Raw genomic sequence first — 576,716 nt, 5'->3', positions numbered from 1 at the left:
GCGTCTTCCTCATTCTACTCACGGAAAGCGCGCTCATTGATACTACATGCACCGTGCATGTGTCTGACTAGTAGTTATTCCTCGCCAAGGACGCTGCTATCGCCTGGAGCGGCTTCTATCGATAGTAGGTCGGTGTTCTGGCTGATGAGCGTATATCCTGACTTTCAGCTCACCCCAGTACATTTAAATGAGCAGCTGGAGCCAGCCAATGAACTTTTCCTAAATAATTTCCTTGGGCTGTCGACAGAAATCAAACACAAAAAGCACCCCTAACAGTCACACCAATGTAGTTTAAGATACCAATATATAATGGTATAAACAGAAACTACCATGATAAACAAATGTGTTGCTCTCATCCCACCCTCCAACTTCCTTATTTTGTATTTCCGGCAACTAACTTACAAACTGTAATGATAATTAAATATCTGTATATATAAATATGTGCACATATATGTCTACTTTATGACATGCAATCAGTTGGTTCTAACGTATTTTGTCAATTTCGAATGACAGTAAAACACAAAAAAATGAAAATAATTTGTCGTACTGTCCTCGAATAATAAGTTTACACGAGAAATCCACACGGGCCACAAAACATATCGCCATCTACTATTTTGCATCATACCTAAAAAATGCTGGACTAGGGTAAGCTGATTCCAAGTAATGTAGGTTTCAGTAGTTGTGCAGAGATAAAGAGGTTTGTGCAGTAAAGACTAGAGTGAAGAAGTGCATTGACCAGTCTTTAGACTGAAGACCGCATCAACACAGTACTAAATTTCGATAACCTCAACGTATACAGTTAGAAGTTAGGGAAAACCAGTACACGCTATAAATCAATCTCAAAAGAAAAAAAATGTAGATCATAGAAACGAGGACATCCAATTTATTTTTCTTTCAAGGAAGCATTTGAAAGAGTTGTGTTAACCAGAGTCGAATCGAAAATTTTGGTCTAAGGGGGGGGGGGGGGGGGCTGGCCTGCTGAGCTCATACAAATTTTGTATTACTGAGCCGTCTCCAAATTCTGTAGAGGAAACAAAGGTGATTTCTTAGTGTATTATAACGCCAACTACAGTAGCCAGAATATTTTCGAGACCATTAAGTCTAAAAGCTACGACGCAAAGTTTTTTTTCCTTTTTCTTTTTTAGATTAAGAGGAAACAGGTGTAGTTCTGCCATGGGGGGAGGGGGTGGCTGCAGCCCCTCCCTCCTCCCTGGATTTGTCTCTAGTTGAAACTCCTTCATCAATGTCAAATGTGACTTTCGCCTTAGCAGGCTGGATTTGTGTATATTTGTTTTATGTACTCTGTCAGTCCGACACAGAGCCTCAGGATGAGGAATGAGCGCCTGTCTCTGTTTATTTGCCTGTGGTCTGTCCTTGCACAATCCCAATCCCCCTCATCCATCCTGTATGGATGAGAAAACAAGCAAAGGGAGCATTTCAAAATAGTTCCTGTACAGTCAGTGTTTTTTGTAGCGTATGGTGTGATTTGATGTAGTATTTCCAACTCACACTTCTGGTGGGTAGGCAATGATGGGACCAAAGTAACACGCCACCGTTTTTGTGCGCATAATGGCATAACGTAAGGCATTGGTACCGGTCTCCCCCGCCCTCCACCCCCCCCCCCCCCCAGCCCTTGGTCCGAACGTTAGGACAGGAAGAGCAGAACGGGATGAGTATGGGTATTCTGCTTCTCTGGACAGATAACGTGCTGATGCGTCTAGTAAGCGCTCTCGTTCCGTGGCCGTCATGTAGCTTTCTCGAGCTTCAAGGTCGAAATTGTAAAATTTGGTAGGGATCAAGTTAGTTTTTCGAGGATCGAGTACGTTATTATGTGTTCCGTGTCAGATCTCTTAATTTTTTTTTTTTGAGTTTTCTTCGTGAACCATATTTTACTACAAATTTTAACTGAAATCTATGCTAGGTATACCTTGAAAGTGAATTTGACGATCTTGGCAGTAAATATCGTAAAATCAAAACAGACAACAGTCGTGTCACACATTTAGGAGATCAGTCTAATGTGGAGGCATGTGTAGCAGCCTTTCAATATTATGATAAAGTCTACAACAAACCGCACAAAAACTGACAAAATAAAATTAGTTTAGCAAGACATATTAGCATATGAAATAAATAAGTATCATTTTACGCAATGAACAAACGCATACAGAAGGACAAAGATGTAAAAACTATGTATCAGGATACATATTACACTCGTGGAAATGGAAAAAAGAACACATTGACACCGGTGTGTCAGACCCACCATACTTGCTCCGGACACTGCGAGAGGGCTGTACAAGCAATGATGACACGCACGGCACAGCGGACACACCAGGAACCGCGGTGTTGGCCGTCGAATGGCGCTAGCTGCGCAGCATTTGTGCACCGCCGCCGTCAGTGTCAGCCAGTTTGCCGTGGCATACGGAGCTCCATCGCAGTCTTTAACACTGGTAGCATGCCGCGACAGCGTGGACGTGAACCGTATGTGCAGTTGACGGACTTTGAGCGAGGGCGTACAGTAGGCATGCGGGAGGCCAGGTGGACGTACCGCCGAATTGCTCAACACGTGGGGCGTGAGGTCTCCACAGTACATCGATGTTGTCGCCAGTGGTCGGCGGAAGGTGCACGTGCCCGTCGACCTGGGACCGGACCGCAGCGACGCACGGTTGCACGCCAAGACCGTAGGATCCTACGCGGTGCCGTAGGGGACCGCACCGCCACTTCCCAGCAAATTAGGGACACTGCTGCTCCTGGGGTATCGGCGAGGACCATTCGCAACCGTCTCCATGAAGCTGGGCTACAGTCCCGCACACCGTTAGGCCGTCTTCCGCTCACGCCCCAACATCGTGCAGCCCGCCTCCAGTGGTGTCGCGACAGGCGTGAATGGAGGGACGAATGGAGACGTGTCGTCTTCAGCGATGAGAGTCGCTTCTGCCTTGGTGCCAATGATGGTCGTATGCGTGTTTGGCGCCGTGCAGGTGAGCGCCACAATCAGGACTGCATACGACCGAGGCACACAGGGCCAACACCCGGCATCATGGTGTGGGGAGCGATCTCCTACACTGGCCGTACACCACTGGTGATCGTCGAGGGGACACTGAATAGTGCACGGTACATCCAAACCGTCATCGAACCCATCGTTCTACCATTCCTAGACCGGCAAGGGAACTTGCTGTTCCAACAGGACAATGCACGTCCGCATATATCCCGTGCCACCCAACGTGCTCTAGAAGGTGTAAGTCAACTACCCTGGCCAGCAAGATCTCCGGATCTGTCCCCCATTGAGCATGTTTGGGACTGGATGAAGCGTCGTCTCACGCGGTCTGCACGTCCAGCACGAACGCTGGTCCAACTGAGGCGCCAGGTGGAAATGGCATGGCAAGCCGTTCCACAGGACTACATCCAGCATCTCTACGATCGTCTCCATGGGAGAATAGCAGCCTGCATTGCTGCGAAAGGTGGATATACACTGTACTAGTGCCGACATTGTGCATGCTCTGTTGCCTGTGTCTATGTGCCTGTGGTTCTGTCAGTGTGATCATGTGATGTATCTGACCCCAGGAATGTGTCAATAAAGTTTCCCCTTCCTGGGACAATGAATTCACGGTGTTCTTATTTCAATTTCCAGGAGTGTAGATTAAAAAACCGAACCACTGTAAATAAGAAACTGCACAACACAGGGCAAGGCTATAGAAACTAGCTAGGTGCACAGATGTCATGTAACATCTGTTGTGGTTGGCAAGAGAGCCAACACCGTGTTACTAGAGGAGGCCGAAATGCACGCGTTTTTGCTCACGCAGGCTGGCGTGAGGTCTGGAACAGGACAAGGAAAATTAGAATTTAGAAAAACGGACGTAGCTGGTGGAATACTTAACTTTAATCCATTAATGATGAACGTCGCTCTTGACGGTACATGATTCACAACATCAATAGTAACTGAATATGGCGCCTTGCTAGGTCGTAGCAAATGACGTAGTTGAAGGCTATGCTAAACTATCGTCTCGGCAAATGAGTACGTAAGTAGGCAGTGAACCATCGCTAGCAAAGTCGGCTGTACAACTGGGGCGAGTGCTAGGAAGTCTATCTAGACCTACCGTGTGGCGGCGCTCGGTCTGCAATCACTGATAGTGGCGACACGCGGGTCCGACGTATACTACCGGACCGCGGCCGATTTAAAGGCTACCACCTAGTGTAAGTAGGCTGTTTATGTTTTCTTATTGGTAACGCCACGTAGCGCTCTGTGTGAGAATCACTGGCTGTGCTGTGTGCAGTCTGTGGCTAGTTTGCATTGTGTCTGCCATTCTTCTAAAGTCGGTCTTGGTGCCCATTTATTTCAAGAAGCCATAGAAAATGACACTACCATTCAGAAAACCATTGCTTTTGCTAGCCGAGTGCTAACAAAATCTGAAAAAAATTATTCCGTTACTGAATTAGAAGCTTTAGCTATCGTTTGGGCATTTAACAATTTCCGTTTCTTTCTTTCTGGTAAGCACGTAAAAGTATACAGTGATCATCGTGCATTACAATTTCTTATGTCTTCAAAATTAAATCATGACAGGTTAAAACGTTGGGTATTGTTTCTGCAAGAATTCCGCTTCACAATAGTCTACATTCCCGGCAAGGAGAACATTGTTGCGAACGCGCTGTCACGCACACCGTCTGGGCTTGAGAAAAGTAACACAGAAGGCAACATTGAGAAAAATTTCAGTATTCTTTACATTCAGAAAGTAGCATTTGAAAACTTCATCACCACATCTTTAAAGGACATTGCTCATGAACAAGATAAAGATCCGATATGGAAAGACATCAAAAGTAAATGGCATGAAAAGACACACACTCAGATTCGGCATTATTACCTGGTTAGAAACAACATACTCTTCAAACGCTGCACTGTTGATGACAAGCTATGGGTACTTTGCATTCCAGACGATTTTGTTAATAAGCTCATTTGGTACATTCATTTCAGCTACGCACATTATGGTCCACGAAAATGTTATCATGTTCTTCGAACGACTTCTTATTTTAACAATATGGAAAAGCGAATTCGAAGAGTCTTGTCTATTTGTAAACTTTGTCAAAAGGCGAAACCATCTACTATCTCACATTGTGCTCCGCTGTTTCCTATCATTCCTTCTAAATTAAAAGAATTTGCTGCTGTTGATCTCTTGGGACCGCTTGTCAGAACATCGAATGGATTTTCGTACGTTCTAGTCGCTGTTGAATTTACTTCAAAATTTGTTTCTTTCACTCCGTTACGTAAAGCCACTGGACGATCTGTATCCAACGCCTTTGTTAAAAATTTCTTACGTGAAGTTGGCCACGTCTGCTGTTTGGTCACGCATGCTTCGTAATCATAAAATCAAGCCTGTTTTTATTTCATTGTACTCACCACATTGTAACCCGTCTGAACGGATTATGAAAGAAATCAATAAGCTTTGCAGACTTTATTGTCACAGAAAGCATCAGCATTGGGACAGATATTTACACTTATTTCAAAATGTGCTGAATGAAATGCCTCATGATTCCACTGCTTTACCACCTACTCTTGTACTAAAGAATGAAGAACCACCGACCAGAATCAGAGAGCTTGTACCTTTCCCGAATACACGTAAACTTCGACACAAAGACATAATTGATTTGGCTCTTAAAAATATAAAATCTGCAGCAGACAAAAGGAGAAAACTACACGGTAAAGCAAATGCAAAGAAGTTGTATATTGGTCAGAAAATTCTCATTAAAGCTCATTCATTGTCACATAAGAAGAAACACTTGAGTCACAAATTCTTTCTACTTTACAATGGACCTTACAGAATCCGACGTATACCACATGATAATTGCGTTGAAGTTGAAACTCTGCGTACTAGGAAGAGTAAAGGTTTACACCACATTTCACATGTAAAACCGTTTATTGAAAGATAATCTGCTTTTTGACTTAGTCTTTGTCATAAAATTTTTTGCTTCACATTACTAATATGCTTTGTCAGACTTAGAATCTGTTAACATACAACAATATTTGAAGTTAAATATCCAATCAAGAACCAAGAGAACTTATTTAAACAGAAATGACGAATGCATTGTTATAGTGAACAGATGTCACAGTGTTATTGTGTGTGTACATTCTTGCTTGTTAGTTGCACGATTATGGAACGACTATAAGGCTTACATACTTAGAACATTTACCAGTACTGCTAATGAGATTTTAATGCAACATTTTGGTTTACTTGAAAATATATTCTGGATTTAAAGTACTTTCAGTGAGATACCAGATGACACAGTGGTTAGTTTATGTGACAGCTACACGATTTTATCACGACGCTACTAATGAGTGACAATTTACAATGTTGCTTTTGCAGTGTTTCTGTCTTATATCTGCACAGTTTTCTGTTTTATTCTGGAAAGTAAAACATGTTTTAGTAGTAACTTTTGTGGTATAGCTACAATGAAACTGCCTTTTCCGTAGCACAACAATATGTTACAGCACAGTACTTTCTTCATCATGGCAATAAGCGTAATAACTAAGATATCTATAGATAAAGCATTTCACTTTTGTTTATCATGAGGTAAGTACATTGACTTCTGCAGAACTTAGCTTTCGAAGGACGATAAGAACGACACTCCCACAGAATTATCTTACAGCAAGACGCACATTTAGCGCTACAGGACACGCATTTGAGTGATTAATTTTGTACTTAAAACATTTATTTTTAAAGATATTTGAAGTACAATGATACAAAGGTTTTCAGTGATACATTTCATTTCATTGCTGTAATCTGTAACACCTGAGAGTATAATTACAATAATCCTCAGGGGGGTATGCGCTTACTTTGTGTACCATGTGTTTGGCAAGCACAAGGAGCCCTAGCTAATATGGTATTTGCTTATACAACTTTACACATCGGTACCATATTTCTCAAACACAGAATTACACAGCTATCTGATCATTTAACAAAGAAAGAAACTTTTTTACTACATCAGTGACAGATGTTTACGTAATTACACAGTTGGATAACTTCACACTTATGAAATTGTATTTTGTCTGTACTTTGTGAAATGCTCATATTTTTCCGGAACCATTGTGATACCATGAGAGCTTTGAATGATGTATTTGGTAAGGGAGCATGATTTTTAAAGTACGTTTGAGGTACATGACTCTATTGAAACGAGCAGAGAATTTTTTTAGGTTTTGACATTATTGCAGAAAGCTACAACGTTTTTGAGATTTGACTGAGGTGTTATGATATTAGTACGACGACGATGTGTATTATGTTGTTGAGGAATGTTTATTATGCTGCGTATTTCTCATGATGAAATATTGAAGAAGTGTCGATGTATATGTATAATGAGGTAAGGAATAATGAGTAGTGGTTAGGGACTCTGATTTGTGGAACAGGATGTTGGAAACCAAGAATTGTACTTTAAGAGTTATGAAATGTGTGTAAATGCTTGAATGTACCACAATGCCGACGAAAATTTTTTTAACACTGTTATATTTACTGGATTTTGTTTCTACACATTTGTAACGTAAATTTTCGACCTGTGAAATTTTCATATAAGACTGTCACTGTAGCGGAAACTGGTGTCGTAAATATTTCGGTAAGAAAGTTAAGTGACCACCTGCACCTAATGCGTCGTGGGCACCCAGCTGGGCGACAGTCGCCTTGAAAAAAAGCCATTAGCGTGTGCCTTCCAGAGGCACAGGTGAAAAAAAAGGGAGGCCATTATCCTCGCTATTGACGTTCCTTGGTAGAAAGCATCGTAAATACGACACCCTCAAACTTGAAAACATGATTAAACTGTAGAGTTCTTAATTTATGACATTTACTGAAATGAAATGATGAGAAACATTTTATGTCTATTGTCTTGCTAGTTGAAAGATTGTTTACGGCATTATGAAATGCCATATGGCTAGTGAATGACGTTTGACGCCTTGCTTTGCCTATTTTGTTTAATATTTAGTTCCTAGCTGCACTGCAGCATTGGTTATTATAAAATTTAATATATGTACTAATATCACAATTTTCTGTCTACAGACCCAGTAAAGAATACGTTTATGATATACTTTCCTAGAAAAGAGAGCACAAATAGACATTTCCTTTCACAGGAATTGCATAAATAATTTTTTTATTGACTTGGTAACTTTCTTGCAGAGTAAGTTTTTGTGATGCATCACTCTAGTGTTAAGATGTGACATAGGTATTAGACACGGCCATTTTTAGTGTAATATTTTTCTGCTTGAGCTATGTCATGTTTAGATATAAGTTATTTCATTTTCGTGCTACTGAATTTTAATTTGTGTTACTCTGCTAAGCCAGATTTATTTTTCTTGTTTGCTGCGCATTGCCTCATATTAGTTGTAATGTTGAATTGCTTGGTAATTTAGATTTACTGTAGCTTGCTTTGCAAATTTCCATTTTTTTTTATTGCTGTTTGTATTAATTGTTTTATGCTGCTGCATTGCCTCGTCCCTTAGTTTAGCATCTGAGCTCAGTAGATTTAAGTTAGCTTAAGAGGGGGTAGACTATATAAGAGACTGACTATAGACAATAGGAAAAAATGCATTGAGAAGTTATATGAAAAAGATTTGGGCCAAAATGAGTATTGTATAGTGGAGAAAAACTATTTTGAAAGAGGATGTGAACAGAATACAGACAGCAGGCTTAGATAGTACTTTTGGGAATAATGATGAACAAAGGGAGATCTCCATGCAAAATACTGCAGTAAAACAAACCCTGTCCTTTCCTTTTGTGTCATCCCTCTATATGTTTGTGTACCCTTGTGTATTTGTGTTTTTCCTGTCTTTATGTGTTTATCTGATAAGACTTATGTTGTAGAATTTTTCTAGTACTAAGCTACATTCTCTATGATGAGGAATACTGTTATCCTCAAATATAATTGGCATTAATAATATGTTATTTACCTTGTAAATATGCTTAGACATTATTTGTTCTGTTTTGTTTTAATGCTCATGTGTGAAGTTGATGTTTCAAAATTTATTCTGATCTTTTATGTATCTACTTATCTCATAATTCCTGTAACATTGATGTATATGTTTATTTCTATTCTTTTGTAAAGCCTGTATTACTACAAATGTTATCTGTATTATTATGTTTTAATGATGTTTTCTGTATCTTTGTAACTGTATTCTTGTGTTATAAAATTGTAATTGTCACCATTCATCATATTATTAACTTGTAAGTTACATTTCACTGCACACATTTCTGTTGGTCATAGTATATGGACAATATGTGAGAAGTAGGGACTGATAGTGTTTGCACGTGTGTTAATAATTCAGCAAGGGACTGGATAACAGCATTGCTGGTTCTAAGGACAATTCCAAAAAATTTTTCTGTGTGTGCACAAGTGGTGGTTTATGGACTTGCTATATTCTCCACAAGAATCTTCGATGGTGATTGTGCACCTGCACAGTTGCAACGGATGGCTGCTAGCCATTTCTACAAGGACTACAGTGGGTCTGCACCTCTGGTGGCCCACCAATACCATACTCTCTACCAGGACTACAGTGGGTCTACTCTGTGATGACCTACCTACCAATATTCTTCAAAACGTCGAATGACTCTGCTGTGGGTTTGCTCTGTTGTGGCCCATTATCTGTCAGCATGTCAAGAGTCAGCACTGTCTTTCCTTTGGAAGGACAACACTACTTCTTCAAGACTGCATGGAAATCCACTACTTCTGTGTGCATTCTCTTTTACTGTTCAGATTTTGAAAAAAAAAAGAAAAACACTGTAATTTTACTGTGATGAATCAGGACTGTCTTTATAGACTGTGAGAAAATTTTAGCTTTTGACCAACATTGTATCAACAAGTGTGTGCATTTGATTTCTTTGTTATTGTAATTATGAAAAATTTTTTCAAATCATTAGTGGCCACTGCCCAAAACAATTTGTAAAATTTTTTGTGGGGGGCATGGGGGCTAAGTAAGTAGGCTGTTTAGGTTTTCTTATTGGTAACGCCACGTAGCGCTCTGTGTGAGAATCACTGGCTGTGCTGTGTGCAGTCTGTGGCTAGTTTGCATTGTTGTCTGCCATTGTAGTGCTGGGCAGCGGCGGCTGGATGTGAACAGTGCGTAGCGTTCCGCAGTTGGAGGTGAGCCGCCAGCAGTGGTGGATGTGGGGAGAGAGATGGCGAAGTTTTGTAATTTGTCATGAACTGCTATATATATTATGACTATCAAGGTAAATACATTGTTTGTTCTCTATTAATATCTTTCATTTGCTAACTATCCCTATCAGTAGTTAGTGCCTTCCGTAGTTTGAATCTTTTATTTAGCTGGCAGTAGTGGCGCTCGCTGTGCTGCAGTAGTTCGAGTAATGAAGATTTTTGTGAGGTAAGTGATTTCTGAAAGGTATAGTTTAATGTTACTCAGGGCCATTCTTTTGCAGGGATTTTTGAAAGTCAGATTGCGTTGCGCTAAAAATATTGTATGTCAGTTTAAGCCCAGTCTAGTATAATTGTTTAAAGGGGACGTTCCACTAGCAAGTGTGGTGTCGGTGACACCACAACATCTGCATCTACAGGCATACACCACATGCCGGAGGGTACTGTGTACCAGTGTTAGTCATTCCCTTCATGGTTTCACAAGCGCTACATAATATGTTCCAAAATACTGGCATAAAAACGGGATTCTTCCGCGGCTCATACCTCGGGTTTTATTGCCGACAGAAAAGTATGGCCAAGATTTTTGGATAACTCATCGATTAGGGACCATTTTTTTACCCAACAGAAGGGTCAACTTAGAGTTACTATCATGCAGTACAAGTTATCTGTCTACCCAACACAAGGATCGTCTTAGTGTCACTATCCTACTGTACAGGATCAAACTATGAATATTATAGACTTCCTCGAAGCAAAGCGGTTGGTTCTTTTTGCATTTGATGTGGTCTACGACGGGTCTTAAGGGTCTTATGGTGGCACCATTACGTTATGGACGCTTCCTCAGAAAAGCCCACAACACTTTTTTGCCATTTTTCGTACTGAAACCGAGACGCAGAGTCCAAGACGGCTATTTACAGAAAATGGCTGAAATTTTTATATTCCTAAGATACTGATTTCGAACAACCTTGAAAATTTTCTTCTTATCTTTACCTGTTTCCGACATACAGGACTTCAAAGTTATCCTAATTGTACACGTAAAATACACACATAAAATCCGGCGTGAGGGGAAAACACAGTTCATAAAGTGACGTAACACGGAGAAATATGCTTAAAGTGGCTCCGTTATCATCAGAAGGGTTCTGGAAACCCCGTGCAGAATTTTTGTTTACATAAAATCCTGTCTGAGGTGTAAAATTAGTTTTGCGTTATTTTAGTTTCAGATAAAAAACTATCAAAATTTTACTGGCCCATGAAGCTCTTCGCATGTGAGTAACCAACACTGCTGCGGTAGGGAAAAGAAGGGAACCAGCAGACAAATATTCCTACCGGAGCATAAAAATGCGAATATATTGCTGTTTATTTCAAAGACCCTGAATGAAAAGTGGGGTACCGGATGCTTCATTCTACCTTCCTCAGCACCTTTAAAAATTTTCCTAAAAAATTTGACATGCTAGTATATTCACGACTCGAGACAGTGGCAGTGGGAAAGAGACGGAAAAGAAATATTGGAAGGTATTAGACAGTGGTCGCGTTATAGAAAGAGCGAAGGAGACATCAGCAGTGTGAGAGAAGGAGAGAGGGCAATGGTACTGGAACACAGTTGATAGTGACAGAACAGTGCTAGGAAGAGAGTGAAGGAGACAGTGCCATAGGGGGAGGAATAAAGAGACAGAGAAAGTGGGATTTGGTGAGAGCCAGTGATAATGAAAGACAGAGTCTATGACAATGACAACAAGGAAGAGGGAGACAAAACAGTGAGAAGAAACAGCATCAATGGGAATGAAAGAATGAGACAGTAACAGTAAGAGAGAGCAAGAGGGAGTAGAGACAGTGAGAGGAGACAGTATTAGCAGGACAGAACGAAGGAGAGGCTGTGAGACAGGAGACAGGCACAGAGACATAGAGAGAATGACAATGAGCTGGGCTGAATGAGTGAATGAGAATGGGTAAATGGGAGTAGATGGATATAAGACTCTTACAGCGATGGACTAGTGGGCGTGAACGAGTTACAGTTAGGTGAGCTTTTGGGAGTGAGAGGTGAGTTGCACGTTAAAAAGAGTGCGAATGTGTTCAGAAGCCACAATTATTGGTATAATTTTTAAAGGTGCTGAAGGAGATAGAATAAGGCAGCTGGTAACCCCCTTCTCAGTCACTCTTTCAAACAGGAGCGTATGTGCCTCTTTAGGCTCTATTAGCGACTTTTTTCTGTTGGTTTCTCTTATTTTGTCTTCGCGTTCCTTAAGCGAAATATACGTTGACGGCAGTGGAATCGTTTTGCTGTCAACCGCAAATGCCGGGTCTCTTAATTTTCTCAATATTATTTCTTGAAAGGAAATTCGTCTTCCTTCCAGGGTCCACTGTTTGAGCTTTTGGACCATTTCCATAGTAATCACGTGTTGATCGAACTTACTGGCAACAAATATAGCAGCATGCCTTTGAAATTCTTCGATGTCTTCCTACAATCCGACCTAGTGGTGATCCCAAACACACGAGCAATACTCAAGAGTGTATCGCACTACTCTTCTATATGTGGGCTCCTACACCTACACCTTTCTAGAATTCTCCAAATAAACAAAAGTCGACCATTCGCTTTCCCTAGTACAGACCTTACGTGGTAGTACCATTTCATATCGCTCTGCAACGTTACGCCTAGATATTCAATCGACATGGCCGGCTGGAGTGGCCGTGCGGTTCTAGGCGCTACAGTCTGGAGCCGAGCGACCGCTACGGTCGCAGGTTCGAACCCTGCCTCGGGCATGGATGTGTGTGATGTCCGTAGGTTAGTTAGGTTTAATTAGTTCTAAGTTCTAGGCGACTGATGACCTCAGACGTTAAGTCGCATAGTGCTCAGAGCCATTTGAACCTTTTTCAATCGGCGTGACTATACCAAGCAGCACACCACTAATATTGTACTCGAATATTACGAGACTGCTTTTCCTACGCTCATTAACTTACATTTTTCTACATTTAGAGCAAGCTATCATTCATTACACCAACTAGAAGTTTTGTCTACACCACAGCGTTATCAAAAAAATGGTTCAAATGGCGCTAAGCACTATAGGACTTAACATCTGAGGTCATCAGTCCCCTAGACTTAGAACTACGTAAACATAACTAACCTAAGGACATCACACACATCCATGTCCGAGGCAGGATTCGAACTTGTGACCATAGCAGCCGCGTGGTTCCGGACTGAAGCGCCTAGAACCGCTCGGTGAAAGCGGCCGGCACAACGTTATGAGTAAACAATCCAACATTAAAGGACTATTTGCTTCTTCATCTGCTTTAGCCAACATTTTTCTGCATTCTGAGCAACCTGCCATTTACCACACAAAATAGTAATTCTGTCTCAGTCATCACGTATCCGCCCACGACGACACTCCTCCGTACGCTACTGTGTCATCAGCGAACAGTCACAGATTGTTGCTCACCGTCCAGGACAAGATACTGCGTGCTGTCACTTAAGAAGTTTTCGAGCCACTCACATATCTGAGAAATTATTCGGTCTGTCCGGACATTCGTTACTAGTGTGCAGCGGGGCACTTTATCGAAAGCTTTCCGCAAATCTAGGAGTATGGTATCTACCTGTTGCTCTTCATCCATGGTTCGCAAAATATCGAGCGAGTTAAGGGCAAAGTGAGTTTTGCACTATCGATGCTTTCTAAATCCGTGCTGATTTGCGGATAGAAGCTTTTTGTGTTCAGGAACTTTATTGTATTCGGTCTTACGGTTAAGGTTACTGGTCTGTACGTTTTCGGGTCCTTTCCTGTATCCTTCTCATTTACGGGAGTTACCTGTGCTTTTCTCGAGTCTCTTGGGGACCTTACGAGTGTCTATACATCGGCTAGGAATTTAGAATAGTTTGTTGTAATTTGGTGAGAAAATTTGATTGTGAGATGATATTTAAACACCCTCTCGAGCGATAGTCTCTGAGCAGCTGTTTGAAATTAGAAACGTGTGTGGTGTGGCGAAGTTTAGATAAGTTAAAAATGTGCGAGTGTAGTATATGATAATGCTATCAGACACTGACCCTTGCATTAGAGTATAATCTGTTGACTTTTCTCTTTTTTGACCTTCATTTGAACCCTAACTGCTTCTCACACTGGCTCTTCCCTTATATTAATCCATTTTGATTTGTATTAATTAATTTATTTTATTGTGATTGTCAAAGTATTACAGTTTTTATATATATCCTACTGTTTGTCCTACAAGGCGTGTGAGAAGAGTAATGAGACTTGCAACACTGCGAGAGAACTGGAAAAACTGTGTTGTTCTACTTCTTTAGGCCACTGTGTTCACCCATACTGTTATCACGTGATTTTTGAGAGCGTCATCAATAAAGTTATCTTTTTATTGTGTGTTATGAAAATTAAACTTCTCATTTACAGTAACGTAATGCCATTAAGCTGGGAATCTGCAAGTGTGACCTTTGAACAGTTGAAACAGGCCTATGGGGAACATTCTTCATCAAGAGCACAAATTTTTGACTGACAAAAATCATTTTTGGAGGGCCAAGAACGCGTTGAAGATGAACCTCGCTCAGCCAGACCTTCAACTTCACAAACCGACGAAAAAGTCTAACGTGTGCGCGCTCTTCTGAGATTGTTCCCCCAGGATAAACTGCCAACAAAGTGTTTTACTAAGATGACCGTGCAGGACTAAGGAAAAAGGCGAATCGAGTGAGACCGGACATTGCAGACAAACGGATGCTGCATAATGACTACGCCTCATGTCACACGGACACTTCTATCACGAAATTTTTTACGTCAAATGGCACTAATGTTGTTCCACAGCCCTCCTATTCACCTAATCCGAGTCCTTGTGACTTTTTTCTTTTCCTGAAATTGAAAAATGTCTTAAAATGACGTAATTTTGGGGTTCTGAAGAACATTCAGAAGAATGTGACCGATATGTTAAAGGCCCTACCAGTTGAAGCCTTTCAGCGCTGCTACCAAGATCGCGAACAATGACTCCGCCGGTATACGGCTGCCGCAGGGAACTACTTTAAGGGGAAAGCATTGTTGTTCGAAATAAAATAAAAACTGTAGGAGATAAAAAAATCAGTCTTCTTATTTTCTCACACACCTCATGTATACATCTTGCCTGTAGTAAAGTGTAATTCCGCCTGTCTGCTGGTACACAGTTTAGGTTATGTATTTCCAATGATGCAGCAGTTATCAACGTTTACATATTACTCAGTTCACACTGCATAGTGTACAGGCTGTAAATGATAACTGTTTACAACGTGCGACAGTGGTCCACGGGAAATCGAGACAAAGAATTTTATATTACTCTTGTGGTGTATCAAGGCGGAAAACAACCTCAAATTGACCTACAAAGCCACCTAAGCTAATGTGCATGTGCGCCGAGTGAGATTTTTAATATCCTTTCGATGCTTCGTCGGTATTGTAAGATGAGACACCATCATAATAAGATACGGCTGCTTGCCGGCGATTAGAATGAACAAAATTTTCGGTTCATTTCTGATGGAACTCTGGTCCCGTTAATAAACATAATGTCAGACTGAAATAACAGTGCTTCTTGAATTCCGCTGATTAATGTTTCAGAACTGATTTTTATATGGGCATAACTAACAGATTACCAATCTGTTTAGGTTGGTGGACGGACAAGAAAAAATTCTCATAGTTTATTCGTGAGTTACATTGTGCGTGAGAAATAAAGAGCAAGTAAGGTAAATGATATTTTCTTTGAAATTGTACGAAGAGAGTGCGTCCTGGCATGAGTAACGTGCCCCGAGCGGCCTACGGCACGTCACTGAGGGCCGTGTTACGGCGGCCGCGGGTTGTGATGAATGGACCCAGGCGCCGCAGAAAGTTCCCTCCCCTAATCCTCACCGACACCTTCCCTGCACGCCTACCTGTCTTATGCTCTGGAGGCAACAGACACCCGCTGTATCTTCCTGAGATGAAAATATGTGCACGGAGTAGCGGTCGTCTATCTGGGGAAGGAAGCTGCAGGACTTCTGGGACTACTTATAACGAGGTGTGCTCTTCCGCTTTGATCTCTGATTCATACTTTGCTATGACTTCCTTAAGTTCGAAATCACTGCTTGTTCTTTGTTACATTTGGTTATTCAGTACACAGAGAAGATGATAACTGGAGAGTTTCTCTTCCAGTGTTCGGCTGAGGATCCCGTCATTGAAGAAAATATTGTCTAATTATACTGAAATGGCGAATGTGTACAGTAGTCATAATTAAAGCTTGCATCCTTTAGTGAATCTGATGTACTGGTCGTATGTTCAGCTATCTGACGTGCCTCTACACCAACTACACAGGTATTACTGGATTGCATTTTTACTTTTCAATATAGTATGGGTCCCTAATCCGTGTTGACGAAAACTCAAAGATAATCCAGGATAAAAAAGGGGAATTCGGCAGGAAACAAGTACTGATCGGTCGTGAGATACATCAAGAAATCGATATAATCCTCGCCAGTCAGTCGTCATCATTCGAGGGTAAGCCAATTTAGCCATGAGTCTGTTGCTAGTCATGAAGTTTCTCTCTGTCTTCACTACAGCTTCCTAAATCGTGCTCTCCAGTTGCTTTTCTTCGTGGGCTGTGAGTAATTAAGCTATATATTTTGTAAAATGGGTATAACATACAAGATGTTCGGAAATTCCTGTTACAAACTTCTAGGACCTGTGGAGGGTAGTGAGTACATAATATTTTGAATAGGAACCAATGTTCAGCAACGTGCCATTTCCGTTCTGCAACGGTTTCAGGGCAGATGTTCAACTCGTACACTTCTGCTTGAGGAACTGAATTCGGCGTGAAGCAGTACAATTATTAGGGGCCAATTCGAAAGGATACATAACGAAACATCCATTTACCACTTAAGCACATTTGTTTGCATTAACATTTATACATTACATTCTGTACGTACAGTATGCTGGTTTTTTCGCTTTGGAATAATGCAAGCACGTAATGTTTAACCTCTTTCTGTACGTACAATATGCTAAGTTCTCCTTCGTTTTGGAATAATTGAAACACTTAATGTTTAAGTGTTAATGCAAATAAATGTGCTTAAATGACAAATGGATGTTTCGTTATGTTTCCCTTCAAATTGTTACGTAATGATTGTACTGCGCCACGCCTAATTCAACTCCTCAAGCAGAAGTGGATGAGTTAAGCATCTAATCTGAAACCGACATCAAACGGAAACGGTACGTTTACGGACATAAGTTCCTATTCAAAATACTGTGAACTCACTTCCCTCTTCAAGTCCTAGAAGTTTGTAAAGGGAATTTTCGAACATCCTGTATGTCTTACAAAATGTTATGAAATTCGCTTCACCTCTGGTGTTGGCCAAGGATCACGTAACGATATGGTGAAATCGTAGGCATGGAATATGAATCCTCGCCAATGCCTACATTAAGAATAATATAAAATTAATTACGGTCATGGTAAAATAACACTCACTCGTAGCTTTTGGAGGAGTACAGTCGTCTTAAGAAAACGATATCTGTATTATTCACATTAATAAAAGCGATTATGTCTTTAAATGAGAAATCATGTACCGCGTTCTTATTACACTGCTTACAGTTCAGAAAATATGAAAAATTATATCAAGTCATGATCATTAATGACAGTACAGAATAAATTCAGGAATAATACTGTATAATCAAATTAGACCTCATCTGGAATGGCAGTTACATCAGACGAGAGTATAATGCTCATATTAATTAGGACGAACGAAGAACCTGCTGCCTTATCCATTTATTCCAAAGACTAGTTTTTATTGTGATAATACTGAAAGCATTAATTAGCTTAGTAGCCATGTGCTACCAGACAGCGCGAGCGAGAGTAATATCAGTTCTTTCGCAAGCCAGTATATAGCGTTTCAATTGCAGGGGGCATTGTACAATCAGACTGCAAATTGTGAGTAAGATACATGATTCTAAGTATTATCCTGATCAGGAACGAACAACGAAGAAACTTAAATGTATAGTAGTAATACATAGATCGAATACATTTCTCAGTAGCGTCTGCCAAAAGCTGTTGCTTGTAAAGCTGTGAATTAAGCAAAGCTAGACATAATCGTCTCGTTGTCGTTAGACTCAGAGACGTAGGACAAAATGAGGAGGAGGAATCTTCTCCAGTATTTTCATTAACTTTTATCGCTGAAAGATATTTCTCTGTTTACAAGATATACCGTTAACACAGATGATACAATTTAGAAATACATTTACATAATCTGTAATATAAACAAGTTTATCTGTTCATGTAAAGCACATCGTCATTGACAATTACACAATATCCCAAATATTGTCACTTTTGTAGTCTTCAGTCCTAAAACTGGTATGATGCAGCTCTCTACGTTAGTCTATCTGTCCGAAATTAGTATGAGGATTAAATCTTTCATAGAATTAGATAATTATATGACTTACTGGCAATTGTCTTCGGCATATGATATGAAACCAGTATATAATTCAAGTTAAATTATATGAAAAAACACCAGTCACATTAAGTAATACCAAAAACTATACGCTAGAGATAAAAACATTTTGAAAGATATTTAGTCTTCCGTCATGCGATTCCACTGATGATGGGTGTGTGCACCTGATGCTAATCCGGCAATTAATAAATGAGAGTTATCTTTATTGGGCAGCTTATGTCCTTATACGTCCATATAATTTCCAACATTTGCAAACTGCAGAGCACTTAATGTACAAGACATTAAATTTCAAGTTCATGCAAATATGAAACGCTAGACTTCCAACTCGCTTCAATGGGTGAGATTGTCAAATCATACTGATACCTTGATTAAAGTCCGCAGCTCGTGGTCGTGGGGTAGCGTTCTCGCTTCCCACGCCCGGGTTCGATTCCCGGCGGGGTCAGGGATTTTTTCTGCCTCGTGATGACTGGGTGTTGTGTGGTGTCCTTAGGTTAGTTAGGTTTAAGTAGTTCTAAGTTCTAGGGGACTGATGACCATGGATGTTAAGTCCCATAGTGCTCAGAGCCATTTGAACATTGATTAAAGTCTTTTTCCTACATAGGTTCTCTATTTTTTTAAATAATAATTTTATTTCAGGCTTCAGCTATTAACTAATTGCCCCATCCACCCACTTCCCCCGCTCCCTGCCACCTTCGGGCATTTTCAAGCTACCTCTGTTACTTGTGTCACAGTGAAAAACTATAATTGTATAATATCTTATATTCCACACAACTGCGTCGAAGCAGCAACATCTGATGGTGCCATTAAACAGGTGTCTTACGATAATGGTAATTATGGGCACAACTATCTCATACCTGAATTCCATATGCAAAAAGAGAGGAATACTATTCTTGTGGGGATTTGTCACTGTGCGAGAGTAAAGTACGTTAGTTTCAGATTTCAAATACAACTGAACATGGCGTGGTTAGTGTCTTAAATTATCAGTTGACACTCCAACTTTTACGAAGGACTTCCTCTCCCATTGTTGTCTTATGTGCCGGGATTTCCTTGTCTTATGAGAATCCGTTCAATACGAGAACTGAGTTTCCACAATTTCCATCATTAACATTACGTCGACAGTAAAGAGATTAGTTCATTGCTTCTTATTTATGAAGTATTTCTCTAGTTTCTACTCTTATCCCAGCCGTAAACCATCGTCACGTCACTACAGCAGATTAGACTGAAGGAACGAGAGGTTAGTGATCTTTCAAACCATCAAAGTCTATTTAGCAGTTTCCTAGAATTTAGAATCAGCCCTATTACTTCTAATTTTAAAGATTTGGTGAGGTTTTTAAGACTGATAATTGACCTTAATATTACCTGTTTACCACATCTGAATGTACCAAAGCTACGGTCACGTAAAGATTTCTGCTATTTAAAAAATATACCTATTCAAAAAGGCAGAAAATAATTCACTTGACGCCTTCCTGAGAGACAATCTCCATTCATTCCGTATTAATAATATTAGTGTAGACCAGATGTGGCTTGAATTAAGAGAAATAGTATCGGCAGCAATTGAGAGATTTATACCAAATAAATTAACAAACGACGGAGCTAATCCTCCTTGATACACAAAACGGGTTAGAACAAACATGCCAAATTTAAACAGACGCAAAATCCCCAAGATTGGCGATCTTTTACAGAAGCTCGAAATTTAACGCGGACTTCAATGCGAGATGCCTACAACAGTTTCCACAACGAAACTTAGTCTCGAAACCTGGCAGAAAATCCACAGAGACTCTGGTCGTATGTGAATTATGTTAGCGGCAAGAAACAATCATTGCCTTCTCTGCGCGGTAGTATTGGAGATACTGTCGAAGATAGTGCTGCCAAAGCAGAGTTATTAAACACAGTCTCTCGTTTCGAAGTAAAGACGAAGTAAATAATCCAGAATTCGAATCGAGAACAGCTGCCAACATGAGTAACGTAGAAGTAAATATCCTCAGAGTAGTGAAGCAACTTAAATCACTTAATAAAAGCAAGTCTCCTGGTCCAGACTGTATACCAATTAGGTTCCTTTCGGAGTATGCTGATGCGTTAGTTCCATACTTAACAATCATATACAACCGTTCGCTCGACGAAAGATCCGTACCCAAAGACTGGAAAGTTGCACAGGTCACACCAATATTCAAGAAAGGTAGTAGCAGTAATCCACTAAATTACGGGCCCATATCGTTCACGTCGATATGCAGCAGGATTTTAGAACACATATTGTCTTCGAACATTATGAATTACCTCGACGAAAACGGTCTATTGACACACAGTCAACATGAGTGTGAAACACAACTAGCTCTTTATTCACATGAAGTGTTGAGTGCTATTGACAAGGGATTTCAGATCGATTCCGTATTTCTGGATTTCCGGAAGGCTTTTGACACTGTACCACACAAGCGGCTCGTTGTGAAATTGCGTGCTTATGGAATATCGTCTCAGTTATGTGAGTGGATTTTTGATTTCCTATTAGAGAGGTCGTCGAGTAAACCATAAGTGATTTCTGGCGTTCCCCAAGGTAGTATTATAGGCCCTTTGCTGTTCCTGATCTATATAAACGATTTGGGAGACGATCTGAGCAGCCGTCTTCGGTAGTTTGCAGATGATACTGCCGTTTATCGACTAATAAAGTCATCCGAAGATCACAACAAACTGCAAAACGATTTAGAAGAAATATATTGAATGGTGCAAAAAGAGGCAGTTGACCCTAAATAACGAAAAGTGTGAGGTCGTCCACATGAGTGCTAAAAGGAACTCATTAAAATTCGGTTACACGATAAATCAGTCTAATCTAAAAGCCGTAAATTCAACTAAATACCTAGGTATTACAGTTACGAACAACTTAAGTTTGAAGGAACACACAGAAAATGTTGTGGGGAAGGCTAACCAAAGACTGCGTTTTATTGGCAGGACACTTAGAAAATGTAACAGACCTACTAAGGAGACTGCCTACCCTACGTTTGTCCGTCCTCTTTTAAAATACTGATGCTCAGTGTGGGATCCTTATCAGATAGGACTGACGGAGTACATCGAAAAAGTTCAAAGAAAGGCAGCACGTTTTGTATTATCGCGAAATATGGGAGAGAGTGTCACAGAAATGATACAGGTTTTGGGCTGGACATCATTAAAGGAAAGGCGTTTTTCGTTGCGACGGAATCTTCGCACGAAATTCCAATCACCAACTTTCTGCTCCGAATGCGAAAATAATTTTTTGACACCGACCTACATAGGGAGGAACGATCATCACGATAAAATAAGGGAAATCAGAGCTCGTACGGAAAGATGTAGGTGTTCATTCTTTCCGCGCGCTATACAAGATTGGAATAGTAGATAATTGTAAAGGTGGTTCGATGAACCCTCTGCCAGGCACTTACATGTGATTTGCAGAGTATCCATGTAGATGTAGATGTGGATGTAGAAAAGAACAGGACAAGAGAAAAGGCTGGGTCTATCTGCTGCAAGTTCATTTTACGCTCTCTACTTGATTACCCACAACGTATGACCGTTGCTTGCTCTGCACCACCACTCTGGAACAAATCATTATGTGTATCTACTGCAGCCAACACGGAAATTTGGCCTTTGAGCAGAGAAATGTGTTGTAGAGATTGATGTGGCGAATGATAAAGTTTTATTCTGAGTAACAGAGATTCCTATCTGGGCTTCTCAACAGCTATAAGACATCCGTCTTCTTCACTAGAACACAGGCGATGACCGCAGCCTCTGGAGGAGTTGTAGAATACAACTATCTAATGTTATAGGAGAGGGTTTTATTCTTCCTAAATAAAGACTAACTACAAGAGATTATAAACGGATGTACAGAGACGTCAACTAACTATTATCATAAGAGGAACTAATATTATTGAATTATTTTCTTTGCGAAACTCAAGACCACTGAAGGTATGTTTGAGCAATGTTAGTTGTAAGATTATTGTAAAAAGTAAGTCCCATTTGAACGTTTGTAAAATCATTTCATTACCAACAGTAAATATTTGAAGCGTTTTCAGAATATAATTAATTTTTGGCAGCAATGTTGCATTACTGATTATAATCCATCCCAAAAACCATCAACATAAAACTTTGCAACAATTTTATTGTTGTCAAGAAAAAGTGTAACTATGAATTACGTAACTTCAGTCAAATTAATTAAAGAATAACGTCAGCTTTGCTATTAAAGAATAACGTCAGCTTTGGTAATAAATACAGCCACTTATTATGACAGCCCACCAGTAGTTAATAGAGTATAGTAAACCAGAGTAAGTCGCAGTTCGATGCAGCAGTCAGATGGCGATCCAGTGACAGTAAAAAAGGTAAGGAACAGTTTTGGGTTATTGCAGATAACGACTGAGGGCCACAACGACGACACATTCTATGTTTCGTCGAAATAATCAGAAAATCGCTTTTAATAAGCAGCAATTAAATTTGTATGCGAAGATTGAGAAAGAGAATAAATTTCAAAGGGAAGATTTCATTTGTTATTATTAAGCAAGAGACAGAAATCCTAAGGGAAGGTTACATAGGTTGTTGTAAAAGGGAAGGTTATCACTAACAAAAGAGGTATAGAGGAGACGGGGTAAAGAACTAGAGGAATTCGCGAATTCCAAATTCCTGTTCGTAGCCTTAATTACTGAAGTTTTTACTCGATGCACTCACACATTTCCGATTCTTCCTTGTAGCTTCAATTACTGGCGTTCTTAAGTTAATGAGTATTTGTATGTTTTAGATTAGAATAGTTCGGACAATACTCTTAAATTTACAACAGTCTGAAAACTTTCGTTTATTTTTTCTACCAAACTTTCTCATCTGTATGGGTATTCCTTCAAACTTATGGAAATAATCACACAATAATGGGCAAGTAGTAAGTAAATATTTGCAAAATTATTTTTCTTAGCCGGAGAAAAATTATTTCAACACCCATCAAAAACTTATGGCGTGTCTCCATAAACGAAGCATGGGAGTTTCCAGCTCGAGCCAAAGTTAAGGGGCCTTAATCATGATGATGGGAATAATTACAGTTATTAATGTTCGAAAGATAGGATGGAGGAATCTGTGCACACTGTGCGTAACTGTCCGAGTGTTCTCCATCACACTGACTAAAATCCTTCTTAGTATTCTGTTAAATGAGACCATAGCAGTTTACAGACTGGGCAGACACACTGACCTTGAAATACGTAAAGGCTCTTGGCGAGAGGATATCGAGTGTTTCCTTTTTTTTTCTTCGTGTCGCAGGTGACAAATATAAGGGTTTATGACATGATCCACAGTTAACTGTTTTATTATCTCCAGGACTCAGTGTGGTATCTGAGTCTGGTAATAATTTGCGTGTGCATACAATACCAGGTCTCTCTGTGGTTTGGACTCTTCTTCTAGCTGTAGCCCACCCCATAACTGAAAAGATTATCCGGTTCAAGCAATGACAGCTTAAATTCCGAATAGGAAACATGCCAGAAAGTTTGGACGAATATTAAAGGAGCAGATGTGTTTATTGCCGAGAAAAATTCAGAAATGTCTAATGAGATAAATGCAGAGTCAAGTTGCGAGATAATGTGGCTGACTATATGCTTCAAGGCGAGCTATAAATAGTAATAGGATTTTCCATCCACCTCAAGTATAGGTGTGGTGCAATGCAGTGCAATGTTAATTTCCCGATAGTGTCACAGTGGCACTGAAAGATTTTAATCTGCCGGCTATGGACTTAGGAAAACAAGCGTTTAGGTCGGATGGCAGTGATAAAGATTCTTGTAAAATTCCGCTACATGTATTTTCGGATTGCATTCCGCAGTTGGCTACGCAACCCATTCTTGACGGAAAAATATTAGATCTGTTCGCAACAAATATATCTGAAATTTCCGCTCATTGAATGCAGTGACTAGAGACCACAAGCCTGTTATAGCGTCACGGATCACTAACATTCAGTGAAAAGTTAAAAAAGGCAGAAATTATTTTTGTTTTGCAAGGCCGAGAAAAATTATTGTAAACTGGTCCGATATGTGGTGCAAATTTTAAACATTATAGACCGCATTGTAAGACAAGTTTGTCAGACGGGATATAATATGGGATGGGAATATTTGCTCCGCCCCCTCCGACTCCCCAAATGGTTCGATAACCATACAGGATGATGATGATGAGGTCCCATACTCCGAGGAGCGTAGGGGACGGTGCAGGAGACCTGCACAGCCGACTAGGCAGGGTCCTAGCGGAGGGGGTTTGCCATTGCCTTCCTCCGACCGTAATGGGGATGAATGATGATGATGAGGAAGAGGACGACACGACAACACCCAGTCATCTCGAGGCAGGGAAAATCCCTGACCCCGCCGGGAATCGAGCCCGGAATACCGTGTGCGGGAAGCGAGAATAGTACCGCAAGACCACGAGCTGCGGACAACCATGTAGGATACTGGCTGCGAAATAAGAGTGCTGCATAACAGATTAAAATGAGGCCGAATCCCATCCGACAAACAAAAGCAGAACAAAGACAAAATAAGCTAAACGACAGCTGTGCGAGTGCATTCTATGAATCAGAAAGCAATTAGTGAAAAAGCCTGTCCAATAGCCCTGTGGAACTTTATTTAGTCCACTGGTGGTACTTTTTTTTTTGAGCCATTCTCGAGTGGATTTGAATCTGATATACATATGATGGAAGTATACATGCGTATAACTGAAGATGAAAAAACAAGCCTTACATACGTTTATGTACAGATAGAATATAAACCATAGTCGAGAAGTTTAGTCCAAAAGGTACAAGTACAAGTCTGGTAGATTTAAAAATTTGCTTGTCTAATGATATCGTGAGAAAACGGTCGTCTGAAGATTGTATATTTCCATTACATAATTATTCTTTGGGTTCATAAAGATTTATGTTCACACATATTCGACTACGCATGTTGTATAAGTAAGAGGCTAAAAATAGTTTTTTAATAAAAGTCCAGCATAGTTGCTGTGGACAGGGCATCCAAGTCAAGTGCAGAATTATATTTCTAGCGTACAAAAGTTGAACAACAGGGAAGTGCATAGTTTGGAAGTTAGTATACATTGGATGTTAGCAGAGCTTGGATGCATCGTGAACTGCTTACAGACGATATTTATAAACATCTAGAAACCACCTAGGTATAGTTACTAATTTTTGGAGTAAGGTTAAAGAAGTTATCAAAAAGGGGCGGCAGGTGTGTAAGAAACTGGTATTTTGAAGTGTGCATCGCTCATTTGCTTTTGGATATTTTCAGGTGGACGTAAATTTATATTTCTTCAAAAAGTCGATTAATTATTAATTTCCGGCCGCTGTGGCCCAGCGGTTCTAGGCGCTTTAGTCCGGAACCACGCTGCTGCTACGGTCGCAGGTTCGAATCCTGCCTCAGACATGGATGTGTGTGATGTTCTTAGGTTAGTTAGGTTTAAGTAGTTCGTAGCCTAGGGGACTGATGACCTCAGATGTTAAGTCCCATAGTGCTTAGAGTCATTTGAACCAATTATTAATTATTCATTGAATGGAGGATTACTAGGTTGTTTTCGATATTACAATAATTAAAAACAATTTGCTAATGTACAAACATTCCCCTAGCAACAATTGTTGAAATTATTGAACTTCTTAAATCAAGATCTATCTTCAAAATGACGGATTAGCTATTGGATTTCCAATGCAAGCACACTAGCAGATGTTTTTGTCAATCATCAGTAAAATCTATAGTAAAATTACTTTTACAGTGAGACACCAGCAGGATAACAGTACTAATTTATTAAAGCTTTCCATTACTATGAACGACCTAGACATATTTTAGGAATTTATCATAAATCTACACATTGCGATTTCATTACTAATGCTACGTTATGTCATCCTGCTGAATATTTTTAAAAAATCTTCTTCTTCTATAGTAAATATGCACCTTAAAGCGCCATTACATGCTAATGAAGCAGATAAGAACTTAAATGGTTATAGAACATAGCCCAGAATAACAACTACCGCAGCATGATCAGTCATGAAATTTGTGTTTTTACAGAGTCGAAAAGGATTCAATTGATAAAAATAAAATCACTACATAAAAAAATTACATCTCTTCCTTTCTATGGTCAAGTCTATACAAACTCCGAAAGCTTTTTAAAAAACCATAACGCACTCGTTGCCTATAAATCTCAACCTTCACTATTACGTCTTTAAATACACTGCATTAACAAAACGAAAGACTTGTATCAAAACAGTGGCCTATATGAAATATACTGCTCTGACTGTAAAGCTATCTACAGTTCACAAACAGGAAAGAATTTTAAAACGCGTTATAAAAACACATATAACTAAAACGAGAAAAATATTAAGAAGGAAAACATTTCCTGATTCGACTTACACAGATATTGTTTGTACAGTAGATACAACAATGACATAGGGTGTTTACATAGGGAAATATTATTCTTCGTGTCACAAAAAAATAATTAGATTAACTAAGAAAGGAAGAACGGAAACAAAGTTTTTATTTGGAGATACATTTAACAGCTGATTAGAAATAAAGTGTATTTAGAGTTTGAATCTAGTATTCGTAACTTAACTTAACAAATGGGAAAAAGAAAATTAAATCTGATCATTTAATACTAAGCTGACATTCTGTGTCATGTGTTTGTGTATTTCCAGTATTTCCAGTAGAGTCATTTTTCTGATTTTCTTAACAGAATGCAAAACTTTACGTTCTACCTCATATGAATGATTTTCTGTTAAAAAATTATCAGCAAAGGTTGAATCTTTCTCCAGCTTCTCTCATGTTCAGATAACCTAAATGCCACAGCTCTAGTTGACTGACCAATGTGAGCATATACTTTTTCACACTGCTTGCATGTGATTTTATTCACGCCACACTGTGTTTTTACTATTGAATAGAAGTTTTCATATGCTATTGGTATTACACACACACGCACACACACACACACACACACACACACACACACACACACACACACACTGTAGACACTAGGGCCACCACACCAGACAAAGATGACCAACGCTAGGAGTTATCGGTAATGAAAATTATTGAACAATGGTTGTGGTAGCATATTTCTGTCCCTACATTTTTTGATGAGGGAGAGAGCAGGATTCCACACAGAATTTAAGCGAAAACCTCCATCTCTGTGTACAAGGTTACTAACTAATTTAACTTCTACTGCTTCCTTAATAACTATATCCCAATTACACTATCCAAATATCTTAAAGTGCATGCCAGAATCTTCTTGTTGTTATATTCTACAGGGTGACTGGAGCCAAGACAGTGTTCTGCAATAGCCGATTTGCTCAGCTGTTGTAAGCATGTGTGACACTTATGCTCAATATACCTCTCCTCCACGGTCCTGATAGTCTGACTAATATATGGCATGTTACAACTACAAGGAATATGATAGACACACGCCGTACACAAACCAGTTCCAGCCTTAATTGAAGCTAAAAGCGTCCTAATATTAAGTGGAGGTCGGAAAACACATTTCACATCATATTTCCGCGAAATACGACCAGTCTTATTGGAAATGCTCCCTACGTTAGGCAGGAAGGCCGCAGACCATGGTACCAACTCGGTATTACCATCAGTTACTCGGTGGAGGGTTGATCCATAGCGCAACGTACGTCTGATCTGTCTATCACTGTATCCATTCTGGCGAAAGGTGATCACTACATGCCGGCCGGGGTGGCCGAGCGATTCTCGGCGCTACAGTCTGGAACCGCTACGGTCGCAGGTTCGAATCCTGCCTCGGGCATGGATGTGTGTGATGTCCTTAGGTTAGTTAGGTTTAAGTAGTTCTAAGTTCTAGGGGACTGATGACCTCTGCAGTTAAGTCCCATAGTGCTCAGAGCCATTTGCTGATCTCTAGATGGGTCATCTCAGCAAGGAAATCTCAGGGTCTGAAATGGCGTGAGTCCTTTGAACCAAGGTAAGAAGATACAAGTCAATGTGAGCTGGCTTCCTACAAACAACATGTTCCACCGTATCATCAACCTTCCTCTTTACTATTACACCAAGGAAGGGAAGACAGCCATCCTTTCCCACCACCATCATGAAACGAATATTCGAATGAATTGAATTCGGCTATTCTAAAACGTTGTTCATATTCTCACTGCAATGAGGTCAAACAACAAATTTATCGTCTACATATTCGAAAAAACACTCCGGTTTCAAAGCCGCCGACTCCAAGGTACGTTCCTCGAAGTCTTCCACAAACAAATTTGCGATAGTAGGTGACAACGGGTTTCCCATCGCAACCCCATCTGTCTGCTCATAGTACTTATCACTGAATAAAGAGAAGGTGGAAGTGAACACATGTCGCAATAGGTTTGTTAATTTAGCAACTAACCGTACCGAATCAGACGTACTCGAGTCATGAGAGAACATAATAAACTATCAGACTCTTTCAGACACATTCCCTCAAATCGACATAAGGAAGTCGCCGAGTTCTTAATGTGGTGCGCACACCGACCAACTAATGGTCTTTCAACAGGTTAGCAAGGTATGTTGCTACATGATACGTCGGAGTACCAATGTTACTCGTAACAACCCCGCCTTTATGGATCTTCAGATGGCTATAAAACCTAGGAGGCACAACGTATCAAATATTAAGATTCTTGATGGTCTCCTGCGACAAGGAACTTTTCTTCAGGAAGCTGTTAGTCGTTCTCTCAACACTTCTTTTGGGGTCAGCACCGATCCTACGATACGTTGAATCAGATAGTAAATACTGCATATTTTGAATGTTATCCTGCTTGTCCAGAATAACTGTAGCATTGCTCTTGTCTGCGGATAAAATTACAATTTCCAGATTAACTCTTAAGTGAACGCAGAGCAGCGCTCTCTGCTGCTCTCATACTACTGTTGGGTGGACGTGCCCCTATCACCAGACGGCATGTCTCCCTCTTAGCTATTCAGACCGAGGTTTTAAATTACCTTGCACAGTGCTTACCTGCTGCAGATTTGCCTTGAAAATGACAGGGTGGCCTCCTGTCGAAATATCTGCGGTTGTCGAAGACGTCACCCGGCTGAATTCCCGTAAATTATTTGAACACTGCATGCTCCTGGAGAAACTCAGGTCTCAGCCCTGTAATCCTTCATACAATGAACAAGGATGCTTTATTTGAAATTTTTGGAGAAATAGAAATTTACGCCCACCTAACAAACTCACGCTCAACGAGCAATGCACACTGAGACATCTGCCGCTCCGTTCTGATAACCTTTTTAAAGTGAGTCCTCAAATTCGCAACTATATCTAGATGGTATCCAGATGTTTGTAAAGATACTCTGTAAGCATTTGCTAACATCCAAACCTTGCCAACAGCCTCCGCAGTTCCCTGCAGTTCAACATCGTACACAACAAGTATAATGCCGCGCTTGTCTTGGACGCCACGTCCACAGCAGCTATGTTGCACTTTTATCAAAAATTGTTTCTAGGTACTTGCTTATGAAACATGCAAAGTCGAATATATTAGAACATAAATCTTCATAAAGCCAAAGAATAATTATAATGTAATGTAGTGTACAGTCTTGAGACGACCATATTGTCACGGTATAATTATACAAGAAAGATTTTTAATCTACCAGACATATATATCTCTTGGACATTACTTCTCCATTACAAGTTTCATAGAGTAGTGTCTCTACTTCAAAATATGTAGGTGTTGTTTTTTTTCCTCTTCAGTTATGTAATGTATAAATCTATCATATGTATTTCAGTTTCAGACCCACTTTAGAATTGTTTAACAAAAAGAAGCCGAAACCATTAGTGCAACAAATAAACATCTACAGAGCAACTGGAGCGGTTTTTTCATCAATTAAACAAGCAGTTAAGGAGGATATGGAGAAACTTATAGAGATAGTAAGAGGTAAGCTTTAAAAAAGTCTTAAAAAGCTTTGGTTCATAAAAATTCTTTACCTATGTATAAGGTTCCGTGAAACCACGCTAGCCAAAGTTACTTGGTCATAGTTTACTGAATGATGATTGTAACATTTATAAACGAAAGAATTAAGAAATTAACAAAACCCACAAAATGTGAGAAAATATATGAATAAATAACACATTGCAGAGAAAATTTCTCCACTACTGAGATGAACCCATCTGCAGGATAGTAGTGCGATACGAAGAAATCCTTCAACTAGGATTGTTGTGCCACAAATACGTTACACTCGAGTCTACTCAGTGCTTCTCATTATTTCCGCGATCTACCATTAGTCTTGGTTTGAATGAAATACGGGGTGCATTCAAGTCATGTAACAAATACTTATTCAGAAAATATTGCAGTGAAGCTGATTCATAAAAAAAGGAATAACAGTATTTTGAAGGTGGTGCTTTATTTTCCAGCAGTTAACAAGTAGAAAAAAACGTATCTTAAAAATGTACAAAAAATATATCAATATATGTACAATTATGGGTAATATTCTCACAAGCTGCAAGATGTTTTATTCCATCATACATTTTTTCCAAGAGACTTACAAGTTCGTTTGCTGGAGAGTCTTTGTAGTTCATGTATTTGCAGGCGCCGATTTATATATATAACAGATGCACCTAGAAACAAAGCAGTATACAAAAAAATTAATCGGAATTCACAACAGAAGCTATAGGGTCTATAATGTTTTAATGCAAACTCTAGCTGTCAAGCTAGAATATAAGAGTGAGAAGACACCGTATAACACAGTGAATAATACACGGTCGTCTCTCTGTACTGTTTCATTGGACCAAACCAGAAACATGTTGAGTAAAGCATAAAAAAAACGGCATTTCAAAAAAAATGCAAAGTGATAATTGAGATCGAAACTAAAAAAAGAATGACATCGTTATTTAAAAAAAAGTGACTTATTTTTCACAGTTAGCAAAGTCCAAAATTTGTATTAACGCTGTATAAAGAAATTGTATGCATATACACTGAGAAGACAAAAGTCATAGGATAGCGATATGCAGATATATAGATGGCAGTAGTATCGCCTACATAAAGTATAAAATGACAGTACAAGCGCGGAACTATAATTTGTAATCAGGTGATTGATGTGAAAAGGTTTCTGATGTGATTACGGCCGCACGATGGGAGTTAACAGACTTTTAATGCGGAATGGTAGTTGGAGCTAGACACATGAGACATTCCTTTCGGAAATCGTTAGGGATTTCAGTATGCCACAGCCTCAAGAGTGCGGCGGGAATACCACATTTCAAGTATTGCATGTTACCACGGACAATGCAGTGGTCGAACGCCTTCACTTAACCCTTTCAGGGGCAAAATAAAAAAAAATTAATTTTTAATTTTTCCTTGTTTTTATTGTATTAATTTTCATACAGTGGGACAGAAAAATGTAAAAATTAAATGAAATATATGTAAAATGAACACATACAGGGTGGTTTCAAATGGAACCACCACAACATTCACGGAAATAAATGCATTATTTTGGTTATTATTACAGTACATATAGTATTACTGTAAACAGAACAGTATTCTGCATTTAATACATGCATAAAAGTTACCTAATACAGAATTATACAGTCACAATTTGAGAACAAAGACGTTCGCTCACAGCGTACAAAAATGGCTATCCAACTCGCCTCACTACTTGCTAATATTTACAGATATGGAAGCGGTTCCAGTGACAGCCGCTAGAGGGCAGCACAAACTAGGCAGCTGAATGGTATCCCAAATGTAGCCACTGCCCTTTTGCCACAAAATGAGAAAACTGTAGGTGGTTTTAAATGGAACCACTTCCCCTGAAAGGGTTAACGATCGGGAGCGGCAGCGTTTGCACAGAGTTGTCAGTGCTGACAGACACGTAGCGCTCCGTGGAAAAGCCGCAGAAATCAATGTGGGACGTACGACGAACATATCCGTTAAGACAGTGCGGCGAAATTTGGCGTTAATAGGCTATGGCAGCAGACGAACGACGCGAGTGCCTTTGCTAACAGCTCGACACAGCCTGCAGCGCCACTCGTGGCCTCCTGACCATATCGGTTGAACTCTAGCCGACTGGGAAATCGTGGACTGGTCAGATGAGTTCCGATTTCAGTTGGTAAGAGCTGATGGTAGGGTTCGAGTATGGCGCAAACCCCACGAAGCCATGGATTCAAGTTGCCAACAAGACACTGTGCAAGCTGGTGGTGGCTCCATAACGGTGTGGGCTGTGTTTACATGGAATGGACTGGGTCTTCTGGTCCAACAGAACCGATCATTGATGGAAATGATTACGTTTAGCTACTTGGCGACCATCTGCAGCCATTCATGCATTTCATGTTCCTAAAAGTGCCCACATAGATGGATTGTTCGTTGGTGGCTTGGATGAAAGGGGAACAACATGAATTTTTGCTAAACACGGGGCACGTGTATTGCTTGGCACACTACAAAATCCAATGTATAGGTTGCGCGCAGTAGATGGCAATGGAATTTTTATGGGTGTCAATGCGCCATGTCACCGGACCGCAGTTGTTCACAGCTGGTTTGAAGAACATTCTGGACAATTCGAGGGAATAATTTGGCCACCCAGATACCCGACATGAATCCCATCCAACATTTATGGGTCATAATACGTCGGTAACACTTTCGTAATTACGGACGGCCATAGAGGCAGCATGGCTCAGTATTTCTGAACGGGATTTCCAACGACTCATTGAGTGCATGCCACGTCAAATTGCTGCACTATGCCTGGGAAAAGGAGGTCCGACACGATACTAGGACCTATCTTATGACTTTTGCCACCGAGGTGTATGTAGACATGAAGAATAGAGATGTAGAATATTAATAACGTTTGTTTTGTTTAAAAATTTTCAACAGATTTAACGTACACATATTCAGTGGCATTACCTCTCATCATGACGTCGTATTATGATGAAATAACCGTACTGCACCTAGTGATCTGCATTCCACATTTATTTAACAAATTGCTAGCATTAAAAGAACCTTCCTGAAGCAAGAATACTTACTACCTGACTTTATCCAAAAAACGGTCTAGCGCTTCTACACATTACCACCGGAATTTAGCCTTGAATGAGCATAGACTGCCTACTATACTGTTACTTATAAGCTTCACCATTCATCTCTTCCAAATCCTGTTCTCATGTACGCTGTGTCTAATATAGCCCGACAAATAAATTTGATCGACTTGCATCATCGAAATGTGCGCCATGTCAGCAGTTACCAGTGCTCTCTCAAGTCCTACACTGATTAGTCTCATAGCACTGTGAATATGCGGTTGATCGTAACGCCGGGAACAGGTAAGCAATATGATCATTAGTTATCCGAGTCTGAGCAGCAGTCCCGTCCCAGTTAAGGCCTATGTCATAAGTCCAGTCCCTATCGCCTACACTATCACACCCTGATCACGTTTAGTAAAATCTTTAGACATCGCCTCTAAGTCTTCTGCCACATTATTGTACCTAGAAATGGGTTTAAAAATGCTACTGCCTTGGTACTCTTACCTGACGTCTCCTGCCACTGCGGGCCTACAGCGCACCCATGACTACTACCTAGCAACAGAATCCTCTTCTTTCTCGTTTTACTATCTAACTTAGGCTTCCAAACAACGTTCGGTGGCTGCTTCACCTTTCCAGATGACTGTGACAGCTGATTAACCTGTCCTCAACATTAAAATGAAACTACTGGAGCGCGTTCTCTTCCTAATGGCCTTACAGCCAACTGTCAGTTAGCACTTCTCCACCCCCTCCCTCCGTAGCCTCTCCAGCTCTTGCCTGGCTTCCAGTAACTGTGTCTAAAGGGCATATATTTTCACTTCCTGGTCCACCATTAGTCTATTCGTGCCACATGTCCTGCAGTTTCTGGAAAGGGCCTCGCTATGTTCACCACTAGCTTCCCCGCCGCATTCATTTCCGTAAAACTACTTGCTACACGATTCACAACGAACCCCACGAGTCACTAATATTCGTCAGTTGGTGCACCTATCACTCATGGTTATATTTAAGCATATAGAATGAAAGAACAAGAAATTACACGCACATGCAAAACACGTTATAAACTACCTGCAGATTATCTATCTTATCGAGCTAAAAACGTGAACGCTTAATAAGAGTATATAGCGTAGCCTACGTCATTGACAGGACGAAAAATGTAAATTATGTGAACACAAGTTATCGGCGAACTGCATGCGCAGTGACGACTTGCACTGCTCTTCAGACCAAAGTAAATACATAAAAGTACTCACATACACAGATGTGGACTTGACGTATTAGTCGACCACAATATTATTCCACCAGGAAGTGAGGATGCTTCGGTCGGCTTATTGTGAGTTTTTATAGTGATGTTTCATAAGGACACACTGAACCACTTGATAGTATATGCACAACTTCCCTGAAAGAATTCATAGTATCATACTTTTTCTTTAATCATGACAGCGAACAGCGGGCAGCAGCTGATGACATCACACAACTCCTATCAAGAAACTTGATTATGATAGTACCGAACTTGGAAGCTGATAAAATCGAGGACAAAATAACGAATTCTGTCACGCGACATTACGTCCCGGAAAAATATGACCAAAAGGTTCCTTTCTTGGGTGCTAAAATTATAGATATAGAACTAAATGAAAGTGGACATGCGAAACGGCTGAAGACTCTCGATAGGGAAAAGTCGTTGGCTCTGACGAGATACTCGTTAGAGTCTAAATCGAAGATTCGGAAGAACTGGCTGCTCTTCTAGCAACAGTCTACTGTATGTTCCTGGAACAACGGAACGTCCCGCATAATTGAAAAGAAAAGAAATGTGCATTTCGCTCAGTCTTCAAGAACGTTCACAGGACATATGCACAGAACCGCGAACTTAGTTTACTGCAGAATTATCGAACCTACATTGTGTTTACATAAGATAACTATTTCGGTGGCCGGAAAACTCCTTTGAAGCAATGAACGCCAAATCTGAAAGCAAATATCTTGCTAAACTAGTCTTGCTATGTTTGTTCACGAGATCCGAAAGGCCGCAGGTAGCAGAACCTGTACTCGTGCTGTGTTTCTTGACTGACGGAAAGCCTTAAATTAGATTCCCATACCGTCACTTAGTGAAACAAATACTTATTTCCAGTCTATCTGAAGAGATAAACAATTGATTTATATGTATGCTACTTACCAGAACCAGATTTGCCCATCTTAACGGAGAGATACGAATATAAGCGTCAAAGATGTGTATTATGACAGTTGCTCTTTACGTTATACACCCATGAGCATCATCTTTGGCCTTGATAATGGCAGCGACCCGTCGTGCCTCGGACAAGCAGAGACGTAGAATACACTGGGGAACTATATTGACCAATGATAGTTGAACCATCACCCACAACTCGAGGAGGTTTGTCGGTGTTTGCAACAAAACGCTCATATCTCGCTCTGTGGTGCTCCAGATATGGTCAGCAGTATCAAAGCCAAATGACCTGGGTAGCCACAGAAGCACTCTTATGTTCGTGGAGCGATCCTCAAACCACAGTGGGACAATTCCGCCACGGATAGTGTATTGTCTCGCTGAAGGACCAGGGTGTCGTAGGCGAACAAACGTATGTAAATAACCGGGCAGTAGACTCATGTAGCGTTCTCGGTGCGAGACTACGGCAGACGTATTAATCTCCACATTTCAGTCCATGTTAACAAAAATCCCAACAATGAAATATCTACCCCTACACGAATGCCTGTTAGCCTGAAGGATCGCCTAACGTGGTTTTCTATGTACTCGTACCCTGCTACATCCGTGTATCAACTCGTTCCACGACTCATCAGTACTTTTCCGTGCATCGAGCGTTAAATTGTGATTTTCCTGTGATCCTGTTATTCTTTGTGCCCTGTGACGCGCGGCAAGCAGAAGTGCGAGTGTGAGGAAATGCCTTCTGTACTCTATTGCGAGAAAAAGGGTCTGTATGTTATGACCAGTTGTGGTTAAAAAGATAAAGTCAGTCACATTCTTAGGAACGGAGCGTTGGGGGCAGATATCGGAAGCCCAGACTGCCTTCCTGGGGAAGATCCAAGTGGAACTGGCTCGCCGTTGCTCTCTTCCGAACTTGTGATGAGGTGTCAACACTGTATCTGTGTTGGCTGGAAGTGTATTACGTGTGCTTGTGCAGTTTAATATTTCCTCTTCGCAAGGGTCATAGAAATCATTAGCTCAGTGCTGCGAACTGCTCTCGAATAGCGCCACGAGGACCTCGATTCCAGCACACCCATCCAAAGGTTGTCTCACCCCAAAAAGTTTCGCCACGAATCTGGTTCTCACTCCGTGAGATACCGTGTAGACGTTCAGAAATAATCCCTAATACTGGGCAGAGTGTTTGGGTAACACGACGGTGATGCCATCACATACTATCTGCTTGAAGGCCAAGCACTATGAAAATTCGAACTGCTGAATTGGAGAGTGTTTACTGTCCTTTCGAACGTGTCTATTCTCTATAAAAAATTGCAATAATCTCTGTGATCCCAATAATCTACAAGTTGTTGTTCATGGTTAGCTACTTACAGCGGTGGTGGTGGAGCACAAACAATCTGTCACAGTATAATCGTCAGCCGACTCCGGTCTCGTCGTTGTGCTCTCCACTTTACTTTTAATATTGGCATTGGCATTGCCGTCAACAGAAATTTCTAGCCATTTTCTTTTACTTTTTAAACACAATTTATGTACAACACTAGTTGTTTTAGTTTATATGAAGAATTCGAAAAACGGCACACACTATGCAATTTAAAATGTAATTTACGACGGTCGGCTATATACGGCTCTCGAAAGTCTGCTGCTAAAAGTTGCTTATTAGAAATTACAAACATATACTCGAAAAACTTTAACGAGACGTGAAAAAAATCAGGATAACGTAATGATATGTGTGATAAGTGTGACGGTACACTCAGAGAAATTTGAGGTAATCTGCAGGCTTTTTGACAGTCGTTCTAACTGTGCACGGTTAAATGATAACCGGTGTACTCTCCGAAAGACACCGCTATCTGGCTGGACGAATATACATGTAGATGTACAAATACACGTACACATAGCTGTCGTTACAACCTGGTGGCATGAACGCAGATTGTGGTTAATTGATTGGATGATAGACTGTACGTGAGTGCGCGAATGGCCTGAGTTAAATCCCGTGTCTGTAATATATACACCGCAACTGGAATGCGAAATGTTTTAATAGAAGGGCTTGTGGTCCACAGAAAAAGAAGATGACAACAAGCTGTTCTATCTCTCGTAGCGCAAGAAACAATAACGGCGCTGCGTGCAGGTCCAGGAGGGCGCACCCTTAAGCCAAGGGCAGCCCTTTGACCGCGTCCCGGCGTGTGCGACGCTGCAGCAACGATTTTCCGAGCTCTCTTGCGGTCTGCTTCCTGCTCGTGACGTCACGCACGGCGGGAACTACCTTTGTATTCCTTCTGAGGCGATCGAGCCTGTTACAGTGTCTTACCGATTCTGTTGCATTTGAGGATGGGAGGAGACAACTGCCATTACTCTGCTGCACGAGCAGAACAGCAAGCAGACAGAGGTGACGTTACGAGCGTAACTAATACATGATGGTATAGCTTTAACGTACGAGATTGATTAAAATAGTCTTGCCGTTGTTACTGCCAACACTAGATTCATTATCTTTGAGTCGGGGGACACTCCATGGCGATTTCGCGCAATATTGTCGTTCCTTCAGGTTTCGCACCAGTTTAAATCTCCTTCCTTTCTTAATAACAGTGTAGAACAAATTTACTAAATTTTTTCACTAAGTTGTATTATCAATAATTTTTATCTTATTTATATATCTTCACTTTACATCTCATATCAGACGGTTTCCACTACTATGGAATATAGAAGTCAGTTTTCTAATGATTGTGTTCTCAATTTACTTTCTATGTTCAACTACGGTATTATTTTTTTGTAATGTCTATATATAGAAGTCAATGTTCCGACTGACTGACTGACTCACTGACTCATCATCACCTGCCCAGACCACCAAGGATAGAAATTTGACGGCCGGGGTGGCCGAGCGGTTCTAGGTGCTACTGTGGATTAGTTTCAAAATACAACAATAACGTTTTAACGACTAGTACAGTAGGAAACAAACAACTCCTTCTCATATTTTTAAAATTTATTACAAGAGAACAGACGTGCGAGCACTACCCACTCAACATCGCCATTAACACATCTTATACCATTCCGCTCATAATTTGACCATTGCACACAACACAAAGAACATCAGATTGAAACAACAACATAGTGTTTTCCTAATTTTAAATAAGGATCGCCTGATCATGGGAGAGTACGCAGGAAGTAGGGTTCACAAATCGAAGTCGATTTCGCAGTTACCCGGCTTTTAGTCAAGTTTAAAAATCAACGTGGAATCTCACTGCAATGTGCCGCTTAAAAACACTGAAAAACTATAATGAAAAACTGAAATTAATTATGTGGGACATCGATTGAAGTCATGAGGAAGGCTGAGAGAAGAACACGGTCAAAGAAGTTCCTGATCGGGCCAATTCGCATTTTCAAATTAGCAAGACAAATAACCCACTGAATTCGCCATCGAAGAACCAGTTAAATGCAGGCTGCTTAGAGTACGGACTCTGAAAGACAAAACAAATACATCATATTATTAGCAAAAGCGATATTTACATTTTCAGAGTGCACCGTCAGCATGGGACAAAAGCCAGGAAACGAATGCTAAGTATTCTAACTTCTCTCTTTTCAGCCCATACTCCATTGCAAGGGTGACAGCACGCTTTTAGACGATGTGACGACTGTCAACGTTTCCTGAGGCTTGAAATGTGGGGAACAATACAAAAATTTCCCTGACATCGTATATTAACATGCGTAAACAATTCATTAGGTTGGTGCTGAATCTGCACGGTCTTTAACTAATGGTGGAGGTAGCACACTCAATGTCTAGTCGGAGGGAGGCCAATACACAAAATGCGATGGGTAGAAATTCTGTGAAGAGGGTACGAATTCTCTCACGTTTCAGGGAAACGAAAAATGCGAGATTCTTGTTGCCATCTACACTCCTGGAAATGGAAAAAAGAACACATTGACACCGGTGTGTCAGACCCACCATACTTGCTCCGGACACTGCGAGAGGGCTGTACAAGCAATGATCACACGCACGGCACAGCGGACACACCAGGAACCGCGGTGTTGGCCGTCGAATGGCGCTAGCTGCGCAGCATTTGTGCACCGCCGCCGTCAGTGTCAGCCAGTTTGCCGTGGCATACGGAGCTCCATCACAGTCTTTAACACTGGTAGCATGCCGCGACAGCGTGGACGTGAACCGTATGTGCAGTTGACGGACTTTGAGCGAGGGCGTATAGTGGGCATGCGGGAGGCCGGGTGGACGTACCGCCGAATTGCTCTACACGTGGGGCGTGAGGTCTCCACAGTACATCGATGTTGTCGCCAGTGGTCGGCGGAAGGTGCACGTGCCCGTCGACTTGGGACCGGACCGCAGCGACGCACGGATGCACGCCAAGACCGTAGGATCCTACGCAGTGCCGTAGGGGACCGCACTGCCACTTCCCAGCAAATTAGGGACACTGTTGCTCCTGGGGTATCGGCGAGGACCATTCGCAACCGTCTCCATAAAGCTGGGCTACGGTCCTGCACACCGTTATGCCGTCTTCCGCACACGCCCCAACATCGTGCAGCCCGCCTCCAGTGGTGTCGCGACAGGCGTGAATGGAGGGACGAATGGAGACGTGTCGTCTTCAGCGATGAGAGTCGCTTCTGCCTTGGTGCCAATGATGGTCGTATGCGTGTTTGGCGCCGTGCAGGTGAGCGCCACAATCAGGACTGCATACGACCGAGGCACACAGGGCCAACACCCGGCATCATGGTGTGGGGAGCGATCTCCTACACTGGCCGTACACCACTGGTGATCGTCGAGGGGACACTGAATAGTGCACGGTACATCCAAACCGTCATCGAACCCATCGTTCTACCATTCCTAGACCGGCAAGGGAACTTGCTGTTCCAACAGGACAATGCACGTCCGCATGTATCCCGTGCCACCCAACGTGCTCTAGAAGGTGTAAGTCAACTACCATGGCCAGCAAGATCTCCGGATCTGTCCCCCATTGAGCATGTTTGGGAATGGATGAAGCGTCGTCTCACGCGGTCTGCACGTCCAGCACGAACGCTGGTCCAACTGAGGCGCCAGGTGGAAATGGCATGGCAAGCCGTTCCACAGGACTACATCCAGCATCTCTACGATCGTCTCCATGAGAGAATAGCAGCCTGCATTGCTGCGAAAGGTGGATATACACTGTACTAGTGCCGACATTGTGCATGCTCTGTTGCCTGTGTCTATGTGCCTGTGGTTCTGTCAGTGTGATCATGTGATGTATCTGACCCCAGGAATGTGTCAATAAAGTTTCCCCTTCCTGGGACAATGAATTCACGGTGTTCTTATTTCAATTTCCAGGAGTGTATTATGAATGGATACTGGTCTTAGTTCAAGTGTAGACTTGGGCTCTTGGGCAGACCTGCGGCCACGTGTAGAGATTTTGAAACGTCCCCTTTCAACAATTATACATGACTGTGCTTAAACTGACACACAATATTTTGTTAGCACAACGCAATCTGACTTTCAAAATTCCCTACAAAAGAATGGCCCTGACTAACATTAAACTATACCTTTCACAAATCACTTACCTCACAAAAATCTTCGCTGCTCAAGCTACTGCAATACAGCGAGCGCCACTACTGCCAGCTAAAAAAAAGATTCAAACTATGGAAGGCACTAACTACTGATAGGGATAGTTAGCAAATGAAAGATATTAATAGAGAACAAACAATGTATTTACCTTGATATCATCATATATAAATATAGCAGTTCATGACAAATTTCAAAACTCCGCCATCTCTCTCCCCACATCCACCACTGCTGGCGGCTCACCTCCAACTGCGCAACGCTACGCGCTGTTCACATCCAGCTGCCTAACACTACAATGGCGAGTATTACAACAATGCAAAGCAGCCACAGACTGCACACAGCACAGCCAGTGATTTTCATACAGAGGTGGCGTTACCAATAAAAAACCTAAACAGCCTACTTACATAGCCCCCATGCTCCCCACAAAAAATTTTACAAATTTTTTTTTGGGCAGTGGCCAATACATATTTGTCAAAATTTTTTTCACAATTACAATAACAAAGATATCAAATGCACACACTTATTGATACAATGTTGGTCAAAAGCTAAAATTTTCTCACAGTCCATAAAGACAGTCCTCATCATTCGTCACAGTAAAATTGCAGTGTTTTTCTCAAAGTCTGAGCAGTAAAAGAAAATGCACACGGAAGTAGTGGATTTCCATGCAGTCTTGAAGAAGTACTGTTGTCCTTCCAACTGAAAGACAGTGCTGACTCCTGACATGCTGACAGGTAATGGGCCACAACAGAGCAAACCCACAGCAGAGTCATTCGAAGTTTTGAAGAGTATTGGTAGGTAGGTCATCACAGAGCAGACGCACTGGAGTCCTGGTAGAGATTGTGGTATTGGTGGGCCACCAGAGGTGCAGACCCACTGCAGTCCTTGTAGAAATAATGGCGTTGGTGGGTCATCATAGATGCAGACCCACTGTAGTCCTTGTAGAGACGGCCAGCAGCCATCTGTTGCAAATGTGCAGGTGCACAATCACCATCGAAGAGTCTTGCGGACAATATAGCAAGTCCATAACCACCACTTGTGCACTCACAAAGTTTTTGGAATTGTCCTTAGAACCAGCATTGCTGTTATCCAGTCCCTTGCTGAATTATTAACACACGTGCAAACACTAACAGTCCCTACTTCTCACATATTGTCCATATACTATGACCAACAGAAATGTGTGCAGTGAAATGAATGCTTACAAGTTACTTAATTTGATGACCTGGCGTCAATTACAATTTTATAACATAAGAATACAATTACATAGGTACAAAATACAGATAACATTTGAAGTAAAACAGGCTTTACAAAAGAATAGAAATAAGCATATACATCAGTGTTACAGGAATTATGACATGAGTACAAAAATAAAAGATCAGAATCACTTTCGAAACATCAACTTCACACATGAGTATTAACACAAAACAAAATAAATAATGTCTAAACATCTTTACAAAGTAAATAACACATTATTAATACCAATTGTATTTGAGGATAACAGTATTCCTGATCATAGTGAATGTAACTTAGTATTAGAAGAGAAAAAAGTTCTATGAAACAGTACACAGAGACAGGAAGAAAACAAATACACAAGGGTACACAAACATATAGTGGGATAACACAAAAGGGAAATGACAGGGTTTGTTTTACTGCAGTATTTTGCATGGAGATCTCCCTTTGTTCATCATTATTCCCAAAAAGTCCTATCTAAGCCTGCTTTCTGTATTCTGTTCATATTTCTTTCAAAATAATTATTTCTGATTGTACAATACTCATTTGGGCCCAAATCTTTTCCATTTAACTTCGCAATGCATTCTTTACCTATTCTCCATAGTCAGTTTCTTATATAGTCTACCCCCTCTTAAGCTAACTTAAATCTACTGAGCTCAGATGCTAAAATAAGGGACGAGGCAATGCAGCAGCATATAAAACAATTAATATAAACGGCAATGAAAAAAAATGGAAAATCGCAAAGCAAGCTACAGTAAATCTAAATTACCAAGCAATTCAACATTACAACTAATATGAGGCAATGCGCAGCAAACAAAAAAATAAATCTGGCTTAGCAGAATAACATAAATTAAAATTCAGTAGCACGAAAATGAAATAACTTATGTCTAAACATGACATAGCTCAAGCAGAAAAATATTACACTAAAAACAACAATGCAGATAAGGGAAATGTATATTCACATCTTAATGTCTATGTAATTAAAGTGGTGCACCACAACAACTTATTGTAAATAAAATATTACCATGTACTTGAAAAGAATATTATGTATGCAGTTACTGTTACTAGTCCCTTCTTATTGTTCTTTCCTTTCCAAGTGCACCTTTTTTGAAGAATGTGGATCACAAAATTATTATTTAATAGATCTGTTGACAGAAAGTGTTCATATTAGCAAATGCATTTAATTTTATTTTATGAAACCAATGCTGCAACACAGCTGGAAAACAGATGTCAAATGAAATAAGCAGTTACGCAAACCAAAGCATAAAAACATATGTTTTCAAGTTCGACCGTGTCGTTTTTGCGATGCTTTCTACAAAGGAACGTCAATAGCGAGGAGAATGGCCTCCCCTTTTTTTTTTTCTACCTGTGCCGCTGAAAGGCTAATGGCTTTTTTTCGGGCGGCTGTCGCCCAGGTGGGTGCCCACGACGCATTACGTGCAGGTGGTCACTTAACTTTCTTACGGAAATATTTACGACAGCAGTTTCCGCTACAGTGACAGTCTCACATAAAAATATTTCAAAGGTCAAGAATTAGCATTGCAAATCTGTAGAAAGAAAATCCTGTAAATATAAGTGTCCAAATAAAATATTCGTCAGCATTGTGATACAGTCACGCATTTACGCACATTTCATAACTCTTAAAGTACGATTCTTGGTTTCCAACATCCTGTTTCACAAGTCAAGAGTCCCTAACTTCTATTCATTATTCATATACATATAAACACGTAATCACATTCCTCATATATGGTAGCATCATCTTATTGACATAAACATACCTCAACAGCATAATACACATCGTCGTCGTAAAAATAACATCATAACACCCCAATCAAATCTCAAAAAGGTCGTAGCTTTCTCCAATAATTTCAAAACCTAAAAAAATTCTCTGCTCATTTCAAGAGTGTCATCTACCTCAAACGTACTTTAAAAATCATGATCTCATACCAAATACATCATTCAAAGCTCTCATAGTATCGCAATGGTTCCGAAAAATGTGAGCAGTTTACAAAGTACAGACAAAATACAGTTTCATAAGTGTGAAGCTACCCAACTGTGGATTGCGTAAACATGTGTCACTGATGTAGTAAAAAAATGTTTATCTCTCAGTTACATGATCAGATAGCTGTGTAATTTGTGTGTTAGAGAAATATGGTACTGATGTGTAAAGTTGTATAAGCAAATACCATATTAGCTAGGGTTCCTTGTGGTTGCCACATACATGGTACACAAAGTAAGCGTGTACCCCCCTGAGGATTAATGTAATTATACCCTCAGGTGTTATAGATTACAGCAATGGAATGAAATCTATCACGGAAAACTTTCTTTGTAATTCAAAGATCTTGAAAAATAAATGGTTTAAGTACAAAATTAATCACTGAAATGCGTGTCCTGTAGCGCTAAATGTGCATCTTGTTGTAAGATAATCTCTGTGGAAGTGTCGTAGTTATTTTCCTCCGAAAGCTAAGTTCTGCAGAAGCCAATGTACTTACCTCATGATAAACAAAAGTGAAATGCTTTGTGTAGAGATATCTTAGTTATTATGCTTATTGTTGTGATGATGAAAGTACTGTGCTGTAACGTATTGTTGTGCTATGGAAAGGGCTGTCTCCTTGTAGCTATACCACAAAAGTTACTAATAAAACATGTTTTACTTTCCAGAATAAAACAGAAAAACTGTGCAGATATAAAACAAATACACCGCAAAAGCAACAATGTAAATTATGTCACACATTAGTAGTGTTGTAATATAACCGTGTAGCTGTCAAAGAAACCAAATACTAAGTCATCTTTAATCTCACAGAAAGTACTTCAAATAAAGAATGTATTTTCAAGTAAACCAAAATTTTGCATTAAAATCTCATTAGCAGTACCAATATATGTTCTAAGTATGTAAGCCTTATAGTCGTTACGTAATCGTGCAATTAACAAGCAAGAATGTACAAATACAACACTGTGTCGTCTGTTCACTATAACAATGCAATCGTAATTTCTGTTTAAAAATGTTCCCTAGGTTCTAGACTGGATATTTAACTTCAAAAATTGTTGCATATTAACAGTTTCTTAAGTCTGACAAAGCATACTAGAAATGTGAAGTGAAAAGTTATATGGCAAAGACAAAGTTAAAAAGCAGATTATCTTTCAATAAACGGTTTTACATGTGAAATCTGGTATAAACCTTTACTCTTCATAGTACTCAGAGTTTGAACTTGAATGCAATTGTCATGCGGTATACGTCGGTAAAGAATACTGGAATTTTTCTCAAGGTTAGCGTCTATGTTATTTTTCTCTGAGCCAGCCGGCGCACGCGGCTGCCTGCGGTGCGAGTCACTGTCTGTTCCTTTGTTGGCGCGCGTCGTTATTGGGATTAGGAGACCTAACTTCTACAAATTCACCGTGACGAGAGGGCCCTGCTCTGTTTGAATCCCGCCAGTTCTGATGCAATTCAGGTCTGTCGTTACGATCATATCGTCTGTCGTCATGTCGGTAGATTCCATAGTTTCTTTCTTGTCGGTCACGTGGTGGAGAATTTCTCCCTGAGTCGTAACTGCGCGCTGGACCGTTGCGTCTAAAGTTATTCTGTCTCCCTTGATAATAATTGTTTTTGTTCCCATATTGTCTGCTTATCTTATTGTCTCTGTGATAGTCATTACCACGGAGAGGTGAACTTTCCCTGTAGTTATTACTACTCTGCCAACGGTTGTCATACGGGTGGTGTCTGTTTTGGTCACGATTTGTGTTGTGAGAATAGCCTTGTCGTGTCAAGTTATTACTTCTTTCATCGCGGAATTGCGACGGATGTGACCTGTAATTGTTGTGTTCCTGGTTTCGCGTTCTGCGATTGTCAGTGTCAATTTCTAATTCTTGTAAGAGTCCCTGAAATGCTTCAATGTCGTCTTTGCAACGTCCTGCCAAAATAATATGTTGTAAATGTTCAGGCAGTTTGATTAAGCAAATGCGGATGAGTTCTGAGGGGCTGTATGGGTTTGAAAGATATTGATTCTTATGCAACATGTCTTCAAAATATTTCATAAGACTGGAAAATTCAGATTGTTCGAAACGTTTCATCATTATGATGCTATGTTTTACTCGGTCTTGTGTGGCTTGAGACCAATATGCTGAGAGGAAGGCATGGTAAAACTCTCCTTCACTGTGGCAATCGTGAATTACCGATCGCATTCTTACAGCTGGTTCATTCTCCAAGTAGCCACACATAAATTCTAATCTGTGTTCTAACGACCAGTTGGGAGAAAAACAATGCGAGAATTGATGGAGCCATGCTTGTGGATGAATGTCGTTGCCAGAATTCTTAAATGTTTTGAATTTACGTGTAGTAATGAACAGCTTATAGTCAAAGTCATCGTGTCGGCGAGTCGCATATCGGTCATTGTTACGTCGTTTCGGCGGTTCCATTTCAAAATTCGGTGCACCTTGCCAATTTCTTTCATAACTTCCGAAATGCCCTGTGTCATTATTTTGCGGCTTTTCCGTATTTCTAAGTCCCTCTTCCCGTGTTGGAGCGCGAGTGTCCTCTGAAATTTGTAATTTTTGTATTACTTGTGCCAACTGATCTTGTACTTCCCGGATTTCTCTTTTGTACTGTATATTGATTTGATTTTGATTGAATTTCTTAATTTGTTCATACTCTTCTGTGTCAGTGATGGCTACAGGTCTTGTGTCATTCAGAACATCATCTACCTTTGCAGATAAGTTAGTGAACTGATCCGAAAGTTCGGCTACTTTCTCCGATAGTGTACTTATTTCCTCAGTGTGTTTTTCTGAACCAAGTTTCAGGGTGTCCATTTGTGTTGAAATCGTATCTACTGTGTCCTTTAAGTTTTCTTGAGTTTTTGCAAGTTGCGTAACCGAATCGGTAGATGCAACTGAGTCAATTTTAGCTTGCAAGGTGTCGTGATTTTCATGAACAATAGTTTGCAGTTCTTTTATGGCTGCTTCGTGATTCTGTAATGCATTTTCATGCCGCGAAAAAATAGGTTGAAAATGCTCACAAATTTGAGTTTTTACGTCGTTACAGACTTTTTGACATTTCGATTCAATGTTATGTAACTCAGTAGTTAAATCTTCACGTGTTTGTTCAAGAGTTTGTTCCAATGAGTCTAACTTTTTAAGATTTTGTTCCACTGTGTCTAACTTTTGAAGCTTTTGCTGTGTTTGCCTTTGATTTTGTTCCATTGTGTCTAACTGTTGCTGTGTTTGTCTCTGATTTTGTTCCATTGTGTCTAACTTTTCAAGCTTTTGTCCCATTTGTTGCATTAATTGTAATAACAATGCACTGGTGTCTGAAACATGTTCCTCAGTGCTTTTCGGCAGTGAATTTGCACAGGCAACATTCACATTTTGACAAGCGGAAAATGTGTCTTGACTCATTTGAGAAAACGGTGAGGACGCAAAACCTGAATCTACAGTATTTGCAAAATTGTGTCCTGTCATTTCGGATTCCTGAGGCGAGCTGTTGCCGAGCGATCGATCGATAATGCTTCCCTGTTCACTACCTGTTTCACTGTCTACGCCATTGTTTGCAGCCCGCTCCATTTCCTTATGCACAGTTACCAAATTACTACTTTGAACGTCTGTTAATTCATTACACAGTGGTGCTGGCAAGCTACGCTCGTCGTCACTATTATTTCTCAGTTTACTTTGGAGCCTAGTGTTACGTTTTTCGCACGCCATTATTGTCACAATATTTCACACGATAACACAGAAAAACACAATTTGAAGAGCAAAAATAAGAGAACACATTAACATAGAACTGAAAATAATATCTAGTTAATTGCAGCTGCGAAATACTTGGTGCAAATCTACATGCATGCCACAACTGTTTTACTGTGCAACAATGAAAAACCACAACTACCAAGGAGATTCTCTCTACAATTACGCAGTAGCAATAAACAAAATCTACACTAATTACACAAACTACAAAAAAAAAAAATCAGAAGATTTCAGTGAGGTATCCTCGGCTAAGGGTCGACATATGAAACTTCCCCTTTGAACAATCTATACATGACTGTGCTTAAACTGACACACAATATTTTGTTAGCGCAACGCAATCTGACTTTCAAAATTCCCTACAAAAGAATGGCCCTGACTAACATTAAACTATACCTTTCACAAATCACTTACCTCACAAAAATCTTCGCTGCTCAAGCTACTGCAATACAGCGAGCGCCACTACTGCCAGCTAAATAAAAGATTCAAACTATGGAAGGCACTAACTACTGATAGGGATAGTTAGCAAATGAAAGATATTAATAGAGAACAAACAATGTATTTACCTTGATATCATCATATATAAATATAGCAGTTCATGACAAATTTCAAAACTCCGCCATCTCTCTCCCCACATCCACCACTGCTGGCGGCTCACCTCCAACTGCGCAACGCTACGCGCTGTTCACATCCAGCTGCCTAACACTACAATGGCGAGTATTACAACAATGCAAAGCAGCCACAGACTGCACACAGCACAGCCAGTGATTTTCATACAGAGGTGGCGTTACCAATAAAAAACCTAAACAGCCTACTTACAATTTGTACCAGGAAACTGCTACTTCAAAACTCGGCACGCACATCCTGGGAACCTTCCAAGGCTGCCACCCATTACTTGAGGAAAGCTTTCTGCCACAGCTCGACCGTAAGCAGGGACTGTCCTGGAATCTTTCAACCACCACCCAACTGTCGGTACTGCCTGATTTTATTTATGAAATAAATGTAACTGACTGCTACAGAATCATGAAGCAATATGCACCAGTCATGTTATATCATCCCCTCGTCCCTTCAAAAAAACTGATTTTTTTCTTCTTCTTTCGTGCATCACCTGGTTTGGGCATTACCAAAAAATTGACCGAGTCTATGGTAGGTAATAAGAGCAAATAAAACCTAACAGTTTTCCTACTAGGAAGCTATACTGGCGAGGCGTGTTATACCTCGTAATAAGTGATGTTTAAAATAATATAAAATATAAGAAAATTCCTGTCTCGTGCTGATTAAAATGACAGAAACAAAGTGTTGTATCTGTGAATGGAGATACAACGACTGACGGAAGTCATATGTAAGCGACACAGTTCATTCTTGCAGTGGCGAAGACAGAAGCAGACATGTACATAACATCAATGGCTGGGCTAAGGCTGCCATTGCGACAGCGAGTAATCAAAGTCCGTGGATGAATCCGGTGGTCGGATTGCCAAGTGGTAAGAATCCCAAGAAAGTACAGTGCCAAGCAGAGTCGAAGCCCAGAGGAGGGCGCTCCGAGTGGTGTGGCGTCGAGGTGCCGGAGTGCAAAATAGAGATGGGGCCCCTCCACGCCCGCACCAACGTGGTGACCAAACCAAAAGTTCTAATGTCATCTCCGGAAACATGTTAGTTGTCTAGTAAGTGGATCACAGGATGCTGGGCTGTGATGTTGTCCGTGCGTCTGGGTAAGGCTGCGCATTAACACGGTCCATCAGATGATAGATAGTGGACGAAACGCGAGTGAGGGTAGCGATTTGAAGAGCAGAGGGAAAAAAGTGCCATGGCTCGTGCCGTGGGAAAGAAACCTCTGCGACAGTGGGATGGGTAGTAAGAACAGTAGTGGCTTACTAGCTGCGATAGCTCATGCATGGTTGGATTTGTTAGTATAGGTATCATGCATGATTACCAAGACAAGCGATGGCGATGTGTCCCAGTTGCTGCTGCTGCTGCATTCCTGGAACAATCAAGATCGTTATACAGTAGTGGCAGATCGGCCATAGATCATCTCACTGTGTGGGGGATGTGTGGAGCTTGTTTGCATGCAGTGTACGGTACGGCTTCCCTGTGTGGTGCCAGTTATTCGGCAGTGTATTCCAGCTGGATATCCAGTAATGGCGTCTGATTAACAGGAGCTCGCCTGTGCCGTTATGTTTGCGTATGCTTGGCCATAGATGTTATGTCCTTTCAAGTATGTCTTTTGGGCTGCCGGAGTGCGTTGCCGCGTGCGCTTATAAATCCCTGGCGGCCTATGAATGTGCCCACCCTGCGGTGCCGTGGCACAGAGTGATTGGAGCGGCGTCGGCGTGTAGCTATTTCCCGAGGGAACTCCGGCCGGTGTTGCTACGACACCGCGGAGGCAGCTATGTGCAGGGGTGAGCGGCGCTGGACACGAGCCGGAAAATACTGGCCGTGGGCAGTGTGACGTGTACGACCTACGGCTGCGTGGCGGCAGGCACCACGGTGTAGGCCCACATAACACTGAAAAAACTGAAAATCAAAATAAGTTTCTTCCTTTTCTGGTTTGACAGTTGAAACTTGACAAATGACACAAGATCTAGCAAATTTACGTGTAGAGCTGCGCAGAATTCTTGAAGTTATTGTACAAATCATTGGGTAGCATATTTCCCTATCATGTCTATGCTGATATGATTAGCTCAAACAAAAACGTCATCTGCGTAAAAATAAAAACGACCTGAGCAAATAGCTTTATTCAAAATTACTCCTCTTGGTGGGTACACAAATACAGACAATTGTTTCATTCCCAGTTTGTGAGGATAATACGGTGTGATCATGAAACGCGTATGCAGCAGAAAAAGCTTATAACAGAGTTCCAACTTTATAGAAAATTAATTTAACAAAATTATGTGCCAAAATAATGGTAAACGATAAGGCTTATTCTTAAAATTATATTTTGTTGCTGGTGACAAAGGCGTTTGTACGAAACAAGAAAGCTTGCAATTACGTATATCAGTTTGTAAAAAAGTTAATGATTTAACAAAGTTCCAGCATAACGGCTAACAAAATGTTTATGTCTAAAAACCCGACTTTGTGAGGAATGGTAAGTAATGTACAAGGTTGTTTCGACTACGCTGCAGAAATCTAGTTTGGAAGGCCTTACACATCCTCGATACAACCCAAATCTCTCCCTATGCGGTTTCCATAGTTTTGGAGCCCTGAAGGAAGACACGTGTGACTGTTGATATGAAATTCATGTAGTATGAAGTTCGCATCGGTAACTGTAGCGTTCCCTGCGATTCTCCATCAATCAATACAGATTAATTTTATATTACTGCAAAGACTAACTACCATATGCTGCCGCTCTACCACGACATCCTCTAAAGTAGCCTTTACATCCAACTGTATGTAATGACTAGAAGAAAGCGGAGTCTTTTTGCATGCCTGCGTTGTTTCGATTATTCATTTTTCTGGTAATGAGTGTACAAGCCACTTAATTTTATTTACGTACTCATCTGTTCTATACTATATTGACTGGCAGTATATGTTTATTTCAAAACAGTTAATCAAATTAAACGACAATTGCGTGTTCATTAAAGTATTGTGTGCCCTTAAAAGTCATATAATCTTATTAAGCACGATAATGGCAGACAATGGATTTATCCTTTCATTATAATCCTTGATTTTACTGTTAGGAGGAGAAGGAATTAATGTTTAACATCCCGTCGACAACGAGATCATTAGAGTCGGAGGACAAGCTCGGATTAGGAAATGGTATCGGCCGTGCCCTTTCAAAGGAACCATCCCGGAATTTTACCTAAAGCGATTTAGGATGATGACGGAAAAACCTAAATCAGGATGGCAGAACGCGAGTTTGAACCGTCGTCCTCCCGAATGGGAATCCAGCGTGCTAACCACTGCGCCACCTCTCTCAGTTTACTGTTAGGTATGGTATCAAATATACTGTTGAAGATACACCACATCTGTTCCCATCTTCTCTGGAATTGGAAAATGTTTTTGCATTTTCATCAATCTGCACATTGCATTTAAATGAGAATTTAATTTTCTTTTCTGCCACGGAAAATGAATTTAGGTGTTAGAGTCGGACCAAGATTTTTTTCAACCGAAACTCAACAGTTCTATGGATCATCATCGCATATGTCAATATTCTTACATGCCAATGGCCTCTTCTTTTTCTATAACACAAACTGTGTTGTAAAATTAGAAGTTTACCGCAAGTGTTTCTTTGCTTTAAATTGTTTTGGATCTACAACCCCCCAAATCAGCAATGTAGTTCTCTTTCTATTTGGATGCCAGAAAGACATCAAGTACCTGAGGGCTGTCTTTAAAATGAGGTTACTTTCGACTTGATGAACGCAGTGGACGTCCACAATTATTATTTACGGCACTGGTAACGACTGGTGATTGGGAACTCGAGATAACTTTCCAAGATGCTACTCCAGGCGGGTGTAAAATGAATGTGCACAACGGAAAATACTGCACGCTAAATGAAGATTTGGACCTGTCTGACTACCTCGTGAAGCAGATCTTAGGATCTATTAATGATGATATCACCTCCTTCTTGCTCCTTAACATATAAATTACAACATAAACATAAATCGATGATTAAAGGAACTAGTAACTATAAAATGATAAATGCTGTTTCTGCTTATACATTTATTGTAGATTAAAACTCTTTTATACTACAACTATTTCAATATCAATGTCCAATGTGCATACAGAGATAAAAATGAATTTCCTAACTAATACGGTTGATCAATTGCCCTAATCTGCCCCTTTTTATGGCTACTGGATCTAACATAAATAACGCGAAATGACTGACATCATCTACGTACCAAACACTAGAAGACACTGCTTTCAAAGATGATCTGCAGTGGTGTGCAACCTCAGTGGAAATAAAAGTTATGTGATCACAGCTGCTTAGCTTTATAGCCCTAATAAGCCAAAGCAATTAGCAATATCACCATATGTACTACGTCTGATGGTTCTCGTACACGTCTGCGATGATGGAAGAACTCCAGCCCCAAAATAAAAACTCTTTCAAACACTAGGACGGCAGAAGGCGGTCCTCTGACTAGTATGATCTAATACTGTCTTGTCCTTTATGTGTTCTACAGACAAGAAACGCGAGTTCCCAGCCGCAAGGACGGAATTCAGATAACGTCTGTACGTGAGTATAAACAGAGGAAGTGATCTCAATCACCGAACGCTGCGCACTCAACAACGACTCCCTACCCGGAGGCGATATCCAGAATCGTATAAGTTCGCAACAGTACAGTGCCTAACCGTTCCCTCGATATGTGAACATACGAAGTCCAGTGTGTACATCAGAGGCCAGTGAGGAGATAATGATAACTCAAATTGTCCAATAAAAGTTCTTGGGTGTAAAACATTACCCTCGCCTTTGTAATGCTGGAATTTTCTAACAGAGATAAAATGCTTAAAATCGAAAACTTCATTAGAATTTCTTCCCGCTCGGCCTACCACATTCTCACTTGGTGCTAACGTTTCCTGTCTACCGTTACCTTGGGCATTGTCTCTTCTACTCCCTGTCACGTTTGCACCACTGGGAAAATGTCCGGTGCTGTGCATTATTGGGTAACAATTATGCATATGAAATATTTCATTGTTGTTCTCCGTATTCACAATTTGCGACCTAGTCGTGCCCTTAGACGCGGGGCCATATTTCTATCGGTATTTCGTTGCTCTGCAGATACGCTTTCAGTCTGTAGTTGACGAGCAACTCTTACATTCGAGCACATTCTAGTACCGTCTGTGCTTGGACATGATCGTGCTGAGTTTGAACTGGCTGTTTCGGTTTCTGTTATTTCCAAATCACGTACTATTTCCTTTCTGAGATGTGATTTTTGTTAGATTGCGATCTGACTTCCTGAACTAATTTCACTTTCTATGTTTTGTTTAAATTGTGAGAGCTCCGCGGTCAATGCCTTATTTGGCGCTCTTTCTGTCTTTTGCAGTTGCGTTGTTTCTACTTGTTTCAAGCGCCTCTGCAACTTCGTTAATGCACCTCTACTTATCTTTCTCGTATTTTCTGTCTTCTCTAATGTTTCAAGAGCAATCCGCTTAGCGCCTCTCGCTAGCAATCGCTCCTAGTTCGCGGTTCGTCTGACCTCCGCAATCTCCCATTCTAGTTTTGTTCGCAGCGTCACTACTTCATTTTTCGCTTCCCTCGTTTCATGTTTTATCGACTGAATCTCGACACTAACGTTGTGAATTTTACTTCCCATTTCAGCACTAACGTTTAGAATTTTTCTTCCCATTTCAGAGCGTACTTCATCATTCCCCCGTTTTATTTGATCTCCCAATTCAGCACGTACGTCATCATTTCCCTTTTTTATTTGTCTTACCAATTCACTTCCCATTGATTTTAGGTATGCAAGGATGTCCAACACACCTGTGTTTTCTAAATCTTCTCTCCTATTGTGAATTTCTCTTCCTCTACTCTTAGGTGATCTTCTGCCCTCTTCCCTTTCCATTTCTTGGTATCCAAAAGGTCATCACCGCGCACTCCTGATATGCTGGCACATGACGATCTCACTGACGGCGATCTACCATGAATCTTAGTTGTTCCTGGTTCACTTGGACTCCCTACATTATAATGCCGTATCTTTAAGATTGCCTCAGTGTGTCTCTGTTCCTCATCTTCGCTATCAGATTGCCCATCACGGGCTTGACAGTGTCTATCATCCTCAAAAAGTTCCCTTGGATTGGTATTCTCCTCACCCGACCCTTGTACTGCTAACAAAGCTAATTTTTCTCATCCCATAGGCTTCCTTGACTACCCTGTGTATCTGCCATTTCTATATTGTTACAACTAGTGATCTGTTGTGCTACTAGGTGTGCTTTCGCCCTAGTTATCATGGACTGATCACTGATAAGAGTTCTCTTAAAACTACACACAATTTACTCTACCTACATTTATTATACAACGGACAACGGACATGTAACATAAAATATCAACAACAAACAAGCTAAACTAATGGCAACGTCGTGAACGAGCAGTGTCGGTACAATACAAACAAAATACAACGACAAATGCCATAACATAAATATCAATAAATTGCAGTCAGCGGGCTGAAGCGCAACGCCCCTGAAAAGAATACACAAATATTATTTTTAATGTTCTCGCGTGACTTTACTAGTGCAAACTATACACGCAAGCTCATGATCATTATCAGTAACACCTAAACATTATAGATGGGAAAAAACATGTTCGGAAATTTCCGAGGTTTCAAACCACTTTATGGCTACTATGAGAAGACTCTAAGTAGCCGGCCGGGGTGGCCGAGCGGTTCTAGGCGCTAGAGTATGGAACCGCGCGACCGCTCGGGTCGCAGGTTCGAATCCTGCCTCGGGCATGGATGTGTGTGATGTCCTTAGGTTAGTTAGGTTTAAGTAGTTCTAAGTTCTAGGGGACTGATGACCTCGGATGTTAAGTCCCATAGTGCTCAGAGCCATTTGAACCATTTGAGATCTTAGGATCTCTTAATGATGATATCTCTTCCTTCTTGCTCCTTAATATATAAATTACAAAATAAACATAAATGGACTATTAAGGGAACTAGTAACTATAAAATGATGAATGCTGCTTATACATTTATTGTAGATAAAAACCCCTTTATATTACAACTGTTTATATATCAATGTCCAATGGACATAAAGATGTACAAATGAATTTCCTAACTAATACGATTGATCAGTTGCCCAAATCTGCCCCTTTTTATGGCTACGCGATGTAATATAAATAGCGCGAAATGACTGACATCACCTACGTACCAAACACTAGAAGACACTACTTTCAAAGATGATCTGCAGTGGTGTGCAACCTCAGTAGAAGTAAAATTTACGTGATAACAGCTGTTTAGCTTTTTAGCCCTAATAAGCCGAAACAGTTAGCAATATCACCGTATGCACTGCATCTGGTGCGTCGAAGTGATGGTTCTCTTATACGTCTGCGACGATGGAAGAACTCCAGCCACAAAATAAAAACTCTTTCAAATACTAGGACAGTAGAAGGCGGTCCTCTGACTAGTATGATCTAATACTGTCTTCTACTCTCTGTGTTCTACAGACAAGAAACGCGAGCTCGCAGCCAGAAGGACGGAATTCAGATAACGTCTGTACGTGAGTATAGACAGAGGAAGTGATCTCAATCACTGAACACTGCTCACTCAACGACTCCCCGACTCCCCACCTGGAGGTGAAGTCCAGAATCGTATAAGTTCGCAACAGTGCAGTGCCTAACCGTTCTAACTATAAAATCTCCTGAGAGCAAAGACAACAAGTCAATCTGTACCAACAAAAGTTGATACTGAGCGACCGTCAAACCCGGGTGCTCAAAACAGAAGACCTCTTCTCTCCACCGCTGGCTTCCCAGCAAAGCTCGGTCTCCCTCGTAAGTCAGAAGGCGAACCATATTATCGAAACCGCGAAATATTCTCCCTCTCTACAGATTATTCCGAATGCCGACCTACCATATCTTAGTCTTTTGTTGTCCAGCGCGGAAAGTTTGCGAGGAAATACCTATACTCATACAATGGTACGCTTCTCAGATTAAAAGTCCTCTGAAATAACCCAGCCTGCGATTTCCGAGGTAACACTTCCTCGTTCGTCTCTGCTGCGTCCAAGACTTTCAGAGTTTTCGAAGTATTATCCTGTTATCCTTCCGGCCCCACTACAAAACTGGCCGGCCGCCGCTGTATTGTGCTTCAGCGCTCAGGTGCCCCGACCGTCCCATCCGTCTTGGCTACTTCCTGTGTCAAGCAGGACCAACACACTTGTGCGGGCTTTTCCACCCAGGGCTTGAGTTACGCCTGTCGTTTCATTTCCACTGGCGATCCAACGTCTAGGCAATAATTAATTATGCCGTTTCGATAATAAAGACACTCCGTCACATTTTATGCAATAAGTGTTAACAGCTATTTACAAGGTGTACGTGACAATGTCAGTCTTCTTTAAATATTCCTATATACGATGTACAAGCTATCAAATGATACCTAATTCCGGTTGTAAATCACGGCAAAGTATGTAGATGAGTGCTTGTAACTTGCGAAATTATAGCCACCTTACAACTTATATGTTTATCTGTTCCTGAGTTTTCCTCGTAGTACATTTCTTAAATTTTGTGCCTGTTTTTCTGTTTAAGAGGTGAAAGCTCGCATTTTGTAAGTGTAAATCCAGGCAGTCTGTAGCGCAGTTTCATTTCTTCTGAGTAGCCAGCTACACGGCTCACTGAGGCATCAGTGTCTATTGGTGACATATCAGTAGAGTAGCAAGTTGCTTATCTAGGATTCTGTCTGTTTTTATAGTATACTTCTTCAGTTGATCTTGCTAGGATGTGTGCATGCTCCGTGCAGACGCAGGGGCAGCACTTCGCAAACAGCTGAATGCTATTTGGCTACAGTCAATTACCTTCAGGCTACCGCCTTGGGGTGTAGCGGTGGCGGAGAATCTGGCGTGTTGCTTGGAACAACTCACGTTTCGCTTGTTCCTCCGACGGGTTCTGCTCCTATGGCATATCCTAGTGTACCCGAATTGGTGGATCCGTCTTCACAGCAGAGTGAGTGGCGGGTGGTAACGCGTTTGCGTCGCTCGAGGCGGAGGGCATATGTGGAGACCGGCCGTCTGGCCTCGTCCGTTCCCCCTGTGGGTGGACAGGTGGCCGCTCCTTAAGCAGAGTCCAAGCAGGCACACGGGGGCAGGGGTTTACTAGTTACCAGGAGCTCCAACGTCAGGCGCGTAATGCAACCCCTTAGGCAGATAGCGTTCAGGGCTTGTAAGAAAGCCAGTGTGCGTGCACTCGGTATGTTTGCTGGGTGCGGGGGGCTCTTTCGAGAAGTGGAGGCTGCCTTGCTTGAGGGTTTGGGTGTGCAGGGTGCAGTCGTCTGCAAGTTGTGGCCCATGTAGGTACCAGCGACGCTTGTCGCATGGGTTCTGAGGCCATACTTGGGGCTGGTGGAAGTGGTGAAGGCTGCTGAGTTCACACCTGGGATGCAAGCATTACTCGCAATTTGCAGCACTGTTCCCAGAGTTGATCGAGATTCTTGGGTTTTGAGCCGAGTGGAGAGTCTTCAAATGTTCAAATGTGTGTGAAATCTTATGGGACTTAACTGCTAAGGTCATCAGTCCCTAAGCTTACACACTACTTAACCTAAAATATCCTAAGGACGAACACAGACACCCATGCCCGAGGGAGGACTCGAACCTCCGCCTGGACTAGCCACACAGTCCATGACTGCAGCGCCTTAGACCGCTGAGTGGAGAGTCTCAACCAAAGTTTTCTCGACTCTGTGACGGTTTTGGCTGCAGATTTCTAGACCTACGTTATCAGTTGGGGATTTCTTGGACCCCCTTGATAGATAAGGTGGGCACTACACAAAGGAAGCAGCTACTCGGACAGCAGAATACTTTTGGATTGCACATGAGGGCTTTTTAGGCTAGGCGGTAGTTTGAGGTACTCTGACGTACACTCGCCAGTCGATACGCAGCAAGGGAAGTTAGACCACGTTCAGAGTAAAGAGTAAAGACACTTCGACTCTCAAAATTTCATCAGTAAATTGTTGAAGTATTTCGTAACAAAGTTCCCAAATTTTCCCCTCCAGGAAAGTTCTCGCGCTCAAATTATTCTCGGGACCGAGAGCTAGTTTGAACCCGAAGAGGAAAGCTCTGACGTATTTAGTGAGTCATGGAATGTATATTGGAAGGACAGATTAGAGGCCATAGGAGAGGAAAGTTCATTGGTTGACAAAAAATTGTCTCTATTGAGGTCGAAGATGAGTGTAACAGTGAAGTTACCTAGTGGCGTATAACATGTCTTGGTGAAACCAAGTTAGCTGCTGGATGTTTTTACCGGCAATTCAATGCTGCTGTGACAGTTCTAGAGTCATTGGAAGAAAGTCTACGGCCAGTAGCGCGTAAATACACAGATCATGCAATACTAGTTGGAGGCCACTTTAACCTACCAAGTATAGACTAGTATGTCTGTGGGTTCATTTAGGGGTGTACAGACAGACAGTGGTGTTAAGTACTTTTGAATACGTTTCCTGAAAACTATCTTGAGCAGCTAGTTCGGCAACCCACAAACAATGGAGATATCTTAGACCTTGTAGAATCAAAAACGCTGAACCTTACCGACAAAGTCAATACAGAAACGGGAACTAGCGACCATGAGCCAGCCGCGGTGGTCAAACGGCTCTAGGCACTTCAGTCCGTAACCGCGCAACTACTACGGTCGCAGGTTCGAATCCTGTCTCGGGCACAGATGTGTGTGATGTCCTTAGGTTAGTTAGGTTTAAGTAGTTCTAAGTTCTAGGGGACTGATGACCTCAGATGTTAAGTCCCATAGTGCTCAGAGCCATTTGAACCATTTAGCGATCATGACGTAATTATAGCAACTATGGTTACGAAAGTTAATAAGTCAGTTAAGAAGACTGCTAGAAAGAGGAGATAAGCAGTTATTAGCATCTCGCTTAGAAAGTGAACTGACGTCACTTAGTTCCAGTAAGGTGGACGTAGAGGAATTATGGACAAAGTTTAAGCAGATTATAAATCGTTGTCTGGAGAATTAGGTGCCTAGTAAGTGGATTAAGGATGGAAAATACTCGCCATGGTTTAATAACGAGATTCGGAAAATGCTGAAGAAGCAGAAGCAATTGCACTGTTGGTCCAAAAGAGAACAATCAAATGAGGACAAGCAAAGATTAATAGTGATTCATGAGTCTGTGAAAATATTATACCTATGTGCGAAGTATACAACTATTACCACCGTTATGCCTTATCAAAGACCTGGCAGAGAACTCGAAAAAATTGTGGTGCTATGTAAAACCGGTAAGTGGGTCTAAACCTTCCATACGATTACTTATTGGCCAGTCTGGTGTGGCAGCTGGAGACAGCAAAACAAACGCCGAAGTTTTAAAAATTCACGTTCAAGAGATCGTTCACACAAGCGAAACGTATAAACATACCGTCGTTTGAACAGCGAACAGTCTCTCATATGGACGACATAGTAATAAGCATCCCTGGAATAGAGAAAGAACTGAAAGAGCTGAAAACAAATACGTCATCAGGTCCGGATGCAATCCCAGCTCGGTTTTTCAAAGAGTAAACTGCGGCACTGGCCGCTTACCCTGCTCGTATTTATCGCGAATCTCTCGCCCAGCGCGAAGTCCCAACCGACTGGAAGAAAAGCGCAGGTGACTCCTGTGTATAAGAAGGGCAAAAGAACGGACCCGCGACATTACAGGGCTATATCCCTAACATCAGTTTGCTACAGAATCCTTGAACATATTCTCATTTCGAATATAATAAATTTTCTTGAAACCGAGAAGTTTATGTCCATGGATCAGTATGGTTTTAGAAAACATCGCTAGAGTGAAACTCATCTTGCCCCTTTCTCACATGATATACCGTGAGTTATGGACGAAGGGTAACAGATTCCATATTTCTATGCTTCCGGAAAGCGTTTGACACGGTGCCCCATTGCAGGATGATAAAGAAGGTACGATCATATGGAATAGATCCACAAATACGTGAGTGGCTCGAAGATTTCTTGAGTTATACTCGTAGAACCCAGTGTGTTGTCCTCGACGGTGAGTTTTCATCAGAGGTAAGGGTATCGCCAGGAGTGCTCCAGGAAATTGTAATAGGACCGTTATTATTCTACAAATGCATAAATGATTTGACGGACAAAGTGGCCAGTAATCTGCGATTGTTTGCTGATGATTGTGTGATGTACGGTAAGGTGTCGAAGTTGAATGACTGTAGGAGGGTACAAGATTACAGACAAAATTTATAGTTGATGTGATCAATGGCAGCTAGCTTTAAATGTAGCAAAATGTAAATTAATGTGGATGAGTAGGAAAAACAAACCCTTAATGTTCGGATACAGTATTAGTAGTTTCCTGCTTGAAACAGTCACTTCGTTTAAATATCTGGGCGTAACGCTGCAAAGCAATATGAAATGGAACAAGTATGTGATGAATGTGGTAGGAAAGGCGAATGGTCGATTCCGATTTATTGGTAGAATTCTAGGAAAGTGTAGTTCATCTGTAAAGGAGACCGCATATGGGACGCTAGTGCCACCTTTTCCTGAATACCGCTCAAGTGTTTGGGATCCGTACCAGGGTGGATTAAAGGAAGAAATCAAAGCAATTCACAGGCGGGCTGCTAGATTTGTTACTGGTAGGTTCGAACAACACGCAAGTCTTACGGAGACGCTACGGGAAGTCAAATGGGAATCCCTGGAGGAAAGGGTACATTCTTCTCGAGCACTATTGAGAAAATTTAGGGAACTGGCATTTGAAGCTCACTGCAGGACGATTCTACTGCCTCCAACATACAGTGCGCTAAGGAGCGCAAAAACGAGGTATGAGAAATTTGGGCTCACACGGAAGCATGTAGACAGTCGTTTATCCCTCGCTCTATTTGCGAGTGGATCAGGAAAGGAAATAGCTAGTAGTACGGGATAACCTCCGACACGCGCCGCAGTGGATTGCCGTGTGAATACGCAAATGCAGATGTAAATCTAACCGTGTGCATAATTTTAGTTGATGTTGGGATGTTCTCCATTAGCGCTGCTTCACGTTGGTACCGGATCGCATCCCTGTTTTTTAGCAAGTACGGCATTCTTTATTTACTGAACGATCTCTTATTACTTTGTCCTTTTTGATTCAATAGAAATAGATCATCGGTTGACTCGTTAAGAAGGCATTCGAGGATTAAAAGAAATTAATTTTTCTTCCTAGCGAGTGGAAGAGTCAGAGCATAGTACCGAAGAAAATCTGGATCAAGCAAACTGAATAAGACCGAAACATTTCCCTAGCCTATGGAAGGGGAAAATCAGCGTAGATGGCGACGCTTTCTGGCGAGACAGAATAGCATTCAGTTCAGTACACCAGTACACATCCGATAAGATGGGAAAGCTTCAAGGCCACCATAATCTGCATGTCTGCCCCATACAACTGCCAATGTCAACCATGTACTGCCTCCGAACACAGCTGAAACATCACAGGTGAACTGCATTCGCAGCTCACGAAAGACAAGGCCCTCCAATAAACTGTTGCTTATTGATCTGCCCAGTGAGGTCAATATTTACTGCTTTCAGTGACTTATACACATGAACACTCCGACGCCAACGGCGACGATTATAACGTCGAACAGGCATTGCAGCGGTACGTATACAATGAAAATTAAGTTTATTGCCTATAATACAGCATACAGTCTCCTACAATCTTAATCTTACAATTACTATTGCCTACTTTAGCCCAAACAAACAAGTACTTGTCGGAGTTAAGCTTCTTCTTCCTTCTAGTTGACAAGGAAAACTGCTTATCTGGAACCAAAGTACCATACGGAATCTTAGCTAGCCGTTATATTGTACTGGTTTCAACGGTTTGTATTGTTTCAAGAAATTGTTCGTCGACAGTCAGTGAAGTGTTAACCACGCGATAAACTTGTGAAAGATGCCCTTTGATATGGTAGTAATTACTGTTCCACTTAAACACTGTAAACCTTGAGTGTGACGACATTTTTCTTCGCAAAACGATGTGACGCTGTAAGAAGTTTCACCTTTATTTTCAAAATTCGAGACGCATTCTTCCTAGACAGAGATTTATCAGAGAAAATTTACAACTTCAAAATTGTCACCGTCGTCATTACCCTTAAGTTTTCATGTTTATTTGTTTTCGAAAGAGATGCCACACTTAGTGAAAGACACGTTGTACACCTAAGCGGGAGAAGAGTCTAGTTATTTGAAAACAAAATTCACAAGTTAAAGACCACGCTGATTAAAGAAGAACTTCATGATATAAGGGTACACTTCATTTATGGCTTGTCAGATCAATGAATATCCCTGAAAATCAAACAATAATTAACGTACTGGAATATCTGATAATATCAGTCTTACTACTCACGTACTGAATTACTGGCAGTGTTTAATTCTGACTGGGAAACAAAGCTTCAGGTCGCGGTGACATCAGGATATGGATATGTGTGACAGCCTATATTGGATAATTTTCTCTTCAGAAAGGCCATACGCCAATACAGGCGCCTGAAACGCTGAGGCCTCGGAGCACAGAACATTGGCTGACTGCAGTGGGAAAGCGTTATCGGTGCTTATCTACATGAAGCGCAACCAGTAACCTTCATTTCAGATCTTTTTACAAAGTACCTAAAGCACGCACAGGTTGTGCCATTACTAAAGAAAAGTAATGTGGAGAGTACTGAATAGTATAGGCCAGTTTCACGTCGGTCTGCCTTTCAAAAATAATTAAATGAATTGTAAAAGGTAGACCGATGAGGTACGTGAATAAGTATAATGTTTTAACGAAGCTTATTTTGGTTTACGAAATGGGAGAAGTACAATATTGGCCAGTATAAGTTTTTTAAAGGTGGTAGTTGAAGGTATTGACAAGGAAGATTGTGTTACAGGCATAGTTTTAGAGCTGCCCAAGACTTTTGACAGTGTTAACCACAAAAAACTACTATACTACCTAGAAGCACTAGGTATGAGAGGAATGACAAACCGGTGGTTCCAGTCTAAATTGGGAAACAAAGTGCAGGAGACCGAGACAGATGAAACAACTGCTGATGATAAATTTTAAGTAAAACGATCATAGAATGAAGGTTTTCATGACCCTATGACATAGGTGCTGGTAAATCTTTCGGGATGTGAGATCTTGGTCCAAGAAACTCTTCTGTTCATGACGTTTCGTCCAGGACTGTGCTGGACATCCTCAGAGGCGCTCCTCCACTGAGTCTTGCCAACTGACTAGTTGGACGTCCGAGAGCGACATAAATACTATAGGAAAGGAGGCGTGGTCAACGTAACACATGATGAACAGAGATAATCCTTGTCAGAGATAAAACTTAACTATTGATTGTCGTCTTATCAAAGATAAAACTGTCTAGCGATTCTGCAAAGCTACTGTCCATATGCCGCCAAGTTTCATTGCCTCCTCTTTCATATTAAAATTATCTTCATGCTCATAAATTTCAATGGTTTCTCTGCATAGTCGTGATTAATAATTTGACGTTGTTGGTAAAATTTCTGTTCCAGAAAACTTCACTTCGTGGTTTCCTGACTGAAGAGCATGCTCTGCTACAGCTGATTTCTCTATCTTTCTTAGTCGGCAAAGACTTTGGTGCTCTTTTAACCGTGTATTTATGCTCCTCTTGGTAGTTCCAATATAAACTTTACCACACGTACACGGAATTTCGTATACACCACATGTCGACAGAGGAGGGCATTTATCCTTCACAGATAGAAGTACTTGATTAATTTTCTTAGTTTGTCTAAAGACCGGCCTGATGTCATGTTTGTATAAAATCTTATCGATCTGATCCGTTACTTTTTTAATAAAAGGGAGAGAAACTGTATTTTTCCATAGTTTCTGTTCATCCTCGTCCTTCGGTCTTCTGTTCCTTGGTCGCCAAATTCTCTTTACCTCATTCTATGAGTAGACATTTTTCATGAAAGCCAGCTTCAGATGTTTTATTTCAGCGTCCATGTGTTCCGATGTGCATATCCGTTCGGCTCTATCGACAAGATTTTTAATGACACTTCTCTTTTGTTGTGGATGGTGATTGGAGTTTCTATGCAAATATCTGTCTGTATGTGTCACTTTCCGAAAAACTTTATGTTCCAAACTTCCATTGGACTGTCTCATAACTAAAACATCCAAGAAAGATATTCTGTTACCATTTTCCATTTCCATTGTGAACTGGATTTTTGGATTAATTTTATTTAGATGATCAGAGAATTCGTCCAAAGCCTTTCTACCATGGGACCAAACCATAAATGTGTCATCAACACACCGGTACCAGCAAGATGGTTTCTTATTTGCTTTTTCCATATAGAAAATAGCGATAGTGGGACCTAATGGGTTACCCATTGCTACACCATCAAGTTGCTCCTAAAATTCATCGTCCCGTTGGAACTGACACGAAGTAAGGCAATGTCTAAAAAGAACAGTCAAATCACCTGGAAAAATATCCGTTATAAAAAATCATAACTTCGTTGACTGGAATCATTGTGTATAAGGACACTATTTCAAAACTTAAAAGAATATCTTCAGGAGGCACAATTAGCCCTTCAAGTTTCTCAATAAAGTGACGCAAGTCTTTTATATATGAGTCAGTTTTCTCAATATATGGCTGTGAACAAGTCGCCATATATCTTGCTATTTTATACGTGGAAGAATTGATGGCACGTCTATGGGTCTCAAAGGAAAACCTATTTAAGTAAAGCGGTTGTGAGACAAGAAGTGTAGAAACAGTGGTGTTCCTCAGGCTAGTGTATTGGGTCCAGTTCTGTTCTTAGTGTACGATGGTAGGGTAACACATTTTTTTCTGAAAGCGGCATGGTTTTATTCAGGATTCCAATACGCCATATTATTCTCCAATCTTTTGGCTAAAAAACCCTGTTTTTAGTGTAATCTCCATTCAATGTGACAGCCTTATGCCACCTTACTGGGAGCACCTGTACGCCCGCATGGTACCAGTCTGTTGGTCGATGTCGGAGGCAACGTCTTGCTGCATCAATAACCTCCCAAACATCCATTTACTGCTTGCTGTGGAGTGCACTCCTCATTGGGCCAGACAGATGGAAGTCGGAAGATGCGAGATCCGGGCTGTCGCGTGGATGAGGGACAGTCCAATGACGTTCTGTGAGCTCCTCTCGCTTGCGCAGACTTGTGTGAGGCCTTGCGTTATCATCCAGAAGGAGAAATTCGTTTGCATTTTTGTGGCGACGAACGCGCTGAAGTCGTTTCTTCATTTTCCTGAGGGTAGCGCAATACATGAGGAAGAACATCAAACAGAATAACCCCTTCAGTCTCCCAGAAGACCGTCACCATTTCTTTCTCGGCGGAGAGTGCGACTTTGTACTTTTTCTTCGGAGGGGAGATGATGTGGCCTTATTCCATGACTTGTCATTTTGCTTCCGGTTTGAGGTGATGAACCCATGTTTCATCGCTTGTGACGATATTCGACAAGAAATTGTCACGACCAGCCTCGTAACGTGCAAGCAATTCTGCACACATGGTCCTTCGTTGCTCTTCGTGGTCTTGCGTTAGACGGCAAGGAACCCAGCGGGCAAACACCTTTGAGTTCCCCAACTGGCGGACGAGTGTGTCAGCATTACCAACAAAAACGTCCAGTTGAACAGCTAGGTGCTTGATTGTGACTATCGATCACTTCGAATGAGAGTGTCTGCATGTTCCAAAAACTGCAGGAGTCTCAACTGCGTGCGGCCAGCACGCGATAGATCCGACAGGATTGCGCGACCTTGTTGCTGTGATGGCAGACGTTTCGCCCAAAGACTGAGCGTGATTTTGTTCACTGCCAGGTATTCATAGAGATTCTGCAAGTGTCTGTTATGAATATTTGCAACGCTATGGTTTTCCGCCAAAAACTCAACAACAGCTCCTTGTTTGGAATACACCTCTGTTACAGACGCCATTTAGAAGGCTACGTATAGCCCCGCCACCTATCACAACTTCATGAAACAGTAGGGGTTAAAACGGGAATTATCCACGATGTCCCACAACATATTCTGCTTGTATTCATCTGAAATTGGCTGAGAAAAAATGGGTTGCGTTACTTATGTAACACCCCTCATATATTAATGGCTTTCCGCATGGTATAAGAAATGGAGAAAAAGTTGGCTTTGCTGATGATAGCAATATCATAGTCATTGATAAAACAGCAGAAAGTGTATTAGAGAAAGCAAATGAAACTTCCAAGGACATTCGCAATTGAACACTATGTAACGAGTTAAAATTGAATATAAAGAAAACAAACAGTATGCACTTCAGCGTAAAGAACGAAAACAATTCTGTCGAATTAAGCACAGATAAGAAATTTATACATTGTGTAACAAACACGAAGTTCAAAAATGGTTCAAATGGCTCTGAGCACTATGGGACTTAACAGCTATGGTCATCAGTCCCATAGAACTTAGAACTACTTAAACCTAACTAACCTGCCCGAGGCAGGATTCGAACCTAGGATCGTAGCGGTCGCGCGGTTCCAGACTGAAGCGCCTAGAACAGCTCGGCCACCCCGGTCGGCAAACACGAAGTCTTTAGGGATGAATACTGATTGTCAGTTAACATGGAATGAACACACGAAAATTCTGGAAAAAAGAATGTCATCTGCATTTTTTGCTCTTAAGGTTCTATCATCAATTCCTAACAGCAAATATTTTGTGGTGACATACTGTTTCTTCGTACACTCAGTTCTGAGGTACGTGATACTTTTCTGAGTATCGGAGGTACAAAACATGAATACCATTTTTAAACTGCAGAAAAGGTTCGTAAGAATAATAATTACAAATAGTAAGCGGGCTCATTGTAAAGAACTGTTTAAAAAACTGGGTATGCTCTCTGCACAATGTGATTACAGCTACAAATCCGCTATGAATATCAGGGAAAACATTACTAACTATTTCACTAGTAATTCTATACACTATAATGGAAGAAGAGCCAATTTGGAGTTGCATTTAACAAAGAAAGCCAAGCAAAAATCTCAAATCAACATTTTCTATCGGGGAATATAATTGTATAGTAAATTGCCAAAGGAGATAAAAACTGTTACTAAAATACATCTGCTTAAAAAGGCAGCTAGAAATGTTCCTCACAAATAATGCACAGTGCACAATCAAAGATTACTTAGATGATTCAGAGTACTGGTTAATAATAAAAGGAAATAACTACAATACCTTGTTATGTTTCAGTACTATAATGTTTCCATAGTAAAATCGTGTATCAGGATATATAGTGCTTGATAGTAATGTGTTGTAAGTCTCCTGAGTTCAACATTTCCCTCATCATGGGGGGTTGCTGACTTAGTTTTTCTGGAGAACTGAGGGTGGACATAAATACGTGCTTGGGAAATGGGATCATGTTTACGGGCCTGGAGTCTGTTTTCCGAGCAGACAGTAGTTAGTGCAGTGGGCACAGCAGCAGATCACTGATCTGAAAGCACCAGCGGGAATCCTTGACGTGTGCAGTGATGAAGAGAAACATTCTAAAACAGGGACCAGTCGAATGATGTATTGCAGTTCTTGGGCCACATAACCCATATTCGAGAGGATGGAATTTGCTCTGTCCGGCCATCCTGATTTACATTTTCTGTAGTTTTCCTAAATCATTTCAGGCAAACGCCATAGCGTTTCCTTCATCAAGACCATGGCTGGCCGCCTGTTCTACCCTCATAAAGCATGCTTATATACTGTATGAGCTATTTATTTTCATTGTATTACAATGACAAACCCAGTATCGTTGTACGGTGAGTTCCGGCTCATGAAAATCAGTAAAACTAACCAACACATAAACCGACGGGTTTATTTCGTCAGTATCAGCATACCGTAGACTAACTAAATGCTTACTATGATCGAACCCAAAATTTGCCTCCAGGAGGAAAGTACCCAGAGAATTAAATCTGGATGAGCTATTTAAGGGAAATGAAAATCTGTACTGGTGGGAGCACGAGGAGGAGTAAGAGGAAGAGGAGGAGGAGGAGGAGGAGGAGACAAGGGAGCGAATCGATGATACTAAAGCAACTGCATGAAAAACGGAGGAGACTTCCGTTCAGTCACTCGCTATTACCCGCAGCTGCGCTCGCATACCAATAGTTTGTTACGATGACTGATGGTGAGAAAGTAACCTGTTGTACGTGCAATAATGTCGGCTGCCCTAGCGTCTGTGGCTATTACAGTTGGCATAGCTAGATCACTACCCTCCCTGATCCCCGTTCCTCGCGCCGCTTGCAATGCTCCCAAGGCACGATGCGGTGGCATGCGCAGCATTGCTGCCAAGGGGTGCGTGCGGAGGAGCGTGGGCAGGAGCCCGCATCTAAGCCTTGTGCTACGGAAATAACAATACATCATATAATGTAGAGATTATCCAATAATTTTGTAGCGTAGTTCATGTTCACTCATGTAAAAATGATGTTCCATTCCCTCTTTCACACTCCTAGGCATCGATTTCTTTTTTAACTTTCGAAAGTAGTTTATGTTCTTCCTCAAGGTCCAAGCTATCTCCATACCAAATTTTATTTAAATCGGTTTGGCAGTTTATTCGTGAAAATGTAACAGACAGAGTTACTTTTACACTTAATAGCATTAGTGTAGAAGTATGGATTAAACACATCGAGTATTGTATAAGCTGTATTGCAAAGAATCTATCAATCATTAAAATCATTTTCAGAAGTATACTGCAATTAAAACGTCATACAGTTAGCAGCTTTTTTAGTGAGTAAATACATTTCCCTGCGTTACGATAGCTTTTTTTCCGCAATGAGATCTTGACGAAATAAATCCTGTATGTTACCCTAAGCTACGCTTAAGTTACCCGTGAAAACCCCAAGAAAATTCGTCTAGTACGTGTAGTTCTAGAGATTGGCGTGTTCAAACAGATAAACAGACAGTCGCGACGATTTCAAATAAAACTTTAAATCGTGGTATTTTTTGTTTCCATGATCCGATTTTGATGAAATAAAGTCGATATATTGCCCCAACCTACGCTCAAGTTACTGTGGAAACCCCTTGAAAATTCGTCTAGTAGTTTTGGAGATTAGCGTGATCAGAGCAGACTAACAGACAAGATAGTTTTACAGTTTTATTATTACTGTATAGACGAGACTCTAGGGTAAATGGTAATTGGCTCTGAGCATTATGGGACTTAACATCTGAGGTCATCAGTCCCCTAGAACTTAGAACTACGTAAGCCTAACTAACCTAAGGACATCACACACATCCATGCCCGGGTCAGGATTCGGACCTGTGACCGTAGCGGTCGCGCAGTTCTTGACTGAAGCGCCTAGAACCACTCGGCCACAGCGACCGGCAGACTCTAGGGAAAGCGTCGTATAGAATATACACTACAATACCGGTACGTGTTTCATTCAGATACTGCGCTGGTTAATCCCTTTACTGTGAGCTGGCATGGCGATTTCCAACTACGACACTATGGTGACTAAGCGAGAATAAACGCAGTTTATGACCTGTCATCCCCTCTTCTTCCCAATCCTTTGAATTATGACCCTCTCCCCTCCATCTCCACCACGTCTCTAGGTCACTAGGGCTGCTATCTAGTGATTATTTAGGATCCAATTTATTATTTTTATCGCTATAATTTTTGACCCAATTAGGGCAGGCTGTTACCCCAATGATTACGAAAGGTATCTGTTGATGATCCAATTTGTTACACAATTTATTATCCTCATCCCTACAATTTATGGCCCAATTTGGGTGGTCTGTTGTCCTAATGGTTGGGTAACCTGCATGGAGTGTGTTTACATAGGAGCGTTATCAGATAATTGATTACTCAGTTAGTATAATTTATTATGTGTGATTAATACTATCAGAACTACAGACTGTTTGTTTTAATAAGGGTAAACAAGAAGTCGGATCTAGAGCACTTATATGCATAATTTTTTAAGAGTACACTCTTTCTACGTGACAATTATACTGCGGAAGTGTTGGGGTTCATTTTTTTTAACAAGGTGCACCTTGTTACATAACGTTACACTGTGGAGGTGTTGTGGTTCATAATTTTAAACAAAGTATACTAATGTTATGTAAAAATTACACTGTGGAGGAGTTAGGGTTGATTTATTAAAAAAATCACTGTGGAGGTACTGCAATTCATATTTTCTTTAACAAACTACACACTTCCTACATAACAATTATACCATAGAGGTGTTGGAACTATTTTTTTTAACAAAGTTCACACTCCCTATGTAAAAATTACAATGTAGAGCTGTACACTTCATTTTTTTATTAAACAAATTACTATTGTAGCTCCTGATTCTATGTTTAACAGTTACCGCGGAGTTTTTTTTATGCAGTGCAGTTCGAAGTATCCATTTGCTGTAATCAGTTACATATTACCTGGTTTATTTATTTTAACGTTTATGAATGTTTGTAACACATCACAAGCCATGTGTGTATCGGTATTTAACTACAAACATGCTGCAGAGGCGGGCTCAGTTGCACAATACGTCACTGGCTGCAGGATGGAATGCATGTTGCAGTTCTCCGCATTCACCCCGGTCACTACGGGCATTGTCATGCTGTTGTGACGCCCAGACCGCACCAAGGACAGACCCATCATATCTCCAAACTCCCACTACCCCCCCCCCCCCCAATCTCTCCTCAAGGAAAACCTCAGATGCCATTGGCCAGCACAGCCCACAAACAATGAATATTTGTAAATGTTTCTATCGACCAACAAAATGTTTATAAAGTTTCAATTTTCCGAATCTTCATTAAAGCTAGAGCTCAGTCCACGTTTGATGCGTTTTTATGTTACGCACTGGCTCATGTGGATTGTGGGAACCATGCGGAAACCACTTGTGTTTGTGAGCTATCGCGATGTAAACCTGAGGCGATCGCGTGTTGCGTTGTGTCTGCCACTGCGCCATTCTGAATGTCGTCATGCATGTAGTGCACTTGCACATGAAGAGGGTGGGCGTTTTGTTTACACCACAGTAAGGTCTATAGAATTTTCCGCACAAGTGTAGAGGTTACACCTAGCTGTCGCAAGGCATCAATTTTGCCTCTCGTTTTATGCACAGATGCCGACGGTTTTACAGCTGTACTAATATTATAATTTTTTCCATCCTCTGGTAAGCACTGGCGGCAAGATACCAAATGTGATCAGATGAACAACACAGATTTCTTACGTTCTCTGATGATTATGTACTGTAGCCGACTGTGAATTGTGTAGTAATTACCATCGTTTTAAGTTAGTTATAATTGTACATTGCTCTGTATCACATCCGCAGGCCAGAATTACTTCGGACAACAACATCTTCCTGTGAGGTGACAGCACAGTGCTGAATTACTTCAAGTGTACAGAACGATTTAGGTGTTTACTACACACATTGTCTATTTTTCCTACAGGGTGTTTCAAAAATGATCGGTATATTTGAAACGGCAATAAAAACTAAACGAGCAGCGATAGAAATACACCGTTTGTTGCAACATGCTTGGGACAAAAGTACATTTTCAGGCGGACAAACTTTCGAAATTACAGTAGTTACAATTTTCAACAACAGATGGCGCTGCAAGTGATGTGAAAGATATAGAAGACAACGCAGTCTGTGGGTGCGCCATTCTGTACGTCGTCTTTCTGCTGTAAGCGTGTGCTGTTCACAACGTGCAAGTGTGCTGTGGACAACATGGTTTACTCCTTAGAACAGAGGATTTTTCTGGTGTTGGAATTCCACCGCCTAGAACACAGTGTTGTTGCAACAAGACGAAGTTTTCAACGGAGGTTTAATGTAACCAAAGGACCGAAAAGCGATACAATAAAGGATCTGTTTGAAAAATTTCAACGGACTGGGAACGTGACGGATGAACGTGCTGGAAAGGTAGGGCGACGGCGTACGGCAACCACAGAGGGCAACGTGCAGCTAGTGCAGCAGGTGATCCAACAGCGGCCTCGGGTTTCCGTTCGCCGTGTTGCAGCTGCGGTCCAAATGACGCCAACGTCCACGTATCGTCTCTTGCGCCAGAGTTTACACCTCTATCCATACAAAATTCAAACGCGGCAACCCCTCAGCGCCGCTACCATCGCTGCACGAGAGACATTCGCTAACGATATAGTGCACGGGATTGATGACGGCGATATGCTTGTGGGCAGCATTTGGTTTACTGACGAAGCTTATTTTTACCTGGACGGCTTCGTCAATAAACAGAACTGGCGCATATGGGGAACCGAAAAGCCCCATGTTGCAGTCCCATCGTCCCTGCATCCTCACAAAGTACTGGTCTGGGCCGCCATTTCTTCCAGAGGAATCACTGGCCCATTTTTCAGATCCGAAACGATTACTGCATCACGCTATCTGAACATTCTTCGTGAATTTGTGGCGGTACAAACTGCCTTAGACGACACTGCGAACACCTCGTGGTTTAAGCAAGATGGTGCCCGGCCACATCGCACGGCCGACGTCTTTAATTTCCTGAATGAATATTTCGATGATCGTGTGATTGCTTTGGGCTATCCGAAACATACAGGAGGCGGCGTGGATTGGCCTCCCTATTCGCCAGACATGAACCCCTGTGACTTCTTTCTGTGGGGACGCGTGAAAGACCAGGTGTACCGCCAGAATCCAGAAACAATTGAACAGCTGAAGCAGTACATCTCATCTGCATGTGAAGCCATTCCGCCAGACACGTTGTCAAAGGTTTCGGGTAATTTCATTCAGAGACTACGCCATATTATTGCTACGCATGGTGGATATGTGGAAAATATCGTACTATAGAGTTTCCCAGACCGCAGCGCCATCTGTTGTTGACAATTGTAACTACTGTAATTTCGAAAGTTTGTCTGCCTGAAAATGTACTGTTGTCCCAAGCATATTGCAACAAACGGTGTATTTCTATCGCTGCTCGTTTAGTTTGTATTGCCGTTTCAAATATACCGGTCATTTTTGAAACACCCTGTACATGCTATTAGAAAGGGGCTCACTTTGATATCTACGTATGCATCTACATCCATACTCTGCAACCACCGTGAAATGCATGGCAGAGGGCACGTCACGTCCTCTTGTACCAGTTATTAGGGTCTTATGCCGTTCCATTCTCGTATGGAGCGCAGGAAGAATGATTATCTGAATGTCTCTGTACTTGTTGTAATTATTCTTATCGTCTGGTCATGATCCCTATGTGTGCGATATGTAGGGGCTGTAGTATGAGGCTCACTCCAAAAGAAATGCACACTATTTTTTTTTACATCCATCTTTTATTTTACATGTTTGAAAGTTTTACAGTGTGTAGATACATTCTTTAGGAACAATATTTTAATTTCTCCACATAATTTCCATCCCTTTCAACTGGCTTACGCCATCTTGGCACCAGCACCTGTACACCCGCATGGTAAAATTCTGGACCAACCTGTTGGAACCACTGTTTGGCAGTGTGCACAAGGGAGTGATCATCTTCAAGCCTTTTTCCACGAAGAGAGTCTTTCAGTTTCCCAAAGAGATGGTAGTCACATGGAGCCAGGTAGGGCTGTAAGCCGGGTGTTTCAGTGTTGTCCATCCGAGTTTTGTGACCGCTTCCATGGTTTTTTGACTGACATGTGGGCATGCATTATCGTACAACAGCAAAAGATTCTTCTTTTGCCGATGTGGTCGAACACGACTTAGTCGAACTTGAAGTTTCTTCAGTGTCGTCACATATGCATCAGAATTTATGGTGGCTCCACTTGGCATGATGTCCACAAGCAAGAGTCCTTCGGAGTCTAAAAACACCACAGCCATAACTTTTCCAGCAGAAGGTGTGGTTTTCAATTTTTTTTCTTGGTTGACTTTGCATGATGCCACTCCATTGATTGCCTCTTCGTCTCTGGTGAAAAATGATGGAGTCATGTTTCATCACCTGTCACAATTCTTCCAAGAAATTCATCTCCACCATTCTCGTACTGCTCCAAAAGTTCGCTGCACACCGTTTTTCTTGTTTCTTTGTGAGCCACTATCAACATCCTGGGAACCCACCTAGCACAAACCTTTTTTAACGCCAACACTTTCAGTATTCTCCAAACACTTGCTTCCCCTATCCCAACGTAGCGTGATAATTCGTTCACTGTGATGCGTCTGTCAACAGTCACCAATTCGTTAACTCTCTGCACATTGTCCGGAGTGTGTGCAGTACGAGGTCTGCCGCTGCGAGGACAATCCTCAATATTGCCGTGCCCACTTTCATCACGTAACCTGCTTGCCCACCAACTAACTGTACTGCGATCGACAGCAGCATCTCAATACACCTTTTTCAACCTCTTGTGGATGTTTCCCACTGTCTCATTTTTACAGCACAGGAATTCTATGACAGCACGTTGCTTCTGACAAACGTCAAGTGTAGCAGCCATCTTGAAGACATGCTGTGACGGCGCCACTCAACGGGAACAGGTTGAACTAAGTTTGAAAACAAGTGGGAAGGATGTATCTACACACTGTAAAACTTTCACACATGCAGAATGAAAACTGTATTTTTACAAAAATAGTGTTTATTTCTTTTGGAGTGACCCTCGTATATTTCGAGAGTAAGCATTTAAAGCTGATTTTTGAAACTTTGTTAACAGACTTTCTCGGGATGATAACAATAAATTTTTACTAGTATAACCATTTATTACGCAGAAGGCACAGAGGACTACAAATTCTCGTTATAGCTGACGTCTCTTACTCTTTAAGAGTCGAGCTAGTTCAGTTTCTTCAGCATCACTGCAACACTCTCCCATGGGTCAAACAAACATGTGACCATTAGCGCTGCCCTTCTCTCTATACGTTCAGTATCCCCTGTTAGTTGTGTTTGGTATGGGTCCACAAACTTGAGCAATATTCTAGAATGGGTCGCACAAGTGCTTTGTAAGTAATTTTCTTTATAGCCTGATTGCACTTCCCCAGTATTCTACCAATATACCGAAGACTGTCACCTGCTTCGCCCACAACTGAGCCTACGTGATCATTCCATTTCATATCGCTACGAAGTGTTACATTAGGGTATTTGTATGGATTGGTCGATTCCATCTGTGACTCATTGACATTATATTTTTTTCGTTTTGTTTAGTGCACAGTCTTACAATTCTGAACATTTAAGGCAAATTACCAATCCTTCCACCACTTCTAAATCTTATTAAGATCTGACTGAATATTCTTCTTCTTTTAAACATCACTTCATTATAGATAACTACATCATCTGCAAAAAGTCTGAGGTTACTGCAAATATTGGCCGCAAGGTCATTAATAAGGGTCCCAATTCACTTCCATGGGGTACTCCAGAAGTTACTTCTACATCTAACTATGACTCTCCATCCAAGATAACATGCTGTGTCCTCTCTACCAAAAAGTTCTTAATCCAGCCACAAATTTCACTTGATACCACATATGATTCAACTTTAGAGAACAAGTGTAGGTGTGGTACTGAGTCAAATGCTTTCCGGAAATCAAGAACAACTGTAGCTACTTGACGACCTTGATCCAAAGCTTTCAGCATGTCATGTGAGAAAAGTTGCGAGTTGTTTCACATGATCGATGTTTTCGGAATCCATGCTTGTTGGCATGAACTACGTCATTCTGTTCAAGACACCTCGTTATGGTTGAGCTCAGAATATGTTATAAGATTCTACAAAAAATCGATATCGCAGATATTGGACGGTAGTTTTGTGGATCACTTCTACTACCATTCTTGCAGACGGGTGTTGCCTCTGGTTTCTTCCAACTACTGGGCACGGTTTTTGTTCGAGGGATCTACAATACATATAGTTATAAGAGGGGCTGACTGAGCTGCAAATTCAGTTTTAACGATTTCAGCTGTTTCTCAACACCGTTGAAGTTAACGTGGGTAGGACGTCAAACGGGCCGACTTGGAGCAGGAGAGGCATTACAGGACATTTTAATTTCCAGTGTCTATACCTTTAAAAATAAATTCATAAAACTTTGTCAGCATCACCAGGAAGGATTCAGGATTCACAATCATTGCAGTGGAAGTTCGAAAACATAACAAAATAAATTTTTTTACGTGAGAAATTTCACCATTTTTTTCACTTCCTAATGGCTGCATTTGTTGCTATAGGTACACTTTTCTTCATAAGTTAGAAAGATTCTTCGATGAATTTTGCACACCATACATAACATACTCACAGCTGTATGAAACTCTAGAATTTATTTAATTTATGAAAAAACGAATTAACTGTTATATTTTAAACTTCATGTTTAGAAAAAACACAAATTTTATAGTTAATTACCTCAATTTTTACCACAGTTTTTAGTAGATTTGGAAAATTCTAGAGTTGCATACACCTTTAAGTATGGTTTGTATGCTGTGCAAAATTCATCGAAGAATCTCTCTTACTTATGAAGAAAACTGTACCTATAGCAACAAATACTGCCATTAGTAAGTTAAAAAATGACGAAATTTCACATGTAAAAAAAAATTACTTCGTTATGTTTTCGAACTTCCACTGCTGTGAGTGTGAATTCTGAATCCTTCCTGGTCATGCTGACAAAGATTTATGAATTTATTTGTAAAAGTATATACAGTGAAATTTAAAATGTCCTGTGGGGCCTCTCCTGCTGCAAGTCGGCCCGTTTGACGTCCTACCTCCCTTAATGCTGTTTTCAGTAAACTTTTCAGTGGTATGAGGATCTGGGCGATTCTCCTGGGATTTTCTTTGTTAAGGAACATTTGAAAACACAGTTAAGCATTTCAGCTTTAGCTTTGCTACCCTCAATTTCTGTTCCTGTCTCACTCGTTAGTAACTGGACACTAACTTTAGTGGCACTAATATCCTTTGCATACGACCATATCGGTTTAGGTGAACTAAGACAAATCTTTGACCAATAATACATCATAATTTACGCTTTATATAGAATTCGATATAGTCTATGGCAGTTACCACACAAATGACAAGCAACCTGCGTATGTTTTGTAGGAACTTAAATGGAAATAAGACAACATATTTCTTATGAAACCTTTTGAGAATACGTATTCGAAGATGACAGCACGGAGTACGTCACCACCAACTGGTCGAAATGCACATTGTATTTAAAAAGGAGATCATGATTGACAATAGAAAATTAGAGGTTCTGGGTGCAGCCAAAGTCTGATTAAAACATCATACTGTAACTTGTATTTGTATGGAGTGTAGCCATGTACGGAAGTGAAACATGGACGATAAATAGTTTGGACAAGAAGAGAATAGATGCTTTCGAAATGTGATGCTACAGAAAAATGCTGAAGATTAGTTGGGTAGATCACATAACTAATGAGGAGGTATTGAATAGAATTGGGGAGAAGAGGAGTTTGTGGCACAACTTGACAAGAAGAAGGGAACGGTTGGTAGGACATGTTCTGAGGCATCAAGGGATCACAAATTTAGTATTGGAGGGCAGCGTGGAGGGTAAAAATCGTAGAGGGAGACCAAGAGATGAATACACTAAGCAGATTCAGAAGGATGTAGGTTGCAGTAAGTACTGGGAGATGAAGAAGCTTGCACAGGATAGAGTAGCATGGAGAGCTGCATCAAACCAGTCTCAGGACTGAAGACCACAACAACAACAACCGTAACTTCCTGAGAAGAGGTACCGCAGAACATAGATTGTCATGTTTCAGTGATTAGCTCTAGGACCAAGGCAACCGCATGTAGAAGAAACTGAAAAGATGTGAACGTGAGGCAAATGGTATGCGCACGATTTTTCTTTTTTAGCCCCTTTTTTACCTGATCGTATAGCTTAATGTCCAGAACACCATAATTTGAACCTGGAAGAGTGGGTTCGACAAGGCTGAGATGTGTGCATATTATTTGCGACCGTTTCTCTGGTGCACAGATTAGCCTGAAAGTTGTTCAGAGTGGTTTTTGACTTCCGCATATGTAAATTCGGGGTTGATCTCTACATTATAAAAGGAATTGTGTACGTTTTAAATATTTCGTTTCTCTTGGAGTCCTATCACGATGCAACAGTATCATTCCATTAGCCACAAAGTATAAGGGTAAATGGTGTGATTTATTTCCTATTCAGTGGATGTACTTATTTAATTGGATACCTTAGTTTAATAAATGAATTTGGCCCTGCAGTATCTATGTGAGATATGTAAATTATCACTTATCAAAATAAAAATCAAGGAGCGCGTGTGACTACGAAATCAAACAGTGATCACTATAAACGTACTTTATTACTGTCTTTATCTACTTGTATGTAATTAATGACATCTCACAAGGAAATGTATTTAGTGTTTGCTGAAACTAATAAACTAATATCTTGGTAAATCTGAGTAAAGAGTCTGGAATGGTAATTCAAAGGTAACGCATAACTGAACAAAACATTCACATCTGAGGAAGTCGTACCGTGATTGCCGTTGATTAGTACATAGAGATAGAAAATAAGACAGAAGTCGGAAATGAAGAAATGTTGAAATTCTAACTCAAAATAAGTTCTTGAAATGAAAATTGGAGTTACTTAACACCGCTACATAAACTACCCCTTACCCTTAGATGGAAGACAGCCTCTCGTCCTGCTACAGTCTAGGTGAAGTCATGGTGAGGAAGCTCTTTTGGTGTTCAATAATTTTGATTGGAACCGCGCGGAGTGGCCGCGTGGTTTGAGGCGCCATGTAACGGATTGCGCGGCCCTTCCCGCGGGAGGTTCGAGTCCTCTCTCTGGCATGGATGTGTGTGTGTGTTGTTCTTAGCATAAGTTAGTTTAAGTAGTGTGTCAGTCTAGCGGCCGATGACCTCAGCAGTTTGGTCACTTAGAAATTCACACACATTTTAACATTTTGATTGGAGGAATACTGACTCTTGTCAGTGCCGACCACTAAGATTTTGTCTTACAAGATGTTGACCTCTCTTTATTATTTGAATTTCAGAGGGTTAACCAGTTAAAAAACTTGTTAGACTTCAGGTTCCAAAATGTGTACGAGTTACTCAATCTCTCTGCCTTCCTTCATGCACTAACCAATATGGTTAGATGTATGTAAGTACATTCACCCTCTTCTTCCACTCCTAGATTGTTTATATGAACCAGTAGGAGCTGTCTTTACGTTGTTTTAACACACTATATTAGCTTGGCGTCAGCTGGCCACTCTCTAAGGTATAATCTTAATAGCCCGTGTTTCTCAGTGAAATTTGACTTCCTGCTAAGTTGTTCTACAAAAGTAGTTCTTCTGGGTCTTTGGCCGTTAGGCAGCAAGCATCTCGTGGACATGGCCTATGAGAACGAATTCTGTTGTCCTGCAGTTGGCCGGCCGGTGTGGCTGAGCGGTTCTAGGCGCTTCAGTCTGGAACCGCACGACCGCTACGGTCGCAGGTCCGAATCCTGCCTCGGGCATGGATGTGTGTGATGTCCTTAGGTTAGTTAGGTTTAAGTAGTTCTCAGTTCTAGGGGACTGATGACCTCAGATGTTAAGTCCCATAGTGCTCAGAGCCATTGAACCAATTTGAATCCTGCAGTTGCAGTTTCCTCCCACTTTCCTACGATGTACTCTGCATTGTCTGTAGGTAGGTATACGGCGCCAAATGCGCCCTGGGCAGCTTTCTCTCTCTCTCTCTCTCTCTCTCTCTCTCTCTCCCAATCAACAAAACACTTTTCCGACTGGCTTCGCATTTTCCTTCACACAAGGAGACGAGTGGACGACTCTACGAGAGGCGCTCGGGTGGAATTCCAGAGGTTTTACGACTTACACCACATCGCGAGACTTTATCGGCGTTCAGTTTGCTTTCTGAGTGGCCTCTCATTTAGCTACATTTGCAATTTAACATAGGAAATCAAAATCTAAGTAGTTACAGGTTGGCAATCACTAGTAATAATTCATATTTCATTATCAGGCAGGCATTAGTATATTTCAAGTTAATTTGGCTATCTCGTATGGGTTTTACACATTGTACAGGAGGGTTTGGTTAAAACGGTCAGGTAACATTACTTTTCCTCCACTTTATAAATTCGTGCAGATGCAGATGCGCTGAAAACTTCTTAGAGAGTAATTGCATCAAAGAAATTTGTCCTAACGTGGCTTTGGGATTGTGTGCTCATCATTGGCGCTGCTTGTTTGGTGAAGTATAGAATTTTTTTTGCCAACACGAACTCGCAAGCATAACTGCGGACGCGCATCATTTCCGATACATACGCAACCGGTTTGAAAGAAATTTCCGTTATTAAACTGTAAATTATTATTAATTTATTTCACAAAATCATGATTTCGGCTTTATAAACATTCTCAAGTGCAAGCTGAAAGGTCACAAAATGTTAAACATGCCTAAATGACAGAAGCAAGTTATATAACAATATAAAGACTGATCGGTTAGCTGCAAACATTGTTATGTTTATACAAATGTACATTTATACAGATAAAACGTTTTCGAAGACTGGTGCAATTTCATTTTAGTATTTAATATCTATTCAGAGAACGTCTAACAATTACGTTGATACATATACACTTTCGAGGCTTAATCGAGTCTGTAACGGCAGTACCAGAAAACGTGACATGAGAATGATGTGCAATCTCTAAATGGTGATTAATTATTAAAACAAATTACAGAAATGAATGATAAGCTACACAAATCGCTGTTAGCCCATAAACGCAAGTTCCCATGACGAAGTGAATACAGAAATAAAGCACTTTTTTGTCGCAGGGATATAACAGTGACGTTGCTTTGCGCCCAGTTTTCATCTGACTCAGCACATATGTTTCTTATGGTGGAGGTGGAATATACAAGAATAGAGCCACTTGGTTTGCATTGGACGAAATTTGTCTTTCGTCTGAAGTGTGAACTATAGCGCGAAACTTATTCCAGATATCACTCCTCCTCTAATGGAAAGCATTTGCAGTTGTGTACTTGGCATCAATTAATTTTCGTCTTACACCCTTCAGTCTCACAAAACACTGATCCCGACAACCGGTCATTTAGCCTTGTCTGTGATTTCCGTATTACCATTAAGTCACGACTAGCCCACAAGTTTCAGTAAAAGACAACGAGTCGACGAGCATGTCGCGACTGCAGCGCCACAGTACTGACTCGTTCTACTCGCAGCATTAAGCAGGAACGAAGGATTTGTGGAGTACGCAGTGTGAACATTAGACTCGAAGGGCTTCGTTTCTGATCTCTATTTCATATGAACATGCACTACTGGCTATCCCAGGGAAGTTTACTAATAATTTGTAGGCAACGCACTATTACCTCCACATTTGCGATTGTTTATTTCTATAAATCCATATCTACTGTGACCATCCTGTACGTTCCACAACCTTACCATCTTACCCTTCTTCTTTCATCCTCATTTTCTATCTTTCATCTGGCTTGTTTGATTTTCCATTTTCCATTCACTTCCATCTCATAATTTTCTTTTCTATTACTTTTACTGTAGGTTCTCTATATTGTGTCGACCGTTTTTCGAAAACATAATAACATGTATAATATGGTTCTCTTCTCGCACCTGAAAAATACAACCCAGAGCTGTCTTATCTGATCTACATCTACATCTATACTCCGCGAGCCACCTTACGTTATTTTCTTCAGTGGTTCACACTTACTTTTACTTTTCTGTTATTACTACAGATGTTTTTGTTGTTTCTCATTTTGAAATGGTTCATGGTTTGCTCTGGACCTTTGTTCCGCTATCTATTCTCCTGCCTTGGTGTGTCAAGTTCCCTCTTTTATCGTCTTTTTTATCGTCTTTTATTACATTTTTCTTTTGGCCGTGCTCTTCCCCCAAAAGCTCAGCTACCTGTCTTGTCAACAGTACTTGGAGATACACAAAAAATAGGAAATACTCACGTAAGCCAGCCGGTGTGGCCGAGCGGTTCTAGGCGCTACAGTTTGGAAGCGCGTGACCGCTACGGTCGTAGGTTCGAATCCTGCCTCTGGCATGGATGTGTGTGATGTCCTTAGGTTAGTTAGGTTTAAGTAGGTCTAAGTTCTAGGGGACTGATGACCTCAGAAGTTAAGTCCCATAGTGCTCAGAGCCATTTGAACCATTTTTTTACTCACGTAAATTGTCATATTATTTTACTCATCAACTATATCCTTTCAGCACAGCATTCCTTCATGTCTGAAATCCTCACACGCACCTTAGCACGGCGTTCCTTCATGTCTCGTTCCCAAAAAACTCATTATTTCAGTGATACTTTGCGTTTTGCTTACATAAATCAGTAATTATCTAGCTGTCTGGCTTCTTTCTCAGTACTCATCACATCAGGAAAAAACATAAATAAAAAAAATCTTCAACAAATATGCACATCTTCATCGATCCCTACTACAGTCAAGGATTTGTTCAGTGTTTCTTTCCTCGACATCTCTTTCCACCCTCTTCCCGACTTCTCCTGACGACTATTGGACTTGTTCCATGCGAAAAACTCCGTTAAATGAACTCATGACTCTCTTTTGTTTCCATGAGTGGATACGATTGCTCATGAATACATGGATATAACCACACCCCGAGACACGCATATCTGAACGTAGTGCGGGCTGTGTCAGTGTGATTGGAGGAGCGCAAAGGGGACGATGGTACTCACATTGAGCAGCGGGTGTTCGTTGTGCAAAGTTCCGTGACAACAGCGTCGTGAAAACGGTGTGATAAGTTGTTTGCTGAGAATTTTAAGGTGTCAAAGTGCCAGCAAAGAGCATCATGCAACGTTTAGTCGGAAAACGGCGTCAGACAGGATCTGTTTTGAACAAGTAAAAAAAAAAAAAAAAATTCCGAAACCAGCCCGCACACCAGAAAATGTGACTGCAGTTCAGCAGAAAATGCTTTAGAGTCCTGCCGAATCAATAAGACGCCTGTCGCAAGAGGTCGGCATATACGTCGGTCTTGCAGACGAATACTCCGTCTGGACCTGCTCATGCATCCTTACGGAGTGTCACTTGTTCATGTATCAAAACTACCAGATGCTCCTTAGCGCCTCCAGTTTTGTGAGTTGCTGTTTACTGAGATAACAGTGAATGCCTTGGACATGGATTTGATATGTCTGATGAAGCCTGGTTTCACCTGAGCGATTATGTCAACTCACAGAATCACAGGGTCTGGGCACAGGAGAATCCGCTTAACTTCCACGAAACACCGTTGCATGGTCCGAAGATTGGAGCTTGGTATGCAGTCTCTGCATCCCGCATTATTGATCCCATCTACTTTCATCAGAGCCTGACTTCGGTGCGCTACGTTCGCTAGCATTTTGAAACCATTTGTGGCAGCAATAACGGAGGAGGAAAAGACCTACAGTTACTTACAAAGGGATGAAACAACTGCTCATACAGCAAAACGAACCTTGGAGCACATTTACACAATCTCCACGCCTGACACAGTTGGTAGCGGAGGTCAGTCTTGTCGCAGCCCTAGCTGGTCACCCAGGTCACCTGATCTGACACTGTGCGATTGCTTTGTGTGGGGAGCCTTCAAGTCTAAGCTGTATCGCAACAACCCTCATAGGCTTCAAGAACTGCAGCAGAACATTTCGGATGAGATTTCTGCAATTCCAGTTGTCTAACTTCGATCCGCCTTCAGCAACTTGCTAACCAGGGCCCAAAAGTGTCAAGAGCTGCATGGTGACCACTTTCAACTTCTGCTACAGCCAGATTAATACTGTGTTTCCTTTTGTCTGTTGTGTTTCTCTGTACCCTGGGACTCTGTTCTCCGGGCCGCTTTTATTTGCCCCATCCTGTATCTTCTTATAACAGACCTGAGAATTGGTGCCTAGCCATTCCTTCAAAACATATTAATGCTCAGAATTTGGCATTTTCCATGTTATTTGCAGCTTCATAACGTTTCTAATTCTATGCCGTTGTGATGAAGTATTTTCGGTACACAGTATAGTCCGCAACATACTTAATAGAACTTTGTTGGTCAGATATGTGCTCTCTTGAATTGTCTTCGCAATCATAGTAGTACTTTATCACTTACAGTGAGCTTAATATGTTTTATTAGTCCCATTTGATTTTCTTTCCTTGCTTTTTCGCCTATCCTCTCTAATGCTAATTTTACAGTTTCTTGGAGAAGCTTACATCCAACATATTGGTAATCTATAATCTTTCTTATTCAATCTACAGTTGATTAATTTGTCAAAACTAATCTTTGTGCCATCCCAGTAGCCTCATACTGTAAATTGTTGATCACGTCTTGAAAATCTACTTGATATATGCCTCATGACCTATGTTGGTGGCAGTACAAACGACACATCTTTGAAATCTCTCTCGTTATCTTCCGATGAGGGGTTCAAAGCTGGATGATACTGGGATATACAGACTGTCTTCATCTTCTTTTGTCTCATAAAGTCCTCCCAATACTTTGATCGTCATTGTGGTCCGCTGTCTGATAGGATTCTCCTTGCTGGTTCTACATCTACATCTACATGATTACTCTGCAATTCACATTTAAGTGCTTGGCAGAGGGTTCATCGAACCACAATCATACTATCTCCCTACCATTCCACTCCCGAACAGCGCGCGGGAAAAACGAACACCTAAACCTTTCTGTTCGAGCTCTGATTTCTCTTATTTTATTTTGATGATCATTCCTACCTATGTAGGTTGGGCTCAACAAAATATTTTCGCATTCGGAAGAGAAAGTTGGTGTCTGAAATTTCGTAAATAGATCTCGCCGCGATGAAAAACGTCTTTGCTTTAATGACTTCCATCCCAACTCGCGTATCATATCTGCCACACTCTCTCCCCTATTACGTGATGATACAAAAGGAGCTGCCCTTTTTTGCACCCTTTCGATGTTCTCTGTCAATCCCACCTGGTAAGGATCCCACACCGCGTAGCAATATTCTAACAGACGACGAACGAGTGTAGTATAAGCTGTCTCTTTAGTGGACTTGTTGCATCTTCTAAGTGTCCTGTCAATGAAACGCAACCTTTGGCTCGCCTTCCCCACAATATTATCTATGTGGTCTTTCCAACTGATGTTATTCGTAATTTTTACATCCACGTACTTAGTTGAATTGACAGCCTTGAGAATTGTACTATTTATCGAGTTATCGAATTCCAACGGATTTCTTTTGGAACTCATGTGGATCACCTCACACTTTTCGTTATTTAGCGTCAACTACCACCTGCCACACCATACAGCAATCTTTTCTAAATCGCTTTGCAACTGATACTGGTCTTCGGATGACCTTACTAGACGGTAAATTACAGCATTATCTGCGAACAACCTAAGAGAACTGCTCAGATTATCACCCAGGTAATTTATATAGATCAGGAAGAGCATAGGTCCCAGGACGCTTCCCTGGGGAACACCTGATATCACTTCAATTTTACTCGATGATTTGCCGTCTATTATTACGAACTGCGACCTTCCTGACAGGAAATCACGAATCCAGTCGCACATCTGAGACGATACCCCATAGGCCCGCAGCTTGATTAAAAGTCGCTTGTGAGGAACGGTGTCAAAAGCTTTCCGGAAATCTAGAAATACGGAATCAACTTGAGATCCCCTGTCGATAGCGGCCATTACTTCGTGCGAATAAAGAGCTAGCTGTGTTGCACAAGAACAATGTTTTCTGAAACCATGCTGATTACGTATCAATAGATCGTTCCCTTCGAGGTGATTCATTGTGTTTGAATACAGTATATGCTCCAAAACCCTACTGCAAACCGACGTCAATGATATAGGTCTGTAGTTCGATGGATTACTCCTACTACCCTTCTTAAACACTGGTGCGACCTGCGCAATTTTCCAATCTGTAGGTACAGATCTATCGGTGAGCGAGCGGTTGTATATGATTGCTAAGTAGGGAGCTATTGTATCAGCGTAATCTGAAAGGAACCTAATCGGTATACAATCTGGACCTGAAGACTTGCCCGCATCAAGCGATCTGAGTTGCTTCGCAACACCTAAGGTATCTACTTCTAAGAAACTCATGCTAGCAACTGTTCGTGTTTCAAATTCTGTAATATTCCATTCGTCTTCCCTGGTGAAGGAATTTCGGAAAACTGCTTTCAATAACTCTGCTTTAGCGGCACAGTCGTCGGTAACAGTACCATAGGCACTGCGCAGCGAAGGTATTGACTGCGTCTTGCCGCTTGTGTACTTTACATACGACCAGAATTTCTTCGGATTTTCTACCAAATTTCGAGACAATGTTTCGTTGTGGAACCTATTAAAGGTATCTCGCATGGAAGTCCGTGCCAAATTTCGCGAGTAGATGAAAGCTTTTTTCAGAGATCTACCAGTGATTTCTTCAGTGGCGTATATGTTACAAATTTGAAAGTGAGTTCAATAGTCACTAATAAGTACTGGAACCCTCTACATGGTATCAACATTGGCCCAAAAATATCTGTGGCCATAATGTCTCCTATTCCATTGGTATGATTACGAACATGGGAGCTTGGTGTGTAACAGTTGTATGTTTAGCCTTTTGACATGGTGTACAGTTGTTCAGTACCTTCCTCACGCGTCTCTCGATATTATTAAAAGTGCACTGAGTCTCAACTTGCCACAGAGCTTGTAGAGTCAAAAATGAGTGGGACTGAGATGCATGTACCAAATTAGTTTATTAATAAATTCTTCCAGGTTACACAGTAACTAAATGCTCTCAGCTGGATTGGTACATCAGAACAAAATGCCATTCCAAATCAAGTAATATTGCCATTCGTTAGGCGCTGTGTGATTTCACCATCTCTCTTTAACCTTCCTTAAGATTGGTTCCTTATCCTTCTCCCTGCCAATATCGTCAAGTGTTGCACCCATAAAATTTTCAAATGTTATTAGGTCTATAACTTTGCTTCACCGTTTTTTCTCGAAGTTCAAGGCTTGTTGTGATAAACTTACAAAAAATTTAGGATTCAAAGTACTGACCATCGCTGGTCACTAATTTCTTCTTTTATGCAGCATGCGTCTTTTGAGGAGATCCATGAATCGAAAAAGGTGGTAGTCAGGTGAGGCAAAGTCTGGAAAACACGGGGGTGGGGTAGGACTTCCCATGTCAACGTTTCCAAGTATGTTTTGAAGGGTTTTGCTACATTGGCGCGAATATTGTCATGCTGCAAAATCACATTTTCATGTCTATCGCTGCATTGTAGTTTTTCGTCTTAGTGTTCGGCCCAAACACATCAATTTCTTTGGATTATCTGCACTTTATTCCACTAATAGGTGTCTCAGCATATGTCTTACCCAGCATTTTATGAGCCACAGCCTCAGATTTCTTCATATTAAAGCAGAAAATCAAAACTTCCCGCAAACGATGAGAACTGGGCTTTTATGTTGACTACCCCTTCGAGAATAATTGTATCTTGCAATCATAAATTGACTAATATTTTGATGGTGTTATGTTTACAAATGCCTAAGCTTTTTGTTGACACTTACAATCTACCACCTTCACTATCACTTGCCACTACTCCCATCTGTTCCAAAACGGAGAAAGCAAAGCTTTAGACCTAATACTTTCTTCAAGTATAAAAGATGAAAATTTTTCTCTTTGATTTCATCGACATTATCTTGCATCAATCCCGTAGGTGCCCATGATAATGCAACTGTGACAATGTTTTCCTTTCCTGGGATGTGGACCACATAAAATTTTAACTCTTGAAGATAGAAGGCCCAGCATGAAAGGCGACCATATATTAATTTTGACATCGACAAGAACTCCAATACTTTATGATTCCTGTATACTTTCGTTACTCATGCTGTCAAGAAGTATCTAAATTTTTCTGAATTCACATACAACAGCTAATGTTTTTAATTCCATCACCGGATAATTTTTTTCTGCTTTGCTCAAAACACGACTACCAAAGGTAATAGTTTCTTCATTATTTCTCCATCCTGTTCAACGTCTTTGGATAACTGAATGCTGAGAGCAGTCCTCAATGCTTCCATGGAAGTGCAGAATTCTTTGTTTAAATCTCAATGAAACAGAAGTGACAATTTTAGTAATGCTTCTTTCTAACCTTGAAACTCGCATTATTCTGTCTCAGTCCACTTCCATGTTATATTTTCACTTGTCAAACCACACAGGGAAATATGACTGTTTCTTTTATAAAATACTTATAAAAATTCGTGAATTCTAAAAATGTATATAGCCGTCACTTATTTCTTGGTTGTTAGTTCCTTCTATGGCTTCTAAGTGCCCTGTGCCTGGCTGCATTCCATTGTCAGACACCACGTACCCTAAGGAATGTACCTCTTTTCAGCCAAACTCTGATTTTTGCAAATTAAAAGTAACTCCTTGGTCCTTAAGAGCTCTGAGTAACTGATATCAGATGACGATGTGTACTTCCATATCTTTCCTGCTATAAATATATTGTCAATGTACAATGTTACTTTATCCTTTAATGCTCCAGAGATCATGGATCCTTCTCCTCTACTGAAAGCAGCTGATGAAACATTTAATCCAACTGGTGATCCCTTGAACTGAAAACGTTGTCCATAACACAAAAATGCTGCGTACTATCGAAAAACCGGGTGCAGTTTTACTTGTCAATAGCTTGTACATCAGTGTATTGATGTGAGAATATGTATTCCCTGAAACCACTGCAACAATTCTTCAAGTGTCTCCCACCTGTCCATCTCCATCTCAGTTATGATTTTCATTTGTGATAAGTTAAGTACCAGCCTGATAGATCCATCTTTCTTTATGATATATCACAATGGGTTATTGTGCAAACTAACTGATTGTTCTATCACGCCTTATCTCAACATTGTCTTAATTTCGTTGTACATCTTTTTCTTGAAGATGAGCAGCAGTTAGAGAGGCTTAACAAAGAATTTGCGGTGTTTTCCGGTGTTCCTTCACTTTAAATTGGTATACAAAGTCATGTACAGATTGTCCCTGATGAATGAAAAAATATTCATGCATTTGACTTTAGTACTTCCTCTTGCGTCTGCCGATTGGATGTGTCGTAGTTTGCCTCTGTCTCACTGTGGAGTGCTTCTGCCTCACGTTTATCTGTCTCCACGAGTCTTAATGTTATAAAACATGGTCCACCATCTCTATGTACATAACTGTTGATGCGTAGGTTCACTTGTCTGTTTGGAACTTTTGCTATAACAAATCCTTCTAGCAGGTGTATGACCCTCTTGTTCATTTGCTAGTGCCTTTGTCCCGCATTTTGTGCAGGGTCGGCATGGTTCAGTTCGGATTTGGCATGGTTAATTTCAAGGGTTGGCGGGATGCCCTTCTAGTCGTCATCCCGAACCCATGACAGAATTACTGTACCCCAGCTGTCTGCATCTAGTCTAAACCATGAAATAGTGCGAACGTTTTTCAAATGTCTGTGAGGTGTGAAACTGAAGTGGGACGTGGGGACCAGTCCAGTATTCACCTAATGGGATGTGGAAAACCGCCTAAAAACCACATCCAGGCTGGCCGGCACACCGACACTCGTCGTTAATCCGCCGGGCGGATTCTATCCAGGGCTGGCGCGCCTACCCAAGTCCAGGAAGCAGCGGATTAGCGCTCTCGGCTAACCTGGCTGGTCGAGCAGGTGTATGACCATATCATACATATTTAGAAAGTTGAGTCCCCATATTGCATCTACTGTTTGTCCATGTACAGCCATAAAGTTCACATAGGAGCTATGTGTTTGGTATGTAAAATAGTTGCCTAACACACACTGAGATGTTTTACCATACTAATCTAATTAAAAGTTGGGATACCCACAATGCTCAGTTTAATCGTCCTCTCTGAATAATATGCTCCTGAGTTCTTGGAAATCCATTCACAGTGCTCCAACTGTCGTTACACCTTAGAAAGTCCCCCCAGGAGTGGGTCTAATTTGTCAGTTCCGTGAATCATTTCTTTACCCTTCGTTCCATTTGTTATGTCTTGGGTTTTGGCTCATGTATTTTTCACTATTCCGTCTCTCTCTTCTCACTGATTGTCTAAGTGTTTCTTCTATATATTGTTCGATAGTGTGATCCCATGATCTGTGATCTTTCCGCGCCGGCCGCTGGTAGCCGAACGGTTCTAGGCGCTTCAGTCTGGAACAGCGCGATCGCTACGGTCACAGGTTCGAATCCTGCCTCGGGCATGGATGTGTGTGATGTCCTTAGGTTAGTTAGGTTTAAGTAGTTCTAAGTTCTAGGGGACTGATGACCTGAGATGTTAAGTCCCGTAGTGCTCAGAGCCATTTGAACCATTGATCATTCCGCCTTCTGAATCCGTTTTAATTTCTTCTTGCCTTGCTCTCCAATTTTGATTATCCTGTAACTGGTTCTCTGGTGGAGAGTGTTTGTATAGAGTGAACAAGTTCCCTCGCTTCTTCTCTACCATTATATCATAATTCTTGAAATAAGTAATAAAATCCTTGTGGATCTTGTATATTTCCTCCTTCTATCATGATCTCCCTCTGCATCGGATCTGGTAGCTTCATCAAAAAAATTCGAAGTAATTCTACTGGTTCATATGGCACATCGAAGAATCGATTCCTGTCGACCAACTCATGAAATATTGTAGTGTGTGCAGCCACCTCCATTCTGCGTAACTTTTGACCGTTGCTATTCACAATCTGACTTGATCCTGCTTCGCTTTAGATCAGTAGTCACTCCCCTGCAGTTAGTCTCATTCTTGTGGCAACATATTCCCTGAAGAGTGCGCAGACAAAATTTATGTCTAAAATATGTGGCCACAATCTTGGTAATGCGTTTCGGAACTGCTCGATCCAAATATTTGGATGTAATCGGTTCGATGCATCCGGAAACTGCGAATATTTCTGTACAGGCACAAACTGCTTCCTAATCTCTTCTTCAACTGCACCGTGCAGTAAAGTTCGACGGTTGTAGTTAAGCTTACTGGTAGTGATGAATGTGTCGGTACTACCCTAATGTGACGTACCTTGTCCGTTAATTCTCTTAATTCTTCCTCTTCTTTATTTTCTCTGCTAAACTTCTGTTCATCTTGTTTTCTCTTCCATTACTGCCCCAGTTTCCACTGCTCTCTTTTTCTTTTATCAACGCGCCTAATGTTTCGCTGTTTCTTCGGTTGATGCAAGCGTGTGTCTCTTTGAACTGCACTAATTCTCTACATCCTTCAATGTCACACAGCTTTAGTGGTACAGTCCTATCAGATGTTGATTCGTTGCTTGTTAATAACTGCTCGTCAATGGGGATTAACCCTAGGACTTACTTCACGACTTTGCCTAAGGTTTTCTTCTGTGAGTCGATGTTCTGTGTGTTGGTGTCAATTTCTTTCCTTAAATCGTTCACGGTTCCTTTTGTATTTTGGATCAATGTATCGTATTGAAATCTTGCATCTGCTCATTGACATTCTTCGTGAACTGTTACTGTACTTCAGTAACATGATAATCGATGTTTTTATTTAATCTGTTACTCGCTTTTCTTCACGTGCTCATTGGTTTTCTTTATTTACTGTTCCAGTTTGGTTTCTATCTTTTTATTTAGGCCCTTAAACTGCTGAGCAGTGGCCGCGGCCGCGCGGGTAGCTGCGTGGTGAGACGCCTTGCCACGGTTCGCGCGGCTTCTTCTTCCCCCCCCCCCCCCCCCTCGTTAATCCCCTCCCCCCCTCCCCTCGCCGTAGGAGGTTCGAGTCCACCCTCGGGCATGGATGTGTGTGTTGTCCATCGTAAGTTAGTGTAAGTTAGATTGATCCCCCTAGGAGCTTACCACTAATTTCCAAATTTGCTGAGCATACTCTTCGAATTGTCCAATTAAGAAACTTGACAGATCGGATGCTGCCGATTGATGAGGTGAGGGCTCACAAGCTATATCATTGTGGGCTGTCACCTTAGATATTTCAGATATCTCTGCTACTCGTTCAATTTATACATTGTCTTCGCTTCTAAACTCGACTTCCGAAATTTCGTCATTATTATGTCTCATTTGGTTTACTCTCTACATTCGCTACATTTTGTGACATCTCACCCTGTGACTGAATTTTACATATTTCACATACTCTTGCTGTACCTCCATATCTCATTCACTGTCTACACTAACACCTATTAATCTCTTACTGGAAGGACAGCTCCCAGCCAGATGTGTGTGTTCCACGGACCCCGAAACACCGCCATTTGCGTCTTCAGTGGTGTCAAGTGAGAAGTCATTGGAGGGCAGGATGGAGGTCTGTAATGTCTTATGATGAAAACTGGTTCTGCCTCGGTGCCAATGATCGTATGTTGGTCAGTTGAGGGCCTGCAACCACACTGACTCAAAAATTGTACGTCAGTCTGGTGAATCGACCTGTTGCACTACCATTCACAAACAGCGTTCTGGGGGTATTTATAACGGGATAACGCTCGCTAATGTATCACTGTCGCAACCCACCATGATCTACAGAGTGTCGACATATTGCCTTGGGCTGCTTAAGCACCAGACCTGTCTCCAGTCGAGCGAATATGAGACATCATCGGACGACAACTCCAGCGTCATCCAAAAACAGCATTAACGGTCCTTGTACCGACTGAGGAAGTGCAACAGGTATGGAACTCCATCCTACAGGCTGACATCCGTCAATTGCACGACCCATTGGATGCACATTTCCGTGTTTGCATTCAACCTTCTCTGCGTTGTACCGGTTACAAATGTGCCATCATTTCATATTTGCAATGTCTTATCTCGTGCTTACGTTAACCTGTGATCTTGCAATGGCAATCATTTAAAGAAGCTACCTAGACAAATGTATTCCTGAAATGTCATTATTCTACATTAATTATTTTTCTGTGTCGCAATTTTTTCCGTTAGTATATTTAAACACCTAAACAAAGTGAATAATAAACGATTCTCTCTCTCTCTCTCTCTCTCTCTAGACCGTATTTCAAGACACCAAACCTCCAGCATGTTGAATGAAGTATGTAAAAACTGTTAATTGAAAAAAAAATCCAAAGTTATGATAAGGACTGAAGCGGAAAAGAAGGTTGACATTGTTGTTTCATAATAGTAGCTTACTTTTCACAGTTAACAAAGTAAAAAACGCGTATTAACACCACATAAAAAATCGTATGCCTTTTGTGACGCATACAACCAATTTAACTAATACAGCAAATTACTTTATTATTAACTGTGTAGTTCTTACCTTATTCATATACACAAATATTACTTGCTATGAATGAAAATAATGCGGTTTGTTATGTCAAAACTATTCTCTGATACTGAATTTATTACGCCACAATTACTATGACACTTGTTTTAAACACACAGCACGCAAGGAAAGAGCAGGTGTGCATTCAACACAAGCATCTATGTGTCTACGTGGAGGAATAGCATACCCATGTCATCCTGCAAGCAAATTTTACACAGGCGAGCATTTTGAAAGGCCTCATACTCACATGCTGTTCTGATGCTGCTGTTGAGGTAATAACTTTGTTATCCTTCTGAGACTTTTAATGTATGTTTAATATTATCGGTATCATTTGCAGTAATTATTGCATCTTTGTTCTGACAAATATTGTCTACAAAATCCTTACACTTCAGAAGGATCACAAACAAACATTTTGGAAACCACACAACTTCCTGAAACCATGGACTGTGCATTTCTTCCCAAAATTTCGAGCCTCCACCAAACGGAAATACATGGTTCTGTCCTCATTACTGGTATAAAAGAATCCAGCGTCACTTAGTATCTCTAGATGTTGCTTAACAGCAACGATCAAGCACTCAATGATGTTAGCTTCGTCTCATATCTTCTATTTTCATAGAGAACTAAACCAGTGTAAGTGATGCTGCACAATGCAGTTAGTTCAGGAGATGAATGGAGATGTGTGTTTACAAATATGATAGAAAAAAATTGAGGCATAACATTTAACTTATTACAGTCCGATTTTCATGGGTTCACCCACCCCTCCCTCCCCACGTTGCAGATCCAAGAATGTGACGCTTCCAGGCACATGATCTTGTCATCACTTCTGGTCATGCCTCCTATGTTCCTTCTACATGCAATACAGCTGTAAATTCCTAGCCTAAATGCACTATTTGGTGTGTGTGTACACGTCACGGTTACTCCTGACATTATCTCGTACCTAAACCAGACGGACCCAGCTCCGACCCCTATCCCAGACCAAATTCAGATGGAACTGACATGGACCGATCCACTCTGGACCATATCCCAGATTGCAATTAACTGAGATCTGTTCCTAACACTGTCACTCATTTGATGTCCAAACAACAACTGACAAGTGGTCTTAGGCTTTCCTGGCGAATCAACAGTTTCTATTGTTGTTGGGTATCCAGCCAGGTGCAGTCGTTTTCCTAACATGATATCGTGTTACGAAACTGACTGCACCACCTGGACACCCGACAGCAGTGCAAACAACAAATGACAAAATAGCTATTGGGTTAGGTGTTTACAAATGGATTGCATGTACGAGCAAATGTAGAAGGCGTGACGAGAGGGGACAGCAAGTCAGGTAACCTTCGTGAGCAGAGGTGGCACCAAGGGCAGGTGATCGAAAGTGTCGCCATTTTGGATCTTTAAACTAAAAGGTGATCCAACGTCCGTTAACATTTGAATATGCACTAATTCAGGGAATAGTGTAGGTAGAGAGATAAAAGCTGACACACGTACCTGAAATGACATGGTGTACTATTCAAACTAAAGAAGAGTGCAAAAGCAGGCCAACTGACTGCTTTGGACAGCAACATGTCAGTGATGCCGCATGTGAACCACGTACATAATGAGCTGTAGTGAGAGAGGAAGTCAGAGGTGCCAGAAATTGCAGCATGTTGACTTTATCAGAAAGGTAACTAGCCGGTCGCGGTGACCGAGCGGTTCTAGGCGCTTCATACCGGAACCGCGCGACTGCTACGGTCGCAGGTTCGAATCCTGCCTCGGGCATGGATGTGTGTGATGTCCTTAGGTTAGTTAGGTTTAAGTAGTTCTAAGTTTTAGGGGACTGATGACCTTAGAAGTTAAGTCCCATAGTCCTCAGAGCCATTTGAACCATTTTGATTAATACCTACCGAAATATAGGACTTTTATACAGGATCGAGCTCCAGCGCATGTTGCTGCACATGTGAAAGATGTCGTAAGTTTACTGCGACTGTTCAGCTTCATTAGGCATGCTAAAAGACAACATCAGGCGGCAGTTTCTCACCATACGTGCTAATATGCTTTACAGTACTGTTCACAACACTGTCCCTCGACTATAGGAATTGTTGATTAGTAACCGCCGACATCCTGAGTATTTGTTATGAAGAACATCATCTTTGGTGAAAATCTATTTTTATGCTAATTATTGATTTTGTATCACATGATGCGCCATCTTTTGGTCATTTTGTACACTCTTTTGGTTTCAATAAAGCACCGTGTCATTTCAAGCACGTGTGTCAATTTTTACCTCTCTATCCACATTATTCCGTTAAGCGCTGAATTTCCAAATGTTAACGGACTTTTGGGTCACCCTGTATATAAGAAGCTTTGAAAGCAAGTCTCTCTAAAATAGTCGCTGTGTGCGTGTGGGGAGGTAAAGCCATGAAAGTAGGTCTGTGCTGAGGCAAACGTTATACAAGGAACTGTTAGTTTTGTACGATACTTGTGGCCTGTGCAAAATAGAAATATGACTGCATTCATCTGCTGACCTAACACCACTGTGCATTTCAACACATGCTATGTAAGACATCAGCACCTACAATGAGTTAGCTTTCCATAAATATAGAATATATGAGGCGAGACTAGAATCTTTCAATGGCAGATTATCTGCTATTAAGTAATGTCCAGACGAACAAAGTGAAGCTGGATTCTTTTATACTGCTAACACGGATCAAACCACGTCTTTTCATCGTGGTGGGGGCTTAAAAGATTGGAGAGAAATGCATAATCGATGGACTGAACAAGCTGTATGATTTTTCAAGCATTTCTTTTCTATTCTTGTGGAAGATAAGGATTTTGTAAATAATATTTGTCAGAAAAAAGTTGCAGTCATTAGTGAAAGTGGAAGGCTGATATTAAACTTCCTTCAAAACTCGAGAAATCTGACAAAATTGATTTCCCAAAGGCAGCATCAGAACAGCATGTGACTGTGAGAGTCTTGACAATGCTCGCTTGTGCAAGATTTGCTTGCAGGAAGATATGGGAATGCTACTTCTTCTTTTGATGAATGTTGAACGTGGACCCCCTTTTCCTCATGGTGTGTGTCTGTGTGTGTTTTGTAAACTTATTTCAGCTGTAGTGAGAGCATTTCTGGCGTCATAAATTCGGTATCGAAAAGCAGTTTTAACATTTAAGACAACATTATTTTCATTCATAGTGAATAATGTTTGTGTAGATGTATAAATTGGGAACTCCACAGTTAATAATATAACAATTTGCTGTATTGATTAAATCAGTTGCGTGCGTAAGACAGAAGATATCGAGTGACTACATACTTTCGTACAACTTTTTGATACAGTATTAGTATACAGTTTTGACTTCGTTAAATGTTAAAAATAAGTTACTGTTGTGAAATAATATCCTCAGTCTTCTTTTTTTTTCAGTCTCTATCATGACTTTACAATTTCCTCTAATAACTGTTTTTATGCGGTTTATTTAACATGCTGGAGGTTTGGTGCTATGAAATACAGTTTGGAGAGAGAGACAATCGCTTATTATACACTCTATTATAGAGCGTCATCTCCTCCTCATAAACACATAAAAAAAAGTTTTGCATCACCCCGGTTCCCAGAACTCCAGAGGACAGACGATGACTGTGGACATTGTATCACAGACACAGTCCCTTTGACTGTTCAGAGACGTCACTCAACCCGTCCAAAGATGTAAACTACCATGCATGAGCAACGCCTATTACACGGAGGGCGTCCGACAGCCGATCAGTTCCAGTCATTCCACCAGGAAGGAGATACACGGCTCGTGTTGTCTGTAGTTCAACAATGCCTAGACGGCCAATACCGCAGTACGATCGCGTCCGCATTGTTACTTGGTTCCAGGAAGGGCACTAAACAAGGGAAGTGTCCAGGCGTCTCGGAGTGAACCAAAGCGACGTTGTTCGGAAATGGAGGAGATACAGAGACAGGAACTGTCGATGCATGCCTCGCTCAGGCCGCCCAAGGGCTATTATTGCAGTGTATGACCGCTACCTACAGATTATGGCTCGGAGGAACCCTGCCAGCAACGCCACCATGTCAAATAATGCTTTTCGTGCAGCCACGGGACGTGGTGTTACGACTCAAGACTGTGCACACCATGCAGCGCTGTTCAGATGGGCCCAACGACATGCCGAATTGACCGCTGAGGATTTGCATCATGTACGATATGTGAGTGCCATCCTCCGACCGATAGTGCAACCATATCGGCATCATAATGGGGAGGCATTCGTCTTCATGGACGACAATTCGCGCCCCCATCGTGCACATCTTGTGAATGACTTCCTTCAGGGTAACGACATGGCTCGACAAGAGTGGCCAGCATGTTCTCCAGACATGAACCCTATCGCACATGCCAGGGATAGATTGAAAACGACTGTTTATGGACGATGTGACCCACCAACCACTTTGAGGAATCCACGCCGAATCGTCGTTGAGGAGTGGGGCAGTCTGAACCAACAGTGCCTATGCCACGATGAATACAGGCATGCATTAATGCAAGAGGACGTGCTACTGGGTATTAGAGGTACCCGTGTGTACAGCAATCTGGACCACCACCCCTGAAGGTCTCGCTGTATAGTGGTACAACATGCAATGTGTGGCTTTCATGAGCAATAAATAGGGCGGGAATGATGTTTATGTTGATCTCTATTCAGGTTTTATGTACAGGTTCCGGAACTCTCGGAAGCGAGGTGATGCAAAACATTTTTTTGATGTGTGTATTATAACTTGACATCAAGTGTTGCTTGTGTTGTAAATTCCGTTTACTTCCTATGTATGCTGTTTCTTTTTTCGTAAGTGCACCTTTCATATGTATAAAAAAGGTCTCACAAATGTAGGAACTGCTAAGACTCTCCAAGAAATAAATTCTTAAGTCATATGGAAATTATCTATTATGGAATAAAACATTTCGTAACTCGTAAAACTGTTACATATTATTATATATATTTTGATACAGTACTTATACATTGATAATGTACGTTTTTCGGCTTTATTACCTGTTTGAGGATAAAACACCATCATAGGAAAACTGTCATTATTTTTTTCTACATCAACCCTATTGCATTATTTTCCGAATAACTGTTTTCTATCTGACTTAAATGCACCCTATACTGCGTTTAAATCAATAGGACTGACAATATACTTAGGTATTCCATCCGTTAATTCGGCTTGTATGGATTTAATGCTGATGGGAATAATAGTCACAGACTTCGTTACTGCACAAATACGGGCACTTATACAATGATATAACTCTTCCTGATGTCCACCATGTTCATACAAATATCACACAACATTACTGAATAGTGCCTTGATATAAGATCACCACCAATTAAGATCTCTAAGACAAACCATAATTGTTGGGATAGACTGTGCACGTTCACAACACTTGAACGGTATAACTAATGCACTGCAGATAGTCTCTTTACATTAACTTTAATATTGGAGCACTGTAAATGTCAGTAATGGGTGCTTTCTTACTATAAATGGAGATGTCTGGAGGGTGGTGAGATGGGTCATACTCAGTGGTCATCAAACCCTCGATATATTTCATCATGCTATATAGATGGTCCCAGTCCATCCCAGTAAGGTGCAGTTGAGTACTACATTGAATGATCTCAGTTTCTATTGTTACTTCATAATCACCCTCTGTGTTTTTCCCATATTTACAGATAGCATTGAGACGCAGAGGTGAGCAGTAGCATTCTGAAACGACTTATCTGTGGCTCAATGTGTGGTGGTGACATTGGACATAACGGAAACTCAAAGTCTGGAAACAATTCTGCTTGCAAAGTTGATTTCACCTCCAATGTATCAGGTACAATATGCAGTGCTGGTGTCTCCATGATTGACGTAGATGTTGGACATTGTAGAAACTCTAAATCTGGAAACAATTCTGCGGTCTGCTCCAATACACCAGATAGTATATCTGCTGATTTCTCCTCCAATGCATCAGTGAGCCGTTGCACTGAGAGAGAAATAATAAATGTAAACCAAGAAAACACTTACACTCATATGCAATGAATAATAATTAACAATGAGAGAGGGGGGAATGATTTGTACTTACATTCGACTGTGTGAAACAATTTATTTCCGTCTGTAAGCTGTAAATCTCTAACGACGCTTCATGATGGTTAACCTTTCACTACTGTATGCTGAACACTAATGCTGAGTCCATTTGAATGTTAGTATACCCGGCGTATGGATGAGTGTTTGGGGTGTACAACTGCAGAACCACTGAAATTTGAACAACTATTTTGGACTGACAGTGTTCCAGGCTGCACCAATATTCCAAGATCTACTATCATGGACGGCCATCTAGAGGTTGTGACTTCATAGCAGCAGCCATGTTGGTCTTCCATCTCGGATTGGGACGTCAGATGACAATGCTGCGGTTTGCCATCTTGGATTTTAAACTTAGTGACGACCTTGCACTTTGAAAAGTGTCAATCTTGGGTTCTACATACTTTGACTATGATGTCAGCAAAAACCCTTTTGAATGCGGAATGCCTAACAGTTGATGGGCTGGAAAGGGAGGGGGGGGGGGGGGAAGAAGAATATGCTTGATAACAGCCATCTGCTGGATGAGCGAGACATCGTCACTTACTCTGAGCTAGATGCTCCTCAATATACAATTTAACTGACGAAAGGCAAAATATGAATAGGCAGTAATGACGCAGGCGAAAGGAAACACAAACGTCTAAAAAATGTGGGGTTGACAGGATGAGCAAAATAGCTAAGAAAGAGTTACTAGAGAACAAATGTAGTTTATAGAAGCATGTACGCGGAGGTACCCAAAAAAACCGGAATTATTTTTTAAAAACTATATATTTTCGAACTGTTTACAGAAGAGCCTTATCCTCTTCCTAATACTCTCCATTACAACTAACACGTTTGTTCCACCGGTGTTTCCACTGTTCCTAACATTTTTTTGTAGTCACCTTTAGAAATGGCTGACAGCTCCTCCCTCCTTTCTTTCTTGACTTCTTCAGTGTTGTCAAATCGGTGTCCTTTCATGCCCCTTTTCATGTGTGGAAATAAGAAAAAGTTGCATGGAGCCAGGTGAGGCGAGCATGGCCCGTGGGCCAGCGGAACCATGCCATTTTTAGCCAAAAACTATCTAACAGAGATGACTGTGTGTGCACGTGTGCTGTCATGGTAGAAGAACCAATCTCCTGTCTGCCACAAATGGGGTCATTTGTGACGAACACTGTTGCAAAATCTTCTTAAAACTTCCAAATAAAAGGCCTGATTGACAGTCTGACCTGGCAGAACAAACTCTGAATATTTTCGTCAACCCGGGAAGTGGATCGACGTCCAGAACGAGTTTTGTCATCAATCGACATGTCACCATTTTCAAATCGAGCAAACCACTCGTACACTTGAGATTTTCCCATAGTGTCATCTTGGTAATTTGTTTTCGACATTAAAACATTTTCAGCAGCATTTTTATCGAGTATAAAAAAAAATTCACACCTGCACGTTGTTCACTCAAAGGAGCCATCGCAAACAACGAAACAAGAGCAAAACAGCGTTATTAAAAGCAATCGCAGCAGATGAGCAGAACAAACCAGGTCGACAACGTAAGCGGCACTGAATTGGCAATGAGTAGCGCTATACACGACTATCGGCAGAAATGCGTACTATACAAGCTCCACCAAGAGCAATGTTATTCCGATTTTTTTTGGAACCCCGTCGTATAAGTAGAGGATAACTACATACCGCCTACAGGAAAATTAAAGACACCTTCGGAGAAATGAGAAGCAGTTGTACGAATAGCAAGAGCTCAGACAGAAGGCCAGTACCAAGCAAAGAAGGAAAACTAGGCCTAGGAATAGTAGGCCTATGTAAAAGGGCTATACAAGAGAAATGTGCTTGAAAGCAATATTGTAGCAAAGGAAGAGGAAGTAGATGAAGAAGAGAGGGAGATGTGATACTGCGAAATGAATTTGACAAAGCACTGAAAGACCTAAGCCGAAACAGCGTAGACGACATTCCCTCAGGACTGCTGATATTCTTGGGAGAGCCAGGTATGATAAAACTATTCCACCTGGTGAGCAAACTGTATGAGACAGGCGAAATACACTTAGACTTCAAGAAGAATGAAATAATTCCATTTCTAAAGTAAGCAGTTGCAGACTGGTGGGAATATTACCGAACTATTATGGGTGCAAAATACTGACATGCATTATTTACAGAATAATGGAAAAAACTGGCAGAAGCTGACCTCGGCTAAAGATCATTTTGGGTTTCAGAAAAGTGTGGGAAAATGCGAGGCAATACTGATCCGATGACTTGTCTTAAAACCATATATAGATTGGGAAAACGCTTTGGACAGTGTTGACTGGAATACACTTTTTTAAATTTCTCAAGGTAGCAGGAGTAAAATACGGGGAGCGAAGGGTTATTTACAAGTTGAACAGAAACTAGATTGCAGCAGTTATAAGAGTTGAAGGACATGAAACGAAAGCAGTAGCTAAGATGGTAGTGAGATATAGTTGCAGCCTATCCCCAATGTTATTCAATCTCTACCATGAGTAAGCTGTGAAGGAGGAGAAATTTTGAAAAGGAGTTAAAGTTCAAGACGAAGAAATAAAAACTTTGCAGTTTTCTTATGACACTGTAACTGCGGCAGAGACAGCGAATGACGTGGAAGTGGAGATGCACGGAAAGTGTCTTGAAAGGAGTGTTTAAGGTGAACATTAACAAAAGGAAACAAGAGTAACGGTATGCAATTAAATAAGGGGGTTCCAAGGGAATTAGATTGGGAAATGAGATAGTAAAAGTAGTAGGTGAGATCTTCTATGCGGACACCTGAGCTATAGAAGGCTGAAGTAGAGAGCATATAAAATGTAGACTGGCACTGGCAAGAAAAGCTACTAAAGAAGAGAAATTTGTTAACATCCAATATAAATTTCAGTGTTAGGGAGTCTCTTCTGAAGGTATTTATTTTGAGAGTAGCTTTGTGTGGAAGTGAAACGTATGTGACAGGCGGTTCACACAAGAGAAGCTTTTGAAATTCAGTGCAGCAGAAGAATACTGCAGATTCGATGGGTAAGTCATGTAATTACCGAAGATGTACTGAACAGAATTGAGGAGAAAAGAAATTTGTGGCTTAACTTGACTAAATGAAGGTATCAAATAATTGAATATATTCCGAGACATCGAGGAAGCGTCAATTTAATACTAGGGAGAAATGTTGGAAGTAAAAATTGGGGTGGGGGATCAAGAGACAAGTCCAGACGCAGTTGAGAAAGGATGTGGGTTGCAGTAGTTAGTCAGAGATGAAGAGGCTTGCATGGGATAGAGTATCACGGAGGGCTGCATCAAACGAGTATTTGGACTGAAGACTAGAACAGCAACACCAACAGTAACAATATAGAATATATGATGGATGATCGTTAGCTATTAAGTAAACGGCCAGACAAACTAAGTGAAGCTGGATTCTTTTATACCAGTAATGGAGATCGAACCAGTTGTTTCTATTGTGGTGGAGGCTTGAAAGTTTGGGAAGAAACAAGCAAGACATGGGTTGAACATGCCGTGTGTTTCATAAATGTTTGTTTACAGTTCTTACAAAGAGTAACGATTTTGTGGATAATATTTTTTGGAACCAGGACCCAATCATTACTGCAAAAGATGCAGTTAAGCTTAAAGTTCCATTAAAAACTTCAAAAGCTGACAAAGTTGTTTATCCCAAAAGCACCATCAGAAGAGTGTGTGACTGCGAGGTCTTTCGTCAGTTCTAGCATACGTGAAATTTTGCTTCCAGGAAGAGATGTGGATGCTGTTCCTTCCATGTAAACACATTCTTGCTTGTTTTGAATTTCCACCTCCACTTTGCTCTTGTTGTGTGTTGTAAACCTGTTTCAGTTACAGCAAGAGTGTTTTTAGTTTAGCGTAATAAACTCAATATCAGAGTACAGTTCTGAAATATAAACTGTTTAAGTACATTATTTTCATTCGTAGCAAGTAATATTTGTGTACATGAATAATATGGGAATTCCTCGGTAAATAATATAACAATGTGCTGTATTTCTTAAATTGGTCTTGTGTGTTATAAATCAAGGGTGCCCGAATTAAACATATAAGAATATAAAATGTAATAAAATGAAAGGTAATGGAGACATTTATTGGCGGTTTGCTTGTACAAGGACGGTAACTCGAAATTTTTTTGTGTTTACTTGCAGCAGTTGGTACCGGGTATGCATTCACGCAACTGCTTAGTCCACGTAAACGCATGTTAGTAGCCTTGCGTACGCCACAGCAGAAGGTGTTCTGTATGCTTCCTCTTGCGGAGCTAAAGTCTGTTACACTGGTTTCACGTTGTTTTCGGCGTGAGTATGGACTGACGAAGTTCCTACTTATGTGGCAATCAAGAAATGGCTTCAGGGGAACTGGAAGTTTGCTTTCACTGTAGGGCTACGACTCCAAGCACTCAGTTCCGCAGGTTACTGTTGAATTAATCGGTACGTCTTTTTCTCTGTGTGGGTTTATCAAGAATCAAGTGTAACAAACACCAGTTCGTGACATACAAGAACTGCGTCTCCGCATTCGTGCATCTAACGCAAATGTACTTTCGATCTTGGAAAACACTTGGAGAGAAGTGTAATACAGATTATATGTCTGTCGCACTACTAATGGTGCGCATGCCGAGGTGTAAGAGGTGTGCAAAAAAACACTTTGAGTTACCTTACTTGTCGAAACATATCGTCAATAAATAACTGAATTACTTCTCATGTTAACACATTTTGTATTATTATATGTTTAAACAAGACAATATATATGTAATCCGGGTTAAACATATAATAATACAAAATGTATATATAGTGTTAATTTACATTTTGGACTTTGTAAACTGTGAAAAATAAGTCACTGTTATAAATTAAGAATGTCTTTTTTTTCTACTTCAATTCATATCAACACTTTACAGCATTTCAAAATAAGTTTTTATTCTTTATTCAACATGCTGGAGGTTTGGTGCAATGAAAAACAGTTAGAGAGAGGCAGTCGTTTATTATCCACTCTATTATACGGTGTCATCTCCCTCTTATATTCTAGCTTTGCATCTGACGTTTACATTAAAGCCCTGCAGCTACTGTTCAAAATTCCATTACTTCCTCTCTATACTGTATTTTTTTCTGAGTGCGTCTGTTGTATGCATAAATCATTGCCTGCAAATGTATAAACTGCTATGACCCTCCAACAAATGAACTTTGCAGTCTCATGGGAAACCTCTATGATGAAATAAAACAGCTCGAAACATGTAAAAATATTACTCAATATTATATCGTATGTACTGTGTTTTGATAAATTGTTTATATAATTTTTTTCTGCTTTGTTAACTGTTAGAAAATAAAACATCACCATAAAATGACTGTCATTCTTATTTGTGCATGCATCCAACTGCAATATTTCTGAAAAATTATTTTATATAAAAATTTTTGAAACATTGTTCAGGGAAACAGTGACATTCGAAAGGCACTATTAAAAATTTTAATTTAAAAACAGCCTTTTAATTAATAAACTCTGGACCACATAAAACAATTAATTTCTTCTAAAAGGTAACCAGTGTCGATCTGTTTGAGAACATCTTCTGACCAGTTACTCGCTGATGATTCTTGGAGATAGTGTCACAGAGTGGGAATCACTCCAGGAAGGTCTGAAGACGATCTCACACAGATCGAAACTGGTTACTTTTTAAAAGAAATTAACTGTTTTATGTAGTCAAGAATTTTTAATAAAAAATTTTAATTAATTTTGATGTGGATTAATGCACTCTGTACTGCATTCAGACCAATAGGTGTGACAATATGCTTAGGTATTCCGACTGTAAATTCTGCTTGTATGGATTTAATAGCCATGGGAGAAATAGCAGCAGACTTCACTACTGCATGAATACGTGGATTTCTGCAATGGACTACCTCCTCCCCATGCATACCATGCTCATGTACAAACTCAAAACATCATCTAATACTACCTTGACATACGATCACTAAAAAACCTGGTATTTTACCGTCCAGTTTGTACAAACGAGAAAGCGTTATAATATACCGTTAAGCTGATGAATTTAACGTGTGTTTGCAGCTTTTTTATTTTATTTCAGTTGTGTTCTATACGGGTATTTCTTTACTTACGTTACATGCCGAGAACGAGAGAGCTGCAATACCCCTACGGCAGCATTTTCGTCACTACCGCCGGAGATGATGTGTTGGGCACTACTACAACCACAGCGCAGCCATCTGCAAGAAAAACATACTGCTAACGACTCCAGTGTACCTCTCAATCTCGTTATAAATTGGATACAATAATTGCATTTTAATGAAGGTTGAATGGTAAATGTAATTTCAGATGCTCAAAAGTATCACGAATATCAAAATTGCGTTCCTCCTGATTTCGATGCAGCCCACACAATGTAAATTGCAGGTTCTGTAATTTCCTTTCGGTACAGTCGTCTGATTATGCAACATGGTTATCACAACTGAGCAACCAGAATACTGCCCTGCATTGCAATAACTTGTAACACCAGAGCTCCGTAGATCTACTGACATAAATTTTTCTGTTTTGTCTGTTCTACCTTCTATCGTTAAGATGATGTAAATATTGTTTGATTGCATTAATAGCACAAAAGTGTTCGCTCTTTCCTTTGTAAAAACTTTGATCTATGGTTTGATTCTATGCAATGTAGTGTATCTATCATTTAAATTCGTTGTCTCATTTGGAGGGAGACAAAGCTTATTGTATATATATTTGGAATTTGGGTGAATAATGTTTTGTAGAAATGTCAGTATGTGCAAATGTTCTGTTTTATTTAATATATTTGGTTACTGTTATGTAAACTGCTGACCTTCACTTAGTGTTCTTAGTTATTTCATATATAAAAGGTGTTGTGTTCCCCTCGGGAATGGAACTGAGTAGCGCGCGCAAATTGTGGTTGGCATAGGAAGAAGAGGTGGATGAAGAGTCAGTCGGGGACGAGCTACCAAACTGTCAACTACTCATGTAAAAGTTGTATATTGTGCTGGTGCTGAGAGAGGCTTTCCGTGCCGCTTTCCAATGCCTCGGATGGATGGATAAAGAACTGGAACTATTCTGGAATTGATATCTATCATCGCCACCAAGAAATGACAGAGTCCAGCAATTGTACCCGCAAATCCATCTACCAACATGCAATCGCCACCACACTGCGCAATCACTGAAAAGGAACCAAGGAATAGTAGAAATGTATGGCGAAGGATCAGCTCATTGGATGATTACCGAGTGTCCTTATCGAAAGAACATTAAAGCTCAGTGTTTTAGCAGAACTGAGTAACAGTAAATAATGCTTGCTGAAAATAATTTTTCTATTAAAACTGCTTATTAAAATTTTGTTACCAACTTCTAAAGTGAAAGTTCTCAAAACTGGGGCTTACAAAGTTTTGCTTAGTAAATGATCACAGTGCATTCTGTTGAAAATCAACCAAAGGTGAGCTATTGTCTTATAACCACATCAAGTTGTGTTCTACCGCAGTAAGAGTTGAGAACTAATACTGTTGAATGTTACATGATCATACTTGTTAAGGGCTTGTTTCTTTAGTGTATTGAAAGTGTGTTTAGTATGCTCTGCTACAGTGGTCAAATTTAAGGGGCCCCCTCCACAGAAAGTAGTTCAAATGCACCAAGTTACTTAATTATAGCAAGTTTCAATTACTCTTGCTATTCAAGTGAAATTCTGTACTATATTGGGCTCCTCTTGTGTATTAAAAGTGCATATTAATGGTGTAACAGGATCAACAGTTTGCCTATTGTGCTCATGGTAGATAACGATTAATAGAAAGACCACTATCTATGAAAACAATAATTTCTTTTTTCAAAAGACAGTGAGAAGTAATCTGTTAGTGAATTGCATTTAATTTTCATTCTAAGCAAAAAGATGTTTAATAGTGAAAGACTTAATCTGAGCACAGTAACTAAATTTGCTGTGAACCATATCCATATTTCATGTCAGATAGGAATATGTTTGAAAAGTAATATTGAACCTATGTCCAATTTACGATTCTACAGTTTATTGAGAACATTCAGTTTTACTAAGTCCTGAAGGTAATAGTGTGTTTCATTATCTGTTGTCCGTATGCAAATAGTTTTATTCTCCTATAACTATTAGCACTTTCTTTAATGTCAACATCTGCTAGTGACATAGTTCATTGCGCTCTCATAAGATAAAGTATAGGTTGTGTCTGTGCATTAAAGTTACTCACATCTATTTTTTTGAACAAGAATGTTACTCATTCTGATGCCTAATTAGGCTGGCGACCGTTTTCTTTATTATCATTTGGACGCTGTGGATAAGTAAATTATTGTTTGTTACTGTTTGAATATTTACATAATTCTGACTTTCACTTCCGATAAGCCACCTCCGTTAGGTACAACACGGTCAACATAACAAAATTTCTCTGAGGGTAACACTGCTCTGTTGCTTTATACCATAATTACTTTAACAAGATAGGTTTTTTTTCACGACCTGCCTCCAACTTTAAGGTTATGGTATAGTTGTAGCAGACGGAAGTGTTATAAACTCCAGATGTAAATTAATATCACGCTGCTACAAATATCTGAGAAAATCTCAGTAGAGATATGGCAGTCCTTAATACATGTAAACTCAAATTTGGCACAATAAGTGTCATTTATAAAAGTTTACCAGTCTCATTAGCATCAGAGACAACTAATGCCAATAACTCCACCACATAAATCATTCGGCAATCTTCTCAAAACTTTTTATTATTACTCGAAGTATTCTTGCTGTCTAAAACGTTTTCTAACCACCAATTAAGCGTAGTTTCCATTAATTGGTTAATGAACTAACCAGTTAGAAAACAAGGATTAACAGTTAAATTGTGTGACGAAAAGTTCTGCGTCTTTCTGGGAATTGAAGCCGTACCATATCGTTACTGTTGACATCGAATGAAGGGGCGTTCACATACCACAATTACATTCCACTAGCACTTAGGTGTGCTCATGCTAAAGCTTGAAAAGACATAATGAAAATTTTTGTGCTGGATCAGGATTCTAATGGAGACACGCACCTTACTTGGAGACATTGACGAGTTTGGAATCTTGAGCAGCCTAGGAATTGATGGAACTGCATCATCGTGAGGGGATCACAACCTGCGAAAGGGAAGAATTGAGTTCTAATCCGAATCCAGAACCAAAATACTCAACATCTCAAACTCAAATAAAAGATGGAATAAATGTTTTGTGACATTACATGGCGTCTGATTCATTAACTAAAATGAAGTTACAACTGAAAGAAAGGCTAGTGTTGACAAACTTAGCGTCTAGTCGGCAGCAAAGGGATACCACGTTTAATTTGAATTTGGAACAATGGTGCAATCTTACATTGTTCGCTTGGCATAACCAGAGGTAACTAGGATCAATTTGTGCCTATTAAAAACAGTCGTTGAAGTGGGAATTGATCCCAGACCCTAAAACTTAAACCTACGAGTGATCCACCAGACCACCAAACTCCATACGTGGTTTCCTCATGATTTTGTCGTAACGTAGGCGGACCACACTGGCTGAGAATGGTGACTGTCTCAATTCCTGGAGTAGATTACAGACTGTTCAATACATATATTTCCTTGTTCGACGAGTAGCCATTGATCAGCTGTCACAGCTACTCAAAGCATACATTCAATTCGATTTTAAAATCACTGAAATAAGATGATATAGTGGTCATCCACACAAACTGCCAACACTATGTGATGCAGAGGTTTCCACAGCTAGTGTTGCTTTCAACTTGAGCTACTCTTCTACGCTGTCTGTTCTTGTGTCGACAGAACGAAAGAAAGTCTGAGTTATTGAACCAGAGTTTTCCGTAATTTAATAAAGCACACCTCCTCTGTCTGTTAACTGTATCTAACTGTCGGAAGCTCAGAGGTAACGTACTTCATTCTGTAACACGCCAGTTACAGCAAAACCTCGGAGAAAAGTTTCTGAGAAAGAGCTCTTGGCTTCCTGTCCTGATCAGTACAATTTCTGCTCCACCGTCATACAATAGCCGACGTTAGCCCATCGTTACGAATGGCGTCTTGACCCTATGACCTACAGCGGACGATTCTGCAGTCACGATGAGAAGCATAAGATTATATAATACTGCAGTTCGGTTTTCAGCGTGAAATATTTTCGTTAAACAGAGTGTATACCATGCTGTAACAACGCCGTTGTAACCAGTGCTCACAGATTATGACGTGAGGAATACTAAGTATGTAATCTACAATGGTGGGAAAAACTGGTGCAGGAAAAGGAGGTAGGTGGTTCAAATGGTTCAAATGGCTCTAAACACTATGGGACTTAACATGAGGTCATCAGTCCCCTATAACATAGAACTACTTAAACCTAACTAATCTAAGGACATCACACTCATCCATGCCCGAGGCAGGATTCGAACGTGCGACCGTAGCGCCGTAGCGCCGTAGCGCCTAGAACCCCTCGGTCACATCGGCCGGCGGAGGTAGGTGGGTTTGTGGCAATTTTGTTTGGTGTGTTGGTACGCAAGTTGCTATAAGTGTTTTTATCAACCTGTCCTTTTTTTTATATTTGAGTTTCTAGTATTGTTCTTCCACTGATATCTTCAACGTTGCACATTTGAAGGTTATGAGTGGAATTTTTTATGGCAGGGCCAGCCACGGCGTGCCAAACTTTACGTGTGCAGCGTGTGCTTGCTGCGCGCGGGCCAAGGGCTGGCCTTTTATTCAGCGTTGCTCAATCCTACTCGGAAGTACCCGGAACAGCACATTTCATTTCGCATTGCGGCGCGGCATTTTTAGGTCGACACAACTCTCTAAGTTCGGCAGAATCGTGGTGGCAGCGCTCGTTACCCTAAGCTATTTGTTCGTTGTATGAAGGACGTTCACAGGTCCAGTGGCTATTTCAACAAAAAGGGACAGACTAGCGATCTCTTGACACAATTCTTTGAAATGAATGGGAATGAAAGAAGAGAGGGATGAGAATTCTCAGTTCGCATAAGCGACGGTTACTGCACGTTTGCTGTGAAACGACATTACAGTAAAATGAAGAAAGAATTTAAAGATTTAGTTGAGAGTGGAAGACCAAGAAGCTTACAATGTTCGACAGACGGGATACACTGTTTTGTACATCAAGAAGCACTTTGTGCTAAATTTGCGGGCATGGAGCACGTGAAGAAATTGGTTTTACAAACCATTTCTGAAGTCGCACGCATTATTCCATTGTTCACTGCAATAGTTTTCAGTGAAACTGAACGAAGTGTATGAAGACTCCATGTATTACTGCAGGAGACATGCCTGGGACTATTTCACGAATTAAAACTCTCTACTGTTGAATTCATGACGGAAAAAGGAGTGCAAGAATGAAAATTAGAACATCTAGAATGGATTTCAGACTTCGAATTTTAAGTGGACTTGACTGCACGCTGCCGAAAGTAAGACATTGCAAGGTAACTTCTTTCTAATTTGATGAGGATTCATTTTTAAAAAATCGTGTTGTAGAAGGGAAACAGTCTAACAAAGACAGTACAGTTCCCTAAGCTCGCATGGCGTTAAAGAAAACAGGAGGTTTGGAGAATTCATTACGGCCACAATGAATCACAAAAATAGTTTTAAAAAGTTTTGAGAATACTGTCAACCTTGAATCTGTTTTCGAACTGTTTTCGAGACCGTTTGCCAATTCAGTTGAAAGTGCACCTGTGCGTGTGCAGATGAAACTGATTAACGTGCAAGGTAATTCCGGTTTTAACGACAAACCTTTTTGCGGTGGAACGAAAAACCAGCCAAAGTTGCAAATTTCACTATTTGCATTCACTCGATGACCAGTTTCAGACTGGCACCCATTTTCAAATCATCGTAACGTAATCAAAAGTTGTATTTACGAAAATGCTAAAACCATGTCAACAATGTGCAAGAGAACAGTTACAGCGCATACAGATGATTTGAAAATGGGTCCCGGCTCGAAACTGGTCATCGAGTGAATGGAAATAATGAAATTTGCAACTTTGGTCGGTTTTTCGTTGCACTGATTAACAAAAGTTGCTGACCTGCTATTATTCCGGCATTCTGGAGGACCGTAAATCTTTTTACATTAAAACTACCCAGGATGTCTACATTGATTTCCTAAGGTAGAGCTTCCAAGTCTCCATAATACACTACTGGCCATTAAATTTGGTACACCAAGAAGAAATGCAGATGATAAACGGGTATTCATTGGACAAATACGAGGGCCGTTCAGAAAGTAACCTCCGGTTGATTTAAAAAAATACACCAAGTTAAATAAAAATATTTTAATATATACATCTTACAACTGCATCTTTGCACTATTTTTCTACATAGTCTCCATAGCGATTGAGGCACTTATCGTATCTCTTCACAAGCTTTGAAATTCCTTCTGCATAAAAATCACCCGCTTGTGCCTGGAGCCAGCCTGTGACCGCATCTTTGAGCTCTTCGTCGTCATCAAACCGCTGTGACCCGAGCCATTTCTTCAAATGCATGAAGAGGTGATAATCACTTGGCGCCAGGTCTGGGCTGTAAGGTGGATGGTTGATAACGTCCCACTTGAAGGACTCAAGAAGGACCGTTGTTCTGCGAGCAGAGTGAGGACGGGCGTTATCATGCAAAAAAACGATACCGGAAGTCAGTATACCACGGCGTTTGTTCTGTATAGCCCGTCGTAACTTTTTTATTGTTTCACAGTACACGTCTTGATTAATAGTCGTACCACGTTCCATGAACTCAACCAACAACACCCCTTTGGCATCCCAAAACACCGTTGCCATCAGTTTTCTGGCAGAAAAATCTTGCAAGGCTTTTCTTGGTTTGGTAGGCGAATTTGAATGTGCCCACATCTTTGATTGTTCTTTTGTCTCAGGGTTCACGTACTTAATCCAGGTTTCGTCACCGGTCACGATTCTGTTTAACAATGGTTCTCCTTCGTCCTCATAACGTGACAGAAAGTCTAATGCAGAGGCCATTCTTTGAGTTTTGTGGTGGTCGGTAAGAATTTTGGGCACCCATCGTGCACAGAACTTACGGTAACCCAATCTTGCTGTCACTATCTCGTACAAGAGAGTCTTAGAAATCTGTGGAAAACCAGTAGACAACTCCAACATTGAGAAACGTCGATTTTCACGAACTTTTGCATCAACTGTCTGAACGAGTTCGTCAGTAACCAATGATGGTCTACCACTCCTCTCTTCATCATGAACGTTTTCTCGTCCACTTTTAAATAAACGTACCCATTCACGGACAACTCCTTCACTCATAACTCTTGGTCCGTACACGGCACAAAGCTCACGATGAATAGCTGCTGCAGAATATCCTTTGGCTGTAAAAAACCTTATGACGGCACGCACTTCACATTTGGCGGGGTTTTCTATTGCAGCACACATTTCAAACTGCCACAAAAACTAAACTAGTGCAGGTACGACGTTCACTCGACCACGGCTTGATGCCGACTGACCTGTTGAGTGCGTGAACGCACAGATGGCGTCGCTACTCCCCCCACAACCCGCACTGTGACCAATCGGAGGTTACTTTCTGAACCACCCTCGTATATTATACTAGAACTGACATGTGATTACATTTTCACGCAATTTGGGAACATAGATCCTGCGAAATCAGTACCCAGAACAACCACCTCTGGCCGTTATAATGGCCTTAATGCACCTGGGTAATGAGTCAAACAGAGATTGGATGGCGTGTACAGGTACAGCTGCCCATGCAGCTTCAACACGATACCACAGGTCATCAAGTATAGTGACTGGCGTGTTGTGACGAGCCAGTTGCTCGGCCACTATTGAACAGACGTTTTCAATTGGTGAGAGATCTGGAGAATGTGCTGGCCAGGGCAGCAGTCGAACATTTTCTGCATCCAGAAAAGCCCGTACAGGACCTGCAACATGCGGTCATGCATTATCCTGCTGAATTGTAGGGTTTCGCAGGGATCGAATGAATGGCACAGCCACGGGTCGTAACACCTCTGAAATGTAACATCCACTGTTCAAAGTGCCGTCAATGCGAACAAGAGGTGACCGAGACATGTAACCAATGGCACCCCATACCATCACGCCGCCTGATACGCCAGTATGGCGATGACGAATACACGCTTCCAATGTGCGTTCACCGCGATGTCGCCAAACACTGATGCGACCATCATGATGCTGTAAGCAGAACCTGGATTCATCTAAAAAAATTACGTTTTACCATTCGTACACCCAGGTTCGTCGTTGAGTACACCATCGCAGGAGCTCCTGTCTGTGATGCAGCGTCAAGGGTAACCGCAGCCATGGTCTCCGAGCTGATAGTCCATGCTGCTGCAAACGTCATCGAACTGTTCGTGCAGATGGTTGTTGTCTTGCAGACGTCCCCATCTGTTGACTCGGGGACCGAGACCCATTACAGGCATGCGGATAAGATGCCTGTCATATTGACTGCTAGTGATACGAGGCCGTTGGGATCCAGCACGGTGTGCCGTATTGCCCTCCTGAATCCATCTATTCCATTTCCTGCTAACGGTCATTGGATCTCGACCCACGCCAGCAGCAATGTCGCGATACGATAAACCGCAATCACGATAGGCTACAATCCGACCATTATCAAAGTCGGAAACGTGATGGTACGCATTTCTCCTCCTTGGACGAGGCACCACAACAACGTTTCACCAGACAATGCCGGTCAACTGCTGTTTGTGTATGAGAAATCGGTTGGAAACTTTCCTCATGTCAGCACGTTGTAGGTGACGCCACCGGGGCCAACCTTGTGTGAATGCTCTGAAAAGCTAATGATTTGCATGTCACAGCATCTTCTTCCTGTCTGTTAAATTTCGCGTCTGTAGCACGTCATCTTCGTGGTGTAGCAATTTTAATAGCCAGTAGTGTAAGATTGCAAAAGTGCCAGAATATTTCGATCGCCGTACTTGTATGAAACCAAATAAGTCACGGAAACGTGGCAACATGAGTGCGAAACTATGTGAAATTCTCTGTGTCTGTCGTATGCTGACAGTTTGTACAAGATATTTTCAGCGCGCCAAAAATAATTAAATACTCCTGAAAATTTGTTTTGTTTGTGTTTTATATTGTTGAGAAATGTGAAATATAAAACCCAGCAGTATGCAGTGCGTCTGAACTGCCATTTAAATGCGGTGCGTTCGCTGTTTTCCCCTCTTCCACCTCCACGCGCTCAGCAGCGTAGCGTGGCAATGTGCACGGGCAAGGCGCTTTGTGCCTCCTACCCGGGTACGGCCCGCGAGCCGAAATCTAGGCCACCCCTGGTTTATGGCTTATATTGTTGTTGTTGTGTGTGAAATCTTATGGGACTCAACTGCTAAGGATATCAGTCCCTAAGCTTACACACTACTTAACCTAAATTATCCTAAGGACAAACACATACACCCATGCCCGAGGGAGGACACGAACCTCCGCCGGGACCAGCCGCACAGTCCATGACTGCAGCCCTTATGGCTTATAAAACAGAGCGTTAAACAGAAATGAGTCTAACGTTTATGACATTTTGTTCTCTTTGAACGCAACAGAGATGTGAGAGCAGTGGAGAAAGCTCGAAAAATTTTGCAAGGTCTCGTTTATTTTGCCACAAAACTGTATAAACAGGCAACAGTAAAGTAGAAACAATGTAAAGAATACAGAATGTAAACAACTGCAATATGCATAACGGTAGACAAAAAATGTTCTTCGTCGTATACAACTTAACGGATTCGCAGACACATTCCGATTAAGTGGTTAATGTGCTCAATATGTTGTGTGACCACTTCTGGCAGCAATACGGACCCGACGACGACATGGCGTGCTGTGAGTGACTTCATCAATCTCATGTTGAGGCAATAACTCCCATTCATCCCGCAGAACTGCTCACAAGTCTTGAAGAGCGGTTGGTGGCTGCTGATGTGATGAGTCTGTCTCCCTAGTGCACCCCAGATATGCTCTATGGGACTCAGATGGGGAGAGCGAGCAGGTCACGCCATGCGTGCAATATCTTCCGTTTCCAAGAAAACATTAACCATCCGTGCCCCATGATATCGAGCATTATCGTTCATCAATACGAAGTCTAGTCTCACAGCATCTCGCAACAATGAGGTGCCAAGGTCTCTTCACGATACCTGACAGCACTTACAACTAGCCGATTCACCCGTAGAATTTCATGAAGAGGTGTTCTAGTGGTCAACATAATTTCTGTCCACACCATTAACGATCCTCCTCAATATCGGTCTCTTTCCACAATGTTTGTGTCCAGAAATCGTGTTCCACGTTCCCTCCACATGCGAATCCGCCGATAATCACTCTTCAGGCCAAATTAGGACTGATTTGTAAAGAGAACATTGGTCCAATATTCAACCGTCCAGGTGGCGTGGCCGGCCGTAGTGACCGAGCTGTTCTAGGCGCTTCAGTCTGGAGTTGGTTCAAATGGCTCTGAGCACTATGGGACTTAACTTCTGTGGTCATCAGTGCCCTAGAACTTAGAACTACTTAAACCTAACTAACCTAAGGACATCACACATATCCATGCCCGAGGCAGGATTCGAACCTGCGACCGTAGCGGTCATACGGTTCCAGACTGTAGCGCCTAGAACCGCTCGGCCACTCCGGCCAGCAGATGTTAAGTCCCATAGTACTCAGAGCCATTTGGATCCAGATGGCGTGTTGACGACACCACTCTAAACGTTTCCTTCTGTGACGGAGGGTCGGAGGTATGCATACAGCAGGTCTCCGTCAATAAAGGCCACTCTACCGAAGCCTTCTGTACACCGTTTGCCTCGATACAACACGTCCAGTGTATGCTGCGAGGTCGGATGCCAGTTGCTGTGCTGTACTAAGGCGGTACCGTCGTGCCCTTACAGCCAAATAACGGTCCTATCTTTCTGACGTCATACGTGGTCGGCCATGCCCTGGTCTTCCTAATAAATTTTCGGTCACTATAAACTGTCTCCACATCCGCGAAACAACGAAACGATTCACATTAAGCTGTCGGGCTACATCAGTTTGCGCGACTGTCCTACTTTACATTCACCCTATGGTCCTCCACCGCAGAGAGTCTTCTCTCTGCCATACTGCACCGTCTGTGACTGTGTACACCGCGATTTTGGATGTGTGACTACCCGGTAAACACTACACCGTTTGATAGGTGCCCTGACATCATCGTTGGCGTGGTTGTCCGTTGACCGGACCGCCATTTTCAGTGCAGAACACTATTGTACGGACATCTGTTGACAGTTTGTATGATCATATCGTGAATTAGACACAGGACGGGGAAACAGCGGTTTGTTGCTTTAATTCTGGACAGCAGCGTATATACACTCTAGATTATCAGCATATTCATATGGGAATTATCGAGGTGTAATTGTTGTAAGAAAGATAATAACTATTCACTCTAACGAAGTCTTCAGTGACAGCAATCCTAAAATGAAGAGCGTTGTTTCAGGCAGCGACCCATAGCAATATCTGGGGATACGAATGCGACTGTATAGACGGGCAGATGGTGTTGGGATGTGTGGAGACTATCCAGCTGCTGCTGATTTCTTAGGTCAGACTACTAAGATTCTCGAACAGCGCTCCTTGTCAGCCATATTGTAACTGGAACTTAATTTCTACCTTTGAAAATAACTGCTCAGTAGTGTGTGGACAGCGTCAACACCTTTCTGTCTCATGCACAACACAGCTCCATCAAATTCCACGTAATCACAGCAATACACACTGCGCTTAGATTTTTCTTTAGACGATTTAATTTCTTGGTAGCAGACAGTCACCTCATTTTGGACTATCACACCATCATATGCCTCACAGTCTGAAGTGACAAGAGTCATGGAATAGCGATTAGGGCATATACACATGGCAGTAGAATCGCGCACGCAGAGTATACAAGGGCAGTGCATAGGCGGAGCTGTCCAATTCCGAGTTAGTCTTCGCTGCTCGACTCGCTGCGACACACTTGCTACTGTCACCGCGCACGTAACGCTATGGCTGTGAAGCAGTTTGCCGCCGCACTAGAAGCTCTCATCCATGCGATGGGGTTCACCGGCCGCCGCCCACGTCCGCCAAAGCGCAGGCGAACGCAGCAGCACCGGAAGGGCCTCCAGTGCTACAATTGCCAGCAGCTGGGGCATGCCGCGCGGGAGTGCACGAACGCCGTCGCGTGCTTGAAGTGCGCGGTGGCTCACGACACCCGCAGTTGTCCGAAGCCTCGTGGTATGGCCAGCAGATGCGCGAACTGTGGCGGGTCACACGCCGCAAACTCGCGTAGCTGCGGCTACCTTCGGGAGTTCCGCCGTCTGTCCGCCGCACCACGTCCTGCGGCGGCGTCGAGCGTCACGACGGCCGCCCCGCCCCCCCGCTCCGGCGAGGGGTGCTCGCCGCGCCGCCGTGAGGCCGCCACCGATGACGCTCTGGCCGGCTTCCAAGCCGCCTTTGCGGCCGAACGGGCCGCACTGAAGGAGGAGCTCGCAGCTGTCCATCGCCAGCTCCAACAGCTGCGCGATGAGCTGCGGGTTCTCAAGAAGAAGCCCCCAGTTCCCGCCGCCGCCCCCGCTGTGAGTCGTCCGGTGGGGGTCGACGTGGCCACGCAAACAACCGCCGCTGTGAGTCGTCCGGTGGGGGTCGACGTGGCCACGCAAACAACCGCCGCTCCCCCTCCCGCAGCAATGCAGGAGGTGGCGCCCATGGAAACGGATGATGTGCCGCCTGGGCTGCCCCCCTCCGCGGTGGCAGCCGCCAGCAAGGGCGCTAAGGCGCCTCCTGTCTCCTCGCAAGCCGAGAAGCCAACGAAGAAGAGGAGGATTCGCCTCCCATTTCCTGACGTGACCAACGTGCAGGTCGTCCTGAAGAACATTGCCGCGGCACTGAAGAACGGGTCCTACCCCTATGCCGACCAACCATATCCCTTCACTCCGCCAGACCAGCCCATACCTTCCCTCCCCCATCGGCCGCTCCACCTTCGCATGTACAGATACCGTGACGCGTTTATGGAAGTGCTCACGAAGAAGGAACTAGCCCTGCTAAATTCACATCCCATCTTCATCCTCTCTCAATGGGATGCCTTAGTCGACGTTATAGACGTATTCCTGAAGGAAGAGTACCGGTCTGGTCGTCGGAAGATGGACAGCGAAGCTATGGAAGCCATGGAAGACATTGAACGTAAACAACGCCAGTTTCAGTAACGGACACCACGCGCGGCCATTACCCCAGTAGCGGAGCCTTTAGCTTAAACCACCGGCCAGTCACTTCGGCCCTTCGTTTTCCATTTCTCTCACTGTCTCTCTTACTATCCTTTCATTTTTCTTTTATTTAAAAAAAAATGCACAAAGAGTCAAGCCGAACAATAACGCCATGAAATTTCCCTAGCCAAACCGTCATGCCAGAAGGTGAAGCGCCTTGTTGCGCTAGTACTTCGCCCCCAGTCGAGGTTATCTTCCTCAGTCCATTGTGCAGGTGCAGGCGGAGCTGTCATTTGTACTCAGGTGATTCATGTGACAAGTTTTCCGACGTGATTGTGGCAGCACGACGAGAATTAACAGATTTTGGACGCTGTATGTTAGTTGGAGCTAAACGCATGAGACGTTCCATTTCGAAAATCGTTAGGGAATTAAATATTCCGAGATCCACAGCGTTAAGTGTTTACCGAGAATACCAAATTTCAATAATTACCTCTCACGACGGACAACGCAGTGGCCGACGTCCTTCACTTAACGGCCGAGGGCAACGGCGTTTGATTTTTGCGGTTATTTCAAGCGTCTATGTACCCGTGGTCTAGGGGTAGCGTCTTTGATTCATAATCAAAACGTCTTCGGTCCCGGGTTCGATCCCCACCACTGCCTAAATTTTGATAAATAATCAGCATTGGCGGCCAAAGACTTCCGGAATAAGAAGTCAGCCTCATTCTGCCAACGGCCTTGTCAAAGAGGGCGGAGGAGCGGATAGAGGTTCAGGGCACTCTCTTGTCCTAGGGGTGGGAAATTGCTCCTAAAGGCGGAAGAATCAGCAATGATCAACGACATGAGGATGCAGAAGGCAATGGAAACCACTGCATTAAAAAGACACGTAACGTGTATCCACAGGACATTTGGCCTGTAATTGAAGAAGTGTCATGATGATCTCTCCATTGGCAAAAGATTCCGGAATAGTCCCCCATTCGGATCTCTGGGAGGGGACTGCCAAGGGGGAGGTTACCATGAGAAAAAGATTGAATAATCTACGAAAGGATAACGTTCTACGAGTCGGGGAGTGGAATGTCAGAAGCTTGAACGTGGTAGGGAAACTAGAAAATCTGAAAAGGGAAATGCAAAGGCTCAATCGAGACATAGTAGGGGTCAGTGAAGTGAAGTGGAAGGAAGACAAGGATTTCTGGCCAGATGAGTTTCGGGTAATATCAACAGCAGCGGAAAATGGTATAACAGGTGTAGGATTCGTTATGAATAGGAAGGTAGGGCAGAGGGTGTGTTACTTTGAACAGTTCAGTGACCGGGTTGTTCTAATCAGAATCGACAGCAGACCAACACCGACAACGATAGTTCAGGTATACATGCCGACGTCGCAACTGAAGATGAACAGATAGAGAAAGTGTATGAGGATATTGAAAGGGTAATGCAGTATGTAAAGGGGGGCGAAAATCTAATAGTCATGGGCGACTGGAATGCAGTTGTAGGGGAAGGAGTAGAAGAAAAGGTTACAGGAGAATATGTGCTTGGGACAAGGAATGAAAGAGGAGAAAGACTAATTGAGTTCTGTAACAAGTTTCAGCTAGTAATAGCGAATACCCTGTTCAAGAATCACAAGAGGAGGAGGTATACTTGGGAACGGCCGGGAGATACGGGAAGATTTCAATTAGATTACATCATGGTCAGACAGAGATTCCGAAATCAGATACTGGATTGTAAGGCGTACGCAGGAGCAGATATAGACTCAGATCACAATATAGTAGTGATGAAGAGTAGGCTGAAGTTCAAGACATTAGTCAGGAAGAATCAATACGCAAAGAAGTGGGATACGGAAGTACTAAGGAATGACGAGATACGTTTGAAGTTCTCTAACGCTATAGATACAGCAATAAGGAATAGCGCAGTAGGCAGTACAGTTGAAGAGGAATGGACATCTCTAAAAAGGGCCATCACTGAAGTTGGGAAGGAAAACATAGATACAAAGAAGGTAGCTGCGAAGAAACCATGGGTAACAGAAGAAATACTTCAGCTGATTGATGAAAAGAGGAAGTACAAACATGTTCCGGGAAAATCAGGAATACAGAAATACAAATCGCTGAGGAATGGAATAAAAAGGAAGTGCAGGGAAGCTAAGACGAAATGGCTGCAGGAAAAATGTGAAGACATCGAAAAAGATATGATTGTCGGAAGGACAGACTCAGCATACAGGAAAGTCAAAACAACCTTTGGTGACATTAAAAGCAACGGTGGTAACATTAAGAGTGCAACGGGAATTCCACTGTTAAATGCAGAGGAGAGAGGAGATAGGTGGAAAGAATACATTGAAAGCCTCTATGAGGGTGAAGATTTTTCTGATGTGATAGAAGAAGAAACAGGAGTAGATTTAGAAGAGGTAGGGGATCCAGTATTAGAATCGGAATTTAAAAGAGCTTTGGAGGACTTACGGTCAAATAAGGCAGAAGGGATAGATCACATTCCATCAGAATTTCTAAAGTCATTGGGGGAAGTGGCAACAAAACGACTTTTCATGTTGGTGTGTAGAATATATGAGTCTGGCGATATACCATCTGACTTTCGGAAAAGCATCATCCACACAATTCCGAAGACGGCAAGAGCTGACAAGTGCGAGAATTATCGCACAATCAGCTTAACAGCTCATGCATCGAAGCTGCTTACAAGAATAATATACAGAAGAATGGAAAAGTAAATTGAGAATGCGCTAGGTGACGATCAGTTTGGCTTTAGGAAAAGTAAAGGGACGAGAGAGGCAATTCTGACGTTACGGCTAATAATGGAAGCAAGGCTAAAGAAAAATCAAGACACTTTCATAGGATTTGTCGACCTGGAAAAAGCGTTCGACAATATAAAATGGTGCAAGCTGTTCGAGATTCTGAAAAAAGTAGGGGTAAGCTATAGGGAGAGACGGGTCATATACAATATGTACAACAACCAAGAGGGAATAATAAGAGTGGACTATCAAGAACGAAGTGCTCGTATTAAGAAAGGTGTAAGACAAGGCTGTAGCCTTTCGGCCCTACTCTTCAATCTGTACATCGAGGAAGCAATGATGGAAATAAAAGAAAGGTTCAGGAGTGGAATTAAAATACAAGGTGAAAGGATATCAATGATACGATTCGCTGATGACATTGCTGTCCTGAGTGAAAGTGAAGAAGAATTAAATAATCTGCTGAACGGAATGAACAGTCTAATGAGTACACAGTATGGTTCGAGAGTAAATCGGAGAAAGACGAAGGTAATGAGAAGTAGTAGAAATGAGAACAGCGAGAAACTTCACATCAGGATTGATGGTCACGAAGTCAATGAAGTTAAGGAATTCTGCTACCTAGGCAGTAAAATAACCAATGACGGACGGAGCAAGGGGGACATCAAAAGCAGACTCGCTATGGCAAAAAAGGCATTTCTGGCCGAGAGAAGTCTACTAATATCAAATACCGGCCTTAATTTGAGGAAGAAATTTCTGAGGATGTACGTCTGGAGTACAGCATTGTATGGTAGTGAAACATGGACTGTGGGAAAACCGGAACAGAAGAGAATCGAAGCATTTGAGATGTGGTGCTATAGACGAATGTTGAAAGTTAGGTGGACTGATAAGGTAAGGAATGAGGAGGTTCTACGCAGAATCGGAGAGGAAAGGAATATGTGGAAAAGACTGATAAGGAGAAGGGACAGGATGACAGGACATCTGCTAAGACATGAGGAAATAACTTCCATGGTACTAGAGGGAGCTGTAGAGGGCAAAAACTGTAGAGTAAGACAGAGATTGGAATACGTCAAGCAAATAATTGAGGACGTAGGTTGAAAGTGCTACTCTGAGATGAAGAGGTTAGCACAGGAAAGGAATTCGTGGCGGGCCGCATCAAACCAGTCAGTAGACTAATGACCAAAAAAAAAAAAAAATGTTAGTACTGACAATTCTACGTTCTTCGTTCGTCCCACATTGATTTTTTCGATTATTTCACGATTGTCTGTTAGCACTGACAATTCTACGCAATATGGGACATACGAAGAACGTATCAGTTAGGACAGTACGGCGAAATTTGGCGTTAATGGGCTTTGGCAGTAGCAGGCCGACACGGGTGCCTTTGTTAACATCACCTGCAGCGCCTCTCCTGAGCTCGTGGCCATATCTGTTAGACACTAGGCGACTGGGAAACCGTGGCCTGGCCAGATGAGTCCGATTTCAGTTGCGAAGAGCTGATGGTAAGGTTGGAATGTGAGGCAGGCCCCACCAAGCCATGGACCCAAATTATCAACAAGCCGCTGTGGAAGCTGGTGGTGCCTCCATAATGGTGTGGGCCGTATTTACATGGAATGGACGGGGTGCTGGTTATAATCATCCACTTGGAGACCATTTGCAGCTATTCGTGGACTTCATGTTCCCAAATAACGATGGAGTTTTTATGACTGACAATGCGCCGTGTCACTGGGCCATAATCGTTCGTTGTTTGTTTGAAGAACTCTCAGGACATTCTGAGCGAATGAGCTGGCCTCCCAGATCGTCCAACATGAATCTGACCGAAAAGTTATGGGACATAATCGAGAGGTCAGTTCGTGCACAAAATCTAGCATTGGCAACACTTTCGCCATTATGGACGGCAATAGAAGCAGCATGGCTCAACATTTCTGCAGTGAACCTCGAACGACGTGTTGAGTCCATGCCACGTTAAGTTTCTGCACTAGGCCTGGCAAAAGAAGGTCCGACAAGATGTTATGAAGCATCCCATGATTTTTGTAAACTCAGTGTATTCCCCACTACACCGCCAATCCACAACATCCATAGCACATTTCTCGTGAATTAAGATCTCACACAAAGAAACATAACTTTAAGCCTTGTTGTCTTTTCGCCATCGAAACAGACTTGACAATTCCGTATGGATCACAAATGTCTGTCTTACGAAACTGGCATACTACCGAAAATAATGAAGATGTAGTGAATCCCTCTGAGTGGTGTGATCTGCATTCTTACCTTCGACGAGATATAATCAGAAACTTCTAGATCCTACGAGTCCAAAACGGCCCCTGTATTTATTTGTGGTCTTCGTGTTTTCGACCCTCAGCGAAATAGGTACAATTTTACTGGCTTCGTGTAACACCCGTGGGTCTTTGTCCTTAAAAGCACTACTCTATAAAGGTCAAGTATCTCCCTCACTGTGAATATTAGAATAGTTCACTTGACATCACGGGAAACCCTCATATCAATTAGAGGCGACCGATGTAGCATCTTATCATTAATTGCTGTGTACAAATGCATGCTGCATGCGTGCGTTTAATTCACTGAAGTCCTTCCAGCTCGTTTCGTTGTTAAGTGAAATTAGTTTTCAAACACGAATAATAAACCGATTGGGAAGAATTCCTCCTCCAGCAAGTCGTTCCTATAGGCTTTTAGACGAAATTTTAAAAAAGTAACTAGGTATTTCCAAAGCAATCAACTATGGCTACTCACACAGTAGTCTGAATCATGGTTGAATTGTTTTCTGTGGTATACATCTGAGTAACTATTAGCCGAAAAATCTAGGATTATAACACGAAAGCAAAAGTACTCAGTATTTTAATCTTTTCACTCTTCGTTATAAATGCATCAGAATCCCAATGTCATGACATTTTCTGCTATTTTCAGTTAATTCAATGGAGTCAACAGATGAAACAACAGAAAAAGATTCTAGACTAATCAGGACCGTGCATTACTGACTATCTGGTAGTTTTAGCGCATTTACTAACTCTATAATTGGGTAACACGCTCCGACGTGAATAGCTTTGTCATCACAGTGATAAATCACCAGAAATGGCTGTAGATATTTACCTAGAGCACCAGCTGCCGGTTATCAGCTTTTCTGACTGAGTGTACTCCTCTTACTCTGAAAATTACGTAAATTGCGAAGGTATTTCGTGTGCCGAACATCCAATGCTATCTTCTTGCCAACTCATCATTCAAAAAATATTGAAAGTAAGTGACGTATAAATTTATAAGAACGAAAAAGATTAAGAACAATGTAAAAAGTTTGGCACATTCCATCATTCAGCTAATGATTATCAATAGGTGTTTGTTCAGACTACAAGGTGAATAAAAAATGCCACATTTGGCGGTCGGAATGCGATTCCTCATCCCAGTTCAAGGAAAAAGTGTATCTAACAAAAGTTGTCCTGCCAATAGTTTTAACATAAAATGTGGTTTAAAAAACGAGGCTGTGACAACGCTGTAACTGTATGCACCGTGGCCAAGAACAAATAGCATGAACTCCGCACTCTGTCAAAGCTGTCCCATTACCTCACTGAGGCATGGCAATGTTCGAATCGCATTCACGTCAAACTTTCTTTTTCAGTTAAAGCATCGAATTGTATCCCATTTCAACCTCCCCAGTGCGGTCTCTTGTGTATTTCTTTCTGTTACAGTTACCTTTATTTCAACATTAACACATTACGTTAACTTCTTACAGACTTAAACGAACACTTTGCTTCTTCTATGACACAAATAAAGCCAACAGAAAATATTACTAGTACAGTTCAAGTGGTTCCAATGGCTGTAAGCACTATGGGACTTAACATCTGAGGTCATCAGTCCCCTAGACTTAGAACTATTTAAACCTAACTAACCTAGGGACATCACACACATCCATCCCCGAGGCAGGATTCGAACCTGCGACCGTAGCAGCAGCGTGGTTCCGGACTGAAGCGCCTAGAGCTGCTCGGCCACAGTGGCAGTGGTACAGTAACATCGTCTGTATCCAATGAGGTACAAAAAATACGATCTGTAGGCTACACTAGATTGCACATTATGCTAAACGTAGTGGTTCCATTCTGTACGTTTGACGGCCAGGCTTGTCTTCAAAGAGCCGGTACGTTCATGTACGAGTAACGTTCAATTTAGAGAAGACATTCAAAGCAACTACCTTGCATTTGCAAACACTTCGTCACTCGCTCGATCATATTTTGCTGAACACTACGCACAAACTTTGCAAACATATAGCGTCGTAAGAGTGGAACTGTCAAACTGCTGTCGCGTTGTAATTAACATTTTATTTTCAACATCTTGACATAATTTACAATCTTATTAAAGTAGTGGCAGTTATAAAACAGTCCACTAACGACGTAATATGGACGTCACATCAATCTAGACGTGAATACAATACAGCTACTTTAACATTAATGACATTGACATCCATACCTGTTCTCACCAAAATTGTAATTTCAGGTACTTGAAAATGTTGATAAAGCCGAAACAATCTGTCGTAAATAAAGATTACTTATGATAATCAGGTACTTGGTGCATCTGCTCTAATAATTATGTCGTTATCAGAGAATTATCTTAATTGTCTAAGCAGTGGCTAAATCTCTCAGGACGATTATGTCGACTATAGTGACCAATGTGTCAGTTGCTACAGACAGGCGGTACTCGTGAATTGTTTTCATTTTAGCAGAAGTGGATAGATTTGTAATTCACCAAATGGCACTTTTTTGAGATAATACAATCCATTTGCAAACATTAGTTTTGACATCTGTTTAGTCGGACCTTAACTTTGTTCTATCCTCAGTCATTGTTTTGTGATGACGCTACCCCATGTAAAAATGAACTTGAATCACAACCAGTTCACTGAAATTAAAAAGAATAAAAGAAATATTAAAGTGGACTGCCCATTTATTCAAAAAACTACTGGTCAGTAAAATTCAGAACAGTGAAATGAATATTGCAATGGACTGATAGTTAAACTGATTGCAACACATACGAGAGGCGCTGAATAAGTATTGCAACACAGTTTGTTTCTCTGCCAGTTTCGGTTGAAATCATACGAAATTTGCTGTGGGACACCGTGGACTATTCCTGTTTGAGCCCGTGTAGTTTCATGAAATTCCGATAGATGGCGGCGCTATACGTAGACTTCGAAATGACGCCTGTATCGGAGATGCGTTCCAAGCAGACAGCTGTGAGTCGCTGAGAGAGGCGGTTGGTATCATCGCAACAAGGTAGTGCAAACCTGCCCGGCCAGCCGCACACAGCTGTGACCCCTTCAGTGTTGGAGTGTGCGGACACTCATTCGAAGTGATCGGCAGATCACAATCAAACACCTCGGTACACGACTGGATATTTCTGTCGATAGTGCTGACACACTCGTCCGACAGTTGGGATACTCGGAGAAGTCTGCCCACTGGGTTCCTCACCACATAGTTCAAGACCATAAAGAGCAACAAAGGATCATCGGTGCGGAATTGCTTTCGCATCGCGACCATTTTTTGTCAAACATCGTCACAGGCGTTGAAACATGGGTGCATCCCTTCTAACCGGAAGCAAAACGGTAGCGCATGGAGTGGGGCCACATCACCTCTCCTCCGAAGAAAATATTCGAAGTCGCACCCTCAGCAGGTAAAGTCATGGCGACCATTTTCTGGAACTCTGAAGGAGTTATTCCGTTTGCTGTCCTCCATCATGGTGCAACGATCAACTCTGAAGTGTATAGTGCAGCCCTCACTAAATTGAAGAAACGACTTCAGCATGTTCGTCGTCACAAAAATGCAAACGAACTTCTACTTCTCCGTGACATCGCAAGGCGCACACAAGTCTGCGCACCCGAGAGGAGCTCACAAAACGTCATTGGACTGTTCTTCCTCATCTACACTTCAGCCCGGACCTCACACCTCTCGACTTTCGTATGTTTAGCCCAATGAAGGATGCACTCCGCGGAAAGCAGTACGTGGATGATAGAGAGCAAGACATTGGCTCCGGCGTCGACCTGAAGAGTGATACAATGTGACCATACAGGCCTTCCCAGTAATGTGTCGTAACGTCGTCGCATTGATCGGAAAATATGTTGAGAAATAGGGTTACGTAGCCAAATGAGTTGGGAATAACATAGTGCATTGGAATTCTGAATAAAACCAACCCACTTTCACAAAAAAAAAAACCAGTGTATCACTTTATCTGTTGAACGCCCCTCGTAGAGCCTGAATAGTGCTTCCTATTTCAGTCAATAGCAGAGGCTACGATTTATTTGGGAAACATCTACTTACCACAACACTGATTTCTGCTGATCGAACAGTCCACAGGTGTACTGCCGGTTCACAGTGACCAGCGGGCACAATATTTCGGCGATCAGACATGTCGCCATCGTCAGGTGCGCAGACGAACTGAGCTCCTGAGGTCGCGTGGCCGGCTAACTCCTGCCTCCGCGAGCCGCTCCGTCCGCGGTCCGCGCCCGCGGCCACACGTCGGCGTCGGCGTCGGCGGACGCGGAGACGCTAGTGTCGGCGTCTGTGATGGCGTTGATGGAAGTTCTCTGTCCGCCCTGGTCGCCAGATCGTTTTGTCTGCTGAGAGCCTTCTTAATTAAACTCTGTGCTGGTTGATTTCTCTTGTCAGTTTAATACCATTTACAGCACAGTAATCGTTTTTTACGTCCGGCAAGTCAGATTATTTCAATCTGATGCTAACTTCAAGAGACATTCTTTGAAATTAAATTTGTGTGGTGTTTTACAAACAGTGGTAAAAGACTTAAATGATGTGGGAACCATATTTAATTGTGTCATTAATTATTCAAAATTCTTATTCGTGATGTAAAGTGTATTTAATGAAAAATCATGCTTAAGAGGTAAAGGTTGTCTCAATGGAGGCATTGTTGAGCAGCATAAATTACAGTAATCACTTGTTTCAAATTGAACAGCATCTAAGATCTATCAGGATGCACCACTGTTAAAAAATTGTGGAAGTTTGTCAACAATGCTGGCCAGCATATGGATAGCTTCCACTGTGAGGTTAGATAGGCGCAGTTAGCGAATTCATGTTCTTTCCCATTCTTATTTTACTTAGTGTTGTTACATCAATTTTCGGTATTTCATGATTTTATTTTTAGTAGTTTTTAACGACTATTTTCGTTTGGAACCACGTGTGGCCAGGTGGGCCTTGTTATACCTGTTACTTTCCGATAAGCTTTTGGAGTACCGGTACTTGACACTCGATACTTTCGTTTGACTAACGTTTGCATGATGGTTCTGACATTCCATTATCTAAATTTTTGTATTAAAACAGAGTTTTACTTGTTCTATGAGTACACTTGGAGATACAGTCTCACGTAATTTCAAGTCAGTTTAATTATCAATCTATCTTCTTCCACCACTTTAAATCATTTCAGCGGTGCTTTCTAGCTGTCTCAGTGGTTTTCGTTTGTAAAGTTTCGTAATTAGTTGTGCCTCCTTTGTAATGAGTAGCATGTGGCAGCGGATGTTATTTTAGGTCGCTCATGGTGCCATGTAGCTTCTCCATTGGTCCTTTGTCAGCTTAAAGTTATTCAAATTCTAATTTAAATTGATTGCTAGAGAACTTTTCGCGCATTAGTATAAATTTAGCAATGATTTCTTTGTCACCCAGTACATGTGGTTGTAAGACCGATTTACATGCCGTGTGGCTAATAGATACTGAGTCGTAGCGTTTTATCCTTTTCTAATCTTTGTAGCTATTGTGAGAGATCGATTTCGAGAAATTTCTGTTGAATTTTGATGCGCTTTTTGTGGTATTTTCTTTGTGTAGCTGCCCATGTGGGACATATGTAGGCTACTACCCAATTGTGTGCCAGTACTGCACAATTAGACCATTCTGCAGGTCAACCCATTTATTATAGAATGACCAGAGTTGTCATCTCCATTAAAATTTTTTAGGTAATCAAGCCACATAACGATCCTTTTCGTTATCTGCGATCGTGTGTCATCCCCATAAATATGGGTAGCTGTATTGTACTAGATACGATGTATTCTTGTGCAGTGGATACAGAATGTGGAAACTGAAATGAAATGAAATGGTCGCATGCCATTGATGGCAGCGAGTTCCCACGCGGGGAAGTTCGGCCGCCGAGTTAACAATGTCTCCAGTGGCGACTTGCGTGTCGATGATGACAACACAAAACCAGTCCCCGAGCGGAGAAAATCTCCGTCAGACTTACTGACCACGCAAAAGTGTGGAGACTATAACATTACGAATAAAACCAAATATGTGTAACCTACACTCGAATACATGAGAATTAATGAGGTTTCCTTTTTTACTTCAGAATTGCGATCGTATTCCCATTTCCCGTAATTTATGGCTCGAATTGATTTAAGCCTAGAGACCACCCGTTGTTCTTATGAGATAAGGCCTATTAATCCGAACAGTTCATTTGTAATTATGTACTGGAATAGCGGGAAGCAGTCTGGTATTTGCACAGTCCAACCAGTACGATGCACAAGATGGCGATATTGCCACAGAGCTCACATAGCCTCTTGCAGTTTGAAAACTGTCAAGTAGCACAATTGTCCATGTTAAACTCAATAAGTTAGTTCTAACTTTGGAAGAAGAGGGCAAAGGCGTACCGGAGGTAACAGGACCAATCCAGTGACAGTAGTATTAATTGATTACAGTGCCCTCTGTAGGTACATCCTTAGTCTATTAACCACTGTGAAATGCATGGCAGATTCTACTTCTCGTTGCACCTCATGCTCTTCCATTTAATTCGCGTCTGGAGGTCAGGAGTGTGTGAAGAATGACTGTTTACATCCTCTTGTGCGTGTGATAATTGGTCAAATCTTGTCTTTGCTGTCTCTGTGGGAGAAGACTGAAGAATACCTTAGAGTCCTCACTTCTTATAGATTCTCGGAACGTTGTAAGCACGAGGTAGTGCTGAAAAGCAATGCCTTCGAATTTTTTTATTCTGTTTTCAATATTGGTTGTGGTATTACATGTAATGCGTACTATTCGGTCGACTCTCCCGCTTCGCTGACGCAAGTTGTTACCCTTTGCCATTAACGGGCTCCGAACTGTAGCGTGTAACACGGCGGTGTGTAACGTCACTACGTCGGAGTGAGAAAGAGCTTTCTCTAATCGAGTTTCGAATTCGAAAACTTGGTCTACACATGAAGCACCCTCTCCAACACAACAATGGCAGACCACACATGAATGCTGTGACATCTCAACAACCCGACACCTTGGATTCTCTGTCATGGATCATCCTTCATACATTCCCGACTTGACGCCATACCATTTTCATCTGTTTCCAAAACTCAAAGAAAACTTTCGAAGACTTCACTTTGCGAGTGATGAAGTGGTGCAAGCAGAGGTGAGGTTGTGACTCCGTAAAAAACGTCAAACGTTCTACGTAAGGTATCAACAAACTGGTCTCTCGTTGGGAGAAATCTGTTCGTCACCAGGATGGGTATGTTGAGTAACAAGTACATAGACATGAAGAATAAAGATGTAGAATGTTAATAAAGTTTGTTTTATTTAAGAAGCTTTAAGAGTTTTCACATAAAAAAATTCGGAAGCATTGCTTTTCAGGACGCACTCATAGGTTCTTGCTGGATAATAATTAACTAACTACTAACTTACTAAATATCTTTCTTCTATTTTTTGAAGGATGTACTCTATCTCTCTGTTCTTTGGTCATTAAGTGTGCTGGAGATATTATGGCGTTGCGTATGCTATCGACTTTGTATCTGAGAACTGGGCAGAGATGTTGGCTTTCTAATACATGGAAAAAAATATAGCTCTTGAAAGCTTGGGAGTCTCTTTCAAGACTTCCTACACGTATCTGCGACATTCATTTTCAGATGTAACCACTACGAAGGATTATGGTACCTTGACTTCTTCTTCCGATCTTGGAACTAATTTACCGGGTTTAGCGTGGAGTACTGTGCAACTTGGCATTTTTCACAGAAAGAAAAGTAATTGTTTTACTATAGTGGGTTTCAATACAGGACTTCTAGGTTTGTAAGAGTAGCACATAACAAATAGAGTCACAGTGCTTCAGTGAAGTACAAAGCACTAACATAACAAGAGACGTATTTACGATTACGGAAACTTATTACTTTTCGTAATACGTATGTAAATAACAGGTATGAAGTTGGCAGGTTCTCACTTTCGAAGAAAGAAAGGGCAATAATCGCTTCCGAAATTGCAATAAATGTATCAGTTGAAAATATAATGGACTGCTTTTTTATCTCGTATGCTAGAATGGCTATTGCAGTTTCGGGTCACGATATCGTGACAGCAGAAGCATATATCAGTGCCTTCAGTAGTCCAGAATATCAATTTCTGTCGGAGGCAGGCGCTGTGTGTTTTATTTGCTACTATTTTTACGGGATAAAAGACAATAGTTTCTACAATTTAGCTTCTAGGTGTTCGTTATGAAACATCTCATGTGGTAGTGCTCAAAGGATGTGGGTAAAGGTACGACGTAAACTTTCGAACGCACTGTCTTTACTTCGGTTATCGCTTTCTTTTTAGTTTACAGCAATATTATTTTCATGTATGCTTTACGTGTGAACCCCGAGGTATTTAAAGGTGGAACTTCTGCATAGGTGCACATAATTAATTATGGTTACAGGATTTCAGTTTTAGCTTAGTACGTCTTTAAATATTGTGTAGGCTGACTTTTGAGATGCGATAGTAAATGTATTTACTCAGTGGTGGTGTGTAGAGGGCTACTGGTTTTACAGTTTTCTTATTTTTTGTTTTGTTTTTTCTTTTGATCTGGAAAGCGTAATACATATCATGAAATATGCTATAATTAACCGTTTGGTCGTCCAACGTCTTACTCCCTCGTAATCGACCCAAAACCGCTGCCGGGCTCGAAGCAAATTCAGGAGGTTTGCAGTACTACGGCAACTCTCTGGCGGACAGCGCGACCCATTGTACTCCGACCAAGGAAGAGTCGAGGCCTGTTCGTAGCACTAGGTAGCACGCTCACCAATGACATCACAGTATGCTGCAGCCGGCATGCAATCTCCCTGGCTAGAAACGATTTCAGATACCCCTTTAGGTCACACCACTCTATAGAGGACACTTCGCCCAGCTTTCTCACCTCCCCCACCGTTAACTTGTTATCCAAATCGCTAGAGTACGTCTTTATGCCACCCAAAATATTACCAATATAGATATTTCAACTGCAATCATAATTTTGTTTGATTCACAAATTTGGAGGACCTTTTTGTCATCAGCATAACTACATTTTAGATTTTTGTCACTGCGAAATAAAGCTTAGGTTCAATGCTGACATTGTGACATTTGGTAGAGTGGCTAGGGAACTGCGATTATGGTATTACTGCAGCTGTAATGTTTGCAAGTATCACGTGTATTAATATCATTTCCAAGAACCCTGTGTATTGATGTTGTGGTGTTTCAAGGTGAGCCGAAGACTGTACAAAACTTTTGAAGCCTATTCGAGTAACAGTGGATACAGTTCTACAAATGGCAGTGAACATGACAATATAAGTTTTCTGTTCTATGTGAGTTCCAGCATTGCAAAATCAGTGTACCAATGGCACAAACAGTTTCTGTAAAACAAGGACGGATTACAAGTTCTTTAACTTTTCACAGAATTCCAGTGCGGACAGGTGTACATAACAGTAAATATTGCATCACTTGTATTATCCGTTTTTAACTAATTCTGGTCAATAGATGAAAACCTTGGTATTTCAAGTCAAAGCTAAGTAAACTTTTTGCATTTTTAGCCAACAAATATGGAACGAGGCTGGATCAAGTAAAGACAATATTCGAGAGAACTAAATAACTAAACGTGGTTACAGTTGTTCCACAAATTACATACACGTACAGTCTCTCAACTGCTGAGTGGGACAGAAGTAGTATTTGTTACTGTCATTCAGGTGACAAAACATCTTAATATTCTAACAAATACAAATCAAAAGTGCAAAATACATTATTCGTAACAATATAGCTTGTAAGTTGTGATGTACATAATAAATCTTTACATTATTACATGAATATACAAAACAAGTTTCAAAGTAACGCTGTTCACACACTTCTGTTCAGACGATCTACAATTACAATGGTAGTCCTAGTGTCGCAGTTTACTTTACATATAAGTGATGATTGCAGCTTAAATGCTGTAAAAGCACGTTTCTTCTCATCTAGTGCAGCGGACATACTGCTGAGTAAGGAATGACTTTTAATAAATCTAATTTTACATCTCTTATTACCAAAAGTCTGAGTAGGCAGGAGGAGGCCAGATTCTAACACTAACTTCCAGTTTCTATGTGCTCTTACATTTCATTTCGTTGCATAAGTCCATCATTTCACTTATCGAGTCAGTTTTCCTCTCATAAGATCATGACGCAAGTGAGGCAATTGTATGTCTCTAAACAGTCTCTGGTTATTACACATATCCAGACATGAATCCACTAATGTACATTTTGAAACTTTGCAAGTTTCACTGAACATATCAATATTAAATTGTACTGTCTCATAACTGACAGAAAAATTTAAACTTTAAGATTATTTACCTCCTAGTAAATCAGTCTCTGGCTAATCAGTGTTGAATAGATTAACCTACATATTTTCGTAATGCGGCTTTCAGTAATACATTTCAAGTTCATGAATACTTCATGTTTATATTACTCCTCTTTCTGTTAATATAAATTACATATCTATACAATTATGGGCTAAGTCCTCTCGACTTCACATCTCTTTGTCTTTTTTGTCAAAAGTGATGTAGTTGTATGTTTTGTTTCGTTTTAGGCAATTTTCTCTTATCATGGGCAAAAGGAAACTTCAAAACTATATGCCTGTTTTTACCTTGGTTATGAGTAATATTCTGAACAGTAAGCTCAGCATATTAATCATCGTAATTCCTATTTCAATTAATAAGCACACTAAACTAAACATTACAGCCTCTATAATGTGTTAAACATTCTCTGGATGCAATGAGACCTTTTTATGTGCAATGGCATGTTTTAGTTAAATATATGTCAGGCGTAAATACTACCATCAGCATAAGGCATCAGATCATATACGTAGTACAAACAAGTAAAACCTTTCAAGCAAACCGCTAAATATATGTGAAGTATTTCATCAGAATCACTCTTCAAGTAACCTAAAACGCGGTACAGTTTTCAAATTATGGTGTTCACAGAGTTTCTACAGTTAAATTTTTTGCATATCAGCACACGAAAAATGTTCAGTCACTAATCATCACAACATGGTATGTATAAAATCCCTGTACTGGGTATTTTCAGTAAATTACTAAACAGGATCTCAACATTTTCAATGAACAAGCCTAGCCCCAATCTTCAGATTACATTTATCAAACATTTTGTGTCATGACAGTTATGTAAAATGCATATGGCATGTGAATATGACCACAAGTGCAAGTTTGAAATAATCAGAGATGCTTCACAGGTGAGTAAACACTAAATAATGGTTATCAACTTAGTCAGAGCTTCTGTATGGCTTCAATTGTGTAACATATTTTAGTCCAAAGAACGTTTTTGACTTTGGATCTATAAGCCTATAGGCATTAGGGTGCGGATTTTCAGATATTTCGAATGTTCCTACGTAGATGTCAAAGAACTTTTTGATTTCGCTATTCACAGATTTGGATTTTGTGTAACTTTTTGTTAATACAAGATCCCCTATGTTGAACTGTGTATACTTTGCATCTTTATCGTGTCTCTGTTTTCTCTTATGATAATACTGTTTCATTGTTTTTCTGACAATTTTATCTTTTTCATAAGCTGAAATATCCTTACAAGGAGGAAATTGTTTAAGTTCTTTAATCAAATAAGGTGGCTTTTTGTCAAACAAAATTTCACAAAGTGAAAACCCTGTGGTGGAATGTTGCAAGCTCTTAATTATATCTTAAAAACTGTTAATGTATCCTGTCCAGTTGGCATGATCTTTGTTGCAATGGGTCCTACACAATCGCCCAATTTCTCTCATGTACCTTTCTGTGGGGTTATGTACCTTTCTGTGGGGTTACATTTTGGTGAATATGTTGAAATCAATATGTGTTTTATGTTTAATCATTTGTGAACTCTTTCCATGTTTTCGAAACAAAGTTACTTCCATCATCCGACAAGATTCCTTTGGGTATGCCCACTGTATTGAAGTAATCTTTTGTGATTTTTTTTTTTTTTTTTTGCTTTTGCAGTTCTCTTGCTGGTTGCCTTCTTCAAAAGTTAAAGTTTCACACACTTATAGAACAAATCTACCATCACAAATATGTACCGGAAACCACTTTTGGATTTTGAAAAATGGCTAGCCGAATTGATGTCTACTAAATCCATTTGTTTATTTGGGATAGCACTTTGCGTGTAACCTCTGCTAATTTTGTTGCTCACCTTTACCCATTGACATCGGTCACAGTTAGCAAGGAAATTCCTGACCCTTCTAGAAATGTTGTGAAAATATATGATTTCCTGAATTTTTTGAATACACTTCAACTGTCCATAATGTGCAAAACTTTCATGGTTATATCCTATTAATGTGTCTATATACAGGCCCGCCCAACAAACTTTCCACCTGTCGCTATTAGGGATATGCCTATAAAACAGTATGCCTCTATAGACATGGTAGTTTTATTGTAATTTCTCGTATCCCTTCCTCCCTAAATAGCTTTTGACAAGTTTCCAATGGTCATCGTGATTTTGAATGCATCTGAACTGATTACAAACTCGTTTAATTTCTTTTTTATCCTTTACCTCTCTCAAATACGTAATTTTGAAATTTGTGCCTAAATTTTCATTCTCATCTCTTTCTTCTCCCCCCCCCCTCCCCACACTACCCACTGATAATATAGACAGAGCTATTAGGTTCTCCTTTCTCTTAATGTGCTGAACTGTATAGTCGAATTGTAGGTAAACTGCCCACCTGGTAATTTTTCCAAGAAAAAGCTTACACTCATCAATGTATGACAAAGCTTTGCGGTCTGACTATACTTTTATCCTATGACTAAGCAAATAATTTCTGAACTTTTTAACCCCCATACTATTGCTAATAATTCTTTTTCTATAATCATGTAGTCTCTTTTATGCTTCTGTAATGTCCTGCTTGCAAATGCTATTCAGTGGTGTTCTCTTTTTCCACTAATTTCCTTTTCCTGAAATAGGTGCACTCCCAACCCTGTACCACAGCTATTCATGATGAGGCAAAAAGGTAAAGACAAATCAGGTACACGTAGAATCTTGCTATCACATAACTGATTTTTATTTTCATTAAAGGCTAACTGACGTTCACTAGTCCATTACAAAACTGTCCTTTTCTATAATAAATTATTCAAACTGGGTGCATTCAAAGCTTGTGTTCTTACATACTTTCTACAGAATCGCACTAGCCCATAGAAGACTCAAGCTTTTTGTTGCTTGGTTTTGGAAACTTTTCTATGACTTCAGTTTTTTTGGGGTCGGGCAAAATTCCGTCTTCACTAATGCTGTGACCCAAAAATTTCAATTCTCTCACCACAAACTTGCACTTTTCAAGTTTTAATCTCATATCCCCTAATCTCATTTTTCTCTCAATTTCCCTTAAAGTGGTAATGTGTTCTTCTCAACTTTTACTTGATAATGTCATCTACATATATAGTTAATTTCTCCGGAAGTTCCCTTCCCAATACATAATCCAAACGCCTGATGAACTCTGACACAGAAAGGTTTAAACCAAATGGTACAACACAATGCTGAAAGCTTTTCCCATTATATAAAAATGCTGTATATGTTCTCGATTCCTTTTATAGCTCTATTTGGAGAAACCCAGATGTTAGATCTGAACTACTCATAAACTTCGCTTTTTCAAACTTATTGAGTTATTCGTTGATGTTCTCTGAATGGTCACTCTACCTCTCAAGATAATTAGTTAAATGCCTAGAGTCAAGGACAGTTTTTCTATCACGATCTCGTTTGGACACTACTACTAATGGGTTGTTGTACTGGCTGCTGTTCCTTTCTACTCCATTCCATCTTTGCATTTGTTCCAACTGCTTTTCAACTTCTTCCCTTTTACAAATTGGGATGGCATAAGGCTTAACAAAAAATGGCACATGAGCTTTTAATTTAAGTCTACAGTGATAGCCTTTAACTGGTCCTGGTTTAACATTAAAAATATCTTTATATGCCCATAGAAAAATATTCTGGTACTTCTCTCTTTTTTGGGCTTAAAGTTTTTGCTTCAGACAGTTTTTGAGCTACAACTTCACTGTAAGACTTACTACTTATTTCATCATTACTACATTTCTCATCTTCCTCAAAATAACCTTTTTTTCCAGATCCTTCTACCCCCCTGATCGGATTACTGTGGCCATTGTTTAACATTACAGTACTAGCTTCTCCACAGAGCACTCTTTTTGGAAAGATCTTCCTCAATTTCCCTAAAACTCATTCATTCCTCTCTGTCTGAAACTTGCAAACGTTCCAAAACTACATTACATGTAGATGACTTTTCATTAGAAGCAACATTCACTTCACTGCATGAGTAGATATTTTGAGAAATATTCCTTAAAACTTCTTGCATTTGACTACCATTATCATAATGATCACTATCTACCTTCAATATTTCATCACTAATTAAGTCTTTTCTCTTATTTTTATTAAAGCAGGTGGATACAATATGACTGACAACTGCTGGCAAGAGCAAACTATCATGTACTTTCCCATTTAACATGACATAATCATCATCTAAACCCACAATTGAACTCATGTCATCATTTTCCATCAAACTTTCATTTTTAATCTCCACATAAATCAATGCATCTACTTCGCCACACAGTGTTGTATTATCAACATCAGAAAAAAATCATCATTAGCATCATAATCACATAAATCTTCATCACATCCATTATTATCCTCAGTACAAGTATCTACATCTACATCTACATCTACATTGATACTCCGCAAGCCACCCAACGGTGTGTGGCGGAGGGCACTTTACGTGCCACTGTCATTACCTCCCTTTCCTGTTCCAGTCGCGTATGGTTCGCGGGAAGAACGACTGTCTGAAAGCCTCCGTGCGCGCTCTAATCTCTCTAATTTTACATTCGTGATCTCCTCGGGAGGTATAAGTAGGGGGAAGCAATATATTCGATACCTCATCCAGAAACGCACCCTCTCGAAACCTGGCGAGCAAGCTACACCGCGATGCAGAGCGCCTCTCTTGCAGAGTCTGCCACTTGAGTTTACTAAACATCTCCGTAACGCTATCACGGTTACCAAATAACCCGGTGACAAAACGCGCCGCTCTTCTTTGGATCTTCTCTATCTCCTCCGTCAACCCGACCTGGTACGGATCCCACACTGATGAGCAATACTCAAGTATAGGTCGAACGAGTGTTTTGTAAGCCACCTCCTTTGTTGATGGACTACATTTTCTAAGCACTCTCCCAATGAATCTCAACCCGGTACCCGCCTTACCAACAATCAATTTTATATGATCATTCCACTTCAAATCGTTCCGTACGCACACTCCCAGATATTTTACAGAAGTAACTGCTACCAGTGTTTGTCCCGCTATCATATAATCATACAATAAAGGATCCTTCTTTCTATGTATTCGCAATACATTACATTTGTCTATGTTAAGGGTCAGTTGCCACTCCCTGCACCAAGTGCCTATCCGCTGCAGATCTTCCTGTATTTCGCTACAATTTTCTAATGCAGCAACTTCTCTGTATACTACAGCATCATCCGCAAAAAGCCGCATGGAACTTCCGACACTATCTACTAGGTCATTTATATATATTGTGAAAAGCAATGGTCCCATAACACTCCCCTGTGGCACGCCAGAGGTTACTTTAACGTCTGTAGACGTCTCTCCATTGATAACAACATGCTGTGTTCTGTTTGCTAAAAACTCTTCAATCCAGCCACACAGCTGGTCTGATATTCCGTAGGCTCTTACTTTGTTTATCAGGCGACAGTGCGGAACTGTATCGAACGCCTTCCGGAAGTCAAGAAAAATAGCATCTACCTGGGAGCCTGTATCTAATATTTTCTGGGTCTCATGAACAAATAAGGCGAGTTGGGTCTCACACGATCGCTGTTTCCGGAATCCATGTTGATTCCTACATAGTAGATTCCGGGTTTCCAGAAATGACATGATACGCGAGCAAAAAACATGTTCTAAAATTCTACAAGAAGTCGACGTAAGAGATATAGGTCTATAGTTTTGCGCATCTGCTCGACGACCCTTCTTGAAGACTGGGACTATCTGTGCTCTTTTCCAATCATTTGGAACCCTCCGTTCCTCTAGAGACTTGCGGTACACGGCTGTTAGAAGGGGGGCAAGTTCTTTCGCGTACTCAGTGTAGAATCGAATTGGTATCCCGTCAGGTCCAGTGGACTTTCCTCTATTGAGTGATTCCAGTTGCTTTTCTATTCCTTGGACACTTATTTCGATGTCAGCCATTTTTTCGTTTGTGCGAGGATTTAGAGAAGGAACTGCAGTGCGGTCTTCCTCTGTGAAACAGCTTTGGAAAAAGGTGTTTAGTATTTCAGCTTTACGCCTGTCATCCTCTGTTTCAATGCCATCATCATCCCGTAGTGTCTGGATATGCTGTTTCGAGCCACTTACTGATTTAACGTAAGACCAGAACTTCCTAGGATTTTCTGTCAAGTCGGTACATAGAATTTTACTTTCGAATTCAATGAACGCTTCACGCATAGCCCTCCTTACGCTAACTTTGACATCGTTTAGCTTCTGTTTGTCTGAGAGGTTTTGGCTGCGTTTAAACTTGGAGTGGAGCTCTCTTTGCTTTCGCAGTAGTTTCCTAACTTTGTTGTTGTACCACGGTGGATTTTTCCCGTCCCTCACAGTTTTACTCGGCACGTACCTGTCTAAAACGCATTTTACGATTGCCTTGAACTTTTTCCATAAACACTCAACATTGTCAGTGTCGGAAGAGAAATTTTCGTTTTGATTTTTTAGGTAGTCTGAAATCTGCCTTCTATTACTCTTGCTAAACAGATAAACCTTCCTCCCTTTTTTTATATTCCTATTAACTTTCATATTCAGGGATGCTGCAACGGCCTTATGATCACTGATTCCCTGTTCTGTACATACAGAGTCGAAAAGTTCGGGTCTGTTTGTTATCAGTAGGTCCAAGATGTTATCTCCACGAGTCGGTTCTCTGTTTAACTGCTCGAGGTAATTTTCGGATAGTGCACTCAGTATAATGTCACTCGATGCTCTGTCCCTACCACCCGTCCTAAACATCTGAGTGTCCCAGTCAATATCTGGTAAATTGAAATCTCCACCTAAGACTATAACATGCTGAGAAAATTTATGTGAAATGTATTCCAAATTTTCTCTCAGTTGTTCTGCCACTAATGCTGCTGAGTCGGGAGGTCGGTAAAAGGAGCCAATTATTAACCTAGTTAGGTTGTTTAGTGTAACCTCCACCCATAATAATTCACAGGAACTATCCACTTCTACTTCACTACAGGATAAACTACTACTAACAGCGACGAACACTCCACCACCGGTTGCATGCAATCTATCCTTTCTAAACACCGTCTGTACCTTTGTAAAAATTTCGGCAGAATTTATCTCTGGCTTAAGCCAGCTTTCTGTACCTATAACGATTTCAGCTTCGGTGCTTTCTATCAGCGCTTGAAGTTCCGGTACTTTGCCAACGCAGCTTCGACAGTTGACAATCACAATACCGATTGCTGCTTGGTCCCCGCATGTCCTGACTTTGCCCCGCACCCGTTGAGGCTGTTGCCCTTTCTGTACTTGCCCAAGGCCATCTAACCTAAAAAACCGCCCAGCCCACGCCACACAACCCCTGCTACCCGTGTAGCCGCTTGTTGCGTGTAGTGGACTCCTGACCTATCCAGCGGAACCCGAAACCCCACCACCCTATGGCGCAAGTCATCATTAACACATCATCATTCAGGCAATCCCCTAAGTACATGACTCTTTGACTCTACACTTTCAACTTCAGCACCAACAGGTTCACTTAGCATACCTACATCAGAATTATCCGTTCATCTCACTAAACCATATCCATCAAAATTCATATCATTAGCATCATTACATGTCCCTTCATTACTGTTAATACATTCAGCAAACAAATTTGTCAAAATGTCACTACTAAGCTCTATTTCAGGTTTTCTCTTAGTATTCTCTTCTTCTTTCATTTTATCCGAATACATTCCCAAAATTCTCCGCTGAACTCTATTTTATACATTTTGTGTGGTTTGCTGGTATTTCCATTACAGCATGTCCTATTAAAACTATCTCTCTCTCTTCTGAAATTGCTGTTAACTTGATTTCGATAGTTACTTCTCCTTGCGTCAAGCCAACAGGTCCCCCTTGGGACAAATCTTAGATTCACGGGTGGTGCCTTTGCCTTCAATTTTCAGAGCTGCTATTACTAAAATTACTGTCACGATTACTGTTGTACTGACTATTCCTTCGCTCATGACCTCTGTCTTCATTAAGCCTATCATTTCCTGTGTTACCCCTCCTGTCATCATCTGTACACCCATCATTCCAGTAATTATCTCTTTGGTTGACATTATTATCCTGATAATGGTTCCTATTATTCTTTCTCCTATCTCTGTTTTCACTGTGATCATTACAAAAACTGCTATTTCGGTAATATTCATTATCTATTGGTCTATTTTCTCTCTTTCATTTCTCTCCGACGACATGTCTATCTTATCTATATGTCTTAAAAATTCCTCTATCGAATGTCTGGGCCATAGACCAATTCACATTGCACTTTATGCGGTAAACGTCTCTTAAGAGAATCTGTCTGGATCATTTCGTCTAATGGGTTGTCCGTGTGTACTAATTTTTCAATTTGTTCTTCAGAAAAGGTTTTCGTATGTCCACTATCACCTCCCTAAGTAAGAGAGATACTTCGATGAATTTTGCACAGCATACAAACCATACTTACAGGTGTACGTAACTCTAGAATTTTCCAAATCTATTAAAAACTGTGGTAAAAATCGAGATAATTAACTATAAAATTTGAGCTTTTCTAAACATGAAGTTTAAAATGTAACAGCTGATTCATTTTTTTATAAATTAAACAAATTATAGCGTTTCATACACCTGTAAGTATGGTCTGTAGGTTGTGCAAACTTCATCTAAAAATATCACTTACTTATGTAGGAAAGTGTACCTATAGCAACAAATGTAGCCAGTAGTAAGTGAAAAAATGACGAAATTTCACATGTAAATAATTTTATTTTGTTACGTTTTTGAACGTCCACTGCTTTGAGTGTGAATCCTGAATCTTTCCTGGTGATACAAATTTGTAAGAATTTATTTGTAAAAGTATAGGCAATGGAAATAAAAATGTCCTGTGGTGCCTCTCCTGCTCCAAGTGGGCCCATTTTACGTCCTACCCCCCTTAAGGCGACCACTCACGTAAAGCGGGAATTCCAGGTTCGAGTCACGGCATAAATTTTCATTGTGGTCATTCCCTTAAACAGCTGATAGCAGATCGTATTCACAGCAGCGAATACATTTTATATCTTAATCGAGGAAGTCTGTATGTAGACTAGCTGCGCTTCGCCGTGTTACTCGCTGTTAAATAGTAATTTATAAAAAAAAGTGTTCATGTTGGAGCTCACTATCCATGCATATGCGCCATCACAAAAGTTATCTTTTACAACTTTTGTGACGAGAGCCATCAAACCGAGCGACATCGGAAGAAAAGGCGATGGCAAAAGCTGACAGAACTCATGTTGCCCGCAACTCGCTCGTTTACTTCGGAAAACCCTTTTATGCGACCGAGCAGAGAATTGCAAAAGTGTCAGGAAACTGATTAAATAATTACACCACTGTTTGCGACAAGTTTAACATGGGAAAGATCGTAATTGTCTCAATGTGTATGGAGAGCCAGAAATTTATTGTAACACGTCTCTGAGAACAACATTCCGAGACTTATTGTTCTCTGCTTGTATGTAGAGATAGTTGAATATCCGGCGTTGCTCGGGAATGTATTTATTCCAATGTTCTATTAGTCCATCTACTCCTTTCCCCTCTCTCCGTCCATCTCCCCCATCCTCCCCTCTGGCCAACTCCTGCACCCTCCGCTCGCTGCTGATCCCCTCCTTCCCCCCCTCTATCCATTTCGCCATTTCGTCCTCCTTCCTCTCGCTGTCCAACTCCTCCTCTCCCATTTCTCTGTCCATCTCCACCTCTCTCCTCTCCTCGTCCACTTCTTCACCCCCCCCCCCAAAAAAAAAATCACTGTACGGCAAGTGAAAGAGAGAGAGAGAGAGAGAGAGAGAGAGAGAGAGAGAGAAATCGAGAGGGATTTAGGTGCGTATTATAAATCCATTCCCTCAGAAATTTCCTTCCTTCATGCCTCCTCTGTATTACCACAGATGACGTGTCACTGTTCTCATTCGTACTAAGACTGCAGTAAACGATAGACACATAATTGCTTCCACCTACCTGAGTGGAATGCTTAAGTCCTCAGTAATATTAACCAACTTGCAGTCTTCTATAGTTGTCCACTGAGCAGAAAACAGCACGTAGGTCGTGAACCTGTTATCATGAGGCTGTAATAAATTGTTAGGGAGGAACTGGTATTATATTGATAATTAAATTTTGAACAGGTTTGCTTAAAACTGGATGCCGCTCGTTTTTTATTTGTAGAATACGAGGAACTGCACAATTATAGTCCACTTTATGAATTACAAATAATTTCCATTTTTCACACTTTCACGAAAAATAAACAAAATAATGAATTGCGTGTTTGCCTAATTTCTATTAAACTAGTTTTCAATAACGTGTCCAAAAAAACAGAGACTGCTAATTAAGTTCTTAACCGATACCGACCGCGACAGACATGTCTGCCCACCGACACTGCCGATCTAGCTACATCTACATCTACATCTACATTTATACTCCGCGAGCCACGCAACGGTGTGTGGCGGAGGGCACTTTACGTGCCACTGTCATTACCTCCCTTTCCTGTTCCAGTCGTGTATGGTTCGCGGGAAGAACGACTGCCGGAAAGCCTCCGTGCGCGCTCGAGTCTCTCTAATTTTACATTCGTCTGAAAGCCGAACCACCTCGCCCACTATCCAAGTTAGGCGAGACCCGAAGATCTCCGAAGTGCTCTGTCTGCCTTTTCGTTTAGCAGTTATATGTTATTCTGCTGGTAATTAACACTTTTGAAATAATGAAATGATAGCCTATTATTGAGAGGCGCACTTATATGAAATGCAAATAAATTCAGTGTTTAGCTTTTCTAGTATTAATATCAGAAGTTAATCATTTTGGCGCGCTACTTCCGAACACAGCAGCCAAATGCGGAAAAGGATCACCATTTAAGCGGTCTTCCTCGCGATACCTGTACCGAATAAGCTCCGTGTCAATGATACCTCACACCACATTATATTAACCTCCCATTGCTGTTTTCTCAACAGCACTTAGAAGAGCTTCTTGTAGCTAAAGGTGATGGCTGTAAAGCTAGTAATATTACAGCCGTCCACCTCCTCCAACCCCTACTTACTGTCCTTCTCCTTCTCTTTCCTTTCTCTGCCAATTTCCTCCTCTCCTCTCTCTCTGTTCATCTCCTCCCCTTCCCTTCCTCTGTCCATTTCCTGTCCCCCTCTCTCTGTCCATCTTCTCCTCCTCCCTATCTGTCCATCTCCTCCTTGCCCCTCTCTGTTTGTCCATCTCCTTCTCCCCCTTTTCTATCCGCGTTATCATCCCGACCCCAATAGTAGGCTGGTGGTTCCTGCCCCTACAGTATTTCTTTCAAAATCACGACTAATACACTACTGGCCATTAACATTGCTACACTACGAAGATGACGTGCTACAGACGCGAAATTTAACCGACAGGAAGAAGATGCTGTGATATGCAAATCATTAGCTTTTCAGAGCATTCACACAAGGTTGGCACCGGTGGCGACACCTACAACGTGCTGACATGTGGAAAGTTTCCAACCGATTTCTCATACACAAACAGCAGTTGACCGGCGTTGCCTGGTGAAACGTTGTTGTGATGCCTCCCCGTGTAAGGAGTAGAAATGCGTACCATCACGTTTCCGACTTTGATAAAGGTCGGAATGTAGCCTATCGTGATTGCGGTTTATCGTATCCCGACATTGCTGGTAGCGTTGGTCGAGATCCAATGACTGCTACAGAATATGGAATCGGTGGGTTCAGGAGGGTAATACGGAACGCCTTGCTGGATCCCAACGGCCTCGTATCACTAGCAGTCGAGATGACAGGCATCTTATTCGCATGGCTGTAACGGATCGTGCAGCCACGTCTCGAGCCCTGAGTCAACAGATGGGGACGTTTGCAAGACAACAACCATCTGCACGGACAGTTCGACGACGTTTGCAGCAGCATGGACTATCAGCTCGGAGACCATGGATGCGGTTACCCTTGACGCTGCATCACAGACAGGAGCGCCTGCGATTGTGTACTCAACGACGAACCTGGGTGCACGAATGGCAAAACGTCATTTTTTCGAATGAATCCAGGTTCTGTTTACAGCATCATGATATTCGCATTCGTGTTTGGCGACATCGCGGTGAACGCACATTGGAAGCGTGTATTCGTCATCGCCATACTGGCGTATCACCCGGCGTGATGGTATGGGGTGCCACTGGTTACACGTCTCGGTCACCTCTTTTTCGCATTGACGGCACTTTGAACAGTGGACGTTACATTTCAGATGTGTTACGACCCGTGACTCTACCCTTCATTCGATCCCTGCGAAACCCTACATTTCAGCAGGATAATGCACGACCACATGTTGCAGGTCCTGTACGGGCCTTTCTGGACACAGAAAATGTTCGACTGCTGCCCTGGCCAGCACATTCTCCAGATCTCTCACCAATTGAAAACGTCTTGTCAATGGTGGTAGAGCAAGTGGCTTGTCACAATACGCCAGTCACTACTCTTGATGAACTGTGGTATCGTGTTGAAGCTGCACGGGCAGCTGTACCTGTACACGACATCCAAGCTCTGTTTGACTCAATGCCCAGGCGTATCAAGGCCGTTATTAAGGCCAGAGGTGGTTGTTCTGGGTACTGACTTCTCAGGATCTATGCACCCAAATTGCGTGAAAATGTAATCACATGTCAGTTCTAGTATAATGTATTTTTCCAATGAATACCCGTTTATCATCTGCATTTCTTCTTGGTGTAACAATTTTAATGGCCAGTAGTGTATGTCTACCAAATTTGGATGAAATATCTCCATGGGTTTAGGATGAGCTTTCAACCCATGGCTTTGCCCGTGTATGCACATGTCAGATCTATTTCACACATATTTAACATATTTCACGCGTGTTTGTGCACATATTTTACCCATACATCTAGCGAATTTCGCCCTACAGTTTATTTTCAAGCACCCCAATGTTCATGACGTCATATCTCCTGAACTGTGTGTCGCATAATAATATAATTTTGCAGGTACATTTTGTGGTATATGTGGTTACTTTATGCGAAATGTGTTGCGAACAGAGTCAACAGTCCAGAAGTAATAAATTATAATGTCATGTATTCTGGGGCTGTTTGTCACACATCTCGCTCTTTACAGCGTCATGCCTCCAGAACTATGTGTTGTACAATGACATAATTTTCTAGATACATTCTGCGAAATAGGTGGATCCTATCAGAGAAACGTGTTGCGAATAGAGTCAGTACTAAAGAAGCAATAAATTTAAATATAGCTCATGATGCGGCTGTTTATCACGCATCTCATTGTTTGTGACGTCATATCTCCTGAACTATAATGATGTAATTTTGCTGATACATTCAGCAGTGTATGTGAACATTGCCTGCAAAATGTGTCACAGCTACAATTAGTAGTAAATGAATAATACATTAAACGTCATGATTCATGTGACAGTTTCACAGGATGAACAACAAATATGTAATAAGTGACAAACTTTTTCCATTTCATCATGAAAAAGCGAGAAAAAGTCGAAGGGGTCGGAGAGATATAGTCATAAGCCGAAGTTTTTTCGAAATTGAGATATTCACGATATGACATTCTTAACGATGCCCTTATCATCTTGAATTGAAGAAGTTCCGCCTTTTTCCAACAGGAGACAGGTGATGACGTAGTGTAGGTCTATGCTCTGCCACCTGGTGTCTTTTTCAGAAGATATGTAGTCACAAGCCACATCAAAATGGCTGAACGCTCACGTACATGGCAGTGACAGTAGTGTAAACGAGGATTCTGATCCTTTTGACAGTGATGGTAATTAGTCTTGGTGGCTATCAAGCAACAGTACTAGCTCAGAAGATGTTTCGGTAAGTATATATATTCGGTAAGTATATTTTTTACTGGTGATCATTGTTCATTGGCTTGTTACTTTTTTTCTCGTAACATTGCTCTCACAGTTGATCGTCGTCTTTTGTGTTAATGAGAAACCTTTAGAGCCTAATTTTAATGACCACTGATTGTGGTAATAATATAGTTTTCATGGATACAAACATGTAAGAATATTTTTATTATAAATGCCATTTCAGTGGCATATAACGATATATGTGGCTTGTGAGTATACCTCACAGAAGTTCTATGACTATTTTCCTATTCATAGTACAGCTTGAAACAAGTAGAGAAAAATGAAATGTCACCCCAGAAACAAAGCTCTTCAAGAAAAAGAAAGGGTAATATTGATGAGTGGAAAAAACATTAAGGCCAAACGTCGATCTAACACAGGTCAGCAGTATGTATCTCCTAAAACCACAAAGACTCTTCAGGCAGCATCTTTGGGAAGTCCCTGTAGTTGTTCAAATAAGTACTATACGAAACCACTCGGAAGAGAAGAAGATATTTTCCACTCGTTTTGGGACATAGGAAACTTAAATGCCCATAATACTTACCTAATGTGTTGTATAAAAATGGTACCAAAAAAGCGAAGGTTTGTTTCACTTTTTTTAAACACGAATGGACCAATTGTCACAAATTTACTTTACCTTGTTCTGCTTCACATTTCTTTCTTTCACAGCTATCGAAAAAAGACTACAAAGCAAATTTCATCTAGAGCTGTGACATTTTCATACAATGTGGAAGTAAATGGAATGGAAGTCATGATTTGCAAGCAAGTTTTCCTCAGGGTTCATGGCTTATAGAACCACACAAGAAGAGTGAGGAATTTGCAACAGCAAATGAAGTTGGGTCGCTCAGTTCCAAACGAAGATTTTTGTGTTCGAATTTAACATAGCGACACCTGCTCAGCATGTGATGCCTTTCTAACAGCAACGAGTAACTCAGAATTATGTGCAGAAGAAATTACACAAAGGAAAAAACAACATGAGTTCCATCTAAGAAAGGCTGATAGTGGCTAAAATATGACCGTGTCTTTAACTTCTGGCTAAAGAAACTGTGAAAGAGCACCACATAATAGCAATGGACATGCAACAAACGTTTCCCACTCCAAAACTAACAGTTGGCCTAGAATTTTACAAGAGAAAAATGTAGACATATAGCTATGGTATTCACGATTGTGGGTCAAATGAGGGATACATGTTTCCGTGGAGTGAGAAGGACGAAGGAAGGGATTCAGATGAAGCTGGGAACTGTTTATTAAAATACTTGGAGATGACAAACACTTAAGCCAAAAGTCTCCGCATAATCACAGATAACTGCAAGGGCCAGACAAAAAATTGGCCTCTTATTGCCCTGGAAAGGACTCTCAATGGCACCAAAAGATTTGAATCTGTGCAGCATTATTTCCCCATGGTAGGTCATGCTAGACTTCCTAGTGATCGTGATTTTGGTCGCATTGAAATTTACGCGAGAAACAGACATCCGATAGTATACACGCCAGATGAATGGACAGAAGTAGTCAAATCTGCTAGTCCAAAAAATTTCGTTGTGATGGAAATGCACAGACAAGACTTCAGAAGCTTGGGCGATCTGAAGTCATTAATTTCGATACCCATTCGATTCAGATCTGGAGATCCCATTCGTTTTAGTGAAGCAACTCAATTTAAGTTTGGGTATAAAGATCCCTTCTCGCTAAGTGTGAAGCACTGCTACTCAGATACAGGAACCTTCACGTCAGTGGGTCTACATAGCGAGTGTAAATGAAGACCTGCTGAACCAGATCTATTTCAGCTGCCAATAAAATATATAAAGCCACTTCAAATTGATCAGAAAAAGATTTATGACATACTGCATACTGTCTCTTATGGCATACATATCTGCAGCATATCAAAGCTTTTTTCGGTCATATGCTGGAAATAATGTGAATGATGATGACACAGAACCTCCTTGATTTCACATTTACAGTGTAAAATAAATTATTAGACTCACTTATTTATTATGTATGTGTGTATGTGAAAGTGCAAAAATTGTTAAAAATTACTAGTTGTTATATAATTTTCAAAATAAAATCTTAAAAACGTATTTTGCGTTGTAAATTATTTTCAGGGAGACACAGTCATAAGCCATTTCCGACCACATCATAATTAAAATGACTCTCAAATTTATATTACATAACAGAAAGAAGATTGTCTATTTTGCACATATTTGCAATGTATTAAAGTATAATTAGAAGCAAAAAGGAAGTGTCTGTTTGGTTTTGAACATTTTTATACTTCCATGAAACTTTAAAGTCGCTGTATCTCAAAACTAGTTGAATGTTGCTTATAACTATATCTCTCCGACCCCTTCAGTCTGTAATGGTTTGATATTATGTATAAAGTTTGTTGCAAGTCGCTAAGTTCTCTCATTCTCAAATACTGGATGAATGAAATATGGGTGTTCACTTGCCCACCACCACATCTTTGATAGATATATACAGGGTGTCTCAAAAATGTTACGATACACTTTTACAGTAGATGGGCCACGTTATATGATTGAGAATTGCACAGTAACCGATGGCCACAAGCGCAGTCGTATGCTACTACATCAGTGCTCTAGCCCCCATGCTCACCGGATTTATCGAGCCCTGATTTTTTCGTGTGGGAGCCATGAAATCTCTCACGTATCTCGATCCTGTGGAGTCTGAAATTGATATTGTCGCAAGAAACGTCTGCAAAGCTGCTATAACAAAAAACTCCCGGTGTGTTCGAGTGTGTCCAGCACTCGATGCTCCGTCAATGAGGGGCATAAATGGGGTCTGATGGTGCAAACTTCGAGCATCTGTTGTAAAATTAGAGCTGCATACATGTAGTATAGCATGTGTACTCAATATGCCCAATAAATGTTTCGAATGAACCACTCTCTTGTTTCCTTTCCTATCATCGACCTCTGCTACCACTTACCCCTGACGTTAGCAGCAATGGGTTGCTATGCAACTCCCAATCCTTATGAACTACCTAACTTTTATATATATATTTCGTCAGGCCTACTTTCTCTGGTGTTTCGGCACATATTTACAAATTCGTTTCTGTAATGTGCAACTGGAGTCTATCCAAATAGATTCTGCTCATATCGTCCGTTTGATTCTTATTACGAGAGCTGTTCTGAAAGCAAGACCCGATCGGTCGTGAAATGGAAATCACTGCGACACTCAAAAATGTTACATTTGAGTAGTATAAGGGTCGTTATCGGACAATCCAAGTGAAAATCAAGTGCAAAATTTTCCACATATTTTTCACTTTAAATTTTAAAACATTTCTCGCAAAAGTTATCGCCTGCCTGAACCCGCATCTTTTTGTGTAAAAGATAGCGACCGCTTTCTTGCGGCCATTTTTTTGCGAAATCCTGGCGACTTTACGGCGGTCTTCTAAATGGTAACTTATTTGCAAAATGTTGGCGGCTTTTTGGCGAGCATTTTTTTGCGAAATCTTGGTGACTTTAAGTAATGGCGTCGGTTGGGGACAAACCCGCATGTTTTTGGCGAAAAGATGGCGAGCCCTTTTTGGCAATCATTTTTTCACGAGCACTTTTTTGGGAGCCACTTTTCCCGCAAAGACTTCGTGACAGCCACTTTTTTGTAATTGCTTTTTCTGCAACGGCCTTTTGGCAGACGCTTTTTCTGCAATGACTTTTTTGCGAGCGCTCTTTTCAGGCCGCAAATTTGCAACTTCCAATCGGTCCCAGCCAGTCGCCGGTCAGCAGCAACTGGCGAGCTGTCATATATGAAAATTGAATTGCATAACTGAAATATTTTATGTATGTGTGTATGTAATAAAATGGCTACGAAAGGAAATGAACCGAATAATTATACTATGCAAGAACTAGAATATGAAGCGGAAAAAAATGGGCTTAAAAGGTTATTCAAAGTTTAGGAAACAGCAGCTTATTGACCTTATTAATAACGCTCAAGTGAATGAAAAACAACAACAAGAACCTATTCACCCACTGACTGAACCACAACTTATTCAGATGATTAACCAAATGTGTAAATTTTTAAAATTTGAACAATTATACGAATTGTATTCAACAAATGAAACACGCGCTGCAGTAATTACTGATTATATCAAAAAAATAAATCCTTTCAAACGTTCCAAATGGAGAACTATATCAGTATGGGAAAAACTATCTGAAGATTTCATGAGAGACTCTCAAGACAAATGAGATTGGACTGAAATATGATGTAATCAAAATATGTCTGAAGATTTTATGAGAGAATTTCAAGCCAAATTAAACTGGCGTGCAACATGAGAGAATTCTAAGACATATTAGATTGGGTTCAAATATCATACAACAAAACACTGTCTGTAGATTTCATTAGAGAATTCCAAAATAGGTTAGACTGGGATAAAATATCATAACATCAGGAAATGTCTGAAGATTTCATAAGAGAATTCAGAGATAGATTAGTCTGGTATGCAATAGCATGCAAGCAGAAACTGTCTGATTTTTTTAGAGTGTCAAGGCAAATTATACTGGGCTCATATATCAAAATTTCAAACGTTGTCTGAAGATTTCATGAGAGACTTTCAAGACAAATTACACTGGTTTCTAATATCATCACATCAAAAACTGTCTGAAAATTTCATGCGAGAATTCGCAGATAGACTAGACTGGGGATTTATGTCATTGCATCAAAAAATGTCTGAAGATTAGATGCGAGATTTCCAAGATAAATTATTCTGGAAGGTTGTATCACTCTGTCAAACGCTGTCTGAAGATTTTATAATGGAATTTCAGCATAAAGTAAACTGGAAATTAATTTTAAAATTTCTAGTTCTATCTGAATCGTTCAAACAAAAGATATTACGCCCATATGAAATACTGATTGAACAACCAGAAAGTGCTATTCCATATGCTTAACAAATGGAAATGGCCAATTTGTGCTAACAAAATGCAAACACCTATTTTATAAAAAATGCATTGACCGCCCGTTAGCAATGCAAAATAATTGTCCAGCGTGCAGAACAGTTATGAAGAGAAATATTGAATGAGTGAACATTTTTAATCGACCAAGATCTTTTAAAAAAATCATATGCTTAAAAGTTCTTAGTAAGTATTCTGTGCTTAAGATCATAAGTCAAATTTCTCTTACCATACATAATGATGTACGCCAAAGTGCCATCAGGAATACGTTCATTAAAATTCGCTGACAGTTTCGTGGCTGTATTTTGAGCAGTGACAACATTCTTGCACCTGCTCATATTGATAACATAAATTGGATATGAATTAATGAAAGTGTATGCACTAATTTTAGCGCCCTTACTGGATTCAGTTATTCTCATGAAATTTGTGAACGCTCTGTATGCCCTCAAACAAGTGCCTGGAAGATTAATGTTTCACCGTTCTTCGGGAAATTTCTCGTTCCGGCCGTTCGTGAGATAAATATTTTGCAGCTTAACATGACCATACAATGACGAGGCTGCATCTTGGTTTCCTTTCCTGCTGTTCTGAAATACCAAAAATACAAAATACGACATGTCAAACCCCTTAGAATTATAGTAATTTTTTTACAAGCAGTTCAAAATTTCTTTTGCCGCTGATTACCGCTATTTCCTGCGATTGAAGGTCAAAAATTGAATAGGTATTTTAGACTGCTTAAGCATCTTTTCCTTCAATTCCATTTCATGGTTTGGTCCGTACTTTAAAATAGGTACTTGAATTTCCATATTCGAAATTGTCACTTTACCACGCTGTGGCCGAGAATCTGGAATGTCAGTGCCATTATACTTCTTTGAAAACCACTATATAACGCGTCGCTAGCATTTGGACTTCCTAGAAACGTTATCGTTAAATCTCCTTCCCACATGATTTCTCAATAATCTTTAAAAAAGCCGCCCAGCAATTTCAGCTAGTAAAGTAATTCATTTTCTTTCCTTGGCAACTTTGCGGAAAAGTTTATGTCGGAATGACTGGACGATCAGTCAACACCAGGATCGAAGAACATAAGCGACATTGCAGGTTGGGGCTGGTGGAGAAATCGGCCATGGCAGATCACGCACTAAGTGAGACCGACCACGTAATAAAATTCGCCGACACGGAAGTTCTGGCTGTAGAGAAGCACTATCACACACGCTTGTTCAGAGAAGCTGAAGAAATACAAAAACACGCGAACGGTTTCAACAAGAAAGAGGAAAGCCTTAAGGGGCTCCGGAAAGGCTCAAAATCATGAAAAGTTCAATTATTACTTTTTTGCGTTTTCTGAATCTGCAGACTATTAGGTTTTAATAGATATATAATTTATTCAATTCTGAAGACTACAACTATTTTTAAATTTTTTTTGAAATGTGTTCTACATGGGCGTGACCCACTGTGGCGCTGTTAAACTGCTGTCAAATGGTGTTATTATTAACGTCCGTGTTCATCAGGTACATTTTAGTGATGTGAAATAAAGTATGTGTTGTGGCTAACCTGTGATGGCTCAATATATATCGCTGGTGTGATTGTCGATTATTTCATGTTTATTTACTCTGTCGTTATCTCGAAAATATTCGTAATTAATTCTGTTTCTTGAGTCTCTGTTTTGTTGAAGTATAATAATGAGTAAAAGTAAAGTTATTAGAAATCCTCTGAAGGCTTTTAAGAAAAGGAGAAATGTTGGAAAGCCAAAGGTATGTGTTATTACTGTAAACAATAAAGACGATAACCAAGTGAGTGAACCTAACCTCTCAAGTACACCTGCCCATAGCAGTCAAAGTGGGAAAGAAAATACTTCACAGAAGAAGCTTGGTTCAATGAGTGAAAACTATGAATGTTTTGTGGGCGAATCGGATGTGAATGAAATATTTGATATGTCGGTTCTCAAAGGAATTTTTTCAAACTGTGTAAGATGTATTCATTGTAGTGAAGTTGGTCTGGAACTCTCCATAATAAAGCACGTAGGACTTGCTAGTGAAATACAACTGAAATATGATAAGTGTTCATACATGACCACCTTTTGGAACAGTGTTGCAGTAACTGCAACTGAAGAAAATGGTAGCAAAATCTACGAACACAACAACGAGCGATGCTTGCTTTAGACAAGGAACGCCTTCGGGCTGCAGACAGGGCTGTAAAGAGTCTAGAAATAAAAGCAAGAGTAAACAGGAGGAGGAACAAGAGGAAGCTGGAGGGGGAGTTTGCAGAGGATGAAGATAATCCATCCTATGGACCTGGAAAGCACTAAAAAGTTAATCCAATCTTTGTCGCTCGATTCCCAAAACTTTTATTTTCTCATACTAATTACATGTTTTCTAAGGATCTTCCAAACATATTTGTTTCAAACTTTCAGTAAATGTTACACAGTACCTTCTGCATAATTTAACACAGCCTTTTTCCAAAAAACTGTATATTTTTGAATATATAAATAAAAAATTGCAAAAAATGTGAATTTTCATTACAATTGAAAAAAATCATCTTTAATAAATGAACTAAAATTTTGTAAAATCCCTGTGTTACGTTGTAGCCCACTTTCCAATAAATAATCTGTAAAAAGTTCAACTTCCTACCTCAAATACTTTGTGAGGAAAGATGTAATTTATAAGCGTTATTTTAACATTGCAAGTATAGGGCGTTCCGGAGCCCCTTAAGGTAAACGGATCCTGGCTTCCCGTACTGCAGCGAACGACCGTCGCAGGTAGCAAGACGAGAACCGGACCGGAAATAACCGAGGAGAAACCATCGGACGTTGGCGCGCCAGGTACATATAGTCTGCGGCCGCGAGCTCGGCTCCAGTTCACCACCGGCAATGGAGGGTGAAGCTTTGACAATGCCAGCCACTCGTGCTGGCGAAACGTCAGTAAAATCATTAGATGAACATTGGCCGAAGAATCCGAGACAGAAGCCAATAGGCAGTTTGTCTGTATATACTTCTCTAAATTATCTAGACTGTACTGACCTGTGGGAATAGTCAACGTGTTAATGAACCATATTTCTCAAAGTACAGTCTGTAACATTTGGAGTTAAAAATGATGAGTAAAAACCAGCCAGTCATACTTTTGTAAACGCATTTCGTATAGGCACTTTCTGTCTTTTTTCTAAAGTCGAATACTTACTACTGAGTTCAAAACTTCTGTTCATTTATTATTACAATATATGATGACTGATTGGGAGCTAAAGATCAGAATTCGTGAAGAGACACAGAAAAATAAACATGGTGCAACAATAGGGCCAAGTGGCTGTGGGAAAACAACGTTAATGGTTGACAATTATATTTTAGCGTCAGGATGGTTGAAATGGAAAAGAATTAACCACCTGCATGTTTAAAAGTTTAGATCATCCGTAATACCAAGAATTTATAAAAGCATGCAAAAAAAGTGAAGATAAACACAATGAAAAATTATCTATTTTTATCAGCAACACTGATGAAATTATTCCACTAGATGGATGTAAAGATAACGTGGTTGTTGTTTTTGACGGCTTCATTCTTGAAAATCAAGATACAATCAGAGAATACTTTACCGGGGGACGACATAAGAACATTGGCTGCTTCTATTTAGCACAAACGCACTCAAAAGTTCCTAAGCAGTTGTTGAGAGATAATCTTAATTTTCTTAACATTTTTAGGCAAGATGACACAAATTTAAAGTACATCTACGACGAATTTGTGTGTGGAGATTTGAAGTGGAACGACTTTAGAGAAATTTGTAGTAAATCTTGGAACGAGGATTTTGACTTTGTAACTATTATTTTGACTCGGAAAGCGAATTCAGGCAAACACAGAAATAAAATAAAAACGTTTATCACATTTTAATAGATCAAGATCCATTAAAAAATTACACTGCTTTTATTCACCCAGCTACTGTGTGAGCTATCAAAACCTATGCACTTCACATAAACTTAATCACGTTTCTTTTTCAACACTTTTTCCACTACATAAACATCTGCGTATTTCATCTTCTGTAATTCCTGCTCATAGAAGCTTCCTTAAATTTCGTTACCAGTCATATCCTTCAGCTTATACGTAGGCGGATTTGCGTTGCTGACATCAACAACTTCAAATAATTCAGTAGACCAATTTGCTGTATAACTTTTCGCGAACAAACCCTTCATTTTGCTGATTCTCACTTTATCACCTGGCGCGTACTCAGCTGATTCTGCTCGAGTTCAAGCGTTTTTTACCGTAGCAAATCGGTTACATCTACAGGTTTTATGCCTATTGAGCTATGCACATTGTTGTTGTATTTGTGTATTAACATTGACAGCAGGTCGACCCATCTGTAATTACGTTGAAGTGAAAACTATTTCCACATTTTTCCCTTGAGTGTTCTGTTAACTGCTCGACGACCGACACCTTAATCTCTGAAAAAGTAGAGTAGTGATTTATATTTTCAAGCTTCATCAACTCTCTAAAGTGTTTGTTGTAGAATTCTTTCTCATTATCTGAGTGCAAGTTTTTCGGTTTCCTTTCTGCCAATACATATTTGAAAGCGCTAGTAACGTTTCCACCAGATTTATCTTTAACAGGAATCGTCCAAGCAAATTTTGAAAACACGTCAATCACAGTCAACAAATACCATATATTTTTATTGACTTTGAATATGTTCTTTAGGTTGCCAGAGCCCATCTCAACCAGAAATCGTATATAACAAATGCTATGACTACTTTCCTTGGGAAGTTCTTTCTCACCGGTTTGTGTAGCTCGTTCACGATTTCTTCACGAATATTCACAGTCGACCACTTTACTTTTTTTTCTTTTTTTTTTTTTTTACAAACTTGCTTTTCTTCCTCTTACATTCTGCATCATTGCCCTCGATTCTGGCTCGACCATTCTTTGTGCAAACGTCTGAGGGTGAACTATAGCTGTAAATCTTTTGCACCTCAAGCACTAAATATGCTTCTCGTCATTCATTTATAATTAACTTTGCATCTTTCTCTCTAGCGCATCAATCCTACCTTTCATGTTATTTATCTCTTTACTCATATAATAATCGAAAAATTTCTCTAAGTAATTTTTTCTGTCGTATTCGATAAGGTCAGCTTTGCCTGCGTAGTTATTCAATAGTTTGAGAATACTTCTATATTCAGCTTTGCTCACATAATCACCGAAAAATTTCTCCAAGTCCTTTTTGCTGTAGTTATGGCTGAAGTCAGCTTTACTCGCATAGTTATTCAGTAGTGTGAGAATACATGTGTATTCAGGCATGATAACAAGATTATTTAATTGCTTTTCTAGATATCTTTCGATAACTACACCATGGCCATCTGTAGGGTCTTTTACATTTACTAATCTCTTACCTCTGAAGTCAATATAACCTTTCGTTATTCTTAAAAATGCTATTTAATTTCTTTCGAAATTGAGCAGCCTCACCTTCGAGTTTTGAAGTTAATTTTCCCAAGTCATCTTTAGTAGCAGTCGATTCCTAGTTGTTTAGCCAAGTCATCTTCTCCTTGCTTTATCTTGTTCCCAAATATATCCATTTATTATATCGAGAATTTTATCAAACGACCATCTGTCTCTAAACAGCTTCAAGACCAGCAAACATGGTGGCCTCATATAAACTAATCAAAATTTTGAACCCTCTCTGTGTTGTAAAACAAGTCATCTCGGCCTAGATAGTTTGCTAAGGCTTGTGGAATATCGCCACCGAAACGAGACAAACACAATTTTTTTACTGCCTTTCTTGAAGTAACATATCCAGTGAGTGCCTACGTGATCAGACGTGTCTAGGTTAACAATTCCTGCTTCAACTTTTGCTACTTTTGGCGGTAGTTCATCGATCATAAAGACGCCTCTAAAATTTGTTCTTTACTAATTTTTCTATATCAGATTTGGTTAGCGGATGGCTATACGTTTGCATAATTTCTTTGAGTCCTTTTTTTAATGCATGATTTCATGGGAAAACTTGCACCCGCTTTTCTTCTCTCCATTACTAGGTTATGTCTCTTCTGTTCTGCCAACTCAGCATCTTCCTACTGTTTTTTTAAGGGCAGCGCTCGTAATTGCTGCAGCACCACCGGCAACGATCCAATTGCGCCTAATGCAGCTAGAATCAACGTCAAGAAGCCACCTTCGTGTTTACTCAGACCTGAATCTTTTTTTTTATTACTGTTAACATATTTAAGCAATTTTTTTCACAGCAGGAATAGATAAAGTTAGGAGTGAACTACTGCCTTTTTTTTAGCTTTACTGACTTTCTGTTTCATCTGTGTTTCAGTAAGAAAATTATCAGGAAAGCCGTGATTTTTCAGTTCGTCGTTGGAGAGCTTTAGCTTAATAGCTTTGGCTCTTGGCTTGCCGCTAGATGGTACATTAAAATCAACACTAAATTCTTTCATTTATTAACAGGAGAGAAAAAAAGTATAAAGTCCAGCCATTAGCATCTACTAAACCCATGCCTAATTTTCTCTTTTCGCACATTATCCCTGCAACAGCATCTTTGCTGAAAATTTTCTCTTTTGTTGCCTTCTGCAATTCTTTATCTGCTTGGTGCTATTTTCCAGATCTTTATGATTTCTGTATGCAATCTTATGTCTCTTACAAGTTCCATCTAAAGGGTTAAGTCCTACATCTCCACGTGCTAATCTTTCATCTAGTCTACTAAAAGGTCCGCAAAAGTTGTAGCCAGGCAGATGCATCTCGGACATTGACAATTATTTAATGCCCAATTGACTAGGCCTTTACTGTGCTTTTCTGACTTCCAGAACGTGCGAGGGAGATTATTCAGAAATCTAATCAAGTACGGAATTCCCTTTGGATTGTTCACTATAAAGTCGTTAAATTTACTGGTAAATATTATCGTTATACCTACTTTTTCGTTATGATAACTATTATTTCCTGAATTATCTTCACTGTGAAACACCATCAGCCTATCGATTAAATCTCTGACATCATTCATCCAAACATACTCGACAGATTTTGCTGTATATCTTTTTACAAAGCCCATTCCTCCTTTGCTGCTGCTGCCGCCTGGTGACTTCTACATCGAATTACTACGTACTTTCCTTAACGACTGCCATACCGGCTTAATGATGCTGTTGTACTTTTGCCGCTGGTTGACTTAGATTTATTCGTATTTGGATCATTGTGGTGAAATATTGCATTAGTTTCCGCCAACATAGTTGTATATGCTTCAAGGTCATCAGGCGTGTAGTCTTCGAGGTTTATCCGGGTTAGCACTTTCATCAATCCATCGCTAACAGTGTTACCTCTAACAGTAATAGTGTCATTGTGAAACGTTACTTCGCAATCGCCTATGTAGTGCTTCCCATGGCCAAACGTTAAGCTAAATACTGTATCACTGAGACCACCAAAGTACTTTGATACTTTCGGCCCAAGACAAGTTGTTGAGTAGTCCATAACAGCCTTCATCTTCTCCCAGTCTTCTTCCTCAATTTGCTGCAGCATAGGCTCAAGTCTCTTCAGGTAACATTCCGAGAGCAGCGACAGCGACAGTCGACAGACAGGCGACAGAGAGAAGTGTCGCCCGGCGACAGCGACACTACTGGTTTTTATTATGTCTTCTGTGAGCTCGTTCGCAGGGCGCGACAAGTGTCGCGCTGCATGTCATGCCTGAACCTGTCGCGCACGCGATGGCCGACACTGCTGCTCCCAGACCAGCAGTGTCGCGTGTCGCCGAGCGTAAATATGGATTTTAGACGCGAAGAGGGCGGAAAACTGATCAATTTGGTCTGTGTCAACCCTCAGCTATATGACGTCAAATTAGATGCATCCAAAAATACACTTGCTAAGGACAATATATGGAAAGATGTAGGGAAGGAGCTCAATAAAAACAGTGAGTATTATTTATTTAACTACACATTTTATTTGCCAAGTACTCGCATTTATATAAGTACGCACAAGCGTGATATATAATCAAATTAATTTCGTAAATAAAAAATATATACATATCATTATGTATGTTTCTTGTAAATAGTATTCAAATTAACTAAGGAAGTTCAACAAAGATCAATTACCATTATTTACAGCATTATCTTGCCGTGGTACTCTGCCCTGTGTACTACAAGAAAACTGTTTAAGCTTGTCTCTCACCATAAATCCAACACTGTTTGTAAGACCTCCGTTATGTGCCAGTTCTATCATACTTATTGACTGAGTCGGTGTTTCACATTGATGAAAAGGAATTGGTTGACTTTCAAGATACACATCTCGCAGAATATTATGTAGGCAACAAGCTGTTATAATCAGGTCTTCAACTGATTCTGGTAAAATTGCAATTGGTGTATAAAACACTCTAAATACTTGAGAAAATAACCCAGATGCATTTTCTACTACTCGACGAGCACGACACAACCGGTAGTTAAAAATTTCTTTTTCCCGATCCAATCGTGCAACTCCTCGAGAGTATGGCTTCATCACGTAATTACTAAGTGCAAATGTCTCATTGCCGATTATGAAGTGCGGCATTAAAATATCAGTGTTGGGAAGGCATTTAGATGTAGGGAAATTAAAACTGTTTGTGGCAATCCTTTTCCCCATCTCGGATTTTTGAAAAATACAGCTGCCAACTTCTTTGCCATAAGAACCAATATCTACAACAATGAATTTGTAATTAGCGTCAACTACATCTACATACATACTCCGCAATCCACCATACGGTGCGTGGCGGAGGGTACCTCGTACCACAACTAGCATCTTCTCTCCCTGTTCCACTCCCAAACAGAACGAGGGAAAAATGACTGCCTATATGCCTCTGTATGAGCCCTAATCTCTCATATCTTATCTTTGTGGTCTTTCCGCGAAATATAAGTTGGCGGCAGTAAAATTGTACTGCAGTCAGCCTCAAATGCTGGTTCTCTAAATTTCCTCAGTAGCGATTCACGAGAAGAACGCCTCCTTCCTCCAGATAGTCCGACCCGAGTTCCTGAAGCATTTGCGTAACACTGCAAGCAGAACAATGGAAAAGTAATTTTTATAGTTGAAAAAAGAGATCCGCTGTTTTTTGGTGCTTTTATGCGCACATGTTTGCCATCAATACTACCCACAGAGTTTGGTATATTACATTTCTGCCAGAAATCTTGTTCAACGTGCTTAAAAGTATTTTCATTTGGCGAGAGCAAGGCTATTGGCATCAGTTTTGTTCTCAATACGTTCAAAACTTTCCTAATGATCCGGGAGATAGAGCCATCTGATATGTGATAGGCATATGACAAAGACTTAAACGTTTCTCCTGTGGCCATGATTCTGTATAAAAGGGAAAAAAGAATTCCTTATCATTATTTATATAGTCAATATGTGTTTTGTAAATGTACACGACACACGTAAGACACTGTGATTAGTATTTGAATGTTAACAGGTAAAATGCATTTCATAATTTTCGTTACAGGTAAGGATTGTAAAAGACGGTGGAAACACATTAAAAACTCCTCCTACAATAGATTCAAGCGCAACAATAAATCAGGAACAGGATCTTCTGCACCTTAGAACTCTAAATGGACAATATATACACAGTTGAGTTTTCTTAAGACGGTATCTTAGCACAGAACTGGTGGCACTAACGTGGCAAAAGACAGGGTAGACGGAGATGATACTGCTGAGCAATCTGGAGGTGAGAGTATTGTCACTTACAGGAAGGTGAATGAGGAAGGAGCTGCGAATGAAACTCTTACAGACTGCCAACCTACAACAAGTACTGAGGCTACTAATACTAAACGACGACACCAAAACAAAAAATACGATACCATTCTCAATTACTTAAAAACGAGGGATGACAGTCGGCAGACATTGTTGAATAAAATAACACAAAAGCATGATATTGAAATACATTCATTTTGCAATCACGTCGGAAATGTTTTGGGCTCGCTACCACAAATTTACAAATTTAAAACGAAGCAAGAAATTTTTAACATCCTGATTAATTATCAAATGATGACAGCTGAAAATCCTGGTTCTTCTATTCAGCAGTTCAGTACCGAAGTGTCATTTAACTCTAGTTCATGGTACTCAAATTCCCCAAGTCAAAGTGCAAGCACTCCTGATTACATAATTTCAAAGCCTTCTATTTCCACCAATTCCGTTGCCATGTATGCTTACTCGCCTCAAGAGCCTACTGATCTGACACTACCACCTGTTCAAGAACTGCATAATTTCAGTGTAGGAGAAATTGAAGATATGATACAAGACGATTCAAATACAATATCACCACATTAAGAATAATTTTTCTTCAACTGTAATCACATCCCTTGTAGTTCTTGGTTGTAATTCTTCATAAATTAAATTCAAAATAAAGTGAAATTGTTTTTTATTTAATATGCAATAAGATCTAAAGTTTTCTTCATCACTTTGTAAATTTTTTTTTTTTTTTAACGTGTAGAAAAACCTTCATTGCGTCGTTCCTTGAACATCGAGTTAATAGGGCGTCTCCTCTTTAAATATTGGTACAAAAACAAATCATCATGTTCCTCCTCTTCAAAAAGTAAACGTACAATTTCATTAGTCGACATGTTTTCGCAGACAACCGTCGTGTTCGAATTCGAACGACACACTGTAGAGTCTGTCGCTGGGTGTGGTAACAACATGTCGCTGTCATGGGCGACACCTGTCTCTGTCGCCTGTCTCTGTCGAATGTCGCCCGTCGCTGTCGCTGGGCTCGGAATGTTACCTTTACGCGTCCTTGGCGTGATCGGATCATCACAACAAATAAACTTCGTTCAAAAGATGATCCCTTAGGTACAGGCGGAATAGGAAACGTATTGTTATAATTCGCTTCGTAACGAAGTAGCTGTTTTTCAACCTCTCGATTTTTCGCTATAGGTCCAATAACTTCTTTCCCTAAAGCGTCCAGTTTCTCGATAACAGGCTGGTGTTCTTTCTTATACTTGTCGTATTCTGTTATCGGTTTCATCTTCCACTCTTTGAATTGACTTTTCAGCTGTTCAGACTTCTTTCTGTTGTTCTTTGCTTCTTTAACAAGCTTTTGATCGTACTTTGCAAACATCTTTATTTAACGAGGAATTTTAAAAAGATGTAAGTTTATGTCTTACGTCTCACGTCTCGTGTTTTATATTTTACATCTGACGTCTGGCGTCTTACGTCTCACATTTTACGGGTACGTCTCACATCTCACGTCTCACATCTCACGTCTCACGTCAATAGTAGTTTCATGTAAGGGACTGTCAGTTGCTGATTGACTGACACACAGTCCATAATTCACTACGCCACACTGAGCATGCAAACATGTCGTCGCTATTTTGCGGCTACATGCATCTTTATTATGGACGTTGCTCGCAGCGACGTCTCGTGTCTCACTGAGCATGCAAACATGTAGCCTCTATTGAGCCACTACGTCTCATGTCTCATGTTTACTATGATTTTTATGGTTGATAAACTATAAAAATTTAAAGGAATTCAATATCGTGAATGTTATAGCCATTGACATACTTGTAACCATAATCCTCGTAATTCAGCACTTTGTTATATATCTATCTGGTAAAAGAATCTTACACTTGCCATCGAGCTCTAGAGATGTTTTACATCTATACTTTGTATTTACGCTGCTGGTGTTTGTAATTTTGTATAAATGTCCTTCTTCTAAGTATCTAAGCCTTTTATGAGACATTGGCGCTTTCAAGTTATTGAGTTTCATCTTCAACTGATCTCGTTCCATTTTATTATACTAAATATATGTATTTTTTAGGGATTTATCGCTTTTAGTTGCGCCACAGTATTCTTTGAAGTCTTCATTATTGCCTTGAATGAATAAGATGTCTTTATGCAATTTATGCCAAATAACGACAGTTCTAATTTACCTGCTCTCACTAAAACGTTCGAGAATTCATTGTATTCGTAGAATATGCCGTCATTGGAGAAGTACAACATGCCGTTTATGTATCTAAATACAGAGTCTAAGGCTGAGAGCACGCCAGGAAAACTTTTACTGATAAAGCCATAGGCCTTTGCCCTAAAGCTGCATTCGTCTATTTCTGCAAAATATACATCATCATAAAAAATAAACGTTATGCCTGAATAAGTGTTCAACGCTCCGTGGATGATACAGTTTTTCCGCAGGCCTATATCAGACACTTTTTTAGGAAAGCCAGCATCTAGTGCTAAACTCGGCACTTGAATCATATTATTAACAATCAACACGACTTGACCTGATGGCCTCTGAGAAACAGCAGATATATTTTTGAAATTCTGCGGTAGAAATCTTAACCAGTCTGTCATTAGCAGAGGTTTAGTAGTAGCGTGCTCGTCATTATTATTAAGAGCGTTCATCCAAACCTATCTTACGTGGAAAATGTACAGGAATTCGTCCACAATAACAGAACTTCCAAACTGCTTGATTTTGCACAATTCAGGTTCTTTTTCAGGCACTACTGGCGTCGGCGGTTGAGTAGGCTCAGAAGCAGCAGCAGCAACAACAGCAGCAGCACGTTTTCCGTATAAACTTCGAATACCGCGCATATCGCCTTCAGATAGCTGCATGATAGTGTTGCAGAACGCGTACGTCATTGATTCAGCGACATCTGAATGTGCGAAACCTAGCGTGTGGCCAATTTCGTGAACTAAGACAGCGAGCAAGTTTGTTTGTGAAGAAGGCGTATTATTGTCCATTTCCATGTACCAGTGTTCATTATGATCAACGTGAATGTCAGTAGGGTAATCTACATGAGCCAGTACGCGACGTCTCCCGTCAAAACTGCGTTGACAGAATTGCAGCACTGAATTTAGTCTTCTGTGAGCTCCTCTCTTGTTCGAAATGACAATATTAGGATTTTTGTTGATATTCTCAAACGTAAGTCCGCTGCGATAGTACAGTCGGCTCACAGCCGTGTAAGCGTGCGGAGCTGCTCCGCGCGCCGTCCGACGCTCCGCTCTCGGTAGTGTTTACTTCCGCGTCGCGGTGTTTGTGTCAATCGAGTCCGGTACAAACGTACTCCATGGCGCACTCGTACCGCCGTGCAACGATCAAAGTAACGTTTCAGGCCGAACATCCACGACCCAGAGCTTTCGGAGTCGAACAGTTCATCCGAGAGGATCTACGTTTGAACCCACAGGGAGAAGTGGCAAACATTTACCACCTACCCCGTAATAAATGGCGTCCGGCAAATAAAAATTGAGCTGACGAAACATGTCCCATCGTACCTGCTGATTGGCGGTGTGAGGGCCATCGTCATGTACGATGGACAGCCACGAACGTGCCCAGGATGTGGCCAGGAGGGACATGTACGTTCCGAATGCTTACACCATCGTTTAATACAGACGCCGTTACGTGAAGAGACCCAGGCTTCGACGGTCACGTCCTTACCCATCACCTACGCCAAGGTTGCACAGGACACCGCCGTGCCACTCCCGATTGCGCCAGCAGCATCGTCAACGCCACCCGCCGCAGCCCAACGCGCCGACGACACAAGCACGGCGTCGCCTCCCGTGCTCGCTTCAGGACCGTCCGGGTTGCAGACCGAACCCGATGTTCCTGTTGGAACCATGGACGTCGACCTCGGTGTCGTGCCGACGTCTGCCTTTGTCCAGACAGGTTCGGCGTCAGACGACGGGCGACCACATTCTGATTCAGAAGGCCACATCAGAAAACAGCGGTCGCCTCGCAAACACAGGAAACGACGACGAACGCCTTCCGATGACGCCCTTTCTTAGACGAACCCGCGAGATGTCGACCTGATGTCTGACGGTGATCCAGTCACGCGATGTGGCAGCAACGGGCGCCCCTCCTGTGACGCCTACTCTCCCGGCCAGGGACGTTTCCTCGCCGTTGTCAACGAATGATGACGGCGGTCTCCCTGCCACTCATGTTGCGGAATCCACCGTTCCGGAAGTACGTGACCGTCACATGTCCACGTCGTCAGCTTCCTGGGCCGAGGACGTCGAAGAAGAAGTGGAACAGACTGCCAGCGTGTCTGCACAGGAGTCCACCACGGCGACACTGGGGTTGGCGCCCCGCCAGTAATTATCACCACTGCGGCACCACCGGCGGGTCTCCACCTGCCGGCTACTTCTACCGCACATTCGGCAAATACTGAAGATGGCCGTACACATCAATATCGTATCGCCACGATGAATCTTGCCACCATTCTTGCCCCCCACAAACTGGCCATGTTCGGAGACACTATTTACTCTGCGGGTGTTGATATAGCACTCTTACAAGAGGTGTTTGTGGCAGACTTCCTAGTTCCCACCGGATACAACGCACGTGTTTCCCCCGCATCCGACACCGGTAGCGGCGTCGCCATCCTGCTACGCGACGGATTCCCTGCAGAGGACGTCATCTACCTCCCCACTGCGCGAGGTATGGCCCTCACACTGTTCGGCGTGCGTATTATTAATAGTTACGCTCCGTCCTGAACTGGCCCCGTCATGACCGACAAACTTTTTTTGCCGAAAGCGTCACACCCCTCCTTCACAGGTCCGCAGGACGATTTGGTACTCGGTGGGGATTTTAACTCGACACAAGAACCCGCGGACCAACTCCCGCGACATTCACCTTGTGCATCTCTCTCAGTGGTCACCGATCGTCTACGACTTGTTGACACTTGGAAGAAGCTCCACGGAATTCAACCGGGCTATACATTCTAAACCTCTCACTCGTCAAGCCGCATAGATCGCATCTACGTTACTCGCTCCCTTGCTGATGGCACACGTCAAGCGGAAGTCTGGCCTATGACCTTTTCAGACCATGATGCGTACCTCTGTGACGTCACTCTCGCCCGACAGCGAGTGTGGCATAGTCGTGGTCTGTGGAAACTCAATGTCGCTCACCTGACCTCTTCAGACTGTCGCCGAATTGTCGAAGAAGCGTGGGCACGCTGCCGCCATCGTCGAGAAGCCTATGACTCCACCTTATCATGGTGGCTCTCCTGTGCAAAGCCGAAGACACTGATGAGTTATGGGAAGGAATTTAAGGCGCGGCCAACTAATACCCTGCATTTCTACTACACCATACTACGTGACTGTGCGACGATGCCTTTCTCGCCAGCCCGGCAGTCGATGGTCCATCGCACGAAGGCGCAGATCTCCTTGATCATGCGGCGTTACTTGGAAGGAACTGTAGTCCGTTCTCGTGCTTCAAATCGTATCCCTCAAGAACGTCTGTCGATGTACCACCTCCTTCAGGAACGACAACGACGACGACGAGCTCTGATCCAAGTACTCACTGATGTGGAAGGGCGCTGGCACGACACCCAACAAAGCATCGGTCGTGCTCTCCATGCTCATTTTGCCGGGCTATATGCAGCCGTACCGCATTCTGCAGCACTGATCACAGAAGTCGCTCAGCTTACCACGAACACTCTCCCGGAGGATGCAGTGCATGACCTCCAAGACGACTTAACCACAGATAAAGTGGTAGATGCTATCAAGGCGGGTACCGATAACAGATCTCCTGGACCTGACGGTAGACCCATCGAATTTTATAAAAGTTTTCACTATTTGTTGGCTTCCACGTGGACGGCAATCGCACAAGAGCTGATGTCACCGATGACAGTCGTCCCGAGCTTCTTTCTAGATGGCATTATTATCCCCGTCCATAAACCGCACGGGTTATCGAGGGTCCACGACTATCGACCAATTACTTTGCTCAACAGCGACATGAAAATATTAAAATATTCACACGGCTATTGGCATCGCGACTCAAGAAGGTCGCACGTTACGTCACATCCTGCGACCAGACTTCCCTAGGAGGCGACAACAACATCCGTACAGCCCTTTGCCGTTACAGAGACATGATAGCATTGGCGCATTATCAACGTCTCCCTGGCGCCTTGGCTTCACTGGATTTTAGCCAGGCTTTCGACCGTGTTGACCACTTCTATTTACGGACAGTTCTTCAGCATATGGAATTTCCTGGCGGTATTGTCACAGTGGTTATGCGCCTGTTGAGTAGTGCAACCTCTAAAATCATGTACAATGGTCGCCCCACACCGCCCTTGGTCATCGCACGATCTGTACGACAAGGCTGCCCTCTTTCCACGATTTTGTATGCTTTCGTCTTGGAACCCCTGCTCCAGGGCATGCGCCAACGTTTGGAAGGTACGGCTGTGTACGGCCACCGTTTTTGTTGTACAGCCTACGCAGACGACATAGTGCTATATCTGCGCAGTGAAGATGAAGTACGAGCGGCACTGACATGGGTGGCGACTTACGCCGAAGCGTCGGGGAGCTGCCTCAACGTGTCAAAATCCAAGGTCCTGCTCATTGGTGAGGGCTTGCCGGAGAGATGCGTTGCGCCCCTTAGTGTCGCCGCCACCATACGATGTCTTGGACTTGATTTCGCAGCAGATCTGCGCCGCTCAGCGACTATAAATGGTAGACGCTTGCTACAGACAATCAGAGCAAATCTCGCAGATCACCGGCTACGAGCTCACGATTTTATCCAACGCGCGCAATACGTGAACACGTATCATGCTTCCCGTATTCCACACGTGGCTCAAGTACTACCAGTTCCAAGTCTCCTGGCCCGACGACTGTTGATGGCTTTCGGCTCCTTCGTCAGCTCGGGGATGTTATTCAAGATGCAATATGAATCCCTTGCACTGCCACGAGATCGTGGTGGGGTGGGACTCATCCACGTGCCGACTCGTGTCAAGGCACTTTACGTCAGCTCCCAACTAAAACTTTGGCATAGTTGCCCGCAGAGCCTTATTAGCCTCCTGCTTCACAACTTTGCGCCGGCCTCCTTGTCCGCTTCAGTACTGGTATCGACCATTCCAACCCCGTTTTATTACATCCATCGATTTTTCCTGGAGTTCAGTTATGTCTACCGGTCCTTACCGCATACACGTTTGTACCTCACGAAAACAGTTTCCGAATTGTTACAGCAGTGCCGCCCGTCCAACCCCATCGAACGTAAGTATCCACAGTACGTGTGGCGACACATATGGAAGGCGATCCATGCGCGTTTTCTCGAATCAGACGTTCAATCAGCGTGGTACATCACCGTGAATGGCAAACAAGTTAACCGAGATCGTCTACATCGCATCCATCTCGCCGATTCATCCCTCTGCACCCACTGTGGAGTGGATGACACGGATGTCCACCGGTTCCACTGTGGCACAGCGTTCGACGTCTGGACACTTGCGCGGCGAATTTTGGCGTTTCTTACTCGACAGACACCAGCTCAGATCGACGTCCACTTGCTTTTGTACCCCGATAAGACTTTCTACCCCTCCGCCAAAACTCACTCTGTGAATTGGATCTGTGGCCACACGATCCGCTATCTTTTTACCTCTGGTGACAAGCCTACGCTAGGATATTGGACTTATCTCAACGAACGACACTGCGTCCTGATATGCAACCCACGCTATAAGCAATATTTTTCCAATTTCTTACGGGGCACATTCGATGACCCACCTCGTAGCTGGAACGTCCAAGCCCTGAGAAGCTGAAAACTGTATTAACAGAACCGAACTGAATAGACCTGCTACCCAGAACCCACGCCTACGCAATGAGATGACACGTTTGGACGAGCTGGCCTACTGTAGGCGGAGACACTTCAGGCGCTCCTGTAAGAACTGGTCTTTAACTACAATTCGCACGACGACTTTATATATAAACTAAAATCAAATCAAATAAAATTAAAAAAAAAACTTTTCCTTATTTATTCCTCATAATTTCTTCTTAAAGGAAAATGAAATTTGATTTTGGCTTTGAGAAACGTTTTTTTTTTTGTTCCAAAAGATTACTTCTACGCCATCAAGACGAAGGAGACTGATTTTTGTTTACTGGAAGGAGAAACCAGTCTGATTGGAGTATTTGTTTTCTTTTGAAAAAAAAAAAGCGGTCTGAGGCGGTAAAATTTCAAAAAAAAAAAAAAAAAAAAAAGATAGCCGAGTGGTCAGCGTGGCAGTCTATCACGCCAACGGACCCGGGTTCGATTCCCGGCTGGGTCGGAGATTTTTCTCCGCTCTGTAACTGAGTGTTGTGTTGTCCTCATTATCATATCATCATCATCATCAGTAGAAGGCAACGGGAAACCACCACTGGAATCACTTCCTTAGGCGCTCATGCGGTGGATCTCTCTGACGAGAGGTCTCAAAAGTAAGATCTGTGTGATCTTGCCACATTTCAAAATCTGTTTCAGCTGCCTGCAACATTTCTCTAGTCGAAAGATAGTCCCACTTGAAGATATGCGTAGTAAATCTCAAAACGTTATTTCCACGTCGCATCTTGGTTTCTCCATTAATTGCAAAGTTTTGTCAGTCAGCTCGCCATTAGCTACTAGATTATATTTCCGCTGAAATAACATAAGCGCCTCTTTGAACGCTTCGTCATTCAATTTAGAAAGCTGGTCTTCTTCTTCGGCGGCCAAAAACCCAAAGTTGTGCAAGTACTTCATTGAAGGGTAAAAAGGGTAAATGTAATGTATTGCGAATACATAGAAAGAAGGATCCTTTATTGTATGATTATATGATAGCGGAACAAACACTGGTAGCAGTTGCTTCTGTAAAATACCTGGGAGTATGCGTGCGGAACGATTTGAAGTGGAATGATCATATAAAATTAATTGTTGGTAAGGCGGGTACCAGGTTGAGATTCATTGGGAGAGTTCTTAGAAAATGTAGTCCATCAACAAAGGAGGTGGCTTACAAAACACTCGTTCGACCTATACTTGAGTATTGCTCATCAGTGGGGGATCCGTACCAGATAGGGTTGACGGAGGAGATAGAGAAGATCCAAAGAAGAGCGGCGCGTTTCGTCACAGGGTTATTTGGTAACCGTGATAGCGTTACGGAGATGTTTAACGAACTCAAGTGGCAGACTCTGCAAGAGAGGCGCTCTGCATCGCGGTGTAGCTTGCTCGCCAGGTTTCGAGAGGGTGCGTTTCTGGATAAGGTATCGAATATGTTGCTTCCCCCTACTTATACCTCCCGAGGAGATCACGAATGTAAAATTAGAGAGATTAGAGCGCGCACGGAGGCTTTCAGACAGTCGTTCTTCCCGCGAACCATACGCGACTGGAACAGGAAAGGGAGGTAATGACAGTGGCACGTAAAGTGCCCTCCGCCACACACCGTTGGGTGGCTTGCGGAGTATAAATGTAGATGTAGATGTAGATGTACTATGTTCGTTTTATTTAAAGAAAAATATTATTATTATTATTATTGCGCAATTCAATTTTTTCAGGGATGTAAGTATAGATTTGGTGAAGCTGTTCGAAAACTGAATTATATACTGAAATAAAAAAATAATTTGTGTATATAAAATGGAAGCAGGTATCGACATCATCAACAACAAACTTGTGTACAATGATAAGCAAATGTGCGTAATTTTGAATGAAAATAATCAGCCGTGGTTTAGGGAAAAATATGTTGCTGGAATTTTGGAGTACAAAGATATTGATAAAGCAGTTAGGAAAAATGTTGACCGTCATGACAAGCCGGCCGATGTTGCCGAGCGGTTCTAGGCGCTTCAGTCTGGAACCGCGCGACCGCTACGGAAGCAGGTTCGAACCCTGCCTCGGGCATGGATGGGTGTGATGTCCTTAGGTTAGTTAGGTTTAAGTAGTTCAAAGTTCTAGGAGACTGATGACCTCAGATGTTAAGTCCCATAGTTCTCAGAGCCATTTGAACCATTTGAACCGTGCTGACAAACCTCCGCCTCCGAGGCGGGTCTAACTTTTAATGAGAAAAATGCTATGTTTATCAACGAAGCAGAACTTTATTCACTGATTTTGTCATCCAAGAAAGAAGAGGTTAGCCAGTTTAAAAAATGGGTGACACATGAAGTCTTGCCATCCATAAGAAAACACAGCGAGTAGAGAATTAAAGAGATGTATCAAGACCAAATAACTCACTTGAATAATTTAAGCAGAATTCGCGGGGAAAACGTTCAAATTTAAACGAAACTTTACGTGAATTATTACCTCATGTTTTTCCTCAAACAGTCAATGAAAATTTGAGACACATGTTTGTACTTTTGAAATTATTTGACGATGATTGTGACTACACTTTCTATGTCATCAGAGAGCAGAGAAGAAATTTGCAAAAACATTTGTACGGAATCATGGACAGACAACCAAACAGTGAAGAAATGCTAAGGCCCGAGAACGATCCAAATTCGACAAATTTGTACCGAAGAATGAAGGAAAACTTGAGCATCGACTACCACATGAACTATTTCAATATCAAGGATGACTACACGCAAGAGGAACTGATTAATGATATAAAATATCTCCATAAGGCTAAGTTGTCGGCATAGTTTTTGATGGATCGAGATCTATTAAAATTGTGGTTGCAAAAAGTGAAGGGTGGAGCACAGGAACAGCAGCGACTTCATCTACATCTACATCCATACTCCGCAAGCCACCTGACGGTGTGTGGCGGAGGGTACCCTGAGTACCTCTATCGGTTCTCCCTTCTATTCCAGTCTCGTGTTGTTCGTGGAAAGAAGGATTGTCGGTATGCTTCTGTGTGGGCTCTAATCTCTCTGATTTTATCCTCATGGTCTCTTCGCGAGATATACGTAGGAGGGAGCAATATACTGCTTGACTCTTCGGTGAAGGTATGTTCTCGAAACTTTAACGAAAGCCCGTACCGAGCTACTGAGCGTCTCTCCTGCAGAGTCTTCCACTGGAGTTTATCTATCATCTCCGTAACGCTTTCGCGATTACTAAATGATCCTGTAACGAAGCGCGCTGCTCTCCGTTGGATCTTCTCTATATCTTCTATCAACCCTATCTGGTACGGATCCCACACTGCTGAGCAGTATTCAAGCAGTGGGCGAACAAGCGTACTGTAACCTACTTCCTTTGTTTTCGGATTGCATTTCCTTAGGATTCTTCCAATGAATCTCAGTCTGGCATCTGCTTTACCGACGATCAACATTATATGATCATTCCATTTTAAATCACTCCTAATGCGTACTCCCAGATAATTTATGGTATTAACTGCTTCCAGTTGCTGACCTGCTATTTTGTAGCTAAATGATAAAGGATCTATCTTTCTGTGTATTCGCAGCACATTACACTTGTCTACATTGAGATTCAATTGCCATTCCCTGCACCATGCGTCAATTCGCTGCAGATCCTCCTGCATTTCAGTACAATTTTCCATTGTTACAACCTCTCGATACACCACAGCCTCATCTGCAAAAAGCCTCAGTGAACTTCCGATGTCATCCACAAGGTCATTTATGTATATTGTGAATAGCAACGGTCCTATGACACTCCCCTGCGGCACACCTGAAATCACTCTTACTTCGGAAGACTTCTCTCCATTGAGAATGACATGCTGCGTCCTGTTATCTAGGAACTCCTCAATCCAATCACACAATTGATCTGATAGTCCATGTGCTCTTACTTTGTTCATTAAACGACTGTAGGGAAACTGTATCGAACGCCTTACGGAAGTCAAGAAACACGGCATCTACCTGTGAACCCGTGTCTATGGCCCTCCGAGTCTCGTGGACGAATAGCGCGAGCTGGGTTTCACATAACCGTCTTTTTCGAAACCCATGCTCATTCCTACAGAGTAGATTTCTAGTCTCCAGAAAAGTCATTATACTCGAACACAATACGTGTTCCAAAATTCTACAACTGATCGACGTTAGAAATATAGGTCTATAATTCTGCATATCTGCTCGACGTCCCTTCTTGAAAACGGGGATGACCTGTGCCCTTTTCCAATCCTTTGGAACGATATGCTCTTCTAGAGACCTACGGTACACCGCTGCAAGAAGGGGGGCAAGTTCCTTCGCGTACTCTGTGTAAAATTGAACTGGTATCCCATCAGGTCCAGAGGCCTTTCCTCTTCTGAGCGATTTTAATTGTTTCTCTATCCCTCCGTCGTCTATTTCGATACCTACCATTTTGTCATCTGTGCGACAATCTAGAGAAGGAACTACAGTGCAGTCTTCCTCTGTGAAACAGCTTTGGAAAAAGACATTTAGTATTTCGGCCTTTAGTCTGTCATCCTCTGTTTCAGTACCATTTTGGTCACAGAGTGTCTGGACATTTTGTTTTGATCCACCTACCTCTTTGACATAAGACCAAAATTTCTTAGGATTTTCTGCCAAGTCAGTGCATAGAACTTTACTTTAGAATTCATTGAACGCCTCTCGCATAGCCCTCCTCACACTACATTTCGCTTCGCGTAATTTTTGTTTGTCTGCAAGGCTTTGGCTATGTTTATGTTTGCTGTGAAGTTCCCTTTGCTTCCGCAGCAGTTTTCTAACTCGGTTGTTGTACCACGGTGGCTCTTTTCCATCTCTTACGATCTTGCTTGGCACATACTCATCTAACGCATTATGTACGACGGTTTTGAACTTTGTCCACTGATCCTCAACACTATCTGTACTTGAGACAAAACTTTTGTGATGATAACCTTCATTGCTTTTATTTTGCTCGGCATTGTTCGTTTCGTTTGGTCTGGGTGGACGTCACATGACATCTGTTCAAGTTGATCGTTGATTCCTTCGCTCAGTTTTTTATTACAAAGGACAATCTGCCCTCTGACCGAACACTCTGAGCTACCGTTCGGGTTGCTTTGGTTGGCCAGTCCAGCCTGAGGCAAACCAGGGAGCACAATGAAGCGTTTTCAACTTGTGTATGTAGTTGGTGCGGCACCTACATTCCCCAGCTTAATTTTCGCGTGAAATGTATGGTTTTCGCCAGTTAGTTGCAGCTCGTTTGAAGACACTAAACGCAAACTTCAGTTCTCTTTAATTTTCCAGGGTCTGGGACGAATAACGAATAAAGCAAAACACATACCGTAGTAACTGACATCTGTTGACGGAAAAAGAAGAAGAGAACACAGTCAGCACCGGTGAAGGCTGCACATACACGTACTTCCTACTTCTTATCTGGTTATGCGGGTAGCTCCCTTCCGCCACAGATTGCAACACTCTAAATACTAGGTGTACCATGAAAACTGAATTGCGTAATTGAAATATAAAAAAAATATTTTGTATAATAAATAAATGGCTACGAAAGAAAATAATAATAGATAATAAGCGCCGCAACGGCGCTGCTGTAACTGAATTAAAAGCTCTCGCAAAACAGCTCAGGATCAAAGGTTTTTACAGAATGAAGAAAGAAGGACTCGGTGAAGCTATAGAGAGAGCTTATACTTCAGCAAATGTTAGCAGATTGTTTAACTATGACAATTTTTCCAAAAACACTTTTCATGAATTGAGAGAAATAGGAAGTGAAAATAGAGTCAAAGGATATTCTGTGGAGCGTTCAAAACAAAAGCTATTGAATTTGATAAATTTGGAGAAGGAGCGTTTGGAGAGAATTTGGTAGTTTCAGTTAGCTCCAGACTTATTCAAAACAGTGCCAAAGCATAAAGTTAGGAAAACAACAGAAATAATAGGCGATATTTCCCCTTTCAAGAAAAAACTGTTCAAGTCGTTGAAAGAGAAGAAGTTACCTTTCGAGATTATTCCAGGTAATCGTACAGTATTGTTAAAAAAATATAACGTTTGGCAGACAGCTTATACTATTAAAATCAAAGACTTGAGATTTTATCCCGTGAAACAGATGAAAGCTGTCAGGAAAGCTGTACACGCAGCCATTAAAGAGGTAAGAAAGTTAACTTATATCAAGCAAGGCGATCAAACAAAGGTAGTTGCTGAAAATAATCATTTTAATCACGCAATTTCGTCTAAAAGGAATTTAAAAGTCAATGCTTCACGGGTACTTGCACAGATTGAAAGTATATTAACATCTAATGAAAATGCACACATAAACGATACCACTTTTTACTTGGAGGTCTACAGAATGCCTAGAGGAAAAGGCGCAAATCATAAGAAAATGACAAATGTTGCTAATGATATCATTAGTAAGAGAAGCATAAACAGAATAACCAAAACTGAGAGCCTGTGCGGTCCACGAGCAATAATCACAGCTCTTACCTACGAAACTAGGAACATACTGGGGGAGGAACTGACGAATAATCAAGTTCTCTACACTAGGAAAGGGAGATCTCTGCAGGAAGAATTAGCAAAGGAGTTGTGCGATAAAATAAACTTAGAAAAAATTATCAAGAAGCGTTAATCCTTGCCGATATCAACGATGCAGCAGAAATTTTGAATGTTCAGATCAAGGTTGTTTCAGCTGCTGCATTTAACAAGGTAATTCATTCTTCAGGCGGGGAAAGATAGAAAACGATTTATTTGCACTTAAATAACGGCCACTATGATGCGATCAACAACTTGAAGGGTTTTAGTGGCAGCATATACTACTGTAAGAAGTGTGATGTTGCCTACAGTAACAAAGACAAACACTCTTGCAAAAAAGATAAAGGAAATATGTGCAATTTGTGTTTAAGACCAAAGCATGATAATACAGAAGCAAGCGATCAAGAATTTACTGTAAAAGTGCAACAGATTTTGTTTTGAAAAGGAATGCATGGATAACCACAAACGAGTTTGTGAAACAGTTTACAAGTGTAAAAAGATATGCAGTAGAAGCATCGGCGGACACAACTGCGGTTTCTCTGAATACCAAAACTGTGATGAAAATGTAAAGATAAGTGAGCACGAATGCTACATGCAAAGGAGAAAAAGTCAGGGTGGTTACTGCGAGGATTATTGTACTTGCCACGGAAGAGGCACTAAACGATTTAAAATACACTTACGCAGAAAGGTACTACTTTTTCGATTTCTAAGAAGAACAAGATACAGGAGTACATACGCCAAAGTTGGTCGCTGTGCACGACTTCAAAGGAAACAGATACGAATATAGAAATAACAATGAATTTTGTAAATGGTTGATATCACATAGTAACAGGAGGTATACATTTACAGCGCACAGTGCAAAGGCTTATGACGCGTACTTCATTTTGCTGTATTGTGTCAATAACGGTATTAAGATCAAAACCATTTGCCAAGGGACGAGGCTTATGGAGCCGAAAATACCTACCCTAAACCTCAGAACAACTGACACCATAAACTTTATCCAAGGCGGCCTCGCGTCGTTTCCAAAGACATTCGGCTTGAAAGAGTTAAAAAAAGGCTACATTCTGCACTTCTTCAATAAGCGCGAAAATCAAAATTACGTAGGGCAAATTCCACCGACCAAGTTCTGTGGTGTTGACACTATGAAACCTGAAGCTAGAAAAGCGTTCTTAGAATGGCACGCTCAAAGGACGAAGGAAAACTACGCGTTTGACTTCTAGAAGGAACTAGCTTAATATTTCCATTCTGATGTCGACATATTGCGCCGTGGATGCATTGAATTTAGGCAAGATTTTCCTGGAAATAGCAAATATTGGTCCAATTCAGTACATAACAATCGCTAGTGTATGTATGGCTATTTACACGTCACAATTCCTTGAGCATAACACGATTGCTATAGTCAAAGATCAGAAGAAGGAAATGTTCAGCTAAGACTCAATTGCGTGGTTAAACACCTTCCATAATGTACAACATGCATTGAACGGCGGGGAAGTTATAATATATGGTGCCAAAGTTGACGGCTACGACGCAAGCACGAAAACCGTGTATCTATATCACGGTTGCTTTTGGCACGGTTGTCCTAAATGTTATTCGCCACGTACTGTCAACAATGTGAACAATGAATCAATGGATGATCTCATCCCAATGACGGCAGAGCGAACACAAGCGTTGAGGAATGCTGATAACCAGCATTTGTCGAGATGTGGAGCTGTAAGTGGAAAAAGTGGCTTACCAAGATAACGTAAATAAAGCAATAAATGTCATAGAAACACTGAATCCTAGAGACGTGTTTTTCGGTGGAAGAACAAACGCTAGTAAATTGAAGGCTTCAGGAAAGAAGCTCCGATACATAGACTGCTGCAGTCTATATCCAACAGTGATAGTTTACGACGATTATCCTGTTGGTCATCCCGTACAGATACTGAGTCCAAAAAATACGACGAAGAATGGTTTGGTTTTGTTAAATGCAAACGCCTCGAGGCTTGTATCATCCTGTGCTTCCAGTTAAACAGGAAAAGCTTTTGTTCGCTCTATGTGCGAAATGTGTAAAAGAAAAAACTCATATTTGTTGCAACCATAGTGACGATGAACGAGCATTTGTAGGAATTTGGACAACGATAGAGCTCAACAAGGCTATCGTAAAAGTTACAAAATACAGGAAATTTGCGAGGTGCGGCCTTTTTGATCGAGTAAATAATGAGTTGTTCAGAGATTACATTAAAAACTTCATGAAGATCAAACTGGAAACTAGTCCCTGGGAAGATGATTACAAGTCGAAAGAAGAATACCGTCGCGTTATCAAGGAAAAGCAAGATATCGAGCTCGGCATTAACAATATTGAAGCCAACGCCGGTAAGCGAGCTGTTGCCAAAACATGCCTCAATTCTGTTTGGGGAAAATTCGGTCAGAGGCTGAACTTGCCACAAAAAGAATTTATAGACAACGTTAAACGATGGCACGAGCTACTACTCAACGACAAAATAGAGATAACTAATGTGATACCAATCAACGAGGAACTAATAGAGGTGACATATCGCTACGATGATTACTATGTCGAAGATAGCAGAAGTACTAACATATTTGTGGCCGCTTCCACCACCGCCAACGTTTGAATGAGGTTGTATGACATGCTCGATAGATTAGGCGATAAAGTTGTATATTACGACACAGACTCTATTATTTACATTGACGATGGCACAAACACAGTGTAAACAGGTTACATGCTTGGTGAATGGACAGATGAATTTGGCAAAGACGATTTTGGCATTGAATGGATAAGCACTGTGCCAAAAAGCTATGCTTATCAAATATATAAAGGCAAACAGACTACCAAAATTAAAGGCTTCACTCCAAACTAGAAAAATTCCGTAAAACTCAACATGAATACGATGACTGAATTAATACAGTTTTCTGAAGATAAGGTTATCATGATTTCTATGATTACGAGAGATAAGAAGGCAAAAAATCTGGTGAATAAATTTATAGCAAAAGAGTTGAAATTTACCTACGATAAGCGTATGCTTCCAGAGGAAAAAAACCCGGCATAACTGATACACTTCCGTATGGTTATTAAAGAAAAACTTTTGTATATATAAATGGAAACAGTGATTACAGAATACATCGAGGATCCTGCTCGTCGGTACGAGCTCATACTCGATGACAATATAGAAATAATTAGCACGACGTTCATCAACGAGGAAATAATAAAGGTGTCATATAAGTATTGCTAAGGATAATTTTATAGGTGAATGCCTATAAAATTTCAAACTTGTGGCTGCCAAAAGAGTACTCACAAAAAAGCGGCCACCAGAAAGTCGTTGCAGAAAAAGCAATAACAAAAAAGCGGCTACCACAAAGTCGTTGCAAAAAAAGTGTTCGCAAAAAGTGTTCGCAAAAAAGCGGTCGCCAAAAAGTGGCCGCCAAAAATTGTTCGCCTTATTTTGGCCAAAAAGATGCAGGTTTGTCCTCAACCGACGCCATTACCTTAAGTCGCCAAGATTTCGCAAAAAAGTGCTCGTCGAAAAGTTGCCAAAATTTTGCAGAAAAGTTACTGTTTAGAAAACCGCCGTAAAGTCGCCAAGATCTTGCAAAGAAATGCCCGCCAAAAAGTACTCGCCGTCTTTTGCCCAAAAAGGTGCGAGTTTGTCCTCAAACGACGCCCTTACTTTAAGTCGTCAACATTTCGCAAAGAAAGCGAACGCCAAAAAGTGCTCACTATCTTTTGCGCAAAAAGATGCTGTTTCAAGGAGGCGTCACCCTTACGTAAAGTCTCCAACATTTCCTAAAAAAGTGCCCGCCAAAAAGAGCTGGCCATCTTTTACCCAAAGAGATGCGCGTTTGTCCTCAAACGACGAACTTACGTAAAGTCGCCAAGATTTTGCAAAAAAGCGGTCGCCATCTTTTGCTTAAAAGGATGCGGGTTCAAGAAGGCAGCAACTTCTGCGCAAAATGTTTTAAAATTTAAAGTGAAAAAGATATGGAAAATTTTTCACCTGGTTTTCACTTGGATTGTCCTATACCGACCCTTATACTACTCATTTGCAACCGTTAGCTGCACCTTCCAGCTACTTCTCTACGTAGTCGCCGCTCCAACTTAAAGCATTTGTTGTAGCATTGTACCAACTTTTCAGTAGCCTCGTCATAGAAGGAAACCGCCTGTGTTTTCGGGCAGTTCTCTACGCTGATTTACACCTCGTTGTGTGCGCCAAAATTGTGACTTTGTACCCAGCAATTCATATGAGCAGAGATGAAACACCGAGGGAGCCATTTACGGTCAGTACTGTGAGCGATCAGACATTCCTTTCTAAAATGCTTCGGGAGCATGTTCATTCTCCCTGCAGAGTGGGCGGAGAAATGTCATGAATAACGAAACGTATGACAGTTATGTTATGTGGGCTGCATCATATCAGGCGAAATCTCTTACCAGGCCCTCATACTTGTCGGGAGACACTATTTTCTGGGCATCGTCAGATGCTCACTGTGCGCTCGGGACTGAAAAAGAGCGAGGTGCCACGATCGCCGGGAATACTAGAGACACTGCCCAATACATCTGTGCAAAGCTTCAACGGATTTTCAGTGGGATTTCCATTTCCCCCAATCGCACCTTGCTTTCCGAATGGCCCTCGTACAAACGAAGTGATTTTTAAATCGGAATTTTACATGATCATTCGATACAGTGGTCCCAAATTGATAAGCAATTATTTTAATTGATGTATGTTAACAGAAACAGTGAAACATGAAGAATAATCAATTCGCCAGCAGCGAGTGGGCAGCGCTTCTGCATGGCTGTAGCAGTCAGCGTGGACCAGGGCAGTGCTCTCGCTGCTGGAGTGCTGAACGTTCTTCGTGTTTTACTCTCCATATTAACAAACATCGATAAAACGAATATGACATAACCTAATTTTGCACCGCTCTGTCAAATAAGCACATAAAATTCCACTTTAAAAATGATTTTGTTTGTAATGGGAAACTAACCGAAACTTTCCATCGACATGTGATGGGCTGTATTTCTTTGGGCTGACTCGATCTATACGTTGTAAAAACAAAATTGGAAATATCTGCTAAAACGCCAGAGAAAATTCGTCTGGCGACTCTTAGAAGAGTTAATTCAGGGTGTAAGCTGTCTCTATTCCAAATGTTATCCTGATTGCGTCCAGCCATCTCAGCGTGAAGAAGTGACATTCATACTAACACACACACAAACTTTCGCGCTTATAATGCAGGTATATAAGATGTAAAATCAGCATACTCGTACTCGACAAATTTGGGAATTTCATAGACGCTAGAATCCACTACAACGGAAGTTGTTTTTCGGTTTTGTAATATTTGCATCGTCATTGTCCTTCATTTCTATTTTTAGTAGTTTGTTGAGGCACGTAAAGTGCCCTCCGCCACACACCGTTGGGTGGCTTGCGGAGTATCAATGTAGATGTAGATGTAGAACTCACCATGTCTTGTTCAGATGTCAGGCTCCTCAGTTGTTGTGCTGCTACATCGCCATAGCATGAATATTCGTCCACGGCTTTCATATACACTTTTCATAAATTTCTTGCTAACTTGACTCTGTTTCCCTACTTCGAAACTTAACGGTATCTTATTCTTTACAGTAATATGATCCGAGACCTTTTATCTAATACTGGACGCTCAGGGCACCACATCTCAAATTTTTATTGAGATAATCTTTAGAAGCGGTATTTCATACGGCTTTTCATTGTCTGTAGTCATCTTTATATTTAAGTGTGCTTCCTTTGGAGTTGACAGACATTATTGCACATAAATCGCTCACAGCATAGTCTCGACACAGTACACAGTGTAACATGTGGGGGCCCCAGCTGCCTGTCGTCTGCTAAAAAGCGCAGGTATCAAAAGTGAAGAAGCATGAATCTTCAGCTGTTCGCATACAAAACTGCTTAAGACTGACCCTTTTTGGAACTGTCAACGTAGCTGAACAATTGGATAGCACGTATAGACCGAAAACTGCGGAACATAACAAAGAAGTTAGATATAATAGATATGTTTAGATGCATGACTGAAAGAACAGACACTGCTGACGATCCTCATCTGTACGAAGTATTTCGAAATTGATTCGCTGACTGCGAATTCCTTAACATCAACAGTATTAGGTAACGGTATAGATCAACTACCCAATAGTAACGCGATTGCTGTTAGTCTAACGGAGTTTACAATAAGCAAAAACCTACGGAAGACGTTTACGGATTGTTCTAAATTGTTGAAGCTAATATTCGCAATTTCCATGACGTCGGTAGAAGCAGAAAGATGCTTTTCAACGTTCAAAAGAATAAAATCATTCTAAAGCAAATATTTGAGCCAGAAGGATTGTCGGCCTTGGCTATGCTTTTCACTAAAAGCATTCTCGTGAATGGAATCGCAGACTGGAATCAGAGGGTGAGTGACAAGGTTGCACAAATAAAAAAACAGTAGGGCAATTTTTCAATACAAGTGAGTTAAGACTAAGTGTACTTTAATGTATAATTTGTCTCTAATTTACACTCCTTTGAATGACGAGTGTTTTAGCTCTACTAGGAATGTAGCTCATTACGTAATACCCGGTATTGTAAGATTTTTTCTAGACAGTTAATAAACTGTAGCATGTCCTTTGACATAGCTAGTTTTCTGTCATCGATATACCTCAAAATTTTCGCAGGATCGTAAACTGGATTTAAGAAACTGAATTTTGTGTCTATCATACACCATATCCACCTTAACGAATGTCGGGAAGCCAGGATCCGAGATAAACAAGTTTCTCCCTTCCAAGTGAGTCATATAAAAATGAAACATTCAGTGCTACACTAAACTTCAGACACCACCAGCCGCCACAGGTGCTAACACGTCAAAGAAAAACGCTAGTTAGGCCTGCTTATGCACCAACCTACTTTATCTTTTTTTTAAGTTAAATTGTAACTCTGATCGTAAATTACATATTTCACTATTCCAACATTTTACTTTTACAGAAGAAAGTATTAGAATAATTACTGTTTCCGGTAAATCAGAACACTGTAAACTTTGCTCATTAAATTGCAATGTCTGACAGAAGTACACCCATTCATTTATAGTTTTATGTTGTACATTAAAAACAATGTTCCGAAATTTATATTGAGAAGTGGTATTCATAGCTATAATACTAGAAATAGAACATCTGTAGACATGCCACATCATAAACTATGTAAATCACAAAACTCCTACGTAGTCCTTGGACTAAGGATGTTTAACAGACTAAGCAAAGATATTCAAGAATTGCCTGTAAACATTTTTAAAGCCAGATTGTATAAGCTTTGAGTAAAGAAACCTTTTTACACTGTTGAATTATTTGAAGATGAAAGTGCTGCTTTGTAACAAGTGGTTTCTACTTTTACTCATTTTACGGAGACTAAAGTACATTGAGAAATGTAAGGTCTTGACTTTGTCTATGGCTGTAACGAGCTGAATGACAATAAAATTTTATTATTATTATTATCATGCTGCATAAGGAATCGTTATACCACTGTTGCTACTGCACAGTGCTAACTTAGTTTATGGAAGATATTTCGTGAGAATATATTTCAGTTACGTATAATTTTATCCTTGCCAAAACGAGTCCAGCAACAAGCTCTGTACATCACACGTACACCTTGCGATGCATCACAATCACATAGGCTGCATCTGGCGTCCGTTGCATCAATAGCAAACTCTCAAACAGAAAATGTTTCGAGCTGGACTGCCACGAGCTCTTCCACAGGAGTGGTTTTGGAAGGTTTAGCTATTACTGGCTGTTCAGAAAGTGAAATTACTTGTCTTCTTTCTTCCATCAGACTTAAACATCATTCCGTCTGCATTCTGTAAGAAGGAGTACGCTCAAAATCTCAAATCTGTGTTTACACTCCATAGTGCTAATGTTCACCACTGGACGATGAGCATAAAAGTTCTGTATCCTATATTTTTACCAGTTCATGTATATGACTTACATTTCTGAGAGACAGTCAAGTTTATTGCCATATTAAGTAAATGACTCGATCTTATTGGAAGCCAGCCACCGGTGGCCATGATTTAAGAAAAGCTGTACATAAAATTCATACATGTCAGAAGATGACCTCAGTACAGATTTTTAAAGAGACAGCGGCAACTAACCAGTCTATGAAGAGAAGTAAACATTACCCTTTGTACACTGTAACTATAATAACACCCACACATACACAAAACCAGTCTATAGCACATTGTTCTATCAACTAATATCCAGTAATTTGCCACTATTCAATCAGTATCCAGATAAGGTAGAATACAGTGAACCAGCTAACCAAAATGGGCATTTTTAGTCTTTCAATGAGCATAAAAGACTTCATAAAATCTGAAAAGTTGTGGCCTCCTCTGCCATGGCCCTAAGAGATGCACTTCAGTGGGTCTGCTGGCACCTAATGTCTTGGCAGATATTGGATGTAATTTCCTGGTGGGTAGATGTCCCTTAGGTTTCATACTGATTCCAATATCAATTTAATCACTCTAAACTGCTTGACTTCTGTGGCCATTTTTGGCAGTTGTGGCTGCTAATGATCATAACATAGCCATTGTCAATCATTGTGTACTGGTACGTTAAATCAATAGTCATATTAATGATGCTTTATCAAGGGAGTCCACGTGCATTTGGCACCTATTAATATTCTTCATATAATCTCTGTGATTGTAAATTGTCTCATAATAAGTGACCTAACACGAAAACTGATTGTAAATGAAGTACACATACATATACTTAAAACAAATCTCTACATATAAATCCCAATGAATTGTGTATGAAGTACTGGTGCTATTTATTGCAAATCTCTTTTGAGAGAACTCATGCTTATAATTATGAGACTTTGAATTTATTTATGTAATGTCTGCTTTAATAACTGTGGAGACAAAAAAATGTGTGTTGGTATTGCTATAGCATATATGATACGGAATGCAGCTTTGCCATAGTTCAGCAAGATTCATAAGCCTTCACACTGTTAAGCGTGACAGGGAGTATCTCTTAATGCTTATTTGATAATTGCTTCCCACTACCCTTACCCCTTTTCCTTTCTATGGACATTGTGAAAATTCTAATGCTGACTCTGAAGATAATGGGTTGAAGTATTTTTCAAGCAGGCACTCACACTAATTAATGGCATATTTCTTCTGCAGACCTCTTGTGTCACTGTATATTTGAAACTAAAGTCACTATTTCTTACAAGATATGTGGTAGTATGTAGTTTATTGTTTGCATCACATTCTGTGGGGTGTTTGAATTTTTTTGGTTCATGGACACACAATTTCCATTAGGTGATTTGCATTTGCAATATATGAGGTTCTTAATCATTTTTATACTTATAAATAACATATTTTATATGCAACAAAGACCACTTTGGCATGGCACCTTTCCTTTCTCTTGATTGAAGTTAAAACAGTTATTACCATTGTGTATGATTATTACTGTTCAAGTGCTTTTTAGTGTCATCATAAGAAACTTAAGTTACAATAACTTGTAGTAAACTACAGTTGGATCCATTGTTTTACTTTTTTATGTGCATAATTTCAGTGGGTAATTGAAAACTGTTTTTTTTTTTCATTGAATTTACATGTTGAACTATCATTGTCAGTTTCTTTTCAGTGTGTCAGTGCTTTCTAATGAGAAATGCTTTAAATGCTTTCCAAAATAGTTCTCTTTGTTGTACTACCCAACCATGATATTATTACACTTGACTTCTCATGGCTGTTATCAGAAACATGTGGTGACATTACAGTAAAGAGGTTCTGTGGTGACTAAGGAAAACACTCTCAGTACTTTCAGGTGAGTCGTGTATATACAGTACTACATAGTGGTTGAGTGAGTACTCATGAAATATTATCAGTAGTGAAGTGTGGTGTTATCCATAATCCAGAATACCCCTGAGAGTTGAAAACAGAGAAATATGCTGCGAAAGTGGAGAAACTGTAGAAATAAGGGAATCAGACTAACAAAACATTGCAACATTGTTGCTGAGTAAGTGCATTACTTGAGAGCAATCTGAACTTATGAAACTGGGCCAAATAAAACAGTGGTATTAATGGACGAAAAATGGCTGCATATGCATTATACCGTGAAAAAGTACTGGCAGTCTGAAGAATATCTAGGTGTAATGACTAATAGCACTGCAGGTCAAAGAACTATTGCTGTTCATCCTGTAGGAGCAATGGGTTTCATAGAGGTAGCAGAGTTGGTTTATGATTCGAAATTGGAATCCCAGGATTATCATGAAGATAAGAATGGGGATAGTTATCACACGTGGTTAAAAGAGAAACTGATTCCTCACATCCCAGCTGATAGTACTGTTGTTCATTATAACACACCATATCATACTTTTCAGACAAATAAAACCTCCACTACTGCAACTCAAAAAAAAAAAAAAAAAAAAAAAAAAAAAAAAAAAAAAAAAAAAAAAAAAAAAAAGAAATGGCATAATGGAATCGCTCATTCAGAACAAAATCAGTTTTGAACTATGCTTAACGAGAAGTGAGCTTCTACTAACTGTGCATTACAATAAGTCAAAGCCTGTTTTTAAAACAGATGCCATTGTCAAACATAAGGGATATGTTGTTTTGAGGCTTTCACTACATGACTGTGATTTAAACCTTATACAGCTAATCTGAAATACACTGAAATGAAAAATTGCAAATAAAACCTGTCTTCCATTAATATAATTCCCTCAAAATAAGTAAGCGAAGAGTCTTTAAGAGTACCCAACATGATTGGTTAAAAGCTTGTGAACATATTGGTGCAGAGAGGTGGTTAGTGAGAAAAGCAATACAGAATATAATAATCAATGTTGGTCTGGAGAGTGAAGATGAACGTGATGATGACAGTGACATGGAAACTGACATGGAGGATGAAACTGGAACGCAGTCCTGTGAAACAGATATTGCAGTTGAAGAACTTCATGTCTACCTCCTGCCTGATGGACAATCCACATCATAACTCTGATCACCACACCTGGTGCAGTTTCCATCGCATAACTGTAGTTGTATTATTCTTTCTTCCTTCCACAATCCCAATCACACACTGACTTACAATAAGCTGACCAAAGTGCTCCCAGGTGCAATGATACTGTGGTCAACTAACGTAAGCTCAAATCAGCTTCTGTAGCTATGTGATAAATGTGTACCTGACATGCATTGTATAAATAATACAGCATTTATGAAGTTGAGGAAACATAAACTCCAAGGGTATTTGGTAAAGTAATAGAATAACCAGTGAGTCAAAAGACTGCTTGTATTCTTAATGGACATCATCACAAAATAATTACAGGGCTCAGTACATTATTACACGAAAACATAATTTATCAATTTACAACCACATTGTATTCAAGGCATGTAAAATCCCTGCCAGTGTGACAATCCTATAGTGATAACATAGGTACTTACAACTAGGATATTACATGTTTGTTTATTGTTCAAAGTGAGTTGTATTGATAGTCTGAATGACACAGGTATTTTAGAATATCTACTTTAGGCAAATAAATATATTATTGCATTCTACAATGGCCTGGTCTCTGTGATTCAGGTATTGCATAACTACAGTCAAAATGCGTTTATGAGCACTTTATGTCTTTGACCTAGCACATTGTACATACATTACGGTCACTTGTTTTCTCTCTCTCTCTCTCTCTCTCTCTCTCTCTCTCTCTACACACACACACACACACACACACACACACACACACACACACACACACACACACACACACACACACAAGCACAGATATATATACTTACACATGGAGGCACACACAAATGAATATTCTATTCCTTTCTTACTTTTTCTACTTTTAACAATGATGGAGCAATCGTTACAGCCATATGATAGCTTCTTGGTGTTCAAGCAGGTATGTATTAGTCCATATTTTTATAGATCACAGCTGCAAATTTCTTAAGCTAATTATTGGTTCCTAATTTATAAAATGGAAAGCACCTTGTTACAGCAATGATATGGGTAATACTTTTACAAATGAAGGAATACGTAGAAGGAGATTTCAAAAACGAGTATTTCTTTTGATTTAGAAGAAAGTTATAGGTTTACCATTAAGATGTAAACTTTTTAGGGTATGATAAAGTTATCATCTCAATAGCTGAAGATCAAAGGAAGAATTTACTGATAAGAAAATATTCATTACTAGTTTTAGTGTGAAAATTTTTCAGTATTTAAATGGAAGTATGAAATGTGACTTTCAATTAATGAAATCAGCAGAAAATACTTTCATATCACAGGTTCTGAATGTTATGATGGCACTTCAGTTACATTTATATCATCTGTGATTGAACTGCCCTACACAATTATTTTCTTGAGAAGTACCAAATTTGTATTATTGTATTTTTTCATGTCTAGAGCTGCTGATGCTTCATTCTTCTTAGTCTGAGTGTGCCACACCAGTACCTAAAACAATCACAAGAAATTATCACAAAAAATTGTCTGGGTCAGTATTTTTTTTAATAATTTGTTTGTCAATATTCTGTAATCATCAACTGACTGAAATTGTTAGTAATTAAGGTAAAATGATATTGCATACTTTTTCTATGCCTGAAGTGTATATTTTAATATTCCTACAAAGTATAGCAAAATACACTGAAAAGCCAAAGAAATTAGTACACCTGCCGAATATCGCGTAGGGCCCCCCCCCCCGAGCATGCAGTAGTGCTGCAACACAACGTAGCATGGACTCGACTAATGCCTGAAGTAGTGCTGGAGGGAAATGACACCATGAATCCTGCAGGGCTATCCATAAATCCGTAAGATTATGAGGGGATGGAGGTCTCTTCTGAACAGCAAGATGCAAGGCATCCCAGATATGCTCAGTAATGTTCATGTCTGGGGAGTTTGATGCCCAGCAGAATGCTGAACATGTGGGGTGTTGCATTATCCTGCTGGAATTGCCTAAGTCAGTCAGAATGCCCAATGGACATGAATGGATGCAGGTGATCAGACAGGATGCTTATGTATGTGTCACCTGTCAGAGTTGTATCTTGATGTATCAGGCATCTCTTATAACTCCGACTGCACATGTTCCACACCATTACAGAGCCTCCACCAGCTTGAACAGTCCCTTACTGACATGCAGGGTCCATGGATTAATGACGTTGTCTCCATACTCGTACACATCCATCTGCTCGATACTTTTTGAAACAAGACTCGTCAGAACAGCCAACATGTTTCCAGTCATCAACAGTCCAATGCTGGTGTGGACGGGCCCAGGTGAGGTGTAAAGCTTTGAGTTGTCCAGTCATCAAGGGTATATGAGTGGGCCTTCGACTCTGAAACCCCATATAAATTATGTTTTGTTGAATGGTTCACACGCTGACACTTTTTGATGGCCCAGCATTGAAATCTACAGAAGATTTGCACTTCTGGCATGTGGAACAATTCTCTTCAGTTGTCATTAGTCCTGTTGTTGCAGGATCTTTTCTGGCCACAGCAATGTTGGAGATTTGATGTTTTATCAGATTCCTGATATTCACGGCACACTTGTGAAATGCTCGTATGGAAAAAACACCACTTCATTGCTACCTTGGAGATGCTGTGTCCCATTGCTTGTGCACTGACTATAACACCACATTCAAACTCACTTAATCCTTGATAATCTGTCATTGTAGCAGCAGCAACCAATCTAACAACTGCGCCAGACACTTGTTTTCCTATATAGGCATTGCCGACTGCAGCGCCGTATTCTGCCTGTTTACATATCTCTGTATTTGAATGTGCATGCATATACCAGTTTCTTTGGTGCTTCAGTGTACTTTCCAATTTATCCTGGGTTTCTTAACATTCATTATGTACTAACAATGAAATGATTACAAATGATACTAACATCATATCTATTAAATGTTTACTGTAGTTAATAATGCAACAGTAATAATTAAACATAAGCAGTACCATGCTTATATACGACAGAAATGAATTGAAGCAAGGATCTCTAATTCGATTATAAGGATAATAAGCTCATTCACACTGCCACCTTCCATCTATCACTGTATGTACTAATGTATGTCACAGTTTTAAATTCCTCATTGTTATCAGTAATACAACATACACATATGTATGATGGAAATGGAGGGCAGTAGTCACACTACATAATTCTCAGAAGGTGAGAGGAAAGAGGACACTGAAGTATAACAGAGTAACATGGCATGAAGTAGTTGTCAAAAAGGTAGAAATTGAAAAAAAATTAAAAAGAGAGAAATATGATGTAAAAATTAATAAGAAATTTATATAATTTTTTTGCCTCTATAAAAGGAACAGTACTGTTTTTAACAAAAATGGACAGATGCTCTGGATGTAAATACTTCTCACAGAATTAAACTGGATGTGTTATTTGCAGATATTGAAAGCTAACTATATGTTTTCCCTTGATGGTGATAATCAAATGCTACCATGTCTGTAATGAAATAATTACTATTCTCCACATTATTCATAGACTCATTACATGTAGAATAAAATAGATATAAAACTGGAGAGATACAAACTTGTTGGGCAATGAATTGTAATTGTAGATAGTGAGACTTTTTTAGAAGTAGGGTGTTATACTACGTTATAAAAAACTATACAGTCACAAATGGAAAGAAAATTAACTAACGATCAAACTTACACAAACAGTCAAAATACCTTGCAGGGAAAAAGAAAGGAAAAAGAAAGCAAAGAAAATTTCAAATGATGCAATGTAAACATTAATGAGAATGAGAGTATCAATTAAAAGCAATAGAAGTATGATAGAATCTGCTGAAAACTGAACTAAACTATTCAGATGTTTTCAGAAGGATGTGAGAGGACATAATTAACATTTTGTAACAGAAATAATTGAAAACAGTATGAATATGAGGAAAAGCAAAACTTATGCTGAATAGATGTTACATTTAAGCAATTAAGTTGACATAAGGCACACTTACTAAAAACGGAGAGAAAGTTGTACATGCATTAAAAAGATTTATGTAAATGTTTTTATAGTTCTCTATCTGAATAAAAAACACAGAGAATGAATAATGATAACATAGTAGTAATGTCAAATGACGTGTATAAAGCCTCCAAGAGATGAGGAAAGGAAAGGCATCTGGAAATAATGGCGTTTCAACAGAAATAATTCAAGTGTGAGAAAAAAGTAATAGAAAAGAAATAGGCAAGCATTTTTACAGAAGATCTGTGGAGTAAGATAAGTTCCCCAAGATCTGAATGATACTGTAATTCACAGAATGATATTATGTAACATCTGAAGCTGCTGTATAATTTATTTTAAGTGTGGGACTGGTTTTGATCAGAAACCAGTTTCCAATACAAAGTTTTGTAACTGTGGATTTCTAAATATATTTCATGACAAAATGTTATTTATAAATATTATATATTAAAACTAATGTCAAAATATCATATTTATAAACAACATTTTGTCATGCAAAGACAGTTGCTTATACGCAACACAAGCTGATGATAAAAATTTGTACTGGGAAATGGCCTCCAACCGTAACTGCTTCTACAATTAAAAATAAATTATACAGCAGCTTCATGTGTTACTTAATGGCATTTCTATGATTACTCAAAGCTATGGAACTAAATCAAAGAAAACTATTTTTGAACATTGTAATTGTTCTACTTTCACAAGTATGTAGACAGTGCAGAGATAAAATTTTGGATCTGCTGCTCTAATTGCCATAATGTACAGATATTCACTAAAATTATCTCCAGCTCCATAGAAAGAAATTGGATTTGACTGAATTGGAAGTAAAACGAGGCTTTAGAAGCAGATGTAGCACAATGGATTATTTGCAAGTCTTGAACGAAATTATAGAATAGAATGTGAGTAACCATTTTTGCTGCAATTTATAGAATGAGGAAGGTTCTGATTTGTTTTAAACAAATCTGTACTATTAGCCCTCATGAAACCTATGTATATCAATGCTACAGATTCCATAAGACTCCGTTATAGTGGAATATTCAGAATTGAAAGGGCATCAGAAAGGATGTTCCATAAGACCAAAAGTACTATCTGAAACTATGCATAATATTTTCATATCCATAAACCGAAAAAAGTAGGAGGAATATATGTTACAGGAGCATACTGTATATGAATCACCTTCACTTTGGTGAGGACATCATATGATTTCTCTACAGTACAAATAAACTTCCACAATTAATGGAGGAAATTAATAGACAAAGTTAAAAGTAGATCTGAGGCCCCATCACAATAAAGCTAAAATAATGTATAATCAATACATCAAAAAGAAATCAGTACAAATTAGCAAGGTCAAGGGGAAAAAGTACACTGGAAAGACAATGTTGATTTTGATCTGATGATGGCATATGCCACCTGGGGGATAGTAGCTGTACTGATAATGGTTTCAACATTGTCTGCCAATAAATAGCATAGTGGCATAGCTACCAGAGTGCCATTTGTGTTTTCCCTTTGATAGGAAATGCTCACAGTCAGAAGATTTAGTGTGGTGCAAATGTATGAAGCAAAGAAGTAACCATGCCATCATGCCATGGAGACACACTCATGATTCTTGCAGCCAACTAAGTGAGTCTGAAATGGGTCACATTGTGGCCTTCCAAGTGAAAGGATACCATACAGATTGTATGTACTGCATAAGTTGTGCAATGATGCTTGTATCAGTGGTCATGGAAACATTCTCACACCCATAAATGAAGTTCTGGATGTCCACACAGTACAGATGCCCACCAAGATCATTGTATTGTAAGGGCAGCAGTGGCAGATTGTACAGTTACCATAGCACAGATAAGAGGGCTTATGAGCCCAGGTGTGTCAACACGAACTGTTGCCAACTGGTTATTAGCAGTGGAACTACAGGCAGGCACACCTATAGCCCACCTTCCGTTCATGTCACACCATCAACGTGTGTGGCTTGACTGGTGCCATCAGTGGATCACTTGGAAGATGGAATGGTGCACTGTGGTCTTCAGCAATAAGAGCAGATTCTGCCTGCATGCAAGTGATGGTCATTTGCACTTATGACATAGACCTGATGAGCACTGTCTCAGAGTGCATTCATCCAGACACATTGGCTGCATCTCAGACCTTATGGTCTTTGGTGCAGTAAGGTACAACTCTCATTCACCTTTGGTGTTCCTGGAGGGGATGCTAACAAGTGTTCAGCATGTGCAGAATATTATTAGACCAGTCCTTTTTCCATTCTGGCAACAGGAAGGTGATGTGTTGTTCCAACAGAATAATACTCATCCACATGCTGCCTGTGAAATTCAATGTGCTGTGTAAAACATGCAGCAACTTCCCTGGCCAGCACGATCTCCGGACTTGTCTCCTATTGACCACATGTGGGGTATGATGGGACAGGGACTCATGTGACTCATCGACTAACAACTCTTACAGAACTATGTAAACAGGTGGAGCAAGTGTGGCATAACATATCCCACGATAGTATTTGCCATCTGTATAATTGGCTGGATGCCTGAGTCAGTGCCTCCAATGCCACCCATGGAAGCTACACCATGAACAAATATGGGTGTTTCAACATGGGTTGATACCTGATACATCAGAACTGCCTGTGGTATTGATCTTGAAATCTAATCATTTCATGTACACCATATTTGCTGTTGTGACTATAAATCTTGAGTCAACTGGAAGCCTCTAAAACAGTGTACCAATTTTTTTCCAGCAGTGTATAAAAAGTCCACGAGTTTTTGTATTTAGGGCAATTGAAGACAATGGTTGGTTGGACAGCAAAAGAAATACTCTACAAGAGGTAAAATAGCATGGGGTGCTTTTGGTAAACAAACCAAATTTTCAAGATCAAGATACTGACATGTCTGAAGCACAGAGATTGCAAACAGTGTCTGTAACAAACATGGATTTTGGCAACATGATGTGGACTTTTAATGAGAAAAATATTCAAAAAATGAGTGTTGTTTGGTTATCAATGGAGTGATGTCTGTTGGGAATTACTGGGAGGTATCAACAGACAAATGAATATACCAGGGATTAGATTGAAGCACAAAATTTAATCATCATGATACTGAAAATGAAGCAGAGGTAGACAGGAGATAAGAAAAGATGAAGAAGACAACCTAAAAAAAGTGTATAGATGACATTAAGAAAAATACAGATGTAGCATGGAGGTGTAACTCTGAAGACCGCAATGCACTGAAATGTCTAGAGAAGGCCTTTATCTAGCAGTGAATGTCAAATGGCACCTACTACAAATGCTGCTGCTGCTGCTGCTAATAATAATAATAATAATAATAATAATAATAATAATAATAATAATGGTGATGACAGTTTTCTGTTGACCAAAACTGTCTATCTTCACATGGATACACTCACAGGCAACAGTTTTGTTAAATTGAAAAACAATTGTATAAGGAAGTAATTTAAAAATATCAAATTTTCTTTTTTAATAAAGTTTGGTATTTTAATAAACATCCCGGCCTCTGTTATTAAAATTTTAAAGTAGCAAATATAGAATGTACATAGCACACAGATTTTCTCTCTCCTTAAAATTTATGTAGTGATAGATGCCAAATTCTGGTACAGTTTATTTTGTCATTGATATTCTATTTTTCCATAAAATAATATTCCCTTACATATTGGCTTATTTACATGGCCCATATGATCATATACAGACAATGTACTGTATGATTCTGGACTTAATGGGTTTAATGTTACCTTGGTGCAGTTGTTGGCTTTTAGTTCTATTTCATGGGGCTCAAATGGTGCCAGGCTTTTCAAAAAACCATCTTCTTCAAAGCCAGGCTTGTATGGCATGGAAGCTTTCGGTCTCTGTAAATATAAAGTTATGAAACTTTTACATAAATACATAAGGATTTCTTATAGTATAGATACATGCACCTGTTGAGCAGATAAGTAACAGTTCATACATTCTTCTCTTATTCTCAGGTTGTGATAACACTTGAAAAATCAAACTTCAACAAATACACTCAATAACTGCCTTGTTTACAAAAATAGTTACTGCAGATAATTAATTACACTTCTGTACTTCTCTATTTAATATTGAAATGTTAGCAGTGGCTTACCTGCAGCAAGAATTCCACACTGACTGCAAACCCTGCCATATCTACAGGAAATTTGCGTCCAGCAACCCAACCATCATAGAAGCCCTTGAATCTGCCATCTGCAACCACAGGTGTGCTAAGACCATATTTTGTGCACAAGCCTACAGGCCACATCGCTACTCTCTTAGTAGATCGCATCTGTAAGAAGTACAAGACACTGATTACAGAAAATACTTTGCCCTAAAAAAGAATCATTAGATTAAAATTAGACACCTCTAGCACATACGAAGTGAAACTGTGAGATACAAGAAAAGGAATGGATGAGAAGGCGGCAAACAGAGAGATAGTAGGTGAAGAGGGGGTAAAGACATGATAAAAATGAGACTTTAGATAAATCACACTGCAGGTCAGACCCGCAATTTATTGGACAGTTTTGGCTGGGAAGTTTTAGACCACCCAGCCTATAGTCCTGATCTTGCACTGAGCGATTACCATCTGTTCCTCCACCTCAAACAACACCTCAAATGGCAGTGAACTCTTAGTTATCAGAGCAGGCGGCAAGTTTTTATGAAGAGGGTATTTTAAAATTGGTTGAGAGGTATGATACATGTTTCAACAAACTTGGCAACTATGTCAAAAAATAAAGTGAAGCATTTACTTTACGAAAATAAATTTACTTTTTTGAAATAACCTTTCATTGTGTACCTATGTTCAAATGGACCTTACTTAAAAAAACATGCCTCATACTTAGAAGGAGGTTTTTATTTGCTACTATCAGGCTTCATGAGGTTGTTAAAATATTTAAGGCATGCACATGTTTCACAAAATTCAAATAAAAAAATTTGGGCTGATTTTCTTGTAATGAGAAATAAGCAGAGTACTAGACTGAGGAAACATGGTATTGTTCAAAATTTAAAATTGTAATTACCACCTTTTGGACTATCACACAATATTTACAATGTGAATGGCATCTCTGGAAACTGTAGCTGTTGTTGAAGTAGGTGTAATAGGATTTGCTGATGTTTAATTGTACATGGGGCCCTCTTTCCAATTTTTAATTAACCAGAAATTAAATACTATGTATGTGTATTGAATCATTTTCAACATATTCACTACAGTGACAGAGACATTACTTATAATGGGGCACTAGTTTTCCAGTTGCTTTGGCAAATAAGTCTATGGTCTGTTAATTGGGCCATCTCGTTATGGTGCCCAACAGCTTCTCATTTGAGGATCATCTCTAATGAGCGTGTCACTGATGTAATGGTAAATCCTAATCATCCTTACTCATTTGAAGGAGCATAGTATGTCTACCACTGGGTAAACAGTCAGTGTGGCTGCATATCATTTATTGTTGGAAAATCTATAAATTTTCTTTACAACCATTGGTAGGTACTTGCTATCATGAGGCATTATGCTGCTGCATGATAAGGTACTGTCCAACAACATGCTGCTGGAGGCATTCAAGATCACCTCCAGTTATTTAAGTGGAAGGGGCTTAACAGTTCGGACTGGTTTCAAGCTACTTCCATCATATTCTGAAGATAAAGAAGTAGTTGGGCAAATGTAATTTCATCTCAAATGAGGAGCCGCAGGAAATCATGATGGCTTGGCCTGACTAGCAGCAGCCTTTTTTGAGAGGGGACTGGAAAGCTGGTAGACTATTACAGCAAATGTCTCAATGACCTTGGTGACTATACTTCAAAACAGTAATTCTATGTACTACCTGTAAAAAAAATCTTTTTAAAATTCATTGTTATGCCAAATTCTGAGCCTATCAGAGACTGATAAGGAAACAGAAATAAAAGCATTGTCCACTTAATTAAACTTTGAGTTTTACTTCCCATTGTGTTACACTACTCAGCTAAGCTGAAGTTCAGTTTTGGAAATGTGGTATCTGATCTTTAAGCATTTTTAAGTACCAATGTTTGCATGGTACTCACTGCTGACAGAGTTCAAGTTTAGGTGTTGAAAGTTAGTAAAAGTGTGACATCACCTATTATCTCAGACAAACCTTTAAAGTGGCCCACACTGATGACTTTTCTTGTCAGCAGAACAGCACATATATTAAAGCAAATATTCAGTTACACTGACGGAGCTTAGTGGAAACCTTTCTACATCTTTATATTAACTGCAAAACACTCTTCTTTTTCTCATGCTTTTGTTTTGCATTGGTGCAGGATCAACATGTTTATGAATGGATTTGGCATGGTTAATTTAATGGGTGGCCAAATAGCCTTCTTGTTGCCACTCCTTGCCCCTTTACCCCTTGGGATGGAATATGTGCACCCCAACTATCTGTGTGTAGTGTTAGTCAAGAGAAATTGAGCAAAAGTTTTCTGATTGTTTGTGGAATATGTAACTTCGACTGAAGTGGGATGTGGGTACCAGCACAGTATTCACCTAGTGGAATGTGGAAAACCACCTAAAAATCACATTCAGGCTGGCTGCCGTACTGACGTTCATAGTTAGTACACCTGACGCATTTGGTCTGGGGCTGGCACATCTATCTATCTCAGAAGTGACACTTTAACATTCACAGATATCTTGGCAGGTTGCAAAAGACTCTGATGTTTCCATCAAAAATTGAACTTGGGGCCTCTTTGTCAGCAAAAAGTGATGCTAACCACAAAACTATTAAGGACTTGAAACCACATACAGATAGAGAGACTGGGTAGTATCTGCCTTCAAGTAGTGTCACAATAACTTCAATTATTGCCAATACAAACCTTTAAAATAAAAGGCAATACTCCTAACTTTCGGAAGAATAGGTTCCTTCTCCTGGGAAGGAAATGGGAAGGGTAAGTGACTCAGACAACAGGCTAGGCAATTACAGTACATTAAGAAGTGTTGTGCCAGATTCAGCTCAAAGATGATGGAAAGAACTGAGGTGAAGCCAAATTGGATTAAAAGAGGAACAGAAGTGAAATGAACAAAGACAAATGCAATTAAAGAACAAAAAGAAAAGCAAAAATGATAGGCAAAGGCAAAAAGAGAACAAAGTGGGAGGTGTAGCTAATATGAGTGAAAGTGTAGGGAGAAGTAAATAAAAACAAAACAAAATAAGATCAAAATAGAACAAACCACATACAAGAAAGGAAGGTTACGTTAACTGTTGTTAAGTGAAGGAGGGTAATAGGATGAGACGATACCATGGAGAGTGACTTCTCGCATCTAGAATTCAGAGATATTAGTACTAGGTGCGAGGATTCAAATTCCTTGTGTGAAATAGCAGACACACACGTCTCTTGAATCATTCTGTAGTGTATACTCAATGTGTGGGTTCTGGAAATCCCAAAGGTGGACCAGACTTCCGTGAACATTCATAAGTTCTGTTATATGGGTGGTGGTCATCATTATGTAGAAAACTATTCAGTAAACACATGTGAACTTACAAAAAACATGGGTGTGTGTACTGTGTATTGAACCGGGACCTAGAGATGGAGAGGCTTTGTCCTGCCATAGCCCTCAGTGGTTCACAGCCCCATAACAGGCCACAGCAGTGCACCCACCTCACCGCTGCCCCACACCAAACCCAGGGTTATATGGTTATTGTGTGGTTTGGCCCCCAATGGAAACCCCCCCCCCCCATCCCCCTTTGGGAACGTCTCACACCAGATGAGTGTATCCCCAATGTTTGCATGGTAGAATAATTATGGCGTATGCGTATGTGGAGACAGTGTATGCACAACAATCCCTGACGTAGTGTAACTGAGGTGGAATAAGGGGAACCAGCCCGCATTTGCTGAGGCAGATAGAAAACCACCTTAGAAACCATCCACAGGCTGGCCAGCACACTGGACCTCGCCACAAATCCTCCGGGTGTATTTGTGCCGGGGACCGGCATGGCTTCCTGCTCAGAAAGCAGCACGTTACACCACACAGCTAGCTGGGTGGGCAACAACATGGGTAGTTTTACATTTAGCCCTTCTTTTAAGGGGCTCCGGAATGCCCTATACTTGCGATGTTAAAATAACGCTTATAAATTACATCTTTCCTCACAAAGTATTTGAGGTAGGAAGTTGAACTCTGAACTCTTTACAGATTATTTATTGGAATATGGGCTACAACTTAACACAGGGATTTTACAAAATTTTAGTTCAGTTATTAAAGATGATTTTTTTTCAATTGTAATGAAAATTCACAACATTTTTTTGCAATTTTTTATTTATATATTCAAAAATATACAATTTTTTGGAAAAAGGCTGTGTTAAATTATGCAGAAGGTACTGTGTAACATTTACTGAAAGTTTGAAACAAATATGTTTGGAAGATCCTTAGAAAACATGTAATTAGTATGAGAAAATAAAAGTTTTGGGAATCGAGCGACAAAGATTGGATTAACTTTTTAGTGCATTCCAGGTCCATAGGATGGATTATCTTCATCCTCTGCAAACTCCCCCTCCAGCTTCCTCTTGTTCCTCCTCCTGTTTACTCTTGCTTGTATTTCTAGACTCTTTACAGCCCTGTCTGCAGCCCGAAGGCGTTCCTTGTCTAAAGCAAGCATCACTCGTTGTTGTGTTAGTAGATTTTGCTACCATTTTCTTCAGTTGCAGTTACTGCAACACTGTTCCAAAAGGTGGTCATGTATGAACACTTATCACATTTCAGTTGTATTTCACTAGCAAGTCCTACGTGCTTTATTATGGAGAGTTCCAGACCAACTTCACTAAAATGAATACATCTTACACAGTTTGAAAAAATTCCTTTGAGAACCGACATATCAAATATTTCATTCACATCCGATTCGCCCATAAAACATTCATAACTTTCACTCATTGAACCAAGCTTCTTCTGTGAAGTATTTTCTTTCCCACTTTGACTGCTATGGGCAGGTGTACTTGAGAGGTTAGGTTCACTCACTTGGTTATCGTCTTTATTGTTTACAGTAATAACACATACCTTTGGCTTTCCAACATTTCTCCTTTTCTTAAAAGCCTTCAGAGGATTTCTAATAACTTTACTTTTACTCATTATTATACTTCAACAAAACAGAGACTCAAGAAACAGAATTAATTACGAATATTTTCGAGATAACGACAGAGTAAATAAACATGAAACAATCGACAATCACACCAGCGATATATATTGAACCATCACAGGTTAGCCACAACACATACTTTATCTCACATCACTAAAATGTACCTGATGAACACGGACGTTAACAATAACACCATTTGACAGCAGTTTAACAGCGCCACAGTGGGTCACGCCCATGTAGAACACATTTCAAAAAAAATTTAAAAATAGTTGTAGTCTTCGGAATTGAATAAATTATATATCTATTAAAAGGTAATAGTCTGCAGATTCAGAAAACGCAAAAAAGTAAAAAATGAACTTTTCATGATTTTGAGCCTTTCTGGAGCCCCTTAATATTGTGCAATATGCCAGTGGTGTTACTGTAGTGGCTGGTAACGGCCAAGAGTGGGGTTTATATAGTAAGTGGTAGGAAGAGTAGGAACACTGGAACAGAAATTCTGGAGCAGAAATGGTGGCCTGGGAATGTCCTAGTTTGACAGACATGGTGTGAAGGTTAGGAGGATAATGGAAGGTGGCAGTGTACGGAATGGGCAATGTATTAAGGAAAACTATCTAATTTCAGGACTTGACTTGAGAAAGTCATAGCCCTGGTCAGATAACCTAATGAGGCCTGGGTTGTACTGAGCAATGAAAGCAGTGCTTCTGATATTTGTGGAAGTCATAGCACTGCTAGTTTGACAAAATGAAGTGTAGACTGCTTGGGAGATTTCTTTCTGGACAAGAGTTGTTGCAGAGAACAACACATGGGAGAGATTATTAGAAAAGGTGCTGAAGTACTTGGTGTTGGAGCAGATACCATATCACATATAGCCTGAGTGTTTGAGAGAGCACAAGAAATGGAAGTGGCAGCATCTTTTGAAATGAAGAGACTGCCATTTATTGGTTGGTTTGATGGGAACCAAATTTGGATGCGAGTCCCAATGACATGGAGAGGGAAGTAACATGTTATGTCAAGAAAGATTAGGTGAATATCAGGCGAAAAAACATATTACACTGTAGTTGCAAACCCAGAAATTCTTCTTCACCAATAGACCACATTGAATGAATAATAATGAGTCTGTACGAAGTCAGAGGTCAAAGATTTTTGGAACTGAGCACTGCTTCTTCTATGTGGCCTACTGAACAATCAAAATAGGACGGGGTGACCCAAGTTCTTATGAACCCATTCCAATGTTTTGTTTGTGGTTCTGGCTCACTAACATGAAGAAATTATAGATAGCAAATAGGACTGTAAACAGGTGTTTTGGGCCACTTTCAGTTCGTTGTTTGGAGAGTAATGTTCAAGGGCCAAGAGATTTTTGTGTCTATGGGAAGTTGGTGTAGAGAGGTGTTACATCAATGTTGACAAGACTTTGCCAAGATAGGAAGGTGGTGAGAACTGATTTGAGTATCTCCAGGAAACAGTGCATTTTATACAATAATATAAGATGAGGGATTGTGTGTGATGGGTTGAAGGTGCTGATCTACCAGCACAAAGCCAAATTCAGTTAGGGGCTTTGAGACCTAGCACAATGTGATGGCTTGGAAGGTTCTCTTCGTGTACTTTAAGTAGTAGAGAGAAGGTAGGTGAGAGTGAATCAGGAAATGAAAGGTGTTCTGTGGAGACATTTTTGTAAAACTGTGAGGAGTCTAGGGATTTGGAAATCACTCACTCACTCACTCACTCACTCACTCACTCACTCACTCACTCACTCACTCACTCACTCTTCTTTTTCTTGTGCTGTTGTCCTGCATCAGTGTAGGGTTTGTAGGGTTATGAGTGGATTTGGCATCGTTAGTATAAACTGTTTAATGGGTGGCTGGATACCCTTCCTGTTGCCACCTCGTTACCCCTGTAGGATGGATACAGGTATGCCCCAACTGTCTGTGTGCAGTGCTATTCATGTAAAAGAGAGTGGAGGATTCTGAAATGTTTGTGAATTGTGTAACTGAGAGGGACTGTAATACCATCCCAGTAGTCACCTAGTGAGATGCAGAAAACCACCTAACTGCCGCATCCAGGCTGGCCAGCATACCGACTCTTGTTGTCAGATTTCATCTGGGGCCAGTACAGCTCCCTGTCCCAGAAGTGATTTTTAATATGCACAACTATGTGGGCTGGGGTAACAAAGAGACTGTGCAATGTAATAATAAAAACATTACACATATACTGACTATAATACAAATCTTCACTTTATTTGTGGCACTCTCTGAAATATGAAGAGCGTACAGAAATCAAATTAAACTGACCAGGTAAAAGACCATTAAATGTAATGGGACAAAACATTTAATTACATTTTCATTTATAACCAAGTATTAACAGCATGTATGAAAATCAAACAGAATAATGTTGGTCTGTATGGTTTTGATATTGCATAATATGACTATGCCTTCATTTCATTTACTGTTAATTTTCTTTATAGATATGCATGCCACACCCCTGGTTCATTTTCACAGTACCAAGCTAGAAATTGTAATGCATCCACATCAACTAAGCATAAATTGATTTATCTGTTACGTAGATGGCTACTCATTGCATCACTCACCATGCATATTGTACTGTCTTTCATTGTGTTCACAACACACTTCTCAAATGGTGACACTCCACAACTGACACATCCTCTTCATTTAGACACCATGTGATCATGCACACACCTTTCATTATGACCAAACTACAGCCTACCAACAAAATTGTGCTCTTTTATCATCTCTAATACTTGTGCCTTCACTCTCAAGTCGCATGTTATTAGCAGATTTGCATAGGGACTCGTGCAGTTATTATTAAGATGAGGTGTAAGACTGCAGGCATGGTGTAGTTTCTGAACACCCTTTGCAATTATTCTGATGAAGACAGTGTGGTAAATCAAAAGAACAAAAATATGCAAAACTGACCAAAAATATTTTGAAATGAAGAATAACAATTTATACACTTATTATATGTAAAAGAAATTAAATTAGCTAGCACTGGACTGATGTCTCTATGGTCTTGTTCAATAGAAAGTGTGAAAATTTAAGAAAGTACACATGATATTTTTTTCAGAAGTAATAATGTAGAACTTTTATGTAAGTTAGTGGAGTTATGAGATGATTTTAAGTTCATAAATAACTCTTAAACAACTGGAACTGCATACACATCATTCTCTACTACTTTCTGTGAAAAAGAATCTGTGATTTCTTACTTCTTCAAATAACTGAATGTCATAAGTGTTGTCATCATCAGCAAAATAAAAAACCCCTGTGGTTGCATTTGCTCTTATCCACTGCAGTCCCCTATTGCGATTTGAAACACCACGTGGTTTGGCTCCTTTCCGTTTCTTATACTCCTCTGGCATTGGTGCTGTGCAGAAAATAAATAGTAAATTAGAACAAATCAAAATTCAGGTAACATATGGCACACAGATGTGCATCACCCTGAATAACCCATTGAATTAATTAGTGTATCAACTGAGTTGTTACTATGAAAAATAAGACAGTTGCAATGAAATTCTTCAAGACTGGAGTCAAGATTACAAAAAGTATGAGATTTATTATTTATGATGACATTAAGTTACTGTAACTACTTAACTCAACAATTGATTAAAATATTATATCTTGCGTCACTGACAATAGTGTGTTTCCTTATTGTATTTTCTCATTGGAGATAGCATGTATAAATGTGAATGATACAGAATCTGAAAATTAGAGCATAATGCTAATGAAAATGAGATAAAATACTATTTGAAAAGGATTCGGTTTCTTCTTTCATATGTAATTAATTTAAAATGGTATCTTGCTTTCTCATGCTTTCAAACTTTGTATTGCCCCAACATTGGAGAAGCAGCTTTGTTTTAAAATCTTTGAGGTGAATATAACTATATACTAGACTAGGATTTATGCTCACATTTCTGATATATACCATTATTGCTCTGTCTGGGATGTGTAATAAATCATAACTTCGTGTTGATTTCCAATCTCTCACTTGCTCTTTCACAAAATTTGTAATCCAAAAACAGTCTACATAATTATTATTTGAGATGATATTGTTTGGAGAGAAAGGATATTGTAAAGAATGGTTATATTTTGTGTTCAAAACTGTTAGTAAGTAGTTAACGGAAATTTGTAGCAATTACCATGCATTTATACATATCGTTCCACTTATTGAGTAGCTACCTCAGCTGCAGTACAGAACTATATTTCTTTTCCTTTCATTATTTATAATCAATTGTGCTCTCTGATGAATCACAGGTGGTGGGGTGGTTCGTGTGTCTCATTGATGCAGATAGCAGCACTGTAGGTGTCTGTGGATAGGCCAGAGAAATGTGTGGTGCCTGAAGAAGGGCAGCAGCCATTTCAGTTGTTGCAGGGGCAACTGTCTGGGTGATCTACTGCTCCAGCCTTACTATATTTAGTCAACATGAATTTGATACATTCGTACTGTGAAAGGATGAAAGAAAGGGGAGATTACAGCAATTATTTTTCCCAAGGGTATGCAGGTAAGTAGTATGACTTCTGATGATGATGATTGCATTCTCTACGGTTAAACATTACAGATGTAAAATGGTGCTCCATTTGGATCTCCAGACTTGGAGCACTCAGGAGAATGTTGTCATCAAGAAAAGGAAAACTGGCATTTATGGGTTGGAGTGCGGAATGTAAGATCCTTTAGTCAGATAGGTAGGTAAGAGAGTTTAAAAAAAGAGAAATGGTTACCTAGAAGTTAGACATAGTGGGAATTAGTAACATGTGGTGGTAGGAAGAGCAGGGCTTGTTTCAGGTAAGTTCAGGGTTATAAATACAAACTGGAATAGTGATAACACAGGAGTAGGTCTAATAATGAATAAGAATGTATCAGGATGTCTGTAAGCTAGTATTAAGAACACTGTGAATGTATTGTTGAAGCTGAGGTAGACACAAAGCCAACATTCACCACAGTAACATAAGTTTATATGCATACTGGCTCTGCACATGATGAAGGGGTTGAAACAGTATAAGATGAGATAAAAGAAGTTACTTAAGTAGTAAAGGGAGACATAAATTTCATTGTGATGGGAGACTAGACCTTGATAGTAGGAAAACAAACAGAAGGAAAAATAGATGGGAGAAGAAATGAAAGGGGAAGCCACCTGGAAGAATTTGCACTGAGTACAATGTAATTAATGGTAATATTTGTTTTAGAAACCATGAAATAAGTTTCCATATTTGAGGAGACCAGCAGACACTGGACAGATTCTATGTATAAGGGACAGTCAAATGAAAATGAAACAGATGAAATGAAGTAAGTGAAATGTTTATTATTTCAAAAGTAATTGCTGTCACTCTTAATACATTTATCCCACTGTGAGACCAAGTGGTTAATACCTTCATGGAAAAATGTTTTTGATTGCCTACGGGACCATAGTTGTACCTACGTGTGCTCCTGTTTGACTGAAGCAAACTGACAGCCATGAATGTCTTTCTTCAGGGCTCCAAAAACATGAAATAGTATGGGGAGAGATTGTGAGTCTGTGAAGAATGTGTAAGGGCTTCCCAGCAAAACTTCTGCAACATACTCAAAACGATTTTGGCAACACGTGGTCCTGCCCACAGGATGATCTGCTGCAAGATGTACTGCAGCAAAATGGCCACTTGAGGTATGGATGGTAGTTAGAATATCTATGAGTTCTCTGAGCATATAAGAAAGACTCTTTCCTACACGTTTCCTATGGTCCAGTTTGTAAACACCTGTGGTAACTGAAGGGCAATTTGAGGTTATGTTCCAACAGAGTGCTTCCCTAGTGCAGCTGCACTCACAGTGAGGGCTTACCTTCCAGGCTGTTATGTCAGTCTCTGACTAGATCCCTGATTAGCCAGCATAGGTAGCAGTCCAAGAACCCTACAAAGGAAATGGCATGAGAGTGATCAAGTGAAAATGTGTGAAGCTCCCTGCAGCAGTCAACAAAGCCTGTTTAGGAGCCATCACACAAAGCGACGAGTTAGTTCGTAATGAATAATGTGCAATGTGAGGTGAGCTTAGGAGTAAGATGGAAGTTACTTAATCGTCCGACCATTTCTCTCCACTGAGAACTACTTACTGAGTTCTGTGATCTTGTAAGTTTCCAGTACAGTCATGAAGCTTAACGTCTTATTATATTCCTTATGCGACAATGTGAAATAATATCAAAGGAAGTGAAAGAAATAAGTCACCGACACAGGTGCTGCAATTAACTGATATCTAGATCTTACAGACGAACAAGTAGAGTCAACTTTCACAAAACTGCTCCCACAGGATCGACATTCATGTAATTGGCCACCAAGAATTCTTCTGGGTTGTATGGTCATGGTCCATGGAACTCTTCTATCCCTAACGTTTCGTCCAAAGGTGTGTTGGATATCTTCGGAGATGATCCTGGTTGTGCTGAGTCTTGCCGACTGACGAGTCGGACGTTTAAGAACGGCCTAAATACTGTGGAAACTGGGCATGGTCTGGATTTCACGTGATAGCAGAGATAAACCTTGTCACGGATAAAATATAACTATCTATCATAGTACGTCAAAGATAAGAACTTTTCATCGACTCTATAGCGCCACTGTCCATATATCGCTGAGTTTCATAGCTGCTTCTTTTCTGTTAAAATTATCCTCATGTTTATCTATTTCGATGTCTTCTGTATATAGCCGTGGATAATAGTTCGACGTAGTACATAAAACTTCAGTTTCCGAACATTTTGCTACGTGATCACCCGACTGAGGAGCATGTTCCACCATGGCTAACTTGTCTGCTTTCCGTAGTGGGCAAAGACTTTTATGTTCCTTCAACCATGTATTCACACTTCTCTTTGTAGTTCCAATGCAGACCCTACCACATGTACACGGAATCTTGTATATACCACATGCAGACGGAGGGGGATGTTTATCCTTAAAGGAATGAAGTGCTTGACCTATTTTCTGAGTTGGTCTGAACATTGGTCGAACGTTATGTTTCCTTAAAATCTTCCCGATTTGATCCATTACTTTTTTGATGAAGGGAAGAAAAACCGTGTTCTTTCATCGTTGTGTCCTATCATTGTCCTTAGGCCTCCTGTTATTCCGTCGCAAAACTCTTATTTATTTCCTTACTAGAGTACCCATTCTTCCAAAAGCCTGCTTTAGATGTTTTAACTAGGCGTCCAGGTATTCCAGCGTACAGATCCTTTTAGCTCTGTCCACTAGACTTTTAATTACACCACTTTTCTGTTGGGCCGGCCGCGGTGGTCTCGCGGTTCTAGGCGCTCAGTCCGGAGCCGCGCGACTGCTACGGTCGCAGGTTCGAATCCTGCCTCGGGCATGGATGTGTGTGATGTCCTTAGGTCAGTTAGGTTTAAGTAGTTCTAAGTTCTAGGGGACTGATGACCTAAGATGTTAAGTCCCATAGTGCTCAGAGCCACTTTTCTGTTGTGGATGATGACTGAAATCCTTATGCAAGTACCTATCAGTATGTGTAACCTACCGAAAGACTTTATGTTTCAAGCTTCCATCAGTCTGTCTCGACAGCGGACTAGGATATTGCATTGTTTTTCTCCATTTCCATGGTAAACTGGATTTTAGGATTTATACTATTTAAATAACAAAAGAATTGCTCTAAAGCTTTTTTGCCATGTGACCAAACCACAAATGTATCATCCATAGATCGATACAATCGACATGGTTTCTTATTCGCTTTTTCCAGAGCTAAATTGGCGATCGTAGGACTCAGTGGGTTACTCATGGCCACACCATCAACCTGCTCATAAGACTCATCCTCCCACTGGAGAAGTGTGAATACACGGTTGAGGGAACATAGAAGTCTTTGCCCACTAAGGAAAGCAGACAAGTCGGCAGTGGTGGAACATGCTCTTCAGTCGGGTGATCATGTAGTGAAATTTTCGGAAAATGAAATTGTATGTACTATGACAAACTATTATCCAAGGCTATACAGAGAAGCCATCGAAATATAAAAACATGGGGATAATTTTAACAGAAAAGAAGCAGCTATGGAACTCAGCGATATATGGACAGTGGCGCTACAGAATCGATGAGAAGTTTTTATCTTTGACGTACTATGATCGATAGTTATATTTTATCTGTGACAAGGTTTATCTCTACTATCACGCGAAATCCAGACCACGCCCACTTTCCACAGTATTTAGGCCGTTCTTCGACGTCCGACTCGTCAGTCGGCAAGACTCAGCACAACCAGTAGCACTTCCGAAGACGTCAAACGTAGCTTTGGACGAAACGTTAGGGATAGAAGAGTTCCATGGACAACTGCCATACAAACCGGAAGTATTCTCGGCAGCTGAAACATCTGGTCGTGAAAGCCTTCAATGTATGATTCACATCGTTGAAATTCGACTACTCGCGTAGACAGGAGTAACCTACAATTAGTGTCCCCTACAGTTAACAGAGCCTGCTACTCACCGACAAGGTGGTCGTAGGGGATGCCGGTCCTGGCGAGCAGCTCGGTGACGAGCGGAGTGGTTTGGGCCGCATCTTCGATGACGAGCCAGTGCAGCGCGGGCACGTGCATCAGAGTCTGCGCCATGCGCGTCAACTCGGGCAGCTGCTCGGGCCGGCGGTACGTGGGGGTGATCACGTACACGGTGCGCTGTGGGGGCGGGGGCGGCTGCGGCGGGGGTGGCGGCGAAGGGGACGGCGACGCGGCGGCGGCGGCGGAGGCGGAGGCCGCACCGAGCGCTGTCGACGGGCAGCCCAGTTCACGAGCCAGCTCGTTCACCTGCAACAAAGCCAACGTCAACAAACGCGGAACAACGCACGGCTGTTGGAAGGTCTATCGGGATTGCTGCTGTTGTTGATGTTCTCGTTTTCAGTCCGAAGAGTAATTTTAAGCAGCTCTCCACGCTCCTCTATCTTGTGCAAGTCTCTTAATTTCTGCATAGTTACTTCAGCCTACCTCTATTTCAGCTTGCTTAGTGGATTGGAGCAATGATTTCTCTCTACAGTTTTTATCCTCCATACGTCCCTTTACAACGGAACTGACGATTCCTTGACGCTCCATGATGCGTCCTATCAACCGAGCCCTCCATTTAGTTACGTTGTGCCAAAAGTTGCTTCTTTCTGCAGTTCGAGTTACTGCTTCCCCGTTAGCTAATCGATCTACACATCCAATTTTCAGCGTTCTGCTGTAGCACCACATTTCAAAATCTTACATTCTGTTTTAGTCTGAACTTCTTATGATCCATGTTTCACTTCTGTATAAGGCTACACTCCAGACGAACAACTTCAGAAAAAACTTCCTAATTCTTTAAATTTATATTTGATCTCAGCAAGTCGCTCTTTTTTTTAGATAGGCCTTCCTTGCAGTTGCAATGTGCATTTTATATCCCCACTTCTTCGGCTATCGTCAGCTATTTTGCAGCAAAATAAAAAAAAATCTGCTACTTTTAATGTATTATTTCCTAATCTGATTTCCTCGTTATTATTTAATTTAATTCTATTATCCTTGTTTTACTTTTGTTGTTTTTCATCATGTAACCTATTTTCAACACGTTATTCATTTTGTTCAACTGCTATTTCAATTCCTTTGCCGTCTGTGACAGAATTACAGTGCCACTGGCAAAGCTCAAATGTTTTATTTCTTTTCTCTGGGCTTTAATTCCTTTTCCAAACACGTCCTTGCTTTCCTTCGCAGCTTAATGAATGTATAGTACACATAGAATAACATCCACGATAAGCTACAACGTCGTCTCACTCTCTTCTTAACTTCTGCCTCCCTTTCATGTTCTTTGACTCTTGTAACTGCAGCCTGGTTCTTGTACAAGTTGGAGATATCTTTTATTTCCCTGTAATTTTTTACCTACTGCAATCAGAATTTCAGAGAACGTATTCCAGTCAAAATTTTGGAAGCTTTATGTTAATCTACGAACATTATAAACGTATGAAACTTCCTGGCAGATTAAAACTGTGTGCCCGACCGAGACTCGAACTCGGGACCTTTGCCTTTCGCGGGCAAGTGCTCTACCATCTGAGCTACGGAAGCACGACTCACGCCCGGTCTCACAGCTTTACTTCTGCCAGTATCTCGTCTCCCACCTTCCAAACTTTACAGAAGCTCTCCTGCGCATATTGGGACGTGCTAGGAGAGCAATTCACGGAAATGGTGAACGAGATACTCGATGGGGCGGAAATTCCACCTGGGCTGACCGAAGGGACCATAACACTCATCCCTAAGAAGAGAGCCGCCCGCCGCATTGAAGAGTTTCGTCCGATTACGCTCCTCAACGCCGACTATAAAATAATAGCGAAATGCATCGCAAACAACCTGAAATCGGTGATGAGGAAAGTCATCAGTCCGTGGCAAACATGTGCGGTACCAGGGAAAAATATATTTGACGCCACATGCACCTACAGGGACATAATAGCACAGGCAGCCACCACCAAAAGCGCAGGTGCCATAATTTCGGTGGACTTCAACAAAGCCTTCGACAGGATCGACCACAAATATCTCGTAGAGACACTAAATAGACTCGGGTTTGGGCAAAAATTCATCGCAATCATCCATAAGATACTAAGAACTGCAAGATCGACAGTAATAATCAATAGTTGGGAAACAAAACTGATAAAACTGGACAGATCCGTGAGGCAAGGCTGTCCATTGTCAATGGCTCTATTCGCTATAGCACTGGACCCACTCCTGCGGAAACTCACAAACGACATCAGAGGCTACTCCGTAGGAGGCAAAGCAGTAGCATGTGTAGCCTACGCTGACGACCTAGGCATCTTTATTGAAGACCAGGAAGATATTGGGAGAGTAGAAACCATCATGAATACATTCCAAAAAGCGTCAGGCGCCCAAACCAACCCCAAAAAAACAGTGCTACTGCCGATAGGGAATCAACGACTCAAACCAGACAGCCAATGGTATAAAATAGCAGAAAGCCATAAAGTTCTTGGAATATATATACAGTCTTGTCCACTTAGAATGGCCGCATACAACTGGAGGGACGAGCTACACACCATAAGAGGTCTCTCCAGACAGCACGCGAACCGGAAGCTAACAATCCACCAGAAAACAGAACTGATAAACACGACGATCCTGTCGAAAGCTTGGTACCTGGCGCAAATCTTAAGCATCCCGACAGAAATTGCGCGAGCACTAACGAGCGCAGTGTACTACCTGTTGTGGCGTCGAAATATATTCAAAGTGGCGCAAGCAACGTGCTCGCTGCCAACAAAAGAAGGGGGACTAGGTCTAGTTGATATAAAGACTAAATGTGCAGCCCTTCTACTGAAACGAACGCTCGCCATCCAGGACAAAAACCCTGACAGCGTCACAGCCAAGATAATTGGAAGATACAAGCCCGCATCACAAGAAGCGCCGGTCGACACGAGACACATTCCCTGCAGAATGCGACACGTCAGGCAGCACTACGCCAACAAAAGTTACGTTCTGAACACCGTGGCGAACCCCAGCCACAGAACAGCCAAGAGAATATACTGGGCCCTCAGGGGGAAGCCGAAAAAAACAAAATTGAACAAAAACTCCCGCAATACAATTGGAAACAAATATGGGGGAACGTCTCAGAAAACGTGTTACCTAAACATGCGAAGGAGACGTGGTACAAAATAATTAACAGAACGGTACCAACCAACCAAAGACTGGCGGAGATAAAACTCGTCGCAAGTGACAAGTGTGACGTATGTGGCATGACCGACACCCTCGAGCACCGATTCACGTGCGGGAATGCCATCAACATCTGGGAAGCGTGCCAGCAGATGGTGGCCCACATCAACAGAACGGCGCCGGGAAGCATCACAGTGGAAGCAATCACCGCCCCAGACTGCAACCCATTTCCACGACCCAAGCGACTGGCGACTCTCTGGATCCTCGCCATGACGGCACACGCCATCGTAGCACGGAGGCAGACCGACCGGCTGGCCTTCCTGATGGACCTCTGGGAGGAGAACAAGACGGCCCAGCAGCACAGGCGATACCACGAGAACTTCAAAAACTTCCTGCAGATTCCACTGCAGACAGCAATCGCCAGAGTCCTCCCCAGCCTGTGACCCTCAGCACCGCCACCAGCCACCTCACCACACTCACCACAAGAATAACGTGTGCAGTGATAGTGAACAAGTGCAACACAAAAGATAAAGAGCTTTCTCTTCTCGCATCAAATAGTGAAGTATAGTAGTATAAAGTGTTCCTTCCTAGTGGAATCAGTGACACAAAGTGCTCCCTAGTGGAAAGTGCCAACTACTCATTATTATTAGATATTTGATTTCCTTTACTTTGTGCCTACAAAATTCTATTGATTACTCACACTATCCTTTCTGCTTCTCTTATGTAATATGACAAAATTTTCTCCCTTCTTCAGTTAGGTATATTCTGTAGTATATGTAAAAAAAAAAAAAAAAAGTTTCTTCCACTTCTGCTCCACCTATCATGGTGACGCTCCTTCATACTGTCCCACTAAACAGTGTAACTAGAGGAAGAGATCAAACCAGAATACACAATGTGCCTATGTCATCACAAGTGCATCACATACAGAAACATAAACTCAAATCAATGCAACGATGCCAAATAAACTGTTATGCCTGTCCTGCAATGTCTACCCCCCTCAAAAAAAAAAAAAGACGACAAATGGCCATGTAAAAGGGTTTAAGGAACAAACAATAAGAGAAAAACGAAAAAGGAAAATATAAAAACGAAAACATATAAAATGACAATAATATTAACCATCACTAGGATAATAGATTAATAGAAAAATGTCTTTTTTTTAAATGTATCGTTGTTAAAATACTTAAATAAATATATATGGTTACAAAAAAAAAAAAAAAAGTTCGAGTCTCGGTCGGGCACACAGTTTTAATCTGCCAGGAAGTTTCCTATCAGCGCACACTCCGCTGCAGAGTGAAAATCTCATTCTGGATTATAAACGTAGATTTTGCTTTTATCAATCTATCTTCTAAGATGAATGATCGAGTGAGTATTTCGTCAGGCGTCCTACATTTATCCGGAACACAAACTGATCTTCCCCGTGGTCGGCTTCTTCATGTTACTGTGTACATCTCAAATGCTTTGGGGAAACCACGAAAAACTAAACTGGGATGGGTGAACAGGTATTTGAAGGGCCGTTTACCAAATCTGAAACCATTATCTTAACAATATTACCACTACGCTTGGTACGACACATTACTCGTCGGATCATAAACATCAGAAATCTATTCTTCTGTGTGGAGGAGCAGAAATACTCAATTCTGTATAGCTCCTAAGTGTTCAGAGACAGTACCAACACTATAATGATAATTGGCAACAATGAAATAGACTAAGCTGTGATGTTTAAATTTCTTTTTCATTTTACACTTTACCAATTGGGTGCGCCATGTTGTTCTGGAAACAGCAGCGGCGTACTACGGTACTGTGCTGTGGGAATTTTAAGGTGTACCTTTACTGCTGACATGTATCGAAAAAAAGCTTCATAGCTAGCTCTCGTAGCATCCGCAATAAAATCGTTGATACCAATAATCTCTTCGAATATGCTTTTCTGTTATTTATGCAGCATTAGACCTACTCTTACAAGAGAACCTCCCCATCGCACCCCCCTCAGATTTAGTTATAAGTTGCCACAGTGGATAGGCTTTGAAAAACTGAACACAGATCAATTGAGAAAACAGGAAGAAGTTGTGTGGAACTGTGAAAAAAATAAGCAAAATATACAAACTGAGTAGTCCATGTGCAAGATAGGCAACATAAGGATAGTGCGAGCTCATGAGCGCTGTGGTCCCGTGGTTAGCGGGAGCGGCTCCGGAACGTGAGGTCCTTGGTTGAAGTATTCCCTCGAGTGAAAAGTTGAAATTTTTATTTTCAGACAATTATCAAAGTTCAGGCACTCGCACATAATCACCTTCGCTCTCCAGAATTCCAGGATATTTTCAGATTTGCTTGGACATATGCAGGATTTGACGGTCTACACACAGAAAAATTTGGAAACGTAAAAAACATGTGTTTTGACAGAGCACAGGGAAAACTGTGCGGCTCTGAAACTGTTGCATTCATTTGTTGCAGTTTATGTGACAAACTCTTATGTTTTCATCACTTTTTTCGGAGTGATTATCACATCCACAAGAAATCCTAAATCGGGCAAGGTAGAAGAATCTTTTTAGCCGTTCGCCAAGTGTACAAGTTAGGTGGGTCGACAACATATTCCTGTCATGTGACGCACATGCCGTCACCAGTGTCGTATAGAATATATCAGACGTGTTTTCCTGTGGTGGAATCGGTTGATTGCGATCAAATGTTTTCGGTTCCCATTGGAGAGGCACGTCCTTTCGTCTACTAATCGCACGGTTTTGCGGTGCGGTCGCAAAACACAGGCACTAAACTTATTATAGTGAACAGAGACGTCAATGAACGAACGGACAGATCATAGCTTTGCGAAAATAAAGAAAGTAAACTTCACACTCGAGGGAAGACTTGAACCAAGGATCTCTCTTTCCGGAGCTGCTCACTCTAACCACGGGACCACGGCGCTCCTGAGCTTATACTATCCTTGATGTTGCCTATCTTGCGCATGGACTACTCAGTTTGTATATTTTGCTTATTTTTTTCATAGTTCCACACAACTTCTTCCTGTTTTCTCGATTGATCTGTGTTCAGTTTTTCAAGGCCTATCCACTGTGCCAAGTTATAACTAAATCTGAGGGGGGTGCGATGGGGAGGTTCCCTTGTTAGTAGCTTTGTGGTAAGAAGAATCGGTCGTTTTTGGAAAAATTATTATACGAAATGCATTTAAAAATGAACACGCAGAGCGGATTACGCGATTGATGGATCCTCCATATTACCGACGTCGGTGACGCAGTGATCATCACACCGGACTCTCAATCAGGAGGACGAAGGTTCAAACCCCAAGTTTTTACGAAAGAGCGGTGGCCCTTTTTGTTGGTTCACTTTTTCCCTCAGGGCACTGCTGCCCACCAGCCTCACGACCTTGTTGCAGGAAGCCTCCCTCGAGTCCCCGGTGTCGTTACAAAACATCCCGGCACAGTTCTTCTACCCTGGGCGTTTCTACTTGGAACTCAGTTACACACGCGACGCTTTCCTGGCTTCACCTTTGGCGACTGCGAAGGAGATTTGCTGCGCTCTGCAGCGGAGACAGTAACGGAACGTTGTGGAAACTATACAGGATAGAGAAAAATTGTGTCACGAAATTTTAACCCTGGATAGCTGATGCCAGTAGCAACTAAAATTACTAATCTTGTGCGGATCGACAACGCACCATTTTTAAACTACAGAAACTTGGCGCCACGCTCTCCAATTGGCCGTGGGATTGCCCTGTTGCCGTTCGCCGGTTGACGGACAGCGCTATGGTTGTCGGTTCACACTTACAAACGCCCCTCGCCCCGTCACTGCCCCAACGTGATACGCACACGTGTCGAATAGGTCTTGCTGTTTGTTTCCACCTCACGTCAGAGGCATACACACGAAAGTTTCGCATTGGAGCACACACACGTCACCTGCAATTTAGTCATACAGTAAGCATGGCGGCACATTATTCGTTTAAAGGACAACGAGATATGGTTTTTGTTTACGGACTAGCCGACGGTAATGGGCATGAATCTGGACGATTGTATGGAGATCGGTACCCAGTAAGGCGCCACCGACACCCGCAAACGTTTACAGCAGTTCACCGGCGACATGGCGACACAGGTTCGTTAGCGGGATATAATGGTAATGCTGGAAGACCTCGAACACGACAGGATGCTGCACTTGAAGAGACTGTTCTCGAGCGCTTCGAGGAAGCACCTACGGCAAGTACTCGATCGGTTAGACACGACATGGGGGTCACTCATCGGTTAGTCTGGGAGGTTTTGGCGGATGACGGCCAGCATCCATTTAGTTTCCATCCTGTCCGAGACCTAAATCCTGTGGCGGTCTAAGAACACAGGCTAGGGTTTTGTCGGTGAATTCTGTGACGTGTTGCCCGAGATCCCGACTTCCCCGCCATTGTGTTGTTTACCGTTGACTGCACCTTCCATTGGGATGGCCTTTACAACACTCGAAATTTTCATTACTGGGCAAGGGGAAACACGTCACGTACGTCCACGGACACCAGGAACGATTTTCGCTCAACATTTGGGCAGGCATTGTGGGTGACCACCTCGACTTACCGGGGCAAATTACCTTCACTTCTTGCAAGAAACTCTACCCGGGCTTCTGGAAGATGTTCCCCTGGACATACGGCTACGCGTGTGGTTGCAGCATAATGCGGCAACCTCACATAACAGTCGTGCTGTGCGTGGATATTTAAATGAACTCTTCGACGGCCGGGTAATTGGCAGAGGTGCTCGTGGGAACATGGCCCCCTCGATCACCGAACCTCACGCCACCGGACTTTTTCCTGTGGGGATTCTTCAAGGTTCTATTTCACCCTCTCGGACGCCAACCACCTAGAAATGCAGAGGAATTAATGGATCGCAATGCCGCCAATCACATCAGGGCAATGCCAGGAATCTTTGAAAGAGTTCGGCAAAACACAGTTCGACGTTACCAAGCTTGTGTCGAGTCAGAGGGTCACCAGTTCGAGCATCTGCTTTAAGTAAACAGTATCCTAGCTACAAAAAGGGCTCTTTTCAGGGCCGACGCAATTTGTAAAATACTTTCTGCACGCGAACTAACAGCTGTTGACGGGTTTGTTCCCGGTACTTCTTATCATAAAATGACAATGGATGTATCGGGACCCCGGCGAATTCGCCCCCAGAGTGAAGGCTGCGGCGCTACCACCGAGTGTGCGGGTCACCTTGGATACATCGCGATCTCCGGCAGACAAAGCATTCGCGGTCCTGCGTTGTCCAGAACATCCGGCAACAGGGCAGTCCCATGGCCAATCGAAGCGCGTGGCACTAAGTTTCTATAGTTTAAAAATTGTGCGTTGTAGATCTACACAACATTAATAACTTTGGTTCCTACTGGCATCAGCTATCCAGGGCTAAAATTTCGTGACACAATTTTTCTCCACCCTGTATTGCCCAGCACGCGCTGGGGTATTGTGTGACGTCCAGTCCATTTGTTATGTGACGGTAAATAGCAGACAGGTCACAGGAACGTGTACATAAAATCCGTATGGCAGATTACCCCAATTGCGTGCAATGTAGCGTGACTGATAGGGAAGAACACCGCCTTAGGTGCAGAAAGTCTTTTCTACTGCGGATGACACCGGCACAAGTCACTACTGTGGGTACCACCGGCACGTGTCATCACTCAACCTACTTTCCTTCCGGACGAGACGTACTATCCGAGGACTAAGCCCAACACCATCACGTGGATGTGAGGCTGTGCGGCCCATTACCTATTTAGTGAGGGTCCAAAGGATGTACTTGAGCCGGCCGGGGTGGCCGAGCGGTTCTAGGCGCTACAGTCTGGAACCGCGTGACCGCTACGGTCGCAGGTTCGAATCCTGCCTCGGGCATGGGTGTGAGTGATGTCCTTAGGTTAGTTAGCTTTAAGTAGTTCTAAGTTCTAGGGGACTGATGACCTCAGAAGTTAAGTCCCGTAGTGCTCACAGCCATTTGATGTACTTGATTTTTGGAACTAAACGCACGTACGGCTTTGCGCGATAGTTAGGGATCTCAGATATAGACAATATTTTTCGAACTACCTGTGGAGTGCGCTACACAACCCACTGCACATGTGGATCATCCATGGCGAGAGACGATGGACATGCTGCAATGCAGATGACGTAGAACGAAAACGGTGTCCCAATAGTAGGTAAGAGAATATACGCTAGGATGATAATAGCAACACGAGGACCCTGTGTGCAACTATTAGTGGAGTTACTGCTGTTTATTTTCTTTCAGTCGGAAGACGGGCCTCCTTTTTCTTTTCTCTCTTCAACGTACGATATGACGTCGTATATATCGACTAGATAAAAGGTTCCTGCTTCTGCACAGCGTTATTTTTGTTCAGTTCTTCCCGAATAACCCTTCCCTCCTCCCCCACTTCTTCCCATCGGTTGGAAGGGGACAATGTGGCCGGGCATCGAGAGACGACCCCCGCCCACTCTGCTCCCCTCCCACCCCCAAGTCACTTCGGACGATTCAGATTTAGGTTTCCCGTGATTTCCTTAAACCGCTTATGGCAAATGACGGCCGGGATGATTTCTTTGAAAGGGCACTGTCGATTTCCTTTCCTACTCCGAGCTTGTGCTCCGTCTCTAATCACCTCGTTTTTGACAAACGTTAAACACTTCTTTCCTATTCCATATACCTTTTGGTCTAGTGATTCGCGTCTGTAGGTAGTAATTTGCAAAGGTTATAAATAATAACAGGAGAAATCACAAGCTACGGTGGCTGTAGACTTTCTGTCTCGTTAAAATGCGGCTGAAGAACGAATGTAAGCTCAGAACGCATTCTCTTGCTCTTAGGGCAGAAATTTGCCCTTAAAAGCGAAAGAACGTCCCGAGGATTCAAAAGTTAAGAGAAACCACTGTGTGAAAGACCAAAAGGATGTAGCAATTCGACGTGCAATCTTCTAAAATATTCCACGATGACTTCATCAAGTACAACATTTTTATTTTGGCTTCAGAACGTCTGATGCCGTTATCGTACTAACGATGGAACAGATATTCGAGCCCGTACCAGATTATTTTCACGATCATCACACAAAGAAATCACTATGGAAATCACTTGGTAATCCTCTACAACATTTTGGCGCATATTCAAAAATGATATAGGTCGCAAATATGCTGAAACAATGGTATCTAATGCACTTCTGCGATGGTTTCCTGCTGCAGGAGAACATTCGTCCTGTTGGATGATTTGAATCAACTCCGTTTCCAACCATATTACTGAAGCTATAAATAATAATGTGGACTTCTTTCCACTTTTACTATGACATTTAAATTGTATATTTCTCACTGACGCGAACCTTCATTTCTATGTTACGTTCACTATAAGGTTTTATAAACTCAAATTTGGAGATATCAGCTGCAACTGAGCGACCTGGCCTGTTAGGATAGTTCATTGGAAGAATTCTGGCTGCGAAAGCTAAACATCTACTTCGAGCTCTAACTTGGCACGATATACACTCCTGGAAATGGAAAAAAGAACACATTGACACCGGTGTGTCAGACCCACCATACTTGCTCCGGACACTGCGAGAGGGCTGTACAAGCAATGATCACACGCACGGCACAGCGGACACACCAGGAACCGCGGTGTTGGCCGTCGAATGGCGCTATCTGCGCAGCATTTGTGCACCGCCGCCGTCAGTGTCAGCCAGTTTGCCGTGGCATACGGAGCTCCATCGCAGTCTTTAACACTGGTAGCATGCCGCGACAGCGTGGACGTGAACCGTATGTGCAGTTGACGGACTTTGAGCGAGGGCGTTTAGTGGGCATGCGGGAGGCCGGGTGGACGTACCGCCGAATTGCTCAACACGTGGGGCATGAGGTCTCCACAGTACATCGATGTTGTCGCCAGTGGTCGGCGGAAGGTGCACGTGCCCGTCGACCTGGGACCGGACCGCAGCGACGCACGGATGCACGCCAAGACCGTAGGATCCTACGCAGTGCCGTAGGGGACCGCACCGCCACTTCCCAGCAAATGAGGGACACTGTTGCTCCTGGGGTATCGGCGAGGACCATTCGCAACCGTCTCCATGAAGCTGGGCTACGGTCCCGCACACCGTTAGGCCGTCTTCCGCTCACGCCCCAACATCGTGCAACCCGCGTCCAGTGGTGTCGCGACAGGCGTGAATGGAGGGACGAATGGAGACGTGTCGTCTTCAGCGATGAGAGTCGCTTCTGCCTTGGTGCCAATGATGGTCGTATGCGTGTTTGGCGCCGTGCAGGTGAGCGCCACAATCAGGACTGCATACGACCGAGGCACACAGGGCCAACACCCGGCATCATGGTGTGGGGAGCGATCTCCTACACTGGCCATACACCACTGGTGATCGTCGAGGGGACACTGAATAGTGCACGGTACATCCAAACCGTCATCGAACCCATCGTTCTACCATTCCTAGACCGGCAAGGGAACTTGCTGTTACAACAGGACAATGCACGTCCGCATGTATCCCGTACCACCCAACGTGCTCTAGAAGGTGTAAGTCAACTACCCTGGCCAGCAAGATCTCCGGATCTGTCCCCCATTGAGCATGTTTGGGACTGGATGAAGCGTCGTCTCACGCGGTCTGCACGTCCAGCACGAACGCTGGTCCAACTGAGGCGCCAGGTGGAAATGGCATGGCTAGCCGTTCCACAGGACTACATCCAGCATCTCTACGATCGTCTCCATGGGAGAATAGCAGCCTGCATTGCTGCGAAAGGTGGATATACACTGTACTAGTGCCGACATTGTGCATGCTCTGTTGCCTGTATCTATGTGCCTGTGGTTCTGTCAGTGTGATCATGTGATGTATCTGACCCCAGGAATGTGTCAATAAAGTTTCCCCTTCCTGGGACAATGAATTAACGGTGTTCTTATTTCAATTTCCAGGAGTGTATTTCTGTAAATCTCGTCTCTGACGTTTGATCACGAATACAGAAGTTCAGTAAAAAACCCCTACTGAGGAAAATATGCTCCACTCTTGCTGTCTTGAATTAAACAACTTGTCTGAATTAGTACCCATATTTTCAGACAAATTTAGTCTCTGTGTTGCACCGAGTCAAGTACAGTTATATACTTTTATTTGTCAGCTAGCGTATGTGTTATCAAGTGCTTGGGAATTTCCGAACAACATAAAGCGAAGTATTTAGAATTCGTTTTGCTGAGCAGCGCACAGAATAAAAGGACCTTTTCGCGCGCTCGGGCTCGCACACGTGTGTGTGTTAGTGTGTGTGTGTGTGTGTGTGTGTGTGTGTGTGTGTGTGTGTGTGTGTGTGTGTGTGTGTGTGTGTATGTGTGTGTGTGTGTTGAGGTGGGGTGGGGGGGGGGGGGGTTGGAGGGGCTGCAGCGAGTGTAGGGAGGATGAGGAGAAACGATATATGTCTGGCACATCTATTGGCTATAAAGCTTCATGTTATTTGTTTGAAGTCAGATAACGACGAAAATTAAAAAGTTTGTTTTTGAGCAGAATGTCCAATATGAAGAAATATTTTCCTGTGTAGCAATGGAATTTAATTCAGATGGGTTATCAGTCCAGATTTTTTATCCTATCGTTAAGCTTTGAGGCACAAAAACAATCCAACTTATCCTTTTGTGACTTATTTTGCTTTTATCAAATCAGTTTAGGGACGTCCAGAAATCAACCAGTTGTAGAAAAACTGTGCACGGAAGAATGCACAGCATTAGGACACTCACTTTGGATGAAGCAAGGAAGAGCAATAATTATAACATGCAGATGGAAAAACACACTAATAACACTGATAAATTCACAGTTAACTGTGCATTTGGCAACATATTACATAATGAGACAGAAAATTTTAACCGGAGGGCAGAGTCGCCTCTGTGGTATTGTGTCAGTTAGTTGGTCTCATGTTCCGTGGATCATTTGCATGATAAATCATTATGACGCGGAACGAGCAAATTTACATTAACATCGCAAATTATTTTGTAAATGCTGACCATTTAAAGCTGTCACGCATGCTTCAACCATATATAAAGGATGCAAATACAATTCTAGAGGTCACGGACGCATGTATAATGTACAGATAGTTGTACAAAGTAATTACAAGAAGATTCATGTAGTGGTAAGTTAAAAATATTCTCTTTTGTATGTAAGTAAGTAAAAAAAGGTGTGTTTAGCCACATAAAAATCATTAGTTTTCTGATAGTTTATAGCTGACCAGAATTTAGCAGTTTGTTCAAAAAATATATTTTTTGTTACAGAAATTGTGCTAAAATAGAGTATGTTGTGATTAGAGTTGTGCTCTACTAAAACTACGGTTTGGTAGTTTTTGTGCGGTATATAAATGACTTACTAATGGCAGGATTACGGGTATTATTGGTGGCATTGCTAGGGAAACAAAGAAATGAATGTTTGAGAGAGAAACTGGGAGACGCTGACTACTCTTTGTTTGAAACTTCCTGGCAGATTAAAACTGTGTGCCGGACCGAGACTCGAACTCGAGACCTTTGCCTTTCGCGGGTAAGTGCTCTACCAACTGAGCAACCCAAGCACGGTCTGAGCTACCCAAGCACGAGTCACGCCCCGTCCTCACAGCTTTGCTTCCGCCAGTACCTCATGTCCTACCTTCCAAACTTCACAGAAACTTCACTGGCGGAAGTAAAGCTGTGAGAACGGGGCGTGAGACGTGCTTGGGTAGCTCAATCGATAGAGCAATTGCCCGCGAAAGGCAAAGGTCTCGAGTTCGAGTCTAGGTCCGGTACACAGTTTTAATCTGCCAGGAAGTTTAATATCAGCGCACACTCCGCTGTAGAGTGAAAATTTCATTCTAGAAACAACCCCGAGGCTGTGGCTAAGCCATGTCTCCGCAATATCCTTTCTTCCAGGAGTGCTAGTTCTGCAAGGTTCGCAGGAGAGCTTCTGTGAAGTTTGGAAGGTAGGAGATGGGGTACTGGCGGAAGTAAAGCTGAGGACGGGGCGTGAGTCGTGCTTGGGTAGCTCAGTCGGTAGAGCAATTGCCCGCGAAAGGCAAAGGTCCCGAGTTCGAGTCTCGGTCCGGCACACAGTTTTAATCTGCCAGGAAGTTTCATATCAGCGCATACTCCGCTATAGAGTGAAAATTTCATTGTCTTTGTTTGTTTGTTTTGGACACAATTAGAATCGCACACCGTTCAGGGGCCTCATGCACGTTCGAAGGACCATTGCATCATACGTCTTCAGGACACAGGCACTGTAATTTCGCATTTGGTAATGTTGTCGCCATAGTTCGTTTACGTATTTACCGCAAGCACGTCGAAAAGACACGAATGCCACATCAATCCCTTGTCTACACGTCAAATCTTATATAACAGCATCGGAGTCGTCATACGTTGCATATACGCTGTAGCGACGTCCTCAAACGGAAACTTTTTGATTGTCTCTTATGTACTTGATGAGTTTTGTATTTAAATGACGTAGGTATTCAAAAGGAACGAAAGAAAAAGAAAAAAATAATGACCGAAGCGAGACTCGAAACAGCGATCCGGCGATTACTAGTCTCTAGCACTACCGATTTTTCCAACTTTCGTTCTATCTGTTTTTCCGACGATTCTGTGTGGATGTCACATGACATCTTTAAAATTCCATCGATAAGAACGTCACTAAGCATTTATTACAGAAGGTGGCAAGTCCCCTGACCGAACACGCTGAGCTACCGTGCCAGCCAACGATAGAGCCACTCAGCCCGCCGAAAGCTGTCCAACCTTTATTGAATTGAAGTTTCTCACAGAACTTCAAAGGCGGTTTTCTTAAGAATTTTTAAGAGTCCCATTGAGCTGCTTTTGGAGATTGATGTCTAAGTTCTGAACTTAATATTCCATAAATACAAACAATTACGAAAATCCGATTCCCATGCAGCTCCTTGTGAGAGTTCACTTAACCCAATTCTGTACTCAAATTTTTCGAGTGTTCGTCGTGTATAATTGCAGAAGGAAGAAAAATAGAAAGCAAGTCGTTGTGTCTTGCGGGAAGCTAAACATAGGTGATCATTTTTCGGAAGTTTTCAGTTTTATGAAGACGTAAGTTATGGTCCATAAGGATCGGCAGAGTTAAGTTTCAAATGCGGAGAGTTAACGTGGAGACGCTGCCGTTTACCCTGTATGGTGCGCGGAGATTTATTGGCTACTCTGGATTTCGAAGGTTAGTGTTGTTAACTAAGACTGTCCTGAATTACTTATCGGAAAGAGTCTTGTATTATGTAGTGGAACTAATTGCTATTCTATGTAGGTTTTAATCAGTGAAAGAGCTTGGCGGGTTTTTTAAAATGGAAATAAAACAAACTGTAATTTTTTAGGGTTGCCTGACGTTTTTAGAACTATTATCCTGAGACTTATGGCTGCTCCGAACTCTGAGGACGCTACTGGAAACCACCTGAGGGGCAAAAAAATGGAACTTGGTTCATGGTCTATTGTTTCGCTTCCAGTGATGGATTTGACTTGTTTTTACATTGATTTTACGTGGTGTGTGTCTGCCTGCAGGGATCATATCTGTCGTGTGTAATTATTTTAGTTCATCTCGTGGGCTAGATCGAGGCTGACTACGTTTATGTAAAATATTCATTAGGATAAGAATGAGTGAAAATGAGACTTTCTACTTACTGTAGGAATGGCGATGATTATGGTTTTCGTGCAGTTAATAGCGGGTCTATTAGCTCCTTTCAAATAGCAAAATCACATGCATCACACAGCGTTTGGACCATGCGGACAGCGGAAACAGATGTTTGTTTCGTGATAGTGATAAGAGGAGTAGAAGGTTTGTATCAGGAGCTCAAGAGAGAATTTGTACTCTTGCTATTGTCCGAAATAAAGGCGGCGAGAATATGCACCTAAGCCGTCCGTGTGGCCGAGCTCTAGGCGCTTCAGTCCGGAACCGCGCTGCTTCTACGGTCGCAGCTTCAAATCCTGCCTGGGGCATGGATGTGTATGATGTCCTTAGGTTAGTTAGGTTTAAGTAGTTCTAAGTCTAGGGGACTGACGACCTCAGATGTTAGGTCCCATAGTGCTCAGAGCCATTTGAACCATTTGAACAATATGCACCTAAGTTGTTCCATAGTCAGCATTCGGCCACATCTGGGATAAAGTGACTAATTTATTTCGTAATATATAAAAGTTATATCATTGTAAATAACAATAAGAAAGTTCGTACATCATCAGATCTCCCAGTTGCTTGCCTCAGTAGCATGTTATTATTTGCGAAAAATGAACACTAAAGTTAAATTCAGTCTGGCACGTAAAGATCTAAGAGTTTGTTCGCTCCTACAGACGACGTATTATAGCTACGTTTTGTGTGTGAAGGGCGTGGGAATTCGACTTTCCTCTGTATCAGTCACACAAATTCAAGTCCTGATAGTATTACAGAAACAAGGCAAATGATTAGAGAAAGCGAAGTAAAAACAAAAACCAAATTATGATGCCGATGTGCATCTTCACGTTTTTGCGGTGCCATGACTACTCCATTAAATTTCGAGTGTGCAGCCGCCTAAATTCAGCTTCTTCTAATATTTCGGCTGTATATCGTTCAGCCATCTTCAGAGTGAGCAGAAGGATTGACGCGCCACAACTCGCCCCGGTCCTTTCACGAGGCATTTCTCATGCGACCACAGATACACAGCAAAGTTTATCAGCAGCAGAGAAGTACAATGCGCTTGAATCATATCTGTGGCTGCGCAGTCGATTAACGATGGGATGTCGATGTATCACTCCGAGCTGCACTGGAGCGAGTCTTTGTACGTTTATAACAGAAGACGCCGGATTCCATGAATTATCCAAGCTGCAGCCGCTATCTCTTTTAATTTAATTCGTCGTCAAGCGAATTTCAGGTGCTTCTTTCACCACCGAGTTTCAGGAAGATGATATAGAGATGAAATTTCTACTTTTTTTTTTATCAGTACAGTGTTCCGCCACAGCCGATTTATTTGGCTGTAAGAGGCGGTTGTACCTGCGATTTCCGTACGTCTTTCATTGACTGTATGGATCTTCTGTCCAATGTATGAGAGGCCACATCGGACAGATCATTGAATGATACGGGCGAGAGCTTCTGTAAGAACTTACGCAAGCATTTGTATGGAATTGTTTAGGAGAGCGACAAAGTGTAAATCAGAATAGTTCATCAAGGTGACTGTAGTTTGTAGGTATGGGTGCGGGTGTGCTGACTACCAGCTAATTCACAGCTGGCTCCGCAGAGCTACCGTGTTTTACTGGTGTGGTGGGCAGCGCGAGCTGAATCCTGCAGTGGTACAGCGATGTGACTGGCAAGAGGCGCTCGCTTTCCTCAGCCGCAGCTGTCACCTGACGTGATGAATAGCGGCGCCTGCTCCACTTACCTCTAAGCTGCATACGGCACCGATTCTACAGCAAAAATTTCTCTACTATGAAGAATTTAGGCTTTCACAGTCGTTCAGTTCCCTGTGTCTCGCAGGACGATCGCTCAATTTCCTAGTTCCGTTTTTACTGCAGCTATTCCCTCGCATTTCGCTGGAGTTATTGGCAACTTTAGCTACTTAAATAGGGCTCGCCATGATTTTTGGTCACGGCTGTCTAATGCGCTCACGTCCTACAAGCATCGTCCGTTTTGCAAATGTCAAATTTTGACCTTCTTAGACACGCTGTTAAAAAATATCATTAACTAGAAAAGAGCCGACATTTCACTAGATAAAGATAGAGGTACTGCAACTACATCAAAAGGACTTTAAAGTTTTTATCCCAACTCCGTTTTGCAATAACGAGTAGATCACATTTATATTGACAATTAGACTGCGAAACTTTCCTTCCGTAACTCATTTCAGAGCTCACAGGATAATCATTCTAATGCCATCGCCCCTGTCTTTCTGTTTAATACAAACATTTTTATTTCTCAATTTTTATACAATTTTCGGATAATATTGAAGATTATTTCTTTTTACTAGTTAATTCCTCGCTTCAGTGGATTCGAGGACAATCAACGGTATGTACCAGTTTTCAAGCTGTGATACAGAGACAGCTTGCAATGACCGCCCTGTATGTCCAACTATGGTCAAATTCATTAATGTAAAGAAAGAAAGGTTGGGAATATTTGCTGCTATAGCAACAAGTGCGTGTGTGTGCACCAATGCGACAGGGCATCAGCCTGGTTTGTCAGTGAATAGATTCGAATTAGGAAACGGTACGGGGAAGGTTCGGGAGGGAGTGGCTGACAGGTAAATGTTATATAAAACTCAATTCAATTCAATTTATTGCTATAAATTTCGGACCTGTTATCTGGTAATTCTAAGTATGTGTTTCATTTCCAAGAATCTAGATAATATACCAAAGCGATAAATCATGTTAACAACAACTGTATAACAAATATAAAACTGAATGTTGATATACAATTAAATAAAAACATAAAATAAAAGCAATATAATTAAGTCATTACTGACTAATTTTCAGTTTAAATAACTACAGCTGTTCCTGGCTACCTCAGAAGGGTTCGAGGTCTGCCGACTAACTAGAACTTTACCTACGTCTAGGCTTACACTATTCTACATATGAAACTAGATGGTGAAATGCTCAAGTTTCGGCAAAGAATACTAGAGTTGGCAGAAATGAATCGAATTCTGGCAGCGGCAGAAATTATCTTCGCTGGTAAATGGCAGGGGAAGGTGAGGTGCGGTATAAAGTTGCTTATCATTAGACTCTGTTCCAACGTTCTGGTTTTTAACTCTGAAACCTCTGTGCTGCGTCTCGTGGAATGTGTGCTTGTGAGACATGACGGTGACCCACTCATAGGATGGGGACATTAATTTCGGCGGCGCCTTATTGCCTATAGAGAGCCTGACTATTTTTCGGCATCTGGTTTCACGCTCTTCTTTCATTAGAGCCCATTTCAATTATTGAAATGCTAGAGAGGTGAACTTCATACTCTGTAACATAATAGCTGCAATGTCCGGCGTTGGCCAGGAGTTTTAATATCTGCCACACAAAGTGATTCGCCCTGTACCTTTTTGATACTCACGGCGAATGCAAGCCTCATGGGAAACTGCAATCGCTTTAAATCGACTCGACCTATCCGAACAGTTCACGTCGCGGTTCGGGAAATCTCGAGTTCTGTTTAATTTTTTGATCGGCCCGCGATCTAGTGACTTGTTGGTACTATATCCACGTACTGCCTTAGCATTTGTATGGAACTGTTGATTTAAATAATAAAAATAACAGTGAAACACGGACTAAAATGTCTTCTAGGGGATATGCCACATGTAACAACGGCAGCTAATCAATAAAATTTGGCCGGCCGAAGTGGCCGTGCGGTTAAAGGCGCTGCAGTCTGGAACCGCAAGACCGCTACGGTCGCAGGTTCGAATCCTGCCTCGGGCATGGATGTTTGTGATGTCCTTAGGTTAGTTAGGTTTAACTAGTTCTAAGTTCTAGGGGACTAATGACCTCAGCAGTTGAGTCCCATAGTGCTCAGAGCCATTTGAACCATTTGAATAAAATTTTGTAATCATGTTTATGTCAAATTCTCGAGATTTTGCTCGTCTCGCGCTCTAGTGACATGTGATGCTACTACCTCTAAGACGGACATTGAAGCTGTAATTTATTCGCGCAACAGGAGTTACAGACAGTTTATCAAAATATATTTCATGTTGTTAGACATTTCATTTTTCGTACCTTTTCTTCGTTGTTTCATCTGAATGAAGAAATTAGAAGTAAATCGGTCAAGTACTTCTCGATACTTGTATTAAAAATGTGTATATTAAAAACTATATAGCCTTTGTCTGTTCAAATATTCATTAGTGGATCGTGGAGAAATTTGAAGTAAATCGACCAAGAACTTTTACAGACTTTTGGTAACAACTTCTCCCCTTTATATACAGGATGATTATAATTAAAGTTAAACTTTCAAACCGCTGTAGAAATAACACCACTGGTCAGAATGACGTCAAATTGCAACGGAATATAATCGGAGAAGGGGGAAAACGTATGGAAGAAGAAAAATAAGTAGTTACAAATGTAGCAATAGGTGGCGCTGTAAGCATCAGAATTTAATTGTGATCGACTACAAATGAATCATACAATAATGCCTAAGGCTTACGTTTGACGTCAAACGAACTGTAGTACTCAGTGTGCATGGGTGTACAGGTGTGATACTGTTAGTTACGTAAGCCCATCCACCACGGCAAGGTCATACCACATCGGTTGGGAAAAATCGGTTTTTAATTCTCCCGATGCCAAAAAGCACATAAAACGCATCAATCCAAATCAAATCGGATTATTAATTTCGGTGTGACTGGCGCAAAACATATTCAATATGCTGTCCACCGTTTTCTGCAACAAGTTGAAATCGAGAAACAGCATTTTCCGCAACTGATCGAAGTGTTTCCGGGGTCACGTTCAGAATGAGTAGTACAATGCATGCCTTCAATGCAGCTAAGTTTGCAATCGGAATACTGAACACAACATCTTTCAGATAGCCCCACTGCCAGAAGTCACACGGCTTAAGATCAGGTGATTGGGACGGCAAGGCTGTAGGAAAATGGCGGCTGATAATTCTAGCATTTCCTAAATGGCGCTTCAGCAGCTGCTTAACTGGATTTGCAAAGGGCGTAGGTGCGCCATTTTGCATAAAAATGATCCCATCTACAAATCCAGCTGTTGGAAAGCTGGAATAACGTGGTTGCACAAAAGACACTCATAGCGCTTACCAGTGACGATACAGGTAACAGGACCGGAAGCACCTGTCTCTTCGATAAAATATGGCCCTATGATAAATGATGCCGTAAACCAGCACCACACAGTGACCTTTTCAGGATGAAGTGGTACTGGCTGATTTACGTGTGGATTTTCCGTTGCCCATATTCGACACTTCTGTGTATTGACATATCCTGTCAGATGGAAGTGGGCTTCGTCTCTCCACAAAATCTTCCGCAGCCAATCACTGTCCACATCCATGATAGCGAGAAATTCTAAAGCAAAGGTCTCTCTTGCTGGCAGGTCAACAGGAAGTAACTTGTGCACATGAGTAATTTTGAATGGATAGCAAAGAAGGATGTTTCGTAGGATTTTACGCACTGTTCGGGCGATTCTCCGTGTACGGCACGTTAGCACACCACCACTCGTCTCCTCCTGCACTGCTGTGGCCACTGCTTCCACTGACGTCGAATCAATTCGTTTCCTCCCTCTACCAGGTTGATCACCAAAAGAAACCGTCTTTTCGAATTTCCGAATCATTTTCTCCAGACCCACGTCAGTCATCGGACCAACGCCTTTTTTCAAATCCTTCAGTGTTCGGAACTTCTGCACAGTCGTCATTCTTGTAATACAGCATTACTACCAGAGTGCGATCCTTCATTGAGATAGTGATGGCGAACGTCGCAGACGCGAAAGGAGGAAAAGCCGTGTACCCGGCGTGTTTATACCAACTTCAATGGGGCGTGCGCATAACAGGTGCTTTCATTTGCGCATTCTAACACATACAGCGCCATCTATTGGTCTATTTTCACACTTTTTTTGTCTGCCATACGTTTTCCCGCTTTTCCGATAATATTCCGTTGCAATTTGGCGTCATTCTGACCAGTGGTGTTTTTTCTACAGCGTTTTGAAAGTTTAATTGCAATCACCCTGTACTAGTACGTACGTATCAGTTACAAGTCAGATAACGAAATCTTAGGTAAACAGTAATCTTCCTCTTCTCTTGAAGGTAAAATGTGCAAAATTCCATCAAGATTGGAAGAAACATATAGATTTGTATGAACTACAAACAAAGGGACACTCTCCTTTATAGATACTGACGGAAAAAAATCGCAACACCAAAAAGTAATTACTTTAGAGCAGTGGCTCCCAATAGGTGGTCCGCGGACCCCCAGGGGTCCGCGAGCTATGCCCGGGTGGGTCCGCAAGATGCTATTAGAATAAAAAATATATTAAATATATTTCCTATGATAACAGATTTTTTGTTTTGGCCGCTTCCTGCATGAGCAGAGCTTTAGCGAACGCTAACTTCTGCGTCTAGCGTTCTCCTAGAGCCAACTGACACTAGAACACTAGCGCATCAGTACGCAAGGACTACAAGAAACTTGGAGATAAGGCAATGAAAAAGATCCTTCCATTTGCAACCACATATCGGTGTGAGCAAGCATCTTCTTCCATGTGTTTCATGAAAAACAAATATAGGAATCGGGTCGACACGCGGTCGGATTTCAGAGTGAAAGTGTCAAGTTTGGAACCTAATATTTCAGAAATAATGGACTCAAAGGTCAGATACAATTCATCTCATTAAGAAGTGAAAATTAAAACTAACTGTTTACTGATGGAGTACTCTGTTGTAACTGTATTTTTTCAAATAAATAATACCTTGTATGAAATTAGTGTTTTCATATTTTCCACACTTTTCTACTCAATGCAATCTCAAGTACACTTGAAACACCAGTGCACACAGTTTTAATTTTTTCCTGTCATTTTCAGTTCATACTCAATTTTTATTTTTTTAAGGAGTTTGTTATACTGAACACTCCTTTTAGATTTGAGGACAAAGATTTTGAGCAATAATCAAAAATTGAATGATGGATAAATTGAAATAATTTTAAGCTCAATATTTTTTCAATAATGAATATGTCAATGTTTTTTCTAAGACACTTAATTTGGCTTTTTTAGGTACTTGATACTGCGATATGACAAGGTACCAGTCATGCTCGATGAGGGGGTCCTCGAGAAAATTTTGTTGGGAAGCCCTGCTTTAGAGTAATGAAATTTCGGGAACACATCCGTCTAGGTAACATTTTTAAGCGATTAACATTCCAAGAACATAGATTAATGTAGGTGCGAGATAAGTCATTGAAAATGCAAAATGCTGGTACATTAATAACCGGTGGACGCAACAGAACGTTGAATTCCAGCATGCAGACGTGCATGCATTGTGTTGTACAGGTGTCGGATGTCAGTTTGTGGGAAGGAGTTCCATGCCTGCACCACTTCGTCGATCAATACCGGAACGGTTAATGCTGTTTATGGTGACGCTGTGGTTGTCGTCCGATAATGCCCCATACGTGCTCGACTGGAGACAGATCTGGTGATCGAGCAGGCCAAGCCAACATGTAGACATTCGGCAGAGCATTTTGGTCACAACAGCGGTATGTGGGCGAGCGTTATCCAGTTAGAAAACTCCACCTAGAATGCTGTTCATGAATGGCAGTATAACAGGTCGAATCACCAGATTGACGTACAAATTTGCAGTCACAGTGATTAGGATAACCACGACAGTGCTCCTGCTGTCATACAAAAGCGCGCCCCTTACTACAACCCCAGGTGTAGGTCCAGGGTGTCCAGCACACATACAGATTGGTTCCAGGCCCTTTAACTGGCCTCCTAACTAACACACGGTCATTACTGGCATCTATGCAGAACCAGCTTTCATCAGACAACACAACAGACCTCCACCCTGCTCTCCATTCAGCTCTAACTTGAGACCAGTGAAGTCGCAAATGGCGGTGGTTTGGGATCAGTGGAATGCCACGCTATAGGGCCTCTGGCTCGGAGCTGTCTTTGAAGTAATCGATTTGTGGCAGTTCGTCGAGTCACTGTGGTGGCAACTGCTTGTCAAATTGTTGCTGCAGATGCATTAAGATGCGCTAGAGCTATACGCCGAACACGATGGCCTTCCCTCTCGGTACTGCTACGTGGCTGACCGGAGCCCGGTCTTCTTGCGAGCGCACCTTCTCGCGATCACCACTGCCTACAATCATGTCCAGTGACTACATTCCTGCCAAATCTTTCTGCGGTATTGCAGAAGTAACACACAGTTTGTCGTAGCCCTATTACACGACCTCGTTAAAAACCAGTAAGGTTGTGATAATGGCGCCTTTGTCACCTTAAAGGCATTCTTAACTAACTTCAACCCACCACGTCCAGTCTCAAAGGTTACTAAGTCTGCAGGCTGTTAGAGCGTGTATTTAAAACAAACCTGATGTACATTCTCATAGTGGCGCTACTACTGCCACTCTTGTGCGGCTGACGTGAAATTTGAATAGACATCATCTTTCAGGTATAGAAACTTGCCTACCCACTTTCGTTTATGTCGCAAAATGCCTTCATGGTGTTGTGATTTTTTTTAAAATTTTGTCAGTATGTATAGATTGCAGTTAGGCAAAGGTAGTTCATCTCGACTAGGACTCTGTCCAGGTCAGCACTGCGTGTGATTCCCGTTTTGTCCCCAGTGTTCTCTGATTGAGTGTGACATTCATTTTGACGTTCAGGATAAGTGAAAGCAGTAGGTAATCTGACTCTGTTTACATTATTATTGACAGGGCTCTCATATATGCCAAATTAGAGCCCTCCAGTAGACCTTCGTCATTATTTATCATATATTTGAATCTAAGTTAGTGAGCTTCGTTGTAATTTTTTCTAGCTTTGTGGCATGGCCAACTGCAGAACGGCGCGTTCGAAATCCACGTTGTGCGGTGGCTAGTAAACTGCGAGATTCGAGTCACCGTATCAGCCGGACAAGAATCATATGTTCCATCACCTTGCAAACACAGCTGGTGAGAGAGATGGGGCGGCAGCTATAAGGAAGGTGTTCGTCCTTCGGGCTTAGGTAAGGTTATGGCAGTGGCTTCACACCAGCCTCTGGGAAACGTGCCCTCTGCCCAGATGCAGTTGTACGTATTAAGCTGAAAGTGCTTGCCCGCAAGAGAAAGGTGCTGCAACTTCTGAATGTTAACAGCGTCTGGCCCTGGGACAGAGGATCGGGATGAAGTGAGAGCATGATCCAATTCCCTTATAGCAAAGGCGTCATTATAGTACTCACGATTCTGAAAAGAGATGGATATCGCCCGAGCCTCCTCCGCTCGTTTCTGATGGAGGAAGGCGGGGTGATAGTGGAAAGAGCTCGGAATTCCCGCAAAATGGCGGCCCAAAATGCTGGAGATAGCAATATGGTCCACGATGAAATTGTGTGCTACTGTCAGGCCGGAAATTGGGGAAGGAGAGATAGAGAAGATCCAAAGACGAGCGGCGCGTTTCGTCACAGGGTTATTTGGTAACCGTGATAGCGTTAAGGAAATGTTTAGCTAACTCCAGTGGCAGACTCTGCAAGAGAGGCGCTCTGCATCGCGGTGTAGCTTGCTGTCCAGGTTTCGAGAGGGTGCGTTTCTGGATGAGGTATCGAATATATTGCTTCCCCCTACTTATACCTCCTAAGGAGATCACGAATGTAATATTAGAGAGATTCGAGCGCGCACGGAGGCTTTCCGGCAGTCGTTCTTCCCGCGAACCATACGCGACTGGAACAGGAAAGGGAGGGAATGACAGTGGCACGTAAAGTGCCCTCCGCCACACACCGTTGGATGGTTTGCGGAGTATAAATGTAGATGTAGATGTAGAATGGATCTTGGTCCTAAAGAGCCGTCAGAGGTCCGCAGCTCGTGGTCGTGCGGCAGCGTTCTCGTTTCCCGCGCCCGGGTTCCCGGGTTCGATTCCCGGCGGGGTCAGGGATTTTCTCTGCCTCGTGATGACTGGGTGTTGTGTGCTGTCCTTAGGTTAGTTAGGTTTAAGTAGTTCTAAGTTCTAGGGGACTGATGGCCATAGATGTTAAGTCCCATAGTGCTCAGAGCCATTTGAACCATTTGAAGCCGTCAGAGGTTTGCCCACACGACAGAGGAGTGAGTGTATCTGTTGAAAGAACTAGTGAATGAAATCCAGCTAGTTTTTTTACTATCCGGAATAACATGACGACACTGTGCACGCATCTGTTTACAATTAATGCAGTTTGCCATTGTACGATGGTAGCTGAAAACGCGGAAAGCACCTCTCCGGACGCGAGCTGCGTCGCGGCATGCCTCAGTCCACCAAGGGGCCGGGACACGGCGAAGTAAACAGGAAATGCGGGTAATGGAATATTCTCAAGTGGTTAGGATAACGTTTGTAAGATAGTCCACCTGGTCATCACAACTGGGGAGATTATGTTCGTCAAAGGCCGCCAGCGAGGAGTAAAGCTGCCTGTCGGCCTCAGTAAGCTACTGTTTTGGTGTGCACGCAGGTGGGGTAGGAGTCAGCAAATGTCTTGCACCCAGGAAATGGTCGCTTGCGTAGGTGCCAAAAAGAACGGAGCACTCGAGACGATGGGCAAACTGGGCACTGCAGAAGGATAGCTCCAAATGGAAATAGGTGTGCGAGGAGTCGGAAAATAATGTGGGTGCTCCTGTGTTAAGGCAGAAGAGGTTAAGTTGGTTAAGAAGGTCAACGAAGAGGGCACCTCTCTGACAGGTTCTGGAAGAACCCGAAACGGGATGGTGCACATTAAAGTCACCGAAATGGATAAGTTAGCTGCCCAATAAGTGGAGGAAGTCTGCCCTGGTGGCGTCGAATGATGGGGGGATATAAATCGTACAAAGGGAAAACGTCAGGTGAGGAAGGAAAAGGCGACCTGCAACAGCTTGAAGACGGGTAGTCAGGGAGATGGGATGACTATGAACGTATGAACGTCATCCCATATGAGCAACATGACACCCCCTTAAGATGGAATGCCGACCTCAGGGGGAAGGTCAGAATGGACCGGGAAGAAATGCGAAAGCTCAAAGCGGTTGTGAGGACGCAATTTTGTTTCCTGTAGGCCGAGTACAAGGGGACGCTGCAATTCTATAAGCAGCCATAAATCCTCTTTGTTGGATCGAAGGCCGTTCCGTTGGAGGAGAGTCATGATGAGGAAAGAATGAAGGGGTGTCACCTTGGCAGCTACCGAGTGCCAGCCTGCGATGACTCGCTGCTACAGGGCATAGAGGCAGGAGGATCCTGCTCCATGAGGTTTACAGAAGCATCAGCTACCTTGTGCCGTCGGTCTGCGGAGTCTAACGCAGAAAAATGGTTGGTGGTGCGCACCGGCGATACGGAGGCCGGCCGGGCGAAGGTATCACGTAGCGGCACCACTGAAGAGGATCTTCGAGTCGGTGAAGGAGAAGACCGTTTGCCTTCGTTACACTTCTTCGAACCCTTCTGGTTAGCAAAGGAAGAATCAGGTGTTGGCTGGCTAGAGGGATGTCGGGAGTCTTCACTGGAGTACTCCTTCTGTCCTTTCCAGCCTGCCAGTTGTATAGCTGGTGACTTCGCCCCTTGAGGCAATAGTTTGATGGCTTGTTGCACAGCTGGACGAGGGGACGGCGATGCTACCTTGACACTGGGCGATACCACAACCCCAGAGCTGAATTTGTGGTCGCATGTCTGTGTGGCCATGTTCTTGATGGAGCGAGACATAGCAAGAACAGTATTATAAGTGCCAGACGGTAGAACTCAAGGTTTGCTACTAGTCAATAACTTTCGAGCTACTGGGTAAGGAACTTTTTCTTTTACCCGGATTTCCTGGACAGCCCTCTCATCGAGATACAAGGGACAATCTCGAGAGAAGGCGCCATGGACGCCATTGCGGTTGGTACGGTGGGGAGAAAGAGGCGGACAATCGCCCTCATGCACATCCCTACCACAGGTTACACATTTGGTCGTGTGTCGACAAGATAGTCGAGTGTGGTAGATGACACTGGTAGCAGCGCATGGGGTCGGAATGTATGGTTGGACTGTGATAACTTCATAGCCTGCTTTGATCGTGGACGGAGGCAAAGGTGAGAAAAAGAGTGCGTGCGGGCACTAAGGAGGAATTTACCGTTTTCATCACTCGATGGACGGTAATGACACACTGATTAGAGAGTTATGTTTCGATTTCGGCCTCGATCAGACTGTCGAGCAGCCAAGTGTAAATAACACCACAGGAAGAATTCAGAGATCTATGGGCCTCGATACGAACAGGATATTCATGGAGAAGTGAAGCGGCAAGCAATTGTGCTTGAGAATCAGAAGTAGTCTCCAAAAGCAAAGTGTCATTCCATAAACGATAGCAGGATTTTACAGGCCCGACAAATGCATCAACACCTTTCTGAATAATAAACGGATTTAACGTTGCGAAGGACTGACCATCTTCAGCACGTGAAACCACGAGGAACCGTGGTCCAGCTGGAAGGGTCTTTGAATCGTTAGCGTATTGTGAAAATGACTGGCTCATTGCGAGAAAATCCCCCATGATTGCCAGTGTCTCTGATGGCGTCCTCCTTCCAACTGGGGGCCCCTTCACAAGGGGCGCACCCACATTAAGTGATTGTTCACACCTCAGGTCACACCTCCCGAAAACTTGACAGAGGAACCAATCGGCAGTTTGGGAAGGTAGCAGTTCAGACAATCATTCCTTCCTGTGCATGGCCTGAACCAGGGGACATTTGCGAACCCGGAGCTGAGAATTACGCGTTACCAAGTAACCTGTAATGCGTCAGACGCGTGGGCCAGTCTTCAGGATCGCACAGGGAGGAAGAAGAAAACGAGGAACATCAAGTGTCGAAGCGAAGGAATGATAGGAGAAGGTAAACAAAGAAAGGAAAAGAGAACGAAAAACAGTGGGGAGACAGTTCTTGTGTCAACGACGTACAGTGCGGAACATCACAAATAACACCCCAGACATGTTCCCCAGTGGAGGGGAAAAGGTATAGCAAGAGGACAGATATGCAGCATGGAAGGGAAAAGATGCTGCAAAGGCTGGGGCCCTGTAGTAGCCAAGCATGAACCCGCCAAAGAGTGACGAACCCCCTGGGGGTTATACGGAGAGTGTGATCACCACGGGCAGCAACACCTATTCACCAAACGATTATGTTCGACAGTGTTCCTGGGTGCATTACGTACCCTCATACGGTTGGATCACGTACTGCAGCCAGGAACGCAGTAGAACATGATCCTTCTGGTGGTCCAGGTGTTACGGTGAATGGAGGCATAATGTGTCATGGGCGTAGTGACCTCCATATCTTTGAATACGGTACACTCACCGGTTAACGTTATAGTGACACTGTACTCCCTCCCGCTGTGAGTCTTTTCAGGGGTTCATTCGGCCATGACTTAATTTTTGTGGATTGCAACGAGCGACCGCATCGAACAGCGCATGTGGAGGAGCTGATGGAGCAAGAGAATATTCAGTGAATGGACCCGAATTAAATCCCATCAATCACGCCTCGGATGTATTGGGGACAAGTATAGCAGCAACGACCGTTCACCTCTTGTCAGCCGCGCTGGTGAAGCAATGGAGCTCCTTACCAACTTTCGACTAGGATGGGAGAACGTTGCATGCATTGCTGTCCGTGGTGATCAGCATGTTATTAAGAATCATGTCTCGCGTTTTGTGATGTCCAGGGGACCGTCATAAATCACAGTGACTGAAGTATGATTGTTGTCTTTGAATAAAAGTGTAATTCCTGTTCGTCTCATTGCGTATTTCTCTCCGTTACCTTCTGTAATACGCTGCAGCAGTAGTTGCAATGTGTGGTCCAAGTTTCATCGAGCTACGTTACTTGGCAGTGATACCTAATTCAAAAGTTGCTTTCGTTCTTTGTTTCTTACACCAGTGTGGTTACTTGTTCTAAATATATTTTGGGCTGCCTATTTTATCAGCCTCACCTGCTGTCGTGAGACCTCACAGATTTAAAATTTGGTATTGAAAAAAGGTTACATGCCCGTTCAGCGTCTTCACATACTGTAAAATGATCTATATATGATCTATATATTAATTTTTGTTAAATACAGCATGCAAGCCTGTTCTCAAATTGATAAAGTTTATATGAATGGAATTTGTTTCCGTTACGTTGCTACATTTTGGGCAATAATGCAAGTCAAAAGTCAACTTAAAATAGAAATAGTTTAGTATATATAGTTTTTTCAGCCAGTCGTGCTTTGTGTGTGTTATTCAAACTACTAAAGAGAACTGCCGTGACGTCATAATCGTCTGACTTCTGCAAGGGGCAAAACTATAACTGGCAAATATGACAAGATTTTTAGATAAAGTGGGTGAGAAACAAGTGGGAAAAGTCCTTAATTGTGAAAGAAAAAATTAAACCATTGCATGTATCCATAAATGTGTTTTTGACACCTAGAAAACTGAGATATTTCAAGTGTGAATCGCTGGAATATATACCATATTCATCAGATTTGTCATCCTCTGCCTATTTCACTGTTCACAATATCAAAATTCGTCACTGGCAAACATTCAGGATCGAATTAAATGTCTATTGCAGGGTTTAATGTGTATTTCGGAGAGCTTTCAGATTCGTATCCCAAGGAGGGAATCTACTCACTGGAGAAACATTGGATTAATTGCGTTGATCTAAAAGGGGTTTAGACCTTAGACTAAAACTTTCAGTACTTCACTGTCAACTCAGAGCTTTTCTTCTTGTCCTCGTATTAAGCATTTTATACACGGTCTTGCCAGCAGTCGGAAACAAGAACTTTGGATCAGGTAGTAGTTGTAGTTGATCAGAACGCACCTAACCTATCACATGCTTGTTGCTTTTAATCTGTTTTTTTTTTATCTTTAATTTATTGTTCCCTGGAGAGAGAGAGGGAGAGAGGGAGAGAGAGAGAGAGAGAGAGAGAGAGAGAGAGAGAGAGAGAGAGAGAGAGATAATACTGATCAGCTGACCTTATTTTGGAAGACTAAATGATTATGTATTTGGGATATTCGTAAGGTTTCTTGAAATCTGAATCCTGCTGTAAATGTTTTGTGTAGAGAATATCAGCCTAACGACGGGACATTCATTAGCGACGGAGCTGTAGTTCAGATGGGCTAAGTGGAGCAGACCTCTTTTGCTGAAGGAACTTGCCTGTAGCGTTTTAAGACAACCGTGATAAATGTGAATGAGGACTAAAGGAAAAGGATTTGAATCCCGGTTTTCCGTAATATGAGTCCAGTGCTTTAATCTCTGCAGCACTTTGCTCGGTAATGTTAGACAGAGCTCAAAAGCTAATTAAGTATATGCCTACATGAATATTCAAAACCCCTGCACGTGAAAGTCGAATATAGAAGTTAGCACGGTAATAACCAGCCTCTGATGAGTTTCAGAGATGAAAAATAAACGGACGCCTGTCTGTTTCAGATGGGAGTTGCGCTTATCTACGCTAGTAGCACGTGTGTGACACACTAGCAATAGATGCACTGGTTTTTACATCGTCAAATATTTATTCAATCTTTTAGTGGCTCAGGTGACCATCATCTGATTTCAGTTTCTCGAACTTCTTTTATTTCTATCAGGATGGAAAGTAATGGAGCAGATTCGCTCTTTTTCACTTCTACTCCAATAGACACTAAAGGCTGCATGGGGACAATATGCTTATCAAATGTCAACGTTTGGGTAACATTCGATCAATCAGTACATGGTTGTTGACATGGTCCATTGCATTACTAATGATGAATGGCAGAGGGAATGATGTTTGAAATTCTGTGACCTTGTAGTGAGTATAGAAAGGAATTCGGCAAATATTTATTTTTGTTTTAGTTTTTCTGTGAATATTGTTAACACAATGAATGAAATTTTCTGAGGACTTCTTTTTTGTTTCGTAAGTTAAGTGTCGTCATTGGCAAAATTATCATTCCATATTCTTCATCACTGGAACAGGGTAGCTACAAATCTGATCCATTCGGTTTGGTCCTCTGCAATGGCTGTGACTTCCGTCTACGTCTTGCCAATACCTTTGATTATTTTTCTAGACTGTTCTTCTCCTAGTATTTATCGCTCATCCATTCTCTCTCTTGACTTCAGGATTCCACAGACTCAGTGAGAAAATTTCCAGCTCACCGCCATTTGCCTTCTTTTACTCTGACGTTGACTGGTCTGCTTTGAGCGAGTGAAGACGACATGTCGCTGAGAGATTTGGTCACCTCTCATCAGTGATGTTACGGAGCTATTAATTGATAATTGTTGGCAGTTTCCTCTGTAGTTGCCTCGTTACCGTCCGTTTCCCACAGCCATAGAAAAATATAAGCTTCGTGCCTGACAAAAAAAAGGGGGGGGCAAGCACCCAGAAAGACAAGACGAAGCGAGATGAAAATTGATAGATTATGATGGTATGTGATGTTATTACCAATTACAAAATCTAGTCGAATTTACAGAGAACTTAGCACTGTGAGCTCACTTATCTGTATGTCGTTGCATCCACTCTGGCGTGGATGACTGCACTGATTCAGTTGGGAAGGTGCCATAAGACTGTTGTATTCTCTCCTGAAGCAAGGTGGCCCACAACTGATATCCTGGATACTGGCACTGGCGCAGGGGGGGAGGGGGGGGGGGGGAGATGAGATCAGACCGGGACCCACGTAGGTGCTGCCGGCCGCGGTGGTCTCGCGGTTCTAGGCGCTCAGTCCGGAACCGCGCGACTGCTACGGTCGCAGGTTCGAATCCTGCCTCGGGCATGGATGTGTGTGATGTCCTTAGGTTAGTTAGGTTTAAGTAGTTCTAAGTTCTAGGGGACTGATGACCGCAGATGTTAAGTCCCATAGTGCTCAGAGCCATTTGAACCATTTTTTGAACGTAGGTGCTGCCGGTGACATCTCTCGAGATCCTGATGGCCACGGAAGTTCCTCAACATCGCAGTCAGTTCATAGAGACACGTACCACAGGTGGACAAGCATTATCTTGTTGAAAAATTGCTCCACAATACTGTCTCAAGAGACGTAACACATGAGGACGCAGGATGTCCATGACGTACTGTTGTGCCGTCAGAGTTCCCTCAGACACTACCAGACGTGACCTGTAGTCATACACAATGGCTACGAACACCACAAGGGCAAGAGACACACCTCTGTGCCTCTCGAAATCATTGGACGCGTGAGACATCTCGCCGATAATGGTCATCTAGGCGACTTATACCTAAATACAGTTCGACGCCATTCATCAGCGGCCGATAATTCGCAGTGACGGTATTGGTCCATATGAATCCGTTTCTGTTGTGTTTATGGCAGCCTACGCGTGGGACGGTAATTCCATAGCCCGACCGCTGATAATATCTGAAAAATGATTCCGGATGACAGAGAATGTTTCAGGGTATCAACTACTTGCTGTCGGATGGCAGGCGCAGATGTGAAGGGATTACGATGTGCTTGGTGCACAGTGCGGTGATCTCCCCCGTGGTTGTCAGGCGTGGTCGACCAGAACCTTGACAACGGCTGTGCCTGCTTTCACGTTCGCACGCAGTCCAACATAGGGCCACTTTCACATCCGAATGTTCCATAAATCTGGGTACTGCACAATCTGACCAGCTGGCGAAACGGAGACCCACAATTAGGCAACTTTCAAGCTATGTCAGATGCTGATACTGTTGCCTGAAACGAGTACACGGCATCTCCGTGTCCATAACAGAGAGTACCCAACACCCGATGGTCTTCACTCCCTTATTACCCTATCAGGCCAGCTAACAACACTAAACACAAAGAACATAAAAGTACTCTGGTAGCTAGTCTACCTGTCACAGAGAATTGCAACTCTTAAATCATTTACATACCTGCCGATTGTGTATTCATGTACAAAGTTATAGTGAAATCCTACCGTGCTTTCTGACTGCCTCATGTTTTTGTTAGGCGTTTACTTTTCACATGTGTACAATACCTTACGTTATTTGAAAATGGACGATTATTTTAGTTTGGACATAATCCGCTGCACTGTGATATATTTTTTATTCTTTGAACTTAATACAACAAGAAACGTAACATTACCACCGCATATCGTCCCACTGCCTCCGATGTTTGTTCGAATAATGAATCATCTGTGAAGCGACCCACTGACATCATATCTAGGAATCTGAAGACTTATAAATCTCACGTCAGTTTCTTTCTTGTTAACAGATGATTCCCTTTGTATGCACGCGTGAACACTTCCGAGCATCAACAACCGAGGCACTATGGAGCAATGTGTAATAAGAAGATACTGTACTTCAGTAACCTTCATTGCAACAGACGCGTAGCTTGATTTGAAGGACTTTCTATGAATGAAAGATATTAGAAAGACCACTAACCTGGCACGCGTCCCCCCCCCCCCCCTCTCTCTCTCTCTCTCTCTCTCTCTCTCTCTCTCTCTCTCTCTCTCTCTCTCTCTCTCTCCCACACACAAACACACACACACACACACACACACACACACACATTTTGATGTGTGATGGCCCAGGAAGTAAAATATTGCATAAATTTTACATAAATGGCAAATTGCTGAACTCTGTAAGAGATAGTTGCTTTGGCAGTAGTATTTCTTTTATTGGCCCTATTTCGCATTCCAACTGCTTTTTTCAGATGAGTTGGAAACACAAGTAAAGTAGCAATGTATATTCTGGCCCAAATCCCTGATGCCACCGTCAGATTTCCTGGACTCGCAACATCAGCAGTATTTTTTCAAGGCTTTCCCTGACCCCTTTCCCTCCCCCTCAACCATTGGCCAAAGGCATTCCGTCGACAACATAACTGTACTGTTTGCCAATCGCTGTGGTAGTCGAGAGCACTGACATCTCAGTGAATGATGTGCAATCTCAGCTCCCTAACCGTTGATGAATTTTAATTTTTATAATTTGTTGCGTGAGCGTCATCATTAGTTCACTGTCTGTACGTAAACCCAGGTCTCATGTACGCAATTGACAATACTCTTGCATTGAGTGCAGAAGCCTTTAACAAGTTTATTTGTTGTGAACATCCATCAGAGAAATATATTCACAACTTTCTGCATCAAGAACAGAAATGTATGATAATGGATAAGCATATGACACTTTTCCCAGCAATCAAGATGAATATTGTTCAACAAATAATGGCAATGCAATGGAATGGGAACAAGATGCATTAGCGGAATGGGTCCTCCAATACAAAGTGTTGCATTTGTTGGAATTGTATAGCTTTTATAAAAAGTCTGCCCAGTCTCCCACTATGCAAGAAGCTGTTGTGCAGCAATGCAGGGATACTGTTCAACGTGCGCCCACCGAGACAATGAGTTGCTATTGCAGGAAATACCTCTCAGTAAGCATTTGTGCACCTCTAGTTGTTGTTATGTGTGTATATCGTTATACTGAGTGCTTTGTTATTATCACAGCATCAGCAGAACTACCGGACCAGGACATGGAGGTGTTCCGTGACCTTGTAATTGCCTGAGCCACAGTTACATCAGCAACAGTCCACAAGTGGGTATTCACACCCTCCTACCTCAAGACAAGATATTTTATTTGCACTGCCAAGTAATCAAGAGGAATACACCATGACAACGAGTGGCAATTACTGTAACTGTCTGTGCAAGGAGCGGTTGTAAATTGACAATATATAGGGGATGGTCATAAACAGTCTGAGAAGCTTGTAAGTGTGTTATAGGGTAGTGTGTGCCGAGAAACGATTGCTATGAGAAACATTCAATACATTGCGCCGTTTCCGAGTTAATTAGCACTGAGGTTAGGCAATCAGGCCACCGGGCGAGCAGATTCAAGCGACCCACCAGATGCAAATGCACAGCTGAGAACTATAGTGGTGTGAGTCAAAATAGATTCTCATTGAATAATGAAGGTTTTGCGTTTGAAAATATACAAAAATCAGTGAACCATGGAGAGTAATTTTACTGAAATTTTGGAAGCCTGACTCGTGCCATTGCGCGCCGTAACAGACTGGTTTTGCCGGCCGCGTTGGTCTAGCGGTTCTAGGCGCGCAGTCTGGAACCGCGCGACTGCTACGGTCGCAGGTTCGAATCCTACCTCGGGCATGGATGTGTGTGATGTCCTTAGGTTAGTTAGGTTTAAGTAGTTCTAAGTTCTAGGGGACTGATGACCACAGTAGTTAAGTACCATAGTGCTCAGAGCCATTGGAACCATTTGAACAGACTGGTTTTATATTAGAGGCGGGACAGCTGGGTATCACAAAACTACCAAAAACTGACTTAAACAACTCTGTTTCTCAGCCATCCAATTACTGTGAGTTGCTCTTATAGCACAGATGATATCACACGAGACTACTCATCCTTCGGCGCGGGTTCGATCTTTATTGCTGTCTCAAGTCCTATTTTTGTTCAAAATGGCTCTGAGCACTATGGGACTCAACATCTTAGGTCATAAGTCCCCTAGAACTTAGAACTACTTAAACCTAACTAACCTAAGGACATCACACACACCCATGCCCGAGGCAGGATTCGAACCTGCGACCGTAGCAGCCTTGCGGCTCCAGACTGCAGCGCCAGAACCGCACGGCCACCGCGGCCGGCTCCTATTTTTGTATTGATCTGTTATTCAGTTTTAGGAAGCCAAACGAAGGACAAGTTTGTCGATACCGTCTTTGGTGGACCACTTGAATTTGCGCGCGGGACTACCTGATTGGCTGACTTCAATGCTAATTAGCTCCGAAGCAGTACGATGTATCGATTTTTTTACTTATAACTGTTTCTCAGTGCAACCTACCCTGAACACTCTTACAAGCTTTTCGGGATGTTTCTGAAAACCCTTTATACATCAATAAACATGCCCTATAAAACTGTTTCTAGTTTCAGCCCTATCAGTCAACAACAGGACACGCACACTTCCAGTTTATAAAGTACCTGTGAAGTACGAACCCGCGTGTCAGCAGTAGTACTTAGTTGAACTTGTGATGACTCACAAAAATTATAGAGACTGTACAGTTGTTGCTTCTCTGTAACTGCTAGCTCCTGGTGGTGGTAAAACACAGTTAAGCGCAGGCGCGCGAGCGCGTGCATACACACACACACACGCACACACACACACACACACACACACACACACAACGCAATCAATGTACGTCGAACCCACACTGCAGTAATACTTGTGACGATATAACACGAGAGTCATTGGCGTAGCAGAGCTGAGCAGCAGCGTCAGCTGGCAGGCACGTGGCTGGGCGCGATACCCAGTGCCCGCACGTGTCTGGCGCACGTTGCTTCTCGCTAACGACTGTCGCAGCAGGCAGCTGGGAACCCCAAATTCAGCAAGCAGCTGCACCGCGACACAGCACCTTTTGGCACAGAGAAATACACACATCAAAATAAGTTTTGCATCACCCCGGTTCCCGAAACTCCTGAAGATAAGCGTGACTGTGGATATTGTATCACAGACACAGTTCCTTTGACTGTTCAGGGATGTCACTAAACTCGCCCAAAGATGTAAACAACCGTGCATGAGCAGCACCTATTAGACTGAGGGGGCCCGACAGCCGATCAGTTCCAGTCATTCCACCAGGAAGTAGGTACACGGCTCGTGTTGTCTGTAGTTCAACTATGCCTAGACGGTCAATACCGCGGCTCGATCGCGTCCTCATTGTTACTTCGTGCCAGGATGGGCTCTCAACAATGGAAGTGTTCAGGCGTATCGGAGTGAACCAAAGCGATGTTGTTCGGACATGGAGGAAATACAGAGAGACAGGAACTGTCAATGACATGCCTCGCTCAGACCGCCCAAGGGCTACTACTGCAGTGGATGACCGCTGCCTATGGATTATGTCTCGGAGGAACCCTGACAGCAATGCCACCATGTTGAATAACGCTTTCGTGCAGCCCCAGAACGTCGTTTTACGACTCAAACTGTGCGCAATAGGCTGCATGATGCACAACTTTACTCTCGACATCCATGCAGAGGTTCATTTTTGCAACCACGGCACCATGCAGCGCGGTACAGATGGGCCCAACAGCATGCCGAATGGACCGCTCAGGATTGGCAGCACGTTCTCTTCACCAATGACAGCCGCGTATGCATTCAACCATTCAATCGTCGGAGACGTGTTTGCAGGCAACCTGGTCAGGCTGAACGTCTTAGACTCACTGTCCAGCGAGTGCAGCAAGGTGGAGGTTCCCTGATATTTTGGGGTGGCATTATGTGAGGCCGACGTACGCCGCTGGTGGTCATGGAAGGCGCCGTAACGGCTGTACATTAGACGAATGCCATCCTCCGACCGATAGTGCAACCATATCGTCGGCACATTGGCGAGGCATTCTTCATGGACGACAATTCGGACCCCCATCGTGCACATGTTGTGAATGACTTCCTTCAGGGTAACGACATCGCTCGACTAGAGTGGAATGTATGTTCTTCTGAGATGAACCCTATCGAACACGCCTGGGATAGATTCAAAACGGCTGTTTATGGGCGATGTGACCCACCAACTACTCTGAGAAATCTATGCCGAATCGCCATTGAGGAGGGACAATCTGGACCAACAGTGCCTTGATGAACTTGTGGATAGTATGCCACGACGGATACAGGCATGCATCAATGCAAGAGGACTTGCTATTGGGTATTAGAGGTACCAGTGTGTACAGCATTCTGGACCACCACCTCTGAAGATCTCGCTGTATGGTGGTACAGTATGCAATATGTGGCTTTCATGAGCAATAAAAAGGGTAGAAATGATGTTTATGTTGATCTCTTTTCCAATTTTCTCTACAGGTTCCAGAAATCTTCGAACCGAAGTGATGCAAAATTTTTTTTTGATGTGTGTACTTCCCTGCCTTACAACTTAAGGAAGCCTGTGAGATCTGCGCCAGTGGTTCAAATGGTTCAAATGGCTCTGAGCACTATGGGACTCAACTGCTGAGGTCATTAGTCCCCTAGAACTTAGAACTAGTTAAACCTAACTAACCTAAGGACATCACAAACATCCATGCCCGAGGCAGGATTCGAACCTGCGACCGTAGCGGTCTTGCGGTTCCAGACTGCAGCGCCTTTAACCGCACGGCCACTTCGGCCGGCCGGCGCCAGTGGTATAAAGGGGCGTCCCCATTACGCGAACTAACGACAGCCAACCGCTTCTTTGGCCGAGATTTGCTTAGTGTTTACGGGCGGCAAATCGGAGCCAACAAACCGGTTGGCCCTTTTTTTTTTCCGGGTCGGGCTGCTGGCGGTAACAACAAAGCACTGGTCATTGTTTGGCGTTGGGCCCCTCTCCAAGTGTGGACGCCGGGTCGAATGTTCGTTAGTGCAGCAGCGATTTGCTGTGTCTCCAGAAAGGGTGTGTAGTTAAGCTTTCAGGATTGCCCCAAGTTGGATTTAGTATGTTTTATTGGCCCGTTTCGTTCTTTATCTTACAAAGAGCATCATCAGAAACTCTGGAATTTACAGTGTAAGGTACAGTACGAAACGTACTGAATGGGACTTACGGCTGTCCTGAAAAACTTAATTTTGACAAAACTCCCTGCAGGCATGCTTGCTCTCGCTGAGGGCGTGTATTTATTGTGTTTAGAAATACTGGAGTATAGGATGGAATATGGAGAGCGCATTAAAGTTGATAGTTTTATCGTGAACGAGAATGTGTGTGAAGTGATTAGTGCCGCGCGAAGTAGCCGCACGGTTTGCCGCGCCATGTCACCGACTGTGCGGCCCCTCCCGCCGGAGGTTCGAGTCATCCCTCGGGCATGGGTGTGTGCGTGTTGTTCTTAGCATAAGTTAGTTTAAGTAGTGTGTAGGTCTAGGGACCGATGACCTAAACAGTTTGGTCCCTCAGAAATCACACACATTTGATGTGATTAGTGTTTAACGTCCCGTCGACAACGAGGTCATTACATATGGACCACAAATTCGGATTAGGAAAGGATGAGGAAGGAAATCGCTCTTGCTCTTTCAGAGGAACAATCCCGGTATTTTGCTGAAGCGGTTTCGGGAAATCACGGAAAATCTATATCAGGATGGTCTGACGAGGGTTTTAACCGCCTTCCTCCCGAATGCGAGTTCAGTGTGCTAACCACTGCACCACATCGCTCCATGAGAGCGGGAATGTTTATCGGCCTCTACGAACTACGATTATAAAATAAACTGAAAAGACTAGACGTTTGGAGGGAAATAACTCAGCTATTTGAAAGTGTTATGCACGACGTGAAACAGAAAATGGTGTCTTTACTGACAGTTTTTCGCTATGAACGGAAAGGAGGAACAAACAAAACTGGAAGTGACTAATGACTTTCCGCTGCGTTTACGGATCTCCTAAAAGTGGTGTTATCTTTGAAAATTTTAAGGCCTACACAGTTCAATAAGAATTCGAAGTCTGTAGCTTTAATTAGGAAATAATTATGAAATAGCCTCTATTTCAGTTCATCTCTAAAGGTCAGATATTAATGTTACCCCACCACATGGCCCCCTGCTTTTTAAGACAGAGGTTTTCCACCAGAGTCGTTTCTTCTTTTTCTAATGACCAGCTTCTTCCAGTAAAATAAATGCTGACATGCGACGACTGCCAAATTCTCTTCTTCCCTCATAATATCGGACGATGAAATTGTAGTTAAAACGCTGCTTGATAGCAACAAAAAAACGGGAGCAAATGGCCTCAAGCCAATCGTTTGGTGTGGATGAGAAGCCGAACGCTAGTGCATTGGCGACCAAAGTTCGGCCGCATCCAGTCTCCGTCGTTCATTGGCCTTCGCTGGCCTAGTGTTTACGTGCCTTAAGCTGTGTGAACTGCATTCAAGCTTCGATAGTTTTCAGTGAATTTTCTATAAAAGCTAACAGTAATAGCTAGTTGAACTTGTGATGTCTCGCAAAACTGTCAAGTACCGGTATGCAGCAGCAGAGATCTACTAATTACCTGTAACTATCAGCATAAGGCGGTGGTACTGTAAATTTTTTTAAAGATCAGTAGCTGTATGACGTTAATACAGCATGTGACCACCCTTAATGATACACTCATGTATATGACTAATAGATTTGGATACTATAACAATGACGTGAACTATGCAATGCGAGAAGACAAGTGCACACACAGCGTTTTCGGTTTACGACATGGGTATTGAGGGGGAAATGAACTTGTAAAGATGCGATATGTTCCTTTAATAATAGCTTTTGTTGCAACCTCCGTGCAACGCCACGCGGACGCCGCACCCATCCGGTGTAAACACGTTGCCTCCTGCTTTGCCTCTGACAGATGTACCGTAAGCTGGCTTCCGCACGCGCACGCACGCACACACACACACACACACACACACACACACACACACACACACACACACACACACACACACCTGAGATCCGATTCGCATAGGCTCTCTTTCTGCACCTTCTGACAGTGTGAAAAAAATCGTTCCATGCAAACTGAGCAGACACCACTGCGTGAAAAATTTCACTAATGGGGAATGGTTTAAGTCAGTGTGATACAATGACTCTTTTTTTTTTTTTTTTTTTTTAGGATTTGTGGAGTAACATTATTCATGGGAACCAGATGTAATTCGGCAATATCTGTATTTGATAGTATTGTCAATAACAGTGCCCCAGACTGAGAACAACACATTTCTGCTGTTTTAATATAATACTTCTGCATAACACTTATATCTGCTTTGTTGCAGTTACTGTTAAGAATCTCTGTATAGTCTACAAAAAGAAAAGTTCAGTAAATATGGACCTTAAAATGCATATCTTAAGAGCTATGGGCACTTGTTCAGTAGAAGAGATGTGTTTCACAGTAGTGAAGATTAATAAATGCTCATAGGTCTTAAGGTATGCATTTTAGAGCCTATGTGTAGTAAATATACTTATCTTGTGTAGGTTCATACTATCACATCTGAAAGCATGTCGATGAATCCCTGGTTCAACCTGTATATCGAGGGCAAGGCCATAACGGATAGAGCATCATTCGGTCAGATTCAGAGACTGAGAAACGAGCGGAGGGGGGTGGGGGGGGTGGGGGAAAGGGGGGGGGGAATCAGTCGCATCCTTTTCAAATGACCTATCCTAAAATTCGCATTCACAGAAAAACGTAAATCTAGTTGGCTCGATGATGATGGTATTTATTCCGTTATTTCCGATTATAAGACCAGTGCGTTGCGTAGCACGTCAGTAGAAAACATTGTGGTAAATTGCTGTATTCTTTAGATTGGTAATGAAAGCCTTGTAGAAGGCGAATCTGAATACACATAATGAAGTGCTCGCTGACCAATTACTTTGCTTGCTGATGCTACATAGCGTGGTGCTCCGAAAGTTGTTAGTTAACTGCTGTCCGGACAGATTGCACAACTATTTTTCAAGAAAAGTAGAACGCGTCTGTATGATGACTGGTCTCTTAATATTTGAAACTATATTTTATTGTGAACTTGTAAATGAAATATGCAAAGTATGGTATGAATATATGTAAATTGGTTATGTTTACTGAATGGAACAACTGGAGAGCAACTGCTTTAAGTCACTATACATTCATAATATATAAATAAATCAGGGTGGATTTATATCTGGCACAACTGGGAATACGTGTTGTAACGATTATGAAAATCTCTCGTTGATGGATTATTCTAGTGGAAACAAGGACAGTTTTGGTGGCAGAACTTGCTATATGTGCCTTAGGGCTCGTTGTGATGTGCATGCATTCTGAACGATAGAAACGGATTTTAACATCGTACGTTCAATAAGATACTTCAGAATGATTTAAATCTCTCATTCACAATGTATAGCAACGGGAAAACAAAGACACAGAACTTCTGTAAAACTGTCATGGCAACGATCACAGGTTTAACAAGTAAAGAGGACGAGTAACTACACAAATGTGAGACCTTTCACTTCTGTTCTCTTACTGAGTTATTTGTTTAAAATAATATGTGTGTTTAGTTAAACTTAGTGGATGTGTCAAGTAAACATTCTTCAGGTGACCTAGTGAGCTGTTTTTACCGGGCAGATGTTTTATTATGTTGGAAAAATTAAGATGTAATACTTTTAGTGAAGTATCGATAAGTGTGGGGTTCAGCGTAGTTATCTTCCTAATGAGTGAGTTAACAGATACGAGAGCAGAGCATGGCGTGTGAATTGGGCCTACAAAGGTACGATGCACAGTAATATACTTCTGAAGACTACACAGTTCGTGATGGTGCAGTGTGAAAGAATTAAAGCTGCTTGACTAATATCCTTCAAAGAGTTTACATGAAACTGAACAGATACTTAGTGATAATATTAATTTTTTCACTGAAGTGGAGATAGTAATGACTGAATAAACGTTATGTGATGATGGATTTTGTGTGCCCTAAATCAATGCTAGGAGCAGTAACGATGTTAAGTTTTAATTATTAATCAGTGTAATGATTATGTTCTTGAGTAATATTTACAGGATGATTTGCGAAGTAATGCTACGTACAGTATTTCATGTATGAGTACAGAAGCAAGTGAATAATATTAAACTGACCACTGAATTTTTTTGTAGCTAATAACAACCGTAGATTACAGTTCAGGCAATGTATTAGGTCCCTTAAGATACAGATATTGTAAAATAGCCATAAGGCCACAACTGAAGGTACATTTACTGTCTTGTTAGTATATTGTACTAGTGTCAGACAATCTGAAGATTTTCTCTGAATAGCTGATACTCTGTAGTCATGTTTAAATTGTCTTTAATGTTTTTAATAATCATGGATATTACTTTCACCATACAATTGTGTCATTTTAAGACAAATAATTCAGACGACCATTTACTGTTAATTATTCAATAAGTTATATTCAGAGATTACAGTGTAAGTACGTGTGGTGTTTTTGATGACAGTGTAGTGGTTAGCAAAAGTAGATCAGTATTATAAGAAACACTGCTCATACAAAGTATTTAGTATCATAGTAACAGCCACAGACTATAGTAATAGCGCAATATAGTAGTTGTAGTTTAGTTGACTATTGGCCATCTGTTTCGGTGGTAACTGATTTGTTTCATTGTCTCCTTCCTCTCTTGTTTGTTATGTTATTTTGAATGTTTAAAAGTATGTGGTGAAAGAAAAATTTGTGTCTCTTTGAGGCAACAATTATTCAAGCAAATTTCTGCCGAGAGGGTAAATTCGTTCTCCACATTTAACGAACTCTGCCTTGAGGCAAAATCAACACTAGGTTTAAAGAGTAGAGCAGAGAGGTAAAAAAGCAAATGCATTGGCGCTCGTGACTTCAAAGAAAATGGTGTCTGGAGATATCTTGAAATAAATTCAGAGTGGTACAAAGAATGCCAATATCGATGAAGTCAATATCCATGGCATTCAATGTAATAAGAAGGCAGACATGACGATGTGCGAGCCAAAGTTAGTAGCTTTCAAGCAGAGCTAAGGCGAAGATGCCAACGAACAGTTATGAATAGATTCCTGCATTACAGAAAAATTCAGATAAATTAAATTTTTAAAGAAAAGGAAAACTCTGTAACGTTAGCGAATATATAATACGAATGAAAATCGCGCGGCGTTTCGGAAATTACTTCTTGTGGCACTGCAGGAATCATTGAGAGCAATCATTTGCTTTTCGAGGTGAGATAATTCTACGCCGCGGAGAAGGCAGTTCCCGATGTATGGTGGTCATCTGCAGCGCTGTGCAAACAACGGTGAGTGTTCACGATCGTTGAGTGTTAAGGAAATTAGCTTTGAGAGAACAACAAAACAAAATGTACTGGAAGATTAAAACAAGTAAACACATCGACGATTGGATAAGCTCAGTTGTTTCATCAATTAGGAAGAAAAAACTTAAATCAAAGGAAGCGAGTATCAAAATGAATAATCGAATCATGAAAGAGCTCAAATATTTTTTAGCGAGCTAAAAATTCCTTGCTGTGAAGCGAAAACTAACTGCCCGAATTCTTTTATACCATCCGGTGTGACTACCATACCGCATCTTCCTGCAGTTGACAACAAACAGGAAACGACCTTACCCTTGACAACAAACAGGAAACGACCTTACCCTTGACAACAAACAGGAAACGGCCTTACGCACAATATATTAAATATTGTATGTGTTTAGATCAGCTTCCCTTATTCTGAACGTCAACCAATCCATTCCTGTTGCAGAGGCGAGTCGTTTTTGCTACTGGACCCATATCTTTGGAATACTTCTCATGTAGGAGTGTGCGAAATATGTCCAGTGTGAATTTGTTGCCGAGCTGATTACTGACACTGGGAGGCGGCTAAGCGCGTGTTGCCACGTGGTGGGTCGAGACTGGGGATCTGACAGCCATTATCAAACTCTCGATGTCCACATTTGTGACGAGATCTGACGTTACCTATTTCTTGACACCAGCTTCGACAAGCGTCAACGTCAGAAGATTTCGAACACCTCAAAAATACAACGAGTTGAAATGCGAGCTATCTGGGCCTATAAAATTATAATATTGATCCTCTACAAAGCAATGATAAATATTTTTCTTTGCCCTTCTCCATCGAAGGCTCACTACGTACTTACTGGTAAGTCACGTCGTAATCTGCAGACGGATTGACTGGTGATTCAGCGTTATTGTCGCCATCCCTTTTGGCGAAGAGATCATACTACCCTGTTATGAGAGAAGTAATGTTGGAGGTTAACGTCTCTTCGAAGTCAAGTTCACTAGAAATGAAACATAAAATCAGTTGTACCCGATTGGGAAGGGAAAAGTGCAACCGTAAGAGCCGTCATGGTATTCATCTGAAGTGATTTACGGAACCCAAGGAACTGGAATTTGGGTGCTCCGACAGACATATGAACCTTGCTCTCCTAAACAAGAGTCTAGATATTTTCGACATTCTCCTACTTGTTGTTTCCAGTAAAACAGATTTTGTTCGGGCGGAACTGCATCTCATCGAGAATGCATGAACCATTAACAAACAAAATGTTTAGTATGTAAGAGAAAATAAATAATACACGATCAACATCAATCTTACGACAGTTTTTCAACAAACGAACTGTCCGCCCTTGGTAGCTGAGTGGTCAGCGCGACGGAATGTCATACCTAACGGCCCGGGTCCGATTCCCGGCTGGGTTGTAGATTTTCTCCGCTCAGGGACTGGGTGTTGTGTTGTCCTTAACATTATCATTTCATCCCCATCGACATGCAAGTCACCGAAGTGGCGTCAACTCGAAAGACTTGCACCAGGCGAACGGTCTACCCGACGGGAGGCCCTAGCCACACGGCATTTCCAACAAACGAACAAAGTCTTTCGGTATATTCTTCACCTTGTGGCACCAGCTTCATTATGGCTTCTTCATAGAACGCAGTTTCTGACGTGCACTCATCTCTTCACAGCTAATTCCACTTTTTCATCCGAACTGAAGCTCCATTTTTTTATTAGGCCAACGAGAAGAATGTTGGTCAGTGAATGGTCTGAACTACATTGCAGCCTCTGGAGCATCCTTGAAGCAAATTAAATCGATAGAAAAAGCCGATAAAAGGGGTGCGGAACACTGGCACGGAGCAGTCTGACATTTGCAAAGGTCCGATTTAAGACGTCGGGATCCCTCAAGAGGACTGGGACCGATGACCGTTGCAGTCTGGTCCCTTTAATCCCACAAACCAACCAACCCTCAAGAGATCTTTCTCTCTTTGTGATGGGCCACTGCTCAATGCGCCATATACTTGCACCCAATTAGAAGAAAGGGAACAAACGACTGTGCCTGCGGAGAAGAAGGTATTCAAGAGCCCACTACCAAGGTATGACCTCTGCAGGCAAACGAGAGAAATTCTGAACATCAACAACTGAGTCAGTATGGAACATCGTACGATAAGGAGATTCTGTACAGTGAGTCATCCTGGCATCCTCTAAGTAGTACTGATGTAGCAGTGTCCAGAAGGCACTGAGAAACACGTCGTTATTTCTATCAACTGTCTCCCCCTATACTAATGGATTAGCGGCGCTACGGAAGTACTTATATATGCAGCCAAACATTCCGAAAGACAGGGGTGACGCGGTTCATCAAACAGTGATGGTTCGCATAGGATTTTGGTAACGCTTACTCGGACAACAAATATCCACTGTAGAAATGGATGTACGTGTATACGTATGTACGCACGAGGGGCGTGCAGTAAGTAATGCAAGTTATTACTTTTATGAAAGCAGGTTGGTTTTATTCAAGATTCCAGTACATCATATTATTCCCCACTCTTTTGGCTACAAAATCCTAGTTTTCAACATGATATCCGTTCAACGCAACGGCCTTACGCCACCGTACTGGGACGGCACGTGTGTCCGCGTGGTACCTCTCTACTGGTCGACGTCAGAGTCAACGTCTCGCTGAATCAATAACCTTCTCCTCATCCACGTACTGCTTCCCGCGAAGTGTATTCTCTACTGGGCCAACAGATAGTAGTCGGAAGGTACAAAATTGGGGCTGCAGGGTGGATGAGGAATAACAGTCCAATTAAGTTCTATGAGATCCTCTCGGGTGCACTGCGTTTTGTGAGCCCCTGAGTTGTCATGGAGAAGAAGCTCGCTTGCATTTTTGTGGCGACGAACAGGATGAAGTCGTTTCTTCAATTTCCTGAGGGTGGCACAATACATTTTAGAATTGATCGTTGCACCATGATGGAGGACGTTAAACAGAATAGCCCCTTCAGAGTCCCAGAAGACCATCGCCATGACTTTACCGGCTGAGGGTGCTGCTTCGAATTTTTTCTTTGGAGGAGAGGTGATGTGGCGTCACTCTCTGGATTGCCGTTTTGTTTCCGGTTCGAAGTAAAGAACCGTATTTTATAGCCTGTGACGATGATCGACAAGAAAACGGGCACGATTAGCTTCCTAATGCGCAAGCAATTCCGCACAGATGATCCTCTGTTGCTCTTCGTAGTCTTCTTTTAGGTGGCGAGGAATCCAGCGGGCTCAGGCCTTTGAGCACTCCAACTGGTGGACGAGTGTGTCAGCATTATCAACAAAAACGTCCGGTTTAACAGCGAGATTTTTGATTGTGTGTGTCCACACGCTCCCACACCGCACGAGTCACAGCTGTGTGCGGCCGGCTCGCACGCGGGAGAGCAGACAGATTTGCTCGACTTTGTTGTGATGATGGCAGACGCCTCGCCCAACGACTCACCGCGCTTTTGTTCACTGTCATGTCTCCGTAGACATTCTGCAAGAGCCTATGAATATTTGCGATGCTCTTGTTTTCTGCCAAAAGAAACTTAATGATAGCACTCTGCTTGGAAAGTACCTTCGTTACAGACGCCATTTTGAAGGCTCTGTATAGCGCCGCCATCTATCAGAACTTTATGAAACTATAGGGGCTGAAGAGGGAATACTCCATGACGTCCCACAACAAACATCGCATATTTTTTCAGCCGAAACTGGCCGAAAAAAAAATGGTTGGCATTACTAATTAAACGCCCCTCGTATGTATGTTCCCCATCTCCTCGTAAACATCTGGACGTATTTCAACCAAACTTGGTACACTTATCACTTACTGGCTGGATAGAATCGCTTTGGGGACGGGAGTGAAGAAACAGTGTATCCTACTATGTGCGAATAGCCATGTTTTATTCACTTAATTAGAGAGTGACAGCACTTAATGACTTGCAACAAACTTTACAAATAATTCCAAACCTTTACGAAATTTTTGTCTCGCTGGCAACCCCCACAAAATATTGAAAGAGAAAAAGTGTACCGCTTGCTACATTTTCACTGTTCATGCAGTGAAAGTGATGCATAAGGCATGACGTTTTAATATATTACTTCTTTACTATTAATTACATTCACGACATATTTTGCAGACAGTGTTCAAGTATACCAATGAATGTAAAAGGAAAATGATATCATTGTACGAAACATAGTTCAAGAGATATGACGTCAGAAACCATGAGATGCGCGAAAAATTGTCCCGTCATTCATGGCGTTAAAATCATTCCTTCTTTGCTACTAATTCTATTCGCAATACGTTTAGCAAGCTGTATCGACATACGACGCTGAATGAACCAGCAAAAATACATCGTTCAAACAAGTTCAAATGTGTGTGAATTCCAGAGTGACCAAAACGGCTCAGGTCATCGGTCCCTAGACTTACACACTACTTAAACTAACTTATGCTAAGAACAACACACACTCTCATGCCCGGTGGAGGACTCCAACCCCCGGCGGAGAGGCTGCGCAATCCGTGACAAATACATCGTTGTACACGTTGTACAACATATTGTTCAGTTGTATAATGTAAAATACTGAGATTCGTGAAAAGATGCAGCATTATGTACGGCCGGCCGGTGTGGCCGAGCGGTTCTAGGCGTGGCAGTCTGGAACCGCGCGACCGCTACGGTCGCAGGTTCGAATCCTGCCTCGGGCATGGATGTGTGTGATGTCCTTAGGTTAGTTAGGTTTAAGTAGTTCTAAGTTCTAGGGGACTGATGATCTCAGAAGTTAAGTCCCATAGTGCTCAGAGCCATTTGAACCATTTTGAACCATTATGTACGACATTTTAATTTATTACTTCTTTACTATTAATTTCACTTATAATACATTTTCAGACAGTAGCCACACATACCACTGGGTGTACCTGCAAAATTATAGGCCTATCATTGCACGACACATAGTTCAGGAGATACAACGCCAGTACCATTGAGCTGCGTGAAAATGAAACAGCAGGGTGAAATTCTCTGGAGATACAGGTTAAATATGTATACAGATATGTGTGAAATATGTTAAACAGATGAGAAATATACTAGACATGTGCGTAGATGGACAAAAGCACTGGTATAATTCTCCTGGAAGGATTTCAACCAAATTTGGTAGTCATATTAGTTACGATCTGAAGAAATGCCGTTGGGGTAAGAACCTCCAGCCTCCTATTCTGGTGGATATGACAAAATGGAGAGATAAAAGGGGAAAAGAGGAGGATGACAGACAGAGAAGGGGAATGGACACAGATAGAGGGGGAGGAGGAGGTGATTAGAAAGAGGGGGGGAGGAGGAGGAGGAGGAGGAGGAGGAGGAGGAGGAGGAGGAGGAGGAGGAGGAGGGGGGGGGAGAAGGAGGTGGTGGATAGAAAGGGAAGGAGCAGATGGATAGAGGGGGAAGGAAGAGATGGACAGAGGGCGTGGGGCAGATGGACACAGAGATGGGTAGGAGGCGATGGACAGAGAGAGAAGCAAGAAGAGGTGGATAAAGAGTGGATGTGGAGGAGGTGGACAGAGAGGGGGTGAACTGGGACATGGGGGGAGGGAGGGAGAGTGAGAGAGAGAGAGAGAGAGAGAGAGAGAGAGAGAGAGAGAGAGAGAGAGAGAGAGAGAGGAGGGGGGGTGCAGGGAGGAGATGGACTGATAGAAGAATGGAGTAAATATATACCCGGGCAATGCTGGCTTCTCAGCTAGTATCCTATACAAACAGGGAGCATAGGATATAAAATACTGACAGACTGCTGTCCACATAGAAGTAGACGAAATCAGAAGTTGACTGTTTGACACTGTCCTCTGAAGCACCCATAGAGACGCCAAGGTGCATATACGTAGGTTGGAACTTAAATAATGTCAACACTGCTGTGGAGACACCATGCAGTGGAATCTACTATTGTCGCTGATAGATCACGTTGTTGACATACCTACCTTACCTCCGAGCAAATAGACTCGCCCGTACCACGTCACCGGCGTGCGCACAATCGAGGAGGAACGGTTCAAATGGCTCTGAGCGCTATGGGACTTAACTTCTGAGGTCATCAGTCCCCTAGAACTTAGATCTACTTAAACCTAACTAACCTAAGGACATCACACAAATCCATGACCGAGGCAGGATTCGAACCTGCGACCGTAGCGGTCGCGTGGTTCCAGACTGAAGCGCCTAGAACCGCTCGGCCACAACGGCCTGTCACAATCGAGGGAAACACAGTCATTTCTGAGCGAGCGGTCTAACGTAACGATGTCACTATGTTTTCGAAACAGGAACAACGGAGTTGGATCAAGACTGAATGTGCCAGAAACCGTGCAGCACGAGAGTGTAATCAAGGTCTTCAAGATGCGTGCGGGGAATCGGTATTGCCGTACAGAACAGTGGCACGTTGGATAAAAGCCTTCAACGAAGGTCGGCAGACTGTGGCAGACATGCATTGGGCAAGTCGTCCTAGCGTCTCTGAAGAAGAAGAGCATGCTTTTGCCGCGTTAGTGGACAGTGATCGACGCCATACGATTCGTGAGCTCGCCCACGAAACCGGATTAGTGCATACGACTGTGCTTCGCATCCTGAAAGAACGCATGGGCATGCGAAAAACCGCATCATGATGGGTTCCGCATCACTTGACGGAAATGCACCAATGGATGCGTTACGACGCTGCTCAGACGCACTTGGAGCGCTATGAGCGCGAAGAGAGGTTTTCTTACGCCGTATCGTAACACTGGATGAGACATGGGCCACATTGTACGAGCCAAAACTGAAACGAAAATCCAACGAATGGCGTAATTATGGGTCGCCGCGGAAGTCGAAAGTGCGTCAGAGCTCCAGTATGTTATGGTGATTCTGGTGTACGAATGCGATGGTGTTATCCTAACGCATTACGTTCCTCCACGGCAGACCGTCAATGCACAGTATTACTGTTCGTGTGTGGAGCATCAACTGCGATCAGCTTTACGAAAGCACCGGCGACACTTTCTGCGCAATCCACCCACCGTTTTGCACGCCAATGCACGGGCGCATACAACGCAAGCTGTGGCTGCTCTGTTCGGTCGATGGGACTGGGAAGTACTGTACCATCCACGATACTTCCCTGACTTAAGTCCTTGTGACTTTGATTTGGTTCCAAAAATGAAGGAACCACTTCGTGGCATTCGCTTCAGAACTGTTCCAGAGATTCGACAGGCCGTAGACCGCTCCATTCGCACCATAAACAGAACAGGCTCTGCTAACGGTATACTACGCCTTCCACATCCCTGGCAACGGGTTCTACACAACGGTGGTGACTACTTTGAAGGACAGTAACAGGTGCAAACATGTAACTCTTTTGTATCGGTTGTGAATAAATAGGTGCTACTATCTAAGTTCCAACGCTCATACAGACCGATTTGCCATTTAGAGAAAGTAAGCATTACCTAATGAAAAAGATTGTGATAACGGTTTAGTTACACGGTAATGATTATTGAACTATGTGAAATAAAATCGTCATAACTTCTGAACGGTTTGCGTTAGAACGTTCAAACTGCACGGTTCGCCGCGGGGCATGATGGGAATTAGTATGGTTTGTTTTAGTGACGAAGCCCACTTTTATTAGGATAGGTTCGTCAATAAGCAAAACTGGCGCATTTGGGGGACTGGAAAACCACATTTTGCGATAGAGAAGTCTCTTCGCCCTCAACGGGTGACTATGGTGTGCAATGTCCAGTTCAAAAATGGTCCAAATGGCTCTGAGCACTATGGGACTTAACATCTATGGTCATCAGTCCCCTAGAACTTAGAACTACTTGAACCTAACTAACCTAAGGACAGCACACAACACCCAGTCATCACCAGGCAGAGAAAATCCCTGACCCTGCCGGGAATCGAACCCGGGAACCCGGGTGCCGGAAGCGAGAACGCTACCGCACGACCACGAGCTGCGGACTGCAATGTCCAGTCACGGAATAATTGGTGAGATATTCCTTGATAGGTACGGTGAGTATCGAAAGGCACGTGAGGGTTTTGGAAGATAATTTCATCACCATTATCCAAAGCGACCCTGATTTGGAGAAGATGTGGTTCATGCAAGACAGAGCTCGACCCCACCGAAGCAGGAGAGTGTTTGATGTCCTGGAGGAGTACTTTGGGGACTGCATTCTGGCTCTTGGGACCCAGAGGCCACTGGCATGGGCCTCGAATGGCCGCCATATTTTCCGGATCTGAATACGTGAGACTCCTTTTTGTGGGGCTATATTAAAGACAAGGTGTACAGCAATAATCCCAAAACCACTGCTGAGCTGAAAACAGCCATTCCCGTCATCGACTGCATGATGCTCCGACACTTCAGCGGGTAATGCAGAATTTCGCTATTCTTCTGCGCCACATCGTCGCCAGTGATGGCACACGTATCGAACATGTCATAACATAAATCTGAATATCTGTAGTGACGTTTAGATGTTGAATAAAGTGTGTACACGCTGGAGTTTTAACTAATTTACGTTTTTTATGTAGTTCAATAATTGTCACCCTGTGGGTTCACGTTCGGGCCTCATTTCTGTAGCAGTCACTGGGGGGAGCTGTTGCGTTTCTGACGTGTTGTGTGTGGCGCCTGCGCGACATCTCCGTGACGTTGTCTTTCAACAAATTAACGCAAGAGCGCTGCCCTGCTATATACTGGGGTGACAAAAGTCATGGAACACCTCCTAACATCTATTTGGACCTCCTTTTTGCCGGCGTAGTGCAGCAGCTCGAAGTGGCAGCAGGGACTCAACAAGTGGTTTGAAGTGCCCTGCAGAAATAATGGGTCTTGTTGCCTCTATAGCCGTTCACAACTGCGAGGGTGTTGCCGGTGCAGGAATTGTGTACGAACTGATCTCTCGATACATCGAGATATCGACATATCTCATAAATGTTCGATGGGATTCAAGTCGAGTGCTCGGGGTGGCTAAATTGTCCAGAATGTTCTTCAAATCAATCGCGAAAAACTGTGGGACGGTGACATGACTCACTGTCAGCCGTAAAAATTCCATCGTTGTTTGGAAAAAATTAGCCCAACATAACTATTTTCAGTCAATGATCGGTTCAACTGGACCAGAGGACCCAGTCCATTCCATGTAAAGACAACCCGCACCATTATGGACCCATCGCAGGCTTACACAGTGCCTTATTGACAACTTGGGCCACGGCTTCGTGCGGTCTGCGTCACACTCTAACCCCACCGTCAACTCTTACCAACTGAAATCGTGACTCATCTGAGCAGGCCAAAGTTTTTCAGTCGTCTAGGGTCCAACCGATATGGGCACGGGCTCAGGAGAGGCGCTGCAAGCGACGTCGTGCTATTAGCGAAGGCACTCGCGTCAGTCGTCTGCTACCATAGCCCGTTAACACCAAATTTCACCGCACTTTGCTAACGGATACGTTCGTCGTCCATCCCACACTGATTTAAGCAGTTATTTCATGCACTGTTACTTGTCTATTAGGACCGACAACTCAACGCAAACGTCGCTGTTCTTGGTGGGTAAGTGAAGGCCTTCGGCCACTGTGTTGTCCGCGACGAGAGGTACTGCTTGAAATTTGGTAACCTCAGCACACTCTTGACATCGTGGATCTCGGAATATTGAACTCCCTAACGATTTCTGAAATGAAATGTCCCATGCGTTTAGCTCTGACTGCTATTCCGCTTTCAAAATCCGTTAATTCGTGTCGTGCTGCCATAATCACGTCGGAAACCTTTTAACACGGATCACCTGAGTACAAATTACAGCTGCGCCAATGCAGTGCACTTTTCTACCTTATCTACACGATACTACCGCCATCTGTATATATGCATATCGCTATCCCATGACTTCTGTCACCTCGATGCACTTCGATACTGCAGGTGTTTGACTGTTGCCCCTGCGAGCACATTCTCTAGATCCCTAATACATTGAAAACATCTGGTCATGGTTTGCCGAGATAATGGTGAGCCATTACTTGCCAGCGACTATGAGTGATGGATTCTGGCATAGAGTAGAAGCAGCATGGGACGACGTATTGCATCTGTCATCCTGGCGCAGTTCGACTGGATGCGCAACCGGTTTGAAGCCATTGTTGCCGCCAGAGGTGGCAGCCCTGAGTACCAAATTTCACACTCTGTATATCCCTAGTCACCTACAAATTAATCTTATATTCTTCCTACTATACTGCATAAGCACAGGAAGTAAAATTATGTTATATACTATTCTTCTTGGTGTAGCAAATTTAATGGGCACCAATATATCATTTTCACAAACGCACAGAACAAAACTGTTTGGGTTGGGTCCTAGCACCTGCAATGGCCTTCCGTAATGTACCTGCTGAGTTATTTTCTTGCATGACGCCTCCATTTTATTCCCATGTTTGTGAGTGTAGGTGGGTTGGATTTCCCTCTGGTCAGCACACAGCAAACTGTTAGTCATTGCAGGCCGGGGTGGCCGAGCGGTTCTAGGCGCTACAGTCTGGAACCGCGCGACCGCTACGGTCGCAGGTTCGAATACTGCCTCGGGCGTAGATGTGTATGATGTCCTTAGGTTAGTTAGGTTTAAGTAGTTCTAAGTTCTAGTGGCCTGATGACCTCAGAAGCTAAGTCTCATAGTGATGAGAGCCATTTGAACCATTTTGTTAGTTATTATCCAGTAGTGGTAGTAAGTGTTGCTCAAAGGAATAGCAGCCACGCGGAGTGGCCGCGCGGTTTGAGGCACCATGTCACGGACTGCGCGGCCCCTCCCGCCGGAGGTTCGAGTCCTCCCTCGGGCGTGGGTGTGTGTGTTGTTCTTAGCATAAGTCAGTTCAAGGAGTGTGTAAGTCTAGGGACCGATGACCTCAGCAGTTTGGTCCCTTAGGAAGTCACATACATTTGAACATTTGGAAAGGAATAGCGGAACTTGGCAGTATGAGCCCACTTATCTTTATGACGCTGCATCCCCAGTGATCTGGGTGCACGCACTGATTCGGGCGTGAAGGGTCTCATGAATCAATTGTATCCTGTTATAAGCAGTCCTTGACATCCTACAGACTGGTACTACGATGCAGTTGGAGTCCGAGCTGGTCCTACATAGGTTCTATTGGGGGCAGGCCTGGGGATGTTGCTAGTAGCGGGAGCACCTCAACATCACTCAGACAATTCATAGAGACAGGTGTCAAGTGCCGACAAAGGTTGTCCTGTTGAAAAGTGGCTCCACAACACTGTCGCGTGAGACGCATCGTATGAGGAGCAGGACGTCCGCGACGTACGCTTGTGCCGTCAGAATTCCCTCAGTCACTACTAGCCCCGACCTGATAGCATAATCGATAGCTCCCTACGTAATGACACCAAGAAAATCACAGCTGTACTTCCCCAAAACGTTGGAGGCATGCGATATCTCCCCAGGTTGCTGCTACACTCTCCGACGATAGTCATCTAGGGTAGTGCAGGACGCAATTCATCTATGAACACAATGCGACGCCATTCGTCAGCAGTCTATGCTTCCCGGTTACGGCACCACTCCAAAAGCAGCCGTTTATGTTGTGGTTTTAACGGCAACCTACACATAGGGTGGTAGTCGACCTGATGACCTGATACGGCTACCGCTGGCATCCGACCAATGATGCGAGATGACACAGAAAGATGCAGGAAGGCTATTATTCGTTCTCGGATGGTAAGTTCAGATGTGGATGGTTTACGATGTGCTTGTTGTTGTCAGACGTAGTCGACCGGAACCTTGAGGACGAATATGCCTGTCCACACTTCCCTATGCAGACCAACATTAGGCGACTGTCACATCCGACTGTTCCATAAATCAGTATTTTGCACGATTCGACAAGCCGGCCAAATGGACGATTCATAATGTGTCCCATTTCAAACTCTGTCAGGTGCTGATAACGCTGAGTGCGCGGCATCTCCGTGACCTTTACAGTGATCACTCATCTGACTTTTTTTTGTTTTTTCCACTTTTCATTCTCTGTCCTGAGGGGGCAGAGCGGGTTGTTTTCGGGCTTGCTGTCTCGTCTGACGCTGTTCACGCCCCTTACATACCCTACCAAGTCTGGTGGCAACAGTAAACACGAACAAAACGAATGCACTCTGGTGCGAATCTACCTGTTATCTAAATATTTACGTAACCGCCGAAGGTGTGTACGTGTGCAAATGTACATTGATATCCGACCATGTCTTCTAGGTGCTTCTCTTTTCTTATTAGGCGAAATTTGCGTTTGTAAAATTCTTATGCAGTCTAAGTTAAAGTCTCAGTTCTGCGAAAAGAAAATGTGATTATCAAAGTGCGAGAGAATAAAAAGAAGTTGAATTCCTTTTTATTGGGAACGGAGAAATGGCAGGATCGACGCAAGTCTATGGTAAAGACGAGGAAAGAGCGAAGTATGCAGTGTGTGTTTGCCCGCGGCGGCTTGATAGCACAAAGGAAACCGTGTGGCGGCGCTTGTGTCCCCGGAAGCTGCCTCTTCTGGCCACCTACCACTGGCCGCTCGCAGCCGTATCGACGTGACAACACCCGCCGTTTAAGGCCAAGAACATACTAAAGCACACGCTCTATGTGTCGTCATACTTCTGCTCCGCATGTAAGCTGCAGTACATCCAGGAATTTAGCTTTTTTAATGTTTTAAAGATTGAGCGCAAGTGACGTTAAGGCATTGTGCGGACATTTAAAAACCCGAGAGAGAGAGAGAGAGAGAGAGAGAGAGAGAGAGAGAGAGAGAGAGAGGGAGAGAGGGAGAGAGGGAGAGAGGGAGGGAGGGGGGGAGGGGGGGAGGGGGGGAGGGAGGGAGGGGGGGAGGGGGGGAGGGGGGGAGGGAGGGAGGGGGGAGGGGGGGAGGGGGGGAGGGGGGGAGGGGGGAGGGGGGAGGGGGGGAGGGAGAGAGGGGGGAGGGGGGAGGGGGGGAGGGGGGGAGGGGGGGAGGGGGGGAGGGAGAGAGGGGGGGAGGGGGGGGAGGGAGAGAGGGGGGAGGGGGGAGGGGGGGAGGGGGGGAGAGAGAGAAACCTAATTATGAATATATATGGTTCACGCATTCTGGGAATCGAGAATCTCAAAGATTTTAGCGTGTTATCTACATCCATCGATACGGCCAAGATGTTGGCTTCAGCAGTTCCAAGGCCATATTAAAGTCCCTACAGTAGTTCCTCAGACTGTCCCGGACATACAAAGAGAAGCGAGCTTGGACTTCAGTTTACATATGTGGAGAGAGATCATTCAATAAAATATATTTTACTTACGCATATTTTGTGTTTGCATGCAATAATGTTCATTTGTTATGCTTTAGACGGGTGATGAATACGACGTATGTTCACATGGAAAAACGATTTTTTATGTGATATAATTACAATTTAACAAGTTTCAGCTTTCTTACCTTATTTGTACTGTGAAATATAGCTTGTTGTTGAATTTCATGCTAGGGTCAACAGGAAGTATCCTATAGGTTTTGATGAGTGAGTTAGCGAGTATCAAAATATGTGACGTAATTGACTGTATCTTTTGATTGCATTGACTTACAAGCTTAATTTTTTACACCGCCAAAGGGATCACAGACTTTATTATGTGACATAAATTTGAACTTGATACGCCAACCTGTTCCAGAGAAAAAGGGGTCTTAAAAATGAAGAGAGACACAGGGATAAAAATTGACAAAAATGTTTCTTTCATGTGATATAATTAGAAATTAACAATTTTCGGAGTTTTTCCTTAACCTGTGCTGTGGAACGTTTCTTGTTGCCGAATTTCATGATTCTAGATCAGTGGGAAATACCCTACAGGTTTTAATGAGTGAGTTTTCGAGTATCTAATATGTGACATCAATGGCCGTATTTTTTGATTGCATTCATTTAGAAGTTTAAACTGTTTACACTGCCAAGGAACCATAGTTCTCAGCATGTGGCATACAATTAAACTTGCTACACTAACCTGTTCCAGAGGAAAAGGCGTCTTAACAGACGGACGGACAAACAGACAAAAATGACAAACAATATTTTTTCACGTTTTATAATTACAAATTAATAATTTTCGGATTTTATCCTTTCTTTTACTGTGAAACCTTGCTCCTTGCCAAATTTCATGATTATAGGTCAACGGGAGGCATCCTGTAGGATCTGATGAGTGAGTTTTCAAATATCAAGATATATGACATAGATGGCCCTACATTTTGAATGAACTGACTTAGAAACTTAAAATTCTTACACTACCAGGGCACCGTAGACTTCAATATGCGACATAAAGTTGAACATGATACGTTTACAAGTTCCTGAGAAAAAGGGTTCTTAACGGTCGAACAGACAAACAGAAAAGCAGGCAGACAAACGGACAAAAAGCGATCCTGTAAGGCTTCCGTTTTTACAGACTGAGGCACGGAACCATAAAAATTTCTATCTGCGTGAATGTAGTTACATTCTTGGACTGCACACGTACGCGGCCTATCCAGCATCCATATACTGATGAAGAATCCAAAAATGAAGCGGCGGAACATAAAGAGACAAAGTTTAATGCACTGTTATCACGGTAGTGCTGCACAAAACTGCCCCTATTAAATAAGCGTCTCTGAATCAACTTGCGTCACTTGTACGCAGGTGCAGCATCAAGAGTGCACCGGTACTTAACATTTAGTGTTAACGAACTGCGATAGAGAACCCCTGGCCAGTCAGATGAAAACAGATGGTTCAAATGGCTCTGAGCACTATGGGACTCAACTGCTGAGGTCATTAGTCCCCTAGAACTTAGAACTAGTTAAACCTAACTAACCTAAGGACATCACAAACATCCATGCCCGAGGCAGGATTCGAACCTGCGCCCGTAGCGGTCTTGCGGTTCCAGACTGCAGCGCCTTTAACCGCACGGCCACTTCGGCCGGCCAGATGAAAACAGATAAATTCTCCTTTCGTATTTCATAACCTGTAGCAACAAATTGCAAGTTCTGGAAAGGTACCCAGACGGTTCAGACATGCACTGCTGAGATCTACGACGCATGTCAAAAACTGATATTAGTTGTCATACAAACTAAATGAGCAGGATCACGAATGTGCATATAATAGCTGCAGTCCTGTGAGTGTAGTTTCTTACGGAACTGTGCGCAGAAGACTACATGAAAGTGTTATGTATACGTCGCAATAAGCCACTTGCGTTCTGCTCGTCACAAGAGGTAGTGTTCACTGTGGGCACGCCATCGTGTCAATGGAAGACCGCTCTCTTGATGGATCAGTACAGATTTAGCTCGCATAGTGACAGCTGTCGTATTTTCATTTGGCAAGAAACTGGAATCTGTCAGCATCCATCAATCATTCGGATGAGAGGAATGGCTTTCAACGAGTCAGTGTACTGTGTGTGGATGAGGGAATTTATCTATAGATGGACACGAAGACCTGCTGGCCTTCATGCGCGAATTACTCAGGTCTACAGAGATGCTTATCAACGTTTTTATAATGGTTGAATCACTGTTTTAATATTACTTGTTGTAAACGCTCAACCACGCAGATACGTCTCGTGTACAGATATTTTCACCGGGAATCAGTTCATCGCATAGATAAATAACTAGATCACTCGACCTGAATCCCACTGAAAATTGCTTGTGAAGGGTGTTGTTGTTCACTGCCTTCGAATCCAGACTCTGGACGCACTGAGAGCTTTCGCCAGGTGAAATGTGTTCTCTTTCTATGCAGTTCACACAAGTTGCGTTACGGTGTAAAGTCAGCGCCGGCATGCCAGTCAGGAACGACAGAGAAGAGATCAGCCAACCGACCACCCTCCAAGACGACAACGCTACAGCAGCGGCTCTAGGTGAATACGACCTAAGCGCCGCGCCCGACTGGTGGCCACCCACCTCGATAGCAGCTACGTTATCCCCTTCGTTAGCCGACGCATCGTAGCCTCTTCATTAGCAATCTCTACGTAGCTCAGTTAGAGATCAGCAGCCACTGCAGTTCAGTTGACAGACTTTGTTAGTGGCGGTCGCTAGGACCAGATGTATTACTTGTGTATGTCGATTCTGAAGAAGACTGATTATTTAGTATTTCGCCCGTTGCTTGCGACACATCTGTGTAACTGCAAAAATGGTTCAAATGGCTCTGAGCACTATGGGACTTAACATCTGAGGTCATCAGTCATCTAGAACTTAGAACTACTTAAACCTAACTAACCTAAGGACATCACACACATCCATGCCCGAGGCAGGATTCGAACCTGCGACCGTAGCGGGCGCGCGGTTCCAGACTGTAGCGCCTAGAACCGCTCGGCCACTTCGGCCGGCTGTGTAACTGCACTTGTGGATGAGAATGTATAAAGGGTACAAGAGTTCTCAGATCAATGTTGAGTACACGTACTTGTCTTGCTGTAATAAAACTCGTTAGTACGAATTGTCCGACTCTTTGTCTAGCAAACCGAGTATGCAGGATTGCTAGACACAACATGGGGTGACTGAAAAGTTCAGTGAAGGATCTCAAAAAGTAAAGAAAACAAGAGTTACGAAGAAAACACGTTTACCGGCCTTCAGAGTAATCAGCATTCGTCACAACACACTTCTGACATCGGTTATAAAGTTACTGGAAACTGTCAGCAAGCCGGCCGAAGTGGCCGAGCGGTTAAAGGCGCTACAGTCTGGAACCGCACGACCGCTACGGTGGCAGGTTCGAATCCTGCCTCGGGCATGGATGTGTGTGATGTCCTTAGGTTAGTTAGGTTTAAGTAGTTCTAAGTTCTAGGGGACTTATGACCACAGCAGTTGAGTCCCATAGTGCTCAGAGCCATTTGAACCATTTGAAACTGTCAGCAAACGCTTCTTGCGGAATCGCTCGAAGCACCTTGGCCACGCATTGTTGGATAACCGCAACATCTGTGAATGTTTGTGAACAACAGCGCGCACACTGTCTTTGCTTATCTTCAACTCTTTGGCTCTCATTCTCAAAGACAATAGTCGATCATTCACAAGCATCCGTTGCACAGCCTTGGAGAGCCTGTAATATTATATACTAGATCAAAATGTACTGACCGTATGTTTTTGGTTTTTCAGTCTACTTCATCATTACATAATCATTGAGATTGTCAGTTCTTCTAGAAACACGAAAAAATATTATCAACGAATCACTTCGAGAAAATCTTAGCATTTATGCAATATTGATCGAGGCTGATTTATGTCTTATCATTTTGCCTCGGGATAATGAGTTTGTTTAACTGATAAGTTGTATCTGAAGCTGCGCACCTGGTCTTATGTTGCATAAATGTGTGCTTCATTTACTACACAACCGTGAGGACTGTGTCAAAGGTTTTAGAGATGTAAAAACTACTGACTAACTTCAAAATCACTTTAGAAGTATCATATCAGAGTCATCTAGGAGGTAAAGGTTGGAGACCTGAAACTTGAATCACAGTTTCTTGAGAAATGCTGGATTTCTCTCACAAGGGACGTCTCTCAGCTCGAACAGAAATTTGTTTTTAAAAACTGAATCACACTCCTAACAAAACCTGTGACGCCTTGTGACTGGTTTGATTGTGTGCACAAAACTGCGCCTGCAGTCGTGTAGGGGGAGTAACACACCAGGCAATCAGTAGTAGGGGGACAACCTTCGTGTGGCCCCAAAGTACCGTTATCCAAGATGGCGGCCGTAATGTCAGTTGATGACGTCATCCAACAGGGCGGCCGTGACGTCAGCTGATGATGTCATCCAAGATGGCGGTCATGACGTCAGCTGATGACGCGATTGACGTCATTCAAGATGGCTGCCATGATGTCAGCTGATGACGCGAGTATCGTTACCCAAGATGACAGGAAAGTGCCACGCCCCCCTGGTGGGAAGTTTGAATTTTGGAGGGAAGACAGGTCAAATGGGATACCTCCAATAACCTGAGAAAATGGTGGGAAAGAAAGGGCAGTGGGGCTACCTCCACTTACTTAAGAAAATGGCGGGAATGAAAGGGCACTTGGACTATGTCTAACCTGAGTCATCTGGCCGCCACCTCTTCCAAGGAATGGGCTGGAAAAGGACTCAGCGTGTGCTGGATAGGATGAACGTAAGTCTTTATTTTCAGTCTTTATTTTTAGTCTTTATTTTCAGTCTTTTCTTAAACAATTAGAGGTATTACTGCCATCAAATGTGTTCACTCCATGGTCCGGAGTCCAACTGACCTAGTACATAGTACTACCACCAAAGGGCACTGTTGTCCCTTCTGTGATGTAATCCAAGATGGCAGTCTGGTGGTGGAGAGGAAGGATCTCATAACATGAAATTCAAGGGTATATTGCTTATTTACAAAAAAATCAGTTTGTGGGGGTTGGACTTCTCTTGCTCATCATTCTCTGCTGTATGGAAACATGTAGGTCTCATAAGAAGTCATTACATGGGAAAAACAAGTTGCATAAACTAATGTTTGGCACTGTACTCTGGGTGTCTTAAACTAATGTTTGGCCCTTTGCCGGCACTTAATCTATTGTTCTGTTAAGTTGTTTTCCATGTCACCCCCATTTCCTTAAACTATTGTACCGCCTTTGATACGAAATAAAGTAATTAGTTATGTCCTCCCACAATTTTCTGGTAGACTTTTCGAATGTCACATGATTTTGAACGCCATTTCTGGTGCATTGTTCTTTGTCACCCCTTTAAACAGTTGTATTGCATTTTACATAAAAATTATGGAAATTAACCTAGTGTTCAGCACTTAACCTGCTGTTCTACTCCATGTCACCAACTCACACACACCCTCCCCTTAACTACTGCACTACCACCATGTTCATATAAAAAATTTATGCAAATTAATTACATCTATATTCTTCACATGTATGGGGTAGTTTTTTTAATTCGCAGCATCATATTGGTCGGTGAAATCGATGGAATACAGTTTAAACAAAAGATCTCTAATAAAAAGCACGTCCTGCCACTCGACGCCCGACGCCACTGCCGCCTCCATCGCCGCCGCTGCCCCTGGCTCCGACCCTACCCTGGTCGCGGCCGCCACAGCATCACTCTTGCATCCATGGGCGGCCCTCCCTCAGGCTAGCGGCTTAGGGCTGCAGCAACCAGGCTGCTTGCAGTGGCCCGATTCTGCAGCATCTCCTCCTCTGCCGTCACGTCTACGCCCATCACGTGAGGTACAGCACACACCCCTGTCCATCTCACAACAAAACTCCAAGGCACACTCATACTGGTCTCATACGTGAAACGCCTCTGGGCAGCACATGTGTTTACTGTTTCTGACGCCATTCCTCTGGATACTGACGTCACAGATCGCGCTATAGAAATCTGTTCCAGAATAGCACAAGCTGCTTTCTCCCTAGTGATCCTAACAGGACAAATGATCTGTGTCTAGCTGTGCACGCATACCCAGTGTGGGTGACGAATCACCATGAAACATCCGCTTGGCGACTCACCGTCTGAAAGGTTCTCAATGTTATGCTGATGTCACATGGCTATGTAAAATACGAGCAAACTCGACCTCTCGGAAATTGTATAGTGTCCCAGAAATAGTTAACGGTCGATTTTGTAGGAGCTTTTATGATGTCTCAACTTGTCTGCATGGAAATTTTTGTCCTAACAGAACCTGTTTACGAAAATAGCGCAGAATAACGCCGAATGCATTCCTTCTGATGGTCCTAACGTGGCACCCCATCCATCACGTGTTACCCTTCCTGGAAATCGTTAAGACCTGCTTTCAACAAACATCTCCGAAACACAAATATTCTTACCACTATGTAGAGGCTGCTACGTACTGGCACAAAGGATGTCTTGTGAAATGAATGGAGCATTATGATTGGTTCTTACTGAATTTACCCACTGAATTACTGATGCTGCAGGTGTGGAAGCACCGTCTGCCTTTCCTTTTTTTCTTTCTGGAGATGAGACTTTCAGTGGCAAAAAACTATTTTGCACAGATCACCATATTGCACCGACAATTAAACTTTGAAAAGTGGCCTACAGATCGTCATAAATGGAAAGAATCTTACTCAATTACACTGCTCTGCCACTGAGGACAGGAGCTTGAATATTACAGCGTGAAACCCGTCTCCAATCTAGCAATATATCACCGCATACTGTGTCGATGTAGTAAACATACAATTCGTATCCTGCGCCATGCAAAAATCGCTCCTTTTACATCATTCGTGTAGCTATCGACCACCACACCCATACATACACCGTGAAGACAGACAGGACTGTATATAGTCCTCACAGCACTAGATATTTTCCCACAGCCGATGGTCAGAAGTGACCAGAGCACCCTCAGTGGACTGAAGTCACTATCAGATCCATTCTACAAATTTGGGCTCAGTTCGCCTCAGCGCAAACACGTTACTTTTCTACACCTATCTCCAGACTCTGGAATTACAAGAACACATGTATTTTTGCATGGTTTGCAGAATATACCATTTTCACAGTACTTCTTGATATCAAGCCCACAGGTTGGTATCTGCTTCCTGGTTCACGCCAGATGAAAACCCAGCGAAAATCACTGTTCAGGCTATACCTGGACTCGTATGTGAACATTCTGGGGTTGTATAGCACTGAAACACACGACTGCAATGTGAGAAATCAGTCGAAATGGAACACAGAGCCATCAGCTATTCCATTACTGTGACAGATGAGTAAATGTAGAGGTCGTCAATAACTTTCGGACAGCAGTTTGGAAACTCTCCACAACGCCGCCAAACTCTTCCAGTTTCCTTATGTTGTAACTGTCTTCTATTTAAAATCATCCAGTGTGTGTGGCGTGTTATGGTAGCCACACTACCAACATGATTTACACCATGTGATGTCTAGTTTTCTGTGAGAAGCTATGGATCAGAATGTGTTAATGTCAGTTTAGAACCTGACACAGTCCTTGAAGCCTGGTGAAAAACAAAATGTATGGCAGTGTACAGAACGTGTCACTGGAGAAAAAAAAAAAACAATGTGTCAAACAATGACACAGGGTCACAGGGAGCGTCTCCTGCGACTTTCAGTATAGTCCGTGGGATATGGTCATCCTCCTGCAGTACAGGTGATGAAACTTTAAACTGGTCTGTGCAGTGGATCAATACCTCTATATTTAATAGGATCATGGCATGTGCTTGATGCCGGCATGCATGCACTATTTGTTTTCGATACATGGGAGGAGAGAGATGCGGTAAAAATCTTATCGAGTTCTCTATCGGATGAAGTTAGTGGAGCACTTATGGTTCATAATTTTCCTCTGGTGGATGGAACAGAATAATGATGATAGAATGTTGTGGTGATAGACGTGAATGGGCCCTGAGGGACTTTGATCTGTAGTACCTGCTTCTAGTTTGGAGAAGCACCACAATGCAGTAGCAAAATCCACATCATTCCCCAAGTTCCTGTACTGTCTTTTATACTAGCTGGTGTTGCAGGCTCAGGCTTCGTTCCCATCAAATGGTCAAAACACAGTTCTATTGCAGTAACTCAGCTTAGCCTGTTTCTACACGGGTTGCAGAAGGTGGTAGATATAGCTTTCTCTGACTTCTACTCCGTTGCGACTTACATTTCAACAATCACATGCACAAAGATGCAGGGAAGGTAACGCAGAGTCTGAGGGGTAGTTGCAAGATGCATAGAGGCTACGTAAAACCATGTTGAAATTTCACTGTAGCAGATAGGTTCGAGAAAGGTGGCTCGTTTTGAGATATGAGAGTGACAGAAATATGATTCACTAGTGGCTGTAATCATTAAAGGACTTCTCCATATGATCCAACACAGGTATGTGATTGAATGGAAAGACTTCATTTCCATCGAAAATGTAGCACTAGAGATCTGAAAAGCTAGTGTACATTTCTTACAACCTCTATCATCACACCATCTACTACTGTTTGTGATGCTTCTCAAGCAATCATCGCCTATAACTCATAGAGGTAAGAAATGGGGTTCGCTATAATTTCAACTACCTAGTTTCAACTACTTTTCAAGGTCATCCAACGACTCACTTCCACATCCGAAATACAGGCACATAGATTACTGAATGTAGAAAATGGATGTGAGCGGGTGGATAGCCTTGGAAAGTCGTTGCAACGAGGTAGTTGAAAGCATAGCGAACCACTTTTCTTACCTATATGAACACACTTGGTGGTGATACTGCCTCTAATTGTTTAGATAAAGACTGAAAATAAAGACTTATGTCCACTCTATCCAGTAGAGGCTGAGTGCTTTTTCAGCCGAGTCCTAGGAAGAGGTGGCGGTCAGATGACTTAGGTTAGTGGGGGTAGCACAAGTGCCCTTTTTTACCGCCATTTTCTTAGGTCAGTGGAGGTAGCCGTGGTATGTTGCATTGTCCTGATGGAATTTGAACTGACCACCATTTTCTGGGGGAGGGGATGAGAGGGAGGAGGGGAGGGGATTTACCAGAGGTGAAGAGGTTAATTAATTGATGAATTTAACTAACTAGTCAATCAAATTGATAAGAGAGGGGCTATTCCAATAACTCAGACCTGAAAGTGTACCTGTAGCAGTGAGTGTGGAGGGGTGAGGGAACAATAGGTTAAGTGCCTGCCAATCAAAAGGAAGGATCCTTTTAGCAGATCAATAGGTTAAGTACCTGTCACTCAAAGGAGAACAAAAGGTTAAGTATCTCTCAAAGGTTTGCCCCTGAGTGCATACCTGCCCCTGATGTAGGCAACCCTCACTAAGAAAATGCGCCACAACGAAGTTTTCCCTACTACTATCAGTTACGTCAGCAAGTAGTTGACAGTTGACACGTTTAGTGTTCAAAATGGTTCAAATGGCTCTGAGCACTATGGGACTTAACATCTATGGTCATCAGTCCCCTAGAACTTAGAACTACTTAAACCTAACTAACCTACGGACATCACACAACACCCAGTCATCACGAGGCAGAGAGAATCCCTGACCCCGCCGGGAATCGAATCCGGGAACCCGGGCGCGGGAAGCGAACGTTTAGTGTACGTGTGTCAGTATTGTCATACATATACAGCCAAAATCAACGAAACTATTAATGTTTGGTACGTTTCAAATGTTGTGGCATCCAAGTTAAGAAGGCGACGGTGTAGGACAACTTGATGACACTTTGGCAATGTTTTTGGTGGATTTGATTATTCAGAAACATGAATATTCATTTGACAGCTCAACTGAAGTTACATTGGATAGTGTAGTGGATGACGAAAACGACTGTATGGACGATAACGCGATTAATAGAGTTCAAGATTGTAGTGCTAGTGGCAACTGCGTAAACAGTACACCTTAAACAGAAGCTAACAGTTTTGGTGACTATGAACCTTCACCATAAAGGATATCCAGTACTGTCAGCATTTTAACAAAATTTTCGGAACAACGTCTTGAAAGTATTTATGATGATTATCATATACCACCGCCTAAAGTTGCTACCTACAGCTAATTACTGAAGAGACATCCATCTATATAAGGCACATCGAACATTAAAGTTATATTTGATTATGTGGAGAAAGGAGACGTAATTAAGATCAATTTCTAGGAAACAAGACAGTCAGAGAACCGGGAATAAGACAACTCATTCTATCCCAATTTCAAATAGCAAGGAATGAAGGAAAATGTGTCCATTACTGGCACCTTCAATTTTGGGTAATGCAAAAGCAAGAGAAATTTGGCACAAAAAGTTTAAATGTTCTGCAGCTTTCATAGCACGACTCAAGAACGGCCACAGAATGTGCCGTACACACATCACGGCTTTTTTGACAGCCAGAGATGTACAGGAAGACGAAGATATTCGCCAGTCTGGAGCCAGTTTTGTGGAAGAAGTAAACCAGAAAATTGCAAGATTCCAGATACAGCCACACGGCATTTGAAATACTGATCAAAGTGGATTTAAATGTGGAGGAGGAGGAGGAGGAGAACATTCTTTAACGTCCCGTCGACAACGAGGTCATTAGAGACGGAGCAGAAGCTCGGATTATGGAAGGATGTGGAAGGAAATCGGCCGTGCCATTTTAAAGGACCCATCCCAGCATTTGCCTGTGGGATGGACGCATGCGGCTTCGAACCGTCATCCTCTCGAATGCGAATCCAGTGTGCTAACCACTCCGCCACCTCGCTCGATGATTTAATTATGGACTAACGTCTGGTGCGACACAATCTGATAACGGGGAAAAATCAACAGTTGCCTTGGTTCAGTCTGCACAAATCATAGGTGTACAATAGATAGTGGACTTTTACTGAATGGACACATAACAAAATGGCCGTATATTTGTCCTTAGGAAAAGAACTTTCTGTCCAAAAGTTAAAAAGGTTACTGAAGACAATCTTGCGCCAAACATACATTTGGAGGCTAGCAAAAGCGGGAAAATGTCAGAAGACCTTTTAAAATCCCTTTTCTTGAATGTTCTTCACGACAGTGTCGCAAATAACTTGAAGTATATACAACTTTGTCACTTTTCGAGTGTTCACAAGGGCACAAAAATAGCAAATTATTGATTTGTGGGTGAAGAGGGCATCATCATTTCACCAAAAGCAACAAAATAATTACAAAAAATGGGTTGTTTTAAAGTTCAGCCTTACGCAAACACAATTGAGTTACTTTTTTTATTTTTATATTTACGCAGACATGTTTAGACACCTATGTCTCATCCTCTGTGGGTCAAATTTTTATTTCTTAAAATTACATCGTTAAATGAACTGCGATGTAATTTTAAAAAATAAAAATTTGACCCACAGAGGATGACACATACATGTCTAAACATGTCTGCGTAAATATAAAAATAGAAAAATAACTCAATTGTGTTTGCGTAAGGCTGAACTTTAAAACAACCCAATTTTTAAATATCAAACACGGAAAAACATCAAGAGGATGGCTCTGAGCACCATGGGACTTAACTACTTAGGTCATCAGTCCCCTAGAACTTAGAACTACTTAAACCTAACTAACCTCAGGACATCATCTACATCTACATGACTACTCTGCAATTCACATTTAAGTGCTTGGCAGAAGGTTCATCGAACCACAATCATACTATCTCTCTACCATTCCACTTCCGAACAGCGCGCGGGAAAAACGAACACCTAAACCTTTCTGTTTGAGCTCTGATTTCTCTTATTTTATTTTGATGATCATTCCTACCTATGTAGGTTGGGCTCAACAAAATATTTTCGCATTCGGAAGAGAAAGTTGGTGACTGAAATTTCGTAAATAGATCTCGCCGCGATGAAAAACGGCTTTGCTTTAATGACTTCCATCCCAACTCGCGTATCATATCTGCTACACTCTCTTCCCTATTACATGATAACACAAAACGAGCTGCCCTTTTTTGCACCCTTTCGATGTCCTCTGTCAATCCCACCTGGTAAGGATCCCACACCGCGCAGCAATATTCTAACAGAGGACGAACGAGTGTAGTGTAAGCTGTCTGTTTAGTGGACTTGTTGCATCTTCTAAGTGTCCTGCCAATGAAACGCAACCTTTGGCTCGCCTTCCCCACAATATTATCTATGCGGTCTTTCCAACTGAAGTTGTTCGTAATTTTAACACCCAGGTACTTAGTTGAATTGACAGCCTTGAGAATTGTACTATTTATCGAGTAATCGAATTCCAACGGATTTCTTTTGGAACTCATGTGGATCACCGCACACTTTTCGTTATTTAGCGTCAACTGCCACCTGCCACACAATACAGCAATCTTTTCTAAATCGCTTTGCAACTGATACTGGTCTTCGGATGACCTTACTAGACGGTAAATTACAGCATCATCTGCGAACAACCTAAGAGAACTGCTCAGATTGTCACCCAGGTCATTTATATACATCAGGAACAGCAGAGGTCCCAGGACGCTTCCCTGGGGAACACCTGATATCACTTCAGTTTTACTCGATGATTTGCCGTCTATTACCACGAACTGCGACCTTCCTGACAGGAAATCACGAATCCAGTCGCACAACTGAGACGATACCCCATAGGCCCGCAGCTTGATTATAAGTCGTTTGTGAGGAAAGGTGTCAAAAGCTTTCCGGAAATACAGAAATACGGAATCAACTTGAGATCCCCTGTCGATAGTGGCCATTACTTCGTGCGAATAAAGAGCTAGCTGTGTTGCACAAGAACGATGTTTTCTGAAACCATGCTGATTACGTATCAATAGATCGTTCCCTTCACATACATCCATGTCCGAGGCAGGATTCGAACCTGCGACCGTAGCGGTCGCGCGGTTCCAGTCTGTAGCGCCTAGAATCGCTCGGCCACTCCGGCCGGCAAACATCAAGAGGAGCTTCAAACATTAGTAAAAGTACATACAGGCTTCGGATGTATATATCTTCCGGCAAAACAAAATATATGCAAGAAGGATAACAGACACTATAAGGACACTCTGCAGTGATTTTGACACTAAATTAGGAAAGATGGTTTTCGTAATGAAAATGCATGCAGCTGCACATGTTGCTGAATTCAAGAATGTGATTGAAGCGGCATTTGATTTTGCAGCTCAAGAATGTGATTCTGAGGATTTTCCACGTACTTATTTCGCCAAATGTGCCTACGTGACTCTGCATATTGTTTCGCGCATTTTGTTGAGGAACATCATGTACATTTTTAAAGTCCGATATTGGGAAAACTAAGAGGAACACAGTCGAATGCATTCACCTCCTAATCACAGCGTTTAGTGAAGCTCCTAAATACAATTGGAACACACAATTCCTGTTAGAGCAGAGAGACTTCCCTTGTCAGACACGCAGTGGTGAGACGAGATCGACCAGGCGCCAAGCCGAGCAAAGCTAGATCAGCACAGGCGCGCCTTTCTCCTCGTGAAGTAGTCACCATTAGACGCGATTCAGATGCGATGTCCGTAAACACTCGCCGAGGGGTGAAGGCGCAAGCGGTGACGCGTCCAGGTAAAGGGGAGCGCCGGATGTCGATAAACTTGCTGGAATCACCTCCTCGCTAGAGTCGCTGCGCCTGCGGTTGCTGGCCTACACCCTCGCCGATAGCGTGGCGTTCACGACCAACAGGGGCACAGAGCCAAAGCACCAGGAATTTGCAAGAAGTAGGGCTAGTAGTTATGGCAAAACAGAAGCACGAGGATATAACCTCATAAGGAAGTACTTTTCGTAGTCCTAATCAACAATAATGTGCCAACGAAACTTCATTGTACTGAACTCTAGATAATCGCTATTGTCTAACGTAAGTCTCAATAGCTGAAAACGACCAAAGAAATAAATGAAAAACTGACAGACTTTTTCTGACCATCATTTTCCAAATATTACAAAAAATGGTTCAAATGGCTCTGAGCACTATGGGACTTAACATCTATGGTCATCAGTCCCCTATAACTTAGAACTACTTAAACCTAACTAACCTAAGGACATCACACAACACCCAGTCATCACGAGGCAGAGAAACAAATATTACACTTTATCTCTGTAACAATTTCATTCGTACTCCTATCTCCCTTTCCATTATTTGATGTTCCTGTTATCTCAATACTCTCATCAATCCTTCGAAGAACTGTTTTCTGGGTCTACCTTTGAACCTTACACACAGAATTTTGCATTAACGATGTCTGTCATCAATCTGTTACATAAGGGTGTATCAAAAAGGAATTTACGACTTTGAAAATTTGTACAAACTTATTCACGCGACTTGGAGACTTGGTCTTGGTGGCATCTTTCAGGAAAATAGATCACGTTTTGACTATTTGGTAAGACATCCGGGTTTTCCTAAATGTCCGATTTCCACGTAAGTGAATGGACCCAGATGCGACAGTTGCATAGCCGTCACGTTCAATGCCCTCGACATCTCTTGAATTTTTCTTTTGGGGAGTCACTAAGGGTATGTCGTTTGTTCCACCCTTACCATGTTCTCCATCAGAGCTCAGAATTATAATCTACCTCGCAACTGAACAAGTCGCGCCTGACATGCTGCAGCGAGTTTGGCAAGAAATCGGCTCCAGACGGGATGTGTGCCACATAACCAATGGAAGTTATTTAATCTGTTGAGGCACATAATTAAAAACTTGATGAATTTTGTTATCAAATGGCACCAAAACCAGATCCATAAGTTATGTGAATAAATCAGTATGATATTTCAGAATTGTTATGTCTTTTTTTATACAAGCTAAAAAAAGTGCTCGAAATTTCACTGTATGGTCCAAAAGTTTTATCTTCCTCTTTTCTGTTACCTGGAGATCTTGCGTTTCTTCACTTATTTTCTATTAAGTTTGCTGATGTGGGTTTTTCTGTGTGCAGCTTGTTTCGGTGTCTTTTTCTGTATCCACACTTCCCCCACTTTTAGGTACAGTTCCTCTTTTTCAGTCATTTCCCAGCTTTCACTTTTTTAGAGCTGCACACTCCGGACTAGATATTAGGCGAACACCTTACTCCCATTGATGTTCATGTATTTGCTTGTTAATAAACTTCTCAGGTCCTGGAGAGCAAGGTTTGCTTTCATAGCAAATGGTTATAATTAAAGTGCAGCTGCTCCCGGAGGTCCGGGGGTAATTATCGTATGACAGCAAAATATGCTAATGTGATAATGCGGAACCGAGTTACGCGGGAAAAATGTAAGTTCCGATTTTGGTCACCAGGTTCAAATCTGGCACTGTATGCTCTACTTCTCGCTGACTGAAAGGCCTGAGAAGAGGCCCAATATCACGAAGTGGCTTCAAGAAGATGATAGTAAAATTCGAAAACACTGGCGAGCTTGGCGTGACACACGGAAATGGAAGGAGTCCTATCCCGATGGAAGTTCTTGATGAGGTTGCTGTTGCTGTAACTGACCATGGAGTGCGTGCCCTAGGTACTGCTAGTGCTGGTGCAGGGTCACGAGAATTATCCATCTCATGGTCAATAGCACGGGAAGTTTTGCAGTCTGTATTGTAGTGGCACCCACACAAGATCGAGACGGTGCAGCAACTGAAACCTCATCACCCGCAGCAACGTTCTGGATTTATTCTTCGGTTTCTGGCACAGATCGAAGTTGATGATATGTGGCTGGGAAATATTCTATGGAGTGACAAAGCACATTTTACCCTACAGGGTGCACTGAAGACACAGAAGTGACGAAACTGGGGTACGGTTAAACTGCCTGTTGTGCACGAAGAGTCATCGTACTGGCCGTATATTATTGTGTGGTGCGGATTCATAAGCATCTTTATTCCCTATCCGTTCTTCTTTGAAAAGGACCCACCCAGAGCGCCTTATAAAGCATGTGACTCCTGCTTTGCGAGAGCGTAACTGTGTGGAAACCACTGTCTTGATGCAAGATGTGGCAACAGCGCATATCACAACACAGTAAAAGATGTGCTCAATGGAACCTTCCACGAATGTGTCATGTCCAGAGGTTTTCCAGATGCGTGGTCTGCAATAGCACCTGATCTGAATCCATGTGGGTTTTGGCTCTGGGGATATACACTCCTGGAAATGGAAAAAAGAACACACTGACACCGGTGTGTCAGACCCACCATACTTGCTCCGGACACTGCGAGAGGGCTGTACAAGCAATGATCACACGCACGGCACAGCGGACACACCAGGAACCGCGGTGTTGGCCGTCGAATGGCGCTAGCTGCGCAGCATTTGTGTACCGCCGCCGTCAGTGTCAGCCAGTTTTCCGTGCCATACGGAGTTCCATCGCAGTCTTTAACACTGGTAGCATGCCGCGACAACGTGGACGTGAACCGTATGTGCAGTTGACGGACTTTGAGCGAGGGCGTATAGTGGGCATGCGGGAGGCCGGGTGGACGTACCGCCGAATTGCTCAACACGTGGGGCGTGAGGTCTCCACAGTACATCGATGTTGTCGCCAGTGGTCGGCGGAAGGTGCACGTGCCCGTCGACCTGGGACCGGACCGCAGCAACGCACGGATGCACGCCAAGACCGTAGGATCCTAGGCAGTGCCGTAGGGGACCGCACCGCCACTTCCCAGCAAATTAGGGACACTGTTGCTCCTGGGGTATCGGCGAGGACCATTCGCAACCGTCTCCATGAAGCTGGGCTACGGTCCCGCACACCGTTAGGCCGTCTTCCGCTCACGCCCCAACATCGTGCAGCCCGGCTCCAGTGGTGTCGCGACAGGCGTGAATGGAGGGACGAATGGAGACGTGTCGTCTTCAGCGATGAGAGTCGCTTCTGCCTTGGTGCCAATGATGGTCGTATGCGTGTTTGGCGCCGTGCAGGTGAGCGCCACAATCAGGACTGCATACGACCGAGGCACACAGGGCCAACACCGGCATCATGGTGTGGGGAGCGATCTCCTACACTGGCCGTACACCACTGGTGATCGTCGAGTGGACACTGAATAGTGCACGGTACATCCAAACCGTCATCGAACCCATCGTTCTACCATTCCTAGACCGGCAAGGGAACTTGCTGTTCCAACAGGACAATGGACGTCCGCATGTATCCCGTGCCACCCAACGTGCTCTAGAAGGTGTAAGTCAACTACCCTGGCCAGCAAGATCTCCGGATCTGTCCCCCATTGAGCATGTTTGGGACTGGATGAAGCGTCGTCTCACGCGGTCTGCACGTCCAGCACGAACGCTGGTCCAACTGAGGCGCCAGGTGGAAATGGCATGGCAAGCCGTTCCACAGGACTACATCCAGCATCTCTATGATCGTCTCCATGGGAGAATAGCAGCCTGCATTGCTGCGAAAGGTGGATATACACTGTACTAGTGCCGACATTGTGCATGTTCTGTTGCCTGTGTCTATGTGCCTGTGGTTCTGTCAGTGTGATCATGTGATGTATCTGACCCCAGGAATGTGTCAATAAAGTTTCCCCTTCCTGGGACAATGAATTCACGGTGTTCTTATTTCAATTTCCAGGAGTGTAGAAGAAACGCATTTGCGAGGGACGCGTTCGGTCTCTAGTCTAACTGGAGGCCACGTTGCTCAGATTCCAACGGGACAGTTGCGAGCAACTGTTGATCACGTCGCTTCACGGGTGTAGCATTTCGTCAACGTCTCCGGTGCTCAGACTAAACACACTGTCTGAGCAGCGGTTTATAATACAATCAACATTAGACTTTTCTCAGTTGTTTAATATTTTCTGCCTACGTTCCATTCCTAATCCATTATATATGAAAATATTGTTTTCTGTTAAATTTAGGAATATCATAGTTTCTAATTTGCTCTGACTTGCTCACGTATTTTTTCTTCTATAAACAGATTTTTAAGAACGTTTATCCTCAATTCATCCAGTTACAGTGCAGCTGCTAGTATTTAGTGTGTCCCATTGCGATTCTTTTCTGAATCAGCAAATCATTGCAGTAGAATATTTATCCGATCATTTTAATTTATTTTGTTCTCTCTTTTAAGGTGTGAATCACGTCTTCAATAAACATGTTTAACAAGTGTGGTTAAAGGCGGATGGCCGTCCGAAGTGACCGTGCGGTTCTAGGCGCTACAGTCTGGAACCGAGCGATCGCTACGGTTGCAGGTTCGAATTCTGCCTCGGGCATGGATGTGTGTGATGTCCTTAGCTTAGTTAGGTTTAAGTAGTTCTAAGTTCTAGGCGACTGATGACCTCAGAAGTTAAGTCGCACAGTGCTCAGAGCCATTTGAACCATTTAAAGGCGGATGCCTTACCGCTCTTTTTGTTCTGTCATTACCCACTTGGAGCCCTGCTTTTTATAAAATTAATAGACCGTCCTGCTGTCTTTCCAATCGATTTTATGAAGTGCGTAGATTAAGCATTCACTAATGAAACTTTGACACGCTTCCTCTATCTTGACGTGCCTTGGCGGCGCAAGAGACATTAAACACGCTCCAGGAGCTGCTGCCAAATGAGAGAGACCAAAAATTTACAGCTGTAGGAAGAAATCATAGAGAGAGAGAGAGAGAGAGAGAGAGAGAGAGAGAGAGAGAGAGAGAGAATGGAACAAATGTAACATATTTTTAATATTGGTGAGGATATTTTATACTTGGCGACGTCGAATAAATATGACGTTTGATGTCATTCTCTACCAGGGACCCTCTGACAGGCACTTCAATGTGATTTGTTGAGTATCCAAGTAGATGCAGATTGTGAGGCGGTAACTCATTCCCACGCATTGGCGAATGCGATGTGTCAGTGCCTGTGTTACTCCGAATTACGATACAAAGTTCCTTCGATGCAAGTCCGGAGGAACTTTGCATCGCAATTCAGAATAAAACAGCCGCTGCAATATCGTATTTATCTGCCAACATCGGGCAAGCGACTTTTAAGTAAAATGTCTCCCCTGTAGAGGAATATACAGAATGGATGTACGAGTACAGGTTGTTGCCACGTTATCATGTGTTTGGTGTGCATCATGATCAAAGAATGTCAGAGACTGAGGCTAAAATGTGTAAGTGAAGAAAGTCAATGCCGAACAGGTCGTAACGTGTCTCATTTGTTTATTTCAATAAAATTCAGTTTCCTTACAGCTGTATATTTTGTTTTATGTTGATGTTGGGTTGGGTTGTTTGGGGGAGGAGACCAGACAGCGAGGTCATCGGTTTCATCGGATGAGGGAAGGATGGGGAAGGAAGTCGGCCGTGCCCTTTCAAAGGAACCATCCCGGCTTTTTTCTGGAGCGATTTAGGGAAATTACGGAAAACCTAAATCAGGATGGCCGGACGCAGGATTGAACCATCGTCCTCCCGAACGCTAGCCACTGTGCCACCTCGCTCTGTATATGTTGATGTCTATCTCGTGTATGAACAATCAGTTGTCTCATTTTCAGGTATCTGTTAGGTGTGTTTCATGAATCGAATGCCTGAACTACTGCTACTGTCGTTCCATCAAGGGGAGCGCCAGTAAGGCGTCTGCCACATGGTTTGATGATTCGAGTCAAACAGAGAGCAGATAGTGTTTGATAAGAATTATCGAACTGTGTCGCAGATGCATTAGAGGCGTCAACATTGATTAAAGAGAGTTATTGTAGGCTAGGCATTCGATTCATGAAGCATATCTAACAGATACCTGAAGATGGGACAATATAGTCTTGAAATAGACAGTACACACTTGACGCTGACATCAAAATAAATTACAGAATACACCTGTAAAGAAATTTGCTTTCACTGGAATAAATAAATAAAAGCTGAAAGTACAATTGATATTCGTTACGTATCCGACTCCACGAAAAAGTGTCATCTGTGTTTTGTTGCAGTATAGGCTCCAAATTAAGTCTTGCACACATAGGTATGGTCTGGGAGATGACGACGACAACGAGGAAACACACATCGTCGAGACATGTCACTGCTAGCAGCCAAGTAACTGTCGACAGAGACGCTGATCCTGTAGATTAGTGAGGTTTCGTGTCCCTGATGGTACAGTAGAGTTTTAGCAATGAAACTGAGCATCCAGCCTAGTGACTGTCCATTGCAGTCCAATAACTGATGTGTTTCCTACTATGTTGTCAGCTAAGTTCCACGTGTGACTACGTGGTTGCTTTCGGATTCTGGACACTTGCGGCAAGTAACCGAACATTGTTTTTTCTTCAGACGCAAGTGTTATGTTTATACCGGGTGATCAAAAAGTCAGTATAAATTTGAAAACTTAATAAACCACGGAATAATGTAGATAGAGAGGTAAAAATTAACACACATGCTTGGAATGACATGGGATTTTATTAGAACAAAAAAAAAAAAAAACCACCCCATATTGCTAGACGCGTCAAAGATCTCCTGCGCGCGTCGTTTGGTGATGATCGTGTGCTCAGCCGCCACTTCCGTCATGCTTGGCCTCCCAGGTCCCCAGACCTCTGTCCGTGCGATTATTGGCTTAGGGGTTACCTGAAGTCGCAAGTGTATCGTGATCGACCGACATCTCTAGGGATGCTGAAAGACAACATCCGACGCCAATGCATCACCGTAACTCCGGACATGCTTTACAGTGCTGTTCACAACATTATTCCTCGACTACAGCTATTGTTGAGGAATGATGATGGACATATTGAGCATTTCCTGTAAAGAACATCATCTTTGCTTTGTCTTACTTCGTTATTCTAATTACTGCTATTTTGATCAGATGGAGCTCCATCTGTCGGACATTTTTTGAACGTTTGTATTTTTTTGATTCTAATAAAACCCCATGTCATTCTAAGCATGTGTATCAATTTGTACCTCTCTATCTACATTATTCCGTGATTTATTCAGTTTTCAAATTTATACTGACTTTTTGATCAGCCGGTATATCTGTAACCTGATCAGTTAGGCAGAGATCCCCGTTCTGGATATTCCTGCCCAAGATGAATGGTTGCGAAACTGATTAAATGTCTGGAGAACACATGGGATTCGATTGACAGCCAACAATGGAAATGTATAGGACAGCCGCTTATCTGAATTAGCCCAGTTTATATCGAGTAGCACCCATCGGGTTAACTTGTAACATTGTTTCTGAGTCTAATGTTGATATGTATTCTGCAGCGTTCTCCGATAACGAGAGAATGTTTGTAGTTAGAGTTGCTATCAGAGTTACAACTAAGCGTTTACCATCATCTGTGGCATCAAACTGTTATGGATTTTTGTCGTCTTGGTGATGTTTCCAGTTTTTCCATCTTGAGTGCGTCTAATATCTGCAGTCTAGCGGCCGCAGATGATTGGAAGGTCGTTTCGTCGGCAACGGTGTGGCTTCCGGATGTGAAGTGGCCTTATCTTTTTGATGTCGCGTTAAAGGTGCTTGAACTTAGGCACGAAGTTAGACTTACGAGACACTGTGTAAAATTGTTTTGTAGGTGTAGTGCGGAGGATTGAACAAGGAGAGTTAATTTGCAGAAGGAATGGCGAGGAGAGAAGCGCTTGTTCTCGGAAACACACGCAAAGCGGCTGGCAGCCGAAAATGCACAACAAAAGCGCAGCGCGGCAGAGACGCTCCAAATGGTCCGCAAATCGCCGGAGAATGAATAATAACTATTTCGTACTAAACAAACTATAAAATCTACTTCTTGTTTGTCAGTTTTCACCTCGGAAACCGCGTTGTGTTAGCATCCGTATGGAGTTTTGTCGTGTAGTATTATAAACTCAATTTAAAGTTTCACGTGGATTGGGCGATTTTGTTTTGGTTTGAGGGTCTCTGGAAAGTACAGAAATGGCTTCAGTTTCAAATGGTGCAAGTCAGACACAGGGTACACCTAAGAAACATCGACATTTATGGTTGTAAATTGTAGTAGCTGTGTAAGGAACCAGAGTTCTAAGCGCTAATAGAAAGCACGGAGCCGCGCGGGATTAGCCGAGCGGTCTTAGGCGCTGCAGTCATGGACTGTGTGGCTGGTCCCTGCAGAGGTTCGAGTCCTTCCTCGGGCATGGGTGTGTGTGTTTGTCCTTAGGATAATTTAGGTTAAATAGTGTGTAAGCTTAGAGACTGATGACGTTAGCAGTTAAGTCCCATAAGATTTCACACACATTTGAACATTTTTTCAAAGCACGTTACCCGAAGTCATTGTAGGTACTGGGAATTGTCTAAAGCCGGAGATAAATCCGGTTGACGTTTTAACCAAGGATCTAACGATGTTCAGAAATTATAGATTAAATTGAGTTCGAGATGGCGTGTTAGTTGCTGTTACAAGTAATATACAGTATCTTGTAGTGAAATTCAGCTGTATAGTTGCTATGAATTACTACGGGGTAGAGTTTATACTAGACAACTGGAATAATTTAATAATTGGTTCCTTTTACTGAAGCCCCGACTCAGGTGATACAGTTGCTGGAAGGTTCAAAGAGAACTTGAGTCTCATTTTAAGTGGGTAATCTACTCATTCAGTTATGCAGGGTGATCTAGGAGGAATGGTCAGTACCTACCAGGGATATGACAGGAACGCTCATTTGAAGGAAAACACTTTAAATGGACGTATGCCGTATTCCTAATGGTTTCCAAGATAAAACACATTTAATGTACATTTGTTTCTGGGCTACTGTCACGCACATATGCATCTCAACTACCCAAACACTTTGACGTTTTATTCAAGCCCAGTCTACTTCGTCGCTTTCAACTTCTTTGCTCGGGATGTCTTTCTGCCATTTAACTACCCCTCTGAATGCGCAGCTGCCCATATTAAGTTGTGAGTGAAGTAGTGCGAGAGGTCGAGTGTGTATCGCAGAGAAGCATCAGTTAACTGCGTTTGTATACGAGCTGGATAAATAGCCACACATCTACACTATTGAAGAATATGCAGATATGGTGTATGTTTACGGCTTTTGCGCAGTGCTCCAGGTGCTATCGAAGAATATAAAAAAAAATGTGTGTGAAATCTTATGGGACTTAACTGCTGAGGTCATCAGTCCCTAAGCTTACACACTACTTAACCTAAATTATCCTAAGGACAAGCACACACACCCATGCCCGAGGGAGGACTCGAACCTCTGCCGGGACCAGCCGCACATTCCATGACTGCAGCGCCTGAGACCGCTCGGCTAATCCCGCTCGGCCGAAGAATATCGACGTGCACGATAATGATTAGAGGTGAATTTGTTAGAATACGTAATTTTTCAATTGATACTTTGTGAGACGCGTGTCGTTATGTTAACTAACTGGTGTACACATGTAAACCTGACAACATACTGAGTAATACAGAAAATAAATAACATCTTCCTTTTCTTGTGCGTTTGTCTCTCACAGGCGCAAGGTCAGCATAGTTCTTAACGGCTAATGTCAGTCTGAGGGTTGTCCGGATGTCCCTAGTTTTGCTGTCCCGTTACCCTACAGACGGAATGTCTGTATCCCAACTGTCTGCGTGTAATGTTATTCATGTGAAAGTGAGCGAAAGTTTTCGAAATGTTTACGAATCATGTAACTGAGGTGGTACTTGTGTACCAGGCCTGTATTCACCTACTGGGATAAAGAAAACAAACTGAAGACTACAGCCAGGCCGCGCGGGGTAGGCGTGCGGTCTAGGGGCGCCTTGCCACGGTTCGCGCGGCTCCCCCCGTCGGAGGTTCGAGTCCTCCCTGGGGCATGGGTGTGTGTGTTGTCCTTAGCGTAAGTTAGTTTAAGTTAGATTAAGTAGCGTGTGAGCCTAGGGACCGATGACCTAAGCAGTTTGGTCCCATAGAACTTACCACCAATTTCCAATTTTACTACAGCCAGGCTGACCACCGCACCGACCCTCGTCTTTAATCCTTTGGGCGGATTCGTTCTGGGGTCAGCGAAACTCCCAGACCCGGAATAATGTCTTTAACGCACACGGCTATCCGGGCGAGTACAGAAAATAAAAAATAATTATATTAAACGTGTTCTATCTCGGAAACCATTCGGAATAGGGCACATGGCCATACGAAGTTTTTTGCTTCATATGATCGTTCCTGCAACTTCTCTACTGACCATTTCGCCTGGGATGCACTGTGGTTGATGGTGACTTCAATCTACCCTCAGTATGTTGTAGACAGTCACCGGTGGTGTTACGGCGTAAACTGAAGCGCCGGCACGCCAGTCGGGAACGAGAGAGCAGAGAGGGCTGTGGCAAGACGTCAGCCAATTGCACGCTGACCGATCCCTCTCCAGGACGACAACGCAACAGCAGCGGCCTCTATGCGAAGAGGGCATAAGTGCCGCGCCCGACTGGTCGCAGCCCAGTCGACGAGTAGCTTCAAGATTAGCAACCTGAATAGAAGCGTCAACTGTATTATTTAGCTTGCATTAGGGATTGTATATATTGACGAAGCTTGTTTATTTTACATGTCGCCCTTTGCTGGCGACACATCTATGTAATTCCCAAGGTTAAGTATTGTCATTTACTTTTCGTAATAAAACTCATTAAAACGATTTGTTTGAACTATTTGTCTGGAGCACCAAGAAAGCAGGTTTCCTAGACACCCCATATTCGACGACTAGGCAGGATTTAACAAGTGGTATGCGTAAAACACCATTCGAAACCACACTAAATGTTTGCTCTGAAAATTACTTCGAGCAATTAGTTCAGGAGCCTACACGAAGTGTAAATGCTGTGATTACATACTTGAACTCTTAGCAACAAATAATCATGAGCAAACAGGGAGCATCGTGACGGATACAGGAAATTGCGACCACAAGGTCATTGTTGCGGGATGAATACCGTAACATCCAAATCCACCAAAAATAAGCGCAATATAAAGTTATTTAAAAAGCACTTCAAATTCGCTTGACGCCTTCCTAAGAGACAGTCTCCATCCCTTTAAAACTGACTATGTAAGAATATTGTGTGTATTGTGTATTAAACCGGGGACCTAGAAACGACGGAGAGGCTTCGTCCCGCCGTAGCCCTCAGTGATTCACAACCCAACAGGCCACAGCAGTCCATCCACCCCACCGCCGCCCCACTCCGAACCCAGGATTTAGGAGTGCTGTTGACAGGAGATATGAAATTGATTCGATATTTTTAGATTTCCAGAAGGCTTCTGACACTGTTCCTTACAAGCTGTTTCTAATCAGATTGCTTGCCTCCGGTGTATCCTCGTAGTTGTGTGACTGGATTTCTGTCAGTAAGGTCGCAGTTCGTATTAATTGACAGAAAGTCATCGAGTAAAACAAGAAGTGATATCAGACGTTCCCTAAAGAAGTGTTATAGGCTCTCTGCTGTTCTAACCTATATAAATGACTTAGGAGAAAATTAGAGCAGCCCTCCTAGATTTTTTGGAGATGATGCTATTTCAATTGTAACGAACACATAGAAAATGTTGCCCAGAAGACGGTATAAAGACTGCTTTTTATTGGTAGAACACTTAGATAATGCAACAAGTCAAATAAGGAGCCTGCGTGCGTTACGCTTGTTCGTCTTCTTCTGAACTATGTCTGTGCGGTATGGGATCCCTACCAGATACGACTGACAAAGGAAATATACAAAGATAAAAGACGGAGAGCCTGTTTTGTATCACGGCGAAAAAAGCAAGAGAGTGTCACGGATTTGATACGCAAATTGGTGTGGGGATTATTAAAACAATGGATTTTCTCGTTGTAGCGAGATCTTTCCAAGAAATTCCAATCACCAACTTTCTCCTCCTAAAGCGAAAATATTTTGTTCATTTTGGTCAATGCCACCTATACAGGGGAAAACCACCATCATAATAAAACGAGAGTAACCGGAGCTGGCATGGAAAGATTTAAGTGTTCGTTTTCCCCATGTGCTATTCTCGAGTGGAACGATCTACAAATAGTCTGAAAGTGGTTAATGAATCCTCTCCAAATCACTTAAGTGTGAATTGCAGAATTGTCACAGCTGTAGATGGAATGAAGGTTCTGTGGTAACAGCATAGGACGGACTGGAAAAAAATCGTATCGAGAGTTATGTACTATTAAGTTTTTTTAGTGGTATATATCGCACACACAATCGAAATTTAAATCCCTTTTTGCAGTAATGATTTAGGTTTTCCGTAATTTCAATAAATAGCATAGGAAAATACTGTGGCACCTCCTTTCACAGTAAATTACCCGCGTAATCTTTGCTCCTGATCGGTTGCTACTAATCGTACACGAAGGACATACAATAGCGCCACCAGCTACGAGTAGGGGGCTACCACAAGGATCTGTTTTGGTACCTGTCGTGTTTAATATATGGACCACTGACATAAATAATTTATTCCCAGATAGGGTGAAATTTTAGCAATACGTAGACAATTTATGTAGAAAGCAAATCCTTAGAAGACTACAAGACGCAACTGACAGCTGTAATGTTCGTGTTCCACCAGTGACTCACAGAAAATGGACTTGATATTTGAACAGCTAAATAAAATGCAATATTGTTGTCAACGCACAGAGTGAGTTTGCCTACGGTAATAACACCAGGCCCGGTCCACTTCCCTACGAAGACTGTAGTCAAATATGTGGAACTCTTCAACGACCATAAGCTAAACCGGTATACGCACACTAAACATATAGGTACGAAATGTGAAATGGCCGTCAACATAATCAGAGCTACGATTGGAATTGGGTGAGGCTTGAACTCTTGGCACAGCACTAACGCTTTACCATGCGATGGTAAGTCCAGTCACTGATCACAGGAATCTCTGATATGGATCTTCCCCTGACGGTTAAGTTACCAGAATTAATAAATGTCAATATAAAATGCTGAGATCAGGTATGGGAGCAATGCCCTTCATCTCTACCAATGTATTCTTGGTTGGAGCATATGAACCACCAATCCATGTGCGTCATTTGCACCTTTACGCCAAATTTCTACTGAAAAGGAACCAGTATGAATCACCCTATAATCTGCAGTCAATTGCCTGTAAACCTCTGGGTCACTATAACTCTACCTGCATTAGTCCAAGCGTACTTAGATACTTGCGAAATTTCAAGGAAGGTCATTATGGCACATCTATGTCTTCAGCCACATCTCAGAACAAATAATTTTAGAGCCCCATTCCCATTAAAATTGTCTCAGATGAACATAATAATTGGCACTATTTTTTAGCATGAGGTCCGCATTAATAATAAAATTTCGGTGCAGTTTTTAAGAGAGAATCTAGCGTCAGCCTGCATCTATAGTGACGGTTATAGAACCAGTGACTCTAACGGAAGCGCGTACTACATACGATGTCTAGAGAAGTCTACGCTGTTTAAATTGCCAACAGAAGGAATAGTCATGACCGCAGAATTTTTTGCTACAATAAAAGCACTACGTTTCTGCTCGCAGATGAGAGAATCTCTATATTTTCTACACAGTGACTCATTATCTGCTCTAGGAGTATTTAAAAATTGTAGCACATGTTTGACTGAAAATCCCCTTGTTAACAAGTTTAACGAAGCTGTGAAATAGATGCGTGAAGAAGTCCAACCGTTAACTTCGCTTGGGTGAAATCACACTGAGGAATCACTGGTCACGAAGTCGAAGTCGACCGCTTAGCGAAAGAAGCTACTATGATACAGCACACTACCTGAACTGAAATCTCAAGTACGGAGTACCGACGACACGGAGACATGCTAGAAATCTGACGACGGGAATGGGTGGAAACAATTAGACAAAAAGGCAAGAAGTATGCAATGATTCACCCGTTGGTCCCATATTCTCAGAAATTCCATACAAAATCAATGATCAGTTGCCTCGTCTCTCTAATAGCCAGACTCACACTTGGCCACGAATGTTTCCTTGAACATCTTCAAGGGCTGCACATCGTAGAGACCTCGATCTGCTCTTGTGGAGAAGAAGAGAACGCAGATTACCTATTCCTTGGGTGCCCCAGACTAATGGACGGGCTACAATCCTTTTACAAGAACTTATGAAGCTTGTTCATCCGTTGCCAACCTGCGTGAACGCTTTGTTTAGCAATACAGAATCACAGACTTTACAAAAAGAAGTACAGATTTACGGTTGCCCCAGACATCTACATGTAAGACCAACATATTATAGGTGATAGACTGTACAAAAGTGGTCTCTAACATTTGAATTTACGATGATTGTACTGTATTGGTCTATCTATAACTATGCATGATTATCTTCAATGTGTGCGCCCGAGCGCGCGCGCGCGGGTGTGTGTGTGTGTGTGTGTGTGTGTGTGTGTGTGTGTGAGTTGGCGCGCTCGCGTACAAAAAGAATAAATAAATATTGTAACACCGTTGATCTATCAATACTTGTATATTTTAAGGAAGAATAAGTTAACTGTACTCGTATGGTGTAACCTAAAGACCTGTAATAATAATAATAATAATAACAATAACAATAACAGTAATAACAATAGTAAAAGCACTTCGCAGTATAGCAGCATTTGTTAGACACAGGAACTACAGTCTTGCGAAATGTTAGTACATTCGGCGACCCTTTAGGTATTTATTTCCCTTGTAAAGGGAAGGATAATTTGGAAAATATTTCGAGTAGATTCCCCCACGATGGTATAGTTCTGGGTGGAGATTTTAATTTGCCGGATATAGACTGGGAGACTCAAACGTTCATAACGGGTGGCAGGGACAAAGAATCCAGTGAAATTTTTGTAAGTGCTTTATCTGAAAACTACCTTGAGCAGTTAAACAGAGAACTGACTCGTGGCGATAACATATTAGACCTTCTGGTGACAAACAGACCCGAACTATTTGAAACAGTCAACGCAGAACAGGGAATCAGCGATCATAAAGCGGTTACGGCATCAATGATTTCAGCCGTAAACAGAAATATTAAAAAAGGTAGGAAGATTTTTCTGTTTAGCAAAAGTGACAAAAAGCAGATTACAGAGTACCTGACGGCTCAACACAAAAGTTTTGTCTCAAGTACAGATAGTGTTGAGGATCAGTGGACAAAGTTCAAAACCATCGTACATAATGCGTTAGATGAGTATGTGCCAAGCAAGATCGTAAGAGATGGAAAAGAGCCACCGTGGTACAACAACCGAGTTAGAAAACTGCTGCGGAAGCAAAGGGAACTTCACAGCAAACATAAACATAGCCAAAGCCTTGCAGACAAACAAAAATTACGCGAAGCGAAATGTAATGTGAAGAGGCCTATGCGAGAGGCGTTCAATGAATTCGAAAGTAAATTTCTATGTACTGACTTGGCAGAAAATCCTAAGAAATTTTGGTCTTATGTCAAATCGGTAGATGTATCAAAACAAAATGTCCAGACACTCTGTGACCAAAATGGTACTGAAACAGAGGATGACAGACTAAAGGCCGAAATACTAAATGTCTTTTTTCAAAGCTGTTTCACAGTGGAAGACTGCACTGTAGTTCCTTCTCTAGATTGTCGGGCAGATGACAAAATGGTAGATATCGAAATAGACGACAGAGAGATAGAGAAACAATTAAAATCGCTCAGAAGAGGAAAGGTTGCTGGACCTGATGGGATACCAGTTCGATTTTACACAGAGTACGCGAAGGAACTTGCCCCTCTTCTTGCAGCGGTGTACCGTAGGTCTCTAGAAGAGCGTAGCGTTCCAAAGGATTGGAAAATGGCGGAGGACATCCCCGTTTTCAAGAAGGGACGTCGAACAGATGTGCAGAACTATAGACCTATATCTCTAACGTCGATCAGTTGTAGAATTTTGGAACACGTATTATGTTCGAGTATAATGACTTTTCTGGAGACTAGAAATCTACTCTGTGGGAATCAGCATGGGTTTCGAAAGAGACGGTCGTGTGAAACCCAGCTCGCGCTATTCGTCCACGAGACTCAGAGGGCCATAGACACAGGTTCACAGGTAGATGCCGTGTTTCTTGACTTCCGCAAGGCGTTCGATACAGTTCCCCACAGTCGTTTAATGAACAAAGTAAGAGCATATGGACTATCAGACCAATTGTGTAAATGGATTGAGGAGTTCCTAGATAACAGAACGCAGGACGTCATTCTCAATGGAGAGAAGTCTTCCGAAGTAAGAGTGATTTCAGGTGTGCCGCAGGGGAGTGTCATAGGACCGTTGCTATTCACAATATACATAAATGACCTGGTGGATGACATCGGAAGTTCACTGAGGCTTTTTGCAGATGATGCTGTGGTGTATCGAGAGGTTGTAACAATGGAAAATTGTACTGAAATGCAGGAGGATCTGCAGCGAATTGACGCATGGTGCAGGGAATGGCAATTGAATCTCAATGTAGACAAGTGTAATGTGCTGCGAATACACAGAAAGATAGATCCCTTATCATTTAGCTACAAAATAGCAGGTCAGCAACTGGAAGCAGTTAATTCCATAAATTATCTGGGAGTACGCATTAGGAGTGATTTAAAATGGAATGATCATATAATGTTGATCGTCGGTAAAGCAGATGCCAGACTGAGATTCATTGGAAGAATCCTAAGGAAATGCAATCCGAAAACAAAGGAAGTAGGTTACAGTACGGTTGTTCGCCCACTGCTTGAATACTGCTCAGCTGTGTGGGATCCGTACCAGATAGGGTTGATAGAAGATATAGAGAAGATCCAACGGAGAGCAGCGCGCTTCGATACAGGATCATTTAGTAATCGCGAAAGCGTTACGGAGATGATAGATAAACTCCAGTGGAAGACTCTGCAGGAGAGACGCTCAGTAGCTCGGTACGGGCTTTCGTTAAAGTTTCGAGAACATACCTTCACCGAAGAGTCAAGCAGTATATTCCTCCCTCCTACGTATATCTCGCGAAGAGACCATGAGGATAAAATCAGAGAGATTAGAGCCCACACAGAAGCATACCGACAATCCTTCTTTCCACGAACAATACGAGACTGGAATAGAAGGGAGAACCGATAGAGGTACTCAGGGTACCCTCCGCCACACACAGTCAGGTGGCTTGCGGAGTATGGATGTAGATGTAGAACTTACCTCTCATGTTCTCGTCCAGGTACTGGAAGCTCAGTACATTCTCGACTATCTGACCGTTAACTATCCAGTCGGTCTCTGCATTCGATACCTTGCTCCCTTTTTGTAGCTAAATATTGCCATTTTCCACTGCAGTTTTAGTAACATTTTTCAGTGCAATATTTGCATCTCCTTCATTCTCATGTAGCACTGCCACATCATCGGCAAAGCCTAGACAGCCTGCCGTGGTATTAGCTTAATTTTGTATCCGATCTGCACACATTCAGTAGCTATGAGTTATTCAACTGTCACCACTCTTGAGCCAGTCCATTCAGAACAAAGTTCAACACTGAACAGAATCGGTGACAACTCATTCTCTTGGAGAACTCCTGTCCTTATTTCAAAGATTTTCTACACTGACATTCAGTACCTGATCGTTAAAACTGAAATTCATAACGAGAATATTCATGAAAACCGTAAGAAATGAGGAGTGTATGAGCTTGTCTGGCCGAAGATGCGAACGTAGGGCTGTTGAGCTATCAGGCGGGCACTGCAATGGTAGAATTCATCCCAGCGACTTAACTGGCATTTATAATGTCGTGTAGCACTCTGTTGAACATGTTATAATTCAGAGTTTCTGCAAATGGAAATAAGTGCTCATGCCTCCTCATGTAGTCTGCATACATTAGCAGAATGATATAAATCTACTACCAGCATAGCTAATAGCATTGACATGTGGATCAGGATATTTATTTCATTCTTCTGGCGTTAAGAGCTAAATGATGCCCTACAAAATTATCTTAGTAATTCACTCTGGGATTCTGTGCAAATGAGAACTTATGCTCTGTTTAGTTGATGGATTTTCTGTTTTAGTTATCTGGCAGATTGTAGGTTATTGCCTCCCCATCTTGTAGTTGATACGCCCTTGAACACATGCTCTGGTGATCAGCCACTGCTCAGCAACCTCATAGGCTCCAAGTTTTATCTTATATCCAAACAAATTATGTATACTCAACCTGCGTAGTAGCAGTAGTAGTGGAAGACGATATCTGCATTGGCTATTTACGCCTTCAAGAGGAGTCGCTGATACCTACAGGTTCACGAATATGAACGCTGTCGAGATAATAGGCGTGGATTTTAACTCCTTTGCCCGCTTGCTGCCTTAAGCTCAAAACATTGCCAAAGGGGACCTTCGTTGTGTGACTGTATGTAGGGCGATCAGCAGAAAATAAAATCGTTCACGCGGGCAGCTCCCAATAGGAAATGATTCTGAAACATAGAAACTAGTGATGTGGTGTATTTAATTTACCACGCAGTTATAGCACGGATACACAGCATATGATAAGGGTAGAAGATGGCGTCCGACAGTGAACAGATATAAAATGTCACAGTGAGAACAGTCCACGGGAAACAGAGGGATATGAAGTCACGAGTCATTCGCTCGAAGCGTCGTGCGCGCACACACACACACACACACACACACACACACACACACACACACACACACACACAACTAATGAAGTTAATGGTAACTGAAATTGTATGACATTATTGGCTTGGAGTCTCGATGGGATAGATTAAGCCGCCTGATTGTTTTGATCACAGAGACCATTGAGAGGATGAAACCCATCGCTAACACACAGACGACAGCAACGGTGCAGCTGAGCTAATGGTCCCCATCTGGCCTACGGATCATCAACACATCGTCACTTCCAACTTCATGAGGCACTATGGAGAGATTTAGGATTGAGCCAAGAACAATAGCGTACCTACAGTCTGGGTATCAGAAACTGTACCCTGTCACAACCCTTTACTAGTGATATGCCGGTATAGCAACGATTAATTTATCAACTCTCGACTGCTTAGTATGGGGAGTCATTTCCAGAACGTGTAGGAAGCACACAGACAGGGAAACTCGAGTAGACAGCATATAGTACTAAAGGTTAGGTTTTAACGTGAGCAACGAAATCCTTAGCGAGAAAGTACTAGTTTAACTTAACAGCGATCAAAGAAATAGGGAGCTATGTTGTTAAGAGAACTATCCTAGCATTCCTGTTAGGAGATCATGGAGAACGCAATTTGGTGCAATCGAACGCCGATTTTAAACTTGTTCCTCCCGAATACAAATCCAGTGCTTTACAAGGGAAATAAATACCTAAAGGGTCGCCGAATGTACTAACATTTCGCAAGACTGTAGTTCCTGTGTGTAACAAATGCTGCTATACTGCGAAGTGCTTTTACTATTGTTATTACTATTATTGTTATTGTTATTATTATTATTATTATTATTACAGGTCTTTAGGTTACACCATACGAGTACAGTTAACTTATTCTTCCTTAAAATATACAAGTATTGATAGATCAACGGTGTTACAATATTTATTTATTCTTTTTGCACGCGAGCGCGCCAACTCACACACACACACACACACACACACACACACACACACACCCGCGCGCGCGCGTTCGGGCGCACACATTGAAGATAATCATGCATAGTTATAGATAGACCAATACAGTACAATCATCGTAAATTCAAATGTTAGAGACCACTTTTGTACAGTCTATCACCTGTAATATGTTGGTCTTACATGTAGATGTCTGGGGCAACCGTAAATCTGTACTTCTTTTTGTAAAGTCTGTGATTCTGTATTGCTAAACAAAGCGTTCACGCAGGTTGGCAACGGATGAACAAGCTTCATAAGTTCTTGTAAAAGGATTGTAGCCCGTCCATTAGTCTGGGGCACCCAAGGAATAGGTAATCTGCGTTCTCTTCTTCTCCACAAGAGCAGATCGAGGTCTCTACGATGTGCAGCCCTTGAAGATGTTCAAGGAAACATTCGTGGCCAAGTGTGAGTCTGGCTATTAGAGAGACGAGGCAACTGATCATTGATTTTGTATGGAATTTCTGAGAATATGGGACCAACGGGTGAATCATTGCATACTTCTTGCCTTTTTGTCTAATTGTTTCCACCCATTCCCGTTGTCAGATTTCTAGCATGTCTCCGTGTCGTCGGTACTCCGTACTTGAGATTTCAGTTCAGGTAGTGTGCTGGACCTGCGTTAAGGGTGGGGAATTGTAGGAGTCCCTTTGATAGATCAAGGGGGCACTACAAAAAGGAAGCAGCTACTCGGTTAGCAGAGTACTTGTGGAGCGCACTTTGATGTACACTCACCACACGACACGCAGATAGCGAAATCAGACCACGCTCAGGGTAAAGACAATTCGACTGGCAAAATTTCAATTGTAGATCACCGAAGTTTTCGTAATAAAGCTCCGGAATTGAATGCCCCCCAGGAAAGTTTTCACTCTCAGATGTTTCTTAGGACCGAGCGTTCTCATTTGCACAGAATCTCAGAGCGAATGAATGAGTGAGTGGCTGATCCTCAAGTAGAAAGCTCTGACAACAAGCAAACATTTGACAAAGAAGTGTATAATAAGCGTAAGTTGTTGTGTGGGTGCATCGTAAGAATATTTGATTTTCAGCCCGGAAGCTAATTTGTTAACTAATACATGTGTTAGGATCTTGTACAGTTGTCCGACAGAATAAAAGGCACGAAAACTCCCAGCAACACAAAAATGCGGGACGGAGATTAGCGAAAGCCTAATCATTATTCCGTTCTTGCCCTAAAATGTAAATAATTTTGAGCAAAGTAACAAAATTTCACAAAATCAAATCTTTCCTTTGTCCGGCAAGTTAAGCGCGTTATTATTATTACTATTATTACTGTTATCATTATTATTGGCAGTAGCTGTAGTTGTATATATATGCTGGTAGGTACAACTGTTATACATCAACTGCTATTAATTTCATTCTCTCATATTTACCTGAATCTAAAAATTTGTCAACACGTAGAATGTATACTCACGAGCCGCCACTATACGGCACTAAAAAACGAGGTGAAGTTAGGATACGTAGGTCAAGATAGGAGCTGCATGAAAGTGTAGAAATAATTTGAAGCATAACACGGAATAGATGTTTCAGATATACCGAACACATAATCAGGATGGGCGGTATCTTAATCAAGAAGAGAGTGAATGCTTCGTGCTTAATAAGAGACAATTGGATGAAAAAAGGCGGGGAAGTTTGGACAGTAACTTATATAAGTGAAAAGAAATCCATACACAGCAGTGTACAGTAAGTCTAGGAAAATGGTCGAAGTTCATAAGTGGACTGAAACCAAAATCAAAGTGAAGATCACAGAAGAAGAGATTGAGAATAATCAGGACCTCCCTCGGGCATGGGTGTGTGTGTTGTTCTTAGCATAATTTAGTTTAAGTATTGTGTAAGTCTAGGGAGCGATGACCTAAGCAGTTTGGTCCCTTAAGAACTCACACACATCTGAACATTTGAATAATCAGGAGTAAGAGAATGGACGGGTGTTGCAAAAAAATTATTCGCTGAAAAAGTCACTCGTGATCCCACAGGGCCGAAAAAGTAATAAATAACTTTTACAATAGGTGCTTCAGTAACAATATGTGTATTCTTCTACGTAATTTTATTAAGGTGCGCGTTACGAGACGCAAAACTTACCGCTACATTTCCACAAACATAACAAAATTATTTTAGCATATTTATAAACGGCGCGAAACGTTGAAACAAAACGTGAAGGTTGGAGGCCTGCCCGCTCTGTAGAGCAGGATAGGCGGCGATCTGTGGCAGATCCGGCGACAAAATACTATGAAGCACTATGCTGGTGCCGGCGTAAGTGTTTCGGAGCACAAAGTTCAGCTCACGTTGCTGCGTGGCCTGTACAGTACTTAAGACACCTGAAGCCATACACCTACGGAGAACTACCAAAAACTTGTCAAAACCATCCATTCAGAATCGCTGCCTCATTGCGTTACAAATGAGAATCAAGACACTATTGTGTAGATGGTCATTATGTTTTGGCACATTAGTGTACCTGGAGAGTGTTGTGGTATGGTGAAAAAGAATTGCTTGGGAAATGTGTGACACTGCTGATAACGCCTGCGCAAGCAGACACGTTGTTTGTATCAGATGACCGCATTTAGAGTGTGTATCGACAGTAATGGTGTAAGAGAGACAATGAATGGTAAGGACAACTCCAAGACGGGAAACATAGTGAATGGAGTCATGAAAATTTGTGTATATTCGAACACAAACGGGAGCTTAGGGTTTAATATTAAAAGAGTAAGATTGAGGAAGAAAATTGAGCCTGCTCTTTTGAACAGAACCACTGCGTCATTCGTCTTATATAATTTAGGAGAACTATGGAAAACCAAAATTCGGTCTGAACGGAGATGTGGGCCTATCTGAGTTCAAACGCGAGTCCGCTGTATTCATTATTGCCTCATCTCGTCTGATTCCTATTTAAAACAGACACGATCATGAGCTAATTATTTTTTAAAGACACGTCGTGCCTCATTCTTTCCCAGTGGTTTCCGATCTCTACTCAGCATATGTCTCCAGCCATCCCGATTTAAGTATCTAGTGATTTTCCTAAAATCACTTCAGGCAAATGCCGGGATGGTTCCTTGGAAAGGGCACGGTCGATTTCCTTCCTTACCCTTGAAGTATTTCCAGCTTGTACTCGGTCTGTAATGAACTCGATGGTGATTGGACGTTAAACCCTAACCTTCCTTCCTTACTTATTCAGCATATTTCAGAGGGAGGTACATTATCTTTTGACACTCGATCGACAATAGTGTCATTAGCGACTCGGCAAAAGCAACGATGGAGAAAGGGCCGCCCGGGTCCTTTTAGAAGAAGTTACACACACATTCCCACTTCATTGAGTAAAAGAAACTACTGGAAACCTAAAGTATATGGCGGTACTGTAATGGTAGTTTTTACACACTCTCTTTTCAATGAATATGAGAGTATAATTACGAGGGCTCTTCTTCGAAATAAGTAACTTCATTAAAATTAAATATCAAGTTCAATCAACTGTAAATGATGGAACAATGCCCAAAAAAGTGTAACTTTTTCGAAACCCGGTAATTGTCTCCCATTGCGAAGTGTAAGTATCAAATTTGGCTCAAAGGTGACTACAACTGTCCTCTGTAATTGTGCAAGAGCGTGGCGCCCTGACACGTCACCCTCGGACTCGGGGTCGCTTTGAAGAGCACGGTATGGACACATGCGAAAAAAAGGTCACAGCTCAGGATTTCATGTGAGGTGTAGGGTGGGTTAATAATGTCACATTGACACAAAATTTCACCGCAATTCCGCCCAACGCCACCGTGAACATGTCATGCGATGGGAAGGTTGTCACACCTACTCTTATCCACATTTCACCTTTTCTTTTGACGCCTCTGCGATGGAATATAGAACCGTGACGCCCAGCGTTGGAATTACTGGGTTTTCTTATGGGTGGGTGTGGGTTTTCGAAGGCTTTGCCTGCTCCCACGACCTAGAAGAGCCGCGAGGCAGCACTCAGCTGAACGTGTGTCGAAGTCTCTGACAGGTACGTTTTTAACGTGCTCAAGTAAGGTGCCAGGGTGCCAACGAAGGTGTTTCCGAATTGGGACGCTTAGAGGGACCCTTTGCCATTTTATTCACGCATATGTCAATTTTGTACCCCTCCATGATCACACCAAGGGAGGGCGCGAAACAGGAGGACTGAAAAAGCGTAAACAGCCTTTTGGCTTCGGATCGCGTTCAGATTTCGTCGAATGGTTTTGATGAAAAGCTTTCTAAAGCCAAGATCGCATAAATATTTCTTTATTTTCAACAACCGGTTTCGACAGACTTGGTTGCCATTGACAGGTATTCAAAATTTTCATAACAAACGTGTTCATTGTGAGGTGGAACCTCGTGCCAAGCTTGCCATGTTAACGGATAAAATGTAGCATGTTATACAAAGATTTGTCACTAACTTGGCAACTTGGCGTGAAGTTACAACTCACAATGAACACGTTTCGTAACAAAAATTTTGAAGACCTGTAGATGACAGCAAAGTCTGTCGAAACAGGCTGTTGAAAATAAAGAAATATTATGCGATCTCGGCTTCAGAAAGTTTTTTACCAAGTAAAACAGATCTCTCCTTCTCAATGCTCAACATCTGAAAATTCAGTCGAATGGTTTTGAACGGTCCCTGGTGCTTCCACCCTGCATAAAACTTGCGGTCGCTCTGCGTTCCAAAGGAGTGAGACTGCTTTCAGTGGGGTTGCAGCTCCACGATTTCCTTATAGTAGAGCTGAATCGTCCGGGATGTGTCAGCAGTGTTGAACGTTGTCAAGAACGTTGTCCTGCTGCTCATCGAACTGCGGTTTTTGACAGCGAACTGTGTGGGAATCAATGACCCAAGGGAAAGAATGGTTTCATTGACGCACTTTATTACACTATATGATGCCTTTTCGTGTCGATTCTGAGCGGCAGTGTACCTGAAGCATTTTCCTCGGTGACCCAAAAAGGAAACCGCTTGATTTCAATGCAGGATGTCGCGGTTCTGACTTCTATCGCAGAGGCGTCAAAGTGTAAGGTGAAATGTGGATAAGAGGGCGCGTGACGACCTTCCCATCGTGTAACACGTCAACCATGGCACTGGGCAGAACTGTGGTGAAGTTTTGTATCAATGGACAGCATTAAGCCTCCTTACACTTCACATGAAATTCTGAGCTGTGGCCTCTTTTTCGCATGCTGTTCGAAGCGTCGCCCAGCCCGAGGGTGACGTCGTCCGTCATGCTTCTGCGCCATTACAAAGGAAAGTTATGGAAACCTTTCAGCCAAATTTCAAACTTATCCGTTGCAATGAGACACAATTACGGGGTTTCGAAGAAGAGATGCTTTCTTTGCGTAATGCATTTCTTAATTTATGAAAGTCTGCGGCCGGAAGATGTCAATATGGATTGTTAAAACAATCGTATGGACTTGAATAAATGTATCCTTTCTTTATTGCACTTCCTCTTAATTAGCGCAAGTATGGTGCTGCGACATAGAGGAGTGTGCACATATAAATGTAAATTGACAGGTAAATGACACCTGAAGATGAACACGCGACTTCGAAACGCCTGATGCCAAATAAAGTAAAGGCCATATAACTCGTGAAAACTAGATTGTGATACAATACGAGATGAGAAACCGAGAAATATTGAGTAATAGTTAACACACAGGACTCTCAATGAGGACGGCGGTTAAAGTTAGCGGCCGGGCATCCAGATTTAGGTTTTCCTGGCTTTCCCTAAATCACCAAATGCAAATGCTGGAACGGTTAATTTGAAAAGAATACAACCGATATACTTCGCCAATCCAAGATTCTGCTGTCTCCAGTGATCTCGCCCATCCCCCTTTCAAATACTGGTTTGAATGTGGAAGACAACAAGAGTGAATTAGGCGTATCAACTATGATGAACATGAAGGCTACACGAATGAGTTTTGGAGATTTTGGAACACACAGGGTGTAAAAAAAACTACGTATACAAAATTTTAGTGTTTAGCAGAGATAAAAATAAACACTTCCTTATGTGACAAAAGTATTATAGGTGCACCGTTTTCCTGCTAGAGATCCATGAAGGTTATAATGCTAGTAGTATTAGGAGAGGGTGTTCAGACTGCGTTTGTGATGATTATTATTTTAGAGATGTTTCCAAAAATGTTATCCTTTTAGATTAAAGCACAACTGGAATCTACTTGGAAATAATTATCTAACACGCTCGAAACAACCAGGTGTTTTACGAGCAACGGCTGCAGCCAAACGGGCAAAAAGCTCTTCTGATGTGTATCAGTGTCTCGTACACCAAACGATTTATCTCCTTCACATAACAAGAAATCAACAGGTGTGTGGTCAGGAGAACATATTGGCCACTCCCTTCAGTCCAATAATTGGGGAAAACATAGTCCACACGTTTTCTGACATAAACTGTAAAATGTTCTGGAGCCCCGTCATGCTGGAACTATGATCGTTGCCTGACATCTAGCAGGACTTTCTCTGAAATTTCCGATAGTGTTTCACGGAGACAGTTACGGCATTTCCTCCACCGAGAATGTTAGGCGGAGGATACGTCCCAGTCGAATAGTCGTGAGCAATACAATAATTACCACGCAGGCGACAGTTGTGTATTAATGAAAACGTAACACATTTTTAGCAACATCTCTAAAGAAATATTAATGACACGGCAGTCTGAACACAGTTCCTGAACAACACTAGCGTCAAAATTTTCATGGAACCCTATGGGGTAAACAGTGCACTAGTGACCTTCTTTCTCACACAAAAAGTATTCCTTTTTACCCCCTTTAAACACACTAAGATTTTGTATACGTAGTTATAATACACACCGTCTACTATAGTATATAGTATACTATATACTATTTATATAGTAGTATATATTACTATATACTATGTACTATATGTACACACCACACAATAGGTGGAAGATTATAAAAGAGAAACTCATTTTATTTGTTTATAACGCTAAAGCAAAAAATTTAAGTCTAGGTATATGAGTTTTAATTTCTATGTTGAGTGGACAAGAGTTAGGCATTTCGGAGTGGTAACGGGGAAAAAATTAAAAATTAAAAAGTATACTCAAAGAACATTTGTTAGGTTTTATATCAAACTTCCCATGGGATAAATAGCACAGAACGTATTTTGTTACCGGTAATCTGTGTTGGTACACTGAAGAGTGCCTTTGGTAAACGTAACATGTACTTTTAGATATGCTGATGACTCTTGGATAAAAGAATGAAAATAGAGTGGAAGCAACACATTTACCCATGAAAGAGGCATTCGACCGACGTTACTCCAAATACTTTTCCACCAGTTACGGCAACCTGGATGATTATTCTAAGCAGCAGCCCTCGATCTCAGGGCGAGGTGCCATCAGAGAGCTTTAAAGTATCCGAATGATAAATGGTTACTACGCACTGCATTTTTCAGTAGGTATAAGCAGTTACACCTCTACTCATCACGGAAGGTAAGGAACTTTCGTGTTTAGCGCGCCGCTGACGGCGAGACAACTAGAGGCTGAATGGAAGCTCGGATTAGACAAGGGTGATGAAGAACAATGACCCTCGTTCTTTTCAGTGGAACAATTTCGACATTAGGGAAACCATGGAAAACCTAGAACAGGCCTTAACCGCTGCTTCACCTCGATCTGTGAAAGTGTTGTTAGGAAGCTAGCATGCAGTATAAATCGTTAAATATATAAATAAATGTCTTAAAACTGTTTTATTGAAAATGGCACAAGGTAACAGTTCTGGTTGTAACTATATTTAATTTTACAGTGACCCCACACCCCTGCCCTCCAAAGAATGCTCCTCGCCTAAACTTTACATTCTCTGTTCCAGCTCCAGGCCCCCTCCCCGCCCGCCCCCCCCCCCCCCCCTCTCTCTCTCTCTCTCTCTCTCTCTCTCTCTCTCTCTCTCTCAATCCATCTATCTATCTATCTTCTGTTACTAACAGGCAGAAAAGGCAGAGGATCAGTGAAGTCAGGTGAAGGTATGTGAGCCGGCCGGGGTGGCCGAGCGGTTCTAGGCGCTACAGTGTGGAAGCGTGTGGCCGCTACGGTCGCAGGTTCGAATCCTGCCTCGGGCTTGGATGTGTGTGATGTCCTTAGGTTAGTTATCTTTCAGTAGTTCTAAGTTATAGATCCTCAGAAGTTAAATCCTATAGTGCTCATAGCCATTTGAACCATTCTGACGGTATGTGATATGTGATTCTGTTAAGTGGCCACAACTAAATCACTCCATTAAGAGCAGTAGCATTTCGCACTGTATCAGAGCCACAGCCTGCTAAGAACTGTTGCTAATTTGAGCCAGGTAACTGAGAAGCTGTGTCCTTTCTGAAAATTTGCTCAAAAGGTAGAATACAGAAATGAGAGGCCATTGAAACTAGGCGCCAGGAACTGTTTTGTTTGTAACTCAACTTCACTACGAAATAGAAGCAACTAGTAACGTAAACTTAAGAGAAAGACTCCGAATATCGAGGTCACAGTATGGTGACGTTTTCATGACTTACTGTATGAAAATAGTTAAACAGAAGACACATGTATAGCATCCGACAGTTTCCAAGTGCAGTCGAGGATGTACAGCTAAATCATTGTCATTTTCTAAGAGGAATCCATGTCACCTTGGACGCTTGTCAGATTTAATTCTAGAAATTGTCATTATGTTCTAAGTTTTTGAAACTGGTAATAATTTTGAAATGAACGTAATCAAGGTACATATAAATGACTCAGTCATCACGATTTTATATGATAAATTCTCCGAATCATTCACCACGTCCTACATAGATACGATATCTGTGGAAAGCGGTTTCAATGAAGGCTATCCTCAGTAGGGACAAGCGCAGGGCTGATTGAACAGGGAATTAGTGAAACTGTATCCAAAACTGACGCAAGGTATCTGAGTGCAATGTATGTTCCCACCAGGATGAACCCAGTAACAAGTACTCGCTCGAGTTAATATCTAACTGCGTAAGTAAAGCACAAAGAGAAGTAATACAGATTGTTACCGAGGTATCTTGCGATAGATGAGGCCATATTCTGAAACTGGTGATTCTGTAATTTTGCATCTTGAAGTATGGATCTAACTTTGTCACTCTTCGTCGCATCCACAGGATTCGGTTGCTGCTACTTAGCTGGGAAAACAATCTTGTCGAGCTGAGCTCATTGGACTGTGTCTTATAAACGCATGTAACTGTTATAGATGACAAACTCCTCCTCAGCAGTGGGTCACTGCCGGTATGGGCAGGAATTTCGCTGACGTCAACGTCAGCACATCCGTATCTCCAAGGGCATTCCAGGAACCGCATCCAGCAACATGCATGCACCTCGGTCGTCCAGGAATTCAGACACCGGGGCCCTCGTCTAATGCATAGCCAATGGCGCAATTTCGTGTGTACTACCACAGCGCTGGCTTAGTTGCTGCGTTCGCGCTTTCGTGGGAGCGAGAGTCGACTGTAGAGAATATGACACGCCTGGCTCCCCGCCCGGAGCCCCCACCCGCTCGACAGGTAAATGCATTCATTGCTCTTCTCCCGTCGCTGCACTGTAGAGAAACTGTGAACTGATGACGTCACACGTAATGTTACGTATACATTTGATGGCTGACTGCATTACCAAAACAGTTGTTGCACGATATTGTAAATAATATGTATGAACAAATTAATTTTTTTCGAATGATCTGACGACGTCACACGTGTCAGTCAACGTCCATAACTGCTCATGTAAAATGCAAAACGCCGTCATTTCATCACTGTCTGTACGGACATCTAGGTCCCATGCAATGAACTGACGAGACGCTTACTATGAGCGATGAAGAATTGTTATAAACATCTATCAAAGAAATGTACCCACAGTTTCCTGCATCAAGAATGGAAGTGCATGATAGCAGAGGACCGTATGACTTTGGTCAGGGGGAATATTGTTCAACAAAAAAGGCAATGTAGCAGAATGGAAAGAAGATGCATTACGTGATTGGGTTCACCAACACACCGTGCTGCATATGTTGGAATTATAATCCTTCTTGGAATGACTATCCAGTCTCCCACCACACAAGAAGTGCAGGCAGTTGTGGTAAATATTCATCTTTCTACAACTATATCTATATTATGTTTGTATGACGGTGTACTTAGGTTTTCTTTTTACAGCGCTAGTGGGGGTGTTTATAGCGGTAACAGTCAGGAGGAACAGTGTAACTAAATATATCCTACCAGAAACAATTTAATTTCAACCCACACAATCGCAGCTTTAACTTCAAACGTACGGCGCTGAGGACGGTGCATATCAGCCACGCAGCGTGATATTCAGCACTTAGGGCACGTCAGTATCGGAGCTACAACTTCAACGCGCCACATAGAATAACTTCCTAAATGCTTTAACTGCTATTGCATAGATATGGGTAACTGGAAATTTTGTATCAAGATAATAGTAGCCTCGATGAACTGACAGTAGAGACAACGATCCATAAATAGTTCACCCACTTGTGAGAGAAATGTCAAAGGGTAAGTATGTCAAGAAGTATATCAAGTAATATCGCTGAAGTCGATGAAGATGGGAGCAAAGGCGTAACTAATAGTCCCTTTTCCTTGCAGGTGAGATGAAGTAATTACAGTGACAGCCACCTAATTTGGAATTAATGCTGTTTGAACACCAGTGGCTGTAAGCGTGTCAGTGTTGGTATGATATCGAAACGGGATATTTACAAGGTGGAAGTATTTGAAAACCCTCGACTTAGTGCCACCAAAGCAATATTACATATGGATGAATTGTATCGACTATGCGATGCAGTTTTCCTACCAAGTATCTTCCCCACGTTACACGGGTCCCCACAACCCAGCTTACCTGGACCTAGTTACACTACACACACTTTAACTTACCCAAAGGACCAGACCAGTCACCTTCCATCTCTCTCTATGCCTCCCCAAAAAATGGTTCAAATGGCTCTGAGCACTATGGGACTCAACATCTGAGGTCATCAGTCCCCTGGAACTTAGAACTACTTAAACCTAACTAACCTAAGGACATTACAAACATCCATGCCCGAGGCAGGATTCGAACCTGCGACCGTAGCGGTCGCGCGGTTCCAGACTGTAGCGTCTAGAACCGCTCGGCCACCCCGGCCGGCTATGCCTCCCCAATGCAGGTACTTCCCATGAAGTGTTAGTGAAGTGTCCTACAGTTTAGTGTTTACCTATATGGTATTTTAAATGTCATCAGTAAAAAGCGTCCTTTCATGTATTTTAAGTTTCCTGTATATAGAAAATTTTATCCAGTGTTTGTGTATTTTAAACTGTTAGGAGTGAAGAACTGAGTACATTTCCGCTGCCAGCTCAATCTCGCCACTATGGAATGACAAAATGAATTTAAAATAAAGACAAAAAACGGATTTTGTCGTCTGTCCGAGTCATCCGGAATTGGTGTGGATTCATTTGCAGTTCATATCAAGGAAGTCATTCGACCATTCTACAGAAACACGAAACTTTGGAATGCTGACAATCGAATGGGAGGAGAACTACACATTCGACAACTGTGATTAACCTTAATCAGTGTAGTGGAAGCCGTATTGGCCGTTAGAAATCATAACCGTATTAATTAACTGGTTCTACGGTCTAAATGTGAAGGTAGTGTTATAGATATTCATTTTACAAACATATCTGAGTATCTTGATAGTTATTTTCTCATTATTTCCGTCCACAGTCCTGATATATATTTTTCCGTCTGGAATCTTATTAAATGTATTTATTCACCAGATTGTGTTTTCAGCCTACTATGCCATTCTCAAGTGATAACTGTAACAACATAAATTTCTCGAAGATCAATTCACCTTTAAGAATAAATTTTATTCTCACAGTGTTTTACGAAAACGAAATAGTCTTAAAAGGTTTATAGCTCTTTCTACTATATTAGGAAGGGCGTCAATACATATCATCGCTTTTAAGAGAACATTGTTCTCGAGTTTGCATTTTCCATGTGTATAATAAGATAAGAGTCATCGTCATTTAAATAAAAGTACTTAGCACTTCACTAAAACTCCAACATTATGTCGAACCAGGTTCTAAACATGAAATAACTCAACGTATTATAAACAAATTATAAACGAATCAATATTATCATACATCAGAGCCACCAACGATTCTACTGTCGACAGTAAAAACTTTGACCGTTTATCTATCATATGATGGCAAATCCTAAAAGCAGCCAACATCTTAATCTTCTTAGTAATAATTTTAATGTTTCCTGTTTGTGATGGATAATGTAGTGGTGTGCAGTGAGCACATTTTGGAATGTGGATCAAGCGTTAGTCATGAGTTTCGACCGGTTGCCAAGGTCTGCGTATGTGGCAACATATACCAGTGACTATTACGTTCTCTCAATTATCAATAGTTGCAAACTTTCCAACAAAAGTGTAAGATTGTTTTTAGGATTTACTCTGAAACGACACATAAATGGCTCTGAGCACTATGGGACTTAACTACTGTGGTCATCAGTCCCCTAGAACTTAGAACTACTTAAACCTAACTAACCTAAGGACATCACACACATCCATGCCCGAGGCAGGATTCGAACCTGCGACCGTAGCAGCCGCACGGTTCCGGACTGCGCGCCTAGAACCGCTAGACCACCGCGGCCGGCGAAAACGACACATAAACGTTCAGAGATTTTACTATTGACAGTAGGGACGTTGGTGGCTCTGATGTATACGTAACAAGATAGTACAATCTTTGGTAGGTGATTGGCAGTTGATTGTCGTTAGTAAACATAGCATTCAGAGTGTTATGCGCCATCATGAGACGTTATATGTTTGGAAATGCATGTTTTCTGCTTGCTACTTACTTCTGACTGTGCCTAATGGCCCTTCTTTCTACTGTACCTTATATTACGTCACAATGTCGACATAGTTCCATTACATGTATGTTAATATGTGTAGCAATGAGAAGTAATGATTCGTGCTTTCCTCGTTTAATGTAGCTTGATAATGGGATAATGTAGTCCTGAAACATAGTGTGTTAAATAAATCACACATTTTCGACAACTGGTGTGTAATAATACCCGTGAAGATGTCGTAAAATAGCTGTACAACGGCTTCACAACAAATCATTCTTTTTTAACCAACGCTGAATTTTCATTTATGACGGACACCTTGTGTCGACCGCGATACGTTTGCGCTTACAACTCAGCTGATCTTTTCGCGTTCCTTCATCGTTTTCCGTAAAGAAGAAAATATCTAATATATCTTGGTTTGTGAAATACATTTATTTCTCCAAACTAGCCAACACTCGACACACGCGACAGACACAGACAGAATGAATGAAAACTACATATCCTCTCCGCTCCTTACACCGGTATCGCGGCGACGCAACACTTTTCCCCCCTTATTCAAATAATTTATTTCCTTATTTGGGTATGAAATTATGAAATCCCGCATAACATAGCAATAGGTTTCATTTTCAAAACAGATAAATCCTAAGTTATAAATATTGTAACTTCGGTAAAACTAGTAATCGGGGTTTGGAGAGCGAAGCGCTGTTGAACTCGTCTCTCTTACAGGGGAACCTCCCCATCGCACCCCCCTCAGATTTAGTTATAAGTTGGCACAGTGGATAGGTCTTGAAAAACTCAACACAGATCAATCGAGAAAACAGGAAGAAGTTGTGTGGAACTATGAAAAAAATAAGCAAAATATACAAACTGAGTAGTCTATGCGCAAGATAGGCACCATCAAGGACAATGTGAGCATAGGAGCGCCGTGGTCCCGTGGTTATTGTGAGCAGCTGCGAAACGAGAGGTCTTTGGTTCAAGTCTTCCTTCGAGTGAGAAGTTTACTTTCTTTATTTTCGCAAAGTTATGATCTGTCCGTTCGTTCATTAACGTCTCTGTTCACTGTAATAAGTTCAGTGTCTGCGTTTTGCGACCGCACCACAAAACCGTGCGATTAGTAGACGAAAGGACGTACGTCTCCAATGGGAACCGAAAATATTTCATCGCAAGGTCATAGGTCAAACGATTCCTCCACAGGAAAACACGTCTGATATCTTCTATACGCAACTGGTGACGGCATGTGCGTCGCATGACAGGAATATGTCGACCCACCTAACTTGTACACTTGGCGAATGGGTAAAAAGATTCTTCTACCTTCTACCCAAAAAAAGTGATGAAAACATAAGAGTTTGTCACATAAACTGAAAATAAAAAATTAAACTTCTCGAGAAGACTTGAACCAAGGACCTCTCGGCCCGCAATTGCTCACGCTAACCACGGCACCACGGCGCTCCTGAGCTGATGTAACCCTTGATGTTGACTATCCTGCACATGGACTACTCAGTTTGTATATTTTGCTTATTTTTTTCATAGTTCCACACAACTTCTTCCTGTTTTCTCGATTGATCTGTGTTCAGTTTTTCAAGTCCTATCCACTGTGCCAATTTATAACTAAATCTGAGGGGGTTGCGATGCGGAGGTTCCCTTGTTAGAAGTACGATACTAGCAGCAGAAACTACTGTAGGTCCTTCTGAAAAAAGCCACGTTTATACTGATTTCTCTCTATCTTAGAAGGTAGGTCAAAGAAAGGCAAACGGTAAAGTAAACCAAACAAAAATTTGCAAAAAATGGTTCAAATGGCTCTGAGCACTATGGGACTTAACATCTGAGGTCATCAGCCCCATAGAACTTAGAACCACTTAAACCTCACTAACCTAAGGACATCACACACGTCCATGCCCGAGGCAGGATTCGAACCAGCGACCGTCGCGGTCGCGCGGTTCTAGACTGAAGCGCCTAGAACCACTCGGCCACATCGGCCGGCTAAAAATTTGCAGTAGGAATTAAAGTTCAGAAAGAAGAAATAAAAACTTCATGCTTTGCCGATGACATAGTAATTCTGTCAGAGACGGCAAAGACTTGGAAGAGTAGTTAAACGGAATGGAAAGTGTCTTGAAAGGAGGATGTGATATGAACATCAACAAAAGCAAAAAATGATAATGGAATGTACTCGAATTAAATTAGGTGACGCTATGGGAATTAGATTAGGAAACGCGACACTTAAGGCAGTAAAGAGACACTTAAAGTACTAGATGATTTATTTGGGCAGCAAAATGACTGATGGGTGCAGTAGAGAGGGTATAAAAGGTACACTCCTGGAAATTGAAATAAGAACACCGTGAATTCATTGTCCCAGGAAGGGGAAACTTTATTGACACATTCCTGGGGTCAGATACATCACATGATCACACTGACAGAACCACAGGCACATAGACACAGGCAACAGAGCATGCACAATGTCGGCACTAGTACAGTGTATATCCACCTTTCGCAGCAATGCAGGCTGCTATTCTCCCATGGAGACCATCGTAGAGATGCTGGATGTAGTCCTGTGGAACGGCTTGCCATGCCATTTCCACCTGGCGCCTCAGTTGGACCAGCGTTCGTGCTTGACGTGCAGACCGCGTGAGACGACACTTCATCCAGTCCCAAACATGTTCAATGGGGGACAGATCCGGAGATCTTGCTGGCCAGGGTAGTTGACTTACACCTTCTAGAGCACGTTGGGTGGCACGGGATACATGCGGACGTGCATTGTCCTGTTGGAACAGCAAGTTCCCTTGCCGGTCTAGGAATGGTAGAACGATGGGTTCGATGACGGTTTGGATGTACCGTGCACTATTCAGTGTCCCCTCGACGATCACCAGTGGTGTATGGCCAGTGTAGGAGATCGCTCCCCACACCATGATGCCGGGTGTTGGCCCTGTGTGCCTCGGTCGTATGCAGTCCTGATTGTGGCGCTCACCTGCACGGCGCCAAACACGCATACGACCATCATTGGCACCAAGGCAGAAGCGACTCTCATCGATGAAGACGACACGTCTCCATTCGTCCCTCCATTCACGCCTGTCGCGACACCACTGGAGGCGGGCTGCACGATGTTGGGGCATGAGCGGAAGACGGCCTAACGGTGTGCGGGACCGTAGCCCAGCTTCATGGAGACGGTTGCGAATGGTCCTCGCCGATACCCCAGGAGCAACAGTGTCCCTAATTTGCTGGGAAGTGGCGGTGCGGTCCCCTACGGCACTGCGTAGGATCCTACGGTCTTGGCGTGCATCCGTGCGTCGCTGCGGTCCGGTCCCAGGTCGACGGGCACGTGCACCTTCCGCCGACCACTGGCGACAACATCGATGTACTGTGGAGACCTCACGCCCCACGTGTTGAGCAATTCGGCGGTACGTCCACCCGGCCTCCCGCATGCCCACTATACGCCCTCGCTCAAAGTCCGTCAACTGCACATACGGTTCACGTCCACGCTGTCGCGGCATGCTACCAGTGTTAAAGACTGTGATGGAGCTCCGTATGCCACGGCAAACTGGCTGACACTGACGGCGGCGGTGCACAAATGCTGCGCAGCTAGCGCCATTCGACGGCCAACACCGCGATTCCTGGTGTGTCCGCTGTGCCGTGCGTGTGATCATTGCTTGTACAGCCCTCTCGCAGTGTCCGGAGCAAGTATGGTGGGTCTGACACACCGGTGTCAATGTGTTCTTTTTTCCATTTCCAGGAGTGTACACTGGCGATGGCAAGAAAAGCATTTCTGAAGAAAAGAAACTTGTTAACATCGAATATAGATTTCGGTGTTAGCAAGTCTTTTGTGAGAATACTTGTATGGCGTGTAGCCACCTATGCAAGTGAAACATCGGCGATAAACAGTTTAGACAAGATGAGAATAGAAGCTTTTGAAATATGGTACTACATAAGAATGGTGAAGATTTGAATGGTAGCTCACGTAACTAATGAGAAGGTACTTAACAGGATTGCGGAGACAAGAAATTTGTGGCACAACTTGACCGAAAGAAGGACTCGGTTCATAGGACACATTTTGAGACACCAAGGGATCACCTATTTAGTACTGGAGGGAAGCGTGTGGGGTGAAAATCACAAAGAGATACCAAGAGATGAATACAGTAAGCAGATTCAGAGGGATGTAGGTTGCAGTAATCATTCGTAAATTAAGAGGCTTGCACAGGATAGAGTAGCATGGATAGCCGCATCACACCAGTCTTCGGACTGAAGACAACAACTACTCTGTATTGGTTGTCGACTCCATGGCGTGTTGTGTGCACCACGACCAATTAGTGGATAGAATTGGAAGGAAAATCAGCATTGGCGGTATTTTGTTGTTTTATTGTCAGCAAAATCGATTTTCGGTCACTTAGTGATTATCCTCACTGCTGTAATATACACTTAAAATTGGTAGGCACTGGTATCAAGCTATAACCACAAGCTCTAAGCCAATTTTAATTGTATATTACAGCACTGAGGATGGTCATTAAGCGACCGAAAATCGATTTTGCTGACAATAAAACAACAAAATAAGCCCAATGCTCATTTTCCTTTCAATTCTAATTACTCTAATTAATGTACCGCAGCTAGGAAGAGAGACGATACCGGTATCTCGTTTTGTGAGGACTTTCTCACAACTCATCAGGGTCAAAACAGTATTATGATACCTTAAATGGTTCCGGAAATATAAAAGGCGGACTACTTAGATGAATCACTTTGTATACGAACAGCTGTATCAGCACACGTCATTATTGGTATTAGTTCCATAGGATATAAGTTTTACAATAAGTAAAGATCCTACCCACTACTCCTTCTTAGAAATACAATTTTAACGAATATTTTAGGATATAACTAATTAACGTAACATATGACATAGGAAATAACGAAAAGTTTATCTCTGACACAACATATTGGAGCTTTGGTTGTCGCATCCTGCACGTTCGTGTAACGTTAGGTCCCTTGACATTGTTAGCAAGGGGACTAGAAGTAGCGACTCCGATGGTTTTTTATGATTCTTGTCGGAAGTCTACGGTAGCAGATTTCAATTTTCGCTGGACTTGTCACGTAACTGTAGATCAAATTCAAAGATTTTGACCAGAACTTTCGCTATCTTCATCAGGAAAACCACTTATTGCAAAAAAAGACAGAGATATCAAAGCTGTAGAGCTGTCCCCTGCTAGTGGAGATTACGCCGGCGCCATCGATAATACGCCGGTGATAGCACCATTGTCCTCATCACAACGAAATTATGAAGCATGGCAATTCTGCAATATCTGGGTATGAAATGTCCGCTTCCCTGCACTGATGTATGAATAGCCCTTATCTCCGATAAAACTCTTAACGCACCATAGAATTTCGACGACCCCCTTTACAGCCGAATCCTAATAATTTAAATCGGTGCCTGCATGGAAGAGACTGTGCGTACTCGTAAGGCTTCATTCGACAACCGCTGATGTTTCCAGGTTCGTGTATCTGGTGTGACACTTGCATTCGATGTGTTTCAAATACACTCCTGGAAATGGAAAAAAGAACACATTGACACCGGTGTGTCAGACCCACCATACTTGCTCCGGACACTGCGAGAGGGCTGTACAAGCAATGATCACAGGCACGGCACAGCGGACACACCAGGAACCGCGGTGTTGGCCGTCGAATGGCGCTAGCTGCGCAGCATTTGTGCACCGCCGCCGTCAGTGTCAGCCAGTTTGCCGTGGCATACGGAGCTCCATCGCAGTCTTTAACACTGGTAGCATGCCGCGACAGCGTGGACGTGAACCGTATGTGCAGTTAACGGACTTTGAGCGAGGGCGTATAGTGGGCATGCGGGAGGCCGGGTGGACGTACCGCCGAATTGCTCAACACGTGGGGCGTGAGGTCTCCACAGTACATCGATGTTGTCGCCAGTGGTCGGCGGAAGGTGCACGTGCCCGTCGACCTGGGACCGGACCGCAGCAACGCACGGATGCACGCCAAGACCGTAGGATCCTACGCAGTGCCGTAGGGGACCGCACCGCCACTTCCCAGCAAATTAGGGACACTGTTGCTCCTGGGGTATCGGCGAGGACCATTCGCAACCGTCTCCATGAAGCTGGGCTACGGTCCCTCACACCGTTAGGCCGTCTTCCGCTCACGCCCCAACATCGTGCAGCCCGCCTCCAGTGGTGTCGCGACAGGCGTGAATGGAGGGACGAATGGAGACGTGTCGTCTTCATCGATGAGAGTCGCTTCTGCCTTGGTGCCAATGATGGTCGTATGTGTGTGTGGCGCCGTGCAGGTGAGCGCCACAATCAGGACTGCATACGACCGAGGCACACAGGGCCAACACCTGGCATCATGGTGTGGGGAGCGATCTCCTACACTGGCCGTACACCACTGGTGATCGTCGAGGGGACACTGAATAGTGCACGGTACATCCAAACCGTCATCGAACCCATCGTTCTACCATTCCTAGACCGGCAAGGGAACTTGCTGTTCCAACAGGACAATGCACGTCCGCATGTATCCCGTGCCACCCAACGTGCTCTAGAAGGTGTAAGTCAACTACCCTGGCCAGCAAGATCTCCGGATCTGTCCCCCATTGAGCATGTTTGGGACTGGATGAAGCGTCGTCTCACGCGGTCTGCACGTCCAGCACGAACGCTGGTCCAACTGAGGCGCCAGGTGGAAATGGCATGGCAAGCCGTTCCACAGGACTACATCCAGCATCTCTATGATCGTCTCCATGGGAGAATAGCAGCCTGCATTGCTGCGAAAGGTGGATATACACTGTACTAGTGCCGACATTGTGCATGCTCTGTTGCCTGTGTCTATGTGCCTGTGGTTCTGTCAGTGTGATCATGTGATGTATCTGACCCCAGGAATGTGTCAATAAAGTTTCCCCTTCCTGGGACAATGAATTCACGGTGTTCTTATTTCAATTTCCAGGAGTGTAGACTGTCACACTGGTCTTACAGTTCCAGATATTTTCAATATCCCGTATGTATGTGGCAGCAACAACACATGTTAAAAAGTGTGGATGTGCATACGCATGGAGAGATATGGCGAGAGAAGCTATACAGCATGGAACACTGTAGGCAAAAGATGATCCGTCTATTGAGACCAGTGAAATGCACTTCAACGCAAATACACTAGAATTTATTAAAATTAGTGAAAAACTATGGTGGAATCCCTTACCATATTAGGACAAGTGTATGGAACGGAGGCAAGAACAGAATATATCTCCCGCCCCCCGTCCCCACCCCCACCACCCCCGTTTAGTCGGCGTTAGGTCACTGTCATTAGTATTCTGTAAATTTCACCCACCACACTGCTTCATCTTTTTAGTCTGTGGGTTAGTCTAAACACAAAAAACACTCGCCGATGCCCGGAGTGAGTTCTGGGCCGTGATTTCCATTTAAAACACCAGCTTTCTCCTACCAAGGGGGCCGATAAAGATATTTTCGACGGTTGCAACGTGTCTCGGATTGAAACTATTGACGCTGTGCAGTTTTCTAGTAAACGTGAACAAAATGACACACTATCTACACTCATCAAAAAAAGTTCTGCATCACCCGGTTCGCGGAACTCCTGAAGATAGGCGTTGACTGTGGATATTGTATCAAAGACACAGTCCCTTTGACTGTTCAAAGAAGTCAATAAACCCGCCAAAGATGTAAACCACCATGCATGAGCAGTGCCTATTAGACGGAGGGGGTCCGACAGACGATCAGTTCCAGTCATTCCATCAGGAAGGAGGTACACGGCTCGTGTAGTCTGTGGTTCAACCATGCCTAAACGGTCAATACTGCTATTCGATCGCGCTTGCATCCACGGGGGAAGTGTCCAGGCGTCTCGGAGTCAACCAAACCGATGTTGTTCGGACATGGAGGACATACAGAGAGACAGGAACTATCGATGACATGCCTCGCTCAGGCCGGCCAAGGGCTACTACTGCAGTGGAGGACCGCTACCTACGGTTAAAATGGTTCAAATGGCTCTGAGCACTATGGGACTTAACATCTGAGGTCATCAGTCCCCTAGAACTTAGAACTAATTAAACCTAACTAACCTAAGGACATCACACACATCCATGCCCGAGGTAGTATTCGAACCTGCGACTGTAACAGTCGTGCGGTTCCAGACTGAAGCGCCTAGAACCGCTCGGTCACCGCGGCCGGTGCTATCTACGGATTATGACTCTGAGGAACCCTGACAGCAACGCCACCATGTTGAATAATGCTTTTCGTGCAGCCACAGGACGTGGTGTTATGACTCAAACTGTGCACAACAGGCTGCATGATGCAAAACTTCACTCTCGACGTTCATGCCGAGGTCCATCTTTGGAACCACTACACCATGTAGCACGGCACAGATGGGCCCAACAACATGCCGAATGGACCCCTCAGGATTGGCATCCCGTTCTCTTCACCGATGAGTGTCGCATATGCCTTCAACCAGACAATCGTTGGAGAGGTGTTTGGAGGCAACCCGGTCAGGCTGAACGCCTTAGACACACTGTCCAGCGAGTGCAGCAAGGTGGAGGTTCCCTGCTGTTTTGGAGTAGCATCATGTGGGACCAACGTACGCCACTAGTGGTCATGGAAGGCGCCGTAACGGCTGTACGATACATGAATGCCATCCTCCAACTGATAGTTCAACCATATCGGCTGCTTATTGGCGAGGCATTCGTCTTCATGGGTGACAATTTGCGCCCCCTTCTCACACATCTTGTGAATGACTTCCTTCAGGATAACGACATCGCTCGACTAGAGTGGCCGGCGTGTTCTCCAGACATGAACCCTATCGAACATGCCTGGAATAGATTGAATAGGGCTGTTTATGGACGCCGTTACCCACCAATCACTCTGAGAGATGCCAAAATTTTTTGATGTGTGTAGTATGTAGTAATCTTTAAATAGCCATTACATAGCTGTATAGGCTAACGAATCGTATATTCGTATACAGAACTTATAAACAAATGATTACGATAGAAGAGTGGAAATGATCTATGGAACATGAATTACGTTACAGAACGACAACATTAAAAAAATAAACCCCAACCAACGTGTGGGTATACATAATGCATTGAAGATGGACTGACGTATACACTGATATGGTAAAACGGTTGTAAACGAATGAAAGTCTCCAGTCTGTATTTAAAAACTGAAAAGTAGAGTCCATCAACCCTAATGAAACGGTGTCCTGTATTGTTACGGAATTAGCAGACATATTTCTGTGTACCTGCAAGAAAATAAAAAATTCAGGGAAGGTGACAATTTTCATTGGGTCAATGTAGCACACACTGTTTCCAAGAGAAACAGTTACGAGAGAAACGCGAGTGTTACAACAATGCATGCACCGAGGAACAACGACCTGTACGGGTTGTCGACACGGAAGAAGCAGTGCGTGGAAGCCTCTTGTCAGATGCATGTGAAACAGGTGTCGCGCACAGTGCTGTGTGAAAATTCGAACAGAAACAGCGGCTAGTTCCCTATGCGTCGTAATGCCCTGCTGTCACGTCATGTTGAGGCAATATGGACTCCAGTGTCGTATGGTCGATCCTCGATTTCACGCCAAGGTAATGCTGCGACGCCACTATTTTTTGGCACTACGGAGTAATCTAACAGCACCGCCACGGCTGTTGTAAAAGTGCCGGCGGAACCAGCGAGCTAAGAGGTGACGAAAACACTTATTAGTCGACCACAATATAACTTCACCTTGGAGTGAGGGCGCTTCGGCCGGCTTATCGTGAGTTCTTATTGGGATGTTTTACGAGGGCTCAATGAACTACTTGATAGTGTACGCACAACTGTCTTGAAATTATTCACAATGCGTTTTCCGTAGTCTTAACTGTACGTGTTTACTCTAACGTCACGGCGTGTTTCCAATAATGGCCACGGAAGGTCAAATGTAGTTATGTCGTGGTCGAGTAGTACGTCAGATGCAGCAGTACATCCAGCTTGTTTCCACGTCGCAGGCCAGGCGCCAGCGTTCGCAGTACGGACGACGCAGGAGGAAGGTGGCCCGACAACTGCAACGGCAGGCAAGTTGCCGCACCTTCTGGACGCCGACTTTTTTAGGTGAACTTAGTTGGAGAATGTACAAATACCCAACATCTTTACCCGAAGGCGTAGCAGTCAGGCAGCACCTACTACGAACGAGGCCTAGGCCAGGTGAGGGGGCGACTGGTTTTGCGAGACTTTGACTCCACTACCGACGAGGTGACATCTGGTTCTAAGTCCCTCCCATTGCCCTTGTGCCTTCCAGCTGGCCGGCCACCCTCGGGATAGCTCTAGCTGCAGCTGAACTTACGCCCTGGAGGGCAGCCATTCGTGACGGGGGAGTACAGCTGCCCAAATATCTGTACTTGTGCAGGCAAACTGACGTTGGACGCCTTCACACGCAAGAGCAAACACCACTGCTGGGGCTGTCTTCTTCTTTAAGAATCACGACGGGCTCCGCGTCTGCAGGCGCAACCTGCCCTGAGCTGCGGAGTCGCATCCGTACAGTGCATGAACTGCCGTGAACGACGTGTTTCAGCATTCTGGCCCACCGCCCGTCGGCCGCTGGCCTCTTGTGGCTTCAGCATCACCAACTTTGTTGCTATGAGCATGCGCCGAGAGCGTGTTATTACTACGGGACGACACTACCAGTGTTGTAGCTTGTTTTCTAATGAAGTGCGTGACTATTAATGATGTTTTCTTGAGTCACCGCCTGATAAGACCCTGATGCCTACACCAGTCCCAACTCACTCCTGCTAGGACACTGGACTCGCATTTGGGAGGACGACGTATCAAAACCGCGTCCAGCCATCCTGATTAAAATTTTCCGTGATTTCCCTAAATTGCTTCAGGCAAAGCCTGGATGGTTTCTTTGAAAGGGCACGGCCGATTTCCTTCCCTATCCTTCCCTAATCCGATGGGAGCGAGGACCTCGCTGTTTGGTCCCCTCCTCCAAACCAATCACCAACCTAACCTCAGTCCTACTACTGTAAAGACCACACACCATGATCCTCTACAGTAATTTTCTCGATGAAGCCTGAGTCACCATCATGGGAACCTTCAATAGCTGCAATAGTCATATTTTGGCCGTTGATGGTATAGTCGTGATTAACCACCAAAAAAGGTTTCAAGTGAACTTACGGGCGGGCATAGTCAATAATTAGCTACTAGGCTACATAAACTTCCTTTTGCATAACTGCACCACTACTGCGTTTCCGAGAAGTAAACTCCTTATGTTGTCCGAATATATCCCAATGGATCTTGGTGCACGTATGTGGTTCCAAACGATGGAACGCTTGTTCACTATGAACATCTTGCCTGCGAACAGGAAGATGATGTATGGGATAAGGAAGTCTTGTTTCTTCGCCAACTCGTCCAAAAGTCCTCCAGAGACACGAATTCTCGTTGCCTGTGACATTGTTTACAAACAATATTGCATTTGTGTGGACGTGTACGGCATTGTGCGACGACGTTATCATATCATAGAAGCTGGCGGACCTCGAAAAACAATTGTGCATGTAGCACATTGTGAAAGTTGTGCAGATAAATAATATTTCAAAAAGTCTTGATAATATTTATACTCGTCAGGAGACACACGATAAATTGAAAATTTTAACCTCTTCACTCGTAAATTTTGACCCAATCGCTTACGGGCCGTTCCTATGTGAAATTCATCCTTTCGTTCCCCACCTTATGACAGTACAGCCCTCTGAACCGAGCGCACCCGCCAGTTTCAGAGGAATGGGGCGTGGTCGCTCGAACGCGTTTGACAGGGACCACACCGCAGACAAGAGGAGCAACCTTTGCTCGGGATCAGACGGCAGAAACCATCTCACGCCTGTCCACAGTGATGTGCCGACAGAAATGCCTGTCGAAGTAGAAGTGAAGGGATAGTCGGACTGCACCTAAAGTATGTGGCCAGTCACTTCGCAAGCGTGCGGAGTGAAGGTGGCTGCGTAATGGTTGATTTGAAACCCCAGTCATAATAAAAGGTACATTATACGCTAAAGCTAAATAAGAGATATGCATATCAGATTAAAACAATCTTCAAGATAAAACAAATGAGTCAACGCTGATTATTTTAGTAAAATTAGTTAGCACACACAGAGTGATGAAGACATACTTCTTGTCGCAAATGTAGAAAAGTTATTGCTTTTATTGTATTAACTACACAGAGCTGAGTGATGATTGAAAAGAAGGCTAATACAACATAAAACACCAATCCAGTGTTAAAAATTGTCAGCATTTGTTTGTAAATAATTTTGTTAAAAATATCGTAAATGCAAATTACGAATAGGGAACTCACTACAATACGAGTAATTAGATCTTAAGACAAATCGATGGAAGTGCCACAGCCTCTGCTGTACCTCAAATTCAATCGAAAATTCAGCCCTGCGCAATATCAAAAAACACTATCGGAATTGCAATCGCTTAAAATTGCACCCAAAAGTAGCATCCGCTCCCAATAACACTAAGCGCATAAAATCTGGTGATCTGCCGGTCATTAACATGTGAGAATGTAATAACTTTATACTAATTTTAAGCAAGCTATCATTGTGTGAACAATTACGATGTTAAGAATAATTTTAGTATTTTAAAGGCTGTGGGAGAAGTATGACAGCAGAAAATTCATAAACAAATAACGAAGTGCGCACTTAGAAGACGTGTCATTTCAAAAGCAACACTCACATGTAAACTAAGAAACTTTTAAATGATGGCACAGAGCGTGGTTTCGATGGCTCGGAAAACGGTTGCCGCGCCTGTAAACAGCCGACGGGATGGCTTATTGAGTGACTAACAGGGTCAATACCCCCCTCCCAAACTAAAGAAAACAACAGCAAACATAAAATGAAATAAATAGAAAAGCAGGCCAAGGAGAGAACTTACAAATAAGAACATCCCACCAAAATGAAAATAAATTTTGTTCCACCAGAATAAAAGTAAGTTAATACCAGGTGTTAAAAGGGCAGTAAGTTTTCCGTGTTCTCGCATATGCGGGGAAAATGAAAGATGAAAAAAAAAAAGGAAAGGTATTTGCTGCCCAGAGTCGCAATCTCCTCTGCTAGCACGTGTCGTAACGTACGATGTATGTTAAGTGAGACGTGTTCGGAGAGGAGCGGTGTAACTGTCGAGCTGTTGGACTTCCAGCAGTACTGACAGGGATGGGACTTCGTAAAGTTCCGACAGTCGCTGGACTTAGAGTCATATCAGGTAATGGGGACTTTGATGTTATGCTGACAATGTCGGAATCTAAAATTATTTGACGAAGTTCATACTTCGATTATTTGCTCAGAAGCGGGAATATGATAGTAAATTAAACACGTGTTGAGAGTGCAATAAATACAATGGATTTTTATAAATTGCTTAGCTCAGAAACAATCCCTGACACTTTATCTTGTTGATATGTATCGCTGTTCTGACATTCGATGAATTTATTAATTTTCCGGTGGGCATAAAGAATAACCAAAAACCACGTCTTCGGAGCCTCTATACACCCATAAGCATTAGAGCCGCATGTAATTCAGACTTAGTAGGAGGAGGGTAGACGGCGGGCCCATCACCTCCCGCCTCCCCCCCCCCCCCCTCCCACCTTTGTACAATCCCTGAAATTACGAACAGGGTATCCCAAATCTTTCAAGTCAAAATTATACATATGGTACAGGATCCTAATTCATTTCCGTAAGACACGAACCTAATGGAAGGAAATGGATATATAGATATGAATTGGAATAAAGATATATTACAGGAACAATTTAGGCTCATAGAAAATGTTCAAAGTGACGGCCGCCAATCTAAATGCATGCATTACAAAATAATCCAGTCACGGAAATGAACGAATGAACTCGGGGTTCAAACTCATTTGGCTTTCTATCTTGCACATATTGTTTATCATACCACTGTAAATGAGGCTATTTATAAAGTTTTCACACTTCCAAAAGCTATTTGTCGAATGCTTACTGATGAACTCCCAAATTATCCAACTTAATCTTCTGAAATTCTAATTTGCTGAGAATCTTGGTCAGTTCTCTTGCAGTTAGGATGACGATTATTGTGAATATGTTCTCTAGTATTTCTTCGGCTTTCTGGGAAACTGCATCCTGCTGAACCACGCATTAAATGCATAACTGTGTATTTTTGTGAGGAGTTTCTCCATCTGCGACAACCAGCTAGAAATTGTAAACTCCGCCACAAACGACTGTGTATTTCGTCCAACACAACCCGTCAAATGTCGATGAGGCAAGCATTTATTTGTTATGAAAAATAAGCAGTTTACAAACATACGCTTCAAATACAAGACTCGTTTCGCCTGAAATGATTATTACCGGCTACTGGTTCATCGTCTCAAAATACTCAGTTTAGACTTCCGTCTCTATAATTTTTACGCTAAAAGTTTGGGAGGATAGTGTGCGAACTAGCCATTTAAAATAGACACTTTATGCGTAAGGCGTAACTAGAATGTAAAATTTTCGCTTTAGGATGCAAATTCTACGCGTAATTTCTTCCAGTACTCAATATGGAAGAGAATTCATCTTACGCTAACCTGTTATGAAGGAAAATAAGTGTCGTTTAGTTGGAGGAAATCAGAAACTCCGTGTACTACATTAAACACTACTATCTCGGCTTTCACGAGATTCTCAAGTGGCACTGAGTACGAGTAGCTACCCTGTCTGAATATTTCCCTGGGCAGAGTTGAGCATTACCGATGTATGACTAAGTTAAATTCAAAAAAAACAGTGGTGAGAACAACATGCATATTGAAGAAATCACTGCAATAGCGTCGTTTCATTTGTGATGTCTTTCGGATGCAAGAATTTAAATATACCACGACAGAAGTAAAGTAACGCCCCACTAAATAATTCGAATTCCTTACCTAGCGAATGTTTCGCACTAATTGAGCATTAGCACTACTAGAAGGAAAAAAATGATATGTGAGAGGGATGTAACATATTTTTCGTAAGTGTGGAAATTTCTTATGGTACAATTAAGAAGTTATGCTTTGCCATGTGAACTTTAGAGTTGAATATAAAATACCACAACAACGACTAATAACACAGGGAAGTGGGAAATATTTTCAAATCTTTCTTCAGGTTTCATATTTTAAGAGCATGAGAGTGTGTGGATAACGGTTATTATTGTCCACAGTTTATGACAAAAAGTCAGATGTGACGGTAATATCACATTTACTTTCACGAAGAATGCTTAGTATGTCTTTGGGCAACAAAGCAATCTAAAAAATCAGGAGTGAATTACCTTCTTAAAATATTGTGTTCGTAAATATTTCATTTGAAATCTCATCCAGAGTGTTCCTAATATAAAAGTGAGTGGTGAGTATAAAGAACGCTGTTAAAGGAAGAAGCTCATTAATTCCAGATTGGATACTACCAAATAAAAGTTTCCAGGCTGAGTTAAGCCTTCTCAAATCACTATTAATCACACCTTTTATTACGCTCCCAATATTTTTTTGGACGCCGTTGATTTGTCTTCTTCATATGTTAATAAAAATAATGTTTTTCTCAACATAATGAAATTGTTAAATGCGCTATTGAGAATGACGGATGCTTCAGTGGTCGTGTTAGGTAGCTGTTACGAAAGCAGATAACTTCTTAATAGTTTTAACAGAAGTCAAAGCCTTGTGGAGTATCAAAGGTCGAACGATACCGAATGAAGCGTAAGGAGACTAATGAGATAAGTGTTCTTCGAATTAAAATTAAATTTCCTAGCAAACTGACGAAAAGTACGGGAAGATAGTGGACACTTAGTAAACAGACCAAAACCACGATCCAAATAATGACTGACACTGCTGCAGGATTTCCATGTCTATTATAATGAACGAAATTAAGACAAATTCAATAACCGCTCAATGGTGGGTTTGGTACTTGGTAATGGAACGAAAAATGACGTAGAAACCGAGTTTGGTCTTCGAGAATTATTTGCCTCCTTTCAATTATAGCGCATCCCTGAAATGGCAGTTCTGGACAAAAAGGATAGCGCAGTAGAAAATAGATTAGTGAGGGGGAGAATGTCACGATGTCGCACATTAAACTCCAATGGCAGAAGCCACAAGAAGCGCTCAGCATCACGAAGAAGCTTACTGTTGAAATTCCGAGAGCGTACCTTCCGAGAAGATTCAGGTAATTTATTACGTCGTCCCACATACATCTCGTGAAATGGCCATCACGGGAATAACAGAGAACCTAGCGTTCATAAGGAGCTTGCAGAGGGTGATTTTCCCCGCGCAACATCCTCGAATGGTACAGGAAAAGGTCCAAACGATAGAAGTACCTTTTACTACACACCATGGGTAGAATGTGGTGTATAGAGGAAGATAAAATTACTTTAAAGTGTTTTGAGGGGTAGAAACTACAAAAATATCAATAATTGAAATCTTCTAGAGCAGACCTAAGAAAACTAAAATAAAGAAATCAGTAAACAGAATCAAGCGTGTCTAATCATTTGCACGTGAAGTAGTTTCCCGTTTAATTAGAGACACCATGGCGCCACTTGAAATGTACTCTACGGCGGGGACGAAGCGAAATTCCCTTAAGGTCACGTTAAAGGTCTCGAAAGAGAGGAAGCCAGACGATACTTTGATGCAGAGGTCAGCTCACATGGCGAGACAAATGGTTCAAATAGCTCTAAGCACAATGGGACTTAACATCTGAGGTCATAAGTCCCTTAGATTTAGAACTACGTAAACATAACTAACCTAAGAACATCATACACATCCATGCCCGAGGCAGGATTCGAACCTGCGAACGCAGCAGCAGCGCGGTTCCGAACTGAAGCGCCTAGAACCGCTCTGCCACAGGGGCCGGCGAGACAAATGTTGTCCTGGTGTTTGCGCAGGAGTTTGTGTAGTGCACGGGGGCCAGATTAACATTATAGCTGTTGTTGTTGTTGTTGTTGTTGTGGTCTTCAGTCCAGAGATTGGTTTGATGCTGCTCTCCATGCTACTCTGTCCTGTGCATGCTTCTTCATCTCCCAGTACCTACTGCAACCTTCTGAATCTACATAGTGTATTCATCTCTTTGTCTCCCTGTATGATTTTTACCCTTCATGCTGCCCTCCAATGCTAAATTGGTGATCCCATGATGCCTCAGAATATGTTCTACCAAGCGATCCCTTCTTCTAGTCAAGTTGTGCCACAAATTTCTCTTCTCCCTAATTCTGTTCAATACCTCCTCATTAGTTATGTGATCTACCCATCTAATCTTCAGAATTCTTCTTTAGCACCACATTTCGAAAGCTTCTATTCTCTTCTTGTCTAAACTATTTATCGTACACATTATAGCTATGTACTGAGAAATCCACCCAGATCCGCAGTCGTGGTCGTCAACGCATGCTGATGAGGAGTCGCTTGACTCGGAGCTAGCCGGTTCAAATGCTACCACTGGAAGAAAATTATCACTGCCAGCAGTTGGCCGAAAAGAAGAAGAAGTGAGGTGACTGCGAAATTTTCTGATTACCTGGTCTTTCATCGATGTCTTCCTATATATTCTTAACCCCCGTAAGATGTCTCACGGAGGAAGACAAGTGGCACTCTTGATGGTGATTAGACCATCGAATGAGAACATTGAAGCTCTTCTCGACGAGTAGGCTATGGGGTGTCAGCGGGATTTACCCTCTCCTAACTCTTTCTATAACTCAAACTAAACAATACATTCTGATCACAGGTATTATAATTATTTCACTACTGAATTACTCATCGAACACACCAGCTGCCGAAATGACGTCCTGCTCTGAATCGGGAAGTGAACAGTATGAAAAAGAATACGATAAATTGCTTAGCTGAGGTCAATGACTACATTTCTCTCTTTTGCTTCGCGTTTTCTTCTTTGTCTTTAGGTATCAGTTAAGGGATTCGTTTCCAGAATGCCGAAAAGGGATGGTCAACGAATTTTGGTAAGATTGCAGTCTTTGTACCAATGACGTTTACGTAGTATCAAAATCAAGAAATCGAAACTATTTCCTCAGTCGCCTCTGTTTAGTCGCACACTTGCTTCTTTCGTTGATTTTATTTTTCTCACCTATTTCCGTGACAACCATGTTATCGTGAACGGCGAATCCATTTAGGGCAAAAGTTTTCACTTATGACTTATGTGACTCATACCGCTCTGGTCCTATCTAAGGATGCATTACAGACCCAACATAGAGAGTAGTATATGTGGCGCTAAGATATGAGCTGGTTTACCTTTATTGTACTGTAATACAGTAAATAAATATTGAATGAGAATTCTTGTTGATGTTGTTGCTATTGTTGTCGTTGCTGTGGTGGTGGTATGGTGGTCGTGGTGGTGGTCGTTAGTAAGAAGACTGATTCGACGCAGCTCTCAATGCTATTCTATCCTGCACAAGTCTCTTCATCTCTGCATAACTACTATAACTTACATCCATTTGTATCTGCTTACTATGATGAAGACTTGGTTTCCCTCTCTACAATTTTTACTTCCTCATCCTTCGCTTTGCTGGTAGTTATATTATTGCTGAATGCCTAAGGATGTGTGTTATCAAACTATCCCAATCGAAAGTAAGATAATCGTAAATGTATGGGGGAAGAGAGAAAAACGAATTGTGTTCTGCTTAAAATGGAACTCTGAAAATACGTTCATTGTTAAAGCACAAACGGACAGAGATAGTGAGATTTCCTAAAAAAAAAATTTCAAGGCACTAATATACTGCTTAATACGATTTGTTTGCATTATTGTACAAATTTACGACAAAATATTATTTATAGGACAGAAATTCAACTAATGTGGTAGATGGCAATGTGAACTCTAAAGAACTGATTTTCTAAACAAAGTCTGACTAATTCAGTATGTATAGACTACTAGTCTGTTTGCACTGGCAACGTCGGGTGATCGATGCTCCTTTGTTAGAAAAAGAGGGTGTTCTAAATGGAAAAGAGAACGTTGTGATATTAACTACGAGAAAACGAAGATGATAAAGTCCTTACAGAATGCTTGGAGGCGAATGAATCGACTAACACATTAAGAGTTGCGCTCGGCGATAGCAACCCGCCGAATTGAAGGCACCATATTTTTTCTGAATGAGCTTGTTGACAACTGAATCGATAGCGTAGATTATAAAGGAGCATACCTGCGTCTCAAAACCAGAAGCTTTGACCGTATTTCATTACTCTGTTACATGTGACCCGTTAGTATTTGCTTATACTTTCGGTACAAGAGACAAAATAATTTTGTGTTCGCTGGAATCTTAAATTACGGTCATAACTCACCGTATGGCCTCAAATATACGGACTCTGTTAGACAGATAAGGGTAGTAATAGCAGAGAGGTGTTTAAGAAATAACAAAATGAGAGACAGAAAAGGCAAAAAAAAAAAAAAAAAAAAAAAAGATGCAAATGGTTTGAAGTAAGCTGAATGTTTATGATGATAGTAAATGACAAGATGTTCAAGAGATTATAGCAGTGAAAGTAAGTATGAACAAGATAATTAGATATGAGCATGCTCTTTCTTTTATCTGTACACCAATTGAGACCATGACCTAGAGACTATAACGGATAATGCGAAGACGTTCTAGTCCGTGACTTAAATGCTTTTACCGTCGATATTCTAAGATTACTACGAGTCTGTGTCAACTGTATAAGTGCTAAACTCGAAAATACGATAGTACGTAAATACCTCTCTGCTATCCAAAAAAAGGACGAAAATATCCAATTAAGTTACTTTTCTTTCAATTTATTTATTCATATGGATGTAATTTTAATACATTTCTCTTGGACGTGAAATGAATGGTTCTTACATAAAGCAGATGAGTTTAAAGGCTAGATGTCTTCTGTGGTTATAATTATTGACACAAAATTGGTGTGGAGTAAACTTCCAGTCCCGCATATACTGGTGGATTCGCAATTAATGCGATATCATCTACGAACATTTACATTTCAATCTTTTAGTCAAAAGTTAGAGAAAGGTTTTCTTAAAACTGTCATTGGTAAATGTTGTTATTGTACCAGATAGTCAGAATATTATGAAGGCAGAAAGCTGAATCGCAGAAATGTTGTGACGTCCACAGAAGGCTGTTAAATGATTCGACTGTCAAATGGCAGTGAACAGAACGGTACATATTCAAGGCAACCATTGAATGCACTACTAAGAGCGAACAGGCAGCGAGACTGTCAAAGAAACCGTCATTTTGTAGTCAGAATAAAAACTGTTCCACGTATTAGTTTATTTGATGTAGAGCACGACTTATTTTCAGTATTTTTCACGTGAGGAACTCAAAGAAAGACTAATTTTCTGCCAATTTTATAATCAAAACGTGAACTTTACCCTATATATTTTCAAAAAATAAAAAAAGTATAATCCAAAACTTAAAATATCCCAATGCATGTTCTAAAGATAGAATAACAGTGGCAATATGGAAACTCGCTGATCTATACTTAAAATAGGACGAGCCAACTTTTTTCATCACTTTGGAGATAAGGCTTAAAATGTACATTAATCTATCTACTTCATAAAAAGGGAGGCCGGCCGAAGTGGCCGTGCGGTTAAAGGCGCTGCAGTCTGGAACCGCAAGACCGCTACGGTCGCAGGTTCGAATCCTGCCTCGGGCATGGATGTTTGTGATGTCCTTAGGTTAGTTAGGTTTAACTAGTTCTAAGTTCTAGGGGACTAATGACCTCAGCAGTTGAGTCCCATAGTGCTCAGAGCCATTTGAACCATTTGAACCATAAAAAGGGAGACAAAATAGACTCGAAAAATTATAATGAAATATCGTTCCTCATAGTAACTTAAAACATCCTATTTAATGCCGCGTTAAGCATAATACAAAATGAGCATTACGAACAGATAGGGGGATATGAGAGGTTTCCGAGAAGCAAGCTCATACATCGAGCTAATCCTCACCATCAACTCAATACTCAGACATTACACAACGACGAAATCAGATTATGTCCTCACATTGGTAGTCTTCCGAAAGGCTTACAAATATATACAGAAATCAGTCTAGTTCGTCACACGTCCAAGTTTCAAGGAATATAATAAATTGGAAGAGTTAATAAAACAGTCAATCGCAAATATTAAATACAAATTAAAGTGTTTCGATAAAATAACACAACCACTCGAAATTAAAGACGGACCGCGGGCTGTCATGAGCACTCTGTAACAGTTTAACTGTGACATAGGAAAATATAATTCGGAAATAAATAATCATCTCAAACTGGGGACCAAAAAGTAAGGTGTCGGTATTAAATGCCTAGCTTCGCTCACGTTCTATCTATTTTTACCAAGGTCATAAATTTAGCCTTTATTCCAATACTTCCTTTTTTTGGGGGGGGGGGGGGGGAGAGGGATATTAGGGGGAATGAGATCACCAAATCACTTTATCCTGACCAGAATGTATGACCAAGATTTTGGAAGCATCTGAATAGCTGAAAACTAGTTTTTGAAAAATTAACAATCCGTAATTTTATTACTTTACCAATGTAATTCAAATAAATGGCTGAACTTAGGATGCAAATTACGCTAGAACCCGGTAGTTTGAGATGACATACCAAATCTGCATGCAAGTAAAATATTAAAAAATAATATCAATAAATCCCGTACTTCGTATGTGGGTGAATGCATTGGAAGACTGAAAACAGAGAAAATAGAATGAATGGAGAGAAAAAGATACAAACCTCCTTAAAAAAATTCTGTAGTTAAAAGCTGAAGGAAATGATTACTACATATTAATAAACAACAAAGAACGTAACAGAACTGTCCCTACGATTCTCTTTATTGTTATACAACTCATGATCAAACTTAAACTGTGTTCTGTTAATTTCTAGATGCTGTATTTCATACTAGACGTAAATTGTAGCATGCTCATCGGAACGAATGTTACCTAATGTATGCGGGATGTCTGTTTAGATGTAAGAGAGTGCTTGACGGCGTTGATATTTTCAGCTTAAATAAATAAATAAATAAATAAATAAATAAATAAATAAATAAATAAATAAATAAATAAATAAAGACACTCAAATTTTCTCCGAATAGTTAATCTGTATTTTTCGTACATGTGAAAATAATACTAGAACACGGATTAACCAAAATACGTTGGAATATTTGCGCAACTACTACATATACAAATGGGTTAACGACACTCGAAAAGACCCGCAAAATATGGTTATGCCGGATGATCAGATTGAAAATATTCAGTAAGGAAATCAAATACTTTTAGGGTTTTAAAGATAAGGGAAAATGTAGAAAAGCGTCCTTCTGAAACATAAATATGAGATGAAAGCACCGTAGAAAGACGCCAACGCTGCGACGTTTTTCTACTGCCTGCTCCGTGTCTGTTTTTTTGTGTAAAGTCTTTGAACAGCACAAGATGTTAACGTACGGGTTGGGCAAAAACGATAGCACATTTGTACGCACGAGCTGGCTTTCAACGCGTAGTCAGCTATGGCGGTTCTATACGAAGGCACCGCACACATCACAGGCAGGTAATCCATTTTGTGCGTGCTGGCTTGATAAATAAATAATCTGACCGCAGAGTGTATGTTTTTTTACTCTATCGTGGCTGAGCAGCAGTGCGTCGCTGGGAGCCAAGATGCGAGATTATACGAACAGCGTATTTTATATCGTAATGCCAGTTGACATATCACTGTTTTCTTCATTATTAAAAAAAATGTTCAAATATGTGTGAAATCTTATGGGACTTAACTGCTAAGGTCATCAGTCCCTAAGCTTACACACTACTGAACCTAAATTATCCTAAGGGCAAACACATACACCCATGCCCAAGGGAGGACTCGAACCTCCGCCGGAACCAGCTTCGCAGTCCATGACTGCAGCGCCTAAGACCGCTCGACTAATCGAGCGCGGTTTTCTTCATTATTATTTAGACTCGTCTGATCAGTAATGTTTCATGGAACCAGCAAAACTTGTTATGGGACACGGGACAAGATTAATATCAATAAAGCGTATTTTCACATTTGATACCTATGTGTTCGCACTGCAAAGTATTACACAGGGTGAAGAAAATTTCTCGCACTTGGATGCACAGCACGATTCCTTGCGTAGTAACAGTACAAAAATGTCTTCTACAAAATTTAGTCCCACACATTTTTTCGGTAAATAATGGACGTAGAAGAATTGGAACACTCTAATCACAGATAGAACTATTTTCATTCAGTGCTCTGTAGCTGTGCTGCTCAGTTAGGGCACATTTGTACGCACGAGCTGGCTTTCAACGCGTAGTCAGCTATGGCGGTTCTATACGAGGGCACCGCACACATCACAGGCAGGTTATCTAAGAATGCTCAAGTTCGAGAGTTCGATTTCGGGCGTAGATTTTTTTTTTTTAATTTTGATTTGCTCAATAATGCTGTGGAATACACTTTTCTTTAAACGATACATATCCTAGAGTTACAGTTTTTTAATCTTGAATATAACAATTATTCGTCAGAATTATCAGGAAAAGCAATGATCTGTTAAAATTAATTACCTGTCAGAGAGCAGAAATAACGACAAAACTTGTCAACGCGCAGATGTTAGGCTTACATACTAGAATAGTGGCCATTTTACTTATGGATGAAAAACTTGATTAGTCTTTGAGCGATAATGACGATGATGATGATGATGATGATGATGATGATGATGATGATAATAGTAACAGCGTTTGGTAATTAATTAGGCTTACTGGTGGTGCAATGCCGTAAAGAAAAGTACTGGACATTATAGTCGGTATTGATCGATTTAACTAATGGCAGGAAGGTATGGTGGAAACTGGTTTCGAATGTAACTGATGAAGTCGTGCGAAACAATCTAATAATTCTGGCCACAAGCGTAACGATCCATGCCGACCGACCACCGTGTCATCCATCAGCCAATGGCGTCATGTGGACACAGAATGGAAGGGTGGGAATCGGCGCACCGCACTCCCGACCGTTGTCGGGTGAGTTGACCTGGTACCGCTATTACTCGTCACACAACCCCTCAACAGGCATCACGAGGCTGTGTGCACCCTGTTCCAGTCCACCCATCAAGGAACAAATTCTTTGGAATACCAGGACTCGAGTCCGGGTCCTCGCATGACAGTCACCTATGGTAAACACTCATCTACGGAGGCGGACCCAAAACCGTATACTTGTATGTAATTTACACGGTTGCAACGGAACTATCCAGGAGAAAAAAAGAGTAGGGATAGGCCAAGAAGGAGAAGCTTTGAGTCGCCTTTATCTTTTACTTTGGCGAAGAAGTACAACTGAAGGCCACGGGAACAATAAACAATGCTGACAGTGGGTTGGGAAGCATGGAAGGGTGTAGCGCTTGGAGTACAAGACAGTAAACATTTTAAGGCAAAGTGTGCCTCTAACTCTGGAATAATAAAAAAATGTGTTTTCAGGAACTAAATAACAGCATCTGTTTTGTACAAGACCTGCTGTAGTTACTGTATACGATTAAGAAGTCAGATACCATATCATTGTCTAGAAATTAAAAACAAATCCCCTGACCAGGAATTGAAAAACCTAACGTAACTATTTCAACACAAGACTCTATCAACTGCACTAACTGGGCAAGCATAGCAACACAGTATGGAACGAAAATATTAGTCCTACACGCGATTACAGTGTTGCCAAACTGCCCTTCTTCTACACGAATTTTCTACCGAAAAAACGCGTCGTACGAAATTTTCTTAGACATTTTTGCTACCGTATGTTAGTATGCAAGGAATCACGCTGGGGCGTCCGAGTGCGCGAAGTTTGTTTCACGCTGTATAATCGCGCTAACATTCATTCTTACGTGATGATATGACTACAAAACTGGTTATTGAAATCAGAATATTTGGAACTGTGAGAAGTACCGACGTTGGAATGGCCCTCAAATTCTCCTGACTGAAACATAGTCGCGTCTGTTTGGACACAGACAATTCAGGATTGCCAGCTGCGTTAGGAACGTACTGTAGGGAGTCCTCGGAATCATGTGTTTTTCGTGTGGAGACCATTGAGCGACTTCAGCGTATTTGTAGGTCCCTCGACTCCTTCACGCCTCAAAGACTTGAAACACAAGATGTCCCATTTAATATTAAAAATAAAAGAAAATATATTTTTTGGTGAGGGGGAAGGGGAGAGGACGCCAAATGATACAGTCATGTCCGCTTTCCATGACGTACAACAATTCTGAGCAATGCGGATCTGTGATTCTCAAATAAGCTGGAAAAAAACGTGTGATTTATTTTCAGGTTTTCATTTTAAATATTTATTCTTTTATTTTTATGAATGTTACGTAATAATGTGTCATAAAATGCTATCAAATAAGTTTATTTTTTCATGTTTCGATCTATCTTTTAATGATAAAAAAACATTGTGCACTGCACGCTCATTCTTATTTTGAATCTATACATATTATTTTAGTATAACAAAGCCAAATACTGGAGTATTGCTTGTCACACGCAAAGTTCAAGCTTACTAAATATGTAAGATGGCTATTTAATTTATGGCGAAAACTCGAGTAAGCAGCCAGTTCAAAAAATTATTCGTTATAAAATCATTGTCAGTTTTGAGGACAGGTCGACAATTTAAAAAAAAAAATGATTGTACATAAAAACCTGAGTCACCATCTAGCGTATTATCACGTGCATATCTCAATACTGATGTGCAGTTCTCTATTAAAAATTTGAGAATTTATAAGTATGGTGTATTAAACACTGTGCATGTTGTTTCCTGTGCATTATGTGAAAAGACAATTTGGGGAACGAGAAATTCTGATTTAATTATTGCTTTGCCGCACTTCTACAATAGAAGCTCAGTGTGTAGACTGTGAAGGGTGTGCCTTTCGTGTGAGTCTTCTATTAAGGAATCGCCTTCCACTGTCTGTGACACACACTGAAATTCCTATCGCCAGAGATACAGAATTTTTTTATATACAATCTGTTAAGTCAGAATGTGGTCGGTATTAGACGCAGGTGGTAAAAGATATCGCCTTAGTTCTTTCACAACTCAATAGAGGAAACCTTTGCCTAAAGCGTATTTAGAGGGGTGTGAATGCATGGTCTCACGGCGATATGAGTTAATAAAATCTTCTCTGGTTTCCAGCCACGTCAGGTGGTCAAAATCCCACAAGCTTTCGACCGACCTCTCCTCGGCACATTCTCAAGTGCTAAATGACTACAGTGTAGCTTTTTTTTCTTTATTATTATTTGAGTTTCCCACAACGGGGGAAGGCTGGCTACGGATAAAAACCTCCCTTAATCCAAAGGTCACATAAATTCTATTTAAGATGGTTAAAATATAAAAAAGTTGACAAAAACAGATTATTTTGTAAGAAATACATATGTGGACGATACTGACGGTTTTTACGTAAAAACAAGAGACAGTTAACGAGGATTTAGTAAAGTACATGTGGATGGAATATACTGATGGTTTTTAAAAATCCTTTGACGATTTTATATTACATTTAAAATATAATCACTGGTGAATTTGAGCCCCACCATGGTGTAATGGTGATGCTTGGTGACACATGAAAAAATTATGATGATGAAGGTGTGATGATGAATATGGGAATGAGACTCTGTAGAAAGTAGGTAGCGACTAGATATCAGGAAGGTGGATGAAGGGGGAGGAGAAAATGGCTCGATGGTGTGACGTGGAGCACTGTGATTAGGGTTCGAAAGAAATGTATATCATGGGACGGATTTCATCGTTAGGGAGTGGGATTTGGTTAAAATTCCGTCGGGAGACGATGGATGAGGCATGGAGGTGCATGGAATACGGATATAATGGCGCAGGATGCGTGGATTGGTGGGGAAACTGGGTGCTGGGACGGCGTTTTGCGATAAATGTATCGGATCCGTAGGTGCTCGATGAAGAGAAGAAGATATGGCAAATAGATGAATTGGTTCAAATGGTTCAAATGACTCTGAGCGCTATGGGACTTAACAGCTATGGTCATCAGTCCCCTAGAACTTAGAACTACTTAAACCTAACTAACCTAAGGACATCACACAACACCCAGTCATCACGAGGCAGAGAAAATCCCTGACCCAGCCGGGAATCGAACCCGGGAACCGGGGCGTGGGAGATGAATTGGTACAGGATGCGAGGTGGGTAAGGTAGTGGGATGCACAATGCGAGGCGGGGTGGATGCCTTTGCAGGATTTCAAGGGAATTATAGTCCGTCTGCTTAGATGGGTGGTAACGTGCTTGCCTCCCATGCATTGGGCCCGTGTTCGATTCCCGGCTGGGTTGGAGATTTTCCTCCACTCGGGGATTGGGTGTTGTGCTATCTTCATCATCGGCCGCAAGTCACCCAATGTGGCGCCGACTAAATAAGACGTGCACTTGGCAGCCGAAACCGAATGGGATATCCCGGTCAACAATGTCATACAGTCATTTCATTTTTTTCCAGTGACTTAAAGAATTTAGGCGAAGTAAAAATGAAGGCAACGTTGGCGTAGGTTAGGATGGTGCGGATGAGGGATTTATAGGTGAGGATAATGGAAGAAGGATGTAGACCCTATGTGCGACCGTGTTGGATGGTACGGAGATGTGCGTTCCATGTTAGTTTCCTATCAACAGTTAGTCGTAAATACTTTACTGTATTGATGATAGGGATGGGTTGGTTGTAGATGGAGAGATGGAAATCTGGACGACGAAAATGTCGAGGGGTGCGACCAAAGATGGTGGCTTAATTTTTATGTGGATTTACTTGAAATTTACACGTATTACACCATTCGACTAGAAGATTCAGGTGGCGTTCGGGCGGGAGTCTTGGGGAAGTTGAAGGGTGTAATGAGGGGCTAGGTAGGCGGTGTCGTCAGCATGTAGCAGGATGTACGTTGGGGGTGGCGGTTCGAGAATGTCTGCAGTGTACAGGATGTAAAGGAGGGGTGAAAGTACAGAGCCATGAGGCACACTTGTAGCGGGGTAAAAGATGCTGGAGCAGACGTGGTTGATTGTGACATACATTGAAGTGCCAAAGAAACTGGTACAGGTATGCGTATTCACATACAGAGATATGTGAAGAGGCAGAATATGGCGCTGCGGTCGGCAACGCCTGTCTAAGACAAAAAGTATCTGGCGCAGTTGTCAGATCGCTTACTGCTGCTGCAACGGCAGGTTATCAAGATCTAAGTAAGTTTGAACGTGGTGTTATAGTCGACGTACGAGCTATGGGACACAGCATCTCTGAGGGAGCGATGAAGTGAGGATTTTCCCGTACGGTCATTTCACGAGTGTACTGTGAATATAAAGAATCCGGTAAAACACCAAACCTCCGACACCGCTGCGGCCGGAAAAAGATCCGGGACCATCGACGGCTGAAGAGAATCGTTCAACGAGACAGAAGTGCAACACTTCCGCAAAATTGCTGCAGGTTTCAGTATTGGACCATCAACAAATGTCAGTGTGCAAACAATTCAAAGAAACATCATCGATATGGGCTTTCGAAGCCGAAGGCCCATTCGTGTACCCTTGATGACGGTATGATACAAACCTCGGCTGGGCCCGTCAACACCGACATTGGACAGCTGATGATTGCAAACATGTTGCCTGGTCGGACGAGCCTCGTTTCAAACTGTATCGTGCGGATGGACGTGTACGGCTATGGAAACAACCTCATGAATCCATGGACCCTGCATGTCAGCGTGGGACTGTTCAAGCAGGTGGAGGCTCCGTAATGGCGTTGGGCATGTGCTTCTGGAGTGATATGAGACGCCTGAAACGCCTAGATATGACTCTGACAGCCGACGCGTACGTGAGCATCCTGCCTGATCACCTGCATGCATTCATGTCCGTTGTTCATTCCGACGGACTTTGGCAATTCCAGCAGGACAATGCGACACTCCACACGTTTAGAGTTGCTGCAGAGCGGGGTCCAGGAACACTCTTCTGAGTTTAAACACTTCCGCTGGCCACAAAACTCCCCAGACATGAACACTGTGAAGCATATCTGGGAAGCCTTGCAACGTGCTGTTAAGAAGAAATCTCCACCCCCTCGTACTCTTACGGATTTGTGGACAGCCCTGCAGGATTCATGGCGTCTATTCCCTCCAGCACTACTTCAGACATTAGTCGAGTCCATGCCACGTCGTGCTGCGGCAGTTCTGCGTACTCGCGGGGGTCCTACACTATATTAGGCAGGTGTACTAGTTTCTTTGTTTCTTCAGTGTGTGTAGGACTGTGTTAAAAGAAGAATGTTATAAAGCGGACATACCGTGTCGCAGTTTTATACTCGCGCTGCTCGCTGTGACATCACTGGTGCTCTCTCCCTCGCCAGAAATTATGTTTTCGTTTCGCATCTGTCGCGCCCCCTTCGGCCTCGTAATGGCTGGCTTCCACGCTGTTGGGAGCTGCAGACCGCCGTCCTTGTTGATGGTGTTTTCACACACTTTTGTTTCTACCGCTTCTTTTACGACGCTATCACAAAATAGCTTCATCCTCATAATGACGATGTTTCATCGAAAAGAATTCGGTGTCGATTTTCTAAAGAGTGTTCTGCTACGGCTGATTTTTCAGGATAGCGTAGGCATAAGCACCCCAGTGTTCCGTCCAGCGTCGCTCCACAGTGCGTGCTGTTTGGTCAACGCAGCAGCAATCAGGGGCTGAACGCTGATGAGATGTTGTCTTTCTCTAGGAGCAGGCTAATCTTTCCCGACACTGTGCCACGGAAAGGCGTTTTTACTGCGTGTCTCATCAGAAATAGCCTGTGATCCCTGGCGGTGACTGCAGCAGAGTAGGACGCGGTCATGGCGGGGCTGAAGAGGGCACGACGGACGCTGGACGAAAACATTACATTTGGCGGGGAAGAGAGCACCAGTGACGTCGCAGCCAGCTGTGCAGCTACATAACGATGAAGGCACGGCATTTACCACTTGGCAATGGGCGAGGAGAGCTTGGTCGAAACCTCTTGGGAGTTTAAACACCTGAAGCGGCTGGAAGCCAGACAAGATTTTACATATTTGAGGGTATTTATCAAGACTGTGTTTCGGCAGTTTGCACTTGTTTACCGACGGTTTGAATGCACAGAATATGTTACATATTTATCAGATATGTTTGACGTCGACTGCCAACCGTTGGTTCATAGACAAAAATGAAGACTGAGTACTGCAGGAGAACAATGGCCCGAAGCACTGCAGTAGGTTTGCACCGACTGGAAAAAGGAGGAAGGTGTGCAGGTACGGGATTGGCCCTTACAGTCGCGAGAAACTAATCCTACTGAAAATGTATGGTCTTACGTGAAAAATAAGTCGCAAGGAAATACATCTTCACTTTGAAACAGTTTTCAACGCACTTTTGACGAATTTGGACGTCTCTTTCTCGTGACTATGCGGGAAATTTCGTTTCAAGCATACCTCGGAGATGCCAAACAATTATGCATACTGCCCGCTACGGTCGCAGGTTCGAATCCTGCTTCGGGCATGGATGTGTGTGATGTCCTTAGGTTAGTTAGGTTTAAGTAGTTCTAAGTTCTAGGGGACTGATGACCATAGATGTTAAGTCCAATAGTACTCAGAACCAACCATGAAACATGTATGATGCAAAAAGCAGCACAGAGAGTGCAACGAAGCCCTCACCAAACACCAAACGGAATAAAATACGTTCACGAGGAATTCCGATTAACCACGAAGGTTACTGCTGTAAAAATATCAGAGTTAAAATACAAACTTACCCACTGCACAATATCATATGGAAATCTGACTGGACGTACAGAACAATTAGAAAAAGAAAATGCCATACTCAGAGAGGAAAATAGAAAGAAGACAGCCTGCTCATTTACTATTCTGGCAGCTACTGTTTCAATCGCTCAGAAGGCCGCCACAAAATCAAAGATTGAAAGCTCACAAGCCAAGCAATGTTGCACGCTATTAATCAAATTTAAGGACAATACAGAGTAAAGAAAATACAGATGCGTTTCAAGGAGCCAATTGATCCAAAAAATAGAAGATCGGAAACAAGAAAATGAAGACAGCAAAAAAGTCCTCATAACTGAAACGGTAGAGGAAAATATAAAGCTGACACAGAAGTCTGAGCTAAATAAAGAAATTACACCGCTTGCCAATCAAAAGGAAACACATTGATGTAAGTATCCATATCAGGCGAAATTTTCAGCATGTGTTTGCGGCGACGAGAGATGCACATGATTAGCATTTCAGCGCCGGTGCACGTCGCGGGCGCCAGAAGCTTCACCTGTAAGCGCTATGTAAAGGGGAACAGACACCTGTGTGGACATACTGAAATTGTTCTTTCGTGTAGGTGTTTTGCGTAAGCAGCTTCAGTATGCCTCGCAGAAGACAGCGGAGCATCTTTCGAGCACGTTTCGGAGATCGACCGAGGAAGAATAGTTGCCTATAGATATTATGGATTGTCCTTCAGAGTAATCGCTGATCCTGTCGGTCGGAACCAAGCAACTGTGATGCGGATCTGTAACTGCTGGATGCAGGAGGAAATGATGGACCGACAGGACAGATTGCACCTACCTCAGTGCATCACTCCATTTGGAGACAAGCATGCTATGTGCATTGCAGTCATGGATCACTCTGCCACATCACGAACCACATCACAACAAATTTGGTCTGTTGCGCAACCGTGCGTACCATTCGATGTCGTTTGCAGCAGGGTGGACTATTCGCAAGGCCTCCACTGCTATTTGTACACTTACCACTGAGTCAACGCCACAGCCGTCTGAGCCGGCAATTGTGCGATGAACGACGGACGTGGACAACCGAATGGAACGACATTGTTTGTACCGGCGAATCCCGACTGTGCCTGCACCACCACGATGGTCGGACTAGTCTGGAGACAGTGCCGAAAGACCGTTGAACTGTTGCCTCATTCATCACCATACTGGTTCTGTACCCGGTATTACGGTTTGGGGTGGTATTGGATTCCACTCCCACACTCCCGAAGTACGTACTGCCGGTACACTAACCAGGTAGCGTTACATCTCTGAAGTGTTGGAGCCTGTTGTCCTACAATACCTTCGGAGCATGCCTACGCCATATTGGAACAGGATAAAGCGCGACCACACATGGCACGCAGTGTTCAAGACTTCTTCGTCGCCCATCGTATTGCATTCATACAGTGGTCTCCACGTCCTCCCGGTCTCCTACCTATCAGAACCGTCTGGTCGATGACTGCGAAACGACTGGCCCAGGATACACCACTCGCTGCTACACCAGATCAACTTTGGCAATATGTGGAAGAAGTATGGACTGCCATACCACAACAACACATCCAGAGCGTCTTTGATTCAATGCCGAGGCGTATAGCTGCTGTTATAGCTATCAATGGTACCAACACTAAATACTGATTTCATATTTTCCTCAATTCACATTGAGCTATGAAACTTCCTGGCAGATTAAAACTGTGTGCCCGACCGAGACTCGAACTCGGGACCTTTGCCTTTCGCGGGCAAGTGCTCTACCATCTGAGCTACCGAAGCACGACTCACGCCCGGTACTCACAGCTTTACTTCTGCCAGTATCTCGTCTCCCACCTTCCAAACTTTACAGAAGCTCTCCTGCGATGGTAGAGCACTTGCCCGCGAAAGGCAAAGGTCCCGAGTTCGAGTCTCGGTCGGGCACACAGTTTTAATCTGCCAGGAAGTTCCTTATCAGCGCACACTCCGCTGCAGAGTGAAAATCTCATTCTGGACACACTGAGCTATATTTGCAGTTATGCAATATTTATAAAACGTAATATCTCCCAAATCAATTTGGCTACATCTCTGGTCCTTCTTCATGTTGCATTTTGGATGGCCAGCAGTGTTATTCACATTGAGCTATATTTGCAGTTATGCAATATTTATAAAACGTGATATCTCCCAAATCAATTTGGCTACATCTCTGGTCCTTCTTCATGTTGCATTTTGGATGGCCAGCAGTGTATATGCGAGACACCTGGGGAACGGAGGCAGAAAGTGATTGTGTATGATGACCCAGTTACCACGCCAAAAAGGGCAGAAAATGAATCAATGAACACACTGCGTACACCACGATCTCAGTGTAGACATTTTTATTGCTCCAGTATTGCTCCAAGATGACCAGAATCGACAGTCTTATGCTGTCATCAGCTGATGTTATGGGACTTGCTATAAAACTGCCATGTTACATTACATGAAGTCAAATCATAAAAGGCACTCCCAACGTATACATGTCTTGATAAAAATCCAGTTTATAAAATGCACACAGTTGATGAAATGCATTGTATTGAACAGGTGCCGAATGTCAGTCGTGGGATGGAGATCAATGCCTGTTGTGTTGTGGCGTAGCAAGACAGCCACGCCACGGAAGTAGCCGAAAGGCAAGAGATAGGTCTGTAACAGGATACGTAATGAATGCTATAAAGAAAAGTACGTAGCTTCTGGAATACTTAACTTTAATCCATCCTTGGTACATCGCTATTGACGATATAAGTGAGACTCCATAGATACAAGCTATGTAAGGCTAATGGCGCCTTGCTAGGTCGTAGCCATGGACTTAGCTGAGGGCTATTCTATCTGCTCGGCAAATGAGCGAGGCTTCGTCAGTGTGCATCGCTAGCTACGTCGTCCGTACAACTGGGGCGAGTGCTAGTCCGTATCTCGAGACCTGCCTTGTGGTGGCGCTCGGTCTGCGATCACACAGTGGCGACACGCGGGTCCGACATGTACTAATGGACCGCGGCCGATTTAAAACTACCACCTAGCAAGTGTGTTGTCTGGCGGTGACACCACATGTTGCACTTGGACAGTCAATACTGGGACGGTAAATGCCAGTTACGGATGACGATGGAGTTCTCGCCCGATGATGTCCCATATGCGCTCGATTGGAAACAGATCTGGTGATCGAGCAGGCAAAAGCAACAACTCAACACCTGTAGACCATGCTGGATATTACAAAAGCGGTATGTTGATAAGCGTTATCCTATTGGAAATCAGCCCCTGAAATGCTGTTCATGAATAGCAGCACAACAGGTCGAATCACCAGACTGGCGTCAACTTTTGCAGACAGGGTGTGTGGGATAACCACGAGGGTGTTCCTGCTGTCAAACGAAATCGCACCCCAAACAATAATTCTAGGTGTAGGTCCGGTTTGTCTAGCACACACACAAGTTGGTTGCAGGCTCTCAACTGGCCTCCTCCTAACCAACACACGGTTATCACTGGCACCGAGGCAGAACCAGCTTTCACCAGAAAACTGAACAGACCTCCACCCTAGCCTGCAATGAGTTCACGCTTGACACCACTGATTCGCAGACGGCGGTGGTTTGGGGTCAGTGGAATGCACGCTACAGGGCGTCTGGCTCGCAGGTGTCCTTGAAGTCACCAATTTGTAACAGTTCGTTGTGTCACGGTGGTGCCAACTGCAGCTCGAATTGCTGCTGTGGATGCAATGCGGTGCGTCAGAGCCATACGCCGAACACGATGCTCTTAAAAAAAATAATAAAAAAAGTCGAAATATGTGTGAAATCTTATGGGACTTAACTGCTAAGGTCATCAGTCCATAAGCTTACACACTACTTAACCTAAATTATCCTAAGGACAAACACACACACCCACGCCCGAGGGAGGACTCCAACCTCCGCCGGGACCAGCCGCACAGTCCATGACTGCAGCGCCTGAGACCGCTTGGCTAATCCCGCGCGGCGATGGTCTTCCCTCTCGGTAGTCCCACGTGGGTGTTCGGAGCCCGGTCTTCTTGCGAATGTATATTCCCGTGAAAACCGCTGCCAGCAGTCATGTACAGAGGATACATTCCTATCAAAACTTTCTGCAGTATCTCGGAAGAAACATCCAGCTTCTTTTAGCCCTATTACACGACCCTGTTCAAAGTCAGTGAGGTGCTGATAATGGCTTCTTTCTCGTGTCAAAGGCGTTCTTGACTAATATAAGCTCACCATGTCCAGTCTCAAAGGTAACTAACGCTCACGTCCGTTACAGCGTATATTTAAAGCAAACCTGATTTTCGTCCTGATAGTGGTGCTAATAACGTCACGCTTACGCGGCTCAGAAGTAGAAAGACGCCTACCAACTTTCGTTTCTGTCGCGCGTCCTATTCTTGGTGTTGCGATTTGTTTTTGGCAGTATGTTAGCTCATGCGCAACATTTGGTCTGTTCTTGTAAGCAGAGAACAACCTAAACGAAGATAGCAAATAACTTAAAAAAAAACTCTCAAAGTTCGTGACATGGCTGTACGATCCTGTACGTCGCGTGCGGCCACTGAGATCCTGGTTGGCATTGAGTATGTCCCTTCAGAACCCAGCGATTCCACATTCGCCTGATAGTCAAGAGATCCAGACCACCGCGAGCAGCAGTATAGCGGAACGATAAACCGCAGTGTCGATTTCTAGACGTGCTGGTAGTTGTTTCTTCTTCTTTCAAGAGGTATAACGCGACGAATTTCAATGGCGAGCCGTGTATTTCGATGGGGTGTATTTCAAAAATGGTTCAAATGGCTCTAAGCACTATGGGACTTAACATCTGAGGTCATAAGTCCCCTAGACTTAGAACTACTTAAACCTAATTAACCTAAGGACATCACACACATCCATGCCTGAGGCAGGATTCGAACCTGCGACCGTAGCAGCAGCGTGGTTCCGGACTGAAGCGTCTAGAACCGCTTGGCTACAGCGGCCGGCGAAATGTAATTAATACACAGAACTTGAGTAGTATGTAGTAGAGTAACAGAATGTTGGACTGTCACGACACAAGAATTCAGAAAAAGCTGATACGGAAAAAAAATCAACCGTAGTATTAGCCAATGTTACTAAAGGCGTGGCTGAGGTTTTCTGTCTTCTATTCATGATGATACGAGAAAGCACAATATTTATATGGTTAGTACGAATCCGGATGAATGAAAATGTTATTCAAGTCATCGAAGATGTAATATCCCTTCTCCAGCTTAAATGCACTTTTGATCACAACATATATACAGAAAATTTACCAATCGTAATCCATTCTCTACCACACTCGTTCGATGGAGCTGTTTGTAAGTATGAAACCAAAATTTCTCGACTATCTCCACTTATCGTCTATCCTCAGTTTTGTGAAGATCGTAATTTGGTTGAGAAAAATAGCAGAGTCGTTCTTAAAACTTTACTACTGAGTTTTGTTGAGCAGATACACGACAAGAATATACCATTAGAAAAGATGTCATTTCCGCGAAATGGTGAATAGGTAATGACTTATAACTGAATGAGGTCACGCACCATCTTCTGAATATTGCTGCCAAGCTTATTTTACCCAGCGGACAAAGTAACACAAACCCAGAAAATATTTATAAGACTGACGCGGAACTGACTACTGTTAATGAACAGGAGAACTGCTCATCACAGACAGTGTTGGAAACCGGTATTCTGATGCATCAATCAGTTGCTGTCGCAATTGGCAAAGCTCACATCCACCACAACACACTGTGTTTTCGGTCAGGAGGGGAAAATCAGCAGGGGCAGTGCAATCTCCTTGCCACCTCAGTCTTCTAATCTCTCACCCTGTGAATTTCACCTAAGGGGCAAACTGAAGGGTCGCGTGTGCTCAAATAATCCTCATACTCTGGAAGAGCTACAGCAGAACACTGAAAACGCTACAGCGGCTATCCCTCAGGCGGGCTGCGACGCGTGTCTCACAGTTTGATAAATTGAGCACAGTGATGCATCGACGTCAATGTTGGTCATTTCCAGCATCTTCTGTGAAGTTCGTTAACAAGCGCCAATTCTGCATCAGTCTTACAGTACATGTTTTAGGGTCTTTTTATTTTGCCCACTCTGTGTAAACAAGTAGCGGGAACCACACAGTTATTTGTTAACCGGACAGCAAGATTCACTACCGACAGTGAAAACGACGAATCCCCACCTCCTCTTTGAATGGGTTATACTGACTTGTGTAGTGCCTGTCTGTCCGCTAAATATCTGCTGTCATGCCTGCGTGCTAAGGACCACCAACGCCGGAGCAACAACAGCGTGTTGGGTGCGATTTCCTGTACAGATGCATCGCTGTTTCTCAGAACCCCACCCAAAACGATAAGTTTTCCATAGTAATTATTCCGTGTGTTAATGCCACTGCACAGCAGTTTTTAGGATTAATCCTAGATCATTATACGGTATGGCACACCCCAGACTAGAACTGCGCTCTACCAAAGCTACGATTCGGTAGTTTTGGTACAGTACATATAAGCCATAGTAAATTGCACGATTACCGGTAGCATTGGTAGGGGAAGAAATATAAATGAATGTGTGAGAGAGGAACTGGGAGCCGAAGACTTCTCTTTGTTTTTGTTTGTTTTTCACATAATTAGAACCGCACATCGTTCAATATTTGTCCACTATGTATTTTATATCCTTACAAAATATAAACTGCATTTTATAAGTAAAAAAAAAAAAAGGAAAAAAGCTGCTCTCCTAACTTCTGAGCTTTTATCTAACCAAAACAATTACGTTTGATGCAAATACAGTTTATACGGACAGACACGTAAAGACAATATAATTATTCCACAGTGAAATTTTCATTTTGCCGCTGGGTATGCACTGCTTTGCTCGCGAAAGGCGAAGGTCCCGAGTTTGACTCTCAGTCCGGCACACAGTTCAATCTGCCAAGAAGTTTTATGTAATTATTGTTTTTATTTTGTACTCAATAGAAAGTTGTCCATCACGATCAAAGGCAAGAGTTTCCTGTTATAATTCATAAGCGCTAAAGTTGTTTAGAAATAACAGAAGCATGTTTTATATAACCTCGACGAAGTGCTGAAGTGATGTATGATATGTTTTTGTTTTGCATTTTTTTAAATTTTACTCTTTTTGAGGAAATTGCTTTTTTTAGTGCTATACGACAAATCTGTCTCGTTTCTTGTTTTTACTACTACATCCTCTGTATCATGTTACAGATCAACAATTTTCAAATAAAACCTGAACTAAACAATACCAGTTACAATTTTGCTATGAATACTGTTTATTTTTAAGTAACAGGTGCGAGGACAAGTACGTCGAGCAAAAATATTACGTAGGTTACGCTGTCCCTGACATATCCACACTCAATTTCTAGATGGTTCACCGCTTCCAGTTCCTAGGGGCATCTAGTAAGACGCTGATCGTATACGCACATGAAGCGACTGAAATGAAATAACGCCCGACAGGTATGTAACACACCAAAAGTACAAGTAACGCAGTTACGATCTTGATTGACCAAAGCTACCACGAAAAGTGCCGTAGTCCACACTTACTGTGGTAGCCTATGGTAGTTTCACAACTCTACCCCAGACGTTTGCCATGAATTTTGTTTCGGGTTCTTTCTATCATTATGGATGTTATCCTAAATTTGTATCTGTGTAAAGAAAAGTTACATTCAACCTACCAAATGGAAGTTCTGGTAAGCAGTTCTGTACTTCCTTACGATCATTCAGCGGCAATACCTTTCTGTAGACAACAACATTGACAACGAATAATCTAAAAGTGCTGGTCATCCTATGTGACAAATCTTTTATATATACTGCGAATATAAGCAGTACTGTTACAATTCTTTCTCGCACACCCCTGGTTAATTCCGTTTCTTGTGACATTCGCCGTCTAGAATTACGCAATACGTTCTGTTAGTAAAAATAACTGGACGGAAATTACGATCACCCCTACACTTGCATCTAATAATGGTAAATAATGGTGAGGTATCGAGAGTAAAAAAAAAATCGAGTTGCCTTTCTTTATATCACTTTGATTCTGTGTCTGTTGGGACTTTTAAATTGTTCGTACCATTCGACGAGTCATTCAGGACGTATACGACTTGTTTTTCATACTTTCAATCAAAGGCCTACTATGTCACTTATAGGGAGCCTGTACTGTTTTAAATCTTATTGTACTGTCAGCTCCCTCTGGAGCTTTAAACGGGAAGTGGAATTAGCGGGTAAGTGGCCTACGTAGCGATGAACAGCGACGCATTCGCACGACAGCCGACAGTCACATGGTTTTGCGACTGGATTCGTATACAGGTTCGTAGCATTTTATTGCTTATCACAAGAAAGTGTTCTGTGGCTTTGTTTACCGTTTAGCACCGGTCAATTGTTATCAGCACATTGATTTCCAAAAACGAACTCTGTTATGTACTCGTATATCTATATCTACAAATATATTCCACAAGCCACTATAGAGTGAATGGCGGAGCTTACATAGTACCAATACTATCGATATTCTTTCATATTCCACTGATCGAGGGAAAAATGACTGTCGACGTGGCAGTGTACATGCCCAAATCTCTGTTATCTGAATCCTTTGATACCTCCGAGAGATATACGACTGTGGCAATGTAATGATCACAGTCTTTTTCGAATACAGGTTCTCTAAATTTACTAAACCGGTTTTCGTGAGAACTACGTCGTCCTTCTTCAAAGGTTTCCCAGCTGAGTTCCGCGACCATTTCTGTTGCAGTTTCATTGAGCTGTGCAGACTTGTTATGATCCTAACAGAGCACTTATGAAATTAATTCGATAGCTGCAATCATGCCTACATGACAATGACTCCAACTACTTTAACAATACTCTACAATTGGTCGCACTATTGTGTATGTGATTTCCTTCATAAATGTGTTGCATTTTCAAGAACGCGTCCAAAAAATCTTAGTCTTCTATACGCCTTCCCCGATACTTTTTCCTTGCGTTATCTACCCACTTTAAACCACTTGTCTTTAAATACTTCTGGGATGCTGTGTGTCCAAGATGTTCTCCACTGATCATGCAACCAGATACTCCTCTTACTCATCCACTACTGTCACTTACTACCTCCTTTTTGGTTCAGTTTTTCTGAAAGGGAGGAAACTTCCATTAACGAGTTTGCTTGGCTTCATTATCGCTTTCTGTGATACGGGACGCAAATAACTCTTCCCCTTGGTGACAGATTTTCTAAAACAAGAAAGCCTTTCACCCGTTGGCCGGAATCTCGTTGGGTTTCCCGGTGTGCAATCATCGATCCTGGCGAGTGCGTGGTATGCCTTCTTGCAGTCTGTCTTGCCAAAGGAGTTCTCTTTGCCGTGTCTCTCAAATACGGCGCGCAATCCAAATCTGACTTTCAAACATCAGGTTACAGCAGCAGGTAAAATTCTGGTTTTGAGAAATTCTTGTCAGAGGAATGTGCAAGTATTATGCAATCACGCTTCGAAAGTATTGAGCGAGATGTTGTAGTAGTTCAGGTATTAGACTTTTTTTCCGAAGGGGCAATATTTAAGGCCAATCCAAGCCATTATGATTTAGTTCTTCCATGGTTTAACCAATGAAATAAAAGAAATTTAAAAAATGGTACCTTTAATTATTTCATGCCGATTTCTTTTTCCGATCTTTTGCTCCGTCTCTAATGACATCGATGTCGACGGAATATTAAATTCTGACATTCGTTTCCATTTTACTTACAACACATTAATCAATAATATTGTCTGCTACAGGTTTCCCATCACAAAACGAGCAAATTCGCTATAGCACTTGTGGACGTCAAAATCTTAGTGGTTCAACGCTTCTACACTCGTTAAATAACTGCGCCAAAAACGTCTTATTGCATAACTTGTGGATCTGCAAGAAAAGCTCATATTACAAAGTAAAGTTTCGTATACGGGCCAAATGCTAGAAACGATCGGATCACTGACGAATCCTTGTCACTCTCACAACCGGGAATAGCGGTAGTAATCTATAGATGTACCTCGTAATAACTGTGGCACTTTTTCGTCAAGTTAGACACCATAGTCTAGGCAACTGGAAGCATAAAATAGCAGTGCACTACATGACGATATAAAGCTAGCAAGTGATTTAACTGTGAGACACAGAGTCACTGGCAGCGAAATTTAGATTCGCAGTCCATTTGTTATTATTCACTTTTCACTTCTTATGCGTCCAAATGGCTGGTTCAAATGGCTCTGAGCACTATGGGACTTAACATCTGTGGTCATCAGTCCCGTAGAACTTAGAACTACTTAAACCTAACTAACCTAAGGACATCACACACATCCATGCCCGAGGCAAGATTCGAACCTGCGACCGTAGCAGTCCCGCTGTTCCGGACTGAGCGCCTAGAACCGCTAGACCACCGCGGCCGGCTACGTCCAAAACTGTTTGCTAATACGAGATACGCAAAGTTATACACTAACGGTCCAGAGCCCACGTTAAATTCCTTATAACTGGCTGAATAACTCAGTTCAAAGCTGACGGCATGCTACATCTAACAGGGGCGCGCTTAGTAAAGCACAACGGTGTTTAAAGCCACTTTCGGGTAGGTGAGAGCTTTATTATTTTTGTGACTGACAAGAAGTTGTTTACTTTTCAGATGCCAATTTAAAGTGAAGCTGAATGGATGTAGTTGCTGTACATGATAGACTTCCGTAGACTGGGACGAAATTTAAATTCCGACTTGCAAAGGGTAACTCAGTGCACCGTACCTACAAACTCATACTTTTATTTACATTGTCTATCTGCAATTCCAGCGCTGTCGGCAGTGTGTTAAAATTATACACAATCATAAACAACTACACGAAGTGTAATAATAAATGATAACAACTAATCAGTATCTCGAAAAATTGTTAAACAGAGTGCCACACCCACTTACAAGAGCCACCTCCCTTGTATATGCAGTAGTGCATATCACCGAAGGTAATGGAACTTACAAACATCCCGACAAGAGAGAGAGAGAGAGAGAGAGAAAGAAAGAAAGAAAGAAAGAGAGAGAGAGCGACCGCGCGCGTGCGGGTAGGGAGAGGGGGGAGAGGGGGGAGAGAGTGAGAGACAAGATTTGTGTTTATTTAAATCTCACCCTAACCTTACGTTCAGATCAGCATCTCTTTTCCCGCGAGACCCTGCTGAACACGAAGTGCTCGGTAGGCGCCGCGTGACATTGGCACGTGATTGGGCCGGTGATGCTGGCTAGCCAGCAAAAGCTCGCAGCGCCGGCGCCGGCTCTGGAAATAACTCGGCGCCATCGCGTTCCTCCCATGCACCGCTCTCAACCTGCGTCCTCTCGCTTTCCCACTAAACCGATTCCCATCCTTAACTCCAAATATCTCCAGCCAATTTTCTGGTGAAATCCAGCCCCGCTGCTCAATACCACACAGCTGCTGGGAGGACTACCACAGGGTTGCCAACCATCGGATGTTTGCGTCTCTTTTAATCGTCCACTGGACGGAATTTTGTTTCTGGTTACTTTGAGACTGTCCTCACACTATATTAATTAAAAATGAAATGTAGTTATTACTCGCATTATCCGAAATTTTTGGGATATAATAACCATTATCTGAAACGTTAGCAACAGTCGGGTCGAGATGATGGAATGGTTAATATATTAGAATTATATTCCTGACAAGAGGGTGCAAATGCTTGTCCAGTGATCCTTTACGACAAAATGGCGTAGTTAATTGGCTAGGACCTTTTTATTTTACCATTTCGGCATTCGCCTAAAGGGAATTAAGCAAACTTTTGCCAAACGCAAATAAGGGTGGCAGAACCGGAATTTGAACGCAAGCAGAGATCAGTCTGGACGCTGTCCTAGCTGGCCACCCAAGTCACATGACCTGTCAGTGCACGATTACTTTGTGTCGGGAGCCCTCAGGTTTCAGGTACATCGCAACAGCCCTCAAAGTCTTCAACAAATGCAGTACAACATTTCGGATGACACTGCGGCAATTCCAGGAGTCCAGCTTCAATCGCCGGCCGGAGTGGCCGTGCGGTTCTAGGCGCTACAGTCTGGAGCCGAGCGACCGCTACGGTCGCAGGTTCGAATCCTACCTTGGGCATGGGTGTGTGTGTTGTCCTTAGGTTAGTTAGGTTAAATTAGTTCTAAGTTCTAGGTGACTGATGACCTCAGAAGTTAAGTCGCATAGTGCTCAGAGCCATTTGAACCATTTGAACCAGCTTCAATCTGCCTTCAGCAACTTGCTGACCAGGGCCCAATAGTGCCAACAGATGAATAGTGGCCATTTTCAACATACGCTATAGTCAGGTTAGTACTGCATTTCCTTTCCTCTGCTGCGTTCCTTTGTACCCTGGAACTCTGTTCTCCTGGCCACTTTTATTTGCCCCACCCTACATGCATGACTTGCCTACCGCTTTTCAAAGCTTCATGAGTGTTTAGGCCGACGTCTTTAATACGATTTTCGTTACATTCCGATGAAAAACTGATAAAGGTGCACAAAGAGAAACACGTGTCAAGAAATATATGACACTGAAACTTCCAGACAGATAAAAACTGAGGACGGTTCGTAAGTTGTGCTTGGCTAGCTCAGCAGGTAGAGCACGTGCCCGAGAAAAACGTCCCTCATTAGAATTCCAATTCAACACACAATTTTAATTCACCAGAAAGTTTCAAATAAGCGCACACTCCGCTGCATAGTGAAAATGCATTCTGGAATACATGACATTGTTTGAGCAACGAGATAAACTGCGTGGACGGGGAGCTAGTTGCGACAGTGCGTCCCTTATTGCCTTCGTAGTTTGCATTAGTTGACTAAGCTAGCTGGTCCATGACCGCGTCCACAAAACGCTAAGGCAATAATTAAAGTCTGTCTAAATGGCTTGCAAAACGTTATATAAACTAGATTACTCTAATATTGCAAAAATCTCAGTTATAATAATGAATAGCCGGTCAATCGGAGCATATGTAAAATTTCTCTCGTCCTTCATTACGTATTGACGTAGCTCCTGTGATACTGGACTCGCATTCTGGAGGAACTATCTAGCCTCGTTTTTGTTTTGCCTGGTTTCACTAAATCACTATAAGTGACTGATAGACATACCATGGTTGATACTTTTTTCCTTGTTTCTCCCTCTTAGCAAGCGTCCCATCTCTAGTAGCTTCGATACTGATGAGACGATCAAAATGTAAACGTTCATGTTTACTTATTTCTGAAACTTCCCTACTCATTTTTTTCACAAAATCTGAAAAAGTAATATCTGATTGTCAGCTACAACAGCGGGAAATTTAATAACTGTTATTTTGCAAACAAAAGTTGTACATTCTACGAAAATCCGCTTCCTGGTATCAATAATCCACTATGACTATGCAGCGTAAGCAAGCTCGCCAAAACAGCATTTAATACATCATGTTCTGTTGCCCCATTTTTAGGTTTGTTAGAACACCATCGCCTTGTGACAGCGGCAGAAATGATAAATTCCATAGTGTATTAACGAATTTTATCGAAAAACGAGTGATATTTCCATCTTCCAACCACTGCTGCGCAGGACTCCACATAAACGGAAAAGTTATGATAGTCACAATCGGTCTGCTACAGCTTAAATACTATCTCCAATCATATTAGTGTGACCACCTGTCGAAAGCCTGAATAACAATATTTTGCCTCGCGGACCACTGCCACACGCCCAGGAAGATGGAAAATGAGTTTCTGGAAGGTACCGATAGGGATGTGGAGCCTTGCCAACACCATTACCGAGGCCTGAGGTTTCTCAGTTGGGCATCCATGGCGCGAAGAGGCCAATTGTGGTGGTCCCACAGATTCCCGACTGGGTTTAAATTCTGGAGTTTGGCGACCAGGGGAATACGGTAAACTCGTGCTGGTGTTCTTCGAACCACGTACGTACATTGTGAGCTGTGTGACACGTTGCATTGTCCTGTAGGTAGATGCCGTCATGCCGAGGAAAATATAACCTGCATGTAGGAGTGGACATGGTTCCAAGGATAGCTGCATACTTGAGTTGATCCACTTTGCCTTCCATGGAACGCCACGAAAACATTCCCTAGACCGTAGCGCTCCCTCCCCCTGCATCGACCCTTCCGACGATAGTTGCAGGGTGTTTGCTTTCAGTCCGTTGCAGCATAAAACGTGATTCATCTGAAAAGACCATCTCAGTGGACGTGCAGTTGCGGTACTGGCGCTCGAATTCCAGCCTTCGTCACCGATGAACAGAAGTCAGCATGGGTGCACGAACCAGGCGCTTACTGAAGAGGCCCATACACAGCAACGTTAGCTGAACGATCGTTGAGGAGACTCCGTTGCTAGCCCCTTGCTTCTTTTGGGTGGTCAGCTGCTTTACAGCTACACGTCTATTCGCACGTACACAACTCCGCAGCAGTCGTTTACACCTGTCGCCTATGGCCCATGGAGTACCACAGTCGTTCGGAGCAGGTTTTGGATAGCGTCATTTTGCCATTCAAGGTATAATTTAACCAACTGCGGCATGGCAGTTTAAAAACTTTGCCGTTTCGGAAATGCTTCCACCCTTGGCCAGTGATCATGCCCTATGGACATCAGATAAATCGTTCCGTTTCCGCATTACGACAACGACTTCTCTGTTTTACGCGTCCTCCGTCCCCTCTCCCCCAGACACGCTTTATTGCATTTAACGTCCCTTCGACATCGAGGTCATTAGCGGACACGCCTTATGTACCCACTCATTGCTAGTGCTGCCACCGGCCGTCTGCGAGTGGTTATTGCACGATGACGTCGAACATAGGCGGTGGTTACATTCATGCGACTCGACCGTGTATATTTTCCAGAGCGACTTAGCAAGATGTCTAAGCCGAGTTATTTACTCTCGGACGAGGTCGGTGACGCTCTTACCATCTCTCCATCAAAGATATCAACATTTTTCTGCTGCCATACTTAAATAATGTAGAATTCGGCCCGACCGTTGTACAGGATGATCAAAAAATCAGTATAAATTTGAAAACTTATTAAACGACGGAATAATGTAGATAGAGAGGTAAAAATTGACACACATGCTTGGAATGACATGGGGTTTTATTAGAACAAAAAAAAAACAAAGTTTACAAAATGTCCGACAGATGGCGCTGGACAGCCAAACTGCTACCGTGACGGGTGAGAGGTACGCCGATATGTTACAGAATCATCCCCTGCCTGGCTGATAAACACCTGCTGGAACGTACGATGTTTATGTAGGATAGCGCTCCACCCCATATTGCTAGACGCGTGAAAGATCTCTTGCACACGTCGTTTGGTGGTGATCGTGCGCTCAGCCGCCACTTTCGTCATGCTTGGCCTCCCAGGTCCTCAGACCTCAGTCCGTGCGATTATTGGCTTTGGGATTTACCTGAAGTCGCAAGTGTATCGTGATCGACCCACATCTCTAGGGATGCTGAAAGACAACATTCGACGCCAATGCATCACCATAACTCCGAACATGCTTTACAGTGCTGTTCACAACATTATTCCTCGACTGCAGCTATTGTTGAGGAATGATGGTGGACATATTGAGCATTTCCTCTAAAGAACATCATCTTTGCTTTGTCTTACTTTATTATGCTAATTATTGCTATTTTGATCAGGTGAAGCACCATCTGTCGGACATTTTTTGAACGTTTGTATGTTTTCGGTTCTAATAAAACCCCATGTCATTCCAAGCATGTGTGTCAATTTGTACCTCTCTATCTACATTATTCCGTGATTTATTCAGTTTTCAAATTTAAACTGACTTTTTGATCACTCGGTATATAAAACACCACCACAGCATCAGCAGCACAGTTCGCTCCTGATGATAATGGTGAAGAGCTTTTCATTTAAATTGGGACTGGGGAGTTTTTAGTGACTGCATGAAACAGCTGACCACGATTGACAACAGTCGTTTCTTAGATATTGAAAAACCTAATGACTTCAAGCACTCGTACGATGAGTTTTTCTCTACAAAACGAGTATATATGTTCATAAACTGTGCAAAGTTACTATTTACTTTTAAATAAATGTAACCAGTAAGGAACACGATCGAAATATAGCGGTTTACAGGAGATTTACACCAGCTTTATACCTTATTCCCTGTCGTGATGATTTCCTAAAGAGTCATCGAATGTGTGATATCGCCTTTGTTTGCGATGGTTAGTGCCATCGTTATCCTCGTTCTGTAATAACTGCCCTTCTGTCCATCTGCACCTTCCACCTCTGTCCATCTCCTCCTTACTTTCTAAGTCAAGCTCCTCCTCCACTTCTATCTTCTCTTCACCCCCTCACTCTTTCCATCTCTTCCTCTGCCTCTCTCTGTCCATATCCTCCTCTTTCCTTTCGCCGTCCACCTGCTCCCTGTTCCCTCCGTATGTCAGTCTACTCCTCTTACCTTCCTCTGTACATTTCCTCCCTCCCTTCTCTCTGTCCATCTCATCCTTCTCCCCTCTCTCTGCCCATCTCTCCTCCACCTTCAATCTCTCCATGTCCCCCTCTTTCCTTTCTCTGTCCACATCATCCCCCTTCCTTTCTCTGTCCATCTCCTCGTCCCTCCTATTTGTATCCATTTTCACCTTCCGCCTCTCTGTCCATCTCCTCCCATCCTCCCTTCTCTCTCCACATTATCACCGCCACCCTAATAGCAGGTTGCTGGTACTTACCCCCAAAGTATTTCTTTCCATATAGTAAGTAGTATGTGTACCAAATATGATTGAAATCGTCCCACGGGATTAGAAGGAGCTTTATACTCGTAGCTTTGGCCGCGTACGTACATACCACATATATTTCACGTATGTTTAACATATTTCATACTTATTTATACACACAATTCACTTGTATCTCCAGCGAATTTTGCCATGCACTTCCATTTTCACGCAGCTCGATGTTTGTGAATCACACGTCGTGAACTATGTGTCGTACAGTGACATAATTTTGTAGGTCGCGAATACAGTTTGTGGTAAAGAGGTAATAAATTAAAACATCGTGCCTGACGTGCCAGTTTTACTGAATGAATAACGAAAATGTAACAAGCGATACTTTTTTACTTTAGTGATTTTGTGCTGGTTGTCAGCGAGAGAAAGTTTAATTAAGATTTGAAATTACGTGTAAATGTTGTTGCAAGTCATTAAGTGCTGTCACTCTCAAATAATGAGTTAATAGCGTCTGGGTATTGGTTCGACGTGAATTACACTCCTGTTTCACTCCCACCTCCACCCCTTTCATAGGTAAATTGTTCTTACACGCGCAGCGATTCACTCCCGACAGTAAGTGATATGTGTACCAAGTTAAGTTGGAATCGGTCCTCTGGATTAGGAGGGGATGTGGAACATACATATATACACACACATACATTTTTATAATATGTATGGATTAAGTTCATCTTTATATCGGAACTTACTGTATTGTTCAGCGAGTTATTCTTAATATTATTTTTATTTTGAGATAATGAAGTAATGAAAATGTAAAATTTCATTAAATTAAAGCTGGGAAATTGATATTGTAAATCCTTGTTAATAACAACACCGTTAGAAAACTAATATTGTAAGTTAATCAAGTGCATTATTACATACGTAAGTAAATACTAGTACGACAATACATATTTTTAACTTGTTTTAGTCATGAGACTCTGCTGTATTTCTTCTGCAGTTAAAGTTGACTTTAGATATGTCATAAGACATCTGTTTGCCCACTAAATGAATTACACAGATGTCTTCCATTGAAAGCATATCTCGTGATACAATCTTAAAAAAAAAAAAAAAAATTCAGGGGTGCTGTTGCAAGATTTTGTAATGCCAGTACTAAGTACACGAAACCTTCGAAGAGTTTATACACTCATTGCCGGAAAAAGGTCACCTCAGAGAGTGGTTGGAATCTTCTGAAATTTGATAAATGATCTAATGTAAGTATGCAATAATTAACTACAAAGCAACAGCAAATTACTTGTTTACATTGTTTGTGGCAGAAATTTAACACAATATAAGGGAAGCTATAGTACCATTTTAGATTTCCTCCTTCTTAAGTACAAAGTACATTCGAAATTCTTGATGGGGCTAACGATATTTGCTACAGTTCTACTTCTGCGTGCGCTGTGAGGTCACTGGGGGTGCTACAATACACGCTGTGCTGGCGAGAGGAGGGGGGGGGGGGGGGGCGACGGAAGTGTTGAAACGTTGAGAACGCGTTCTCGTGACTTCCTAGTCGTACGTGACTGCGCTGGGAAATGACTTCTGGCACACGTGGCCTGCAGTTAGTACAGAGCTGTAATCGTCTCTCTGATCACTGGTAGAAGTAATTGCATGCTACATGTGATGGCCGACACGTCAGTAGGTGAGTGGTTTGGTACGCCACAGAGATGTCAGGGTTGAGGCACTTGCCTCATATCTGCAAGTAGATGCTTTATCCTTGTCAACGCCTAAACACAACCTAATTGCTCCATGAAATCAATCTTGTCTGAATCTATTGCAGTGTGGTGTGGCCTGCACCGAAACTACTACGAAAGAACGTCTGGATAGATGGGTAGGTATTAACGCAAACACGTTAACAGGCATTGGAACACCAAACATAATTCTGGAAGGCTCCTGAGGCTGGTATGGGCAGGCACCTGTGAATGGTTAATAAGAAATAAAGCGGTTTCCAGAATGAATTTTCACTCTGCAGCGGAGTGTTTAAATCTTCCACGAATTTTCAGTAAAGCAGTTGGTTTTGCTTGAAGTCGTCAGTGAATCTGACGGTTTCCATTCGTATAAAACGACGAAAGTACTCGGAGCCCAGTCGTTGCACGTAAGTGACTTCGTTATTAAATCGGTCCTAGACGCTCGAATAATCTAGTCTGAATGGACTACATGATGGACGGTATGACCAGTCACCCTCGCGTTGTCGAATAAGGTTGCTTCTCTCAATCTCTGTCAACTGGTCTACAGCTCGTCGCATACTCCAAGAGAATTTCTGTGCAGTAGCCGCAGTTGGAGTTTTCTAACCAGGCGTCAGCAAGTTCGCTATCACTGGAGGCGAGGCCGAGTAAGTATTCACATTACAAGTCCAGTTGGCAGACTGACTGCCTGCAGTGTTAGGCACGAAGCTGACCACTCTTCCTAGTGTCACTGTTTTATCCTTACAGAGAGTGTTGGTTGGTAATAGAACTCTTACAGTTTCAACTGACCCACTACACATCCAACTGAAATGCTTAAGAATTATTGCAAATAATGAATATCGATTTAACAAAGAGAGACAGGCATTATGATGCAGCTAACAACCATTTAAGAGTGCTGAATTATTACACATCAAAAGTCATAAAATTCTTGAACATTTGTTCGATTCGAGGTAAGAATCAAAGATACGTAAACTCACTGATTATGTCAACGAATTTATGATGCGAAACTGGATATTGCTTCTAAGAGCCTGCTTAATACTTCGTGGCGTGGGAGTTTCCACAGATAATGGGATACACTCAAGCCTTAATAACAAATTAGTTTTTTACGAGTCAGTAGGAGAAGCATGAAGAAGGAAAGAAGTAAGAGCAGAAGAATAAGGCGAAGAAGAGGAAGCAGATGGACGACAAGAAGAAAGAGGAAGGAGAGAGAAGCAGGTTAAGGAGAGGAAATCAGAAGAAATAAGCCTGAAAGCTTTTACTGCCTATTCATGTAGGATCTGCGTGCAAATGGGCACCGAGGTTCATTTAAATGTATATGTGTTTACCTTGAGATGCAAAAATTTTGCTAAGTCTGTATTCTTCATTCGTAACAGTAACTGTGTTGTATGGCTCCGACCACGGTGGTACGAGAGTAGGAATAAAGCAAAGCTAGATTACGTGTCTTCACCAATTCGGTAAAATGGCAGAAGAAGAGATCTAGCTTGTTTGCAGTTGCGGCAGTGCTACGACACACAGTTACCAGAGGATGTTACGCACGGAATGGAATGATTATGAGAGATTGTTTCATACTATTCCAGAGTTAAGTGCCATGTTGTAACATTGACCCGTTGATAGAAGACGATAGAATTTCATTCGATTTTCCAACTGGCAGAGGCGTTCAATACCAGGCATACCTCAGTCTTAGACAGCTGCACAATACATGGACTAACAGAAAAGTGTTTGCACATACGCTAACATATGTTTCAATAACAGCCGATCAAAGTTACTGTAGTGACTCAAACATTTATCATCGCTGATATCCAGTTGTGGTAACGAAGACTGACGTCTCCTATCACTGATATCGGCTACACACTTCATCTTATTTCCTACATAAGACTAAACAGATACTTGTAATATATAGTCGAACCTGTCACAAAAAAGCGTAAAACTATGAATATACACTCCTGGAAATGGGAAAAAGAACACATTGACACCGGTGTGTCAGACCCACCATACTTGCTCCGGACACTGCGAGAGGGCTGTACAAGCAATGATCACACGCACGGCACAGCGGACACACCAGGAACCGCGGTGTTGGCCGTCGAATGGCGCTAGCTGCGCAGCATTTGTGCACCGCCGCCGTCAGTGTCAGCCAGTTTGCCGTGGCATACGGAGCTCCATCGCAGTCTTTAACACTGGTAGCATGCCGCGACAGCGTGGACGTGAACCGTATGTGCAGTTGACGGACTTTGAGCGAGGGCGTATAGTGGGCATGCGGGAGGCCGGGTGGACGTACCGCCGAATTGCTCAACACATGGGGCGTGAGGTCTCCACGGTACATCGATGTTGTCGCCAGTGGTCGGCGGAAGGTGCACGTGCCCGTCGACCTGGGACCGGACCGCAGCGACGCAGGGATGCACGCCAAGACCGTAGGATCCTACGCAGTGCCGTAGGGGACCGCACCGCCACTTCCCAGCAAATTAGGGACACTGTTGCTCCTGGGGTATCGGCGAGGACTATTCGCAACCGTCTCCATGAAGCTGGGCTACGGTCCCGCACACCGTTAGGCCGTCTTCCGCTCACGCCCCAACATCGTGCAGCCCGCCTCCAGTGGTGTCGCGACAGGCGTGAATGGAGGGACGAATGGAGACGTGTCGTCTTCAGCGATGAGAGTCGCTTCTGCCTTGGTGCCAATGATGGTCGTATGCGTGTTTGGCGCCGTGCAGGTGAGCGCCACAATCAGGACTGCATACGACCGAGGCACACAGGGCCAACACCCGGCATCATGGTGTGGGGAGCGATCTCCTACACTGGCCGTACACCACTGGTGATCGTCGAGGGGACACTGAATAGTGCACGGTACATCCAAACCGTCATCGAACCCATCGTTGTACCATTCCTAGACCGGCAAGGGAACTTGCTGTTCCAACAGGACAATGCACGTCCGCATGTATCCCGTGCCACCCAACGTGCTCTAGAAGGTGTAAGTCAACTACCCTGGCCAGCAAGATCTCCGGATCTGTCCCCCATTGAGCATGTTTGGGACTGGATGAAGCGTCGTCTCACGCGGTCTGCACGTCCAGCACGAACGCTGGTCCAACTGAGGCGCCAGGTGGAAATGGCATGGCAAGCCGTTCCACAGGACTACATCCAGCATCTCTACGATCGTCTCCATGGGAGAATAGCAGCCTGCATTGCTGCGAAAGGTGGGTATACACTGTACTAGTGCCGACATTGTGCATGCTCTGTTGCCTGTGTCTATGTGCCTGTGGCTCTGTCAGTGTGATCATGTGATGTATCTGACCCCAGGAATGTGTCAATAAAGTTTCCCCTTCCTGGGACAATGAATTCACGGTGTTCTTATTTCAATTTCCAGGAGTGTATTTGCAGTGCGATTATTTTTTGCCAGTCATTTGAATAGCAAACACGAAGTTTCATTTATCCCTTACGTGTTGGGAGATAGTAGTGTCTAATGCCACCTATGCGCTGTCCACTTATTTAATGTTTCTACGTAAATAATATTTAATTCTCTATTAAATATGTATTTGCTGTTCATTCTATATTAATGTTACGTTGAAACGTCTTGGAATTTTTTCTGTTTATTTTCTTGTCAGTATATAGTAGTTGTTTGTTTAGAAAGATACTGGGAAAGACCACAGTAAAGCTTCGCACATATTTTCAGAAGAGAGTGCCTCAGTGGGTAGGTTTCATCCCTCTCAACTGACTTATGCCATCTTGGAACCAGCGCCTGTATACCCGCACGGTAAAATTCTGGACCAATCTGTAGGAGCCACTGTTTGGCAACGTGCACAAGGGAGTCATCATCTTCAAACCTTGTTCCGCGAAGAGAGTATTTCAGTTTCCCAAAGAGATGATAGTCACATGGAGCCAGGTCAGGACTGTAAGGCGGGTGTTTCAATGTTGTCCATCCGAGTTTTGTGATCACTTCCATGGTTTTTTGACTGACATGTGGCCGTGCATTGTCGTGCAACAGCAAAACATCCTGTTTTGCCGATGTGGTCGAACACGACTCAGTCGAGCTTGAAGCTTCTTCAGCGTCGTCACATATGCATCAGAATTTATGGTGGTTCCTCTTGGCATGATATCCACAAGCAAGAGTCCTTCGGAATCGAAAAACACCGTAGCCATAACTTTTCCAGCAGAAGGTGTGGTTTTGAATTTTTCTTCTTGGGTGAATTTGCATGGTGCCACTCCATTGATTGCCTCTTCGTCTCTGGTGAAAAATGATAGATCCATATTTCATCACCTGGCACAATTCTTCCAAGAAATTCATCTCCACCATTCTCGTACTGTTCCAAAAGTTCGCTGCATACCGTTTTTCTTGTTTCTTAGCGAGCCACTGTCGACATCCTGGGAACCCACCTGGCACAAACCTTTTATAACGCCAACACTTTCAGTATTCTGCAAACACTTCCTTCCCCTATCCCAACGTAGCGTGACAATTCGTTCACTGTGATGCGTCTGTCAGCAGTCACCAATTCGTTGACTCTCTGCACATTGTCTGGAGTGTGTGCAGTACGAGACCTGCCGCTGCGAGGACCATCCTCAATACTGCCGTGCCCGCTTTCATCACGTAACCTGCTTGCCCACCGACTAACTGTACCGCGATCGACAGCAGCATCTCCATACACCTTTTTCAACCTCTTGTGGCTGTTTCCCATTGTCTCGTTTTCACAGCACAGGAATTCTATGACAGCACATTGCTTCTGACGAATGTCAAGTGTAGCAGCCATCTTGAAGACATGCTGTGACGGCGCCACTCACGGGAACAGGTTGAACTAAGTTTGACAAGAAGCGGTAAGAATGTATCGACACACTGTAAAACTTTCAGATATGCAGAATGAAAACTGTAATTTTACAAAAACAGTGTGCATTTCTTTTCGGGTGACCCTCGTAGTTATTAAATTGGAGTTGCGGTCTGAAGAGATAGATTTAAAAGGATCTTTTCACACAGAACACTGTCGTGGTTACCACACGCAAAGAATCCGGAATGACCCTGACGGTGCCGAATGAAATGCCTCAGCTACATGTGATTGGGTGCAGACAGGTCCCCGTCTGCTACTACAGTTTTATAAGGATTTCGTGAGATCCCGACTACGTGAAGGGTGCACAGTTGATGTGAGACCTACTAACTCAACTATTGTTGACTCTATAACCCGGGGGGGGGGGGGGTCAGGTTGGCTGTAGAACCACACATACAGCCTCGCTCACCCCCCCCCCCCCCCCCTCCCTCCAGCCAATCCACACTGTTAGGACTGCTGCTAAGTTCACGGTATCACATATAATTCTCTCAGTACTAGGACATTCTCTTTGATCTTACGATACGACGACATTTTACATTATTTAGGAAGTATTCTCATAGCTTTCAGTGCTGTGTTTCTAAGTAATTTTACTCCTATATTGTTCTCTTAAGCGCAGCAGTCACAAAATACAGTTAACCAGGAACAGAGACATACATAAATAGGAGAAAATACACTGTTTACGTGAAAAAATAAGAGAATTTTCCAAGATCTTTGCAGGAAAAGGGAGCAGATGAATGCGGAGCGAGATGGTGTCGCGGAACATTCTTTCCGACTGTTCGGGATCACGGAACCCTCATTAATTTTTGCCGACTGAAGCTCCGAGTAAAATGTGAAAGTGCTGCTGGATTGGAAGCTGTTCGCACGGTGTTTACGACAGTTTCACGTTACTACAAACTCGAAACAGACGAAAGAATTAATAGAAGTGAATGGTTCATCTATTACAAAAAGAGAAAAAGTTGAACACTCTATTTAAGGTTAGAAAGAGAACATGTCAATAAACTACTCTAAATGTTTGTTTTGTGAATATAAAATGCCAAAACAAATAGCTCACGTATAAAATTGAACAAAGTCACGTAGGTTTGCGAAAATGTACAGCGAAACACCGAATAAGCTAAAACAACTTTTTAAAAACGTGGTGACCTATTTTAGAACGAAGATGGAGAATAAAGTAGGAGAACTGTCTTCTACTAAATGTCTCGAAACGTGAAATCACTAGCGAACGAACTGCTTGCTGTGAATGAGCTGGGGACGATCAGGACAAAATTGTTGAATATAGTAACGAAGTCTCATACGAATGAAACCTATGCAAATCTTAAAAATAACTGCCTGAATGACGATCGTAGCTTTTACCATTTTAGAAAATCTGTTTTAGTGTTAGGCATAGAGCGATTGTGACTGCACAATAAAAATTGAGCTTTTGCCCGTTTAGTATGGTGTGTAGAGCTGCGCCACACGTGTACGACGCGGTTTTCAGAGGCTGCACATCTAACACTAAAAGATAAAAGACTTTTATAAATATCGGTATCACCGTTTTGAAGTATTCAAAATTTGCATACGAAAGCAAGATCAAGTCTAACTTCCAGTCAGTGTCCCTGTCATTAAAGTTGGACTGGACAAGGATGGGGCTATTGTCGAACAACCATCACAGCTTTCGTCTCAGGTTGTTTAGGAGAATCCCGGAAAACATTACCCACGATAGCTGGATTTAAGCAAAAATGTGTCCATTGTCTGAATCGCCGAGCCAGCTCGCTCTGTAATAAGTGTGAGGTCTACAAACGCAATGCCAATCAACTTATCTGGAGATTTACTGAGTTAACTGAAGATTTCTGAGATTTGTTCCTCGACTCTACATGCATCAGTGCATTCCTTTTAATAAGTTTACATTGTATTCCTAAATATTAGTGGGGATTCACAGCCGTGCTCACAAGATTTACTACGGCTGTATTAGTGTGTGAACAGTCACAGTCGTACTCAAATGTTTTGTTACGGCTGCTCAGAAGCAACAAGCATTCTTAAGGGATCAGTTGAGTTAAGTATCCGGATAGGTATACGAAATGATTGAGGGAAGAAAATAAATCTGAAATTCTTGTCTTCAGACCTGTATTTGAACACATCCCCTTCAATCTATCAATGGGGACTTTTACTTTACAGCTTTGTAAAGATAGTTGATTATCAGAATCACGTGCATGTGCTGAAGGAGGAAGGCAGTGAATCAGAGAAAATGGGTTTCTGCAGGAATTCAACTCTAATAGTCAGGAACGACGCTCAATAACTACGCGTCAAGAAGAGTTAAAAATAGTTTTCTCTGTGTCTCGAAAAATTATATTAATATGGCCCATTCTTTGCAGCCGCTACTACAGGGCGCATTAATACTTGTTTCTGAATAGGTGTAGTCTGAAAATCTCTGTTGTCAAGGTGCTGTAACCGTTTTCTGGAGGAACGGCATTCACGTCCGCAACTGATCATGCAGAATTAGGCTTTCTATGATTTTACTAGACCACTTTCCTGAGTGGTTTGTTTTGGGAGCATCCTTGTCCAGCTTCAGCTTGTGTACCAGCTCTAATGGCCTCATACTAAAGTAGACATTAAACAGTAAAATTCATTTTTTAAAAATCTGATTAGTACAGGAATGAAAGACTGTACTGTTTATACGTAGAGTACGTATTTGAGAGGCAAATTTATTTTCTTTGCAAGTAGCGAGTTATTTTAGCGAAAAACACTGGTGCACATAAACTAATATAATTATTTGCGATACAGATCTGCTAGCCCCTTGTTGGCTCTTAAGTACATTTTCCAGTACTGAATATTTTTCTCACGACCTGACACATGAGAAGATAAACTATGTATAATGTAATACAATGGCGTAACGTCTCTGCCCTGTATTCGATACACATTCAGCTTACCACCCGCCATGCACGTTGGCACATAATGAGCACATAAATAAAAGTACTCAGGGTCTAATTTGGGATGATTTGTTATCCATCCGATGAGTGTCAGTCGGCCTGCACATGTCAACAAAAAGTAACTGAATTATGTGGAAATAAAATGTGACGACGTAAAGCAAAACTGATAACTACACTTACAGTTTGTTTCAATATTATTACTGTTTCTTTTTTCCTCGTTACCTTGTGGTTACTAGCTAATAAAACATACGAATCAAATATTCAACTAAACAGTGGAATGTGCGAGTACATTGAAAGCAAATTCTGTAGCTCTTTAAATCTACGTGCCGGACCCAGCTTTAACACAGACGTCAAGGTTCCAAACGCTGTCACAGCACGTCTCGCGATCCCGAGTAGAAGGCTGTAAAGGTCATTCGTGTAGAAAAGTACTAGAGAGCTCCCCACGAAAGGAAAAAGAGATAATGCTGCTTTCATCTTCCAGAGCTCATACAACCTTATTATTGTTTAATTATACTTTTAGAAGTTTCTTGATGCATTTCGCGGCTTTCACGAGAAAAAAGTTAGTTATCTTTCACTTTACTCTCATGGATATTGTTTTTCGTCGGCGAGCCATCTGTGTCTGCAGCGAAAGTCGACCATTTTTCTAATCTTATCTACTCCTCTCTTCCAACCAACTAGTCACCTACGCCGAACGACACAAAAACCAGAGCATATTCATGCATCAGATTCTAATTTTATTTAATCATCTCTTTTTCTGCGTATATACTCTGATATGTGCCAAAATAACTTAAGTCTAATGCAGGGATGATGTTTTACAGTTGTATTTTTCAGTTGAGCGGAAGCATCGTTTCGAACAAGCTCGTCGTTAAGACGCCAAATGTCACATAGCTTATAGAAATGACGGATTGCTCTCCCACTACAACTCGTATCGTATATACTGTTACATTTATCATGCGTATTTCTCAGACTAGTTTTTTAATATCAAACTCAGCTTATGGTTTACTTGTTTGAACAGATTTGAATATGTTCGAAATTTCAAATATTAAAGTCGACAATGGAATGCACGTTAAAAGGAATTTCTGCAGCTCTTTAAAACTGTGGACCGCGCCAGGTATTAACACAAACATCACGTTTCCAAACCGAGTGCGCCAGCATTGAGCTATCAAGACACTCTCGCGACACCGAGCAGAGGATCAGGCAGTCATTCATATAAAAAAGTACCAGAGAACTGAATCGGTAATTACTGTAAAGACATATGCGTCAACAGACTGAAATAAAAATTTAAAAGAAATATTCAGATGTTGCTGATATATCACCACTTGACATTGAGTAAAGCTCTTATAACATCCCTTCTAATGATTAATTTTATTAAGTTTCATCCTTTCACGTGCGTTTGCTCTATGCGTATATAGAAAACTGAACAGATAAGTAACTAGTAGAACATTTCGTGCTTTTTTGGTGATGAGAGCAGATGGGGGAAAGGAGGAGAAGGAGAAGCAAGAAGAAATGTAGATCCTCCGTCTGTAAATAAACTTCTAAAAAACAGTGACTAGTACAAAATAGATGAAAAAAGAAAGTGCTGTAGATACAGAATTTGACTGAAAAGAGTTTTGTTGACAAAAGGGCAATATACGAAACGTTCAGTGACTACCGTAGCAGAATCTTGTCGAAAGAAAGCAAAGGTAGTCTAGTCATATATAAAGGTTGTGAGAGGCATCAAAGGTAATAGCTACACACTTATGGTTTACACATGAATCGAAATTAAGAGTAGTGAAGCGAAAGCAGTAATCTTGAACTCAATTTTTAGTTGTTCCCTTACATACAAAGACACTGGAGTACTGTCACAGTTTAGTTCTCGCATCACTGTAAAATTACGTGGCGTAGGTGTTAACGTCACTGGCGCTGAAAAACAGCCTAAAATCACTAAAATTGAATAAATAGCTAGGGCCCGATGGTATCCCAGTCAGGGGTTACACTAAATATGAAGTTGAGTTAGCTCCTCACTTAACCATAATACACCGCAGATCGCTTGAACAAAAAACTATGCCCACGTGTTGAACGAAAGGACAAATTACACCGATCTGCAAGAAAGGTAGCAGAAACAAACACTGCGGCTCAGTATAAATAACGTCAATCTGCTGCATAATCTTAAACTTATTCTGAGCTCAAACGTAATGAGCAATTTCGAACGAAATGACCTACTGCAAGCCAACGTGCCTGGATTCCGAAAGCATCGCTAATGCGACAGAAAACTCGTTCTATTCTCAGATGACATTCTGAAAGCCATGTTTCATGGTGCCAAGAAAATGCAGTTTCCTGACGTGAGGAATTCATTTGACTTAATGCCACACCAACACTATCTAGACTGATATGTGTGGACTATCAAATGAAATTTGTAACTAGATAGAGGATTTATTGGTATAGAGGACGCAGCTTGTAATGTTGTATAGAAAGTTGTCGAAAGAAATAAAATTTTTTAACACCCTTGCAGCTAATATTGTTAATCAATGATCGCCGGATAGTATTGAAATAACCTCACCCTTTCTGCAGATGATGTAGTTAACTATAATCAAGTGCCATCTCAATAAAGCTGCAGAAATATTATCAGATTTTGATAATATTTAAAAGTGCTGTAAGACTGCGGACTAATCTTTTGGAGAAAAGAGAAGCAACTGTATGAATGCCAAGAGCTCAAACAGAAAATCAGAACTAAGCATAAAAGGGAAAGATGAAAGATGGAAGGCATATACAAGGGAGATGGACTTCAAGACAATAGTATAGAAAGAGAAGAGGACGTAGATGAAGATGAGATAGGAGATACGATACTGCGAGAAGAACGTGACAGAGCACTGGAAGACCTAGGTCGAAACGAGGCCCCTGGAGTAGGCGACATTCTGTCAGAACAACTGATAGCCTTGGGAGAGTCAGCCATGATAAAAGTATTGCATTTGGTGTGCAAGATATACGAGACCCTCAGACTTCAAGAAGACTGTAATAATTCTAATTCCAAAGAAAGCAATTGCTGACAGGTAAGAATATGACCGAACTATCAGTTTAATAAGTCGTGGTTGTAAAATACTAATACGAATTATTTATAGAAAAATGGTAAAACGGGTAGAAGCCGCCTTCTGGGAAAATCAGTCTGTATTCCGGAGAAATGTAGGAACACGCGAGGCAATACTGCTTCTGCGACTTCTCTTAGAAGACATGTTAAGAAAAGGCAAGCGTATTTTCATAGTATTCGTAGCAAATACGGGGAGCGATAGGCTTTTTACGACTTGTGAAGGAACTAGACGGCAGTTGTTAAGTGTCGAAGGACATGAAAGAGAAGCAGTAGTTGAAAAGGGATTGAGACAGGAATGTAGCATGTTCCCGATATTATTGAATCTGCACATTGAGCAAACAGTTGTTGTTATTGTTGTTGTTGTTGTTGTTGGAAAACAAAGAAGAATTTAGAATAGGAACTGAAGTTCAGAGAGAAGAAATAAAAAGTTTGAGGTTTGTCGACGACATTGTAATTCTGTCAGGGACAGCAAAGAGTAGTTGAACGAAAAGAAAAGCGTCTTGAAAGAAGGATATAAGATGAACATCAACAAACGCAAAACAAGGATTACGGAATGAAGTGCCCGCATCTCGTGGTCGTGCGGTAGCGTTCTCGCTTCCCACGCCCGGGTTCCCGGGTTCGATCCCCGGCGGGGTCAGGGATTTTCTCTGCCTCGTGATGGCTGGGTGTTGTGTGCTGTCCTTAGGTTAGTTAGGTTTAAGTAGTTCTAAGTTCTAGGGGACTTATGACCACAGCAGTTGAGTCCCATAGTGCTCAGAGCCATTTTTGAACGGAATGAAGTCGAATTAAATAAGATACTGAGGGAATTAAATTAGGAAACGAGGCACTTAAAGCAGTATACAGGCTTTGCTATTTTGGCAGCAGAATAACTCATGATGGGCGAAGTAGAGATCACGAAGTTAGTGTTGGAGGGAAGCGTGGGGGGTAAAAATCGTAGAGGTATATCAGAGGTGAATACAGTAAGCAGATTCAGAAGGATGTATATTGCATTAGTAATTTGGAGACGGAGAGGCTTTTACAGGATAGAGTAGCATGGAGAGCTGCATCAAACCAGTCTTCAGACTGAAGACCACAACAACAACAACAACAACAACAACAACCAAAACATGACTGCAATATCAAGGACTCACAATCAGAGCAAGTCAGTTAACACAAATAGACTGCGAAATTCGTGCTATTAGTCGTGGAGCACGGTCTGTTTATTAGCAACACAAACAGACACAGTCAGAGATGCGTCCAACTGCGTTCCATACCACTCGCGCTAAGGCTGCAATCACCTATGCTCCTCCTGTGGCGTTATCCGGAAATGTTAAAAAAACTGGACTGCCCGACGCTCGAATATAGACGCCAACTATCGGGCAACATTTAGTTTCAAGAACCAGACGTACGTGAGGAATTTGGGGACATACTACAGAACCATACGTGTCACTCCCATACGGTCAGCGAAGACGAGATTAAACTGTTTACAGCCTGTAAAGAAGCATTTAATTAGTCATTTTTCCCATACTTCACGCGTGAATGGGAGAAGTCAAGGGAAAATACCTTTGACCATGCTTGGTTTCCTTGCAGAGACCATTTTGTTAATACTAACGCAGTTCGTTGTGTATGGATGAGATGATGTCGTCCTATTTCCCTTAAGTTAACACTGTTCGTTGTCCCTCCAATATGTTTCAGAGACAAAGCGTGTCTGCAGGCAACATGGGGACATACTTTCTCCGTTGCTGGAAGAAGCGCTATTGGGGATCAAGATTCATTCGTGTCCGCCTCGGTATCTGTTTGCTGTCTCCCTCACCGATAATTCATATGAAGTGCATCTCACATCTAGCCTACGGGTGACATACGAAGTTGAGGCCACTAAGTTCTTGGGACTAAAGGGAGTTGTAAAGCCGTCTTGTCAGCGACATTTTCACGATCTACTACGCAGACGGAATGCAGTTGCCTCTATATCAGAATAAAATCAGCCGCTCCTGACAATAAAAAAACGAGAAATTCTTTACTTATCGTACCTTCATTAAATGATTCGTGAAGCATAATGATTTGGGACAGCTTAGATTAGTTAAAACGGTCAATTTAACGGTAAAATAACTTAGAGCAAATTCTTTTGTTAACACGTTAAGCGAGCCGTCAGTCCCGTGAACTAACGTGGACTCTTGGTTTAGGCGGCGTCAGTCGCCCGGGCCTGACGGCGTGCTTTTGCTTTGACCAAGTCAGTACGTGCACACTGACAGCGCACTTTTTCTTTGCACGACATCAGTGCGTGGGAACAGCAGTAACTAGGTTAAAGAACAGATGTGATTTTAGTGACATTTATTAAAACATTTAGTAGATAGAGGGGGTTCCGATTTGTACGTATTACAAAAAGTAACGATTTATTTAGTTAATTTTCTAGCTGCATTACGCCGAATATTTCTGTGTTTCTATTGTCCACCCGGTATTTGCTTCTTCATGTATCGACATTGTTTGGAGTTTCTTTATGTGATTGTACGCAGTCATCAGATCTGAAAGGTGAATAGCAGTTTCTCCCTCAATTCATTCAGCAACAATTTTTTTCTTTTTATTAAACCCTTCTTCTGGTTATCACGTTTTCTATTTCACTCGAACACGTCAGGTGGTCGCCAGCACGCTCGGAATGCTGTCTCAACAGAATTCCCGATAAAATTGGCTCCGCTCTCAATGTGTTAATTCAAAAAACGCATGTAGGTACACAGAGTGACTTCGATGTGTGCGGAAAATCAGTGGACACACAAACAATACTGAAAGGAATAGGAAAAGTTACGTATCAATTTTTCTCAAAGTCATCTCTATAAAGTAAAGCCTTTAACGTTATTTATTGACTAAACCGTTGACTAAACTAAACAATGGATGACGAATTTTCGTGTGTAAATTATCTACTTTTTGCAGAAACATGGTAACGATAAAATGAACACTAGAAAAACTATGATACCATAACTAATGATTTTTTACCCGCGTCTAGGGATGACAAATGGAAGAGTTAAGCAGTTACTTGTAGACGGTTTTTAAAGTCTTTATCGGACTGTTTACTGCACAAAATGGCTGCACAAACATAGATGCTCAATTGAAAATATTAATTGTATGCTACTGTTCTTACGATATCCTGTTTATATGTTCTAAGGGCATAACAATAATCTTAAGATGTTATCTTTTCCGTGACGTAACTGATTTATTCTAATTTATACGCAATTTCAAATACGACTATAAGAATAAGTATACTTTTCTTTGTTAACTTTTCTTACAGTTAACCACTAATAAATACACTCCAAAAGTTCTGCACATATATTTCATCCACTAGTTAATGTACATGGAAATCAAAGCGAAGTTTCTTCTTCGATGCACGCATTACATGTGTCATACTTTGGAAAATACTGGGTTATACGGATGCCCCTACCGCTGTTGTTTTACGCAACCCGTGATGTTATAGATGGGCTTCATACACCATTCACGAGATTTTCATATTCGCTCGCTCGCTACGCGCACAGAAAAAAAATGAGCAGGGCTTTTTTTTGTAGGAGATTTAAAGTAGTTAAATTTTGTACTGGGATACGTTATTGTCAGAGCCCGTAGTTTTCGAATTATTCAAGAAAAAGATTAGCGAATGCTTGAATTATTTCCCACATTCGACCCTACGTTTCCGTACCTCAGTCCGTAAATATGGAACCCTTATAGGATCACTCTGTGGCCCATATGTCTGTCTGTCTGCCTGTCAGACCTTTTCTCTCAGGGACAGGTTGACGTATCAAGTTGAAATTTGTCTCATATAATAAGGTCTATAGTTACTTGGCGGCGTAGAAAATTTAAGCTTCTGAAGTCAATGCAATCAAAAGGAAACGGCTACTTACGTCAAGTATTTGATACTCGCAAACTCACTCATCAAAACCTGTAGGGTACTTTCCCTTTACATAGAATCGTGAAATTTGGCAACGAGCAAGCTTTCACAGTAAAGGTGGAAGAAAAAATCCGAAAATTGTTAATTTGTAATTATGTAACACAAAAAACACTTATCTCATTTGTTGGCCGAATGTGTGTATGTACGACTGTTAAGATTCATTTTTCACAGGGAAAGGACATATCAAGTTGACGTGTATGTCGCACACTAAGGTCTATGTTTCCTTGGTGTTGTAAAAAAAACTGAAGCTTCTGAGTCATTGCAATCAAAAGATACGGCCATGAATGTAACATTCAGAATGAAATTTTCACTCTGCAGCGGAGTGTGCGATGGTATGAAACTTCCTGGCAGATTAAAATTGTGTGCCGGACCGAGACTCGAACTCGGGACCTTTGCCTTTCGCGGTTAAGTGCTCTACCAACAGAGCTACCCAAGCACGACTCACGACCCTCCTTCACAGCTTCAATTCTGCCAGTACCTCACAGAGGCTCTTCTGCGAACCTTGCAGTCTGCGCCTGCCATCCGAGAACGGGTAATGGACTACTTGGAACATTCCATGTTACCCCGCATTGTTGATCGGACATCAGCAGCCGACAGAGAACTACTGTCCCTTGCTTAGGCTGCCGTTAAAAGATTCGCAGAAGAGCTTCTGTGAGATACTGGCAGAATTGAAGCTGTGAAGGTGGGTCGTGAGTCGTGCTTGGGTAGCTCTGTTGGTAGAGCACTTGCCTGCGAAAGGCAAAGGTCCCGAGTTCGAGTCTCGGTCCGGCACGCAGTTTTAATCTACCAGGAAGTTTCATATACGTAACATATTTTGAGACTCGCGATCTGAGGCGTCTTGTCACGGTCCGCGCGGCTCCCCCGTTGGAGGTTCCAATCCACCCTCGGGCATGGGTGTGATTGTTGTCCACAGCGTAAGCTTAGGGACTGATGACCTAAGCTGTCTGGTCCCATAAGACCTTACCAGAAATATACAATTTACAATTCACAGTGCAGGTAAAGGAAGAAATCAGAAAATTGTGATTAAATCACACAAAAAATATTTCTTTTGTCATTTGTTATCCGACTTCAAAAATTAAAATATCCTCGTCCAGGGAAAGACATCTTGCCAGAGTGTCTCGATTCCCTGGATGGATGAACCGTCTGAATACATAATTAAGTCTGTACGGAACCCTCAGAGTGCAAGTTCTATTAGCACCTGGTCAGTATTGTTATTTGCTCTTCATTGACTGGTCTTATTACGCCACTAGCTTAGCGCTTAAAAATTGTAAAACTGACGTTTGTAAAGTTTACCTAAATTTTTTAAAATGTTAACTGCATAAAATAAACAGTTACCTCGTTGTATTCGTCAGGACTTCTGACTACGAACCAGCTGTGCTTGTAGGGGCTAAGTTGGGATCAAACTGTCAATATGATTAGTTTCAGCGTAACCTTTAGGAAAGTCTTTTTCTGTCATTAAACTAAGGGGCAAATTTAAATTAATAATGTTACCGAAGTAGACGAGTACGCTGGTGGCTTAACAGCCCAATCAATAGACACCGAAAAACGTCGAATATCTGGAATATTTCGTGTAGTCGGAAATATTTTTACAGTGTTAGGAGGAGTGCTTCGAATCACATACTAGAAATCCTGACTGGTAAGGGATGAGTGTGGGGCGGAGGTGCGTTTGTGGCTACTTTTGTATGTTTTTCTCGAATAACTCGAAAAGCGGTGCCACCAGTGATAACGTGTCCCAGTACAAAATTTAACTACATTGAATTTCCGACAAAAAGTCTGTAGACTAACAGTTTGCGCGAAGCAAGCCAAAGAATATGAAAATCTCGCGCGTGGTTTATGAAGGCCAGTTATAACATAGCAGTCTGCATAAAACGACATCGATAGGGGCCGTTGAATCTCACTGTATAATAATTCAATAACACTAAGTCTATGCTACACAGTTCGTCTGTGTATGTGTCCGCTGTCCACTAAATGTATTGTCACAAACTTATTTAGTACGTTACTGATTTCTGAAGAAAAACTTAATAAAGAAGGTAAAGGAGACAGAGTGATAAATTTAATTTGAACAGCTATGGTTACATTCCTACTTTCAGGATGGTTCAAACTCCACAAACGTAATTTCCTTAGACATGTGGCAGCACATCAGATAAATAATAAAAAACTGCATTTACGCCATGAGCCGGGTATTGCCAGCATTGTTTATGACCGTATCGGAAGACATTAGATAATGGAATGTAGGTAAGTATGACTTATCTCTATGTATTCTGAAAATATACGCCGGCCGGAGTGGCCGCGCGGTTAAAGGCGCTTCAGTCTGGAACCGCACGACCGCTACGGTCGCAGGTTCGAATCCTGCCTCGGGCATGGATGTGTGTGATGTCCTTAGGTTAGTTAGGTTTAAGTAGTTCTAAGTTCTAGGGGACTTATGACCACAGCAGTTGAGTCCCATAGTGCTCAGAGCCATTTGAACCATTGAAAATATACATAAATGAACGAGCACCGCTGGTCGGTTTTTTCCAGGAAAAGTGGCACCTATATTGATTAAACGAAGGGACAGTTTTTCTTTTCCAAGGTATAACATATCACACTAACAAGTAACACAGACGTCTGTAAACGTGGGAGCTATTGGTCGTCTGCTAAAGTGAATGCTTGACAAAAGCTTGAAGTGTATGAATGTATCAAACATCTGGACTGTGCGTAAAATACCAATAATAGTGAATTATGTCTAAAATCATTTTAGCATCGATTCATCCCATGGTCGAGCAACAAATTTCACGCATACTTATCGATCTACTTTCTCTCTCTCTCTCTCTCTCTCTCTCTCTCTCTCAAAAAAAAAAAAAAAAAAAAAAAAAAAAAAAAGTGAAGCACCCAGAAGTCATTATGGGATGTCAGTGTAACTTCGTACACGTATACATCACCGACGGGTGTGTAATGATTACAGATGCAATTACCTGTAACTGATAGAGTGTCCACCAGAGTGCATTAGTGTTGTTCGTGGTTAGTGTTAGGAGTGGTTGGGTATATAAGAGGCGCGGACGGCGTGAGATGTGTGGTGACCACTGGAGGACACGAAGATGCCGCGTACTCATATGACCACAGCGTTGTCAGCACCTAACAGAGTTTGAAAGGGACCGTGTTGTGGATCTCCGTTTGGCCGGCTGGTCGAATCGTGCAATATCCAAATTTGAGGGACACTCGGAAGTGACAGTGGCTCCATAATGGACTGCATGGGAACGTCAGCGCATGCATACTCGTTGCCTAATAAGTTCCGGCCGACCATGTTTGACCGCCACAAGGGAAAATAGAAGTCTCGTGCACTAAGCATATCGCAACCTCTTCAGTCTGCGCCTGCCACCCGTAAACAGGTAATGGACTACCTGGAACATTTTATGTTACCCCGCATTGTCGATCTGACATCAGCAGCCGACAGAGAATTACTGTCCCTTGCTTAGGCTGCCGTTAAAACCACAACACAAACGACTGCGTTTGGAGTGGTGCCGTGATCGAGGAGCATGGACTGCTGGCGAATGGTATCGTATTGTGTTCAACCGTGAATAGCTATTCTGCACAATCCCAGATGACCATCGTCAGCGAGTAAGGTGGTGACGTGGATGATCTGGAGAGGCGTTGGCGACGTTACCCATGGGGTCAAGTTTTGGGAATCATTGGATTTGACTTTAGGTCACTGCTGGTAGTGACTGGGATAGCTCTGACGACATACCTGTACGTCACGAACATCCTGCGTCCTCATGTGTTACCCCTCATGAGACAGTATCGTGGTGCCATTTTACAGTAGGACGATGCTTGTCCACACACGGCACGTGTGTCTATTAACTGTCTGTGTGATGCTGAGGTACTCCCGTGGCCAGCAAGATCCACAGATTGGTCCCCGATAGAACATGTGTGGGACCAGCCCGGACGTCAACTCAGTACCCTGAATACTAAGGACCAACTACAGCAGTTGTGAGACAGATTGACTCAGGAGTGCATACAACGGCTTTAAGGCACCGTCCACAAGCAAGTCCCTGCAAGTGTACTGATAAATGGGTTCACGCTGCAACGTTCTCCTTAAATTTGACTCGGTTTTGCAATCACTGCAATAACATCACGTACCCTGTCAACCCGTGAAGTTTCATTTGGTTGTGTCCTGCCCTTCTGGGTGCTTCGCTTTCTATATCCGGCAATGTACGTCAGACTACACACACACACACACACACACACACACACACACACACACACACACACACACACAAAATGGCAATTATTAAGCTAAAATGGTAATTATTAGGATAAAATATCTATAATATGTGACAACATTTTTTCAAACTTGTTCGATTCCTCTTTCCTTTAGATTACTTCAGCTTTTTGAAAGAAGCATTAAATTTTTGTAGATGCACTTCCAGTAAAAATGACATGTCATGGCCCGCATCTCGTGGTCGTGCGGTAGCGTTCTCGCTTCCCACGCCCGGGTTCCCGGGTTCGATTCCCGGCGGGGTCAGGGATTTTCTCTGCCTCGTGATGGCTGGGTGTTGTGTGCTGTCCTTAGGTTAGTTAGGTTTAAGTAGTTCTAAGTTCTAGGGGACTTATGACCACAGCAGTTGAGTCCCATAGTGCTCAGAGCCATTTGAACCATTTTTTGACATGTCATGACACGACATGACATTGCCCCATTTTTGTGAGTGTGTTAACCCTTGCCAGAGTTCATATTAACGATGCAATCTTATGAACAACAAAGTCTAGCTGTAAGAAATATTTTTCGGAGGAAGCGGTATAAAACTCGCATAGTACCAACATACAGTCTAATTTTCTTCGCAAGTACATTTATACAGGGTTTAATTTGCTTCTCTTCAGTGTATGAGCAAGAAACTAAATGACCCGGTACCGGCACTGCTAGGAAGGGTCATGGCTTCCTTCAACTGCAACCAGCTATTTCCTTAATAAAAAGACATCGCAGTTCAACATACTGTCAAAAGTAAATCAAGATACAAACATTTTTGAGCACGTCGTCTTAATTGGGCTTGGCGATTAAACTAGCATTTGGCTGAAGGCGTACGCAAAACAGTTTGAGGACGATGCATTTGAGTGAAGTTCAGTCACATCAGCTTAGAAACTGTATCTATTTTCACCTTTTCATCAATTACCACAATTAAGCGTAGGCTGATTGGACTATAAGGAAGTTCGCTCTATCAACATATTCTCATATATCGATCTACAGAAAGCCCTTCTTCTTCCTGCGTAACAGGGCACCTCTGTGAAAACGACCATTAGACTATAAAGAAGTCTAAGTGAGAACAATGATTTAGCCATTGTTACCAACATACAAGCAAAAATTATAGAAAGTGCTTGTAAACATATAATAATAGCTGAACGCTAGGAAAATGTGAAAATGTCATTGATGTGTCCAACAGATTCCACTGGAAGACGCTACAGGACGCACTATGCACCACAGAGAGTTGTATCATTAAAATTCAGTCTGAAGGTTCCAGTTAGACTTAAACATATTACCTCCTACCACATGCATCTTATCTGAGAACCAAGAGGGTAAAAGTAGAGAACTTCGAATTTATACAGAGAAGTATCCACATGTTTTTCTCACACAATCCATACACGAATAGAACAGGAAGGGGAGAAACTGATTCTGATGCAATGTTTACCGTCCGTCGCCCATCATACCATGGCTTGAGCAGAACACACACAGATGTGGACGTTAGGGTATTTGTCGTACGCCACGCGAGCGAGCTGACACTGGACTCGTACTACGGAGGATCGTCTTCGTTCCAGGTATACGTTTGCTTAAATCGCTTCACGAAAATATGGGGATAGTTATTTTGAAAAGGACATCTCCGATTTCTTTCCTCGATCTTTCCCAATCGGAATTACTCAGTACCTGGCCACTTCATCGTTGACGCGTCGTTAAACACCAATTTTCTTTCTTCCATCGTTCCATCCGCTACAGAATCATAACTAATCTGGGGAATGGAGCACAATTACTCTCCATATGCGTTACAAATTTTCTGGAGAATCGAACAAACAACCGCTTCTGTTTAATTTCAAACGGCATTTCAGGTTAAAACGGACGGAAGACTGATTTTGATGAGAAAATATTCGTGCTCCATATTCAACAGCCTAAAATATAAAACATATCGCTTAATGACGGGGGAATGTTTACACTCAATGATAAATTTAAAACCACGAAGCTATAATTTCTTTCGCTTTAATGCGTGCTTATGTTTCCACAATTAATTTTTCATAGCTATGCACTTACTGAAATGGCATCCGAGGGCGCGCTCTGTTACAGCAGAAACGTTATCTGAAATTCTGAATTACCTGCACACACATGCTCGGACATTTTAATAAATGAAAGCTGTTTTGCACCACAGCAGACCGGAATTTAATTTCATTATGAGAAAATAATTAATTAATAGCGTGGTCCCGTAGCAGTAGGGCACAGATAACCGACATCGGCACCAAATAATTTTTTACTCAGTCACAAAGCTTTGTGCGAGGCCACCAAACACGTTTGTACAGTAAATAGAAAATCGCCGCACATGGTAATATAAAACAGGTAAGGTTAATATTTTCATATTTCTGGGTCAAGATATAAACTTACGTTGGTATTAATTATTGAAAACTGAGATGCATGCTGGAAGAAAAGGCAAACCTGGAGTCTTTTGCAGTTTAAGAGCAAAATTTGGTGGTTAAGTAATCTCAAAAGTACGTTACTGTGTGTGCCATACTCTTTAACATAGTTTAACATTTTTACTGTAAACTAGCACCTTTTACAGATACTACCGTACGCTTTAAAATCATGTGTTTCATCTAACTTTTGGATAGTTTATGAATTTAGAAATTATGCCTTAGGGAAGATTATGTGCTGGCAGGCCAGACAACAGAATACGTTCCCCGGTAATTTCATCAGCATGCGGAGTAGACGCCTTGATTCGTTACATTGTACCTTTTGACATACCGTAGAAAAATATTGTGTTATGGGACAAATACCTCGGTAGGAATAGTGAGAGCAGTTTATATTCACAATACAGGTCGTCTATTAAGCGTATGTGGTCGGATTAGATAATACACTGCCTTCGGTAGGACAAATCAGGCGAGGATCCAGGGTTCGGTTGAGGGGGTTGGATGGGGGAGGAGGCATACTTTCTCAGTGTCTCCATACTGCCCACCCACACACACCAAATGCAGCTTGCCGCCAACCCAACTGGTAAAATGCCTGTGATTTTAATAATAATAATTTGTTTGCATCAGTGCTTGGTAAATCACTTTAGAATAACCTCCAAGAAAATGCAGTTCTGAGAAATGTAGCATTTTAAAAGCATACGTGTGAAAATTTGAGAGGTTCGTGTGTGATTTTATTCATTTAAGAACTATAATAGTTCAAATTCTCACAGATTTCTCAATGCCATAATTTACACAATATAACATCGATGCGCGCACTCGCCATTATCGATATTTCACAAAGTACTAAAAAAGCTGGTCCGCAAACTACGGTTATGTAAGTGTATACATGAAAATTTCAACCATTTCCACCTATTTTCCGGTAGTCAGTCACGAAACGTGCTCGTTTGTAGTTGACAACGGGCACAGTCAGATTACAAATGAGTGCATTTGCCGAGAAGACCTCAAGTTCATCCTCGTGGGCATGTCCTCACATATGGAGATGTTAGGTGTCCTGCGATAAACGTAGCTTGTAATTTCTAGAATCCCTTGTCATTTTCGAGAGTCTTAGCTTTCTTGCTACTTTATTCTCCGAATGTAAGCTGTGAAATTTGCAATTGACACACGCAAAAATATAACCGCATGTAATAAAATGATTCGGGAGGGAGGGAGGGGGAGTTCAAGAATTCCATGACTGTCTTACCTGGATGCACGCCTGGTACAAGTAATGGTGCTTAACTCTTGATCGTCAAACTATAGGGAAACTTCTCCGCGGTGTGGTACGGAGTGATATCATGTGGTCCTCAATAGTGAGGCCCCTGAAATCAGAACCTCCCGTGAGATACGAGCTCTTGAACATTGACGCCATTTCAACGGATTTTCAGTGCAGTGTCTAGTTCGCAGAAGCTGAGAGAGGAGGGACCCGGTGAAAGAGTGTAACGTCCCATCCGACCCAAGTACCACCAACTGTGCCCTTTCCAACTGCGAGGCTGCAGAGTGATTTAAAATTTAATCCAGCACTTTGACACAAGGTGTCACAATCACGAACAGCATAGCACCACCTTTCCTCCTTCCCTGTCCGCAGCTCGTGGTCGTGCGGTGGCGTTCTCGCTTCCCACGCCCGGGTTCCCGGGTTCGATTTCCGGCGGGGTCAGGGATTTTCTCTGCCTCGTGATGACTGGGTGTTGTGTGATGTCCTTAGGTTAGTAAGGTTTAAGTAGTTCTAAGTTCTAGGGGACTGATGACCATAGATGTTAAGTCCCATAGTGCTCAGAGCCATTTGATCCATTTTGGACCTCCTTTCCCAGGCAAATAATGGCGACAAACGTTTGCTTACTCACTAGTATTAGAATCGAGCACCTCCTGACAAGCTGCGTAAGCGACCTCGGCTACTGGACAGAACTGTTACTTAAATGCATTACGCTACTTGCTACGTTGCTCGTCTTCCTTCCGCCGTCAGCAGCACTACATCTGCGTGACTCGTCAGTCATCAGCGCTAAAATGATACGGTACTGTTGACAGACAACACTCACAATGCGAAGGGAAGGAGGGGCTTTGGGGCCCGAACAGTTGCTCGGTACCTCTTGCCTCGCTCCAAAATTTACTTTAAGCAATTTAGGCTACCACTGGAAACATAAATGCAGATGGTCGGACGAGGATTTAAGCCAGAGCCCTTCGAATGTGAGTCAAGTGCTTGACCACTACGTTACTTCTCTCGCATCCTCGTACACCTGCAGAAAGGTACCAGCTCAATACACTGACGCGCAGATTCCAACGCTAATGCACAGCACAACATGAAAATAGTAGCAGTACACGTGTCCGTCATCCGTCCATAACTCCCATAGCGTCGCTCCCTCTCTACGTTTCACAACGGATACACAACAGTAGTTTAGTGTTTGTGGAAATAGAAGATTCGTGTTGGATTGCTGATTCTACATCAGTCTTACACGACAGAGCTATTGTAGTGTGCTATAAAGAACACAACCATGCTACACTATAGGTGTGTACATGTGTACTTAATCTACACTCCTGGAAATTGAAATAAGAACACCGTGAATTCATTTACCCAGGAAGGGGAAACTTTATTGACACATTCCTGGGGTCAGATACATCACATGATCACACTGACAGAACCACAGGCACATAGACACAGGCAACAGAGCATGCACAATGTCGGCACTAGTACAGTGTATATCCACCTTTCGCAGCAATGCAGGCTGCTATTCTCCCATGGAGACGATCGTAGAGATGCTGGATGTAGTCCTGTGGAACGGCTTGCCATGCCATTTCCACCTGGCGCCTCAGTTGGACCAGCGTTCGTGCTAGACGTGCAGACCGCGTGAGACGACGCTTCATCCAGTCCCAAACATGCTCAATGGGGGACAGATCCGGAGATCTTGCTGGCCAGGGTAGTTGACTTACACCTTTTAGAGCACGTTGGGTGGCACGGGATACATGCGGACGTGCATTGTCCTGTTGGAACAGCAAGTTCCCTTGCCGCTCTAGGAATGGTAGAACGATGGGTTCGATGACGGTTTGGATGTACCGTGCACTATTCAGTGTCCCCTCGACGATCACCAGTGGTGTACGGCCAGTGTAGGAGATCGCTCCCCACACTATGATGCCGGGTGTTGGCCCTGTGTGCCTCGGTCGTATGCAGTCCTGATTGTGGCGCTCACCTGCACGGCGCCAAACACGCATACGACCATCATTGGCACCAAGGCAGAAGCGACTCTCATCGCTGAAGACGACACGTCTCCAATCGTCCCTCCATTCACGCCTGTCGCGACACCACTGGAGGCGGGCTGCACGATGTTGGGGCTTGAGCGGAAGACGGCCTAACGGTGTGCGGGACCGTAGCCCAGCTTCATGGAGACGGTTGCGAATGGTCCTCGCCGATACCCCAGGAGCAACAGTGTCCCTAATTTGCTGGGAAGTGGCGGTGCGGTCCCCTACGGCACTGCGTAGGATCCTACGGTCTTGGCGTGCATCCGTGCGTCGCTGCGGTCCGGTCCCAGGTCGACGGGCACGTGCACCTTCCGCCGACCACTGGCGACAACATCGATGTACTGTGGAGACCTCACGCCCCACGTGTTGAGCAATTCGGCGGTACGTCCACCCGGCCTCCCGCATGCCCACTATACGCCCTCGCTCAAAGTCCGTCAACTGCACATACGGTTCACGTCCACGCTGTCGCGGCATGCTACCAGTGTTAAAGACTGCGATGGAGCTCCGTATGCCACGGCAAACTGGCTGACACTGACGGCGGCGGTGCACAAATGCTGCGCAGCTAGCGCCATTCGACGGCCAACACCGCGGTTCCTGGTGTGTCCGCTGAGCCGTGCGTGTGATCATTGCTTGTACAGCCCTCTCGCAGTGTCCGGAGCAAGTATGGTGGGTCTGACACACCGGTGTCAATGTGTTCTTTTTTCCATTTCCAGGAGTGTATACAGCCAAATACATCAGTCGAAAACGAAAATTTCCATTTTACGCTCTGGGAAAAAATAGTGTGAGATCTGAGGTCGAAAAGATGTCCACTATAGAAACTGCGAGCTTATCAAACGCCGTGTGGTACTACACAGCCCCACAAAGCAGTCATAAAGCTAGGAATTCTACCCTTCAGTTGGGATGGCTGTACACTGCTGCCACAAACTGAAGAGAGACTTGTCTGGTTCTAAGCTGGCCCTGAGTTGCACTTTACTCAATCAGTCCTTAAGAAACATATGTTGTTCAACTTAAGTTATGACAGTCTAACTAAAGGCCAGAAATCATGGAAGAAATGCAAGAAATCCAGTAACATGGTCAGCTCTGAACTTCTGAGCGCAAAGTTCCATTAGAGTTGAATAGCTGTTTTTTTACAGTTTTTCATTCTTCATCCTCTTTGAAGAGCATTGATGTGGTTTTATTTGTTATTTTTATTGAGATTCAACAGTATTTTCTCAGTCGTTCTTTTTAAACGTCATATGTTTAATTTGCAGTATCAGCCTTACATAAGTGGAAAATGAAATAGTTTCTTGTGAATATTTTCTACCTGTATTTCGTGACTCGTTGGATATCTTGGATTTAATTGCATGAGAATATAATTTCAGATCGTTGAATTTTAAATGTAGCATCTTCACTGCTGGGAAAAAATGCAACACCCTCAAGGACAAGGTCATTTTGTAGAAAAGTGAGGTGACAAGTACAGGAGTATATGATGATAAATCCGGACCGAATGAAACACAAATGTCGCAGTGAAAAAGTGCCCAAACAGTCGCTTCAACATAGTGTACAGTCCTCTGGCGGCAAAGCATATGTGTATTCTCGTATGCGAACAATCATAAAAGTGCCGCATGCATCCTGCGATAGACTGTCCCAAGCATCTTGCGTATTAGTTGCAATGCGCAGTGGTTCTTGCAGGCCCTGTAGAACGAGTGATTTCCCGCTTCATCATGTCCCAAATACGTTCAATTGACGAGAGATCTGCTGCTCTTGTTGGTCGTGGCAGCTGTACCGGGTGATCAAAAAGTCAGTATAAATTTGAAAATTTAAACCACGGAGTAATGTAGATAGAGAGGTAAAAACTGAGAAACATGTTTGGAATGACATGGGGTTTTATTAGAACAAAAAAAAAAAAAAAAAAAAAAAAAAAAAAAAAAAAAAACAAACAAGGTATTGGGTACTGCTAGACGCGTGAAAGATCTCTTGCGCGCGTCGTTTGGTGATGATCGTGTGCTCAGCCGCCACTTTCGTCATGCTTGGCCTCCCAGGTCCCCAGACCTCAGTCCGTGCGATTATTGGCTTTCGGGTTACCTGAAGTCGCAAGTGTATCGTGATCGACCGACATCTCTAGGAATGATGAAAGACAACATCCGACGCCAATGCCTCACCATAACTACGGACATGCTTTACAGTGCTGTTAACAACATTATTCCACGACTACAGCTATTGTTGAGGAAAGATGGTGGACATATTGAGCATTTCCTGCAAAGAACATCATCTTTGCTTTGTCTTACTTTCTTTTGCTAATTATTGCTATTCTGATCAGATGAAGCGCCATGTGTCGGACATTTTTTGAACGTTTGTATTTTTTTTGGTTCTAATAAAATTCCATGTCATTCCAAGCATGTGTGTCAATTTGTGCCTCTCTATCTACATTATTGTGTGATTTATTCAGTTTTCAAATTTATACTGACTTTTTGGCAAGCTCTGAGCACTATGGGACTCAACTTCTGAGGTCATCAGTCCCCTAGAACTTAAAACTACTTAAACCTAACTAACCTAAGGTCATCACACACATCCATGCCCGAGGCAGGATTCGAACCTGCGACCGTAGCGGTCGCGCGGTTCCAGACTGTAGCGCCTAGAACCGCTCGGCCACCCTGGCCGGTCTGACATTTTGATCACCCGGTACATCTCAAAGGGCATGTTACGTTGCAGCAGCCACATGTGGACGTACGTTCTCATGCTGAAGCAGCACATCAGCTTCTTGTCGAAAATTGGCAGTAGCACGAGGATAACAACCTGTCCAACGTATCAGGTGCTGGTTGCTTTACCCTGCAGAAACATCAGATGTGGTCACGTGCTGTAAGTACCGTGTAACCTGGGAGGGGACCTGTGTATCCTGGACGAATGCACCCTGGAATAGGAGCTCACCTGGTCTACGCCATACACGTGTACACACTGAAGACAACAGAGCGCCATCTCACCCTCCCGTCCACTCTTTCACGATACCAGAGTAGCCATGCTTGACGGTGTCGTGGTATCCCGGTCAGAGGTGCAAGTGATGTCAATCCTGCTATAAGTACACGGTTCCTGATGACACGGCATGTGCAACATGTCCCGGATTTCGTCCCTGGATGATGTTAGGTCGGCCTCTGGTGCTCGCACAGTTCGTCGATGTTGATATGTGTCTGCACTACGCAGACATCGAGGACCTGGTCTAGAGGTGTGAGAATGTTCTACAGACCACTGTTGAAAGCAGCGATACACCACTGCTTATTGTGTCCAACATGTGCAGCATTCCGTGGATATGTTTATCCAGCTTCCTCCAGGCCCACAAAGCGACCCCGTTGTAATGGCTGATGCTGTTCAACAGGAGTACGTACTCGTCGGTAGGGCATGGTGGTACGCTGGAATGAATGTTGCATACACTTTTCACCTCTAATCTCAGCACAGTTACTGTCGGCAGATCCAAAACAGAGGGTGCACAGATAGGCCTCCTGAGCGCCATCTGATCGCGGATTAACGTGAAAAATGTATCACGAACACGACTGTTCGGTATGCACATAGCATATCCTGGTGCCACTGAACACAGTTTTGAGGCTGTTGCATTTTTTTCCGGCAGTTTCTATTTATAATAACAGAATAAAAGATGTACTTTGCGTATTCTGTTGAAAAATGATAACCGTTTCGGTATCATAATAATCTACAAGTCAATCGCTAGAGACAAAACAAGAATGAGATTTTCACTTGCAGCGGAGTGTGCGCTGATATGAAACTTCTTGGCAGATTAAAACTGTGTGCCGGACCGAGACTCGAACTCGGGACCTTTGCCCTTAGCGGGCAAGTGCTCTACCAACTTTTTTTTTTTTTTTTTTAATCTCATTTTGTTCGTCTTCGTTCTTTGTATCTGCTCGGGGCGGACGTCACAAAACACCCGTTTCAGTTCGTCGTTAATCCATTAACTCAGTTTTTTTTTTAATTTTATTACAAAGGGCAGCTAACCCTCTGACCGAACACACTGAGTTACCGAGCCGGCCCAACTGAGCTACCCAAGCACGACTCAAGCACCGGCCTCACAGCTTTACTTCTGCCAGTACCTCGTCTCCTACCTTCCAAACTTTACAGAAGCTCTCCTGTAAAGGTCCCGAGTTCGAGTCTCGGTCCGGCACACAGTTTTACTCTGCCAGGAAGTTTCAGAGATAAAACAAGTTTTGTACGTTGTTGTGGTCTAACAGTCCAAAGACTGGTTCGATGCAGCTGTCCACGCTGCTGTATTCTGTGCAAGCCTTTTCACCTCCAAATAACTACTGCAACCGACATACTTCTGAAGCTGCTTACTGTATTCATCACTTGGGCTCCCTCTACGATTTTTATGTCCCAAACTTCCTTCTAATACCAAGTTCGTGATCCCTCGATTTTTCAGTTTGTGTCTTATCAACCGATCGCTTCTAGTCAGATTGTGCCACAAATTACTTTTCTCATTAGTCCTATTCAGTACTTCTCACTAGTTACTTGATCTATCCATCTAATCTTCATCATTATTTCATAGCACTACATTTCAAAACCTTCTATTCTCTTCATGTCTTAACTGTTTATCGTCCGCGTTTCTCTTCCATACATGGCTACACTCCAGGCAAATAACTTGAGAAAAGACTTCCTGAGACTAAAATCTATGCTCGATGTTAACGTATTTCTCTTCTTCAGAAACGTTTCTCTTGCCTATGTCAGTCTACATGTTGTATTCTCTCAACTTCGCCTACCATGAGTTATTTTGCGGCCCAAATAGCAAAACTTAAGTGTCTCATTTCCTACTCTAATGCCCTCAGCATCACCTGATTTAATTCGACTAACATTCCGTTATCCTTATCTCTATCTAGTTGAAGTTTTGAATAGATACTGTCACTGTTGTTTCTTGGGGCACCGCAGACTCACCAAATAAAAAAAAAAAATGTTCAAATGTGTGTGAAATCTTATGGGACTTAACTGCTAAGGTCATCAGTCCCTAAGCTTACACACTACTTAACCTAAATCATCCTAAGGACAAACACACACACATGCCAGAGGGAGGACTCGAACCTCCGCCGGGACCAGCCGCACAGTCCATGACTGCAGCGCCTTAGACCGCTGGGCTAATCCCGCGCGGCTCACCAAATAAGTTACATAAAAAATGTCAATTGCAAGATCCCCTCGCTTCCAAACTGATACTTTTATAACTCAGCTTAGCCGCGAGTCCGTAGAGGGTGGTACATGTGATGTACAGTATGACTGGTCAGCATTTCCACCCGGAATCTGCGAGTGTAAGTCGGACCTTCCTCGATCCGCCTTGGTGGGTCGTGTCGTCGGATTTCCTCCTACCTGTGCGCGGTGCAGCTCTTCTAAATGTCGTCCCGTGCAGATTCTTCATTGGCGCATTAGATGTCTCTGTCGGTGGAAGCTAATTACCTGAAATTGTTGTCGGCCAACTTTGGGGTATCTATTTATCGAAATTAACATTCAGAATGCCGTAATATCACTTTTATTCCTATTAGATTAATACTGAAACACTCATGTCACAAATTACTCGTAACCGAGAGCATGGCTACCATCGAACAAGACAGGAAGAGCTCTTAACGCCGACTGCCGACTTTGGCGCGCAGTCCGTATCTCTTACTAGTTTCGTCACAGTCCGTGGATTTCCGATCAAGTTCGTACTTACTAAGATATGCATTTGTTAATGAACGGGTGTGAATTTTAACGAGTCATAATTATGATAAACAGTTTTAAACATCCAGAGGCTCCTCCTAGTATTCATGTTGTAGTAAATGAATTTAATTATTAAATATAAAGAAACAAAATCGGAGACTTTGGCGCCAAGATGGCGGTACTTCCCGTCATGTATATTTCCCAAGCTAACGCTTGTTGCTACGGTCCAGCGCCGAGCCCCACCCCACTACGCGCGACATACGGTCGCTTCGTCACCTAGCCAGCCAGCGTGGGAAATGCTCTCCGATTCATGGCCGGCTACGGACTACAGCACTTCCTAACTATCGTGAATATATCAATAAGAGACAATAATTTATTAAAACTGGTAAAAATGTCTTCCTCACATAAGAGGCACCTTACACAATGTCGGAATCTTGCACCCTCTAGGATAAATTTGTGCGATTGAAACAGAGGGATTTAAAATTTGGTGTAGTGGCGGTGCTCACCAGCTGGGCCGGCAGGCGGTGCGGCGCGTGGCGCAGTCTGTCGATCGCGGCGCGCACCACCTCCTCGCTGGACGCGGCAGCGGACGCCTCAGGCCCCGCCAGCGGGGACTGCAGCCACGTGGTCGACACGTGGTACTGCGCGACCACCAGGCACGCGGCCAGGCCCATCAGCAGCCACATCTTGTGCGACACCCGCATCGCCACAGCCTGCCACAGCGAAACACACCACTGTCACCCGCGCACGTTATCGAGTTGGCTCATTACACCTGGAGACAATGTTGACTGGAATACACTCTGAAATTCTCAAGGTAAAATACAGGGAGCGAAAGGTTATTTACAAGCTATACGGAAACCAGACTGCAGTTTTAAGAGTCGAAGGGTACGAAAAAAAAGCAGTAGTCGAGAAAGAAATGAGGCAGGGATGTAACATCTCCCCGATGTTGTTCGATCTGTACGTGGAGCGAGCAATGACGGAAATCGAGGAGATATTTGGAAAGGCAATTAAAGTTCGGGGAGAAGAAATAAAAACTTTGTGATTTGTCGATGACACTGTAAATCCATCACAGATGGCAAACGACTTACAAGCGCATTTGAACGGAATGGATAACGTTTTGAAGAGAGCTTACGAGGTAAGTGACATCGAAAGTGAAACAAAGGTAATGGAATGTACGGTAATTTAATCGAGTGGTGTTCATAGAATTACATTAGGAACTGAGACACTAAAATTAGTAGACGAGTTTTGCTATTTAGGCAGCAAAATAACTGATGATCGAACGATCAAGGATACAAAGTGCAAACTGACAATTGAAAGAAAAGCGTTTCTGAAAATGAGAAAATGCGTAGAAATTTAAGTGTCACAAAGTTTTATCTGAAGGAATTTGTGTGGAGTGTAGCGTTATGTAGAAGTGAAATGTGAACGAAAAGCAGTTGAGACAAGAAGAAAATTACAGCTTCTGCAATGTGGTACTACAGAAGAGTGCTGAAGATTAGATGGGTTGATGGAATACCTAATGAAGACGTGCTTAATAGAACTGGGAGAAAAAATAAATTTCTAAACTTATCTGATTACAAGAAGGGATCCGCTGATTTGACGCATTCTGAGGAATCCAGAAATCATCAGTTTGGTAATGGAGGGAAGTGCGTATGTGTGTGTGAGTGTGGGGGCCTTAAAACTATACAGGGTGTTACAAAAAGGTACGGCCATACGTTCAGGAAACATTCCTCACACACAAAGAAAGAAAATATGTTATGTGGACATGTGTCCGGAAACGCTTACTTTCCATGTTAGAGCTCATTTTATTACTTCTCTTCAAATCACATTAATCATGGAATGGAAACACACAGCAACATAACGTACCAGCGTGACTTCAAACACTTTGTTACAGGAAATGTTCAAAATGTCCTCCGTTAGAGAGGATACATGCATCCACCCTCCGTCGCATTGAATCCCTGATGCGCTGATGCAGCCCTGGAGAATGGCATATTGTATCACAGCCGTCCACAATACGAGCACGAAGAGTCTCTATATTTGGTACCGGGGTTGCGTAGACAAGAGCTTTCAACTGCCCCCATAAATGAAAGTCGAGAGGGTTGAGGTCAGGAGAGCGTGGAGGCCATGGAATTGGTCCGCCTCTACCAATCCATCGGTCACCGAATCTGTTGTTCAGAAGCGTACGAACACTTTGACTGAAATGTGCAAGAGCTCCATCGTGCATGAACCACATGTTGTGTCGTACTTGTAAAGGCACATGTTCTAGCAGCACACGTAGAGTATCCCGTATGAAATCATGATAACGTGCTCCATTGAGCGTAGGTGGAAGAACATGGGGCCCAATCAAGACATCACCAACAATGTCTGCCCAAACGTTCACAGAAAATCTGTGTTGATGACGTGATTGCACAATTGCGTGCGGATTCTCGTCAGCCCACACATGTTATTGTGAAAATTTACAATTTGATCACGTTGGAATGAAGCCTCATCCGTAAAGAGAACGTTTGCACTGAAATGAGGATTGACACATTGTTGGGTGAACCATTCGCAGAAGTGTACCCGTGGAGGCCGATCAGCTTCTGTACATGGTACGGAAACAACTGGTTCTCCCGTAGCGCTCTCCATACAGTGACGTGGTCAACGTTACCTTGTACAGCAGCAACTTCTCTGACGCTGACATTAGGGTTATCGTCAACTGCACGAAGAATTGACTCGTCCATTGCAGGTGTCCTCGTCGTTCTAGGTCTTCCCTAGTCGCGAGTCATAGGCTGGAATGTTCCGTGCTCCATAAGATGCCGATCAATTGCTTCGAACGTCTTCCTGTCGGGACACCTTCGTTCTGGAAATCTGTCTCGATACAAACGTACCGCGCCACGGCTATTGCCCCGTGCTAATCCATACACCAAACATCTGTGGTCATCAGTCCCCTAGAACTTAGAACTACTTAAACCTAACTAACCTAAGGACATCACACACATCCATGCCCGAGGCAGGATTCGAACCAGCGACCGGAGCGGTCACGCGGTTCCAGACTGAAGCGCCTAGAACCGCACGGCCACACCGGCCGGCTACAGTGTAACAGTTCTTTCTATGTCCTGTCCAGGTTTCATCGAGCGGTATTACTTGGCAGTGACATCATGCAAAAGTTACTTCGTCCATAAGTTTTGCACACCAGTGTATACTGAGCGAGGTGGCTCGGTGGTTAGCACACTGGACTCGCATTCGGAAGGACGACGGTTCAGTCCCGCGTCCGGCCATCCTCGTTTGGGTTTTCCGCGATTTCCCTAAATCGCTTCAGAAAAATGCCGGGATGGTTCCTCTGACAGGGCACGGCCGACTTCCTTCCTTATCCTTCCCTAATCCGATGAGACCGATGACCTCGCTGTTTGGTCTCTACCCCCAAATCAACCCAACCCAGCACCAGTGTATATTCACAATTTCCAGTACAGTGTGCATTTTAAAATGAGATATAAATAACTTAATTTGTCAATAAATTCTTATGTTGTGAAATTCAATAGCAGAGTTCTCTTTCCTGTACCTTACAGGGCCACACTGCAGTCTTGATGCCAGTGCCACAAATGTTTGAAATAAAAAGTGTTTTTGTTTAATACTGTGTTGCGGGCCCTCTTATAATCGTAATAGACGTAAGCATAAACATTTTATGGGCTCATTCGGCTTAGTTTTTAAATGAACAGCTGATACGGCTAAGTCAGCATGCACCTCTCAAACCATGCACCCCATGGCCTAAAATTCCTTGTGGCGCCGCTTCAGCTGGTAATATCGCTAAGACTTTGATATGAATGATTAAAGTCATTTTGACAATTTGCTCTGAGTTCGATTCTCTGGAAGGTGATTTCTTCCGTAACTCATTTCATCCAGGCCAGATCTCATAAAATTTTTACTTCCTGTCACCAGATGAGGATTCTTCAGCTCCTGAACCTGGGAAAAAGCATTTACAGATAACTTTATTAGCCAGCGAGGTATTGCGAAGAAGTATTTATTGGAGTTAGAAATATTTAAAATTAGCTGTTTTGTTCATTCCTTTTGTTACCTCGCACTTGCCTAGCAATATGTTTGCCTGTAGGTTACGTTATTTTTAAAAAGGAAATACTGATATTGCATAGGTATGAATATCATCTTCTTGTTCTCTCGTTTATAAACAAATAGTTCTTCATGGTGATGTTAGTAAATCGTGTTGAATACCATAATGATACCAATCCTTTTCACTTCAATTTCATCAATTCATCAAATCATACATTGTACAGTAAAATTTTATGCACACTCTTTTACATCGGCAAATTACTCTAGCTGATGTGGGGTGCTTCAGTCACTATGAAGATGACAGCGATCCAATGTTATGAACATTTATAAATATCACAACAGTCTCTGATTGCAAATACTTGTTTACTCAATTACCGGTTTCAATGACTATTTTCAGATTGATCATAAAAGATAAAATACTCTTATTTATGAAAAAGTGTATGTGCTAGAAGACTATCAACTATTACAAGCAATATCATAAAATACATGGTCTGGAATGTCAGCAAACACACTAGTCTTCTAGAAGGTAACAGAGAAGGAAATAAAATATATAGTCATAAATGGCATCGCCACATCTACTACAATTATGATAAAATGGGTAAACACTAATAATTTTTAACGTCGGGTCGTCGCTAGCGTACATTGTTTACAACTGGGGCGCAAACGGCTGAGAGGCCTGATCGCTAGATGTCACTGGAAGAAGCCAGTTTGCAACGGTGTGATACAAAGTCAGAAATATGATCATAGATATTCTGCATAAAACCAAATCGGATACATTAAAATGCCTTAAGAAATAGCTGGTGGGTTCGAAGAAAAATATTTGTTAAAGTATAAGAGGTAGCTCCAAGTAACTGTCTGTGAATTAATATGCGGTGCAATGAAGTTAATTGAGAGCAGCATATCACAGATTAAAAAGTCACAGGCTCAGCAGGAATACCAGGAACATATATAAGAAACCAAACCGCCCGCTGTGCCTGTGACTTTCTTACCCTTTGACATGCTGCTGTAAGTTAACTTTATTGTACCGTATATTAATTCATAGACACTTATTTACAGCTACTTCTATAATTCAAACAAATATTTTTCTTTGGACCAATGTTAAAACTCTAGCTCTTTCTTAGAGTGCAATTAGATGTATCCGATTTCGTTTTATTTAGAATGTCTAATATCATATTTTTAAATTTGTATCATGCAGTTGCAAACTGCCTTTGTCCAGCGACATCTAGCGGTCAGGCCCCGTAGGTGTACACACGGTACGGTACGTTTGCGACCACTCGACATTACAGGTCATGGGTGTTTACCATTTTACTCTGTGTGACGATGCAGTTTATGGCTACATACATTTTATTTGCTTACTCTATTAACTTAATGAAGACAGGTCCTGACTACCTACTTTATGATACTGATTGTAATAGTTGATAGCCTACTATTGAGTACAAGTTTTCATAAATATGCACGTTTTCTCTTCTTAGATCAACATGAAGATGATCATAATGACTTAAACCGATAATTGAATAAACATATATTTGTGATCAGAGTCTGTTGCGGCATTTACAAAATTTCATTACTGCCGTTATTATCTTTACAGATTAATTACAAAAAAAATTTGTCTGGTAGGTTCTGCACTACAGGTTCTGCCTATGAGGTCTGTTGATCCTAAATTCGGCTCTGACTAAAACCTATGGACGCCAAACATGGCAGTGGATTTTCACCTGACTTTTCATGTTAATATACTGTTCTATAAAAACGACCTGATCCTATAATTTGAAGTGTGCTAACATAGAAGAAGAGATGAAAGGAAGGGAGGTTAGGGGTCAACGATAACGTTACAGACAGAGACCAGATTGGACAAGAATGGGGAAGAAAATCGATCGTGTTATTTTCAAAGAGAAAATTCCTCCATGCACCGTAATCGATTAGAGGAAACCACTGAAAACGTAAGTCAAGATGCCATAACAGGATTTGCATCCAGCTCTTCCTAGAAGCTGCTGCAGTGTTTCAACTACGTCGAAATTACGTCAGGGGGAAAGAGCGAGTCAGAACAGTTTATTCGTTGTTAGTCTAGCATAACAACCAATCGCATTATGTTTTTAGTTGACTTGTCCACTCTCAGTACGAATTTTAGGCTGTTTCCCAATTCACACCATATAAATACAATGCATCTTCAGTTAAAACACAAATACAAAATAACTGTCACAGAATTCGCAGACAGGTTGTGCACATGGATACTTTTCCTTAGGGTCACGAAAAAGAAATGGTCATCGTAAGGACTGAAGCAGCACAACGGAAGTCAAAGCAATCTTCGGTGAAATTATAAGTAAAGGCGTCAAAATCAAGAGTGCAGGATGAATTACACCGTTAAACGCAGAGGAGTGAGCGGGTAGGTGGGAAGATTCCATTGAAAGCCTTACGAGCGGGAGGAACTGTCTAATGACCTGGTGAAAACAGAAATGGTAGTCAAAGGGCTCTGAGCACTATGGGACTTAACATCTGTGGTCATCAGTCCCCTTGAACTTAGAACTACTTAAACCTAACTAACCTAAGGACATCACACACATCCATGCCCGAATCAGGATTTGAACCTGCGACCGTAGCGGTCACGCGGTTCCAGACTGAAGCGCCTAGAACCGCACGGCCACACCGGCCGGCCGAAGAAATGGTAGTCGATTTGGGAAACATACAAAAGTAGCAATGAAGGAAATACGAGTAAAATATAGTTTTATGAGAAGAGTTAAGACTCTAGGTGAAAGGATATCAATGATAAGATTCGCTGATGATATTACTATCCTCAGTGAACGTGAGAATAAATGCGGAGTCTGTTAAGTGGAATTAACTATCTTATCAGCACAGGTTATGGACTGAAGATAAACCGAAGAGACACTTAAGTAATGAAGAGTTGCAGAACTGAGATTACTGATGAAATTAATATCAAAATTGGTGACCACAAAGTGGACGAAGTGAAGGAATTCTGCTACCTTAGGGAAAAATAACACAGAACTGACAAACCAAAGGATGACTTAAAAAGTGGTCTAATACGAGCAAGAAGTGAATTCCTGGCCGAAAAGAGTCTACCAGTACGAAATATTGATCTTAATTTGAGGGGGAAGTTTGTGAGTCAGGAGAATAGCACTGTATGGAAGTGTATCATGGACTGTGGAGAAACCGAAGAAGAAGAGCATTGAAACATCCTAGATGTGGTGCTATACAAAGATGATGAAAATCAGGTGGAGTGATAAGAAGTGAGGAGGTTTTCCACAATATCGGTAAGTAAACGAACATTTGGAAACCACTGCCAAAAAGAAGGGACAGGATGACAGGACATGAGAGACATCAGCGAATGAATTCCATGGTTCTAAAGGGACCTGTAGATGTTAAAACTCTAGGGGAAGACAGAGACTAGAACATATCCAACAAAGAATTGAAGATTGAGAATGCAAGTGCTACTCTAAGATTTGGAGGCTGGCACAGGAGAGTAATTCTTGGCGGCTCGCACCGAACTAGTCAGAAAACCAATGAAAGAAAAGTTACTAAATTTTTTGACGGTAGTATGAACAGCTGAACATAGACTTAAAATGAGAGGAACTGCCCAGTCATGGTTGGGCTACGGCTCTTCATTAGAGGCCCGTGTCACGGAGGGATTGGCACTGAAGATTTCTTATATGACATTTGTAAGCCCTACCACGTATCCTGAAAATCGTTGGAAAATAAATTCGCAACGTGCAAAATGTTTTTCAAATATTCTAACCTGAAAGGATGCCGCCTGAAAACAAACTCTGTTCATTTTAGATGGTTCTTTTCCCTTTCACAACGAGAAATTATTTGCCTATGAAAGCAATATCTCAATTTCGGTGTCACTGAGGTGTCGCCCTTTCTGTCTCTACAGTTTTGGAGGAAAAATAACACTCACATATTTACTGGTACAGAGAATCAGCTACCGTTGCAGAGACAGCACTGAGATGTATGCATGATGCTACCACAGCGGAACATGTAATATTTCTGTGATATAATGCCACATTTTACAGCACGTGAACTAAATGATTTCCGATAATCTAAACTTTTCATCGCTATTTCTTATAAAACTGTTCTTGAAAGTTCTGGACAAGGTTCAGGAAGTTTATCGAATGTGTTTAAGGTAGAAGATAGGGCATCTATTATGGAAATACTACTAGCACGACGAAGCTGTTATGGTGACTAGGGATGGTCGCGCCACACGTGCCATAACACGAATTTTATACGACTTAATAGTCGTGATTTTCTGCATATTCATTACATTTACCGTAAACGTAGAAGAAAGTATGACGAAATATGTTTGCAACAAGGTCAAAATTCTAATTATTGACAAAGTGAGGAAGCAAACATCCACCATGCTTTAGATTTTGTATTTTCTACCCTTAAATGTCTTTCACGGTGACTTTTCGTATCGCATCAGAGTCTGTACCATTGAAACCAAATAATGACACTTCACAGCATGTGTGCTGATAACATCTGATGTAACATTAGACACTTTTTGTTTTCAAACCAATAGCTGATACTCTAAAACTGGGATGATTTAGCAGATACCCTGTTGCGGTTAAGGCACTTGAGAAAGAGAAAAGAGACGTATCCAATAGCTGACGTCTGTTTTCAGTTCAGTCTGTGGTGAATCTGATTCGTTCATTTCCTCGTTTCGAGTATTACTCAACGCAACTCTCTTCTCCTCAACCGAGATTAATTTTTTTTTAACTTTTAGAGATAATCCTTAGCCACTTAGTCACAGTATGCAGAACTGTCTCGGAAATAGGTAGCTCTTAATTTTTTATTTGATTCAACAGAATCTGAATTATAAGTCATAATAGTATTTCAATATTTTCAGTAAATCTTACTGGGAAGATAGTCACATTTTTTTTTAGCAAGCAGTATGAGCGCAGACAGTGTCATTAGAGACGGCGCACTATCTGTGACATGAAAGCAAGAAGGAGTAAGTAGTACGTTTGAGAAAATATCCCAGGGTTTGAAGAATTATGTAAGGAGGTCACGAATAACGATATAAGAATGGAAAGATAGAGATGAACATCTTCCATGTTAGCCGTTACTTAAGGTCAGCTATTAGTCTTGCTGTCAGTTACATGGTTTGGAATTGAATTAAAGATCACTGGCATAAGAACAGAAGGTAACCTTCCCAAACTTTTCTTTCAAAGAACCATCCGGGAATCCGTATGAGAAAATCTCCAGAAGCCTCGACAACTGAAACTGTAGGGCCACATTTGATCAAGAGCGCTCATACAATGTCTCAATCATTACGTTGTTACCGGTGGCAAAGCCAGATGAGGTGTGTGGCGAATAACATCACCTCCCAAAGTTGTGACTATAATCAGTATCATAGCAGCCAGAGTTCTCGTGAGACGAGTGGTAATTCATAATAACACCCTCAGCCGTGTGTTTAAATCTGTTTATTCAAATGCGACCGGTTTCGGTGAAACACTGCACCATCATGAGGCCCATCTATTGGCAAAAATTTGACCTCTCTTTGCCAATAGAGAGACCTGATGATGATGTAGTGTCACCGAAACAGGTCGCATTTGAATAAACAGAGTTAATCACTCGGCTGGAGATGTTATCATTGATTGTTATATACTGTCCATCCGTTGTCTGACTCTCCATCCGAAATAGAAGATGGATATACGAAAGTGAGACGAGTGGAATCAAAACTAGCAAATGATATAGCGACGAAGATTGTGGAATCGTATTATAGAGCAGGCGGGTTCAAATCACCTTCAGGCCATCGAAGTCTAAGTTTGATTCCGATTTCCTGGGTCACTTAAGGTGAATTTCATTTAGACAACAGCTGATTCCATTTCCTCGTTTCGAGTATTACTCAACGCAACTCTCTTCTCCTCACCCGAGATTATTTTTTTTTTTTTTTAACTTTTAGAGATAATCCTTAGCCACTTAGTCACAGTATGCAGAACTGTCTCACTAGTCAAATTGACTTAGTGTCCCATTTCTACACATTTTGATATCGACGGAACGGTAACCTTATTTTCACAGATCACCGGAAGTTCTTCATCTTTCATTAATACACAGTTTTAAATATGGTCTGATAAATGAAAGAAGTAGGGCTTATAGCCAACAAAATGTTTTGGTTTCGGAGTGGGTTTCCTGGTGGATACATGCTATAAACAGTCCACTATCATTAACCCACTATAGATTGCCAATAATGACATCCACAGTTAACGCTCAAAGATTTCTAAAGCGCCTTTATCGGCTTTGGTTAAGGCAACTAACAAATAATTCAGCTAGACAGGACAATCTTAAAGAGGTACTCGACTATAATTTCATGTTTCTTTCATTTTCGTTAGTAATGGTGACTGACTACCTGTAACTATCCTCTAAAGACGACAGTAAACAAACTTTAATTTTAGAATAGCTTTCACGGGCTTTTATCCGCTGATAATTGTTTTCTGAATAAAGACAAGTCGTTGCAGGATCTACTGATAACGGAACTGAAGTAATAAATGATTATCGTATAGTTTAGTTTGTGGTTCGGAGAAGGACTGTTGAATTTGTTCTACGTTGACTGCAGTACGTTTAGGAATATACAAATATACAGGTGTCAATTGACGATGATTGAGCGCCTTTTGTTAGTCATCTACAACCACGGTCAAATGCTTAGCAAGACAGTTCTGGGCGTAATTACAAACAGTTGATTCCCACACCTGGAAATGAGCCACAGCTAGCTATAATCCCTTACATACACATAAGTGAAAATACGGTGAATCGTACAGTTGTGCCGATGATTTCTTTTGGAAAAAATATTCCTACGCCAATCTATACAATGCTAAGCCGGCTGGCTTACGAAACAACGTATTTCGAAACGCTAGAAGGATCACTGAAAGGATTACACGGAGCACAGAAAGAGATAACAATTTCTTTTCCGCCCTGAGCTCCAAGTTAGCGCAAACATAAACTGAGAGGAAAGGGGTGTGCTAAACTGATTAAGGCAGTGGACTGTGGGATTGGGCTGGGGCAGCTGATAATTTACATATGAAAGTGGATGACGCTTTATTAGCCGTAAGAAGAGGAGGAATATAAGAACTAACAGGGACTGTGCAGCTTTTTTGTAAGGCAATGTCGGAGTTGTACATTGTGCTAACTTTTTTATTTTCATTTATTTTTTTTAATGCAAGACCTAAGACGATATCCTATGTACGATGTCTTGTTCTTTCGTGGCTACCAGATAAATATACATAACAATAAAAAACGATGGAACTAAAATAACATTCTTGTCTTTTGCATTTCTAACTTGGGATAGTGGCTTCCAAACTGAGTATGCAAAGTGATCATCACAACTAACGGAGCAAATAGCTTGCTTGCTAAGAGGTTTGAATGCATTGCGATGCTCACCGTTAGCTTTGATTAAAAATGGCCTCTAGTACTTCACTAACCTGTCTGCTCGAATTCAGCGTTGAGATAGACGTTTCACCTCAACCACGAAGCCACCATATCGTTCTTATGCCAGGCAACAGTGTAACACTAAACTTAAAACGGCCGACACTCGAAGCAGAGGGACAGAAGAGAATAACTCACTGTTAAAACCAAATATCCCTTAAGTAGATCTACAAGGGATGTATAAAAACATGGAAACACCAAAAAACTAAACACATTGCCATCCCGCAGGAAACCCGTTGGCATTAAAAACAGCTTCCAGTCGTCTCGCAATGGATAAATACAGGTCCTGTATGAAGTTATATAGGTTATATCGTCTTGTTTTCAAGGGAATCTTATAACATTCTAACGTCAAAGTAGTGACAAGTCAAGGGAACGATGATGGAGGTGGATACCAATCTCGCAACTTTTTCCCCAAAGTAGACTACAAAGGCTTAATAACATTTATGTCAGTTAACTGTGATAGCTAGGGGAAACGGACAACTCATCGACGTGCTCAGAAAACCAGTCCTGGGCGATGCCAGCTGTGTGAACTGGGCCTTGTCGACTTGAGTCACAGCATCACCACTGGGACGGCTTTGAACAGCCAAAGAGGTCACATAATAATTGGTAGTAATGCAGCCTTGCACAGAAACCATGGGGCCGATGGAATACCACGGTATCGCCGCCCAAATCATCACTGATCCCCGCCGTTTTCCACTCTTTGGACGTAAACTATGCTAGAAGTTGGAAACAACGTGAAACAAGACTCATCCGACCAAATGGCACTCTTCCGTTGCTCCATAGCCCACGATTTAGGGTTTCGGCGCCATGTTTTCCTGTTACGGGCATTTAAGTCACTGATGAGTCGTTTTGAAACTCGAACTCGCCCTGAAATTCCCTACTTATGGAGCTGTCTTCGTATTTTGGTGATGACAGAGTTCGCGAGTACGACATTCAGTTCTGGAGTAACATTTGCAGCTGTCGTGCTCTTATCTTTCGTCACAATCCTCTTCAATGACTGAGCGAGGTAGCGCAGTGGCTAGCAGACTGACCTCGTATTCGGGAGGACGACTATTCAAACCCGCGTCCGGCCATCCTGATTTAGGTTTTCCGTGATTTCCCTAAAACGTTTCAGGAAAGTACCGGGATGGTTCCTGCGAAAGGGCACGGCCGACTTCCTTCCCTATCCTTCCCTAATCCGAAGGGACCGATGACCTCGTTGTTTGATCCTCTCTCCCGAATCAACCAACCAACAAACGAACCCTTACAATGACTGTCTGTTACAACCATTTAACACAAATTTTCATCTGCGTTGGGAGTTAGTGGATGTTGTTTTTCCACCTTCCCTGTTAAGGTATAAGTATTCGACACGATGCCACTTGAAACACCTAACACGTCGGCTTACTTGTTTAAGGAAGCTCACATCATACGGACACCAACAATTTGCCCACTTTAGAAGTCACTTAGATCGACATAATGCACTTTCAGCTACACAGAACGCTGTTCTGACTACAACTGACACTTGCAACGTACTGAGGGCGTCACACAGATGCCGTTCGTGGTCAAATATAACAACACAACCTGCAGGACAGGCTAGCATCTGCATTTATGTTGAAGCATGCACTTCTCACGATGTTTGATTGTATTTGACCAAACCTTGTGTCCACGTAAATCCTGAAAAAAGAAATATCAGTATGTTTCGATTAAGTTTATACACTATCCGTTCAAAAGTATCGGTGCACCATTATGTGATTAGATTAGATTAGTACTTATTCCATAGATCATGAGTACGACACTTCGTAATGATATGAAACGTATCAGGTGATGTGGAATTGACCATTAAATGTCACGAGAGCAGTGATTTCGTGCGTGGAGTACTCACTGGATGTCACCTGAGTAACAAATCCATCACGGACATTTCAACCCTCCTAAAGCTGCCCACTTCGATTGTTGGTGACGTAAGTATGAAGTAGAATCACGAAGGAACAACCGCAGCTAAACCAGGACCAGGCAGACCTCGTTTACTGGCGGACTAGTGCCATTGAGAAACGAGGAGTACAGTTGGAAGAAATAGCATGGTCGAGCTGTTACTCATAAGACACACATTTCTGTAGTCAGTGGTAGGCGACGCTGGAGGTGTGAAGTGCGACACCACTTGACATCGGTTAACTGGGAACGAGTGATATGGATTGATGGTTCACGCTAAACCCTGTGGCAGTCTGATCTGGATCACGTTATTTGCCATCATATGTAGCGGTAATAGTGAATTACAGAGGAGGTGGTGTTACTGTATGTGGGGTGTTTTTCATAGTTAGGGCACAATCCCCTTACTCCCCTTACTGCGTTTAAGGAAACGTTAAATATCGAAGGGTATGAACACATGTTACATCATTGTGTACTGTGTATAGTACAGGAACAGTACGGAGACGATGATCGTATATGAATGACAATGCACCCTGTTCTAAAGCTGATTTTTATAGGGAATATTGTTTGTGGACAATAACATTGTTGAAATAGACTGGCCTGTTCAGAGTGTTGACCTGAACCCAAAGTAACAACTTTGGGGTGCATTATAACGTCGACTTTGCTCCAGACCAAAGCGGGAAGAATGGGCTGCCATTCCTCCACAGTGTAGCGGCACTACCGTTAACATAGGGAAAAGTTAGAAGGGCAACATTTCTGAGTGCACGAGTTACACCCAGGCACGGACCTGTTGACAGAAAGTTACGCTACCAGCGGTTGCGGAGTAGAATGGAGACCACAGGGTCGTAGACCCACTGAAAAGAGTAAATGCAGCGGTTTGCATGGTGTAAGTTACAGGCAGAAGGGGCCCACTGGCCCAACCCAGGTGTTATGAGGACATGACTCGGAGTGGCGCGTTAGCAAAACGGAGGCGCACAGCCGCGTATAAATAGGATCCGGTTGACTAACAAGGCACTCAAGTGTGACAGCTTTCCTGGAGGGCAGGGCGCGTCACACCACTGTCTCCACGCAGCAGCAGATGGGGCACCAGCGTTCCAGTCCATAGCAGGTCGCTGGTCCCACCGTCTGAAGCCAACGCGGGGTCCGCAGCCAGCCAGAGGCGGGCCACGCCACAGCTCGCTACTGCGGGCAGTCGTGTTGGCTCCCAACACACGCCGGGTGCATCCTGAGGCGAGGGCCACAGATTCGTACTCCAGATCGCTGGCGCTTGTTGTCGCTGCGATCTTAGCCACGCCGGTGAGGAAGCACGCCGCGGACCAACTTGTAGCTCCTGCGAGTGGTGCTGAGACAACAGGGAAGGAGACTGCTGAGTCAGCATCGTCACAACTCCGCGGCCGTACAAGGCCGACACACGGCAGTGTGCTGCATGGATCGCTGAGGCAGCCATTCCATGCCAAGCCATTTCGCAGACAGCGAAGTTGTGTCCTCAGCATTGTGGGACCTGGTGATGCAGACCAAGAGGAATGGGGACACTGTAATTCGAAATAATAAATCAATTGGGAAACTCGAACTAGTTTTAATATGGCGCATTATGATAGTTTCCATCCTCATCCAGCATTACTCTATAACAGTCATAAGTGCCACTCGCAAAGTTCAAGCCATGATAAAGGCGAAGGGTGAACACATGCCACATTAATGTCCACTAACAGCCGTCCGCATACTTTCGAGCAGATAGTGTATTTTGACGATTCATTTGTGAGCATTAATTGTGATGAGAGAAGAGAATATCCAACTCCAACAAGACACTTGGACTGCAGTTTCACTGAGTATGCAAGGGGTCATCAGATAGATTTCTATATCACTTACGAAAAAAGAAGCTGCAATCATTAGACTTGTTGAAAGTGCCAGCAAATGAAGCAGGCGAAAGTTAATAGAAACGCCTTAAAATGAGATTTACAGGCAGTGCAAAACTAGTTAAGCAGTAATGGCAAGAAGACAAATGCAAGGCTTTAGAATCATGTATCACTAAGAGTAAGATAGATACCATCTATAGGAAAATTAAAGAGGCCTTAGAAGAAATGAAGACCAGCTATATGAACATCAAGAGCTCAGATCGAAAACCACTCCTAAGCAAAGAAGGGAAAGCTGGAAGGTCGGAGGCGTATATATCTCCATACAAGAGAGGTAAGGTTGAATGCAATATTATAGACATGGAAGAGGACGTGGCTGAAGATGAGATTGGAGATTTGATACTGCGAGAAGAATTTGACAGAACCCTGAAAGATCTACGTCGAATCAAGGCCCATGGAATAGACGACATTCTGTCAGAACGACTGATAGCCTTGGGAGAGTCAGTCATCACAAAACTATTGCATCTGGTGTGCAAGATGTATGAGACAGGCGAACTACCCTCAGACTTCAAGAAGAATGTAATAATTCTAACTCCAAAGAAAGCAGTTGCTGACAACTGTGAATATTACCGAACTATCAGTTTAATAAATCATGGCTGCAAAGTACTAACACGAATTTTTTACAGAAAAATGGAAAAACTTGTAAAAGCCCAACTCGGGGAAGATCAATTTGGATTCCTGAGAAATTCAGGAACACGCGAGGCAGTACTGATAGTGTGGCTTATCTTAGAAGATAGGTTAAAGAAAGGCAAACCTACATTTATAGCTTTTCTAGATTTAGAAAAAGCTTTTCACATTGTTGACTGGATACACTCTTTGAAACTGAGAATGTGGCAGGGTTTAAACACGGGGAGCGAAAGGCTGTTGACAACTTGTACAGAAACCAAACGGCAGTTATAAGAGTCGAGAGACATGAAAGGGAATTAGTGGTTGAAAAGGGAATCAGACAGAGTTGTAGCCTATCCCTAATTTTATTTAATCTGAACAAGCAGCAAGACATAAAGGAAACCAAAGAAAAATTTGGAGCAGGAGTTAAAGTCCAGGGAGAAGAAATAAATGCCGGAGAACAGAGGCTTTTGAAATGTGGCGCAGCAGAAGAATGCGGAAAGTTATGTGGGTAGATCGAGTAACTAATGAGGAGGGACTGAATAGAATTGAAGAGACAAGAAATTTGTGGCACAACTTGAGTAAAAGAAGGAAGCGGTTGATTGGACACATTCTGAGACATTCTAGATTGGGTTACCAATCTAGTATCGGAGGAAGGATGTAGGCTGTAGTAGCAGGGGAAACTGCATCAAACCAGTCTTCGGACTGAAGACTACAACAACAGTAGTGCTAGCCCTTCTCTGCATATTCACTCTTCATCCTTCAATGCGATACATTTTTTCCCAACGATGGATGACTTGGTGGTCAGCTTGATTGTGGAATTCTGCAATTTGGCTGTTGAGGAAACGTTCTATCTCGAAAATGACATGGCAGTCGTTCTGGAAATGCCTGCCATGCTATGGCTTCTTCATCCTAATGAAGAGAAAAAAGGCACCGGCTGCCTGGTTCGGAGAATACGTGGGATGAGGAGAAATGTGATAGCCAAAAGAAGCAGCATATCTCGCTGCACTCTGTGCGCAATGAGCTGTGGCCTTTTCATTAAGCAAAAACGCAGCCTTTGGCTTCGTCTCGACAGTCTGCCGTAAACTCGTCAGGAAGCTTTGGTAGTATGCATCTCTCACGGTTCGTCCCATATAAGCATCATTTTTAGCACCAAAAATTAACATTCCTAGAAAAAACTCAATATCACCTTCCCAGTGTTTGTTAGGTATTCGCCTTTTACCGCTATGGCGAATATACGTGTTACCGCTGCTTGCTAGGTCCGCTGCAAACACATATTGAAAGTCATTCTTACCTGGCAAGTTGATATTTTCACAGGGCTACATAATTTTAATTTAATAGGTATAATGTGCAGTGGTGACGAAAATTTCTTATGTATATCTATTTTTAAAAGCGTGGACATGGTGAAAATGTCTGATCGTGGGAAACTGTGATTGCCGTTTCACTTAGCCAGGCAATGACAAAAATTTCGATAAATACCGACAGCTACTTCTCTTTATCTCGACTTTATGTTTCTACAAATTTCTAACACTTGTCTCGAATGTTTTTATGTTCTTCCGCAAGGCTAAGAATTCTAAACGAAAAGGTTCTTTCCAAATAAGTTGGGTACCAGTTTCATAGTAATACAATCGTCCACTATTTTGTTGGTATAATCATAATGGCGGAAGTTTCTCAGCCACTCACGGTGCCCACATACGTCATAAAAATATACAATTTGCTCAGATTTTCACACGAATAACATCACGTTGCAGTTTTCATTGGATAGTAGTTGAAAAAGTAAGTGTTTAAATGTGGAAACAAGTTTCTCGTGTGACCGGTAAGTTAACTGTAAAGCAGCAGAGAAATGAACTTCACTTGCCGAAATCTCCATAAGTCAGGATCTAACTAGTGAGGATATTTCTATTGGGCACGTTCGCCATCCGCAAGCGTGAGGTAGACCATTAACATCACGGCTTTAGAGAACTCCGTCAGTAAACAGGTAGCTACGACATTGCTGTGCCTTTGTTTTTAAGAAGAACAATGCAAAGCGGCGACTACAGCCGTTATGAAATACGTAAAATGGACTTACAGTTGTGAATACGAACAACCAACAGCCTTGTAAGCGAATGACGACCATGAAAATTTACGCGAGCCGTCGCCTTAACCGCTTTGGCTCTCCATGCACTGCTCACGGCCGGACCCAGAGTTCTATTCGTCGTCTTTCCTGCGTCAAAACCTATAGTCTTGCTGATATTATGTAATTCCCATACAGGGGAGGGCATTCTTAATTTAAAGTCGCTACCTGGTATTGGTGGATAAATACGACACTGTCGTAATTCCCTGAAACAGCTGATGGTTTTTCGTATTCGCAACTGCGAATACATTTCATGTAAACACGTACTGCCGACGAGGCGTTATTCTAAGGAATAAAAAAACAGTAACACTGAGAATCACGCACTAAACAACTTATTGTTGAACTTTCATTTCACCGGTATATTCACTTATAGAAACCGATCTATCGTTTTTTGGGCATTAATGTTTCCGTGATATTTGGAGACCGTTCCCTGTATTTATGCGTCTAACGTATTGCGCCCTTCCGAGAACAACAGTTTCTAAATCACAACATGAAGCCAATGTTAATGTGACTTGACGTTCGGTTGAAGGCTGAACACCAATAGTGCCCTATCGAAACAAGTTACAGGCGGCGGTCGGCTGTAAACGACAACGCGCGCTACTGAATTATCCGAAAACCGACATTACATATTGACGCACAGTTTAAACGAGGTATTATTAAAGCGTAATAGAGCAGGCGCGCCTGCCCATAAATACTTCCCCGAGCGTGTGAATGCAATCGTTAACTCTTTTTCCTGCTGCCAACCGAAACATTATGAGGCGCGGCATAATTCAGTTTGCGCGGCGCGGTCGCTCGTAATCAGCGGTGTTAAACACGGCCACCGTCTGGCTCTGCCTGCCGTTAGAAACAACAGCATTAAGAACTCTCCCGTCACTGTCACTTCCAGCCCTCCTCAAAAGCGTCTGCTGGCCGGAGTGGCGGTGTCTGTGAGAACTAATCAAAGGCTTTCAAATTAGGACTGGCCCAGCCAAGTCTAGAGAAAACACAAGGTCATTCGAAAAGAAGCTATAAAAGATAGAAATGCACTACTCAAAAGAATTAGGGGAAGAAGCGTTTCAGCTTCCGGTATATAGATCTAGTTTGATACAGGTGGTATCTGTGATCGTATTACATAGCCTGAGATCTTCGCTTTCAATGTATGTAATAACTAAAATCATTCGCCATCATCGACTGTGTTATGCATTACAAGGTAGTGTATACCGTTGTCCCAGTGTTTTCTAGTGATATACACATATGGCGTTTCTCATTTGTGGACGTTGTATTCAACCAAGAGCATGCAATGCGATATTTTAATGCAGTGCAAGTTGCAAGGCAGTTGAACCAAGAAGGATGGACTTTCCGTCTTGTTGCTGTAGACGTCAGTAGCTCTCTATGTCATCCATAGATTCCATACATGCTACAGAGAGGTAGGTCAGAACACAAGGCGAGTTGGACGAGGTCGCCGACGCGAAGACTGGTATCTGACCATCTCTGACTTGCGGCGTCGTTCGTATACCGCCAGAGCACTGCAAGACGTTCTCAGAAGGGCCACAGGAGCCGCTGTGTGCGATAAGAGTGTGAGGAACAGGTTACGAGAAAATACCTTGCGACTCAGACGTCTATTCTAGTACCCCACTTGACAAGACAGGATCCCAGTCCTCTTGTTGTGTACATAATTTGTGAAAGATGAAGGTATAAAACGTGAAATGCATTTGCAGTTGTGAATACGAACAACCATCAGCTGTATGATGGCCAATACGAATTTCCCGCTTTACGCGAGCGGTCGCCTTAACTGTTTTGGCTATCCGTGTAGGACTCACGACCATACCCAAACTTCCATATGTCGTCGTTCCCGAGTCAGAGCATGCACTCGTACACACATTATGGAGTTCTTGTGCAGGGGAGGGCATTTTAACTGGAAGTCGCTGCCTGCTGTCGACAGATAAATACGATATCGCAGTGACTATGTTGTGAAGAAAAACGGTGCAGTGTTCCCTCAGACATGCATGTATGTCCGAAGGAACTTTGCATCGTTCTTCTTAACAACAGAACACTGCGATAATGTATCTTAAAGATGTAATTTGGTAACATACCCAGTCCTGAATTATTGTTCAATGGAGTGTGGCAGGAGGCCTGAGTCGTGTTCCGCTAATTATTTTGAGGAGTGCATATCGTTAGAAGATGGAGGATGATACAGTTTTATGCAAACAACATCTCACAGCTCGCCTTCAGTTCTGCTGTTACCATGCCAACTGGCAACTTCGTGACTGAAAAAAATATGTTATTCACAGACGATTCCAGATGGCAGTACATGGAACAGATCTTGTTCGACCGTGTGGTGGCTGCTGCACACGGTGGTGGCCCTTTATTCCTTCTCATGCACGATAATACCAGGGCCCATATGACGTGCCTCACCAAGAGTGTCTTACGAAGCCTGGTAGTTGAAGTAATGGAATGCCCAGCGGGTAATCTCGACCTAAACCACATCGAGCATGTGTAGGACATTCTTGACAAACTTGTGCGTAGTCCTGTTCCTCCAGAGATTCTCCAAGAACTCTCAAGGGCTCTCATTGAAGAATTGGAAAAGATACCACAGAAACTTATACAGAACATGCGACGTAGGTGTCAGGCGATGACAGACGTACTGAAAGTCCAATGAAAAGAACCCAGGACGATGGGATGAATGATTATTTCCACTTTGCTTTCGACATATGTTAAACATTTCAGTTATTGTTATGTGAATGAATGAGGATGTAGTGTTGTTCTGTTGTGTTCTTAATCTGTGAAAGATAAAGGTATAATTTAGTGATGTACCCATTCCTTGGCTATTTCTCAATGACGTATGGCAGACGCACGAAGTCATGTTCCCTTAATTCTTTTGAGCAGTGTATATCGTTAGAGGTTGGAGGATGATTCATTTTTACGCAATTAACACAGCTGATGCAGAAGTAAGAAATAGCTTGTTTCTTCCCATACAAAAACTAATTGATTTCTAATTATTGAAATTAGAGTATCAACAGCTTAACGTCGTACATACCCAGGAAGGAGATGTGTAGGTCGGGCAAACATTCTATTTTCATGTATTCCCGCCGATGGAAATTGCTAAAGGTGCGAATTATTACCAACAGTGAACATGAGAATAGTGTGGCCCAGGTTTTCTCTGCGTGACCGTTCAATCCTGTGCTTTCAGCCATACAGCCGGTATGTAGATTCTATGTTATTTCGACGACGGATCCAGTAGTCTTCTTTAGCTGCTGCGAGATATGCTGTCATGCGATCGCGGTGCATGGACGTCCATCAGGTTTTCATCTGTTGTTGGTGTCGGGTTCGACTTCTGGCGTTTCCTACGCCATTTTATGCTCATCTGATTCTCAGAGTCTCTACTGCCATTCAATGAAACATATATTTTATGTGTTTTTCCATTTCTTGTGGACAAGATGGACGGCGAGATCTTAATAAATTTAGTTCCGGACCCCAAGCTTTGTTTCAACTGAAATATCCGTCACGGTTTTTTATGATTCCCGACATCTTTATTTCAACAGACTCCTTAATGAAACTTGGTGATTATACCACGATAGTAGTCTCGTAGTATTTTATTTCATGATTATATTAGAGACAATGCTCGTCTACAGCTGATTTGCTTGATTGCTTTAGTCAGGTGTATCGTTAGTACATCGTGTCGACTGTCTAATACAGGCATGGGTAACCTTTGGTGACCCGCAGGCCTGGTTTACATACTTACTGAAGCTCGTGGGCCCCCTCGTCACGCTCCTAGCGCATGGAGTCAAGACTATAGTCTCCGTGACATTAATCTTTATGGAGTAACGCACTTGTTCATTTAACGTCAAACCTCAATGTGAAGGGAAGGCTGAGCGCAGGTAAACATGAAGAGGATCATTCGATTCATCCGGCTTTTTAGCACAGCTAAGTACGTAGTTCCTAAAACAGTTTACTTCGTGAATATAAAAAAACCAATAAATTGTGTGTACAGCAATGGCACAAAATTATTAACCACGACGAGTCTGTTTTTTCATTAATGGTTACCTTAGGAGTCTCAAACTATAAAATTCTAACATTATGCCGATTAACTTTATCAGAAGGGCGTTACGGCAAAAGGCAAAGGTCCTTTGGAAATGTGCAGAGCGCGACCCTTCCTTTGTAATCATCAGGATGAATGCCTGTAGCGGTCTGCTGCATACATTCAACAGACGGTATTTAAGAGAAGATCATACCATTGGTTGGGAACTTCAGTTCATTACGTGCCCGTTTTGTGGATCTTTCGGGATTTATTTCGAATATTATTTGGATACAGTCATTTTCTTACGACGTGCATAGACGACCCACATTCCACAGCTGGTATATGTAACCGTCTCATACAGATTCTTTATGCCACTGAAAATAATTTGCTACACGGCGGCTCTTTTTTCGATTAGTGACGAAATACACGTTGCAGACAAACAGCTCGTTCAAATTTTAAAAATTAGAGCACATGGAACGAGTATTCATGCGCAGTCGTCGCTATAATTCTACAAAGCATCAGAACCACTGCATCACGGCGGCGAACTTCTACTTGCACAGTCCAAAACTTCGAGAATGTATTTTTTAGGCAACTAAAATATATTTATATCTTATGGGCCTCATGCAAAATAAACTTCTGGAAACTTATTCTTTTTCAATAACTCTTTGCAGGGTCGATGCTAACTTAGCAAACAAACTGTTACACGTTGTTCAAATACATTCCTGGAAATTGAAATAAGAACACCGTGAATTCATTGTCCCAGGAAGGGGAAACTTTATTGACACATTCCTGGGGTCAGATACATCACATGATCACACTGGCAGAACAACAGGCACATAGACACAGGCAACAGAGCATGCACAATGTCGGCACTAGTACAGTGTATATCCACCTTTCGCAGCAATGCAGGCTGCTATTCTCCCATGGAGACGATCGTAGAGATGCTGGATGTAGTCCTGTGGAACGGCTTGCCATGCCATTTCCACCTGGCGCCTCAGTTGGACCAGCGTTCGTGCTGGACGTGCAGACCGCGTGAGACGACGCTTCATCCAGTCCCAAACATGCTCAATGAGGGACAGATCCGGAGATCTTGCTGGCCAGGGTAGTTGACTTACACCTTCTAGAGCACGTTGGGTGGCACGGGATACATGCGGACGTGCATTGTCCTGTTGGAACAGCAAGTTCCCCTGCCGGTCTAGGAATGGTAGAACGATGGGTTCGATGACGGTTTGGATGTACCGTGCACTATTCAGTGTCCCCTCGACGATCACCAGTGGTGTACGGCCAGTGTAGGAGATCGCTCCCCACACCATGATGCCGGGTGTTGGCCCTGTGTGCCTCGGTCGTATGCAGTCCTGATTGTGGCGCTCACCTGCACGGCGCCAAACACGCATACGACCATCATTGGCACCAAGGCAGAAGCGACTCTCATCGCTGAAGACGACACGTCTCCAATCGTCCCTCCATTCACGCCTGTCGCGACACCACTGGAGGCGGGCTGCACGATGTTGGGGCGTGAGCGGAAGACGGCCTAACGGTGTGCGGGACCGTAGCCCAGCTTCATGGAGACGGTTGCGAATGGTCCTCGCCGATACCCCAGGAGCAACAGTGTCCCTAATTTGCTGGGAAGTGGCGGTGCGGTCCCCTACGGCACTGCGTAGGATCCTACGGTCTTGGCGTGCATCCTTGCGTCGCTGCGGTCCGGTCCCAGGTCGACGGGCACGTGCAACTTCCGCCGACCGCTGGCGACAACATCGATGTACTGTGGAGACCTCACGCCCCACGTGTTGAGCAATTCGGCGGTACGTCCACCCGGCCTCCCGCATGCCCACTATATGCCCTCGCTCAAAGTCCGTCAACTGCACATACGGTTCACGTCCACGCTGTCGCGGCATGCTACCAGTGTTAAAGACTGCGATGGAGCTCCGTATGCCACGGCAAACTGGCTGACACTGACGGCGGCGGTGCACAAATGCCGCGCAGCTAGCGCCATTCGACGGCCAACACCGCGGTTCCTGGTGTGTCCGCTGTGCCGTGCGTGTGATCATTGCTTGTACAGCCCTCTCGCAGTGTCCGGAGCAAGTATGGTGGGTCTGACACACGGGTGTCAATGTGTTCTTTTTTCCATTTCCAGGAGTGTACTTTTTTCTTCAAGTCGTGAACCGATGATATCAAATATGTTACTGGCGAGTTAATTATTTGAATAAGTTATATACTACAGGAGCATTTATCACTAAGCATATACAACTGTAGCCAATTATCTATAATTACTGTTTACAGAGCAATTTACGAGGCATTTACAGAAAATGATTTTGACTACACAATTTTACTTCAGCTCGGTGAAATATCCTGTCTCCCGAGAAAGGTTCTTCATTTTACACCTCGTCTTCGTCCCAGTTTAGCACATCAAAGTAACATTAGTATACTTGTTAACGTGTATGAGTATTAGCAGTCACAAAAGTAGCGATATTGCATTTTAGCGCATTAGATATTTTACTCTACAGAAACTAGTTCGTGATCACCATCATTTAAAAAACATAAATACTCTATGTGTGTAATTTACTGTTGAAATTAAAAATGTGGTGTGTGTGTGTGTGTGTGTGTGTGTGTGTGTGTGTGTGTGTGTGTGTGTAATTTATTGTCAGAAACAGAAGATATATGTAGTCATTTCTGGCTTTCGAGGTGTCAATGTATCTAAGCTGTTACGATGTTTTCGTCTTGGACCAGACAGTTCATCAAGTTGTTGCCTAACACCAACATCAAAGTGTACAGGCGTTTCACCATGTTAGACCAACGTACCGTTGGTAGTAATTAAAAATGTAACAAATACAGTGTAGATACGTATGCCAAGAATTCATCTCCGAAAAGAAGGGAAACAATAACTTCCTGGAAGATTAAAATTTTGTGGCGAACTGAGACTCGAATCTCTGCCTTTACAAGCAATACCGTTTCTCCCAGGAGTGATAGTCCTTGCGAGGTATGCACGAGAATTTGCGTGAAGTTTGCAGGGCAGAAGAAGCATTGACTGAAGTGAAGCCGTGAGGGTGGGTGGTGAGTCGTCCGTGAAGACATCTGACGGTAGAGCACTTTCCCGCGAAAGGCAAACATCTCACCATGGAGTCCCGGTCCGGCACACATTTTTAATCTGCTACGAAATTTAGAATCAGCACGCACCCCGCTACAGAGTGAAATCATTCTGGAAACGAAAAGAGTAGTTTAAATAGCATTTTGACGAGGAGAGAGTATGAAATACACCGTGGCCTGATTAGAAGACCCATTCACATCGTTCGTTACAGTGGTTTAGAAGTACTGCAGAAAAACGGACTCAGGATTATAAAATGACTATTACAATCCTGCTTTTCTGAGTACGAGTATAGTTTGTTAACGATGTTCCACCTCGCTAGTTTTCGGTTCTGCAGACAATCTGTAGACAGGCAGCGTGTAGATATCTTAGAGCGTGGCTTTATGAGCAGCTTAATTACTCTGAGCAAACAGCCAGTGACAAAACCACGGAGATAATGAACAAGCCGACAGGAAGTGGGATAGCGGGTTACAGAATACCTCTATCGATGGTGGAGTTATACCACAACGCTATCATCTCCCCAATAGCCCGTTTTGTGAGCCACGTATGGGCATACTGGCTCTGCTTCGAACGTCACAAGGGGACTGTGCGTCTAAGGCAGAGAGGCGTGCTCTTGAGAATATTAAGGGCGTTACGGATCACTCAAGTGGATTCACTGTATACGCTTCACAGGACAAATCCGATTAACACCAGCGTTAGGTACCAGATAGACGTGTATTATCTTAAAAAGGAAGTCTATAAATGACGCAAAAGATAACATGAACGAGTATCATTCCAGTTGGAACATTATATACCTGACTGAGATAATGAGATTCCATGAATTTAAGAATGGATTCTTTCCTTCTAAACACTCTGCGAAGGATAAAGATGCTATTCAATAAACCCAGACAACGGCAAGGTACACTTCTCTACAGTACATGGTCCGTTTTCGACATACCTAGAGCGATTCAAATGCAATCTGTGACGAATGTGCCAGTGTGGAGCAACTGTTCCCTCAGAACATATTCTTCTGGAATGTAACGTGTGTTGCTATGACAGGCTTGTAATTCCACCTACCTCATATCTATACTTGATATTACCAGATCGGATCGAAACAAACAGAATCGCCGAGAAGATCTCTGCAGACATGCTACAGGAGTGTTAAAGTGAAGTCGGACGGAGTGGCCGAGCGGTTCTAGGCGCTACAGTCTGGAACCGCGCGACTGCTACGGTCGCAGGTTCGAATCCTGCCTCGGGGGTCCGCAGCTCGTGGTCGTGCGGTAGCGTTCTCGCTTCCCGCGCCAGGCTTCCCGGGTTCGATTCCTGGCGGGGTCAGGGATTTTCTCTGCCTCGTGATGACTGGGTGTTGTGTGATGTCCTTAGGTTAGTAAGGTTTAAGTAGTTCTAAGTTCTAGGGGACTGATGACCATAGATGTTAAGTCCCATAGTGCTCAGAGCCATTTGAGCCATTAAAGTGAACGCAGTAGAAGACCTGAAATAATGTCGGATTACGTAATTAGCAAGGTAGTTTCGTCTGATGGTATGGTGGAACGAATATGGTCACTGGAATGTCGACAGTGGACGTATGATTTCCGGATATCATTTCTCAACCATCGCACCTCTTCATTGCTCGAGAGTGTGGTTATACCTAGAACGCAGATCTTTACTACACTAGGACGGTTGCGATCGCTCACCTTGTAGATAGCATGATATACAGCAAGTAAAGTATTATCTAGATTCTAAGTAGTAGTTACCCTATACATAAGCCCTTCGTTTTATCATAAAACCTAGCTGTCAGAATTAATCACTGTCACGTTCGCTGCCATTAACTGTAATATCGTGCTCTCTGACAGTCATGACAGGGTGTCTCTACCTTCATTCGACTTTCGTCCTTAAAGTTTTGGTTTGAGTGTATAAAACAGTTTTCAATAAAATATTTTTACTTTTGTTATAAAAAGGTATATTAGCACTTTATGCTAACAAAAACATTACATTCAATTAAATTAGTTTCAAAAAAATAATTAACTGCAGAGTTTAACCTCAATTTAGATAGAAAATTGCGTAAAGAAGACGAACTCGCGGTTAATCAACACTTACAGACGGTGCATTGAAATAAACTACTGTAAAAATTCGTAATTTTATAAAAATAAGACGATACGTCACCTACGAGAAACTATTCACGCCGAGTACCTTTATGAACATTCAAATTCTGAAATGGGTCAACAGTTAGATATTAACCTGTATATAAAGTCTATGAAATAAAGATCGTGTATTTTAAGAGTTTCAAAACAAAAATACGTAGTGTAGGGCTAAACAATTTGAATTAATTGAAACAAAACTGATTTTAAATGTTATCGATAGAACCTGGAATTCATTCGAAAGAAGCAAAATATTTTTATTTCTGTTACTTTCATCAGTTCTCTTCGTCTTCACAGCTCAAACAACTTTCGAAAGCTTAAGAGAGAGGGCAGATTATTACGCGGCACTTATTGCGATAAATAAACCCATATTCGATATACAGGGTGAAAATTAATAGAACCGACAAACTGCAGCGACGGATTCCTGACTGGTGATGGAGGAAAAAAGGTCCTATGAACATGTCTCCGGCAATTGACGGTGTGCGTGTTACGACAAAAAATCGTCCCGCAACACAATACAGAGCTGCATCGCATCCACATCACGACAAATGTTCAAATTGACCTCCACGGGATGCAATGCAGATTGATGATGCCAGTCCCGGTAAAGATAAAGAAGACAGTTGACAGAAATTCCATAATTGTGATGACCTGGTGCAAAATGCACCGCTGATATCCTTGCACTCGTGGCAGATGATAGGGATAGTAGCGGATGTCATGCAGGATACACATACTCGTTCTTTGGCTTACACCATTTTGACGGGACATGTGCCTGGAGCTTGTACTAGAGTTTGTCCCAACATCCTGTAGAACCCGGTTCTCCAAACTGGTGTTCGCACAGTCCGCCGCTTCCCTGCACGTTCGTCTTTTTGAGAGGGCCCATGATCACACAAACGTCCAACGAGGGTCTGAAATGTTGTGTGATGTGGTTGCTGTCTGTGAGTGTACTTGTTTTGGTATGCCGTGCTGCCTCTCGACCGATTCCATCTGCTTGACCGTACACAAACACCACCTCGGCTTGTTGCCGACATGAATACCGGAGCATTCTACTGCTTACAGTGCGCTGCGTCAATCACACAGCCTGCAACACACAGGGAACACACGGAACGTGGTCAGAGGAACTTCCATTCGTCAGCGCCATCTACTGTGGCAACGATGCGTTTCCGGACACATGCTCATGGGATCGTTTTTCCTCCGTTTCCATTCAGTAACAGTTTATCGGTCTTATTAATGTTCACCCTGTATTACATGCTCCCGAAATTTCCTTAAAGTTCTTTGCCTACCCATAAAATAGACTTGGAAGCTGTTATGTGTAGTTTTTTTTTTGCGTGCCAGACGAAACAGATATTTCCTTATGGTTCAATTTATTATGAGACATCAAGCACATCTGTAGTAATAATAAAACTATAAAACCGTCGCGTCTGTGTGTTTGTCTGTTTGAACACGCTATTCTTCAAAACAACTAGAAGAATTTTCATAGGAAACGGGGCAACTTGCAGCCTTTATTTCACCACATCGGATCACGGAAAAAAAGATATCGTAATTTAAAATTTTATCTAAACCGTCGTGTCTGGCTGAACACGCTAATCTCCGAAACTCGTAGAAGAATTTTCATGGCATTTTCACAGGTAACTTGAGCATAGCTTGGGGCCGCGTCTAGGCATTATTTCATCAAAACTGGAACATGAAAGGAAATGATATCGTAATTTAAAGTTTTGTCTAAGATCGTTTGCTCATCTTAGTATTTGGGATACTTCTTTCGACAATTTTTATTTATATTTTTTGCTAGGAAAGAGGAGTTTATTAAGTTTGCTTTTTGATTTGGGTTCCAGCTCATTGGATTTTGATAGATTATGTTCACGAATAAAAATGCATGGAAAATTATTCTTTCTGAATACATCAGAATGGATAAAGGAGTGAGGACTATGTGGTCTCAAGAGTCCAATGAAGATCGTAGGTGATACTAGCTGCAGCTCGAGAACATCAGGCTTCAACTCACTCCCTGTAAGCTTCTTCTGAAAGTAAGGCGTGACGTAATTCTGGCCCAGAGCATCACGCATTATGTCGCTTATCAGAAGCCTTCATTCACAGAGACGTATAGTTGCTTCTCTCGAACACAGCATCGCAGAAGCAGACATTTCAATGGGAAGCAGTGTACGTGAGTGAGTTTTTATATCCTGAATACCCTAACAATTGGCCATTTAGCTTTAAATGTGTAAAGAGTCAAATTCCACGCGTCTGAAGTCTCGGGCACAGCTGTAAATAAATGCACAGGCGATGCCGGGTTTCTCAGCAAGTTTTATGAATAAGCTATGTAGCTGTTGCATGATGAATAGCTTCATACATTTTGTTGGTCGTTTATCCATTAATCCCCTACGTTCTGTGCACCACAAAACATTGTTTCAGTGATTGTGTATTGGAATTTGAAAATGAGTAATTTAAATTTTCGTGCAGCCTAAACTAAATCACTTATCAACAATAACGGTTTGATCAAGACTACCTTTTAGCAATCTTTATACTTTCTTTTTAGGTGCACGTAACAAAATTTGCTTCATAAATAAAGAATACTATTCCAAGAGATAAAACCGTATAAAAAGCTGTCGATAGCTAACACAGGCTTGCTACACAGCTAGTGTCTGTAAGGAGTCCATACCGCGCTTATACTCACAACATTGCTATCATTTATATAAAACCATTTATTGGAACTGGTCTTAAGATCCATCTACATAACTTGCGCTAATGCTTTGCAACTGATTTTTTCATTTTCTGTTTATGTCCTTTTACACGTTCTTCACTTTGGCTAAGTTTCATCAGATTTAACAAATAATTGTTGATTGCCTTCTTTCTGATTTTTCTTGATTAGTTTAAAACAATGAATGAAGCATCTTGGGTGTTGTGTGCTGTCCTTAGGTTAGTTAGGTTTAAGTTCCAAGTTCTAGGGGACTGATGACCATAGATGTTAAGTCCCATAGTGCTCAGAGTCATTTGAACCAATGAAGCATCTTGGCAGCAAATATTAGAATCCTCGGAAAAATGCAAATATGCGATCAGAAGTTTTCCCTTTCTCGGATGTCTGGTCGGGTCGCGTTGTAATTACTCCACGATAGTTCGCCAAACCGACTTGTTGCCATCTTCCGACCATCAATTGAGCTGTAGCCGACCATAGTACAAAACAAGGTCTTTGTATTGTATTGTATTGTACTGTACTGTATGGAACTGGGGACCTAGAAACGACGGAGAGGCTTCGTCCCCGCCGTAGCCCTCAGTGGTTCACAAACCAATAGGTTACAGCAGTTCGCTCACCCCACCGGCGCTCCACACCGAACCCAGGGTTATTGTGCGGTTCGGCCCCCAGTGGACCCTCCCCCTGGGAATGTCTCACACCAGACGAGTGTAACCCCAATGTTTGCGTGGTAGAGTAATTATGGTGTACGCTTATGTGGAGAAGGTGTTTGCGCAGAATCGCCGACATAACTGAGACGGAATTAGGGGAACCAGCCCGCATTCGCCGAGGCAGATGGAAAACCGCCTTAAAACCATCCACAGGCTGGCCAGCACACAGGAACTCGACACTAATCAAATGGTTCAAATGGCTCTGAGCACTATGGGACTCAACTGCTGAGGTCATTAGTCCCCTAGAACTTAGAACTAGTTAAACCTAACTAACCTAAGGACATCACACACATCCATGCCCGAGGCAGGATTCGAACCTGCGACCGTAGCGGTCTCGCGGTTCCAGACTGCAGCGCCTAGAACCGCACGGCCACTTCGGCCGGCGAACTCGACACTAATCCGCCGAGCGGATTCGTGTCGGGGACCGGTACGCCTTCCCGGCCGGAAAGCAGTGCGTTAGACCGCACGGCTAATCGGGCCGGCAAAAACTAGTCCTACTATGGACTACAACAACAACAAAATATTTAGACAATCTTCCCCCTTCTGGGACTGCGTTATTAAAGAGGCCACCGAAATCAAGGTTCAAGATGGTCTAATCAACAAAGAAAACCGCCTGCTGTTGAGTCAGGCGTAGAACCCTGCACTCAGACTAGAAAAGGAAAAGCGTTCCTGTGCAGTGATGTCCGCACGTGACAGCTATAGCGCGGACACTAGATACCAGATTTCGAAGCCTAGTGGCGGTAGCCCCACAACCGCCACCATCCAGACCGGCGGCCGCACAGATTGCAATAGGAGCCGAGTGGTGGAGGGGGCAACGGCCAGAAGGTATACGGCACGGACAGGAGTGGAGCAGCAATCAGAGACCACCTGCAGATGGCAACAAGTCTGGTTGGTTGGTTGTTTTGGGGAAGGAGACCAGACAGCGAGGTCATCGGTCTCATCGGATTAGGGAAGGACGAGGAAGGAAGTCGGCCGTACCCTTTGAATGGAACCATCCCGGCATTTGTCTGGAGCGATTTAGGGAAATCACGGAAAACCTAAATCAGGATGGCCGGACGCGGGATTGAACCGTCGTCCTCCCGAATGCGAGTCCAGTGTCTAACCACTGCGCCACCTCGCTCGGTGCAACAAGTCTGTCTGCCGATATAGCGTGGAGTAATTACGACGAGACGCGGTCGGACAGCCGAGAATCCTAAAAAATGAGAATTTGACTGCTGGAAAGTAATTTGAGACTGTAGCTTTAATCACTGAGCTCCATCCCATGGTTACACAACGACCTTAAAAACCACAGTCAATTGCATTCATTTGAATTATTGTCTCAGTTCGCTCAATAGGAAAAGTTACAAATATTCAACACCAGTCAGATATATCTACACAAAAAATATCCACGAAGAAAAACTGTTTTTTTTAAAGCCTGTTGTTTATTATTTAATAACAGACTGCAGAAATTCCGAAATACGTGGCAGCAGCTTTCATGTTTTCTTTCACAACCGGTTATTAAAAATATAAAAAGGATTATACGCGGGAACAAGAGGTGCGGTAGGTTGTCAGTGGTGTCGGTTCACAAAGCTGTTCCAGGTAGTGCGCTGACCTGTTGCGGATCGGCAGTCTTCTGCGAACGTAGCCGCACTAACATCTGTCCGCTGACTGCACAATATACAAATATTATAGCTGCTCAGGATCTCTCAATTATTACGCAACAGGTGTCCGTGAGATGGTTCATACTGTTACTTGACATCAACATCTGTTGACATCGCATGCTAACGCACTTTGAATTGGTTATATCTTTTTCGTGAGAGCCTGATTCATCACCAAAACCGTTAATCCCATGTTTCTGGATGAAAGTTCAAACTCACACTCACGGTGTAAGGCAATGTGACATTTGACTCGTCTCACTGGTGGCTTCTTATTCTTGTAATTGGAGAAAGATTATGTCAATATTGATATCTCCCTTCTCGATCCATTTCGTTTCCATAATCGTTAAAAAGGCCAGTACGCTACATTACATGTAATACCCCCCTCATAACGGCACGAGGATTTCCCACATCAGCCGGCCGCGGTGGCCGAGCGGTTCTAGGCGCTTCAGTCTGGAACCGCGCGACTGCTACGGTCGCAGGTTCGAATCCTGCCTTGGGCATGGATGCGTGTGATGTCCTTTGGTTAGTTAGGTTTAAGTAGTTCTAAGTTCTAGGGGACTGATGACATCAGATGTTAAGTCCCATAGTGCTCAGAGCCATTTGAACCATTTCCCACATCGTTCCCTTACACTCGCACACTAAACACGAAATCATAGTCTCCATTTTATTTTAAGGACGAACAGCGTTAGTCAAATGTGTGAATTCCGCTGAAACGTAATTTGTGTTTTCAGAGTTTTTGAAGCTAATTAGTGTAATAAAATACTTCAGAAAACGTTTGTTTGCATTACCATCTTCCGCAACAGCTGTTAAAAATCAATATAATTCTTTCGCATGTGCTTCAGAAGAAACCTCACTCGCATTCAGGATTAGCAGATACTTAATACACGGTGGAATTGAGCCGACTCATATTCCAATTATCATAATTGAGAGTCGTCCGAAAGGAAAGAAACAAGAAAAGAAAGGAGGGAGGAATGAAGATGAGAGTTTTCACGATGTCCTTAGGGACGGTGCACAACCTAGGATTGGGGAAGGCAATCGGACACTCTCTCTCCAAAAAAACCAACTCAAAACTTTCGTTAAGCGATCTAGTGGAACTATAAGATAACTAAATATGAATGGTAAGGGAAATGAACCACGAGTACAGATTACTGACAGGTTTCCAGTTAACGTTAGAAAATGAATGAATCTCGACACTGCAGTCTGAGTCAAACAGTTGAGCATAGTCTGGATAATACGAAAATTTAAAAAGATACGATATACTTATAACTTTAAACAACCGTAAAAGACTATCCTCATAATGTCGAATTTTACTGTTTATAAACAAATGAAGTTTTATCTGATTCGAATGAACACACGATATGGTGACGAAATTAGTGCATTAGATCCAAGTCTTAGTTGTATTTGCACTTTCATTGTGAGCAGGCTGTTGTCTCTTTAATCGTTCAGATCTTCAAGTAAACGAGACAGAGATCACCGTTTCGGCAACTCTGATTACACGCAAAGGGTAATTTAAAGGTTTAGGCGACTGTTCCGAGGAATAGAAAATATTTGTCGTAGGCTGATACAGGGTCTACTAAGAGTAACGATTGTATAACATACCGATAACTGACCTGAAGAGAACGACAGAGTCCTTGGATATCTTCCGCTCAACTTACACGTATATCAGGCTCTGAAGTTTCCCAAAAAATCGTATGCTGGAAGCTCAGAGCAGCTTTTTGTATGCCAGAGGTCTGGCAGTGTTTTCACTAGTCAATGGATACCGAGACCGACCCGTTTATTGCGAAGTCAATGACATCGACAGTGGGCCATGAATGAATGGGAAACGTGCTCTTTATCTATGAATCTGACTTCAGATTCACATGATTATCGTGACGCATTAGTATGGATAAAAAGTGGTAACCGGTGGACACACGAACACCAAGGACACGTGCAAAGTTTTGTGGTTGTGTGGAGAGCGTCAAACCATTGTTAATGATAAGAAGAGTACTGATAACGCCCAGTGTTACAGAGATAAGGTTCTGGAAGTACGTGTGCAATCTTTTAAAATATACAGTCACTTCAGAATGCCTCTTCGAGGTCGACACTGCCCATCAGCATCACCTGGCCAAGCCACAGCAAAAATGGTTCAAATGGCTCTGAGCACTATGGGACTTAACTTCTGAGGTCATCAGTCCCCTAGAACTTAGAACTACTTAAACCTAACTAACCTAAAGACATCACAAACATCCATGCCCGAGGCAGGATTCGAACCTGCGACCGTAGCGGTCGCGCGGTTCCAGACTGTAGCGCCTACAACCGCTCGGCCACCCCGGCCGGCAAGCCACAGCAAGAACAGTTTAGAGCCTCAAATAAAAAATTACCATTGATAAAAGTACTTATAACAGCATGTTGGAAGATACGCCAGACAGAATCTTCACGAGCTTTGCACTAACATAGGTTTTTCAGGTAAATTTTACTCTTCACATAACAGCGATATGAGAGAAGGTCACTACACCTTTGCCTACGCAATTATATCAGGAGAAATGCTGCTTAAAAAAATAATGAGAAGAATATGTTCGATATCTGATCTGTGCATTTACATTGGGCCAAATTTACCGTTAGACCATAGAAACATACAGGGTGTTTCAAAAATGACCGGTACATTTGAAACGGCAATAAAAACTAAACGAGCAGCGATAGAAATACACCGTTTGTTGCAATATGCTTGGGACAACAGTACATTTTCAGGCAGACAAACTTTCGAAATTACAGTAGTTACAATTTTCAACAACAGATGGCGCTGCAAGTGATGTGAAAGATGTAGAAGACAACGCAGTCTGTGGGTGCGCCATTCTGTACATCGTCTTTCTGCTGTAAGCGTGTGCTGTTTACAACGTGCAAGTGTGCTGTAGACAACATGGTTTATTCCTTAGAACAGAGGATTTTTCTGGTGTTGGAATTCCACCGCCTAGAACACAGTGTTGTTGCAACAAGACGAAGTTTTCAACGGAGGTTTAATGTAAGCAAAGGACCGAAAAGCGATACAATAAAGGATCTGATTGAAACATTTCAACGGACTGGGAACGTGACGGATGAACGTGCTGGAAAGGTAGGACGACCGCATACGGCAACCACAGAGGGCAACGCGCAGCTAGTGCAGCAGGTGATCCAACAGCGGCCTCGGGTTTCCGTTCGCCATGTTGCAGCTGCGGTCGAAATGACGCCAACGTCCACGTATCGTCTCATGCGCCAGAGTTTACACCTCTATCCATACAAAATTCAAACGCGGCAACCCCTCAGCGCCGCTACCATTGCTGCACGAGAGACATTCGCTAACGATATAATGCACAGGATTGATGACGGTGATATGCATGTGGGCAGCATTTGGTTTACTGACGAAGGTTATTTTTACCTGGACGGCTTCGTCAATAAACAGAACTGGCGCATATGGGGAACCGAAAAGCCCCATGTTGCAGTCCCATCGTCCCTGCATCCTCAAAAAGTACTGGTCTGGGCCGCCATTTCTTCCAAAGGAATCATTGGCCCATTTTTCAGATCCGAAACGATTACTGCATCACGCTATCTGGACATTCTTCGTGAATTTGTGGCGGTACAAACTGCCTTAGACGACACTGCGAACACCTCGTGGTTTATGCAAGATGGTGCCCGGCCACATCGCACGGCCGACGTCTTTCATTTCCTGAATGAATATTTCGATGATCGTGTGATTGCTTTGGGCTATCCGAAACATACAGGAGGCGGCGTGGATTGGCCTCCCTATTCGCCAGACATGAACCCCTGTGACTTCTTTCTGTGGGGACACTTGAAAGACCAGGTGTACCGCCAGAATCCAGAAACAATTGAACAGCTGAAGCAGTACATCTCATCTGCATGTGAAGCCATTCCGCCAGACACGTTGTCAAAGGTTTCGGATAATTTCATTCAGAGACTACGCCATATTATTGCTACGCATGGTGGATATGTGGAAAATATCGTACTATAGAGTTTCCCAGACCGCAGCGCCATCTGTTGTTGAAAATTGTAACTACTGTAATTTCGAAAGTTTGTCTGCCTGAAAATGTACTGTTGTCCCAAGCATATTGCAACAAACGGTGTATTTCTATCGCTGCTCGTTTAGTTTTTATTGCCGTTTCAAATATACCGGTCATTTTTGAAACACCCTGTACAACACCACAGAAGCTCAAGTGGAAAGCAACACTTCATGCAGAAGTATCGGCATCCCACCGTGTTGTCAGTTCGTGCAGTTGGCCGTTACGTGATTTTATTCCGTTGATCACAGAGTCAAGTCGAAAATACACATCGTGTAGCCAAGGCTACTCACAAGGAAACCTCCCCATCGCACCCCCCTCAGATTTAGTTATAAGTTGGCACAGTGGACAGGCCTTGAAAAACTGAACACAGATCAATCGAGAAAACAGGAAGAAGTTGTGTGTAACTATGGAAAAAATAAATAAAATATACAAACTGAGTAGTCCATGTGCAATATAAGCAACATCAAGGAGAGGGTCAGTTTAGGAGTGCCGTGGTCCCGTGGTTAGCGTGAACAACTGCGGAACGAGGGGTCCTTGGTTCAAGTCTTCCCTCGGGTGTAAATTTTACTTTGTTTATTTTCGCAAAGTTATGATCTGCCCATTCGTTCATTGGCGTCTCTGTTCACTATAATAAGTTTAGTGTCTGTGTTTTGCGACCGCACCGCAAAACCGTGCGATTAGTAGACGAAAGTACGTTCCTCTCCAATGGGAACCGAAAACATTTGATCGCAAGGTCATAGGTCAACCGATTCCTCCACAGGAAAACACGTCTGATATATTCTATACGACACTGGTGTCGGCATGTGCGTCACATGACAGGAATATGTTGTCGACCCACCTAACTTGTATACTTGGCGAATGGGTAAAAAGCAAATCTGAACATGTCCTGGAATTTTCGAGAGCGAAGTTGATTGTGTGAGTGCCTGAACTTTGATAATTGACACACGTCAATTGCTAGAAAAGAAAAAATTAAAATGTTTACTCGACGGAAGACTTGAACCAAGGTCCTCTCTTACTGCAGTTGCTTACGCTAACCACAAGACCACGGCGCTCCTCGTATCACATTGTCCTTGATGTAGCTTATGTTATACATCGACTACTCAATTTGTATATTTTGCTTATTTTTTTCATAGTTCGACAAAACTTCTTCCTGTTTTCTCGATTGATCTGTGTTCAATTTTTCAAGGCCTATCCACTGTGCCAGCTTATAACTAAATCTGAGGGGGGTGCGATGGGGAGGTTCCCTTGTCAGTAACTTTGAATACCGATGCAGATGAACAAAGAACTGTAGGTTTTGAACAGGCTGTCATCAATCTACAGGGAATCAGAATTCTCGTCTAGCCTGCAGCACCCTTCTTTATGCAAAAATCACTGTACAGCTTCATATTATGTAGTCTGGTGGTCCATTGGAATTATTTTAGCTTTGTGTACAGAAGATCTGGGTTCTACTCACAATTCAAGCAACGATTTTTAACAAACACGAATAGACCCTGTTCACCTCTGGTAACGCTAGTTGAACAGCATAGGGTTGCAGGATGGTTACAAATATACATGACGTCCCTTCGCTATCCACTGCACGAGAGTAGGTGCAGGATGGGCCACGATAGAAGCTGATGTCGTGGGAAGTGGGGACTCTGTTACAAGTAAGCTTCCTTACACGAGCAATTTTATTTTACTAATGAACCAGTCGTCATATAAGGACAAAGGGTACTTATTTCGTATTGTATTTGAACTAGATGTGTTGAAAATATTGCTGCTGAAATGGGGTTCGAACTCGGATCTCCGCTTTCACCGGATTTGTCCTGTTTGTGTTTGGGACGATATAGTTCCATTGTTTAGTTGTTTCCCCAAGATCCTATTTCAAGTTCCAGTATGCCAGTCCTAGTGACTAGCGAAAAATAATTCGATAATTAACGTCTATTAGTAGGTAGTCAACAACGATGATACGTGCAAGATTCGAATCGCAGTCAATACAAAACTTTTTGTCGCGTTATTTCCAGTTCAGACGTGTCCACAGGTCACTACTGCTGAAATAAAGCGATATTTAACGTTTGTTCGTTGCTAGAAAACAACGTCGATAGGAGCCGCGTTAAAATGCCGGTAGGGCGACTCTTTTTCATCTCGTCGTTTAAGTTACCTCATCTTTCGATTTCGATATCTAACATCTAACAATTTGATTAAATGGTAGATTTGAATCCCTGTCCAACACTAAAGTTATTACCACGTCATTTCATGTTTAAACATGCGCATACTTGGTTACGTCTGACTGATACCATATTTGCCGGCTGGTGTGGCCGTACGGTTCTAGGCGCTTCAGTCTGGAACCGCGTGCATGGGCATGGATGTGTGTGATGGGCATGGATGTGTGTGATGTCCTTAGGTTAGTTATGTTTAAGTAGTTCTAAGTTCTAGGGGACTGATGACCACGGATGTTGAGTCCCATAGTGCTCAGAGACAATGATACCATATTTAAGGTCTTTCGTGGTTGGTTAACAGCGGCAGCGGTTAGACTGAAATCCTGATCCAGGTCCAGTACAAAAATTTTCTTCATGTAATTTCAAGCTGAAACCTGCTTTTTGAAAAGTCATTTCGTGAAATTAATTTGAGTTTAGACGCGATAAAGATCATATTATTTCCAATAACGAGTTACCCGATATTTGCATTATCGATATATTATTTGGCATCTGAACTGATAGCTATATAGAACATTTTTCTAGTGACAACTTGTAGCAACCATTTTGTATAATCAAACGACTCTACCGAAAAGGGCTTATAGATTCTGTACGACAGTTGCATTTTATGGGTTGCATACAAATCAGGCGGAATGCAATTCAGGTCGTTCGTATACTTTTGAGGCCAACAGTGAAGCTAGCGGAGGTGTGCAAAGCAAACACTATTCACTCATTGTCACGAGTTTAATTCAAGTGGGTGCTTTATTATTACCAGTGAAAGTAGTGATGTTGTTCAAGATGTCATCATACCGAAGATAAACAGAATGAGAAGATGGAGGCATATTATTGACAGCTTTACAGCTTATATAGCGTTGTGGAAGATGAGAAACATGAAAGGTACACATGATATCAAAATATAAAAGTCCAACTTCATTTTATAATTATTCGTTTGCCTCTCACTTTCTATCGGACTGACACTTTAACATGCCGCTACTGTTCTGTTTTTCGTTTAATCATCTAATATGCCACAAAAGACGCTGAAATATATCCCACAATTACACAGGTCGTCACTGTGACACGTAATGACCAGGTTACTAATTTCGTTACGGAAATGACATGCCTAGGTCATTCATTCGCTGTATCAGATATAACTCTACGGTATTTGAATTTTCAAGAAGTGCTATGAGAATTATTGTGAACAAACACGTTGAATTAACTGATGTTAATAAGTAACAGTGATGACTTTATTTTTCTACACAAGAAAAAGCGATGGACTATCTAAGGAATCGACAGCTATATCTATACACTGAAGAATTGGAAGTAGTCACATCACAAATACCTTGAGAGAACGCTACCAAACTAATAGTTCAGGATTTCCATGTCTATGAATTATGATGGTTGAAATTTCTGCCTTATGCGAGGTTATTTTCAGTACAGACTACTGTGGAAACATGATGGCGACTGGGTATGTTTAATGTTGCTGAAAGTTTTCAAGTGCACAACGCAACACGTCATGCCCAGAGAATGTGCAGGGATTCCGTTCCGGATCAAGCCTTAGGATGTGAGTGAACAGTGTAAAAGGCTGTTTAGGTTTTTATGTTGGTAACGCCACGTAGCGCTCTGTATGAAAATCACTGTGCTGTGTGCAGTATGTGGCTGGTTGGACTCATTGTTGGAATATTCGCTTGTGTAGAGTTGGGCAGTTGGATGTGAACAGAGTATAGCGTTGGGCAGTTGGAGGTGAGCAGCCAGCAGTGGTGGATGTGGGGAGAGACATGGAAGAGTTATGAGAGCGGACGATCTGGACGTGTGTACGTCAGAAAAAGGAAATTTGTAAGACTGGATGTCATGAACTGAGATTATATATATTATGCCTTTGAACACTATTAAGGTAAATACATTGTTTGTTCTCTATCAAAATCTTTCATTTGCTAACTATGCCTATCAGTAGTTAGTGCCTCCAGCAGTTAGAATCTTTCATTTAGCTGGCAGTACTGGCGCTCGCTGTATTGCAGTAGTTCGAGCAACGAAGATTTTTGTGAGGTAAGTGATTCGTGAAAGGTAAAGGTTATTGTTAGTCAGAACCATTCTTTTGTAGGGATTATTGAAAGTCAGATTGCGTTGGGCTGAAAAAAAAAATATTGTGTGTCAGTTTAGTGATGATCAGAATAAGTAAAGAGAGAAATGTCTGAGTACGTTCAGTTTTGCTCAGCCGTTTGAAAATCAAATAACGTAAGAGGTTTATCAGCACAGTCATTTCATAATTTTTCAAAGGGGACGTTTCAACAGGAATGGAGAAGAAGTGAGCCCTGACCGGGAGAGGTGGGGATGGGTTCTGTTTATATCTGCAGGGCCGGTATTTGTCAGGGCGGCTTTCATGGTCGGGTAAGGGAAAGGGATTAAAATTTCGTTAGGAGATATGGAGATTATGGTGGTGCAGCGTGACGGGTGGGGGGGGGGAGGGGGAAGGGGGGGGGGAGCGGGCCAGAGGAGCGGCAGACGAGGAGCAGTGAGCAGGAGGAAACTAGGGGGGTGAGTAGTATCGAGTTTAGGGGTAACGGAAGATATTCGTAGGTGTTCAACAAGGAAGAAGAGGGAGTAGAATTCTAAAAGTTGGCAGAGGATGCGGGTGGGAGAGAGTAAGGCGGATTCGAAACGCTAGGCGGAGTGCATCGCGTTCGAAGATCTGTAGGGGGTGATTAAAGGAGGGAGGAGTGGAAATCCATACCACATTTGCAAAGCACAGGATGGATCGAATCAGGGCTTTGTAGTAGTGGAGGATTGTGGTAGGGTGGAATCGCCGTGTTCGCCGGTTAGTAGTTTTAGTAATTTTAGTGTATATCGGGCTTTCTGTTGAATGGTTAGCAGATGGGGCTTCCATGTTAGTCGGTTCAAATGGCTCTGAGCGCTATGGGACTTAACTTCTGAGGTCATCAGTGCCCTAGAATCTAGAACTACTTAAACCTAACTAACCTAAGGACATCACACACATCCATGCCCGAGGCAGGATTCTAACCTGCGACCGTAGCGGTCGATCGGTTCCAGACTGTAGCGCCTAGAACCGCTCGGCCACCCAGGCCGGCTCCATGTTAGTCGGCGATCAAGTGTTAGTCAAAGGTGTTTTAGTGAGTTAGCTGGATAGAATGGTCGTAAACGGTAAGGTAAAAGTCGTGGGGACGGTAGCTGCAGGTAGTTCGCCTATAATTATTGCCTGGGGTTTGGTAGGGCTGGTTTTGAAGAGCCATTGGTTCCACCAGGAGGTGAGCGGATTGATATGGGGCTGGAGTGAACGTTGGGATTTCTGGAGGGTAGGGTAGACGGCGGGAAACGCGTTGGCATCGGCATACTGGAGGCAATGAATTGGGAGAGGGGCTAAGGCATATCGGCGGTGTAGAGTACATACAGGAAAGGAGAAAGGACGGAATCTTGGAGTACCCTTCGGTTTCATGATAGCTTTACCTTTGCTCTAAGTATTAAGTTGGGAGAGCGTTGTAACAAATGCCCTTGCCCATCACTTAACTGCCAATGACTGTGAAATGTGTCACGAATACGCTTCGTTACACGAATGTTAAAAGTGTGAAAGAATCCATCCTGTTGGAATACCATATATGTACACCCATAAAGCATTCTTGACTAATTCTGCTAAAACCTCACATGTGTATAAGACGGCGGGGTGAAATATTTTCGATTTGCTAAGAGATGGCGTTGATTTCAATGTAATTTTTTAATTTAGGACATGTTGGCCAATGAAACAAGTAAAGTTTCAACTTGACCCGCAGAAAAATTTGATTTTTATGCCTTTTAATGTAGACATGTTGTGTGTTTGGTTCAAATTGTTCAAATGGCTCTGAGCACTATGGGACTTAACATCTATGGTCATCAGTCCCCTAGAGCTTAGAACTACTTAAACCTAACTAACCTAAGGACATCACACAACACCCAGTCATCACGAGGCAGAGAAAATCCCTGACCCCGCCGGGAATCGAACCCGGGAATGTTGTGTGTTTAATAGATGCTGTGTACACAACTCAAGAAGTACACAGAAATACCGTGGGATAGTCCAATAGATAGGCACATCACTCGCCACATGCCTTCTCAGTTCAGAGTGGCCATCTCCAGATGGTGCTCGCCAAATGGGACTGTCTTCTGCTTCCGCCCCACGGCCATCGTGTCGATCCATCTGGTGATAGTGCCGGCCACCAGAGAGAGCACTGTCAATCGTGGACTCATTTTTTTCTGCCTGGTACCAGCGTGGATGCAGATCCTTCACAAAAGAAGACGCGCTGCCGCGACTATGTCAGTTCCTGCGGTTCCCAGAGGTTCTGAACGCAGTTACACCGGGCTTGCGAGTTTCGGCAGTACCGTTCAGGAGGCTACACTTCTGACATAGCGGTCACTATTTAACTACGAGTTAACGCTAGTTAACTACGAGTGTCTGCTTAATACTTTCAGTCTTAGTGACTAAACCATAAACTGCCAAGAGTCAGCAAAGTTACGTAGATCTCATTGTAACATGTATAGGATTTGAAGTGCCATGCATCAAACTGTTATTAAAGTTAAGTACCAGTTTGTAACATACTCTTAAAAGTTTATTTATTATTTCTGTAAGTGTTGCCAAACTACTGTTCTAGAGCGACTCTGTCAATCAAGTGTATAATTACATATTACTAGCATGCATAGTGTCACCTTATATAGGACCGTATTAGGAAATAATCTTTTCTGCTACCGTGGAAGTTTGAGAGTAACATTGCGTTACAAAATCCGAACAAATGGATAACGTGAGCACTATGCCGCTGAGAAATCATTTTTTGTGTTTACCGCTAGCGAAATTTCATCCAAAGTTGATGAAGGTCTACAAGATGTCCGCTAGTTCAGTTTCAGTAGTAAGAAACATATTAATGACGTTAAATGTGTAAATACATAGCTTGAAAATGATCCAAGCACAGCTGAAAATACTGACAAAATGCAGTACTTTTTAAAAGTATTTAACTGATTTTCTTCTGTCGACTTATTGCTGCAAACGGAACACAGTGAATGACGCATACTTTCCAAGGGACAGCAACAAAATCATTGAAAACTAAGTGAGGGTCTTCCTAGTCAATGCACTTGATGAAAGTGGTGGTTTAGGAATACAACGAATGATTGAAGTACGAACTGGTGGAAACTTCAGGCTCATCACCATCTTCATCTAAATATACATAAAGTCATGGGCCAGCGATATGCACATATAGAGATGATGGCAATGTCGCTTACACAACATATAAAATGGCAGTGCATTGGCGGAGCTGTCATTTGTACTCAGATGATTCAAGTGGAAAGGTGTCCAACGTGATTGTGTCCGCACGACGGCCGGCCGGAATGGCCGTGCGGTTCTAGGCGCTACAGTCTGGAACCGAGCGACCGCTACGGTCGCAGGTTCGAATACTGCCTCGGGCATGGATGTGTGTGATGTCCTTCTGTTAGTTAGGTTTAAGTAGTTCTAAGTTGTAGGCGACTGATGACGTCAGAAGTTAAGTCCCATAGTACTCAGAGCCATTTTGTCCGCATGACGGGAATTAACAGACTTTGCACGCGGAATGGTAGAGGGAGTTAGACGCATGGGATATCAAATTTCGGAAATCGTTAGGGAATTCAATATTCCGATATCCACAGTGTGAAGAGCGCGCCTAGAACACAAAATTTCAGTCATTACCTCTTACCACGGACAACGTGGTGCCCAATAGTCCTCACTTAACAACCGAGAACAGAGGAGTTTGCATAGAGTTGTCACTGTGGCGAAATTTGGCTTTAATTGACTATGGAAGCAGACAACGCGAGTGCCTTTGCTAACAGAACGACATCGCCTGTAGCGCCTCTCCTGTGCTCGTGACCATATTGGTTAGATCCTAAACGACTTGGAAACCGTGGCGTTGTCAGACGGGTCTCTATTTCACTTGGTAAGAGCTGAAAGTAGGCTTCGAGTGTGAAGCAGATCATAGGACGCCATGGACCCATGTTGTCAACGGGGCACTGTGAAAGCTGTTGGTGGCTCCGTAATGGTGTGGACTGTGATTACATGGAATGGACTGGGTCTCCTGGTCCAACTGAACCGATCATTGACTGGAACTGTTTATGTTCGACTACTTGGAAACCATTTGCAGTCATTCGTGGACTTCATGTCCCCAAACAACGTGGGAATTTTTATGGATCACAACGCACCATGTCACTGGGCTACACTTGTTTGAAAAACTTTCTGAACAGTTCGAGATAATTATTTGGCCACCTAGATCGCCCGAAACGGTACATAATCGAGAGATCAGTGCGTGAACGAAATCCTGCACTGGCAACGCTTTCATAATTACGGACTGCTGTAGAGGCAGCATGGCTGACTATTTACTATTTCCACAGGGGACTTCCAACGACTTGTTGAGTCCACGCCATGTAGAGTTGCTGCACTACGCAGGGCAAAAGGAGGTTCGACACGATATTAGGAGGTATCCCACGACTTTTGTCACCAGAATGGATACTCCATAAGTCACATTACAGTTCATAGCTGAGGGTAGTTCGTATCATTAGTAGCGATTTTCTGTCCTTTGCTATTCGGGTACTGAGCGAGGGAAAAATAAGTGTGTCTTTGGCCTAATACCCTTTAACTTATAAGTAATGTAACTTATATACCATCGTTGGAGACTGTAATAAAAGTGTTACTTAGATCATGCACGTTTCGCTTTATTTCAAAGCATCTTCAGTCGTCACTTTAACAATGTGGTTTTTTCTTACAAATGTGTTTGCCAAGTTCGTAACCAGATCTCCAGATTTAAAATACTGCTATTAACCAGTAATAAATTACAATTGTTTCTCACCATTTTTTGTTTCCTACTTGATTCCTAATGTTCTACTAGACATAGGTGCTCGAGTTTAGTACACTGCACTTCACTGAAATTGATTATACACTGACGGAAAAAAATCACACCACCAAGGAGTTATGCGACGTAAAAGATAATTGGTAGGCCTGTTTCTACATCTGAATCATGATACCTATTCAAATTTCGTTCCAGTTTCATATGAGTGGCACTGACAGCGCCACTATGAGGATCCACAGAGGGTTGCTTCAGATACACGTTCTAACAGTCGTGAACGTTAGTTACCTTTGAGACTGGACGTGGTGAAATGATGTTTGTCAAGAATGCCTTTAAGGCGACAAAGACGCTATTATCAATACCTCACTTAGTTTGGACAGGGTTGTGCAATACTGCAGAAGGACTGGACAGGAATATAGCCACTGTATGTTTGCCGGCAGCTGTGGTCAAGAGAATGCACGGTCGCAAGAAGACCGGGCTCCGGACGGCCACGTGGCACTACCGAGAGGGATGGCCATCGTGGTCGGAGTATGGTTCTGTTGCGTCATACTGCTTGTGCAGCAGCAATCTGAAGACAAGTTCGCACCCCTGTAGCACAACGAACAGTTACAAATCGCTTAATTCAAGGACAATCCCTAGCTGGACGCCCAGTAGCGTGCAGCAGACAACCGCCACCGCTATTTGCGACTTCAGTGGCCTCAAGCGAGAGCTTATTGGTTCAAAATGGTTCAAATGGCTCTGAGCACTATGGGACTTAACTTCCGAGGTCATCAGTCCCCTAGAACCTAACTAACCTAAGGACATCACAAACATCCATGCCCGAGGCAGGATTCGAACCTGCGACCGTAGCGGTCGCGTGGTTCCGGACTGTAGCGTCTAGAACCGCTCGGCCACTCCGGCCGGCGGCTTATTGGAGGACAGGGTGGAGGTCTGTTGTGTTTTCTGATGAAAGCTGATTTTGCCTCGGTGCCAGTGACGCCCGTGTGTTGGTTAGAAGGTCAGTGGAGAGCCTGCAACCAACCTGTCTGGTTGCTGAATCTACATCTGGAGTTATGGTCTGGGGAGCGATTTTGTGCGACAGCTGGAGCATTCTCGTGGTTATCCCGCGCAGCCTAACTGCAAATTTGTACGTTAATCTGGTGATTCTCCCTGTTGTGCAGCCATTCATGAACAGCATTCCAGGGGGTGTTTTCCAACATAATAACGCTCACCCACATTCTGCTATTGTAACCCTACATGCTCATTAGAATGTCGGCACGTTGCCTTGGCCTACTCAGTTTCAAGATCTATCTCCAGTCAAGCACATATGGGACATCAACAGACGACAACTCCAGCGTCATCCACAACCAACATTAACCGCCCCTGTATTGACCGATCAAATGCAACAGGCATAGAGCTCCATCCCACAAACTAACATCAGGCACCTGTAAAATACAATGCGTACACGTTTGGATGCTTGCAGTCAACATTCTGGTGGTTACACCGATTATTAACATACAATTATTTCGCATTTGCAGTGGCTTATGTCGCACTTACATTAATGTTAATCAGATACGTTACCTTTAAAAATGTGTTACCAAAATTTCATTACTCTACACTAATTATTTTTTAGTGTTGCGATGTTTCCGACGGTGCATTTTCGTTTGATGATGTTCAGATTAACTTACTGATGTGTTGGTAAATGTGCCAACACCTTGTAGATAAAGGAGGCCGAAATCTAACGCAGGCGGGAGTGAATTCTGGAACAGGATAAGTAGTGAATGGTAGCAAGAAAAGTATGCAGCTCCTCGAATACTTAACTTTTATATATCCTTTGTTGTTTACAGCATTCTTGATGAGACATTTCATACGATAACTATCAAACTATGTAAGGCTAATGGCGCCTTGCTAGGTCGTAGCCATGGACTTAGCTGAAGGCTATTCTAACAGTCTCTCGGCAAATGAGAGAAAGGCTTCGTCAGTGTAGTCGCTAGCAAAGTCGTCGTACAACTGGGGCGAGTGCTATCCCGTATCTCGAGACCTGCCTTGTGGTGGCACTCGGTCTGCGATCTCACAGTGGCGACACGCGGGTCCGACATGTACTAAATGGACCGCGGCCGATTTAAGCTACCACCTAGCAAGTGTGGTGTCTGGCGGTGACACCACACTTACACACCGTGTAGTTTATTTTTAATGTAGCTGGATGATATCGTCTTTTGTAATTGTTGTATCTGTTGCTGAAGCGTCTGCTGTTTATGTTTTTCGACTTCGCGCACGTGCTTGGGCTTGCGTTTGTGTGTGTCTGCGTCTCTCTCTCTCTCTCTCTCTCTCTCTCTCTCTCTCTCTCTCTCTCTCTGTGTGTGTGTGTGTGTGTGTGTGTGTGTGTGTGTGTGTGTGTGTGTGTGTGTGTGTGTGTGTGTGCGCGTGTTGGTGAGGAAGGGAGAGGGACTAGGGGGCTGGGTAATACGTCTTAAATAGAGTGAATGAGTGAGTGAGCGAAATAGATTAGGAATCCAAATGCTGGAGCAGTAGTCTAGAATTGGTTGCACTAGTGTCTGGCATGGTATTTCCTTTACAGATGCATTGCATCTTCCCAGAACCCTTCCAACAATTCTAAGTCCTCCATTTGGTCCGATTAATACTGGTTTAACATGTTCATGCATTTCATATTGCTTACTAGTATTATCATTGAATATTTAAACTCCATCAACCTTATATCCGGCTACTATTTGGTTCATTACCTTTGTTATATACATTATCTTCTATTTATTCACATTTAAAGAGAGAAAATGGAAACTATGTGCGTTTCCTCACGATCTTTCAACGGCGATACTTTGCTGTGGACAAAACTATTGTCAGCAAATAATTTGATAGTATTACTTACCCTATCTGATAAATAGTTGATGTCTGTTAAGGACATGAGATGTACTACTACGCTTAGTTGGGGCACACCCGATGTTACTTCCGTTTCTGTTGAATACTGGCCGTCCAGTATTATGTACTGAGGTTTTTAGTCAAATAGTCATCGTGTTGATTTCATACCTGCAAACATAATCCGTATATTATCATCTTGGTTGGCAGTCAACGATTTTGTACTGTATCGAAAACCTTTCGGAAATTTAAGAAGACGGAATCTACCTATTCACCTGAATCAACCGTTTGGAAGCTATCGTTTATGAATAAGGAAGCTGTGTCTCACACAAGTGGGTTTTACTGAATTCGTGCTGATTATCACAGGAAAGTTTCTTTCCTTCCAGGAAGGTAGTAATATTGCAACTTAGAATGTGTTCTGAGAAACTGCAACCGATGGTCGTCAGCGTAACTAGCTCATAATTCCGTGCATCCGTTCTTTTACCCGTTTTGTGAACGTGACTGACCTGCGGTCTATTACAGTCAAATGGGATTATTCGCTGCTCATGAGAATCTAGATAGATACGGGCTATGAAGTGGGTTAATTCCGCAGGGTATTCAGTATAACATCTAAGTTGAATCCCTTTAGCGGCTTGTCCCTTGTTCGCTTTGAGCACAATTAACTGTTTTTCGATACCAGAGTGCTTCTCTAATTTTCTCATTTGTGAGCTTGTGAGGGCAGTCAAACACTGGCACGGTTGTATCATCACTAGCATATACATTTTTAACGCGGAATTTAATATCCCTGCTTTCTGTTTATGTCTCCTGTTTCAACACCAGACTGACCCAAAGACGAGAGAAGTTTTGTATCTGTTCACTGACGTGACATATGACCAGAAGTATCTAGGATTTTATATATTTCTCCACTGACTGGAAAGGATTATAGGATTCTCATTTAACCCTTTTTACGGATGCACGAGTTGCTATTAAGTTTTCGCGATTAGTTTCCCATGCGTTTTCTTTTGTAACAACAGTGTAGTGGTTTCAGTTTTCGCGCCATTCTTCAAGAGATACCGTTAAACCAAGGCGCATCTTAGCCGTCTCTTATTACTTTACTTCGTATGTATTTGTTTAGACTACGGTTTATAATGTGTACCAGTTTCAACTATACTGTGTTTGTAAAAACAGAACTATATGTTCTCTGTTGTCCTCCAAGTAGGTTGTTAGAGATTTGCTATGAGTTCGACCAAGCTTAAGTGTCTTGCAAGCGCTCTCGATGATCTTTTTGCCATTGGTAATCATCTAATTCGATAATCGCTAATCTTTTTGATTTACATTCTTCTGAATTCCAAATATACTTACGTTTACAGAAATGTGTATCTCGCAAACCACTTTGCTGCAATAAAGAGGTCAAGGTATTCAAAATGTGTATTTTACAGAATTTCCACGGTTGCATTTTAGGAGTTGAACTAATCACATGAAAGACGTCGAGGAAAGTGCATTACAGGATTCTCATTTAACCAGTCTACGTCGAAAATAAGTGCGGTTCTTAATCTAGAGAACGATTTTCTACTTCCATGCCGAGAAATTATTCTCACCTCATATGGTGTGTGGTGGCACCTCTTTCGTCTTCTCAGTTTCTTCTGATCGTAATAACATGAGCATAACGTTTCGCTACAGAAGCACTCGCCACAGTCATCAACCAAGTACGGACTGATACCTGACTCTTCGTAATATGACGGTGGAAGCCAATGGCGGTTAGCTTATCATGATGTTTTCCAGGAGGACAGGGTGTATTGTACCTGTCCCTCATGCTCATCTGCTGGTAAAAGAATGACTCCTCTTGAAGAGCACTAAGGGAGTTCTTGAAGTGAACGACCGATCCAATTAGTGAATTACCATCAATAGCCACATACCCTTATTGAGTGAGCAGCTGAGGAGCTATCTCGAATTTAACAAAGGAAGTTGGCGCAAAGCCCAGCTATCAGAAAATTTACATCCCACATCTCCTCTCATTGTCATTCAGATTTCAGCGATGAAAATTTATTCAAGAATTAGAAACTCCTAAAGTCGAACGTCACCACACAAGCGTGCATTAGTAACTTAAATTACGGCGGTGGGTTACACGTTACTCTTTACTGAAAAGAATATCAATTTGCTTAATGAAGTTTAAGCAAGAAGAAAAACCATAACAAATTTTTTACATATTTATGTATTTTCACATTACCGGCTCAAATATATTTGTTTCGTTTACAGCTATGAAATAGTCATAGTGTATTCCTTGCTATTTTGAATGATGAGCTAATGCCCGGGACAACAGTTAAATTCATAAGTACTAAATTTTTTTTTCATTTTACTATGCCTACACTAAGTTTTCATTTGACTGTCTTGACTACATGCCAGATAGGCTTATATTATTGTTACTTGACTTTCATACTAGGTTGCCACACAGAATGCTTGCTGATGATTGACGTGTAAATAGCCATTCAGTGAACGAAAAGCGTGTCCATCTTAATATGAGAAATGCAGAATCGAAGTCGGGGAAGGGACGATAAATTAACAAATTAGTGAGTGACTGTCAGCAGAACCTCTGAATTCATGTGTCCTTAAATTAACAGTCACTGAGTTTCAATACGGAAAATATAAAGCAATTTCTTTTATGTGGGACGAATTGTATTCAGTTAAAAATTTGCATATTTAAAAAATGTAGTATATCTCAGAAATTTAAGACAATGATCTGCATCAACGTTTATATACACGTATCTTAACGAATTGGATGCTTTGTAGGGTACCTTGACACGACAGATCTCCTTGGCTGCTTTGCGTCATCCACTGCTGTATCCGGCCGCATGTCAGCAGAGGGAATGCTAATATTTGAAGGGACTAGACCGCTTGCTGTAATAAACCAACACAATGCTTTGAAGACGCGTGTGTGCGCAAACGCTGTGAACGCGTTTTGCGGGAAGTGCTGGCGAACGGACACAAAAGCTGTGGCTTGGCGTATAGCTCACCACCCTCCATCCCACCCCCTTCCGCTCGGCACTTTAGTGCAGATGTCAAACATCAGTTTGAAACGTGCCATTTTTGTCATAAATTCCTGAAAAAATTACCTCACTCAGTATCGTGGATCCATTCACCGGAAAGATATGGAATATGTTATTCGCTCATGTGGTGATACACTTGTTTTACTACTCTGCACAGAAAGGTACGGACGCGAAAAATTTAAGCAATACTCGTGTGACAGGAACAACTTTTGAATTTTCGTTCTACCGTGCTTATGTGAAATGTTCCGCTTCTACACGTTTTTGTTTTATGTTCGCCGACTGTCAGTTCACGTATATAGCTGCAGTTGTTCGTGACCTACCGAAACGCCGAGCGGTTCTAAGCGCTTCAGCCCGGAACAGCGCGTCTGCTACGGTCGCTGGTTCGAATCCTGCCTCGGGCATGGATGTGTGTGATGTCCTTAGGTTAGTTAGGTTTAAGTAGTTCTAAGTTCTGGGGGACTGATGACCTCAGATGTTAAGACCCATAGTGCTCAGAGCCACTTGAACCAACCGAAACCAATAAAATTTCACTTCGAAAACGATTACGAACATTATCGTTTCAGAAATGTTGTCACTACTACACCTAAAATAACAACACGCGTATAAAGAAAATATGTTGTTCAACGTTCTACGTATTTCCCCAACCTCACGCCACCCAGTGGTCAAAACAGAATTAAAAAAGACATATAAAGGAAATGACACAGGTTATTTTAGCTTAATAGAACTTGTTTATTGTCCACTTGTAATAATCTGTAGATTAACTAGGTTGATGTACATAATAAACGTTTTTCCGTATCGTAGGTTCTGTAGTGAAGTCGATTTGCTCCTTGAGGATATATTTGCTCCATCATGACGCCGCATCAGCTTAACAGCATGGAACGTTATGAAGGTCTGAGAGTCCTGTACACTCTCTTTCGTGTAGCGTTATGATTTTCTGTGGAAGTATCCTGCAAAAATAGAAGTACAGCCGACGCCTGATTTGTTAAAGAATAATATTGGCTGTAGCCACCCCATAATATAGCATTTTTTAAATTTTAGTTCCAGCCTCTTTTTTCAGTATTTCATCACACGTTCGGTGCTAATATTATCGTTGGTAGAATACTCTATCACATTCTGTCAAAGACGAATAATTGACATTTTGATTAAGAAACAATTATACCACAGTGTTGGGAACAGCGCAGACGACACTGGACACTTAAAACACAACAGGAGCCAAATACCTGCTTTGCCTCAATTGTAGCCTCCTAAACGCTGCGTTACTGAGCTGCTCGATAAGTTTTTAATCATTTCGCTTTGAGAGGAGAAAGTGCCAGAAGGTTTTCGAGAAACAATAATGTTTATTAAAGCCACATGCTTACGTTTTCGACTGAAAAGTCATTTTCAATAGCCCGTGGAGACGTCTTGGCCAAACTCGGCGTCAGAATAAGCTGGGAGATACGCTGATTACTGATTACGGCAAGCAAGTCGTCTCTGTTGGCGTGAATCGCTTGTATAGTAATTAACTTTCATGGAATGTGTTCCAATGAGGAGACTCAAGCCCTTCATGGGATTAAAGGAACTAAAGTATTCGCAGACGGCTTCACAACTGAAACAGACAATATACGCTAGTGTCACTATGAGACTTGACATAGTATTTCTCATAAACATATCAGTCTAGCCTCACCTATGGTAAATACTAAGTGTATCTCTGAAGTTGAAAAAATGCCTTACAGTTTACGGGCAGCCGAGTTATGTGACACATAATGACTCTGCCTCTGCATGTAAACCAGAACATGTGATAACCAGCACATTTTGAACGAAATGAGTACTCGCTCTACAGGAAATGTAATCTTGTCCCTTCCACAACTTTATGAATCATATCACAGTCCACAGTTACTGCGACTTTATTACAATGTGGACGTAGGTCATTCGATAGATATTATTCCTACAACGATATTCTCTAACTATGTTTCAAAAACGAAGTTCTTCTTTTGTTTTTCTCTACGAACAGCCATCGAAGAAAATGAACCATTCGACGTACTTTAACACTCCTTTAATTTTACCTCTGTCAGGTGGTTGTATGGTTATTACAACACACTAGAAGCCCTCATCATTCTGGGACCCTTAGTCTCACATTTAAAAAGAAATGCGTGTCCTGCAGCACCAGATCTGGACTGGAATGCACGGCCAAATGCCGCTTTTCGCGGATGATGCTGTAGTATACAGAGAAGTTGCAGCATTAGAAAATTGTAGCGAAATGCAGGAAGATCTGCAGCGGATAGGCACTTGGTGCAGGGAGTGGCAACTGACCCTTAACATAGACAAATGTAATGTATTGCGAATACATAGAAAGAAGGATCCTTTATTGTATGATTATATGATAGCGGAACAAACACTGGTAGCAGTTACTGCTGTAAAATATCTGGGAGTATGCGTGCGGAACGATTTGAAGTGGAATGATCATATAAAATTAATTGTTGGTAAGGCGGGTACCAGGTTGAGATTCATTGGGAGAGTGCTTAGAAAATGTAGTCCATCAACAAAGGAGGTGGCTTACAAAACACTCGTTCGACCTATACTTGAGTATTGCTCATCAGTGTGGGACCCGTACCAGATCGGTCTGACGGAGGAGACAGAGAAGATCCAAAGAAGAGCGGCGCGTTTCGTCACAGGGTTATTTGGTAACCGTGATAGCGTTACGGAGATGTTTAATAAACTCAAGTGGCAGACTCTGCAAGAGAGGCGCTCTGCATCGCGGTGTAGCTTGCTGTCCAGGTTTCGTGAGGGTGCGTTTCTGGATGAGGTATCGAATATATTGCTTCCCCCTACTTATACCTCCCGAGGAGATCACGAATGTAAAATTAGAGAGATTAGAGCGCGCACGGAGGCTTTCGGACAGTCGTTCTTTCCGCGAACCATACGCGACTGGAACAGGAAAGGGAGGTAATGACAGTGGCACGTAAAGTGCCCTCCGCCACACACCGTTGGGTGGCTTGCGGAGTATAAATGTAGATGTAGATGTAGATATAGATTCACTTTGGAAGGACGGCGGATCAAATCCCCGTCTGGCCATCCAGATTTAGATTTCCTGTGATTTCTCTAAATTTCTTAAAGCAAATTCCTTTGGAAGGGCACGACCGATTTCTTTCGGATACCTTCCCACTCCAAAGTTGGCTCCGTCTCTAATGACCTCGTCGTTGACGGGACGTTAAGCTCTAGACTTCCGTTTTCCTTTAAGATAAAATCATTCAATCGCCAGAGCACGTGAGACTTACCATCACATTACAGTGGGATCTGGAAAAACTTTGACAGTAGGAGACGAAATGTAAAATTTCGAACAGTGATTGAGAAATAATTTTGTGAGTTTGAACACAGAGCAGGAACAAGTGTAAGTACAATATCAGCCGTGAGGAAGATAGATTTCCTACAAATTAAAGGAACTATCAGCACCCAAAGTGAACAGCTTTTTAATTAAGGAAAACTGAAGCAGGAAGAAATATGTCGTTTGATAAGAGTAAATGTGGGGCAACTAAAACTTTAATGTTTGTGGTAAAGCTGGTTGCGATATGTATTCAGCAATTTAGAGAATGTCGCATAATGAGAAAACTGAGATTACAAGATTTTATATAATAATAATAATAATAATAATAATAATAATAATAACAATAATATCATAGAATGAAAAATCAGAAAAAAAGAGGATGACACATCTTGAGAAACATATCGCATACGTATGAGTTAATTCACTAAGATAACATACTAATAAAATCAAAAAAAATCAGGCAGAGGTCAGTATTATGCTAGCAGGGCATATTTCACATGTAGTTCATCCAGAATTGGGATTCTCATAGCCCATTATTGTGTGAAAGTGTATCCGCGTTGAGTTGCTGTTGTTATTATTATTGTTGTTGTTGTTGTTGTTGTTGGTGGTGGTGGTGGTGGTGATCTTATCAGTCTGAATATGGTTTGATGCAGCCCTTAAGCAAGTATTATCAAATTCGTGTAACTACTACTACCTACATCCGTTTGAACACACTGTGGCCCGCTCTAGGACCTCACGTATCCTCCCATTACCAAATTAACTACACTGCCTCACAATAACAGTGAAGTAACCAGAAGGGGAGGAGGAAGCGAAATGAAACTTCAAGGTTTGAGAGGATATGTGATGTTATATCACCCAGTGCAAAATGAAGCCAAGTTTACAAAGAACTTGGCAGTACTAGCCCAATTACCAGCATGACGTTGCGGCCCCAGTAACCTGCACGCGTGCACTGATTCGGTTAGGAAGGATGTTACAAAGCCGTTGTATCATTTGCTGAGACATTCTGGTCCACAACTGTTGTAACTCGTCCTTGATATCACGGATACGGACAATGGTATGAAACTGACGTCCGAAGTGGTCCGACAATTGTTTTATCGGGGACGGATCTAGGGATCCCGCTGTTACGGATCAGCAGCACGCAGACAGTTCACGGAGACACGTGTCATGTGTGCATGGGCTCTGTCCTGCTAAGACTACCACATTACAGCTAACACGTGGGAGTGCAGGATGCCCGTGACGTACTGCTCTGCCGTCAGAGTTCCCTCGGTCATTTCTAGGTGTGACCGTAACTCATACCCAATGGCTTCCTAGCCATGACGCCAGAAGTAATACTGCTATGCCTCCTCAAAACATTGGAAGACTGGAAGCTATTCATCGCTGAACACAATGCGACACTACACATCAGCAGCCAATGTTTCCCGGTCACTGCACAACTCCAGACGACGCCATTTGCGTTGTGGTGTTAACGGCAGCCTACGCATGGGACAGTAATTCCCTAGTATGGCTGCCGATGGTTCCCGACCAGTGGTGCGGACTGACACAGCATGGTGCAGGGAGTCCATTACTTGTTCTCTGATGGCAGCAGAGAACAGAGGTTGATATGGTGTACAGTACGGCGACCCTCCCTTGTGGTGTTCAGACGTGGTCGACAAGAACCTTGACGACGACTACGCCTATCCTCACGTTCCCATACGGTATAACACTGAGCTACTGTAACATACAAATGCCCAAAAATGTGGATATTGCACGGTACGACTAGATGACCAAATGGAGACGCACAATCTGGCCCCTTTGAGACTCTGTCCGGCACTAATGATGGTGTCTAATGCGAGTGCGTTATATCTCCGTGTCCTTCACAGTGGTCACTCAACATCTGATGCTGTCCGCAACCTTTATATACCCAACTACCCCTCGTAACAACATTAATGCATCATGGTGACCTTTCTACCTGCCACAAATAGTCGCGACACTAATCAGCTAAAACCCTTCGATGGCGAGTACGCCTACGAAGCTACACTGACATCCGACCATGTCTTCTTGATGCTCCAAATTTTTTGTCAGGCCGTGTATTTCTGGACGGTTTCTCATATCTGACTATGTGACTACCTGGCTGGTACCCAAGTCCCGCCTCAGTTACACATTTCAAACATTTAGGTTCAAAATGGTTCAAATGGCTCTGAGCACTATGGGACTGAACATCTGAGGTCATCAGTCCCCTAGAACTTAGAACTACTTAAACCTAACTAACCTAAGGAAGTCACACACATCCATGCCCGAGGCAGGATTCGAACCTGCGACCGTAGCGGTCGCGCGGTTCCAGACCGAAGCGCCTAGAGCCGCTCGGCCACACCGGCCGGCAAACATTTAGGAAACGTACGTACACTTTCATAGGGGGGAGGGGGGGGGGGGAGCTGCCAGCCACCTTCTACCACTAAGATTTCCAAACCCAATAATGAACATAACGACCAGTGGATATGCGTGGTCAAGGCCTCAAGGCCAAGAGAGAGAAGAGATGTGTGTTTCCTGATGCCTCAGAACGTGTCCTACTAGCCTACCTTTCTTTTAGTCAAGTTCAGCCATAAAGGTGGTTTCTCTCCAGTTCGGTTCTGTATTTCTTCATTAGTTACTCGATCTACAAATCCAATCTTCTGTTTTCTACTGTACGACCACACTTCTAAAGCTTCCTTTCTCTTCTTGGCTTCACTAATGTGTGAACAGTAAGAAAAATAACAATTGATGTGAACCAATAAAATTGTCTTTCAAAGTCCAAACGTCAGCATCTCACGGACTACTGACTGTCGTTGCTGCCTCTGGACCACGGGGTCCCGGGTTCGATTACCGGTCGGATCAGGGATTCACTCCGCCCGGGGACTGGGTGTTTGTGTTGTCATCATTTCATCATCATTCAGAAAAGTGGCGAGATTGGGCAGTGAAAGGATTGCGAATTTGTATGGGCACTGACAATCACGCAGATGAGTGCCCCACAAACCAAATATCATCATCATCATCATCATCAAAGTCGAAGTTACGTTTTCGTGGAATACACGTTTTCGTGAAAAATATGTTCCCGTTAAATATGTGTTCACGCGCGGCTATTATGGAATTCTGTTTCCGTCCAGCCGGCCGGATTGGCCGAGCGGTTCTAGGCGCTACAGTCTGGAACCGCGCGACCGCTACGGTCGCAGGTTCGAATCCTGCCTCGGGTATGGATGTGTGTGTGATGTCCTTAGGTTGGTTAGGTTTAAGTAGTTCTAAGTTCTAGGGGACTCATGACCTCAGAAGTTAAGTCCCATAGTGCTCCGAGCCATTTGAACCATTTTTTTTGTTTCCGTCCAATTGTTGCAACGGTGAAAAATGAAATGCAATTCAGATTTTATTCGAAGTCATTATATCTTAATTCGTATCACTGAGACAGAGCCCTCCTATGAGGTAGCGCCGAGCAATAAAAATTTATGACGTTGCATGATACGGCGTCCGAGTTTACGCGGCATATCTGATTAAACAGATGAAGATGAACAAGCAGTGGGGCTGCAGTTGAAGGCTGCTTCGGTCAATAGATTGTGCTGACTACAAACACAGGCAAACTGTGGAAAACATGTGCCGTCTTGTGACTGTACATAGGGACTAAACATTTTTACAATAACGGTTTGGAAAACGCGGCATCATGTAAACGCACTTGCTGCGGTGTAAAAAAATGTCGTATCACTCAGCGTTTTTACTTTGACAGCATTTGCTGTGGAACGACGCGTATCCTGAAAATTGCAGCTATCTGTTTACGTAGACTGATGAGATCCGAACAGGGTAATGTCATTACGTTAGAACTGAGAGTGCGTCCTTTCCGCGTTAGCGATAATGATTGGCGTTTCGGTTAAAGCTGCTTCGCTACGTTAAACATAAATTTAGATAAATCAGATGCAATTTAGAATAAATTGCTTAAACGGTTCTTGATACTAACGGAATTTCCTTTTTCTGTAAACTGATTTTACATAATTCTATCGCGTTAATTTTTTTGTCTAGAGAAAAAAATGCATGAACTGTCTTGTGAAGCGTTTGAAATTTAGGTACAATTTCATAACGCCTACATTGCTGAACACAATGAAAATATACTTTTAAATGTTTTTTTCAGATTGAAAAGTATTACATCAATTGATTTTAACATAATCACAGAGCATAAAACAGAATTTGCTACCGAATATTTATTTAGGGGAATTCCGTGTGACTTTTGTTGCGAGCGTATTCTCTTAGACAAAATTCTTCATCACTACGTGCTGGCGTTCAAAGGCGGAGTTTACTTCCCTGCTGCCTCATTTTCTTTTTTTTAATATATTGCCCCGTTTCTTGAAACTATCACTTAGCACGTGTTTAAGAAAGTCACAGTACGGAAGCATTAGTCAAAGCCAACTAGAAAGGTGTGTTTATTTATAGTTTGTTTATCTCCCTCAGATTCAGAGGTTCAAAATGGCTCTGAGCACTATGGGACTCAACTGCTGAGGTCATTAGTCCCCTAGAACTTAGAACTAGTTAAACCTAACTAACCTAAGGACATCACAAACATCCATGCCCGAGGCAGGATTCGAACCTGCGACCGTAGCGGTCTTGCGGTTCCAGACTGCAGCGCCTTTAACCGCACGGCCACTTCGACCGGCCAGATTCAGAGGAAGCAGCTGAGCTGAAACTACTCGGTATGTGGGTACAAGCATGGTAGATTGCGACTGAAAATTCCTCCCTGGTTCAACCGGCGATAGCAGAGGCATGTGGCTGGCTCTGATCGAAATAGCTGGAACGAAAAATTGCATTCTCACCAATTTCTGCCGTTAACTTAGTGTTTATTTACCTTTTCTTTCTATAGATTTTACCATCTGAACAATGAACAAGTGAACTTACCTTCATGGTTTGGTGTTAAGCATCTTTACAAGGAATATGTATTCTAATAAATGAGGATAAGCAATTTGTTGACAGCAGAACTAGTACGTGCTTGTGATATTCAGTAACAACACATAAGGATCATCAGTAGGGAACGGATTTTTATTTAAGTAATTTGTTTTTGCTTACAGATAAAAAACGCTAACTAGGATAGAAATTCCCGAAAACTGCGTAGTGAGTGACCTCCACTACACGTACTGCTTCGCTTTCTGATAGGGGAATCCCTTATTTACAATGTGGACGGGTAATGCAGTGTACACAACAGTCTTAAGTCATTGTCCTAGTCCTGTTTAAAGCAGAGCGTTTATAAAGTACGGTATCTTCAGTAAAGTGATTGGAGAAATAATTCAGAAAGTAAAGTGAAATGTTCTCTCTCATTAACAACAAAATGTTGTTGAATTTAGTGGCATCTTAACAAGTGGTTGAAGAATTTTATTCTGTCAGAAAAGTGAGAAATGAGTAAAGGTAGACCAGCAATCTTAAGTCTTGCAGTATTTAAAAAGAGAGTACACACTTAATGGCAACTTCTAGACAAGCATCTTCCTCTTCACATAATTTAGTCTCAAAAAGTTCTGAATATTACGCAGGTTTATGCAGCACTTTTCTTTCGTGTGATATTCCTTTATATAAACTAAGAAGTTCAGCGCTCAGAAATTTTCTTACGAAATATCCAAATTTAGAAATACCAGAAGAATCAACATTAAGAAAATGGTATGAGTGTGTCTGTTACGAAGAAATGTTAAGAAAGATCAGAGCAGAAAGCGAAAAAAAAATGGATAAGCATTGACGAATCACCAGACCCTAGCGATACGAAAGTGGGAAATGTTGTGTTAGGTGTGTTAGAAAATGATGAAATAATTTTCAAGCGGTGTTTTCTAATAGCATGGAAAGAAATACCATCATCGAATTAAGTAACAATGGGTATCTTACTCAATGAAGCTCTGCAGTTGTTATGGCTGAACGGAGTGAACTTTGATAGTTTTTTACTCTTACTTATGGATGCTGCTCCATATATGAAGAAGGCAGCCAATGGCCTCCCTGTAAGCTTCGCACACATGATACACCTGACTTGTGTAATACGTGGTTTACACAGAGTATGTGAGCAGATACGTACAGTGTATCGTAAAGTGGACAAATGGATATCAAATAGTAAAGAAGTGTTTATGAAAGCGCCAAAAAGAGATGATTTGTTCGGAGCCAAAAATCCAGATCTTGAACTTACACATAGACCACACTTTCTTGTTAGGGGACATGGTTGGAAGGAGCAGTGTGTTACGCAAACAATTTCGAAAATTTTAAAACGTGATTGATGAACTAAATAAGGATGACGCTCCTTCAACTGAAGTTTTTGAGAACTTACTCAACGACAATACATTAAAAAATGAATTGTCTTGCGTATCTGCAAATCTGAGTTTTTTGTTTCTCGCTATCAAAAACTTAGAAACATCAACCAGTCTGTTAACTGGACAGTTAATAAATTGCAGGACACTCAAAGAAAAAAATTCAGTCAAAGGTCCAAAAGTGTAATATATTAAACAGAAATTTGAAAGATTGTTAGAAAATAATGGTTGATTATATTATGTGTAAAATTGCCAAGGTTTTGGAAGGGGAAGTAGACGCTGGTGAAACTGAAAACGTGTGTGCCAGTGAAATTCCTTTTATCAAATATGCAGCCTATCATAATGTGAAGTTGAAAGGTCCTTCTCCGGGTATTGTGCGTCGTTTCGAGACAACCGACATCAGTCTTCGATGGAAAACTTGAAGAAAGTTTTCGTGGTTCTCTGTGACAGCGAGTTGTTTCCGTCCAACACTGCGTCAGCATGATAGGTAAGTGATTTTTTAACATAAGTATTTACAGTTTTGTAATACTCAAACAAAATATTTTTGCGTTTCTTACTAATACATTTTATATTTTCCCTACATAAAAAATAAAACTCTTAAAAGTTTTTAGCACGCGAGAATCCATTCCCTAGTCATCAATGTAAGTCGCTTCTCCCTGATGTCCTTGGCTGCATCTGCTTATAATTTGTTGCCACAAGCTATGTGCAACAGAAAGACGCTCGTACAATCACGTGCTTAGCTCTCTCTGCATCTCAAAGGTCTCCAGTCGAAGTTCGTCTATAGACGATACTTCGAGGCTCTCCAACGAAGCTTACCACCTTACCTCTCGATCATTGTCCACCTCAAATTGTCGCCCTCCTCTCCGATGTATACACGCGGACTGAAGCGACACGATTTTGCAAGTCGTATTTTTATACAGCATTACTGTGTTAACTCTACACTCTAATTCAACGTCAATTGTTTTATTTTTTTACGGAGATATTTAAGTTTTTGTGACATTTGCCGTTCTCAGTGGATACCAGTGTATCGCGAAATATTTTCACTTCGCGACTTTAGAAACGTATTAAGGCTACAAATGTAGAAATATCTGACGTGGAACTTCCCGATCTATAGTAATGATGAAAAGCTCACGGATTTCCAGCCCGGTGGCGGTGCTGAAATACCGCGCCAATAGATTATGAGTATGACACTCTTGGAAACGTGGTGGCATTTCAACACTGCCGCCTAGCTGGAAACACGAGAGCATTTCATCAGTAGAAATATTTGTTTGAAGCTACAGCCCAGTTGCATCACAACGTTCGACAAATCTGTAATTGAGAACTACGTGAAGAGCATTCCTGCCAACAACATCGATCTGACTGAAACAAATAACCTACGTAACCCAATTGTAGCCTTTCTTTCCTCGCATTTATCCCGTCCTATGGGGTCCACTGTATGATCTGACAAATTTATGAAACAAAATTGGAGTAGCGTTCAGAATTTACACCTGATCCTGAATTTGGATGAAGGAAAAAATTGGACTTTGCTCTGTAAGTGAGAGCTGTAGTCGTAGAGAAAGTACTCCGATTACACAGAGTATAAGAAGCGGAATCAGGCTACGCTATCATTTAGAACCACTTTCACAATCAAGTCCATAGGGAAAACGAAAATTCTGAATAGTGATGTGAACTCCGGAAAGCCTACTGTGAACAGTCTTCATACGTTACGTTTTACTGTCGACTGAAGACAGTACGAGAGCCGCACATGTAATTTACGTCGAAGAAGAGGGAGATGACCTACATGTAAGTGTATGTAGGCCATTATTATTAGAGTAATTCATAAGAAAATATCAAATGGATGAATTCTAATCTCTCACTCTGAATACTAAACATTTATTCTTGTTGTTATCAGGCAAAGAGGAACTGATGTCAGAATTTATTTATCACGCTGTTGACATGCTATCCTGAAGTTTCAATTTTCTAGTTCCAGTATAAAGACGAGGGCACTCAGAGTTCCTTTCGTAGCGAGACACGATATAGCGAAATCAACATACACCTTCACAATAAGCCGCTCCCCTACATAAATAAATAAGAGAATAATTGGTATTGTAATCTTTTTTCAATCAGCAATTCTGATTTATGTGAATTTCTTCAATGATTATAGACAAATCCAGCTACCGGCCAACACCTTTCTTTAAATGACAAGAATTGATCAAATTCACTTATATTATTTGCGTATAATCTCAGAATTCAACAAGAAGATGTGAATTGTGGCTTTGTAATCACTTGAGATAATAATCAAAGGAAGTGGTGCTGTAGTTTGAACACATTATTCGCTTTCGGGATCTACGAGCTTCAAATTCCGAGCTGACTATCCGGATTCGAATATTCCGTGGTTCTCCTAAACCGATTAAGGCGAATCAGAGGATGGTTCCTTTGGAAAGACCAAGGTCGATTTCCTCTCCGTCCTTCTCCTATCCGAGCCCATGCTGCTTTCCTAATGACATAGCCGCCGAAGGGACATTAACCCTGATCTTCCTCCCTTATTGCAATGTCACACAAATAGCATAGGTGGTTGTTTAATTTATGGAACTCATTAGCAAGTTGCGAATGTGATTGTACATTGGCTCAAATGGCTCTGAGCAGTATGGGACTTAAAAAAAATGGTTCAAATGGCTCTGAGCACTATGGGACTTAACTTCCGTGGTCATCAGTCCCCTAGAACTTAGAACTACTTAAACCTAACTAACCTAAGGACATCACACACATCCATGCCCGAGGCAGGATTCGAACCTGCGACAGTAGCAGTCGCGCGGTTCCGGACTGAGCGCCTTAACCGCGAGACCCCCGCGGCCGGCTATGGGACTTAACATCTGAGGTCATCAGTCCCCTAGAACTTAAACCTAACTAACCTAAGGACATCACACACATCTATGACCGAGGCATGATTCGAACCTGCGACCGTAGGCCGGCCTGAGTGGCCGAGCGGTTCTAGGCGCTACAGTCGCAGATTCGAATCCTGCCTCGTGCATGGATGTGTGTGATGTTCTTAGGTTAGTTAGGTTTAAGTAGTTCTAAGTTCTAGGGGACTGATGACCTCAGAAGTTGTCCCATAGTGCTCAGAGCCATTTGAACCTTTTTTTTTGCGACCGTAGCGGCAGAGTGGTTCCAGACTGAAGCGCCTAGAACCGCTCGGCCACACCGGCCTGCGTACATTGGCTATACGATTTATTAGTAACATACGAAAATATGTGCCGGACCGGGACTCGAACCTGGATCTCCCGCTTTACGCGAGCGGCTGCCTTAACCGCTTTAGCTACCCGTGCGCAACTCACGGCCAGACCCAGACATCCATGTATGCTAGTACCTATGTCACATAGTGCTGGTATATAAATAGTATGATTCACGCACTGGGAGAGAGATTGTTTTTGTTCGACAGACTGCCTTGCTTTGGCATGAAATACATCGAACTATACAGACACTGTGAAATAAGTCCGCCCGCGGTAACTGAGTGGTCAGCGCGACAGAATGTCAGTCTTACGGGCCCGGGTTCTATTCCCGGCTGAGTCGGAGATTTTCTCCATCAGGAACTGGGTGTTCTGTTGTCCTACTACGCCGAAGTGGCCTCAAATTGAAAGACTTGCACACGACGAACGGTCTACCCGACGGGAGGCCCTAGTCACACATTTTTTTACTGTGAAATACAGACACCGCTCTAAGTTGTTTAATTTGTTTGCTTGTTTCCTCCTTTTCTCTTTAGATTTTAAGTGATCTGAAAAGATGTTCTAGCTTAGCTGGGCATGGCCATTAACTGAAGTCACACCGCTTCGGAAGCACATATCTAGAAAGAGGACGCTGGTAAGGAGTGTCGCTTACCGACAGAAGTGCCTATTAATTAATGTTGTTCTTCAAAACTAGAGCGAAACCGTTATAGCAGATGGAAGGTTTCTGCCGCTGCATAGCGCGTCACTCATATCTCTAAGCAGAAGACGGGGGCAGTGTATGCAAGGTTTTTTTACCTACCTTGCCGTCGCGGAAGCCGGTATCAGAGAACAGGGAAATTGAGTTAGCGTGCCCTGCAGCAGAATGCCAAGAGAGAAATCCACGGTAGCGGCAGAGAGTCTTTTCTGTCTGCTCGGCGGTTATAATTCATGCGAGGGCCCGAACGGAAGAGACTTCTCATGAAATTTTAAGTTGTATTGTAGACACGACAGGAACAAAAGGAGACCGCTGGCCAGGGCCGCTGCTACTGCAGACAAAGCTTCTGCTGCAGGTCAAATCGCGCTGCAGCTGGACACTGAAAACAATTTGCCGCAGACGGAAAGGCGGAAGAAAAGCGCTGTCTTTAATCCAGGCGCAACTCGTAGTCTTGCTTTCTGTTTGGATGAGGCATTTATGTGACAGCTAAGTACGTGTCAGCGTTGGACAGAGATACTTTCAGTGAAACAGAGGCCTGGTTCACTTGAGGGCGTTTTTCTTACAGTATTTTGGAAAATAGCTGTAACTGCTAGTTCATAACCCCAAGTACAACGTTTACGCCGAGTTCAAGTTCAAAAATTAAGAAATGTTTCTATAGACCGAACGAGGTGATGCAGAAGTAAGAGGTACTGAAGTATTATCATTCTGCAGGAGCCGGAATTAAATATCCTGTAACCTAGATGCAGGTTTTTATTATACTACTAATGCCAGTTTCCACTTCAGTTCGTTCTTGACAAATAAGTGAACAGCGTACCTCAAGATATACAGAGTTATTCGGTAAGTTGTTCACCTCAAATATTTTCGGAACCGTTTAAGAAATCGTAGCTCTGTTTTCGCAGAGATGAACTGTAACGATGTTCGCAGTAAACGACACGTAATCGCTTTTCATAGCTATATTAATTGTAGAAATATCGGTACCAACTTCACTTTTTCTGACGGAACTACAGGAATTTCTGCTCCTAGTATCCTTTTCCTAAAAGAGTCGAATTCAACGGCATTTCACTCTTCTAGATCCGGTTATTTGTTTCAGAGTAATTTCAATACTTAGAACTTCGATTTGTCTGTTTTAAACAGAAAACTCATTGCTGCTTATGTAGAAGTTCGTGATTTCATACAAATAAGAAAACACGCCATGGAAATAAGAGTAAACTGTGTTGCGTCAGCCGCCCCCCCCCCCCCCTTGTCGCTATAAATGGGGCGCAGGGAATAAGGACTTTTCATAGACGCCTGTCAAGCGCTAGAATCCTGGGCATCACAATAGTGAAATGGCTTGAACCCCACCAAGAGCAAGACCATGATAATCACAATATGTCGCAGACCACCGATCCTGAAGGTCTCACTTGTCGGAGAACTGATCAAAATGTGTTCAAATATGTATGAATTTCTAAGGGACCAAACTGCTGAAGTCATCGGTCCCTAGACTTACACGCTACTTAAACTAACTTAAATTAACTTTTGCTGAGAATAATACACACGCACCCATGTCCGAGGGAGGGCTCGAACCTCCAACGGGAGTGGCCGCCCAGTCCGTGACATGGAGCATCAAACAGTAGTTCCCGCAACCGATCCACTGGACTGACAGAGCGAAATATTTTGACAGGCAACATATGTGGCAGCAAAATAAACGAAAAGTTATAAACAGGACACCACAGCGGCTTGGGACACTGCACCCAGTCCTTAATGCAGAGACTGAGCTTTCTATTAAGTCTGCCCGGGTTCCCGGGTTCGATTCCTGGCGGGGTCAGGGATTTTCTCTGCCTCGTGATGACTGGATGTTGTGTGATGTCCTTAGGTTGTTAGGTTTAAGTAGTTCTAAGTTATAGGGGACGGATGACCATAGATGTTAAGTCCCATAGTGCTCAGAGCCATTTTCTATTAAGTCTGGGCTCACTATCTACAGGACATTCCGTTATTGACTACGGCAGCGTTGTTTAGGGTAACGCTGCTAAGGCCATATGCAGGGGCCCCATACCCTGCGGTACGTACTGCGCGCTGGCCATCTTACAGAACTCTGTTTAACACGGAGCCATCGAAGAAATGGAAGTCTTAGAAAAATTTAAGCGAAAAGCTGTAAAATTCTACAAGCATACAACAGGACCAACAAACCCATTTATCCGCCAACTGCGAGACCTAATGACAAACAAGATAGAAGTAAGCGGTCTGTGTTCATATTACGAAAATGGTTCAAATGGCTCTGAGCACTATGGGACTCAACTGCTGAGGTCATTAGTCCCCTAGAACTTAGAACTAGTTAAACCTAACTAACCTAAGGACATCACAAACATCCATGCCCGAGGCAGGATTCGAACCTGCGACCGTAGCGGTCTTGCGGTTCCAGACTGCAGCGCCTTTAACCGCACGGCCACTTCGGCCGGCGTTCATATTAAGCAGATAAAAGGACCACACCTAAAGTAAATTACCAAACAGTAGTTCCCGCAACCACATGAAACATAAATAAAGAGATGTCCCCCAAACCTATACTCAATCGACACTAGTTGTAAATGTCAGAAAGATAAACACTGAATTTTACTCCTTTCAAAGAAATAATAAAGCAACCGTGCAGCTTTCATTCCGTATGTGTTAAGGTTTGTCGATGCTGGTAAGTATCAAAAAGTGAATGTGTTTCAAAACCAAGCTGGATATGCCACTTCCTTACGGAGAATTCAGAGGAAACGCGATGAGAACAGTTGAGCCGTATGCACAAAGGTATCCAGAGAGACGATCTCCAACAAGAATAATAGTTTATGGAATGTGTAGTAAATTGTTATTAGAAGTGCACAGGAATACTATGGAGAGATTAAGGAGCAAGCCTGTGTTAGCTCCAGTGAAACTGCGAATACCCTGGAGTAAGTCAGCCCAGAACTGTTCGCGTGTTGCTCACAAAGAGCTTCCATCTGTATCAAGTGTCACTTCACCAGCAGATTAAGCACCGGGACTGCAGAAAACGCGTCGAATTCTGTCGCTCGGTTCTGATGCGACATCAGAACAATAGGTTCACACTTCAAGGAAGTCTTCTTACCGACGTAGCTACCTTTACAAATCATGGAAATGTAAGAAATATGCGTTATTAAACTGCGGGGAATCCGCACTTGATGAGGCCGGTTCAGTATCAATGGTGATGAAGTGTGAACGTTTGATCGAGAATTACTGGAGACAGTGTGCGATTGGTTTTTATTTCATTGAAGAAAGTTTAATAGGTAAAAGATACACAAAATGTGGTACCGGTTCAACTAGAGGAAATGACACTTGAAATACGTAGATGCATGTGGTACCAGCACTATGGGTGTTCGGCTCACTGCGTGTTGTGGATAGGAAAGCTCTCACGCAGCACTTTCCTTGTCGCTGGATAAAACTTGAAGGCGCTATCAATTGGCCTGCACGTTCGCCTGTTTTAACACCAGCGAAGTTTTTTCACCGGGGTTTACTCAAAGCCGAAGTTTATGCATAAGTTCCGACGACACAAGAGGGTTTAAAACATCGCATCGTTGCAGTATATGTAGTTATATCGATGGAATCTTTTCAGCCTGCCCAGAATTCCTTGCACCAACGACTGCAAACTTATATTGCAGTAGACGGTGTGCATTTCTAACACTGTACGACATAAATGGAATTTTTGGCAACAGTTTATAACCACAAACTTTTGCGATTTTTCTTATTGTTATTGCTGATTTAATTTTGCAATGTAGATGTGTATATTGACATCAAATTCACGTCGGGAAGTTATTATTTACCCATCTTTATACCTCAATTCCATGTTTTACAAATCCATTCATTTTTTTAAATGTACCGTTATTTCCAGATCTGGCAGGAACAAAACCAAAAATGTTAACGTAATGAACTGGTGAATCGTCCTTAGAAGCCACGTCCGCTGTCTACCAGTTGGCGTGTCGGTCCAATCACATGTAGCCAAATGTTATTAGTACCAGTTTTAAATTAATCTTTTCCCCACTATTCCGCTTTTGTAAGTAGACTCTCTTAGTTGCGTCAAACTGGATCGCCCATCAAAACAACAACAACAACAACATGAAATTCCACGTAAGACAGCAATCGCTTTCATAATAAAACCAGGGAAACCTTAAGTTCTAAATACTGTTATTTAACCGAAATTTCTAATCAGAATTTGAAGAGTGAAACGCCGTTTGATTCGTCTGTTTTAGAACTACGATGCCAGCATCGCAAGTAACTACACTTCCATTTAAAAAAGCGAAGTTGATACCAATATCTCTGTAACTAATTTAGATACGATACAGGACTATACGTCATTTAGGGAGATCCTTCATGATTCATTAGGGTGAGAAGAGAAATGTGGTATCTTAAACAGCGTGAGAAACATCTGAGGGAACAACTTAGCTGAACAATCCTCAATAACGTAATGTTTGTGAATTAAACAGAAGCAATATTTCAGTAATATTGTGACAATGTGACAGTTTCACTAACATAATGCAGTACTTGATCTACTGGGCTAGGAAAATCGATCGGCAAAACCCAGGACTCGGATTCGGGAGTAGTGTCGTTCAAATCCCCGCCCGACCATCCACATGTGGGTTGTCAGTGGTTCCTCAAACCATTTCAAGCACACACTGGATCGGTTTCAGATAAAAAAAAAAAAATGGCTCCCGATTTCCTTTCCCGCCCTTATCCTATTGTAGCTCAGGTTTTGTGTGTAATGACTTCCTCGTCGACGGGACACTGTACTAAATTTCCTCAATTCTTAAAACGACGATAGCAAAATAAATTGTGATAGCAAAATACGGCAACCGGTTGCTGCGTTTGGTTGCAAAAAAATGGTTCATATGGCTCTGAGCACTATGGGACTTAACTTCTGAGGTCATCAGTGCCCTAGAACTTAGAACTACTTAAACCTAACTAACCTAAGGACATCACACACATCCATGCCCGAGGCAGGATTCGAATTTGCGACCGTAAAGGTCACGCGGTTCCAGACTGTAGCGCCTAGAACCGCTCGGCCACACAGGCCGGCGTTTGGTTGCAACTCGTATGCCATGTGCTCCGAGCGGTTTGATAGAACTGCATCCGAATTGCACATCGAAAAACTAAGAAGTAGAAATTTTATTCTTAATAGAAGTGATCACGAGCATACGTTATCAGGAATTTTCAAACTAGTAAAAGCTTCGTTCTGGTACTATTCATTACGAGTGACTCTAATACACGATCTCAACTTTTATTTCTTGAGATTACATTAAATCAGAGTATTTAAAACTGGGGACACATTTTAATGTGTGTATGTTGATTGTCACAAAAATATCTCTCATTAAGATAAAGGCATAAAATAAACATAAATTCGAAATTACCATTAAGAAATATTGGTAACTCCAACACATGACATCGAAGAACATAAATAAAACGCAATGTAGTTTTTCAAGGAATTTTCATTAAGTAATTTCAGCAATTTCGTCGTTAATAACAGATTATTCTTCAATATATCGTGACAAGCGAAAACCGAAGAAAGTGCGGGGTTTGAACCAAGATCACTGGCTTATCTCAAACGAGTCAAAGTAATAAATTTGACCTTATGACTGCTTTACAAGGGGCGGTACACACATTCATTTCACTTGTGCTTTCCTCTTATTTTTCTGAACAAAAGTCAACGGGTTTTTCTACTATAGGAACAGCACCTCGAAGGGAATGTACAGGGTGTTTCAAAAATGATCGGTATATTTGAAACGGCAATAAAAACTAAACGAGCAGCGATAGAAATACACTGTTTGTTGCAATATGCTTGGGACAACAGTACATTTTCAGGCAGACAAAATTTCGAAATTACAGTAGTTACAATTTTCAACAACAGATGGCGCTGCGGTCTGGGAAACTCTATAGTACGATATTTTCCACATATCCACCATGCGTAGCAATAATATGGCGTAGTCTCTGAATGAAATTACCCGAAACCTTTGACAACGTGTCTGGCGGAATGGCTTCACATGCAGATGAGATGTACTGCTTCAGCTGTTCAATTGTTTCTGGATTCTGGCGGTACACCTGGTCTTTCAAGTGTCCCCACAGAAAGAAGTCACAGGGGTTCATGTCTGGCGAATAGGGAGGCCAATCCACGCCGCCTCCTGTATGTTTCGGATAGCCCAAAGCAATCACACGATCATCGAAACATTCATTCAGGAAATGAAAGACGTCGGCCGTGCGATGTGGCCGGGCACCATCTTGCATAAACCACGAGGTGTTCGCAGTGTCGTCTAAGGCAGTTTGTACCGCCACAAATTCACGAAGAATGTCCAGATAGCGTGATGCAGTAATCGTTTCGGATCTGAAAAATGGGCCAATGATTCCTTTGGAAGAAATGGCGGCCCAGACCAGTACTTTTTGAGGATGCAGGGACGATGGGACTGCAACATGGGGCTTTTCGGTTCCCCATATGCGCCAGTTCTGTTTATTGACGAAGCCGTCCAGGTAAAAATAAGCTTCGTCAGTAAACCAAATGCTGCCCACATGCATATCGCCGTCATCAATCCTGTGTACTATATCGTTAGCGAATGTCTCTCGTACAGCAATGGTAGCGGCGCTGAGGGGTTGCCGCGTTTGAATTTTGTATGGACAGAGGTGTAAACTCTGGCGCATGAGGCGATACGTGGACGTTGGCGTCATTTGGACCGCAGCTGCAACACGGCGAACGGAAACCCGAGGCCGCTGTTGGATCACCTGCTGCACTAGCTGGGCGTTGCCCTCTGTGGTTGCCGTACGCGGTCGCCCTACCTTTCCAGCACGTTCATCCGTCACGTTCCCAGTCCGTTGAAATTTTTCAAACAGATCCTTTATTGTATCGCTTTTCGGTCCTTTGGTTACATTAAACCTCCGTTGAAAACTTCGTCTTGTTGCAACAACACTGTGTTCTAGGCGGTGGAATTCCAACACCAGAAAAATCCTCTGTTCTAAGGAATAAACCATGTTGTCTACAGCACACTTGCACGTTGTGAACAGCACACGCTTACAGCAGAAAGACGACGTACAGAATGGCGCACCCACAGACTGCGTTGTCTTCTATATCTTTCACATCACTTGCAGCGCCATCTGTTGTTGAAAATTGTAACTACTGTAATTTCGAAAGTTTGTCTGCCTGAAAATGTACTGTTGTCCCAAGCGTATTGCAACAAACGGTGTATTTCTATCGCTGCTCGTTTAGTTTTTATTGCCGTTTCAAATGTACCGGTCATTTTTGAAACACCCTGTATAAGATGGAAGACTCTCTCTTACCCTGCCGTAGGAGTATACGAATATACGAGAAGTTAAATTTTCCAAAATGAAGTAAATAGTATGAATGGGTGTGAAATCAATGAAATGCAGTGATATGAGGTGATATCCGTGTAATCTGTTCTGAAATGCTGTGTCTGCAATTTAATGAAACTGTCACAACAACAAAAATTGTATCAGGCATGCAACATGGAAAACAGATCTTCTATTTATCGCAAGCAGTCACATTAAACAATCAGGCCATCCGTGTACAATGTCAGAAGTTTTCAGTGTTACTGCCGAGCGATTTAGTCGAAATGGCGCGACGTTTGGCTGACAGTCCTGTTATCTTCTGGCTTAGTGTCGAAATCGATTATAGCAAATGTCAGAATGAGTCCCTTTCAGGAAGACGCGGCCGATCACCTTCGCAGCCTTCCACTATCCGAACTCAGTAACCTTGGTCTCTACGAACATAGTGGGTGACAGCGTTGTTAGACGCATGAAATCCAATAGATGCGCCTCCATGCTGACCTAGAAATGTGCAGTGCTCTTGTAATTACCTTGTTTGGCTACAAACAGGTATTCTACAGTCAAACGTCCATATAATTAAACCTTCGGGCCCCAGTGAATTTTGCCGCAAACCACTTTTTTATCGCACTATTTTACTCATTTTGTTTTCAAGTACCTTCAGCATGAACTATCGATGCTACGAAAGCACTGAATCAGGGCTATAGCAGCATCGGTGTTTTCATGCTAAAGTAACTGATATTTCAAAACGGAATGGGTAAAATTGTGATCTGCAGCAGAAACCGTTGGGACTCAGTGGGTTAACAGATACAGTGACGTTTTCAACTTACCCTCTCTATTCGACGTAAATTACGAGCTGAGTAGGGGAACATCTTTAGTTTCGAATGAGTATTTCAAGTATGAGTTTCTATCTCAACGCTTAACCAATAGTTATAAGTTAAGAATAGTCCATGAATAACTGGACTGCCATCTCTTTCTTATTTCCTTTATTATCAAGTCTGACAGCTAGTCGAGACAAAAATTATGGGAAACGGTTTTCTTAATAACTGTTTATAAGATCCTCTCACGAACTGAATTCATCTCTTGTATCGATTTGAGCTGTTCTACCCGCCGCTCTTCACATGCTCTATAGAAAGAAACTTGGGTGAAGTTGTTAGGCTTGCAACATGTTCCACTCACGATACTCTCCTCCTGTAGGTACTGACCTGTTGTACTGATAGGGAAAAAATTAAATTGGTTCAAATGGCTCTGAGCACTATGGGACTAACTAACCTAAGGACATCACACACCTCCATGCCCGAGGCAGGATTCGAACCTGCGACCGTAGCAGTCTCGCGGTTCCGGACTAAAGCGCCTAGAACTGGGAAAAATTAATGGACATCAAGGTGTAATGTCCCGTTGACGGCGAAGTTATTAGCGCTGGAGTACAAGAGATGATTGATGAGGGTTGCTACTTGTTTCAGCATTGTAAATATAGTTGTAAACAGATATTAAATCAACTGATTGACCCTCTCAGACGAATATACGAGGGATTGCTGAAAAGTAAAACCTCCCAATTTTTTATGCGAAAAATCTTAAAGCTTTTTAAATACACTGAAGAGCCAAAGAAATTGGTAGACCTGCCTATTCCGTGTAGGGCCCCGCGAGCACGCAGACGTGCCGCTACACGACGTGGCATGGACTTGACTAATGTCTGAAGTAGTGCTGGATGGAATTGACGGCATGAAGCCTGTAGGCCTGTCCATAAATCAGTAAGAATACGACAGGGGTGGAGATTTTTTCTGAACAGAACGTTGCAAGCCATCCCAGATATGCTCAATGATGTTCATGTCTGCGGAGTTTGGTGGCCAGCATGAGTGTTTAAACCCAGAAGAGTGTTCCTGGAGCCACTCTGTAGCAATTCTGGACGTGTGGAGTGTCGCATTGTCCTGCTGGAATTGCCTAAGTCCGTCGAAATGCACAATGGACGTGAATGGATGCAGATGGATCAGACAGGATGCTTACGTACGTGTCACTTATCAGAGTCGTATCTAGACGTATCAGGGGTCACATATCACTCCAACTGCACCCTCCCAACACCTTTACAGAGCCTTCACCAACTTGAACTATCCCCTGCTGACATGCAGGGTCCATGGATTCATGAGGTTGTTTCCATACCCGTACACGTCCATCCGCTCGATAAAACTTGAATGAAACTCGACTGATCAGGCAAAATGTTTCCAGTCATCAACAGTGCAATATCGGTGTTGACGGGCCCGGACGAGGCGTAAAGCTTTGTGTCGTGCAGTCATCAAGGGTACACGAGTGGGCCTTCGGCTCTTGAAGTTCATATCGATGCTGTTTCGTTGAATGGTTTGTACGCTGACACTTGTTGATGGCCCAAAATTGAAATCTGCAGCAATTTGCCGAAAGATTGCACTACTGTCACGTTGAACGATTCTCTTCAGTCGTCGTTGGTCCCGTTCTTGCAGGAACTTTTCCCGGCCACAGCGATGTCGGAGATTTGATATTTTGCCGGGTTCTTGATATTCACGGTACACTCGTGAAATGGTCGTAAGGGAAAATCCCCACTTCATCGCTACCTCGGAGATGCTGTGTCCCATCGCTCTTGCCGCGACTGTAACACCACTTTCAAACTCACTTAAATCTTGATAACCTGCCATTGCAGCAGCAGTAACCGATGTAACAACTGCGCCAGACACTTGTCGTTTTATATAGGCGTTACCGATCGAAGTGCAGTACTCTGCCTGTTTACATATCTCTGTATTTGAATACGCGTGCCCATATCTGTTTCTTTGGCGCTTCAGTTTAAAACTAACATTATTAACATCCTACATCTTTATTCTTCATATCTACATACTTGCAGCCCTATGCCGTTGGAGGACTCGGGACTGCAGCGTGTAACATTACGGTTTTTAACATAACTGTGTCAGTGCGTGAGCAACAGCGATCTGTAATCGAATTACGAATTCGAAGAGTTCGTCCACACATGGAGCACCTCTTCTTCAGCACGATAATGCCAGACCACGCACGAGAGCGGCACCATCTGCAACAATCAGACGCCTTTTGTTCGCTGTCGCCGGCCGTTGTGGCCATGCGGTTCTAGGCGCTACAGTCTGGAACCGCGCGACCGCTACGGTCGCGGGTTCGAATCCTGCCTGGGGCATGGATGTGTGTGATGTCCTTAGGTTAGTTAGGTTTAAGTAGTTCTAAGTTCTAAGGGACTGATGACCTCAGATGTTAAGTCCCATAGTGCTCAGAGCCATTTGAACCATTTGTTCGCTGTCATCGATCATCCTCCATAAATTCCCGACGTGGCTCATTCGATTTTCATCTGTTTCAAAACGTAAAGAACACCTTCTAGGATTTCGCTTTGATGGTGATCATGCAGTGTGATCTGATGAGAAGCCGTTGCTCCGTCAGGAAAGTCGAACATTCTACAGTGACAGTATCAACAAACTGGTATCTCTTTGGGAGAAACGTGTTCGGCGCCAGGACGAATATGTTGAGAAATAAATATATAGACATGAGGAATAAGGATGTTGAACGATAGTTACATTTGTTTTCTTTGAAAAGCTTTAAGAGTTTTGATGTAAAAAATTAGGAGGAATTGCTTTTCAGAACGCCTTCGTATCTTCCCAGCATGGTATGATTCAAACAGTGATGTAAAACTATTAAACGACGCGTCGGGAATAATGTTTGTTTGAGAGAAATTACTCATTTTAACAAACACCACAAATATTTTCGTAGGAGATGTTTAACTGATGTGGATTTTCATTGCCTGAATCCTGATACAGCGGCTCACGAAGTTACTTTATGTAGTGACCAAAACGATTGAAAAAAATTAATGTATATTTTATTAATATAACAATTGGGAATTATCGTACGAAACTAGTGGCAGAAAGGAGGGATGACTAGTGCTTAAGGATCCCTTGAGAATAACGAGGTCAGTAGAGACGGGACGGAAATTCGGATTCAGGAAGAATGAGATGGAAGTCAAACATACCCTTCCGAAGCATTTTTCCATGAATTTGCCCTAGGAGCTTTGTGGAAATCACAGAAAAGTAAATCTTGATGGCCAGCTGTGAACCACCGTCCACTCGAATACGAGTCCAGTGCCTTACCACCATACCAGCTCGTTCAGTGTTGCTAGCAAAGGTGATTTTATTAACAAAAGAGGGCTTGCAGGATGCTAGTACTTCGTACATGTTGCCATTATAACTCAGCTGAGGTAGTACTGGCTCAGGTGCAGTCATATACTAAGGAGAGGAACAGTATACTTAAAATTCTGGATATCGAAAGACATACGAGGAAATCTACAGCATTGCTACATCCGCGTGGATCGTTTGCGTAAGACGCGCAGGAAAATTGGAGGCATATAACTAACACAGTGAAATTGACAGCCTTTCATAATCTATCAGCTTCTTGCTTGCTACGTAAGTATTAATTACTATTTCTTATGGCTTTGTCAAAAAATTACGTCCTCAGTTGCACTTTAAATTATTAATAAAATAACTGATATTTGAAATTTTAACAAAGCAATTTTTTTTCATGAAATACATTGCCTTCTATTTATATGATTCGTGAAAATGCATAAGCAGGTTGCGAAACAAATCAAATTAAGGTTTTTTTTTGTAAATCACTAAGTGAATTATTTGTTATATAGTTCACGTTACATATTTTTACAGTTTTAAAATGTTTTCCCTGCAAACTAGATTATTTTTGTGTACCTCCTTTTACGACAGCAACTATCATACATACATCTGTAAAGAAGGCATGAATCTACTGAAATTTATTCCTCATAATGTCCGACTCTTTGCTGCTTCCCTTAGTCCTTTTTATGACATTCCGTTCTCCATACCTGGCAGATTTGCTGTATCATCTATTACTTCCTCCTCTGTTTCCTTCAATGATAGTTTTCTGAAAATACTCATTTCATAGAAAGTATTCAAGCAACTTTGCTTTCCTCTTGTCAATATAGTTTAAGAAACTTCTTGTTTTCTTCAGCCATTCAAACGTTTCATCATTCCTAACACCGTTTCCCATTTTAATTTCCTCCTCTCTTCTCCACAGAAAAGGTTTCCAAATATTCTCCCCATTCGTATTTATTTTCTATATTCCTGAATCATACGTAACTGCAATCAAATCAATGCATTTAACATATCTCCTTTTACGTAATTTGTTGTAGCTCGTGTTGGTAGTAATTCTTGTATTTTGTAGAAGACTTCCTTTCTACATGCTATTATTTTCCTTTTATTTCACCGATACAGCTTTTATTTGCCGCAAGCGCGCGTCCTGCGTCAGTGAAGAACTTCCCTCGCTCATGTTTCTTCCCGTCTAGTGTAATATTTATCGGTTATGTTTCGTTACTACTTTTGGTATTTATGTCTTGAAATTATTCATATGCATCGCAAAATGTTCTCGTCTCTCTCTCTCTCTCTCTCTCTCTCTCTCTCTCTCTCTCTCTCTCTCTCTCTCTCACACACACACACACACACACACACACACACACACACACACACACCACATATGTTATTCAAATCCTCAACAAGTGTGTCATCATACATATTAAAGAGCGCTAGAGTACTCAACAGTGAGGTCTCAGGTATTTTTGATCGCTGTGTACTTCGTTTCTTATGATTCCGTACCTCAGTCGATAAGAACGGAACCCTTATAATACCGTCCGTCGATGTGTTTGTCCAACTATTAATACCCCTTTTTCTCAGATACAGGTAGTAATATCAAATTGAATTTAATGTCTACGATCCCTTGGCGTTGTGAAACATTGAAGCTTCAGAGTCAGCGCAATCAAAAGGTACAGCCATTACTAGCTGTGATTAATTCTGCGTTGCAACATTTCGATACTCACGAACCCACTCATCAAAATATGTGGGGTACTTTCCGATGACGTAGACACATGAAATTTCATAGGAAGCAAGGTTTCAGAGTTCAAGCAAATGAAAAAAATAAAAAAATTGGTAATTATCTTTTCTTTCTTTCTTTATTTTGCTTATGCCTTTATCCCGAGGTTTCGCAGGGTCGGATTGGGCAAGGTTAATGTTAAGGGATGGCCGGATGACCTTCCTGCCGCCACCCCGTAACCAGCAGGTTGGAAGTAGTGTACCCCAGTCGTCTGCATCGGGTGGAACTCATGGAGTAGGGTGAACGTACTCAGATGTCTGCGAATCGTGTAACTGAGGCGGAACGTGGGAACCAGCCTGATATTCACCTAGTGGGATGTGGAAAACCGCCTATAAACCACATCCAGGCTGGCTGGCACACCAGTCCTCGGCGGTAATCCGCCGGGCGGATTCGATCCGGGGCCGGCGCGCCTACCCGGGTCCAGGAAGCAGCGCGTTAGCGCTTTCGCCTAACCAGGCGGTAATTTGTAATTATATCACATCAAAACTATATTTTTGCCATTTGTAGCCTGTCTGTTCGTCTGTCTGTCTGTCTGTCTGTCTGTTGGGACCCCTTATTCTGAGAAACGGCTAGAGGTACCAACTCGAATTTATGTCAGGTACTAAGGTCAGCGGCCCCTCGGCGGTGTAAAAAATTTGACCTTCAAGTCAGTTCAATCAAAAGGTGTGGCCGCCTGTAACGAAGCCTTTTTCTCAGGAATAGGCAAGCGTATCAATTTGAAATTTATATCAAATACTGAGATCAATGGTCCCTAGGCGGTTTAAAAAATTTAAGCTTCTAAGTCAATGTAATCAAAAGATACCCTCACATGTGCCACTTATAATGACGGTCGCTAACTCACTCATCAACCCCTGTACAAGGTGATCAGAAACAGTTTGAAAAGCCTTTTGAGGGTATTTCAGGGTAGGTTGTGTTGAGAAATAGTTGTTAGCAAAACTGTTCGACACGCTGCGCCGTTTGCGAGTTAACTACCTGTGAAGTTAGCCAATCAGGCCGTCGCGCTCTCAATTTCAAGCGGCCCCCCACCTACAATTAGTGTCAGTTGTTCTCATAGCGTATATAATAGCACACGAGACTGTTTAATATCTGGCTCGGGTTCGATCCTCATAAATGGCGAATGTTCAATTTTTGTATCGCTCTCTTTTTCGGTTTTAGGAAACCAAACGAAGAACACGTTTGGCCATACCGTCTCTGGCGGGCTACTTCAATTTGCGAGCATAACGTCTTGAATGACTAACTTCAATGATTAATAATTTGGGAACTGGGTAACGTACAGATATTTTTCTTAACAATTATTTCTCAGTGTAACCTACCCTGAAATACCTTGGCCAGCTTTTCAGACTGTTTCTGACCACCCTGTATATGAATTGTCCATGCAGGGCGAACATTAATAAGACCGACAAACTGTAGGGACGGATTTCTGACTGGAAATGGAGGAAAAAATTTCCTATGAACATGGGTCTGGAAATAGATCGTTGCCACCGTAGGTAGCGCTGACAAACGGAAGTTCTTCTTTCATTCGCCAGCGCCATCTACCGTGAGAACGATGCATTTTGGGACATATGTTCATAGGACAATTTTTCCTCCATTCCCAGTCAGGAATCCGTCCCTGCCTTGCAATCTCAGTTGGTCCATTACCATCAGGGGACAGCGGCTGGTACGTACTTTTCAATAACAATAAACGTTACCAACAGCCGTGACAGCACGTCTTCGTACAAAGCATCTGCCCAACGACTGAAATTCACGATATCCAGTTTCATGGGACTATACGATAAGTTCCTCGATTTGTATAAAGCGTATGGGATCTGAAGATGGCAAAATGAATTTCCGAAACCTGTTGATTTCAGAATAAGATAAAATATCTTAAAGTGTACGAATGTTGGTAAGGTTATTGACATTGAAAAATCCCTGCTGTTTGTTGATTTTATTAAAGTTCACACTCTATACATGTCGGGCCTGGTGGTCTAGTGGTTGTCATACACAGTGCAACAATACTCCTAAAGTATGTTATTGTGTAGTCCTAGCTGATCATCTATTCGTGAGAGTTTTCTCAATCAGTGGGATTAAACTTACGATAGAAACACGCAAAACATAAAGATTTCTCACATCATCGTAAGAATGAAATCTCGCCGCATTGACATGCATTCCGGCACATTGTTCGTAGAAAACATATCTGATTCACGTTGCTAAAAACAAATCTATCAAATGTCAGTTTGGATGTTTACTAGTCATATAAAAGCATATCTTGTAAGACAGGCGTGGAAAAAGTATGGTAAAGCGTGTGCCTGAAAACTGAGCCGCGGGATCGAATCTCGGCCGGACGATCGATATTTTGAGTCTTCGTTTTAACCTAGACTTCGCCTCTCAACGATGTTGGAAGTCTTCAGAAACAAGACGTGGTTCCGATTCCATTTTAAACTGTAGGCTCCCTTTTCCATACTGGATAACTAGGGTACATTAGGGCCACATAGTTGACCTAAAAGGCGTCCAATAGAAAGAACTGCACCAGGTCGCTGAGCCACACGAAATAATTATTATCTGTAAACAGAATTAAGTTTGTATGGAACCCTCAGTGCACGAGCCCTGATTGCACTTGTCCTGTTGTTAATATGAGTAAAAAATACAAGCAGGCACTGACATGTAAAGTCCACGAATTTCCGTGTGTGTTGGTGGATATTAAATACTGTTCGATTGCTGAGAGCATTGTTCCAGATACTAGTTATATTAATTATGTTTAAAGTCTACATCAAAGGCGATTAATGGCACTAACGCGTTAAGGAATGAAGAAAGAAAATTGAAGAGACAGTTCTCGAATCCATACACAGATTTACTATATACACTGACGGAAAAAATCTCAACACAAAGGAATAATTGATGTAGATTAATGAAATTTCGGGTATGCATTTGTCTAGGTAACATATTTAAGTGTTTAACATTGTGAGATCACAGGTTTATGTAAGGGCGAGGTGAGGCATTGCAAATGTGAAATGCTGGTACATTAATAACCGGTGTAGCTGCCAGAATGTTGAAAGCAAGCATGCAAACATGAATGCATTGTGTTGTACAGGTGCCGGATGTCAGTTTGTGGGATAGAGTTCCATGCCTATTGCACTTGATCGGTGAATATAGCTGGTGTGGATGACGCCGCAGTTGTCCGACGATGTCCTATACGTTCTCGACTGGAGATAGATCGGGGGATCGAGCAAGTCAAGGCGACGTGTCAACAGTCTGTAGAGCGTGTTCGGTTACGAAAGCGGTATGTGGGAAGCGTTATCCTGTGGGAAAACACTCCTTAGAACGCTGTTCAGAATGTCTGCACAATAGGTCGAATCACCAGACTGACGTACAAATTTGCAGTCAGGGAGCGTGGGATAACCTCGAGAGTGCCCTCAACTGGCCTCTTTCTAAGCAGCAAACGGCCATCACTGGCACCGAGACAGAACCAGCTTTCATTAGAAAACACAAGAGTCCTCCACTAATTAGCTCTCGCTTGACACTACTGAAGTCGCAAATGGTAGTGGTCTGGTGTCAATGGAATAACTCTACAGGGCGTCTGGCTCCGGGCTATCATTGAGTTAACCAATTTGTAGCAGTTCGTTGTGTCACTGTGGTGCCAAATGCTGACGAAATTGTTTCTGTAGATGCAGTACGACGCGCGAGAGCCACCCGTCGGAAACGATTGTCTCCCCTCTCGGTAATTCCCCGTAGCCGTCCAGAAACCAGCCTTCTTGCGGCTGTACATTCTCGTGACGACCGCTGCCAGCGGTCATGTATAGTGGCTACATTTCTGCCAAGTCTCACTGTAGTATCGCAGAAGGAACATGCAGCTTCTCGAAGCCATATTACACGATCTCTTTCAAACTCGGTAAGTTGTTTATAATGGCTTCTTCGTCACCTTAAAGGCATTCTTGGCAAACATCAGTTCATCACGTCCAATGTCAAAGGTAACTAACGCTCACTACAGTTAGAGCGTGTATTTAAAGGAAGTCTGATTTGAACTCTCATAGTGGCGGTACTAGCGTCACTCTTGTGAGACTGGCTCGAAATTTGAACAGACATTATCTTTCAGGTGTAGAAACACTCCTCCAACTATCATTTACGTCGCACAACTCTTTCTTGGTGCTGCGATTTCTTTTCCCGTTACTGTAGATTTAATATAATTATCATCGGTCAAACACGTTGCCTTGTACTTTTTATTGGTATAATTCAAAATTCTTTTCACTATTACCATTGGCATGGCCACAATTTTTGATAATTCAGCCCCTTTGCAGACTGTGTGCAAGTAGTTTATTATTTATACAGCGTGCTCTACATGTGATCGCTTCTCTTTCCTGGCGTTATTTATCTTTCGCGGGATTCACGCATGATGGTAGTTCATTATGAATTCAGCCGTTATAATTTTTCGACATTCTATTCCGTACCAGTCGTCGTATTGTCATTTAACCTAAGGTGAGAAAGAATCACATACGCTCCTACAGGCATGAACAAATGGCTGGTCTCTGATGAGCATCTAGATTAGAGATAGCTTCCATGTTGTAGAGATAGCGATCCTATCGCTTTGCCGAGTCGTACGGTTTGACGTGGTACATACATTATGTCATTAGACCTCGTAATAACCGTCCACGTGACAGGCGCAGGATGGGTGAGATACGATATTCTGGTCTTTGATCGGGGCAGAAGAGAAAAGCCTTAACGTGCCTCCGTAGCTAGTAAGCTCACACACTCTCGTGCATAGACGCTCGACTTGAAGTTAGTAAGTTCGAATAACGGGGTGTATCAAGTTTTTCATTATCAGTATTTGGCCGCCAACGTGAGCAGACGTGCCACCATACAGATTTTCATTACCACAGCGTCAATATACTCGACTGAGTCCCGTAACCTCTCACGGATTGTGAACATGTGACACTTCTGGTAGTGACCCACCCATCGGGTATCTCGACAGCCAGCATGGACCTGTTCGAGAGGAGTAGATTAGGTGCTGGTGTCAGGTGTCATCCTTCTTATCTTCCTCGCTGACACCAACAGCACTAATACAAAAATCTACACCCACTCATCTCAGTCAACCATACTTAACATAACATATTTAAGTTACTTCTTGAAGGAAACGTGCCATTTTTGACGAAGGAAGAAAATATTTCCGTTTAGCTGGCTGGACCTAACCTCCGGGTATGAGTAAGTAGGCTTTCTCCCTGCAGAATGCTGATGCAACACGAACAAAGCATCACTATTTTGATATTCCAGTACACAGCTGGCCATTAAAACTGTAGCACCACGAAGGATAGCAAATAACGGAATTTTACTTATTGTACAAACAGTGTATTTTAGCTTCAACTATATGTGGGTTTCGGGCAACCTGCAACACCTTCAGAAACCATTGCTGCGGTTTTTAGGTTCTATCACTCGCTATACGCAAACTATTAGTCCTACAGAAAAAAATGAACACGGCATTTTTGTAGGAATTTTAATCTAGTTAAATTTTGTACTGGGATACGTCTTCGCTGGAGGCCACGGTTTTCGAGTTATTCAAGAAAAACGTACAAAAGGACCTTCAAACGCGTTTTTCTTCAATAACTCTAAAGCCGTGGCCTCCAGCGGAAACGTATCTCAGTACAAAATTTAATTACATTAAATTTCCTACAAAAATGTCCTGTTCATTTTTTCTGCAGGACTAGTAGTTTACGCATAGAGAATGAGGGACTTTGAAAATCTGTCGCGAGATTTTTGAAGGCATTGCGGGTTGCATAAAACCCATCGGTAGGGGCAGTTGGACCACCCTACAGAATATTTAGTAGGAAGAATATATGTTTAGATTTGTTTGTGATTTATGGTTATACACGGTGCGAAAATAGTAAGCTGAGTTCCAACCTCTGGCAGCAAAAATGGCTCTAACCCAACTGGGCATCGAGTCGAACTGACCTCGGACAACAGGTACGTTTACGTCATTCCATAGTGGTTCAGATATGTTTCAGAATGCGTCAATCGTATTGCCTGGCGAGTGGTGGCGTGCCGCTCTCCCGGGTGCTCATGACCAGATGTTTTCAGTGGGTGAAAGAGCTGGAGAACTTGTTGGACAGGGCAACAGTCGCAGCGCTCTTTATCTAGGTAGGTCAGGACAGCATGAGAAACATGCTATCTGGCGATGTCTTGTTGGAAAGTAACGTCACGGACACATCGAAGGAAAGGCACAGTCATCGGCGTCAGAATGTCAGAAATGAAACGGCTCCTGTCTAAATTACACGCTATGTGAACCAGAGGTGTTCGTGTTGTGTACCCAGTGGCATCCCGTATCATAACGCCAGGTGTTAGGACCGTATGACGATGACTATTGCAATCCGGCAACGTTCGTTCTGCTCGAAGTCTCCCCAGATGGATTCGTCCATCGTGATGCTGTAGGTAGAACTGGGATTCGTCTGAAAAGACGAAGTGGCAGTGTCCAATGCAGTTGTTGGGCGCGCCTCTCTGCTGCTGTCTCAAGGGTAGCGGCAACAATGGTCGCTGTGCTGACCACGGAACACCAAACTACAAGAAATGCACCGCTCATGTTAAGGTACGAAATCAGAGAACGCCAGTAGCACTCCTAGTGGCCTGGCAGTAAACTTCGAATATGGGAAAATCCGGCGTCAAAAGCAATGTTCTTCCTCTGCGAAATACAAATATTAGATGATAATAGTTCCAGTGGGTTTTAGTGGGTGGGCCGGGAAATATTTCTGTCACCTTGAAAAAAAAAAATATGTTCGAGAAAAATTATTCAAAAACTAAGATTAGCTTCTCGTAGCTGTGGTTTAGAGTCATGCGAAAAAATTGTAAGTGGCCCTTTGACTGTAAAACTATTTATTTATCAAACCAAATATCGCAAATTCAACCAAGTGGTCATTATAAACTGGAAATAATTGCGCTTTAGGAAACGACAAGACATAAAAGTCATCTCTTTCGCATGACACACAAACTGATTTCATCGCATTGTTTTCTTGATTACAATCTCATGGGTGAACTGCACTCTTTAAACTGCACTGTAGGTATGTTGCTGGTATTCTGCTTACTTTTAGCTCGCATCCATAATATGATTCCATATTTGTTTTATTTCATATAAAACAGTAGCTGGTTTCGTCGCATGCTATTCTGTGTACCTATTATATATATATATATATATATATATATATATATATATATATATATTTGTTCCTGCTTACGAATCCGTGTGCGAAGTGCTCGATTCACATCCATTGTAAGTATATTGGTTGTATTCCATTTTATTTTTGATCTCAGTTTTTCACACTTCCTCGTATATAATGGACACAAAAAAAGGTTCAAATGTTTGTGAAATGTTATGGGATTTAACTGCAAAGGTCATCAAAAAAATGGTTCAAATGGCTCTGAGCACTATGGGACTTAACAGCTATGGGTATCAGTCCCCCAGGACTTAGAAATACTTAAACCTAACTAACTAAGGACAGCACACAACACCCAGTCATCACGAGGCAGAGAAAATCCCTGACCCCGCCGGGAATCGAACCCGGGAACCCGGGTGTGGGAAGCGAGAACGCTACCGCACGACCACGAACTGTGGACGCTAAGGTCATCAGTCCCTAAGCTTACACTCTACTTAACCTAAATTATTCTAAGGACAACACATACACCCATGCCCGAGGAAGGACTCGAACCTCCGCCGGGACCAGCTGCACAGTCCATGACTAATGGAGACATCAGAAGTTTTCATTGGAGTGGAAGACTAATTCTAGTACATTGATTTTTGGTGAAACATATTGTATGAAGTACCTGTTAGCGTGTGAAGACATTTGCGAAATTAGTGTTGCATTTTTAGCGTTTGCAAGGAAGAATGCACTAGTCACTAAGGCCGCAAAGCATACTCAGTGGCAAGAAGCAACACCATTCAAAGCATATTCATTCCGTGGCAAGAAGTAATAAAGAGTTTGTCCGCCTCGGTAGGTGCTGGGACCGCGCTGCAGATTGCTAACCGAAGGGGCCCAGATTCGATTCCCGGGCTGGTCGGAGGTTTTCTCCTCTCGGGCACTGGGTGTTGTGTTGTACTTATCTTCATATCATCATAACTGACACGAAAATCGTCTGCATGGCGTCAGATGACAAGTACACTCCTGGAAATTGAAATAAGAACATCGTGAATTCATTGTCCCAGGAAGGGGAAACTTTATTGACACATTCCTGGGGTCAGATACATCACATGATCACACTGACAGAACCACAGGCACATAGACACAGGCAACAGAGCATGCACAATGTCGGCACTAGTACAGTGTATATCCACCTTTCGCAGCAATGCAGGCTGCTATTCTCCCATGGAGACGATCGTAGAGATGCTGGATGTAGTACTGTGGAACGGCTTGCCATGCCATTTCCACCTGGCGCCTCAGTTGGACCAGCGTTCGTGCTAGACGTGCAGACCGCGTGAGACGACGCTTCATCCAGTCCCAAACATGCTCAATGGGGGACAGATCCGGAGATCTTGCTGGCCAGGGTAGTTGACTTACACCTTCTAGAGCACGTTGGGTGGCACGGGATACATGCGGACGTGCATTGTCCTGTTGGAACAGCAAGTTCCCTTGCCGGTCTAGGAATGGTAGAACGATGGGTTCGATGACGGTTTGGATGTACCGTGCACTATTCAGTGTCCCCTCGACGATCACCAGTGGTTTACGGCCAGTGTAGGAGATCGCTCCCCACACCATGATGCCGGGTGTTGGCCCTGTGTGCCTCGGTCGTATGCAGTACTGATTGTGGCGCTCACCTGCACGGCGCCAAACACGCATACGACCATCATTGGCACCAAGGCAGAAGCGACTCTCATCGCTGAAGACGACACGTCTCCATTCGTCCCTCCATTCACGCCTGTCGCGACACCACTGGAGGCGGGCTGCACGATGTTGGGGCGTGAGCGGAAGACGGCCTAACGGTGTGCGGGACCGTAGCCCAGCTTCATGGAGACGGTTGCGAATGGTCCTCGCCGATACCCCAGGAGCAACAGTGTCCCTAATTTGCTGGGAAGTGGCGGTGCGGTCCCCTACGGCACTGCGTAGGATCCTACGGTCTTGGCGTGCATCCGTGCGTCGCTGCGGTCCGGTCCCAGGTCGACGGGCACGTGCACCTTCCGCCGACCACTGGCGACAACATCGATGTACTGTGGAGACCTCACGCCCCACGTGTTGAGCAATTCGGCGGTACGTCCACCCGGCCTCCTGCATGCCCACTATACGCCCTCGCTCAAAGTCCGTCAACTGCACATACGGTTCACGTCCACGCTGTCGCGGCATGCTACCAGTGTTAAAGACTGCGATGGAGCTCCGTATGCCACGGCAAACTGGCTGACACTGACGGCGGCGGTGCACAAATGCTGCGCAGCTAGCGCCATTCGACGGCCAACACCGCGGTTCCTGGTGTGTCCGCTGTGCCGTGCGTGTGATCATTGCTTGTACAGCCCTCTCGCAGTGTCCGGAGCAAGTATGGTGGGTCTGACACACCGGTGTCAATGTGTTCTTTTTTCCATTTCCAGGAGTGTATATGCCTATGTAAGTTCGCAACAGGGTACGGCTTGACCATAATGAATGTCGCAACACGTAGTCATATTGTCTTTCTACTGTTGTACGCTCGTACCGAAAGCCAATAAATAACAAAAAAAGATGTAGTGAAGTCGAATATCGATTCTGTCAAAAGCTGCTAAAACGAAGTTTTCCATTAAATGAGAGGAAAACGGATGTGGACGAAAATAAAGTAGAATGCGGGCAGTATACTTGCAATGCAGTTAAACTGACCAGATCACACGCGGATTCGTAAACAGGAACAGATTTACCTGAGTCTTTAGAACACCATGCGACGAAACCAGCTTCTGTTTTATGTGAAAAAGGAAAACAAATATGGAATCATTTACCACACACAGTATCACGAATGTGACCAAAATTCAAACAGAGTACAAGCAGCGTATTTACAATGTAATTCAAAGAGTGCAAGACATAAAAGAAGTCGTAATTAGGAACACAATGCAATGAAGCCAGCTTCTGTTTATTACGAAACGGAAACAACTATGGAAAATTTTAAATCACCCAATAAGAAAACGGTATGAAGGAGGATTGTTGAAAGTCAAGCGCTCCAAGTGGCCTGGCAGCGAACCGAGGTCGTAATGCTGGAAGTCCGTATATGAGTTTCACCCCCGGGTTCTGCCAGTCCGTGGTGCTTTGGACGTCCTCGCAATATACCTGTGGATCCTTGTTTCGCTGTGAACAAGCACATTTCCTGACTAACGGTATGTGATGTGGCTGCATAAACCTAAAAGGCTGAGCGAACAATGGGCCTGTCCCCTCGGGCACTAGTGGCACAGGGCAGCTGAGATCCTGCATGGAGCTGAATACGCCCATCCTCAACCCATCGATTCCATATGTGCATGAAACTAGTGGGATCCTGACTACAAGTACGAGCAGGAATATCGTGGAACTTTAAACCACAGTCTTGATAGGACAAGATACTGCCACTTAAGAATTACAGTAAATGCTAATAAACGTTTCTACTTCTTAAATGAAGAAAAATATAATCTAACTGGCAAATGCGATTTGGGAACGAGAAAAGGCCACTGCTTAATTTTTGCTTATATGCAGATTGTAGCTTTACTCCTACCTTCTTTGTGCGGTAGCGCTGAAATGTTATTCATTGGAATGACCAAGTATGTAGAACACTGTATGCCAATCTGATGTTTGTTGCATGCCGCTTCCATAGTGTTGCAATTGTTTTGGTTCCCTGAGTACTTTAATTAATTCACAAGAGGACGTGGCCGTACTCCCGGAAGAATTTTAGTGAGTTCTACACATGGGGCTCTTACAGGAAAGAATTCCATACAACATTACTAGCTCTCCGGGTTTGGAACATGAGAAACTCTGTCTCTAAAGTGCGGGAGTCGTTAGCATCTTCATCAAAAAATGGTTCAAATGGCTCTGAGCACTATGGGACTTAAGATATGAGGTCATCAGTCCCCTAGAACTTAGAACTACTTAAATCTAACTAGCCTAAGGTCATCACACACATCCATGCCTGAGGCAGGATTCGAACCTGCGACCATAGAGGTCCCGCGGTTCCAGACTGTAGCGCCTAGAACCGCTAGGCCACACTGGCCGGCCAGGAAAGGTCTCTTGGCTCGTCTACTAATATTCTTACAAGGAGTTGGTACACGAATAAGCTGTCAAATATTTGCAATCAGCTGTCTGTTGATCTTCAGTTGCTCAATGGAACTCTGTAACTATGCATCATTCCACAAGTGTGTCAGTGTCCTTGGATAAACTGGAAGGTAGGAAGATACTGGCTCCACAACGGCGGGCGGAGGGGATGTGAGCTGATTTGTTGGTTGATTTGGGGGGGAACACCGAACAGCGAGGTCAGTGGTCCCATCGGATTATGGAAGGATGGGAAAGAAAGTCGGTCGTGTCCTTTCAAAGGAACCATCCCGGCAGTTGCCTCAAGCGATTTATGGAAATCATGGGAAACCTAAATCAGGATGGCCGGACGCTGGCTTGAACCGTCGTCCTCCCGTATGCCAGTCCAGTGTACTAACCACTGTGCCACATGGTTCGGTGGCTGTAAGCTGAGTTTAATCCTGTGGAGTACACATAGGATTCTTTCAAGATGCTTTGGATGTACTACTGTATTTCTGTGCTGACAAATCATCTCAGTTATCAAAGTGAATGTGCTTCTCCAAGATAGGCAGGTGTGTGTAATTCATCTGCTTATCAGTATATATTCTTGCTGCCTTGGCAGATCACGCTGTACAGAGTGCGAAGCCACAATGACAACGCAGTGGACTCATATTTAGCAACTAGCTATACACCTGTGCTTGACAGCGGAAGTTAAAGGAGGGTTTTAGTGCTCCGTGTCTCAATTGCTAAAAACGGAACCATTATAGGATCACTCTGTCAGTAAAACCGTTTCTCCTAGCCAAGAAGCCAAACATAAGTGAAACCTATGGAAGAAGTTTTGAACTCACAAAGCGAAACCAACAAATCTGTGTATCCTAGCCAAGTAAATTCAGTGTCAGCGTGTTTTCGTAAAGATAACATTGCGGCGCTTAATTGTGTCACTGGCGTTAACTCCCGAAAATATTTCTGTCACCGAGGTGAAAAAAACTAACAGCGCCATATACTGGTTCTTTGGTGTACCACGCCGCCATTAAGGTAATCATCCGAACTACAAAGTTCAGAAGGCTCCTATAACTTTAAATTACGATATCTCTTTTTTTTCGTGATACGATTTTGATGAAATAAAGCCTATGCGTGGCCCCAAGCTACGCTCAAGGTACCTGTGAAAATCCCATGAGAATTTATCTAGCAGTTTTGGAGATTAGTGTGTTCAAACAGAGACACACACGTTTTACAATTGTATTATTAGTACAAATAAAAAAATTAAACTTAGTTACACACTGAAGAGGTGAGTGTCGGAGAAGAAACGGGAATTTTGTATAATTGTGCTGCGCAAGAACCAGGTGGAGCTGGTTTACCGTTGGCTTCCTCTGGCTTTTGAAGTGTTGAGTCGTGCGGATGGCTGTGATGAACTCTTGTGCAGTGTAGTGTTACGTTGTAAACGAGTATGTAATCAAAGAAATGTAAGGGTTAAAATCCATTGTCTCTACCTTGCATACTCTTCTCCAGTAGTACCAAAGGGAACCCCCAGTTTAACGTCTGTTACCTAACGGATCATTACCAACGAATCATTATCAACAGAACACATACTTTAACTGCGCGAAACAAAGTGAAATGATTTTGGATTCAGCCCACAGGATTAGGCAAGATCTGATTTGTTTGAAATCGTATAACTTTCTTCCTTAGACTCAGTGCTATAGATTTAGCGATTTCGCTTAATCTTTGAAAGAGTATTAAAAATGTCTAGACTCATTTATCATAATGTTGAGATAGTGCTGCTTCTCTATGAATATACCTGTTTATGGGACGTGAAAACTTCGTAGAAAAGAAATAAAAATCTCCAGGGATCCAATGTTTATATGCGTAGATTGCTCGAAGTGTACAACCGATGTGGAAGCAACAACTTCAGAAGCGAATATAACTATTACTGTTGATACAGTAAGGTAGCAAGGCATCATTATGTAAAAACTGATGAGAAAGGGGGACATATGGGAGATCATCTCTAAAAAAAAATCATCCATTTGTACTAGTGCTTCATAAAACGTTACGCATTTCTTGGTACGATGTACGTTACGGGTAGCAAAAGAAAAAAAAAAAAAAAATGGTTCAAATGGCTCTGAGCGTTATGGTGCTTAACATCTGAGGGCATCAGTCCCCTAGAACGTAGAACTACTTAAACCTAGCTAACCTAAGGACATCACACACATCCATGCCCGAGGCAGGATTCGAACCTGCGACTAGCGGTCGCGCGGTTCCAGACTGAAGCGCCTAGAACTGCTCATCCACAACGGCCGGCTACGGACAGCAAAATTCAAGAATGAGAAGAATCGGGGGGAAATTAAAACTATAGACACTTTGTATCTCACACATGAAGGGAAGAAACACCGGATGTAGAAGTTCGCAATTTGGTTCCTTCGCTTCACGGAACTTGGTTAATGGTGTTGAGTCAGCGGCTGCAGCAGCGAGACGGACAGTCACCTGTTGCGAATCGACTGCTTGCAACTTTTTCTCAGCTAGAGCCAGGGAATAAAAACGAAGCAGCATCTGCTATATGTAATATCTCTTCGCACATTTTCCCTCCTTTGTCTTACGTTACACTGTATCAGCGAGCGAGGTGGTCGAGCTAATTATTAATGTTGCTCATTCTTAATTACTGTCTTCCGAGGCATACATAATAACGCTACTCATTTCCTGGGATATTTTGATTAATTGCACATAAAATCGGATAGTTGGCATCTTGTCTATTGATGAGAACTTGAGCTCCATTACTGCGTGATGTTCCTTTTTACAGCAAGAAGGGAAGGAAAAGGTCGCATCGTTATCAGTAGTGGAGGAAGGGCATTTTACTTGGGAAGTTCCAGTTCGTTGTTATCTTGAGGCCTTTGACTAAACATAACATATTACAGAAGACACTTTAATCTTTCGGATTGTAATAAGACATCACAAACCTAGCGCAAGTCGAAATCGTGGAATGCAAACTCATACGTGGATGTAAATGAAATAAATCAGACTGTGCAAGCTGAAGAAACGAAATGTGTTTGAATCGGTTTGATTGATTCAGAGCGACGTGAGGCAGAGATCTGTTTTCTTTGATACTTAAATTTTCAGCGGCCAAGACTAAAAAGAATCCTAGAATCATTAATCCTTTCAAGCGCCGTAGTTACCGATGTTAACCACTTATTTTACGACTCCTGGTGACTGCATGGGGCCGCAGATCTTGTTGTGTGTCACACAGTTAGTTGAAGGTGTTCTCCCTAAATGGCGTGGGACTGGTTGTCAGGCATTTTGCCTTCCTATTGTCTGTATATTACAGTTTATTTGTTGGCTGCCCGCAGTTTGCGTGTTTTAGGTGGACTACATTTTGAAGATCAAATTTGGCACATATATACTACTTTTATTTTCAAGTAATTATTTTCATATGTAACTTCAGTTCGTGATAATGAACTTCAGCGCATTATTTATGTGAAACAACTTTATTTGTTTCATATTTTTGTTACTTTAATCTTTGTTAGCGCTGCTGACTACCCGCAACTGGGATACAACTCTCATCCCGTATGGCTCGAAAGTGTGTTAGTGACTATGAAATTCTTTTTGAGGACCATCCATCAGGCCGGCCGGAGTGGCTGAGTGGTTCTAGGCGCTACAGTCTGGAACCGCGGGACCGCTACGGTCGCAGGTTCGAATCCTGCCTCGGGCATGGATGTGTGTGATGTCCTTAGGTTAGTTAGGTTTAAGTAGTTCTAAGTTCTAGGGGACTGATGACCTCAGAAGTGGAGTCTAATAGTGCCCAGAGCCATTTGAACCATTTTTGAACCATCCATCAGACTCAGATAGTGAAATAAGTCTGTTTCAAGACTCTGATAATGACCCTGCATACAAACCACGCTGTGATAATATTATTTTATCACATTCCAAAGAAAGTGGCAAAGAATCAGATGATTATTTACAGAAACTTAAAACTTATAGCCAGAAGCTCAGCGAAGCAGTATACAAAGGACAAGCCTGTGAAAAGAGGCTGTAAAATAGGATGCTCTGTGATGAATCTATATATAATATGAAGTTCTAAATTTATATTGAAAAATTAGCTAAAGATAAGTGTGAAATGGGACTGGGTACACAGGTAGCGACAGATTTATGTGAAGAACTTTATGGTAAAAATCATATTGACTTCATGGATAATTTTTTTTACATCTTGTAAGCTCTTGTTCGTACTAAAAGCCCAGAAAATATTTGCAGTTGGAACTGTGAACCCTACACGTAAAGTCCTCCTAAAACTAAAGGAAGAGCAAAAAATAAAACGAGTAGACTTTGACAGCAGAGTCAGCACTCATGGTGTAGCATTTTACATGGGGCTGGAAACAAGCTGTGAACCTGATCTCCACTATGCATGATCGAAGTGACAACTTAAGTGTAAATAGAAAGGAAAAAAATGGAGAAACCACTTAGAGGCACATCCACTTTTACTGAGGCATAAATTTTGTTGTCAGTCATGATCATCTAAAAGAAGACTATGATTGTGATAACAAAAGTAGAAAATTGTGGCATAGGCTTTTTCACTTTGCTGGTGTGCATAGTGAATGTGTTTATCTTACACAAAGAAACTGCGATGGAGTAATTTAGGAATACACACTTCCAAAGGAAATTGTACGAAGGACTGCATGTCAGAGCGATTGTCCACTGCAGTGACATAAATAAAAAACGGAAGAGCTAACTCTCGGTAAACATAAACCACATGTGGACAAACAAATCGGATTGGAAGGTAGCGCAAGTCAGCCAAAACAGACCACATTTAGATGTGCAGTATGCAGCAAGTGTGGTGTTCCCGTTAGAACAATGTGGATGTGTTCAACATGTAAAGTTTGTCTTTGTTGAAGATTAGGCAAAGCTTGCTTTGAGACATTTCATTCTCAATAATAATGTGTATGTGAGCTGGTTGTGTAAACAATTTCCCAAGAAATTTGTTTCATTTTATCTCTCAATATTTGTCAACAAATAAATAACTAGCGAGTATTATGGGCGGTGCTTAACAGAGGTAACCAGAACTTAATATGTAAGCAAAATATTGTAAAATTGTACTAAAATAAATTGTTTTGTTTGTAAAGAAATTTTATAATTTTCACAAATTCCATGTTTTCGTTTAAAAGATGTTTCTTCCCCTCAAGGAGTTAAGAGAATATTATGAATCCAAGCCTTCACGGAAAGGGCAGAAACTTAATGGTTGTGAAGAAGTTCCGGGTTGGCGCTCGCTAAGGCGAGTCCCAAATATTAGTGAGATAAGGAGTCCTGCGCCAGGTTTGTCGAGACAAGGCTTATCAGTACCGCTGTAATACGCAGGGTTTGCGCATGCTAGGTCAGGCAGTGGATGACAATGTGGGCTAAGGGCAAACTCGTAGCACACACTCATCAAAGACACGTCGAGATGTAATTTTCATTGTTTTTTAAAAATGTAAACAAAATTAAAACAACTATATGCTCAGACCCACAGTACTGCACATCCCTAAACAATCGTTGATAGCCTGTGTCTCACGGTGTCACTCGACGACAGTACTGGCAGGCCGCTACTGTCTGTTCTCGAGACCAGAGCGGTTACTCCCCAGACAAGTAGCTCTTAACATTTCTTCACGAGACTGATGGGTTCCCTTGCCCGTCCCTTCCATAACACACTAATCGCTCAGCTAGAGAGGTGAACTTTCATGGAAGGAAGCTTGACAAGACTGTTTCTCCGTTAGAGTAATTAATTAAATATTAAATTATTAAAGAACTTGAAGCCTTAGGGAAAACTTTTAAGGCTTCTGGTCTCAGGAACAACTGGCTCTTTGAGTCTGTAGCTGCAGTTTTTATCAGGGTTTGTAACCAATAGCCATTCAGGGAGATTGGCTGGAAAGAAGTTTGATACGGAATACCATGGTTTAATATACTGCACTCGCCGTCTGTTTAATCGGAAGTAGCATTTGTTGTGTTTCTACTCAGAAATCGATAACATTAATATTCCTGTAGTTGAAACCGTTCAGAATGTTTCCGGCTATTTATGCTTCATAGCTTCTGAATATCATTAAAATCTGTCTTTCTTTAAGTTTAGTCTTTAGGTTTAAGGTCTTAATTAAACTGTCTGACTCTGTTGTTATCAAAAATACTTTAAACGGTTGTAAAAGTCAAGAGAAATTAAGATAAACTGCAAAATGGCAAGTACAAATGCTGTACTATGTGAACAGAAGGTCCCATGAAATTCGTGTCATAGTTTCAGCGTGGTATTGAAATAAATGTGAAGTTATTACTTTAACTTCTTTGAGAGTCGGCTATAGCCACGATTCCTGTGTAACAGAAATAAATTGTGAGTGTATACCGCTGGAATTAAATTATGCACCTGCTGTGTCCTCCAGAGATACAGCACACAACTGTCGGCCAGAATCCAGAGACGCGCAATATACGAGTAGTTATTGTCGGACGCTATAGGGGCGCACACAGCACTGACTTTCGTCATGCAAATCGTTCCCAACGGACTGCAATCCACCAAATGCAGATATAAGCGGACGCGCGGTTCTGCTCATACAGTGTGTATAACTGTTAGATCAACAGTATCAACACCGCGCCTCAAGACAATATCGGAATTTACGTTCGCCGCCCAGGACAACCCAATTGAGAAGTCTATTCATTATTTTAGAAATCGTTCGCTGGATTCAAGACTAAACTAATGTTCGAGTTTCGTACAGTGGAAGTTAACTTTTAGCAATATTTTCACACATCATCAAAATGGCTCTGGGCACTATGGGACTTAACATCTGAGGTTATCAGTCCTCTAGAACTTAGAACTACTTAAACCTAACTAACCTAAGGACATCACACACATCCATACCCGAGGCAGGATTCGAACCTCCGACCGTAGCGGTCGCGCGGTTTCAGACTGAGGCGCCTAGAACCGCTCGGCCACACCGGCCGGCACACAACATCTTCACATTAAACATACGCAATGTACATTTCCTCTTAATATGCTGAAGTGACAAAAGTCATAAGATGCCTCATAATATCGTGTCGGACCTCCTTTTTCCGGGCGTAGTGCAACTCGACACAGCACGGACTCAAGTCGTTGGAAGTCCCTTAAAGAGAAGCTAAGCAATGCTGCCTCTATAGCCGTCCAAACTTGCGAAGGTGTTGCCAACACAGGATTTTGTGCTCGAACTGAAAACATGTATTTTGGGATTCATGTCGGGCGATCTCAGTGGCCCAGTCATTCGCTCGAATTATCAAGAACGTCGTTTCAACGAATCTGAAATCAATCCATAAGAACCCCATCATTGTTTGGGAACATTAACTACATGAGCGGCTGCAAATGGTCTCAAAGCCAATGATTGTTTCGCTTGACCAGAGGACCCAGTCCATTTCATGTAAACAGCCTGCACCAGCTTGCGCAGTGCCTTGCCGGTAACTTGGATCCATGGCTTCGTAGAGTCTGTGCCACACTCGAAACCTACTACCATCTCTTACCAACTGAAGTCGCAACTCATCTGACCAGGTCATGGTTTTCCAGTGGTTTAGAGTCCAACTGATCTGATCGCTAGACCGGGAGAGGCCCTGTAGGTGATTTCGTGCTGTTAGCAAAGGCACTCGCTTCGGTCGTCTAGTGCAATAGCCAATTAACGCCAAATTTCACCGCACTGACCCAACGGATACGTTCGTCGTACGTCCCCCACTGCTTTCTGCTGTTATTTAATGCAGTGTTACTTGTCTGTTCTCACTGACCACTCTACGAAAATGCCTCTGCTCTCGGTCTTTAAATGAAGGCTGGCAGCTACTAAGTTGTCTCTGGCGAGAGGTAATGCCTGAAATTTGGTATTCGGCACACACTTGACACTGTGGATCTCGGAATACTGAATTCCCTAACTATTTCCGAAATGGAATGTTCCATGCATCTAGCTCGAACTACAATTCCGCGTTCAAAGTCTGTAACTCCCGTCGTGCGGACTTAATAACATCGCAAACTTTTTCACATGAATCACCTGAGTACAAGTGACCGATGCGCCAGTGAACTGCCCTTTTGTACCTCGTGAATGCGATGCTACCGCCAAGTGCATATCGCCATCCCAAAACGTCATCACATTTTGCTGGCTCTTTCAGTATTCGACTGCCACCCTCCCGTGGTCATCCACTATACGAGAAGTGTTCCTGCAACGATGAACTGTGCGTTTCGCGTGCCTCAAGGATGGTAAATCGTGTTCAAGTCCAAAGATGTCTGAGGCCTTCTTATTCTGTTGATTCTTTCATCCTGGGTGAAAATGATCACGAGATCATTGTCCCAGGATTCATTTCGAGTGTTATGTTTTTCACTTTCTTAGCGCATCACGGTGCTCGGAGGTTTGTTCCGTTGTTCGTAGTCGAGGCCTAGAGACCAAATCAATGGCGTGGAGACGGTTAATTACCGTCTTGCAGCCTTCCCGGTTTCCTACAAAAAGTAGCGCGCAGTTCTGCTGCAGTGACCTCTGAGTACCTACGAGCCATAATTTGTACGTAGAGGTTATCAACTAAAGTTACTGACTACATGTGACCACAAAAAGGCAGATCTTTAATGTTTCGTGTCTTACGATAGCGAATGTATTTTCCGAATGACGTCACTGTAGTATACGCCAGTACGGCGGGCAACTTCTGGTGGAAACAACCCTTCTCGTCGTGAAGTGACGACGCGCAATCGGTCTGAGCTTGAAATGACCCTTCGAAGCGCCTTGACAGGCTGAATATTATACGCAAAACGCATCGTCCTATTCGCGGTTACTGAAGGAGGTGCCGCAGTGGCTAGCACACCCGACTCACGTTCGGGAGGGTGACGGTTCAGATTGCCGGGCGCCTATACAAATTTAAATGTTCCGTGATTTACATAAACCGCTCCAGGCAAATGCCTGGATGGTTCCTTTGACAACAGAACGCCCACTTTCCTCCCTCATCTTTTCGTAATCCCAGCTTGTATTCCGTCTTTAATAACGGCGCTGTTGACGAAACACTAAACGCTAAATCTTCACGACTGGAGACACAGTAGGCTCATTACAACTGCACTCAGAATATGAGTTCACTTTTAGTCCCATTACACAGGCTGTATACAACGATTTCTTATGGCCAAAAAAGTTCTGAGGAAGATGTTTAAAAAGATAACCTACGCGTGTCATGAGGGTTGTACTAAACTTCTTTCAAGCAGCTTTGATGGCGACTTAAAATCTTATGGTCGGGCTTTCATTGCGTCGTCTTAATTGAAATGATAATCTATTCTGAACTGAAACTCCGTCCGAATAGCCCGTGAAGGCCCAACGGTACCGACCGACTGCTGTGTTATCCTCAGCGCATAGGCGTCACTGGACGCGGATATGGAGCATGCGATCAGCCCACCCCTGTCCCGCCGTTGTCAGTGATCGTGACCGGAAATCCATTATGAATGACAGTGTAGATTTTGCAGCAGATGCTGAATGATTAGAATGCAAATCATGGTTTCTGTTTCATTTTATAAATGAGAAAAAAGTTACCTTTTGCGTTCTGAGAGTTATCACAATCACACATTCTGACTTGTCTAATAGACTAGTATGTCAAAACGCACTGCGGTTTAATGACGTTTTGTTAGTAACAGTCAAGATTCGGCGTTTAGTTTAGAAAATATCTTCCAAAAAGTCGCAGATCCCTCACTCTCATCATCGTGAGTAGGGACATTTCAATCGACCATTTACTGTCTTTGAATCGGTTAGTTAATTTTAGCGATTATATTCATTTCAAACAAAGCTGTATCGAAGTATTAACATTATCGTTTCTAAATGTGCAATAGCGCTACGTTTTGGAATAACTGGTTAGTCATAGCTTCTTAAACATGGCAGTGAAAGTATACCCGTTCTTCGTAACATTTCTAGTTAAATGACAGGGCTTCCAAATATTTGAATTTCGAACCTTCGTGAAGCTTCGAGTTCTGCTAGAGCGGCTTTCGAAATCCAGTCGTCGTCGTTACGGTACGACAAATCGAAATATAAGAACAGGCACTTTTTGAGTTCCTGAAATTGACTAAAAGAGGGGATCTGTTGATAGGATCTGTCTTGAACTTTTTTTATGCATTTTGAGTGTTCCAAAAGCCACGCTAAACTTTTTCAGTACTTTTTGCATTTCATTATCAAAGTCATAATTCATAACCAAAGCAGTTTCCTGACCTAATATTCTGTCATTAACAGTTTTGTTCGAAATACATATTTCTCTTTAAGTCACTGTTCTAGTCTTATGAATTAATTAAGTTTATGAATTATGAAGGAGGATTGTTGAACGTGCAGCGCTCCAAGTGGCCTGGCAGCGAACCGAGGTCGTAATGCTGGAAGTCCGTATATGAGTTTCACCCCCGGGTTATGAATTAATTAAGTTTGCCTATTTTTAGCTCCAAATATTGATCAGGTCATCAACATAAGTGAGTGAATTTAGCAGTGAGGAGTCATTTATTTGTATGCCTTTATTAATAATAAAACATTTGAGCGACCCACCATTACCTATCGGTTCTGGGTCTGTTAATTTTCCAGCAGTATCTATCACGCCTGTTTTATTTCCATTAGTAAAAAAAAATGGTTCAAATGGCTCTAAGCACTATGGGACTTAATATCTGAGGTCATCAGTCCCCTAGAACTTAGAACTACTTAAGCCTAACTAACCTAAGGACATCACACACATCCATGCCCGAGGCAGGATTCGAACCTGCGACCGTAGCGGTCGCGCAGTTCCAGACTGAAGCGCCTAGAACCGCTCGGCTACAGCGGCCGGCTATTTCCATTAGTACTTTCAGCTTCTAATATAAGCACAAGCTGACTGGAGCATAGCTACCAACTGGCTATCCAAGACGTACATGCTTTTCCAGCAGAGACAGACAAAACGTGGTACACAACTTAGTGATTAGTGGAGGGAGGGGGGGGGGAGTCTGTGGTAAGCGAGGTGATGCAACACATTTCCGGCAGTAGGCCTTGGTGGCAGATCCTAAACTTCCGGGTTGGCGGTTGAGCGGGCGGGTAATCAACTGTACATACATACATTAATCCTTGTTCCACAGATCATGAATACGATATTTCGTAATGAGGTGGAACGTGTCACTTTAACATGAGTTTTCTTTACACAAAATAATTTTTTTTTACAGTTACTTCTTCATATATAAGAATTTATCTACTGAGTAGAAAGAGTTGTCATTCAGAAATTCTTTTAATTTGCTTTTAAATGTTGGTTGGCTATGTCAGACTTTTAATACTATTTGGCAAATGGCCAAAGATTTTTGTAGCAACATAATTCACCCCTTTCTGTGTCAAAGTGAGATATAATCCAGAGTAGTAGATATCATCCTTTCTTCTAGTGTTGTGGCACTTCGCTGTTACTTATTGAATTGGGATGGGTTATTAATGACAAATTTCATAAGTGAATATATGTATTGCGAAGGCACTGTGAATATCCCGAGTTCCTTAAATAAATGTCTGCAAGGTGATCTTGGGTGGCCTCTAGCTATTATTCTGATTGCACGCTTTTGTGCAATGAATACTTTCTCTCTTAATGACGAAGACTGTAGCAAACGAAACTTCATTGCATATAGTTCCTAAATTTGTCTCAGGTAAATGAGAATTTGGATGGATCTATGTAGACGACTTAAGCAACAATAAAGGTCGAGTGGAAACAGATTTTTATAAAATTAGATTCTGAATATGGAATTTAAAACGTATTTCTTATAAATAACGTATTTACTCACTCAGTTCACTGGAACTGAGTCAAACAGAAAGCGTATCAGACATGTAAGACGTTATACCAAAATTACGAAAATTTAGTAGAGAAAGGAGTTAATTTATTCGACTCGAGCTTCGTATGCCTAGATTCTCTTACAATTAAGATCACTTCAAGTGAACTAGTAATTTTGAACGTTGTGAAAAACGTACCAAACTTTTCAGAAACAGTGTATGTTTACAAGCGAAGGTCATGCTTTCACACGTAGTGTGCATAACAGCAATTGGTATTCACGATTTTCTGAATCGCTTTGATTTTCCGAGTCCTAGGAAGTAAGTCATAAAACATGCACAAAGACCTGAGACAACGTTACCACAAGTAATAAAGCGGTAGGTAAGAGCTATAGCTGATTAAGTGTTATTGTTGAATTGGATACTGCTATTGCCTCCATATCTGTTATGTTATTTCCTAGGAATGCAGAAACAAACAACAACTAATAAATAAGAGCACCGCACCATAAAAAGTATTCGTGTCATCTCGCGTGATTAGAAGTCTGACACCGACGTCTTTGTATATGTAGTCTTCAATGACGACTGCTATTAATAAAATGAATCAATTATAAATAATAGCGACATTCAATGAACGGGCATGAAGTAGAAAAGTAATACACACTTTAATAAAACCTCTGGGAAAAAGTGTGCATTATTCTTTGCAATCCGTTGTAAATGAATTCGGGTGGAAATGAAAATATTAAGAGATAAACCTCAGTTTTGGAATCTATCTTGAAATGTTTACTTCTGACATATTCCTTGTATTCGTATTACGAATACGTTGGCAGATTTTAGAGCAGTCCGTTTTGCAAAGAAATAATCTGCAACAGCGTGCCTTCCGACATACATTTTCAGGACAATTTTGTCATTTCTTGAGGGAAATCATTTTCCGGCGTAGACTGTTTTATACTGAAATAATGACTGTATTTCATCATTTAGCGATTAGCTAATTTCGCCCCCTTGTTCCTTATCAGGCATATAGCATGATATATTCCATATATCTTCATGGAGGAAGCAATATGTGATGGTGTCCCTAAAATGGATTCCGCACATACACAGTTAGAGCGCGCACAACAATTTCGGACGTGAAATATATCATGCTACATGCATTATAATTTTTTGCTGCCATGTAGCTTAAAAATACTCAAAAGTGGGTGAGGCGATATTAACTAATAGTTAAATCATAAGAAACTGCTTATTTCAAAATAAAATAACCTCCATGGAAAAGTGACTTCTCTCAAGGAAATTACAACGGCTGTGGACCCGTATATACAAAAGACTAATTTTGTCATTAAACATACTCAGACGTTATCAGAATTATAGCACATGTTTTATTCCTTGGATGTAATCAACCCGTTATTCCAAAATTTATGAAACTGATCGGAACATGCGTATGAACATAAAGTTCCGTCGGAGCATTTGTCTACTCGAAGCTCATTGTCTATCTTTCTTTTCAGTAAACCAACTTTAATGCCGAATTCTTTTATTATTCCCCTTCAGAAGAATTGCGTTATGGTTTCCTTGTAAGAATTTGTAACACGTTTCTCAAGCGCGGCTATTAAAATAAAAACTGACTCTCGCAGTCTTCACTATGGGTAACATCTACGCAATAATTAACGTACAGTGTACTTTTGTGAACAAAATAGTAACGTGCACCTGAATTACCCAGCTTCAAGACTGGGGTTAAATGTGTGCTATACTCTGTAGAATCCATATTCAACAAGCTACCGACAAAAAATGAAACAGACAAAACGCAGCTTTCCAGACATATCTCGAATACATATTTTTTGATGTATTCTTTACATTACTATCCGGAATATTTTACATTAATTTAGGAAATTCCATTTAAATCGATTTTGCAGACCAATAACCTACAGTAATACATATTCTCGACTATTTGTCTGGGACAGTTATATGCTTAAATGATCATATGACGAGGACGTAAGTTTGCTGTACACGTGATCCTTTGATACTGATTAGGTTTACTAACGAACCTGATGAAAACACTTTTTATATTTGCTCGATACACCTAAAACTCAAGTACTAAGATAATTAATTAATGAACAGCTCTGATTATTCGTCGGCATGAGAAAACGGTGTGTTTCTGTTACGGAACATTTGTTTTATCAATTACTTCAATTCTGCTGGTGGTTCGTAGAGGATGACAATAACAGTAGAAACGTTATTTTGTTCTGAAACAATTTTTATTTATGGTGATGAAACAGTAATTCTTGTTACACGTTTCTCTGTCGACCTAAGCAGTTTCGATGACCAATCAACTTTACCGAAACCGGCTGCTGATAAAATATATTACTACTCTTTCATTATTACAAACTTCCACAGTACATGTTTAAAAGAAAATATTTTGTCATTAACTAGTTTGAATAGTTACGTGAGAAGTGAGCCTCGTAACAATAGATAAAATTAAGTTTAAATGCGAACTTTTATTTCACATTTATATTTTTCTTCATCCTTTAATCGAAGACTTCCACAAAACTATGAGCCATGTTCTGTAATAGCGTGTTATTTTTCTCTGCTAGATAGTGCCACAGCTTACTTGAAAGTCGTAACACAACACACAAATATCATATTAATCTACACTGGAATATTTTGTCCAGGAAAACATATGATAACACTTTACTTCGTGAACGATTTGAGATATCGAAACGAGGTTTTCGCCAAATAATAGTAGGCTGAGGGCCAGGTAATTTTGGGTTAAAGTGCACTTACGGCGTCCGCAGATGCTGCGTTGCGTACCGATGTTGGTAATAATTTGCATAATCAAGGATGAGAACTGAATACGACGAATAGCGAGTCAATTGTCGGTAGACAGTCTGAATCCCCGTTTGTAATTGTTTTTGGTTTCTCAATAAACTTGGCTGGTGTTTCGTTCTATTAGGTTAGAATTACTCACATCGAGGGATAGGTTAGAATTTACTCACATCCACTGAAATTTCGGAAAAATCGGGGAAGCGATATACAAGTAGGTTATCGGTATGACCGATAGTTTCAAAATTCTGGTGACAACTGGACGTAACATTATGGTATACGTGATTCTTTGATACTGGATATGTTTACTAACGAAACTAATGGAAACACTTTGTGTAATTTTTCATTACACCTAAAACTATACTGGGCTGTGTACTCAAGTATAAATACGTTAATTAATTAACAGCTCGGGGTATTCGTCGGTTCAAGAATTACGGTGCGTTCCTTTCCCAAAAAAATTATCATTTACCGCATTATTGTTGCTGATTAGTAGAGAATGACAATAGTAACACAAACATTGTTTTTTGTTCTGAAACAATTTTTGTTTATAGTAATGAAACAGTAATTTTAGTTACATGTTTCACTGGCGACATGAACGGTTTCGATGATTAATCAGCTTCACCGAAAGCGATTACTGATAAAATACCGTACTGCTGTTTCATTGTTACAAACCTCTACAGTAATAGGGCCCGTTTGTGTTAAAAGGTTAAAAGACAGTATTTTGTCATAAGCTAGTTTGAATAATTTTAGGTCAACATTATATGAGAAGTGAGTCTTGTAACAGTAGAAACATTAAGTTTAAATGCGAACTTTTATTCTCATTTTCTTTTTAGTCCAAAACCTTCACAACATTATGAGTCATGTTCTAAAATAGTGTTCTGTTTTTCTCTGCTAGACAGTGCCACAGCTTATTTGAAAGTCGTAACACAGAACATACATCCACCTGATGGTGGTTTAAACCTTCGAAACGCGTTGTGGAAATAAATTAACGACGACTAGTAACAGCAAACTTGTTTCATTCGAGATAAGTCAAGCGTCATTAATGATTGTGGCCGTCAATTGTCAACGAGTGACGAGCTCACAAGCAAGAAACTGGCTTGAGAGAAGATGAGATCGTCGTATAAATTCGAGAAATTTATAATTTGTTATTTCTAAGTCCGATTTAAATTTGAAATATATTCGTGACACTACATTAGATGAATTTCGTTGAGGTGTCTTCGTGAGGATCGTCACCGCATTTCTCCCGTAGAACGTGTGAAATTGTACAGTAATTTGGCTGTCTTCGGCGGTGCAGTGGAGGCGACACTGAAGTGTGAAGAGCGCGCGAAGCCTCACCTGCGGAGCGTGCGCGCCGTCGGCTGCCGCGGGCATTGCCGGCTGCTGCTGGCGCTGCGGGCTGAGCTGGTGGTCCGGCGGCGACTGGCGCTCCGCGGCCGCCGTCAAGCGTCGAGTCCGGCTCGCGCCCGCGCACTGCGGCGCCGATACGGCGCGCACACCACGCCACGCCACGCTGCCCCTCACTTAACTCCCGTGTGGACCGCCGCGAAATCCAGAGCGAATACGGCCGTACACTTGGCGCGCACTTTTCCGATTATCCTCTGACGCTGGCCGTCGACGAGGGTGAATGCAATATTACGACGCTATTACCCGTCGGCCTACATCACAACACGACCAGTAGGTTTGTATACTGACTTCGTTCCTAATTAAGTGCAAGTTTTGTACGTATTGTTATATGTAGCATAAATCACCCAAGATTTGCAGCGCTATTACTTCATGAACGATGTGAGATATCGAAACAAGGTTTTTGCAAAATACACTACTGGCCATTAAAATTGCTACACCACGAAGATGACGTGCTACAGACGCGAAATTTAACCTACAGGAAGAAGATGCTGTGATATGCAAATGATCAGCTTTTCTGAGCATTCACACAAGGTTAGCGCCGGTGGCGACACCTACAACGTGCTGACATGAGGTAAGTTTCCAACTGATTTCTCATACACAAACAGCATTTGACCGGCGTTGCCTGGTGAAACGTTGTTGTGATGCCTCGTGTAAAGAGGAGAAATGCGTACCATCACGTTTCCGACTTTGATAAAGGTCGGATTGTAGCCTATCGCTAATGCGGTTTATCGTATCGCGACAATGCTGCTCGCATTGGTCAATATCAAATGACTGTTAGCAGAATATGGAATCGATGGGTTCAGGAGGAACGCCGAGCTGGATCCCAACGGCCTCGTATCACTAGCAGTCGAGATGACAGGTATCTTATCCGCATGGCTGTAACGGATCGTGCAGCCACGTCTCGATCCCTGAGTCAACAGATGGTGACGTTTTCAAGGCAATAACCATCTGCACGAACAGTTCGATGACGTTTGCAGCAGAATGGACTATAAGCTCGGAGACCATGGCTGCGATTACCCTTGACGCTGCATCACAGACAGGAGCGCCTGCGATGGTGTACTCAACGACGAACCTGTGTGCACGAGTGGCAAAACGTCATTTTTTCGGATGAATCCAGGTTCGGTTTACAGCATCATGATGGTCGCATCCGTGTTTGGCGACATCGCGGTGAACGCAGATTAGCGTATCACCCGGCGTGATTGTATGGTGTGCCATTGGTTACACGTCTCGGTCACCTCTTGTTCGCACTGACGGCACTTTGAACAGTGGACGTTACATTTCAGATGTGTTGCGACTCGTGGCTCTACCCTTCATTCGATCCCTGTGAAACCCTACATTTCAGCAGGATAATGCACGACCGCATGTTGCAGGTCCTGTACGGGCCTTTCTGGATACACAAAATGTTCGATTGCTGCCCTGGCCAGCGCATTCTCCAGATCTCTCACCAACTGAAAACGTCTGGTCAATGGTGGCCGAGCAACTGGCTTGTCACAATACGCCAGTCACTACTCTTGATGAACTGTGGTATCGTGTTGAAGCTGCATGAGCGAAACGGATCTACTTACTCCTGGGTACAGCTCTAGCGACTTACTGCACTGCCAACTCGCTCCGTTATAAAGTGATGAGGATAATCTAATCAGGATGCCGGGGCGTGAATCGGACGTGAGGCGCATCCGAATGAGCAGCTTTGGTGTCTAAATAAACTTCGCTGGTGTTTCGTTCTATCAGGTTACTCACATCGAGGGATAGGTTAGAATTTACTCACATCCACTGAAATTTCGGAAAAATCGGGGAAGCGATACACAAGTAGGTTATCGGTATGACCGACCTCTTACGGCAATTGTGCTTTCACGTTGAGATTCGTTGTCTTCGCTAACGCACAAGCAAACTGTCATATTCCAACCTAACCTTAGCCTCGGGCCGGCCGGTGTGACCAAGCGGTTCTAGGCGCTTCAATCTGGAATCGTGCGACCGCTACAGTTGAAGGTTCGAATCCTGCCTCGGGCATGGATGTGTGTGATGTCCTTAGGTTAGTTAGGTTTAAGTAGTTCTAAGTTCTAGGGGACTGATGACCTCAGATGTTAAGTCCCGTAGTGCTCAGAGCCAACTGAACCTTACCCTCGGGCTACGCTACAGGTCAGTGTATCAGCCCATCAAATTTTCTTCTCACTCTTCATATCGAAAACAAATGTAATAGACTGATATCTTCCTACCGAAAGAAATAATTGATTCAGCGCTTCTCACTGGCTACCGTATACCATCGCCCAATTGGCTACGAATTTCCAATATCAGCACGCGACGCAGGAGCCGCCGACACTGTGTCTTTAACCCAGTTTTGTTGCATGGGTAATACGCTTAACATTTGTATCCGCCGATAACGAAATAAAAGAGGTGCAAGTTTTAGATGCTCCAACATGTAAATCCACCTTACGATTCCTAAGCACTGCGAATACTCAAGGAGATCGGTTCATCTTTACACTGAATGGTGGTCATTGGAATCGAGAACCGTTCATCACCAAGAAACTATTGTTGCTTCTTTAGAGATGCTGAAGGAGTTCAAAAAGGCTCTCTTAATACTTAAATTCGATTACTGTGTGAAGATGAGAGAAAGCGAGTTATTTCATGCTCCGCGCGTTCTTTACGTACCGCATCTACGTCAACAGGTTTGCAAACAGTGACGCTTCTAGTATGTCTACTAAATATCGTGCTGTGGTTGAGACGCTTGGCTCGTATTCGTTAGGTGTAAGGTTCGAATCCGCAGCCAGCCATCGAATTCAGGTTGTCGTTAAATCACTGCCTGTGAATGTCGGGACTAATTCTGAGATAAAATCGTGGCCGCCTCCTTCAACCGTTACTGTCTAACTGAAATGGTACTCCATCTATACACCACATGACACATTTTTACGGGCCGCACGTGATGTACATGAGGGAAAAAAGATGCAGAACAGAAGAATAAGATTAAAATTGTAATGTAGATGAAGATGTTATGAGTTCTGAAGTACCGCTTTTTGTTATGGAAGTTTGGTAATAATTGTAGTGAATAGAATATGCACCAACTCACCGAATTTCACTGACGAAATCTTAACGAGTTATCCACTGAGTAAAAGCCCCTTCCTGATGCGACGATTCGATCAGTGTCATATTTGTCATCTTCACTAATTCCGAAGAACTGGAAACTTAAAATGTCTCACCAGAAACAAGCTGATTAGGCGAGAATATTGCGTCGATACAATAAAAAACACTGAAAAGCCAAGACAATTCGGATTCTACGCTATCAACCATAAAATGCTCCAATATGCTTTAAATTCTCGGACACTTGCGTATGCTTAAAATTCGTAATGATTTTAAGCATGTCAACAGATCTATGCTTCGCGCTGCTCTTTAAGTATCTAAATCGCACTTGTCAAAATGGTTCAAATGGCTCTGAGCACTATGGGACTTAACAGCTATGGTCATCAGTCCCCTAGAACTTAGAACTACTTAAACCTAACTAACCTAAGGACATCACACAACACCCAGGCATCACGAGGCAGAGAAAATCCCTGACCCGCCGTGAATCGAACCCGGGAACCCGGGCGCGGGAAGCGAGAACGCTTCCGCACGACCACGAGCTGCGGCCTCGCACTTGTCAAATAAATGTGCTGTCCGAATATGTTATTTACATAAAAACGACAATCTCCGTCGAATTCAGGGATATATGGAGAAAAAGAGCTGCTTAATAAGATGTTTTTTGTTCCAAGCCAAGAGGGTCTTCCTAAGATCTGACCTACACTGAGTGAGGAAATACATATTTTGCTAGATGCGAAACGGATCTACTTACTCCTGCGTACAACTCTAGCGACTTACTGCACTGCCAACTCGCTCCGTTATAAAGTGATGAGGATAATCTAATCAGGATGCCGGGGCGTGAATCGGACGTGAGGCGCATCCGAATGTGCTCTTTGTCTGCTCCACATCACGAGTTTTGCGACGACGTTCGCTGATTAACATCTAGTCGGTATCGAACTCATTGACATAGGGACTATCTCTGCTCGAATTTAAATGCTTTTCCGACTGTTCGACAGAACTCTTATATGACTTACCTCAAGAATGCGGCAGGTTCCTTATAGTTCGATTAAAATTAATTGATAGCTGTGTCTGCCACTTACCCTACAGTGTTACCACGTCGGCTGTTGGTTACCGCTCGGTTATGGGCGACACACAAACACAGCGGGTCATTTAACAACTGCTGTTAATGTGTAACGCGGAGCAATGCTGGAAATGGCCTCCACGAGGTACGACGGAAATGGGAGCTGCTCTGTCGCAACAGCTTTTAAGTGACCAATAACTGAACTGTTGCAGACGACGCGTTTTGCAGCCTTGAGTTTAATGTCCGAAGTAAACCAAAACCTCGTGACGTGCAACGTGTCCGAGAAAACGGCGGTCAACAAACTGCGGCAGAACTAACATCACGGCGATTAAAGCTAATCTCTATGAGCAAACATAAAACAGCAAAAATTCTGTTTCAATACTAAAACAGAACTGTAATTTTTCACTATCGTTGTTTACCTCAAACTATCCTCACGTTGGCGACACGAGCTGCCGCGTTACCAACCGATCAGCAGTTCTCGTTGGCACTTGGTTTCAGATTATAGGAGACAAAGGTAGTTTTCAAACGAAAAAAGAGTGGTAGGAAGGAAAATAAGAGCAAATAAAATAGTCAGTACGATGATAAAAATGACGAGACAGAGAATCAGAAGCAAAAAAATACATTTACACCAATTAATCGATTAAATTTAGGAATAAAACGAATTTCGCTAGGTTTGACCAGATTCGAACTGACGACTTTATATACGTCGGATCTGTACGTTGTACACTACGATACCCTACAACTCACGGGTAAGTAGGTATTATTATGACTGTGGTGACCAAGTCACAACCATGAATTGCAGGCTTCAAAAATTCGGTTTCACGCAATGTCGTGCTTAGGTTTTCTAACATAAGCCGACCTCTGCGATTATGATAACTGTATATATGACACTGACTCGCGCCTTGTGCGGGAGTATCCAGTAGTGTTTGGTTAGTGTTGTGTATGATACGTGTGTATTTCATTAGTAACGTTATGTGTGTGTGTGTGTGTGTGTGTGTGTGTGTGTGTGTGTGTGTGTGAAGTTTACCCTGTTGTTATCATGTGTGATAAAATACGAAATAAAAGTACCTGACCAATATTTCGGCATCCAAACACAAGGAACTGGAAGTGAACTGACCAATTGTTGTGGCAGTTTGGCAACAACGAACGGTTCGGATGTGACGCTGAGCGTTCTTATTGGAGCAAACCATCTCCAACAAGTGAAATGGCAATATCAAGTGGTTATAATCGGACTATAGCTTCAGTCAGTTGCATGGCAATCGGAACAGTTATAACCAGTCGCTCAGCCTGTGTGTTGGGTCGACGCGTGTGTCTCAGTTTACAGAAACTATGGAATAAGTAGTGATAAATCTCTATTTTCTAAACTGCTATGGCCGCACAAACGTTAGGGTTACAGAACAGAGCAACACTATCTCAGTGTTACACTAAAAGAAACTAGAAAATTATAACTGTCACTCTCCTATTGTAAATACAGTATAATGGTTGCTCTTGAGCTGGGAATAAAACGATTACTATCCACATCTCTGATTACTGATGAAATGAAGTCTCGAAGCAATAAAGGGTATTAGACATAGGGAAGGGTATTAAACGTCGTTAGGATTTTCTTCCAAATTCTGTGATTCTTATTCTGTTGGGTTGTAGACAGGAATTATACGCGACAATGCAAACCTTAAATAATCAAAATTTTACAGCCGGCTGCTGTGTAGTTTCTTAAGAAATTAGGAACATTTTGCTGTTGTTAGATGGAAGATAAGACAGTGGTTTCTCATTACACGCAGTCCTGGTAGATCGAAAGATGGCGAAACAGGATTTCGAAGTACCGAGAACTGTATTTTCATGATAAAACCTACGACCTACTGACGAATGAGATATAGTAGAACTTATCTTGCAGATTGATGATAAGAAGTACTGCTTCAGTCGTCACCACTCTACAGAAACACTTGTTTATTCTTATAATTCTTATTGCTGACTGATTCATATTTATTGCAGTATCTGCATACACGTCTTCGCAGATGAAAAATTTTCGCTGATTTGGGGAATAAATAAATAGTAACCGTGACGTAAGATGTTTAGACTTGTTAGAATCAAGCGAACGTGTGAGAATCACACCTGAATCAAAAGTCAATCCGGCCATCCTATTTTCAGTTTTTCCGTTGTTTTCGTGGCTCTCTTCTGATAGACACCTGAACGCAATTTTGTACGACTGAGCAATTCTTCAGTCGTCAATGGCGCCAACGCCGTAGGGTCGTTACAGTCTACCGTCCTCTTTTCCTCCTTTTTTCGGGGAGCTGTGTTTCGAGGCCACGTATCTAGCCTTAGGCTAAATTCAGAAATGGTTTCAAAACAACAGAAAGGATTGTGCTCTGGAGTACAGTCCTTTCTAAAGTAATAACACTAACCACTCGTGATCTATAGGTGTCATTTTAGTTCTATTTTTCTTCAGTGAATGTCGTTGCTCTTTAGAACGCTAGGTGGTGATATTAAAATTTTGTCGTGTAATGTGTCACAAGTGTCCTCCGGAAACCATCTTACGGTATGTGGCGGAGGTTTCATTGTATGCCATACTCAGTTTACCACATTTCTATTATACCTGCAAATAGTGGAGTGGAAGATTGTCACTAAGCTCCTATCATCGCCCGAATTGTTCTAATTTCCGCCTCATCATCATTACATCATTTATAAGCTTTTAGAACGAATGCTTGTTGATTCGTATTGGTAAGTGGGATAAGGTTCAAAATGGTTCAAATGGCTCTGAGCACTATGGGACTTAACATCTGTGGTCATCAGTCCCCTAGAACTTAGAACTACTTAAACCTAACTAACCTAAGGACATCACACACATCCATGCCCGAGGCAGGATTCGAACCTGCGACCGTAGCGGTCACGCGGTTCCAGTCTGAAGCGCCTAGAACCGCACGGCCAATGGGTTAAGGGATCTATTAATTCTGATAGTAGGCCTCTATGTGATGTACAGCTCCTTTCTAATAGTACCTCACATTGGAGTTTGTCGATCATTTCTGTGATGCTCTCGAGCTTACTAAGCAAACCCTTGACGAAGTGCACGACGTCTGTCCATCTCTTCAGTTAATGAGACTTGATAAAGGTCCCAGACACATGAACAGTACTCAAGAATGAGTCGACCGATAATTTCGTAAGCGACTTCCTGCCAGGGAATTTCTCCTTGGTCGGAGAACTGGAACCGGGTCAAGTCAGTCTCGTGATCCCAGTTGAGGGGCTGCTTGAATGATAAGTATTGGCACCAAGGTCTTCAGATCCGATAACGGCCAGGAGAGCTGTGTGCTAAGCCCACGCCTCCCCACACAGCACCCAAATGAAGCAACTGCCTGATGATGACTGGCCAGTCTGGGCGAGGATGGGGTCTTTCCGTTTTCTTTTTTTCCTTTGTAGATGAATTCCAATTGACCACATGTTCCTGAGGCTTTAAAAAATTAAATGCATTAAATATATCGATAAAAAAATGAAATGATCGTGACTCATTGTTGGCCGCAGGCCCTATACGGGGAAGTTCGGCCGACGAGTGCAAGTCTTATTTCACTCGACGCCACACTGGACGTCTTGCATGCCGGTGATGGGGGTGAAATGATGATGACGACAACACAACACCCAGTCCACGAGGGGAATCGAGCCCGGGCCCGCTGCTTGGGAGGCAAGCGCGTTACCACTCAACTAAGGAGGCATACTAAATATATCGGCCGGCCGGAGTGGCCGAGCGGTTCTAGGCGCTACACTCTGGAACCGCGCGACCGCTACGGTCGCAGGTTCGAATTCTGCCTCGGACATGGATGTGTGTGATGTACTTCGGTTAGTTAGGTTTAATTAGTTCTAAGTTCTAGGCGACTCAGAAGTTAAGTCGTATAGTGCTCAGAGCCATTTGAACCATTTGACTTAAATATATCGATGATTACCAATAGGTTGAGACTATTGAGACAATAATGTGCTAGCCGATGACGGCAGACATGACTCGTAGATAGACGTTTGCGAAAAGAAGTAGTTTAGAAAAAGTACGGCTTATCAAACGCATTTGGTGAACATTATAAATAACTGCTGCAATGGACTTGAGAGACATTATGACGATGAAAAACAAATGACGACTGGACGCAACCACATTCTCGAAGAACATACTACTGTTATCAATACTCAGCATAAGCGGTACAATTTGAACATTCGTGGTCGAGTGGTAATATCGAATTGCCAGTCTCTGCACAGAATATGTTACTACAAGATAAACGATACACAGAGTATCCAGGAAAGACTATCGATGAGACAAGAGAATAATGTGTTCCGATGATACATCATCACTTTTTTTCCACAACCCGTCGTATGTAGGCGTGATAGGCATCACAAGAAGCTTATGTTCCGGATTGTTTATTTCCTAGCACTAAACATACTCATACTCTGTTGGCTGTAGTTTCATACGTTTCCGTCTATGCAAGAGTTACTCTCCAGACACAATATACAAATACTGTATACAAGAACTGTGTTATAAAGTGCAGATGTTATTCTACGACCAGTTTTTGTTCAGTGCCCTAATTCTCTCTAATTCTCTTCACGCGCTGTTCGAGGCACGTGTGATAGGCTTTGAGAACTATACCGTTCTATCAAATAACGTAATCATAAATATACTGTACCTCTGTGGTCGACAAATAGTACAAAATTATCTGCAACATTACACGGGCTGAACGTATTCATTTCACGCCGAATCACCGCTGTACGTTGGGATTTATGTGATCCGACCCCATATTAATAATTTTACTTCTGATGTTTGCTACATAGAAAATCATATGCACGTTTAGTGGCAACGACACTTCCATTGAGTAGAAGGGATATCTTTCTCACTTACGAAGTGTTTCAAGAGAAGGAAAGTGCCCCAATTTCTAGTGAGAATACGGTACCACTAATGCGCAGTTTACTTCATACCTGATGCTTAATTTACAAATTCTTCTTAATCATTTTGCCAACTAATATAAACAACCAACGATTTTCTAGAGAAACTAAGACCGACGCCTAAACAGCAAAAGCTGTGTGATTTTATAATACACACACACACACACACACACACACACACACACACCCGCGCGCGCGCGCGCGCGCTCTACTTCAAACGTAGTCCAAAGAAAATAAGATAGAGAGAGGAGGAAGGGAAACGAGAGGGAGGGAGGGAGGGAGGGAGGGTGGGATGGGGATGGGGATGGGGATGGGGATGGGGATGGGGAGGGGGAGGGGGAGGGGAAAGAGAGAGAGATGTTTGACAGTTAACGATAACGTACTTAGTTACTATGGAGGTAGCCAAACACGTACTCTTGCACTTCATTATTAAAGGATTCCTTTTACTTTGTGAAGTGGAGTGTAGTTCTGAGGCAAACAGTTGGTCTCTCTGCCCGTGTGGGATTATTTACGGAAGCCTCCAGTGACATGTTGTTTTCTCGATTTTCCAATTATATAAAAATATCTTAGTTGTAAACAGTGTTCGGTGATTCTTTTGTTTCTCAAAGCATTCACTGTAACCGATTGACATTTCAAGATTTTATTATTCAAACCTTGCTCTATTATCATTCTGATGTCAATACCTGAACAAAACTTTTCATCTTCCTTCGTAGAACTGTAGCACTAGCAAGCTACGGACGCTACAAAAATACACAATTAATTTGTAAATGATAATTAACCTACATAAGAAACACTTTTCTCTGCTAACGTCCGTGGCCGCGGCTGGTAATTTCTAGTGACGCGGGAGTAGTGAATTTGGCAGTAACAAAATTCCATCATCGCTCTGTCTCTATGAAGGTATGAGAGATGTGAGTGTGATACATCTATGTCGGAGACATTCCCCCTGGCTTATGTCCCCCTGCATATGTCGCAGTAATTGTCTCTGAAACTGGCGGAACAGTCGTCACTTTTCGACAAGAACAGTCCGTTTTTGCCAGCATTGACTCCATATATTTATTTTCATAGTCTATAGCGCTCTCTTACACTACATTTCACAAGCGTTAATCTGTACACCAGTCGGAACTGTAGTTGGAAGCGATGAGATTTAAACCCCCAATCCCATTAGGAGTTTCATCTACAGGGTGTCCCAGGAGAATTGGTCAATATTCAAGAGTGTGACAGGAACGATCATTCGAAGCAAAACTGTCTCGTAAACATGGGCTCTAAAATGCACGCCTTAATAGCTGTGTGCAATACTGTGAAAAAATCTCTTCTACTGCAAGCTCTTTGGTTTTCGTATTTTGATAGCTGGTAGTATGGACCAAAACAGGAGAAATGTATAGTATACATGGGCGCTAAAGTGCTTACCTTACGAGCTACAAGCACTTGTTCATCCTCACTACTGTGAAACATATCTCTTATACTGAGCAAGTGTTCATAGTTCTTATGTTTTAGAGCCAATGTTCACTAGATATTTTTGCTTCGAATAATTGTTCCTGTAATATCCCTTAATACTGACCACTCCTCCTGGGACATCGGGCATATTTTTGAAGTTTTCCCTAAATCCATTCCAACATGCGCCTGGTTGATTCCTCCAAAAACGACTGATTTCTTTCCCGAATAGGCTCTAGTTGACCAAGTTCTCCGTCTCAAAAGACGTCGATCTCGATGGAATTTTAGCATCTAACATTTCTCCCATCAGTCTATTATTGTTCTGGTCGTTATTCCAAAGCCTGGTTTGATGCAGATCTCAGCGATAGTCTGTCCTGGGCGAGCCTCTTTATCTGTGAATAACGACCGCGACCTACATTCATTTGAATCTGCTCACAGTATTCACCCCCTGATCTTCCTCTACAAATTTACCCTCCATACTTCCGTTCAGCACCAAACGGACAGTTCCTTAATGCTTCAAAATGTGCCCTGTCAAACAATCCCTTCATTCAGTCAATTTGTGTTATTAATTTATTTTCTCCCCAATTCGATTCAGTTTCGTCTCATTAGTTACACGATCTACCCATCAAATTTTCAGTATTCCTACATAGCACTAAATTTCAGAAGCTTTTATCCTGTTCTTGTCTGAAATGCTTATCGTCCATGTTTTACATCCGTAGAAGGCTACACTCCAGGTAAATACTTTCTGAATAAACTTCCTAACACTTACATTTATATTCGGTGTTTATTAATTCCTCTTTTTCAGAATACCTTTCCCATTACAGCCTGATGACTTTTTATATCCTCTTGACTTAGGCCATCGTCAGTTATTTTGTTACCTAATTTCCTAATCAGTTTCCCACGGAATCGCCAGATTTAATTCACCTACATTTCATTACTCTTATTTTACTTTGATTTATTGATGCTCATCTTATAACCTCCATTCCGTTCAACTGCTCGTATCTGTGACAAAATTACGATGTTGTCGACAAACTGCAAATTGTTATTTGTTCTTCATGAACTTTAATTCCTTCTCCAAAATTTTTCTTTGGTTTCCTTTGCTGCTTGCTCAATGAACAGAGTGAATAACATCAGAGATGGGCTATAATACTGTCTCACTCCCTTATCAGTTGCTACTTTTTTTTCATGTCCTTCATTTCTTGTAACTGCAGTCTCTTTTCTGCACACGTTGTAAATAGCCTTGCATTCTCCGTGTTTTATCCTTGCTACCTACAGAATTTCAAAGAGTGTATTCCAGTCTATGTTGACAAAAGTTGTCTCTTAGTCTCACAAACGCTATAAATCAACATTTGGATTTCCTTAACCTATCTTCTAAGACAAATCATACGGCCAATACAACTTCACTTGTTTATACATTTTTCTGGAACCCAAAACTGATCTTTCCGACGTCGGATTCTACCAGTATTTCCATTTTTCTGTAAATAATTTATGTCAATATGATACAACCATGACTTTTTAACTGACAGTTGGGTAATATTCACTTCTGTCTGTATGCGCCTATTTTGGAACTGGAGTTATTACATTGTCTTGAAGCTCGATGGTATTTCGTCTGTCATAATTCTTGCACATCAGGTGGAATTGTTTTATCACAGCTTGCTGTCCCAGGAATCTCAATAACTGTGAAGGAATGTAGTCCACTCCAGGGGCATTGTCGTGGCTTAGGTCTTGCAGTGCTCTGTCAAATTATTCTCGAATTATCATATCCCCCATCCCATCTTTATCTACTTTCTATTGCCTTTCTACAATATATTACTTCAATCTTTCAGCTTCTCCTGCTTTTATTAGCACTGGCTTGCCATCTCAGCTATCTCAGCTCTTTTCAAAGGTTTCTTTAATCTACTTATAGGTGGCATCTATTTTCCCTCTAGTTATGCATGTTACTACAGTCCTTTATTCATTACTGCTTAGAAATTTTGCACTTTCTCTACATCTCGCTTTTTAGAAGTCTCTATTCCATTTCGCCTGCTTCATTTACTACATTTTTATGTTTCTCCTTTCATTAATTAAGTTAAATATCCTGTATTGTCCAAGAATTTCTTCTAGGTGTTGTCTCTTTACTTATTTGGTCCTGTGCTGCCCTCAATATTTCACTTTTCAATGCTACTAATTCGCGTCTTACTGTATTCCCTTCTACTGGTTCAATGAAACGTTGCCTAATGTTTCTTCTGAAACTGTCAATGATGTCTCGTTCTTTCAATTTATCCTGGTGCCATCCTCCCTCTTTCTTACGTTTCGCGTTTCCTTACGTTTTGATTTACAGTTCATAACCAATATGTTGTTGTCAGAGTCCACATATGTCCCGGAAATGTCTTACAATTTAAAATCTGGTTTTTAAATCTCTGCCTTACCATTATCTATCTGAAGCCTTCCAGCGGCTCCAGTCTCTCCCTCCTACATGGCTCCTCTTACATGCTTTTATTAAAACAAGGGCTACCAACGACTGCTCTGCGGAAAATTCTACCGTGTGGATTCCTCTTTTGTGTCTTTCCACCAGTCCATATTCTCCGACTTTTCCTACTATTGAATTCCAGCCCCCCCATAACAATTAAATTTTTCTCTCCCTTAACTATTTGATGCTTTCTTTTATCTCATCTTTTGTCGATCTTATAATCATCTGCGGAGCTAACTGTGATATAAGCTACTACTGTGGTGGCTACTATAATGCGTTCACTGTGTTGTTTATAAGAGCTCACACGCATTCCTATTCTCATATTCATCAACAGATCTATTCCTGCATTGCTCTTGTTTGATTCTGTGTTGATAAACCTGTACTGGCCTGACTTGAAGTCCTGTTCTTGGCACAAGTGCGCTTTGCTCAGCCCACCATATCTAACATAAGCCTAACCATTTCCCTTTACTAAATTTACTAGGCTACCTACACGATTATCAGATTTGTTTCTCTTGGTGACAACATTCTTCTGAATAGTCCTCGCCTGGAGACCCAAAAGGTGACTGTTTTACCTCTGGAATGTTTCACGCAGGACTGTGCCACCATATATAAGCCACACAGTATAGTGCCTGCCCTCTTAAAAAATAAAAGCTATATTCCCCCTTCCTTTCAGCCATTCTTAGTACCCACAAAGCGAAACCATGATGTCTAACGTTACAAGGCCAAGTCAGTAATGCAAACTAGTACCCCTGTAACCGTCGGAAAAGCTGCTGTCCTCCTTTAGAAACCAGACGTCTGTCTGGCCTCTCCGAAGATGTAGTTTCACCTAACTATGGCTATTTGTATCACTGTGTCACTCAAGTCACACCACCTCGGCTAAATCCATGCTTCATGGGGGAGGGGTCTTCCACCACTATCTCATCTACAGGGGTGGACAAAATCACAGAAACACAAAAAACACAACACATTAGCGTTTCTAATACGGCGCAGGTAAACCTTTGGTATTCAAAATAGCTTCCACTCATCTCGGAATGTATAAAAACTGATGCTGTATGGTTTTCAAGGGACTCATATGCCATTGTTCCTGCAAAATAATGGCAAGATTGGGTAATGATAATAGAGGTGGACATCGATCACACACTCTTGCCTCCAAAGTAGAACATAAAGACACAATAATATTGAGACCTGATGACTGTGGTGGTGAGGGGAGATGCTTCAATTCAGCTCGTGATACCCCTGGACGATGCGAGCTGTGTGAACAGGGGCCCAGTGGTCTTGGAACACAGCATCACCATTGGGAAACAAACATTGTACATTGACCTCATCAATCAAAACTGTCACATAATCCCTGACATTGATGCAGCCTTGCAGAGTACCGATGGGCCTCATTATATGGCCGTCCAATTCATCACAGAACCCCTGCCATGTTTCACTCATGGGGCGTAAACTTGGCCCGAAGTTGGAAACAGTGTGAAACAAGACTCATCCGCCCAAATGATTTTCTTTCAATGCTCTATAGTCCAGACTTTATGACTTCGGCACCACTTTTTGCCGTCACGAGAATTTGCGTTACTAACGAGTGGTTTTGGAGTTCCAGCTCCCTCTGGAATTCCCTGCTTCTGGAGCTCCTGTCGTGTTCTTTTGGTGCTGACAGGGTTATTGAGTGCGACATTCAGTTACTTTTGCAGCTGTCGTCCTATTTCTTTTCGTCACAATCCTCTTTCGTGACCATCTGTCACTGTCACTCAATACACGTTTTCGCCTGCGTTGTGAGTTAGTGGATGTTTTTCCGCTTTCCCTGTGTAAGGTATGAACCTTGTAAGGAAGGAAGATTAAGTTTAACGTCCCGTCGACAACGAGATCATTAGAGAAGTAGCACAATCTCTGGTGGTGCCAAGGACGGGGAAGGAAATCGGTGGCGGCCTTTTAAACGAACCATCCCCGTATTTGCCTCGAGCGATTTAGCGAAATCACGGAAAACTAAAATCCTTATGGCCGGACGCGGGTTTGAGCCATCGAAACCTGAATGCGACTCCAATGTGGTAACCACTGCGACATCTCGCTCGGTATAAGTCTTCGATACGATGCCTCTTGAAACACCAAACTTTTCGGCTACCTTGGTTAAGGAAGCAGACACCATAAGAGCACCAACGATTTGGCTAAGTTCGAATTCACTTAGCTCCGACATAATGCACCCACAACTACATAGAACACCGTTCTGTCTGCGAATGGCAGTTTGCAGTGTATTGAGGACATTAGAGAGGTATCGTTGGTAGTCAGATACAATGGCGCAACGTGCATGTTTGGCTAGCGTCTGCGTTTATGCTCAAGCATGCATTTCTCGCTGTGTTTCCATAGTTTGTCCGACGCATGTATATCGAAGAATCACGCATTACATAAAAACATCTCTCAACTCAAGGAGGAAATTAATTACGAGCGTAAATAAGAAATAGACGTTCGATTGCGGTGGTTGAACTACTTCTGCGAACTCGCAGCTAGTGACGTTTTCTCGACAGTACCGTAAATCTACGTGACAAGCACCGAACTATATGACACCCACGTTTTTGGACATAGAGAGCTCTGTAGCGTCTGTGATGGTCAGGCTAAAGTTTCGGAAAAAATCCGGGAGGTTGCTGCGCCTGTCTGGAAGAGAAGGAACAGATTCGATGTGTAATCTGTCTTAACTGCACGTATCTACATATTTAAAAAACAATCCACCGTGAGCTATTCTTGTGTTAACGTGATTGATGTACCCTCCTCTGACTTCACTGTATCCAGTTTCCCGAGAATTCTGTAAAATTTTTATATTCATCTCAATAATGTTGTTGTTGTTGTTGTGGTCTTCAGTCCTGAGACTAGTTTGATGCAGCTCTCCATGCTACTCTATCCTGTGCAAGCTTCTTCATCTCCCAGTACCTACTGCAACCTACATCCTTCTGAATCTGCTTGGTGTATTCATCTCTTGGTCTCCCTCTACGATTTCTACCCTCCACGCTGCCCTCCAATACTAAATTGGTGATCCCTTGATGCCTCAGAACATGTCCTACCAACCGATCCCTTCTTCTAGTCAAGTTGTGCCACAAACTTCTCTTCTCCCCAATCCTATTCAACACCTCCTCATTAGTTATGTGATCTACCCATCTGATCTTCAGCACTCTTCTGTAGCACCACATTTCGAAAGCTTCTATTCTCTTCTTGTCTAAACTATTTATCGTCCATGTTTCACTTCCATACATGGCTACACTCCATACAAACACTTTCAGAAACGACTTCCTAACACTTAAATCAATACTCGATGTTAACAAATTTCTCTTCTTCAGAAACGCTTTCCTTCCCATTGCCAGTCTACATTTTATATCCTCTCTACTTCGACCACCATCAGTTACTTTGCTCCCCAAATAGCAAAGCTCCTTTACTACTTTAAGTGTCTCATTTCCTAATCTAATTCCCTCAGCATCACCCGACTTAATTCGACTACATTCCATTATCCTCGTTTTGCTTTTGTTGATGTTCATCTTATATCCTCCCTTCAAGACACCATCCATTCCGTTCAACTGCTCTTCCAAGTCCTTTGCTGTCTCTGACAGAATTACAATGTCATCGGCGAACCTCAAAGTTTTTATTTCTTCTCCATGGATTTTAATACCTACTCCGAATTTTTCTTTTGTTTCCTTCACTGCTTGCTCAATATACAGATTGAATAACATCGGGGAGAGGCTACAACCTGTCTCACTCCCTTCCCAAGCACTGCTTCCCTTTCATGCCCCTCAACTCTTATAACTGCCATTTGGTTTCTATACAAATTGTAAATAGCCTTTCGCTCCCTATATTTTACGCCTGCCACTTTCAGGATTTGAAAGAGAGCATTCCAGTCAACATTGTCAAAAGCTTTCTCTAAGTCTACAAATGCTAGAAACGTAGGTTTGCCTTTCCTTAATCTAGCTTCTAAGATAAGCCGTAGGGTCAGTATTGCCTCACGTGTTCCAATATTTCTACGAAATCCAAACTGATCTTCCCCAAGGTCGGCTTCTACTAATTTTTCCATTCGTCTCTAAAGAATTCGCGTTAGTATTTTGCAGCCGTGACTTATTAAACTGATAGTTCGGTAATTTTCACATCTGTCAACACCTGCTTTCTTTGGGATTGGGATTATTATACTCTTCTTGAAGTCTGAGGGTATTTCGCCTGTCTCATACATCTTGCTCACCAGATGGTAGAGTTTTGTCAGGACTGGCTCTCCCAAGGCCGTCAGTAGTTCTAATGGAATGTTGTCTACTCCCGGGGCCTTGTTTCGACTCAGGTCTTTCAGTGCTCTGTCGAAATCTTCACGCAGTATCATATCTCCCATTTCATCTTCATCTACATCCTCCTCCATTTCCATAATATTGTCCTCAAGTACATCGCCCTTGTATAGACCCTCTACATACTCCTTCCACCTTCCTGCTTTCCCTTCTTTGCTTAGAACTGGGTTTCCATCTGAGCTCTTGATATTCATATCACAATAATATCAAGTACAAAATGCACCCTTTGGCATCTGAATAGTTTGTACATTCAGATTCTGATTCCGTTAAATTGAAAAATTAGAAGTTATGTGTCCAACAATGTAGCATGAGATTATTCCAAATATGTGACATTTTGGTGACGTATTTTCGACTTGACGGAATCAACAATGTTGTGTCCACTGCCGTTTTCACCCCGTTAGTCACCACTCACGACATGATGCCAACTAAGAGAATTATCTCCACGTTTTTTTTGAAATACTGTGGGAAATTATACCCTCGCCTCGGGCTTTCCGCTCCCGGCGAGACAGGAGAAGTACCAATATCACCCATGACCAAAGTAGGACAATCCTCCTGATGTGTAGTATAAGGAACACCAAATTGTTAACCGAATCGATCCACTACGAGAAGTTGCACAAGGTGGTTTTGATGCGACCTAAAGCAATGAATTTCCTTGTTCAATTCCCTTTCTTCAAGTATTTGTGGGTGTTTTTTCTATTCTCACAAGAAACAATAAATTTGTTTTTAAGATTTCTTACCAAAAGTTTATTTTTTGAATAAATTTGCGATTCATAGCAATTAGAATGTGTAGATTCCAATAAAGGCGCTACAATTATTTGACACATCCACTATTGATGATTTTTCTATGTAAAATGAGAACCGTCCCATTGCTGGGCAAATACACTTCCAGCAATGTGCCACATGAAAGAAATTCGCTATTCTCTCCTATAAGACACTGATATTGTGAAAAGACGGAATTCGAAGGATGAGATGTGTAGCTACGTTGTGTATAATACACAGCCTTCCACGTTAGAAAACCTCAGAAGTGTCACAAAGATGGGGAGTTTTACGGTATGTTGCACTATTCAATTAATTCACTGACCTGTGCCGTTGTTTACCTTCCTACCACATAAATGAGTCAGGGATAACGAAAGAGAATAGAAACACCTCTGACTTACACTTCACTTTCTTGTTGGGCATGCCTCTGTCTGGAGCGGCAATGGCTAATGAAGCCGCGAGAGATAATGCAGTGCAACTCCCGCAGGAAGAACTCGTATTCGCTGTGCTCGGATTTTACAAGCGAAGCGGCTAGCTAGAAGGGAACGCGCCTTCAGTGTCCTTTCCCAGGAACGCCTCAGCGCTGAACCGTAGTTCACAGGCACGCAGCAATGTGACGCTGCGCAAAGACAAAAGACGCCGATAAACGGCGCAGCCACGCGGGGCTTTGTGTCGCCAGCTGCGGCGCATTCAGCACAAAGTATTTCTGGGCCTCATTCTGACACTCCGTAGACGAAGTTTCACGATTCTGATGTAATCGATTGGCGTCTCCTGTAACCTCGATATTTTTATCTTGCGTCTTACTTTCCTTCACTCGTGTTTTCAATAATGAGCTGGTTTCCAAGCGCCCGCAGTTCCTCTGTAACGGCAAGAACAACATAGCGAAAACATTTTCTTTATAGACATTTATAATGAAACAGACTCTGCGATCACAAGTAGGGTGCGCGTGACAGAAGATTAAGGTTTCGCCCACCACCGTACTTCCGGGGTAGTATTGGTGTTTCGTAAAAAGGCTATTGCGGGTTCGAGTTTCTACTCTAGATAAATGTGGGTTTAAAACCTGCCGTTACCGTGTGTGCATTCTAAATGCGTTAAAATATATCAAACGATTACATACTCGTAAGATCTGAAATTCATTTGTCTAAGAGTAGCTCTTATGAAAATGTTACAGAAAGTGTTTACAACAGAATACGAGCTGTAAGCTCATGGCATGAGAAAATCGGGCTGTTACTTCATTGTTCACTCCAAATACTCAATCTACTATCCAAATTTGCTCTACAAACTGTTTCACTATAATAGTAGGTGATACTTAATGATACTTAATAATAATAATAATTTTTTTCACGCCGTGTAACGAAATGGACGTCAAGAGAATCAGCATTAGCCGTGGATCGCTTAAAATACGACGACCCAATAAAGTCATAAAATAAAATAATTTTTAAAGGCAAGTACCTATAATGATGAAAATACTATGTCTCCCATCAACTTCAAGATTTCAGGGTCATTCATTAGTCGTAAAATTTTCCAAAATCTTTCGGTGGTAAGATCGGTTTATTAGGATAAAAAAATTTCATCCTTCAACAATGTTTCTTGACAAACTAGCATGTATACAAGAGTAAATCTTATACTTCAACATAGTATTAAATACGGGTTTTGTCAATACAAAGGACCCGACGATAGTGACTAAAGGCTCCAAAGAGAAATTTATTCTGAAATATAGGATATTATCATCTCAGAAAGAAAAGGTTTTTAAACCTTCAGAGGAAAGCTAACGAGCACATTATCACAGAGTGTCACTTATGGAGACCTATGCCACTTATCTGAGTACGTGAATGGTTAATACAATAACCATGCGATATTTTCTTTCCTTCAACAAAGTAATCAGAAATTGGATTGAAATTTTGGGTGAAATTATATGTACTAAACGTACTAGATAACCTACTTAAACTGCTGGAATGAGAATTTTCACTCTGCTGCGGAGTGTGCGCAAATATAAAACTTCCTAGTAGATTAAAATTGTGCGCTGGACCAAAACTCGAACTCGGGACCTTTGCATTTCGCGAACTCTACTGTTAGAGCGCTTGCCCGTGAAAGATCCCGAGTTCGAGTCTCGGCCAGGTACACAGTTTTAATCGGTCAGGAAGTTATTTAAACTGCTATTTGCCAGCGTTCTCTATCATGTGCTACTTAACCTGAAATATGAACGTTTTATTTTGGTTCAGTAGGTGGCCAACTGTAACAAAGTACATCTACATCTACATTTATACTCCGCAAGCCACCCAACGGTGTGTGGCGAAGGGCACTTTACGTGCCACTGTCATTACCTCCCTTTCCTGTTCCAGTCGCGTATGGTTCACGGAAAGAATGACAGCCAGAAAGCCTCCGTGCGCGCTCGAATCTCTTTAATTTTACATTCGTGATTTCCTCTGGAGGTATAAGTAGGGGGAAAGCAATAGATTCGATACCTCATCCAGAAACGCACCCTCGCGAAACCTGGACAGCAAGCTACACCGCGATGCAGAGCGCCTCTCTTGCAGAGTCCGCCACTTGAGTGTGCTAAACATCTCTGTAACGCAATCACGCTTACCAAATAACCCTGTGACGAAACGCGCCGCTCTTCTTTGGATCTTCTCTATCTCCTCTGTCAACCCGACCTGGTACGGATCCCACACTGATGAGCAATACTCAAGTATAGGTCGAACGAGCGTTTTGTAAGCCACTTCCTTTGTTGATGGACTGCATTTTCTAAGGACTATCCCAATGAATCTCAACCTGGCACCCACCTTACCAACAATTAATTTTATATGATCATTCCACTTCAAATCGTTCCGCATGCATACTACCAGATATTTTACAGAAGTAAGTGTTACCAGTGTTTGTTCCGCTATCATATAACCATACAATAAAGGATCCTTCTTTCTATGTATTAGCAATACATTACATTTATCCATGTTAAGGGTCAGTTGCCACTTCCTGCACCAAGTGCCTATCCGCTGCAGATCTTCCTGCATTTCGCTGCAATTTTCTAATGCTGCAACTTCTCTGTATACTACAGCACCATCCGCGAAAAGCCGCATGGAACTTCCGACACTATCTACTAGGTCATTTCCCATCGACATCGGATTTCTCCTAGGGCTTAGGATCGACTGACTCGTGTGCAACGGCTGTTCACACGAAACCCTTTTCCGCGTCAGCCCTCCAGGGCCTCGCTGGAGTATTTGCTACTACCACCAAGATCTGCACCGACGGCGGCTCCAGGCAAGCTCACGCCCAGACCCTTGTGCGCCCACCGCCGTGACCCTCCTACTCGTCAGGGCTTCGCGGCCGGCCGCAAGGACCGGCCATGACTGCCAGACTGACGGCTGAGTATAGGCACGAATTCTCAGAAGAACACTGTCGCAAGACAGACTCACCAGATATCTAATTTTAGCTCAAACTCGTTTTTCATTTATTTTTACTGTGAAAAACTGTTGGGGTACACTATCTGATCAAAAGTATCTGGACACCTATTTGTCGACATTAATATGAGGCGTGTCTACCCTTCGCCTTTATGATGGCTTGGTCACTGCTGGGGGCACTTTCAAAGAGGTGTTTTAATGTCTGTGAAGGAATGGCAACCCATTCTTCCTCAAGAGCTGAAACCAGAAATGGTACTGTTGTTGGACGCTGGGGTCTGGAGCCAAGTCGACATTCAAACTCATCCCAAAGATGTTCCCTTGGGTTCAAGTGGGGACTCTGGACATGCCAGTTGAGTTCAGGAATGTCATTGTCCACAAGCCATTGCCTCACAGATGTTTCTTTATGACAGTTTTCATTGTCGTCTCCAGATGTTCCACTACTGTACCTAGTACACAATGCTGTCCCCCTGCCCGTCAGTACATGAGGTCTGGTTTAGCTGTGGTTGTTTCTTCGCGTTTCCACTTCACAATCACATCACTAACTTCGACAAATGTGCCTGATTGATTTGTTACTCAGGTGACATCCAATGACTGGTTCAACATTCGAAATCATTGAACTGTCCTGACCGACCTATTCTGCTTCTACTACTAATCTTCTGACTTCACAGTACTTCTGGTCTCCTTTTATAATGGTCGGTCCGCCTCTCGTGGCATCTGGTGTCACGATACTTTTGATCCAATAATGTGTATATTGTAAATAAGTACAAAATTTTTCTGGTTTAACATGAGGTATTTCCTCAGACTGGCGAATTGCGTGGATGTAAATGCAGTGAAAACTAAGTAACATTGAAACAGTTAATGCATACCCTCGGTAACTGGCTTCAAAGAAGAGAAAGACGAAATTTCGAAAACGAGCCAATTTCTGTTTCTCAAGATTGTCTGATAGACTCTTTTGTTCACTGATTTACGAAAATCTGTATCTAACGAGTTATGGGCGAGAATGAACCGGTCCAAAAAACTTTCTTCTTCCACTGTCACATTCCCTCTAAAATCATTGACACTCAAAATTTATTTCTTTTAGCTTAATTTTCTATAAAATCATTTCCGCTCCCACTGAAGTCCGCCAGCTACCCGTACGCAATAATACAGCGAAGGGTGCTACTGAACTCTGGTATTTCACGCTTAGAGCATCCAGTATTCCTCGAAACAATTTAATTCAGATTCCGGATCAGACTGTAGTCGCAACTCAGAATAAATTGTTTCCCCTTTTATTTTCTGTATGAATTATTTTGTTAGACCTTTCATCCTATAAATGCAGTTAATGCCACATTTGACAGTCGAGGACGGTGACCATAATGCTGGAAACGTGCGACCGCTGCGGTCGCAGGTTCGAATCCTGTCTCGGGCATGGATGTGTGTGATGTCCTTAGGTTAGTTAGGTTTAAGTAGTTCTAAGTTCTAGGGGACTGATGACCTCATAAGTTAAGTCCCATAATGTTCAGAGCCATTTGAACCATTTGACCATAATGCATGTTGTCAAGACTAATACTTACCTTCGAGCATATGAGTTACTCATATATTCATTTTCGAATACGTATTTTAGAAATGTAAGAATATTTTAATGGGAAATGTGATTATATGGAAAATAAGGCGTATTAATATTATTTACTTTTATTACCACTTCATGAAGCAGACAACGGCGAATCGGAGAATATAGGCAGAAACTACCCATTCTGAAATCGCATAACTCCTGAAGTTTTATTTGACCTGTTCCTGTCTTTGTCTTGCTCACAATGGGGCTTGTTCTAGTCCAATGAAACCTTCCGTTCCTGCGTAAACTACAAGCTGCTATTTGCCTCGGTAACTGTGGAGTTATTACTTTTTTTCTTTTAGGAACTGGCTTCTGGATCTTAGCTCGCGCAGTGACCAAACCAATGCTGAAACAGTCTTCATTATTTTCTGACTTACACGAAATTGACTTCCATGTTTCTCAGCGGTATTATATATCTCTGTTAAAGTTTGAAGCCAACGTAGATTATGAATTATATCCTAATCCACATACAACTCCTCAAGAATTGCAGTGCGCCATAACACAAGAAAGGGTATATAAATAACTACAGATGAATTTCATTGCTGCCAGTTATTTGCTAAAATCTCTTTCAAAAATCATACTTCAAGCTTTTTAAGCCCAAACGGACCATTTAACTGGCGCATATCAGACAGATTTTAGGAACGGTAGCTGATGTATACCGTTTCACATACTGGAAGAGTTTAAAAATTATTAACAGCTAAAAAATAAAATTCCACCGCGAAATATCTGAAACTTTCGATATAAAAACATGGGTCCAACTTGGAGACGCACTATCCCCCTTACTGTTCAAGCCTGTACTAGAAAAAGGAATTAGGACACAAGAAAAAGAAGTGAAAGGAGTAACCATTGGCAGACTACGTGAAACTAAAATTCATTTACGACGTTTATCTTGTGCATAAGATCTAGTGATCTTTTCAAACAACAGAAAAGAGGCGATTAATTTTCTTGGAAAGCTCCACGAAATAGCAGCTAAAAGTGTACTTATGGTTTCTTATGAAAAACCTCAATACCTATATGGACAATCCATGTTTACACATTTCGGGAACATATCTCAACTATCCAAATTTAAATACCTAGAAGAAATCATTCAACACCCTGGATTAAACAGTGAAGCAAACATAGAGAGAATCATTAAGCAAAAATCTTGTAGAATTTAGTGGAATAGGTACGACAAAAAAGCAATATTTATAACGCGTTACATCTCAGTAATCAAACCTGAAGCGTTATGTGCATCAGAAAATGTAATGACTGGATTTGGATCATTAACTAAAGATGTAAAAAACGAAGACAATACAGGAAGATCACCCAGCAGTAGGAGTTTTAAATTTATGTTGAGAACTCAAACATCAGTCCGCCAAAGTAGTTCGATGCAACTCAAAAATTCACGAGAAAACCCACTTTGGACTTTTCCGAGTAGCTTTAATTCCTAAAATTAAGGTAACTTCAACAAAGGGGCGACGCCACTCCCTGGACAGTGTCGGACAATGGTAATTGGGTAATCAGTGGGTCGCTGGTTCGATTGTTTCTCTGGCCCCTTTTTGGGTTTTATTCTTTTCGCTTAGACCGAATACCTACATCATTTGAAGATAAAATTAATCAAATATATGCTAATTAACACATATCATATCTTAAAAATGAAAACAAACGGTTTCGACCGCAAAAATATTTATTTTGTGGTAAACGGTTTCGATCAGTTTTTGACTATCTTCAGTCCATGTACCGTGATGGTAGGCAGTGGCGGTGAACGGAGCAGGTGTTATCAATCCACGAACTGCTCAAAGCAGTTGAGACTGGCGAAGTGATAACACTTTCTCCGTTTACGGCCATCGCCTATCATCATTGTACGAAGACTGAAGATGTCAAAAACTGACCGAAACCGGTTGCCACAAAATAAGCAATAGAGACTATTTCTGTTCATTTTTAAAACACTTTTGCGAAATCACTGGCCTCCACGAGAAATGTTCTCAAAAATTACACATCGAATCACCACTTTCATGAAAAATACATGTCTTCTTATGTCTAATTACATATCACACATACTCCAAATATAAATTAGTAACTATCGGTATTATATGAAATATTGTTAATAATTATTGCTTAAATTAAGAAAACATTACAAACTGATTAACAATCTTCTATAAAATATCGGTAGTTAAGACTTTATATTTGCAATTGAACCTGTAATTTTGTGTGTGGTATGTAATTAGAAAGAAGAATAGGTGCGTTTCTCATAAAAATGATAATTATATATGTGTTAATTAGCTTATATTCGATGAACTTTATATTTAAGTGATGCAGGTGCTCTAACTGAACGAAAGAATGAAACGTAAAAAGAGATCAATTGGAACCAGCACCCACTGTGTACCTAATTATTCTTCAACGCTACCAAGTGACCCACAGGGCTGGTGGTAGAAATCGCCTTATTTTTAGCGAATTAAGAGCCTGGGAAAGGTTTAAAATCGATGTTCTAGAGAATTTTTGAGAGTTGGCTCGAACTACTTTGGACGATTGATATTTGAGTCCTAGCCCTCTCGTGGCATAAATATAAAAAAAAATTACAGAAATCCGATTGCCGGGTAGATACCTTGTAAGACAAATATTTAGCCCTGTTTGTGTTGAGGGAATCTGGATGAGACGGAAGTCTAACGAGGTGTGTCGAAAATTGGAGGAAATCTCTGACGCTTCCAGTAAAAGATGGTTAAAAGTTTATGGCCACATTCTCAGATTGAATTATAGTAAACTGACCAACACGATCCTCTACTTTGTTCTCACAATGAAACTATTTCGTACCTGAAACTGGAAAGGTCTTCAGGAAATGGGTATTAAAAACAAAATTCTACAGGACACAGCTACACTGAAAACTTTAACTGATATGCCTCAGTTTAAATCTAAGCCAAGTTTTACATCTGGGAGGACATGGACAAGAAACCGTTAGAGAAACCACAATGAGAAGACGAAGAGATTTTGGGAGAAGCAGAAAGCAATCACATCAGCGAAATAAGTTGAATCTCTCTCCATAGCTGGGCATAACGACGTAAAAAGGTGCACATGCGTAAAATCTTTACCATTAGCTCCCCTTTACAAGGAAGCGACGCTCTCTGAGACTATGAAGCCAACCCTGCTGGTTTTTACTTGTCGGACTCTACTATTTGTCCAACCGAGGCCTTCTACAGAGCGATACTGTTTCTGTTTGATACTAATTGATTATCATCTAACTTTGTGAATCATTCATTCGTGTCATACACAAAAAGTACACATAGTTGCACTTTGCCAGATTATAAGCTCGATTGCACAGCCGCACGACATTCATGTCGTCAACATTTAGTGCAGAGTGATAAGACAAATCAGTCGACAAAAATTAACTGATAAAATTCGACGGCAGCTCTTGTAAGATGTTCGGCAGCTACTGCAGTCTAAGTGTATGGACATTCACGTTAACACGAGGACACAATAGGCGGAGAGACAACTGAAGGAGACAACAAATGGATAGACGAGGCGCGCACTCGGTAGGGATGGGAAAAACCGATCGGTTGAAAACGATACCGCCGATATTTGTAGTTCTCAATAACCGCTATTTATCGGTATTTGTTTGGTCTCGGTTATAACAGGTGTTTTTTTATTTTTACTAATAACCAAGTAAAAAAAAAATATTAATTAGCAATAGCAGGAGTGCTAAAATCCTTCGTTTTTAAATAAACCCTTTTTAACAAAGGAGTAACTTTTATTCGTAAAATTTGCATTGGTTCTCAATACTGCGTTATTATACAAAATGGGGAAAGCGATTAATTTTATTTTAAAGACACTGCCGACAGAAACGAACAATAAACACATGGCGTAAGAATTGGTACAGCTCAGATAAGACAATAATATCCCTGTTGCCGTGTATATTCAGTGTTAATGACTCGCCCCTATTTAGATTGTGTGGGTCAACGAGAGTGGGGTGAGCGTGACTGAATGAGTGTCGTTTTATAGGTTTCCTCCTCACTGCGTGACTACAATTTTAGGCATTGTTTCCACATTCGTTTCCTTTGAAATGTGTAAGGGCGCTTATAACCTCGGCGGTGAGCGCCCGTACGCTACAAATACACACACATACACTGCCCCCACCTGGTCTACACCGTAATGTCATTATCGCACATCAGTTGTTTTTAAGAATGGCACCAACGCTAGTGTGGACATATTTCTACGACGTAATGTTGCAGTAAAGCATCATTTGCTTTAAAAGATTAAAGATTTGTCTACCATTTCTATGAAATAACAAAAAGAGGAAGGAAATTATGGTAACAGCAATAAATTAGAAACTTTACAATTCATTTATAATATACAATAAAATAGAAAGTAGCTGACCTGCTGTCTGTGTCCCCATAATATCTCTTTATCTGTTTGTGGCTCTTGAAAACGGACAAACTAACAGGAAAAACAGAGTTCTTCAACCTCAGTTTTTACCTCGCTATTCGTAATGCCTAAATGTGGTATGATCACCGATTGCACATGATTTTTCAGCTGAGTTTCAAAAAACTAGAATCAACAGGAAAACGCTAGTAATTTTTTGTAGTATTCAACCACTCATCACTTTTCGCGAAAAGCAGCGAAAAGTGGACTGACTAAATTTTCATTTATTTGCCTATTTGATTTGATAGTTCGATTTATACATCTGGAAATTGAGAGAGTCAAACTTTTTCAACCTTTGTTCGATTTCTACGTGTATTACTGGAAATAATAGAAACAAAAAATAGAAAATTGGTTATTTCAGAAACCCGTCATTTTGAGCGGTTTTAACAGTCAGGTTAAACTGGCGTGAAAAAAAAAAAGAACGATATAACTGAAAACCCGTTGTTTCAGCGATAACTGCCATCCATAGCGATTGGTTCCGGCGAAGTACGTGTCATCAGCTGAGGCAGTGTGTTGGAGCAGCTAACCACTGCAAGCCCGCACGTTATCTAGCAGGCGGTCACTCTGGCATCCGCGTCTCACGTCACTTTATCACTTAAGACTAATTGTAGTGAGCAACGAAAGTGCCACTTTGACTTTTGAAAACTGGGATAAGATATGCTAGTCTGATGTTTACTAATGTGCATGGATCTGCGAGTGTGTCTTGGTATCAGCTGCACGAGACTACGGATCATTTATGCACGATCGAGGCGGCGGGTATATAGCGTGGGACACGTTCATATATTGACTTCAATCTCTGGCGTTCGTGGAAAAACACTGTTACTCACCAAATGGTACTTTTTATGGACAATGACGCCCTTGAACTTTGCGTTCCTTTTCTTTCACAAATAATCTGCAGCATACAGAACTCAATTTTGTCCATGTGGGCAACGCAGAAAGACTGCATCCCAGCGCTGTTGAGCATTTCTTGCAGTCCACGCTATGGTACGTCCCGTCTCTGAGAGTAGTCTCCACATGAGCATTGAAAGCCATATTGACTGTAACGTAATTGACCATATCAAAAGGATACCACCACCGTTTTATGAAGCCTGTATGTCGGATCGTCGCTGTATGAAAATCGAAAGGTGTACGCTCACAATATTCGATGGATGAGCATAATTCAGTGATGGCACAACGCCTGCCTTTCTTCCTCCATTGTAAATATTATTTACATGCTTTAACTATATGTCTTTATAGATATCATGCTAAGATGGTTCAAATGGCTCTGAACACTATGGGAGATAACATCTGAGGTCATCAGTCCCCTAGACTTAGAACTACTTAAACCTAACTAACCTAAGGATATCACACACATCCATGCTCGAGGCAGGATTCGAACCTGCGACCGTAGCAGCAGCGCGGTTCCGGACTGAAGCGCCTAGAACCGCTCGGTCACAACGGCCGGCTATCATGCTAAGATGATCGGTCAGAATAATGTACTGCTAACGTATATATTTTCATTACAGTACGAGCGCTAAATTATTTAATAGAGCGGAGTATTTGCAGCACTTTAGCGACTGTAATTTCTGCTACATCTTCAACTGTGAAAGTGTTCCTGACAGGTATTATATTGGCTTGCTGTCTCAAACAAACCTCCATGATTTAACGAGAATTCACGTGAAACATAAAGAACGATAATTTCTCCTTGGTTTCGCAGTAACGACTTTTCTCATGAACATTTGCAGCATCCAAATAATCAGAACTACTACTCTCGAAGTAAATATTTCGCGATAACAGTTACCAAAGGTCAATCGAAAAAACGTACACACACACACACACACACACACACACACACACACACACACACACATATGCAAACACGCAAAACACACGTTTACTCTTTATTTCTCTCTCTTCCTCGCCCTTTTGTCTCTCTCTCTCTCTCTCTCTCTCTCTCTCTCTCTCTCTCTCTCTCTGTCTGTTTCGCGCTCGCGCACCCCCATCTATTTCCTCCCCGTCGCTCTCTAGTGCGGTTTCCAGCGACTTTCTATGAAAGGTCCCGGTACAGACGTCTACATGAAGCGAACTGCAGACAGCGTCCGCAAAGTTGTGCTGTACGGCAGACGAAGACGGCGTCTAGGGCCTTACTCTAAGATTGTTCCGCTTCTCCACGGGCCCACTTTGATGTAGACGCCTGCTCGCACAGGATTCCAGCTGGAATGTAGCCCTTTGCTTTGCAGCGAGGCGTGAAACGCGACCGCTGCAGATTGACGCAATTCGGGAAGCGATTATTTAACAGCTGCAATGAACTACTTGGTAAGCAGGTTTGAGTCCCGCTTCTGGAATGGTTGCAAGTTTTAAATGTACCATTACTCTGTGCACCTAATCTAGTAATGAAAGCAAATGAGAAGAAATGGAACTGAAACTGTGTAGATAAGGTAACAAATATGCTGAAAGAATCATTTACATATCCTGACACGTAGAATTCTAATTCTCTGGCTAAACTGCCAAACGCCGAATAAAAAAAGTGCCGTTATATGAATTATTTTTCTACGGACTACTGTAGTACGTGTCAACTTTCTCATACTTAGTCTATAGGAATCAAGTTTTGCATTCACACAGGAAGTCGACATAAGTTTATTGAGGGGATAGGACTTTTGTTGACGATGGAAATTGCCTCCTAATAGAACAAAAAAAATTTATTCACGTAATTTGGTGAAAGTTTTCTTTCTTCTTTGAAGACAACATTGTCGAAAAATCAGTGGAAACTGTCGCAACCATTCTGTACAGAGTGATACAAGAAGCGATCAAAACGTTTCCGTTCGAGGTCGTTGCTGCAGCGTATATGCAACTTAGCGCTACTCCGTGGCGGGTATATAAACACCGATATGTAGGCACGGGATTAGTGTTGCATTCGTATCTTCCCGACGTGCATATGGTAAATCCAGAAACTTGAACTGTGGTGACATTATTACCAAATGCGTACTAACAGGACCAATGTGCTGTTATTTCTTTCTTTGTTACCGAAGGAAAATCACCGGTAGATATCCATCGGAGGATGAAGAATGTATGTGGGTAGCATGTCTGTTGAAGACCATCACCATGAAAAACTGCGACAAAAGGTGCTGCTGCTTCATGGTACACGTCCCCATATCGCAAATGTCGTAACGCAGAAGCTACGCCAACTCAAGTAGGAGACCCTCGAGTATCTGCACTGTAGTCCTGATCTCTCTCCATGCGATTATCACGCTTTCGTCCCTTAAAAAAGCCTTTGAAAGGATCGACGATTCCTGTCGCACGAGGCTGTGCAGCAGACATTCACGGACTTCTTCACTCAGCAGGGTGTTTTACCAAACGGCTATCTTCAACCAGTTGCGTTGTTGGGATGATTGCCTCAGTACTCATGGCGATTGTTCCAGATTGGCATACCGATGCTGGACTGTATGTTCTTCCAACGGAACTTTTTGATCCGCCCTTATATAAGGACAGAAGACAGGCCAGTGTGGTTTCAGGGTATGTTGATCCCAGACAGATATACTGGGAGAAGTTAAAGGCAATAATTCATCTACATCCTACTAAGCAGTTCAATATGGCAGATCCTTGAGCGCTGTTGGACACTCCACTCATTATCGTTCTGGATGCTTCCGATGGCGAAAGGAAATACAATCTAAGAAAAATGAAACCACACACGAAGGAATTATTCGAATGGGACGGAGGCTGCTAGATTTGACGTACATGTACAGACAGACAAATTATTACATTTTCAGAGAAATTGGATGATTTATTCAAGAGAAAGAGCTTCATAAATTCACCAAGTTTGTAACATGTTGGTGCATCTCTGGCAAGCAGTTATTGGGCTTGGTACTGATTGACAGAGTTTCTGAGGGATATCGTGCCAAATCCTGTCCAATTGGCGCATTAGATCGTCAAAATAGCGAGATAATTGGAGGGACCTGTCCATAACGATCCAAACGTTCTTAATTGAGAAGAGATATGGCGACCTTGCTGGCCAACGTAGGGTTTGACAAGTATGAATTCATACAGTAGAAACTCTCACCGTGTGCGGGCGGACATTACCTTGCTGAAATGTAAGCACAGGATAGCTTGCCATGAAGGGAAACAGAACCGAGTGTAGAATATCGTTGAAAGGGGTCCTGCTATGAAATGAAATAACACCCTAGACCATCACTCCTGGTTGCTGGGCCGTATTGCAGGCGATAATCAGATTGGTACCCCACCGCTGTCTGGGACGTCTCCAGACACCTCTTCGCCCTGGAACCTCTTTGCATGGACTAGAAATGGATCGGCCGAGGTGGCCGAGCGGTTCTAGGCGCAACAGTCTGGAACCGCGCGACCGCTACTGTCGCAGGTTCGAATCCTGCCTCGGGCATGCATGTGTGCGATGTCCTTAGGTTAGTTAGGTTTAAGTAGTTATAAGTTCTAGGGGACTGATGACCTTAGAAGTTAAGTCCCATAGTGCTCAGAGCCATTTATTTGACTAGAAATGTCTTCAGTGACGATCCCAGTTTCGAACTGAGCCCCGATGAAAAGCGGAGACAGGTCTGGAGACGCCCCGAACAACGGTGGGATAAAAGTACTACTACTACTACTACATGAAGGTGAGTCTTAAATCGTACCATGATAGCTCAGCCATAAGGGCACTGCCCGCGAAATACAAATAGTTGAACTGGAACTCAGTCTAGCAAACAGATTTGAATCTCTTGAGGGAAGTCACTATCCTGCGTCGGTTGGTTTTATTTTTGAAATAAACACTATAGTTCATGCTGTTTCGCCTCCTTGGGCATTTTAAAGTTATCTGGTAGTGAAAACAATGACAAAAGTTACAGCAGTTTCAAGAATGGAGAATTAAGTCAGAAATTTACTTAGTGAATTTTAGACTCCTCCGTCACAGTGAAAAACTATAATCACATACCTTATCTTCAACACATTAATGTGAAAGAAGCACCATCTAATCGTATCACTGATAAAGGTTACTTGTGAACTTGATAGTAACGTGAACGTGCGCAACCTGCACATGAGGAGCAGTCAAACGAAAATCGAACACTCGCCATAAAGAGACCATGGATTGGATCCATTCGAAGGTGACCACCACACATGGAGAAGAGACGATCAATTCCTGTTTCATAGAACGCGGTCGGCCGATGACGGATCCACAACAGCTCCCGCTCTTGTACTTCCTCGTCCGACTTGTGATATATAACGACCAGTCAAATGAAAATCGAACACCCGCCACAAAGGGACCACGAAATGGTTCCATTCTAAAGTAATCATTACACACGTTAAGACATTTACCCACTGAGAGGCCTGCAGGGGTCGTCTGCGACCAGCGGATAGACAGGTTACAGTACACCTAGTCACTACCCATTTCAGTACTGATCAACGAAGATCACACTGACAGCAGCTATACTCTCCAGAGGCACCTGATCGCTGTATTCTAAGGAAACCAATGCACGACACGCTCAACTCTGCTCACCGCACGTCATTAGACGCAGACATTAGAGTGGACGCTCGAAGACCGCCACTGGACCCGGAAATCATGCAAAAAAGATACCTGGACTGAAGTGTAATACACTGTCAGTCGAAAGAGTTTTAGAGTGGATTAATAAAACAAAATAGAGAAAAGTTGAGACGGTGTCAGTACCTAACGTATTTTCCATTGTCTACCCCCCCCCCCCCCACCCCCCGCCCCGCCACTCGAATACAACGCATAGAACATTCAAACAATCATATGAAACTTTCAGGAAAGTCCTTCTTCGGGATGTTGTTCAACTCGCGCGTCGCATTGGCTTGAATGTTTATCATGTCGTCAAGGCGTTGATCCGTCTTGTTACTTTCTACACTTTCTCGTTTTATGGTAGGTTCGTAATGATAACACCAAATCTTGTCTCCCGGGATGATTTTTTCCAGGAAAGATTTGTCCGCGTTCTGCATTACAATCATGTTGCTGCAGGCGTCCACACGTGGCTGTTTTTGTTCAGCATTCAAGGTGTAAGAGACCGCTACGGTCGCAGGTTCGAATCCTGCCTCGGGCATGGATGTGTGTGATGTACTTAAGTTAATTAGGTTTAAGTAGTTCTAAGTTCTAGGGGACTGATGACCTCAGATGTTGAGTACCATAGTGCTCAGAGCCATTTGAACCATTTTTTCAAGGTGTGCAGGACAAACTTTGCACACAGTTTCCTGTTCTTCAAAACATTCTGAAGAATGTCTTGAACACTTGATTTAGAAATATTTCTCCATTGCTATTTGTGACACAACGTTGACACACTACGGCAGCACGCCCACTACTAATAACTGTCTGCTCACAATTGTCTGATTGAATGTTCATCTGTTATTTACAGTTGTTATTTCAAAATGCCACCGCAGCTCATGCGCTGACGTTGCTTGTAAGCCAGAATTAGAGTCAGCCTCGGCACTTTTTGGATGGATAGTTTAGTATCCACTGGTACATATCGATGGCCACATGAGGGGACGCATCTCGATTGCCAAAGGGGCGTCGTTCAGGCAGGTGCTGGAGGTGGTCTGTATTCATGTGCGTGGAATAAAGTGGCGCTACTGAATATCTGTCATCATTTTAATGGTGAACGTTATAGAAACCTACTGCTCAATCATATCTATCCTTTGCGGTCATACAGCCATACATACATCCACATAAATACTCCTCAAGCCACCGTACCATCCATACTGACTTCTAGTCATTCCTTTTCCCGTTCTACTCACATATGGAGTGAGGGAAAAATGGCTGTCTATATGTTTCCGTAAGAGACTTTATTTCCTTCATCTTCTCTTCGTGGTACTTATTCGAGATGTGGGTTGGTGGTAGTATAACTGATCTGCACTCCGTTTAGATGTTTACATGTTTTAGTTCTTTAGGACGCTCTTAACAGTAATTTGATGAATAGTATGTTCGCTATTCACATGGAGAATGGCATTTTGTGAAACGAGAACAGAATTCATGTTCTACTTGAGCGATATGTTCTTGCTCTTGAAAGAGTTTCACACCAAGCGATCTCCTTTTCTTGCAATATTTCCAATCATATCGATACAAAGACTCTACGTGACAGAGATACGTCAAAAACACGGAAATTTGGTGCCGGTCATAACTGAAGAGTGGACCATATCAGAGCTCATGGACGAACAAACATTTGTAGTCTGGATACCGAAATAAGTCATACTTTTAGCATAAAATCCTATTTCACACAAAATCCCATTTGTGACTAATAATGTCCACAGAAATAAACAGAAAGCGAACCAGTACAAACCTGAAAATTGAATCAATTCTGGCTTTCATCGCGTTGGTTCTGTGTTGAGCTCTGCTCCATTGATACAGCTTTTTAACGATCGTCCATTCGGTATGTGTGTTGGGGAGGGGGTAGCCCATTAACGAGGCGACGCTTTTCATGTCATGAAACTAAGACCATTACGTTTATTTCTGGTCCACATATATCGCAGTATCCACACTAGTTCTAATGCAGTCGTGTTCGATGTCAATGATGCGTTTGTGATGGACCTAAAATACGTGAGGCTGGAAGCTGTTTTTGTACCTGCTATCAATGTTAACAACGGCAGCAGCGATTTCCAGCTAACTACGTTCATGCCAAAGTAAACAGATATATTTATGAAAGATCTTGACACGGCAGGTTAAAATTGTGTGCCGAACGTTATTTCAACGTGGAAACTTATCTTATAGTTTTAATAGTTGGAATATTCCTTACGAACTTCACTGCAAACTGAAAGGTATATTCTATATTTACTGATTTATATACAATATGGGTTTCAATGGTGGTAATAATTACTGTTATAATGATGGAAATAGCTATATCAGTGTAGATAAGTACAGGATAATGGCGAAAAATGGGCAGTGTTGTTTGTTTGTTTGTTTGTTTTTGGGGGAGGAGACCAGACAGCGAGGTCATCGGTCTCATCGGATTAGGTAAGGAAGAGGAAGGAAGTCGGCCGTGCCCTTTTCAAATGAACCATCCCAGCATTTGGCTGGAGCGATTTAGGGAAATCACGGAAAACCTAAATGAGGATGGCCGGACGCTGGATTGAACCGTCGTGCTCCCGAATGCGAGTCCAGCGTGCTAACCACTGCGCCACCTCGCTCGGTAATGGGCAGTGTGTGCTGCCATTGCAAACAATGTAAAGTTTAATGTTCAAGTCATGGAACAATAGAAGTCATATCATCAAATACTGTGAATAACATTCTACTGCATGACGTTAGAACACGTACTCGCATTAGCTTCAGCGGTACTATCTACAGTTGAAGTGATCGCTGTCGGAGGGGATGTGCCTCGAGGATTCAAATCGAACTTTGTGCTGAAAAAAAAAAAAAGTCTCTGAGAACCATGGGACTTAACATCTGAGGTCATCAGTCCCCTAGACTTGGAACTACTTAAACCTAACTAACCTAATGACATCACACACATCCATACCCGAGGCAGGTTTTGAACATGCGACCGTAGCAGTAGCGCGGTTCCGGACTGAAGCGCCTAGAACCGCTCGGTCACAGCAGCCGGCTGTGCTGAAGAGTAGGATTATTGAAAAAATTGGAATTATGTCGAATAAAGATTGTAATTTTCTAGGTGCTGCGCTGAAGTGTCATCTCCCTGCTGCAGTACAGATTCCAGATCACGCGAGATACGTCAGCCTGAAGCTGGTAGGTCAGGGGTCACGCCCTCGCAGCTGGGCCGTTACCTGTCACTAATTCCAAGAGATAATCAGCGGATATCTTTCCCAGCTAAGGTTAGCAGCTGCGTCAAGATAACGTCTTTCAGACTCACTCCAGGTATCCAGAAACTTTCCTAAAACAATGTCAATCCGGTTAACAGGACAACAACTATGACAAGGAAAGCAATAACGGGGAGAAATTAACTCTATTATATCTTTATGGTATACAGAGTGTGGTACATAAGTGACTTAGGCTCTGAGGAATTAGAAACACACGCTTACATTTAAATGTTGACATTCTATAGCCACGACGTTCGTGTAAAGAAATGTGAATATGTAGCTGAGTATTATTACAGATAGGAAAATTTGCCATTCATTGGCTTTTCTGTTCACTTCAGGGAATGTGGAGCTGTTATTCGGAAGGTAGTGAGCGCTTAAAAACTTCTGCACAAAAGGAAACGAAAAAGTTGATTCTGGAAGCTTTAACATAAAATATGCATGGTGTGAAGGAAAAGCGAAAATATCTGAAAAGGGAATCTCCCCATCGCACCCCCCCTCAGATTTAGTTATGAGTTGGCACAGTGGATAGGCCTTGAAAAACTGAACACAGATCAATCGAGAAAACAGGAAGAAGTTGTGTGGAACTATGAAAAAAATAAGCAAAATATACAAACTGAGTAGTCGATGCGCAAGATAGGCAACATCAAGGATAGTCTGAGATCAGGAGCGCCGTGGTCCCGTGGTTAGCGTGGGCAGCTGCGGATTGAGAGGTCCTTGGTTCAAGTGTTCCCTCGAGTGAAAAGTTTATTTTAGCAAAGTTATGATGTGTCTGTTCGTTAATTGACGTATCTGTTCACTGTAATAAGTTTAGTGTCTGTGTTTTTGCGACCGCACCGCAAAACCGTGTGATTAGTAGACGAAAGGATGTACCTCTCCAATGGGAACCGAAAACATTTGATCGCAAGGTCATAGGTCAACCGATTCCTCCACAGGAAAACACGTCTGATATATTCTATACGACACTGGTGACGGCATGTGCGTCACATGACAGATAATAATTGTCTGAAAATAAAAAATTAATCTTTTCACACGAGGGAAGACTTGAACCAAGGATCTCCCGTTCCGCAGCTGCTCACGCTAACCACGCGACCACGGCGCTCCTGAGCTCACATTATCCTTGATGTTGCATATATTGAGCATGGACTACTCAGTTTGTATATTTTGCTTATTTTTTTCATAGTTCCATACAACTTCTTCCTGTTTTCTCGATTGATCTGTGTTCAGTTTTTCAAGGCCTATCCACTGTGCCAACTTATAACTAAATCTGAGGGGGGTGCGATGGGGAGGTTCCCTTGTGAGAATAGGCGTATATAGTGTATTCATAAATTAGCGATAGCTTAAAGAGAACGCCGTCAAAGCGTAGCAGACAAGATTGCGGGATACACCTGGGCTGCACACTCGGGCTAACGGTGGTAGTTACGGAAACTTCGAATGACTATGTAAATTCATCTACATCTATAGTCCGCAAGCGACCTTACGGTGTGTGTCGGAGGGTCTTTCTGTACAGCAATCACTTTCCACCTTTCCTGTTCCAGTCTCGAATGGTTCAAGGGAAGAACGATTGTTGGTAAGCCTTCGTGTGTGTTCGAATCTCTCTAAGTTTATCTTCTTGGTCTTGTTCGGAATATACGTTGGAGAAAGCAAAATATTGTTTGATTTTTCTATTAATGTACGCTCTCGCAACTTGAGCGGTACACAACTTGGTGATACAGAACCCGTCTCTGGCAACGTTTGCCACTGCAGTTGGCTGTGCATCTCCGTGGCGCTTTCGCGCTTGATAAATGAAACCTGTAACGAAATGAGTTGCTCTTCTTTGGATCTCCTCCTTTTCCTCTGTCTGGTACGCATGACAGGCTGACGAGATGTATTCAAGTATTGGTCAAAGAGAGATTTTTAAGCTATCCCTTTTATTGATGGTCTGCACCCTCTGCAGATCCTTCCAATGACTCTGCCTGGCATCTTCCCAATCAGCGATTAATTTCATGTGGCCGTTTAATTTTAAATATCTCCGTAAGGATACTCTTCAACAAGGTGTCGCACACATTACTAATGAGGGCAATTTTGTACTTGTTAAAAGAACACATGGCCGTCTGACCTTTCATGAGCTTTTCAGTTCGTTAGTGGGCTAAATTTCACGGCCTAATGTTACAATATTTCAAAACCAACTGACAAAAACTGCTGTTATTAATCACGAGCAACTCACTGTTGTTGAAAAATTGTCTGAGCCTGTAGAAAGTGACTCTTACTATCAATTACATTAAGAACATTTAACGAACATATGGTTCATTTGACCGAGTAACAGAAATGTCGTATAATATTTCTATGTAATCCTTGACAAACGTTCCTTTACAAAAGAAAACCCAGGTTTATTGCCCCAGCTTAATTCTCATACCACTGAAAAGGAGAGTGAAATAGATATTATTTCAGTAGCACTGAGAAACAGCTGAAATCGTTAAAACTGAACAAAACTACAAGGCCTGATGGAATCCCTATCTGATTCTCTACCCAGATTGCATCGGAGTTACCTCCTCTGTTAAGTATAATCTACAGTAGATCTCTGGAAGAAAAAGTTGTGCCTAGTAGTTGGAAGAAAACATAGGTCATAACTGTGTACAAGAAGGATAGTAGAAGTAATCCACAAAACTACCGTCCAATATCCTCGACATCCATTTCTTGTAGAATCTTAGAACATATTCTGAGCTCAAACATAATGAGGTACCCCTCCATGCCAACCAGCACCGAAAACATCATGTACTTTTCTCACATGATATACAGAAAGCCATGGATCTAGGCAATCAGATAAATGCAGTATTTCTCCATTTCCGAAAATTATTTGACTCAGAAGTATGATCATATAGAGTGTCAGACGAAATGTGTTACTGGATTGAGGATTTATTTAAAGGGGAGGACGCAGCATGTTATCTTGGATGGAGAGGTATCGACAGATGTAGATGTAAGTTCAGGTGTATCCCAAGGAAGCGTGTTGAGTCCCTTGCTTCTCATGCTGTATACTAATGATTTTTCGGGATATAATAATAATAACCTCAAACTTTTCGTAGATCATATTGTTATCTACAACGAAATACAGTCAGAACGAAGCTGTGCAAGTATTCAGTCAGACCATGATAAGATTTCAAAGTGATGCAATGATTGGCAACTTCCTTTAAATGTTCAAAAATATAAAATTGTGTATTTCACAAAAAAGGGACATAGCACCCACTGAATAAAATGTTAATAAGTCGCTTATGTAAGTACACTACTGGCCATTAAAATTACTACACCAATAAGAAATGCAGATGATGAACGGGTATTCACTGGACAAATATATTATACTAGAACTGACATGTGATTATATTTTCACGCAATTTGGGTGCATAGATCATGAGAAATCAGTACCCAGAACAACCACCTCTGGCCGTAATAACGGCCTTGATACGCCTGGGCATTGAGTCAGACAGAGCTTGGATGGCGTGTACAGGTACAGCTGCCCATGCAGTTTCAACACGATACCACGGTTCATCAAGAGTAGTGATTGGTATATTGTGACGAGCCAGTTGCTCGGCCACCATTGACCAGACTTTTTCAATTGGTGAGAGATCTGGAGAATATGCTGGCCAGGGCAGCAGTCGAACATTTTCTGTATCCAGAAAGGCCCGTACAGGACCTGCAACATGCGGTCGTGCATTATCCTGCTGAAATGTAGGGTTTCGCAGGGATCTAATGAAGGGTAGAGCCACGGGTAGTAACACATCTGAAACGTAACGTCCACTGTTCAATGTGCCATCAATGCGAGAAAGAGGTGACCGAGGCGTGTAACCAATGGCACCCCATACCATCACGCCGGGTGATACGCCAGTATGGCGATGACGAATACACGCTTCCAATGTGCGTTCACCGCGATGTCGCCAAACACGGATGCGACCATCATGATGCTGTAAACAGAACCTGGATTCATCCGAAAAATGACGTTTTGCCATTAGTGCACCCAGGTTCGTCGTTGAGTACACCATCGCAGGCGCTTCTGTCTGTGATGCAGCGTCAAGGGTAACCGCAGCCATGGTCTCCGAGTTGATAGTACATGCTGCTGCAAACGTCGTCGAACTGTTCGTGCAGATGGTTGTTGTCTTGCAAACGTCCCTATCTGTTGACTCAGGGATCGAGACGTGGCTGCACGATCCGTTACAGCCATGCGGATAAGATGCCTGGCATCTCGACTGCTAGCTATACGAGGCCGTTGGGATCCAGCACGGAGTTCCGTATTACCCTCCCGAACCCACCGATTCCATATTCTGCTAACAGTCATTGGATCTCGACCAACGCGAGCAGCAAATTGTGATAGGCTACAATCCTTCCTTAACCAAAGTCGGAAGCGTGATGGTACGCATTTCTCCTCCTTGCACGAGGCATCACAACAACGTTTCACCAGGCAACGCCGGTCAACTGCTGTTTGTGTATGAGAAATCGGTTGGAAACTTTCCTCATGTCAGCATGTTGTAGGTGTCGCCAACGGCGCCAACCTTGTGTGAATGCTCTGAAAAGCTAATCATTTGCGTATCACAGCATCTTCTTCCTGTCGGTTAAATTTCGTGTCTGTAGCACGTCATCTTCGTGGTGTAGCAATTTTAATGGCCAGTAGTGTACTTAGGTGTAACACTAAGTAGGGACATGAAATGGAACGATCACATAGGCTCACAAGAGGAGGCCACGACGTTTGGAACGCGGATTTACTGTAAACTTCGTACACTCGTAGTACTCCATGAGGAAAACAAAATGTGTAAGCAGTAGTCCGTACTTCTCAAGCGTTACTGAGAAAATCGCAAGATAATTTCGGGTGTCAAATATATATCTGTGCGTGGCCATTTTACCCATGAAGCGGCTGCAGCCGAGTGGTGGCGGCACAGTAGTTCAGCACGAACAACGAAAGTCAGCCGGCACGGTAGCTCAGCGTGTTCGGTCAGAGGGTTTGGCTACCGTTTGTAACAAAAAACTGAGTGAACGAATCAACGATCAACCTGAACAGGCGTCATCGGACGTCCGCCACGAACAAATCCAACGAACAATCTAGAACAAAATGAGACAAAATAAAAAAGCGTGTTCTGTCAGTGCCTTAGCTTTCCTTTCTAATAGAAGAACTGAGTGAGCGGACCATCGAACAAACTGAACGGGTATCATCGGACGTCTGCCCTGAACAAATTAAACGAATAATATAGAACAAATTCTTTTTTAAAGAAAAGTGGTTGGCGTTCAAGCCGCTGGATTGCTGGATCGTGTTCCGTTCGTTAGTTTTCTTTATTCATTTTCAACACAGCCATTTTCTTTATTGTTTGTATTACAATTGATATAATGGGGAAAATACGTGTAATCGGATGAACTTTTATTAAATTTACAATGTTATTTGGCAGTCTACTAATTTTTATTATCACAAATAATGTAATATTCACAACTATCAACTAGTAAACGGCCAAACGCATTTGGACAAGAGGATGCGTGAACTGTCGGAAGTTGGGATCTTAGCTACATCGCACAGTAAGCGCTCCACTTCCAAGGCCTTTGGTCGAGTGTAGTCGTTGCAGAAGGTGACTCGTAGTGTTGATTTTCGAAAACAATCGGTCATGGTTCTACTACACGTAAGTGACGGCCGCTGAAAGTAAACAGCGAGTGAGTGCGCACCACAGGCGGAAACAACACGTCCGCATTGGACGGCTGCGAAAGCCGGATTGTGACACCACGACGACAATTATCTCCTCAGCTGCTATATATGGCTCTTCTTGTTCTTGGACTGTTCACTGTATCTATTTTGCTTTTTTTTCCCACAGTTCGGTACATCTTCTTCCTGTTTTAATGCTTTATCCGTGTTGAGTTTTTGACGGGCTGTCCACTGGGCCCTCTTCCTACGCCTAAATCTGAAGGGAGTGCAGTTGGGACTCTCCCTTGTGAGGTTTCCTTTGAATAGGACGTACAAAGTGTGTAGGTGTAACTGGTAATAACGGATGATAGGTTTCAGTGATTGGTGTCAAGTCTGTGAGAAATGTAAGGAAATCCGAAACTGTTCAATATCGGATAAATAATGGAGGAAATTAATCAGCTCAAATAGGATTCAAGTGGGAACATAGAAACGGATAAGGAAGGAGTTCGAGGATTTGAAGGGAGTATTATAAATTTGGTTGAGTGGAGGAGGAGGAGATTAGTGTTTAACGTCCCGTCGACAACGAGGTCATTAGAGACGGAGCGCAAGCTCGGGTGAGCGAAGGATGGGAAAGGAAATCGGCCGTGCCCTGTCAAAGGAACCATCCCGGCATTTGCCTGAAGCGATTTAGGGAAATCACGGAAAACCTAAATCAGGATGGCCGGAGACGGGAGTGAACCGTCGTCCTCCCGAATGCCAGTCCAGTGTGCTAACCACTGCGCCACCTCGCTCGGTGGTTGAGTGGAGATCCAGGTGACATTAGCATAAGAGAGGACAGTTTGGATTACAGCTCTGTAGCTCTGGAATACGGCAGAGTGATGCAATCCACACGTTAGGTCGGTAAAGCGAACATTGTTTATTTGGAAGTACATGGCTGTGGAGTTTCGATAGAAGAGCGTAACGCAATTCACAGTCTTAGAACTTTTCAGATCAAGTGACACACACATATTGGCAGTTTTCTGGTTACTGCGATGGTGCGGTAGATGGTGAGTTAGGTACAGGAGCTAGTCGTTGGAGAAGAAGCTAAGGCGTATGCCACACTGATTGACAGGGCCCTAAGACACTGAAACGGGTTACATGAAATTATATCAATAAAGGAACGGTTCAATATACAGCCTTCCAAACTTTACATATAAAAAGAGTATTTGCCTTATAAAGAATGTAGATTAGTACGATTATTAAATTACTAGTGAATACACACCTGATTTAAAATTTATGCTAGTTGTCTCTGAAAGATCGCGCAGTATTACACATGCAAAATCTTGAGAAAACGACAGGTGATAATATCGTGTGTCACACATGTGGAAGCTTTCAGTGTGAATGTACTTGTACTGAAAATTACCGAACCAGCAGAATTTCGGCTTCAGTAACAACAACCATGTTCCTTTTATTAATATCTGCATTAATGCATACTTTTATTTGTACTATATGACACATGGATAATCGCGAAAGCCTGCATGCAATAACGAGCCACAGTAACAATACTCCACACCTCTATATTTGAGCTGTCAGTCCGAGAATATAATGTTTAATATAGTGAGGGCAAGCATCGCCTGCAGGGGGAGCATCGAACGTTAGAAATTGAAATCGTATCGCAGCCACAAGTTAAATGTAGAGTGAGGCTTCTCTACACCTTTGCAAGACGTAATATGAAATCTGGAAATAAGAGTATACAAATGTGAATATTAAGTATAGTATGACGGACTGTAATAACTATCTATCCTTGGATGCTGTCGTCAGAGGTTTCCCACCATGAACGAAAAATGGTTCAAATGGCTCTGAGAACTATGGGACTTAACAACTGAGGTCATCAGTCCCCTAGAACTTAGAACTACTTAAACCTAACTACCTAATGACATCACACTCATCCATGCAGGATTCGAGACTGCGACCGTAGCGGTCGCGCGGTCCAGACTGAAGCGCTGAGAACCGCTCGACACACCGGCCGGCCCATCAAGAACGAAATGAAACTTCCTGGCAGATTAAAACTGCTTGAATAGCTCAGTTGGTAGAGCACATACCCGCGAAAGGGAAAGGTCCCGAGTTCGAGTCTCGGTCCGCCACACAGTTTTAATCTGCCAGGAAGTTTCATATCAGCGCACACTCCGCTGCAGAGTGAAAATCTCATTCATGAACGAACATGTTTGTTTTCTTCTATAAGCGTGTGTGACGGCAAGGTCACTTTCAGTCCCTACATGTCGACTGGAATCGGAGTGATATCTACCTTTACAATTCTAATTGGAAGTGAAAATTTTTTACATAGAAAGCAATGCTAAAAATTCATAGTTTGATATTCCGGGTGACCTAGTAGATAGTGTCGGAAGTCCCATGCGGCTTTTCGCCGATGATGCTGTAGTATACAGAGAAGTTGCAGCATTAGAAAATTGTAGCGAAATGCAGGAAGATCTGCAGCGGATAGGCACTTGGTGCAGGGAGTGGCAACTGACCCTTAACATAGACAAATGTAATGTATTGCGAATACATAGAAAGAAGGATCCTTTATTGTATGATTATATGATAACGGAACAAACACTGGTAGCAGTTACTTCTGTAAAATATCTGGGAGTATGCGTGCGGAACGATTTGAAGTGGAATGATCATATAAAATTAATTGTTGGTAAGGCGGGTACCAGGTTGAGATTCATTGGGAGAGTCCTTAGGAAATGTAGTCCATCAACAAAGGAGGTGGCTTACAAAACACTCGTTCGACCTATACTTGAGTATTGCTCATCAGTGTGGGATCCGTACCAGATCGGGTTGACGGAGGAGATAGAGAAGATCCAAAGAAGTGCGGCGCGTTTAGTCACAGGGTTATTTGGTAACCGTGATAGCGTTACGGACATGTTTAACAAACTCAAGTGGCAGACTCTGCAAGAGAGGCGCTCTGCATCGCGGTGTAGCTTGCTGTCCAGGTTTCGAGAGGGTGCGTTTCTGGAGGAGGTATCGAATATATTGCTTTCCCCTACTTATACCTCCCGAGGAGATCACGAATGTAAAATTAGAGAGATTAAAGCGCGCACGGAGGCTTTCAGACAGTCGTTCTTCCCGCGAACCATACGCGACTGGAACAGGAAAGGGAGGTAATGACAGTGGCACGTAACGTGCCCTCCGCCACACACCGTTGGGTGGCTTGCGGAGTATAAATGTAGATGTAGATGTAGAACCAACATTAGGACATAGTGAACAACTCACAAACACATCAAGAATATATAAATATATGCGAAATAATATGACACTACGTACTACTTGTGATTCGATAGACGATATTTGTACCAATTCTTCTGACTATTTACTGTCCAGCACAAAATTGTAGGCAAAAAAAGTCGAGCGCACTGTGTTTTAGGTTCCCCGTCCGGATCCCACAGCTAGCACACAAACAATTTGCGGATAGCAACACATTCTGTTTTCATGCAGTTTTTTACTTACGCTTTTAATTTTGTAACCCAGTCCAGCGCTCTGTAGCTCTGAGGAAGTCGAAAACGTAGCAATTTTCGTATAACTAACTGAAATAGTAAATGAATGTAGTATCTCCGCCGGCCGGAGTGGCCAAGCGGTTCTAGGCGCTACAGTCTGGAACCGCGCGACCGCTACGGTCGCAGCTTCGAATCCTGTCCCGGGCATGGATGTGTGTGATGTCCTTAGGTTAGTTAGGTTTAAGTAGTTCTAAGTTCTAGGGGACTGATGACCTCAGAAGTTAAGTCCCATAGTGCTCAGAGCCATTTGAACCATTTTTTTGTAGTATCTCCAATGAACAGGACCTTTTAATTAGAAAAATAAGCCTAGACGTTCGATGCAGGGTAATTATCTTCCCTTAAAATATGATATGTTACCAAAACGTTATCGTTTTGCACCTTTTAAAAACCTTTTATACACCTTTGTGAAGTTCATCGTGGCTATAATGTCATAGTTGTCTTAGTCTATTAACAACACTTGAAGCATTGACAATCGCTTAAACTTTCTGTAATCAGCTTCAATATTGACTTCGAATACAATTTCACAGAAACGGATAGATTACTTAGGATAAAATCATAGAATAAACTGAAAGTCATCGATTCATTATTAAATTATGTTTTTAGAAACAGTGCAGCATAGTTTACGGCACGAAGAAATCTAATGATTCTGTAACAAGACAGTAGGAACTTAGCGTTCCCATAGAGACAGAACAGAGAGGCGCACTTTGTGGAATGAGTTTGTGCGCCGGACGCCGCGCCGGTGGTGGGCGAGCTTCACCGATAGAGCAGAAAGCCTGACACCTGAGGAACGACAGAAAACTCTGATCGACAAGCACAATGGAACTTTACCACTCAAATGTGATATCTGCAACCATATATATACTGACTACGCTATGGTGGGACAGTAGCTTCGTGTTACAATTGAATCTTTTACGCACAGGTAGTTTGGGAGGTTGACTTATTATACATATACAGATAAGAATCGATAATAAGCCCATGTATTAATTTCTTTTGTTTCATGTAAGCACCATAATGTATTTTCGAAACGTTAAAAGGAATCATAGCGCTTTACGTCATTTACCTGTGCCTTCATAATATTATTACAATTATTACTATTTACATTCTACTTCCCTTATAGGTTTTTCCTTTTTATGGGATCCTGAGTTCGTTTTCTTCGAAAGACGGTTAAATTTTCCCTAATTTGTGGACTGAACGATTATTATACCTGTAAAGAAAAAGTCCGATTACGAACTGTTGCCACTGTGTGTGAAACATGCTATTGTGTGAAATGTTTTCATTCACATTGTACCACAATTAATGCTCCGAGCGCAAACTTTGGGAAACAGCTCCGGATCATCCTACTACGTCCATTTAATTTTAATGTCACACGGGACATTCATATAGGGAACGCTCGACACACACCCGCATCTTTCCATACAAGTGCGCGTTATGTACCCTGTGTCTACACCTCTCATAACCTTCCTCCACTGCTGCACAACCCAATCACACCACGATTTGAAGCAGAGTCTTGCATTCTTCCTTGTGATCAAGAAGCATGATAAACAAAAAACTGAATCCTGTCTCGTTTCGAGGTATATCTGCATCTGATGTGCTACTAAAATCTTCTAAATGGTAGGCAACAAAGACTAGAAATTGCTTCCTGCAGAACCTGCTGAAGTTGGACAGTCTATGGTTTTTAACGGCGTTGCCTCAACAGATGGTGGTCGAGTTTAGTGCTACACTGACGTTTTTAGTAACATAATAACATCGGAACGTTTGAGATGTGGTCTACAGAACGATGCTGGAAACTAAATGCATTGATAAGATACGACATAAGGAGAACTGGCGAGTAAAGGTATACGTGTTAAAAACTAACTAGATGAAAGGACTGGATCATATGATATATCTTAAGGCGTCAGAGAATGGTGGGAGATGGGTAAAGTGGCCACTCGAAAAGAAAACGAATTTTCACGAAAACATGGTTATTAATAGAAGTATGCCGCTTACACATTTTGAAAATACATTTGATAATGTATCATACCAAATAGTTTTAAGCGAGAAAGGTAATATGTAGGGAGTATATGCATTTATTTCTGAAGGCCTACATAGTGGCCACATTTCAATACCTAGAGAGGTACTGTGTCCAGACCTGACCACATTTTCGTATAGGTTATTAGAATAAAAATGATATGGTGTTTTGTTCCACTATGCCAGCTGAAATGCTAATATCCATAAATTCGCTTTTCCATTTCGAAAATATAGTTAAGGGTTTTTTTTGTTCTTGTTCTTCACTGGCCGCACACCTTAAGCTTCACATCGTGTTTTTACCACCTACTGCGTCTCTACATTTTTAGAAGTCTCCTTTCCAGCGTTTTGCGTGGAATATTAAATTCTTTTACAGCTACAGAAAAGGATTCTTTTCATTCTTCACCGTCTCAGTCTCAGTTTACAACGAAAGTGGATCCCATGCTTGTTACTCTGATTTCCGGATATAATTTCTGGGCATATTGATGCCCTAGTAGCTAAAACAATACCAAGCGGCTGCAGCAAACCGTTTTAAATGGGATTTTTGTGCAACGCCTAATATAACAGAACAGATATGGTGTTAAATATAATTAATTAATTAATTAAAAATCGTCGCAAACGGATATATAATGACGGATGCTACGTTGTATACTGAAGGATTTAGAAGTCAATCGGTAGTGTTATGCGTGATACATGGAAGTACTAACTCTCATCGGGGTAAAAAGATTAAAAGTAAACTGTTGGTAAAAGTGGCCACCCTGTCCAGTTTTCCCGCCGAGTAGTGTGACCACTTTTCCCGATCGGGCGCCATGTCGGCATTAGTGGTTCCCAGATGAAACTGCTAAACCGAGAAAAAAAGAAGAACCTACATTTGTAAGTCAAAAGACGTTGTTTAAACATTGCTAGTGTAAAAAACGTATTACTCTACTTTTTTATTTTGCGCTTTTCCTCATTACAGAGGCTTATCTCTAACATAATAATTTACTCGGAAATTACTATACAAAGAATAAACGTTCTTAAACTATATTTTCAAAATGTTCCTCGAGGTGTTTCGATCTTGTGTGTCCTCTTCCTCTGCGCCCATTCTCGTCATTGTGTGCTGTACCTTTTGGAGCCTGGTTTTCATAGGACGTCCTCACTCGACGTTCAAATGAGGTAACAAGAATAATATAAAAGAGTTACCTTACATCAGAGTCTCAAAAGAAGAAAAACTTTTACTAACAAATAACGGAACAAGTTTCCTCACTGCAACTCACTGTCAACAATCATTATGTGTATTACAACTAATAAACCACTTCTCGGTAGGCAGCAGCACTGTTCAGGGCAAAAGATTTGCAGTGGCTATTTTTCCCGTCCTGCCCACTTTACCCCACTTTCGCCTGCTAGAAAGAGCTATTGAAGGCGAACAATAAATAAAATAAATAATCGAAGACTTTGGGTGGAGATTGTACCCTGAAAACAAGAGATTAGCACAAGAGAGTAAATGGTGTAAAACCAGACAGAAGAGTGATGGCAAGAAAACCATAGGTACAGATTCAGTTAAATAAATGCTGTGAACTCTCTCTAATCGAATTCTAGAACGTGTGTGGTTCTTTAAAGTCGGACCATCTGAACTTACTGAGTTATCTCCGTTTAGGCAGTGTGAAAGAAAGCAAGTGTATAAATTTGACATTTTCTTCCTTATAATTCATATATAGGTGAAAAAGTGACTAATTGCAATGCTAAGGCAGTATTTGTCAAGGTGTATTAATGGGTGCCTCTAATTTGGCTATAAAGTGTTTCTTTACGCTTTGACAAGTTACAAGAAAATCGATCAACAGACAGGTGTTTGGGCTCCGCTAGAAAACTTCGTTCACGATTTCTGACACCAAAGAAGCGATACTGATGCTGCAAATGTATGAACTTACGAAATAAATTCAATTAGTGGTGGTTACCTACAAAGAAGGGTCATTTTAAGTCAACACACCTCTTCACAAATGGCTCTGAGCACTATGGGACCTAACATCTGAGGTCATCAGTCCCCTAGAACTTAGAACTACTTAAACCTAACTAACCTAAGGACATCACACACATCCATGCCTGAGGCAGGATTCGAACCTGCGAACGTAGCGGTTGCTAGGTTCCAGACTGAAGCGCCTAGAACCGCTCGGCCACTGCGGCCGGCACCTCTTTACACTCTCTAAACGTTTCCCTGAATTGGTTTCCTATGGGTCTGCGCTGAACGTCCTTCGTTTCTGTCTTTTAGTGGACCACAATGACATGTCTATAGTAAACTGCACTTCTACTGCTACGGAGTTCAGTAATTATGATGAACCTCTTCACAGCCCGACCTTGCACAGAGCGCATTCAGTGCGGCTATAGGAGACCTTTGGCTACCCTGTGCAGATGGATGACAAAATTTTAGATAGAGCTGTATTTAAAAAAAAGACGTCGAGATTAGCTATCCAGATAAAACGGTTTACATTTTACTAAGTGGATCAGAAGCAGTACTGTTATTTTGTAATCCGCGGCTGTGAAGGATCCGCATGAGGGAAGGTTTGGGCGCCAAGTCTAGCAGGTTACCTACCATTATAGAGGCAAATTATTGCTCCCATTCCACTTCAGCCATTGCAATTATACTATGAAAACAATTCATTATGACAACCAGAAAACTGAGGAAATCTGCAAGATTACCTTAACAGGTCTCTAATGAATTAGCTGTACATTCTACGTCATTAAACACAAGAAGAAAAAAAATCTGTTACCTGAGGAAAATATTGGTTGTCAGCATCCATCTGGCATCAGAGGTCACTGGCACCTTGCCCTGCGGGAGCGAGGGTCCTGACAACGACTAATAAGCGTGTTACACTCCAATCACTAAAAATGTAAACCAGCCAGCCATATCGCACGTGCATTTAACGCATGTTTAAACATGGAGCAGAATTAGCTTTGCGAGCGGAGACAGCTCGACAGCACAGCCGCCGGCGTTTAACAACGTTGCAAAGTTCACCACTAGTACAGGCGGAAACACAAAATGGGTAATGTGCACAGTCGTTAACGGTAAGAACTTACAAATTTGAACTTCAGTTAGCGGGAAGAAGCGAAGTAATTTTTAAAAACAAGCACAGTTGCCTACTGGTACATAACGACTGCAGACCTTTGTTGGTCTCGAACGATAAACGCCGGCTAATCAGTCTCGAGTCTCCACCAGTTAACTGATTCCGGGAACTACATGATCACGTAACACAAAGAAAGGAAATATACTCTTATCCACACGGTACAGAAGCACTACGGTTCACACGAAACACTTCAGATATTCAAAGGCGTTCACAAAGTTGAACGATATCACATCTGCTCTCAAAGCAGCTTTCAGAAGGCACACACAGAGCGTATATTCCAATACCAGTTTTTCCTTTAGGCATAACCACCCTGGAAATCTTTAGAACAGTTGATGAATCCGTTTAACGTTGAACGTCTGTCTCAACTGAGCCAGCTTGTTACGTATTTAGGTGTTAGTTATCTGAGTGTTTCCATGTAGATATCTTGCTATCTTCTCTTCATAAGCTTTTTTATCGTTATCTGTAAATCATGGACACACATTAATAGATAACTAAAAGTAAACGCTGTGAGGAATCTTTCCATTAATGATTTCGATTTAAAGGGACGTGAGATACTACTGAAAGGGGCTTACTCGCATGATATTGCAGCCATAATGATGAGGATACGCATTTCAGAAGAAATGCGATAGAGTATATAACAATTTCTCCATTTCATTTGGACTGTTGAGCTCCGTGGCCGTGGATAATGATATTTTACAATAAAAATACAGCGACCAGCCACTTTTTTAAATGCGTTTTTTATGCCAGTATGCATTTCGGGTTTGCACCCACCTTCAGCTGGCAAATTACATGTATCTTCAGTTTCTACAGTGGTACAATCTCGACAGCAGTTTGGATGCTGCAGCTGGCCTGTGCAAAAGCAACGATTCCAATCATTTACTTCAATTTCGCTAGTTTAAAGTTACGCACTATCAGTTATTCATTTTACTTACATTCTCCTCTCCTTGTTTAATATACGACATAAAAATCTTAATTCTATCTTTGTTATATTGTAAATGTATGAATTACTGGTTTGTACAAATTTGTTATGTTAGTTTATCATCTTCAATACTGCCTAAGTAACAAAAAAAATACTTAGTATACATCGTACTTAGAATACTTCTATCACCCAAGTCAATGTTTAGTAAACAGTAGCTTAGCTAGAACCTCAAAACTTTCGTAAAATATAACTCTGTCCATAGATAAACTGCTTGCATGTAAAAAAAAACTGTCAGTCGACAACATGGCGGATAACGCAGTGCGCCTGTGTAAAATACGTGACAAAAAGTGTTTGTGCTGTTACAAAACAGAAGCCAAGAAAAAACAAGGAGAGGAGAATGTAAGTAAAATGAACAACTTATAGTGCCTAACTTTAAACTCGCGAAATTGAAGTAAATGATTGGAATCGTTGCTTTTGCACAGGCCAGCTGCAGCATCCAAACTGCTGTCGATATTCTACCACTGTAGAAACTGAAGATACATGTAATTTGCCAGCTGAAGATGGGTGTAAACCCGAAATGCATATTGGAATAAATAAAACGCGTTAAAAAAAGTGGCTGGTAGCTGTATTTTTATAGCAAAATATCATAATGCGATAGAGGACTTAACATTTTGCAGACATCGAAGATATTGTAGACTCAGGACTAACTGCCATGAACAAGCATTGGCGATGAAATAAACCATTCTATGTTGAGGAAACAATGCTCAGCGTAGCAAGACGATAGCAAACGCTAACTTGGGTAACTTGATGATGCTTGCAGAGGAACTCAGTGACTTTATCAACGTGCTATTGGTCTCTCTCAATAAGCGAAAGTCACAAAGTACTGAAGAATCTTATGGTTTAAAAAAGACATTTCTGTCATAGCAATGGCACTTTAAATAGATTTTAATGTTTCATAAAAATCGGTGTGAACCAGAATCTAACACGTGGAGCACCCTCTCCTTCAGCATGACAACGCCAGACCACACACGAGCGCTGCCACATCTGCAACAACCCGACGCCTCCATACAGTTCTGAATTGGCCTCATTGGATTTTCATCTGTTTCCAAACAGAACACCTGTGAGAACTTCTCTTTGACAGTGATGAAGCGAAGGGGACATTGTGGCTCAGTCAACAAAGTCAAAAATTCTACAATGAAGGTGTCAACAGACTTGTGTCTTGTTGTGAGTTGTGTGTTCGTCGTCAGGGTGAGTATGTTGAGAAAAAAATATGTGGATATGAAGAAGAAAGTTGCAGAATGTTAATAACGTTGTTTTAATTAAAAAGCTTTAAGAGTTCTCAAAAATTCAGAGCGTTACTTTTCAGTGCGCTCTCATACATTAGCATACATTACCGTAATACAACCCTTTTAAATATCCCTCTTGCAAATACACAGAATTGGTTGCAACCAATGCCACTTAACAGTAAATCAGATTTGCAATGGAGATAACCAACACTTGCAATGCTGGTTTCAGCACATTCACTAGAAGATGAGTCAGATTCCGATCACAGATAAACCTCAAACAGCAACGATCTTGTAGCCTAAATAGACATAACCATTTCTAACATTTAAACAGTAGATGGGGCAGTTGTGACAAATTTTGTAACAAAACTATATTTAATGTTTATCTTTTACAGTTGAGTCACAATCACCCTTCTTTGCTTTGTAGGTGCTGAAACGGGAGACTTCATACGACGAAAGTCATCATTGTTGGTCAGCCGTAAAAGATAACCATATGTTCTCATGTACTTTTGTTTCGTTCTTTTTGAGCTCTACAATCTGTTACTTTGTAGCTTGACGTAGCTCTTACGTATTACGTAGCTTATATCAAGAGAGCAGACTGGAAAACATTTTTACTTCATTTTAGCTGATGAAGCCGCGCGGGATTAGCCGAGTGGTCTCAGGCGCTGCAGTCAGTTCACGTAGCTCTTACGTATTACGTAGCTTATATCAAGAGAGCAGACTGGAAAACATTTTTACTTAATTTTAGCTGATGAAGCCGCGCAGGATTAGCCGAGTAGTGTCAGGCGCTGCAGTCATGGACTGTGCGGCTGGTCCCGGCGGAGGTTCGAGTCCTCCCTCGGGCATGGGTGTGTGTGTGTTTGTCCTTAGGATAATTTAGATTAAGTAGTGTGTAAGCTTAGGGACTGATAACCTTAGCAGTTAAGTCCCATAAGATTTCACACAACATTTGAACAACATTAAGCTGATGAAATTTAAATGGCTGAACAGAATGTAATGGAACCATTCCGACCAGCTTAAAAAAGAAAAGACATTAAAATCATTAAAATCGGGCCTTTGGGAGCTACGATGCCACAGACAGATAACAGATACACCCGTTAAACCTGTAACACTCCTGTGTTTGCGTTGGGGGTTAAAAAATCAAGGCAGTGTGTGATAATGCATTGCAGACAATTTCCAACAATGGGAACTTTAAATTGTTGATACTAAATATTTTATAATAATTCACGTAGCAGAGTTCTTATGATACATCTGTGAATAGTGCACACTGATTAGCCGACTCATTATGACCACTGCCCACAGCGAGATTGAATGCCTCCTGGTGGTGTGGAGGCACGTGACGCAGTAAGGAAAGAATGTAAGCAGAAGAGACACGAATGGGCGGTCATCAAAGCGAAGACACGTGCCGAAAATGAGGAAATCCACTGATATAAGCGGTTTTGACAAAGGGCACATTGTTGTGGCGCAGCGGATGGAAACGAGAATCTCTGAAACGGAGAAAAAAAATTGTTCAAATGGCTCTGAGCACTATGGGACTTAACATCTGAGGTCATCAGTCCCCTAGAACTTAGAATTACTTAAACCTGACTAACCTAAGGACATCACACACATCCATGCCCGAGGCAGGATTCGAACCTGCGACCGTAGCTGTCCCGCGGTTCCGGACAGAAACGCCTAGAACCGCTCGGCCACCGCGGCCGGCGAAACGGAGAAGCTGATCGCCTGTTGGCGTGCTGCTGTCGTGAGGAGCTATGGAACTTCGTTGAATGATAGTATAGTAAAGAGTCGGCCGTACGGTATTGGACGACCATGTCTTATCATAAAACGTAGAAGTCGGAGGAGCCCCCGCTTCGCAATACAGGACAGGCAGCGATCTGTAGCAGATCAGACGACAGAGAACAAGGCTGGTGCAGTCACAAGTGTTTCGGAGTACACCGTTCAAAGGCCACTGTTGAACCTGGAGTTCCACATCATACGACCCCAACGTGTTCCTATGTTAATCAAACATCGTGTTTCAATTGCAGTGGGCACAGCATCACTCAGTTTTCACGGTGGATCAATAGAAACGTGTCGTCTGTCGAATAAATCGAATTTCTTGTTACACCAGGTCAACGATTGCGACCTTACACGCCGTAATCCAGGCGAATGACTGCACGAAACATGCACTGCGCCACAGATGCAGGCCGGCGACGGCAGAATTATGCTGTGTGGTACATTGAATTGGGCTTCCATGGGATGTGTGGTGGTTCAAATGGCTCTGAGCACTATGCGACTTAACTTCTGAGGTCATCAGTCGCCTAGAACTTAGAACAAATTAAACCTAACTAACCTAAGGACATCACACACATCCATGCCCGAGGCAGGATTCGAACCTGCGACCGTAGCGGTCGCTCGGTTCCAGACTGTAGCGCCTAGAACCGCACGGCCACTCCGGCCGGCTGTGTGGTGGTAATCGAAGGCACCATGACGGCAGTAAACAACGTGAACTTTATTGCGGGTCATATGCATAGCTTCATGAAGTCTCCCCCTAAAGGGATACATCTTCCAGGATGATAACTGTCCCTGTTACTGGGTCATAATTGTACTACAGTACTTTGAGGGACGTTATAGATTGATGACTTGGCCAGAAAATGTGCCTGATCTGTACCGAATGGGACATACATTGGGCGCCAGCTGCGTGCCCGTAAACTATCTTCCCATAATTTGCGGAAACTACTTGACTTATGTGTAGACATCTGGCGCAACAAGCGAGGGCTATACAGAAGGTAAGTTCTGATCGGTAGCGAAATGGAAACCATTGTGAAAATAAAAAAAATTTTATTTTCTATAGTTAACTTCATCTTAAGGTACGTTTACACTGGGATACATGTATCGCGACATGTATGAGCGACATGTCAATTTGACATGTCGCGATACATCACCTCATACAAAAATTCACGGAACTTGTATGCGGACTCTCGAGCTCATACATGTCGCGTATACATTTTGTATATCGCTTTTTGGCCATATACGCGACATGTATGAGCGACATTTGAAGAACTCGCGCATGCGCAGTACTATCATTTCCTGTCGTCTTGTCGACTGCCGCTTATTTCGACGATTAGCGCATGCGTAGTACCAGGCTCTTTGGCGGCTGTTTGAGTTTTGAAGGTGCCGACTGTCGTTTCGACGTTAATGTATCTGCATAAAATATCAAAAAGTGCCATATGCAACATTATTCTTCGTGTTTGCGAGGCCATTGTGCAAATTTATCCCAAGAAGTGAAGGTAAAAGTTTTATATATATCAGAGTATGTCATACATTAAATAATTTTTTCATGCATCTGGCACGTATATCAATGTTTTGCTGTTATTCCGGCGGCCTCGCGTGATAATGTTGACAACGGATGCCGACAATCGTGTGTGAGACGTCGGCATTAGCAATCGCGCGACAATGCAAATGTTTTGTCATGAAATCTTCGTCTTATGAGGAATCCCCAGTGGCTAAAAAACGGAGTGTTACTGCCAACTGATCCTCTGGTGGAATCGCTTCCCGAAAGTTTGTGTTGGTTTTGGACACAGGAAGAGCCACAAGTGATAACAAACCGCGGAAATCCTCCATACTCATCCTAACATAATTTCTAAAATATGGCGTTAATTCGCGAGAAACTCTCTGTGCCACCATCTACGCTTCCTCCGCCTTTTCTTCCTATCATCTTCCAAAAGAGCAAGTGTATCAGCACATAAAAATGTGAAAACTTCCAAATCGTCGTCGGAAGCTATCGCACAGTGATACATATCAATCAGTGTAAACTCACGCTCATACATGTATGAGGTTGATACTTGTCAACTCATACAAATCGCGATACATGTCGCAAAGTCGCATATACATGTATCTCATACATGTGCCGATACAAATCGCAGTGTAAACGCACCTTTACAATTACTTCTCTACAGAGTCGCCGATCCTACTTTGACATTTGTCGTAGCGTTGTACCTACTTTCCAATACCCTCGTCATAGAAAGCAGCCTCCTGTGCTTTTCCGCCAGTTCTCTACGCTCGTGTACAGCTTGTTGTCTGTGCCAAATCGCTGTCTTCATAGCCAGCCGTTCGTATGAGCAGAGATGAAACTCAGAACGAGCCGGTTACGGGCTGTGTTGTGGATGATCAAATATTCCCACGCTGCAGGAGCTTCTCCACTGCCGCTGCAGAGTGCGGCCACGAAACACGTGGCAGTTATGTTATGTGGACTGCATGGCATCAGGTGAAATCTCTCACCGGGCCCTCATACTTGGCGGGAGACACTATTTTCTAGGCAGCTTTACGTGCTCACTGTGCGCTCAAAGCCGGCCGGGGTGGCCGAGTGGTTCTAGGCGCCACAGTCTGGAACTGCGCGTCCGCTACGGTCGCAGGTTCGAATCCTGCCTCGGGCATGGATGTTTGTGATGTTCTTAGGTAAGTCAGGTTTAAGTAGTTCTAAGTTCTAGGAGACTGATGACCTCAGAAGTTAAGTCCCATAGTGCTCAGAGCCATTTTTTTTGTGCGCTCAAAACTGAATAGAGCGGCGATCCTCGATTGACACACTACCAAACACATCTGTGCAAAACTTCATCGAATTTTCACAGTGGTTTCTATTTCACGACCGATCGGAAGTTACTTTCCTAATAGACCTCGTACTTCTGGAATCCTGTGACGGACTTATAGAATCTCTGTTGGATTGTGATTGATAAGTGGGACAACAAGCTATTAAACAGGTGATCATAATGTTTCGGCTCATCGGTGTATATTTCGCTAAAAATGGAACGGTTCCTTGTTTCTTTCCTGTAGTCGTCATAAAAATTCGAAGTGCCTATTCGACGACGAAAGTGAAAATTTTCTGTACACCAGACACACCTGATGAAAGAAAAATTAATGCATTCAAGCTTTTCACAGAAATTGCTAGTTTTATTTACACATAAGTGGAATGAAGTAAGAAATGGTCGTGGCCGTTGTTCTACATATTGTGTTGTGCACCAGGCATACTTGATCAAATTCGTAAAATGGGGTGATGTATACTGACAAAGCAGAAATGACTGTAGTTTTACTATACTATTCGGTAGATAAATATTAAATTGCAAAGAGTAATCGGAAATTATACTGTCCGACAATTTTCTGGAAAATACTTCACTGTACTATTTCCGGGTGGAATCCAAGATATATTAACAGTCTTTTCGTCGCCCTCCTATAAGAGGTGGCGTTACGTTCAGGCCAGGAGGCCAACAAAAGCAATCAATTATTTTCTGCAAATGGTAAGAAGCCGTTTTGGATGTAACGTTGAAAATTAATCTCTCCCATTCTTCCAGATCTTGCTGAGTCGATTATAACACTTTTGGCAAGTAAACAGTCCTCCTTTTAAATTTTTGGTCGTAATTTGTCTTTATGTTCCTGAAGACAGAGATAAACCTGTGGGAACACTAATCCAGTGATAAGAATCTCTGGCATTATTGTATAAGAACGTATCATTGAATTCATCGACTGCACAGGCGACTCTTCCTTTTTATTCTCTCTAAATAATAACGTGGAGTATGCATGAAACCTGTGTGACTGCCTTTACACGCAGCTTTTATGGAATAAGAAGCAGCTTCGTCTTCACATCATCTACGTATTTCTCTGTAGTATTACCTATTAATGATACCTGCTCTATACATTTACTTGAGGTAAACTTCGTAAACATACTTGACCTCTTAGCAACAAATAGACGTAAGATAATAACGAGCATGAAAACGGATTGAGGGATTAGTGAACACAGGGTTGTCACAGCGAGATTGAATATTGTACTCCAAAATCTTCCAAAAATAAACGAAAAGTATACCTATTGAAAAAAGTATATAGAATTCACTTGACGCGTTCCTGAAAGACAATCTCCACTCATTCCAAATTAACAATTTGAGTGTAGACCAGATGTGGCTTGAATTTAAAGAAATAGTATCGACAGCAATTCAGATTTATTTCAAGTAAATTATGAAACGTCGGAGCTGATCCCCTTTGGCTAATAAAACTGGTCAGAATACTGTTGCATAAACAACTAAAAAAGCATGCCAATCTTAAACGAAAGCAAAATATTCAGCACTGGCTATCTTTTACAGAATCTCGAAATTTAGCTCGGACTTAAATGAGAGATGCTTATAATAGTTTCCACAATGAAACTTTGTATCGAAACTTGGCAGATAACTCAAAGAGAATCTGGTCATATGGAAAACATGCTAGAAGCAAGACACAATCAACGCCTTATCTGCGCGCTAGTAATGGAAATACTATCGATGACAGCGTTGCCAAATCATAGTTACTAAACACAGCTTTCCGAAATTCCTTCACCAAAAAAGACGAAGCAAACATTCCAGAATTCGAATCAAGAAAAGCTGCCAGCATGATTCACTTAGAAGTAGATACCTTCGGAGTAGTGAAGCAACTTAAATCACTTAATAAAAGCAAGTCTTACGGTCCAGACTGTATGCCAATTAGGTTCCTTTCAAAGTATGCTGATGCAATATCTCCATACTTAACAATTATATACATCCGCTAGCTCGACGAGAAATCCGTATCCAAAGACAGGAAAATTGCACAGGTCACACCAATATTCAAGAAAGGCAGTAGGTGTAATCCACTAAATTACAGGTCCATATAATTAACTTCGATATGCAGCAGGATTTTGGAACATGTATTGTGTTCGAACACTATGAATTACCTCGAAGAGAACGGTCAATTGACACACAATCAACACGGATTTAGAAAACATCGTTCCTGTGAAACACAACTAGCTCTCTACTCACACCAAGTGCTGAGTGCTACTGACAGGGGATTTCAAACTGATTCCGTATATCTAGATTTCCAGAAGGCTTTTGGCACTGTACCTCACAAGCTTGTACTCAGACTGCGTGTTTATGGAATATCGTCTGAGTTATGTGACTGGATTCGTGATTTCCTGTCAGAGAGTTCACAGTTCGTAGTCATCGAGTAAATAATAAGTGCTTCTGGCGTTCCCCATGGTAGTGATATAGGCCCTCTGCTGTTTCTTGTCTACATAAACGATGTAGGAGACAATCTGAGCAGATATCTTCGATTGTTTGCTGATGATGCTGTCGTTTATCGTCTAGTAAAGTCATCAGAAGATCAAAACAAACTGCAAAACTATTTAGAAAAGATATCTACGTGGTGCGAAAATTGGGATTGACCCTAAATAATGAAAGGTGTGAGGTAATTCACATGAGTGCTAAAAGGAATGTTAAACTTCGGTTACACGATAAGTCATTCAAATCTAAAGGGCATAGATACAACTAAATACCTAAGAATTACAATTACGAACAACTGAAATTGGAAAGAACACGTAGAAAATAATGTGGGGAAGGCGAACTAAAGACTGCGTTTTATTGGCAGAAAACTTAGAAGATGCAACAGACCTACTGAAGAGAGAGGCTGCACTATGCTTGTCCGTCTTCTTTTGGAGTACTGCTGCGCGGTGTAAGATCCTTACCAGATAGGATTAATGGAGTTTATCGAGAAAGTACAAAGAAAAGCAGCACGTTTTGTGTTACCGAGAAATAGGGGAGAGAGTGTCACTGACATGATACAGGATTTGGGGTGGACATCATTAAAACAAAGGTGTTTTTTGTTGCGGTTTAATCTTCTCACGAAATTTCAGTCACCAATTTTCTCTTCCGAATGCGAAAATAACTTGACGCCGACATACGTAGGGAGAAACCATCAACATAATAAAATAAAGGAAATCAGAGCTTGCATGGAAAGATATAGGTGTTCGTTTTTTCCGCGAGCTATCCCAGATTGGAATAATAGAGAATTTCTGTGAAGGAGGTTCGATGAACTCTCTGAGAGAAACTTAAATGTGATTTGCAGCATACCCATGTAGACGTAGATGTAATTTTGCAACTTCCGTTTCCGTATAACTTCCAGACCGTGTTTAACCTGGCCAAAGAAGCATGGAAATCAGTAATGTCCATCGCCAATGAAATTCAGAGTTCCTATTTCCGTAGATCTTTCTTAGTAACAGTGCACTGGGTATCACGAGCAGTTCTAAATCTTTCGAATAGTTTCTCTTTCACACTTTCGCGAGTTTGAGTTTGGCACATATTCTGTGCTTCGAGTAAACTATCTTCCATTTATACAATTCATGTTTTATGAAACGACACCTGCTTAAATTTAAACATTTTCTCCTTCCTTTGTTTAACCAAAAAATTACAGGCTTTGCTTTGCCACTGAAAGCTATTACTGTACATGTTTTCTTTGGGCTTGGAAGATACTCTGTTTTTGTAGAGAACTTTGAACAACAATAAACGTTCGAACCGCAATTCACAGAACCGTAAAAGTTATTTCCTGCTTCTTCTAATGGTGACACAATTTCTATTGTCGTCATCACTGAAATGAATGTCGAAGAAATAAACAAACAAATAACACTTCTTTAGGTGTCCAGGAGAAGTAGGTAATTTCGTCATTTCATCATTGGAAGCTTGAAAACATTTCACGTTACTCTGATCTTCTGAAACCGGCACAAAGACAGATGATATACCAAGAAACCGCAAAGAAAATATATTCAGTTTTATCTCCATTGTTAAGCCTCCTATCTTTACAACAAGGGCCGGCCACTGTGGCCGAGCCGTTCTAGGCGTTTCAGTCTGGAACCGCGCTGCTGCTACGGTCGCAGGTTCGAATCCTGCCTCGGGCATGGATGTGTGTGATGTCCTCAGGTTAGTTAGGTTTAATTAGTTCTAAGTTCTAGGGGACTGATGACCTCATAAATTAAGTCCCATAGTGCTCAGAGCCATTTGCACCATTTGAGCCATCCTATCCGTTTGACGCAGTGTGTTAAATATGAATAAAAATAAATATTTTTTGGAAGACAAATAAATAGTACCTGAGCTCTACCGCCTGTCTCTGTTGGCATGCTTTAAGTAGTACATAAGAACTCAGGTTTTTCTTCGCCACCATAAACTGATTAGTCTCACTACTTCCCTGTCGAGTGGGCTTCGTAACCTAAGCAAATGTAATAGTTAAAACTCTTCCCATAATCCATATGCTCAGTTTAGTCTCAAGAGTCAAACTGATTTCGACGGATCTATTACTAATAACGAGGATAGCAGATAGCAGAAACCGTTTACAGAAAGTGGCAAGTCATATGCAACAATCATCGACAGATGAAATATTATATAAGAAAATACTCTGCAGCCATTTGATGCAGTTACGAGCAAAAAACTCTATAATATATTTACACTTAGTGAACTCTAATCACAAGTAGCAACAACTGCAGTGAAAGTCGGCAGCAACCCAAAGATGAATTTGACCTTCTCTCAACTTTGGTTGCCTGCATTTATGTAAGTAATACGAAAGATTGTACGCTACATTGTTTTCTGTATTTTAAGAACATCAAAATGATATAATCAATAGGAGTAAAATGAAAATAAAATACTTGTTATAAATGTAACTGTTTGAAAACAGGTTCCATTTAACGTCAAGCATTAACTACTAAAAAACGTCAAGCACTAACCACCAAAATTAATGTGAAAAACTCATGTCAGCTATTTAATGTCTGACGTAATATTGCCCGCAGTTCGCCTTTCTTGTACTTTCTAAATGGAGGTACACACAAATTTGGTCAAGCTTTATCCGTCAGGCGATAGTTATCTGAAAATAGTTGGCGGCTTTTGCACATCGATAACAGGGGAAATGGATAATTCATCATGGACAAGTGGAAACATACACTGATCAGCTAGAACATTATGACCACCTACCTAACAGTCGGTATGTCGCACGGGTAACAGTGATGACGCGTCTTGGCACGGAAGCAATGAAGCCTTGGGAGGTCGCTAGAGGCAGTTGGCACCACGTCTGCGAGCTCTGATGTCACGTTCAATCACATCCCAGATGTGTCCGATCGGGTTCATACCCGGCGAGATGGGGAGTCAGCACATCAATTGGAACTCGCAACTGTGTTTCTCGAACCACTCCATCCCTCTCCTGGCCTTGGCACCGTACATTATCTTGTTGAAAAATGTCATTGCTGTTGGGAAACATGATCGTCATGAAGGGGTGTACATAGTCTGCAACCAGTGTACGATACTCCTTGGCCGTCATGGTGCCTTGCACGAACTCTACCGGACCGTTGGAAGTGCATGTGAATGTTCGCTAAAGCATAACGGAGCTGCCGCCAGCTTCTCCCCGTCCCGCAGTAGAGGTGTCAAGGAGCTGTCCCCATGGAAGACGACGGATTCGCGCCCTCCCGTCGGCATGATGAAGAAGGTGCGGGATTCATCAGAACATGCAACGCTCTGCCACTGCGCCAACGACCAGTGACTATGGCCAAGTGCCCATTTCAGTCGTAGTTGCCGATTTCGTGGTGTTAACATTGGCAAATGCATGGGTCGTCGACTGCAGAAAAAATGGTTCAAATGGCTCTGAGCACTATGGGACTTAACATCTGTGGTCATCAGTCCCCTAGAACTTAGAACTACCTAAACATAACTAACCTAAGGACATCACACACATCCATGCCCGAGGCAGGATTCGAACCTGCGACCGTAGCAGTCGCGCGGCTCCGGACTGAGCGCCTAGAACCGCTAGACCACCGCGGCTGGCGTCGACTGCAGAGGTCCAACGTTAACAGTGTGTGGTGTACTGTGTGTTCAGACACACTTTTACTCTGTCTAGCACTGAAGTCTGATGTTCGTTCCGCCATAGTCCACCGCCTGCCCTGTTTTACTAGTCCGCCCAGCCTACAACGTCCGACATCTGTAATGATGGGTGGCCGCCCAACCCCACGAGTCTGAACGTGGTTTCACCTCGGTTTCGCCATGTGTTGAAGACACTCACCACAGCACTCCTCGAACACCCAATAAATCGTACATTTTTCGAAACGCTCTCACCGAGACTCCGGGCCATCACATTCTGCCCTAGGTCAGACTCAGATAGATCACGGGCCTTCCCCGTTCTACACACGGACAGCACGCTCACTGATACTGCATGCACCGTGCGCGTGTCTGACTAGCAGTCATTCCTTGCCAGGCGACTATGCTATCGCCTAGACGGGTTCATATCTACAGGGTGTCCCAGCTATCTTGTCCACCCAAAATATCTCTGGAACAATATCAGCAACTGGAAAACGACTTTCACTGGTATCAATGTAGGGCTGGGGCCCATGAATGTACATATTTGGAAACATTCTAAAACGAAATCATATGCGTTTTTTTAACACAAACTAATGTTTTTTTTAAATGGACCTCCTATATTTTGTCTTCAGAAATCCATAGCATGACAAAGCACATACACAATGGCGTTAATTGCATCGTAATATTCCCATTACATCCCGAGATATTGAGACGCGAAGTTGACGCTTGAAACATCCGACATGCGCCGCTAGCGTACGTCCTGAGGCTCAGGCGTGAACCCCATGCTGCCCGTAATCGCGATGTGATTGACAAGTAAGTGTCCCTCTTGATAAGTATGGATGTGTGATTACACATGTCAGTCACATCGCGATTACGGGCAGCATGGGGCTCACGCCCGAGCGTCAGGACGTGCACTAGCAGCGCATGTCGGGTGTTTCAAGCGTCAACTTCGCGTCTCAATATCTCGGGATGTAATGGGAATATTGCGATGCAATCAACGCCATTGTGTATGTGCTCTGTCATGCTATGGATTGCTGAAGACAAAATATAGGAGGTCCATTTAAAGAAACATAAGTTTGTGTTAAAAAACACATATGCTTTCGTTTTAGAATGTTTCCAAATATGTACATTCATGGGCCCCAGCCCTACATTGATACCGGTGAAAGTGGTTTTCCAATAGCTGTTATTGTTCCAGAGATATTTTGGGTGGACAAGATAGCTGGGACACCCTGTATAGAAGGTCATTGGTCATAATGTTCTTGCTGACCAATGTATCTGTGCTTTCTGAATCGTAGTTCAAATATAACAACTGAAGTTATCACTTGCGGCAGATATATTCACATCTCGGACCCACCACATATGAGATAACTGTAGAACATCCAAAACCGTACCAGCTATCTAGGAAGCGAAAATGTTCTTATGTTTACACTTTCTCAGTTTACACTTCAAATAGAATGATTTGTTTTTATATTAAGAGTATCACTTCTATTTGTATGCGCTAAGTCTTCTTTAATAAAAGGCCGCGCGGCGTAGCCGTGGGGTCTATGGGGTCTTGTCACGGTTCGCGCGGCTCCCCCCGTCGGAGGTTCGAGTCCTCCCTCGGGCATGGGTGTGTGTGTGTGTGTGTGTGTGTGTGTGTGTGTGTGTGCGCGTGTTGACCGTTGTGTTAGTTAATTTAAGATAGATTAAGTAGTGCGTAAGCCTAGGAACCGATGACCTCAGCAGTTTGGACCCATAGTCCTTACCACATATTTCCAAAAAAAATTTCTTTAATAAAAACGCTCAGAAGTTACGTTAGAGCTACATTTACGTACGGGCTCGGCAAGCCACCGTATGGTACATAGCAGAGGGTGCCTTGTCGTCTGAATCGCTTCGATTTCTTCTTTTATAATCGGTCTGATGGGGAGTCCAAATACTCGAGAACTTCTCAAGAATGTATTGCACTAGTTTTTTTATACACGATCTCCTCTATATATCATCTACACATTCTTAAAATTCTTCTAATAAACCGAAGTCTACCATTTGCATTCCCTACTAGCAACCTTAGGTGCTCGTCCGATTTGATACTGCTTTCCAACGGTACGCCTAAACATTTAATCGTTGTGACTGTGCCAAGCAGTAAACTACCAATGCTGTATTCGAACAGCACAGATTTGTTATTTCTAATAATCTGCATTAACTTACATTTTTCTCCATTCAGAGCAATATGTCTTTCAGTACAGAAAATAGAAATTCTGTCTAAGATATCCTGTATGCTCATACAGTCACACAATGACGACTCTTTCCCGTACACTACAGCGTCATCGGCAAACAAATAGATTACAGGAGCTACCCTATAACAAATCCCTGGGGCACTCCTAACGACACCCTTGTCTCTGATGAACACCTGCCGTCCAGGACAACGTATACGGGTTAGAGGTTGTTTTGGGGAAGGAGACCAGACAGCGAGGTCATCGGTCTCATCGGGTTAGGGAAGGACGGGGAAGGAAGTCGGCCGTGCCCTTTCAAAGGAACCATCCCGGCATTTGCTAGAGCGATTTAGGGAAATCACGGAAAACCTAAATCAGGATGGCCGGACGCGGGATTGAACCGTCGTCCTCCCGAATGCGAGTCCAGTGTCTAACCACTGCGCCACCTCGCTCGGTTCAACGTATACGTATAGGGTACTATCACTTAAGGAGCGGAAACATAAAGAAAGACGTGAGGTTAAGAATGCACAAACTGTAACATGGACTCCGGATCTGTCGCAAATGTGAATTCCATGTAAGCTTAAAGTGATGGCTTCGTTAACTGTAAATCATGGGCTCAGAATAAGTAAATGGGAGACAAAACATACGCCTCCCATTCTGTACAGCGTAAGCTACAGATTCCATAAGGCAACGATCACTGATTCCTATAAGGCTAAACGAACACATTCGTAAAGTGGAGGCCCCAGATTCCGTAACGAGGGAATGAAAGACTTCACTAACAGTGAATTGATGCCTCTGTAAAAAGCAAACACGTGATTCTACGTACATCAAAAAAAGTTTTGTATCCCCTCGGTTCCAAGAGTTCCGGAACCTGTACAGAAAATTGGAATAGAGATCAACATAAACATCTTTTCCGCCCTTTATATTGCTTATGAAAACCACACATTGCATGTTGTACCACCATACAGCGAGACCTTCAGAGGTGGTGGTCCAGATTGTTGTACACACCGGTACCTCTAAAACCCAGCAGCACGTCCTCTTACATTGATACATGCCTGTATTCGTCGTGGCATATTATCCATAAGTTCATCAAGGCACTGTTGGTCCAGATTGTCCCACTCCTCAACGGCGATTCGGCGTAGATCCCTTAGAGTGGTTGATGGGTCACGTCGTCCATAAACAGCCCTTTTCAATGTACCCCAGAGATGTTCGAAAGGGTTCATGTCTCGAGAACATGCTGACCACTGTAGTCGAAAGATGTCGTTATCCTGAAGGAAGTCATTCACAAGATGTGCAGGATGGGGGCGTGAATTGTCGTCAATGAAGACGAATGCCTCGCCAGTATGCTGCCAATATAGTTGCACTATCGGTCAGAGGGTGGCATTCACGTATCGTACGCCATTACGATGCCTTCCATGACCACCAGTGGCGTTCGTCGGCCCCACATAATGCCACCCCAAAACAGCAGGGAACTTCCACATTGCTGCACTCACTGGGCAGTGGTCAACATGACCGGGTTGCCTCCAAACTCGTCTCCGACGATTGTCTGGTTGAAGGTATATGCGACAATCATCGGTGAAGAGAACGTGATGCCAATCCTGAGCCGTCCATTCGGCATGTTTGGCCCATCTGTACCGCGCTGCATGGTGTTGTGGTTGCAAAGATGGACCTCGCCATGGACATTGGGAATGAAGTTGCGCATCATGCAGCCTATTGCGCACAGTTTTAGTCATAAAACGACGTCCTGTGTCTGCACGAAGAGCATTATTCAACATGGTCGCGTAGTTGTCAGGGTTCCTCCGAGCCGTAATCCATGGGTAGCGGTCATCCACTGCAGTGGTAGCCCTTGGGTGGCCTGAGCGAGGCATGTCATCGACAGTTCCTGTCTCTCTGTATCTCCTTCATGTCCGAACAACATTGCTTTGGTTCAATCCGAGACGCCTGGACATTTTCCTTGTTGAGAGCCCTTTCTGGCACAAAGTAACAATGCGGACGCGATCGACTCGCGGTATTGGCCGTCTAGGCATGGTTGAACTACAGACAATACGAGCCGTGTACCTCCTTCCTGGTGGAATGACCGGAACTGATCGGCTGTCGGACCCCCTCCGTCTAATAGGCGCTGCTCATGCATGGTTGTTTACATCTTTGGGCGGGTTTAGTGACCTCTGTGAACAGTCAAAGGGACTGTGTATGTGATACAACATCTACAGTCAACGTGTATATTCAGGAGTTCCGGGAACCAGGGTTAGCAGAAATTTTTTTGATATATGTACAATGCACAAATTTCAATTTTTTAAAAATCTATACTGGTGACTGCATGTTGCACAAACAGCCAATTCCGTGAAGCGTAATACAGCAATCCGATAAAAATCAGATACTATGACCAATCAATTTGAGAGTTATCAATGCGCGATTACACAAATTCTAGAATCCTTCAGTCCTACCCAAGAGTTATTTCGATTCGTCTCGGAAATTTTTTATTATTCTAAAAATTACTATATGTAGAGTATATACCATGATTACTAGTTCTTGAAAAGAAAATCGACAGAATGTAAATAAAATAACTCCATCCATTACTGCACGATACAGTCCACAAGTAAATAGGTAACATTCGTGATCTATCGCCGCGTAGTGCGCGACTGTCGTAGCACTAGTGACCGTTGAAGTTCGCATGGCCACTTATCGATTCCTCCTTAAAATCAGACGGGGTGCGATATTTGATACGTAGGATATCAGTACAGACAAATGAAAGGAATTGAAAATATTTTGACTTAGGATAGTATTCACGGATTATAAACTGCCGCGCACTCATACGACTTGTTTTGTTATGAGGCTTTCATTAACTGTCTTTCCATTTTTCTTCCTTTCTTTAATTATTGATCTATTTTATATTAGGCAAGAAATATATAATTCTTTTTGATATATTCATGTCTTATATGATACCTATGGGAACAAGTCTTCTCAGCATGTAAGTACTTTCTTTTTTGTTAGCCGTGTTCGCTATTCATTTGTAATGTAATTTATATTTACAGAAACGCTTGACATATACATCCCCCATATCCCCCAACAGCCAAACCATCAGGAGAATAGTGCACAAAATAGCAGCTATTACATTAAAATTTCATCATAAAATAACATATACAGTGTCTTAAAAAAGTGTGACATATTCCTATATGAGTTAGTATTGGTCAAAACTAGTTTCTGTTATATATGTAAGTCAACCAATACCTATCGAGATATGGGACAATGTTCCCTGTCAGTCCAATCTGTCACGTAGAAGTTGAAACAATGGGCAGTGCTGCATGTGATTACCACGCATCCTGACACATCTTCAGCCCTTCTTCGCAGCGAATCACGCGCTATTTCAAATACACCTGGCTCCATTCGGACTGCCTCGCTTGCTTTGGTCACACGATCCTGTAACGTCTGCAAATTTTTGATGGGTAGGGCACACACAGACGCTTGCCAGAAATTCAAAGGATTCAGGCCCACTGAACCGCGAGGCCATGCTACTGGACTTCCTCGACCAATTCATAGACCATGAAACGTTGCCGTGAAGTACTGTCGCACAATATATAGGAAATTGGATATTACGTCTTCGTGTGTAAACTACAGTCGTTTCCCTTCTGCAAGGGAAACGTTCTCCATTAGCGCTGATAATTCACGGCGCAGAAATCGGTGATACACAGCAAAAAAATGGTTCAAATGGCTCTGAGTACTATGGGCCTTAACTTCTCAGGTCATCAGTCCCCTAGAACTTGGAACTACTTAAACCTAACTAACCTAAGGACATCACACACATCCATGCCCGAGGCAGGATTCGAACCTGCGACCGTAGCGGTAGTGCGGTTCCAGACTAAAGCGCCTAGAACCGCTCGGCCACACAGGCCGGCGGTGGTACACAGTACAAGTTAATATGTTTGGTAAAGTTTAAGACACTATGAGTCTGTTACCGGCGGTTCCTGTCCGTACATTGATACTGAATCGAACCTTAAGTCTCACTTCCATGATTGCTGGAGGATTTATATGTGCCCACACGTGCGTATTGTGGTAATTTACCAAGCCATCCTTGGTGAATCCTGCCTCATATGTAAATAAAATGCACGCTGTGCACTGCGGATTTTCAACAACCTGCCTCTCGACAGATTTCGGTTTCCGGTCATATCATTATCTTCTAATTTTGACCAATACTATCTCCTGTAAAAATAGATGACACTTTTTTGTATGTCTGTATGTATACAAGCCTGAAGATAAGCAGAACATGCGCGAAACACTTAGCGTTATGTTAAGTTAAACAGAAGATAAATAAAAATGTGACTAGTAGCAGTAGAACACAAACAATTATTTCACGCAGTCACGGTTTCTGCACTTAGCCACTATAATTACAATTAATTAGGCTTAAACTGTCTTTCCCTCTTAAATCGCTCTGCTCTGATGCGAACAGATACTTGAAAGTTGCAACTGACTCCAGTGAACGATCATGAGGCATTGTTCGAGCCGAAACAGCAAATGTGTTTCACTAAATTCATCCGCTCAGGAAAGCACGTGTGATGTTATACATCGGAGGGAAAGCACTTAAGTTGTCCGGGTATTGCCGGCCGGGGTGGCCGAGCGGTTCTAGGCGCTACAGTCTGGAACCGCGCGACCGCTACGGTCGCAGGTTCGAATCCTGCCTCGGGCATGGATGTGTGTGATGTCCTTAGGTTAGTTAGGTTTAAGCAGTTCTAAGTTCTAGTGGACTGATGACCTCAGAAGTTAAGTCCCATAGTGCTCAGAGCCATTTTTGTCCGGGTATTCGAGGAGTGCCTTTTGCAGTCGTATTTCTTTCCTCTGCGTAGAGAAATATGTGAGGAATAAAAAGGGTCGGAGCAATATGTAACAGCCCAATAAAATAATATCTACATCTACATATACATTTAAACTCCGCAAGCCACCCAACGGTGTGTGGCGGAGGGCACTTTACGTGCCACGGTTATTACCTACCTTTTCTGTTCCAGTCGCATATGGTTCGCGGGAAGAACGACTGTCTGAAAGCCTCCGTACGCGCTCGAATCTCTCTAATTTTACATTCGTGATCTCCTGGGGAGGTATAAGTAGGGGGAAGCAATATATTCTATACCTCATCCAGAAACGCACCCTCTCGAAACCTGGCGAGCAAGCTACCGCGATGCAGAGCGCCTCTCTCGCAGAGTCTGCCACTTGAGTTTGCTAAACATCTCCGTAACGCTATCACGGTTACCAAATAACCCTGAGACGAAACGCGCCGCTCTTCTTTGGATCTTCTCTATCTCCTCCGTCAAGCCGATCTGGTGCGGATAACACACTGATGAGCAATACTCAAGTATAGGTCGAACGAGTGTTTTGTGAGCCACCTCCTTTGTTGATGGACTATATTTTCTAAGGACCCTCCCAATGAATCTCAGCCTGGCACCCGCCTTACCAAAAATTAATTTTATATGATCATTCCACTTCAAATCGTTCCGCACGCATACTCCCAGATACTTTACGGATGTAACTGCTACCAGTGTTTGTTCCGCTATCATATAATCATACAATAAAGGATCCTTCTTTCTATGTATTCGCAATACATTACATTTGTCTATGTTAAGGGTCAGTTGCCACTCCCTGCACCAAGTGCCTATCCGCTGCAGATCTTCCTGCATTTCGCTACAATTTTCTAATGCTGCAACTTCTCTGTATACTACAGCATCATCCGCGAAAAGTCGCATGGAACTTCCGACACTATCTACTAGGTCATTTATATATTTTGTGAAAAGCAATGGTCCCATAACACTCCCCTGTGGCACGCCAGAGGTTACTTTAACGTCTGTAGACGTCTCCCCATTGATAACAACATGCTGTGTTCTGTTTGCTAAAAACTCTTCAATCCAGCCACACAGCTGGTCTGATATACCGTAGGCTCTTACTTTGTTTATCAGGCGACAGTGCGGAACTGTATCGAACGCCTTCAGGAAGTCAGGGAAAATAGCATCTACCTGGGAGCCTGTATCTAATATTTTCGGGGTCTCATGAACAAATAAAGCGAGTTTGGTCTCACACGATCGCTGTTTCCGGAATCCATGTTGATTCCTACAGAGTAGATTCTGGGTTTCCAAAAACGACATGATACGCGAGCAAAAAACATGTTCTAAAATTCTACAACAGATCGACGTCAGAGATATAGGTCTATAGTTTTGCGCATCTGCTCGACGACCCTTCTTGAAGACTGGGACTACCTGTGCTCTTTTACAATCATTTGGAACCTTCCGTTCCTCTAGAGACTTGCGGTACACGGCTGTTAGAAAGGGGGCAAGTTCTTTCGCGTACTCTGTGTACAATCGAATTGGTATCCCGTCAGGTCCAGTGGACTTTCCTCTGTTGAGTGATTCCAGTTGCTTTTCTATTCCTTGGACACTTATTTCGATGTGAGCCATTTTTTCGTTTGTGCGAGGATTTAGAGAAGGAACTGCAGTGCGGTCTTGCTCTGTGAAACAGCTTTGGAAAAAGGTATTTAGTATTTCAGCTTTACGCATGTCATCCTCTGTTTGAATGCCATCATCATCCCAGAGTGTCTGGATATGCTGTTTCGAGCGACTTACTGATTTAACGTTAGACCAGAACTTCCTAGGATTTTCTGTCAAGTCGGTACATAGAATTTTACTTTCGGATTCACTGAACGATTTACGCATAGCCCTCCTTACGCTAACTTTGACATCGTTTAGTTTCTGTTTGTCTGAGAGGTTTTGGCTGCGTTTAAACTTGGAGTGAAGCTCTCTTTGTTTTCGCAGTAGTTTCCTAACTTTGTTGTTGAACCACGGTGGGTTTTTCCCGTCCTTCGCAGTTTTACTCGGCACGTACCTGTCTAAAACGCATTTTACGATTGCCTTGAACTTTTTCCGTAAACACTCAACATTGTCAGTGTCGGAACAGAAATTTTCGTTTTGATCTGTTAGGTAGTCTGAAATCTGCCTTCTATTACTCTTGCTAAACAGATAAACCTTTCTCCCTTTATTTCTATTCCTATTAACTTCCATATTCAGGGATGCTGCAACGGCTTTGTGATCACTGATTCCCGGTTCTGCACTTACAGAGTCGAAAAGTTCGGGTCTGTTTGTTATCAGTAGGTCCAAGATGTTATCTCCACGAGTCGGTTCTCTGTTTAATTGCTCGAGGTAATTTTCGGATAGTGCACTCAGTATAATGTCACTCGATGCTCTGTCCCTACCACCCGTCCTTATCGACGATAAGCGGCGGAACAGTAAGCTCACAGCTGTACGACAGTTACAATAATGAAGGACTTACTGAGCAGTGTGGGTAGGGATAATGTTTATACCTGTTTCAGATTTAGAGGTGAAAAATTTCGTCTCTAGGAGGGGGAACGCTTTAGCGTAATTGGACATCTGTTCCCTGTTTTCCAAGTCAGAATCGGCACTGGTCCACACCTGTTACCGATCAACTCATGCGCGTTTCAGTCCGACGTCTACTTGGGTACTTACAGAATCTAGGCGCGTCAGTCTGGAACCGCGCGACCGTTACGGTCGCAGGTTCAAATCCTGCCTCAGGCATGGAAGTGTGTGATGTCCTTACGTTAGTTAGGTTTACGTAGTTCTAAGTTCTAGAGGACTGATGACCTCAGCTGTTAAGTCCCATAGTGCCCAGAGCCATTTGAACCATTTTTTGAACTTCCAGAATGTACCGCAGTCGCTGCAGGAACACGCTCTGGTCGGTCGGACAGTGAGGCGCAACTGGAAACAAATCAACATGAAGACCACTAAAAACGTAATCCTACCTGCAAAGTAAATCGACGTTTATGGAAAATGTAGTATACAAGCGTGCAGAAACAATAAACAAGCAGCTGTCAAAGCAACAAACAATGGAGTCCTGAAATGGTAAATATTATTCCACAGACCGTAGCACATTACCCAGAACTATAAACACGCGGCATTTGAAATCATAGCTTGGTGTAATTCATCTGTCAACTGTAAACGTTAAAATAATAAACCCAAACATTGGTGAACCGGCACATTCTGATGCCTGAATTTATCATCAACTGGAATCATGTAGGATATGTGAGTTACATTTGAGTCTACATGACAGACATATAACAATCATCGAGGATACAATGATTTCATTCCGTCTGCCCCATGTGTAGTTGAGAGTAGCTGATTTAAATTATTGTGATATAGGACTAATTGTGAAGGCTAATTGACTGACTAAATGTCCCACGAAAAAAAAAAAAAAAAAAAAGCCGGCCGAAGTGGCCGTGCGGTTAAAGGCGCTGCAGTCTGGAACCGCAAGACCGCTACGGTCGCAGGTTCGAATCCTGCCTCGGGCATGGATGTTGTGATGTCCTTAGGTTGGTTAGGTTTAAGTAGTTCTAAGTTCTAGGGGACTAATGACCTCAGCAGTTGAGTCCCATAGTGCTCAGAGCCATTTGAACCATTTTTTTGTCCCACGAAAAAGTTATTAAATTTCTCACGGAATCGTTGTAGCTTACCATCAGTCTCTTTCTGAATTAAAGGAATGTAGGCATTTCTACTAGTAGAGTGAGCAATTGAGGAACGACTGAGCTGGCATATTAGGTAAGGGACTGGACTGGACGAATAGGTCTCAACTATCTGTCCAGTCATTTAGATTTATGTTTCTTGTGCTTTCCTCAAATAAATTGTAACGAATACTGAGATGGTTACTATGAAAGGAGCCTCAGCAGATTAAAAAGAACTACAGAAACATCATTTACGTTCGAACATATGAGAAGCTTGAACTGTGTGAGTCAGATGTGTCTAGTACTTCCAAAAGTGCTCTCAGCGCAGCAAAATTCTGGAGAGGAAGACTCGCATCAACATATCAAATATGCTTCACATTTTTCAGGTGGAGTGATCGTGCTGGTAACCCCATGGCTTGAACTGTTTGCTGTCAAAGTTAGTTATCCATGCGACCCGAGTGGTCCAGTGGTGGTTTTATGAGCCGTCGCCTATCCCACCACCACGGAAACATAAATGTTATTCCTAAAAACCCGCGAAATCACAGTTCTACGTAGGAACACAGAAAAGACTACGCTTGCACCTGAAGGTACAGTAGACGACTTCAGAAAGTATTTAACACATTATTATGGCAGGCCAAGTAACATTTATTAAATACTGCACTCCCCTTCGCCGTGACACAGACACATGACACTAAATATCAACATAGTCACCAAATCTCTGTAAAAAATAGTCGCAACGTTCTACCAGTCATTCAGTTCATCGACAATAGAAATCCGTTTCTTGGTCACGTAGTCATTCGGGAACCGCTGGGAGAACGTCCCCACTGTTGGAAAACCTGTAATTTCTACGAATCAGTTACTCTATTGTCTGAACATTTTTTCTGCGGTCGATGTCGATGGATTACCTTCCCGATCAATATCACCCACACCTGAGTTGTCTTGGTCAAATTGTTGGCACCATATCAGTATGGCTCGACGCGCCATTGCAGTTGGTCAGCCGGCCGGAGTGGTCAAGCGCTTCTAGGCGCTTCAGTCTGGAACCGCGCGACCGCTACGGTCGCAGGTTCGAATCCTGCCTCGGGTATGGATGTGTGTGATGCCCTTAGGTTAGTTAGGTTTAAGTAGTTCTAGGTTCTAGGGGACTGATGAACTCAGATGTTAAGTCCCATAGTGCTCAGAGCTTTTTTTTTTTTTTTTTTTTTTTTTTTGCTGTTGGTCAACACTCCACCAGAATTTCACGGTGAATATCTGTATGCAGTTTACACGTTTTCCCAAACCATCGTACTGACTGCGTGTTTCAGCTTTGGACTACGTTTCAGTTGTCGCGCCATTTCACTCCCACACTGTAATGCACCTATTAACAGTATCGCAGCAGAAATGTATCTGCTGGAAATCCAAAACATGTACTTTCTTTGGACAATCCGCCATTCTTGCGCAAATATCTTAGCCTGAGATCACATGCGTAATATACATATTAAGTTCTTTCGTACCGCTCAAATAGAGCCACTTTCTCGTCCAAAGAAATTCTTCAAAGTTACTTAATAGCTGATAACAGCTTCCGACTTTTCTGGAAACTAAAACATTGTCAAATTAGAAGCTATGCCAGGGCTCATTTCTGAAGATGACGATACTAAATATTCGGTTGTCTCTCATCTAAACAGCTGCCTTTGGGACAGTTCTTGTTAAATTTGTGATGAGCTTGTGATTAAGAAAAATCAGGAAAACATTGCAGATTTCGTGAGGGGAGTGTACCTCTCACATTTTGGAAATAAAACGCAATGATCAGCATAAATCAAGGGAGATGAGTAGGTTACACTGAATATTTGTTGAAGATCGCAGAAAATTGTCGCATTCCGAAAAACAAGCCTTCATATTTACTATTAGAGTTATATGTAGGTGGCTTAGAATCCACTCTAATAATTATTACTTAGGTAACATTGATGTTACTGGTTATAACTGGAATTCTGCCAGGAGGGCGGGAAGGGGGGGGGGGTTGGTCCACTTCTTCCTGCTCCTAAACCACGACTAGTTTTTGATGGCGCTATCCTGGATATTTGCAGTGACAGCCAGTGTGACGCAGATGAATAATCTCATGATGTTTCATTGTAATTTAGACAGTTTAAAGCAAAGCAGTCTTCACAAACCGAACTAAATGATTTAGTTACGAATATGAGCCTAACGTAACGGCTTGTTTTCATACTTAAAGAAAAGAAATTGTTGGAAATAGGAGAAAGCTTATGCATCTAGCAGCGGAGAGCAGACATTTTCTCAAGATTTCAAAGAAGAAACTTATTTAATGTAGTGCTCAGATACAGTAAGTTTAATGAAGGAATTTGGAACTGCATATGAAAAGGAGGAATGGAGACTGTTTATAGATTTTTATCAAAGTAATTTAAAGGCTGTTTTATTACACCTATGCATCAGTGCCTGCACCAAGTGTGTAAATATGAAGAAAATTTACGGTAGCCTTGGTGTAGTTTTAAATAGAGGTATCTAGGCACTCATGGGTGCAATAGTAGTGGTGATTTAAATGTGTCGTGTGTTTATTGACAAGCAAAAGTGTCTATTAAGTACCCCTGTTCTTTCTGTGAATGAGAAAGTAGGTAAAGGAATCTTCATTGGTCGAGAATATACTGGTATTGAAGCCTGGAAAAAGAATGTTTTGCCCAAGAGTCTCGTGAATCCGAAATAAAGCTTTACATTAAGCCGCTCCTGTTGAAACAGTCTGTGAAAGCCTTACCAAAGGTTGTGAGTGTTTCAAGTATTTCTGCAAGGAGTTTCCTTACCTGTCAGAATCAGTATTGAAATAAGGCTGCCCGCATCTCGTGGTCGTACGGTAGCGTTCTCGCTTCCCACGCCCGGGTTCCCGGGTTCGATTCCCGGCGGGGTCAGGGATTTTCTCTGCCTCGTGATGGCTGGGTGTTGTGTGATTCCTTAGGTTAGTTAGGTTTAAGTAGTTCTAAGTTCTAGGGGACTGATGACCATAGATGTTAAGTTCCATAGTGCTCAGAGCCATTTGAACCATTTTTGAAATAAGGCTGTTTATTGGACCTGATATTCTCAAAATGATGATCGACTCCAATTTTTAATCAGAAATGGCTGTGAGTGAGACGTAGGGGTGGAGGGGTGGGTATCTTTCAGTGAGGTTGTCGTCTTGCTTTCTTTTCCTCAGTAAACTTGGTTGATGTCAGTGATAAGTTCAAATGGTTCAAATGGCTCTGAGCACTATGGGACTTAACATCTGCGGTCATCAGTCCCCTAGAAGTTAGAACTACTTAAACCTAACTAACCTAAGGACATCACACAACACCCAGTCATCAAGAGGCAGAGAAAATCCCTGACCCCGTCGGGAATCGAACCCGGGAATCCTGGCGCGGGATGCGAGAACGCTACCGCACGACCACGAGCTGCGGACAAAGTGATAAGTAAGGTGAGCGTTTTCCTCATGTCATGAGACTGATGGAAAGATAGTCTCAGGTCCGCTGGAGAGCCAGTGTCGTGGGAGACTAGTGTTGGTCACTTCACTGAAACGTACAGCAAGTAGTTCATCGGAGGAAAAGCTCCGATGGATGCTTTAACGGAAAAAGTGAAAATAAATATAGGCCAATTTACACATAATTCCTATGTAATAATGAGATATTTTCATCTCTATATTCCAATAAAAGCTTTATTCATATTGAAATATTAAATTACTTTTCACTCCAAATACATTCGTTTCTCTCATTTTCTAGTTTATTGTAATTATACCGTAAGTGATAGAGAAAAGGAGCTTTCAAATATGGATTCAGTGTCCAAGAAACTGTAAACTGAGCTACTGTTTAAGAGGAAATAGTAAGTGTGTAAATCAGAGTTCGTTTGAGAATATGAAGGCCAGTCTCATTAAATTCAGGTAGGGATCACACCGCAGATCAGCTGACATTGAAGCATGGTTAGATATCCGAAAATTTATCAATTAAGAAAGTGTCTGTGCTGAGTGTGGTCTCGGATGTGATAATGAGGGGTGTTATGAAGATGCTGGCGATAACTTCATCGACATAGCTGTAACTGCCCGACAATACTTAGTGACTTTGGAACGAACTAGACATTTAATAGCACGTTATTGTGATGATGTGGAATGGTACCGTACTCAAACACCATTCTGAAGCATATTTTAGCAAAATGTTGTAACACAACAGTCACATATCGCTTTGCAGTTTTATTTCAGCTCTGTAACGAAAACATGATAATTAAAAGGCATTTCACAATGTTCCAGTTTCCACGGAAATCGTCGTATTTCCTGAAATGCTTACTGTTGACTGTTGCTGGCGCTAATCCGCTTGCCACTTGCACGTTGCCGCGGGTCCCCGCTGCTTTCACCTAAGAATGGTTGAGGGTGAAATTCACCTTTCTGTCTGCACATCTAATAGGAGTCGTCTACTGAAGCATCCCTGGCATGAGAAACTCCGTTGCTTCCCTCCAAAACTGTAAACTGAGCTACTGTTTAAGAGGAAATAGTAAGTGTGTAAATCAGAGTTCGTTTGAGAATATGAAGGCCAGTCTCATTAAATTCAGGTAGGGATCACACCGCAGGTCAGCTGACATTGCAGCATGGTTAAATATCCGAAAATTAATATCCCAACCACAAGTGCGTACGATGCTGATCAGTGAGGAGACACTGTTCTAGCTCAGTAATAACCTTATGAATCGTAATGATGCTTCTTGCAAGGTTTGAGTGGAAAATTTAAGCTGCTTTCCCCTGTTTTTTCGTAGAAAAGGGAACAAGTTCGTTCGTCAAATTGCCAGCAGCATTCAGTCTCTCCTCGAAACTGAGCCTCGGGATTGCAGGGAGTTCAGGAGAGAAATTGGACTGGAAGGAACTCGCTTCTCAGCTCTCGTCTGATGCTGACTGATGCACTGTCGCTGTACTTGAGGAACTTAAGTTTCGCTCAGGCAGTAGCGAAATCCTTCTTCTGGGCAGCTCGCATTTAACTCATTCGGTTACACATCTTGAACGCTCAATTATCTACGAGGGGCGTTCAGTAAGTAGTGCAATACATTTTTTCGGCCGATTTCGGTTGAAAAAATGCGACGTTTGTTTTGGAACTCGTGGAATTTTCCCGCTTCAGCCCCTACAGTTTCATGAAATTCAAATAGGTAGGCTTCAAAATGGCGTCTGTAACGGAGATGCGTACCAAGTAGAGAGGTGTCAATGAGCTTCTTCTGGAGGAACCAGAGTATCGCACATATTTATAGGCACTTGCTGAATATATATCTGCAGATCTGCCAGTGAACATACGCACTGTCAGTTGTTGGGCGAGGCGTCTGTGTTCATCGCAACGAGGTCGCGCAAATCTGTCGCCGGCCGGTCGCACACAGCTGTGACTCCTGCAGTGTTGGAACGTACGGACACTCTCATTCGAGGTGATCGACGAGTGACAATCAAAAACATCGCTGCTGAACTGGACGTCTCTGTTGGTAGCGGTGATACACTCTTGCACCAGTTGAGGGATCTATGCCCGCTGGGTTCCTCGCCACCTAACAGAAGGCTATAAAGAGCAACGAAGCACCATCTGCGCGCAATTGCTTGTGCGTTACGAGACTGATCGCGACAATTTTTCTCGAACATCGTCACACACGATGACATATGGGTTCATCACTGCAAACCAGAAAGAAAACGGCAATCCACGGAGTGGCACTATACTACCTCTCCTCCGAAGAAAATGTTCAAAGCCTCACCCTCAGCCGATAAAGTCATGGCGATGGTTTTCTGGGACTCTGAAGGGGTTATTCTTTTTGATGTGCTCTCTTATGGTACAACGATCAGCTCTCAAGCGTATTGAGCTACCCTCAGGAAATTAAAGAACCAACTTTGCGTGTTCGTCGCCACAAAAATACAAACGAACTACTACTTCTCCATGACAACGCAAGGCCTCACACAAGTCTGTGCATCCGAGAGGAGCTCACAAAACTTCACTGGACTTCTCTTCCTCATCCACCGTACAACCCGGATATCGTACATTCCGCTTCCATCTGTTTGACCCAATCAAGGACACACTTTGCAGGAAGCAATACGTGGATGATGGGGAGGTTACTGATGCAGCAAGACATTGGCTCGGCCGTCGACCATTAGTATGATACAATGCGGGCATACAGGCCCTCCCAGTTAGGTGGTGTAAGAACGCCGCATTGAACGGAGATTATGTTTAAAAACAGGCTTTGTAGCCAAAAGAGGGGGAATAATGTAGTGTATTGGAATCCTGAATAAAACCAACCTGCTTTCAGAAAAAAATATGTGGCTTTTCTTATTAAACACCCCTCGTATATTGAATATTTGTCTCGTTTATCTTGTTTGGCGAGCTGTCCAGATGCGGAAGCCTTGTTCATATCTGCATCTTGAAGTGTTCCAGTTAAACGCA

General features: G+C 42.3%; 1 protein-coding gene across 1 annotated transcript; it reads right to left on the bottom strand.

The window, feature by feature from the left end:
- Positions 1-187,831: 187,831 nt before the first annotated feature.
- LOC126471065 (galactosylgalactosylxylosylprotein 3-beta-glucuronosyltransferase P-like) lies at positions 187,832-514,103 on the bottom strand. The gene is made up of 8 exons (XM_050099132.1): positions 514,099-514,103; positions 496,403-496,577; positions 392,101-392,307; positions 209,021-209,336; positions 203,806-203,963; positions 195,629-195,805; positions 195,261-195,374; positions 187,832-189,013 (listed from the first exon to the last, which is right to left on the bottom strand). The coding sequence occupies exons 1-8, from the start codon at positions 514,101-514,103 to the stop codon at positions 188,906-188,908; spliced, it is 1,260 nt and encodes a 419-aa protein (XP_049955089.1). The 3' UTR covers positions 187,832-188,905.
- Between the last annotated feature and the right edge of the window lie 62,613 nt (positions 514,104-576,716).

This window comes from Schistocerca serialis, chromosome 3 (assembly GCF_023864345.2).
Source record: "Schistocerca serialis cubense isolate TAMUIC-IGC-003099 chromosome 3, iqSchSeri2.2, whole genome shotgun sequence".
NCBI lineage: Eukaryota > Metazoa > Arthropoda > Insecta > Orthoptera > Acrididae > Schistocerca > Schistocerca serialis.
The sequence above is the reverse complement of the archived record's forward strand: the minus strand, read 5'-3'. Positions and strand labels throughout refer to the sequence as shown.

Coding starts and splice junctions, on each gene's coding strand:
- LOC126471065 (XM_050099132.1), bottom strand. Junction 203,964..209,020: donor CCCCTACGACCACCTTGTCG/GTGAGTAGCAGG, acceptor TTTTCTGCACAG/CACCAATGCCAGAGGAGTAT. Junction 195,806..203,805: donor ACATTCAGTTATTTGAAGAA/GTAAGAAATCAC, acceptor TACTTCTTACAG/ATGCGATCTACTAAGAGAGT.